Source organism: Trichosurus vulpecula, chromosome 1, assembly GCF_011100635.1.
Source record: "Trichosurus vulpecula isolate mTriVul1 chromosome 1, mTriVul1.pri, whole genome shotgun sequence".
Lineage (NCBI taxonomy): Eukaryota > Metazoa > Chordata > Mammalia > Diprotodontia > Phalangeridae > Trichosurus > Trichosurus vulpecula.
In genome coordinates, this window is record NC_050573.1 from 10,272,905 (window position 1) to 10,843,943 (window position 571,039).

Here is a 571,039-nt window from a genome sequence, read left to right on the forward strand (position 1 = left end):
AGCAGCATGTTAATGAAGAGGTCTGGAGGGAGACCAGAATGTGAGGTGTGGGGGTGTTAACATCACGGAGAGGAGAGTGTGAAATCCCAGCTAAGAAAAGAAGGCATCACACTGGTCTGAATCTAGGCCTGCCGTCCGCCCAGTTCGGCCCGTCCAGAGAGACTGCAGTGGGGTTTGGGGCCGGCCGATGGACAAAGGGTGAGACCTGGGGTCGCTCAGTAAGTTGGTGAAGGATGGAGGCCCCGTGCCCAGTTCTACCTCAGCTCCCCTTTCCAGGCCTTGACTGTCCTGCTAAAGCAGAGCTGTGGCCCAAGGATTGGTGTGGGTGGGACAGAACAGGGAAAAAATTCTCCAGGGGTAGAAAATGGCCTAAATAGCCAGGTTCTGGGATCTGTGAATGTCAGGAGTGGAAGGAATCCCAGGGCCCACCCGGCCCAACCCCTCCCTAAAGCAGGAACCTTCTTGACTTCAGCTCTGAAATATTTATTCAGCCTCCTCTTAAAGACCCCCCCCCACCCTGGGGAACAAGAAGGCAAGATCACCCCCAGGAAAGATACCTACTATGTGCCAGAGGCCTTTTCGAATTATTATCTCATTTGATTCCCCACAATAACCCTGGGAGGTGGGTGCTCTTATCATCCTCATTTGACACCTGAGGAAACTGAGGCAAACAGATTTACAGGATCACACAGCTAATAAGTGGCTGAGATTGGATTTGACCTCAGGTCTTCCTGAACTCTGTCCACTGTGCCACCAGCTGCCTCAGACACTCAAATTGAAGACATTACAAAGGCCTCTGACAAGTCGGTCTCTGTCTGAAGCACTGTGCCTGCTTCTAGGCACCACATTTCAGTTGGAACTTGAGCAAATTGGACCTTGCCCAGAAGAGGCAGCTTGGATGGGCAGGGGACTGGACCCTGGGACTGGAGAGGAGAAGACTCAGGGATGTGGTGGTTGTCTCCAAGTGTTTGAAGGACTGTCTGTGGACGAAGGCTCAGGCTTCTTCTGTTTGGCTCCAAAAGATTGAGAACAAAGACCAAACAAAGGCAGATTGGGGCTCAGTGTAAGGAAAAACTTCCCACCAAAGCTGCCACAAAGTGGAGGACCCCCCAAAGTGGAGGATCCCAAAGTGGAGGACCCAAAAGTGGAGGAGCCCCCAAAGTGGAGGACCTCTCAAACTGGAGGAGCCTCCAAAGTGGAGGACCCAAAAGTGGAGGAGCCTGGCCTGGGGTGGGATGGGGGCCTGGAGGCAGCTCACACCTGCTCACAAAGTCCCTCTGTTCAGTCTTCAGTGTGAGGCTTACACCTAGCTACAAACCAGGGCCCACTGATCCATCTGTTGCTTACCTAGACTTAAGAAAGCAATAGGAAAAATGTAGTTGGAGCTTCAAAGTCTGTCTTGTGCTCATCCCCCATCTCCCCATTCCCCCATGGTTGTTGAACCATGCCCATCCCTGGGTGGGGGGGAGGGTGAACAGCTTCCAGGGATGTTGTACAAACCAGCACCGCCACTTGAGTGGTTCAATGGAGAACAGAGTGGAGTAGGGAGAGACTTGAGGCAGACAGACCCCCTCCCCTCCACAGCTATTGGCATGGTCTTAGTGCGAGGTGTTGAGGGTCAGAGGAGAGGAGGACTTATTTGGGAGATGGTGTAAAGGTGAAATCGACAAGCCTTGGCGCCATATTGGATGTGGGGGGCGAGAGACAGTGAGTATCCAGGATGACTCCTAGGTCAGGAGCCTGCGGGACTGGGAGGAGGGTGTGGCTCTCAGCAGTAAGAGGAAAGGGGGCAGAGGTCATTTGGGAATGATAAGTGCCGTTTTGGACTTGTTGAGTTTAAGATGTCTATTGGATGTCCAGTTTGAAAGGTCTAATAGTTGGAAATTTGAAAGTGGAGGTCAGCAGAGAGGCTAGAGCTAGATAGGTAAATCTGATACTCTAACAGAGATGATGGAACTCACCAGAGCTGATGACATCACCAGGCCAGAGAGCATAGAGGGAGAAGAGGGCCCAGGACACCCACAGTTGGGTGAGTATGACCTGGATGAGGATCCGGCAAAGGGCAAGGAGGAGCCAGATAGGTCAGAAGAGAACCAGGAGACAGTGATGTCACTAAAAGTAAGAGACGACTGAGGAGATGAGGGTGGCATCGCCAAAGGCTACACAGAAGTCAAGAAGGGTGAGGACAGATGCTCCAAGTGCCTTTTACCAACTCGTAAATAATTAGAACCTGGAGGCAGAAAGCACTGAGTTCAAATCCAGCCTCAGACACTTACTAGCTGTGTGACCCTGGGCAAGTCACTTAGCCCTGTTTGCCTCAGTTTCCTCATCTGGAAACGGAAAACCACTCTAGTATGTTTGCCAAGAAAACCCCAAGTGGGGTCACAGAGAGTTGGACAGGACTGAAAATTCACGCAACAACAACAGATAATTGGAGGAATGGGCAGCTTAGTCCTGTGTCCTCGGAGTCCTCCAGTGGGGCAAGGATTTTCAAAGGCTCTAGGATAGTGATTGTCCTGAGTGTTACCTGCCAGGCTGGAAAAGTGGGTGTTCTCCAGTCAGTCTCTGAGCACTGGCCCTTCTTTGGAGACTGCTCTTAGGATACTGGGTGATAATTCATTGGCAATAGGCCCAAGGGAGATTGAGCATTTATTTCTCTGTTGTATATGAGGAAATTAGGTTAGTTCAGACCTGATAAATTCATTTACTCAAACACAGGCCCACTTCCATCCACACGGTCATCAGTACTCTACCATTGGCTATCAGTTACACATATCAAGGGTCCCGGTCTTTTGGCTTCTCTTTGGGCATTCTCTCTTCGCATTCTCTCTTCCTGTGTAGAGATGAATGGGGGCTCTGAGCTATTTCATTCCTGTGGCCCTTTCTGCCAGAACTGAGCTGTCAGAGCTTTCTGTGTAGATACCACTAGTCACTCAGCGTCTGGACTCGAAGCACCAGCAACGCATGCCAGCCCCTCCCTAACCCTGGTGCTCATTCTTTTCCCGTTGCCCAGACCCTCCAGAAATCCTTACCTCGCCCATGGATCCCCAGCAGATGCACACTTCAGCTCACTCCCGTGAACTGTCTCATGCCCTTCCAGTTTCCACACAGGCTCGCCCCCAACTAATCCCTTTCTCCATCACAAATAACCAAGAGCCGGCTTCTAACCACACATATTGCACATATTTTCAGTGCCAAGAGAGTGTCTCTGAGTTCTTTGCCAGTCCAGAAAATTCATTACATCAGACAATTAAGAAGTCCCTTCTCCTATGGGAAGCCATTCTCCATCCCCCTCCATGTTTGGCGCCTTCTCTCTGATCATCATCACCTCCATTCTTCCTGTCTACGCCTGCATACTAGGGTAGTGGTTATACAGATAGAGGGGAGGGGAGGCATGTGAGAGTCCCCCAAAGCCTATCCCTGTGTCGTATAGGAATCAAGGCCTTGCCAAGCAATGGATGGCCTGAACAAGATTGCAGGGACAGTGTTTAAACTGCCATCAGAAATAGAGTTCATTTACATATAATTCTTCTCTCCTCATGAGAGCAGACCAGGTGGGGTTCCTGCTGCTTACTTGCTGTGAGTGGGCAGTTTAAAAGTGGGTGGGTGGGCTGGCAGAATCTGACTTTGAGGGGTCAGAGAGGGCTTATCACAGCCTGGTAGCTTCAAACATTTCTGCTTCCCTCGGGCCATGACAGGAGGCTGACCTCTGATGGGTCTCTGCAGTGGGTTCGTGCAGCTGCCAATGATGGCATCTGGAGGGGATTGGGTGGGTCTAATGGGAGAGCCTTGACTTGGGGGCCAGGAAGTCAAGAGCCCTGGGTTTTAGGCCTGCCTTTGTTTCCACTTCTCTCTTAGCCTCCACTTACCTCCTCTGTTGAATGGGCCTAGTCACATCTGCCCCGCCAGCCCCAGCGGGCTCTGATGAGCATCGCCTGGGTCCTCTCCTGGGGCCTCTGTGGCCCTTGAGTGGACCCTCCTAGCTCTGATGGTCTCCACCTCTGTCTTTCATTCAGCGGACATAGATTGAGCTTCAGCTGCATACTGAGCTCTGTGCTAGGTTCCAGGAAAGACTAAAAGAGAAGGCCCAGCTGTGTGCCCTCCGGCAGCTTGGGGTGTGCCAGGGCAACGTGGCCTTGCCATGGCTGCGGAGGAGGCCCTGGGATGGGGGTGGGGGCCGGAGCCTGGGGCCCTTCCTACTAACTCAGCGCTGACTTCTCTCTCCTCCCTCTTGTTGCAGCTGCTGCTGTCCTGCTTTCTCTAGCGTAGTGGGCCATGGTCTGCCAGGGCTAACCCTCTGTCCTCTCTCAGCTCCCCTCCTAGGTGGGTACGGTTCTCTTCTCTCTGCATGACAACCCCAACTGACTTCGAGAGGCCCCACTACGGGGTGGGCACCTGCCTGGGGGCTCTGCTGCCAACCTCTGGGGGTGGGGGAGCAGGGAACAGGTGGGCCTGGGCAGTGGGCAGAGGAATGGGGTAGAGTCAGGCTCTGCATTGATTGCCTGGAGCCTGGTCGAGTCTTTGCCCCTCTCAGCCTCAGTTTCTTCACGTGTAAAGTGACTGCATGACTTAAGATGCTGCTGAGTGTTGGCCTTCTATGTTCTAGCCTTCCAGTGCTAATACTATGTTCTAGGGCCTCCCAGCCCTGACATTCCCTGTTCTAAGGTCCCTCCCAGCCCTGACATTCCATGTTCTAAGGGTCCTCCCAGCTCTGACATTCCATGTTTTAAGGCCCCTCCCAGCCCTGACATTCCATGTTCTAAGGCCCCCCCCCCAGCCCTGACATTCCATGTTCTAAGGGCCCTCCCAGCTCTGACATTCCATGTTCTAAGGGCCCTCCCAGCTGTGACATTCCATGTTCTAAGGGCCCCTCCAGCTGTGACATTCCATGTTTTAAGGCCCCCCCCAGCCCTGACATTCCATGTTCTAAGGGCCCTCCCAGCTCTGACATTCCATGTTCTAAGGGCCCTCCCAGCTCTGACATTCCATGTTTTAAGGCCCCTCCCAGCCCTGACATTCCATGTTCTAAGGCCCCCCCCCAGCCCTGACATTCCATGTTCTAAGGGCCCTCCCAGCTCTGACATTCCATGTTCTAAGGGCCCTCCCAGCTGTGACATTCCATGTTCTAAGGGCCCTCCCAGCTGTGACATTCCATGTTTTAAGGCCCCCCCCAGCCCTGACATTCCATGTTCTAAGGGCCCTCCCAGCTCTGACATTCCATGTTCTAAGGGCCCTCCCAGCTCTGACATTCCATGTTCTAAGGGCCCTCTCAGGTCCCAGCTGGCTGCCTCCTAGCCAGGGCTCACTCCTAGCCCAAATCACCTGGTCGGAGTTCCCTCTGTTATAGCGCACACAGCTCTGGCCTTAAATTGGCAGACATGGATTTGAATCCTGCCTCTGACCCTCCTAGTTGCGTTACTCTGGGTCACTCTCCTTCTTAGCCTTCTCATCTGTACAATAGACGTCCTTCTCTTTGCCCTCCTGGATCTCGCAGTCTCTTGGAAAGGAAAGCACTTTATGAGCTACAGGCCCATCGAGTGCGAGGTAACATTAGCTCGGGAATATTCCAGAAGAGTGTCCTCAAGGGCCCAGGAAGTGACCCCTCCAAGACCGGCCTCTAACTGCACCCCTGCTCCAGTACGTAGGACTCACAGTGGGAAGGAGCCCTAGAGATGGCTCGGCTGATCCAGAGTGTGCTGGGCTTGGAGGCAGGAAGAGCTGAGTTCCAATCCAGCCTCAAACACCTACTAGCTGTATGACCTTGGGCAAGTCACTTAAGCTCTGTTTGCCTCAGTTTCCTCATGTGTAAAATGGAGACCATAATAGCACCTCCCTCAGGTGATGATGGTTAGTGGAGGTCGTTTGGTGGCACTCCTCAGGTTATAGATGAGCCGCTTGTGAGAGGAGTAAATGAGCGAGCTGGGGTTCAGATCCGGCCCTTCAGACGCATGATGCAGGATGGGCAGCCTCCTTCTCCGTCTCCCTCTCCCTTTCGTCCTCCCTGTACTCCCCCTCCCCCTCTCTATCCCCTCCTCCCCCTCTTTCCCCCCTTCTTCTCCTTTTCCTTCTCCTCCCCCTCCTCCCTCTTTCCCTTCCTCCTCCTCCTCTCCCTCCTTCTCTTCCCCCCTCCTTCTCTTTTTCCTTCTCCTCTTCCCTCCCCCCTTCTTCTCCTCCTCCCTTTCCTTTTCCTCCTCTCTGCTCTCTTTTCCTCCCCTTCTTCCCTCTCTTCTCCTCCTCCTCCCTCTTCTTGTCCCCCTCCTCCCTCTCTTCTCCTCCCCCTCCTCCCTCTCTTCTCCTCCCTCTCTTCTCCTCCTCCTCCTCCCTCTCTTCTCCCCCTCCTCCCTCTCTTCTCCTCCTCCTCCTCCCTCTCTTCTCCCCCCCCTCCCTCTCTTCTCTTCCTCCTCCTCCCTTTCTCTCTCCTCCCCCCCCACCTGGAGTCCTCAACCCACACTGAATTCAGCCATGTGGTCTTGTCTCACCCGGCTGCCTTTATCCGCCAGGGTTTCCATGCTCCAGTTTCCTCTGAAAGGCTGAGGAGCCTATGAGGAGTGGCAGGCCTGGGGTGTCCTTCACTTGGGCCAGGCCACTGCCCTTGCAGGATCCCTGGGAACCCAGTTAGAAATGTAGTTGAGGGTCAGCGAGAACCCCCCCATAAAGCTGGGCGCTTCTTTCCATTTCTCTTGGTCCAGCCGTTTAACCGGCCTTAAGCTCACTCAGCCTCATGTATTTACTGGTTGTGCGACCCTGGGCATGTCACTTGACCCCCACTTGCCTCAGTTTATCCATCTGTAAAACGAGGACAGTAATGTCACCCACCTCAGAGTTGCCATGAACGTCAGGTGAGATGATGTGTATGGAGGGCTTTGTGAGCTTTCACGTGCCCTAAAAATGCCTCCGCTGACCTGCTCCCGCACTGGCTCTCCATGGCCCAGCCCCGCAGCCTGTGGTCTGTGCCAGTGCTTCCCCAGTGGCTCTGGCACGCCGTCCCTGCCTCCAAGCTCCCTCACTTGCATTCTCCGGGCCCACAACCTCAGCTAGCTCAGCAGCCAGGCCCCAGGGACCCATCTCCCCAGACACACGCAGGTGACCAGACCCTCCATGGCCCAGACTAGGCCTCCCGTGGTTCCCTCCTCTTCCTCCCCGTCAGGATTCTCAGGGCTTTGGCCACAGTGCACGGGCACTTCAGAACTTCAGTAACTCCTGAGTGAAGCTATCGGCAGCTGCCTCTGCTGCTTCCCTAGCCCTGTTACTCAGCTGCTCTGCCTGTTTCATTGTGCTAACACGTGCCCTCCTTGGGATCAGGCATCCTGCCCCCATCACCTCTGACTGTATCTACAGAGGATGCCAACCCCAGGAATGAAAATGGAATCACTTGGCCCCATACATTTCCAGAGCTGGGCCCAATCATCCATTTTCTATTTGGGCGCTGGCCTCATGTGCCTCCTTAGATGGGCTGTCCTGCTTGAATTCTTTGTAGACGAGGGGGGACTGAAGATGGGTTTTAAGGACGAGCTCGTGAGATGCCCCCTTCCCCAAGAATTAGCGCCCTGGGAACATGTGGGTTCACTCTGAAGGAGACCTTGTCCACCTGGCATGGCTCGTCTGAGCTCCACGAGGCCCCCAGGCATCTGCTTTCACTGGAACAACTCAAGGGCCCATCCTTCGGTAGCAAGATGGCACCATCCCCTCGCCCCCCAGGCCTCTCGTCTGGGCTTCTGGCCGCTCCTTCCCCGTTCCATCTGCCGCCGATTCTGCCCAAGGAAATCGAGGTAGATGGACGGTGAGCTGCTGCTTCTGGAGTTAGGGAGCACCTCTGAGCTGGGCGGGGCTCCGGATCTCCCAGAGTGGCCGCCATCCGGGCTTTGCCCAAGACCTCCAGTAAAGGGAAGCCGCAGAAGCAGCGCCCTCGTCCTTCCTTTCACCGAGCCTCGGTCTCCCTCCCTGTAACCACCCCCACCCTGGTTCTGCCCCCTAGGGCCGGGCAGACAAGCCCAATCTGTTCCACTGAAGGCCGGTCAGATAATTGTAACAGTACACACTGATTGATGGAACACTTTAAAGTTAGCACAGTGCCCGACCCATGCTGGTCCTCACCACAGCCCTGGGAAGTAGGCGCTGAAGAGATTGGGCCTAAGAGAGACAAAATGCATTGCCCACGGTCACACAACAGTGAATGAGACAGAATTCGAACTCAGGTCTTCTTGTCTCCAAACCTGGTCCTCTGTCCATTGCTCCACTCAGCTACCTCCTAAGGGCTGGCCACCATGACCTTCTCCCCAGGTCCTTCAGTGACTCTTCTCATGGCCTAGCTTCTTCCCCCTCCCCACTCTGCCCCCCGCTTTGGATATGGTCTGCTAAGGGCAGTGGACAGCTGGCCTAGTGACTCTGTGGCCTAGCCACTGCCCTTTTACTGGCCAGGCAATCTCAGACCTGCCAAACCACACTTCGGACAAGCTTTAAGCTTGTGGTCCACTAAGACAGCCCAGCTCCTTTTCACATGCCCTGTTTTCTTTGGTTTAACTTTGAGTAAGTTAGTGGGTGCTTTGTTTCCTTCTTTGTTGGATCAGATGGTCACCAAGGTCCCTTCTGGTTCCGAGGTTATAATATGGTGCTACCGTCCACTCCCATGCTCTTCTCACCATTTTTATTTGAGCCAGCCGTACCTGCCACCATTTCTCCCCAGGCCCGTCCATCTGGAAAGCTGGGCCCCTCATTTCTGCCTGTTGAGATCGTAGCATCCTCTTTAGACCTATTAAAAGCTCCCGATTGGCTCAGTGACATAAGCTCAGGAGGCTGCTTGAAGTCTGTCTCCTCAGCCACTTTGCTTTTGGAAGGGATCGAAGGCATTAGCTCTGATTCTGCACAATGCAGGCCTGTTTTCCATCAGCCCTGGATTAATTACTTTAAATTTAAAATTTAATCAATGAACCAAAATGGAGCTGCTCTCAAGGGGAGCCAGGATTTTCGTCTCGGAGTGAATGTTCTATCGAGCTGCCTGCCTGTGCGTGGGTGAATCTGTGCATGGAGGTGGCTGGGCCCGGCCCCCTCCCCTAACCTCTCCTTTGCCCTGGGCAGCTGCCAGGCCAGAGCCGCCATGGATGACTACGACATCAGGTCGGCTGCCAGCATCCTGGCCTCTGTCAAGGAACAGGAGGCCCGCTTTGAGCGGCTTACGCGGGCCCTGGAGGAAGAGCGGCGAAATGTCTCCCTACAACTGGAGCGAGCCCACCAGCCCTGCGAGCAGCCTCGGGCCGGCACATGCACCATTGGCAACGGGCAGCCCCTGGCTACTGCGTGGCAGCAGCTGGTCCTGCAGGTAACGCATCCCTGCATGTCCACAGCATGGCTCCGTCATCGATGGCCTGCACACGGGGCTGGGGCGGAGGCAGAGATCTGCTGTCCCTCCACTTTAGCCTGGGCTCACACATGCCACACCAGGGTCCTCACTCATGGCTCTGGACAAAGTGCTGGCCCCAGGCTTTGCTGTTGGTATGCTCGGTATTTCTTGCATTTGGCAGGATGAGGTTGTTCTGCTGGGGGATTGGGAACCATTTGCTTTTTCCCCGATATGTCTGCCTGCATGAGAGTACATGCATGCTGGCCTCTGTGTATCTGTGGGTCTCTGCATGTGAGTGTGAGGGCATGAGGGTCTGGGCCTATCTCTGCAAAGCCTTGTATTTTGGTAGAGATGAACCTGAGGATTTGCTCCAGTGAGCACGATGCCAAAGTCAGGAGCCCTCTTGGAGCAGGTGGTTCCTTGTACTGTGCCATCTGCAACAGAGCTGTGCTTTTGAGGCACACAGCTGAAGGAGGCCAGGGCCCTAGGCCTGACATGTTTCTGTGACTGGACTGGTCAGTGTTTGTTGAATTGGCAGGCATTATGGAGGTGGCCTGGCACAGAGGTGTCCAGGGTTGGCTGGGCCAAAGCTACCAGGGTCAACTTCACAGATCAGGGACTGAGGGTTACTAGGCCTGGCCCACAGGGACCAAGTGCCAGTTTCACCTAGCCAGCCAGTGGTGGATCAAGGACTTGAACCCTATCAAGGTCGTCTTCATCTGAAGTCTGGGGCTTTTCCCACTGGATTGAGCTGCCTTTCTGTTGACCCTATGAAGCCTTCTTGGGGACTGGGTTATTCTGATTGATGGCAGGGCTGTCTGCCTGGACACTAATAGGCCTGGGGTGAACTGCTTACTCTGCCTTTCTCAAATGCACCAATAGACGATGCAGCCAGAGTCATCAAGTACTCAGCCAACTAGGTTTGTACTGGGGAGAGAGAGAGATACTCTAGGAGTACCTCCTGGGTGCAGGAGAAGGCTGTGTAGCAGGGCTTCTTCACCCGGGGTCTGTCAGCTTACTTCATTCATATTTTGATAATTATATTTAAATAGAGTGAATTTCTGTTGTCATCTTGTTTTTCACATTATTCATTTAAAAACATTATTTTGAGAAGGGATCCATAGTTTCTCCAGATGACCACCAAATGGAGTCCATGACACAAAAAAGATAAAAGAAATCTTGGTATAAAGGATCATAGATTTAGAGCTTGATGGAAACTTGGTGGAGTTGGGGTCATAAATCTAGGGCTAAAAGGAGGTTTAGAGGTCAACTAGTTCTATTCTGTCATTCCACAAATGAGGAAACTGTATCCCAAAGAGGTTCAGTGACTTGTCCATGGTCACACAGAGAATGACAAAGTTTGTACTCCAGTCCCTATGATTCCCAGTTCTTATTGTACTTGTTAGTAAATACTCCTCTCTAAAGGCTTCTTAAGGGTGGGATGATTCTTAACTGATGATCTTAGGGAGAAGCAAACCAGTGGGGGCTCAAACTGATGGCACTGGAGATTAAAGTGATTCTCAACTGATAATCTCAGGGGAATGCACACCAGTAGGGGCTCAAACTGATGGCATTGGAGATTAAAGTGATTCTCAGCTGATAATCTCAGGGGGAAGCACACCAGTGAGGGCTCAAACTGATGGCATTGGAGGTTAAAGTGATTCTCAACTGATAATCTCAGGGGGAAGCACACCAGTGGGGACTCAAACTGATGGCATTGGAGATTAAAGTGATTCTCAACTGATGATCTCAGGGGGAAGCACACCAGTGGGGGCTCAAACTGATGGCATTGGAGATTAAAGTGATTCTCAACTGATAATCTCAGGGGGGAAGCACACCAGTAGGGGCTCAAATTGATAACACTGGAGGTTAAAGTGATTCTCAACTGATAATCTCAGGGGGAAGCACACCAGTGGGGGCTCAAACTGATGGCATTGGAGATTAAAGTGATTCTCAGCTGATAATCTCAGGGGGAAGTACACCAGTGGGGGCTCAAACTGAGGGCATTGGAGTTTAAAGTGATTCTCAGCTGATAATCTCGGGGGATGCACACCAGTCGGGGCCCAAGTTGATGGCATTAGAGAATTACTCCCAACTCTTCAGGTGTACTCCTAGAACCTTGATGGGGAGTTGGGGACCTGACTTGTCAGTAGGAGTGACAGTTGACATAAGGATGCCCCTAGCATTTACATGAGCTTCATGGGTACTCTTTCCATCATACACCCTTGCCTCCCTGGGAAGGAAAAGCCTACTGTACGTACTTTCTCCAGATAGCCTACAGGCGTAGGGAACCTGTGGCCTCGAGGCTGAACGTGGCCCTTTGACTGAATCCAGACTTCACAGAACAAATCCCTTTATTAAAAGGATTTGTTCTGTAAAACCTGGACTCGGTCAAAAGGTCGCACCCAAGGACCTAGAAGGCCACATGTGGACTCGAGGCCGCAGGTTCCCCACCCCTGGCTACCACATAGGTACAAGCTAGGCCCAATCTTGATTAGCTTCCAGTATCAGATGAGATTGGGTACATTTGGGGTATGTTCTGTTGGCACCTTGGACTGTGCCTGTCACCTAATAATGTCCAGCTGATTGATTGATGGCAGCAATATGTTCTGTAGCCCCAGGCCAGAGGTGTTGTAGGAACTGGGATCCGGCTCTTCTGGAACAAGGCTTGTTTATCTCATGGGACACCATGGCCATGGGATTCGATGCTCAGGAATCGTTCCGGGGCTCTGCCAAAGCGTGCCCCATCTCTCTTCCTAGGTCTGTTCCCTAGGGTCTCCCTTTCAGCCTCACTGGGTAAGGGGCATCTTGAGGAAAAAAAAACCAAACAAGCCTGGGCCAGGATGTCCTCCTGCCCGGAGAGGCCAAACTTCCTATTGGTCACTAGGCTGGCCCCAGCCCCTCCCAGACAGGGTTTGGCCACTGGTATTTTTGGGTTTTTATTGGTGCTTTATTGCAGCTTACCCAAAATAAACTAGCCCTTCATGACTCCCTGGGACACATGGGCCTCCCCTGGTCCCCACCCGGCAGCTGCATGTTACTAAGCTGGGCTACTTTAGTGTTTTTTAAAGAGAATTCTGTTTTTTGTTTTCTGAAGAAGAAAAAGAAGGGGAAGGGAAGAAGCCAAGATCCAAAGGGTCCATCTGAGTTCAGAAAAGACAAAACCAAGGTCTTATGGAAATTGGCGGCCAGCTCATTGTACATTCTGAGCCAGATCCCTCCCTCCCCCGTTCCCCACCCCTCTAACTCCCTTCCTTTTCCTCTGAAGGGTGAGCTGCATCCAGGCTGCCTGAGCTGAGAAGGTCCCCCTCGGCTTAGCCCTTGGAGGCCGGTGTACCCAGCCAGGCACCAGGCAGGGCAGGAGTGAGCAGGAGGCTGGTACACCCATCCAGGCACCAGGCAGGGCAGGAATGAGCAGGAGGCTGGCACACCCAGCCAGGCACCAGGCAGGGCAGGAGTGAGTGATCTGGCTCATGGAGGGATACACTGATAAGAGTAGTGGTAGAGGACTGAGCTCAGGTGGCCTAGGCTCTCCTCTCTCCCTCCTGCCTTCCCTGGCTCTCTTCAAATCTCAGCCAAAGCTTTCCCAATCCTCCTTAATCCTAGGGCCTTACCTCCATTGATGGTCTCCAATTCACCCAGCCTATATCTTGTTTGTACACAGTTGTCTGCACGTTGTCTCCCACTTTAGACAGTAAACTTCTTGAGGGCAGGGCCTATGTTTTTGCCTCTCTTTGTAACCTCAATGCTTAGCACAGTCCCTGGCACATAGTAGATGCTTAATAAATTCTAGTTGACCGATGGGTCCAGCCTCAGAGTGAGACGGTGGAGTGAGAGCCTATGTTCCACAGAAGCTAACAAAGCCAAGCCCAGAGTTGGAGCACCGACACTTCCTGAGGTGGTCGTGAAGGCTCCTTCCCAATACTTGCCCCAACAGCTGCATGAGGGAACTCAGGATCCCTACTCAGCCAACGTGGCCTGGCCAGATCCTCTAGATTGAAAGGGCTCTCACTTACCTATGACTAGCCAACGGTATTACGTTCTGTTCCCTGAACAAAGATACAAACCTGTACAGTCTGGTGGGGAGGATGCAGACACAGCTGTCTGTGATATGTAGAGGCAGCCTGGTATGCTGGGTGGAAAGCTGGTCTTGGAGACAGGAAGACCTGGGTTCAAACCCACTCTGATGCCAATCTGCTTTGAGCAGGGCCATTCTCCTTTATGTGCCTCGGACAACTGCCTAGGAACCACAGACAGCAATTTCTTCCACAGCTGCCTGAGGGTTTCTGTGGCCTTTCCCACTAGGGCTGCCCAAAACTCCCATCCCTTCCAATGTGGCCTGCCCAGTGTTAAAGTGGATTATTTGAAATAAAAAGAAACTGAGGGCAAATAAATTAATTTTCAAGTACTTAGCACTTGGCACATAGTAGGCACTTAGCATAAGTAATGATTTAATAGCAAAGCTAGTGAGTTGCTATTAAATCAGGTCAACTCATGCCTCAGTAATTAGTGACAAAGGAGTAATTTACAGGCTTATTTTTATAACAAAAAAGAGGAATTAAAAAACAAAACCAGGAAACTTGTTCTAAACACAATTCTGTTGGACAAGGCAGGTCGTCTGACTAGTGGGCTTTTCCCAGGCTTTCTTAACCCAACAAACAGTAGCATGGAGCTGTCAAAGTGAGATTGTCCTAGAAGGCCTTGCTCTCCAGGTGCTGCTTTTGGTAACCACAAAGCTTCCTGGGAAAGAGGAGCTTGTGGTCTGTAGTGAGCAGTCACCCTGCCATCTTCCAGCCGCTAGCCTTAGAAGATCTCATTATTCAACTTACCCTCTAGCTCAAGAAAAAAGGGGGGGCCTATTCGCTAAGAATTTAATCAGCCCCACCTTCTCCAGCTGCCAGAGAAGAGAACTTAGCCTTTAAAAAGAGTCTTATAGAGCACCGGTCCTGGAGTCAGGAGGACCTGAGTTCAAATCTGGCCTCAGACACTTGACACACTTACTAGCTGTGTGACTTTGAGCAAGTCACTTAACCCCAACTGCCCTACCCTCCCCCTGCAAAAAAAAAAAGTCTTATAATCCTATGATTATTTTATTCCTATGAAGATATGTGTCTTACTCTAAATTATCTGATACTAAATGATGTCTTCTCAATCTAGCCACTAAATCTGTAGGTAACCTAGACTTAGGAGAGTATCTGTGTTAGTCTGGCTTAGCTGTCGGGGCCAGCTTTTCCTAAAGAAGGGAGCTTAATCCTATAATCTAACTGAAAAGAAATCCAAGTAATTGATACTAATTGATTTCCTTTTCACCAGCTCCTCTGGATCAGGGGTTGGACTTTTGCCACCTTTTGGGAGTACTAGACCCCTTTGGCTCCAGCCTGGTGAAGTCTATGGATGCCTTCTCAGGATAACATTTTTAATGCATAAAATAAAATGCATAGAATTACGAAGGAAACCCATCGTATTGAATACAGTTATTGGACTTAAAAAACCTGAGGTCAGGGACCTCAGGTTAGGGTAAGAACCCCTTTTGTTTGTGTATGACCAGACAGACTTTTTGCTAAGTCACAGGTGGGCTGCTATCTGTGTCAGTGGATGACACGGCTCTGCAGGGAGTTCCCAACTCTAAAAGCACAGCTTTTCCTGAGAGTACCATAATGTGATCACACAGGAGAGTTGGATTGGTGCAGAGCAGAGGACTGGGCAGAGAAGAATGAGGAGTTCGAGGAGGGGTAGTCACTAATAGCTGAGGAGAAGATGTCTATTCTGGGCATGAGGGCCAAAGGGGAAAAAGGCCCAAGATAGTAGGGTCTTGTCAAGTCAAGTCCACTAGCATTTATTAAGCACCTACTGAAAGCCAGGCACCATAGTGAGCATGGGCCAGGAAGACATCCAGGTTGGCTGGAGCTTTGACTGCCTGAAGGATAGTGTGAGATGGGACTGCATGGGAAAGCTGGAAAGAGGACTTTGTTAGCTGACATCAGAATTATACTGAATTCTACAGGCAGTGGGAACCCACGGAAGGTTTGTGGACAGGCGGGTGACGTGGCCAGACCTGTCCTTAGGAAGTCCAGCCAAGCGGCATGTGGACAGACTGGAGAAGGAAGGAAGTGGAGGCAGGGAGGCCAGGAAAGAGGCATCTTTTTTTTAATTGTTAAGCCAGCTTAATGTTCCAGTAGTTAGCACAGTGCCTGGCACATAGTAGGCACTTAGTGTAATGACTGGCACATAGTAGGCACTTAATAAATGCTTGTCAATTGAATGATACTGGGCACCCTGGTGACCATTTCCAGGGTAAGAGCTTCAGACTTATTACTTTCCTCCCAACACCCCAGCACCTTCAGATGACCCGGAGACCCAGAGAAGGAACTGAAAACCAGGTGGAGAAGGGGGAGGGGCACATCATCCCTGTGCTGCTGGAGATGCCCCCAGGATGCTCTGGGGGGGGGGGCTGCACATGCTCAGCTGACATCCCAGGACTTTATTCAGCAGTTATTTTAGGCACCTGTGCAGTAGAAGCCAGGACATTAAATTGAAAGAAGCAATAGGAAGACCAATCCGTCGATCAGCTAACATTTATCGAGCGCCTGCGGTGTGCTAGGTAGGGACTTCTGTGTGAACATTATTGAGAGGCCGAGAAGTAAGTGATGGTAATGATCCCTGCAGTCAGAATCGCATTTTATAATATGTAATGAGAGCATGTGTTATGTATATAGTAATACACGGCATATGCCATACGTCATATATGTGTTATGTGTTACATCTGTGGTATACCCTGATATCATGTATGATCTATTGCATATATAATAAAATATATGGTACGTGTATAATAAATAATGACATAATATATGATACATGCTATCTAACAAATGTGTGTAATATGATCTCGTTATCCTGCTCGGTCCTCATGGCTGCTGAATAAGGCGCTGTGATTATCTGCATTTGGCTGTTGAGGAGGCCGCGGCCCGGAGGGGCTAGCTGACCGGCCCGAGAGGCTAGCTGACCGGCCCGGAGGGGCTAGCTGACCGGCCCGGAGGGGCTAGCTGACCAGCCAGAGGGGCTAGCTGACCGGCCCAGAGATCCGTTCTCTGCGGGATATTGGAGAATGGCTGCTGTTGGGTGGGTGGATGGTACGATAGGGTGAGCAGGGACCCAGAAGACCCAGATTCGAATCACCGCCCCGCCATCTGCCATCTTTGTGACCTTGGGCAGCCGGGCAGCACTCGGATAGAGAGAGCCGGGCCTGGGGTCAGGGAGAGCTGAGTTCAGATCCTGCCTCAGATACTTAGTAACTGTGTCACCCTGGGCAGGTCACTCAGCCTCTGTCTGCCTCAGTTTCTTCATCTGTAAAATGGGCACCAGAGAATCTACACATTTATATTTGTAAAGCACTTAAAGGCACAGTGCCTGGCACACAGTAGGTGCTCAATCAATGCTCATTTCCTTCCCCTCTCTGGGCTTCGGTCTGATTGGCTCGTAGGACTCTACATTTAGGGCTGAATAGAGCCTCCGAGGTTCTCCTCCTTTTTTAACAAATGAGGAGACTGAGGCCTGGGGTCACATAGACAAGTCAAGTCAACAAGCATTTATTGAGCACCTGCTGTGTGCCAGGCACTGTGCTAAGCACTGGGGATACAAAGAAAGGCAAAAGTCAATCCCTGCCCTCATGGAGCTCACAGTCTAATTTCAGTAATATCAGAGGTGGGATTTGAACCCGGAGCCTCTGGCTCCCAGTCTCTCCACTGGGGGATTGGATTAGCCTGTCTCTGTTACCCATTTCAGCTCAGAATCCTGTGATCTCAGGTCAGTTCTTCCTTGCTCCTCTTCTTGGCCCACAGGGTCCAGGGCCTGGCCCAGGTTGGAGCCACGGGAAGCAGTGGGGAGGGCTCAGATGCGCTGGGTCTCGGCCTGAGTCCTGGGCCGCTTCCCCGGCTCTTGGTTCACCCTGGCTGAGTCAGCCCTGGGCTTTCTTTGTCTGGTGTTTGGTAGCTGGCATGGCCCCCCTGAGCCGGCCAGATCTGTTCTACCTTCTGGCCCTGATCAAGAGCTGGGGAGGGGCCCTAAGGTGGCAGGAAGAGATAGGACTTGGCACTGGCCAGATTTGTCCCAACAGAAGGGAATGGCCATGACATCACTGGTCACCAACCAGAGCCGTGCCCCCTCCCAAGCCAAGCCAGCCCCTCCCTCCCTTCTGTGAGCTGGCTGCTTGGTGGGCTGGCATCCTGGGTTCTGAAGGGGCCTCCCAGGACCACAGAGCCTCGGAACTGGAAGGAAGGGGCCCTGTGCCTGAATGAGCCCCACCCTGGAGGATCCCCCTGAAAGGGTCATCCAGCCCCTGCTTGGATACTCCCAGGGAGGGAGAGCTCACCACCTTCTGAGGCTGCCACCCTGTCCCGATATCTAGCCTGCACTGGCCTCTTTGCCCTTCCTCCCATGGCTCTGGGGCCAAGGAGAGCAGGTCTGAGCTCCCTTCTGTGTGCAAGTCCTTCCAGTGTTTGAACAGTGGCCATGCCCCCTCTGAGTCTTATCTTTCTGTGGGTGCAACAAGGTGGGCAGGGGAGGAGTGGGGGCATCCTCAGAGTTTGAGATATTCTAGATCTGTTCTAGAGCTACCAGGTACCTTAGAGGTCATGAATTCCAATCTCCCCGTTTTATTCATATGAAAGCTGAGATCCGGAAGTCCCCCAGGGGAGATCATTGAGGGGGATTTGAACCCAGGCCCTCTGCCTCCAGAGTCAGGGAGCTTTTCACTCTACTATACCCATCTCAGAACTGGGCGGGGCCTCAGAGGCAGAGAGTGCCACCTGTACCTGAAGTTGGAATTCCCGGCCACCAACCCTGCTGGGTTCCTCCCTCCCAGGCAGCCCTTGGAGCTGGCTCCAATAGTCAGGGCAGTTTTTCCTCCTATTAAGCTGAAATCGGCCTCTCCTAGCTCCCCCCTCCCCTGCCCCAACTGCTCCCTCTGGGGCTGGATAGAACAAGGTAATCCCTCTTCCACTTGACAGCCCTTCATATATTTGAGATCTGTGCTCTATCTCCTCTGAGTCTCTGCTCTTTTCCTGGCTAAACATCCTCCCATGTTCTTTCAATTGAGCTTCAAATCAAAGCTGTAACCAGGGTGGGACAACCAGGACTTTTGTCCCAAGGCAGCAGAGTCTAGAGGATGCTGACAGCACCATCCCACAGGTTACTTCTTCAGTGAGCATCAACAAGCATTTATTCAGTGCCTACTGTGTGCCAGGCACTGAGCTAGACATTGGAGACACACATGCAAAGTGTGAAACAGTTCTTCCTCTGGGTGGCCAGCCCCCCGCCTCCCACTGCCCCAGAGACCACCTCCAGCCTTCCTGCAGTAGCTTAGAAACCTCCTGGTCTCCTGGGGCATGCTGACTTTCCCTTAACAGCTGTACTCCAGGTGAACTTAGCCAACCTCTCCTTCCCTCCCCCTTGTTCGAGGTGCTAAAATTCCTAGTTAACAGCTCTGTCTCTCTGGGTCACCTTCCTCTGGACACGCTCCAGGTTTTTATCAATGTCCTTCCTGAAATGAGGCTGGGGCTGACTAGAATGCTCTGGACGTGACTAGGTTTTAAGCCACACGAGTTCCCCGTCCCTCCTCCCCTGACGCCCCTCATCCTGGTCACCCAACTCTGGCCCCACTGCAGCTTGTCAGGAACACGTATTGGATTTCCTGTGTGGGTCCTTCCATTCACTAAGTCAGGTGTCGACCTCTCCCTGCCTTAGCAGACAGATGAGCTTAGGGGAAAGGCATCACCCGTGGTCATGCTTCTGGCGAGGAGCCTTTCCTTACTTAACCCACCAGCCCCCAGTGACCTACACAAAGCCCCTGTTCGAGAGAACCTAGCACAGGGTTCGAGGGTCTGCTCGAGCTGGCAATAGACAGACGGACAGGCAAGCAGAGAGGTAGATAGATGGATGGATGGATATAGAGAGAGATAGGGAGAGAGATGATAGATATGACATGTGGATGGATATATAGATAGGTAGATAGAGAGAAATAGATGATAGAGAACTAGATACATAGAGACATAGGAGAGAGACAGAGATGGAGAGAGAGAGAAAGAGAGAGAGAGAGAGAGGAGGAAAAAGGGGGAGAGAGAGGAGGAAAAAGGGGGAGAGAGAGGAGGGAGAGAGAGAGAAGAGGAAAGAGGAGAGAGAAAAAGAAAGAGGAAGAAAGAGAGGGGGAGAGAGAGCGTGCACTCCCAGCTAGAGCTGTGCCAAAGTCAGTTAATGCCTGCTTGATAGACTATTTTCAAGTTTTCGCTGTGAGCACTTACACCTCAGAAATCGGTAAAAATTCTGCAAATCAGGACTTGACTTTCTTGGTGCTTGACTGTGGTGGATGAAATGTTAATAATACAGATTAATCTTGTAGCTAACCGTTAAATGTTTCCTAGCACACCCCATGGGTCAGTATGTAGCTGTGAAATATTTATTAGATGTTTACCATGTGCCAGACACTGTGGTCGGAGATGGGAATACGGACAATCCCTGCCCTCAAGGAGCTCTGTCCCAATTGGGGAGGGGAGCCCATAGTGGGGAGCTAGAAAGGGGGGGAGGGGCTGGCCAGGAAGCAGCATGAAGGTCAGATGTCAGACAAGATGAAGCAAAGCTCAGCTATCAGAGCCCGGGGACTAAGGGTTGGAGTCCAAAGTTGGGAAAGTAGGGAGAGGGCAGAGATGTGGTAGGGAGGATGACTGGAATGTAAAGGAAGGGAGCAAGCATTTATTGAACACCTCCTGTGTGCTGGGCACTGTGCTAAGCACTTTGTAAATGTGATTTCATTTGTTCCTCACAGTGACCCTGTGAGGCAGGTGCTATCATCTCCATTTTACAGATGGGGACACAGGGGAAATGACTTGTGCACGGTCTCACAGCTAGTGAGTGTCCGAGACAGGTCCTCCTGACTCTGGCCTATCACGGTGGCTGCTGAGCCACCTGCTGTCTCTGTGGACAGCACTGTGGGACATCTGAGTGGACATCCTTTCCATGGCAGGATGAGATGATGCTGTGAGACCCAGAACGGAATGCGGGCCATAGAGGGTCTATACCTTGCCTCTCTCTCCATGCAGCCCAAGTCTGTGGTAGCCTGACCGCCCTCTTGGTCTAACCCTAAATCCTAACCCTATCCGTAAGCTTGCAGCCCACTAAGACTCTCTGGGTCTTTTCAATATAAGCTGCCACCATCACACTTTATCACCACATTATAACTAGCCCTAAAAAGCTGGGATTTTAGTAGGTTTCCTTTCTACTTTGTCATGATTTTTAAAATAACATTATAGGACCTTCTTCATTCCTGTGGGGAGAGCTTCCAAGACACGAAGCAAGAAAGGGAGTGAGAAGCCTGGTGAGGCAGAGGGAGCTGAGCGTTGGTCGCCAAATCCTGCCTCTGCCTCTGCTTGTGTGACCCCAGGGAGCACATTTAGCCTCTTAGAAGAGACACCTGTAGCCGGTACCTGCCTCGCCTGGCTGCAGGTGAGCTCCTTGAGATCATGGCTGTGATCACACGGAAGGCCCTTGAGGGCAGGGCTGCTGTCATTTTTGGCATTCGATCTCCAGCTCCTAAGACAGTGCTTTGGCATTTATCAATAGGTGGATGGATGGATTGAATGCTGGTTAGAGCTTGGTTAAGTCCATTTTGGCGATCATGGAGGAATCATAAAAAGTGGGGCTGGAATCTGCAAGGGAAGACCCTCAGGGGGCATCTAGTCTAGTCCTTAGAACAGTGTCTGGCACATAGCAGACACTTAGAAGAAATGCCATTCACATCATCCCTGACGAGGCGGTGTGGTACAGTGTGTAGAGTCAGGGAGACTGACTCAACACAAGTTAGGTGACTCTGGGGGAGTCTCTTGTGGAGACTTCAACACTGCTTCATGTTGTGGAGGGTGTCAAATGACAGGCTAAAAATCCTTGGACTTTATTCTGTCATGGTGGGGAGCCATGGGAGGTGTTTGAGCATGGGAGGGTGTAATGGGACTTGTTTACTGTTTTCTGTTTTGGAATGCTAAGGCAACCAAGTAGCTTTGAGTCTTGCCTTTCAAACGTGATGGCAAGCAAAGGGGGACTTTTCGCTGTTGCTGTTGGAGTGCGTCTCAGCACTCAGCCTTTGATGAGTCTTGCCTTTGTTTCTTTGATGACCTGCTTAAGAAACAAGAAAGCCTAGTTCACATGGGTTTGAGTCTCATGGTTGTGATGCCCTCTGTCCTTGAGAAGGGTGTATATATATAAGATCTCAGGTTGGCGCTTTGTTTTGGGGCTCTCACTCACTGGAAGAGTGTTGTGTGATTTGACCAGAAGAGACTCTGGGTAGCCATTAAGGACCACCCCCCCGGCTTTGAAAACCTAGATGTTGGTCCTTCTCTTTCTGGTAACTGTGTGTATCACTATAGTTAGATGGTTAGAAGCCTGGCTGCTGGTTTGTGTTTATGTGCTCTGTTTATATAATGTATGCTTGTAATTTCTGTTTGAATACTCTCTGAAGTTTGGGGTGCTGGCTTTTCCCCCTGAGCTAAGTGGACAATAAATGTATGTTTAATTAAAGTAAGATTGTAAGCCCCTTAAAGTTGCTTTCCTCCTGTACTAGCAGCCCTCCTGTGAGCTGGTGCTATTGGCCTTACACAGCCACAGCAGCTCCAAGCAGCATTGCTGTTACAGAGGGATGCATCGAGCGCCAAGTTGATCAACAGTAGAAACACTAACGAAAAGCATTCTGGGTGCTCAGGTCTTTGCCCCCAGGCCTGGTCAACCCTCAATTCCAATTTTGCCTTAGACACTTGTTAGTTGTGTGACCATGGGTGGCTCTCTGGGCCTCACTTCCCCTGTAAATGAAGGGGGGCTGCATTACCTGATCTCCAAGGCCTCTTCCAGATTCAAATCCCACCATGCCTAGGGCCCAGCATGGCCCACTCAGAGCCAGGGTCGTTCTTCCTTAGCGCATTCAGCTTGAGATCTCCGGCTGCAGCTGGGGGGTTTGCTGGTTTGTGGGGGAGTCCCTGGGGCCTGGTTTCAAGACCAAGCTCTCTTCCCTCATCCCTGGATATGTCCTCTCCTCTCCCTCCCTCCTTCACCTCTTCCTCCTCCCCGCCTCCCACTTGCCCTATCTTTGTAGAAATGGAAAGAGTATTGGATTGAGAGCCAGACCCTGCCCCTGACTGCCTGTGGCCTCAGTTTCCCCATCTGTTAAATGACAGGGCTGGACAAGATCACCCCTAAGGTCCCTCCAGCTCAGGTCTCCCAACTCCAAAGTCTAATGCTCTGTCCACCACAACCAATCTCTATTAAGCTCCTACTGTATGCCAGGAGCCATATGAAGCTTGGGAGATAAAAAGATGAAATAAGTCGCCTTTACCCTCGAGGAGATTACATGTATGTCCCCAGGAGACACAATCATTGTCATCATCATCATCGTCATCATCGTCATTATTATGGCTAATATTTATTTAGCGTTTACTGTGTGCTAGGAGCCATGCTAACCACTTTGTAAGTATTATCTTATTGGATCCTCACAACCACCCCGGAGGTAGGTGCTAATATTATCCCCATTGTACAGAAGAGGAAACTGAGGCAAACAGGGGTTAAGTGACTTGCCCAAGGTCACAGAGCTAGCAAGCACTGAGGCTGGATTTGAACTCAGGCCCAGGTCTCCATCTGCTGTGCCTCCCAGCTGTCACATATATAATCAACAAGCATTTGCTGAGCACCTGGAACTCTGTTCCAGGCACTACATTACATACCAAGGAGTTTACACTGCGGTTTGGGAGGTGTCGACGTGCCCAGCATGGCCTCTCCAGGCCCTGCCCCCTCCACCCCCCATTTCTCATGTGCCCACTGCAGCTTTGTTCACAGAGGGCTGTGTGGATAGATTGCCTCTAAGGAGGCCCAGGGTGGGCCCTGTGGGTGCTGGGTGGGGGCCTTTGATATCCGGAGCAGCCATGTCCCTAGGAAGGGCTGGGCAGCCCCATCACAGCCTGTAGCCCCCACCCCCACCCCCTCCCCCCTGCCTTTGACCACTCCCACCATCGGCATCCTTCCCCTTGGGGAAGACCCAGAGCAGTGCAAAGAGCTCCCAGCCCTCCCAGCCCATTCTCCTGTGTCTGCTGGGGGAGGACAAAGGCAGCTGGGGTGATATTTAAGCTCTGTGGTTTTGCTTCTTCCTAAATGACCGTCAAGGGCTTCCCTCTCCCAGGAGGCCACAGATGTCCCCCTTCCCCCTGAGGTCAGCATGGGAAGGACTGGTTCAGGGTGGCATGACTCATGGATACAGCATTGGGAGGGACCTTAGGAACCATCCAGCCCATCCCCATCACCCCACCCACCCTGGGCCCCCTGAGGCCCAGGAGACTGATGGATGGATAAGTTGTTAAATGACTTACCCAAGACCATGCAGGCAGTCAATGATAGAGCAGGATTCAAACTCAGGATCCTTGTCTAAATTCCAAGTTCTTTGTATTGTTCCCCACTGTCTCCCTTTCGAACTGGAAAGGCTGTCAGAGGCTATCAGACCAACCACTTCATTTTGGGGTATTTGCCAACCACACCCAGGGTGAGGGACCACAGAAAGCTGTGCCCTCAGGTGGGGGGTTGAGAGTGGAGAATGGCAGGGAAGGTCAGGGATGGAGCTCAGCTGAAATACTGACAGTGCTAAACCCTGTCATTGTGATGGCCTGGGCCAGAGCTCCTGTTGCCCTACCCTCGTTACAGCGCTCTGAACATCATTTGAACTGGGTGGCCTTTGACAAGTTAGTGAGAATCAGAATATGAGAGCTGGAAAGGGATTTTGAAGGACTCTCAAGTATCGCTGACTTTCTAAATGAGGAAAAGGGGCGTGACTTGTCCAAGATCACGCAGTCCCTATGGTGCCCAAACCAGACTCAAGGCCAGATCTTTCCCTCCAAATCTAGGATACTTTCTTTTACCACACGGTGCTTAAACCTTTTTTTAAATTAATTTATTTTGTCTTTACAACATATTTTCTTTTAAAAACTTTTTTTTTCAAACAATGATTCTCTTCCACCCACCCTCCCCCCAGTAGAGAAAGCAAGAAAAACAAAGCTCATGGTACAAATGTTTATAGTTGAGCAAAACAAAATCCCGCATTGGCCATGTCCAAAAGAATTGTGTTTCCCTCTGCTCTCTGGGTCCATCACCTCTCTGTCAGGTGGTGGCCAACGTGCTTCATCGTGAATCCTTTGGAATCGTGGTCATTGCCTTCATTTCCGGTTATAACCCCTCGCCTTCCCTACCCATAGAGCCATCCCTTATAACAAAAAAATTAAAAAAGAAAGAAAAGCATTCAGCAAAACCAACAAACACATCAACCAAATATGACAATGTACATATATATACACACATATATATACATATACATATATATACATATATATATTATATAAAACAATCTACCCCCATGCTCTCCCACCTCTGCAAAGAAAGAGGAGAGTGCATTTTCTCACTCCTCCAGTGCCAAGCTTGACCATCATATTTACAGGGTGTTCAGTTTTGTTGTTGCTGTCCTTTTTCATTTCTGTTGTAGTCATGGGGCATATTCCTCTCCTGGTTCTGCCAACACTGCTCTGCATCAGTTCATAGAAATCTTCCCAGGCTTCTCTGAATTCTTCCCACTCATCATTTCTTACAGTGCCCTTCCCCAGTCATGGGTGACAATTCTATTTCCTATTCTTGGAAGGAAAAAAACCACTCTTGTAGCCCTTGTCTTCTATATTTGACCCAATTGGGGCATATACCTGGGATCCCTAGATATAGGATCTCTTATCCAGACAATTGTCACATTCTTAGCATTATTCCAAATTGTTGTCAAGAATATTCAGGCCAATTCAGAGGTTCGCCAATGGTGTCATGGTGTGCCCATCTTGCCACAGCCCCTCCAACATTGACCCTCCTTATCCTTTGTCATCTTTGCCAGTCTACTGACTGTGAAGTGAAATATCAGAGTCTTTTTGCTAAGCATTTCTTCTATCTTAGTAACATTGGGCAATCTCTTATATGGCTGTTAGTAGGTGGCTTAAGCTTTCTATCTGTTTCTCACTCTGTCAAGTATTTTTTCTTTCCTTAGGCTAATGTGAATTAGCCTATAATAAATAAGTAATTATAAATATATCTTAAATAATATTATTTTAATTAGTAAGAACATATAAACATAAAAATTAAATAGCCTATAATAAAATTAATTGCTCTCCCACCAAGCACTATTTGAGTACATCTGGAGATATATAGCCAAAGCCCCACAGACAGTGAAGGTCAGAGCAGGGACTCCAACCCAGCACTTGCTCTGGAGCCAGAGAACCTGAGGCAGCTAGGTCTGGAGTGGGGAAGGCCTGAGTTCAAATCTGGCCTCAGATACTACCTGTATGACCCTGGGCAGATCACTCTATTTGCCTCAGTGTCCTCACCTGTAAAATGAAGATAATGATAACACCCACCCACCAACATTGTTGTAAGGCTCAAAGGAGGTAATATTTGTAAAGTGCTTAGCACAGTGTCTGGCGTATAGTAGGCGCTTTATGAATGTTGTCTATTATTATTTGGTTTTAGCTACCTGTATGACCATGGGCAAGACCCTTCACCTCCTTGCCTTCGTTTTCTTCATCTATAAAATGAGGAAGTTGGCCCCGATGGCCTCTGAGTCTAGAGTCTCCTGGTAGTCGTGTCAGTGGTCTTGCAGAAGTCATTCCGCACTAGCCATTTACCCTAGATAAGTTGTGGATGAGTTCATGGAGAGCTGAGTTAAAATCCCCTTTCTGGTTGGTCCTGGCCTTGGGTTTCTTTGCTTTGGGACTGGGAGGCCACCGTGTTGAGCTGTTGGTTTCTCTTCTGTCTCTCTCTGGCTGATCCGGACGACAGGTCCTGGCCTCCTTCAGAATAGAACTCCAGAGAGAAGCTCAGAGGGGATGGACAAATGCATGATACTAATGAAGACTGTAACTTGCCCTCAGTTCTCTCAGACCTGGGAGGCAGGCTGTGGTACAGGGAGGCAAGGGAAGCTCCAACAGGGGAAGGACCTTGCCTGTGATTGGAAAGGCTGGTTGGTGTTAGAGTTGGGATTCTGTCTAGGTGGCGGCAGACCTGGGTTCAGATCCCACACCTGACGATCACTGTGCTCTTTAAGCCCCATCACTACCCTGGGCCTCCGTTTCAGATTGGACTGCATGATTTCTAAGTTCCCTTCCATCTGTGGTCCTACAGGCTTAGGATCCATTGGAAGGGTCCCCGCTCCCAGCTCCTCACCCCTTGACCTTTGCCAGCAGGGATGTCTCTAATAGACCATCCACACTCTCCCACTGGGCCATACCTAGGAGCAATGGTTGGCATCTATCTGTGGTCCTTGGTGAGCTCAAGGACCTCTGAGTACTAGAATCCTCCAGCTGGAAATGATTCCAGTGGTCCCTTCACATCCCCTTTAAAGCATGAAGCCTCTTATTATGTCCTCCAGATTCCACTTTAAGGTGTCTAGGGATGGGGAGCTCACCACCTCCAAAGGCATCCCATTCTACTAATGTACCATTCTAATAATTGGGAAGTTTTCCTCCTATTGAGCTGAAATCAGCTTTTCATAAACTCCCCACTATTGGTCCCAGCTCTTACCATCAAGGATCAATTGCCCACCCATTACTATGGAGACCTTGGGTGTGGGAGACAGAACCACTGGGTCCATGCCTAAGAAGACAGAGCCAGAGGACCCACAACCTAGGAAGCAGATACATGTGCCCATGGCTTGGGAGGGAAAGCATGTAATCTGTGACCTGTGAGACAGAACTCTGAGTCAATGATCTGAGAGACAGAACTGTGGTTTCCATGATCCAGGAGACAGAACCAAGGTGACTGGCCTGGGAGACAAACCCAGGGGCCAGTGACCTGGGATGTCAAAGCTTGTGTCTGTAGCTTGGGAGGCAGAGCTGAGGGGCCTTTGACCTGAGAACGGAAGCAGGGGCTCAGCCTTCAGGTGTCTGTGTATTTTGTCCCAGAAACCTTGGCCTTGGGCCTTGGCAGGCTTGCAGGGTTGGAATGTTGTCCGGACTCAGAGAGCTGTGTCAGACTCCTGTTTGGCAGTCACTGGGCTCCAAACCAGGTCAGTTGAAAAAGCGAAACTCAGCAAACGGGGTAATCCATGACCAGCTGGCCTACTTGCCGCTGGTATTTGGGGAAAGGACGAGAAGCAGCTGAAATAATGAACCTCGGGTGGGCAGCAGGCAAGCCAGTGAGCAGCCTGGAGGCTCATGGGGCTGTCTGAGGGTCTGACAGGCACTTGACACCCACCTAGAAAATGCTCCAAGTTCAAATCCATGCAGAGGAGTGGAGCCCCACCCCTCAGGGCTTTGAGGAGATCTAATTAATGGAAAAATGCTTAAGGTTGGCCTGGGCCAAGCCTTGAACTCTCGAAATCAGGGGAATCTGCAAAGGGAACCATTCCGCCCCACCCCTTTGCCCCCATTCCTTATTAAACCTATATTTACCCATGGAAATGTGTGCTTCAGGGTACAGAGGGGCTGCCTGCCCATCAAAGCTTGGGGAGGGGGCCAGAGACAGATCTCAGGGACCAGATAGGGGAGCAGCTCAGGGCCTGAGCATGGGCAGGGGGGGAGCCAGGGACTGTCCAAGGCAGGGGGCAGGCAGTCGCTCTCATCTGAGTCACTGGGAAGGAGAGAGGTGAAAGACACCCCAGATAAAGCCAACCAGATATGTGCCTGCTCCCTCTGTCTGTCTGTATCTTCCTTCCTCTCTGTCTCTCTGTCTCTCCATCTCTGTCTCTGTCTGTCTCTCCCTTTCTTTCTGTCTCTCCCTTTCTCTCTGTCTCTGTCTCTCTCTCCATCTCTATCTCTGTCTGTTTCCCCCTTTCTCTCTGTCTCTCCCTTTCTCTCTGTCTCTCTCTCCATCTCTGTCTCTATCTCTCCCTTTCTCTGTCTCTCCCTTTCTGTCTCTGTCTCTCCCTTTCTGTCTCTGTCTCTCCCTTTCTCTCTGTCTTTCCCTTTCTCTGTCTCTCTCTCCATCTCTGTCTCTCCCTTTCTCTCTGTCTCTCTCTTTCTCTCTCTGCCTCTCCCTTTCTCTCTGTCTCAGATCTCTGTCTCTCTCCCTCCCTCTCTCTATCTCTTTCTCTCCTTCCCTCCTTTCCTTTTCCTTCCTCCCTCTTACAATTACTGAAAAAAAAGCCCAGAGATGGAACCATTCACACACACACACACACACACACACACACACACACACACCCCTAGAGGTGTGCTGTCACAGGGTGAGACAGAGACAGAGACAAAGAGAGAGAGAGAGAAGGAAGCAGAGAGTGGGGGAGAGAAGAGAAGAGACAGAGGGAATGCTGGAGAGAAGGCGGCCCCAGCAGCCAGTCGGGCCCAGGGGTCTCGGAAGCTGCACATTCTCAGTGTGGCGTTGAGAGTCAGAGCCACAACTAATGGCCAAGGAAAAATCCCTCCAGCAATGAAACCTCTAGCTCTCGCCTCATGGGACAGGCTCTCCTCTCGGCCTCAGTTTCCTAATTTGTAATATGGGGAGAGGATCTTTCTCTATTTGCCTCAAATCAGTTCAATTCGAGACTTCCTCTTCCCTGGGACACCAGATGAGCTGCCCGTTTGGGATCAGGCCAGGTAGGAATCAGAGCCTCAGAGGCTTATGATCTGGGGCTGGAGGGGATGGCAGATGCCTTCTTGGAGGCCTCTCCTCTTATAAACGGAGATAAGGCAAACCCAGCTAACTCAAATACACGTTCTGATAAGTGCCTTAGATTTCGAGAGTCTAGCACAGTGCTCTGAGAGGTCTGAAGGGGGAGATCACTGTCAGTGGGGGCTCTGGTGAGGATTCCAGGAGGAAGGAGGAGGGCCAGCAGGATGTGCGTGTGAGCAGAGAGGAATGAAAGAGCAGGCCCCTTCCCTTGGTCTCAGCCCCACTCAGGAGTATCCCTGGGTGAGATTGTTCTGGTAGCCATCCTTGGAAGGGGCCCTGGAGTTCTGTTTGGAGCTTTAGAATGTCAAAGGGAAGGAAAAAAGACTCAAGGTCCTATTGGACCTCTTAGCTGGCCAGAGGCCCAGGAGCTGGGTGGTCAGGCTGGGCCCAGGGAAAAAGCCCACCCCAGCGGGCACCAGGGACTGCCCCTGGGGTCTGGAGCTAGGAGAAGCAAGAGGAACAGAGGAAGGGGTGCAGGGACCTTAACCAGAAGGTAGACACTCCTGTTAGCCCAATTGGGTGGATGGGCCTGGCTTCAGACTGTCTCCCCTCCCCCAATCCATCATGTTTCTTAGGAGATCTCTAATGGGGTCTCATTTGACCGCCTCCAACTAACCTTGTCCAGAGGATGTATCAGCACGTCCCTGAGGACGCTGTGATTGGGGGTAGGAAGGGGATGGGGTAACAGATAGCATCTGTGGGGGATCTATTCCAACCCCTCCCAGCCCTGGCATTCCCTGTTCTGAGGGCCCCACAACTCTGACATTCCCTGTTCTGAGGGCCCTAGCTCTGACATTCTTTGTTCTAAGGTACTCCCTCCCTGCTTCTTGTAGGCCTGGCCTCTCCTCTTATAAATGGGGATAAGGCAAGCCTGACATTTTCTATTCTAAGCCTTCCCCGCCCCAGCCCTGACATTCTGTGTTCTAAGTCCCTTTCCTGCTCTGCCATTCCCTGTTCTAAGGCCCCTGCCAGCCCCAACAACCCCTGTTTTAGGGACCCCTTCCAGCCCTGACATCCCCTGTTCTAAGGCCCCTCCCAGCTCTGCCACCCCCTGTTCTCAGGTCCCTCCCAACCCTGACATCTCCTGTTCTAAGACCCCTTCCACCCAGCTCTGACATTTCCTGTTCTAAGGCCCATCCCAGCCCTGACATCTACTGTTCTAAGGCCTATCCCAGCCCTGACATCCCCTGTTCTAAGGCCCCTTCCACCCAGGTCTGACCTTCCCTGTTCTAAGGCCTATCCCAACCCTGACATCCCCTGTTCTAAGGACCCTCCCCCCAGCCCTGACATCCCCTGTTCTAAGGTCCCTTCCACCCAGCTCTGACATTCCCTGTTTTAAGGCCAATCCCAGCCCTGACATCCCCTGTTCTAAGGCCCTTCTCCCCTCTAAGCTTGATGATTCCCAGGTGTCCCAAGCCTGGCTCTGGGCCTCCCTTTCTTCCTGACACCCCTGGGCCTTCTCCATTTCCCAGCCCCTGTGAGCTAGGGAGTAGACCTCTCTGCCCCATTTTCCATGGCCGTTTTTACTGCTGAGTTGTGTGTCCAAGGGCCTCTGGCCAGGTCACTGCTGTCAGGGCCTTCTGCTGGCTCTGCCATGTAAAATGTTCCAGAGGCTTCCAAAGTGCTTTTCTCTGGCCAGCCCTGTGTGGGAGGCAGGGTCAAGATCATTCAGTGAAATCCAAGTCAAGTCTGTGAGCTTTTATCAATGGCTTCCTATGTGCCAGGCACTGGCATGGACATGCAAAGAAGGTCCTAAACAGTCTCTGCCCTCGAGGAGTTCCCAGTCCAAGGGGAGATTGAATGTCCATAACTAAGGACATGAAGGATCCATAGATTGAAGTTAGTCTCAGAGGAGAAGGCTGCAGTCCTGTAGGGACCAGGAATGGCCCCTGCAGAACAGAGGGTTTGAGCTGGGTCTTGAAGGAAGTCAGGGAAAGTCGAAGGTGAGGGTGCACAAGGAGGGGGTTCCAGCTGTAACAAAGGCATGGAGGGGTGAGCTTGAAGATCTGCAAACAAGCAGGCCTCTGTTGCTAGAACACCCAGAGCATGGAGTCAAGGAAGGTGTAAGAAGACTGGGAAGGTAGGAAGGGGCAAGGTATAAAGTGCTTTAAATGCTAAAGGGTTCTATTGGATCCTGGAGATACTAGGGAGCCCCAGGAGCTCCTTGAGCAGGAGAATGGCATGGTCAGAACTATGAAACTCTAGAAACATCACCTGGGATGAGACTTAAGGCCAGCAGACCAGTTTGAAGGCTATTTTTAGTACTCCAGTCGGGACCAGGTTCCTACTCCGTGCCAGGCTGGGGCTGGGGCTATAAAGACAAAAAAGAAAAAATGAAACTGTTCCTAACTGGAGGTAACATTTACACTTAGAGGAGGAGAGGAGTGAGTGCATTCCAGGCTTGGGGACCTGCCCATGCAAATGGAGGGCGGGTCAGGAGATGGAGGATCCCTTCCCTGGTTGGAACTTGGTGGGTGAACGGTGTATTGAAAGATTATAAGCTCCTTGGCGGCCAGGATTGTTTTCTACTTGTCATTGTATTCCTAGTGGGTGATTCAGAGGGCCATGCTTCCATACAGTCAGTGCTTAGGAAATGCTTGTTGATTGATTGATAGAGCTGGAAAAGTGGAGCCAAATTGGGGAGATCCAGTTGAAGAGCCAGCATTGTAACTTGGAGGTGATAGGGAGTCCCTAAATGGCTTTGAGCTTGAGGATGACATGGTTAGACTTCTGGCAGCTGTGTGGTAAATGGATTGGCGAGAGGATGACTAGCCTGGAGGCAGAGGGACCAGACAGTCTGGATGAGAGGTGGATCTGAAGCAGGGGGGTGGGGGAGCCCAAAAAGGTGATGGCCACGGACTGTACAGAGGGCTCAGAGATTCAATCAAGGAGATTGGGCAGCTGATTAGACCTGGGGTGGGGGGGCATAGGGGAAGAGCAGACAGACTTAGTGTAGGGTGGCAAACTTGGTTGCTTAGAAGGAAGCTGTAAGCTTGGAAAGGGCACTGAGAGATGAATTCTAGCTTTACCTGGCTGACCTAGTGGGCACCTTTGGGTGTGTACCCCCTCAATCTAGTGGGAGGGAGTGGTTAGGGTGGCTCAGGGCCTTGCCCACAGGAGCACCCAACAGCTCTGGTCTAGACAGGTAAATATTCAGGACCAAGCCCCAGAGCCCCACAGATGGATGGTACCCTTCCTTCCCCACCCTCACCCTTCATCTGTATCATCTGTTGGCCATCCATTCTTTATGCTGCAAACACTTATTAAGCACCTACTGTATGCCAAGTACAGTAGTCTGAGTTGGAGGAAATGAAAAATTTAGGTAAGATCTTGTTCTTGGCAGAGCTGCCAACCTATGCCTAGATGGTACAGTGTCCTGGAAGAAGAGTAGGCATGGGGCAGTCTAGAGTCATAGCATTTTAGAGATTGCCCAGCCCTTTATTTGAGAGATGGGAAAAGTGAAGCACAGAGAAGGGAAAGTATCTCCCCAAAGTCACAAAGTGACACCAACTTCGCCCCCTTTTCTGGAAGCCGTTCTCTGCCGGAATCCCCACCATCCCACACCCTGCTCTCCTTGGTCCGCTCACTGTCGGCTGCTACTGCCCTCCCCATCTCTTCCACCCCTGGGCCTGCCCTGCCTTCTCCCCTTTTGTCTCCTTAATCCCCACGCTAACGCTGCGCCCTCCCTCCCTTCTCTTCTCCCTCTTTCTCTCCTTTCTTGCCCCTCTCTCCCAGTGTCTGCCCTTCTCCTTCTGGCCCAGTGACACTCTCCCTCCCTGTCCTCCTCCTTCCTCTCTCCTCCTTCCCCTCCCAGCCTCCCTCCTCCCTCTGCTCCTTCCCCTCCCAGCCTCCCTCCTCCCTCTCCTCCCTCCCCTCCTCTCTCCCCCTCTTTCTCCCAGCATCCCTCCTCCCTCTCCTCCTTCCCCTCCCCTCTCCCCCTCCTCCTCCCTCCCTCCCTCCTCCCTCTCTCCCCCCCTCCTTCCCTTTCCCAGCCTCCCTCTCCCCGCCCCCCGCCCCCCAGTCTCTCTCCCCGCTGGGTGTGTCCAGCGGCCGCTTTATTGGCTCCTCCAGCTGTGAGTGTCTGTCAGTTTCCGCCCCCAAAGGCGACCGAGTTTGCTGAGCCGGGAGACAGCGAGAGGGGAGAGAGATAGACTGAGAGAGAGAGAGAGACAGAGGGAGAGAGAGGGAGAGAGGGAGCAGGAGCGAGATCGGGCGCGGGGCTGGCCAGAGCCGGGAGCCCGGGAGCCGAGCGGAGCCCCGGAGGAGCCGAGCCGAGCCGGACGGCGGGGGCCGGGGCAGGGCTGGGCAGGGGCAGCCCGGCCGGGCCGCTCCCCTCCCGTGCTCGCCCGTCACAGCCCGGGGGCCGCTCGCGGCCTGGGCCCCCCGAGCCCCAGCCCCGCTGCCTCGGCCCTCCGCCACCGTCGTTGCGGGCCGGAGCCCGGCCCCCGCCACCGCCCCGATGCCGGCCGAACTCACACAGGTTGGTGGCAAGTTCCCGGGCTGCGCCCCCGCCGCGCCCCGGCGCCGGACCCCGCCCCTCCCGCCCCCCGCTCGGGTCCCCATCGTCCCGGAGCCCCAGCCACAGCCTCCTGCTGTCCGGGTTCCAGGGCCCCCTTTGTCTCTGCTGGTGCCTTCCCTCCTGAAACCGGAATCCCCCGAGAAGGCTATTGTGTGCCTCGGAGCCCCCCAGCCCGCCAGGCACCTCCTCGGCCCGGGGAAGGGAGGGGGAGAGCTCGGGCTGCGCCCCACCCCTTGCCCGGAGCGCAGCGCTGCCCGGGAAGACTGGCCCGGGAGTTGCTGCCTTGAAGGATCTGGGCCTGGGAGGCTGGGCAGGGCAGGGCAGGGCAGGGGAGAGAAGGGCTGGGCCAGCCCCCCAGGGAGGGACTTCATCCTCCTCCTTCTCCTTCTGGGGGTGGTGGCTCGTAGGCACCGCCAGCCGGGGCTGATACCCGAAGCATCCCCGGGCCCAGCCCCTCAACTCCCTTTCCACTCCCCCCTCAATAAGGCAGGGGGGCCGGGCTGCAGGGAGAGAGTAGTCCGTGCCTCGGTTTATCTGGGGAAAGCCCACTTTGGGTCACACAGGCTAGGCGATCCTAGCCCGGAGAGGGAGCTGAACAGTTTTCGTGGACTAGCCTCCTTTCTTAGCTGCCTACCCGGGCGGGCTCTCAGGATGCCTGGAAAGCTACCCCAGCCCTTGGCTCTGGGCAAAACGCTGAGGGAGACCTATGGCCCAAGGAAGGGCTCGCCTGGGGTGGGGTGGGGGGGGGGTGGGGAGGACTGCGTTGTCTGTGGAATTAGGTGGGGAGGGAAGCCAACCGGGCTCCTTCTCCGAGTGGGGCAGGGGGGAGAGGGGCAGGGGCTTGCCTTCCACAGCCCAGTGAATTTGGCAGAAAGTTGGGAGAAGGGACCTTGGTCTTGGGACTCTGCCCTGTGTGGGCTGGGCTGAACGGAGCCTGGCCGGGCTGGGGGACCCAGGAATACCCCCCACTACTGACTGGGACAAAGGCCTTGGGGTGGAGGGAGGTTGCAGGAGGAGTATGGCTATTTCCGCTTGATTGAACTAAATAGGTTTTCCCAGGAAGGACAGCAGGTGTGTTGTGCTGACAGTCAGTCATCTTGGCCTGAGTGCAGTGGGAGCCTGGAGCTCTTGCCGGCCACCGGAGGTTTCTGGCCTCCCTCTGACTCCTTTGAGGGCAGAATCTGGGTCTCAGAATCTCAGAACAGGGCCACTGGAAGGGGTAGGGATGCCAGGCTGCACAGCTCTGGAGATGAAACCAGGGATGAAGCCCCACCCCAGTCCCCACAGCCTGGCAGAGCTGGCCAGGACCTCGGAGACCACCCAGTGCCCTTCCCAACAGCCCCATGGAGCAGCCTCTGCTTGGAGACCTCCAGAAATGAGGAACTCCGGTTTCCCCAGGCAACCGAGTCCACTTGGAGGCAGCTCCCAGAGTTGGGAAGTTTTGTGTTCAGGGTTTGTCCTGATAATCAGCTCCCAAAAACTGAGCCAGGTCAAGCCCGGCTGCAAAGCCCAGTGAGCCTTGAGTATCTGTCAGCTGAGGGCCAGGCAGCTTCAGTCATGGGGTCTCTATGAGAAACAGATTTCTCCTCACAGATTCCTCTGCCCAGACGGGACATTTCTCAAAGACCCCCTGGTTAGTAGGAAGCTTTAGTATTCAGGGTGGAGAAGGAAATATTCAGGAGGTATGCAGGGTGTGGGACAGGGCTGCTTTCTTCCTGACTCTCTTCAGTCCATGGCACAATAGAATATGCCTTGATCTGCTTTGCCCCTTCATAGTCCTGCTCCAGATAACTTACTGTATGACTTTGGGCCTCACTTTCCCCTCCTATAAGCTGAGGAGGCTAGGCCAAAGCATAGACCCCTTGGTTCTAATGCTCTATGATTCATCGGGGTTAAAACCTACTGTGGAGAGAAGCTGGGGAGCTGGCTTCTGAGTCAGAGTCCTGGGTTCGAGTCTTCTCTCTGGCCTGTACAGATTGTGGACTCTGGGGGAGTCTCAGTCTCACAGTACCTTTGGTGACTCTTCTAAGACTGGAATTTGCTAAGCAGGTGCCCACCTGCACCCACAGAGGAGCTTTCTCCCCTGGATGAAATCACAGGCATGCTTTAAAAACCCAGACTGATCAAAACATATGGGGTGATGGTGGGAGAGGCTGTTAGTTCTTCTGGGCTTCAGGTGACCGTCCTGTCAATCAGGCTAGACTCACTTTTGCACCAGAGAGGCCGAGGCAAGGCTCCCTGGCTGACCTCGAGGCTGGGAGCGAGGAGCACTAGGCTTTGGCTTCTGCCTCTGGGGTCAAGTGGCTTCTTGGTCACAGGCTTGTGCTCACCTCATGGGTGCTGCCGGTGGGCTCAGATGAGTTCCTGCATGCCAAGCATTAGTGTGTAAATGTCAGCCCTTCTCCCCAGGCTCCCCAGGATGGGCCTGATTGATGTGAGTCATGATGTCATCCCACCCACACCTGAACCCCTCATGCAACATTCCTAAGAAATGGGCATCCCTTCAGTGATGGGCAACTTGCTTCCTTTTAAGGCAGCCCCAAACATTCGAGGTCAGCTCTGCTGGGTTACAGTTTGTCTCTCTGGAGCTTCTTTTCACTCACTGCTTTTAGTTACTGTCTTGGGAACCAAGCAAGATGAGTTTTCTATTCCAATGCCTTGGAATGAGCTGAAAAAGGCCAGACCTCTGGGTCACTGACTACCCACAGAACTTCAGGCTGGAAGTGAGAGGACCCAAGGAGGCAGATAGGCAGTCAGCTGAAGTGAGCTGTGAATAGAACTGAAATCCAGAGGTGGGGAGCAGGGAGAGAGAGATTGAGAGTCAGAGACAGAGAAAGACAGCAAAAGAGATAAAGACAGAGAGACAGAAAAAGAAGAGAGAAAGAGGGGGGAAGGGGGGGAGAGAGAGGGGGCAGAGAGGGAGGGAGAGAGAGAGAGAGGGAGAGACAGAGACAGAGAGACAGAAAAAGAGATAGACAAAGACAGAGAGACAGAAAAAGAAGAGAGGAAGGGGTGGGGAGAGAGAGGGAGAGAGAGGAGAGAAAGAGAGGGAGAGACAGAGAGAGACAGAAAAAGAGATAGACAAAGACAGAAAGACAGAAAAAGAAGAGAGAAAGAGGGGGGAAGGGGGGGAGAGAGAGAAAGAGGAGAGAGAGAGGGAGGGAGAGGGGGGGGCAGAAAGGGAGGGAGAGAGAGATGGAGGGAGAGAGAGAGGAGAGAGGGAGGGAGACTGAGACAGAAAAAGAGAGAGATGGAGGGAGAGAGAGAGGAGAGAGGGAGGGAGAGACAGAGACAGAAAAAGAGAGAGACAGACACACAGAAAGACATGGGGGAGGAGAGACAGAGAGAGAGAGAGAGAGAGAGAGAGAGAGAGAGAGGAAGGAGACAGATGGGGAAACAGGGACAGGCAGAACAGGGGGGTTAAAGAGAAGGACCCCAGGGCAGGGCCCCATAGGGGGCTTTCTAAAAACCAAGTGGAGCACTGCTTTGGCCCTTTCCCTCTGAGCCCTGCCCTGCAGGGTCCCTCTAAAACGCCTCTTGGACACTTACTCAGTGCTTGTCGCTAGATTGCCTTGGACTTCAGAAGAGACACTGAGCTGCTCTCCCAGGATTATAGACTCAGAGCTGGAAGGTGATCTAGTTTTGACTTGCCGTTTTCCGGATGACGATAGCTATCCATCCAGCTTAGGTGACTTGCCCAAAGTCACAAAGTTAGGAGGTGGCCAGAGATGGAATTTGAATCCAAATCTTCCTGACTCCCAGTATGTTTTTCATTCTACTGTGCTCCCTAATTCCCTGGGGCAGAGGATGAAAACTGGGAAAACATGCAGCCTTGTTGACTTGACTAAGACCCTCCTCTCAGTGAGGGGTCGGAGGTGGTGCCCCCTGCCTGCCACGGCGCCCTGGAGCTGTCAGCCTACAGTTCTATGGTAGACCCTGGTGTCTCATGGAAGCCAGGGCCCTGCAGGGGATGGGGTTCCTGCCCCTGCTCTACCCCGAATTTGCTGTGTGACCTCAGACAAGCCCTGGCCTCTCTTTAGACTCTGGTTTCCTTATTTTTAAAGTAAAGCTGATCCCTCTTAGCTCCAAGCCCCCCGATCTCATGTTTCCAGTGGGGCTTTAACATTTACAAAATGCTAGGAGATCAGAAGTGTAGGTGTTTCCTATCCTCAAGACTGACCCAAGGTCACAGATGTGATTTCAAAGCCAGTGCTTTTTCTTTGTTGATACTGGCCTGGCACAGCGGGGAGAGTGCTGGTGCCCATGAGCTGGCATTCTAAGTGTTTCTGCTGACTGGACCTGTGTGACCTTGTACAAATCACTTTTCTTTCCCAGGTCTCAGTTTACCATTCTGTAAAATGATGGGGTTGGGCCTCAGAGGCCCCACCCAGCTCCGGATCTTGGCTCCTAGGTGTACTCTTGTGCGAGTGACTTCCTTGAATGCTTTGTGCCTCAGTTTACTGCACTGTAAAATGGGTGGGTTGAGCTGAGTGGGCTCAGCATTCCAAACCTAGGGCCCTCTCTGCCCACTGAAGTCTCTTTTACCTCTTCAGGGCTGAGATCTCTGGCTGTTTTCCTGCCCCTCCCCCACCCCCAAGGTGTTGTGCAACAGCTGGCAGGGTGGGGGTGGGGGTGGGGAGGGAGCTGAAACCATCTATTGTCAGAAAATCCACAACCTGCCAAGCCGTTGGTTTTTCCCATTCACTGTGTACTCTGGGGTTGGGCCAGCCCAGGGCAGGCTGGAACAAGGGCTCAGGGGCTCCTGGAACCAGCGGTGCAAGCCTGGTCACCAGGGAAAAGAAAGCCTAGGGCTGCTAGTTTCCAGGAAAAGTCATGCCCACCCTTGGCAATCCCCCTTCTCGGACCCAGCTGTCAACTCAAACTCAGTCCCAGGGAATAGGGGAGGCAAGAATCAGGATGAAGCATAAACTCAGAGTCAGGACAATCGAGTCTTGTCTCTGCCACTAACAAGGTATGTGACCTTGGTCAGGTCCCCAGCCCTCTCTGGGCCTCAGCATCCTCATTCCAATCTGTTGCCTTATTCTAGGAGAGGCAAGCACAGGATTTAGGGTTGGAAGGTTGTCCCATTTCACAGAGGAGTAAACTGAGTTCCAGAGAGAGGGGGTCAGCTTCCTTGCAGTCATGAAGGCAGTGGATTCCCTGCACAGGTGACTGCCCCTCCCTGGTGCCGCTTGCAGCCTGAGCAGAAGACTCCAGGACCCCGGAGGATGGAGCCCTCAAGTATATCCAGGCTGGGCGATGGAAGAGAAGGCAGTTCTGTGAGCTTACCTGGGGTCTCAGCTTCTTCCATTCATCCTAGAAGTGGGGGAGAGGAGAAGGGTGAGGCCTGGGTGAGCTCTGACGTTCTACAGCCAGAGGAGGGTCCGTCAGAGCCCTGAGTCATGAGCAGATGGAGGATGGGAGCCAGGGCTGCATGTTGGTGGGACTGGGATAAACAAGGCAGCATAGAAAAATCCATCCTCCTCCTCGGACTCCAAGGCTGGACTGACCTTACCTCCTGTTATGCCCGATTCCCACCTTCTCCTCTCCAGTTAAAGTGCGCAGGTCTGGATCCTGTGTTTTAATCCTACCTTCCCATTGCCACGTCTTTGCTCACACCATCCCTGTACCTGGAATGCCTTTCCTTCATCTCCATCTGCTGAAGTCCTTTCCTCCTGTCCTTTAAGGCCAAGGTTGGGTGCCATCTCCTCTGTGAAGCCTCCCCTGAGGGTGGGGGAAGGGTGGGAATAAGCATTTATAGAGCACCTACTGTGTGCCAGGCACTCTGCTAAGTGCTTTCACAAATATGTTCGCCTTCAATCCTCCCAACGCCCCGTGAGGTAGACGCTATGATTCCCGTTTTACAGTTGAGGAAACTGAGGCAGAGTTTAAGTGGCTTGTCCAGAGTCACACAGTCAATGAGTGTCTGAGGTCAGATTTGAACACAGATTCAGACTCTTCCTGACTCTAGGCCCAGCTGCCTGTCCGTCCGTTGTGGGGCCAGCTGCCTGTGGCCAGCATCATGAGAGGCTTACAGACCATGGCCTAGCAGGTGCTGAATAAACATGTACATTGATTGACTCGTGAAGACCAGCTGAAGAAACTCTTGGGAAGGTTAGCCCAGAGAAGACCATATGAATAAGACCTAGCAGATGAGAGGCAACCAAGAGAGGCCTCCTTGAGCTGAATCTGAAAGAAAACCGGGGATTGGAGGTCAAGAGGGAGGGTGCTCTAGGTATGGGGCAAAGACACGGAGGTGGGAGATGTGGAGTGGCATAGATGAGGAGCAGCGAGCTGGCCACCAGGGCTGGCTCATAGAGTGAGGGGAGCAGAACGTGAGATGAGAAGGGGCCAGGTGGGGAAGAGCACTGAAGGAACCAGAAGGTTCATGCTAGCTTCCTTCAGGTATCCCAAGAGCTGTCTGTGGGGGAGGGATAGGACCCACAGGGCAGAACCAGGAGCAGAGATTGGGAAGAAGTGACTGAGGGGATGTTATGGGCCAAATGTCCACTACCTCTTCCTAGCAAGGACAGCTGCCCCAATGTGAAATGGGCCGCCAAAGATGGAGTGAGCTTCTCATCCATGGAGGTCTTCAGATGGAGGCTGGATGGTGCCTTGTCTGTGATGGTGACCTTCAAGGCCCCTCCCAGGCCTCCCCGGATGCCGGGAGTCCAGGAGTGCGGATCTCCACGGTGTCTCCTCTCAGCCACCCCGTGTTTGGGGAGCTGTGGGCCGCCATTTTCTTGGGTCGGCTCCAAGAAAGGTGTTGGATTCCAGCCGGATCGCGTTTCCCTTAATCACACTGAAACATACAGATTACATTTCTAAATTCAGAGATTACCCAGATGGTGGGTTTTTTTCTTACATCCGCCCTCATACGTATGTAGGGAAATTAATCTGTCCTTTGTAGCCAAACAGGCCTCCAGTTTTCGCAACGCCGAGATGCTGTCCTTTTGTGATTTGGCCAGGGACCTGAGCTGTGACAAATGGTGGAATGTAGACGCCACGCTCTGAGGCGCCGCTGGCTTGAGTTTCTTGGGGGAGGCTGCCATTTCCTTCTCCTGGCCAGCCTGGGAGAATGGAGGCTGGAAGATACGGGTTCTAATCCCACCTGTGGCCCTTGGGGCTTCCTCTTCTTCCCCTGGGGAGGGAGGAGTCCTAGCTGTTCCTTGGCCTTGTTCGGTTGGATGGATGATGGAGCCTGGGAGCCAATGGGGGCAGGGTTGGGGAAGGATAGGTCAGCTGTTGACCAGTTGGCTAACTGTTCACCATTGACAAGGCCAGGACTGGGATCAGAGGTTCCTGTCCACAACCTCCTGGGATTCCTAAAGGGTTTTCCTTGGGGGTAGATTAAGGGCAAGGAAGATTATCTCCATTTTATAGATAGGGAAGCTGAGATTCAGATCGGTAAAGCGATCACCCTAGGGTTACAAAGACGCTTTCGCATCCAGACCTGGTGGCTCTCATTCCAGGCCCATCCCCTGTGCCCTGCTGGCCTTCCCCCTCTCTCTCTGCTATCGCCACTGACCCTTCTTCAGCCTTGTTGCTGGGCACCGGCTAGAAACGCTCAGGAGCAGAAGGCCGTAATTTGATCTGGGGCAGCCGAGGATCGGCTGCCTGCCCCCTCCTCTCATTGGCAGATGAACCCAAGTGAAGTCATCGTCCATTTTTAGATGCTGTGAAGTCACAGATGGGCCCCCACTCTCCCTGCGGCCGCCGCGTGGGATCGCACAGCATTTATTTGTGTGCTCCCGGTGAGCACACTTTTCAGGCAGAGGCTTCATGCTCCCAGCGGTGGGGGTTGGGGGGGTGGGGGGGTGCTGGAGCCTCATCCCCTTGGTCACTTTGTCCCTGCTGGTCTGAGGCCTTCCAGATTCTGGGAAGCTCAGCATTCGTGGCCCCAGGGGTTAGAACTCTGGTTATTAGCCCTCCCATCGATCCCCGCCTCTCTATCCTTCCCAGCCAGACCCCCATCACCTTGGGCTGGGGCTATTCCTAGAGCCATAAGATTTAGAGCTGGGAGGGGCCTTGGGACTGGGAATGCCAGGGCTGAGGGAGGAGCCCCTGAACAAGGGGTGTCAGAGCTGGGAAGGGCCCCAGAACAGGGGATGTCAGGGCTGGGGGAAGGGCCCCAGAACAAGTGATGTCGGAGCTGGTGGGGCCTTAGAACAGAGGATGTCGGAGCTGGGAGGGGCCCCAGAACAGTGGATGACGGAGCTGGGAGGGGCCTCAGAACAGGGAATATCAGGGCTGGGGGAAGGGCCCCAGAACAGGGGATGACAGAGCTGCGAAGGGCCCCAGAATAGAGTGTTAGAGCTGGGAGAGGCCTCAGAACAGGGAAGGTCAGGGGTGGGAGGGGCTGGAACAGTGGATGTTAAGGCTGGGAGGGGCCACCTGGCCCCACCTGTATCTGACTGCAACAGCCGCTACTAGGAGGCCATCCTTCTCTACTTGAACAGCTCCAGTGACGGGGAGCTCAGTACCTGTGGGAGACCCCCTCATTGTCAGGAAGGTTTTGCCAGACAGTAACCTTGCTCCTGGTTCTGCCTTCAGGGCCCAGGTAGAACAAGACTTCTCCCTTTTCCACATGTGTGAATTAATGAATGAAGTAATAGCTGTGATAACATATCCTGAGCCCCTCACATCCGTGTGGGACTTTGGGGGTTCCCAAAGCACTTCTCTAGGTGCGTCTTGCACGGGGAAGGGTCTTTATGGGAGGTGGGGTGGGGGGGCAGGGGGGAAGGGACCTGGTTCCAGTTCTGACTTGGCTAAGGTCTGTAAGGGATCTGAATCTATAAAATGGGTCTCCTGGTCCTTGCACTAGTCCCTGGCATTTCAAGAATGGAAAAGTGCTCTCAAGCAAACACAATCCCACTGCATCCTCGCAACAGCCCTGGGAAGCAGGCGCTGTTATCATCTGTGCCTTACAGATGAGGAGGCCGAGGCAGGGTCACACAGTCAGTCAGTGTCCGAGGCCGGATTTGGATTCAGATCATCTTGGCCGCAGGGCTCTTTCCACTGAGCTGCCAAGCTGCTTGGGTGGCTGGTGTGACTCTATTTGTCTTGGTTTCCTCACCTGTAAAATGGAGCTAGTCGCCGCATCTACCTCCCAGGGAGGATTATTGTAGCCCGTTTGCTGGATGGCCGCTCTGCTTTCACTTTTGGTAGTTAACATAAGTGCTTGTCAGGGACTTATTCTTAACAAGTATTTGTGGGACTTGAGACCCTCGGGTGAGATTAATTCAAGAACAGCTCCGCTGTGAGAAAGGCTAGACCAGGGTTATTTTCTCCACTTTGAAGTGATGAAACAGGCAGGTGGAGTCTCTTCCCTCCAGTCAATGCCCCGGCAGGCCCAGGGCCCCCAGACCTGCTCTTTGTCTTCATGTGGAGGACTTGCCAGTCCGCTCACCTTTGTGAGGCCCCTGACTTATGGGACATGGATAGGGCCAACCGTGTCTTCCACTTACGGGGATTTATTTTGAACATTGTTAGCCGGTCCCTTCCTCCTGGGTCAGGGCACGTTTGGGAGAGGGTCTGTTGGTTCCCAGTCACTGGACCCTTGTCAAGTTAGAGCCAGAACACGGCAAGGGGCTTTGGTAACAGACGTCACCTCAGTTACCCATGATGGGAAAAGTCTGTGGGTTCAGCCTGGCCTGTGGTGAGGAGGACAGATGGACAAGCCTGGTGTATTATTGGTGCGACTCCAAGGTTCTAGAAGGCCTGGGGGATGCAGTGTGTGTGTAGTATAGAGGGGTTAGTGCTGGCAGGCCTGGAGAGGCCGGAGAGGGCATAAACGACTGGCTATGTGTGCCATGTTGTCCCTCCCCCTGGCTCCCCACCTTGGAATGTAAACTCCATGAGGGCAGGGACTGTGTCATTTTCTAACTTCAATGCTTGGCACATAATAAGCTCCCAATACAGAGGCTTCTAAGATCCTCTGAGTCCTATGGGACCTCCAGAGTACTCTAGGAAAATTTCTTAAGGAAAAGGACACATTTTATCCTCTTTCTCCTCACCCTCCCCCCAAATCAGGCAAGGCTGCTGGCAACTGAGGTGAGCCCTGAAGAAAGAGAAAGATTCTGGCAGTTGGAGCCAGAGGTGAAGATTTGTATTCCAGGTGTGAAGAAAGGGCAAATGCCTGGGGGTGGGAGATGACTGGAGAGGTGAGCTCAGGAAACCCCTAGTGGTCCACTTGGCTGGAGTGTAGAGTGTGGGAAGGAGAATGAGGGAGATAAGACTCAAATGGTCGTTAGAGCTGGGTTGTGGAGGCCCTTCAATTCCAGACAGGCCAAAGACTTCATTTTATCCCAGAGGGACAATAAGAATTCACTGTAGGAAGGTTTTGAAGCATGGTTAGCCTGGTGTCCTGGGAATATTGTCTTGGTAACTGTGGTGGATGTATCCAAGAGGGGAGAGGCAGGCAAGGCGGACAATTAGGAGATGTCCAGGTGGCGACCTGGGGAGAGCTCAGGTCTGGAGAGGTTGGGGAGCCCTCTGCCTAGTGGTGATTAGTGAGCCCTGGGGACTTGAGGAGGTCACAGAGCTGTAGGTCACACCCACACTCAGGGACTGGGAAGAGAGCCTGGAGAGCAGAATGAGAAGGCTCGTAGAAGCCCAGACCGTGAGCTGGAAACGGACCTTTGGGTCACTGAGCCTCAGAGTCATGGAATTTGAGAGCTGGAAGGCATCTCCATGGCTATGTAATCCAGCCTATACACAAAGGAATCCCCCGCTGTAACATATGTCCTTGCTTTACAGATGAGGAAACTGAGGCAGGCAGCGTTTAAGTGACTTGCCCAAGTGTCTGAGGCTGGAGATGTCACATAGGAAGGAGAAGAAGAGAAACAGACAGAGACACAGAGGAGAGAGATAGATGGAGAAGGAGAAAGAGAGGGAGCAAGAGAGAGAATAAAGAGAAAGAAGGAAGGAAGGGAAGAGGAAGAAGGAGGGAAGGAAGCTAGTTTTCCAGGAAGGGGGGATGCTGGGAGGACAAAGCCTGGGATCTCACTGCTAACCTGGGAGAGAGCCACATCCATCAAGCTTTGCACAAGCCAGATTTCAAGACATTCCAAAGGGCATGGGTGGTGATAGGAGAGGGGGCAGGCAGTGTAGACCACTTTCTCCCTAGGAACTGAATGAAAAATGACAGCGTCCAAAGAAGGTGTTAGCTTTGTTGTTGTTCCTTAGCGTGGGCAGCCAGAAAGGAGCCAGTAGCAGGGGAGAGGGGGAAGAGGAGGGAGGGGAGAGGGAGTCCAGGGCCCACCGGGAAGCAGAGGAGGAGAGGATTGAGAGTGGCGCAGAGGAGGAGAGCTGAGGAGGCTTCTGGTGGGTGGCTGCCCGAGGTATGGCCTTCTGTGCCCAGGAGAGGCTGCTTGCAGGGGTGCAGAGAGCCTGGTTCTGAACCCAGCTCTGCCGCTGAGCAGCCTTGGCCAAGTTCCTTGATGTCTCTGGGCCTGTTTCCTTTTTGGTAAATGAAGAGTTGGGACCACTGATCTCTGTGCTAAGGACCCTTCCAGCTGCGAGTTCTCTGAAGGATCCAGTTGCTTTTTCCAAGCTTTCCTTGTGTTCTGAGCCACGAAAAGAATGAACGACCACTCATTTTCTTAGGCGTGTGACACTGTTTGCCGCGGCGGGATGATGGCCGGGGGAAGAACTGGGAAGTCTTTGTACACGCACACCCCTCCTTGAACAGCTCTCAGCTCGGTTTGGGCCAGCCAGAGGAAGAGTTAGCTGCAAGGGGAGAAGACCCTCCCCTCCTCATCCCCTGCTCTGGGGGCACCTCCCTCCACTCACCGACCACAAGAGGCCATGAGGCTAAGGGGAGAGACCCTTCGGTGCATCTAGACTATTGGGTGGAGAGTCAGGAGAAATTTTACAGATGACGACGCTGAGGCTGAGAGAGGAATAGTCATTTTTCCAGGGTCACGCCCCTAGAAATGTGAAACCTTGTTCTGAAATAGAAAGCAAGTGATTCAGCCAGGCCAGGTTGCCCTAACCACTGAGCTTCCCTCCCAGGCCGCCTAACATGGGACCATTAATAGCCAAGCTCCCCCACCCCCATTCTTGTCTGGAGCGCTGCCCACCTGACCTTCCCTGGGGCCTCCATTCTCCAGAAGGAGTTGGGTTCCTGGGCTTCTGATATGTGCAGCCTGAGTCCTTACTGATTTAGGAGGGGGAAAGAGGAGTTATTTTAAAAGATATGTTTGTTTTAATGTATGCAAACATATGCTAATATATTCTGAGGCTAAAACCAAATTCCATTTGCTAGGTGTCCTTAGCAACTTGGTTTTATCTGGGTCATTCCTCCCCCCTCCCCCCAGGGGAGTGCCCGGCACTTTGCCCCAAGGGGCTCTTTCTGATCTGGAGGGAAATCTGCTGATTCAGGCCAATTTCCCATGGTGGAGAAGGGACCAGAGGAAGAACTGGTGGGCTGGGCTCCCCTTCCCCACTCCAGAGCTGGGGAAGCAGAGGGAGCTTTGGAGCATGGCCTCAGAGGGCCCCAAGGAGCTGGAGGGGTACCCTGAGGCAGCTTCCCAGGATGGGAGGCCCTGAGGGCTGCTCTGAGCCCACCTCAGGCCCTCCGAGCTGTGGATGGCAGGCTCTGAGAGGCAGGAGCCCCCTGTTCACTCCCTCTGTGACCTTGGACAGCCCGTCCTCATCTGTGGAATGGGAGGACCAGACCAAGAGGGCCTCCTAGCACCTCCCCCCCCCCCCACCAGCTTGCAGCTCAAGGTCTAGGATTCCTCAATCCCACAATGCCCTTCGACAGGAGCTGTCCCCACCTGTGCCTCAGTTTCCTCTGCTGTAAATGCGGGGTTGGGGTTGGTGGCCTTTGCCCTCATACTGCCTCAGATGCCTTGTCACTGAGCGACTCTGGGTGAGCCTCGGTTTCTCCATTTGTACGATGAAGATCATAACCATGGTGTTACTGATGCCTGGTGTTTGGGGAGGCTCCAACCCGTATAAAGCCTTTGTAGACTTTCAGATTCTACCCAAATGCCAGTTCTGAGCGTTTTTATAAAATGGCGCTCACGTCCCTCAGTCTGCCGCCCTCCTGGGGGACCCATCTCTGCAATCCTCCCCCTCCCTGTGATAACGAATGGTAATGATAAAATGAGGGATTGCCTTGCAAGGTGACGAGCTCGCTGTTAAGGGAAGTGTTCCACGGGAAATGCCGCAGAGGGGCCTCCCCCTCTGCTTTGGAGGTTGGCCCTGGTGACCTCTCCGGTCTTCCATTGCACAGAGTTAGGGATGGAAGCTGGGGACAGAGAAAGGCCAAATCCACCTTTCACTCTGGAGTAGGTTAAAAGGCTGTGGGAAGGCCCCTCCTAATTCTGGTGGTCCTGAGCCAGGGAGAGATGGAGGGGGAGGGAGCGGGACCCAGGGAGGCCCTCCCCCCACAAGGGATGACATGTGCCCGGGGCCAGGAAGGGCCAGATGGAATGGAGGCTTTTGGTCAGAACACAGAGGACAGACACGTAAAAGCAGGCCAGCGCCAATAGCAAAGGGCCTCGAATGCTGGTCTTGGGAATGTATTTGCTCCTAGAGGTGATGGGGAGGTTTTGCGAGCAGGAGGGTGCTGAGTTCTTCTCTCTGTAGGAAGAGGAGGTTTTGGGAGTTGGGTGGGAGAGAGGAAATGCCTGGAGGCCATGGCAATGCTAAGACCTAATGAGGGTGGATGGGGGCTGGGTGGCCATGCGGTCAGCGTTGTCACCCACTGGGCTGCCTGAGAGAGGACCTGTGGGATGTGGCTGAGGGCCCTGGCCTTGTCCATGAGATAGAAAACAGGATGTGGCATGGGGCAGAACTGCCCTGCTGCTAGCCTCCCCCAGGGCACACCCGCACACACACATTTCTACCACACTGGCTGTTTGGAGAGTGAGCACAGAAAGCTGGGCAGGAGAATTGGGCATGGAGTCAGAAAGATCTGGGTTCACTTCCCTCCGAAGACATATGACAGCTGTGTGCCTCTGGGCAGGCCCCTTCCCCGCTCTGGACCTCTGTTTCCCTATCTGTAAAATAAGGAGGAGGAGGGGTTTGGGTCCCTCTAGGATCCTATGAAAACGCAATAGGTCCCCTTCCCCTGTGGAGGACGTCTTCCCTCTCAGGGGGGCCCTCAAGCATTCCAGCCCCCCACTGTCCTGGGCCCCAGGAAATGTCCTGGCCCCCTCCCTCTTGGGGATCTCCCAGGCCTGCCCAGAAACCATTCAGAAGTGAGGCTGTCCAGAAGCAAGGCCGTCTGGCTGGAGCAGGCCAGTGTTCTCCTCTCTGACTCTGGAGCCTCTGGGAGGGCAGGCAGCCAGCTCAGCCTGGCCCCCTCCATCTCTGGCTGGGTCCAGAGGGAGGAGCGTCCTGGGCCAGCTCTGCCCTTTGCACTGCTCAGACCCCTGTGGAGGCCGGCATTTCCAGCTTGGGAAGGACAGAGAGGCAGCAGCCTGGAGTGTGGAGGGCCTAGCTCCAGCCTGGCCAGGAGGGGAGCGGAGCAAAGGCCCTGGAGCCTGGTGCTGACCGCACCTCTCCCTGGGACCCTCTCTCAGCCCGTGTCATTTGCTCCCACTCTCTTTGTACCGTCTGTTACGCCTGTGACCTCAGGCATCCAGGCCTAGAAGGGTCATCAGATGGTGGGCCTCTGACCTAGTTAGCACACCTCCACCCTGAGCCTTGTCCCCAGTTCTGGGTGTCGTGGTATAGGCAAGTCCATGTTGGAAGATGTTCAGAGGAGAGAGCCCAGATAGCGAAGTGTTGATGGGAGCCGTCTGAAGGGCCAGGGGGTGTGTGTGGGACACATGATAAGTGTGTTCTAGGCCGGGCCCCACAGGGCTCTATCTGTCTGGGGAACAGGGACTGGCCTTGTTCCCTTGACCCCAGAGGGCAGAGTCAGGGATGGGGGGAAGCTGTTTGAAGTCATGACACTTCCTCCCAATTGGAGCTGTCCCTAAGTGTCCTGGGCTGCTGTGGCAGGTAGTGAGTTCCCTATCCCTGAAGGTCTTCAAGGTCTGGATGCCCACTTGCTGTGGGCCCGATGCCCCCTGAGGTGCTCAGTTATGGCACCTGGCCTGTCTGACCACCGCCGTCCAGCTGCCAGGCTGCTGCTCTGTGTCCAGCTCTCTCCTGCCCACTCTCGCCCTTCCTGTTTGAGAATAGAGCAGAGACAGGAATGTTGTTCCTCCTGGAGCCCTTGTGGTGGGGGTGGGGTGTGCGTGCATGTGTGTGTGTGCACATGCGTGTGTGTATGTGCACGTGTGTACACGCACACACATGTATGCCTGGGTTTCTCCCACTGCTCAGACCCAGGGCTCCAGCCTGTCCCTCCCTCCCTTCCTGAGGCTCCTGGAAGCCGCGTGGCCAAAGCGCCCCCCCCTGCCCCCCCATAGAATGCTGAGCTCGGGAGGGGGACGAACTTTGGATCTTAACTCCGAGGCCTTGAATTCGAATCTCGGCCGCTTTTAGAGGGAGTGCCAGAATTGGGAGGACCTGGGTTTGAATCTATCCCAGATACCCGCTAACTCTGTGACCCTGTCTCTGACTCAGTTTTCCCCAGGAGGAAAATCCACACAAGTAGTACGTAGCAGAGCAAGATTTGAACCAAAGTCTTCTGACTCCCAATCCAGGGCTCTTCCAGCAGGACGGGCAGAGGGCTGGAGTTGAATTCAGGGCAGCGGACCCGAGTCCTACCACTCAGCACTTTGAGTATTCCTGGGCAAGTTACCTCTCCTTTGTGCGTCTCAGTCTCCCATCTGTAAGATGGGAGATATAACCCATGGATGACTCAGGTTGTGCTGGAGAGGCCGTGCGGTGTAGTGGGTAGAGAGCTGACCTTGGGGCCAGGAAGTCCTGGGTTTGAATCCTGCCTGACGCACGCTGACCGTGTGACCCTGGGCGAGTCACTTCTTGGGCGACTCTCCAAAACTAAATAATGGAGAGGGAAGGGCTGATGTGTTGGTGGAGGGATTTCCCTCATCTGGGACTTCCCTCTGCTGATGAACCCACAGGTCCAGGCCTTCATCCCCATGATCTAGTTCCCCAGCGTCTGTCAAAATAAAATGGCGCATTACCTCTAGAGCAGTTACAAAAATGGAGGTTGCTACTGCAGCCGTTGGTACAATCCCAGTTCTCATCGCGTGTTTGGTAGAAAGTCTGAGCTTGAGGGGATATTCCACAATATTTACTATTTAACTGATTCTCTCCAGGAAGTCCTGGGCCTCAGTTTCCCCTGTCTGTAAAAGGCGGGGGTTTGACTCGGAGGAGCCCTCGGTGGCCCCTTCTGGCTCTGGCCACGCCGCCCGGCAGGGTCTTCCCAGAAGCAGAGCTGATTTTCAGGCCCAGTGGCTGCTGGGTATCTGCCCCCCCCCCCATTCGGCTCTCCATTGTGTGGCTGGGGTGGGGTGGGGGGCTGGGAAGGCCGGGCCGTGTTGCACCAGGGAAGCAGACGCGCCGGGCTCCTGGCTCCCTTTCAGGCCCGGTGAGATGGAAAGAATGGTCAGTGTTTGCCTGGCCGGCCGCCAGGGCCATCCCAGAGGCGTTCGGGAGGCCCGGACGTGTCCCTGGCCATTGGCTGGCGGGATTTTTCAAACTCCAGCATCCTCAGCATCCTCCCCCTGCCCTGCCCCACAACGGCTCTGCGGAGGAGGGCACCCTGGCGGGTGCCACCCCCTGCCCACAATTCCTCCCTGGATCCTTAGTGTCTCTAGGAGAAGAACAGTGCATCCCACTCTTAGGATCCTTTAAGATCTCTGCTTCTGGAGGCACAGGACCTGGGTTCCAATCTCGCCTTTGCTGCTCACTACCCAAGTTTCCTGGGATGAGTGTTCCATGTGGGCTTCAGAGGAAGAAGGAAAGACACTTTCCGGGAGGGATGTGTTTCCTAGGGAAGGTTTTTGGTTGGAAACCTTGGAGAGAGGAAGCCATACTTGGAGCCACAGTCAGATTGTGGGGAATTGGGTGGGGGGAGTGAAGGATTGAAGTGGCCGATTGAAGTGGCCTGGACGTTATGGAAAAAACAAGCCAGGAAGACCTAGGGAGCCTGGGAGACAGTGAAAGGAGGGTAGCAAGTGGACACAGGCACAGGCCAGCTCCAGAGAACAACCACATGCCAGTCCAGAATTCCGCTAAGGGGTCAGGAATTCTGGCTGGTGATCTAGGGAGGGCACTCCCCCCAAAAAGAGGAAATGCAGGCCCCCTCTGCCTGGGGCAGGAAGGCATTGAAATGGGGCGAGCGCCCATCTCTGGCCAGGCCAGCCGGGAACCCGCAGGCAGGAGCAGTTTAGCCCCCGGAAGGATGAGAGGAAGCCTTGGGATCTGGGAGCAGCCCTGCAGGTCTGGTGGCTGGCAGGTGCCAGAGGCGCGGTGGGCACTGAGGCATAGAGCCCCACGAGGGTGAGCGTTCTCTGCTCAGTGCATTGTGGTGGATGTGGGCACCCGGGCTGGGCTCAGGCTGGCTCTCAGAGGCCCACTGTTATCGAGGATGTGGATCCCCAGGCAGCCAGGAGCATGTTGGCTTTGGGGGCTGTGGCTCTGGGGATCCCCCAGCCCCTGAGGGCTTAGGAGGAAATCCCAGAGATCTGGCAGCTCATTGGTAGAAGCAGGGCAGGGTGGGGAAGGGAAGAGAGTCAGGAGAGGGTGAATGTCCTCTCTAGAATGGCCAGAATGGGAGGGAGGTGACCCTACAAAGAGCCAGGCTAGACTTTCCTTCTTGGCTTCCCCCACAAAAACCAGGCTCAAGGCCCTGCCCGCGTTTAATGGAGCAAATGTTTGTTGAGTTAGGAAATCTCAGCCTGGGGAGGGGGCACGTGGAAGCCCCTGCCTCCCCAACAAGGAGGCGGCCTGGGGTCAGAGGGCCAGGGCTTCAGGCCTGTCTGTTACCCCCGAGCCCTGTGACTGGGCCTGTGTCCTCATCTGTAAAAGGAGGAGATTCAGCTGAATCATCACGAGTGCCCCTGGAGCCTCCAGAGCCACCGTCCTGCAGCCTCTAGCAGAGAGGACTCCTTGTCCCCCAAAGCAGCCATCTTGCTTCTGGACGGGTCCCAGGTCTGGGGAGATTCTCCTAAGTCTGCCCTTGCAGCTTCCACTGGCCCCATCCTCAGGTCCCGCGTCCTGGCCTTTACATTGATGGGACCTCTCTTGGGCTAACTGCTATCCTCCCTCTCCCGCCGCTTCTCTTCTCCAAGATAAACATCCCCCCACCTCCAGGCCCTTCCCCATCCTGATCGCACCCCTCTGGAATCCTTCTGACCCAATCTGGATGGAGGTCCGTGTTTGGTTCTGGGCACGTTTTAGGAAGGATTCGGTCCACAGAATTCCTCAGCCTCTGCAGAACAGAGGGCTTTGGGTCTGTTGGCCAGGCCACGCAGAAATAGTCCTTAGCAGTTCTTGAATGGGAGTGAGGTCCATGGGGGCTAGGGGAGGCCTGAGTGGGCCAGGGCCACAGCTGAGGGCAGAGGGAGTGTCCACATGAATCACCGTGTCCTGAGGTCCTTTCCTAGAGAAAGCAGCCTCTGACCAGAGAGGCACCAGGGTGGAAAGGGAGTCGGGATGCTGGGATGATGTCCGGCTGCTCCCTCCCTTTGCTGCGGGAGGCTGGTCAAGCCCCTTTCCTTCTCTCAGCCTCGGTCTTCTCATCTGTAAAATTCAAGGAGTAAGGTCATTAGGAGCAGTGGGGGAGGTCGAAGGGACAGAGATTTTGACTCAGTAGCAGAGAACACTCCCCAAGCATTTAGAGCTGTCCAAAAATGGAGGTGGGTGGCTCAGTGCATAGAGGCCTGGGCCTGGAGTCAGAGACACCTCCTCATGGGTCAGTCCAGAATTCTGCTAAGCATCAGGAACAGTCAGGAACTCTGGCTGGTGATCTAGGGAGGGCACTCCCCCCCGAAAGGAGGAAAGGCAGGCCCCCTCTGCCTGGGACAGGAAGGCATTGAAATGGGGCGAGCGCCCATCTGCTTCAAGTTCTGCTTCTCATGCTTGCTAGCTTTGTGACCTCAGTGCCTCAGTTTTCTCATCTCTGAAATGGGTGAATAGGAGCACCTCCCAGAGTGGTTGTGCGGGTCAAATGAGATAATGCATGGTAAACACTTTGTGAACCTTAAAGCCTTCTATAAATGCGAGCTATAATTACGGAGGGAGATGATTCGCCAAATAATGATGAGCTCCCTGTCAGGGAGACCCCTTGGGGTAGGAGTTGATTTGGGATTGGGTGACCTGGGTTTGAATCCTACCTTTTCCACTGACTGTGTTTGTGACTTTGAGGAGGTCACTTGCTGGCCGTATGCCTGTTTCCCCCTTTGTAAAGTGGACAGGTTGGACCAGTGAGGAAGCATCCAGCTCCAAGATTCCTCAGTCCTCCCAACTTGCTCTGTGACCGTGGCCTCGCTCCCTCCCATCTCTGGACCCTAGCAGCCTCCTGGGTAAAAGCAGAGGGTCAGTCTAGGTGACCTCTGAGAACCCCACAGAAAGCCAGCTGGCCCTGGCATGGGGGCATGGCCAGAGAGCCCTAGAAAGACTGGCAGAAGTCTCTGAAGTCCAGCCTTAGCCCTGCCCCAACTTCCCCCTCAGGAGAGGATGGGCCACCTCAAAGGCTGGGGAGTCACAGCAGAGGCCCACCTTGCTAAGTTAGCAGATTCTCCACCCCGTGCATCCCAGCCTGCCTGGGGAACAAGCCGGGCTGACCCTCCAGGAATCCATCATTCCTTCCACGTCTGGACGTCAGCCCTGAGGAGGAGTCTGGGGCCTGGTGCGTCTCCAGGTCCCCACTGAGTGTGGCTGTCCCGTGACCTGTCCTGACCAGGCACTTGGGACTCAGGGGCTCAGGGGAGGGGAGAGATTAGGAGTGAGGGTAGAGCTCAAACTGGGAGCAGTTAAGCATGTGTTCAGGACAGGAAACTGAGGCATGGCCTCCAGGGAGAACAAGGCAGGAGTATCTCTGTCCTGTACCCTGGACGGAGTCATCTGGGGTCCGGGGGTCAGTTCTGGGTGCCGCCTTTTAGGAAGGACACTAATGAGCCAGCGAGTACCCAGGGGCAGGCTGCCAGGATGGCCCATCACAGGAGAAGCCCTCGGGGGTGCCCAAAGAAGGGGTGATTCCAAGGCACATGAGAGTGTCCCCAAGTCTCTGAAAGACTGTCCTATGGAGGCAAGCCTAGACTCCTCCTTGGACGCAGAGAGCAAAGCCAGAGGTTGTGGGTAGAAACTAGAAGGAGGCAAATTGACGTTGAGGGGAGAGTAGAGAGGAGGGAGGCCGGACCCCAGGCCATCCTGGCTGGGCAGCCGTCAGGGTATTGGAGGGAGAGGACAAAGGCTGGGAAGACCCAAAGCAGGGCCCACGGCCATTAGGTGAGACATGGAGGCCTGCAGAGAGCCAGGCGCCTGGGCCTGGGGGGCCCGAGTTCTAATTCTGCCTCAGCCACTCCGCTGTAAGGTCCTGGGCAAGTCCTTAACCTCTGTCTGTCTCAGTCTCTTCACCCGTAAAATGGAGATAACATATTTGTAAGGCCCTTTACAAGCCCTAAAATCCCATTGCAATAGCTAGCTGCCGCTGCTGTTATCATTATAATGTGGGACTCACCTCCGCCCCCCTCCGTTTGCAGAAGAGGAGGCCCAGGCTCACCCACGACTACACTGGCCTCCAGCCCCCACATTTTAATAAATGACATCATTGGCAGTGCTTGACCAAGGCCTTTCTGAGCCCCAGCCCTGGGATATGGGCAGCCCTGTGTTGTTCTCTTCATTTTACAGACAGAGAAACTGAGGCTGGGGGTCCCACAGCTACTAAGTGTCAGGGTTAGTGGTAGAGGCCAGGATGAGGCCCGCAGGCCTCCAGCTCCAGTCCCTGGTCAGGATGGGCAGGGAAGAGCAGCCAAGTGCTGTGATGTGGGGCGCTGAATCCATGGGAACCTCATTTCTCCTGCCCTTGGCAGCTCGAGCACGAGGCAGCAGAACCCCCTCTCTGACCCCGCTTGGTTCTTGGACATCAGGAATCCTGCCTTGTCTGGGGGATGGTGTGCCGGGGAGGATTCTCAGGGCGTCCCTCTTTGCTCTTTCTCCTAACCTCCACCTGTTGGACAGGAGGAGAGTGTGCCATCAGAGCTAGAGGGAGCTTAGAACATGGAGCATAGGATGGCAGAGCTGGGGGGACCTTAGAACGTGGAGCGTAATATGGCAGAGCTGGGGGGAGCTTAGAACGTGGAGCATAATATGGCAGAGCTGGGGGGAGCTTAGAACGTGGGGCACAGGATGGCAGAGCTGGGGGGAGCTTAGAACGTGGAGCGTAATATGGCAGAGCTGGGGGGAGCTTAGAATGTGGAGCGTAATATGGCAGAGCTGGGGGGAGCTTAGAACGTGGAGCGTAATATGGCAGAGCTGGGGGGAGCTTAGAACGTGGGGCACAGGATGGCAGAGCTGGGGGGAGCTTAGAACGTGGAGCATAATATGGCAGAGCTGGGGGGAGCTTAGAACGTGGGGCACAGGATGGCAGAGCTGGGGGGAGCTTAGACCATGGGGCATAGGATGGCAGAGCTGGGGGGAGCTTAGGACAGACCATGTTCCAGCTGAGGGGAGCTGCGTTGGGCATGACCTTTCCAGCTCACTTCTTGACATGGATTTTCCCTGGTTTCATCTGAGTTTTCAGTCCATGTCTCTCTTCCTCTCTCTCTCCCTCTCTCCTCTCTCTGTCTCTGTCTCTCTCCTCCCTTCCTCTTCTCCCTCCCCCCTCCCATCAGACAGCAGGTGGGGGTGGGGTGACCATTCTGATCACAGGCCCCATGGCCCTCGGTCCCTAGGCCAGCCTCCCCTGAGCCGCTCCAGCTAATGGCCTTTATCATCTCAGGCGTTAGCTGTAGCTGAGAGAGGAAGTTTGGTGGTTCTCCTGGTTAAATCAGAGGATGAAACATCCCATTTTAATTCCTCATCTTGTCATCCTTTGAAAGCCCAGGCGGCTGCCGTCACCAGAGATGTCTGTGTGTGCAGCGTCACAGGATGTTTGCGCAGGGGGAGGGGAGGGAGGGCACCTGGCCCCTGGGCCTCAGTTCTCCCAGCTGTAAAATGAGGTTGTCAGACCCAGTGGCTGCTAAGGCACCTTCCAGTTCTGGATGCATGATCCTATGAGCATAGAATGTCATAGCTAGGGGCATGAGGGCCCTTAGAACAGGGGATGTCAGGGCTGGGAGGGCGTTAGAACAGGGGATGTCAGGGCTGGGAGGGGCCTTGGGAAGTCTCATTTTCTTGGGCCTCAGTTTCCCCTTTTGTGAAATAAGAGGCCTGCTCTGGCTCCGTCCCCTTGGTTCTAAGCTGTGACCCTTTAATTGCAAACATTTAGGCAGCCCTCTGGGGCTTGTGTCCCCTTATTGAACTCTGTTGCTTGCTGTAGCTAGGCAGGAGCAGGGCTGGGGAAGGGCCTGGCTGACCGCTGAGCTGCCCTCCCTCTGCTGCCCCTCAAGGGTTGCACAGGGCTTCCCTCAGCACCTCCTGTGCTGGGCACGGACTCTGCCCCATTTTCCAGATAGGGGAGCTGAGGCTCAGAGAGCTGCAGTGCCTTTCCCCAGTGCGTATCCACGGCCAATATGTTGATGCCACCTTCCTGGAGGACAGGCCTGGCCCAGGAGGAGGGGGGTGCAGGAGGCCTAGAGCCAGGGTGGGGCCTTTGAGATCCTCTCACCCAACTTCTCCATTTTACCGATGGGGAAACAGGAGAGCAGCGGCTTGGCCAAGTCACGTGGCAAATTAGGAACAAAGAGGATCGAGATCCGTGTTCTCTTGACTCCAGACCCAGCAAGGAGACCTGACCACTGTCTGGTGGGGGGAGGGACACAGGCTGCAACCCCGCCAGGCCAGCACCCTGGCCTGAGACAGGGCCCCGGGCCAGGCTGAGGTTCTCATTAAGTGACCACGGGGTCCCTCGGGGTCAGCAGCCTGAGTCTGACCACTGGCGCCTGTGTGCCAAGGTCGGTGCTTCCTTTCAGAGTTAGGACATGAATTGTGAGTGGTTTCTGAGGCCAAGAACAAGCCTGGGATGGGAGGACAAGCGGCTCGGGCCTGGCCCCGACCTTTCTGACCTATGGCTTCGAGCTGCTTGTGTCCCACCAAAGCTAGGCGAAGCCAGGCTCCCCTCACCCTCGCTCTCTGCCCCAAGGGCTAGCCTTCTTTCAAAACCGTGGAGCCTCCTTAGAGGCTACAGCATGGGGACTCCCTGTGGAGGGAGGGACTCGGGCCAAGAGGAAATGGCCGAGCAGGACAGACACTGAAGGGTAGAGGGCGCTCAGATTTAGAGCTGGACAGGCCTCAGAGAGCAGCCCCCTTAGCCTACAGATGAGGAAACTGAGGCCTAGAAAGTGGGGGTGGGGTAGGGGAGAGGAGCATGAGGCACTTCCCTATTCCTACTCGGGATCTGGAAAATTCAGGTCCAGGTCCAGTCCTTACCAGTGCAGAGTCACAGCTTTTTGTATTCCCCATCCTCCTTTGGCCCGGCTCTATGAAAAAGCAGGCAGAAGACCTGGGTTCGAATCTTGACACTAACTGCTTCTCGAATGACATTGGGCGAGTCAGTTATTTACCCCTCTGGGCCTCAGTTTCCCTATCTGTAAAATGGAGAGATTGGCCTCAGGAGCTGTCAAGATCTCCCCACCTCTAAATCTTGGGGTTCTGAGGCCCGGGTTCAGCTCCCAGCTCAGCCACTGACTTGCTGAATCACTTGGGGTGAGCGATTTTTCCAGCCTCAGTTTGTCCCCCCATAGACTGGGGACAGTACCAGGCCTGGCTACTGTGCAGGGTGGTTATGAGAAAAGCGTCTCTTCCAAATGTAAAGGCTTTGATCGAGGCCTTCGTGTTGACACAGAGCCCTTAAGCCTAGTCAGGGTCCTGGCCCATCCCAGGTGTCATCTGTCTGCTCCGGCCCCCAGGCCAGCCAGGGGCAGAGGCCTGCTGGGCCTCGATTGGGGGCGCCAGATGACCTCTGGGAGCCCGTAACTGAGAGGCCCACTGGGCTGGGGTCTGGCCCACGTCGAACATTCCTCCTGAGTTTTTTTCCATGAGGAACTTTGAGGTATCTGCCGCTGAAAATCTGCCCTCACCTTCCCCCGGGGTGCTGGCCCCTTTCCCACCCGGCTTGCTTGTCTTCCCTGCTCCCCTCCTCTCCCCTTCCCAGGCTCCAATGCCAGGCCCTGCTGGGGCCGGGGTGCCCGCCAAGACAAACCGACCACGGCACTGCACTCACTATTTGTCTTTGAGATTAACTACTTGGGACTTGGAGCTGGCCGGGGAGAGGAACATCTGCCTTTGATTAGGAAGACCTGTGGTTCCTGGGCCTTGGGCCCAGGAGTGGGCCGGGGAAGAATTGGGCAGGCCAGAGAGGTGGCCGGGAAGGGGAACGGCTCCGCACCGGGTCACGAAGGGAAGAGACCACCTTCAGATGAAGGCCACATGCCCACCACTCATCTGTGGGACCTTGTAGACATCCTCAGGCTGCCAGGGGGGCCCTCAAATAGAAGAAGAACCTCTGTAGGGGGAGAGAGGGATGGCACATCAGGAAGAGAGAACAGTGTGAGCAAGGGCACGGAGGGGGTAATGTACAAGGGGGAGTCATAGTAATCACCTCCAGCTAGAATATACCATGTGAAGAGGGAAGAAATATAACATAAAGGTAGAAATATGGGCTTCAAAACCTGGAGTTGAAAGGATTCTTAGATTGTCCAGCTCCATCCCTTTAGTGTACAGGAGAGGAAACTGAGGCCCAGATTTCCTCAATTGGCTTCAATCAGTCAATAAACATTTATTAAACACTTACTGTGTGCTTAACAGGCCGAGTTCTGGGTATCAGGGGTGTGCGAGGCAAAAGGCAACCCCAAAACAAACAGTTCCCGCCCCCGCCCAGGGCTCCCATTGTATCAGGAGGAGGACAACATGTACGTATATGATTACATGACTTCAGGGTAATCGGGAAAGACTTAGGGAGGAGGTGGCCCCTGAGCTGAGCTTTGGAAAAACTTAGGACTCTAAGAGGCTGACCTGAGAAGGGAGGCATTCCAGGCCTTGGGGAGGGGGAAGGGGCCAAGATGGACAGTGAGGACCAGCCTGTGTGAGGCTAAACCATGGTGTGCCTGGAGGGGACTAATGAAAATATATTAAGGAGATGAATTAAAATATATTTAATTTATATTAAAATTATTAAGGTTGGAAAGGTAGATTAGAGCCAGGCTACAAAGGGCTTTAAATACCAAACGGGAGCTTATTAAGACAGGAAGACCAATCAGAAGGCCCTCCCTGTCATTCAGGTAGCAGGTGATGGGGACCGCATCAGTATCAGAGTAGAGAAGGGGGTGTGTCTGAGAAATGTTTGGGTGCAAGAGGGATCGAGTCAAGGACGTCACCTGGGTTGGGGGACAGGCAAGGCCCCCAGCAGTGATGGGGAAATCAAGGAGGTGGGAAAGCTGGGGGAGGGAAGGTTTTGGATGCATTCAGTTAGAGATGCCTTGGGTGCCTCCAAGCTTGAGGTGCCCACCAGTTTTTTCTGGAGCTCAGGAGAGAGGTGAGGGCTGGGTAGAGGTGTAAGGGGCACCTTCATTGAGAAGATCATTGAACTCAGGAAGCTGATGAGATCAGCAAGTAAGACAGTATAGAGAGAGAAAAGAAAAGCAAGTCTCAGAGCCCTGTGGGATGGCCACTCACGGTGAGAAGGCATGATCTGGAAGAGGATCTAGCAAAGGTGTCAGAGGAGGAGCGATGGGATAAGTAGGAGGAGGACCAGAAGAGACTGGTGTACCAAAAACTAGAGAGAACAGAGGATCAAGGAAGAGAGGGTGATGGACAGTGGCAAGGCTGCAGAGAGGTCAGGAATGGAGGAATGGCCAGCCACTGGACCTGGAAGTTAGGGGATCACCGGTCACTCTGGAGAGAGCAGTTTTGGTGAGATGATGAGGTTGGTGACTGCAGAGGTTTTCAAAGAGCGGAGAGAGGAAATGGGGGCCCTGAGTATAGTTGACAGCGAGAAACTATGGGCTGCTGGTTAGCAGAGATGGAAGGGGGATATCGAATGAGAAGAGGAACTCTCAGTGAATGGCCTGCCTTTTTCCAACGAAGTGTGCGTGTCCAGGCACTCAGCTGAGAGGGTCAAGGGAGAGGTGCTTTGGGAAGCTTAAGGAAAAGAGTGAACGCTTGAAACAGTCACTGTGGGGAAATCAGAGGGTTTGCCGCGCTGCGATGAGGGCCCAGTTGAGATTATGTAGCATGAATTTGTAGTGGCCCAGGTTAACAAAGTTTCTGGACTTCCTCTAGCATCATTCAGCAACTCCTGAACAGGAGCAAAGGAGGGGAAAGGTAGGCAGGGAAATGCTAGATCCACCTGGAACAAGATCCGATTGTTAAATTTTCAGAATGAGCAGAATCTGGTTGTTAAATTTTCAGTATGAACATTTAAACCTCAGAGATCTGGCAAAGACTCCTAGCCTTCTCCCTATAGTCTGGGGGGCAGCCTGCGGGCCTGGCAGGGGAGGCTGGGAGCCTGCTAATGACATAATCTGTTTCTAATCAGAGCTGAATGAGATGTTTACACTTGAGGTTTTTGCTAATTTTCCAAATGCAAATAGACCTAGCTCAGCTCTCTCAACTGAGAAAATGGGCGGTTTCTCTCCAGAGGCAGCATGGTGTGGAGGAGGGCAGTGCGGTGTTGGTGCTGTGGAAGGAGTCAGAGGAGCTGAGTTCTAATCTCACCTGTGCCATGACTGTCTCCGATCCTGTTTCCTCTTCTGTAAAATGAGGGGCCTGGACTAGATGACCTCCAGAGTCCTTCACAAGGCCCTCCAACAATCTTAGAATCTGTCCCCTTCTGAGCCTCCCTCTTCTCATCTGTATCATCCGAGCTCAGGGAAGCTTGGAGCGTGACCTCAGTGTGTGTACCCATTCTCGTGGCCCCTTTATTAGATGAGAGATGAAGAACGTTGCTGTGTGACCTAGGCAAGTCACTGCCTCTCTCTGGGCCTGAGGAATGAGGGGACTGTCTGTTACATTCTGTAACATTCAGGTGCAGTTACTAGGCTGGGGACGGTGCACTCATCTCTAGAATCAGCCAAAAACCCAGGAAGAAGGCCTTCCTACAGCCCAAATGCCCGCGTGTTTACTCACAGGACAGTCTCTTGGGGCCCTTACTTACTGACTCTTACTTTACACATAGTTCTAACAAGCCTGGTCATGTAACAGTGTCATCCCGAATGGTTACTTTTTTAAAAAATGTTGCTGGAACACCAAGGAGATCTGTGTCTGAGACGCTTCCCCCAACAGCTCTGAATCTAAATTAATCATCACACATTTATTAGGCACTTACTGTGTGCCAGGGGTACTGAGGATACAACCAAACAGCCCTAACACCTGGTCCCTGCCCTCTGGGAGCCCGTGTTCTGATAGAGGAAACAGCTTGTAAACATCTGTGCGGACACGAGATACACACAGAGCGGCTGGAAGCTGGGGTGGGGGCGGGGCAGAGAACAGGAAAGGTCTCCTTCAGGAGAGGTCGCTGGAGCTGAAGGTTAAAGGAAAAGAAAATTGAGACCTCTGATTCCTTAGGGTAACTGTGCCCAGGCCTCCAGCAGAAAGATGAATTATCAGAGGACCCTCAGAACGTGGAACAATAGAGGGACCATAGAATACTGGAGGAGCCTTAGAACAGAGACTGTCAGGGCTGGGAGGGGCCGAAAACAGGGCATGTCAGAGCTGGGAGGGCCTGAGAACAGGGGATGTCAGAGCTGGGAGGGCCTGAGAACAGGGCATATCAGAGCTGGGAGGACCTGAGAACAGGGGATGTCAGGGCTGGGAGGGCCTGAGAACAGGGGATGTCAGGGCTGGGAGGGGCCTTAAAACCGGGCATGTCAGGGCTGGAAGGGGCCTGAGAACAGGGGATGTCAGGGCTAGGAGGGGCCTCAGAAGAGGGGATGTCAGAGCTGGGAGGGGCTTTAAAATAGGGCATGTCAGGGCTGGGAGGCGCCTGAGAACAGGAGATGTCAGGGCTGGGAGGTGCCTGAGAACCCAGCATGGCCCTTTGGAAAGGCAGAATCATCAGGATACAGCTGCACCACAGGGCCCACCCCTGAAAAGGCACCTGACCCGTTTGATATTCTGGACTGCCCTGCCCTCAGGAAGCTCACCTTCTAATGGGGGACACAGCCATTCAACCCCCCTGTCCCTCCCTTTCTCTCAGGCCTGTCTGGAGCCGGCAATAGATACAAAATAGTTCAGTTAACTGGAACATTCCGGTGCTTCTGGAGGGCACGAGCCCCCAGGGCCCTCGTAAATCAGCCTAAACCATGTACACCAGGCTTTATTGGCACACTAGGAAGGGTTTCTGGCTTTGTGTAGTTTCCAGTCTCCGGGCCGGCCCAAGGTCCTCTGGGGGATTGTGCAGGGGGTCTTTTATCTTGAGCACCAGTAAAATGAGAGAGCATGGCCTCCCAGGGCTGCCCTTCCAGCTCTCCCTAACCCTGGCTGGCCCCAAAGGGAGGGAGAAGAACCTGATGGTGTTGGGGCGGCCCAGGGCCCCGGGGTCTGGGGGCAGGGGTGGCCTGAGGCTGTCGGGTTTCCTGGACTCCCTGTGGAGGAGGAGGAGCAGGGCCCAGGCTCCCTCTCTCACCTGTCGGCTCTTGGTCTGCCCCGGTTACCAGCTGGGCCCTGGGATCTGGGACTTTGACATCGAAGGGACGTTAGCGTGACTATCCAGAGCAGAAAAGGAAACTGAGGCCCAGATAGGGGAAGGAACTTGTCCAGAGTTGCAAAGTTATAACTGCCAACATTTCCATGGCACTCACGATGTTCCAGCCACTGCCCTAAGCCCTTTACAGTGATGATCTCACGTGATCCTGTAGGGGCTGTTATTATCCTCACTTTACAGGTGAGGAAACTGAGGCAGACAGCAGTTTCTGAGACTCAAGCCTGGGGCATGAACTCTAAATGTAAGGCCCTGCTCACTGTGTGTGAGTAAGCTGCCTTTCCTGAGCCTCGACACCGAGAGACGGAGCGTTGAATTGGTATGAAGGAAGAGCAGAGTTCGAATCCTGCTTACTAGCTGTGTGACCTTGGACAAGTCACCTGAGCCTGTTTCCTCTTCTGGACTGTCCTCTCTGAGGTCCCCCCAGGGCCCAGTCCTGTGATCTGCCCTCTGCCGTCTTCTGAGGTGGACTTGTTTTTCCCTGGAGGATGAAAGGAGACCCCAGTGCTCTTGGTATATGACCAAGCTAAGTCCCGGGGGCAATGGAATCCAAACAGAGGACGGTCTGAAGGAGCAGGGGGTGGCCCCAGGGAGGGATTGGAGGACTGTGTTTGAGTATTTGAGAGGCTGCCTTGAGGGCAAATCATGGGATCACAGACTGAGAGCTGGAGGGGGAAATCTTTGAGGACAGCTTGTCCATCCTCCCACTTTACAGATAAAGAAACTGAGGCATATAAAGGAGAATCGACTTGGGATTAGCCTTGGTCTGAGCCAGGCAGGAAGCTTACAAAGAGGCAGATAATGGTGGTCGCGCTGATAGAGCATTGAAGGCTCACAGAACATTCGTTATCTCATTGGAGCCTTACAATAACCCTCTGAGCTGGGGGCTATTATGATCTCCATTTGGGGAAACTGAGGCAGCCAGAGGCCCAAGGCCGCCCAGCTGGTGTCTGGGGCAGGATTTGAACTCGGGTCTCCCTGGATCCACGTCCAGCACTCTACCCAGTATGCCTCCAGCCTACTCACCTTTGGGCTTTGTGTCAAGAAGCATCAGTCCGTGAGACGCGACAGAAGTAGAAGGGGTGGGCTTGAGAGGTGACGCCTTGGATGACAGAGGGAGAGAGTCCTGAGTTTGAATCTTGCTCGAATCATGGTGCTGCTGTCTGCCTCAGTCTCCCTGTCTGTGAAATGGGGACAACAGTATCCCCAATTCCCAGGGTGGTTGTGAGGGACAAACAAGTCATCTTATGCAAAGCAGATCTTAAAGCCACACATGCTGGCCACTCTTATCACTGCGATTCGAAAAGAAACTGCTTTGTTGAGACCTCTGAATTTTTTATATTAGCAGCACTTCCCAACATGATCTCCCACTGAGCGCCCTCCTAAAACCTTCCTTTGCGACAAAGAGAAGCGGAGCCAGCTGCCCCCGCTGCCTGGTCTGGTGTGTATTCAGCGTTCCGCACCAGCAGCCCCCCGCCTCTCCTGAGAGATCAGGGAGTATTCAGGGTTCCGCATCAGCAGCCCCCCGCCTCTCCTGAGAGATTGAGGTGTTTTTCATTAGCTTTTCGTGGGCACCAGTCTTGGGCACTGCCTTCTGGGTGCTTTTCATGTACACTGTTGTTACACTTTCATTCATGGTTCTCCTGGTTTACTGGAGGTGTCCGAGCAGAGTAGATGCCCACTTGTCGGGGAGTTATCGAGAGAGTTCTTGCTCAGATACAGGGGGGACTTCTTGGTCCCCAAGGTCCCTTCTAGCCTCTGGCATTGTGGGTGGGAAGGCTCACCCAGCAGGGGCATGGCTGCCAATGTGAGCATGACCGGAGATGTTTGCCATTCTCTCCCGGGCTTCCGGACTGTCTGCGTAGAAAATAGCCTGACCTGGAGGCCCACAGAGGCACAGATCTGGGGCTGGCCTGTGCTGTCATCCTTCCCAGATTAGGGCCACACCTGGGGGGGCTGCCCCTCCCCCTCCTGCCCTGTGGCCAAGAAAAGACCCGAGGCTCCGCCCAGTCTGGCGTCTCAGCTCCTTATTTCAACCAAATCTGCCAGACTCTGCCTCCCCTTATCCCAAGGCCTTGCTTGGCCTCCCCTCATCCCGGCCCTCCCTCGGCCTCCCCTCATCCCTCGCTATCATTCTCTTTAATTAAATATAATCCATCCTTTCAGTTTTCTGTCTGTCTGTCCATCCATCCGTCTGTCTGTTTCTCTTTGCCCATCCATCTGTTCATCCTTCTATATTTGTCTATGTTGCTCTAGCCACCTATCTGTCTCTTATCTCTGTCTCAATACATCTATCTGTCCATCTGTCTTTCTCTCCATCCAACTGTCTCTTATCTATCTTTCTTATATATCTATCCATCTGTTTCCATTTATCTGTCGCTCCATCTGTCTATCCAGTCATCTGTCCCTCTATCTAATCCATGTCCACCTTCCCATCTGTCTGTTCATCCATCCATCCATCCCTCCATCTATCTGTCCATCCATCCATCCAACCATCTATCTGTCCATCCATCCATCCAACCATCTATCTGTCCATCCATCCATCCATCCATCCATCCCTCCCTCCACCCATCCCTCCAGCCATCCATCCATCCATCCATCTATCCGTCCATCCATCCATCCCTCCCTCTGGCCATCCATCCATCCATCCATCCCTCCCTCCGGCCATCCATCCATCTATCCGTCCATCCATCCATCCATCCATCCATCCATCCATCCATCCATCTGTCCATCACCTCTCTAGTGTAGGATCCCAGGCTGGGGCGTATGCATGTCAGATCCACCATGGTCCCTCCCCTCGAGGAGCTTACAGCCTAGGAAGGGGCCGTCCCGCACCTTGCAGGCTTATTGAGCCCCTCCTCTGGATTGGGGCCGTGTGGGGGCAGCCCCCATGCTCCTTGAGCATAGAGTCTGTCAGTCACCAAGAGTGCATTAAGTGCCTACTCTGGGTTAGGCAATGTACAAAATATTTTTTAAAATAAGGGCATCGATTTATAGCTGAAAGGGACCTTGGAGGCCATTGGCCCCAACCCCTCTCATTTTACAGATGAGAAAACAGATCCAAGTAGGTGAAATTATTTGCCTACGGATGCATGGCTAGTTCATAGCCGAGTCAGAATTCAAATTCAGGTCCCGGGACTACAAGTTTAGGGCCTGGCAGTATGATGTGGTTGGTATTCCTATTGCAGACTATATTTCACAAGGCTGAGGGACCAGAGTGCCCAGCTGCCTTCTGGCTCAGTCAGAGCTCAGCTGGAGTCTTGTGTCCAGCCCCAAGTGCCCCAGTGTGTGAAGGATGTTGGAAAGCTAGAGCATGCTGGGAAGAGGATGGACAGGAAAGCAGGGAGCATGCCGTATGAGCATCAGTCACACAATATGGGTGTAGAATCTGGAGAAGAGAAGGCTGGGTCGGGGACCAGGATCTGGGTTCGAGGAGCTGAAGAACTGTTCTGTGCAAAGGGATGAGCCTTTTTCTCTGCTCTGGGGCCACGCACAAGGTGGAGAATGAGCTGTAAATGCAGGCCTGGTGTGCGGACAGTGAGAGCTGCCCGAGACAGGAAGGTGGTGGGGGCTGGATGTCCTCTGAAAATCTAAGGACAGAACAAAGGCCAACCCTCGACCACACAACCATCGGCCTGTACCTCCTCAACAACCCCTGCCCCTTTGGCGGCAGGTGACAGCCAGCGCTAACAGTGGGGGAGGGGATTTGGTGGGGGGAGAGGGCAACTCCCTGGTGGTTCTGTCCAGGGCCTGCTGTTCACTCTCTAAGGGTGCCAGGAGCCTAGGGAACAGGGCGGAAGCTAGGGGGCAAACCAGACTGATCCTGAGTAAACTGGCCCAACGTTCAAGGGCCAGTCCTGGGAAGGGGCTGGGTACGGATGCCAGTGAAGGCTCAAACAGAAGCCTTTCATGTCCCCACCTGGTGAGGGCGGCCCTTGGCATCACCACCACTCTGCCCTCCCGTTTCACGCCAGCAATTCTGTTTGTAATTGTGTGTGTATGTGTTTGTTAACATATATATATGTATGTATGTATTTATTGTGTGTGTGTGTGTGTGTGTGTGTGTGTGTAAGCAGATGATAAGCCCCTTGAAAGCAGGGGATGTTTTATTTTTATCTTTGTATTCCCAGCACTTATCACAGAGCCTGGCATACATTAGGTGCTTGATAAATGCTCACTGATTGATTGACAGGCATTTATTAGGCACCATCGGGTACAAGGTTCTGTGCTCGCCCCCAGAGGGAGAAGAGAGGGAGTCAAGGCCCTGCCTTCAGGGCACTTCCTGATACTAGAGGAAGGCATCTGTCCTGCTCTGGGTACCTGACTCCAGCAAAGACATGGCCAGGCGTGGGGAGGGGACTGGCGATCACTGGGTGGGCATGAGCTGATGCCGGTGAAGCCGAGGAGACTCCAGGGACTTGGTAGCCATGTTGAAGTATCCAAAGGCTGCCCTCTGGAGGAAAGATGAGCCTTGGTCTCCTTAGCCCCAAGACGGGGATTGGTAGCCTGTACGTGGTGGGGAGGCTGGGTGGCAGGAAAGCCTACCTCCTATGCCCAGGGTGATGGACTGCCTTGGGATGACCCCACCACACCCCCCAATGAGAGTGAGGGTGATGAAGGCCAGGTCGTGGTCTGGGGCCGAATGCTGGGCACTAACTAACTGGATTTAATTCAGCGAGCACCAGTAAGCACCTGGGGTATACACCAGACCCTGGGGGACCAAAGACGCCTAACAGTCTGTGTCCTTGAGAACTTTATATTTCATTAGGGGAGGGTGGACTAAACCAGTCAATCAAATAGCAATTATTAAGCGCCTACTGTGGACCAGGCACTTCCCGATGTCGTGGGGAGACAGAGAAAGATGAGAACAGCCCCTGCCCTCCCATTCTAACACGGGATACGACATTAGATAACTAGGTTCATACAAGATACATCCAGCATGATGACCGAGGAAGGCCCCAGCAAGGGCCCCGAAGGGAACTGAAGACTCTTGGAGGGGGAGGTGAGGAGGAAGACTCCTCCGGTCATGGCAGATGGCCAATGCAAAGACACAAAGAGAAAAGGCAGAACCATGTGGGTGAGGAACAGCAACAAGACCACGATGGTGGGACTCACCGTTCCTGGCTCATAGTAGTCACTTAATAAATGCTTGTTGACTGGTTTACTGACAGCATGGAGGGGACTAGTGTGTGAGAAGACTAGAAAGATAGGAAGGAGGCACATTATAAAGCACCTACTGTGTGCTAGCCATTGTGAAGGGTGTAGAGGGCACAAAGACAAAAAATGAAACTGTCTCTGCCGTTAGGGAGCTTCCATTCTCCTGGGAGAATGCTCCCTGATTGGCTGCGGCTGTGTCCTGAAGGAGATGACTGGCTGGCAGCCGTGGCCAAGCGTGTGCACTTGTGTTTGGGAGGGTGGCAGTGGAGGAGCTGTGTGGAGTCAGTGGCTCCCCGTGGCGTCCGGGCACAGCAGCCTCTGAGCACCTGTCCCTTCTCTGCGTTCTAGGAGCAAAGTCCAGGCAATCAGACGTCCCTGGCAATGATGCAGGAGCCCCAGGAGATGGTCGAGGAGACGGTGACTGTGGAGGAAGACCCAGGCACGCCCACGTCCCACGTGTCCATTGTCACGTCTGAGGATGGGACCACCAGGAGGACAGAGACCAAGGTGAGAGGGCCCAGTGGAGGAGGCCAGGCAGAAGTGGCTCTCCCCCAGCCCTCAGCGGATGGGAATCTTCATTTGGGAAGATGGGGGGGCTTGAGCCGGCTCTAACAGAGGCAAGGACTGCCATAAATAGAGCATAGGATTTGGAGGCAGGAAGGCCTGGGTTCAAATTCTGCCCCAGATGCTTTTTATCAGACCCCGTGGGACCCTGTCTGTCACTTCTTCTCTGGGCCTTTGTAAAATGAGGGAATTGAGCCAATGGCCTCGAAAGCCCCTTCTGGATTAGTGTCTGTGACGAATCACCCTGTGATGACCCTTGCTTTCTATAACATATGAGGGCTGTCTAATCTTGAGAGGCCTTGTGGACCAAGACGGTGGCAGGAGCCCTGCGGGTTCTAACCCCTGCTCTGCCATTCACCTGTGACAAGTCTCCTCCCTCTCCAGCCTTCGGCTTGCCTTTCCTCCATTCTGCGAGCATTTACTCAGTACCTAAACTGGGCGATGGCTTTGCATTTAAATCCCGCCATAGCCCAGCCCCACAATCTTTTCCAGACTAACTGCCTGTTGCTAGCCTTCACTCATTCAGCTTTACAGCCAAACTGGCCTTTTCACTGTACTCCAAGTTTGGCATTCGATCTCCCATCTCCAGGCCTTTGCTCAGGCTGTCCCCTCCTCCTGGAATGCGCTCCCTCTTCACTTCTGACCTCCTAGAAGCCCAATATTCCTTCCAGACTTAGCTCAAGTGCCACTATTCATCCCCCTTTGTGGGCTCCCTCTCATTTCCTGGAATTCCTTTGGTCTTGATTTCATGTGTATTTTATGGTCTCTTTCCCTGGAATCTAAGCTCCCCAAGGGCAGGTTCTGCTTCTGTGTTTCTTTCTGTCCCTAGCATTTGGCTCAGGGTTCAATGCATAGAAGGGCTTAATAAATTTATTGATTGATTGACCGTTTACATTGTTTCTCTGGAGTGGAAAGAAGCTTTCCTTCCCAAATTTGCATTCTCCTCTTCAAGCATGTGGCCGTTGAACAGATGTGAGCTCTTGGAGGCCTGGGACCCCCATTTTTGCCTTCCTTTGTATCTCTAGCACTTACCACAGTGCCTTGTATGCAGTAGGTGTTTAATAAATGCTTTGGGGAAGACTGATTAGATGTCCTCCAGGTCCCTTCCGGCTCTGGAACTAGAATCCTGTGCATACAGGTAACCATAAATACCAGAGCTGGTCCAGGTGTAAGAAAATCCTTTCAAATGGGAGAGAGTGCTGCGGGCAGAGCTTGTCAACAGTGGCTCTTGTAGTAAAGCGCAGGAGGCGTGTATGCCCGGGCCTGGGCACAAAGGCGGGAGATGAGGGGGCAGGACCATGTGCCCTTAGAGACCACCTGGTCCAATCCTCTTTAATTTACAGATGAGGACACAAAGTCCCAGAGAAGGGAAGGACTTGCCCAGGGTCACACAGAATTCCAGCCAAATGAAGGGCTCGGGATCTGAAGTCAAAGCACCTAGGTTTGAATCTTGGCTTTACAGTCTGTGTGACCTTGGCCAAGTCATTCCCCTGCCTTGTGCCTCAGTTTCCTCCTCTGTAAAACTGGAGTGGAGGACCTCTAAGGACTATTCCAACTTGAGAGGGATGGTCTTAGGATCCTCTAATGTCCTCTTGCTCCAAATAAATGATCAATCCATAAACATTTATTAAGTGCCTACTATGTGTTGGGCTCCCTCCACTTGATCTCGCTCCTTAAGATGTACGTAGCCCTTCCCTCTATTACTGACGTAGTCCAAGGACTTTTGCTCGGTCTGACTCTTCATGACCTCATCTGGGGTTTTCTCGGCAAAGATACTGGAGTGGTTTAGGCCATTTCCTTCTCCAGCTCATTTTACAGATGAGGAAATTGAGGCAAGCAGGGTGAAGTGACTTACCCAGGGTCACACAATTAGCAAGTGTCTGAGGTCAGATTTGAACTCGGGGCTTCCTGACTCCAGGCCCATCAGTCCATCCACTGCACCACCTCACCGCCTCCCTGCCCCAGGACAAGGATTATTTTCCCAGTTTCACAAATGACAGATGAGGGTCCAGAGGACCTCAGTGAGTCATTCAGTCTTAGACTTCCAGCTGGAGACACAGAGGCCCTCTGACGCAGACCCCTTCTGAAGCCAAGGCCCAGAGAGGTCGGTCCACTTAGCCAAGGTCACACAGGCCAGGATGGCTGAGCCATGGTTCAGACCCAATTCTTTGGATTCTAAATCATAGGAGTGAGCATCTAGAGTGAGAAGGGGCCTTGGAGCTGGCATGTACCAACTGTAAGAGTTAGCATTTGCTGGGCTTTAGATCTGCAAAATGCTTTACATATCTATGTCTGTATCGATCGATCTATCTATCTATCTATCTATCTATCTAACTATCTATCCATCTATCCATATCTCTCTCTCTCTCTCTACATATATATATATATACACACACACTCTGATCCTCTCAAGAACCTAGGGGGAGGTAGGTGCTATCATTCTCCTCACTTTACAGATGGAGAAACTGAGGCAGAGAGGTTGAGTGATGCTCCCTTTGTCATACAGCCGGTTAAGTGCGAGGAGCAGGACTCCTGTCTTGCCTGGGTTGGGCCACCCAGCTGCTGACCATCAGAGCTGAGATACCAGGCTGGGCCTTCCAGCTTTCCCCCATAACAGCTGGAGAGGGGGAGCCCACGGGGCTGCTGAATCAGCCCACGGCCAGCACCCCAGGAGGGCTGGGGAAGCCAGGGAAGGGGAGTTGGGGCCAGGTCACCGAGGGCCGAGCAAAGCCTTGCCCGCTACTGCTCCCGCCACAGCGCGGACGGCAGGGGCCAAGCTAAGGGCCGCGGACAAAGACTTAGGAAATGAGCCCTGTGGGCCGGGGCAGGGATGGAGATGAGGCCGTGAGAACCCCCTCTTTCTTCCATTTTGGTGTAATACCATGAATGACATTCGTGATTTTGAAAAATGCCATGTAATAACGTTAATGATTTGGAATCACGACCCCATTTCTGAGGCCCATTAACATTTACAACCCCCTGGTGATGAGGGAAGCGGTGCTGAGATTGTTGTGCCCGTTCTGCAGACAGGGTAACTGAGGCTGATAAGGTAAAATAAGTGGCTTGCTCTTGGTCACACTCTAGGAAGAATCAGGTCTGGATTCAAATCCGGGTCTTCTGACTGCGAGGCTGAACTGCCTTCTGCTGGACCAGCCCGTGCTGTTGGAATTGCCACCTTCTCTCCAGCTATGGGAGGGTGGTGCTGAGGGACAAGGAAGTGGAGAAGATGAGGAGGGGCCGGTTCTGGCTTCGAGGCCTCTCTCCTATATAACGTTAGGCAGGCCATTTCAGCTGGCTCCAAATGGGCCCTCAGCAGACACACAGGTGCATCCTCACGTGAACAGACCCGAGCAGTGGTCCTCCAGCCTGGGCTTAAACATGGCCAGCCAGGTCAAGGCTTAGGGAATGTCTCTAGTGCTAGGTGTCGGGCTACATCCTGGATATAGAGACCCGCAAGCGAAGACAGAGTCCCTGCCCTCCAGAGCTTACGTTCAAATGAGGGGCAATGTTGGCAGGTCTCTTCTGATCCCAGGCTTCTTTTCAGTTTCTACTCTCTGGGGCTAATCTCTTCTCTTAGGATGGCCCTTGGGATGCTTGAAGGAAGCCATCATGACCCCCTGAGCCTTCTGGTTCCTTTGATCCTCTTCCCCGCCTGCTTCACTTTCCAGCCATCTCACATTCTGCTCCCCTCCCTCACTCTATGATTCAGCCCGGTGGCCAGTTCACTAGTTCTCACACATGTCGCTCCACATCTCCCACCTCCACACCTTTGCACTGGCTGTTCCCCATGCCTGGAGTGCCTTCCCTCCCACCTCCAACTCTTAGAATCCCTGCTTCCTTTAGGACTAGGCTCCAGCCTCACCTCCTCCAGGAGGCCTCTCAGGGTGGCCTCCCTCAGGCCACCTTCTCTTTCTACTGTACTTACCTGGTTTGTGCTGACTTTCATGTTTTGTCTCTGTTATTAGAATGTAATCCCTCCAGGGCAGGGATGGGTTTTTGCTTCCTCTTTGTAGTCCTAGTGTTTAGCATCAGGCCTGGCACACAGTAGGTGCATAACGAATGAGTGGCGATCTGCTACAGCCTCAAGGCCCCTCCTCTCCTCCGGACACTCCTAGATCCAGAGCTGGAAGGGGCCCTGGAGCCACGTGATGCAACCCCTGATTGTAGACAGGAGGAAGGTTCACCCCAGTCAGGTGACCTAACTTTGGCACACTGAGCACGGAGTTTGCACATAGTAGGCACTTACTAAATGTTCATTGACTGACTGACTGGATGTTTAGACCCAGGATGAGAAGAGTCTGAGGGAGGGCAGGGCCGGCCTCCAGAAAGAGGCTCATTTCTTGTTCTGCTTGGCCCATGAGGGCAGACCTCGACTGGTGGCATTCCCGGGAGGCAGAGGTGGGCCGGATGTCAGGACCAACTTCCTCACAGTGAGAACTATCCCAAAGTAGGACTGGCTCCCCCATTAGAACATAGACTAAGGAGACAGCAGGTGCTTAATAAATGCTTGTTGGTTTATTCAAAAACCAAAACCCCCCAGTGCCATGTGTACTAGATCTCGGAGGGGCCTTCCAACTTTTCGGTTTGGAGATTCGGTGATGGCATGAAATGGGCACAGTCTGTACCTATCTCCCTCCTTCTTTCCCTTCCTTCCTCCCTCCCTCCCAAGGAGGAGATGAGCTAGGCCTATGAAGGCCCCGCGAAGGCCAGAAGGGGTCATCCAGCAAGGACAGGAGGTGGTTATAAATGGCCCCTCTCCCAGAGGATGCTGGCGTAAAGCCGCCCACTCCTCAGCCCTGGCCTTGGGCTCTGTTGCTGCTGTGCGGGGGCCTGAAGTGTCTGCAGCAAACCGGCACAGGAAGGAGCATGGTGGGGGGGGGCTGGGGAGAGGCCCAGTCTCCCTCCCCCCACCACTTTCTCTTCAGAGTGCTAATGGCCCAACCCCATTTGGCCTTCGCTGGCCTTGAGAGTTCACTGCTTGGCCTCTGGGAGCCCCCGGATGCTTTTACCCTGAGTGCTCGGCCTGGCCCTGGATCTGTTTTATAACTGCCCATAAAGCAGCCAGATGTCTGCCCACCCACCCCTGTCCCCCATGCTTAGGAAACAGTGCATTTGGCTGCTGTGTTAACAGAAGAGCGGGAGCTCACGGAGGCTCCCCCAGCTAGGGCCCTGGTTTAATGGAAATGAAGGGCCATTGGGATGGGAGCCGCTACATTGTTACCAGGCCCGTTGGTGGAGGCTTCCTGTGCTCACTGAGTCAGCTTGGAAACCGACCATAAAAATGATTCCCATTCATGGGGCACTTTCACCCTTCCAGAGCACATTCTTTGGAGGCAGGCCTGGGAAGGAGGCGGGTCTGGGAGGGAGGCAGGCCTGGGAGGGAGGCAGGTCTGGGAGGGGGGCCTGGGAGGGAGGCAGGTCTGGGAGCTGGGCCTGGGAGGGAGGCAGGTCTGGGAGGGAGGCAGGTCTGGGAGGGAGGGAGGCCTGGGAGGGAGGGAGGCCTGGAAGGGAGGCGAGTCTGGGAGGGGGGCCTGGGAGGGAGGCATGTGAGGGAGGGAAGGCAAGCAGGGTTATCCCCATGTTATATAGCAGAAAACTGAGTCCCAGAGAAGGGAAGGGCTGTGCCCCAGATCGCATAGCAAATAAATGGACTTGAACCCAGGCCAGCCAGCTCTAAAATGGAGTTTTTTAATACTTCACCTGGGCTGCCTCTGATAACAGTTTATCCAAAGAAATAGCCCATGTCACATCACACTCAAAGGATCCACAGTGACCCTCTGGGGTTAGCACCAATGTGAGAGCTGGATGGTGGGCTGGAGAGAGCTGGGAATTTGATATCGGAGGCCCCAGATTCAAATCCCAGCTCTGCCACTTACTACCTGGGGGAGCTACGTCATCCATCTGGGTCTCAGTTTCCTTCTCTCTAAAATGGGCGAATTAGACTGGCTGATCACCTGGGCTCCTGCCTGCTCTCAGTCTATGTGGCCCACTGTTTCCACTTACTCTCTATGTGACCTTGGACTTCATGTTTCTCATCTGTTCATATATTTCTCTCATCAGAGGCAGGGGCCTATGGGTGCAAAATATTGTATGCCCTACGAAGCAGCTGATAAGTCCAATGGTTTGGCTTTAACTGTTCTTGCTCCAAGTGAAGGCTCCCTAGGTGGTTGGGGTCAGGGCTTGGTGTGAAGGAGCATTTCTGGAACCAGCTGTGATGTCGTAAGAAAAGACACCAATAAAACTATAAAAAACGAACATTCAGGGGTTGGGCCGAGTGGTCTGGGGGCCCTTGACGTGCACTAGGTCCCATGAATCCAAAGACGCAGCTGCTCACGATGGGCTTCTGCCTTGCAGGTCACCAAGATGGTGAAGACGGTGACCACAAGGACCGTGCGCCAGGTTCCCCTGGGGCCCGATGGGCTCCCGGTCCTGGATGGCTCTTCCCCGCTGGGCAGCTACACAGACTCCATCGACCGGCGGTACTTGAAGAACGGCGAACGCTACCTCCCGCCACAGGCCTCCTCGACCCTGACCCGTTCCTACAACAGCTATGGGGAGGGCCCCGACGGGCCCTACCGCTCCTTCCACGCCCACGATGCCAGCAGTGGCTATGGGGGCACCGAGCTGCCCGACGGCTACGGCAGCTTGTCCCGTGGCGTGGGCTACCGGCCCCGCTATGCCTACGTCCCCGGGAGCGGCTACCGGCCCGAGGACGGCAGCTACACCCTGCCGAGCCGGAGGGAGGTGTACGGGCCACCCGGTGCCCAGCCCCAGGTGCCTCCTGTGGGCAGCGGCCCCGACCTTACCATGAGCAGCCGCTCGCAGCCGGAGAGGTTCCAGCCCGAGCCGTACGGGCTCGAGGACGACAATAGGAGCCTGGGGGTGGACGATGAAGGCTACGAACTGGACCCGGATTACTCCACCGTGAACCGGCGGCTGCCTGTGGGCGTCCCTGAGAGAGGCCGGCCGCACAAGGGCAGGTAAAGGCTGAGTGCCCTCCCTGACCCAGGCCCCCCAAGGATGGCCGCCCCAGCGGGTGGTGCCTCAGGGTAGATTCTGGGCTTCACTGCTTCTGAAAGTCAGATGGTCACTAAGCATTTATTGAGCACCTACTGTGTGCCGGGCACTGTGCTAAGGATACAAAAAGAGGCGAAAGACAGCCTTGTCCTTAAGGCACTTACAGTCTAATGGGGGGGGGGGGAACATGCACACAGATACGTATAGAGCTGGCTGTATACCACACAAACTGAAGCCAGCAGAGAGGAGGCGTTAGAATTCAGAGGGCCTGGGTGTCCTGGAGGAAGCCAGGGAGGTTCAGTGGTCAGCGTGGGCCAGGCTGGGGGGCGGCCAGAGAGGAAGTCCAGAGCTGAGAGATCGTGGAAGGCTGGAAAGGGAGGAGGGGGCCAGGGTACGAAGGGCCTTGAAGGCTGACCAGAGCATTTCATACTGGCTCCTGGAGGCCACAGGGAGCCACGGGCGTTTATTGAGGGTGGCATGACTGGGCCGATATTATCATTGTCCTTGAGTCATTTTTCAGTCAAGTCTAACCCTCCGTGACTCCATTGGGGATTTCTTGGCAGAGAAACCAGAGTGCTTTGCTATTTCCATCTCCAGCTCATTTTACAGATGAGGAAACTGAGGCAAACAGGGTAAAGTGACTTGCCCAGGGTCACACAGCTAGTTGGTGTCTGAGGTCAAATTCGAACTCAAGGCTTCCTGATTCCAAGTCAGCCTTCCCAGGTCCATTGTGAATCTTCTCCAGGGCTTCTTCCTCCCCAAACAGCCCCTTCACACAGGATGGCCGAGTGGGATGAACTTGGGAGCCACCATGCTGGAGCCAAAAGACCTGGGTTCAAATCCTGCCCTTCCACTATTAGCTGCGTGGGAAAGTCACTTACCAAGCTCTGTGCCTCAGTTTCCTCTCCTGTAAAAATGGGAGGAGGCCTCATCATTAGGCTCCAGCTCAGCTCTACCGCAAACCACAGAATTATAGGATGTCAGAGCAAAACCAGACCCGAGCACTCCCTCTGGAATCAGGAGTCCGCACTGAGTCCTGGCTCTTCCCCTTCCTGGCTGTGGATCCCCAGGAAGGTTGCCATCTGTGAAATGGGAATGCCGCGAGGCTCTGGTGGGATGATGTCTGTAGACCTCAGGGTGCCCCAGGAGCTGAGTCCACTATTATTTAGAAGTGAGGAGGTATGGAAGGGAGAGAGAAGAAACGTGTGTCAACTGAAAAAGAGAAGAAAAGATTTTAGAAATGGAGAGGAGGCAGCCTTGGCCCAGAGAAGGGTCCTGGCAGTGTCAGTGCTGGGGCTCCTGCCTTCCAGCCACCTCCCCTCTCTGGGCCTCAGTGTCTTCCTCTGTCTGATAGGAATGACATCTCCGGATTCCTCCAAAGGAGAATCCCAGCTCGAGGGGCGTCATAGTCATTCAGCCGGCCCTCGCATTTTATGGAGGAGTAAAGTGAGGCCCAGAGGGTCTGAGTGACTTGGCCAGCCTCACAGCCCTGGTACCTAAGGCCTTCCTGACTCCAGGCCCGTTCTCTGTCCTCTTTAGAGGACACACTGAGCCCCACCCCACTCGTTTCTCAGTTGGTAAACAGGGGCACAGGGAAGTTAGAGAACGTGGAAGGACCAAGTCATGGGTCCAAGCTGGGGAAGACTGGGAGTGGGGCGGGGCTCTGGCTAAGGGCCGTCATTAGACAGCAGGATTGGCCTGAGGGTGAGGGTCCTGGGCACCCAGAGGCTAGTGACTGGCCCAGGGTCACACGGCGAGTGCGTGCCGGAGTCAGAGCCAGAACCCAGGGCTTAGGACCTCCCCAGGCCGGCCCTCCTCTACTGTGCCCCGCTGTCTCTCTAAATTATTCATTACAGTAATAGCAGAAGGAGGATGCCAGTGCTAACGAGTCAGATTTCTATGACGCCTGAAGGTTTGCCAAGAACTTTCCAGACGTAGTGCTGTTTGGGCCCCACAACAACCCTGAACGATCCTCCAGATAGTATTCTCTCCATTTCATAGCTCAGGAAACTGAGGCACAGAGAGGTGGCTTGATTTACCCAGCCTCACGGAGCTACCAAGTATCTGAGCTAGGACTCGGACTCAGGCCTTCACTCCCAAGCCCGCCGCTTACTCCCTGAAGCCTGAAGCTCCTGACGTTTTCATGAGGCTTTAAGGTTTTCCAAGCACTTTACAGACATCATCTCATCTGGGCCAACCCAGGGACCTCTGGTCACATGGAAATCATTATTACGCCTATTTTATTGTTGGGGAAACTGAGGCCAGGAGATGGCTTGCCCAGGATCACACAGCTCGTGTGTGTCAGAGGTTGGATTCAAACCCAGGTCCCGTGAATGTGAGAAGCAGAGCCAGGACGCCCCATCTGCACAAACAGGAAGGCTTTGTATTTCTGGAAGGTCTCCGGAGCCCATGGCTGCCAGGCCCTCCGCCCCACTGGGAGTTCTTGGGTCCCTGGCTGGGAAGTTCCCCGGGCAGGAAGCCGGACGGGGCATTCTGCCCTCTCACCTAAAGATGCTGGCTCAGCTGCTCCTCCCAGGCCTTGAAGGTGCCTAAGATGGGAAAAGGAGAGCGGCAACATTGTGTCAGTGGAGGGGCTGGGCCCACCACCCAGAGGGGCTTGGGCTTGTCAGCTTAGGCCTGGGCCTGGGTAGATTGTCAGTTTATGTCTGTGCCTGGGAGGACTGTCACCTTGGCAGCCCCCAGGGAGGCCCTAGGCTTGGAGACAGAGGCAGCTGGGCTCGGCCGCCTCAAGACCAAGGCCCGGGGGAAGGTTACCGCGTCTCTAGGACCCCGGAGACTGTCTGTAGGGCTAAGAGTAGGTCAGGTTCCTCCTCCCAGAAGGAAAGGGCCCCACATGCCCTTCTGCCCCCTCCGGTCCGGTCTCCCGGCCTGCTGCAGCAGCCTCCCGCCTGGCCTGCCTTCCTTCCCCCAGGCTCCTCCTTCCACCTCTGGTCCACATGGCTCTCCCCGGAAGCCCCTTTAGGCAGACCAAGATCCAGGCCTCATCGTGGCTGGCATTTCTGGGTTGCTTTGTGGGTTTACGAAGGATTTGTGTCAGAATCTCAGAGAGTTGGCAGGGACCTCAGAAGCTGCCTTGGCCTCCCTAGACATGCCTGAGTCCCTTCTGCCACATGCTTGGCTAATGGGCATCCAGCCTCTGCATGGAGACCTCCTATGACGGGGAGGAGCCCCCCATCTGCGGTAGCAGCCCACCCCAATTGGGGACCGCTCTTACTGGTCAGAACAGTGTTCAAACTGAGCTCTGCTTGGTCACAGCTTCCTCTCCCAGCTTCCGGGGTGGGGGGGACGGGGGGGGGGCGGTGTTCTGGGACCAAACAGAACCGGTGGAATCTCTCCTCCACGTGATAGCTCCTCAGATATTTGAATACAACAAAAATTCCCCCACCCCAGTCTTCCTTCCTTCGGGCTAAACAGCCCCGGTTCCTTCACCAGTCATCATATGTGACCACAGGATTCAGAGCTGGAAGGAACTTTGGAGATTATCATGTCCAACCCCCTGATCTTACGGAGAGGGAAACTGAGGCAGAGAGGGGTTAAGCCACTTGCCATGGGTCATATAGGGAGTGTCAGAGGCAAAATTTGAACCTGGCTCCTCCTTAACTCCAGGTTCAGAGACCCGTCCCCTCCACCATCCTGTGTGGAGCAGGCCCTGCCCGTGCTGCGTGTCCTGAGGGAGGCCTCTGAGGCCCCTTTAATGGGCCTGAGCCAAGACGGCCTCATCTTCATTTTCTTTCTGCATACACCCTTCTATGCACATGTTGTTAGTTGTTGGGCTGTTTCAGTCATGTCAAACCCTCCATGGCCCCGTTTGGAGTTCTCTTGGCAGAGACGCTGTAGAGGTTTGCCATGGCCTTCTCCAGCTCATTTGACAGGTGGGGTAACTGAGGCACACAGGGTGAAGTGACTTGCACAGCTAGTAAGAGTCTGAGGTCAGATTTGAATTCAGGTCTTCCTGACTCCAGGCCCAGAGCTCTATCCACTGCACCACCCAGCTGTCCAATGTACATGTTGCCTTCCCCCATTTAGAATGGAGGCTTCTTGAGGGCAAGGATTATTTCACTGAGGAGAGGGATGTTTGTGTTCCTTGTTCCGGTGCCTGGCACACAGTAGGCGCTTTATAAATCCCGGCTGATTAGCCCCATCCAAACCTCTCCTTTTACAGGAGGAAAGGAAATGACTCTATCATGTTCTCAAGCATGTGTGCACCGGCCATACTAAGACAAAAAGGAAGCAGACCTTGCCCTCCAGAAGCTTACCTTCTATCTGGAGGGACAGCACGGATGTAAACCAACAGATGCCAAATCCGTGTGTGGTACCTTCTGTTTGGGGCGGGCGGAAGGGAGAGGAAGCACGCGTGACCGGCAGAGTCCGAGGTTCCTAAACATAGTAAAGCGGGAGCGTGAACCCAGGTGATCTGTGTCCACATGTGGCAGTCTTTCTGCCACCAGACAACACCTATCTCCAGCCCCCTCAGCAGCACTCTGTGGTCTATTAAACAGTCCCAGCCCAAGCCCACCATTCAAGGCCTTCCACAATTTGGCTGTATCTCTCAACTGCATCCTAACACAGACTCCCAACTCCAGCCACCCTTTCATGAATGTGTTGCCATACTTTCCCACCTCTGCACATTTGTTCCCTCCTCCAGGGATTCCCTTTTCCATTTCTACTGGTTCGAAATCCAACTGGTCCTTCAAGACCTAACTAAAGTGCTGCCTCTCCTTTCATGAAGCCCTCCTTGATCATCCCTTTGCCTTCACAGTCTCGACCCAAAGCGAGCTCTCAGATCCTCTGAATGCCCCAAACCCTGTGTTGACTTCCGTGCTCGCCACCTCCCGCCTACTGGCGTGACTCCCCTGCCATGGGGCTGTGAGCTTCATGTGCGGCAGGGCTAGATTTCCTTCACACCCATCTTTGCCATGCTCTCTCTGTCCAGCGCAAGACTCTGTATATAGAAGGTGCTCAAAGAGGGTTTGTTGAATGAACAGTGCAACGATCCAGAGCCCAGACAGACCAATGGGGCCCATGTCTCCTCAGTTTCTCTCTCTGTCAGCCCTGAATTGTGCAACTGTCTGGGGGAGGCTGCCCAGGGCTGAGGGTCAGGTTTGAATTCAGTCTCTGCTCCTGACTTGCTGTGTGACATTGGGTGAATCCCTGCCCTCTCTGGGCTTCATTTTTTAAGTGTTATTGGTTCCTTTTATTTGTACAGACACATTCCCCACATCGACCCTTCTGGATGAAGCCATCTGGGCCTCAGCTTCCCAAGAGTACTCGACCAGAGCAGGGGCCCTTCCCCTCCTGGTTCCCTGGACTCCTCTGGCAGCCTGGTGAAGGAGCCTGTGGGTGATCCTTGCTGAGAGTCTTTTGAAATGAATAAAACAAAATACTGAGAATGATGAAGGAAACCTGCTCTGCTGAAACACAGATGTCAAAATACGTTTAAAAATAAGTTTACGGACCCCGGGAAAGAGCCTAGGGAAAGGGAAGGGTAGGGAACAGGTATTTATTAAGTGCCTACTATGTGCCAAGTACTGTGCTAAGCACTTTTTACAAATATTATCCCATCTGACCTCATAACAACCCTGGGAGGTAGGCATCCCATTCTACAATTGAGTAAATAGAGGCTGAGAGCAGAGTCACAGGTCAAGGAAGGGGCTGAGGCTGGATTTGAATTCGGGTCTTCCCGACTCCAGGCTCCATCCACAGTGTCATCTAAAATGAGGGGCTCAGTCTTGCCATCAGAGGAGGGCCCTTCCTGATTTGCAGGGAACGTGCTCTGCAGACTAGCTTTGGGGAGTCTGGGGAGGAAGCATTCAACATGGCAGCCCCTGGGGCTTCGCGGCCTTGGCTGCCGGCCTGCTCTGCCTGGTCACTTCTGCCTTGGGTTTTCATGCTCCCTTTGGAAGGGGAGAGGCCGCCATGAAAGGGGCTGGCGTCCGGGGACCCTCTGGGTGTTCCCGTCCCTACGGCCACATCCTGCTCCATGGAGGGGATCCCCATGTGCTCAGAGATCTCAGGGCCTCGGCCATGGCTCCTGCCTACACCTTCTGGCTGGTACCACCCACCTCTACCTCGATGCCCTATCCTCCTCCTCCCCTCCTCCACCTCACTGCCCTGTCCTCCTCCCCTCCCCCACCCCCACCCATGGCCACAGCTCTGCCACACCCTGGGTCAGCTCTCCCAGACCCCTATAGGGACCGTTCTGTCCAGATGGGTCATGGTGGTCACTCCATGGGGGCATCTCCTCTGCTTTCATACCCATCTCTGCCTCAATATTCCAGGCCAGGAGAGGGGATGCAGAGGACAGCCCCTCACCCCTAAACCTTTAAACCTCGCAGCAAGGTGGGGGGCTGCAGTGGAATGATAATAACGACATCGAGATAGCACCTTAAAAGGGGCAAACCTGGGGCAGCCAGGTGGCTCAGTGAGTAAAGCACCAGCCCTGGAGGCAGGAGGACCTGAGTTCAAATGTGACCTCAGACACTTGACACACTTACTAGCTGTGTGACCTTGGGCAAGTCACTTAACCCCCATTGCCCTGCCCTCTCCACTCCAAAAACTATTTTAAAAAATGCGTAAACTTTACAATTGCTGTCTGCCCCGGTACGTAGGTAGGTGCTGGCCCATTTTACAGATGAGGAAGCTGAGGTAGGTGGAATCCAAGTGACTTGTCCAGGGTCACCCAGCCAGCCGGGCTCTGAGCTCTTCCTCTGCACCACCTGGCTGCCTGGGGAAGCGTCCCACCATCCATTACATCCCTGCCCATGCCTTACATCCCTGCCTGTCCTGAAGCTAACTAGGGAGCAGTATACAGAGTGCTGGGGAAACATAGGTTCAAATCTGGCCTCACGTGTGCGCCATTTACATGTCCCCGGGCATGCCACTTAAATGCTGTCTGCCTCCTCAGTTTTCCTGTCTGTGAAAGGATAGTAAAAGCCTCTTCCCCGGCATCATGATGATAAGATGAGTGAATGCAGGCACAGCTCTTTGCAGACCTGAAGTGTGACATAAACATGAGCTGTTATCCTCGGACCCAGCCTTGGACGCCACTCCCACCCCGCCCCAGCTCTGCCTCTCATTTTGACAACTGAGGCTCAGAGACAAGTAGGAGCCTTCTCCAAGGTGATACGCTGAGGCTGTCAGAGAGCTGGGGCTTGATCCCAGGTCTTCTGACCCCTCACCCAAATCTAAGTCATCAACGAACATTTATTAAGCGCTTACTGTGTTCCAGGCACAGTGCTACATACTAGAGATACCAGAAAGGCATAAAAGTCTGCCCTCAGGAGGCTCCCAGTCTAACACACACAAAGCAGAGCCAAGGGCCCCAGTGGGGGTGGGGCGGGAAGGGAGCCTGGAGAGGAAAGAGGATCCGCCTAGCCTGGGCACTGGCCTTGAGGTAGAGGTTCTGGGAGGGAGCGGCCAGTCAAAGGAAGGCCACGGCTGTGGAGTCCCATAGCCTCTCCCAGGCTCTGTGAGATGGTGGCATTCTCTAAGGAGACCCAGGGTCCCAGGAGCATCATGGGGGGGATCTGCCTTCCAAACAAGCCATTTCCGGGCCCTGCCTTCCCCTTCTAGGCCTGGGCATCAGGGTGCAGGCAAGGGGCTTCTCACCTGCTCTTGTGTCTCCATCCCTCCTCAGAGCCTACGATGAGCCAGCAGAGGGCGAGATGATCGACGAGCGGATCCCCTATATCCACGGGGGCTATGCTGCCCCGCTGGCCCAGCCTGAGAGAGGCAGCATGGCCAGCATCGACCGCCTGGGCAAGAGGTCGCCCTCCATCGACAGCATCCGCAAGGACCCTCGGTGGCGGGACCCGGACCTGCCAGAGGTGATCGCCATGCTCAGCCACCCCATTGACCCGGTTAAGTCCAATGCGGCCGCCTACCTGCAGCATTTGTGTTATGAGAATGACAAGATCAAGAAGGACGTGCGCCACCTGAAGGGCATCGCCATCCTGGTGGGGCTGCTGGACCACCCCAAGGCCGAGGTGCACCGGCGGGCCTGCGGGGCCCTGCGCAACATCTCCTATGGCCGGGACCACGAGAACAAGGTGGCCATCAAAGGCTGCGACGGCATCCCGGCCCTCATCCGGCTCCTGCGCAAGACCAACGACATGGAGGTGCGGGAGCTCATCACTGGTGAGTGCCTTCCATGGCCAGCCCCGATCTCAGTCCTTCTCTTACCCCGATTCGGGTCCTGGGCTCACTCCCCAGCAGCTTTGACCTCCTTCCCACCCCTTTCTCCCTCTTCCTTTTTATCTATTCCTTATCTCATCCCCTCCTACTCTGTCTTCCTCCCTGACCACATGTAGGGAGTGGTGATGCGGCCAGCCCCAATCTTAGCCCTTCTCTCACCCTGATTCTGGTCCTGCGCTCACTCCCCAGCAGTTCTGTCCTCCTTCCACCCCTTTCTCTCTCTTCCTTTTTGTCTATTCCTTATCTCATCCCCTCCTGTTCTGTCTTCAACCCTGACCACATGTAGGGAGTGGTGACATGGCCAGGTATGTTGTGGCCAGTGGCACCAGAGGAGGCTATCTTGATACCCTACCCATTAGCAACAAAGTTTTGGTTCCATTTTGGTCCCAGCTGGAAATTGGTGTGGAAGGGTTGGCCAGGGCGTGGGTGAAATGGGACTCTCCAACAATTACTGTCTATAATATTGAAATATGTATAGTCAGCTCCCCATCCCTGGAGGTATCTGAGCAGAGGAGGCCCATGCACCCTGGATGTTATAGATAGAAGGCCCTGTTTCATTTGCATCCATCACCAGTAGCCACTCAAACCAGCGTGATGGGATTGGATTCTTACACTGGGTGGAATCAGGCGCTCCCAGGGAATCTTGGTGATGGGACTAGAGCCCTGTGTCAGCTCCATCAGGCAGGTGCTGGGCCCGCCCCCACCCCCGCCCTAAAGGCCTCTGAACATCCGAGTCATTATGGGCCAGTGAGGTTAAGGAAAGGTGTTGTGCTGGGCTCGTCCTCAGCTAACCCCTCCTGGTTTTCATGGTCCTGTGGCTCATGATTCCAAGGCTCACAGAATACCTTGTTCTGTTTGGAGGGAGGGAAGGGGGGAGTGTGTGGATTCTTTCCCCCATTTTCCAGCCAACAACACTGAGGCTCAGGTTGGATGACCTTGTCTGTGGATGCCCACCTAGAGAATGTCAGCTGGCATTCAGGTTCTGGTCTCTGGTCTCTTTCCAGCCTGCTTTCCATTAGACTGCCAGGGAATCATTAGAACAGTCATGATGATTGCTGACATTTATTTTAAAAACAACCCACCCATTCCTAGTTTTATTTATGAGTTTAATTAGTTTTTTTTTACTTTCAATTTCATTCATCTCTCCTTTGATTTTCAAGATTTCTATTTTTGTGTTTAATTGGGAGTTTTAAAATTTTTAACTGATGTTTCTTTAGTTCCATTCGAATTCACAATGTCCTTTATACCCAGGATCTGATTTGAGACCCACAAGGCCTTGTGAGGCAGAGGCCATTCTTATCCTTCTTTGTGTTATAGACAAGGAAACTGAGACCCCCAAGTCAGGTGACTTGCACAGGGTCACTCGATAAGTCTGTCAGAGGCAGGATTTGAACCCAGGTCTTCCTGCCTTCAGATCCCTGTGACACACAGACTGACGTGAGACAGCCCTAAAGGAACGTCTGCTCTTTCAGGGGAGGCAGCGATGGCCAACTGGAGCAGAGGTGCAAGGTTCCCTCTGTCTCGTGGTAAATGCTGGGCCTGATGAGTTACAAAATGTTTGGTTGTCTCAGTCCATCTGCTCAGGAACCCTGCGAGATCTGTAATGCAAGTATTGGCATTGCCCCGTTTTACAGACATAGTCGCTGAGGCCCAGAGAAGCAAAGGGACGTGTCCAAATACCGTCATGCAGTTAAACTAGTATGTGCCTGAGCCAGAATTCACAGCTGGGTCCTCCGGTGCAGTTCCCATGCGCATTGGTGCTACCTCCCTGCATGTGCCTGGGTGCCAAGAGTGCTCTGAGGGACCTTGGGAAGACCACCTTCCTCAGGGTCATCTGGCCTCTGCTTTGAGACCTCCAAGGATGGGGAGCTCACTACCTCCTGGGACAGCCCGTTCTCCTTTGGGATGGGTCTCGTCCAGGCTAAATGAGTCTCTACAGCCTCTCCTGACTGCTCCCGGTCCTGCCTCAGAGCAGACAGAGGCCCACTTTGAAGTGCTCCGAGGTGTTTTCTGAACCATCGCCACCTTCTGCCTTTCAGGCACGCTGTGGAACTTGTCTTCCTATGAGCCCCTCAAGATGGTCATCATCAACCATGGCCTGCAGACGCTGACCAATGAGGTGATCGTCCCCCACTCGGGCTGGGAGAGCGAGCCCAACGAGGACTCAAAGCCGCGGGATGCCGAGTGGACCACTGTCTTCAAGAACACGTCGGGTTGCCTCAGGTAAGGTCAGCGGAGCAGATGGCCCTGCCAGGTACTGGCCATGGCCAGGGGAAGAGTGCTGGCCAGAGAGAGACAGAAGGGGAGGGGAAGAGAGGAGGGGGGTGGGGAGAGAGACTGAGAAACAGAGAGAGTGAGAGAGAGAGAGAAGCCCAGAGGCCACCACTCATTCATATAGGGGTGGTCTTGTACCAAGTCCCTTCTCTTATGGCCTCAGTTTTCTCATCTGTGAAGTGGGATCGGCAGTGGCCCACGTTTCTGTAGCATTTACCGGCATTATCTCAGTTGGGCCTTGCAGCCACCTGGAGGCAGGTGCTGTTATCATTTAACAAATAAGGAAACTTGATGATCATATATGTAGTGTCTGAAGGAACCTAGGGACCTGGTGGTTTGCGTGTTCTTTGCCCCCTTAGAATGTCAGCTCCTCGAGGGCAGGAGCCATGTTTCTTCCCTTCTCCGTGTCTCCGGTGCTTAGCCCCATGTGTAGCCATCAGGTTAGTACACGAGCATTTATTTCGTGCCTGGGCATATAATTAGGGCTTAATAAATGCTTGACTCATTGACATCTAGTTCAACCCTATCATTTTATAGATGAGGAAACTGAGGCAAAAGGGGGTTATTTGAATGAAAAAAGCATTTATTAAACAATTACTGTGTGCCAAGCACTGTGCTAAGCTCCTTTGAGCCCCTTAATTTAGTTGTTATCAGCCGCGGCCTACAGACACTGACCAACAAAGTCATCCCAAAATCAACTTGCATTGAGGGCAAGGGCGAGAAAATAGGTATATACAAATGTGAAAGCAAAGATAGTGTTGCCCTTGAATAGCTTTTATTCTAAAGGGGTAATAAAACACAAAGAGGAATGATGGGCAGGGCACTTTGGTCCGGAAAGTTAGGTATTGTGAGTGGGGAGCAAATTGACACGTCCTGTCCAGGCACAGTGGTGGACTTGATCTGATCTTGGCCCGTGGTTACGAAGTTGACGAGGGGGTAGAAGGAGGAAAGGTTAACTTCTGCCAAGGTGACATTGACCTACTAATGACTGCTACCGGTAGTAGTTCTACTAATACCATCTAACTGTATCATTGCTCAGCCCCCATCTCTCTGCCTCTTCTAGAAAAGAGGTTCATCTGCCATGACCATGGCATGATACATGGAGCCAAGCTGGCTCTTGGTGATCACCGCTTCCTTTTCTAGATGTTTCCCAACTATCTTTTTAATGCTTCCTTCTAGAATTTTCCCAGGAATTCAAGTCAAGTTCCCTGGCCTGTCATTAGGGACAACACTTGCCTTTCACTCATCCTGTAATACTTCCCCTGTATCCACAGTCTTTTGAGTATCACTGATAGTCGCTCAACAGTCACATGAGCCAGTTCTCTCAGGGCCCTGGGAGCTCGTTCGTCTGGGCCAGAGGGGACTTGGATTCATCCAGGACAGTGAGGGCTGCTCTGTGGCCCCCTTTTCATGGCTAGAGTACAGACTCCTCGTACTGGTTCTTCTACATTTCCGAGGATGACATTAGCACTGGGTCCAGGCAAGATTAACCCGTCTTCATGGGGCAGAGGGAAGGAAACAAGCATTCATTAAGTGCCTACTATATTCTGGAAACTGTGCCAAGTACTTCACAAGTGGCCCCTCATTTGTAGATGAGGAAAAGCTCCAGCCCAGAACCTTGGGGTCTCCCCTCTCTGCCGGGTTGTAACCCTGAGCCAGTGGGGATCTGCTTCCCGGATGCCGCCTTGTTTCCTCTCTGCCTGTGGGGGCCAGTGGTCTGGATGGGTCAGTCTGACAGGCCTCCCCAGGCCAGTGGCTGAGGGTCTGAGCAGGTACCTGCCACTGCCCCAGGGAGCTGAAGGTCTGGAGCAGAGGGGACCCATTGTACTGGAAGGGAAATGGGCCCACAGGGACAGACTCGTCTGTCAGATCAGGCAGTTGGTACAAGTGGCAAGCTGGCACTGCTAAGAAGGCACCGTATCAGCTGTTTGTTCAACTGATTAAATCACAGAATGTCAGGGCTGGAGGGCCTTAGAACAAGGGATGGCAGGGCTGGGAAGGGCCTCAGAACAGGGGATGGCAGGGCTGGGAAGGGCCTTAGAACAAGGGATGGGAAGGGCCTCAGAACAGGGGATGGCAGGGCTGGGAGAGGCCTTAGAACAAGGGATGGCAGGGCTGGGAAGGGCCTCAGAACAGGGGATGGCAGGGCTGGGAGAGGCCTTAGAACAAGGGATGGCAGGGCTGGGAAGGGCCTCAGAACAGGGGATGGCAGGGCTGGGAAGGGCCTTAGAACAAGGGCTGGGAAGGGCCTCAGAACAGGGGATGGCAGAGCTGGGATGGGCCTTAAACACAGACCACTGAAAGGGTGGGGTTTTTTTTGCCCTGGCCATGGTCCTTATTAACTAGGGTCCCTGGAGTCAGTCAGCAAGCATTTATTAAGCTCCTACTGAGCCTAGGGGCAGCTGGGTGGTGCAGTGGATAGAACTCTAGGCCTAGAGTCAGGAAGATTCATCTTCTTGAGTTCAAATCTGGCCTCAGACACTTACTAGCTGTGTGGCCCTGGACAAGTCACTTCACCCTGTTTGTCTCAGTTTCCTCATTCATAAAATGAGCTAGAGAAGGAAATGGCAGCCTACTCTAGTGTCTTTGCCAAGAAAACCCCAAATGGGGTCGTGGAGAGTCAGACATGACTGAAATGAGTGAATAACAAACAAGCGATGGCACGCGAAGATGAATAACGCCTGCCCGCATGAAGGTTACTCTCCATCAGGGAGAGCAAACACATTTACATAGAGACAAAGCACACAGAAGGCAGCTAGGCCTGGGGGGAGCAGAAGGGGCTCTCTGTAAGAGATGGTCCTGGAACTGAAGCGGGTCAGGGATTCTGAAGGGCGGGGGCCATTCCTGGCATCCAGGACAGCAGGACCATGAAAGGGCAGGAGGACAGTGGAGGCCGATTGGCCGGCCAGAGCCGAAGCACAGCGTACATAATCACCTTGGAAAAGTAGGTTGGGCCCAGGTTGGGAAGGACTTCAGATGCTCAGCGGGAGCTCGTACTTCTTCCCAACAGCCATAGGGAGCTGTGGGAGCTTGGGGAGCAGGGGAGTGACCCTGTCAGGCCTGGGCTTTACGAACCTCCCTGGCAGCTCTGAACCTAATGACCAAGCAGGTGCTCACTACTGAGGGCCGGGCCCAAAGAAAGGGGAGGCAGGACCCTGGTCAGGTGTGGGGGTCAGGACCAAGCTGGAGAGAGGAAGATGATTTCCATGAATGGAAAAATTTCCTACCAGTCAGCACTGTTTGGAAGTAGATGCCTTGGAGGTAGTGAGCTCCCCGGCCAGGAGTCTTCATACAGGGGCTGGAGGATAGTTTGTTGGGGGTGGTCTAGAGATGATTCTTGTTTGGGGCTGAGTTTGACTTCCAGCTCTGGGATTCTGGGAGTTTGCCATTCTAGGAGTACCCCAGGAGCCAGCTTGAGAAAGGCAGGGCCAGGCCTTCTACCCCAGGCCTCTCGATGGTCACAAGGCCATAGATTTAGAGCTCGCAGGGCCCTTAAGAAACCCCCAGTGCCTGGCACATAGTAGGTGCTTAGTAAGGGTTTATCGACAGACTGATTGATGGATGGTCCCCCTCTCCTCTGCCGCCTCAGGCCACATGAGGCATCAGGATTGATAACCTGGGAGTGTCCAGAGGAGGGCAGCTAGGGGAAGGGCCTTGAGGCCGGGTCATTTGAGGACCCACTGAAGGGAGAATTGTCTTCCTGGGCTATGTCTCATGTGGAAGACAGCTTAGCCTGTTCTGCTTGGCCCCAGGGCGGGTCAGAATTAGGAGCCGTGGTGGGTGCAGAGAGCCAGACTTTGGCTAAATATAAGAAGCCCAGCTAATAACACAAGCTGCCTCACAGGGGACTGGGCTGCACGGGGCCCAGGATGACCGATGGCCAAGGCTGGGCTGCCCCAGGGGCTTGTGGGAGATCTAAGCCCTCTTCCCCATGTCCTCCAGCTGTCATCCTCTGGGGCATCTCGATACAAAGCTGGGGGACCCCAGAGGCCATCTGCTCCACTTTACACATAGTGAAACTGAGGCCCTGGAGGAACCTGGCCCAGGTCACATGGGCAGAAACATCTGAGGTGGGACCGGAACCCAAGTCCTCTGGCTCCGGAGGCGGGTCTCTGTCCGCTGCTCAAGCCTGAAACTTCAACTACACTCTCCCGGGCAGCTGCCTCCGGAATCATGGGGGAGGGCATGCAGGGAGCCAAGCAGGCAGATGTCCGGCCGCTGCCAGGTGGTCCATCCTAGAAACCCTGGCTGGCCAAAGCAGGCTCCTCTCAAAGGCCGGCACCCACTTCCCTCTGGGCAAGACCAGTGCCCCGCTTCTCGCGCCAAGGCCATGTCTCCTCATTAGCGGCTCCCCCTCCACGCTCCCACCCAGAGAAGATGAAAAATGGGTCATTTCTTTGTTAGTGAATCTGCATGATAAGAGCACGGGACCCCACGGGCATCTGAAGGCCTGGATTCAAGTCCCAGACTGGACTCGGAGTCCAGTCTCTCATCCCCCCTCTGGGCCTCAGTGTCTCCATCCGTTAAACTGAGCAGATGCAGGGAGGGAGGGTTGGAAGGAAGCATCTGTGAGGCCCCTCCCAGCTTCAGATCCTTTGGGATAATTGACATCACGTCGACTCAGCGTTGTCTTGGAGAAAAATGATGATGTCAGGGTGGGGGGCCTCTTCATCTTAAAGGGCTGGCCGGAGGACCGAGCAGGTGGTGGGCCCGGGAGCAAGTGGGAGGGAAATGTCCACACCAATGAAGGCAGTGGAGAGAGTCCGCAGTGTCCCAGCTTCAGGGCAGGAAGGGGCCTCAGACGGCATCTAGCCCAGACGCCTCTCCATTTACAGAAAGGGGAACTGGGACCTGAGGTCCAACAGGGAGTAAATAAAGGAGGTGTGGTTTAAAGTCCAGTCCTCTGACTCTGAGCCTGGCTGCTCTGTGCTCGCGATGCCAGCTACCCCCTGGAAATAGCCCAGCCCCCTGCCGTAGCCTAAACCCCGGAGCTTGTCTCCCTTAGCAAGACTTTGCCGGGCTTTGGCGTCTTGACCAGAGCGGATGTCCAGCAACATCTCCAGCCTCTCTTGCTCCCTAGCCAGGGTCACTGTGCAGCCCAGACCAAGACAGCCCCTTTCTTGGGGCCTCGGTTGGGTTCCATTGTCCCTGAGACCCGCGGGCCAGATGTTGTGCAGGTCTGTTTTATATTCTCTATATTTTTCAAGGAGCACAGGCCTGTGCTAAGGCAATATAAGGGGCCGCTAGGTGGCGCCACAGTGCACAGAGTGCTGGGCCTAGGGTCAGCAAGACTTTTCTTCCTGAGTTCAAATCTGGACTCAGATACTTAGTAGCTGTGTGACCCTGGGCAAGTCACTTGACCCTGTCTGCCTCAGTTTCCTCATCTGTAAAATGAGTTGGAGAAGGGAAGGGAATGGCAAACCACTCCAGTATCTCTGCTGAGAAAACCCTAAATGGGGTCATGGAGAGTTGGACATGACTGAACAACAGGCAGTGTAATGTGGTTACTCAGAGTTATGATACTTATTGTAATATCAGTCAGCTGGTCAGTCAACAAACACTGGCCCCTTGATCCACCCTCTTCCTCTAGTGCCGGGCCTCCATCCTTCCACTTCAGGCCTGATGTCTGACTCCATCCCATGCTAAAATGGAGTGCCTTCTTCCCTGGGCCATGCCCCTCACCTAGAAGGAGGCGGGAGGGTGGGGTCCCCTCAGTCCCTCTGCCCCCTCTTCGGTCCCCCCCATCATACCTTCCCCAGCAGGCTTCTTGTGGGGACAGCCACATCCCTGGGTTTGCAGGTCCAGGTTTCTGGGTGGTGAGCAGGATGGGGGCCAGGAGAGGTGCCCTGGTCCTGGGAAGGATGTCACCCCTGCTCCTCTCACCCTCCAAGAAGCTGGCAGTGAGGCAGCCAGAGGCAGTTCAGGCCTCAGTGGAGAGGCTGCTTCCCACCCAGAGGCCACGGCCCCTGCCCTTGTGTTCCACCCTGGCCAGGCCTAAGGAGATAGGAAAACCAGCTGGGCCTGCTCCTCCCTCAACTCTGGGAAGCTCACCCCAGGGGTCAGCGCCCCCTCCCCAGGAATGCTTTGGGGAAGGGAGCAGAGCCCAAAGTACTGGCCTGACTGGGAAGGAGGCAAAGCTGGGAGGAGACTAAGGGAGGGGACCAGAGAGGGAGTGTCCAGCCTGACAGCAGAAGGGCAGGGCTGCAAGCCAGGAGCCTGGACCCCTGGGTCCCAATTTCAGCCCTGTGTCCTCTGCCAAGTCCCTTCCTGGGAGAGACAGGGAGCAGCAGACAACAGGGAGCATACTGGGCTGAATCCTGGCTTCAGCCTCTAGATCATCTCCCAATCTGTGTGACCTAAGCCTCTCTGGGCCTCAGGGGGACTAGGCCAGGTGACCTGAGCCTCTCTGGGCCTCAGGGGGACTAGGCCAGGTGACCTGAGCCTCTCTGGGCCTAGGGAGGGAGGCAGGCCAGGTGGCCTGAGCCTCTCTGGGCCTAGGGACGGGGACTAGGCTAGGTGGCCTAAGCCCCTCTGGGCCTCGAGGGGGCTAGGCCAGGCGACCTGAGCCTCTCTGGACCTCAGTGGGGCTAGGCTAGGTGACCTGAGGTCCCTCCTGATTTGTCTGTGCTCTTGCAGTCTCTCAGCACCCTTGGAAGGGTGTACCTAGGGGAGCTGCTATTCTGTAAGCTCTTAGGGGCTTGACTTCCCTGGGATTAGGAATCCAGGGACGATCACAGAAAAGGCCATTTTTGGTGTTTAGGGTTTGGCTTCTCCTTTAGTCACAGCAGTGTGCCTGGCTCTGAATTCTCTGTAACCCTTTTCATTTCTAGGACTAGGACCCTGTGGTGGATGGCACCAGGGACTCATCAAGTCTCTAGGCCTCAGTTTCCCAGAAAGCCCAAAGGGGAGCTGCTGTTCTATAGGCTCTTAAAGCCAAGCCTTTGTCTGGCCCGGTGGAAAGACCAGTGGGTCTGGTGTCCGAGGATGCCAGGGTTCAAATCCTCTCTGACAGTTACTGCCTGTGTGACCTTTGACAAGTCACTCCCCTTCCCGGGTCTCAGTTTTTTCATCTGTGAAGGGGGCTGGACAAGAAGGCTTGTGAGGTTCCTCTGATACTCGGGCCTCAGTTTCCCCATCGTTATAGTTCAGACTGAATGCTCTGCCGTCTCTTCTGGCCCTGACTCTAGAATCCTATGACAAAGTGGGCACTATAACCCTTGCCCAGCCGACCTCGGAAAGGTGTAATGAGGCCACTTGAAAGCGTTGGCATTCAATGCTTGTGAAGTGGGAGGATGTGCGTGGCCCAGTCTAGACACGGGCACTGGACCAGAGCGAGTTTATTCCTTGCTTTGTCCTGAGCTATAGGCTCAAAAATCTAGAGCTGGGAAGGGGCTCCAGGCCACCCCATCCCCCTCATTTTGCAGAGAAGGCAACTGAGGCAAAGTGATTTACTGGTCCAAGGTCACACAGGTGGTAAGCAGCAGGGGCTGTATTCAAACCCAGGTCCTCTGACTTCAAAGCCAGTATCCTCTCCATGCTTGACAGTGATATGAGAAAGGAGGGAGGGTGTGCGGTAGAAAGAAGGCTGGGTTAGGGCTTAGGAGACTGGCCTTCAAATGTTACCTTGGGCTCTCTCCACCTCACCCTGCCCCCTCCCCAAGGTCGTTCCTCAGACCCAAGTTGGAAGGCACCTCGGAGTCCGTGGAGGCCAATCCCCTCACTTTATAGCAAAGCTGAGGCCCAGGGAGAATTGGTCTGCCCGGCGTCTCACCAGGACAGAGTGTCAGAGCTGGGATTGGAGTCCAGGCCCTCTGACCCCAGAGCCCGGGGTCTGACCACTGGCCCAGCCTGCCTCATTCCCTAATCGGAGCTGGTTCTCCTGACTTCCAGGCCTCCGACTTTCCAGAGGCCCAATGAGCTAATGAGATTCCCTCACCCTCCCCAGGAACGTGAGCTCAGATGGGGCAGAAGCACGCCGGAGGCTTCGAGAGTGTGACGGGCTGGTGGATGCCCTTCTTCATGCGCTGCAGTCGGCCATCGGCAAGAAGGACACGGACAACAAGGTGGTGATTCCAAACTGCTTGGGGGGCTTAGGGGTGAGGACTGGGGTGACCGCCCTCCCTCAGGGGCTCCGGGGACACAAGTCTCACTCCTCCTTTGGGTCAGGGGAGGACAGGCAGTAGAGAGCAGTCAGCCAGCGTTTATTAAGTACCTACTGTGTGCCAGCGCTGGGGAAACCAAGAAAGGCAAAATCATTGTCCTGGCCTCCAGGAGCCCCCAGCCTAATGGGGGAGGTGACCTATAAGTCACTAGGCCTGTGGAAGAGGTTAAGTGTAATTGGATGGTGACCCCATAGGAAGGGCCGGGGTTTGAATCCCAGCTTCACTTATTATTAAGGGAGGGGGGGCCTTTGCCAGGTCGTTTCCTGTGGATCTCAGTTTCCTCATCTGCAGTGAGGTGTTTGGACCCGATGTCCTTGGAGGTGTCTTCATCCCTGCCCAGATTAGGGCCGGTACCCTCTGAAAGTAGGGTTCTCATGTCCCAGTATGAAATACTGAATCCAGGGTAGAACCAAGAACAAAGGAGGAAAGTTCAGAGGTCAAATTAGCTTCAATATCAAGAAAAACCTCCCTAATACTGAACACTGTCCAAAGGGGTTTGGGCAGCCATAGCAGGTAGTGAGCTCCCCGTCCATGACGTCTTCAAAGCAGTGGCTGGCTGGCCATTTGTCAGGAGTGTTGCAGAGCAGCTTCTCAGGCAGGTCCAGGCCAGAGGGGTGGTGTCTGAGCTCTCTTCCAGCGTTCTGGGATTCTGGTGGGGTCTTATTTTTAATCTGGTCAGGCCAGGGAGTGGGGAGTGGAGGAATAGTGAAAGGGCTCAGTGGGAGGTTCTAACAGGATGGAACCTGGGCTCAGGGAGGTGGAGGAGGCTTCGGACTGAGAGTGTACAAGGCTGGATCAGAGGACTTACATCTAGGGTGTTCTATGCTAGAATTACTTAATTGGGAGGGAAACTGGCCTCAGAATAGGGGATGTCAGAGCTGGGAGGGGCCTTAGAACAGGGGATGGCAGGGCCGGACTATGTCTTTGAGACGCTCATTTTCTGTTCTTTTCCAACCTCTTCCCTGTCCCTCTCCCCAGTCGGTAGAAAACTGTGTGTGCATCATGCGTAACCTGTCCTACCATGTGCACAAGGAGGTCCCAGGCGCTGACAAGTATCAGGAGTCGGAAGCCAGCCAGGCAGCTAGCACGGGGGCCCTGCCCCGGAGGAAGAAGGATGATGCCAGCTGTTTTGGGAGCAAGAAAGCCAAAGGTGTGCTCGGGGGCTGGGCCTGGAGCCCTTGGGGGCCCAGCAGGGCAGGGCAGGAGCCTTGGTGGCCCTCTGGGCCCTGGGGTGGGCTGGGGATGGGGCTGGCTGGCTCCCTGGGCTGTAACTCCCCACCACCACTGGCCCAGCTCTTTCCCAGGTCTCAGGATCAGGCCCAGGGGCCACCCTAACCCTCCTTGGCCCAGAGCTTTCAGCATGGTTGTAGGACCCAGAGTTAACGCTGTCAGCAAGAATTTCTGTCCAATGTCTGACCACAGCCATTCAAGGTGGTAGTTAGTGCCCTCATTCCTGTCTGACAGATGGGGAGGCCCCACCATGCCAACGTGACTTTCCTAGGATGGTCTGTGCTCCTCCTCCTCTCTGCCCCCTTCCTCACCTTCCCTAGCCCTCTGCAGACAGAGGGGCAGCATCTCCTTGTTAGCACGCCTCCTGATTGGCCCAGAAATGGGCACAAGCATGCTCTGGTATTGACCCCCCAACATTGGCCCCCATGGGGCACGAAGTACCTGGGACTTGAGGTTTGGAAGGCCAGTCTCCCTCACCCAGCTGTTCCCAAGATTCAGGCAGGAGATTGTTTGGTCAGAGGTTGAGGGGATGGGTCCATCTGCTTCCCCTCCAAGGTCTCCTAGGCCTTGAGGTGCCCTCCCATGAGCCCAGGGTCTGTTTCCCACTTGGCCAGACTTCTTTCTCTGAATCAGGAGTTGGAGGGTGATATGAGGCTATCCCAGCTGGCATGGCCCTGCCCTCAGATGGGAGAGAACGTGGCCTCTGACGGGGTGAACCTGACCTCGGGGACACCTGACCTCTTCATATAGGGGATGCTGTCCTCAGGTGGTGGCTCTCCATGCTGGGGGGAGATGCTTCTCCATCTCAGACCTTGGGCCTCCAGCCCCCAGAGCCCCACTGGGACAAGAAGGGAGGTTGGTAGGATCCTTGGGGTGGGGGAGGGTGTTTCCCCTTCCTTGAAGGGCCAGGGAATGTCCTTTGTGCTCTGGAGAGCTGAGGGGCATGGCAGGAGCTGCTGAGGCCTGACCATGCCTCCCCTCCAGGGAGGGCCTTCCCCCCCCCCACAGGCCCCCTGAGGGGCTCACACTGTTCATCCTTTCTGTCCAGAGGGACCAGCCCTAGCCCTCAGGCCTCACCAAGCCCCAGGCAGCTGCATCACCAGGGCTGTCCCCAGGCCCCACTCCTTGCCAATCATGGGGGTTGAGGCCCCAGACATCCTGAATCTTCCAGGTCCCTAGGTCTTGCTTGGTTGCCTGGTGGCTGAGATCTGCTGCCTGCCTGCCTCCCCTTTCCTTTCCCTCACTCCCTGCCCCACCTCAGTGGATGCAACCATTTGTACCCGCCTCTTTGAACTGACTCCCCTGCTGCCCTCTTCTGCCTATCTCCTCATACTTCACATCGGAAGAGTGCCTTCTCCAGAGTTAATCCACAGGGAATGACAAAAAAATAATAGCCACCATTTACATCATGCTCACTCAATGTGCCAAGAACTGTGCTGGGCACTTATTTGATCCTAACAGCCCTGGGGAGGTTAGTGCTATTATGAGCCCCTCTTACAGTTGGGGAAACTGAGGCAGGCAGATTAAGTAATTTGTCCAGGGTCCCACAGCCAGGAAGTATCTGAGGCTGGGCCCAGTGCTCTAACCACTGCACCACCTAGCTACCACATCCCAGGGCTGAGGCTTTTGAGAAGGACAGAGGACGTGACCTGACTCCAGTAGCCCAGTCAGTGTACAGACAAGCAGTTTCCCCTCCCAAACCAAGGTTCCCCCTTCTCTTGGACTCAGGTCCTCAGGCCTTGCCAGCCATCCTCACTCCCCTGGGGGGTGCTATTGGTCCCCTCTCCTCCTGTGGTCTCAGAGGAGAAATTCGCTGCCAATTCACACCCAAAACAAATTAGGATTTGTGTACCCGGGCCTTCCAAGATGTCCTCATTGGTCCATCTTCCAAACCTCTGCTCAGTCATGGTTGCTTTCCTTGCTGGTGGTTAACTGTCCTAGGGGAACTCTTAGTGGGCTAGAGAGAAGACTTGGTATCAGGAAAGCCTTCCAAACAACTGGAGCTGTCCCAAAGTGGAATGGATTGCCTAGGGCAGTAATGAGCTCCCCGTCACTGGGGGTATCCAGGTAAAGGTGCTGGATGACTGTTTGTTGGTGATGTGATAGAGAGGATCTTCCATCAGTGGATTGGACCCAAGGCCTCCTGCTGCCCCTACCCCTTAACTCCTCAGTTTCCCCTTAACTCCTAAGAGACAACCAAGAAAATCCAGATGGGCAAATAGGACAGGCTTCTTTCCCATTACTTGAGAAAGCCAGAAGAATTGAGCGAAGCCTAGTGGAGAGAGAGCTGGTCTTAGCATCAGGACACCTCCTGCCTCTGATCCCTGAGGGCTGCATGACCCTGGACAAGTCACTGAAATTGTCAGTGCTCTGGTCCGTCTCTAAAAGAACAGTTTTGTGTCCAGGATGCCACTGAGAGCCAGTGTGGTGAAGCCCGTGGAGCCCTTCTCAGGGTTCATATTTTTAAATGAGTAAATAAAATCCACAGGACTCCAGAGGGAACTATAGTACCAAGTATAGTAAAATGCAATCATAGAAAGATAGAAGAGCTCAATTCCCCACTATTCCCTGCTTGTTGGGGGCAGAGCAGGTGGCAGCCTGTATTGGTGGAGGGAATTCCTTACCCTGGTGAAGGCCACCAAGCCCAGGACTCACCCAGCCCCCAGGGGTCCCCCAGAGTTCACCACAGTAAGACCCCCAGCATCTCAGAGCCCACCCAGCAGGTGGCACTCTGCCCTGCCTCCACGCTTCTTCTCTCAGGGCTCAGCAGGAGCAGAATTCTCAGCTGCATCTGGTGGTGAAGGTGGCCAGAGCAGCCCTCCCACCGGAGGCCAGCAGAGAGAGAGCCAGGACTTGGGTGCTGGGGAAGGGCATCTCCTGGGGCACTGTGGGGAGAGCAGGCCCAGCCCGGGGTGGCCCGGGGGTGGGGGCGGGGAAGCCAGGCCCTTGGACCAAGCCTCTCACCACCGCTCTGTATTTCTCCTTTGTACGACTCTGTTTCCTTCTCTGCTGCTTTTCTGGTCCTAAGAGGATTGGTTCAGTCAAGGTGAGTTCCTGTGTCCTTTTCTCTCTGTTCTTTTTCCTTCCTTTGCTGTCCTGGGGCCCCTGGCGGCAGAGAGGGTCGGGATGGAGCTGAGCTCTGGCCACATCTGTCCAGCTCCCATCACCAGGCACAGCCCTGCTCTGAAGTAGAGTTACAGTGATTTAGAGAACTCAGAGTAATCTATCTCCATGTCACGGTGAGGCATGAGAGGAAGCCGTTAATGGAGGAAGATGAAGTTCAGTAGTGATAAATGTCAAGTTCTGAACTTGGATTCAAAAAGTCAATTGCAGGGGCAGCTAGGTGGCGCAGTGAGTAGAGCGCTGGCCCTGGAGTCAGGAGGACCTGAGTTCAAATCCAGCCTCAAACACTTGACACACTTACTAGCTGTGTAACCTTGGGCAAGTCACTTAACCCCAATTGCCCTGTCTTCCCCCCTGCAAAAAAAAAAATAAGATGTATAAAACACTAAAAAAAAGTCAATTGCACCAGTATGGAATGGGGGAGAGATGACTCAACAAACCAATTCATTAGAAAAGGATCTGGTGGTCTTAGTCAACTGTAAGAGCAATATGAGTCAACAAGAAAAGATAGAAGGCAAAAATTAAATAAATAAATGAATAAATAAATAGATAAATAACTAAATAAATATTACCTTGCACTATTAGAAGCAAAGAGCCACTGGGTGGAGAATAAGGAAATAGTCAGCCCACTGCTGCCCCCTGCCTTAATCAAACCCCACATGGAGAATCACGCTCTGTTCTGGCTGCCACATTTTAGAGGAGTCTTTGACAAACTAGAGCTTGAAACAGGATGGGGAAGAGACTGGAGAGAAGAACTGAGAATATTTAGGTTGGAGAAGACAGGATTGGTGTCTTTAAGGCCCATCAGGTGGCACAGGGATTAGCCTGCTTCAGCTTGGCCCTGGAGGAAAGAACCAAGAGCGACTGGTGGGAGTGATAGAGCGGTAGATTTCAACTTGATTGGAGGGAAAACATCTCAATTCAATTCATCTTATGAGAGCTGTTACAGTGTGTGGGGTGCAGTGGGCTGCCTCCCCATCCCTGGAGGTCTCTGAGCACAGGATGGGCGCCCCCTACAGGGAGTGTTACCGAGGAAATCTTGTCCCACTGTGATTGTCCACTGAGGCCCCTTCCAGTTCGTTCATTCTGTGGCTCTAAGGAGTCCTGCCTCAGGGAAGCCTGGAGCCACATGGGTCACCAGAAGGATGTTGGCACTCAGGCTCTGGCCCCAGCAGCTCATTCTGTCTTTCATTTGAACTCTCCTTGGCTCGCTCTCTGCTGGAAATTGGGGCTGGATAGTATGGAGGGTACTGAGGGCAGAGCATAGCAAGGACCGCACCCCCCCCATCTCCCAGAGGATGCCTGGCCAGCCCTCCCCTCTCCTGAGGGGAAGATGTTACTGGTCTGAGCCCCAAGCCCACTTGCTGTGGGACATTCCCTCGATGCCACCTGGTCGTGGTGCCAAAGACCCAGGGCGCTGTTTATACTTTCTCTTCTCGGCATCGCCTGGCAGGATGTTCACCAGCCTCCCTGCAGGTTTTCTCTTGTAGAGCTGAACTTTCCCTTGTGTAACTCCAAGCAGGAGCTTCCTTTGAATTCTCCCTTTGGGCCCCCAGTGGCCTTTGTTCCTAGGTCCCTTTGGCGAGGCTGAGAGGGCAAACTCCCCTGGACCTGCATCTGCCCTCAGCCTCCTGAAGCTTTCCAGCGTATTGTTCCTGTGTGATTGATCCTACCCGTGCACCCAGGTGCACCAGAAAGAGGGCCCTCACTTTGTCACCATGTTCAATTGCAAGCAAGGACTGAACCTTCTGCGTCTCTAAAATGGGTGTGAGAATACACTGAAGCCCAATGGAATCATAGGCATGGTAGATAGAGACCCATCTTCCTGAGTTTAAATCCAGCCTCAGATACTCACTAGCTCTGTGACCCTGGGCAAGTCACTTAACCCTGTCTGCCTCAGTTTCCTCATCTGTAAAGTGAGCTGGAGAAGGAAATAGCAAACTGCTCCAGGATCTTTGCCAAGAAAACCTCAGGTTGGCTCACAGAGAGTAGAACATGACTTAAATGACTAAATAGTAACGCCTCGAAGGACATTTGGGGCAATGCATGTTTGTAAATCTTAAAATGCTGTATAGAAATACAAACTGTTATTATTCAGGTTTATAACTTTTAGACATCATGCCATTGTCTTGGCTCAGGGCTAGAGGGCTAGAGGGCAACAACTCTGGAAGGGCTGAGAGACTGTTTCTGATTCAGTAGCTAGCACTTGGCCTTCAGAAGGGCCTGGTTAGGAGTTGAGTTCAGCACCATGGCTAGCGGAGTGCCCATCTTGGCTAGGACCATGGCTAGAGAAGGCAGGTTAAGTTCAGCTGGGCTGCAATTGACCTCTAAGGACTGGTTGGGAGGTGGGGGGTGGGTGAGTGGAGGAAGCAGGGAACCTCAGAGACTTGGGGAACAGGAAGAGAGGTGGCTGCTACAGGATAGTCATTATTAGACTTATCATGGCCACGCAGCGACATTCGGTTGTTCAAAGAACAAGATTCAAACCCAGGGAATGTTTCAGGGCTTGTGAAGGGTCTGGCTGCATTATATGGGCTCCCCACAAGCCCTCCCAGATATAGCTACACTTCTTCGTGTCAGGCTTAGCCAGTGCCAGGCTGGGAGGCGGGGAGCTGGGTGTGTGCCTATATTGTCCCTTTCGTTAGGTGGCATCTGGAGCGTTTCCTTTGGTGGGGGCCAGCCTTGTAGGACAGACAAGTCAGGAATAATGAGGCCTTCCCCCGGTTGTATCTTGGAGATCTAGACTGCCTTCCCTCTAATTCCCAGGCAGTTTGAAAAGCCCCAGTTGGAGCCCTCAGGGTTCGGGGTGGGATATCTGCTTAGACAAAGCGCTCCCTCCCTTTTGTCCTGGCTGGGGCCACAGCCCATGTTGGGGCTATCCTTGGCTGTTAGCCGCCTTCCCTCTTAGCAGACGCCTTTTAAGGGTTCACATTGTATTCTCTTGCAGCCAAGGGCCTCTCCTCTGTGTGAGACTATTAAGGATCTGGGGACTCTGGCATAGGTGGGAAATTAAGCTCTTGGGCTAGGTGGGCTCCCAGGCTGGCAGCACTCCTGCCCCCCTAACTGGTCATTACCAGATATTCCAAAGGGAGAGATTTTCACCCAGTGCTGGTATCAATGCGGGTCAATCCTGTCCAGTCTGGGTCAGTTTGGGGAGGCAGGCAGTTTTCCTCGAAGGGGCCTGGACAGGGAGTTGGGACAGCCCAGCTTCTGGGCCTGGCCAAGGTGCTACGTGACCCCTGGCTAGCTCCCTGGGGAGATCTCTGACCCTCGTTTTCCTCATGTGTAGACCTGCTGGCCAAGGTGGTACCATGGGAAGGTTACTGGCAGAACCTGCGTTCAGATGTAGCATGAGTGACCTTAGGCACATCACACTTCCCTTCCTAAGGCCTCAGGCTCCTCATTTGTAAAATGGGAGGTTGGACTCCAGGGTCCTTTCCAGACCTCGTGGGAAAAATCCATGTGTCTGTGGAGCCCAGATGTTTCAAATCAAACCTTGCCCCTGCCCCGCCCCCAACCCTGCCTCAGGGAAATCGTGATGCTCTAGACTTTTTTGGATCAACAGTCTAGGTGAGCAGAACCTGCCTAGGGAGTTAAGGAGAAGCTTGGAACTCCAGGTGTGGAATCTCCCTCTACTGGTGCTGATCGGCAGTCTTAGAGAGGTTAAGTGACTTGCTGTGGCCACACAGCTAGTACGCGTCAGGGATGGGAATCAAACACATATCTTCCTAACTCCAAGGCAGGCTCTCAATTCACACTTATACCACTCAGGCTCTCCTTCAGGTTACGGGCCTTCGAGTCTTCACACCTTAGGATTTAGAACTTGAAAGGACTGGGTTAGTCAGCATGCATTTATTAAGGACCTACTGTGTGCTGAGCACTCTACTTGTCTCCGGAGATATGAAGCCAGAAGTGCCCTGGCCCCAGAGTAGTCCGCCTGGCAAAGCCTAGGACTTCTGCTCAGCAGTCAGGTTTTCTGTGCAGAAAGCAAAATACATAGGATTACCAAGGACTCCGATTCTGTTGGAATTTATTATGGGTGCTGGGCTCAGAATCTGTTGCTGAGGAGATACAGTATCTTCATGTGAGAGAGCCTGGGCTAGGAGTGGATGCATAGGGCAGGTGGGCAGCAAGATGCCAGTGCTGGCTGGGCTCCGGGGTCCCGGTGATTGGCTGGGGACAGGGCAGGAAGGGCAAGGCCTGAGAGTCTAGGGCTCACCCTCTGATCTGGGCAGCTCAGCCCCAGCTGAGGTCCACATGAGCTCCCTGGGGTTGGAGGGGGAGAGGGGCGAGGTTCCTTCTGAAGGGGCAAAGACAGGGCAGATGGCAAGGACTGTTCGAAATCTTATACCCAAGCAGCAGGTGGTGTGCACTGTAAAATGAGTGCTGCCTCTAAAGTCAGGGAGACCTGAATTCAAATCCCACCTCAGACACTTACTAACTATATGACCCTGGACAAGTCACTTAATCCCTATCTACCTGTTTCCTCACCAACTCTGGGAGTTCAACCAAATAGACTTATGAATTCCTTTTCTTGGCGGATTCATCACCAGCACATGGGGACAGCAGGGAATAGATGGACTCTCCAGAGAGGACCCTCGCTCACTGCGTCCAGGGAAGACCCAGGCTGGGGGCAGGGCACCTACATTCTGTGCCTGGCTCTGAACTCTCCACCCTGTTGCTTTTTCCCTCCGGGCCTCAGTTTCCTCACCAGTAAAAAGAAGGAGTTTACTAAGACCAGAGGAAGGCAACGGGGATGGTGTAGGGCTTGGAGTTCAAGTCATGCCAGGAGTGTCTGAGGGAAGCAGGGATGCTTAGCCTGGAGAGGAGAAGATGGAAGGGGAATGGAAGGGGGATTCAGGCTGAGGAAGGAATTGACCTTGTTCTGAGGGGGATGCAGGCCAACACCATGTCAGGAAGGGGCTGCTAAGGATGTGGGCCGTCCCCGAGTGCAGTGGGCTGCCCTGGGATGGAGGGAGGGAAGGAGGTGCTCCCTTCCACCCCAGAAGCCAAGGCTAGGGGACTTTCAGGGGAAGGTGGGAGAGGGACACTGGTCCTGGTGTGGCTCAGACTCGATAGACACTGGTGCTCTGGGGACCCCTCGGAAGCAGAGCCCGAGGCCCCTCCCAGCTCAGACAGTCTCTGTTCTGTGTCCTCAGGGCCTTCCCCACTCAGACTTGTGCTCTGATGTTCTGTGTTCTAATGTCCCTCTCAGTTATGTCATTCAGTGTTCTGTGTGCTAAGGCCCCTCCCAGCCCTGCTATCCCCTGTTCTAATGCCCCTCCCAGCTCTGACACCCTCTGTTCTGAGGCCTCTCCCAGCTCTGACATCCTCTGTTCTGAGGCCCCTCCCAGCTCTGACATTCTATGACACATCCTGCCAGTAGGAAGTCTCAGTACTCTTAATGTCAGAGGCTCTGGGTTCAAATCCTAGGTCTGACTCTCCCTTTTTGTAAGACCTTGGACAAGTGTCTCTCTGAGCATCAGTGTGCTCATTTGTAAAACGAGGGGCTTCTGCTCCAACGATCTCAAAGGACCCCTACAATTTGATTCCACTGGTCCCACATGACCCCCATGTGACCCTTCTATGCACTGGACCTCAGTCTCCTCCTCTGTAAAAGGGGGTTGGAGCAGACGACTGAGGTGATCCCAGAGCCCTCCATGAAGCACAATACAAGCTTGGTCTGTCAGTCAACAAGCATTGATTAAGTGCCTGCTGTATTCCTCAGTTTGAGCTGAGATGCTCGGGATACAGGGACTGAGGTTCCAGCTCCTGCCAGGGTGACCCTGTGTCCGTGGGGGTGGGGAAGGCTCCTCTGGGTATCATGGTCGGGGGGTCTCCCCCACATGTCCCTCCATCCCTTTGACGCAATCCAAGCTGGGCTTAGACCTGCTAGTGCTTCTGTCCCTTGGGCCCCAGAGGCCGCATCCTTCCTGCTTGACCCAGGGCTGGGCGCTGAGGGATCCAGACCGCCTCTCGCCCCTGGGCTTAAACCCTGCCCCAGACCCCCAGTGGTTGTTACTGTGGTCCAGTCTTTGCCCTTCCTCATCTGTAAAATGGATCCATTCATCGCTGTCCTTTCCTGGGCCCTTGTGTCTTAGCCATGGTCCACGGCAAGGTCACTTCAACTGTCAGCCAGATTATACTTCCTAAGCTTCAGTCTTCTCATCTGGACAATGGGAACCCTTCCAGTACCGACCTCCCTGGGCTGTGGTGGGAGAAACAGATCTGGCCTGAGAGGGCTTGAGGAATAGAAGCAGCTACAGCTGGTCACGTCTCCTCCTTGGGGCTGACAGTCAGTCTACAAGCATTAGGCGCCTACTATGTGCCAAGCACTGCAGCCTCTCTCCTCCCTTAGTGTCTCCTCTGGGACTCTGCTTCCTGCTCATTTAACATTTTGTAGGCTCTAGGCTTAGAGAGAACTCATGTTTCCTGACTAGAAGATGCCCAGCCAGCCCCAAGTCCCACAATGAGGCCGGCCCACCTCATTTGATGAAGAAGGGCAGGCTGAGCCCAGAGAGGGCCACGCAGCAAGACTCTGTGGCAACCACATGTGTCACTCACCGTGTCCCTTTAAAGGACAGGATCGGGAGGGGGGGCAGTTTCCTTCCGGCTCTAGGTCCTCAGACCCAGCATCCCCCTGACCCATTAGGAGGACCTTGTCCCAGCCTGCAGAATGTGATGACGGCTACCCAACTCTCCATCCTGGTACAAGGGTTAGCCCTGTCTTCTGACATCAGCCCCACTCCAGGGAGCACCCAGACTGATGACAGGACAGCTGGGCCCTCCCCAGGGCTCCCCGACTGAGGCTCTGGAAGAGGGACAGGACCCCCCTTTGTCTCCCTACTGCCTGCCAGATACAATGCCAACTTCTGTACCTAGTGTTCAAGGCTGTTATCTGGTGCCTTTCCAGCCTCATCTCCCATTTCCTACTTTCTCCAGACACATTGGAGAGCTCTCTCTCTTTCCTGCATACGTCCTATGCTTTCCCACTTCCCTGCTTTTGGCCAATGCTGTTCCTACTCCAGTAATGCCGCCCCCGTCCTAATTCTCACTCCCCCAGGGAGCCTTCCCTGACTTCCTTAAGCAGCTGTGGCCTTTTCCCAGACAGACCTCCTGAATTCCTTGGGTTGTACTTCTGTGGTCTGTTTATTATGTGGGTATGTTCCGTTACAGTCCTCTTCATTGGCGTCATGTTCTTCCACTGACTGTAAGCCCCATGGGGGCAGGGACTTCCCCTCCCCAGGACCAAAGGCCCGGCCATGAGAATGATTGATGGCCTTCATAGCCATCATGGGCCTGGAAGGGACTTTCTCACCCTCCCTTTGTTTTGGTTTGCTTTTTTATAGGAAAAAAGAATGGAGGCATGGACAGGAACTTTGATACCCTCGACTTACCCAAGAGATCCGAGTCAGCCAAAGGTAAGCAGAGGCTTCTGGGAACCATGGGATCTGGAGAAGGGGGCCATCCTGGGCATTCCTGCCACCCTCACAGGTTCTCTGCCCATTCCCAAGGGTGCCGGCTCTGGGTGCGTTGGTAAACCCAGTGTTTGGGGCTTCTCATCCCAAACCCCTCTGCTCAGCTCGCAGAATCTCAGACTCTGAGCTAGAAGGGCCCTAAGAAGTCAGGCAGACAAAAAAACCTTTATTAAGTGCCTACTGTGTGCCGGACCCTGTGCTAAGCACTGGGGATGCAAAGAAAGGCAAAAGACAGCCCCTAATGGGGGAGACAACCACGCAAACAACCATATTGGCTGTATGCAGGAGAAACTGGAGGTGAGCCACCGAGGGAAGGAGGGCAGCTGACTAAGCATCCCTACTGCCCCAGAGTCAGCAGCCTTCCGGGCTCTGGCTGGAGACCCCCAGTAAGGGGGAATCCCCTCAAGCCCCTGAGCTGTCCCTTAGGAGGTAACTGGAATTCACCATAGATAGTGCGCTGCTCTTGGAGTCAGCAAAACCTGAATTCAAATCCTGCCCTAGACACTTGCTAGCTGGATGACCCTGGATGAGTCACTTAACTTCTGGCTGCCTCAGTTTCCACATCTGTCAAATGGAGATCATCATAGCACCTGCTTCCCAGGGTTGTTGTGGCGATCAAGTGATAACATTAGCACACTCTGTGCATCGTATCAGTGATGACAGTGGTGATACCAGTCCTTCCACGAGGACATGAAACGAGCTGAGAGTTGGTGCCACCTCTCCCTAGTGAAGCAGCCCCAGCATTCAGAGGATCATAGAGCTCAAGGGCAAGGAGACACCCTGTGTAATCTGGCCCCCTTGTTTTACAGCAGGAGAGACTCAGGGCCAAAGACTCACCCAAGATCTCACAGCTGAGGGATAATGGGAGTGGCTGAAGTGGGACTGGAACCCAGGTCCCTGGCTTATGTGCCAGTCAGGGCATCAGGCTGCCTCCCACCTCAGATGCTACTGGTTGAATATGAGGTTCTAAGGTTCTAATACATCCAAACTGAAGACCCTCTGAAGTTTTAAGATTCTGGGCTTTGAGCTCAGATCTTAGAACACTAGAAATACAGAACTTTAAATGCTGGAGTCTAGAGCTTCAGAAGCAGAAAATCAGGTCATTAGAACCTTAGAATGTTAGAAGAGGTGGAGCACAGATTCTCAAAACATTAGAAATATAGGAGATTTTAATCTAGAACCTTAGAAATGCAAAATCTGAAAATAACAGACTTTTAGAACATTAGAAATACTGAATTTTTAAATGTTCCATAGCATGGTTCTCTTTTCTAACACATCCGAGTGACTCCTCCCCATGATACTGCCATAATCTTCCCTTCTAACAGAGTATCAACAAGCTGACAGAGCAGTACGATGGGGCCGGGTCTACCAAGATCGCTCCTTCCGGGCCTAGGGGCCATCATTGTTGTGACAGAGAGGCAGCCAGGTGGATCAGTGGGTGGGATGTGCGGTTCAAATCTCACTTGGGTCACTGCCTAGGTTGTGACCCTGGGCAGGTCACTTCACCCTGTTTGCCTCAGTTTTCTCACCTGTAGAAGGAAGATAATAATAGCACCTGCTCCCCAGGTCTGTTCTGAGGATCAAATGAGATATTTGTAAAGTGCTTAGAACAGGGTCTGCCAGTAGGGGCCGTATAAATGCTAGGGATGCGGATGATGATGATGATGGTGACGGTGATGACGATAATGGTGATGATGATGATGACGATGACGACGATGATGACGATGATGACGATGGTGACGATGGTGATGATGATGACGATGATGGTGATGATGATGATGACGATGACGACGATGATGATGGTGATGATGACGATGACGACGATGATGATGGTGATGATGATGATGACGATGACGACGATGATGACGATGATGACGATGGTGACGATGGTGATGATGATGACGATGATGGTGATGATGATGATGACGATGATGACGATGATGACGATGGTGATGATGACGATGACGACGATGATGATGGTGATGATGACGATGACGATGATGACGATGGTGATGATGGTGACGATGATGACGATGATGGTGATGATGACGATGATGATGATGGTGACAGTGATGATGATGATGGTGATGATGACGATGACGATGGTGATGATGATGATGACGATGACAATGATGGTGATGATGATGATGACGATGACTTCTCTTCAAAGAGGTACAAGGCATATATTGGCAGATGTGGTCCACTAGGTGGATTTTTTTTGTCCAAATCACCTTCCTAGGGTCATACATTGGAGGCAGGGCTTGGGCCTAGGCTGTGTAGTCCATCCCCTTCATTTTACAGAGAGGGAAACAGGCCTAGTAGGATCAGAGGTGACATTTGAACGCAGTTCCTCTGGCTCTGAGACTGGGCTCGTATCCACTTTACCACAGCTGTTTCTCTTTATGGTAATACCTAGCAGTTCTATAGTACCCTAAGGTTTGCAAAGTATCTTACAAATATCTCATTTTAATCCCATATTAATCCCATTTTACCAAAGAGGAAACTGAGAGGCTTAGTGATTTCCCCAGGGCCACACCTGGTAAGTGTCTGAAGTGGGTCTTCTTGCACTGCCCACTGAGCTGCCCAGCTGTCTTATCATTGTCATTACTACAAAGCGCGCCTCTGCAGAGGGGACTCCTCACCTGGTGGTCCATGAACTTGCTTTGTTAATGTTTTGATCATCGTATTTCAATGTAATGGGTTTGTAATCTTTGTATTTGACTTTGTGCATTTAACCACATGATTCTGAGAAGGGGTCGTCCGTGGGCTCCACTCCACTGGACTGACTGCCCTAGGGGTTGATGACCAAGCAAAGGTGGAGACACTCCTGCTCCACAGGTTACTTAGGAGGAAGGTGGGGTGTAGTGGAAGAGCTGAGATGTGCGCCCCAGAGCAAGAGACACGGGTTCCAGTGCCAAGGCTGACTCTCCAGCTGGTATAACCATGGGTGGTCACCTCAGTCCTGGGCACTGAGCCTCTTTCTCCTCCTGTCAAATGGGGGAAATGATCCTTGTACTAGTTTTGAACAAGACTTTGAACACTTTAAAGGGTCAGAGAAATGGGAGGTATTGTAAGCCGGCTCTGGGCCCTCCGTGCTCCGCCCCCTCTCCTTGGGCACATTCATGGTGTCAGGACTCCTTCCTCACTGGCCTTTGTTCAGTGATTGCTTCAGAAAGCAGGTCAATGCTGAGAGATGGAGGGAGGGAGGGGATCCGAGGAAGCAGCAGCTCAGACCAGGAGGGATGCTGCTGTTGTCATGGTGATGATGTTCCTGGATGGGAGGCCAACTTCCTTTCTGCGGTATCTATCTCTGGCCCAGAGCGCCCAAGGTGGGGATGGGGGAGCAGAGGGGACACATGGAGACAGAGCCTGGATGGACCAAGGGCTGTGCCAACCCTGAGGGTGGGGTGGGGGAGGGCGCCAGGGCTTGGGCCATCTCCACCCAAGAGCAGCTTTCTAGGACCCCCGGGCTCTGGAGTCATGAGGAGCCTGAAAGGCCATTAAGTCCAACCCTCTCCCTTTACAGGGAATTAAACTGTCTTGTCCAAGGTCACACATGGGATCAGAGCTCTGTTACTGGAAAGGTCAGCAAAGTGCAAACCCTCTGTCACTATCGGTCCCATTGTGTGGATGAGCAAACTGAGTCTCGCAGAGACTTCCCCAGTCACACTGCTAATAAACATCTTGAGTCAGGATTTGAACCCGGGTCTTCAGCTCTCTATCCACAACACCCTACCAACTGCCTCTTCCTTGAATCCTTTGCTGATCCCCGAGGTGGGGGTCTCCTCCCTTCCACGCAACCCCCTTAGATCTAGTCTGTATGTGCCTATAGGGTTACAAGCTGGGCTATACATTCTCTGAGGAAAGGGGCAGGTTTCACTCTGTCTTTGCCTGACCAGAGCCGAGCACACATTAGGTGTTTAATACATGCTCACCGTACTGCCTTGACTGATTGAAATGAGAGGCCAGAGCAGGAAGCTGAGTTATCTTAATAAAATTGAAAACAAGCCAGGCTCAAGGCCAGAAGAATGTCTAGGGACCAGCTGACAAGGAAATATCAGCATGATTGGGGCTAGGCAAGAAGCAATCTGCTTCAGGCGAGGAGGATCCCATGAGATGAGGTGTCTGGCCTGGCGGGAGCTTGAGCAGAGGGTCTGACCAACATGGGGTCCTCATAGGCTCCTGGGATGTGGCTTCAGCCCTGGACAGCTCCGGCGGCTCTTCTCTGGCCAACTGCTGTCTCTCTGCTGCCTCTGGTGGACAGCAGATGAATGGCCATTATCAGGGCCCAAAGAACCGATCCATTCCCCTCAGCCCTCAGCCAGTGGAAGGGAGATTTCCGCCCTGTGGATCTTAGGCCTGGGCCCAGGGGTGGGGGGGTCTCTAGCCCATGGCTCAGGCCTCCCCCTCCCCAGCTCCACGGTTAAGCCCTCATTCTGGGCGTTCTGGAGAGAGATGCTAACAGAGAAGCAGAACAAAGCCAACCCATGGGTGGGCCCTTCTCTTCATCCCATGGTCTGATAGAAACAAGATTCTAAGCTCCGTTCTGGAGGGGATCTAAGACACCGTATATAGTCGGAAACTTGCATGTCATCAGTGAGGAAGCTGAGGACAAGGCGGGGGGGGGGGTGGTAAATGACTGGTCCAGGGTCACTCAGAGAGCGGGGCAGAGCCCAGGATTTAAACCCAAGTCCCTCTTTGGATCACGTTGATGTCTCTATGGATAGTAGGTGGGGGATGGACCTTGGGGGAGTTCTTGGCAAGGAAAGGAATCTATTAGGACGAGATGACCTGATTTCAAATCCTGCCTCAGACGCTGACTAGCTGCAGGATCCTAGACAAGTCACCTAATCTGTCTATGCCTCAGTTTCTTTGTCTGCAAAATGGGGGTAATCATAACAGCTACCACCTACCAAATGAGATCTCAATTGTAAAGCACCTAGCCCAGTGCCTGGCGCATAGTAGGTGCTATATCCACGTCGGCCGTTGTTGCTGTTGTGAGGACTAAGTGAGATCACTTCTGCAAACCTCAAAGTGCTGTGTAAATGCTGCTTGTTATTGCTTACTGCTAATATATTTAATCGATATATTAATGTATAGCATCGAATTAGCAATTATAGGATTACGGATCTAGGGTAGAAAGAGAACTTAGCGGCCATTGAATCTAACCCCCTCAGTTGACAGATGAGGAAACTGAGGCACGGAGTGGCTAAGAGACTTGGTCAAGGTGACGCAGCCGGTCCCTGAGTCTGAATTTGAACTCAGGGCTTTCTGGCCCCAAGTTCAGTGCCCTATCCACCGGGCCACATCACCTTTAAAACAATCAGCAAGCATTTATCAAGCACCTACTAGATACCAGAGACTAAGCTAACAAGGAAACCTTCTGAGGGGTTTCCTATTTCTCCCCGTGCCATCGTGGCTCCCCCTTGTATGTAGGGAGCAGGGGGGATGCTGGGGGCAGGGTCACAGAGGGGCCTTGGCCCTGGGGGATGCTCGGAGGCCTCCTGGTGGGTGTCAGAGGACGGGCTGCTGATGACCAGGCCCTGTCCCTGGACAGCTGTGAGTGACAGCCAGCAGCAGCCCTGGGCATTTTCAGAGAAAGGCCGTTTTCTCCCAATATCTCTTCGGCCAGACCCTCAGGGTCCTCCCTTCCTCAGAAGCCAGGCCTTGCCTTCCTTCCACTAAACCTTCCCCTCCAAGGCACCCTCCCCCTGGGCATTTCAAGGCCCACCTGGCCCCTCCTGTCTTTCCAGTTTCACACCTTACTCCCGCCAGTTACACACAACCGTCCATCTCTAGACTCTGAGCATTTGCCTTGGGTATGCCCTTGGCCCGGAAGCTTCTCCCTCTTCCCTGACGCCTCCCTGAATGCCTTCAAGTTTCCCCTCAAATCCCACCTTCTGCTGGAGGCCATTCCTTGTCCATGAGCTGCTGTCCATACCATCAATGCATCTAGTTATTTACATCACTCAACATTTATTAAGCGCCTACTGCGTACCAAAGACTGCTCTAAGTGCTGGGGACACAAAAAGAGAGAGAAAGACATCTTTTCCTTCTCCGCTGCCCCTCTCCCCACCCCACCCCCATTAGACTGAGAGCTTCTTTTGCCTCCTCTTGTACCCCAGCGCTTAGCACAGCGCCTGACACCTAGTAGTGAACACTTAAGTGTTTGTCGACTGACTGGTTGATCCCTCAGGGGTCAGCTGATCAAATCATTCGCCCTCTTATATTTTTGTTGGCCTCTTGTTCTCTCTTCACCTTCACTCCCAACACAGCCCTCCCCCCTCTCCGACCCCGTGAACCTTCTGTTGTTACAAAGATTTTTTTTAAATCAATTCAGCGAAGCTAACCAAAGCATCCGCGGGGTCTGATAGCGTGTGCCACGTCCCATGATGTCAGACCTCTGCAAGGGTGCCAGGGAGATGTGGAGTGTGCTCTTCTTTGGGGCCAAGCTTTGATGGCGCAGTCTTCACTAAGGGGCACAAACTGCCAGTCATGGCCGACTGTTCTCTCTCCCAGAGACTGGGCGCTTTTGCACAGGGACCTTCCATGCCTTAGTCCAAAGGAGAGAGGATTATGGGAAATTTAGGCCCCCTAGTAGGTCAGTGAGGAAAATAAAATGAGGAGGAGTACTTCATCCCTGACCACACCCACTGCGTTCCCTCAGTCATAGGTCTCTGGGCCATCCTGGGGGCAGGTCCTCAGTGATCCGCTAAGGTTCCAGGCGCTCCAGAGGCTAGGACCCTCGAGGCAGATTCGGGGCTGGCTCCAAAGTCCATCCTTTCTCCCAGGGGCTTGTCCTTTCCTTGGGTTGATATGAAGCCCCACAGCCAGGGATACCCAGAGTCGGCTGCCCCACCCCATCGCTATGGAAACAGCCCCGCCCCAGACTTGCATTTCTACACCCCTCCCCCCTCCGCTGACACTTTGGGCCCAGGGAGAAGAGAATCGGGACAAGCTCCCGTTTCCCCATTTTCTTCACATCAGCCTGGGGTGAAGAGCGGGGGTGGGGTGGGGGTGGGGTTGCACATAGTGGGGCAATTGTGGGCTCTGGTCTTGGTTCCGGTGATGGCGCTGGGTTTGATTTCTGGTCCAACATCCCATGGCAACAGCTCAGGGATGCTGGATTAAGGCTGGGGGCAGGGTTTGAGTTCAAATCTTGCAGCTGTGCTCCCTCAGGCGAGACACCCCCCACACTCTGAACCTTCATTTCTTTCTCATTAAAATGAAGATCATAATAAACGCTCCCACAGTGCGGGGAGCCTCTGAGGGCTGTTGAAAGAAAAGCCAGTGGTATATCAGGAAACACTCCCAGGCTTGCCCCAGGCTAGGCCCTGTAGGGGGAGATGAGGGAGCAGGCACAGCCATCCTCTTGAAAGGGCAGGAAGGTTTATAGGATTTAGGAGTGGAATGGTTCACTTAATCTGCCCCCCTTCAGCTGGGAACACTCCATCTCTGAGAGGGGAAGGGATGGGACTTGTCCAAGATCACGCAGCCGGTAAGGAAGTGAGCTGGGATGGGGGCCCAGGCCGTGTCTCCGGGGAGAACAAACACCCCCAGCCAGAAGCAATCAGACAGAGAGACAATACAGGGTTTCAGGAAGTGTCAGACTGTGCCAGGGCTGTCCGAGAAGGCAGGGAGCCCTGGTGGGGAGGGGGCCCCTGGGGCCAGGCCCACTTTGGAGAGGCACCATCCTTCTTCCCTGGCTGCCCCCAGCAGCAGGAGCGCAGGAAGCAGGAGGGTCCGCCTGGCCCAGGAGCAGCTGGGATCGTGCACATAGAACTTGGCCCTGAGATATTTTAGGAATCTGAGGTCAGGCCAGTGGGAGCGGACCATAATTTACACCAGCCCAGGGTTTCCAGTGTTCTGCCAAGAGGGCTTGGTGTTAGCTTTGGAAGCAGAGCAGGACAAAGAGGGGCCGGGCAGGGTCATGGGACGGGCCCTCCAATGGAGTCCAAGCTCCATGTTTTACAGGTGGGTAAACTGAGGCCTCGGAGGGTCTATGCCTTACCCTTGGGAGGTGACGGCTTGGAGAAGGCACATGCTTGGTCATCAATGGAAATTCTTCCTCTTTCTATATATTGCAAAGACAGCTCCCAGTGCTGCCCCCCAGTGACCCTGAGCAACAGCAGCAGCAGTGGTTAATAATTAACAGCATTTGCTTGGCACTCTCAGATTTACAAAGCGCTTTACACAGGTTATGTCATTCGATCCTCACCATAACCCTACCAGGGAGGTGCTTTTTTTTTGGAGGTAAGCAGGGTTAAGTGACCTGGCCAAGGTCATACAGCTAGTAAGTGTCTGAGGTCGAATTTGAACTCAGGTCCTCCTGACTCTAGTGTGCCGCCTAGCTGCCCATGGGAAATTCTCTTCTTACCTACAGTTTACAGATAGGGAAAGTAAGACTGAGAGGGGTCTAAGTGCCTTGCCCAGGGGTCACCCAGCTGACCAGTGTTGAGTCAGGATTTGAACTGAGGTCTTTCAGATTCCAAGTACAACGGTCCATCCACTTGGTCATATAGCGGCCACAAGGCCAAGGCATCTCATCTCTCCAATGGTTGGTTCCCCGCCTGTCAGATGGAGGGAGACTCGTGCTCACACGTCCTCTCTCCAGGTAGTGTTGGCTTCAGGAGTCAGGAAGGCCTCTCTGGAGCTGGGTGACCTTGACTGGGTCACTAACCCCTGTCTGCCTCAGTTTCGTCATCTGTCAAATGAGCTGGAGAAGGACGTGGCAAACCCCTCCAGTGTCTCGGCCAGAGGGGTCAGGAAGAGCTGGATACAACTGAAATGACCGGACAACAACCGAAGCATCCCGGGGTCACAGGTTTCAGAAAACAGAGGGATTCGATCGCTGGAGAGAAAGAGCATTGATTGAGTGCCTACTGTATGCCTGGTCCCAGGCCAAGCACACGGCAGCTCTGGCATCACCAGAATCTTTAGAATGAGAATGTGAGGTCAGGTCAGGGCCCTGGGGACAGTTTAACTTAAAGGAAACAAATGCGTATCGTGCTGTAAGGCTGGCAAGGTGCATCTTGTCTGGTCCTCACCACAGCCCTGAGAGGATGGTGCTAGGATTGAACCATTTCACAGATGAAGAAACTGAGGCAGGCAGCGATGGCGTGACTTGCCCAGGGTCACCCAGCTAGTACATGCCCGAGGCTGGATTTGAACTCAGGTCCTCCTCTCCCTCTCCTTACCATGTTTTCTCCCAGCTCCGAGATCCAGGGCTTCAGGGCACACGGTGCTGGTGTCCCCAGGCTTGAATTGGATCCGCACCCCCCTCCAGCAATGTCTCTGTCCTTGCCTTCCCTCCCAGGCTGAGCCAGCTCCCCTAGGGCATTGTGTGCGCCCCCCCTGCTCCCTGCCCTGGTACTGGGCACCAGCCCCTCCCCACTCAGGCCCTGGGCTCCCCCTCCCAGAGGTAGCTGCCCCCTCTGCCTCAGCATGGGCAGGGGAGGGGGCAGAACATGGAGGCCAGAGCTGGGGTGGGGAGGCTCACAGACCTGACATCCCCCTTTCTCCCCAAGGCTTTGAACTGCTTTACCAGCCCGAAGTGGTGCGTCTCTACCTCTCCATCCTCACCGAGAGCCAGAACTTCAACACCCTGGAGGCCGCGGCTGGGGCTCTGCAGAACCTCAGCGCTGGCACCTGGATGGTGAGTACCCCCAGGGGCCTGTGATGCCCCCAGCACACCACCAGGGAAAAAGAGCCTCTTCATGCCCCAGGGGCCCTATCCAAAGCCCCCCCCACCCCGAAGGGACCCTCTAGCCTGGGCTTGGGAGTCTCCTCTCTGGGGAGGCAGCATTGGAACCAGAGCTGGACTGAATCCTGCTCTGCTTCGTTGCTGGGAGACCGTGGCCAGGTCACTTAGCTTCTGTGAGACTCGGTTTCCTCATCGTCTCTCTCTCTGTCTCTCTGTCTGTCTCTCTCTCTCCCTCCCTCCTCCCCCCGCCTCTGTCTTTTTCTGTCTGTCTCTGTCTCTCTGTCTATCTCTCCCTCTGTCTGTATCTCCCTGTCTGTCTTTCTCTGTTGCGTTCTCTCTCTCTCTCTCTCTCTCTCTCTCTCTCTCTCTGTCTCTCTCTGTCTCTCTCTCTGTCTCTCCCCCCCCTTTTCTCTATCTCTGTCTCTGTCTCTCCCTCCTTCAACTCCTCCTGCCACATCATTCAAGACCACCAGGCAGTCAGCAAGCATCCATTAAGCACCTGCTGTGGGCCAGACACTGTGCCAAGCACGGGGGACACAAAAAGAGGCCAAGGCCAGTTCCTTCCCTCAGGGGCGCCCAATCTAATGGGGCGACACCAAGAAACAGATATGTACAAACCAGCTACAAACAGGATAGCTTGGCCAAGGGGCTTAATCTCTCTCAGCCTCATTTCCCCACATATTAAATGGCCCTTTAGTGGCGATGGGGGGTCTGAGCTGAATCCTCGAGGAAGCCAGGAAGCAGAGGGGCCGAGGGAGGGCATCCCAGGCATCGGGTACAGCTGGGGCAAAGGCATGGAGCTGGGTCCTCGGTCTTGTCCGGGCTGTAACTTGCAGGACACCTGCTCCCCACCATGGGGGGGGCCCCCACGCTGCTGCCGCCATCTCTGGCCTCCCAGGTCCCCCCTCCTGCCTCCCTCCTGCCCCCTCCCGGCGTGCCTGGGGACTCATTCATGTCAGGAGCAGGGAAGAGAGAAGACAGGACAGAAACTTGGGCTCCACCTAGCCAAGCACTTCACTAAAGAAGCCGGCCCATAGAGGCCTCATGGTTGAGGAGAGAGAAAAGCGGAGTCAGGAGACCCTTCTCAGAATCCAGAATCTCAGCATTGGGAGTGTCTCTAGCAAACTCCCCAGTGTGATGTGTACCTGAACAGCAATCTCCTCTACAGTACCCCTGACAAACGGCCCTCCAGCCTCTGCTTAAATACCTGATGGGGAGCCCACTACCACCTTCTCCAGTCCCACAGCTATCCCCTGCCTCAGAAAGGCCTTCCCTCCTCTAGACTTTCCCCACCACATCCCTCAAGCCTCAATCAGCCTCCCAGTGACTGGCTCCCCTTGGTGCTGTCCCTGCTCCTTGCTGGGCCGAGCCGACCAGGTGCCATTCTCCCCACCTGGCACTTAAGGCAGCAACGCCTCCTCCGCTTGTCTCTCCTACGTTCCAGACCAGTCCAGGCTACTCTCCAGCCACCTGCACATCTCTATACTGGCCACTAGGTGGCAGCCTGAATAGAATGTTGGACTTTGGAGGCAGGAAGACCTGGGTTCAAATCCTGCCTGCGTGACCCTGGCAAGTCACTTAATCTCCCTCAGCCTGGGTTTCCCCACATATAAAATGGAGAGAACTATAGCGCCCGCCCCCCAGAGCTGTTGTAAGATAACTTTTGTGGCGGTGCGCGGGAAGCGCTCTGTAAATGCCACGTGTTATTAGCAGTGTTACCGTTGAGTCGTTTCAGTAGTATCCGACTCTCCGTGACCCCATTGGGGGTTTTCTTGGCAAAGATACCGGAGGGATCCTCCATTTCCTTCTCCAGCTCATTTTACAGATGAGGAAACTGAGGCATGAAACAAGGTGAAATGACTTGCCCAGGGTCACACCGCTAGTAAGTGTCTGACTCTCTGCACTATACCATATCTTCCCCGCCCAGACTTGGGTTTGCCTTTCTCTAAAGCAATCAGCCAATCAGTAGACACTTCTGTAACACCCACTGTGTGTCCGTCACCGTGCTAAGCACTGGGGGTGCAGAAAGAGGTAACAGACAGTCCCTGCCCTCCAGGAGCTTCCACTGAAACACCTACTGTGTGCCTGTCACCGTGCTAAGCACTGGGGGTGCAGAAGGAGGTAACAGACAGTCCCTGCCCTCCAGGAGCTTCCACTCTAGACACAGACTGAGAGCTGAGAGGCCCCTCCTTAGGCGCTAGTACTGAGGCTGGAGAGGCAGGTGACTTGCTTAAGGTCACACAGCTAGGGAGGAGCAGGGCCAAGATTCCAGTATTATTCATGACCTAACAAGACCTCAGTTTTCTGAACTGCTTCCTGAGGTCTCCAAAATGCTGTCCTCGTACCTCTCGGGGTCAGGCCATCCAAATGATGGCTAGATTTGGAGATGAAGGGCCTGGGTTTGAATCCCAGGCCAGCCCTGTCCTGGGCCTCGGTTGCACCGTTGGGGTGGGGCTGGGGAGGAGGGAGGTAGGAGGGCGGGGGGAGGGGAGGCCAGAGTCCAGGATGGGTGGGCTCAGGATCCCGGGGGAATCCTTTCTGCCTTGTCTAGTGGTCCACGTACATCAGGGCCATGGTGCGCAAGGAGCGGGGGCTGCCGGTGCTGGTAGAGCTGCTCCAGTCGGACTCGGACAAGGTGGTGCGGGCTGTGAGCATCGCGCTCAGGAACCTCTCCATGGACCGACGCAATAAGGACCTCATAGGTAGGGAGCGGGGGGCTCTGGGAAGCGGCCTAGGCCTTCTGGGAGGCAAAATGTCCCTGTGGGGCTTGGGCCCTCTCTGGCCTCAGTTTCTCTCTCTGTAAAATGGAAAGGGGGAGGGGATCCTTCTCAGAATCCCTGGCTCAGGCTTCCTCCTGGGGCCTGCGTCCCTGCCCAACATCCGCCACATGTGCCCCGAGGCATGGACGCAGCCTTGGGTTTGTGGGGACTGACTGTGTGTGTGGACACCTTCCCCTGCCACGTGTGAGTGTGTGGGTGACCGTGGGTGGGGCTTGGTGGGTGTGTCCCATACAGGCATACAGGTGATCTCACCTGGCAGGCCCACGTGCAAGATTGCCGTTTACGGACTCTGTGTGTGTGTGTGTGTGTGTGTGTGTGTATGTGTGTGTGCAGGTCTGCTCACCAGGCCTCCTAGGCCTGGCCTGGGGGGTGCGGGTCCCCATGTGTGCTTCCGCACAAGACCATGTGTATGCCTGAGCCTTCTCTGGCCCCTGATGACTCAGCACGTGAACAAAGCTTTATTTCTCTTGGACTGAAGCTTGATGTTGTGGTCAGGACTGGGGCAGGGGCTGCTTTTGTGGGGTCTTGGGAGAGACCCCTGGAAAGCCCTTCCTCCCCACCCCATCCCCATCGGCTGCTACACCCACCCACTGGCCTGAATGCCCCACACCGAGAGGCGCTGCAGAAGGACCTTCTGGAGATGTGTGCTAATGTTAAGGAGCTTCCCAGGGAGGGGCATTCATGCTGCTGGCTCCCCACCGCAGGGAGCTACGCGATGGCCGAGCTGGTCCGGAATCTGCCAAGCCGGCAGCAGCGAACAGCCAAAAACCTCGAGGAGGACACGGTGGTCGCCGTCCTGAACACCATCCACGAGATCATCACAGACAGCGCCGAGAATGCCCGCTCCCTGGTGCAGACCCAGGGCATTCAGAAGCTGGTGGGCATCAGCAAGTCGAGGTGGGTGCCCGGGCGAGCCCCTTCCTCCCTCTGGTCCTCAGCGTCTTCATCTCTAAAATGGGGGCATTGGACAAGATGATCTCTAAGGACCTATTGAGGCAACAGAGATGGGATGTCTGGGATTCCAGAGAGGGAGGAGAAGACTCAGGCAGGGCAGGGCCAACGTCCATAGGTTCCCCAGGCCTAGAGCTGCTGCCATCAGACCCAGGTGGGAAAAACCAGCCCCTTCCCTGAACACATCTGCTCACCTCCAGTTCAGGGATGATGGGAAGAGTAACTTAGGGAAAGCCCCCAAGTAGAATGGGCTGCCTCAAGAGGTAGTGAGCTGCCTGTCACTAGAGGTCTCCAAACAGAGGCTGCATGGCCCTTTGTACCTCAGTTTCTTTAGCTGTAAAGCTGGGAGACTGCCCCCCGTGCTCACCTGACAGGGGGGTGTCATGAGGAAGGCGCTTTGCCAGGTTCTTAGCGCTCTCTCTTATCAGAACTGTCATTCAGAGAAATCCAGTGACTTGCCCAAGGTCCCACAGCCAGCAAGGGCCAGAACCAGGATTTGCTCCAGGTGCCCACCCACTTGAGCTGAGAATCTGTCTGTGGTGGGGCAGCAGCATTCATTAACCAAGCAAGAGCTGTCCTGACCCCTGGGGGAGGCCAGTCCCCAGCACAGCTGAAGATGACTTGGGTCTGCCCAAGGATCCAGCTGCCGGTTCCCCCCCACCTCCCCCCAGCCCCCAGGCCATATCTAGAGCTCCCTGCGAGCCCTTCTGGAGGCAAGGCTCGTACCCACCTTACAAGTGTCTGTCTGTGTGTCTGTCTGTCTGTCAACCCAGCCAGTCCATGAGGGAGATGAAGGCAGCATCCCACGTCCTCCAGATGGTCTGGAGCTACAAGGAGCTCCGGGGGGCCCTGCAGAAGGACGGCTGGAATAAATCTCATTTCCAGGTCAGGACGGGCAGGTGGGGGACCTCCAGGGCACAAAGGGAGGAGCCCCAGGGAAGTCCCTGTCAGGACCAATTACCTCCATTAATGGAGATGAGAGCTGTCATTCTCCAACCCAGCTTATGGCGGGGAGGGGGGGTCGGTTTAATCCGAGGGCAGCCTGGCCTGTAAAGGGAGGGGTCTTTTTATCTTTGTCTTCCTCAGTTTATTCACCTGTAAAATCAGGATAACAGTATTCCCCCCATCCCCAGGGTTGTTGTCAGGATAGCAGTTTGTCCATCTCCTAGGATATGGGAATCTGAGCTCTCATTCTTAGAATGATAACCCAGAGAGAGAAAAGGACTAGTCCAAAATTCCACAGAGAGTGAGTATCAGAGCCAGGATTTGAATCCAGGGCTCTCCTGACTCCAGATTTCAGTGCTTTTTCCACTACCCCAGCTACCATCCCAGAGCTCTAGGCCGGGGGAGGAGGGAGGAATCACTTAGCAAAAATTAAGGTTTATCTCTTGTCTATGGTACTCAATTAGAAAGATACTCAATATGCTGTAGATCAAGCATGGGACAGCTATTTATTTTCTCCACACAAAAGAGTGCTATAACACAAAAAACACTGACAAAGAGTTAAACCATCAAACAGTAACCCCTACTATGCACTCCCAGGAGGTCGACAGGTCAAACGTGAAATGCCATTTCACCTTCACCTTGGCTTGGCGCTGTCCAGACACCCACCTGAGGAGCCAAGCCAAGACACAACTTGACTTTATCCCCTTATCAGAGGTCATGGTCTGAGAAGGAGGTAGCTGCAGAAGATCCCTGGGCCTCTTGACCTGGTGAACTCAGAAGATAACCTCCGAGGCTGGAGACATTCATCTCAGGGTTCTTATGCAGTCACCCATGCCCAGGGAAAGAAACACCAAACAAAAGAGGCAGCAGGGAACCCAAGACCAGGGGCAGGGTAGGGAGAGGGAGGGAGGAAGAAAGACATGGATGGAGGGAGGGAGGGAGGGAGAGAGAGAGAGAGAGATATGGAGAGAAAGGGAGAGAGAGAAGGAGAGAAATGAGGAGAGGGAGGGAGAGAGAAAGTCTCTTTTGTGCTTTCCTCCTTTGTTATCTTAGAGTCCACAGCCCCCCAGAGCCCTTAGTCCCCTTTCTCCAGGTCTCCCTCCTCATTCCCCCCTGACCGAGCCTACCTGCCCTCTATCCCAATTCAGTTCACGTGCAGCTATGTTGATAGGGCAGAGCTTCCTAAATGCCCATCCTGGGGCTTGGCTGGGCTCTGGCCCCTGCCCTCAGGTTGCTCCCAGTCCACCTGGAGAGAGAAGACTCACCCACCTAGAACAATGAAATGACCCACTGACCCAGTTAAACAACAGAAGGGTGTATTGAAAGTGTGTAAGAGTGTGAAGCTGTTTCCAAACCAAGGTTCTCTCCCTCCAAACAACGTTAATTAAGCGTGTCCCCTGTAACAATTCACAAACACACGCACTCTAGAAATGTTGAAATCGACTTTTCTGGCCTGTTTAAAAATCTTCCGAATAAGAATTTTCAGTGGGTTTCAAACCCCATTTGTTAAGCACAATCTATCTGAAAAGGAAGCGCCTCCCAATGTGTTGGCATGAACAGGTTCCCATCGGAAAGTCTGCCCACCGAATATTGGCAAAAGCCTGGGCACTGCTGGTGGCTGGGGCTGAAAGACGAACACTGCGCTTCAGTGGGAGCCCACCCCTGCACGGAGGCTTCTTCCATCAGGCTCGCCATGGCCGGGGGAGGGCCCTTTCCCAACCGTGACCATCAAAACACACAGAGCTTTGAACCAAACAATCGAATCTCCAGTCACTGTGCCACAAAGTATTAAACCAAGATTTGTTTTAATGCCACAGCGTATCCAAATGTATCACTCTCACAAAATATTGTTAATGTTGCCTATTCAGTCATGTCCAACTTTTCATGATTCCGTTTGGGGTTTTCTTGGCCAAGATGCGTGAGGGGTTCACCATTTCCTTCTCCGACTCATTTAACAGATGGGGAAACTGAGCCAAAGTGAAATGACTTGCCCAGGGTCACACAGCTACTAAGTGTCAGAGGCCAGATTCGAACTCAAGGATGTCTTTGCCTCCAGGCCAGGTGCTCTGTGCACTATGGCGCCGCCTGCTGGTCCTATTATTTATGTTACTAACATCAAATGAAAATCCTAACAAAGGTTAATTTAATAGTTAATCCTATTTATTCTCTAATAGTTATGGTTATCATTCACTCACCCTCTGAGCCTTTATGGAGCATTTGCCGTGTGCCTGGCACTGCACTTTGCCCTTGGGACACGGAGAACAGTCCCTGGCTGTGGGCACCTACAAGATGCGGGGCAGCCCACCTTGGAGGAGAAGGTGCCAGCAGCCAGGGGGACCAGGAGAAGCCTCCTGAAGAAGGAGGCTGGCTCTGACATACACATAGTCCGTAAACATGGCCAAATCCCTTCCTGGTCCTCAGTTTCTCTGTCTTTAAAATATGGATAATACAGTGGGCATTACGCCTACCTCAAGGGCTAGGACGAGGATCATAGGAGCTCCTGAGTCGCAAGTGCCACTAGTTTGCTGTGTGACCATGAGTAAGTGTCTTAACCTCTCTGGCCTCAGTTTCTTCATCTGTTCAATTGAGTGTTTGGACTAGATCCATCATCTCAAAGCCTGTAAGCTTCTGGTGCTAAGCATTTGCAGAACTCCAAACTTTATATGAACATGAGCTCCCACCATGGCGAAGGTTCCTGCCAGCCTAGGATCCGGCAGAGACACTGCCGTGGCCACTGCCTGGAGCCCCGGGACTGCCAGGGGACTGAAGCCCTTGAGCCTGGGGGTCAGGGGAAGCCACTGGCCCAGGACGGGTGGGAGGCCGACCATGGAGAGTAGGAAGATGACTATGAGGCAGTCAGTCAACAAACATTCTAAGTGCCTGGCCCTGTACAGAGTGCTGAGGATACAAAGACAGAAGTAGGGTCCCTGCCCTCAGGGAGCTCACATGTTAATGGGGTAATCTCTAGCAGTGGGGGTACCAGGAAAGGCCTGCAGAAGGTAGTCTGTGAAGGAAGCCAAGAGACAGAGATGAAGAGGGAGAGCATTCCAGGCATAGGGCACAGCCAAGGCAAAAGCACAGAGACGGGAGATGGGCTGTCTTGTGTAAGGAACATCAGGAAGGCCAGAATAGCTGGCCCTTAGGTTGCTTGATGGGGAGAAGAACGAGAGGACTAGAATGAGAGGAAGAGGCCAGGCTCTAAAGGGTACAAAAACCAAAGAGGATTTGCAATTTGATTGTGGAATCCATAGGGATCCACCGGAGGTTATGGAGTAAGGGGGTGACATGGTCAAACCCGTGCTTTAGAAGATAATTTTGGTGGTTGAGGGGAGGATATATTGGCATGAGGCAGGCAGATACTCCATACACACACACACACACACACACACACACACACACCCCACGGCTACTGTGATGATCAAGGCGAGAAGGACGAGGGTGGGGGCAGTGTCGGAGGACATGTTCAAGAAATACTGCAAAGGCAGTGGAATGTGGTCCCTTTAACAAGTAGAGGGGCCAGCCTTGGTCAGGAGGAAGACCCCTTCATCCTGTGAGACCAAGGTGAGGGAGGAGGAAATGGCAGAAGGCATCTGAGTGGAGGGAGATGAGGAGGAGCAGAGAAGAGGGAACTCACAGCAAATGGCCTCAATTTTATCTGTAAAAGAGGAGGCTCTCTAGGTTCTCAGCTGGGAGGGTGGGGGAGAGGGAGCCATGGGAGGCTTGAGGAGGGGTGAGAAGGTTTGGAGAAGCTGCTCTGGAGAGCTGATGAGGAGGTAGAGTAGGACTGCCAAGCAGCAGTGAGGGCCCAGCCTAGGCCATGTAACAGAAGTATGTAGAGGACCCAGTCAGGACCACAGCAAGATTCTCCATCTTCACTCAGCAGCATGTGTAGGAGTGAAGGTGACAAATGGTGGGAGTGATCCAGGCTGAGGCATACTCCTTAATGTGCTAAGGATTCAAGAGAGGACAGTGTAAAGTTGAGATGGGGAGAAGAGGAGAGAGTGGGGAGGTGGCCTGGGGGAGATCCGAGGAGTGATTGAGCTTGCTGGGGACCTTGAGCCTTGGGTCCTGTGCCCCTTGATGATGAGCGGTGTTTTTCTGTGTCTAGTCGGCAGCATCTAGCACTCCCAAGGGATCCAAAGGGACGCCAGGCAAGGCTGGCTATGACGACAGCACCCTGCCTTTGGTGGAAAAGACCCACGGTGAGTGCCGGGTGGTGGGGTGGCCTCTGGTGATGCTCCAAGGGCCGGGGAGACTTTCCTTTCATCCCATCCGTCTGCACGTTCCTCGAGGCCCGCACAGCCATGGAAGCAGCGCCTCAGAGCCCAAGGTCCTGGGGTTCTGGGGTCTGCTTTATAAGCTCGGCCCAGAAGAGCCATTTGCTCCTCCTGAGTCTTGCTTACAGTGAAGGTACCCAGCAGCCACTGGGCAAACCCTGACGCCTTCATAAGGGTTTAATGGTCCCACCTGCCTGGCTTCCTGTGGACAAGGCCATTGAGAGGAGACCAACACCCTTCCCTTAGACGATGCTTTTGTGTAAAGGAAAGAAAGAATGGCGTTCTTATTCAAACAACAAAGTTGAAGCATCTCAGAGGGCGGGAATATCCTAGCCAACCAAAGGGCACATTTTAAGCATGGGTACCAGTCAATGCCTTTCCCCCAGTCTTCAGCATTTACCAGTCACAGCTTTGCCCCCAGCCCAGGCAGAATGAGCTGGTCCTGGGTCATTCACCAACACCAGAGCCAATAATGCGAGGGCCACATTCTTAGGCCCTCCTGCTCATTTCAGAGCAAAGGCACCTGGGGTGACAGCAACAAGTGGCCAGGGGCTCTGGGTTCATCTTGCCCCCTGCCCCCCAGGATCCATCATACCCACCAGGGCCAGCCTCCAGACTGGTCCCTTTGCTGTGACTCGAGATGTTATCCTAGTAGATTAGGGAGAATCCAGGCTGAGGTACCCTGGGGTGTCGGGCCATAGCCATGCTGTCTGGGGCTCCATTCATCCCTGGCCACATCTGTCCTTTGTCAGCTTCCCAGACGGGACAGCCCTCCTCTTCCAGCTGGGGGCCAGAGGGCCATGTGGCTGGTGGGGGAAGGGGCCACACCAACCTTCCTGACTTTCTGACTTCCTCCTTCTTCATCCTCTTCCTGCTCAGCCCAGAGGTCTTTCTCTCTCCCCTCTGGTCTCACGTCTCTTCCTTCTCAACTCTTGTCTTTCCTCTCCTCTCTCTTCTTCCATCTCCACTCCTGGGAGTCTAGTCCCAGCCAGGCCTAAGAGACCATCCTCACTCTGTTCCCATCCCTGGGGGAGGCAGCAGATGCCACCCTTCAAATGGAACGATTCCTTCTTGTCTTGTAGATAACGAGAAGTGTGGCAGCCGTGATATGATCCCAATGGACGAACTCGGCCCAGGTAATTGCTGACCCAGCCCTCCCTTCATCGGTAACCCTTACGCCTGCTGCCCGCTCGCTGCTTAGTACAATGTCTGAGGGGAATGATCTGACATCTAGACCCTGAGTCTGCCTTCCTCCAAGACTAATTGTCTCTTCTCCCCTCAGCCCCCATGTCATATGGTTACAGGGGCCGCTCGTGAGGGCCTCCCATTCTGGGCCAGGATATGTCATGACTGGGAAGAACCTGCCTGCTCGGGACACTAGGCCCTTTGGTAGTCCATAGGCATAACCTTCTCCTGGATAGAGAAATCTAGCTCCTAGGACAGTCAGGGCTTGGCTCACCGATTCCCTGTGAGACCGATAGAGAAACTTTTCAGAAGCTTTATCATCCCTCTCTTCCCGATAAGGATACTGAGGATCAGAGAGGCTCACACCTAGGCTCCCAAAGTTAATGACAGAATTGGGACTCCTACTGGGTCTTTTGATTCCAAGGCCAGCCTTCATGCGACTCCACCAGAGCTAGCTGAAGGCCCTGGAAACCAAGTACATCCAAAATGCCATCCCTGACCAGGCCCATAAGTCCCAGGAAGCAGTTCTTGGCAGGCCTGGTTAGCTAGCTCCATGACATTGTCATGACAGCTTCTAGACGTTCCCCCAGTTATCCATAAAACATCTTTAAATGAAGGCCCTCCTTGTACTTACTCATGCTTTTCTGGAGATCGTTTGTCTTGTCACCTCTTGAGGCCTTCCTAGGCAGTGCTCACTGTCTGCCAGGGCTGCCGGAACTGGTCACTTTGGGACATGGTGACAAAGCCACCTGGAAGTTCTTCTCCCAGACTGAGGAGGTGACTGACCGCTTTCTGGGAGCAAGCCCCCCATGATGGAGGAGACCCCTGACCCACAGCAGATGGGGAGATCATCTCACCTCAAGAAAGCTGATGTGTCTGCCCTCCCTTCGTCTTCTCTTCCTCAGGCTGAAAATAAAACATAAAAATGTTATTTCTTTAAACCAAGACTTTTTGAAGCAATTTGGGGCAAACTTACCCTCTCTGGGCCTCAGTTTCCCCATCTCTAAAAGGTGCAAGTTGAACCTAGGGGATCATCAGGATTTCTTCCAGCTCCAGATCTGCCACCCTCTGACAGCCAGCTCCTTCCACCAGTCCCCGCATCCTCAGCCTCCTCTTCTAGACACATTCTGGCTTGTTGAGGATTTTCCTGAAATGTGGAGCCCAGAACTGGCCTGACCGGGCAGAGTTACTGTAAGCAGAAGCATTACCTCTCTCATCCGAAGCCCCATTCCTGATGTGATACCTACCTCCTGAGAGCCGCTGGCTTGTCTGGTTTCCAGGTCCTTCCTTTGACTCCGCCACCAAAGCCCCATCACTTTTTGGCCGAGCCGTTGACCAGCCATGCTATCTCCCAGCCTGCATCTGTGAAGTTGGCCTTTGGAGCCTGTGTGTAGAATGTATGGGGCGTTCAAGGAGGACAAGCCCCTGTGGTGGGAGGGCCGCTCATCCACCTTGGTGACCACCTGCCCCTCAGCTCTCACCTGGGGCTCTACAGCACGCCCAGCGGCCACACCCTGGCAAAACTAGCAGCCGGGCTAACCAAGGGGCCTCAAACCTGCCAGTGAGTTAGAGGGATGGCCACGCCAAGCATGTGAAGACTTCCCCTGGCACAGGAGGGTCAGTCTACAAACCACTCTGTACATATATTGACTCATGGTGGCCTGAGCTCACTGAAAGCAGCCGGGGCGGCCTGGCCATCTCCTCCTTAGCTGGAGACTCTGCTCCCTTAATGACCAGTCTCTTATGGCCTTCTGGGGCCAACATTCGTCCTCCTGGGAAGATAAAACAAGCAAAATACAAGCTGAGGAATTCAGCCTTCTCGCCATAATCTAATGTCATTAGTCAGCTGACATTTAGTAAGCTCCTACTATGCGCTGGCTAGTCCACTCTGAACAGCGGTCCTGTGCATTCTTCGATCCTCTCTTGCTTTGGCATCCCTAAAAAGTGAAAAAAATCCCACCTTTTTGTCCTGCATGGCCAGCCCCAGTTCCTTTTGGGTAGCTGGGTGGTACAGTGGTTAGAGCTCTGGGCCTGGAATCCGGAAGACCTGAGTTCAAATTTTTCCTCAGACCCTTCCTAGCTGCATGACTCTGGGCAAGTCACTTCACCCTGTGTGCCTCAGTTTCCTCATCTGTAAAGTGAGGATAATAATAGCGCCTCCCTCCTAGTGTTGTTGTGAAGAAGAAACGAGGGCCTGTTTGTAAAGCACTTAGTATAGTGCCTAACACCTAGTAGGTGCTTTCCAAAGATTTGTTACCTCCCTTAAAGGCTCCTGACACCATCCCTCTCACAAGGTGCATAACCTCTTTGTGTGTCCTGGCCCCTCTGGTAGCCTGAAGAAGCCTGCGGGCCCCCTTCTCTGCAGCATGTTTTTAAATGTATAAAGAAAAATGGAGAGAGTCCCATAGGACACCCATGATACTGCAATACAGGGGTCAAAATACTCCTTAAAAGCAGTTCACAAACTCCCGGTTAAGGGCCCCTGGTTGATAGGTCAGCTGGCTTTCATTTATTAGGCGCCTACTGTGTGCCAGGCAGCGGGCTAAGCACAGGGAGGATGGGAATAGCTTCTTTATTTCTCCTCAGTGACCATTCCCTGTTTTCATCTTCCAAACATCTATTTTTAAGAATCTGTGCCCATCCGTGAGCACCCTGGTCATCCACATCATTCTGTCCTCCCTCGTGCACCATCTTACTGAAGAAAACCAAATGCAGAGAGAAGACCGCACAAAGGGAAAATCCGGGGGAAGCAGGTTGGGGTAGTGTGGCTCAATGGCACTCTCCCCGCTCCTTCTTATCAGGGGATTTCCCTCTGGAGAGTTCCCTGTGCCAGCCCCTGAGCCAGCTTCTCCTGTAAAACCAAAGTCCGTCCAGTGCTATCTCCCAACCCTTGGAAGTCTGCTCTCCTGACCCCTAGGGCTCACACAAGCCCGTGCCTGGCTTTCCTCATCTTTGCCATCACCTAACACAATCCCTCTGGGAAGGAGCGATCACGAGGCTGGTTTTTACCTTTTACCTCCTTGTTGGGGCCAGATTAGCAGTTCTCTTGATTTCTCCCTCCATCTTTTGAGGTCACAGGTTTATTATATTAGCTGCTCAGGGCAGGGCAGAGCACTAGCGGATGTCTGGATGATTGAGGCTGCCCTCCCCTCCCCCACTATGATATCTTGCTTCTAGGTGGGTTTGCAATCTATTTCCTCCTTCTGTCCAGGTGGTCTTTAGTATACCCTTACCACCATCTTTTATTTCCACCTTTCCCGAGCCTCCCACCTTGTGGAAGCCAGACGTGGTCTGATCCTGATGTTCACATTTAGGACCAAGTTAGGGTCTCAGGGCCCTGGAAGGGGCTATGCTGGCTTTAGGCACTATTAGGTCCATGGAAGAGATTTGGGCAGACCAAGAAGTCTTCAAATGCATCACAGAGTCTCAGAATGTAAGAGCTAGCAACCTCAGGCACCATCTAGTCTGGCTGTCCACCCTATCACCCCTCTCTGACAAATCCCCACTTTCTTGGCATTGAAATCAAGCCTCAGCAAGGTCTGGGATGAGTTGTCCTTCCTCCTAGACCAGGGCTCACTGCCCTGCCCCACTTCCCAGTCAGAGTGACCCCCTGGGCCTCATTCCCTGACCCAGAGAACTCCTGTGTTCTGGAATTCTGGTGATGGGGGGAGCTCTACGTCTGAGGAAAGACACAGAACCAGGGTGATTTGCGGGAAAGAGCCAAGGTCTGGGAGTTAGGATTCTTCTGAGGGCTGCGTGATTAAACTTGAGCCAGAGGGAGCGTCCCGCCGAGGACAGTGAGTGCCAGGGGTCCTGGGGATGGCTGGGAGGAGTGGGCTGCCACTACAGGTGCCTCTAATGACCATCCCCAGAGAGTGCTGGTGCTCTTGAGGCTGAACGTAGGGGAGGTGGGGCTCAGGGGAACCTCAGGCAGGAGGCCATCCAGAAAACCCAACTTTATAGGAAGGAAAACTGATGCCAATCCCTCCATTATGGCGAGTGTGAGAAAGGCTCGCCCAGGAAACAAACCTGCTTGTCACTTAGTGAGGGTGATGGGGCCATCAGACAAGCCGGGAGGCTCCATTTGTCACCACTAACGAGGGAAATGAAACACGCCAGGGAAGTAAATGGGTCTGTGTGATCCCTGCCGAGGCTCCGCAGCCCCACAATTTCTGTGATCACGAGGTTACCTCTTTACAAAGGCCTGTTTGTCTTCTCCGTCATCCAAGTAGGCATCTGGGGTCCTGCCAGACCCCCATTCTGAACTGAGAAGGATCTCAGAGGGCGTCCAGCCCTACCTCCTTGATTTACATACGGGGAAACTGAGGCCCAGGGTGGGTAAGGGGCTCTTCCAAGGCCAAGCAAAGAGTGAATGTTGACATCAGGATTCAAGCTCAGAATTGGTGTAGTAGAAAGAGCCCTAGTCCTAGAGTCAGGGGATCTAGAAGCCGGGGGTTCTGAGCTGCCTGAGTCCGGTACCCGCCAAGCAGGGAGATGTAGGAATTGAAGGCACTGACGCAGCAGGAAAGGGTGGGGATGGGGTGAGGGGGGATTGTAGGACTCTAGATCCACAGCTGGAAGGCACCACAGCGGCCTTCGAGCTCCACTCCCTCATTCTACTGAGGACGAAGCAAAGGCCCCAAGAGCAGTGACTTCCCCAAGGTCACACAACTAGGTGTTGGAGGAAGGATTCACACCTAGGTCTTCTCAGTTCACATCTGCTACGCTCTCTGCTGAGGCATGCTGTGTCCGTGCCAAAAGGAACACCAGAGGTGGGGTAGGCCTTGGGGGCCCAGAGTGTAAGACGGGGAACACCGCAGGGGCTGGCAGTTAGCTCCATGCCTCTCCCAGGGCTGGGCTCCATATGCAGAAGGAGTTTCATGAATGTTCTCTGAGCCACCTCTGGTCAGCCCACATTAATGTGACAGGCATTTATGAAGCCTCTACTGTATGCAAAGCCCTGTGCTGAGCTCTGGGAATACAGAGACAAAAATAAAAGTGAGTTCTTTCCCTCAAGGGGTTTCCATTCTAAGGGTGGAGAGAGGGATGGGGAGGAGGTACAATATGGACACAGAAGAGTGAACCCCAGATAGTTGAGGAGGGAGAGCCTTTCTTTAGGAGGTGGCCCTGAGAGGATTTTTGAAGGAAGCTAGGATTTCCCAGAAGTGGAGGTGAGAAGGGAGGGCATTCCAGGCATGGCAGACAGCCTTGGCAAAGGTATGGAGGTAAGAGATGAAATGCTGAGCTAAGAAAACAATAAAGACGTAATGAATCTGGACTTTATTTTTCTCTACTGGCATTCACTGTTTAAAAAAAGAACAATGGATAGACAGCTTAAGGGGACTGCAAAGTTCAGTCATTGTAGGGGAGAAGGCAGGCGTCATGGGCAGCAGGGGATTCCATATTTCCATGACTCCAGAGAGATAGAAGGGGCCATTCCTGGGAGGAAGGGATGGGATCAGGGCGCAAGGAAAGGAGCTGCCACTTGTCTAGGACCCAAAGGCCAGGAGGAGAGCATGGGTGGTGATGGAGAGGGGATCTGAAGCGAGCTGAGGAAGGTCCTGTCACGGTGGGTGGACTGTGTCTGCCTAGAGTCTGAGCTGGGTCTCCTGCCTTGGAAGGTTGTTGGGTAGAGCCTATTTTCTCATCTGTGAAATGGGGGTGCTGACCCTCCGGACTGCCTCCCGCTCTGCATTGTGGGAAGAAGGCCCTTGAGTCCCAAAGTATCACAAGAAACACGCTGTCTCTGTTTCTGTCCTCCTTAGATGGCTACTCCACCATCGACCATCGGGAACGGAAGTACCGAGCTGGGGATCCCTCGGGAGATGCCTCTGAGAAGGAGCCTTTAAAAGTAAGTGGCTGCTGTGGGGAGCCCTTCCCCGGGATCCGGCCTGGCTAGGGAGCATCACAGGGCATGGGGTCCTCCTAGACCCTCTGTCTCAGAATCTGCCAGCTCAGAGCTGGCTGTGAAAGCCCCAAAGCCAAGGTGAAGGGAACACTTCTCACCCCAGACCATCGGCTTCCATTTGCTCAAACAGTTCACCCACAAATCCCCCTGGTAGATGTTCCCCAAATGTCTGTTTTCCTTTTCATCATAGGGTTAGTCATTCAGCCCTGACCCCGCTCCCCAGCCCGATGGGCAGAGCTCTGTGGTAGGGATGGACATTTAGGCTCACTCCCATGGTGACGAAGAGCTGGGGATGTGTGGATGACCAAGGATGTGGGGGTGCGTGCGTGGATGCCTGTAGAACCGGCCTCATGCTTCGCCAGAGTGGGTGGCAGCCTCTGTAGCGTGAAAGGAGGGGTGTTCAGTCAACAGGCTCTTGTTGAAGGCTGACTGTGCGCCCAGCTCTTGGCTATGACCCATCGCCGAGATTCACCCCTGCTCTCTGGGGGATGACAGTCTGGCTGGGGTGTCATAGAGCCAGAGCTGGGAGGGGCCCCCCAGGCCTCATGCTCACCAAAGGAGAACGGGCCAGACAAGCCAGCAGCCCTAATGGACTAAGTGAGTGACAAACTGCCAGCAAGTAGTGGGAGCCAAGACTGGATTAGAGAGGGCTTTGAATGCCAGGGTGAGGAGTGAGAATCTATCCTATAAATAGAAACTACGAAATGGGGGCTGATGTGATCAGGAAGATTAGTCCAGAGGCATCTGGAGGGAAGAGAGCAGTGACCAGTTAGGGGGCTGCCTACTTTAGTGAGCTGTAAGGAAATCTGTCAGCCCCCAAGCCCTCCAAAGCTCATGAGAGGGATGATGGACCAGGTCCGAGGTGATGAGGGTGGGAACAAGGGTGGGGCTGTCCTGGTGGAAAGTGGGGAGAGGGGACAAGTGGTAGAGATGGAATCAAGGAAACTGCCAGCAAGCACTTATTAAGCACCTACTGTGTGCCAGGCATGAATGCTGGATATACGAAAGAAGGCAGAACCCCAGTCCCTGCCCTCAGGGGGCTCCCAGTTAAATGGACAAGGATGGCCTTAGACTCCCATATTGAGGAGGACCGTCAGGCCATCAGCACAAGAGAAGGAGGCTAGAGGTCTGAGGGAGAAATAACAAGGCGCCAGGCTGGAGGCTTTGCAGGGAGCAGCTGGCAGGGCCTAGAGCACACACAGAGGCCGTCACTGAAGAGGCCATTCACAAGCAGGGTGAGCACCTACTATGTGCCTGGCCCTGTGTAGGCTCTGGAGATGGTGCCAATCTCCCCTCTAGAAGCTCATATTCCATGGGGGCTGAGTATAGGGTAGTGCTGAGTAACTTGAAAGCAGAGAGGGAATGGGGAGCCCTGGGGGACCCCAGGAGGATCCTGCTGGTGCACCAGGTGGCCTCGAAGCTGTGTGGTAAAGGATCTGGGGACTTTACAAGCCCAGATTTGGGAGTACTGCTCCTCGGTGGGGTCCCAGAATCCTCTGCTCAACAGTATAACTTCCCAGGTGAAGGTTGGTTGGGGCAGGGGCCAGGACCCAGGCCCTGTGTGTGTGAACAGGGTGAGGAGGAGGAGGGGGCCGCAGGGAGGAGCTGAGGTTTAGCCGATGGCTGGTCCAGTGCACATGCTGGTACAGCTCCCCCTTCCCCCAGACATGCCTGGGCAGCCTTCGGGCCCCCCAGCCCCGACGTGGCAGGTCCAAACTGCTGCCCAGGAGAGAGGCAGCCCCAGGCCCATCCCCTTCTCAGCCCCGCTGCCCTCCCCCACCCCCGCCTGCTGCCTCCAGTGTTTCCTGTCCAGCTTCTGGTTTTTTGGGGGGCTCCAACATCTGCATGTGTCTGTCTGTGGGTCCATGTGTCTGTGTGTGTGTGTGTGTGTGTGTGTGTGTGTGTGTAAGAGAGAGAGAGATGGGCAGAAAGACAGAGACATAAAGAGATAGAACCAGAGATACGGAGAGAAAGGTGGGGAGAGACAGAGACATAGAGATATAGAAAAAGAGAGAAAGGTAGAGAGAAAGAGTGAGACACAGAGATAGAAACAGAGAGAAAGGTGAAGAGACAGAGACAAGGAGAGATAGATACAGAGAGAAAGGTGGGGAGGGAGAGCCAGTCCTTGGGGAGGGGCTGGGAGGCAAGAGCTGAGAGGGGGCTGCCCTGGGCCTGCTGGGCCTCCTTCAAGGGGCCTGAGAGGCCAGACCTGCCCTTCCCACCTGCTCCTGGAGGAGCCTCCTTGGGGTGAGCGGCTCAGTCTGGAGCCCCCATAGCCGCTGGGCCTCATTTTCCTTCTGGACACGATCAAGGCACCTCTGGGGTCCTTTTCTGCTCTAATTCCTTCCAGCATGAAGTCTCATGGTCCCATAAACTCTCATTTTACATATGCAGAAACTGAGGCCCACAGAGGTTCCTAGGCTTTAGAACTGAGGTCCTGGAATGTCCCTTAGTGCTGAGCTATGGGGTCCAACCCTTTTGTCTTATTGAGAAAAAGCAGAGAGATTTCCCCAAGGTCACCCAGTGAGTTAGTAGGAGAGTCAGGATTTGAACCCAGAGCTCATGCATTCCAGCCCTCCTAGGGATGTTCGTGGTGCCCTTCCACCTTCTCCCCATAGCCCGGGTGAGGGTGGTGGTGGTGCTGTGTCTCCCTCCTCTGCCTCTTCGTCACTAATTCTGCTCCAGAGGTGGTGTCCGTCTGTCCGTCCCGTCAGCGTCTGTCCGTCGGTCCACGTCCCACACCCCACCTCTGCCTCTGTCAGCGTCTGATTAACCTCCTCTGTTTTGCTTTTAATGCCTCCCCCACCCCTGCCCTGCCTGCTCCAGACAGACCCGGCTAGAAAGCCCCCCCACAGGAGTAACCGGGCTTCGGTGAATCTGGTGGACGGCCGGGACCCTAAGCCACCGCCCGTTGACTCCTGGGTCTAACTTGCATGCCTGGTACGTTCTGCTCTGCTCTGCTGGGGGCCCAAGGCTTGTGATTAACCCTGTGTGGGGCTGCATGCTTGGCCCTCCCTTGGCCCTCCCTCCTTCTGGTTGAAGCCAGGCCTGGGCCTGGGATCAGGACAGGGGGACAGGTTCCCCATAGGGGTCACAGAGGGAGCCCCAGTGATGTCTCTGGGGACCACAGAAAGATGTGTTCATGAGGGATTGGCTCCAGTTACCTGAAAGGGCCAACCTTCCTGTAGGAAGTCTGAGAAGAAGCAAGCTGGGCAGTGGTTGGTGCCCTGGGTGGGCTCTGAGGCTGAACCCCTCTCCCCATCCTATCTGATTCTTCCTTCCCCAGTGGGATTTCACCAATGGCCCTTTCTCGCTATGGGGGACAAAGCCACTTGGCCTAGTATATTGATGTCTTTGTTCAAGTATATGGGGACACTCAAGGAAGCCCCAATCGCCAGACCAACCTGCCTGGCCAGCCTGCCCTGGCAGGGACTGGAGTACCACCTCCCACACATGGCCCAGAATCTCTGGGCTAAGAAGAGGCAGCTCTCAGGCATCCAGACCCACCCCCACTGGAACAAGAGGCCCCTTCTCTGTCGTATCTATAGCACATGAGTCCCAAGGCAGCCCAAGCCTTGCCTCCTGCCGGGGTGATCCAGACAAGACTCCCCTCGTCCTTTCCAGAGCACTAGGGACTCTGAGCCCCTGCCCCCCATCTTCCTGAATAACAAGAATAATAAGTCCTCTTTGATCCCCCCTCGTGCTCCCAGAGACTCTGCCTCCCAACCCCCTGCCAGGGGAGCCCTCCGTGGATAGGCTTGGTGGGCAGTCCTCTCCACAGACCCTGTGTCTACTTCCAGATGCCAGCCTGAGCTGGGAGAGGCTTGCCACCATCGATCTGCACTCCGAATGAGGAGGCCCTTGGCAGTGGCCGGCCATCCTCCCAGCCCTGCAGTGATGCTGGCAGAGGGTCCAGAGTCTGGGAGAAAGCAGGGCTCAGTGCCATGGACCTGGATTTAGAGGCAGGGCACACCTGGGTTCAAATCCTGGCCCTTCCGCTTTCTACCACTGTAGCTCCACTCCAAGCCTCAGTAAAACCAAGAGGTTGGACCAGCTGGCCTCCAAGGCCCCCTCCATGTCCAACTCTGTGATTAGCGAGTCCCACAGTGAACAGTCATTTAACTACTGGCACTCTAGACACGAGATCTGCATCCAGTGGCCAGCAAGGTGACAATGTAGGACATCAGAAGACGGGGTCTTAACCACTGCAGGACCTCTGACCTCTCTGACCACTGTAGGAATGGCCCGTGTCCATGCTGGGATCCTTGGGGTTCTGTAAATGAAACCTCAGTAGGAGGATGAGGCCCAGGCCTCCCTTGGAGAGGCAAGAGAAGGAGGCCGGCAGAGCTGGCACCCGGTGCACCTGTGGTGGCCATGGGAGAAAGGAAACAAGACTCCATCAAGCACCTACTGTGCGCTGGGCACCGGCCCACGTGCCTTTGTTTTACACAAACACGACCTCATTGGAACCTCACAACCCTGCAGTTATATCTTCATTTTACAGCTGAAGAAACTGAGGCAGCCAGAGGTTGAGGGACTTACCCAGGGTCACACAGCTAGGAAGTATCTGAAGCCAGATTTGGAGTCTTTCTGACTCCAGGCCTGGTGCTCTAACCACTGGGCCACATAGCTGCTTCTTGTCATGCCAGGGTCATGAGAAGCACAAGCAAAGGACCATCGTGAGAATAATTGTAATTTATACACCCATATCTGGGTGGGTCTTTTTTTTCTTTCTGTTTTTGAGCGGGGAAGGCAAGGCAATTGGGGTTAAGTGACTTGCACAAGGTCACACAGCTCCCACGTGTCCTGACTCCAGGGCAAGTGCTCCACTCACTGCACCACCTAGCTGCCCCATTTCTTTTTCATTTTTATGGTTGATCTCGTGTGTCGTTTCATCACTTTCATTTCCCAAGATCCCCTTCCACCTTCTCCTCCTCAGGGAGCCATTCCTTGTAACCAAGCATAGGAAAGAGAAAAAAACGTGATTCAGCAACGTGAGCATATCCATCCCATCCGACAGTATAAGCAGTATTCCACACCCATGGGCCACCACCTCTAAAGAGAAGGGAGGGAGGACTCACTGTTGAGGAGGCTGAAGAGGTAGAGAAACTTTATAAAGAATGTGACGAGAGCATCCCAATCAAGTTAGCATGTGTCAATCAACCAGTATTTATTAAGCACCTACTGTGTGCCAGGCATTGTGCTGGGTCCTGGGGCATATAAAGACAAAAATGGATTTGTCCCTGCCCTCAGGGAACTCACATTCAAAGGGGAGAGACAACAAATCTGTCATAAGCAGAATAAATACAAGGTGGTTTGGGAGGGGGGAAGGTGACAGGGAAAGTTTTGTGTGGAAGCCGGTGCCTCAACTGCAGCTGAAAAGAATAGGAGGGTTCTCTGAGGTGGGGGTGAGAAGGGCCTGCCTTCTGGGCATGGGCGGTGAGCGTCATGTATTAGGAACAGAGAGAAAGACAGTTTGGGGGTGCATAGAACACATGAAGGGGGCTCACGCTGAATGAGGCTGGAAAGATTGGTTGGGGCCACATTGTATTGGGATTTAAAAATAAAACAGAAGCGTATTTTTTATCCTATAGGCCCTAGGAAGCTGCTGGATTTATTCAGAAGGGGAATCATAAGGTCACATCTGGGCTTGAGGAAAATCACTTGAGTGTTAGCACATAGGACGAACTAGAGAGAAGAGAGACTTGAGACGCATTAAGAGGCCTTTGCAATAATCCAGGCAGGAGGCAATGCTTGCCTGAACCAAGATGGCAGCCATGGAGAGTGGAGAAAAAGGCTGGATGAAACCAATTGGACAAGTCGGGGAAAGGAGCCTGGGGAGCCCAGCATAGGACCAAGATTGACAGTAATGGAGATGTCTGGGAAAGGGCAGTCTTGAGTGGACAGACAATGAGTTCAGTTCTGGTTGTCGTGAGTTTGAGATGTCTCTGAGAAATGGGGTTTGAAATGCCCAAGAGATAGGCAGTGATGCAGATTTGAAGTTCAGGGGACGGACTGGGGCTGGCTGTGGAGACCAGGAGTCACATGTGGGAGGATGGGAGTTAAACCCACGGGTGCTGAGGAGGTGCTGGTGTGGGGAGGGGTGGGTGCATAAGGAGGGAGAGGACAGAAGAGAGAACCAGGAATGTGTACGTTGGGTCGGCAGTGACGTCGAGGGATACCCACAGCAACCTGAATGTGCAGGGAGGAAGATGAAAGATATGGCTCAGGTTTAAGATCAAAGAGAGGAAACTGAAGTGGTAAAAGCACTTAGAGAGAATTGATTCCTAACTAGTTAATAGGAATTAATTTCCTGGGAAGATGTCACACAGACCTGACAGGTTGGGGTCACACAGCTGATAAGGAGCTGAGACAGGATTTGAACTCAGGTCTTGCTGACTTCAAGTCCAGCACTTTATATACCACACCACCTAGCTGCCTGCATCATAAATACCATCTTCAAGAAGAAAGTCAGAAGATGCTGAACATCAGACGCGGAAAAATTTAAGAGTCCCTGCCCTCAGTGAGCTTACATTCTTTTAGAAGAAACCACTGGCCATTCTCCATGGTTTATAGAGAAGCTTGTAGTGCACAGCCGTGCTGCTCGGGGGAAAGGCATTTCTGAATTGGGTGTCTGTGTGTAGTCAGAAATGTTGATCATTGAACGATCATCGGACCATCAGCTGGTTAGAGCTGGTAAAAGTCAACGCCAAATGAGAAAGAAGGCCAAAGGCCAGAAGAAGATGCTCCATCCACGACTCCCAACCTGTCCTATTTGAATAAGCTACTGGCTAAAAAATGGAAAAAGGATAAAAGTAAAGACAGGGACTCCGACTGTTGCTATCTTAGAAATGGTTAACTGATGTCAAGCAGTCACCACCACAAGGAGCCCAAAGAGCCCCCAAAATGTCTTCGCCAGCCAATACAGAATCTCCTTGCCAGTTAGAGACACACAGCAGCCAAGGGAAATGCTTAAAGTAAAACTTCTCTGTAAAACATGGAGAAGGACCAAAGGTTTCCTCAACAGGGTAAATTCCTTGAGGGCAGGGACTGTTTAAATTTTTTTCTTTGTTTCTCCAGCACCTTGAACAGCATTTGGCACATAGTGGGCACTTAATAGATATTTGTTGATTGCTAACAAAAGATTATAAATAGTATACCTTCACAACGCAGTGAAAATCTGTGGAGGAGAAAATGAGGCTGTAAAAGACTTGGTATGTGATCTGAGCAAGCTAAGGGGCACCCTGAGAGCAGGCAGGGCTGAAACTGGCAGGGAAATAGGGAATGATCTATAATCATCTGTTATCATCTGTGACAGTGGACCTGCCAAATTCGGAGACCCTGTTCTGTTTATCCACACCCTGTAGGGGAAGTGAGAATGGATTTAAGTTAAAGCTAAGAAAAAGGGCCAGACCTGACCAAATCCATCCACCCTTCTCCACCCCCTGCCAAAAAAAAAAATCTGTGCTGTAGGTGATGTGATATCAAAAGCACTTGAAAGGAATTAATTCATTCCTAAATAGTTAATCTGAAGGAATTAATTTTCTGAGGACATGCTGAAAGAGAAAAATTACAGATAGTAACTTTACCAGGGATGCAAGATGGTAGAGTGGAAATCAATCAAGGAACATTTATTAAACACCTACTATGTCCTAGGCACCAAGGACGTGAATATAAAAGATGACACAATCATCATTTGAAGTCAGAGGACATCGATTCATATCACACTTCCAATATGTAATGCCTCTGTGTCTTTGGGCAAGTTTCTTAACTTCTATTGGACTCAGTTTTTCCAGTTGTAATGAGGAAACTGGGGACCAGATGTTCTCTAAAATTCCTTCAAATCCTCAATCCACCATTAAAAATATGACCAAGAACATATAGGCAAGCATCACCCCACGGGCCTCCTTTTCCACCTTTACAGAATCATTATGAGAACGGTCTACATGTATTTTGAGGGCATCCTTGATGAAAGCAGGAGAAAACAGGCAGGCTATTATTATAGCCAGTTTTCTGCAGTAAGGGACATCTCTGCAGCCACACAATTGACTGAAAGGTTCAAGGGAGACAAAATTCAGTTGTGTTGATTTATCTTGACTTGAAAAAGTTGAATCTTCTCCAACCAGGCAACTCCTGTGCATGGTCAGGGTCTATAATGACCTCAAGAGTTAACCATGTCCAACCATTTTGTGATGACCAGGATCAAACAAACAGGGAGATGCATGCTCGCCAAGAATGTTGTTCGCTACCGCATTGTGTAGAGTCTGAGGGGAAGAGGGCTCCCTGTGGAAGGCGAGGCTAGAAGAGGGACCATAGGAGTGGAGAGAGAAAGGGACAGATGCAAGAGATGACAGATGGGCCTGAAAGTTTGGCAGCTCTTTGGGTGGAGGCCAGGAGGGGAGCTAGAAGGAAGTGTTTTTAACTAGAAATTTAAAAAGTTCTTAACTTGGAGATTTCTAGCTTGGGTAACATGGGCAATGCTAGAAAATCAGGAAGCTGGGAGGAAGGGCAGGTATGGGGGCAGAAATGGTGAAGTCAGTCCTTGGACATCTTAATGCAGTTGGGGCATCTAGGAGGGTTATGGAATGATGATCATGATAGGGATCTAGAGGTTGGGGCTGGAGAGAGAGCTGGGAGGCATCCTTGGAGACAAGATCATGGAACCAACTCAGAAGAGCTGATAAGGTCACCAAGGGAGAGGTTGGAGAGAGAGAAGAAGCCCAAGTACAGAGCTTTGGGAGACACCCCAACCTTGATATGCAAGGAGGAAGATGGTCAGATACAAAGAAGAGTGAGGGAGTGGTTGGGGAGGGGTAGGGAGAACCAGTGGAGACAGTGTCCCAGAAAGAGATATGTGAACTTAGGCTATGGAAGAAAGAGGATCTTCTAATAGAGGAGACCAAGGAGTAGTCAGAGGGCTGAGTGGAGGAGCAAGAAAGCCCAGGGAAGAGAAAGTATCCTGGAGGCAAGGACTGGTCAGCATTGCCAAAAGCTGCAGAGAAGGCAGGCCGAAGGGAGGACTGTCCTGCTCAGCAGCCAGGAGACCACTGGTGACTTTTGAAAGAGCAATTCCAGTAGAATGGCAGATCTCAAAGGCAGACATTAGCAGATAGAGGAGTGAACAGGTGATGGGGCTAGGAGGAAGTGGGTGTAGACAGCCCGTTGGAGAAGCTTTTTAGGAAATGGGAAATGAGATCCAGGATGCTAGCTCGAGGAAGGTTTTCAAGGTGGGGCAAGATTTGAGGATGTTTTCAAGGTTCACAAAGCCCTGTTTCCAGTGATTTGATGTGAAGCAGCTCATTGAGGTCACCCATTGGGACGTATATTTGGGACAGACATGACAGGGATAAGCTAGGTGGGGCCTTGAGGTGAAGCATGAGCCAGGTGGCACTTTCAGTGGTCCCAAGCTCCTCCCTGATGCAAAAACCCTTTCAATCCAAACATCCTCCAAATGATGTCACGTGTTATAAATCTTCAAACCCTAAGAAGAAAGATTGTGGATGATCAGAAGGCAGTGGGGCTGAGTGTGCAGTAGCATGTTACGGCCAATGATGACCTTGGGCTGGAAAGGGCATGAAAGGTGTCATCCAGCACCTGTGACAACAGAGAAGGAGGTGGGAAAATCACCAGCAGAGAAAGGGCCAAGAGATGCCTAGCACTGTCTGGAGAATGGGTCTCTGGGCCACTGGCTGGGAACTCAGGCCAGCAGAACCTGCCAAGCCCCGCCCTGGCCCTTCCTGGCTCAGACAGCCTCTGGGACAGAATGGTCAGAGGGTTGCTTGTCCTACCAGGCTCAGCCAAGCTTGCTGCAGTCATAGCCCAGCCACACCCTCCCATTCTTCATGGGCCTTTCCATGTCTTCCCATAAATCCCATGACCCTTCCTCCAATTGTATGTCAGCTCACTGGCAGCATGGAGCAGTGGGCTTGGAGTCACAAAGATCTGGGTTTGAATTCCGCTTCAGTAGCTCAGCTAGCCTTTACAGAGAGCTCTAAGGTTAATATTGTCTCATTTCATCCTCCTGACAGCCTTGGGAAGGAGGCATTATTATTATCCGTATTTTACACATGAGGAAACTGAGGTGCGGTTAGGTGGCTTCTTCAGGGTCACACAACTAGCACGTGTCTGAGGAAGGATTTGAACTCGAGTCTTCCCCGTTCCAGCTCCAGTTTTGTCTCCACCTGAGCCACTTAGGTGCTTGTGATCTCACACTTGGGATGCCAGTCATAAAATGAATGTTTCTAGATGTTCTAAAAACTACAGTTCTTAGTCCCCGCTGCTGCTGTCACTGCCCAAGGAGAAAGAGGCCCTGTGGATTTCTTCTTTGCCTCATGAGTCGATGGGTCACCCCATGGTCATCCTATTGACCAGGAGCCTTTCTGCATGTGCTGTCCCTGGCAGAGTCGTTGGGAGCTCAGGGTATCCCGCCCCCCACACACACCCAACAGCAAGGAGCCTTCACGTTTCATAAATGGCCAAAACAACCCCAACTGGTCTATTTATGTGACTGCCACTGACCAAGCACAGCCCCGCATCCCAGCTGGAGTCACCCTTCCTCTGCTCCCAAAGCCTCCTGACTGACCAAGGTGTATCTACCGATCTGAAGGGTTTACTGAGCTCTCTCAGCCCTCAGGACACCCTGCCCTGATGTGCCTGTGTGCCTCAATTCCCCAGACTCGGGGTGGGGGGAGCCCCCGTTGTGGCAGATGAGTGACCCAAAGTTCTGGGAGCTCTGATCTCCCCATAAAAGGCCCAAAGTAATGGCAAGAGAGTGCGGGTGAGAGCCGAGGAGCCAGCTCAGCCAATCCCCTTTTCTCTCTCCCCTGCCCTAAATTCTACCCAAGCAATCCTAACATGCCTTTTTTTTTACAATACAATTTTTGTTTCATTAAATATTTCTCAATTACATGTAAAAAAATTTTGAACATTCTTTTTTTTTTAATTGTGAGTTCCCAATTCTCTTGTCTTCCCCTCCCCTCTCCCTAAGAAGATAGGCTCTTTGCTATCCATAGCCCCACGGGCTTTTGGAGTTCCCAAAGGTTTCTTTGGGGTCCCTCTGCCCAGAGCTGCTCCCCACACTACTGTCTTCCCCTCGTGGCCCTCACCCCATGCCTCTTTGATGATCGGGAACGGCCAGGACAAAGTCCCAGGTTGTAGCCCACACACATGCGAGCCCCGTTTTGGGTGCCCCAGAATGCCTCCTCTACTCAGATACCCCCGCTCTAAGAAGGTCCCTGAAGGCTGCCACTACCTCCTCTACAGGAGGAAGAGAGGTTGGTATTGGGGGGAGAGGAGATGGAGCGCGCCTGGGGTCCTGCCCAGCCCTTGGGGAGGTTGGCGGGGATGGGGATCCAGGAAGACAATGGCATCGCTGGGGATATGGGCTTCTTCCTGAACTGGGTCCACTCTGACTTTCTCCTTTTTTTCCCTCAGGGCTAGAGTCCAACAGTTGTTTGGTTTTCTTTTCTTTTCTTTTTCAATTGTTTTAAAATGAGAAGAGCATTGAATCACCCAGGAGGATCTCATTAATCACCACTGCCATCACGTTTGGAGGACCCGGGACCACGGCCTGATCTGTGGATTCCAGGGGGCTTCGGAGGGGGGAGAGAAAAGCCCCATGGGGCGCCCCCTCTCCCCAGAGCCCCCAGCCTCGTACAACCAGAGTTTGCTTTTGAAACCGTCTGTCCCCTTCCCTGCAAAGTCCCTTCTGATGGATCCCCTTTGGAATCCCCTCCTCCTGTCCTCAGCCCTCTGCCCCCTGCCACTCCTGCCAGGTCCACATGGCTTGGCCTGGCTCTTTCTTAACTGTTAACTTGCACGGTGCTGAGTGATGGAGAAGATGGGTGGGGGGAGGGGACAGGGCACCGTGGGCATGAGCCCAAGCGGAGGTGCCCAGGCCAAGCCTCTTAGGGTTAGTCACCAAGAAGATAGCACTTTGCTTTGCCTCTGAACTGTGAATTTAATATTTTTTTTCCTTTAAAATGAAGAGTTTATTTAGCTTTTGAACTAACATTGAGGCTGTGGGTTAGTTTTCAGCTGGAGACGATTGGGTTTGTTGGATGTCACGGGAAGGAGGAAGTTGGCGGTGGGTTTGGGGTTGGGCAGTCATGGCTGATGCTGGGGGTTGGGCCACCTGGCTCTGGGTTCTGTGATCAACCTCCGAGGGCCAGCTTCATTCTGACCTTGAAGGCAAGAGGAGTGGAAGGCGTTGGGTGGGGGGAGGGGAGCTGCCACCAGAACTCTTGGTCCAGACCTGTGCCGGGTGGTCTGTGGGCACAGCTGAGGAGGGCATGTGCCATTTGCCCAGCAGAGCTGGGCCTTTGACCATTCGGGCTCCAAGATGCAAGAGCAGCAGGCTTGGGTTTATGCCCCTCCCTGAGGGCAGGCCACAGGAGTGACCACGGTTTTGGCACTGGCTTTTTCCATGGGCTGGGCCCTGGGCAAGGAGTAGGACAGGATTGTAGGGGGAGGATGGGAACCTGCTGGGCCTGCCTGCTTTGGGACCCCTACGGCCACCACCTGTTGGGGCCATTCCCACAGACAGTGAGGCCAGGATGCACCTGGGAGTCCAGCAGCTGAGATGGGGACTTTCAGTGCCTGCTGTTTGTAGTTTAAACAACAAAACAAAAAACAAACTTTAAAAACCAAAATATGACTGTATTAGTAAACATCTAAATTTTTGTTAAAAAAAATTAAAAAGAGAAAAAAAGCATCAACAGAACTTTGTATCTTCTTGAGTATAATAAAAGAATATGGCTCCATATACATGAATAAATGCATCTATCTGTCTCTATGCATCTATATGGATACTGGGCGAAAGCCTGCTGCGTTGGATGGACGGAGACCAGCAGGAAGACATCACCTGCCAGGGGCCCCCAGCCCGGGTTAGGGGCCCGGGAAGCCGTCCTTCCTCTGGACTCGGACGGAGCAGGACCGGGAGGCCAAGGCCGGTGCTTGCTGGGGGTTTCCTGAGGACTGCTGTCACCAGCCCTTCAACTAGGCCTCTTAACACTGGACGTCTCTTAACTCATGACTTCTTTTTCAAGAATGATTGCCTGGCCCTTTTCCGTGTGAGAAGATTTTCCAATCCTCGATCTCCTTCTTCTTCGTAGTGGAAAGAGCGCTGCATCTGGAGGGGGAGGGCCTTCCCGGCTCCAGACTTCTGTTTCCCCGTCTGTAAAGTGGGGATTCTCCTAGTCACACCCCCTACCTCACAGGGCTGTTGTGAGGAAAGTGTAAACCTTAAAGCGATGTCGAAATGGGACCTGTTATTATCGTTACTTCTTATTCCTTGGCTCCTAGAACGGGCTGGTGTGGACGGAGGAGGGAGGGCAAGGGCGGACTGATGGTAACAGGGCTCATCTCCTCAGCCCCACGGCCCTGGGCTCGGACCTGGCTCTGCCACTCTGGATAGGTGGCATCTCATTACCTCGGTTTCCCCACCTGAAAACGGGCCTGGATCTTTCTTTGAATGGAGGTTGGGAGGTGTGTGCTCTCGATGACAAGCCTCCTCATTCTTCAAGTCTTAACACCCTTTGTAAATGAAAGTCAGCTAATTTATGCCTGGGTTGAAATCCTCCCTACACCAGCCCCAACAAGTAGTCAACCAGCCTTTGCTCAAAGACTTAGGGTGATGGGGAGTTCATTACTTCCCCAGGCAGCCGTTTCCACTTTGAGAGAATTCTCATGGTTAGGAAGATTTTCCTGACATCACTGCCACCCCACTGGTACTATTTCTGCTCTGCTTGAGGGCCAAACCCCAGGGCACTGGAAAGCTGGTCTGACCACTGACCCACCCACCCTAATGAGCATCAGTGTGTTCTTCCCCCTTTCCCACCCTCCTGGCTCAAATCTTGCCCAGGCACTGATGAGGACTCCAGCCTCGATCCCTTTGCCTATAAGTGACCAGAGCCAGGTTAGGGAAAAGAAATGATGCTTTGGATAGAAGGTCAGAAAGGCACCTGAGCCCAGGGAACAGTGAGGACACCCACATGGTGGGTGGAAATCACACTGGTTCCTTCTGCCTGGGGCTTCTTCCAGGGCAGGAGGAGGGGATCCTTTGCCTCTTCCCCTGGCTTACTCTGGTAACATGGTGAGACTCTGTAGATACCAAAGAGCCCAGGGCTCCTTCTAACAAGTGACTATCTAGAGAAAAACCATTGATGGTCTGGAGTCCAGAGGTGGCATTTCTTTGAAAAACTCACCCCCCCATCTCCAGGCTGGTCCATGTGCTGGCACAGCCGGAAGGTCAATGATCCAGTCCCAATCCCCAAGACACTTTGGGGCACTCACTGCTGCCGAGGCTGTCCTTGGGAACTGAATGTCACTGTGTGTGCACATGGGAGTGGATAGATTGAGGCTGGTGAGTCTAGGGGTGTGTCTGCAAGTTCTAGATAGACATGTGTGAGGTTTCAGCTGAATTCCTCTGCCCCTGGCAGAGTCTCTATGTTTGTAAGACAGGAGATAAGAATAGAAGCTGGGATGCTCTATCCCAAACTATTCCATTTTAAAGTTGGAGAGAAAAGAACAGGTGTCAGCAACAGGAATTTGGGGGCCCTGGGCCCCTGTAACTGCCAGGGAGTCATTGCTAAAAATCCAGCTCAGGAGGGGAAGTTGGTGACCGTGTGAGGTCTGCAGGATCGAGATATAGAAGGGATCTCAATGGACATCCAGAGGAGAAAACCCAGGCCCAGAGAAGGAGTGTCACTTGCTTGAGGACACACAGGAAGCAAGGAGTAGAGCTGGGTTTGACCCTGAGGGTCTAGCTCCAAATGTAAGGCTCATTCTAGGGCATGGGGCTCACCATGCAGATGGAACGCGATGCAGCTGGAGCTGGAGCCTCCAGCCCCTCAAGCTCAGGAGTCCCTCCACCATGGCAGGTGGGTGCCTCTTCATACATCTGTGTCCCCCCAGGGTAGGTCACAGGGGACTCCATGGTGCTGGGATCTTGGCGGGGGGAGGTGTGGAGCAGGAGTCCCACCAGAGCCCAGGGCAGCAAGCAGATGGGCCCTGCCTTCAGGCCACCATCCCCCCTGGGCCACCGAGCTGGTGTGTCTGTTACCCTTCGTGTCTTTTCATTCCTTAGACCTTGGCAAACACTTAAGCTTTTCCTTGTGTGGCATGTGTCTCTTTTCTAGAAAAGCTTGCTGCTCTCTTACTGAATGGATGCGCATTGGTGTGGCTTAGCCCTGTCCCAGTCCTCTGCACTCACCAGCTCACCCAGCCCAGGACTTGCTCGGGCACCCACAGGGGCCTCAGTTCTAGATCAGTTTGCCTGAAAGTGTCCCAAGCAGGGTGGAGGGCAGAGTGGGAGTGGGGTACATCTTCAGGAGATGAGCTGTGTCAGCCAGGAGGGCTGCATTGGGTGGATGGAAGGCCCCTGTTCTGCCTTCCTTGGCAGGAGCAGGTAAGTGGTATTTCTGAGGCAGTTACTGTGAGTGTTCAGGGAGGGGGAAGCCATCTCTCCCACTTCCCAGGGAATCAGAGCTATTTATTGAGGCTCCTGTGGGCCACCTCTGCCCCTGCCCAGCCTCAGGAAACTTCCACCCAGAGATGGCACAGCACTGAAGAACCCTCCAGGGATGGGCCAGGAGGCAGGTGCTCATGGGCATGAGATGGTGCTAAGAGACTTGGCATCATGTCAGGGAAGGACAGTGGGAGGGCTGAGCCCCAGTTCAAAACCTTGGGAGCTGGAAGATCCCGGACAAGCCCCCGCCCTTCCGTGAGCATATGTCTCCTCATCTGCTTTCAGAAGCTTGGCGCTCTTGGACAATGTTGGTAGTCAGAGGAGAGGGAGAAGATGTGGGGGCCAAACAGCTGGTTCTAAGTCTCTGCCACAACACCAGCTGTGACCAGGAGCCAGGCACCTTCTGGGCCTCCCTCCCTTCCTCTGCAAAAGGCTGATGCTTGCATTGTGGGGAGGACCAAATTGATCCACAGGCATTTATGAAGTACCTCCTATGTGCGATAGAGAAGTATGGCCCACCATTTGTAAGGGGTTCCCCCCGGCCTGGCATCGTTGTCCTGGTTGTCCCCAGGCTGCAGGTCTTTCTCGAGGATGCTCCCAGGGCACCAGGCACCTGTGGCTCTTCCTCCCCACCCCCATTCCCACCTCTCTGCCTTTGTTGCAACAATTCAGGTAGCAGTAACTGTTGTGAGGCGTAAGACCCAGCAAGCCCAGTAACAAGAGCTGACAGCTGCTTTACAAAGGAAAGTAATGTTAAGGGGTTAACAATCTTACTTTAGTCCAACATACAAATATCATTCACTTAGTTTAGGAGGAAAAGCCAGCAACAAGAACTTAGAGCAAATACAAACAAATTACAAACATACACAATATAAACAGACCAAATCACAATTCATAGTTACCAGGAAAGCATCAACATCTGGGTTTACAAGCCAAGGGCTCTTAAAATGGCTGCCCAGAGTCCTGTGCCACTCTTACAGCGAATGAGAAAAACCTCTGGTTTATATATCTTGTTCATGGACAAAGGGCATCACAATGTGCGACTCAAACCTGCATGACCTAAAAGCTTCTGGCATCACAAACATGTCACTCAGACCCATGCAAACCAGGCTTTCACTTGAGGCAAGGAGGTCATCAAAGACTCCTAATTTAATCAAAGAAACAAAGGCTGAACTCATCAAGGGTACTTGATAAAATAAGTGCTAAAAGAGAAAACAGGAAAAAAAGTCCCAGCTTAATTAATATTACAGCCTTGTAGCTCCCCCCAGGACAGGGGCTGTCCTTTCTGCTGGTATTTCTATTCTCAGCCCTCAGCACAGCACCTGGCATGCAGTCAGCACTTAATAAATGTTCATTGACTTGACTTCCTGACTTCTAAAGGAGCCAGACCTCAGAGAAGAGGTTGGACCACCTGGTTTGGCTCGGCTCTCTCCATCCCAGTCACAAGGGAGGAAGAGGCAGGCTCATTTATCATTGTCTGGCCACCTCCCCTAACAGAGCGCAGTACAGTGCCCCACATGCAATCATTCATCCTTACACTCATACAGGCAACTAACATTCATTACGCACTTACGGGGCTCCAGGCACTGTGTTGAGCATTGGGGATCCTCTCCAGGAGCTCATATTTTAAAAGCATGTGTGGTGGGGTGGGAGGGAACACATTATAGACACAGCTATGTGAGTACAAAGAGTGTGTGTTAAATTATATATGTATCTTTAATAAAAATATATAAAATTGCTTTATGTATGTGTACATACATGTCTATATGCATGGACATATGTATACATGTATATGCATATATGTATACACACACAAAGTAATTTTTTTTTCAGAGACACTAGCAATGATGAGGAATCAGGAAAGGCTTCATGGAGGAGGTGCCAGCTGAACTGAGCTTGAAAGAAGCTACGAATTCTAAAAAGTGAGGGATGGAGTACATGGTGGGAGCTAGCCTGTGCAAAGGTGGGGTGGTAGGAGATGAGGTGCTTTGTATGGGGAGCAAGAAGTGGGCCAAAGTGGCAGGTGCACAGAGCACCTTTGGGAGGGTAACTGAAGCGAATGGCAGCCACCCAATGTCCTACCACAATGAGAACTCTCAGGAAGGAAAACAGAATCTGGGTAGATAACAGCGGAGATGGCCCACCTTGGTTCATGAACTTCCCCTCTCCCTCCCCCCCCCACGCCCCACTGCCAGTGAATGCTGACCTGCATCTTCAGGCCCCCCAGGGCTGAGCAGCCATTGCAGTGGGCAGCTGCTCAAGAGCAGGCAGGGGCCCAGGGTGGGGGGGGGGGTCAGTACCCGAAGTCAAGGAGACTCAGTCTTAAGTCCTGCTCCAACACCTACCAGCTGAGTGACTGACCCTGGCAAGCCATTTAGCCTTTGTTTGCACGTAGCAAATGCTATATAAATGTCAGCTGTGATCATTACTGGGGGGGATTTTAGGCTCCCACTTCCCTAATTCCTTCAAATCTACAAAGCACTTCCCTTATGACCCCTCTGCAGGAGAGCAAGGGTTATTCTCTTTCTCACAAATGGGGAAAGGGAGGCTGAGAATGGGAAAGTAATTTGGTCACAGAGCTTGGGACCCCACCCCAAGCCCAGGTCTGTGACTTTGTGCCCTGCCCGCCCCCTTGTATGGAAGCCCTGGGTAGCAGCCCACCCTTAGTTCTAGCTTTATGCTTGTGGGTGGGTGGATGGATGGCTGGGGTCTGCCTATCTCTCTGGGTACCTATATCTGCATATCACCGCACAGTCTGTGTGTGTGTGTGTGTGTGTGTGTGTGTGTGTGTGTTGGGGGCAGCAAGTCACCCCTTCCACCCTTGCCTCCTCCCTAACTCATGGGCTTGACATAAGGAGAAAATCCCTACCAAATCCTGCTGTCCAGGAGGGGAAGGGGATGCCTCAGGAAGCGGTGGCTTTCCCTTTCCAGGAGGTTTTCAAGTTGAGACTGGAGGAGTCACTGGGGGATGTTGAAGGAATTCTCAGCCCAATAGGGGTAAACTGTATGAGCCCTGAAGACTTGTCCAGCTCGGTGATACTGGCCTGGCCTTCTGCTGGTCTCTTGGTCACTGGCTCCCTGAATTGGCCAAACCCAAAGTCTCTCTTAACTGCTACCACCCTTCAAAGCTAATCCCTCAATGTCCTCAATATTGTGGTCCAGCACATACCTCCTCAGTGTATAATTGGCCTAAGCCAGCTACTTTTCTCCCACTTTGTTTTCTTCAATGCCTCTTTCCCTTCATCTGTGATGTGAGTCTCAATGTGTTGGCTCCATCATCCTTGATGGTGAAAAGAATGTGTGTTATAAAGAGTTTTTTTCATCTTTGCACTATTTATTGCCCTCCTTCCAGTATCATCCTCAAATGCCCATGGAGATGCCTTAGGTGAGTTGGGGTCTCTCACCAAGCTTTCTATATCCTTCCACTGGTTCTCTGTTTTATGAGGCAATTGAGGAGGCTCACAATCTTCCAGCATCCCTTTCCACAACACTTAGCTGGCTGTATCCCTCTCTGTCTGGTGAGTCAATCAAGTATTTCACATCACAAGGTTTTATAAGTTCTCATCATTATGTGGTAAGTGATTTATACCAGTTAAATTTCTGGATAAAAATGGTTAGAACCAGTGTTGATGTCCTTTCATTTGTCCATTTCCCCTTGTCACTAACTTGTTCAAACAGGTTGGGGGAGGGTCTCTTTAACTGTATGTCTTCTTCTCATTTTTATTCTACTAGTTTTGTGTTAATTTTGATCTTTGCTCTGACAAGTTGATGGTCCTATTGCACACAGCTGATTCTTTATCGATAAGATTCTTTAATCAATCTTTATCAACAAGGACGTTTCCCTGTTAAAATGTTTCATTTTTATGATGTTTCTTGGCACTTGCCAAATCCATCTAATAATAAAGAACGATCATTCACATTTCCATAGTGTTTTAAAGTTAACAAAGGCCTTTACTCACATCAACCCCATGAGATATATAATGAAAGTTTTATTACTCCCCCAATTTACAGATGAGGAAACTGAGACTGAAGACGATGCAGCATTTTGCCTATCTATTCTATTCCTGCCCCCTTGGTCTTAGAATCAACTAATTTATACTAAAGAATTAAACACTGAATGTGGTCCCCTCCTATAGTGTGATGGATAATATTGTTGAAGGGGGTCCTTGTTCAGATAGGGGTGCCCTGAGATCCCTTCCTGCACAGAGGCCCTACGACTCTGATTCTGAATGTTGAATGGGAGCCTTCACTGCCTGAAGCCCAAGGACGAGGAGAGGATTTTGGAGACCTTTCATAGGCCCACTAAACAAGGTCAAACTTGGGGAAGAGGCCGGTGTCCAGGCAGGAGGAGAGCCAGGATGGAGTTTGCTGGCCACCTACCAGGTCCCAGCTTCCCAGAGGGGACCACTGCAGCCATGGCCCAAATGCCTGTCTTTGTGGGGCTGATTCCAGCTCAGGAGTCAGACTCTCCTCATCCCCACAAGCCCATGGTGGTGGTAGTGTGTATCAAATGAGGTAATGTCTTTCCTGAGCTTTGGAAATCGTAAAGCATCAGCTCGTGTCTGTGAAAGCATGGAATCCCCCCGGGGGTCTAAAGGAGTGGGCATTTGATACATGATGAAAGGCTTGATGACATCTGAGGATGACCAGAAGGGAGAAGGGCCCGGAGAGCCAGCCAAAATAGCATTTGTTGAAGGACCTTGGGTCTGTTCCTTAGCTCGGAGAAGGTTGGGGGGATAAGTGGGCACCATAGTTGTCACTAAGCCTTCAAAGGGCCCTCATCCCTCTCCAGACTGTAAGTTCGGCCCTCTGGATTTTGTCCTCAGATGTCTTCTCACCCTAGAAAATCCCTCTTCGTCAGCAGCCTTCTCCCCGTGGATCCTCTTTATCCCTATAGACCCTCTCTCCCATTGGTGAGTTCCTTCTGGGACTGCCATATTGGGGAAGGGCCCAGACTAACCATCCCTCCTCTGTCCCAACAGCCTCTTTCTCCCATTGGTAAACTCCTCCTGGAACCACTGGAAGAGATCTTAGACTCACTCTACCTGCCCCCAGAGGGCATAACCAGGAGCCGTAGGTTGGCACTGGAGAGAGGCAGACATAGATGTCTAAAATCAGAGCTGAGAATGGAATGGGTTGCCTTTGGAGGTAGTGAGTTCTCTGTCACTGGAGATATTTAAGCAGAGGCTGGGTGAAAGAGACTGGAGATAGACGTGATTCTCAGTTAGGTATGCAGAGGTCTCTGCTAACTCTGAGGTTTTGTGATCATCATCATTATTAATACAATTAGTAGCTCTATACACCATGGAAGGGCACAGAAAATACCTTCGCTCCCTGATCAACATTTCCCTCTCTGTATCATCTTCCCCTGGTAGAATGTTAGTTCAGTGAAGGCAAGGACTTTTTTTCTAATTAAAACTTTTTTTCAAATAAAAAAAAATTAAGTCTTCTCTCCCCATTGCTTAGCTCAGCACGACACACAGCAGATGTTTAATAAATGTTTTTTTCATTCATTCTTTCCACGAATTCACAGTTGATAGAGCCAGCTTCAGAACAAGGAAGACCCAGGTTCAAGCTTTCCTCCCACAAACACCGGCCATGTGCCCCAGGGCAAATCACCTAACCCCACCCCCAGCCCCACCCTCAGTGAAATCCCAGGTCTGGACATCATCATCGTCATCATAATAATAATAATAATGACAAGGTTGGGAGGATCATTTGTTGGAAATGTAGTGGCTCATTGAGACTGCTAAGATGGCGCTAAGTGGACGGAGCACTGGGGCTGGAGTCCGGAAGACCTGAGTTCAAATTCTCCTCACTTACTGGCTGTGTGACCCTGGGCAAGTCATTTTTTCCCTGTCTGCCTCAGTTTTCTCATTTGTAAAATGAGGTTCATAATAACACCCACCTGCCAGGGTTGTTGCGAGGATCAGATGAGATATTTGTAAAGCACTTGGTACAGTGCGGTAGTGAGTAGGAGCCATACAAGCGTCCACTAATATTATTGTGGTGGTTGGCATTCTTGGTCAGGGATGGCTTGGTTGAGATGGAGTCTGAGGTCCCTTCCAGCTCTGACACCCTATATTCCAATGACCTTAGAGGCCACCTGGTCCAGGCTCTCACTCAGTAATTCTCACAGTTATTCCGTCCTCTATCCTCCTCAAGATGCGTCCTCCATCTTCTGCCTGACCAGCTCCAAGGGCACTGATGGATGGCTCTTATGGTCAGGACATTCTTCCTTTTACAAGTCAGAAACCTACCACCCTAAAACTCCATTGCACCTGGCATGGCCCCCAGGGTTGAGCAGATCCTTCTAATTCCTCTTCTGCGCACTTATGTTTGGGTGTGTGAAGGCAGCAGCCCTCCCCACTGTGGGCCTTCTCTCTGCTCCAAGCTAACTACACTCAGGGCTTCTTCAGCCATCATTGAGGTCTCTCCCCCATCCCAGATGCTCCCAAACCTGCCAGTATCTTTTAAAATGTGGCACCTAGAGCCAGATTCCATGCCCATTCTGAACAGGAGGGGGCAGCCAGAGTAGTCCTTTCTTAGTTCTAGAACACAGCCTGAGCTAGACATGGCTCTTTGCCCAGATGTAGAACACCCTGACTCCTCTAGAGCTCCGAGGCCCAGAGGGATTGGTCTGCATATCTGCCAGCCTTGCCGCTTCTGACAAGTCCTCAGGGAAACAACAGCCCCCGCTTGCTGCTGGGGAATATTTCCTCTCTAAATGGAAGGCGACCCACCCCCAGCTGCTCTGCTGGCCAGTGTCCATGGCTCAAGGACACTGCAGTCATCCAGGGCCTCACACCAAGGTTCTAGAAGCTGTGGTTTTCCTGGGCCTAGAATCAAGTCAAGACTGGCTTCCCTGGAGTCTTAGGCCACAGCTTAGCCCACCTGTGTGCAGAGAAGCCCCCATCTGTGAAGGGGAGCTTATCCCCGGAACTCTTCTGTGGACACCAACAAGTGCAATGGTTGATTTCTTAGGTCTGAAGTATTTGTGGCGGAAGGAAGGACTGTCGTGGACCAGCCTCTTCGAGGTGTGTGATCTATGGTGAAAAGGAGGAAGCTCTGAGAGCCATGCATCATTGGTTCCATTCCAGTGTGGGTCGCTTGGCTGGGACTCTCCCAGTCTCTCTGTCTCTCCCTCTGTCTGTTTCTCTCTGTCTCTCCCTTTGTCTCTGCCATTTGGAGCAGAAACTCTTGGGGGGAGAGATGGAAGAATCTTTGCTTAAAATTTTTGTCTAAATTCTGTTGTAACTCCCACCCCCCCCCCCCCCCCCCCCGCCGCCAACTATGTTTTAAGTGAGAAGCACAAGCTGTCTTGGAAAACCTCCAGGAGAGGTTGGATCCCAAATGGTTTATAAACCTGCAGCTGGTAACAGGGGAGTTGAGGGTGCCTGGCTTGGGGAGGTAGCACAGGATAATGTAATGGAGAAGGAGTCAGAGGCTCTAGGCTCAAGTCCTGCCTTGGCCACTTAAAAGCCAGGTGACCTTGGGAAATTCAATGTACCCTCACTGGCCTTAGCTTCCCCAGCTGTAAAAAGAGGCTGTGGGCTAGATGGCCTCTCAGGTGCCTTCCAATGGCGTATCATTTTATGAAGTGAAGAGTGTTTGAACTTTCTTTTTTGAACCCATTTTCCCACAGAAACAGGGTTCTGCCCTGGGGGTGGCTCCCAGGCTGGTCCGGAGAAGCTGATCTGACTCAGAGTGTACCCTAGCCACATATGGCCTGTAACGACCACAGCATCACTGAATCTGCGGGCTGGAAGGCCCTCTCTGGTGGTGGGAAAGGCATTCAGAGACGCAGGAATACAAGCTGTCCTCCAGCCTGCCTCCCTAAGTCACTGCAGACAAGAACAAAAGCTGGACCAAAGTGGGGGGGGCATTGCCAATGTGGCTGGGGGCAGGGGATGGCCTCTCCTGCCTCCTCCATCCCTCTTCCCTCCCTGCTGCTTCCCGGGAGAGCGGGGTTGGTCCAAGGGCTTGGGTAGGAATAGAAACAAGGAGAAGTCAAGAGGGCTGGGCTGAGCTAACATGTCAGGATTTCCACCCTTGGCCCCCAGGGCCTCAGCCAACCTCAGACCTCAGGAACGGGGTCCTCTGGTTTTCCCTCCCTGTCCTTCTCTGCCTCCACCTCCCCCTGGACACCTGCCCAGACTCTACAGGTGCTGTAGCTGCTGCTTCCTCAGGAGGGAGACACACAGCTAGAAAACCACGCTCATGTTGATGAGGGACGTCCCGTGTGGGGGCCTCGGCTGAAACTGAGCTAGAGCTAGGAAGCATTGGCGGGGGAATGCTCAACTCTTCCCTAAGAGGAAGGAGGTTGGGCAGGGCCGTGGAGGCCTCCAGGAAGGACCAGCCTGGGCAGGGCCAGGCACAGAATAAGAGGACCGAAGCAGAGGTTTGCTCTCTATCAAACGTGCATTTTCCCCGTTGGCTCTTCATAAAGACATCTTCTTCCTTTAAAAACACAAGTCGAGGAAATTCAAGGTTGTTTTGATAAAAGCTAAGTCACGAGAATGGAATTCAAACCCTGACTTCCTTAAGACTCGCATGACCTTTGGCCAGCCACTGGACCTCAATGGGCCTAAGGTTCCCCAATAAGAAGGATCCTAAGGGCCTGGTTAGAGCCTGGACGCCATGAATAAGCCCAAGGCACCTGCTGCCCTCTGGTGGGGACTAAGGGAACTGCCCAGCTCTAGTTGTGCCTAGGAGGTGTGCTGGGTAGGGCTGCTGGAGGGGAGCCCTATGGGTGCGACGGCTTGGGCTGAAGGTCCAAGATTGGTCAAGCTGGGATGGACGGACGATGCCTCATCCTCTGGGGCAGAGATGTCCGGGGATGGAGCCAAGTGGCTGCTGGGAAGGCAGGCCCTCTGTGGCCAATGCCCGCTTGTCCTGCTCAGCCTGAGCCACAGTGTCCTGCCTACCACCAAGGGCCCCGCAGGCTCCCATGAGGGAGCCAAGTCCAGGGATGGCCTGGGCTGGACAAACTCAGAAACTCCAGGAAACAAAATTATAACCACGTTCCAAAGGGCTTGGATGTAGATTTTTTTATTTGAAGAAAATAGAAAAGGCTGGCATGGCCCCAGGGGGCCCTGGCCCAGGCTCTGAGTGCCCCCTCCCCTCCCTGTGACCCCCATCCCGTGCAGCTCCCCCCATCTCCCCTGCCCAAGCGCCACCTTCAGCCCAAGAACACGGCTTTCTCCAAAGCATCATGCATGCGCATGTACTCCACGGTGGCCGGGTAGTTGGTGCATTCATAGCGTTTGCTGTTCCGGACATAGTCAAGAAAGTCCGGAGTCCCAGGGCAGATGACATTGTCGGCCAGGAGCACCGTCCCCTTGTGAAGGACTCCGCTCTCCTGCAAAGGCAAACAGCAAGGGCATCAGAGATGGAGAGCTGGGAGGTAAATGGCTGGCCCACAGTCACGCGGGCAGTCAGGGGCAGGCAGAATTTGAACCCAGATCTTTTGACTCCAGTTCCCACTACACCCCATCTCTACTGGGCTTCAAGGTTTACAAAGGGCTTTCCTCCCAATGACCCTATGAACTAAATAGTACAGAGATAATTATCCCCGTTCCACAGATGAGGACGTCGAGGCTGTCCTTCATACAAAGTCAGGCCCCTCACTGATCTATAATGAGTCACCACCCTTTTTGTGGGTTCAGAAGGCCTGGTCCATACAGCCAAGGCTGATAAAACAGGTGACTTTAGGGGCCAAATTCTGGCCAAACCCAGGGCAAATCTGCCTGTCTAGCATTCCACCATTACAGCCTCATTAATTTTGTCTCTGAAGCCTCTTCACTTTAGACAGGATCGAACATCTCAATTACGAGTTGATGACTTTATCGACAGTTAGCTGAGAGTCCAGAAAGGGGCCACACCAAAGGGCAGCAGGGGAAGAGTCCAGGGGGAATGACCCCCATTGCTCCCACTGAGTCACGCATGGTGCCCGCACCAGGTACAAACGAGGCAACCAACCAAAAGTCAAGAGGACAGACTGGCCAAGCGGACACTGGCCTAGCTTGAAGATGCTGCAGGGACCACACATATCGCCACAGAATCTCATGAGGCTCCCAGAAAAGTAGAAATGGACTTCCATCCAACTGGGGGCTCAGTTACCCCTCTGAGGCATGTGCTTGATAAGACAGAGCCAGTTTTCCCTGGACTCTGAGGGAGAAGCTGTACCCACAGACTTTGGAGGGGGCACTGTTCTTCTGGCTACCTCAGAAACAACGATCTCTAAAAGCTAATTGACCCAGACTGGCAAATAGGTTGTTAATGGAGCAAAGGGCACAGCTGTGGGCAGCAGCAGAATTAGAACCTCCCCCTGCCCCTGTCACCACCCCCCCAACCCTCAAGAGTTGCCCATAGAACCAGGAGGGCAGGAGTAGCCAGTTGCCCTTGGAGGACCCTGGGGGAGGAGGATTCTAGGGAATGGTGCCCAGCAGGCTGGGAGAGACCCCTCCTCTGCAACTGTGCCAACAAGGAGGCAGGGCCAGGAAGGCGGCCCCTCAAGCCAGTCCCAGGGCCTCATTCTTCTTTCTCTTCTGTCCCCCTCCCTAGAAGGTGCCGGGCACACAGGCATAGAAAATGCCCAAAGCACCAGGGACCAGGGCTGGGCTGTCTGTCAGCCTCTCTCTGGCCCTGGGGGTCACCTGCAAGCAGCAGGTAATAGCAAGGAGAGGAGAAGGGAAGGGCTGGCACCCCAAAGGGGCCCCAGAGGGACAGTGCCCGGCTGTGGGACCTCTGAGGCCCCTTCCAGCTCCCTCCTCGTGGGGGCATCTCAGTGGCCCAGGGGAGCCAGCCCTGGGCCTGGAGTCTCAGGAAGACCTGAGTTCAAACCTGGCTTCAGACATGAGCTGTGTGGCTGCCTCAGTCCACCTCAGAGCAGGGTTAGGGGAGAGCGCAGCAGCCTCAGAGTGATGAGTCAGATGGTGCCCAAGGATCATTTAACGCTGCCTCCGAATGTTATGGAGGAGGAAAAAACTGTGTGTCCAAGGTCACACAGATAGTACATGGTGGCTCCAGGATTTGAATCCAGGTCCTTTCATTCCAAAGTCTCCCTTTGCCTTCCCCACAGCTGAGCTTGGTGGGGAAGCTCACCACCTCCAATGCTCCCCAGCTGTGTGACCTTGAGCAAATCATGTTACTCCAGGCCTGTTTTCTCTTCTACAAAGTGGGAAGAGACAGGCAACCTGGTCTAGGTCAGTGGTGTCAAACTCAAAAGAGAAATAGTGGCCATCTATCCCTGTGGGCGGCAGGTTGGCTTCCTTGTAAAGGAGAACATCATCTGTGTGTAATATTAAGTTGGGACTTTTTTTAATGTTTTGGAGTGCTAAATTAAGTGTCTTTGATTGAGCCTTACTAGGTGCAAAGCCCCAGGCCCAAACCTCTAATTACTTGATGCTAAGTCTATGTGGGTGTGAAGCACCCCCGCCCTCCGCCCCCTAAGGGGAGTTGCCAAGACCAGAGCCAATAGTAGGCGCCTAAGTTCTGGTCGCTCAGACGTTTGGTGATGTCTGAAAACTGTGTAAAGAGAGAACAGAGGTATTTGATTGAGGTTCTCACTCCTGGAGGAGTGTTGGCGGGGGACTCTGGGCAGCTGCTCTAAAAGCTTCCTGGCTTGTCAATCCAGATGTTGATTGTTTCTTGGTAACTATGAATTGTGATCTGGTTTTTTCATATTGTGTATGTTTGTAACTTGTTTGTATTTGCTCTGAAGTTCAGGGTGCTGGATTTTTCCCCTGAACTAAGTGAGTTTATATGTATATGTTGGATTAAAGTAAGATTGTTAATCCCTTAACGTTGCTTTCCTTAGTAAAGCAGATCAAAAGAACCTGTGCTGGCAGCATTCTTGTTGTTGGGCTTGTGTTGGTCTTTCACCCCCACAGCAGCTGCTAGATGAATTGTTGCAACACTGTTTCATAGTATTTTTATTTATTTTGTTAAATATTTCCCAATGACATTTTAATCTGGGTCAGGTCTCCCTCTGGCTTAGATGATGGAGTCATGAAGACTTGAAGTCAAGATCCATCACTCCCCAGGTCTGGCTGTGGGAGCTTCCCCCCAGGATTCTCTGCTCTGCCTTGGTAGAAGGCATTTCCATACCAGGAGTTGCCCGCAAGCCTTTACCCACTCCAATCCATCCTTTGCTCATATCTCACCACACCACACTCCGGGGCTCCCTATTACCTCTTTGAAGCTGTTCCCAGTCTGGCTCCTTTCTAGCTTTCCCATTTCATTACCCATTCCTCTCCTCTACATACTCCATAGCCCAGCCCCCTTGCTGACCCTCTCATGTGACACCTTTGCACTGGCTGTGCCCCACACTTGGAGTGCTGTCCCGCCTCACCTCTGCCTTGTGGCTTCTTTCGAGACTCAGCTCCAATCCCACCTCCAGGCACGAAGCCTTTCCCAGGGGCCCCTCCTCCTTGGTCCTTCCCTCACTTGCGAGACCCGTTCCACTTACACCGTGGATTTCTTTTATGTACACAGCTGGCTTCATGTTGTCTCTCTTGACTGGGAGCTCTGGAGGGTGAGGACCCTGTTTTTGTCTCTCTTGGTAACCCCAGCACTTAGCACAGAGCCAGGCACATGGAAAGTGCTTCACAGATGCCTGCTGATTGACTGGGAAATACTAGCACTGCCCGCCTCACTGGCTCATGGTAAGGAAAGCTCTTTGTGAACCAAGGCTTGAGAGAACCCGAGCTCCCATTCTGAGAGGGCCCAGGAGGAGGCCAGTCCAAACCGAGGTGGAAGCTAGCTGCATGCCACCCCCGCCAATGGACTGGCATAAAAAGGCTCAGCTGAATGAGGCCACCTGCAGTATGGCCAAGGCCTGAAGGAATGGGTGGATGGATGGATGGATGAATGCGTAGGTGGGTGGATGGAGGGAGGGATGGAGGGACGGATGGATGGATGGATGGATGAGTGTAATGGCTGACTGTTAGGATCTACAAAGGTGACGGAATACTACTGTGCTGTAAGAAAGGCTGAAAGGGACGGTTTCAGAGAAGCCTGGGAAAACTTGGATGAACTGATGCAGAGTCAAGAGAACATCGTATATGATAATTGTGACATTGTTTGAAGAGAAGCTGTGAATATGGAATATGGTTACTCAGATAGATGGATATGAGGAATTATGAAGGAAGATGCTCTCTACTTCTAGAGAAAGAACGGATGTGTGGAAGTACAGGGTATGACAGGGGCCCACGTACATATCAACATCCAGTGCAGGGTGGGGAGGGAAGGAGGCAGGGAGGGAGACAACTCAGAGTGCAAAATGTAACCAAAAATAAATTTTAAAAAAGAAAAAGGAAAGACTGAGGAACTCCACTCCACCATGGACCTAACCACAGGCCCCGGGCACTCACACGTTTCCCCACCCCTACCCTGCACAAGAGGCTGATGTACTGGGGACTCAGAATGAGGCTTTGTTTTCTTGGGGCCTGGCCAATGAGGGAATTTATTTGCCTGACTACATGTATCTGAAATGGGCTTTGTTTTGTCTTTTTCATTGGGTGGAAGCTGGAGAGAGAGTGTAGACTGGTAATTTTTTTTAAAGCTGAAATTTAAGAAATAAGTCAGTGTTGCAATGGCGCTGGGGCTGTGAGGGTCCCAGGGTGGCTCAGAGGGTCTCGGTGCTGGAATTCCCTCCCTCCTTTCACAGAGGAAGAAGCTAAAGACTGGAGAGGCCTGGGCCGCAGCTCGCTGGTGCCAGGCCTCCAGACTGCCTTGACTTGGCACGCCTGCCACTTGGCGTCTTTGCCAAGCTTGTACAGATGCCAGGGAAGCTGCAAATTTTGGGGCCCAAAGATTAGGGGTCCTTTGCTTCCTGCAAACCCGGGCTTTGGGCCTCTCTGCTTTTCTTCAGTTCTTTTGGGGAGGGTTTAGAGCTGCTTACTGCTGGCGTTTTTTAAACAACCCCCCCCATTACCAAAGTTTCTGCACCCTGCCCCTCCCAGAGCGCCTTCCACGAGAACAGGAATGACAACAGCCCCCAAAACGCTGCCCCGCCAACGCCTGTGTGCAGGGGACAGGGTTATGTGAGGAATGGAAATGAAAGGAAAGGCCCAGCTTGGACAAATGACCTCATTCACTGAGTGAGCGCTGTGGCACCCAGAGTGGGCCAAGGGGAGGGCCAGGGCTGGGGCTGCTGCCGAGCTCAGGCTGGGGGTTGGGGGGGGGGACTGAGGGCTCGGGCTGGGGCGGGAGTCTGGGGGGTGGGGAGGGTCTGCAGGGCTCAGGACACTGGAGCGGGGTACGGTGGGGCTCGGGACTTGGGAGTGGGGTGGGGGTGGGGACTAAGGAGCTCGGGACTCTGGGGGGTGGGGGGGTTGCGGAGCTCAGGATCCGGGGGTGGGGTGGGGGGGTTGTGGAGCTCAGGCTGGGGCGGGGGATGCTGAGTGCGGAGCATGGGACTCTGGGGGGGGGGGGGGGGCCTGCAGACCAGGCAGCTGGAGCCCGGGATGGCATTCCCACTCATTACTTCTCCTCCCCTTGAATCGGAACTAATGGCTGTTGGAATAATTAGCAGTTTGCCACACGGAGTATTTAGAAAACCATCAGCTTCCCGGCTATTGAATCGCCGCGTTTGCTTATACGTGTTTTCGTCTAAATACAGACATGGGGTAATTACCGTCGGAGGGGCTGTTGAAATCCCCGCCCCAACTCCCTCCCGGGGCCCTTCTGGTTGGGCCAGGGTGCCTGCTGCCCTGTAATCCTCCCTCCCCCACCCCACTGATCAGCCAGCATTCCTATAGCACTTTACAAACATCACCTCATTCGATCCTCACAATAATCCTGGGAGGTCAGGGCTGTTATTATCCCCTTTTTACCGATGAGGAAACTGAGGCCGGCAATGGTGGAGGGACTTGGCCAGGGCCACATCGCTAGCAAGTGCCTGAAGCCAGGGCTGGCTCTGGTCTTCCTGACTCCAGGCCCAGAGCTCTGGGCACTGACCCTTAGCTGCTTTATACAGATCTCGGTGTAACTCTCTCGTGCCAGATTCTCTCCCCAGACTTTGTCTACTATGCGCCACCCCCCCCCCCCAATCCCTTCCTTCCCCTCTTCTAGATTCTGTCTGTGTTTCTTCTCCCATTAGAACTGTAACCTCCTCGAGGGCAGGCACTGTCTTTTTGCTTAGATTTGTATTCACTGGCTCAGTGCTGTAAGCTATGTCCCTGGTACACAGAAAGCACTTAATAAATGCTTTCTGCCTCGGCTTGCCCCCCTCCCCTCTGCTCCCCATGGCCAACGTGACCATCGCAGTAGGGATCTGGAGGGTCTCCAAGTCTGGCAGAATTTGCGCCAGCCACAGGGTCAGCATTTTCGAGGGGGCCTCCAGGATACAAACTTTGTATGAAAGATACAAAGTACAGCTGGTTTGGTTTTTTTAATCTTTCCCAATAGACCCATTAGGCCCCGGTCAAGGTCACCTTCCAGCTAAACTAGTGGCAAAGGGCCCAGAACAAAGAGAACCAAGAAGCAAATCTGCCCCCAGCCTTGCCTGTGCCCACACAGCAGATCAGGTGACCCAGCCAGGTGGGCACCGCCAAGGACTGTGCCCACACAGACATTTTTCTTTCCATATTCCTTTTAAAAGTTTGTTCTTTGGAAAAAAAAAATATCCAGTCAAAGGCCTGTCAGTGTGCTAAAATCAGCCGAGATGCTGACGTCTTCCCTCTCCTCACTCTGCTCATAGGGGGTGTCTGGTGAGCCTCTGCTGAGCCTGGGGGCTAGGGACATGCTTCGTCTGGCCCTTCTCACCCTGGCCTGACCCAGGCTGTTCACCCAATGACCACGAGCAAGTCCAGGGGTGGGGAACCTGCAGCCTCAAGGCCACACGTGGCCTTCTAGGTCCCTGGGTGCAGGCTTTTGACTGAATCCAAGGGGGTGGGGAACCTGCAGCCTCGAGGCTACACGTGGTCTTCTAGGTCCTCGGGTGCGGGCTTTTGACTGAGTCTGAGTTTTACAGAAAAAAATCCTTCTATGAAGGGGACTTGTTCTGTGAAGTTTGGATTCAGTCAGTTGCACCTGAGGACCTAGAGGGCTACATGTGGCCTTGAAGGAGCTCTATCTTCCAGTGCTGTTGGGGCAAAGTGCTTTCTAGGTCCTGTAACACTAGAGAGACAAGAGTAGTTATTGTTCTTAAAATGGTGTTCTCTGGAACAAATCACTAACCTTCTCTAAGGCTCAGTTTCTTCATCCGTGAAATGGGAGGAAGGTATTTTGTAAGGTATAAAGTGCCAAAGGACACAGACCTGGGCCACCATCATTAGCTTATCTCCTATTGGGTGGGACTGGATCTCCTTATTCAGGCTCGAAGCCTCTGATCACTATCTATCCTTGATGCACATATGGAGTACAACTGACATTTTGAGATCACTGGAGAAAAAGTCTACGAAATGAAGGAACTGCTTAAGGTGTTGGTCAGCGGAGCCATGTCAGCCATATACGTTAAATTAGGAAAGATGGCAAGGTGAGGCAGAACCATAATGGGCCTAAACCATCCCTGAAAAATGCATGTTTATATGCCAAGTATTCTTGACATTATTGTGTCAGTGGAATATTTTAAATAGAGAAGAGTTTTCCACGTGGATGTCAAAACCTTCAGTGTCCACACAATCTCTGGATCTATTTTCTATATTTGCAGTATGTGAAAAGACCATGAGTGCGGAACTTAGTCTAAGGCTTCTCAGTGATCGACAGAGGCAGTGTAAATGTTACAGCACTTTCAGGCAGCCTGATCAATATCCTATGACAAATCCTTTGGAAATTCTAGGGCGCTCAGTTCATTGCCAATAGCAATCAATCCATGCCTCCAAGAGTCAAGCTCTCTGCTAGGTGCTGGAGATATCAAGAGGGAGATAAAATAATCTAAGAGTTCACCTTTTATTGAAGGGGACACCCTGAATACATAGATGGAAATACAAAATATATTCAGAGTGAGCATAGGTAATTTTCAGGCAGGGAAGGCGCTGGCAGAGGAGGGATCAGGAAATGAATTGTAAGAGCAATCAGCCTCCTCTTCCTCCTCCTCTCCTTTTTCTTCCTCTTCCTCTTCCCCTCCCTCCTCCTCTCCCTCTTCTTCTTCCTCCTCCTCCTCTTCTTCCTCCTCTCCCTCTTCCTCCTCCCCCCCTCCCCATTACTACCATCATGGAGAGGGCTACACCACTCTGTGATTCAGGCATTATCTCACTGGACCTTCTCAACAACAACGAGCACATTACCAGACTGCTGGCCTTCTTTTGCACTCACCTCTAGGAGCTTGGTGTCCGGAAGGTAGCGCTCCTTCCAGTGGTCCAGGAAGACCATATCGACCGTGTTGATTTCATACTTCTTCTTCAGCTGGGGGATGATTTCCTGTGAGGGCCCGTTCAGTATAGAAATCTGAAAATACAGACGTATTGATTATTTACTGTTCCTTTGGTTCAGAGAGCAGAGGGTCCTCACTCTAGGGCTGGAAGGGAGCTTGGGGTCATCTATACCAACCCCCTGATTCTATAGAGGTAGAAACTGAGGCCCAAGATAGAGTCGTGCTCAGGGTCACAAAGATGGCCGAGAACAGGGCCAGGATGTGAGTCTGGGAGCTCCACGGCTTACTGGCCAAACGTCACAGGCCACGTTATCATTCCTTTCATGAGAAGACAGTGACTGCAGCTCCAGGGGAGAAAGGGAGCTCTGCTAGTGACAAGGCAGAACTCTGCTGAAAGGAGGAGACAAGGGCTCAGGCACTGGGGAGAACACTGGCACTGGAGCCAGAGGGTCTGGGTTCTAATCCCGACTCTATCGGAGGCACCACCTGGGTGCCTTTGGGTAGCTCTCTTCACCTTTCCCAGCCTCCCCTTTGCTGATTAGCTCCAGTTTATCCTGTTTACTGCTTGACTGGGGAGACTTTGGGGGTGGGGGTGGAGCCAAGATGGCAGAGTAGAAGAAGCACTCAACTGAGTTCTCCCAACATTTCCCTCCAAACCACTTTAAAATAATGCCTCAGATGGAACTCTGGAGTAGCAGAGCCAACAAAAAGTCAGGTGAGATAGGATCTTGCCCATGGAGATGGAGGCTGGCTTAGAGCCCAGGTGGGTGAAATGCCAGTGGTGGGCCCTGGTGGCAGTGACAGAAGCAGCAGCAGCTTTGGAAGCTCTCAAGCTAGAGATGGTAAGAAAATCTGGCAACTGGTCAGAAAGAGATTACAGGGGACCGCTGTGAGAGTCCTGGCCCATACTGAGCCACAGCTCAGGGGTGGAGAGGAGTGCTTTAGGTCAGGAGAGAGTAGGGGCCTTGAGAAGCATTGGCTCAATTGCAATCCTAAGGAACCAGGTGCCCTTTCAGGGAAAGGACCAGAGCACAGACCAGGAGACCAGTAATGACACCTCTCACATCACCTTGGTAGCACCCAAAATTTCAAAAACTCCAGAACTAGCTCAGAAAACAGCAGTTTAAAAAGTCTGAAGCTGGGGGTAGTGACCCCCGCCCTCTGCCACCTCTCCCCCACTGAGAATAGAGCATAAAGTTCAAAATAAAAAATAGGATGGAAAAATAGGCAAATAACAAAAAAAGAACCTGACCATAAAAGAAAAACAGTACTAAGGCAACAGGGAAAGCTCAAGACACAAATTCAGAAGAAGACAATGAACTCAAAATGGCTACAAATAAAGCTTCAAAGAAAAATTTGAATTAGGCACAGGTCCAACAAGAATTCTCTGAAGAGTTTAAAAAATGAATTTCAAGATTCAGTAAGAGTGGTAGAAGAAAAATTAGGTAAACAAATGAGAGTGAAGGAAGAAAATTATGAAAAGACAATTAACAGTTTGGAGAAAAGCTCAACGAAGACAGTAATTCCTTAAAAATCAGAATTGGGCAAGTAGAAGCCAGTAACTCCTGAGGCATCATGAAGCAATAAAACGAAGTTGAAAGCAAGCACATAACTTTTTGCATGTGGTCTCTTCCACTAGACTGGGAGCTCCTTGAAGGAAGAGACTATCTTTCACCAGTCTTTGTATCTCCAGTGCCTAGCACAGTGCCTGGCATATAGTCAGAGCTTAAGAAATGCTTGTTGACCGATCTTGGTCTCTCTCTTCCAGCTCTGACATTCCATGTTCTAAAGTCCCTTGTAACTCTGCAATCCTAAGAAAAAGCTGATGACACAGTGGGGAGTTATGGACCTAGACTCAGGAAGACCTGAGTTCAAATCCAGTCTCAGACACTTCCCAGCTGTGTGACCCTGGGCAAGTCACTTAACCCTTACTGCCTCAATTCCCCGTCTGTAACATGGGGACACACTGGACAAGGAAATGGCAGACCGCTTCAGTATTTTTGCCAAGAAAACCCCAACAGGGGTCACAGAGAATCAGACACGACCGAACAACAAAAGCTGTGGGTTCGTGCCTCTCCAGTAGAACACCCTAACTGTCCTGGTTCATGGATTTGCAAGGCTCCCATAAATTCGGGAAGAGAACTTCCCAAGGGGTTATCTTTCTCTGTGCCAGCCCCTGGATCCTGAGTTGCCAGGAGGGAGGCCTCTGGGCCACCCCCATACTAAGCTGCTCCTTCCATGGGACGCCTGTTCCTCCCAATCAGAGGTTCTCGTCTGTGGTTGGGTCACAGAGCCCTCTGGCAGCCTGGGAAACCTTTGGAACCCTTCTCACAAGAGTGGTTTTAACTAATTAGAGGAAATGCTAAATTTTAGTTCGAGGTTCGTGAAAATAAAGATGGAAACTTTTTTTTAATCCAAGTTCAAGGAGTCCCTGAAATCTATCCACAGACTCCATGGCTAAATACCCTCACTTTAGTCTAGCCCACCCACTTCACAGATGAGAACACTGAGACCCAAAGAGGAGAAGGTACTTGGCCAAGGATTTAAACCAGGCACTCTGGCTTCTTCTCACTCAAGGCTGCTCCCCTTCCCCTCCTGGCAGCTGAAGCCCTACCTTATCTTGCAGGCCGGCCACCTGGATCATCTGCTGGGAAATGTCCGCGAACTTCTGGTTGAACTCGATGGAGAAGAGGTGCCCACCAGGGGGCAGCAGGCGGCCCATCCTCACCGCTGAGTAGCCACAGTAAGCGCCCAGCTCCAGCACGATCTTGGGCTTGGTCTCCTCCATGATCTTGTCCATGATCCGACCTGAGAGGAAGGCAAGGCAGGGGGTGCACAGGGAGGGGTCGGCCGTGGCCTGGCAGGCATAGAGGCTGGACGTGAGGGAGAACCTGCCTGGGCTTCCTGGGGACAAGGGGGAGTGAGCTCCCCATCCTGGGAGCTCTTCAGAAAAAGCAGGAGGACCATTTGCTGGGGATGAAGGAGAGGAGGGTCCAGGCCCGGGTTACATGAGTGGGGTCCTGAGGACCCTTCCAACTCTGTGGGTGTGGGGGAAAACCAATGATTTCCCACTGCCACGCCCTTACTCATGCTGCTGCCTCTACTTGAAACACCCACACCATCCTCCTTTCACAGGCCGGATTCCTATCCATTCTTTGACACTAAAGCCAAATGGCAGCTCCTCCGTGGAGCCTCCCCAGATTCACAATGCAGCAATGACTTCCCATCTAAGCCTCGCAGAGCTTGGGGCTGTATAACTAACTGCCCGCCAAGAAGAGGGTGCATCAGGCCTCGCCAGGCCGGTAGGACTGTAAGCTCCTTGAGGGAAAGCCCCGAGGGTGTGAACTTTGTATCTCCCCAAGGGGCCCGCTGCTGTGATAGTCTGGACTTCCACACCAGAGGAGAGCTCGGGCCAGCCCCAGGGAGGGGAGAAACACCAGTCTGGAAGTAAAGTGAGAGGCCCTGGGTTCGAATCCTAACTCTCCTGCCTACAATCCTCTTGGCTCAGTCACTTCTGTTCTAGAGACCCCATACTGCTCATGGGCTCAAGCCTCACTTTCCTCACCTAGAAATGGGTACAGTAATATTGGCAGTGTTTCATAGGGCTACTGTTATGAGCAGAGGGAACTGTATCTACAAAGTGCTCCACAAACATTCCTAGGTGACGTTAATGCCAACCAGTATTCATAAGGACATTTCTCAGGCCCCTCCTGGGCCTGCCATCCCCTGTTCTCAGGCCCTTCCTCCAGCCCTGCCATCCCCTGTTCTGAGGCCCCTCCCAGCCCTGCCATCCCCTGTTCTGAGGCCCCTCCCAGCCCTGCCATCCCCTGTTCTGAGGCCCCTCCCAGCCCTGCCATCCCCTGTTCTGAGGCCCCTCCCAGCCCTGACACTCCCTGTTCTAAAGCCACAATAGGAGTTTAGTAAAAGCTTATCCTTGACCTCCCCACCAATTACATTTGATTATCTTGTCTCCCCCAAGAGAGTATACGATTTTGGAGGGCAGGGACAGTTCCAATTCTGTCTCCCCAGCTCAGGGACAGGGCCTAGCCAGGGCAGGGGGCTGCCTCATCCCTCCCACCCACACCCCAGCGCCCTTCTCACCTTTGACATCACCAACATGCATGGCCCACTCCTTCTCATAACCATACTTGTCAATGGCCTCCAACACGCTCTGGGGATTGCCCACCACTGCATTCTGCTTTACCCAGTTCAGGATTCTCTCCTCTTTGCTCATGCCTGAGATAAAGTTGAAGACAGGAAGCAGGATGCATTCATGCCAGAAAAAAACAAACAAGCCTTTGTACTTCCAGGCCAGGAACAGCAGCAGCAGCAGGGCGCCGGTGATCAGAATGGTCTGGCTCTCCAGCATCTGCAGAAGTGACAGCCAGTCTCAGCTCCTTCGAGCCCATGGGCACTGGGCAGGAGTGAGGGGAGGGGGAAGGAGGGGACACAGAGAGAGGGACGGGGAGAGGAAGAGGGAGAGGGAGTAGGAGGGAGAGGGAAAAGGAGAAAGAGGGAGGGAGAGGGAGGCAGAGGGAGAGAGGGAGAGGGAGGGAGAGAGGGAGGGAGGGAGAGGGAGGAAGAGGGGAAGAGGGATTGGGACAGGGAGAGGAGAAGACAGAGAGAGAGGGAGAGAAGGGGGAGGAGAGGGTAGGGAGAGAGACAAAGGGAGGGAAGGGGAGAGAGAGAGGGAAGGAGGGAGGAAGAGGGGAGAGGGACTGGGAGAGGAAGAGGGGGAGGGTGGGAGAGAGAGAGAGAGAGACAGACAGAGACAGAGACATTGTGAGAGACAGGCTGGCCAGCAGCTGTTTAGGGGAAAGTGAAGAAGGCTGGGAGTAGAACAGGGACCATTAGCCCTGGTGGGGCCAGGGCTAGGCACAACCTGTCAGGAGTAGTCTAGGGTTGGGGGATCAGGGTCCAGACCAGAGATTCCCTCACTGTGCCGACCTCCCAATATGGAAGCTCCCTTCACCAGTGCAGATCCCCAACTCGCTCTTCTAGCCCAGTTTGAGAGCTATTACAATAGCCAGGTGAGAGGAGATAGGGTCTGAGCCAGGATGGAGGCTGGGGGAGGGCATGGAGGGGAGGGGAGGGCTGGATGAGAGGAGATGCTGTTGAAGCAAAACTCACAGGGCTCAGTGAGTGCCTGGATTTGGAAGCAGATGGAAGAGAAGCCAGAGGTTCAGAGGTGGTGGCCACAGTCCTGGCCTGGGTCTGGGATGCAGAGTGGGGTGGGAACAGAGCACTGGTCCTGGAGGCAGGAAGACCTGGGTTTGAAACTTGTCTCAGACACTGCCTGTATTGCTTCACCTCTCTGTGCCTCAGGCTCCTCACCTGTAAAATGAGGGGCTGGGTTTCCTTCTCTAAGGTTCCTCCCAGCTCCAGTCTCTGATCCACCTGGAAGGGCAGGTTTGCCGTGGAATTGCAACCAGCTCCTAAAAGGCCTTAGCCTCACCCTGCTGGGCCTGGGGGCAGAGCTTCCAGAGGCTCCCGGTCAGGACACTTCCCTGCCTGCCCGGGCATAGAACCCGGCCCTTACTGAAGCCTCCAAGACGCCTGAGTTTCCATCAAAGCCCCTTTCATTCAATAGGCGTCAAGCCAAGTCAAGAAGCAGTTATTAAGCACCTACTGTGTGCCAGGCACTGAGCTAAGCGCTGGTGGGGAGAGACAAAGGCAACAGAGTCTGTGCCCTCAAGGGGCTCCCAGACTCCTAATGGGGGAGGGGGAGACACAAAGAGTGGAGTCCAAACAAGCTCTAGACAGGATGAACCGGACAGGATGAAGTGGACAGAATAACCAGAGGGAAGGTCCTAAGATTAAGGAGGATCCAGAAAGACTCCAGAGAAAGTGGGACGTGGGCCGAGGTTGGAAAGACGTCCAGGATTCTGGGAGACGGAGCTGAGAAGAGAGAGAGAGAGTCCCAGGACAATCCATCAATCAACATTTATTAAGCACCTACTGTGTGCCAGGCACTGGGCTAAGAGCTGGGGACACAAAAAGGGGTAACAGACAGTCCCTGCCCTCAAGGAGCCCACAGTCTAATGGAAGACACATGCAAACAAATCTCTGGGAAGCAAGCGCAGACAGGATGAACAGAGGGGCTGGGAAAGCTTCCTGTAGGAGGAGGCCAGGGAGGCCAGTGGTCAGAGAACGCTCCAGGCTCGGGGGACAGCCAAGCCCCAGGCTGGGAAGGCTTCCTGTAGAAGGAGGCCAGGGAGGTCAGCAGTCACAGAGGAGGACAGCCAGGGGAAGTCCTGGGCCAAGAGACGGAGGGGCTTGTGTGAGGAGCAGGGAGGCTAAAGCACTGGGCAGGAGAGGAAGGCAAAGTCTGGGGGTCAGGGGCATGTTTTAGGAAGAGCTGTAAAAGTCAAACAGGATTTTATATTGGATCCTGGAGGCCTCTCCTGGTCCATCCCCATTTCCTTGTGCTTACTGAACACCCGTGTCTATGTGTGTATGTGTGTCCGCAGATGCACATATACTTATAAGTGTTGGTATTGTCTCTCCCTCCATACAGTGTGAGCACCCTGAGGGCAGGGCCTGTGTGCCAGAGACAGAGCCTAGCACACAGAAGGCGCCTCATCTGTGTTTGTTGATCGATTGACTGGCTGATTCTTTGAATTCCTGGTCAGAACAGTTCTGACTGGGGAGACAGGCCATCCTGGCAAGCTTGAGGGAGAAGGAGAGAAGGGCTCAGACCAAACTGGAACCTGAGCGGGGTCGGGGTCGGGGCAGCAGGCAGAAATGAAGCCCAGAAAGCCCAGGGATGCTGGGGGTGGGGCAGAGCAGGACGAACAGCCAAGGTTAATGCAGGGGCTGCAGAGGCCCCTTGGCAGGTGCAGAGAACAGTGGGGATAAACTAAGACTGACATCAGTCTGACTGTCCATAACGCGCTTCATGCTTCCTGTGCGAGACAGCGGGAGATCTGGAATCTAAGGACTTGGGTTCAAATTCTGATCTTGCATCTTACTACATATGTGACCTCTGGGCCTCAGATTCCTCAACTGCAAAATAAATGTGTTAGACTAGAAGGGGCCCCTTTCGGCTCTAAATCTATGAAGCTACATGAATTATTTCATTTCTTCTTTTGTTGGGTAAGAACCATAGGTAATATTATCCCTATGGAGGGGCAGGGATTTCCAGAAATCACCAATGTAAAAATGAAATGCACCAAGAGACACCAAGCCCAATGACTCAGACCTAACAAACTAGAGAAGATGACAAAAGATGGGAAGGATTAATGTTGGAGTGGCTGTGGAAAGAGACGCGCGTGCATCATTCGTGGAGCTGCGACCTGGCCAAACATTCTGGAAAGTGCTTTGGAATTAGGCAAAGAAAGTAAATGAAAAGTTCATGCCTTCTGCCCCAGACATCCCAGTGCAGGCAGGTGTCAGAGCCAGGCCATGTGACTCCGAACCTGGCCTGGTTCGGCAGGAAGAATGCGGGATGGCAACCTCAGAGCCATCCTTGGTCATCCCTCACCCTCTTAACCAAGCCGAGGGCAAGTCCTGTCGATTCAGACTCCACAACATCCCTCCCACAGTCCCCTTCTCTGCTGTTGTGCCCACCAGCCTCCTAGACCATTACGATGGGCTAATAATTGCCATCCTGCCCCTGCTTTTAATCTCTCTCCTCAATCCATCTTCCACAGCACCACCTGGTTGCTTAGATGCTCTTAAGCGCGGCAGTCAGGCAAGTAGCTAGAGAGCTGGCCTTGGATTCCTGGGTCCAAATTCCATCTCTGCCACAGAGGGCTGGGGGACCCTGCAACCCCTCAGTGTCCCAGGTCACTCTATAAGCTGCTGAGCAGGTGCTGACCTTCTACATTGGTAGAGGGAGTTTCCACGCTGGAAGTTCCCTATATCAATGAAGTCCCAGGTCTGGTTCCTCTCCACACAGAAGAGGTGAAGAGCGAAGGCCTCTTTCTGACCCTCTGTATCATCTGACCAAGCCCCCCATTTACCAGTAAACCGATGGAGAAGGAGACAAGTAATTAAGGCCTCCATTACCTGGTAATCAGCCTCTCCTTCCTGCTTCCCGTTGCCCCAGAGACACAGAAGGGTGGGATAAGTGTCTTTGCCATTCTGAGCTGAGGTGGCCACTGCTTTCTGGAGGATCGTGGGCTTGTTGACTTATCTGCCACCAGCAAAGCCCCCTCACCTTGAGACCCTGCCCTCTCATCACATGCCTAGGCCGGCCTGCCACTTCAAGGCTGGAATCCTTCTCTGTCTCCTAAAGAATCCTCAGTTGCTATGGAAATGCCGCCCTCTGGTCAGGTGGGCGGATGCTTTCTGACCCGCTTATCTTACTTGCAAAATAAATGTAGCTTCTGTGGGAGTGGCTCCTTTTTGTGCCAAGCAGCCACATCTATCTGGGCAGCATTTCCTCCCTAAAGAAGTCCATCCCAAACCCACTCCAAATCCCAAGATGTAAGGTCACTGGCTCAAAAGCACAAATAACAAAGCACCTGCTAAGTGCCCACTACGGAAGGAAGCAGTGTGGCGGCTGCAGAGGACATCTTTGCAGTCAGGGAGACGGGTTCCAATCTGACCTCAGATGCCCACCCATGGCACTTCACTCTGGCCCTCAGTGAGGCCCCTTCTAGCTCTAAAGCTATGGCACTGTGTGCCAGGCCCAGGGAACACAAACACTGACTGTCCCCTGCCCTTGAGAGGGCCCACTCTAGCCACACTGACTTCCTGGGCATACACGTGACAAAGAATCCAGAATTCAAATGAATCCGACAAACGTTTACTCTGTCACTGCCAAGGCCAAGGCCCTCCAAGGCTCTGGGGCCCCTTTCCAGCTCCCCAGGCCAGGTCCCGGGTACAAGTCTTATCAGTGCCTTTGATAAAGGGCGACGTGGCCCGCTTGCCAGGTCTGCAGCTGGCAGAGGCAGGGCTGCGAGGGACAGATGATACACCAAGCCAAGCTGCCAAGCATTTATTAGGCTCCGATGGGTGCCTATGTACCAGGCCCTGGGCTAGGGCCTGCTGGGGAGTTTGTAATGGGAGATGTACCTTATCCTGGTCAGGCCGAAGCTGGAGCTCCGGGAAGGGTGTCATAGGAAGGACACTGAAAAGCTGGGGTGCTAGCTAGGAAGGTGAAAGCATTCCAGAATGTCCCATGAACGGATCATATGTAGGAGCCGGGAACGTTCAGTCGGAAGGAGAGAAAACTCGGGAATGACACACTAGCTACCGCCAGGGCCCGCCGGGCTGCTACGGGGAGGAAGGAGTGGCTTTGTCAGCCTTCCAGGTCCCAGAGAGGAGAGAGCAATGGGGGATGCAACAGAGGCAATTTTAGGGGCCTGACAGCTTAGGCTGCCCCCAGTCCAATGGGCTGCCTTGGGCCCCCCAAGCCAAGGCTCGGGGACCCCTCAAAGAGCAGGTAGGGGAAGGGCTTCCCAAGTGGTATGGGCCTCATGCCCTGTCTAACTGCCATGGTTCCTTTCCATAAAGCCATGCTGGATAGACAACACACACACACACACACACACACACACACACACACACACAAATACACACATACAAATACACACACACACATACATACAAATATACACATGCAAATACACGCACTAAACAGAAAGCCATACCAGCGCTGGAAAACCATGGGCTAAATTGAGATGGACAACATGCCAACGTGCCTGGTACAAGGTGAACACCAAGGGAAGGTGGGAAGGGGAGCATTGCTCTTTCTAGGCATTTTCTCTCATTCTTTTTCAAAAAGCCAAGGTGCACTTTCTTAACTAGTCTTATCTTGTCAATAGTCATTATATTTATATCCCTAGCACTGGCACAGAGCTTGGCACACAGTAGGTGCCCAATAAATGCTAGCTGACTGACTTCTTCCCATGTCTTCAATGGCAACTTTACAACATGGAACACTAACCAATGACTGACCCACTGTGTCATCAGGGCGTGCCCTCCTGGAGTCCCACCCCTGTCGTGGACCACGCGTGTGGCTGTGTGTGAGTCACTCTGGTACACAGTGAGCTCTCTCTGAACTTCAGCCTTTCCATCTGTAAGGCCAGAAAGGTGCCCACCCTTATTTCCTCACAGAGTCGGGTTCAAACTTTGACCTGCCATAGGAGCGGAAGTCATTACCATTAGCCAGAAGGTTGATCACCAGATTGTGAGCTCTTGGGGACACAGCAGCTCATGAGAGAGCCCAGCACAGCCCCCGGAATGTTGAGTATCGGAATGTCACTGTGCCAACAGGAGAGTGACAACCAGGCCCTATAGGGCGCTGGAGAACATGCCATATGAGCCAGAGGTTAAAGGGTTGGGGATGGGGGGCCAGGGGCGAGGGTTTGGAAAGAGAGGATTCCGGGCACAACTGATGTCAAAGGTCCTCTTTGAAAATGAAGGACGAAGTTATACATGGTAGTTATATGAGATTCCATGCCGTCTTGGGGAGGGAGGGGGAGGGAGGGGAGAAAATCTGGATCTCAAAATTATGTAGAACCGTGTGTTGTAAACTAAAAATAAAAAAAAAATTATAAAAAAAAAAAAAGAAAATGAAGGATGAACACCACCACCAATATATGTCTTTAAATATTTGATGGGCTGCTACGTGGAAGGAGCAGTGACTCTAGATGTCAAGCCGTCTGTTGGCCTGGAAGCCTCCACGTCATTCCCCATCCACCGGTCCCTGTTGCCAGGGGAAACCAGAGCTGGGGCTCAGAGGCAATCATTCAACAAACACTTATTACTGTGGACCACACACTGTAAGCATCATAATAAACAGCATCATCATTCACTGAAGCCGCTCTCCCCCAAGTTATTAATGATACACCAAATGAATACAAAATAGTAGAAAGAAGGGGTGCCCACAGGGGGGAACAAGGCACCAGACAGGACTGGATGTTCAAACTGAGCTTAGGAAAAAAAAATAAGCATTCCATGAGTTGGTGGTTGGGAGGGTCTGGGGGCTGGCCTGTACAAAAGGATGGAGATGGGGAATGGAAGGCCATTCAGCCTCACCGAGTCTTGGTTTTCTCTGTAAAACAGGGACCTATATAGTGCCTACCTCATGGGGTTCCTATGAGGGTCTCATGAGATTAATGAACACTAAATGCTTTGCAAACTTTAAAGTGCTAAATGAATGCCTACTAAGGAAGAGGGGACAGAAGGGAGGGAAGGAAGGCAGGAAGAAGGGAGGAAGGGAGGAAGGGAAGGAGGGAGGGAAGGGAGGGAGGGAAGAAGGAAAGAAAGAAGGAAGGAAGGAAGGAAGGAAGGAAGGAAGGAAGGAAGGAAGGAGAGAAACGAGGAAGGAGGAAGGGAGAGAGGGAAGAGAAAGTCTAGTTCTGGCATGAAAGGGCTGCAATCAGCAGTGGTGGAGGGAATACTCTGACTGGTTCAATCACAGATCCTTGAGGTCGCTGGTAGGTACCAGAAAGAAGGCTAGCTTAGAAGCCAGTCCTGCGGCTCTGAGATCTGCCACTTGGGTCCCAGCCCATGGGTACTCACACTCTTTGGCTGGCTCAGTTTCCCCATCTCTGAGGTCCCTTCCAGCTCTGGGGGACAGGGACTGTCTTGTGTTTGTGTGTTCTAGGAACCACAATCGTTTTGCACCATCTTGCTGGGCTAACAGTGTAGCAGGGCCCCCCTCCCTCCGCACCCCCCCACCCCCACCCCCTGCCATTAGAAAGTCTCCAGTCCCACACAAGGCCACAGCAAAGCGAGTAGTCCCGTCAACTGTCATAACTTGTAAGCACCCTTGCTGTCCTTGGTTAAGAGATGCTGCAGTTCTGACCTGGTAAGAGAGTCCCATCCCTTTCCCCAGTCTCCCTCCCAGAACCTTGTTCCTATGACCAGGTGGCCTCTCCCAACACGCCCCCTCCCTAGCCAGCGGCCCCTCCCCCATCTCTCCTTTCAGCCTGGCCTCCGGTCCTGCACCCCAGTTGATGCTCCGCCTTTCCCGGGAGGTCCGGCATCAGTGGAGCTCGGGTCCTGTAATTACATTAGAAATCTGTCTTCTGCCAGGAACAATGTTTATTAATTAAGATCATTTTAGCCTAAGTTTTTTTTTCTGCTAAGAGAAAGAAGTCTGAGATGGCAAAGCCTTTCCAGGTTTCAGTTGGCAGCTTATGGCAAGCTAGACAAGATGCCACCATCCAGCTTGAACAAAGGATTCACACCTTAACTAGGCCGGGGTTCGGAGAACAGCTGGGTTCATCCAACACAGCCATAGATACACCCCTGTTGAATCATTTTCCTAAAAACCCTTGGGGTCACCTGGGACCACTCCCACCAAGGGGTTCTCTTTTCCAGGTGGTCAGAGGTGATGGAATTTTCATCTACTGAAGTAATTCAAACTCTCAATGAACTTTCTCTTCCTCTGATCATCAACCTAATCCAGCCAAGGTTTGGGGGAAGAGGGCCCCTGAGTGCTCTTCAGTGGCTCAACCCAGGCCCCGTCCCCGATCCAGCAAGAGGCAAAACAAAGGCCTCCCAGAACCTTCTTCCCAGAGTCCAGGCTCTGACACTCCCCATCTGGATCACCACTGACAGGCTGCCAACACTTCTGGAGCCTCATCTGTCAATCAAAATGCATGTTTGGCCAACCTACCTCCCTACCTGCTTACTTATCTCTCCCCCTCCCGACTTACCTGCCTACCAATCAGCCTCCTTATCTCCCTACGCCTTACCTGCCTTCCAATTTACCTATCTACTTACTGAGGAAATAAAAATAATCCCGTATCATTTACTAATTCACTCTATTATCGCTACTGATTAGAGAAATGCAAATTAAAACAACTCTGAGGTACCACCTCCCACCAATCAGATTGGTTAATATGACAAAAAAGGAAAATGATAATGTTGGAGGGGACTTGGGAAAACTGGAACACTAATGCATTGTTGGTAGAGTTGTGAACTGATGCAACCATTCTGGAGAACAATTTGGAACTATGCCCAAAGGGCTATAAAACTGTGCATACCCTGTGACCCAGCAATGCCACTACTAGGTCTGTATCCCAAAGAGATTTTTTTTAAAAAGGGAAAAACACGACTGTTGTTAAGCCCCAACCAGCTTAACCTGGTGCCATGTCTCTGTTCTGGTCCAAGGGATTCAGCCAGAGGGCTGTACCTGAGGACCTAGTTGAGGCTGCAGGTTCCCCACTCCTGTTCTGGAGGTTCACAAGACAAGGGGAAAGTTCCTACGGTAGCAGAGTTGCTATTTGTCCTCATCCTCATATAGAACCAATGACATCACAGGTGATGTCTTGACTTGTTCCTAAACTCGGTTTAAGTGAGGCAGAATTGCAGTTATCAGCCTTGTTCTCTCTTCCTGAGTCATTGAGTCAAGTGGCAAGACAAAAGTCAGGATGACTGCTGATGGACCAAGATGCAGTGGATGACCCTGGGGTCTTTGGTGTCTGACCAAGCTCTAAGGGCTCCACAGTGCCTGCTCCAGCCGCCTTCACGGCAGTTGGAACAACTGTTCTCATCCACCCACTTCACAGGGGAAATCTTCAGTGCTTGGGGAAGACCCCCACTAGCTCACTGATGGGCTGCTGGCCTGTCGGTTACCTTCAACCTGAGACGGTTTACCAGGGTGTGGCTGCTGTGCCTGCTACAACTTCATGGAGCCACAGGTGAGTGCTGAATGCCAGGTGGACCCCAAAGGTGGGTGAGCAGCCCTGAAAAGGCTCAGCAGCCCTCGCGCCACAGATGCTAGTTCTCCCGAACACCCATACACCACACTCTGGGCGGAGTACCACTGGATGAGTGTGTGGGGTGGCTAAAGGGCTACCCTCCCCTTTGGAGATCAAGTGACGGGCTAACTCTAGTCAGGAAGTGCTACAAAGCACAGTGGACTCCAAACCTCCAGAAGACTGACGGGTACCACAAGGTTAGAGCCTTTGCTACAAACTTAAGACGTGACTTTAACACAGCTAAGTCAATTTAGGTGAAGCTTTGTTCTGTAAGCCAACCTGACAATTTTCCATTCTAGCTGAGTGTAAATGAAGCTCACTCTTCACACTCCGGAGGCTGGCAAGATTCCCGCCTCAGTCTATTTCTCTGGCTCAAGGATTAGAGTATCTTAACCCTTATCACCAGCAGAGCCCAGATAGCAAAGGCTCAAGAAACTTCTCCGATAAAACAACCTAAGGGATCTTTGCAACTCTCACAAGAATCCTACTGAATTTGAATATACCTAATGAAATACGAAGCAGTTCTTAGACAACACGTATAACCCAACAGTGTCTGAATGACAAGAGAGGAGATTTTTCCAACAGTGTTGCTGTCAGAACGTATAAGCCCGCACTGAAAACACGGAAACAAACTTAGCTGCTGACTTACGGGTGACGTCCATCTAGGTAAGGGCATTTCCAAATGACCGTACACAGAAAATCATTCAGTCTATGACAAGTGGCTTTTACACTTGTGATCCTTCTGATTTGGAAAGGTACGTGTTTCATCAAAGGTACTACCAGCAAAAAGGGACATATACAAGGGGTGACTGTGCTTGTCCCTTAAATAAGTTCTGATTAGCTACCATAATAAGCAGCTAGGTGAGGCAGTGGATAGAGCACCAGGTTTGGAGTCAGGAAGACTCATCTATCTTAGTTGAAATCCAGCCTCAGACACTTACTAGCTGTATGACCCTGGGCAAGTCATCTCACCCTGTTTGCCTCAGTTTCTGCATCTGTAAAATGAGCTGGAGAAGGACATGACAAACCACTGCACTATTTCTGCCAAAAAAAATTCCCAAATGGAGGCAGCTAGGTGGCACAGTGAGTAGAGCACCGGCCCTGGAGTCAGGAGGACCTGAGTTCAAATCTGACCTCAGACACTAGACACACTTACCAGCTGTGTGACCTTGGGCAAGTCACTTAACCTCAATTGCCTCCCCTTCTCCCTTCCAAAAATAAAAAATAAAAAACAAATCAACAAGAAAATCCCCAAATGGGGTCAAAAGACTTGGACACCACCGAAATGACTGAACAACAGTTATCCTAATAGGAAGATATAACTTGTTATAAATGAAATCACATAAGACAAATGAATCTCACATAAAAATTACTAGAAAATACATATAAAGCTCTACTGGTTAAAGTTCACAACCCAGAGACTACATGAACACAATCACAAAACACTTCTCACACAAATAAAGTCAGATCGAAATAAAGGCCAGTGACCACATCCCACCAGCAACCCTGAGAGCCCGGGGCCTGGACTAAAAGACCTTTGTCTGACATCACCTGTAACAGACAACAACGAATAGCAACATGGATCAGAAAGGCAAGCACTACTCCCTCCCAGCTGGAACTGGCCACATTTGACTCCTGGGTCTCTGAGTCCCTTACAAATCTCAGCTCCGACCAAAAGCCAACCTGCTCACCGGCCCTCTAAATCTCGGAACTTTATGTGCTGTGGCAGCCACCTCCTCCTCCTGCCCCTGTGGGCCCTTCCCCTGATTGGCAGTTCCTCCCAGAACCGCCAGGTCAGGCCTGTCTTCAGGTCTCCAGACCACTCTTGACTCTCTGCATGGAAAGGCCTTCAGTACCCACTTCTCTTCAGCTTCCCTTGTCTTCCCCCATTAGAATGGAAGCTCCCAGAGGCCAGGGACTACCTTCTTTCTGCTTATATTATATTGGTATTTCCAGCCCTTAGCACAGTGACTGGCACACAGTAGGTGCTTAAGAAATGCTTATTGACTTGACTGCTTCCCTCTGGGTCTTGGGAAGAAAAGTGTGCAGTAAGAGCTCACTGGTAAAAAGCACACCATGGAAAAGTCCCAGTGTGGGCCACCATTCCCTAATAAAGGGAAGACTCATTAAATTATCATGTATTTGATAAAATATCAAAGAGCTGTCAGGGTATTATGAAGAGAGTCAACATTCCAAAATGTGCCAACTGCAGGTGCATCATGGCATATCAGAAGAAAGTACCAGGGTTCCCTCTCCCAATTATGGTTAATTTAGCTCTAATTCAAAAGGCAAAAAGTTGTTCCCAGTTGAAGGTCTGTCTTGGGAGGCTGGCAGAGGCAGAAAAGGATGGATGGATGTTAGAGGCAAGATGACGATCCAATTTATCACTGTACACACACCCAGGAAAATCCACTTTCAAGGGCACTGGTTATTAAAGATCCAGATTTAAGGCTGTCGGCTCTCTGATAACAAATCCCAAATTTCACATAAATATGCTAACCATTCATTTCTCACTTGCTTTGCCTCAAACTCTATTGTTTTCTTCCCTTGGTATCATTTTTATCCCGTGTATGCTTGTAAATTCAAAATACACCATGGAACCCTGCCAGGCTCAGCTGGCCCGCTGCTGCAGGACACAATCTGGGGAGGCGGCGCCTAATCCCACTCGATTTGTCCAAGGACCAGAATCTCTCTCCTCCCCGGGTCCCAGGAAGTCAGCGGGGGCGGGGGGAGCTCTGCCTTGTTAAGATGCTTTTAGGGGACAGGAGCAAGATGTGGAAAAAATGCCACATGAAGCTACTTGGAGATTGAGGTTTTGTGATGTCTGAGCAGAGGGCTGGCCCTGCCTCGGGGTGCCTAAAGACAAGCTGAAAGGAGGGCAGTCCCTGGGCATGAGGGTGGAGAGGTTGTTGAGGCAGGGGACACGGGACGGCACGTGGCCTGTCTGAGATCACAGAGGGAGCAAGGGAGGGCCAGGACACCCACCCATGTCCTCTGACCCTACCTAGGGCCAATGCACTTTCTACAGTATAACATACGAGGGCATGGGGACAAAGTGGCCACCACCAACTTCCTCTAGAGGGGACAGAAGTGAAGGAAGCAAAGGGTAAAGTCCTCACACTCACAGGATGATATCATCATGGCAGACCTGTCCTGGAAACTTAGGAGAGAGACCATGGCGGCAGCGAGGCATAGCTGGGGACAGCCAGCGGAGAGCATCAGTGCTTCTACTCAGCACGTGCTGTGTCTCTCTGTGTCTGTCTTTCTCTCCTTCTCTCTCACTTTCCTTCCCTGTCTCTCTCCTCTCTTTTTGTCCCTATCTCTCCCTTCCTGTCCCTGTCCTTCTTCCATCTATCTCTGTTTCTCCCTCTCTCTTCCTCTCTCCCCCTCCCTCCCTTCTCTCTCTCTCTCTCTCTCTCTCCATCCCTGTCTCTCCCATCTGTCTCTCTTGCCCACCTTTCTTTCTACACTATCAGGAAATGTTTCTTTACTCTAAACCCACCATCCTTCAGGAAAGGGAAAGCAACTGGTCTTTGTGATCCCAGCACCTTTCTGGGGCCAGCACTTCACAAATGTTTGGTGAACTGAATTTTTTAGCAACAAATTATTCCTGTCATTGAAGACAATGCCAGACTCAATAATTCCACTGAGCTCCTTTTTTGGGATTTATTCCAAGGGCTGGCTCCCTTGGCAGAGGAGGAAAAAGAGATCAATAAAAAGTAGTTAAATAATATTTTTTTTCCTATACATTACTAACAAAGCCCAACAGCAAGAGATAGAAAGAGAAATTCCATTCAAAGTTACTGTAGACACTATAAAATATTTGGGAGTCTATCTGCCAAGACAAACCCAGGGCCTATATGAACATAATTATGGAACACTTTCCACGCAAATAAAGTCAGATCTAAATAAATGGAATAATATCAGTTGCTCATAGTTAGGCCGAGCCAGTATAATAAAAATGACAATTTTACCTAAATTAATCTATCTATTCAGTGCCATACCAATCAAACTACCAAAAAATTATTTTACAGAGCTGGATAAAATAATAACAAAATTCATCTGGAAGAACAAGAGGTCTAGAATATCTAGGGTATTAATGAAAGGAAATGCTAGGGAAGGTGGCCTAGCCATACCAGATATTAAACTGTACTACAGAGCAGCAGTCATCAAAACTACCTGGTACTGGCTAAGAAACAGAGGTGTGGATCAGTGGAATAGGATAGGTACACAAGATGGAGAAGTCAACAACTATAGCAATCTCCTCTTCGATAAACCCAAAGAATCCAGCTTCTGGGCTAAGCATTCACTCTTTCACAAAAACTGTTGGGAAAATTGGAAAATGGTAGCGCAGAAACTGGGCATAGCCCAATATCTTACACCATATACCAAAATAAAATCAAAATGGGTTCATGATTTAGGAATAAAGGCTGATACTATAAGTAATTTGGGAGAGCAAGGAATAGTTTACCTATCAGATTTATGGAAAAGTAAAGAATTCATGACCCAACAAGAGATAGAGAGCATTATAAAATGCAAAATGGATAATTTTGATTACGTTAAATTGAAATGTTTTTGTACAAAAAAAGCCAATGCAACAAAAATTAGGAGGGAGGCAGAAAATTGGGAGAAAATCTTCACAACTAGTGTCACTGATACAGGCCTCATTTCCAAAATATACAGGGAAGTGAGCCAAATTTATAGGAATACAAGTCACTCCCCAATTGAGAAATGGTCAAAGGATATGAACAGACAGTTTTCAGAGGAAGAAATTAAAGATATCTATAGGCATATGAAAAAATGCTCTGGATCACTACTGATTAGAGAAATGCAAATCAAAACAACTCTTCGATACCACATCTCTCCTGTCAGATTGGCTAAAATAACAAAAGAGAAAAATGATAAATGCTGGAGAAGATGTGGGGAGATTGGAACATTGTTACATTGCTGGTGGAGTTGTGAACTGATCCAGCCATTTTGGAGAGTAATTTGGAACTACGCCCAAAGAGCCATAGGAATGTTCATACCCTTTGACCCAGCAATACCACTTCTAGGGTTGTATCCCAAAGAGATAACACAAGTGGGAAAAGGACCCATATGTACAAAAATATTTATAGCGGCTCTTTTTGTGGTAGCCAAGAATTGGAAATCAAAGGGATGCCCATCAACTGGGGAATGGCTGAACAAGCTGTGGTATATGAAGGTAATGGAATACTATTGTGCCATAAGAAATGGGGATGATACGGACTTCGTAAGAACCTGGAAAAATCTACATGACATAATGCTGAGTGAGCGGAGCAGAGCCAGGAGAACATTGTACACAACCACAGATATAGGGATTCCGTGAGGACCAACCCTGACAGACTTCGCTCCTCTCAGCAACACAAGGTGCAAGGACAACTCCAAGGGACTCACAATGGAGAATGCTATCTACATCCAGAGAAAGAACTATGAAGTATGAATGCAGATTGAGGCACACTTCCTGCTCACCTTTTTCTCCCCCCCTTTTTTTTCTCTCTTTTGTATTTGCTTTTGGGTTGTGGCTTTTTTCTTTTTGGTTCTGTTTCTTCTTTCTCATGATTCATTCCATTGGTCATAATTCTTCTCCACAACTTGACTAGTGTGTAAATTAATTCAATGCGAAGTTATACGGGATTCCATGCCGTCTTGGGGAGGGAAGAAAATCTGGAACTCAAAATTATGTAGAACCGTGTGTTGCAAATTAAAAATAAAAAGAAAAAATAATATTTTTAATAGCAACAGCTCGTATTCAGTTTATGCTTTAAGGTTTACAAATAGCATCTCATTTGATCCTCATGGTTTCCCTGAGACGCGGATGCTGCTCCTAACTGCATTTCACAGATGAGGAAATGGAGTCGGAGGGACAGTAACTGACGTGCCCAGGACCTCTAGCTTGTCAGCATCCAAGGAAGCATTTGAACTTGGGTCTTCCTGACTCCAAGCCCACTGATCTATCCACTGTGGCAGCTGGATCTTCAGTGAGAAAGTGTGTACTTTTGTAACCTAGTCCCTCTGTAGATGTTTTTTTTTTTGTTGTTGTTTCTTCCTGACCTTGTGATTTTATTAGGAACTCTATTACCCAAACAAGAGTCTCAAGGGGCTTTGGAATTCTGAGAGGTCAAACCACTTGCCCAGGGTTACTGTCCACTGTCAGAGGTAAAACTTAAACCCAGGAGAAGATTCTGGGAAGATGGCAGAGTAGGTCAGAAAATTCCGAGCTCTCACGATTTTCCCCGACAAAAGACTTAAAATAGCAACTTAAGGCAAACAAAGTGTGGGTGGAGACAAAGAAAAATAGGGGTACAACTGGGATCTTCCTCGGACAGTTTGAGATCTGACAGGACCAGGTTTGGTCCCCACCAGGAGTAAACACCCCCAGGCTAGGTTCCGTTTTAACAACAAGCAGCAAGCCTCTTAAATAACTAGCAGCAAGCCCCAGGGGTAGTTGGTTTGAGAGGCTGCCTCAGCCCCAGCCACTGGAACTTTTTACCCCAGGATAGTGAGGGAAGTCATGCATTTGAGCCCAGGAAGATTGTGGGAACCTCTGCTGACGAGGAACACCAGACACAGCTGTGCTCTGAAGAGCAGTGGGGGTGAGAAGGAACCAGCACACACCCGGTGAGTGCAGCAGCAGTGGGGCAGAAAGCCTCTGGCTGTGGCCACTTACAGGAGGTTGGACATTTGGCTTTGGTTCCAGGCTAGAGGAGAGAACTGAAGATCTGGGGCAAGAGGCACCATCTCCCATGCCCCAGGGCTAGAGGAATCAAGTCATTACCCACCCCCCCCACACACACACAAATGCACAGGCAAAGGAGAAAGAATCCAACCATAGAGACCTATTACAGGAATAGAGGTGATTGGGGTTCATCTTCAGAGGAGGACACTGATGTAAAGAAACCCCCAAAGAGCAATGTCAAATGGTCACTTGCCCAAAAAAAATTTATGGAAGATCTTAAAAAAGACTTTAAAAATCAAATGACAGATTAACCAGGGGTAGAGCCAAGATGGCAGCTGGAAAGCAAGGACTTGCTTAAGCTCCCCCCAAGATCCCTCCAAACACCTATAAAAATGGCTCTGAACAAATTCTAGAGCTGCAGATCCCACGAAATAGTAAAGGGAAGCAAGGCTCCAGCCCAGGACAGCCTGGATGGTCGCTAGGTAAGGTCTATCGCATGGAGCTGGGAGTGGAGCGGAACAGAGCAGAGCCCAGTGTGGGCTGTGTCCGGACCAGCCAGACTGGGAGCCGGGCAGAACAGGCCTTAGTGCCCTGAACCAGTGAGCTGCGGCAGTTACCAGACTTCTCAACCCATGAACGCCAAAGACAACATAGAAGGTTAGTGGGAAAAACTGCTGGGACAGAGTGAAAGGAGTCTGCAGTCAGCCACTGTGGGATGGGGTGGGGGGGGGTGCAGCTCTGAGGCTGCTTCCAGAGCTACAGCTCCAGTTGCTTCAGGACCCAGGCCCACCTGGTGGAAGGAATAAAGCAGCAGATCAGAGCAGGAATGCAAAGCCTGCTTTGCCCTGCCTGGATCTGCCTGGTTGGTGGTTCTTGGGGAAGAAGGAGAGCTGGTATGGCAGAGCTTGCGGTGTAGAAGTAGCTCTGAAAACAGCAGCGCAGCACCCCCAAGCTGGGGACAAAGTACTCCCTACTCTACAAGCAGTCATACACTGACCAAAAGCTCAAGGATCAAGTAGTTGCCTGGGAGCATGAACAGGCAGTGAAAACAGTCTCAGATTCAGACTCAGACTTTGGAATCTTTTTTTGGTGACAAAGAAGACCAAAACGTACAGCCAGAAGAAGTCAACAAAGTCAAAGAGCCTACATCAAAAGCCTCCAAGGAAAACATGGAAGAGCTCAAAAAGGATTTGGAAAAGCAAGTGTGATACTTGGAATTAAGATTGCAGTTTAGATCTATAATAAAGAACCCTGTTTTAGGACAGTTATTGACCCCTCCCTGCATTACAGCACACATCCGTGTACCAAGAAGAAAATGCCTTGCCACACATTCCTGTAATCCCCCAGGGGACCCCCACCCTCTTGCTTCAACCTGAATTAGCACAAGACCCTGTCTCAAGACTCAGGCTTTAGGAACAAGGAACTGACCTACACCCAAAGAGAGCAAACAAGTCCTGTTATGGGTATGTCCCTCAAGGCCCCTGCCCCCAAACAGTAAAATAATAAGGCAACATGAATGCAGTTAGGCCTCGAGGGGCCCGTCGAGGCCTGTTCCTGTCAGCTAAAAAGGATAAGGTTAAACAAAGACGGGCATTGGCTAACATTCCTGTTCTTTAATCTTTTTTCTGTAAAAACCTTGTGCAACACCCATATAGTTAAGAACATATCTAACCGCTGAACTTCTGCTTCTGTACCCACCGGCTTGCTATAAAAATCTTTCCCTGAGCTCTGTTCAGGGCCGCTCTGATTTGGGTTGCTTGTGCCCCAGATAGCCGCCGGCTAATAAATTCTCCAATTAAAACTTATACTGTGATGTGTCTTGCTCACTGCTGGTATAACACAACTAAGAGAAGTAGAGGAAAAAATGGGAAGAGAAATGAGAGTGATGCAAGAAAACCATGAAAAACAAGTCAATGACTTGCTAAAGGAGACCCCCCAAAATACTGAAGAAAATAACACCTTAAAAATAGACTAACTCAAATGGCAAAAGAGCTCCAAAAAGCCAATGAGGAGAATGCCTTGAAAGGCAGAATTAGCCAAATGGAAAAGAAGGTCCAAAAGACCACTGAAGAAAATACTACTTTAAAAATTAGATTGGAGCAAGTGGAAGCTAGTGACTTCATGAGAAATCAAGATATTATAAAACAAAACAAAGGAATGAAAAAATGGAAGACAATGTGAAATATCTCATTGGAAAAACCACTGACCTGGAAAATAGATCCAGGATAGATAATTTAATTATTGGACTACCTGAAAGCCATGATCAAAAGAAGAGCCTAGATATCATCTTTCAAGAAATTATGAAGGAAAACTGCCCTGATATTCTAAAGCCAGAGGATAAAAAACAAATTGAAAGAATCCACCAATTGCCTCCTGAAAAAGATCCCAAAAAGAAAACTTCTAGGAATATTGTCGCCAAATTCCAGAGCTCCCAGATCAAGGAGAAAATACTGCAAGCAGCCAGAAAGAAACAATTTGAGTATTGTGGAAACATAATCACGATAACACAGGATCTAGCAGTTTCTACCATAAGTGATCGAAGGGCTTGGAATATGATATTCTGGAGGTCAATGGAATTAGGATTAAAATGAAGAATCACCTACCCGGCAAAACTGAGTACAATGTTCCAAGGCAAAATATGGACTTTCAATAAAATAGAAGACTTTCAAACTTCCTCAGTGAAAAGACCAGAGCTGAATAGAAAATTTGACTTTCAAATGCAAGAATCAAGAGAAGCATGAAAAGGTAAACAAGAAAGAGAAAACATAAGGGACTTACTAAAGTTGAACTGTTTTGTTTACATTCCTACATGGAAAGATGATGTGTATGATTCATGAGACCTCAGTATTAGGGTAGCTGAAGGGAATATATGTATATGACAGAGGGCACAGGGTGAGTTGAATATGAAGGGATGATAGCTAAAAAAAATCAAATTAAGGGATGAGAGAGAAATATATTGAGAGAGGGAGAAAGGGAAAGATAGAATGGGGTAAATATCTCACACAAAAGTGGCAAGAAAAAGCAGTTCATTGGAAGGGAAGAGGGGGCAGGTGAGGGGGAATGAGTGAATCTTGCTCTTGTCAGATTTGACCTGAGGAGGGAATACCATACATACTCAATTGGGTATCTTACCCCACAGGAAAGAAGGAGGAAGGGGATAAAAAGGGAGGGATGATAGAAGGGAGGGCAGATAGGGGGAAGAGGTAATCAAAAGCAAACACTTTTGAAAAGGGACAGGGTCAAAGGAGAAAACTGAATAAAGGAGGACTAGATAGGATGGAGCAAAATATAGTTAGTCTTTCACAGCATGAGTATTGTGGAAGGGTTTTACGTAATAATACATGTGTGACCTATGTTGAATTGCTTGCCTTCTTTGGGAGGGTGGGTGGGGAGGGAAGAGGGGATAGAATTCGGAACTCAAAGTTTTAAAAGCAGATGTTCAAAAAAAAAGTTGTTTTTGCATGCAACTAGGAAATAAGATATACAGGCAATGGGGCATAGAAATCTATCTTGCCCTACAAGAAAGTAAGGGAAAAGGGGATGGGGCGGGGGGGAGTGGGGTGACAGAAGGGAGGGCTGACTGGGGAACAGGGCAATCAGAATATATGCCATCTTGGAGTGGGGGGAGGGTAGAAATGGGGAGAAAATTTGTAATTCAAAATCTTGTGGAAATCAATGCTAAAAACTAAAAATATTAAATAAATAATAATTTTAAAATGAATAGGAAAAAAATCTCATTAACAGTTTCACCTAAGACTCTGCGTTGTTCAGTGACTTTTTTTCTTGGGTATGCTAAAGGAGAAGGTATACTCAATGAAAATCACAGATGCAACACACTTGATTGAACGTATAAAGAGTGAATGTGCTAAAATTGACAGCAACGTGGAGTTATTGCATCGAGTTCAAGTGAATCTTGCAAAGCACATCAACCTTTGTATCACAAATGATGGAAATCATATTGAAGATATTACATAAAAGGTCAAAGGACATGAACAGGCAGTTTCCAGAGTAAGAAATTAAAGCTATCTATAGTCATATGAAAAAATGCTCTAAATCACTGTTGATTAGAGACACGCAAATCAAAACAACTCTAAGGTACCACATCACACCTATCAGATTGGCTAACATGACAAAACAGGGAAATGATAAATGCTGGAGAAGGTGTGGGAAAGTTGGAACACTAATTCATTGTTGGTTTTGTAACCTGATCCAACCATTCCGGAGAGCCATTTGGAATTATGCCCAAAGGGCTATAAAAACACGCATCCTCTTTGATCCAGCAATACCGCTTCTAGGGCTGCTTCCCAAAGAGATCACAAAAATGGGAAAAGGACCCACACGTACAACAACATTTATAGTAGCGGCAAATAACTGGAAATCGAGGGGATGCCCATCAACTGGGGAATGGCTGAACAAGATGTGGTATATGAATGTAATGGAGGACTATAGTGCTATAAGAAATGACGAGCAGGCAGACTTTGGGAAACCTGAAAAGACTTACATGAACTGATGCTGAGTGAGGTGAGCAGAACCAGGAGAACATTGTGCGTGGTAACAGCCACAGTGTGCGAGGACTGAATTTGATAAGACCAAAGGACTCATGATGGAAAATGCCATCCATATCCAGAGCATGAACTAAGGAGTCGGAATGCTGACTGAAGCAGTCCTTTCTCTTTCGTTTTGTTTCATTTCTCATGGCTTCTCCCATTCGTTACAGTTCTTAAGACCAAGAGTACCAGCCATAGGAATATGGGAGTCCAAGAATCCAGGCTGAGTGTCGCTGCCAGCCCACCATGGAGCGGGTCAGCTGACATGACCTTTGGGACTGAAACCTAGCAGAAGTTGGGAGTGATGCTGCCTTTGAACACAAACTTGGTGGGACTATGTAAGACACTAAACTCTCACCTCTCCCCATGCCTAGGACTGAGGTGACAGACAGGCAGGAATTCTGCCTCCAAGATATTGGGAGAAATGTACATTTGTTCTTGCTATACCTGGGAAGTAAATATCCCCTTGTCAAAAGGCGCTTTCATGTATAACTTATATCCAACTGCTCACTATCTTGGGGAGAGGGGAGGAAAGGGAAGGAAAGAAAAATTTGGAACTCAAAACTTATAAAAAGGAGTGTTGAAAACTATCTTTACATGTAATTGGAAAAAATAAAATATTATTTCCAAAAAAAAAAGATGCCTGCTTTCTATATCCGCTATGCCATGTTGTTTTTCAGTCATGTCCAACCCTTCATGACCCTATTTTGGGTCTTTTTGGCAAAGATACTGGAGTGTTTGCCATTTCCTTCTCTGGCTCACCGGAAACTGGAGCAAACAGGGTTCAATGGCTTGCCCGGAGTCACACAGCTAATAAATGTCTGAGGCTGGATCTGAACTTAGGTCTTCCTGACTCTAGGCCTGGCGTTCTATCCACTATGGTGCCACTTAGCTGTTTCTATCCACTATGCCATGCTGCCCTTCGAACAAGAAGATGGGTAAAAAGGTGTCACAGCTAGTAAATGTCACGTGTTCGAGGCTGCATTTGAACTCAGGTCCTCCTGACTTCAGGGCCAGTGCTCTATTCACTGCCCCACCTAGCTGCCCCAAAAGGTTTCTTTGTATTACAATTTGCTGTACGGCAGAAGTCAAAATTATACCTTTAAAAAAGTGGGGTATGTAAATGCTCAAATGTCTTCCAAAGTCCTTCTTCAGTGCCTCGTTGGGGTGTGGCAGGGACCCCAGGCTCCAGAAGAGACTGTCTTCAGGGCCCTAGGAAAGTCCCTAAACCCTGTAAGCTTCAATTGTCCCTTCTACAAAATGAGCACATTCACCTCATACCCCAGATCCCACAGAGTGGGGTGAAGAAAACACTCTGGGAAAACCAAAGCACTCTAGAAATGGAAGCTTTTAGCATTCTCATTGCTTCTCCTCCTTCACTGGCTTTGTGTGTCCCACTCCTAGTCATTCTGGGCACTCAGCAGGTGCTTAATAAATGCTGCTTGCTAAAAGGCCCAGTGATAGACTGCAGGTGTGTGACCTGAGGACCAGACCAGCTAAATGCTGAGTTATCACTGTAAAGTTCATGTATTGTTGGATGTGTGCGTGTGTGTGTGTGTGGGATGTATACGTATGCATGTGCACGTGTATGGGATGTATGTGTGTGTGCATGTGTGCGTGTATGCAGTTGTGTATGCGTGTGCGTATGTATGCATGTGTGTACGTGCATGTATGCATGAGTGCATGTGTATGGGTGTATGTCCATGCATGTGTGTGGGGGTGTATGCATTTGTGTATGTGTGTGTGGGGATGTGTGTGTGCATGTGTATATGCGTATGAGTGTGTGCATGTATGTGTGTGTGTGTGTGTGTTTGTTGGGCAAAGCAAACGCTGAAGCGGTCCAGCAGGCAGCGTGGCCAGGCTGGGAGCAGTTGTCGACAGAGGGAGAGCTCCCAGGGATGAAGCCGCAGATATCTGGCATTTTGGGGGGAGGACGGAGGGGGCTGTTCTCCATCTTCATTTCACTGCTAGTTGCAGAACCTTGGACCTGAAGCTAGTCCGGCCTTGTCCCCTGTGGTGAGGCCAAAGGCAGGCGAAGGGCCCTGCATTCTTCCCCAGCAGCTCAGTCCATGTGGTCACTCACTCTTCTGAGACCTTGGGGCCTTGGTTCCCTTCCCTGTGCCACAAAGCTGTCCACAGCCAGCTCTGTACCACTGACCCTACGACCCTCTCCTATTGCCTACACCTGATCCGCTGCCGACTCCTGGCACCATCCAGGTCTGTCCAGTGCCCTGAGTGTCCCTCCTGCGCATGCCTGTCGCAGAGTGACCACTCTGTACAGCTGCAATCCCACCAGGAGTCTTCATTAAATGACTACCTTTGTTAAAAATGATACCGTGTTGAAAAAGGCTGCCTACAGGGATAGCGGCCTAGTTCCTGGCATCCACCTCTGAGGAAGAGGCCAAGGGACACAGTGAGCATGAGGCAGGGGTACCAGAAACACCCCCCTTCCCCTCTAAGAGATGGGACTAACAGCTGAAGAGGAAACCCAGAGCACAGGGCCCAGTGATCTCTTGGGGCTGAAGCTTCTAATGAAACCACGGTCATGACTTTGACCCACCCCCCGCACTGGCCCATCAGCTCTCCCCAGAGACTCTGGCTGCTGACCAGGGCTGCAGGCTCCAAGGCCGGGCCATGGTCACCTGGGGAGGTGGGAACTGAAGGGGGTCAGAGGCAATACGGGGGGCTCTCAGTGGACATCTGCAAGCTCCGGATGCCTCGTCCTGTGCAAGGCGGCCAAGGCCTCTTAGGAAACTGGACAGCCTGGGGACATAGGAGCAGAGAAGGCAGGAATGAAGGCAGGCTGAGACACTGAGGCAGAGACCAGCTAAACTGCTCTGAAATGGGAACTGGTTCGAATCCTGCTCTGACAGCGAACAGGCCACTTCTATCTCCAGGACTCAGTTACCTGATCTGTAAAATGCAAACACCTGCAGAACCGACTTCCAAGGGTTGTTGAGGACCAGGCCCCTGGCCGTCCCCTGGGAAAAGGGCCCACCCATGCCTACTGACTGCCAACCAAATGCCACTCCTAGACCGGGCAAGCCAGCCTCCTGCCAGGAAGGTCCAACCACCTTGGCTGCCACCTCATCTCAGACACTGATGGAGAGAGTCTTGGGACTAACAGTGCCCCCCAGCCCCAAGGCCTTCTTCCAGCCCGGCCTTCACAGCTGTCACGGTGGGAGGCATGAGAGATCCCCCGTGGAGCCAAGGCCTGCTCCTGCAGCGGCCGAGGCCCCAGAACAGAGAGCCCTGGCCACCAAAGATCTCGGCCCTGTCAGATGGTTTAACCCCAGAAACTGGGATGATGTCACCTGTGGAAGGGACACTGAAGAGGAGGCCTGGGCATCAGCTTTATGCTGCCCCCACAGACCCGGGGACCTCTCCATGGGACCTTCTGCTGAAACCCTCCCGGTGCGGAGCTGTGTGAGCTTCAGGAGGGCAGGGGCAGGCTAACTTGTATTTCCATCCCCAGAGTTAAGCACAGTCCTTTGCATACAGTACGTGCTTAATAAATGCAGCATTCGTCCGTCAGCATCATTACCACCTTCCAACATTGTTCAATGGCATTTAGGTAGAAGCCATCGGGGGACAAGCCCAGCTATTGATTTTCTCTATTTCGTGGTAGCTGAACCAGGGCCTAGGTGGACAGGAGAACTAGTTGCCCTTTGTGGCTGAACAAAGGTAGTGTGAGGAGGTCCCTGCAGACAACAGACCATGTCGGTGGAAAGGCCGAGGACAAGCAATCTCAACTTGACACCGGGAAATGATAATGCCTGGCTTGGCCCCAAAGAGGAGCGCCTCCCCAGCTTCTCTGCAGAGGTGGGGGGCCAGGGGTACAGAGCACTGCATACATTGCAGCCTCATCCTAGATCTTGGTTTGTCGCTTCAGTGCTGAGCTGGCTCCCCCCTCTTTGTTATTCGTTGTCAAAAGGGTGCCTGTCTGGGAGGAGAAAGAAATGTAGTCCACGTAGAAACTGCAGACATCAATACGTGTTCACTTTATAAGCTCCTGTGCTTTTCACCACTATCACTATCATCACTCCCGGATCTTTCTCCTCTCCCTCCCCCTGCCTCCTCTCCCCGTCCTGCCGGAGGGAGGGCTCCCAGGAATAGAGGCCTAGGACAGAGAGAGCTGGCTCCTGGGAGCCCTAGGTCAGGCCCCAGGGGTGGGGGTGGGAGGCAGTGGGAAGGGATTCGACCTTCAGGGCCAAACACCCTACCACAAAGGCAATGAACTTCCAAAGGTACAGGACTGGGAAGGAAGAAATATGCATTTATTAAGCACCTACTGTGTGCCAGGCACTGTGCCAAGTGCTTTACAAATCTCTCATTTGATTCTCGCAACAACCCTGCAAAGCAGGAGCCGTTATTATCCTCAATCTCCATTTTAAAATTCAGTAAACTGAGGCAGACACACAGGTGATATGTCTCAGACAGGGAGTGCCAGGCAAGACTGGTCAAAGGAAGTGGAGGCCAGAGGAGATCAATAACACTGGTTTCTACCACAGGGGATTTGAGGTTCACAAAGTGATTTCATCAAACAATTCTGCAAGGCGGATGCTCAGTCTTTATTCCCACTTCAGAGATGAGTAAACTGAGGCCCACGGCGGTAAATGGACTGGGCTAGGGTCCCATGTACCTAGGAAGGGTCTGAGGTAGGATCCGAGCCCAGGTCTTAGGATTCCAAGGACTTATGGTCCCTGCTGCCAATAGGAAGAGATGATCTGGAAGAGGGAAAAGGCACTTACGAAGCACCTACTGTGTGCTGGGCACTGCACTAAGCTCTTTCCAAATATTACCTCTTTCAATCCTCACAACGACCTGTAACAAACAATGTTACTAGCAGTTGCTGTGGGTGTAAGACCATCAACACCAGCGCACAGGAAGGCTGCCAACACAGGCTCTTTGATCTGCTTGTCTAAGGAAAGCAACTTCAAGGGGTTGACAATCTCAGTTTAATCAAACACATATACCATTCACATAGTTCAGGGGGAAAGGCCTGCACCCTGAACTTCAGAGCAAATACAAACAAATTACAAACAGAGCAAACACACACAGCTATCAAGACAGGCCTCTAGCTGTCTGACCAAAGAATTACATAGTTACCAGAGACAGCCCGCTGCTCCAGCAGCTACCCAGAGTCTCATCTGGTCAAATCACACAGCACTCTTCCAGTGAGGGAGAGCCCCAAAGAAAACACTAGCCTCTGAGTTTATATACCCTTCTGAGGGCCCAAAGGCTTCACACCTAATCAACAACAGGGTGTTAGGCCTGGGGCTTCACCTAGCAAGACTTAATCAAAGGCCCGTGATTACTTTAGCATTCTCAAAGAGAAAACAGTAAAAAAAAAAAAAAGTCTCACCTTAATTACCATTACACAACCCTGGGAGACAGGTGCTGTTATTATCCTCATCCTCATTGTACGGTTGTGCAAACTGAGGCAAAGAGGAAAGGGACCTACCCAGAGTCGCCCAGCTAGTGTCTGAGGTCTGATCAGGACAGAGCAGGAAGGGCGGGGTAGGGGAGGGGGAAGTTGCTAATAGGTCTGGAGTCAGGAAGACCCCAGTTCAAATCCAGCCTTCACCCACTGGCCTCAGTTTCCTCATCTGTAAAATGAGCTGGAGAAGGAAATGGCAAAGCCCTCCAGGATCTTTGCTGAGAAAACCCCTGGGGTCCTGAAGAACTGGACACAACAGCAAAGGTTACTGTGAGGACAGACTCCTTTAAAATTGGAGAGGGTACGAATGATGGTTAAGTGCCAAGTAGAGGCCAGAGTCCTTTCAGAGGCCTGTGGTCTCCACAGATCTCATTCCAGGGCCAAACCCATGGCCCGAGGGTGGCAGGTTTGTTCTGTTCAGTTCTGTTCTGTTGGGTTTAAGAGACAAAGAACAGGAAAAGGATTTTATTAGGGAACTAGGGGAGGAAGAGGGGCCTGGGGCACATGAGAAAAGCAGACAGACATGACCAAAAGGTTGGGGCACCAACCTCCATCTTCTCACAACTAGGCAAGGAACATGTGTGGTGTGGTGCAGGGCAACAGCAGGAGGAGGCTATGGGAAGGACCAAGCACCAGCGTCAGAGGCATCCCAAGGCTGGGGGCTACCCAGAGACGCAGTCAGTTTCTCTGAAAGCTTCAGGCAAAGGCCAGAAGCCCCTTGCCAAGGATACCGTATAGGGGTAGGGCTGGCACTAGATGCCCTCTGAGGTCCCTGCCAACTCAGAGCCCACAATCCCACGGCTTCATTGCACCAAATCAGCAGAACGATCTGGGTATGGTTGGACCGAGCAAGAGAAAAGGAGGCACGGGCCGGCTGCGAACTCAACAGTTCTGGACTCAAAAGGCCCCAGCTCACCGCACTCTGCCGTCACACCGCCATCGGGCCCATTCCATCCCTGCCTCTGCCCTTTGCCCCTGATGTGCCCAGGGTCCTATGCCATTGGGTGTGGGGCCCTGATGCTGCTCTCATGGAAGAGCTTCCCAGAAGCAGCCCAGCTCAAGGCAACACACACACACACACACACACACACACACACAAATATACACACACTCACAAACACACATATACATACACATAAACACACTCACAAATGCACATATACATATACACACATACACTCACAAATACACACATATACATATATACACATACACACACACATCAACAGCTAGTCTGTGGTCAGTAACCTTCCTTAGAAAGCTAACTGGCTAACACTTTAATAGCTTTAAGGATCAAATGAGATAACATTTGTAAAACACAGCACAGTGTCTAGCACACAATAGGTGATTAATAAATGCATGTTCCCTTTCCTCCCTCCTTCTACCATCACAGCTCACACCTTCAATCCCTCTCCAAGCCTCATCAGGCCAGTTAGAGGCAGACAGACATAAAGCCCCTCGCCACGCTCAGACTCCAGCACCTTCAGGCCCTGCCACAGGGCCCCTCACCACACCCAGACTCCAGCATCTTCAGGCCTTGTCACAGGGCCCCTCACCACACCCAGACTCCAGCATCTTCAGGCCTTGTCATAGGGCCCCTGGCTGCCCTGGACTCCGGCATCTTCAGGCCTTGCCAGAGCTCCCCACAGGGGGCTGACTTCTGCTTGCACCCGCCCCGTACTCTATCCTGTACAGAATGACGTGGGTCTACAGTCTTAATTACAGGGAGACGCAGCCAGTCTCCTAATGAGCATAATCCCATTTTATCCCAGTCAGGCTCTCTCCTACAAGCTCAGGCGCTCGTCAGCCTGTCCCTTTGTTGACAGCTCCCCGGGGCTCAGCTCTTAAAGGCCTCTGAGATCCCCATCTCCAATCTCCACTCTACCAACCAGAACCTTGCACCAGTGACTCCTTGTCAATTTGCTCAGTTGTTAAATGAAGGAGACCCGGGTTTGAATCCAACCCCTCACACAAGCCATGTGACCCTGGGCAAGTCCTCTTGGGCTTGGGGGTCGGACCCAACTTTGAAGTCCCTGCCAGCTCCAAATCTGTGATCCCACACCCTCAGGCCCAGTGTGACTTGCCCAAAGTCGTGCAGGCAGTAAGGGTAAGAGACGGAGGTGGGATGTGGATGGCAGGTGGCCAGGGCGGCCACGGGCTGCAGGGAAAACCTCCAGCACCGGAGGGCTGGATGACAAGAAGGCCTCCCCGAGACACCCCAGACCTCCGTCTGGAGGATGTTCGGGAGAGTGCCACATAGATGTGTGATCCAGAAGGGAAAAGCACACGCATGGATAAGTGAGAGGTATCTGGGCGTGATCCGTGCCCCTCCCCCCCCCCACGGTGCAGAGCCCCGCTTTCTGGCCTCTTCAGAAAGGGTGGAAATGCACTGGGATCCGGCTTCCCAACATGAATGAAAACCAGCCTCATTAAATTCTGTCTGGGATGCTCCCTGCTTTGTACTCCACAACAGACCATGAATAATTCCCTTCCCGGAAGGAAGAGCGCTCTAATAAACATCTCTTGGCCTAGGCAATCCAAAACGTGGTTTTCTGTTTGAAGTGTGAATGTGTGTTTGTACTCATGGGAATGGGCCTTCAAGGACGAAGGGCTGTCTATTTGCTGGTCCAAAGCCTGCGGCTACAAGAATCAAGGATCTGCCCTCAGCCAGTTCTCAGCTCTCCACACCAGCTGTTGGGGAAGAAGCCTGCGCAGCCCAGAACGTTGGGGAGCTCACTACCTACCAAAGCAGCCTGGAATATTGGGGAAAGCTGGAACGTGGCTGCACTGTCCTCACCTCCATTGCCGGACCTGTCCTTGGGCCTTCTCCTCCACCTGAGCCACCTCCTGATGCCCACAGACTGCTCTCCTCTCCCCCAGCCTTCTCTTGGCCAGTTAAACATGCCTTCAGATCATCCTCAGGGATCCCAGTCTAGAGCCGGGAGGGTCCTTAGCCACCATCAAGTCTGACTCCGTTTGAGTGATGAAAAAGCGGAAGCCCAGGTGAGGCCAGGGCTTCCTGGTCCCCCAGGGAGGAGGCAGGAAGCAGGATGGCCTCACCATGAAGGTCACCCTCTCTGGGCACAAATGTTCCACACCTGCTTTCCTAAAAAGTGTGCCCAGGACCGGACGTGTGCTCTGGCCAGGGTGCAGCGGGGAAGCCAACAAGTGGCGCTGCAGTCCAGGGAACAGAACCAGGGCTGGAGGCAGGAAGTGCCGAGTTCAAATCCAGCTTCAGACACTTACCAGCCCTATGACCTCAGGCCAATCATTTCACCACTCTCAAATTGCCTCAGTTTTCTTATCTGTAAAATGGGGATCATAGTAGCACCTGACTCCCAGGGTTTCTGTGAGGATCGAACGAGAGAATATTTGTAGAGCACCTTAAGGTGCTATATACAGGCTGCTGTTGTTCGGTTATGTCTGACTCTTCATGACACTATCTGGGGTTTTATTGGCAAAGATATTGGAGTGGTTTGCCATTTCTTTCTCCAGATCATTTTACAAATGAGGAAACTGAGGCAAACCTGGTTAAGTGACTCATCCAGGGTCACACAGCTAGGAAGTATCTGAGGCTGAACTTGATTTCAGAGCCTCTATCCACTGCACCGCCTTGCTGCCCCTAAGACTAGCTATTATTATTATTAAGTACCTACTGTGTGCCAGACATGGTACTAAACACTGGGGATATAAAAAGAGGCTAAAGACAGTCCGAGCTCTCAAGGAACGCACAGTCTAACGGGAGGGGACATGCCAACAACCACACGCAAACACTGTGGGCGAGCTGGAGAAGGCCCTAGGACCAGAGGGGCCTGGGGGAGGCTTCCTGCAGCAGGCGAGATGTTAGCGGTGATGTGAAGGAAGCCAAAGGAGGTCAGCGTGCAGACACGAGGCAGGAGAGTGCTGAGGCCTAGGGGATGGCCAGAGGAAACGGATGTTTATTACCAGAGATTGGCTTTTCTCTTTTTTAAAAACAAGGGGGAGAGAGAGACACACAGAGAAAAAGGAGAGGGAGGGAGAGAGAGGAAGAGAGAGAGAGGGAAGGAAGAGGACAGACAGAGAGACAGAGGGAGAGAGGACAAGGATGGGGAGAGAGAAGGAGGGAGAGGGAAGGGGGGGAGAGAGAGGGAGGGAGGGAAAGATTGGGGAGGGAGGAAGGGAAAGGTGGGGTGCAGAGAGAGGGGAGGGTGGAGAGAGAGAAGACCCAAACCCTTTTTTTAAATAGGGAGCTGGGGGGCTCTCCCTCTCAGAGGGGGTCACTGCACTGTTAGCTTTGTTACTTTACATGTTACATGTTATTTAATTTTGTCACAAGAGTATAGGTAATCTGTACGTGTTCTGTAGGTACCTGGTTATTTACATGGTACCGCTTCCATTAGGCTGGGAGCTCCTTGTGGGCCTCTTTGGGTAAGGAGGTCTCTACCAGCAGCAGAAAACAGCACCAAGGGTGTCTGTGGGCCTTCTGACAGTTGGGGCAGAATGGAGGGGGGACTGACTCAAGTCAGAACTGCCCTACAGTCGCAGGCTGCGGCCTCCCCCTTTGAAGACTCCTCAAGCCAAGCCCAGAAAGTCTTGCTCAGGTGCAGGAAGGACCACGACTGCGAGAGACTTGCTTATCTACACTGGTCCCACTGGCACAAGCAGTTTCTCAGACCTGATGGCCTCAGAGGCTGTTTCCCACGCTGAGATTCTGTGACTAGAAGGTCAGTGAAGGCCCATCATGTGGAGGCCTGTTGGGCCCCAAGGCCAGACCGGGGTGGAATGGGTGAGAGTTACTTGGGCTGGACACTAGGAACCACCCTCTAGCCTCTGGCCTGCCTCAGGGGCCAAGGTGGGATGACCATGTGTGGGGTGGGCTCCCAGAGGGGTCCTCAGTCAGGACAAGGCCTCCAAGAGTCTGTGATTCTTCCCTCAGGCTTGCTTCCTCACGTGCCGATGTTCTGACCATTCCCCAGGATGGACAGAAAGGCCTGCTGGAGACCAGCCCACCCTCACTTCTGTGGTGCCTGAAGCTTCATCAGACACACCCCTCAATGCAGCCTGATCTGATGAATGAGGCAGAGACCTCCTTACCCAAACAGGACCGACAGCTACCAATGGGCATCTATTAAGCACCTACTGAATACCAGGTGCTGCGCTAAGAGCTGGGGATACAGAGAAAGGCAGACACTGTCCCTGCCCTCAAGGAGCTCCCAGTTTAACAGAAGGGGTAACATGTAAATAACCAAACACCCAGAGAACACACAAACCGCGCCCAGTATCTTTGCCAAGAAAACCCCCGACGGGTCCCAAAGGATCGGACATGGCTGGAAATGACTGAACAAGACGGGAGGTGATCTCAGAGGGGAGAAGCTGGCAGCTGGAGGGGTGGAGGGAAGATGTCTTGGAGAAAATAGAATCGCAGCCGAATCTTAAGGAAGTCAAGGAAGCCAGAAGGCTGAGATGCTGAGAGAGGGCATTCTAGGCATGGGGGCCAGCCAGGGCAAATGTGTGGAGACGGGAGATGGATTGTAACATTGGCAGAACAAGAAACAGGCCCCTGTAATCTGGATCAGAAGGAAAAGTTAGGTGTAAGAAAGATGGGTCAGCATCCATGCCACACAGGGAGCTGAAGGGGAGACTCCCATCAGAGATAGCCTCCTCAAGGAGTCCAGCCATTATAAGAGAGGAGAGATATGGGACAAGAGCCAGCCGGGGGGGGGGGGGGGGGGAGTGCCAATGAGGGAAGGGCCCAGCACACAGGAGGCACTCAATAAATGTTGATTGGATTGGATTGTGGGTTTTTTAAGAACGGAGGAGACACAGGCATGTCTGTGGGCAGTGGGGAAACAGCCACCAGGCAGGGAGGGCTTGAAGATTAGAAAGAGAATGAGGGTGAAAGGGGGGTCTGTGAACTGGTGAAGTCAGAAGGGCAGTGAGGGCCCCCCATGCCTGGACAAGGGGGAAGAGCCCATAGGAGCAGAGTGGCATCAGCCTCTGGGCACCCCAGGCAATGGTGCCAGATGCCTGCCTCGAGGTGCTGTTTTTGCCCCATCACTGCTGACCCCTGACCAGCAGGATGACCGAGCCCCCACAGAGCTAGTCCGTTTGCTACACCAGAGTCAGCTGGGAGGAATACTCAGTGAGCCTGGGGGCTCCAGCCCGGGCGCATCCTCCAACCCCACGCTTACAGCCAGCCCCCACGCCGAGGCTCAGACCAAACAGGTTTAAGAGGAACTGGGGAGATCAGGGAAGGCCTTAGGCATGACCTGTACCTGAGCTATGCTCGGAATTACCGCAACAGTAAGGAGAATTTTTATAGCGCATTTCTCTCAGGGAGGTAGATGCTGGTATTATCCCCATTTCACAGACGAGGAAACTGAGGCAGGCAAGATTGACTTGTCCAGGATCACGCAACTAGGAAGTGTCTGAGGCCAGCCTTAACCTCGGGCCTTCCTGACTCTGGGTCTGGGGCTCTCTCTAGTGAGCCACCTCACCGCCTTCAAAGGAAGCTGGGTGAGGCAGATGGGAGGAGGGGGAACATTCCAGATGTGGGCCACCAAATGTGGACAGAGGCAGGTGATGGAATGTCCCGTACAGGGAAGAGTGAGCAGAGCACGTGCAGGAGCCGAGTGCGAGATGTGACTGGACAGGCTGATGAGGGCCTGAGAAGGGAGGGCCTTCCCTCCCAGGCTGAGCTGGTGGGGTTGGATGTTGGAGGCCCCAGGATGGCCTAGTGGGGTCAGCCCCTGCTACATCCACCATCGGGGGCAGAGATTAAAAGGTCATGAACAAAAGCAGGTGTGCACAGGCCTGGCTGGGCCCACAAGGGAGCTCAAAGGAAGGACACCCACTTCCAGAGCCCGGGGAGATGCCCCAGGCAGGCATCTCCAGGAGCATGCACCCTGGCACCTGCCACAAGGCTTTTGGCCATTTATCCCCAGGCAGATCCAGCATTCGTCCATACTGTAAGCCACAGGGGAGGCGCTGCCCTGCACTGGTGGAGGGAGTTTCCTCACCTGGGAGGTCCCCATCCCAAGGGAAGCCTAGGCCCAGGGCCCTTATCCCTATGGGATGGGTGAAGAACCCAGAATGACCAGAGGCCGTGACAGCGAAGGGGAATCAGCCCAGGGGTTTGGATGGCAGAAATCTGTCTCAGCAGCTCCCACCCACTGAGGCTAGTTCTGCTTTCTAGCATGGAACAGAGTCAGCTGAATCCTACTTCCTCCGTGCCCTGGGGGCGCCCACTAATTAGGCACCTACTGTGTGCCAGGATCTGGGCTGGATGCAGGGGCTCCAGAGAGGAAGAGAGAGCTGTCTGCAGCCTCTCGGGCTCACCTTCTGCAGTGGACAGACCCTAGATGGATGGCCATGTGGAAGAAAAGGAGGGAGGACCAAGGTGATGATCAGGATGGGCTTCCTGTAGGAGGCAGCACATGGGCTAAGCCTTGAAAGACTTTGGGTGAACACTCTAAAAGGGCGGGTGAAGAGGGAGAGCAGGCGGGGGCGTTTAGGGGCGTCTTGTGCAGATGCACGGGTTGGGGGTAGGGGAGTGCTGGGTTCAGGACCTGGGTGTGTGATTGTGAGCCCTGTGCATCTGTCCTGGGCCCAGCATGGTTCACATGTTGTTGGTGACTCAGATTAAGGTGCAGAAAGCAGGCTTGTCACATTAACGGACAACATGTAGCTGACATGGGGAGCAGGGTCATGATCCCAAAAGCTATTAATGAACACAAAGGATCACTGAGGCCAGTAGGAAGCCATTTGAAAGGAATCCCCACGGATTCTCAAATTCACTTCCCAAGGGCAGGTGGGAGAGGGGGTGGGGGCCGAGTCAGGAAGGTGACCCAGCAGCTGTCCTCCAAAAGCTGAGGCCACCACCGTCCTCGTGTGTGTGTGTGTGTGTGTGTGTGTGTGTGTGATGTTGGATTCACTCTCACCTCTTTCTTTTCCCTCACTGCTCACATCTGACCGATTGTCAAGTCCTATTGGCTGGTCTCTTCCCTCTACTCACAGAGTCACAGCATACACTGCCCTCCCCACCCCCATCCACCTGCCTGCCTCCAATCTCATGCCTGTCCATTGGCACCTCAGCTGCCAAAGGGATCTTCCTAAAGCCAGATCTGCGCATGTGCCTCCCCTCCTCAATGAACTTCTGTAGCTCCCATTTACCTCTGGGACCCAGCACAAACTGCTGAGCTTGGCATTAAAGCCTGGCCTGGCTCAGCTTTTCAGTCTTCCCTCACAATGAGTTCCTGAGCCCATCCATCCACCCACAGGGCCCCACCCCCAGCTGGCTCACACTTCTCCATCCCACCCATGGGGCAGACCAAGGGACTTCATCAGATGTTTTTGTTTTTTCTGAAATTTAAGAACACGATGTCCCTAGTCCTTCTCTGATCCGCCGGTCAGGTGTCTGTCTGAAGGGGCAAGAGGCTGCATGCCTCTCTTGACTTTGCCCTCTGAGGTGGGTCTAGAGATGTTCCAAGCAGACCTGGAGTGACCTGGCCAGGGAGGACAGCGAAGTGCATGGGAACAAATTCAGGTATCTTCCCCTATGGAAATTGGGTCATTTGATTGTTGGGAACCCAACCATTAACTGCTTATCTTCTTACTTGGGGAAGCAATCCAGGTACATAATCCCATTTCACTTTGCCCTAATTCCTGCAGGCAAACACCCAGGAGGCATCTGGCAGCCCGACCTGTCACCCTTACCCCTCCAGGCCAAGAGAGAAAGAAACCGAATCGCAAGAGGGTCGGAAGGGAAGCCAGCCTTGGCAAGAGGCCAGGGAAAGAGGGGCGGCCTTCTTTGTCCCCTCAAGACTCCCCGATTAAACCCGCTCTTTTCAGCTCCTAGTTTTGTGTCCAGGGCAGTGACGAGAATGCTGGGAAGGCAAAAAGAGAACCCAACAAATGTAGCCAAACAGCAAAGCAACAAAAACTTCCCAGGGTCTTGCATAAGAAGGAGCAAGTCTGCAGGAATCTGGGTGGCAGGTCCCAGAGGGCTCAAGGCCCTCCCTGACCCTGGACCCTGTCCACCTTTCCCAAGCCCCTGCATACCTCTAGAGGTCTGGGAAAACAAACAAAACCAGACACAGACAGGGGACCCAAATGTGCCGCTGGTGGTTGGGCTAAGAGTGCCAAGGCTGCCCCGCTGAGGCTAATGGACCAAGAGAGAATGGCACCTGAACTGGGTTGGGATTCAAGAGGTCCTTGTAGGAACCTGGCTCCCTCGCTCCCCCATTTCAAGCTTGGGAGGGACCTTAGAGAGGGTGGAGAAAATGAATCCTGGTCTCTCCATCTGAGGCACAGGTCTGCAGCAACAAGTTTTTACTCACTTTGGATTACTCTGGTCTATGCACTGTCCTGCTCAGAGGAAGACATGTTCACATGGGCAGAGTGCCCCCAGGCATTCTGGGGGATTCAGTGGAAAGAGCCAGAGTTGGTATCCAAAGATCTGAGTTCAAATCCCACCTGTGGTACCTGACTGGGGCCTCAGCTCCCCCCTCTGCTAAACAAGAGGCTACCTCCCAAGATCACCAAAGTCCCCACTAGCTCTAACACTGTATGTTATGAAGCTATGGAGTGAAAGGTCAGTTCACCAATTAACAAACTCTGTAAAGTCCCTTCTACGTTCAGGGCCCTGCACCAGGCACCAAGGCTTTGCTGTTGTTGCTGAGTCATGTCTGACTCTCCGTGGCCCCATCTGGGGTTTTCTGGGCAAAGATCCTGGAATGGTTTGTCCTTTCCTTCTCCAGCTCATTTTACAGATAAGGAAACTGAGGCAAGCAGGGTGAAGTGACTCACCCAGGGTCACACAGCTGGTAAGGATCTGAGGCCAGATCTGAACTCAGGTCCTTTTGACTCCAAGGCTAGCACTCTATTCACTGTGCTAGCTGCCAGGCACCAGGGCTACAAAGACACAAACAGTTCTTGCTCTCAAGAAGCTTCCATTTGAACGGGGGAGATACATGGACCTGTGTGGGTCTATGCAAAACCCATCTGCAGCAGAGCCAAGGGCCCAGGGTGGGAAGGGGTACCGGCAGCTGGATGGGGTCCAATGAAGGCAGAGCCAAGGCAAAGCTTGAGAAGAAACCCAAAACAGGGCTTGGAAAAAGAGTCCCACTGGCTACCTATAATGCTTACGGTGCAGAAAGGAGAAGGGGCCATTTGTGGCCGCCTCCTGGCCTCTCTAGGGAATGGAGAGAGTCTGCCATTCCCGGGGCATTCCAATGGATTTCACAACGAGTGAGCTGGGAGGAGAGAAGCCCAGAATAGAAGCAGCCCCTACAAAAGAACATTTCGAAACTGAACCTCCCCATTGTTCCCCCACAAACACAAGCTCAGTGGCTTGGAATTTGAGCAGAACAGATTCCAATGAGGCATCGGGAAGAAGGGCAGGGAAACACAGGGAGAGGGAAGTGCACGATAGCAGGGGGAGGCTGAGGCTTCAAGGACATGGCAGCGGGCAGAGGAGTGCCATGTTTGGCAAACAGGGCCTCTTCCTGAGGCCAGAGCCATCAAGCTGACTTGGGAACGAGAGGCAGGATGGAAAAAAGCATCAGACAAGGCTTAACTTGGCTGAACTCGTTGGATCCTGGGTCTAGAACTAGAACTATGTGGGATTTGAACTCAGATGGAGATGTCCTCTGGTACAACCACCCCATTATACAGATGAGAAAACTGAGGACTAGAGAAAATGTCCATGCTCGAGATCAAAATGCAGTAAGCAGAGTGAGAATTTGAACCCAGATCCTTTGACTCCAAACTCAGCATACTTTGCCCTGCATCACACTGCTTAGACTTCAGATGGTCGGTTCTTATCTCTGCCTGGCATGGAAAGGCCCAACTGGCTACTAGAAGATGTGTGGGTGTGTTGGGGGAGAGGTATCTGTCACTGGGAGATTGAGAGATGAAAGCGCCTTCAGAAGCTGTTGAGTGCAGCCAACTCCTCACTCCACAGAGGAGGAGCTGGGGTTCCGAGAGGTCAAGTGCCCAGGGCCATACTTCAGTCATGATATCAAAGGGTGACAGGAGTGTCCAGTGTCCCAGTGGGCTGGAGCAGGCTGGCTTAAACCTACACAGAGCTTCCAGGGGCTCCACAACTTTGTCTTCGAGCCAAGCAGGCTTGAGTTTTGACTCTCTGGCTGGGGCGCCCATGCCTGGGGAGCCCCCGGCCCTTCTCCAGGAGAATTCTAGCCTCAAGGTGTTTGCTATTTCAATCCCCACAAGTCTGCAGACAGACACCAGACAGACCTCCCGCTGCCCTCGCTGGAAGTGACAGCTGAAATGGAGGAGATGACAAATAGAGGCCATGCAGCAGCAACTTACCCCGAATCACTTCCAGTTATAACCTGACACATTTAGAAAAAGCTCTTTGCTCTAAGAGGAGTATCATTTCGAGTCTACAAAGTGCTCAGAAAAGGCCTTGACAGAAAATGCTGAATGTGAGTTCTAGGCCAACAACACCTTCCACCAAGGTCGTCCATCTCCCACCCCATTAGGCCGAGTCATTTCAGAGGGGAAGTGGGGTCATCGTCATTCAGGCCTGACTGAGGGCTCGGGAGGGTGGGGGCATGGAGGGGGGCCACATGCCGAAAGCACAGATGGGAGCTTTCAGTAAGTCAGTCAGTCCAGACAGGCAGCCACTTGGCACGTCCGTGATCGGAGGGGTGGGGGAACAAGAATGATATATGTGGCTGTTCTTGTCCTCTATGACCCACCTGCATCTACACATTGAGGCATGGCCATGATGGAGGCCAGGACGGTGGAGAGTGCTAACTTTGGCCAGGGCTGGGTTTCCTCTTTCTAAGCCTCAGTTTCCAGCTCTGTAAAATGAGGGGAGGGGGCTAGATCATCTCCAAGTGTCTGATCTTATGACACTGAGCACACGCAGTCCACCATGGCTCACGCCATCTCTAACAAAAGGTGGGGGTGGAATCAGCATTTGTGAAACACCTACTATGTGCCAGGCACTGGGCTATGTGCTTTACAAATATCCTTGTGACAATCCTGGGAGGTAGGTGCTGCTACTACTATCCCCACTTTATAGCTAAGGTAGGCAGGGTGAAGTGACTTGGACAGGGTCACACAGCTTAGAAGTGTCTGAGGGCAGGTTTGAACTCAGATCTTCCTGACTCCGGGCCCAGCACTCTCCCCACTGCACTGCCCCACTGCCACTTTGGAGAGCTGTCTCCAAAGGTAGGATGGCATAGTGGACAGGGCCCGGGCTTAGACACATATAGGGTCATAGACTGAGAGCTACAAGGGACCTAGAGGCCATCAATTTGTAACTGAGGCCAGAGAGAAGTGACTTGGATCAGGCAGTGAGGTAGGAGCTCCGGGGCCTCAGTTTCCCCATCTGTAAGATGAAGGGGTTGGGATGGACAGCCCAAAGGTCTTTCTGGAGCAAGAGTCCCATGGAAACAGCAGAACCAAGGGCCGCTCCCATATTTCTGTTCATCCAGAGGGTGCAGGGACCAACCTGGAAAATCCCATCCTGGCTTCATTTTGTGGCTGTGTGGCCTGAGCCAGCTCTCCGTGCTGACCAATGGCCTGGGATGATGGCCAACTTCTGTGGCTTCAACCCACAGCAGCTCTCCCTTTGGGGATCCCTTCTAGGAGGGCAGGCCTAAGGAATAAAAGAGAGCCTCCCCAGAGCTGGAGGGACTGTCTGTCACTGGGAACGAGTTTAGCCTTGTTCCATTCAATTCAGGAAGAAGCAGGAGACAATGGATGCATGAAGTCCAGCCAAGTGGAGGTTGCTGCCTCCAGGGATGATGAACTCCCCATCCCTGGAGGTCTCGAAGCTGAATCTGGATGGGCCAATGACCACGGGGGATCCTTTCTGGGATGGTTTAGACCAACGGCTGCTAACGTCTGTCCCTTCCAACTCTAGATTCTGTAAGTCATTCAAGCTTCTTTCTCCAGCATTTTGAGGCTTCCCAAGTGTTCCCCTTGTCCCAACAGCCCTGTGAACAGGGAGATAAAGCATCTGCCATGGCCGGGAGCACACTACCTACACACGACCCAAATGATGAAGGGGCAAGTAGGGCTACGTGGGCTTGGACCCCAACAAAGATGGGGCAGGAGATAGATGGAATGCACGTGGCTGGGAATGCATCCAATCCGGCACCTTTGTGGGCCGCCTGGTCTCTGCTGGGTGTTTCACAGGGGGCGCTGCTTTCTCTTGGGACTGAGTCAGGAAGGGGAGCTCTCCATGGTGCCTGACGTCAGACTAGCTAGAACCATGAGCCTTCAAGGAAAAAGGGGCCCAGCAAGACCCAGCTAGGGTCAGGGCTGCTAAAGGGGGAGGCCGCAGAAGAATGTTAACTTTGTGGACTTGTGGAATTTACAGCTGGAGAGAACCAGGCAGCCCAGGCCTCTAACGCTACACAGGCTAGCAGAGGTGAGGCTGCATACCCAAAGTCAGACAGGAAGAGTCAAGTAGGGGCAAGACTCAAACCCAGATCTTCTGGCTCCCCAACTCCAAGCTTCACATGCTTTTTACAACACGCCTCCTCTAAAGAGACTCCTCTGTCTCCTTCTCCACCCCTGGCCATTGGGTGACATAGCCAGGCCTCTGTCCTTTGGCCAGCACTCTGCAGAAGCAGCAGGACTGTGGCTGAGATATCCACCCTGAATCAAGCTGGGGCCAGAAACCCGAGCTCTGCTACCTGCCTGACCTCGGGCCCTCCTCCTGGGCCTCTGTAAAATGGGGGGGAGGGGTGCCTAGGTGCCCTCTGAGGTCCCTTCTGGCTTTAAACACCCGCAAGCTCCCAGTTCTTTGCTTATCACAGGATCCAAGAGCTAACTAGCCCGACCAAACAGAGCCCAGAGGCTATGGAAGTCCAGACAAGAGGTCTGGAGAGGGGAAAGTTCAGGCCAGGCCAGTGGGAGGGTGTGGCCTGGGGCAAGCCTGGGAGTAAAGGGGGCCAGGCTGGAGGAACATCCTGAGGTTCCCCCAGAGGCCCAAGCCCATAGGGAAGAGCTCCCCAGAGGAAGGCCGCTAAGGTGATTTCTTTCATGGTGATCATGAGCGATAGTAACAATATTCCTAGAGCACTCTCAGTTTGCAGAGCACTTTACAAATGTGATTGCATTCGGTCCTCACAACAACCCTGGGAGGAAGAGGCTGCTGTGATTCCCATTTTGCGGGTGAGGACTTGAGGCTCAGGGAGTTAAGTGACTTGGCCAGGGTCACCCAGTAGACGTGTCTGAGGCGGGCCTCAAACTCAGGTGTTCCTGCCTCTTGGTCCCGCGCTCTCTCAGAAGAGAGGGGTATCCACTGCCGGTGACCCAAGGTGGTCTTTCTGAGGCTGAGGGGATCCCTGCTGAGTCTCCCTCCCCCATTCCTGCCAACCTCACCCGGGGTGGGGAAGCAGCTTGGACACCTGGATGGCAGGTTTCTTTACTTCCTCTCCAAACTGCCTTTTCACTCACTGTATATTCATTAGGCCTCCCCATTAACATGTGATCTACTTGCAAGTACACACTGTTCCTTTCACTGGATTTGCGGCCCCAGAGCATGGCACAGTGCCCGGCACATACTGATTATTTGCTGATTGAGTGCCAATTGTCAACTGCACCTCTCTGCCTCAGTTTCCCCACCTGTATAACATAGAGGCGAGAGAGTGTCTGGTCCTTCAGGTCTGACAGGTAAGCCATTCACTTTCTCTGTCCAAGGTCCAGGCTGCCACCTCTCCTCCCCTGCCACTACCTTCTGTGCAGACATTATCCTCATCCCCCTTGTCTGAGAGGAGAGAGCCTGGAAAACTTCTCAGGGCTTTCAATGATCCCACAGTCTTCCAGAAACAAAGGTGCACGAATTTAACGCCAGTAATCTGCTGATAAATCCAGCACTGGGCATTCATTAAGCCTCTACTCTGTCCCATCAGCTGCCTCACTTTCCCAGTTGGACTCTGGGTCCCTCCCAGCCCTGTCAGATGACCCTGTGAAGAGGGAGTGAGGGGGCTGGCCAGGCGGAGGGAGCCCCTGCATTCCCCTCCACCTTCCACCACAGCCTCCAAGGGCTCCGAGGCTGCCAGAGTGCCAGCAGCAAGCGGCTCCTGGGAAGTCCCTCATCCCTCCCTCCCCCCCCCCTCCCCCGCACCACCCCCACCAAGGGAGAGGCAGGCAGGAGGAAATGACTCAGGTCAGCTAGTTCCCAATTCTGCCTAGGTCCAGCCTGGAGCTAGGGGGAAGGAAAAAAATGTACCAACTCAAAAAAGAAGTTTCTCAGCCATGAGAAAGCTGTGCCCTAAAAACACGCCGGCAACCTCAGCCCTCAGAGACCCCGCCTTATGATGACCGCCAGACTGTCGTTCAGCTAGTGCACGGTTCCCCAGAGAACCCCAACCCTGCCCCCCAGCCAGTCAAAGGGCCCAGCCCAAGATCAGTCATTCAATAAACATTTATTAAGCACTCGGCACAGTGTCTACAAAGAAGGGCAAACTTGTAAATGACCTTGTACAAACAAGCTCCAGGCACGGGAGTCAATCAAGGCCACCTGCAGAAGGTGGGGCTTTAGTTGAGACTTAGAGGAAGCCAGGAGGTGGAGATGAGGGAAGGGGGTTCTTGGCATGGGGGACACGGAGAGAAAATGCCCCAGGAACAACCAGGAGGCCAGGATCACTGGAGCAAAGAACATGGAGGGGGAGAGGGAAGGTGAAAGAAGAGCGGGGAGGTGGGATGGAACCAGATTATACAGGCCTGTAAAGGCCAAACAGGAGACAGAGAGCCAGGCATGGAGGCAGGAAGACTCCTGTTTTGGAGTTCCAATCCAGCCTCAGACACTTCCTAGCTGTGTGACCCTGGGCAAGTCACTTCACCCGGTTTGCCTCAGTTTCCTCATCTGTAAAATGAGCTGGAGAAGGAAATGGCAAACTGCTCCAGTGTCTTTGCCAAGAAAACCTCAAATGGATTCATGAAGAGTCGGACACGACTGAAAACAACCAAACAACAAAAACAACAAACTTGATAGAGGACAGTGTAGAGTTGAGCTAGTTCATCAAGGAGTCAAGAGGGTGGAGGCAGGAGAGCATGACCAGTGCAGAGGTGATGGCCTGGGTAAGAACCGAGGGCTAGAGGGACTGGAGGTCACCTTGAAGACCAAGAGCAGGGTTTGGGGTTTGGAAAGATAACTGATTGCAATCAGGAGAATTTCAGAGTTCCTGAAAGTGGAGGTGGCATTTGTGGGTGGCAGCAAGCCCAAAGGCATGGCCATCTTTGCATGTGGCTGAGGTGGTGTGGAGGATGGGTCAGGAGGAGTGAGGGGGTCAACGGATTGGGCCGTTAGGGTGTTTGAGGGAGGGTCAATATGTAAGCTCCAGGGCCAGGTCAGTAAGGAGCTGCGGAAGTGAGCAAGACTGGGAGGTGGATCTCCTGCCTCCAGGGCTCTCAGGCATCTCCACTTTCCAGGTCCTTCTCCCAGGCCATCAGGGATCCGCCCCCAAATCTTACAGGATCCTTAACAAATCTTTTAGAATGGGAGGGGTTCTTAGAGAAGACGTCTTTAATCTGGGCCTGGGCCCCTACCGGCATTTTTTTGTTATTGTTTGCTTTTGCGCCCTAGGCAGAGTGTGTGGAATTCAACAGGTGCTCAATAAATGCTTGTTAGCCAAGTCTTTAAGAGGCCCTTTCCGTGCCATCAAGTGCTGGGAAAAGACAAGACCACACACAGTTTCAGATTTTCTTAGTCACCTCTAAGCCTCCATAACGGTGGGGAAGGCCATTTCATAGCCACGGCTGCTTCCCTCACCATCTGGCCCACGCCTCCTCCCTAGGCCCATCATTAAACCCCCACAGCAGCCTCGGATCACGCAGCAAACCAAAACCAAGAACCATGCTGAGGGCATTTCTGGCAGAAAGAGCGATGGCTTCGAAATCCCTGGGCCTGGGCTTAGCATGGCTCCCGACACACGGTTCGTGTTCGCAGCCCTTTGACTGAATCCAAACTTCAATTTGTTCTGTAAAACTTGGACCCGGGCAAAAGGCCGCACCCGAGGACCTAGAAGGCCACATGTGGCCCCGAGGCCCACAGGTTCCCCACCCTGCCCTGGAAGCTGATCCCCGACTTTTCCAGAAGGAGCAAACAGGCCAGAGAGTTGTGCAGAGACTTGCCAAAGTTGAACAAAGAGTAACAAAAGCGACTGTTTCTGGGCCCTTAAAGCTCTGTGAAGTACTTGACATACATTCTCTCTTTTCATCCTTATGGCAATCTGTGTGGTTGCTACTATTCTTATCAGCGCCATTTTACTGACGAGGAAACTGAGGCTGGGAGAGGTTAGGTGACTCAGATGGGAAGCAGGATTCAAACTCAGGTGTCCTGGAAGCCAAGTCTAGCACTATCGGTACTCTGCACACGGTGAGAAGTGAGGCAGAATTCAAACCCGAGTTCTGACTCCAAATACAGAGCTTACTGTAAGACTTGAACTCGATCACGGGGGGGGGGGGGGGGGGGGGGGGGGTGGGGGGGGGTGGGTCAGCAGTCACTACCCCCATCTCCCTGCGCATCCCACCCTGAGGTCCCTCTCTTGAGCCAAACGCTGCAGGGTCTCGGCATTTAAACCTGCCGGAGGGGAGGCCTGAAGACACCATCTGTCCCCGGCAGCCCCGCAGGGCACAGCTTGTACTATTTTGGTCCAGGGAGTTGTTTTTCTTCCAGCCTCCCCCTTCCCTCTCCTCCATCCAACTCCTGGAGCGCTTCAAAGTCCTGTTTATTATCCTCAGACCTTCTCCAGCAGCTCCCACACGTTCCTCTCCTCGGGGTACCTACTAAATGCCTTTGGAATGACTACGAAGTCCCTGCCCCGGCAGCCCAGGACAGCTGGACTCCCCGGGGCGGGCAGCAGGGGCAGATCTGATCCCGCCCACGTGCAGCGGATCGAGGCCCGAGGCTTCCCCCTTAGGGCACGGGCTGCTGCGGGGCTCTGGCCTCGGTACGGGGCCTTCCCAGACACGCGTGTGTGTGGGGTGGGGGGGGGGGAGTTACCCACCTCCCCCCCTGCAGCTAAAGAGCCTGTGATCTGCCCCCCAGACCGCTGGACACCCCCGCAGGACCCTGGCTCCCTGCCTCTGGCCCCCGGCCCGGCTGACCCTGTCTCCCCCGCCCGTGCCGGGGCTGGCTTGGGCTGAGAAGCCTCCTCGGGACTCTGGGTACCCTTCTTCCCCTCCCTAGGTCCTAGTTTCCTCATCTGAGTCATGGGGCGCTGAGATGTCTCTTCCAGCTCTAGACCCCCCCCCTCCAGGTTTACAACTCGGGGGTCCTACGTTCCCCTCTCCACGGGGATATCCGACCCACAGAGGACCCACGGTCACCCCACGCGGGGACCAATAGGCCGATCTGCGCTCCTCCTTCCCCCACGCCGCGCCCACGCGCGCCCCCTCCTCTCCTGGTCAATTACCTGGGGCTCGCCCCAGGCCCGGGCCGCGGCCCCCCGGCTTTGCCGCACGAGGCATTCACCCACTCACCCACTCCCCCGCGGCCCACCCCCCCCACGCGCCACGCACGCCCCACTTACCGCAGCGCAGGCTCAGCTCCTCTGTCTCGCTTTCTCTCCCTAGCCGACTTATGAGCAGGCGGGGCCGCAAATCCTCTACCCGAGGCGAGGGGCGGGGCGGGGCGGGGCGGGGCCCGGAGCCCGTCCACGCGGGGGCGGGGCTGGGGGCGCGGGCCCGCGGCAAGCCTTGGCAACAGGGGCGCGCGCTGGGGTGGGCGTGGCTTAGAGGGGCAGTAGGTGGTGATTGGGTATTGGGATCACCGAGCGCGCGCGCGCACGTCTTGTGTGGGGGTTGGCGCGGACGAGCTTGTGGAGGCGGGGCACTCTGGAGTGGGTGGGTGGGGCGGAGTGCGGTAAGGTACTCGGTTGGTTGGTCGGTTGTTGTCCGTCCTTTTCGAAGAGGACATGACATCACCGTATTGGAGTAAAGATACGCGGAGTCCTACTGGGGCCGGTCCGACTACGGTACTGGATGCTCCAGGGAGGAGGGACCGAGGTAAGGACGGTGATTGGGTACTGGGATAGCTAGGAGGCGGGACGAAGCATGGCGATTGGGGACGGGGAGCTCGGGGAGGCGGGACGGAGTGCGGAGATTGGGTAGGCAGAGCGGGGGGAGGCGGGGCGCATTCCGGATGGCGGGGCCCGACGGAGGGCGGTGATTGGATGCGCATTAACGAGGGGCGGGGTTCGCTGGCACGCGGGGCGCCATGGCGGCGGCGGCGGTGGCGTTTGCGGCGTCGCGCCGCTCTTGGAGACGTCTCTTCCGGTGGCGAGCTCCAGGCTCTCGGGCTCCCTGCGGGCTGATCTGCCCCACGCGGGGCCTGTCAGGTAGGAGCCGGCTCAGCTTCCGCCCGGCTGGGTCGGGGTCATGACTCAGGGTCCACCGGCATGCTGCCCGGGTATGATGATGACGTCAGCGCCAGGGGCGGGATGGAGGAGGAGCCTGGAGGCGCGCGCCCCCTGCTGGCGGCTCCCCGGCCGTCCTGGCCCAACTCTCCTCCCTCTCTGATGGCACCCGCTCGGGCTCCTGGGGGGACACCAAGCATTTATTGAGCGCCTGTTGTATACCAGGCACTGTGCTAGGCCAAGGCCTTCAAGGAGCTGCCAGCCCAACTTAGTCGGATGCTCTAGACAATGAGCATTTATTGGGCACTTTTGGTTTTTATTTCATCCTCCCCTGGAGCCATGATGCTTTTATAGGTTAGGACCCTGAAGAACAGCATCTGTGCCTGATGAGAAGTAAAGCCATCAGGCATTTATTAAGCACCTACTGTGTGCAAGGCCAGGAGCCAGACCTGTTATTTCACTGGTTTAAGGAACTCTGGCCACCCGTGCAGATCTGCACCTACTGGGCAACTTAGTGACTTACCCAGGGTCACACAGCCAGCACAGGGCCAGGGTGGGACTCGAACTTAGGTCTTGACTGCAAGGCCAGCCCTCCATTCATTAGGCTATGCTGCCCAGTGATAATAGTCTGTGTTCCTATAACACCTTACACATTGTAACTTACCATTTCTAGAGCACTGGAAGGTTCCCTGAGCCTCAGTTTCCCCACCTGTAATGCACAACCTGGTGTCTCTGGTCTTTAAGTCCTTTCTAGCTCAAGCTCTTTCAGCTGATGCTCTCTGCAGATGATTCCCAGATGTTTATCATGTCCAGCCCTTACCTCTCTCTAGAGTCCTAGGACCACATATCCAGCTGGATGCCCCATAGGTGCCTCAGGCTTAACATGCTCAAAATGTAACTTATCTTTCCTCCAAACACTTCCCTCCTGAAGGCCCCCACCCCCACCCCCAGCTCACAGCGCTCCCTCCCCCAACAGTAAGACACCTTCCCCATCTCCCTTGGTTCTGATTACTTCCTGTTTATCCTGTCTCTGGTTTGTTGATTCTCTGTTGTCTCCCCAAATAGACCGAACCCCTGCAGGAGGGGCCCCTGGGCAGCCCTGGCTTCAGCAGGGTGCCAGGTAGTGGTGTTGGTCAGTGCTTTCGGTTGTATCTCACTCTCCGTGACCCCATCTGAGGTTTTCTTGGCAGAGATCCTAGAGTGCTTTGCCATCTCCTTTTCCAGCTCATTTTTACAGATGAGGAAACCGAGGTAAACAGGGTGAAGTGACTTGCCCAGGGTCACACAGCTTAGAAGTGTCCGAGGCTGGATTTGAACTCCAGCTCCTAAAATAGGCCCTGAATAAAGCCAGATTGAATTGAAGGGCCACCTGGCAGAGTCTGACAGCAACCGCCAGAGGCAGGAGACCTGAGTTCAAGTCTTCCCTCATGGGGGCTGGCCGTGGGGTCCTGGGCAAGTTATTGACCCCCCTCAGGCCTCCAGGAAGCTCAGGGGCAGGTGCTCCTGGGGGGAGGGGAACAGTGCACCTGGAGGTGAGGCAGGTCCTCCTGGAGGAGAAGCAGGTGTGCCTGGAAGGAGGGGGGGGCAGGGCAGATGTACCTGGGCGGGGCAGGTGCACCTGATGGAGGGAGCAGGGTGGGTGTGGGCAGGTGCTTCCAAAGCCAGACTACCTCATTCTTTTTCCAACCCTCCCTGGCACACCATGTGCCAGGCCTGTGACCCGCCCCCCCCACACAGACACACACACTGACCAAGTGTGAACGTGCCTGGTGAGGATGCGAGGGCTCCCGAGAGCACCCCCCCCCCCCCCAGCACACCCTGAGCAGCTGTTTGGGCAGTCCTCCATGACAGGGCTCAGTCTACAACCGACAATGCACTCCAGGGGTGTTTCAAGGACTTCCTCTCTCTGGCCTGGGTGAGCCCAGGAGGGGACACAGTTACCTCCACCCAAGGTCTGTCCCCTGGGAACAGCCTGTGATACTGTGAATTCAGCCGTGGTTTTTAAATGAGCCTTTGTTGGCCTTGGAGGCCCGGGCCCTGTGCCCGTGTACATGTGGCTGCAGACCTGGGTACATGCATGCAGCTTCAGCCACCAAGCACTTATTGAGCACCTACTGTTTGCCAGGTCCTGCCCTCAAGGAACTCCCAGTCTAATGAGGGAAACAACAAGGGGAGGCCCTGGCATTGAGGGGGATGAGAGAAGGGTCAAATTGAGTCTATTGAACCCTTAGCCAGTGCCTGACATATAGTGGACACTTAATAAATGTTTCTTCCATTCCATTCCTGTAGAAGATGGGATTGGAGCTGGGCCTTGGAAGAAGTCAGGGAACCCAGGAGCTAGAGATGAGGAGGGAGAGCATTCCAGTCAGGGGATGCAGCCAGTGCAAAGGTCTGGAGGTGGGAGATGGAGTGGCATATTTGAACAGTTAGGAGGCAAGAGTAGAAGGGGTAGAGGTTGGGATGGGGAAGTTGGGAAGGGAATAAGAAGACCCTATTGCAATCACTGACACAGCAAAGAAGTCTCTTCCCTCAGGTGTGGGGATAGCTGTCCACTAGTGCCTGTGTCCCAGAGCCTTGGGCAGGCTGCTGCTGCCCACGGGCCCCTTCCCACAATAATGGCTGGCTACCTGCGTTCATAACTGAAGGAAAGGCTCACATTCCACCTGAGCTGTCTTATTTGTCCCCTCAAGTTCTTGGTCTCCCTGACATCCCCCAATAGTGGGCCCCAGGTCCAGAACCCCTACTCTGGAGGCATCAGGAGAGGCTTTCCTGGGGGCAGAGTCTGAAAAAAGCGCTGGCTTTGATGAGCCAAGAGAGGTTTGGGCAGGCAGGTAGCAGGCAGAAGCAGAAAGGGAAGCCAGCTGAGGGGTTCCCAGGTCATGCTAGGAGGGCGCTAGGGAGCTCTGGAAGGCTCTTGAGGAAGGGGCGATGGGGCCCACATTTGTTTAGCTGGAGAGTCTGTGGTGGATGGAGGGGTGGGAAGGGCTGGGAAGGTGCTGTCGGTGGAAGGAGGGGGCCCCCAGAGGGTGCTTTGGGAGGATCAGTGGAGGGAGGGGGCCCCGAGAAGGTGCTATCAGAGGGCCAGTGGGGGGAAGGGGCCCCCAGAGGGTGCTGTGGAAGGGTGGGTGGAGGGAGGGGGCCCCCAGAAGGTGGTGTTGGAGGGTTAGTGGAGGGAGGGGTCCCATTTTCCTGGTGAACAACTAAGCTCAAGACAGGTAGAGCTGGCGGGGGAGGCCAGGTTAGACTTGGGTGAGAAGGACCTGCTGACAGACGGTGAGGACCCCTCTCCCCCAGCTGTCTGCCCTGAGGGGTCCTTCTGGCATGGAGATTTCTGACAGGAGGGATCCCAGAATCCAGCCCTGGTGGCCCACTCTTAAAAGTGCTCTCCTCAATGGTACCAAAGTAGGGGGAGTGGTTTTTTTCCTCTCTACATTTGGAGAAAACAAACCTGCCAAGCAGTGTTTATCTAAGTGACAAGGTCTCTGGGTGACAGGGCTGGCCAGCTGGGCGTTCTGGTCCCTGACAGATTAGCCCCGGGGCGGGCCCATTTATTTGCCCTCCCAGGCAGCTCCTTGGAGCTTCTGGAGCCCCGAGAACAGGAGGAAGGAGCCCCCAGAATGGCAGGTCAGTCGGCTTGGGGCTGCACAAGGGACCTGAACGCGACTTCCCCCCCAGCCTTGGAGTCAGGACAACTGTTCTCTCAGTATATGCAGCTGAGCTGGCTTGGGTGACTTGGGTGGGGAGCCTGCAAGCCTCAAGGCCACATGTGGCCCTCTAGGTCCTCAAGTGCATCTCTTCGACCGAATCCAAACTTCCCAGCACAAAATTGGGTAGCCCCAGAGCAAGCCTTTGGGTGGTGGAGGCTGGGCGATGGTCTGTTTGTCTCTGTCTCTATCGCTCAAAAGTGCCGATGGATCCAGGCTGGCCTGGCCTTGGGAGTGCCCCGCCCCTCCCCCCCCCATGCCAAGTGCGGCCCAAGGGGTGTAGGCTGCGTCTCCGGGAAAGGGATGGCTCTGAATTGGCCAAGGGAGGGCAGACCTCATGAGGTGGGGTCGGTGGGATGATGAGGGATGGCTGAACCAGGCCGTGGGCCCAGGGATAGAAGCAAGGCCAAGGTCAGGGCCCAGCACAGGGAGGGACCCAGAGCGGCGGGTTTAATCCTGGTTGCTTAATGAGGGCAAGGTTGATGTTTGTTGGCACAACCACCTTTTGCGCCTGGAGGTTTTCAGATGCCCATGAGTCTGTGACCTTTTTCTAAAGACCTTTGTACCAGTGCCGTGCTTTGGGGTGCCCCACAGTAACCACATATACTCCCCATAGCAGAGGCTCATCAGAGACTGCTCTTGGGATTCCAGAATGGAAATGAATCAACATCTCTCCCACTGGTCCTTTGGGCATGGGCTCATGGTGTGCTGGGGCATCTGAGGGGCACAGATGATGGCACCTAAGGAAGACATGGGGGCATCTGAGGGCACAGACATGGGCAGTGCCCAAGGGACATGCGGGGGCCTCTGAGGGGCACAGATGTGGGTGGTGCCCAAGGAAGCCATGGGGGCATCTGAGGACACATATGTGGGCAGCACCTAGGGAAGCCACAGGGACATCTGTGGGGGCCAATTCCCAGAGCTTGTCCCCAGCCACAAAGGGCTCATTGCTTTCTTGGAGGGAGTATGAAAGTGACACAGAGAAATCCAATTTCAATTTGATTCCTCATGTACCAGGCAAACAGTAACTACAAATTAGAGGTAAAGTCATTTCAGGGGTAGGGGAGCACCGATCAGTGGGGGAATCAGGGGAGGACTCCTGTAGGAGGGGGCCCTTGAAGGGAGCTCAGGGTTTTAAGAGGTGGAATTGAGAAAGGAAGGCATTCAGGTAGGAGAATCAGCCTGATAAAATGTGTGGAGATGGGAAATGGACTATGATGTATGGGAAACAGCAAATTGGGCTGGAGAAATGTGAAATAGGCTGAAGGAAGCAGGAGCTAGGTTGGGAAGAGCCAACTGCCCTTAAGGTGCTGGGGAGCCCCTGCAGCTTCTAGAGCAGGAGAGGGGCCTGGTCAGCCCTGGGCTCTAGGAATGGCACGTGGTAGCTGGCAGGGGAGGAATTGAGGATGGGGAGACACAGGGAGGTCGCTGAGGAGGCACACAGGCGCAACCTTGGGCCGCCTGCCTGCCACTGGAGGTTCCTCCACCGCCCCGGGCCTCGATGCTGAGGTTGCTTCAGGCTCAGGTGCATCTGCTGGACCAGGGAGAGCCCAGAATGTGAGAGTGTCTGAAAAGGAAGACTCATGGTGCCTGATCCTCTGCTTGTGGCGCCTAGGGGCCCCGAAGGCTGCTGCCACAGCAACAGCCATGGTTATGAGCAGAACCCATTTCCAGGGAACTCATGGCGGCTCAGTGTGAGAAAGTGGAGACCAAGACACAATTCTTGCTCTTTTTAAAAACTTGCTGGTCCCGTTCAAAGCTTCTGGACAGTGCCGACCTCTGTGCTCCAAATCATTAAAATGGGTCTGTTCCTTTTGTAGGTGGCAACGAGTATGATCTGCTGGTGATCGGTGGGGGCTCTGGTGGCCTAGCCTGTGCCAAAGAAGGTATGTCTAATGGGGGCGGAGGGGCCCAACCCGTGCCCAGCCACATCTCTCTGTTACATTTACGCAGGAATGATGAATGAATGAAGATCAGGGCCCTAGAGAGGAGATACCAGGCAGGTACCAGGTGCCAAGCACTGGGGCCCAACCCACACTCCAGAAGCTGAGTCCTCATTTTGAGGAGGGTTCTCTGAGTCAGAGGTGGAAAGGTTGGGGTGAAGATGTAGGCCCAAAATGCGTGCTGGGCCTGGCAAGCGCTTCCCTGGGCGCAGGGCTGCCAGACCAGATGCCTCACTGTGGCCTAGAGGTGACCTGGGAGGCTGTGCCAGGGCCCTGGACCAACCTCACACTCTCTGGCCCCACTGAGCTCCTCCTCCGGTCAGCAGCTCTCAGAGACCAATCTGTGCTGGCAGAGGGCGCGTTCCCACTGACCAAAACAGGATTTCTTGAGATGTTGAACCCCTGGACGTGCCAGCCCTGGGAGATGGAGAGGATGGCGGGCGTGGATGCCCACAGCGGGCAGGGGAGGGGTCAGGAGTTGCCCACCTGCAGCCATGACCCCCGCTACCTGTCCTTGTACTGCAGCGCATTGGCCTTAGCAGAGAGGATGCTGGGGGGGATCAGGGGGATCCCCAGACTTTCCTTCGGGCCCCATCAGTGCAGGGGCATTGAGCAGATTGCGACACGAATGGCTTCTTTAGCTGTGCCCCACGATGGCTACGGTTGGCACCCGGGGCAACCTGGGAAACCCCCTCCCTGACAAGCAGGGGTCACGCTTTGCCCTTCCCTGATGTTGAAGTAAACACTTCACACTTCTCTGTTTTCTTTCTCTCTCTCCCCCCTCCCCTCCCTTCTCTCCCTCCTCTCTCTCTGTCTCTCTTTCTCTCAAATTTCAAAGCTGCCGAGTTTGGAAAGAAGGTGGCCATTATGGACTTCGTGGTTCCTTCTCCCAGAGGTAAGAATGAGCCCGTTGCTGTCTGCCCCATAAAGGTGCCTGCACCAAGGGCAATGGCAGTGTTGGAGGGGGTTTCCCATAGAGCAGCCCCCAGAGCACAGATGCCCCGGATTCTTGCTTGGACTCAGGCCATGTCCGGTGTCCACACTGGGAATCTCTCCCCTTTCAGGGTTGCCTTTGGCTCTGCCCCTGGTGGGGAGTGGGGGCCCTCCCATGGACAGGGGGCCGGGTAGGAGGCCAGGGCAGTAGTCTGGCTGGGGTAATGAGAGCTTGCACCAGGCTGGACATAGTGGGGACAGAGGGAATGTGATCACACCTGGAGGGTAGCTGGGCCGGGCACAGGCAGGGCAGGTTAGGGCGGGAGGACTGGAGCTTGGCACTAGACCTCTGGTCAGGTGTGTGGGCGTGTGCAGTGGAGACGGCCAGCCCTATTGGAGAGGAGGCGCTCTTGCTCAGGGTCAGGGCTCAGTTGGCCATGAGGAGGAATCCCCCTGGAAGTGCCCACTGTGGCCTTTGTTGTTTGTCTTGTCCTTTGGTGATGGGGATGGTCTAGTGGTTTCAGTTTTTTTCATCCAAAATCTCAAAGCCAAGTCCACTGAAGCCAGTCGGCTGCCCGGCGGGTCTGGGCTTGTGCCTGCTCTGCTGCAGAATCTCATGTTCTCCATGGCCACTCGGGAGCGGCAAGGCCTGGCATTCAAGACCTGCCAGGCTGGCATCCCACCATTTCCGGCCTTGTCCAGCCATCTGGGCCCTGGCCTCTGGCCTGGGCTGTTTGCTGTGCCTGACCTCCTGCTGACCCTCTAAGACCCTTCACATGCTTTGGAGCACTGTGTTGTCTTCATATGCTCAGACCGTCCCCATCATGGAAGGGCAGGGAGATTGACAGATGCCACAGAGTGGAAATGAGGATTGGATTTGTCTGTTGTCTTATTGTCTCTATGACAATAGAACAATAGGAATTTCTCCTCTTGCATTTCAGGTACCAGCTGGGGTCTGGGGGGCACATGTGTGAATGTGGGCTGTATCCCCAAGAAGCTCATGCATCATGCAGCTCTTCTGGGAGGCGCCCTCATGGATGCCCATCACTACGGCTGGGACGTGGCCCCCTCAGCACCACATAACTGGTAAGGGCCAGGAGGAGGCCTCCCCTCCATTGCCACCTGTAATCCTGGATGTGGGCTTCTCTGCTCTGCCCCTGCAGGGTGGCACATGCCTTCCCCAAACCCCCTCTGGCCATTGGGAGAGAATCTGGAGCAACCAGAACTGTTCGATGTAGTCCTCGGTCAGTCGATCCACAAACAGGGCAGCTTCGTTGTCTGTGGCCTGTGTGATGAGCCACATCCCCCAATGTGGGTTCATGAGGTAGAACCCTGAGGGAGCCCTCAGGCTGGAGGGTCCTGGGCCTGCTTGGGTGCAGACCAGAGCTCGGTGGGTGGCCGGCAATCATTCATTCTTGCTTGTCCAGGTGGGGCTCAGGGGGGCTCAAAGCCAAGGAAGGCAGCCCATTTTTCCTGAGGCAGATCAGCCACCCAGTCTTTTTCCCAACAATGCCTGGTGGTGGAGGCCTGAGGCAGGGCTGTAACATCTGCACCCCCAGCTTGTGGGTCTGCAGACGGCATGCTCATGACCCCGCAGGAGAACCCTGCTCAGCCCTTAGAGACAGACGTGGGAGGAAGCTCTGAGATGTGGCCATCGTCTTAGATGTAGGCCTGTGCTGATGGCTGGTGGGCCAGCAGCCTGCAGCACACTGTAGGTGTTTAATAAATACTGATGGATTGCTGCTGCTGGACCTGACAGTCCCCTTCCCCTTCTCCTCTAGGAATCAGATGGCCAAAGCGATTCAGAACCACATCAAGTCCCTGAACTGGGGCTACCGGGTGCAGCTGCAAGAGCGGTAGGTGTGCTCAGGGATCTGGGTGCATAAGCATCGAGGCATAGGCCTCACCTCCACTGGCCTTGGGCTGGGGAAACAGCCAGCATGTCCCCCACCTGTGCATCGGTCATGGCTAGGCCTGCACGGGTCCATGTCATCCCACGTGGCCCCCACCTGCCCTAGTGTGCATTGCACACACGCGTACAGACATGCACACTCACACGTGTGTACAGGTACACACACTCATACAAGTACACACACATATTCACACACCTGTTTTCCGTGCTTTCTGGGCTGCCAGGAGGACCCCCTGCTCTATGTCTCTCTAACCTCCCTCCCCCTCCTCTCATCCTGTGGGCTGGAGGCCAGGCCATGCCCTTGGCTTCCTGGTGGGTGCCCAGCTCTGTGGAGGGGAGCTCCCTGCCTATCCCTGTCCAGCCCCCAAGCTAAAGCTGGGAGGGAAGGACAGATGCCAGGTGCACAGGGCTGGGCTCCTAGCTCAGGCATGAGGGAGGCCTGCAGAGCAGTGACTGGGCTGAGGTCCTGGGGAGCTCAGATGCCTGAGCCCCCAAGGGGTGCAGCAAGGGGACAGGCCCACCCCGCCATTCCCCAGCTGCTTGTTCTGCATTGTTCTACAGTGAAATTGGCCTCAGGGATGGGGGTTCGTTACGATACCTGGAGGACCCTGGGAGCCATGTGAAAGTCTTACAGACTGAGTAATGGAGGGGGTGGACAAGCTTTGTGTGAATGTAGGAACCAGCCACACGTGGCCAGGGTGGCCCTGCCACCAGGAGGGGACCTGGAGCGGCTTCCAGCTCGGTGCAGGGAGCACAGGGCCTGGCCTCGGAGGCCCACTGTCAGCTTCAGTAAAATGAGGATAATGGCAGCACCTGCATCCCAGAGTCATCAGTGAGGATCAGATGAGAGAATGTGCGTAAAGCACTCTGCAAACTCAAGGGCTCCAGACACAGGAGGTCGTTGGCCCCAGGACCGGCCCCAGGCTCCAGGCCGTGGCCTGGCTCCCTCACAGGCCCTTCAGCCAGTACGTCTTCTTCACTTCCCTACACACACGTGACCAGGCTCCGCACTGGCCACAGAGGCCCGGGGGCTGGGGAGGCGGCAGGAAAGGGGGTCGTGTGGGCCAGAGCCACATTGGGCTTCAACATCTGCGGGGAGTCACCAGGGTCTGGACTTCTCTCCTGGTCTGAGCGGCTTCAGGTCAGCCCCTCCAGGCATGAGCCAGGGTCCTTCACCAACTCTGAAGCAGCTGCTGACCTTCTGCTCCTTACTAGGCTCTGCTTCCCAGGGAAGATGAGAGAGGGGGATGGGAAGCCCTTCTCCCCCTTCTCCATCTGCTGCTTTCTCCTCAATCTCAGCTCTTGTTCCTGGTTTCCTTCCCTCTCCTCTCCCTCCTTCCTTCCTTCTTTCTTTCTTTCCATCTAGGCTCAGGATTCGACAAGGTATTTGGAGGGATGGTGCTGCTGGTGTGTGTGATCAGGGTAAGGGAACAGTCAGTGCAAAGGTGCCATGGTTGGACTTTGAGGGGCAGCAGGCAGACCCATTGGAATGGGGAGTACATGGGAGGGAGTGACACGGAATGACAGGAAGGCAGGTTTGCTTGGGACATAGGAGTTGGTATTTTAGGCTCCCTTGTTTCCCTCAGAGTTTATTTCGGATGTCACCTCCTCCAGGAGACCTTTCTGGATTTCTCCGCCTCTCCCCCTCACCAAATGACCTCACATTTTATAAACTCTTTTGTCCATGCTCACTTCCTATTTGCTCCAGAACATGAGCTCCTTGATGGAGGTGGGGGCCATCTACTTTCTTCACATTCCTAGGGCCTCGTGCATTCTCTGACATGTGGTAGGTTTCAGATACATGGTTGGTAATTGGCTGCACTGATTGATTGTATCCTGGAGGAAACAGGGAGCCGCTGAGGAGAGACAGGATTGGGAAGGCTCCAGCGGATCTGGGGAGGATGCATCAAGGAGAGGAGGGCTATATCAGCAAGGCAGTAATCGCAATAGAGATGATAATTGTCAAAAAGCCTATGTGGTTCTGTATCGCGAAACATATGAGACTCTCCACATAGAAGGCAGAAGAAGTAAACCATTTATTCAGATGTCAGAGGACCAGATCCCAAAACCAATACGCCCAATCCATCACAGCAGCAAAGAATTCAATACATGATACCACAACAGAGAACCACTCCATCCCAAAACCTTCCACCCCTTGCTGGCGCCTTCTCACAAATGTGCTTGCAATCACCACAGCACATCTGCTCTTACCCTCAGCCCTAACTGTCCTAACTGCTCTCTCTGCATTTCCTGTGACACAATTTCCTTTTCTTCTCAGCAAGCTCCTCCCACCACATGTGACTTAGACTTTCTGTGACATAAGCAGGTCACATGGCCTATTCCTGGGTGGGAAAGATCTTCAAATCTAAATTGCTAATACATTCGGCCCCAAGATCTTTCTTATCTGTTACGTGGGGCTATGGGAGCTTTGGGATAACTGGTTTCAACAGAACTTTACACAATATAACAGGATAACACAAGATAAGCATATAAAACAATGTCATCATCCCCCCTCAAAGGAATGGGGCTCAAAATCTTGGGGAAAGGGGCCAAGGTCTTGTCCTCCGTAGCTTTTTCCTGTTGAAATTGCACATAGAGCTGTCACTGCCCCAAGAGGCCAAGAGTCCCATTCGAGAGGTCAGTTCTTTAGCTGGCATCTGAAGCTTGGTTGACGCCAGGTCCAGGGATGACACATGACAGTCCTGGACAGGTCCAGGGGTGACATCTGGCTTAAGCCATCAGGCATCCGCAGGTGGATGGTACTAAGCCTGCAGGAAACAAATCTAGGAAACAAATTTAACAGACAAAAATCCAAAAAGAGACTATCATAGCCTCATTCACGGTAGGATACATGAGTCGAGGATACAGTTTCATAATCATTTTCTCCTGGGTAAGCAACAGTTACAGTATTGTCTCTCCCATGCACTATAGTTTCCACAGCTTTTGGAACATCTTCCAACCTCTGCTTTACCCATACTTTAGCTCCCAATTTTATTATATCAATAGAACCAAACCCTTCCTTTCTGCTACTAGTTATTTTGGAAGGAGGGTCAGTTTTCACAGGGGGTATTGTTTTGCAAGAAATAATAATCAATTGAACTATTCTATCATTTTTACACAACCGTATAGGTTCTTCATCTGAATTCTGGAGCGTCACAATAACGTCTCCTTGATAACTAGAACCTAACACTCCAGCCAACACATGTATTCCCTGAGCTGCTAATCCTAATATAGGTAATATATGTCCAAAATGTTTCTTAGGAATTCTCATACATATTCCAGTAGAGATATTTCTTATTTCTTTTCTAGCCAAGCAAAAGTCCTCTAAATAATGTAAATCATATCCTACCAAACAAGGTATTCCTGGATACGGTGTTGGGACATCTTCCCTCACAGTCCAATACTCAATATTTTGGATCTTATATGTTTGCTGTTTTCTAATTTGCAGATTTGGGATCATCATTCTGGCCAGAGGTGTACTTCCTCCTAATGGTCTATTATTCAGATTACATAAAGCAGCAAACAAATTATCCTTCCAATGTTGATATGAATTATTGGAACTTGACTTTCTTAACTGTTCTTTCAACAATCCATTCATTCTTTCTATCACCCCAGATGCTTGTGGATAATATGGAATATGATATATTCACTCTGTATTGTTTAATACACAATATCTCTTCATCTCGTTACCTTTGAAATGTGACCCATTGTCACTTTGAATCTGTATTAGGGTTCCATAATATAGACTCATAATACCTAGAGTTTTACAGGTGTTTTCTGGGTTGCATTCTTATAAGGACAAGTCATCAGTACACCTGAATAGGTTTCAACACAAGTACATATAAATTTGCATCCTTTATCTTAGGGTAGTGGTCCATTATAATCCATCTGCCAAATCTGCGCTGGAACTTTCCCCCTTGCTATTTCCCTAGTTACTACCCGAGAAACAGTTCATTCCTTTTCCCATTGACATATATGACATTCCTCTGCTACTTGCTTTGACAATGAATAAGACATACTGATACCTTGATCTTGTGCCCGCCGGTGCGTGGCCTGGACCCCTAAATGGCCGGACATTTGATGGACCCACTTTGCTGGTACCTGATCGTCGGTCGGTGTCAGAGTAGGGACAGTATGTTCAGCAGCGATCTTTGATAATCGATCAGCGTGTGCGTTGTACTCACATTCCGGCGCAGTGAGGGCCGCGTGAGCGTCTACGGGAAAAACTGACAAATTAGTCACCAAAGACGTGTCCCATAGACCTTCCCATAATTCTTTGCCCCAAACTTGCTTGCCGTGAATTTCCCAATTTTGATTTTTCCACATTGGCATCCATGGAGCTAACCTGTTAGCTACTGCCCATGAATCGGTGAACACACGACACTGCTCCTTTCTCTGTTTCGATAGCTTGATGCACTGCCGTAAGTTCAGCATATTGACTACTTCCACCTATCCCAGTACTTTCCAAAGTCCCCTTAGTACATGGGTTATAAGCTGCTGTTCTTCAGCCAATCCATCGTATCCGTCATTCCATTTTACCAAGGACTGTACCAACCATTTAGTTCATGGGGTTTGTTATTTCCATCAATGTCTATATTTGCTGTAGATTCATGTAGAGCAGAAACTCCACTTTTGCCTGTTTTTGATCTATTCTGAATATACCATTTCCATTTCATTATGCTAGCCTCTTGCCAATGTCCAATTTTGTGGGATGCTGGGGTACTTATTACCCAAGTCATAATCGGGATTCCAGACCTCAATATCACTTTATGGCCCAGAGTCAGTTGTTCAGTTTCTACCAAAGCCCAGTATGCAGCTAACAACTGGTTTTCAAAAGGTGTATATTGTATTCCAGATAAAGGTAGTTTCCTTGACCAAAATCCTAAGGGTACATTTCAGCATTGTTGTTTCTGCCCTAAACTCCAATTCACATAGTCATTTTGTACAGTCACTTGTAATTCCACCAGGCCACTTTGCATAGGCCATAAATCTTGAGCCAATTGTATAGCAGCTTTGGCTTCTTCAAAAGCTTTACTCTGTTCAAGTCCCCAATCAATTTCATATTTTTTCCTGGTACCTATATATAAGGGTTTCAAAATCTCTCCTAAATGTGGAATGTGGTGTCTCTAATATCCAAACAGTCCTATGAACTTTTGGGCCTCTTTTTTTATTGGTGGGGCTAGGAAAATCTTGAATATTTTGTCAAGCATGTGGGAGAAGTTCTCACAGTCCTTTATTCCATTGTATTCCCCAAAATTTTACAGTTTGAGCTGGTCCTTGAATCTTTGCAGGGTCAATTCTCCATCTTTTGCTTTTCATATGCCCAATTAAAAATGTCAACTTCTTCTCCACTTCTTTTACATTTTCTCCTTGTATCATAATATCATCTATATAGTGTGTAAGCTGTACACCAGGTAACTTTAATTCATCCAAATGTTCAGCCACAATCCTATCACAAACAGTTTGGCCATGCAGATATCCTTGTGGCAATCAGGTAAAAGTATATTGTTGGCCCTGCCACATGAAAGCAAACTGGTCCCATTGTTAGGAGTCTGTTGGGATCGTAAAGAAAGCATTGGCCAAATCAATAACTCCATACCAAGTCCCATTATATTTCTGGATCCTTTCTATTAAGGTAACAGTATCTGGAACAGCAGCATACAAGGGAGGAGTTACTTTAATTGTCTGTAATCCACTGTCATTCTCCATGTTCCATCTAACTTTCATACTGGCCATACAGGATTATTCCATCTAGTGGTTGTAGGGACTAACACTCCTGCTTCAACATATTCCTTTGTAGTATTGGCAATTTCATCTTGCCCACCTGGCACATGATACTGCTTCAAAGTAATTACTTTAGGAAGTTCAGGTAAAGTGATTGGTCCATTTTTATTTTTCCCACTAAAACTGCATTAATTCCTGTCTTCCTTACTGCAGATTGGTATCTCCGCTCAGGTAAATTCAGAGTCATACCTTTCAATATAGCTATTCCAATGATGTATTCAGGAATGGGTACAGTGACCATGGTATACTCTTTCTTAAGCAGTTGTCTAATTTTTATCATTAGTTTTAATTGTCCGTCTAATATTTCAATCTCTCCTAGTCTTGTGATACTAATATCACAATCCTGAATGTGTCAGGATTTCCATAAACCAAGGTGGCCTCTGCCCCAGTGTCTATCAATGCCCTAGTTATACTATTTTATCCATTTTTCCAATATATAGTCAGATTAATATGGGGTCTGTAATCCAGCCTGTGTGTTTCTTTAATCTGAACTGGGGCTCAGCCTATTTCCTAGTCTCCCTAAAGGTATGACTCACTTGGATACAAGGGTTCAAGATCTGTAGGATTTGTAGGGGCAGTTTTTACTTCTGTATTGTATCTGCTATTAAGCCCCTTATCTCAGTACATTTTTTATAGCTCATTAGTTGGAACACCATCTATTCTTCTAAAATCTACCCCTGCTCTCAATAGAGTAGTAAACATTTCTTTTCTTGTCACTCTTCTGACATTGAATCTGCTGGCTATTCACTCTTCTCTCTTGAGGAAATTTATATCTTCCCCAGTCTCCTAAGTCACTTAACTGTGAAATCTTCTCTGGCACCTCTGAAAGAGGGTTCCCTACTTCTGCAATTAGCAGAGTCAGAATTATGTGTTTATAAGCAGGGGGAGCCATCTTAACTATCATATTCCTATGATAGACCCCCAAGGGAGTATCATAATAAACTTCAGCATTCCCCGACATAATAGCAGTCTTCATTACCTCCTCCTTTAACTTTCTCATACAGTCTCTAAGTGAATACCAGGGTCTATCTGCAGTAGGCCACATAGAATTGGCAGGATACTCTCTATTACAACCTTCTGCAGCTAAAGCTAACAGATTGGTTGTTTGGTTACCTCCTTGCAAATGATAATCCCTAAAAACTTGCTGTACTAAAGAATTCTGACTAATACTTGTGAATCTCACACAATCCACAGTATCTACAGATACTCCTGCAACTCCTTCATCACCGATTCTCACTATCCAAGATATTAATGATTCTCCTGTTCTCTGGGTGAACCTACTCAAGATATCTGTGATTTCCTGCTGTGTAAAATTCTGCAGCATCTCCCTGAACGCTGTATTATTATCTTGGGTTTCTTGCTTCCTTTGCTGTATGGGGCACACTGTTGTTTGAGGATCTAATGATATCTTATTCTCTGTGTGAGACGTTGTAGCAATCTGTGCCTCAGATTCTGATATTGTATCATCCCCTCTAGACACTCTCCCCCTGTCACCGTGGCAACCAGACGGGCAGAGCAGTTAGACTCAACCTGGGCTGAACTGAAATGCACTCTTGACCTGCTTGGCTCCATCTGTCTTCTAGCCAAATTAACAGCAAAATCAGTAGATTGCTGAACAATAATCTGTTGTTCTGCCACCTGAGAGTCCCCATCTTCCTGTGGTATAGAAATAGTCTCATGTGGGCTAACTGTTTCAGTAACTGTCCGAGTCTTATTTCTTTCTCTTGGCAGTCTGTCCCTACTTTCTACATAATACAATACGCTGTAAGTAAAACCCAGACTCGTCTAGAGATTGCTATTGGAAATTCTTTCCCTGGCTTAACTGTAATTTCTCGCAAACACCTCTCCAAATCTCTAGGTTCTCCCCTCTGTAGGTTCTACTTCCAGTCCTCACAGAAACCAGTACCTTTAGACCGTTCCCTTGCTAGGAAGGAATAAATTACATCATCCCATTCTGGGATAAGCATTTCTTCTTCTAAAGCCCTTCTTCCTCCAGATAGAGACCTTGTGCCTTGTGATCCCATCCTGTTTTCCACCAAATGTATCAGGCAGGCAGTAATGATAGTATAGATGGTAATCATCAGAGTGCCCGTGTGGTTCTGTATCATAGAATACACGAGACTCTCCGCATAGAAAGTAGAAGAAGTGAGCCATTTATTCAGACCCCAAATACACGAGACTATCTGCATAGAAAGTGGAAGAAGTGAGCCATTTATTCAGACCCCAAATAACCAGATCCTATAATCAATAGATCCACAACATCACAGCAGAGAACCGCTCCATCCCAAACCCATCCGCCCCCCTCCTGAGGCCTTCCCAAAAGCTCACAGCCACCACACGTTTGCTCTCTTTCCCTCAGCTCTTTCGTAACTGCTCTCTCAGCATTTTCTGTGACACAATTTCCTCTCAGCAAGCTTTTCCCACCACATGCGACTTAGGCTTCCTGTGACATAAGTGGGTCACACGGCCCATTCGTGGGTGGGAAAGATCTTCAAATCTAAATTGCTAATACAAGAGCCTGGAAGTGGTGTATCAGTGCGGAGGCCAGAGGTGATGATGCCCCGAGCTGGGGCACCGGCCATGTGGCTGAAGAGAAGTGGATGGATGTGGGAGCTGTGGGAGAGTAGGGAGGGTTGACCAGAGGCGGAGGCTGATTGGATGGAGGATGAGTGTGAGGGGGTGGACCCGGGGGTCTGGCTTGGCCTTCTCACCTGGACCCCTGGGGGTGCTGGCCTGTAAGACCTCAGAGTCAGGCCCATACTGGGCTGACAGATGTGGCTGGGCTTCCTAGGCTAGCCCTCACCACAGCATGACACATTTACCCTGGCCTCCCTCTTGGGTCATGCCCCGTTCCCATCCTTTCCTCAACTCTCTCCCCTCCCCAATCAGATGTCTCTTTGCCTGGACAAGGGTGGCCCCAGAGTATGAGTACAGCAGAAGTTACTCTTGCAATAGAAATATTCTGGCTTTCCTCTATGGAGCTTGGTGAGCAGTAAAGGTGACTGATGTGAATCTTTAAAATTATTGGGGGAGATATGGTCTTCTGGGAGCCAAGATGGTGGAGTAAGAAGTAAGTAACTCTCACTCTCCCTTATTGATCTCTGAAAACTCAGAAAATATCACCCCAGGAAAAACCCTAGAATAGCTGAGCCAGCAGAAAGATGGGGTACAGCAGTCTTGTAGCCCAGGAAGCTTGGGGGATTAATGGGAAAGGCCCCTCTTGTTCTGGTGGAGGAGGAGCAGTACAGGACAGGAGGAATCCCAGCAAGCCCCACCTTGGCACACCGGGGGAGATCCTGAGCCCCAGGGTGGTGGAGCAGGCAAGGACCCCTTGGCACGGGCAGGGGAACCAGTAGACTCCAACTTGGAAAACCACTACATGTGCCAGCGGGCAGGCATCCCCCAGCAGCCAAAGCTCCCAGTGATTCAAAGAAACCTGGGTGAGCAGGTGTCCTCCAGGAGCCAGACTCCCCACCCTAACACCCAGAGCTCTGGTGTTGCTGACCCCAGCTCAGCACCAGGTAAGCTGCCAGACCTCTACAGCCCCCAGCTGCCAGCACCTGAGGCCCCAGCACACAAAGCCAGTGACCAGGTCCTGCATTCCCAGCACAAGAGGCTTGGGTCAGTGCCCCCTGCACTCCAGCAGGAGAGCTCAACTTTAAAAGCCAGGAAATAGGCAAACACCATGAGCAAAAAGCAGAAACAGACAATGACCATAGACTCTTACCATGGGGACAGGGACAATCAAGGCACAAATTGAGAAGAGGACAACGGTGTCAATATATCCACATCCGAAACCTCAAAGGGGAATATGAACTGGTCTCAAGCTCAAAAAAACTTGGGCTAAAGAAGGATTTTAAAATTCAAATAAGAGAGGTAGAAGAAAAATTGGGAAAAGAAATGAAAGGTTTGCAAGAGATAGTCAATAGCCTGGAGAAGGAAGGACAAAAATTGACTGAAGAAAACAACTCCTTATAAAGCAAAATGGGGCAGATGGAAAAGGAGGTACAAAATCTACTTGAAGAAAACAATTTGTTAAAAATTAGAATCGGGCAAATGGAAGCTAATGATTGTGAGATATCAAGAGTCAGTCAAACAAACAAAAGAATTTAAAAAATAGAAGAAAACATAAAATACTTCATTGGTAAAATGGCTAACATGGAAAATAGATCCCGAAGAGACAGCTTAAAAATTATTGGTCTACCTGAAAGCCTGCAGAGCATCTTTCAAGAAATCATCAAAGAAAACTGCTCTGAGGTCCTAGAACCAGCGGGTAAAATAGTCAGCAAAAGAGATCCCAAAATGAAAACTCCAAGGAATATTGTAGCCAAATTCCAAACATCTTGGAACCACAGTCAGAATTATTCAGGACCTTGCAGCTTCTAGATTAAAAGATTGGAGGGCATTGGAATATGACATTAGGAGGTTGGATCACAACCAAGGATCAACTACCCAGCGAAAGTGAGCATAATCTCTCAGGGGAGGAGACGGACATTCAATGAAATAGGGGACTTCTAAACCTTCCTGATGAAAGACCAGAGCTCAACAGAAAATTCAGTCTTCAAATACCAGACTCAAGAGAGGCATAAAAAGGTAAACAGGAAAGAAAACAACAATATGTTATTAATAAGGGCAAACTGATTACACCCCTACAAGGGAAGATGACACTTGTAATTCTTGAGAACTGTATTGTTATTATGATATTTAAAAGGGGTATACATAGACAGAGGGTGTGGGTCTATAAGTCGACTTTGATGTGATGATAAAAAAAATCTAAGTGATGAAAAGGGATTGTACTGGGAGAAGAGGAAAGGAGGAGACAAACAAGGTGAATTACATCACATGAAGAGGCATAAGGACCTATGGCAGTAGAGGGAAAGGAGGGAGGGAGATGAGCATTGTTTGAACCTTACTCTCATCATATTTGCTCAAAGAGGGAATAACATAATCAGTTTGGTAGAGAAATCTAACTTGCCCTATAGGAAGTAGGAGGAGAAAGGGGAAAGAAAAAAGAGGGTGTGGATGGAAGGGAGGGCAGACTGAGGGAAGAGTTGGTCAAAAGCAAAACTCTTTTGAGGGGGGAGGGAGAAAGGAGAAATAAAAGCATAAATGGGGGAAATAGGATGGAGAGAAAGATAGTAATCATAATCGTGAATGTGAATGGGACGAACTCTCCCATAAAATGGAAGTGAATAGCAGAGTGGATTAAAAACCATAATCCTACAATATGTTGTTTACAAGTAACACATTTGAAGCAGAGAGAGAAACACAGAGTAAAGGTAAAAATTACATCAACTGAAAAGCAAAAAAGGCAGGGTAGCAATCCTGATCTCAGACAGAGCAAAAGCAAAAATAGACCTAATTGTTGTTGTGTTTGTCCTTCGTTCTCAAAGAGGACTGTGGCATCAGGGAGATGATCACATGACTCTCAGTGACTTGGATTTGTGTGAGGGAGGGCTGTGCAAGGTCACCAGCCTCACTTTTTCCTCCAGAGCCATCTGGGTCCAGTGGCCTGATATTCACCAGGATGACTGGAGATGGCCCAGGATGCAATGGGAGACCCTGACCCTTGTAGGCTCAGGCCTTTTCATGTACTCACTTAGAGTGAGGTCACACCCATTCAGTGGATAGGCCTCTTTAAGAAGTGAGTCAAGGGATGGCCCCTTTAATTAGAAAAAAGGATTTAAAAAAATCAGACTGGGAGAGGAAGACCCTGAGGATTGCTGTTCCAAAGAGAGACAGTTACCTTTGACATTTGTTCTGAGCCAGGAGGGCTCAAAATACAGCATTTAAGTGGAGCTTTGGCAGGGACCTATTGCAGTCCAATCTGTGAGCTTTAGAGTGAACTGGATTTAAGGTTTTGTGGAAAGAGGGAAGGAAGGAAGGCCAGACCAGCCGAGCTGCCTGAATGGGGACCCAGCTAGTTGGGTAACTCAGCTCACCCTCTCCTTCTCCTTTCCAAGGGATGGTAAATTTTGATGGCGGTAAGCTGCCCACTTAACTTGGGGTAGATCTAATTTAAAGAGATAAGGAGGGAAACTACATCCTGCTGAAAGGTACCACAGACAATGAAGTAATATCATTACTAAACATATATGTACACATGTACAACATAATGCTGAGTGAGCGGAGCAGAGCCAGGAGAACATTGTGCACAGCCACAGGTATATGGATTCCGTGAGGACCAACCCTGACATACTTCGCTCTTCTCAGCAACCTAAGGTGCAAGGACAACTCCAGGGGACTCATGATGGAGAATGCTATCTTCATCCAGAGAAAGAACTGTGAAGTTTGAATACAGATTGAGGCGTACTACATGCTTGCCTTTTTTGCTTCTCTTTTTGTTTTTGTTTTTGGGTTGTTTTTTTTTTTTTGGTTCTGTTTCTTCTTTCTCATGATTCATTCCATTGGTCATAATTCTTCTCCACAACTTGACTAGTGCATAAATAAATTCAATGCGAAGTTATACATGATAGTTATATGATATTCCATGCCGTCTTGGGGAGGGAGGGGGGAGGGAGGGGAGAAAATCTGGAACTCAAAATTATGTAGAACTATGTGTGGTAAACTAAAAATAAACACATAAATTAAAAAAAAAACTAAACATATATGTACCAAGCAGTATAGCATCCAGATTCTTAGAGGAGAAGGTAAGGGAGTTACAGGAAGAAATAGATAGTAAAACTATACTAGTGGGGGACCTCAGCCTCCCCCTCTTAGAACTAGATTAATCTAATCACAAAATAAGCAACAAAGAAGGACGTGGATAGAATTTTAGAAAATTTAGATGTGGTAGACCTCTGGAGAAAATTGAATGGGGATAGAAAGGAATATACTTTTTTCTTGGCAGTACACAGCACCTACACAAAAATTGACCACATGTTAGGGCATAAAAACCTCACAATCTGATGCAGAAAGGCAGAAAGATTAACTGCTTCCTTTTCAGGTCATGATGCAATAAAAATTACATGTAATAAAGGGCCATGAAAAGATAGACTAAAAATTAATTGGAAACTAATCTAATCCCAAAGAATGAGTGGGTCAAACAACAAATCAGTCGCTTCATCCGAGAGAATGACAACAGTGAGACAACATACCAAAACTTATGGGATGCAGCGAAAGCTGTTCTTAGGGGAGGTTTTATATCTCTCAATGCTGACGTGAATAAAATAGAGAAAGAAGAAATCGAGTTGGGCATGCGACTAAAAAAGCTAGAAAAAGAACAAATTAAAATTGGGAAGAAAAAGACTGTTCTTTTCCTTTAGGGGAGGGGAGTGGTAGAGTTGGGGGTTTAGACTTTGGAGAAGGGGCAATCCCTGAGTCAAGCCCTGAAATGGCCTCTCCTCCCCCTGGTTTGTCTCCAGCCTCTGGGGGAACGGTGACTTCTTGTGGACATGCGCCTCTCAGAGGAGGAAGACAGTAAGCTCCTTGAGGGCAGGCCCCTGCAGTACCTGCCACCTCTCCCTTTGTTTCCCCAGTGCCTGGTAAACAGAAGCGGCTTCACACATCGCAGAACATAGAGGCTCATTTTTGTTTTTCAGGAATGTCAAATATTTCAACATCCAAGGCAGTTTTGTGAATGACCACACGGTGCGGGGTTTCACCAAAGCAGGAAAAGAGGTGAGCTGCTGACCACAGTGAGCTGGTGTTTTTAGGGTCCTTTAAGCTTGGGCCTCCCAGGCACCCTGGGGAAACTGAGGCAGGCAGAGCCGAAGGGACTTGCCCCAGGTCACACGACAAGGAAGTGTCTGAGGCCACATTCAAACTTGGGGCTTGCTGACTCCTAGACCACCCTAGGAGTGGTCTGACCACTGCCCAGCCCAGCAGCTTCTTGTTGGCGGCAGCTGAATTAGGGAGGAGGGGGATGGGATGGGGTAAGAGGCCCCTGCTTCTTCCCAGCTGAGTGTGCCCAGGCAGAGGCGCCGTGGCAACCCAGGAGCGGGGTGGGACACAGCACAGAACCTTGGTGCTTGGTGGTCAGTTCACACGCGCTCCGCTTTTGTTTCCAGACTCTCGTTACCGCAGATCACATTGTCCTCGCCACAGGAGGGAGACCCAGGTACCCCGATGATGTGAGTACTTTCTGCTGGTTCTTGGAAACAATGGCTAGGCCAGTGCCCTTGTCCTCACCTTGCTCCCCCCAGCTTGGGGAGCGCTTCCCCACCTTAGGAGGCTCCTGTGCCAGGGCGGGGGGCAGGGAAGATGAGGAGTCAGAACCTCTGGGAGGGCACAGCTGGTTAGCCTTGGGACACTGTGGCCTGGAAATCTCACCTGGGATGTCATAGCCCCTCTGATCTAGGATATCATAGCACCTCTGAGGCATCTTGTCCAAGCTGTATCTGCCCAGGAATCCACTCTATATCATGCCCAGCAAAGCTGGAAGGCTGCAGGAGGGGGAGCTTACTACCTGCTGTGGCATCCCATTCCCCTTTGGGCAACTCTCCTCATTAGGACATCCGGCCTACATCCAGTCTCTTACCAACTTCAGTGTCTCATAGTTTCCAAGTTGGGAGGGACCTTAGTGGCCATTAGGCCAACCCGACCCCCAGAGGAATCCCCTCCCCGCTTATAGCAGATCTAACTGGTCATCCAGGATCTTCTTAAGACCTCCAGTGATGGGGAGCTCACTCCCTGTCAGAGCATCCCATTCTCCTTTGAGCAGCTCTCCTTGTTAGGAAGACTTCCCTGACGTTGAGCACACAGGGGCCTCCTCGTAGCACACCCCATCTCCCGCGCCCCCCATCCTCGTTGTTGCTCCCCATTCTGTCTTTCCAGCTGCCAGCCCTTCAGGCACATGAAGACAGCTCACTAGTGCCCCTCCTCCAGCCTCTCTGGGCCGGCTCCTCCCCAGGCCCTTCATTCTTGTTTTTCCCTCTGGACCCTTTTTCAGCTTATTCATGTCCTTCCTAAGAAGTCGAGCTTAGAGCTGAACAGCCACTGGAACTGGGGCCTGGGCCGGCTCTTTCCCCTCTTCTTACTCCTGAGCCCTTCAGTCTGGCCCCCAGCCGCATTGCTCCACCCAAAGTCCCTTTCCAAAGGCCTTTCCTCCTTCCTTGTCCTCAGTCTTGCAGCCATGGTCGCTGCTGGCCACCCTTTTCTCCTCCTCTCTGAGCTTGGGGAGCCCCCTCCTGCTTCGCCTGGCTGACCACCCCCTGGGCTCCTTTCCTGGCTTCCCAGCCACATCCTCCTCCCTCACTTGGGTGGTCCATCCAGTTCTGTTGTGGTGGGGCCCTCTTCCCTCCCCCCGCCGCCCCCCTTTGCCATCCCCTCTGGCCTCCCCTCCCTTCCCCTCTCCCCTCACCAGCTCCCATGGTCCTGATGACCCCACATATATCCAGGCGCAGCCTCTCCTCTGAGCTTCAGTGTCACATCGCCATCTGTGGGGCTGTCTCTCTACTGTCTCTCATGATCTGTTGGATGTTCCAGGCCCGATGGCCTGTAGGCATCTTAAACTCAGCATGTCCAACCCTGAACTCCTTCTGAAGGCTCCCTTCTTACACATTCCCCTAAACTTCTGGTGTCTCAGGCTCCCTATCTCAGTGTTCTCCCGGGTGCCTCCCTTGCACTCACCCCTGAATTCAGTCAGTTGCTAAATCCTGCTGTTTCTGTCTCCACAACATCCCTCCCAGCTGAGCCATTCCCTCCATTCACACAGACGCAGCCGTCACCCCACCTGCTGAAGGCCAGTAGCCTCCGACTGGCCTTGCTGCCTCAGCCTCTCCCCCTCCAGAGCGTCGCCCCCCCCCCACCAGCTCTGGTGGCTTCTGCCGCCGCTAGGAACCCCTCTATCTATTCAGACTCAGCCTGGCCCCAAACAGGCTTTCCAGCCTCATCGGACATTACTCCCCCTCCTACTTTTAGCCGTTTGGTCCGACTGCTCTTCTAACACAACACTCTCATCTCCCACCTCCAGGCCCCCTGCCTGGGATGCCCTCCCTCCTCATCTCTCCCTCAGAGAGTCCCCTTCTTTCTTTGAGACGCAGCTCAGGAACACGAAACCTTTCACCACTGGGGCCCTCCTGCCGGCCCGCCCGCTCTGACCTCAGGGCATCGGCTCCAGCCTGCGACCTTGTTGGTGGCTCTGGATAACTGCGTCTCAACATCGTTGGCTTCTTTGGAAGCTTGTCTGTTTCATTTTACGCGTTACAGAATATGATCCTGAGAAGGGGCGTAGGCGTCACCAGAAGGGCCTAGGACATGGAAAGATCTTCGTCGTTCCGTCACTCTTCAGGCCTGTCTGCCTCTTCGAGACTGCTTTGGGATTTTCTTGGCAAAGACCCTGGAGCAGTTTGCCGCTTCCTTCTCTGGCTCTTTTTATAAATGAGGAAACTGAGGCAGACAGGGTTCAGTGACTTCCCCAGGGTCACAAGGCTGGGAAGTGTCTTAGGCTGGATTTGAACTCAGGTCTTCCTGACCCCAGGCCTGGCGCTCTATCCACTGAGCCACCCAGCTGCCCAGAAAAAAATAGGTTAAGAACTTCTTATTTAGCCATCTATCAATCAGTTGGTCTATCTATGTATATGTATGTACATATATGTGTACACGTATGTACTTTGTGCATGTTTATATTTATTCACTTTATATTCATGCTGTATTTGCATGCATGTCTTCATTGTTCTCATATCCTCTGCTCCTAGAAGAGCTCCTGGCACACAGTAGGTGCCTACTAAGTGCTGGCTGCTTGCCCGGCACACAGTAGGTACCTACTAAGTGCTGACTGCTTGCCTGGCACATAGTAGGTGCCTGATAAGTACTGGCTACTTGCCCAGCACACAGTAGGTGCCTACTAAGTGTTGGCTGCTTGCCTGGCACATAGTAGGTGCCTAATAAGTGCTGGCTGCTTGCTCAGCTGGACACTGTGCCCCTTACAAAGAGGCTCCAAGTGTGTTAGGGTTTGGGTGGGGTCGGGGAAGACCTCCACCCTCTGCTACTGACCCCCATTGGGGTCAGCCCCACCAGAGGCCCGGGTCTTGGTCAGCTGATGCTCTAACACTCCTCTTCCATCTCATACTTAGAAGGTTGGTATTTTGAACCCAAGAGTAAGACTTCACCTTGGCCCCTGTTAAATGCCATCCTTTCGGATTCCTGGCTTCTGGAGCTGGAAGGGCCGTCCCAGGCCACCTGGTACGATATTTTACAAATGAGGAAACTAAGGCAGGCCAGGTGGCTTGCTCCAATTCTAGGCCTTTGATAAATACCTCTTGTGACAGATAACAGCCAAAAGTAGAATTTATTTTTTATTTGTTTTTAATTTTTTTTTGTTTTTATTTTTTATTTTAATTTATTTATTTAACATATTTAGTTTTCAGCATCGATTTTCACAAGAGTTTGAATTACAAATTTTCTCCCCATTTCTACCCTCCTGCCCACTCCAAGATGACCTATATTCTGGTTGCCCTGTTCCCCATTCAGCCCTCCCTTCTCTCACCCCACTCCCCTCCCATCTCCTTTTCCCTTCCTTTCTTGTAGGACAAGATAAATTTCTACACCCCATTGCCTGTGTATCTTATTTTCTAGTTGCATGCAAAAACTTTTTTTTGTTGTTTTTGAACATCTGTTTTTAAAACTTTGAGTTCCAAATTCTCTCCCCTCTTCCCTTCCCACCCACCCTCCCTAAGAAGTCAAGCAATTCAACATAGGCCACATGTGTATCATTATGTATAACCCTTCCACAATACTCATGTTGTGAAAGACTATCAAAAGTAGAATTTGAACCCAGCTCCTCAGATGCCGGGCCAGTGCCCAAGACTGCCCCTGGCACTGCCCGGTGCCGCCTGAGCCCTCACTCATTGTTCTTCCTGAACCCTCGCCCCTTGGTGATCCCGGACTGCCGCCCACAAGCCCCTTCTCTCAAAGGTGTCCCCAGATGGCATTTTGGAGATTCAAAGAGAAAGGGGGCTGTGCAGGTAGCGAGAAAGGGGCCTTTTGTTACGGGTCCCCATAGACCAGGGTCACAAGTGCCAGAGGAGCCTGCATGTAGGCCCACCCCACATGCCCCCATATGCCCTGGGAGAGACCTACGTGCCCTGGGAAACCTGGCTGCTAAGGGGGATGCAGAAGGGACAATCAAGGGGACTTCGCAAGACCTCTGGCCTTTCCCCCAGGGGTGTCCAGTCTGCAGGAAATGCCCAAGATGGAGGCAGACACTAGATGGAAAGGCCGGCTTCCCTCTACTTGGTGTTTCTGTTCAGCTAGGGGTCAGTCAGCAAATGGCATCTGCTCTGTGCCAGGCACTGTGTTTGAAAAACTGTTTTCTCTCTGAGAAAGTCACAAAAGCCCCCAGTGGTGGCGTCCTCATGTGGCCTCTTTGATTCCTGGCAGGTGGTGGGGGCGATGGAGTACGGGATCACCAGTGATGACCTGTTCTGGCTGAAGGCGTCACCAGGAAAAACGTAAGTGAGCCTGGTGAGACGGGAGACCTCGGGCACATGGTGGGGCATGTGTGGGGCTGCGTTTGGCCACCCACCCTCAGAGCAAAAAGTGACCTCCAGGAGCAGGTCGATTTGGTTTGCTTTTTTCTGTGATGTGGGGAAAACGCTGTGGGCAGCAGGTGTTGGGGAAATGTCTTGGAGTTTCCCTTGTGGAGTCCATGATGCTTATGGAGGACACTGAGGCTCACTGCACAGAGATGCTTGGGAAATGTTGGGGAGGTTTTTAAACATTCTTTTCTTTATTATAATATTCTATTGCCAAACAACCAATGTTAGCATTTCCATAGAGCAGACAGCAGGCCTGGGGATAGCCCCAAGACTCTCCCAGAGGACACAGCCTCGTAGTTCCCGAGAGGGAGAGAGATATAGACCCACAGAGACAGAAATACAGAGAGAGATAGAGAAAGAGGGGGAGAGACAGGGAAAGAGAAGGGGAGAGATATAGATACACAGAGACAGAAATACAGAGAGAAATAGAGAGGAGGGAGAGATGGAAAGAGAGGGGGAGAGAAATATAGACACACAGAGACAGAGACAAATACAGAGCGATAAAGAGGAGGGAGAGACAGGGAAAGAAAGGGAGAGAGATATAGATACACAGAGACAGATACAGAGAGAGAGAGAGAGAGAGAGAGAGAGAGAGAGAGAGAGAGAGAGAGAGAGAGAGAGAGGGAGAGGGAGAGGGAGAGAGGAGGGAGAGACAGGGAAAGAGAGAGGGGAGGGAGAGAGACAGAGGACCGGGAGAGAGGGAGGGTTAATGCAGTGACCTGCCCCCCCCCCCAAAGCCCAGTAGATATGGATGGAGAGCATCCCATTTTCCAAGCCCAGATACTCAGTGAGAGCCATCCTAGGAGTGCTGGGCGAGGACAGGCAGGCCACCTGGTTGTGCAGGATCTTCTGCCCCTGACTGTTGTCTTCCATTGGGGGGGGTCTCTCTCTCTCTCTCTCTCTCTCTCTCTCTCTCTCTCTCTCTGGATTCTCGTCGCTTTCTCTCTCTTCATCTCTCCCTCCATCTGTCTCTCTGTCTCTCTCTCTGTCCCTCCTCTCTCTCTGTCTCTCCCTCTCCCTCCCTCCCTCTCTCCATTTCTCTCTGTCTCTCTGTCTCTCTCTCTCTCCCTTCCTCCTTCCCTCCCTCCCTCTGTGTCTCCATCTCTCTGCTTCTTTCTCTCTCTTTATCTCTCCCTCTGTCTCTACATTTTTCTCTCTCCATCTCTGTCTCTCTCTCCATTTTTTTCTCTCTCCATCTCTCCATCTGTCCATTCCTGTCTCTGTCTCTCCATTTTTCTCTCTCCACCTCTCTCTGTTTCTCTCTGTCTCTCTCTCTGTGTGTCTCTCTCTCTCCATCTCTCCCTGTCTGTCTCTCCATCCCTGTCTCTGTCTCTCCCTGCCTCTGTCTCTATTTTTCTCTCTCCACCTCTCTCTGTCTCTCTCTCTCTCCCTCCTTCTCTCCCTCTCTGTGTCTCCATCTCTCTGCTTCTTTCTCTCTCTTTATCTCTCCCTCTGTCTCTACATTTTTCTCTCTCTCCATCTTTCTGTCTCTCCATTTTTTTCTCTCTCCATCTCTCCGTCTGTCCATTCCTGTCTCTCTCCATTTTTCTCTCTACACCTCTCTCTGTCTCTCCCCATTTTTCTCTCTCTCTGTCTCTGTCTGTGTCTCTCCCTGCCTCTCTCTGTCTCTCTGTCTCCAGTGTGCATTAGATACTGAGACACATTTTAAAGCCGGGGATGATTTGGGGAGCGGTGGCTCCTGGCCTGGTATTTCATGAGAAATCCACCAGAGGGCAGCAAATGCTCGTTGTTGTTTGAAAGGAGCCCAGGGAGGTGAAGAACCCATGACAGTCCATGGACCTGGAAAATTGGCCAAGCCCCCTCAGATGGCCGCTGGGGAGGGGGCGCTCACCAAGAGTCCAGCCCCTGGCCCCTTGCTTCCAGCTTAATGAAGGGCCAGGTGTTGCCACCACCCCGTCCCCCAGGGTGACCCCCCAGACCCCCCATGGCCCCTGCACACTGTGCCCCTGCCTGCCTGGTCCCGCTGTGCCGAGGAGAAGGAGGACTGAGTAAGGGCCTCTGGTGGGGAATGAGCCTAGGCCCTTCTGGGCACTCGCTCCCTGCTTCTTGCCATGTCCTGTTTTGTTTCCTGGGGGGTGGGATGGGGGGAGGGAGTCTGAACCAGGGCGGCCCTGGACCCCCTGAGGGGAGGGCCAGGCTGGGGAGACTGAGGCCCCTCCTCCCCAGTGCAGGAAATTAAATACATAGGAAACCAGTTTTATTGGACTATAGCTATCAAATTGTTTTTAAAACATGTTCAGAGCCCAGGTTGAGACTTCCTGGCCTAGATGGACTAAATAAACCACCTGAGTCTTAGTGGCTGAAGCTTTTTACAGTCAGATGTGCACCAGGGGCCATCTTCAGGGCTTGGGCTTGGCAAGGGCAGCAGGGGCCTGGTGAGGGGCAGCAGGGCCCTGGCAGGGCTTGGGCCTGGTGAAGGGCAGCAGGAGCCAGGCAGGACTTGGCCTGGTGAGGGGCAGCAGGGCCCTGGCAGGGCTTGGGCCTGGTGAGGGTGAGCAGGGGCCTAGTGAGGGGCAGCAAGGGCCTGGTGTGGGGCAGAGGGGCCAGGCAGGGACTCAGCCTCTTGCTGGCCCTGAGGACTAAGTCTGCATTTGTTCTCCTTATCCTCCCTCACTGCCCCATCACCTGCAGGCCTGGCTCTCGAGCTGTGTGGGCAAGAGCTTTGTTTAAGTAAAAGGGGAAGAAGCTGGAAATCAAGTCAGACTATCAGAGCATTGATTAAGTGCCAGCAGTGCTCTAGGGCCTGAGCTGAGTCCCAGGGACACGTAGGCCAGGCAGCGTCTGTCCTCAGGAACTGCCGTAGGCACGAGAGTGAGAGACTGGAAGAGAGCCTTGACTGCCCCCATGGGACACTATGTAAAGATTAGGGGACATTAAAGGGCAGAGCACAGCCCCCCCCCCGCCCCCTGTGCTTAACAGAAAAGGAAACTGAGGCAAGCAGCCTTGCACAGGGTCACACAGCTCCATGTTGGAGACAGGATTTTCCCCAGGCCTTCCAGCCTCCAGGCCAAGCACTATCCACTGTACCACCTGGCCTCAGAGTGTGCAGGAGGCAGGGGCTGCCAGCAATGCCCAAGCATAGTCGGAGGCTTTGCCTGGGGGCCTGGGCAGGGGGAAGCTGGCTTCAGGTGGGTGCGCCCGGGGCTATCAGGGGATCCAGCCCAAGGCTGGAGCAAAGTGGGGCTGCAGCTGGAGATGAGAGTAACCTAAGAGCTCTGCAGGGCGAGGGAGTGAGCTTTCCGGCATTCTGGAGGCCACATGCCCACCTGCCTCTGCTCCTAGAAGGCACCCCTCTCAGGTTTACAGGACAGACGGCATCACAGGCTGCCAGGGGCACCATGGAGAGAGTAGGGACAGAGTCAGGAAGAGCCAGGTTCAAATCCTCCCTCAGACACTGAGTAGCTTTGTGACCCTGGCAAAGTCACTTAATGGCTATCCCAGTCAGTTTCCTCTTCTGTAAAATGGAGCCACCCAAGGGTGCTTTGAGGATCAAATGAGATGATACTTGCAAAGTGCTTTGCAAACCTCAAAGCGTTCTGTGGGCCAGCAGGCATTTATTAAGCCTTGAACATTTCCTTTACCTGTCTGAGGCCCTGAAGCCCCAGGCTGCCCAGGGCCAAGCACCCAGGCCCATGTGCGAGGCGCCAGGGAGCCAAGGGCCAAAGAGGAAGCCGGCAGTGCCTGCTGTCAGGGAGCTCCAGGTCTTCGGCTGGGTCTTCGGTGACCTCGGAGGTTGCTCCCGCTCTGGAATTCTGTGTGATGTCAGCAAGGGCCCAGGCCGCTCTGCGCCCCTATTTCCTCAAGGGCCTGGAAATGTCAGTCCAGTCTGGGTGGCCATCTTCCCGTGTTTCTGCAGCGTCGATGGATCCATTCCCTTCTCCTGGGGCTGCCTCCCCCTTTTCAGAGGCCTCCAGCAGCCGTGCTGGGCTTCCCCAGAGTCATCTGGGCCAGCATGGTGCAGGAAGTGGCCAACAGGAAGGGATGGAACAAGAATGAGGAGAAGGGGGTGGGCACTGAAAGGCCAGCAGAATCAGAGTCCCAGGACCCCCGGTGTGGCTGCTTCTCCTCAGAGACTTCCTGTGCCCTCGGGGCCATAGCAGACCGCCCACCAGGGCTGAGGGTGGCCGGAATCCACTGTGCCTCTTCTGACCAGAAGACACAACCTCAAACATTTTGTGTAAAGAAAGAAAACGCCATGTATATTTTCTTCCAAGAAAATACCCGTCCCGTCGTTTGCGCCCCAAGCTTTATCACTGGGCATCCCTGGCTGTGTTATTGTTCCCGAGGGTTTGCAGTGCGTCAGTCGCCTCTTTGCTCCTGACTGTGATTTATGGGAGGAAATGGACTCTCACTTTTTAATTCAAAGCCGCCCAAGAGATCTCCCCAGTCCGAGGGTTCTGGGAAAATGCTGCTTTGTCCAGTGGCTGTTAATGCAAGTTGTAACACAGTGTAATATGGGAGTCAGTGTTTACATGTTACATTCCTAAGCTTTAGTCAAAATAAGCCTGGAGGCGTTACAGTAGCATTTCTGTATTTTATCAGCCTGGGCTGGAGCTGAGCAAGAGGGGAGCTGGGCCCGCTGGGGGCTTGGGACGCTCCTGGCCCACCACAGGCAAGCTGGATGGGTGGCCAGCCCGCCTGAGGCCAAACTCCCCACAGGGCCCTCACCCACTTCTGTTTAGTGTGAAGGGCCCCTGGTTGAGCACTGGGCCCAAATGTGCATCTCTGTTGTGATCTGGGCACATTCCTCTGCTCGCCTGCTTCAAGAAAGGCTTCCTGCATTCTTCCCAGTGAATAAGAAGGGCAAAGAAGTGCTGGTTTGGGCTGGAGGACTGGTGGGCCTCAGTTTCCCTGCCTGCTGGCCCTAGATCTGGGACCTTCTGATTGCACGAGCTTCGTGACCGTGGACAAGTCACCTGATGAACCCTCACTGGGGCCTTGGTCTCCTCGTCTCTGCGGTGAAAGAGTTGGAGCAGGTGGTTTCTGACCCTTCTGTTTCTCTCATGAGTCCATGCGCCTGCGGATGGAAATGGAGCCCTCCCTCTTGCCATATCATTGCCACCAACGTGTCTTTGGAAAGTGCTTCGCTGGCCTCTTCCTATTTGCCAGTAGTTGATAGATAGATTGGCTTTCCCAGCTGGGGCAGGAAGCCCCTGTGATTTCCCTCCCAGAGGATGTTGGGGGAGTTGACGTAATGGGAGCTCAGGGCCAGGGCTGAGGGTTGGACCACTTGCTGTAAATGCTGACTAGACTGTGGCCTGTTGGCAAGGGCAAGGGGCCGCCCCTGAGCACAGCCCCCTCCCAAAGGAGGGAGAAGCGCCCCTTGGCAGTGCCCGGCTCTGGGGGTCAGTGTCCACAAGGTCAGCTTTCTGGTCACCCACAAGCTACTGCTGGCTTACAGCCACACTCTGCAGACCACAAGTCTTGAGCCGCCTGGGCTGACTCTTTGATGCAGCATGCCCGGCGGCTCTTGGGACTGCCTGCTTCTCTATTAGAGCATGCCATGGTACCCAGCTCTGGAGAATGCACCCAGTGTAGCCATGGGGTCCTTTTGGTTAGTGGAGTCACACCAGAGTAGGGCCCCCATAGGGGTCACTGGATTAGCAGAAGTCAGGGAAGAGATCAGGTCTGCGCCTTTCGCCTCCCAGAGAGAGGGAGGGATTTCAGGAGAATCAAGGCCAGATAGCGGCCATCTCTGTCCTTCTGCTGCTTCAGTCTAGTAAGGGGAGAAGGAAGCCACACACACCCACTCCTAGGTAGATGTCATTGGTCTCTAGGACCCCTTCCAACCCTGAGAGTCGGTGATCTTGGGAAACTACTCCACAAGCTTTCCTTAAGTGCCTACTGTTTGCCCAGGGCTGGCAATAAAGGACAGAGAAAAGGCTCCTTGCCCTCCATGAGGAGTGGGAAGAAACACTCAACACTACATGACCGGGGCATAAGGAATCCTAGCAAAGCGCTTTGTTGGGTCTGGAGTAGAGGCCGAAAAGGACACAGGGCCCAGCTAGGCCTTCGAAGGGCAGGAAGGGACTTCAGAGGCACCAGGCCCAAACTGTCCCCAACCATCCCCAATAAGGGGGCCTCCAGCTTCTTCCTGGCAGCCTCCAGGGACACGGAGCTCACCACCTCCCCAGGCAGCCCATTCATGCCCTTGGGCAGAGCTCTGATGGATGTTGAGAAGATTCTCCTGGGCACATGGAGCCAGGCAGGACAAGGCTAGTCCTTCTTCCCTGACATAGCTGGAAGGCACCTCCCATCCCCTGTTCTTACCCCCCATTCCCCTATTCCTCTTCTCAGCCCACTCAGACCCAACCTAAGAACTGAACCTGGTTCTTTCTGTTTGGAGCTCCTGAATGTTTTATCCTTCATAACTAGAACCGATATCATTAGGAACTTAAGACACTCAGTACATCATATTGTTCTCCCATCTTTTCTAACCTGAATTAACGATCATTTGTTCAGCTCCCACTTCGGGTCTGCGTTTGGCACTGGGGATGTACATAAAAAGCTGGATTCCCCATGTTGTCTGTCTCCCTTCAGCACTGCGTAGAGCTGCGTTAAAAGCTACTTGGGTCAGTGACTGTGTAAGAAGAACATGGAGCCACGCTGTTCTTTGGGATCTGTTTCTATTGCTTCTGTGGCCCCCCATTCCTGCCAAGGGGCAGCACTATCTCCCAGCATATAGGAGGAACCTTCTGCCCGCCCCCTTCCTCTGACGCCTCTGACGTTCCTCCAGGCTCCCATTTCTCCTGGCCTCCCTTGTTCCACATCCCATTGCACCCAGATCATTGCGGCTACCCCATTCAAGTCTCCCAGGCTCTTACAACTTCAAGTCACCCGGTCCTGAGCAGGCAGGATGCTTTCACGTAAGCAGCACTTCACTTATGCAATCACTCGCATGCCCGCCTACTTACGGAGACCACCTAGCGCTCAGGGTTCAGGACTCTGCATCCAGGCCGGTGCCATGACCACCCTCCTGTGCTCACTTGGCTCAGGCCGTCATTCTGTCTGCTACAGGCCTGGGATTTGCCCACAAAGCCTTCCCTGACCCACCCATTCCCCAGCTCTGTAGGTAAACTTTGTTATTATCTCCCGTAATCCGAGGTCAGCCACCTTCTTTCGTCTTTGTGTCTGCCTTAGCCCCTGAGGCAGTTCGGGGTGTAGACTCGGCTGTTTCTCTTGCCCTGGATTGAGATCATTGTGTCTGTGATTACCCATGTTGGTGCTGTATGCAGTAGGTGCTCAATAAGTGCTAGATGAAGGAACGAAATCTAAATTTGCCTGAGAGTGCATGGCCTTAGGCCACAAGTTGAAAGAGACCTTGGAGATCATGTAGTCCGATCTTCCCATTTCACAGAGGAGGGGATGGAGGCCCAGAGGTAACCAGGCTCAGATTTTAACCCATGTCTTGTGTCCTCATGGCTGCTGCGCTAGGAGCCGCATTCTGAAAAGGTTCACACTCTTGATCATGGCGGTCCAGGAGAGGCCAGAGATCTGCTTTCAGTGATTGGTCCCCAGGCCCATCCCTGGCCCATACACTGAGCTGATGGAGGGCCAGAGCTGTAACAAGGGTGGGGCAGATGAGGCTGTGGCCTGGGGCGCACGAAGCTGACAGAGACACAACTCATATCCTGTGTCAAGCGCCAGTCCCGGCTCTGACTGAGATGCTGCCTTTGCTGCATTGCCCCTAAGAGACTCCTGAGATTGGGGGATCCTACTCTGAAGAGGGCACCTGGTGGGCCCCGCAGGCTTACAGGGTGGAGGGGGCATCCTGGTGAGCTCCCCTGTGCCATCTGTGAACCATAGGCTGCCCAGCACCTCCCCTCGCTCGCTATGACTTCTCCGTGATACAGAGGACTACAGGTGTCTGATAGGAGCTTCACTTAACCAGAAGAAAGGAGAAATTTGGGAACGAGTGATGAGGAGGGTAAAGACATAGGCCTTGACCCTGGGAGCCAGGAAACCTGATGTGGGTCAGAGGGCTCTGGGCACTGCTGACCCTCCGGGCTCAGCAGTGAAGCCCCTGCTACAGCATGTGGGCTGGAGGAACAGCAGGCGGCAGCAGGAGGAAGCAGAGCTGGCTGAGGCCGATGATGCGGGGGCTGCTTCTGCCAGCCCAGGCCAGAGCTTTCAGCCTGGGGGTAGGGGGTGTTTTAACAGCTGGTCTAGTCATCCTGGGCACTCATTTCATGTCACCCCTCCCCCTCAGGTGACAGGGGCCTGCTGCCCTGGCTCTCGGTGGCTTCCGCCACCTCTCATTTTGTCTTCCAGAACAGGGTTTGCCATGTTGAACATCAGTCCCACACGGGCACCAGGAGGTGGGTCCGGGTCCTAGAAGGAGCTTGGGATTGGGTGTCACAGAGCCAGGGTCCAAATCCTAACTCTGCCTCTCCCGACCCCTGTGACCTTGGGCCAGTCCCCTTTGGGCCCTGGGCCACCTTGTTTTCCCCCTCTGAAAGAGGAGCAGATGTGCTAGATGTGCACAGGCCAGAGGAGACCTGAGCAGTCACCCAGGCCAAGCACCCCATTTTACAGGTGAGGAGGCTGTGATCTGCCCAGAAGCCCCTTCCAGCTCATGATCCTCACAACAAAGGCAGAGAAGGAACAAAAACAGGTATTTTGTGTGACTTATTCAGAGAGCGCCAAATAAATGTTTGAGTTGTGGATGGGGGGACTCAACTAGAAGGCCACCAGCACTTATTGGGCACTTACTGTGTATCTGGCACTGTGCTAAGGGAGCAGACAAGGAAGGGGGGAGCATTAACTGTTAAATCCAGAAAAAGGCCCAAGAGTCGCTTCTCCCGCCTGGGCCGGCTGGCCTTGGACCTCAGTAACATGTGGGTGCCTGACAGACACGGGAGGGCAGGAAGCTCAAGGGAAAAGGTTCAGGCATGTCTGTGTAAACTGGGGGGCATCAGGCACGTCTGCCTTCACCTCAGCGTAGGCCCTGCATCGCTGACCCTGGAATCCACGGTGTGGCCTAAGACCGTCTGATGCATTGAAGAGAGGAAGGGCCTTCCAATCCGCAAGGCTTCCTGACCCCACCCCCTGCACTTGCTGGGGATCATTCCGAGGGGCTCATAGCAGCCAAGAGGGGAAGGGTCACAGAGGTCATCGAGGCAGGCCTTCAGTGCTCAGTGTGGAAACTGAGGCCCAGATCAGGCCCTGGCCCAGGGTCCCACAGGGAGCTGAGCTGGGATTTGAACCTGCAGCCACTGATGGTGTCAAGACGGCTGGTGTTGAGAGAGCTGGCTTTCAGTGTGGCCTGAGATGACCGAGTTCTTTCCAAATAAGCGAATGCCGATCAAATGCATGTACTTCTCCGGGGTTTTAGAAGGATGCAAAATCCTGAAAAGTAGCCCAGAGGCCTGAGCTGCCACCCCCACTGTGGCAATAAGGCACCAGGCCCAGCATCAGCAAGACCAGTGCCCACATCCTGCAGGAGACATGTCGAGCTGGGACACCTTGGCCAAGTCGATTCACTCACACGGGCCTCAGACTGCCCGTCTGTTAAATGGGGATAGTGAGAGCACCTGCCTCAGCAGGCGGCCGTGGAGATCCAGTGAGATGGTATATGCAAACCTGGATCCCTCTGCAGATGTGAGCGGTCAGGAATGCTGGCTTCAACCCTTGTCTCGTGGCTGGGCTGCTCCCCTCCTCTTCCCCCCCTCCTCCTGGTAGGCATGGCTGCTCACATGTCTACATGCACATGTGTGCACCGTCTTCCTGTTCACATGTGCTCAGACACATGAGTGTGCCCAGTACATATGTATGCTCCACACAGTGCACACAGTTGTATACACACACACACTCACTCCCTGATGTACACGCACATACTGCTCTTCCTGATGCATACATGCATACACCCACACACACTCCATTTTCTGATACACATGCACGCATGCACACACACACACTCCTTTTTTTGATGCACACGCACACACACATACACGCATACTCCTTCTGATTCACATGCACATACACACTTCTCTTCCTGATGTGCACATACATGCACACATTCCTTTTTCTGATGCACGCATGCGCGCACACACACACACACACACACTCCCCAGCGCTCTTCCTATCCTGCCGTGTGGCCCAGCAGGAAGGATATCGCGGATGTGAGCCGTCTCACCGGTACTCAGAGTGGGGGCTGTGGTCGCCCTTGGCACTCTGTCTCCATGAGAAGTTCCCAGGCTCCCTGTGGGTGTGTTTTTATCCTGCTGGGTGGCTTTCATGCTGTTAGAAGCATGTTTGTAATGGAAGAAAGCTCATCCTGGTGCATCAGTCCTGGGGTCAGGCGGGGCTGGGGGTCATCCAGTAATTACAGAGATACCGTAATCATCTTTCTCTTTTGCTATTCTTTCGATGTCCTTCCTCAAGGCAGGAGAGGAAAGGATGTCAAATGTGTCTTGGGAAGAGTCGCAGCTGTTTGTTTAAGGCTGTTGTTTGCTGTCAGTTTTATGAAATCATTTTTCCACTCTGCACACACATCAGCTCGTGTGACCCTCCTTTTGTCCCTGACCACACTGAGATTACATTTATCTGGTCAAACACTGTGGAAGCCAGTCCAGCCTTGGGTAATCTGCCTTGTGACTAGGGCCCTCTGGAAAAACACCCACTGTTCCCACCTTCCGGATGCACTGAATCTCCCTTTTTGGAGGAGGTCCTTAGCTTTAGTGGACTGCTGCTTCTGAAAAAGGTGCCAGCACAGATGCCCTTGGGGCATGCCTGGTGATGCTTGGCTCTGAGTGTGCTGCCGTGGCTCCAAGCGCAGGAGGTGTGAGGAGTCAGCCTGCTGGTTCTCCCCACCTAGGACAAGATGTTCCCAGCTGGTGAATGGCATCGTCGGTGGGATGCCCGACAGCTTGGGTCTGATGCTGAGCTTGCCACCAGTCCAGTCCTTGGGGCTGTCCGAGCCTTGTTCCTCCCTGTGCTCAAAATGTAACCCCCCCGCCACCCCGGCAACTGTCTGAGGCCGCTGTGATAGCCAGGCCAAGAGAGGGGGATGCCTGCCTGGTTCCTAGCACAGTCCCTTCCACCTAGGGATAGGTAAGCAGTTCAGTAGAATCAGGTGGATGCCAGGCTGAAGGGCATCCTGCTCCTCTTTCCCCAGAGAAAGGATTTAGTTAGTTTGTGCCCACCCTGAAGAGTAAGCTGTAGATTGGAGAAGGATCTAGGGTCGAGTCTGGAGTGAGAACTGCCTCCCTTGTTCATGGTTGGCCTCTGAGGCAGGGAAGCCTGCCTGTCACCACTTCATCTCAATGATGAGAGCGGTGCTGTGCCAGGCCGACTCCATTCACTTTGGGGAATGCTCTGGGACTGTTCTGTTTTCTTATCCTGCTCCAGGGAAGAGATTTGTTCTCATCCTTCACAGTGCTGGCACGTAATAGGTACTTAATAAGTGTGTATTGATAGATTGCTTTCTTCTGGAGATAATTTATGGATTAGCACTTTGTTCTTTCCGTTCAAAAGTTCTGGTCAATTTTCTTGTATTATTTTTTGCATCATGGTGTTCGGGTCTTTGGACTTGTGTTCTTCTGAGAGACCTATAATTCTTAATTTGTTTCCTGGTATTGAGATCGATATGTTTGCTTGAATAGAGATCATGTTTTCTTTAGACAGTACTGTTTTTTGCTTTTCTTCCAGATTGTTCTTTGTTTCTGCGTATTGGTGTTCCCAAGCACTTGTCCTTTCTTGTCTCTTTGGTAAAGTTTGCCTCTGTGGTTTCCAGTTTTTCTCATCTGTGAATTATTTCTAATTGTCAGGTCATAAATTCTGTCTTCAAAATTCTTATTTCCCTTTTATACCATTCAGAAACATCCTGCTGTGATTCCCTGCTCTCTTGGGAATCCAGGGTCCTCTGCCTCATGGAGCGTTGAGTCATTTTCCCTTTTTTCCTGTCATCTATTTGTAGATATCTGGACTCACTTAACTGATCTACATATCTCTTTCTGTTATTAAAATTTTCCCTGTTGGTTTATCTGCTTATGTTCAGAGTCTAACTGACTTTTCTTCCACCTGAGGTCTTGGGTGATTTCAGTCTTTGTTCCTTATATCCGCTTATTATTCACTTTCTGACTCCTTTCCCTTTGATGGCAGTTTCCTGGGGGCTAGACCTCAAAGCTGTCTCAACTTCCTCCCAAACAGGCACATTTCACTAGCCTCAGCCTGTGCTCCTGGTGCCTTCTGGAGGGACAGAACCATCCCCAGTTGGATGCCTGTCCCCTTTCCCTTAGGCTTAGTGGAGTGCTGTGGGTGCCCCACACTCTGGTGTCTGCCCCCACCCTGCTCTGGACCGTTCCCCAGTTCTGTAGCTGAGGGCTGGGACAGCACTGAGCAAGCAGTTGGAGAGGGGCGGAGGAGGCCCAGACACAAGTTCTGTGGTCAACCCAGGGTTCAGCTTGTGCAGTCCTGCCAGAGCTTGGTGGTGGCTGGAGGGCAGAGAGTGGCACTAGCAAGGCAACTTTTCTGCAGTTATGTGTTCATCACATTCATCTTGACGGAGTTCTTGGTGTTGTAGATTGTGGGGACAGCTGAAATTCCTTCTCCTCTTATACATCATTCTGATTTTGAAGAGGTTTGAGAGATCATGAGGATCAGAGAAAATGCCCCGCCCTCCGTCTTGTGGGTCACATTATATCAGTTGATTGTTGATGACCCTGAAGCTCTCCATCGTGTCCAGTGGTGGTCCAGTGGTAGGAATGGGCCAACCGCATAGCCCCAGAGGAGTCAGAGCACCACAGGCTACTGGTGTGGTCAACAGAGTAGCCGCTGCCAAAGTTGGAGTTGGGGAGGATTGAGGCCTTTCTCAGATCCCATTCTTTGCGGTTGTAGCAGGGCCTGCAGATGCGCCCTTTGGAGTCAGGCTTTTTGTATCTACATGAGATCTCTTGGGATGCTGGAGTGGCATCTGCCTCAGAGCTGGGCCTTATCTGAACACCGCTGGATGCTGGGCACTGACCTGAGTGCATTGCATGAAAGGAGGTCTGTAAGGAAAGGGGGTTCAGGGCCTTACAAGGAGCTCCAGTCCATAATCAGGAGGCCTGGGTTGGAATCCTGCCTCCGACCGTGAACCAGCTGTGACCATACGCAAGTCTCTTTACCTCTGAGCCTGTTTCCTCATCTGTAGAAGGGCAATCAGACTTGATGCACTGCCTGCCCACCTCTTGGAGTTGTTGTGAGAAAAGTGCTGATAAGAGAGGGGGGCAGCTGTGAATCCCCCCCTAAATTCACAGCCTGGCAGGATGAGGCCAGTTCTCCCTGTAGGTGTGGTTTGACTGAAAGCCCAGAGCGCCCATCGCCTCCCTCATTCTGGGCACCAAAGGTCACCGTAGCTCTGGGGACTGCTGTTGTGTCACCCTCTTGACTCACTGGACTTCTCAGTCCACTAAGGCTTTCAGATCCTTTTCAGATGAGCTAGGCACACCTTAAAGTTGATTTTTTGAACCCAAGAGTAGGACTCTACACGTTTGCCCTTCACAGACATCATCTTAGATCCATCCCGACATTCTAACTTGTCCGTCCTCTGTCTTAGCTCTTACTCCTAGCTTGGGGCAGCCTTACAGGTGTTGCCGATCTCCAGGGTCCTCCGCTGCAGGTGTCCTGCGGTGCTGCCACTGAACCATTAACAGGACCTTGGGGTGTGGCCACGCACCCAGTTCTGAGTCCAATTGTGTTTCCATCTCATCCACAAGAAGGGAATGAGCTGCTTCATCCATCCTCTGCCGTGATCTCGTCACCGTTTCTGTTCTGTCCAGTCCAGACTGTTGTCCTTGGTGGAGAATACAGAAGGGAGATAAGGCTGAAACGCTCCTGCGCTGCCCATTGTCCGCCCTACATGACCGGGCTCTGCTCTTCCCAGCAGCCTTCTCTTCTGCTCAGGGAGCCTCGGCCCGGTGCTGTCCTCAGCCTTCTCTTCTGCCCAGGGAGCCTCGGCCCAGTGCTGTCCTCAGCCATCTCTGCTGACCAGAGCCTTCCAGGACCGACCTCCGCGCTCACGTCCACCCTCCGTGGCTGCCCTCTTGGCCTCAGGCCACATCCCTGAGTTTTTGGGCAGCCACAGGAGTCCCTTTGACACTGTGGGGAGGAGAGAGGCCTCGGAAGGGGGCTTTGTGCAGTAGTGAGCAGCGTAGCGTGCTCTGGGCCTTCCTGGTTTCCACAGGGCAGTCTGGCCAGCCTTCCTTCCACCTGGTAGGTCCCTTGTTGGCCTTGTTTTGTGCTCATCTGCCAGGGCCAATCCCAAAACATTTATTAAGCCCCGTGATATGCAAGAGAAAGGATGTGGAAATAGAATGAAGAGCCATCCACACTTGCAGGGAGCTTCATCCTGAGAGGGGTTACAGTCCCATCCCCTAATCTGTGCTGGGAGCCCAGGCAAAGGCTTCTCCACAGCCCTCTCTCCCCTTAGAATGTAAGCACCCTGGCAGGGGCTCTTCTGGCTTTTGCCTCTGCGTGCTGCCCAGCACATAGTAGGTGCTTAATAAAAGCTGACCTGATTGACTCATTGTTTGTTGGTGGTGGGTTCCTAAACAGGAGGTGCATTTTAGTGTGCCTGGTTTCCAAGAGGAGGCCAGACTGACCTTACAAAAGGGTGGTGGTTTTTAAAGAGGTGGGATCCTATGCAATAATTTTGTGCACTCATTGGCCTCGCTTCCCCAGGTCTGGTGTTGAGGCCCAGAGGGCAGCATCCTTTCCTCCACATCCTGGGATGTCCATTGTTCAAAGCCCGGCCTGATCCGACTGGCTAGCGGTCCAGTTGCTGGACAGCGGCAGGTGGGCCGGGGCCTTTGCCCACGTCTCCATCCCTGCACCACTCTGGGGAAGGGGCTGAATACCCGTCGATCCCCACCAGTGACTCCAGGGTGATTCTGAGGGATAGAGCCCTTTCTGAAATGGAATTACATTGTTAGTAGCTGTGAGGATTAGGGCTGCCATCCCCTTATCCGTTCTGACATCACCTCCTCCTGTTCAAAGGGCCGGGGAGCCCCGGTGCTGGCCCACCCACATCTGCTGCCGCCTCTGAATGCTCCTTGCCATGGAGACATCGACGTTTGCCCAGTGGCAGCGTGGGTTTGCCGCTCGAGAACAGCAGGGGATTTAGATGATTAGAACAAATATTTAAAATTATTTAGCGGGCCCGGGTTTACCATGTTGGTTGTCTTAGTTTCTTGGCACTTGTGTCTTTGAATTAAAATGGCTTTCCTCCCTCCCTCCCCAAAAGCACACTCTTTTGAACCCACTTGGTTTTTGCTTCAGGCCTTTCGTAATAACAAAATATTTGCTCCCAAACAGAGGCTTTATTGGGCTGTTTTCTCCTGTGGCCCACATGGGAAATGGGTCCTAATAACAATTGTAATAATGGGGTGCACTGCCCTTCCCCCCATCAGTGTGCCTCACTGGAAAGAGCCTTGGATGTGGAGTGTGAGGCCCTGGGTTCAGATCCTGACTCTTTCCCTTCCACACACATGGTACAACTTTGGGCAAGTCCATTGACTGCCTTGGGCCTCAGATCCCTCATTTGTAAAATGGGGACTCTGGACTGGATGGCTTCCAAGGCCTCTTTCAGCCCTTCATCTGTGGTCCCACTGTGTGCCCTGGGGAAGGCCCTTCTCTGGGCAGCAGGTTCCCCACCTGTAAGATGCCTCCGAGGCCCGTCCATCTGTGATCCCACTGTGTGCCCCGGGAAGCCTCTTCCCCAATCTTGGCAGCAGATTCCCCACCTATAAGATGCTTCTGAGGCCCCTTCCAGCCCTCCATCTGTGATCCCACTGTGTGCCCCAGGGAAGCTCCTTCCCCTCTTTGGGCAACAGGTCTCCCACCTATAAGATGGCCACCGAGGCCCCTCCATCTGTGATCCCACTGTGTGCTCTGGGGAAGCCTCTTCCCCTCTCTGGGCAGCAGATTCCCCACCTGTAAGGTGTTTCCAAGGCCCCTTCCAGCCCTCCATCTGTGGTCCTGTGGTTCTCCTCATTTTAAATGTATGCCCATCCCCCAGGACCCCAGCACTGAGACTGGAAATGGCCCATTTGGTCTTTTTAACTTCTCCTAAGTAAGTTTTCCTTAATATGTGAAACCAAACGCTGATATTACTCATGACGATGATTGTCCATCCCCAAATCTTGGTTAAAGGCCTGCACAGTGCTTGGAGGGGATGTTGGTTCTCAAAGACCGGCTGGCTGGCCTGGAGACCTTCCAGGGTGAGGCTGGCTTCTGTCTGAGGCCCAGCCGGGCCACATGCGGACAGACTTCTCACCAGAAGGCTGGCTGCCAGCCAAGCAGCATCCCACAAGGCGTTCTTCCTATGCCCTCCAGACCAGGCCTTAAGAGAAGGGGAGCCCCTGGTGTGGGACCATCCCCAACAGAGAGTCCCAGGAGAGCCTGACCTGTATGCCCTGCTCCCTTTGCAGCCTGAGAGTCAGCACCTGCAGAAGAAGATTGGATGGGCTTTGGGTAGGTGGGAACATGGAGGGTGGCCCTGAAGTCAGCTGTTTTTTTCACTTCTTTTACAGGTTGGTGGTTGGAGCCAGCTGTATCCTTTAGCAAACGTGGAGACAACTTGTGATGATAAGGGCTGTCCTTGCTGTTGGCGGGCATGTATGTGTAGGCACATGTGTGTGCTGTGTGTATTGTATACGTGTGCACACACAGGTGTGTGTGCGGGTGTATGTGTGTGTTTGTGTGTTGGGGGGGGGGGTCTGGGCAGAAAGCCCACTCTCTCCATTCCAAACTGTTCTTCCTACTCCCCTTCCCCATCTCAGGATATAGTCTTGCTGTCCCAGGCGAGTGGTCCTAGGCCTTCGACCCTGTGTTCAGGCACCCAGCTACTTGGGTGCATTGGGGGCCGGCTAATACATGTTGGGAGGGCCTAGAGAGTGACCCTCTCTGATCCACCCACAGAAGTCAGAATTAGGGACAATCTCCCCCTTCCCCCCGGCTCTTCCTTGAGGGTCCATGGCCAGCTCCAGGAGCAGATTTAGGGCTGGCAGGGGCCTTGTGGGTCCTCATTTTACAGATGCCCAGGGAGGAGAAAGGCCTTGCTCAGGGTCACCCAGGCAGCAGGAGGCAGCACTGGGGCTCTCACCCAGTTGTCCTGAGTTCAGATCCACCATGCAAGCCATGGGGAGAGCTGGGGAGGGGGCTTAGTTAATTATGCCTTAAATAGATGATGAGCTGGGTCTCCTGAGAGGTCTGAACAGCTGGGCTCTGTCTCCTCGAAAGGCATCCACAAAGAGCCTGGGCTTATGTTTCAGCAGAAAGGATTTAGGTGAAATAGAAGGAAGGCCTTGAGTTGCAGTGAGCATCTCCAGATGCCTCAGAGCCTGGGGGCTTGTTCCCCTGGAGAGCTCTAGAGAAAGGCCCTTGTGGGGGAGGGGGCCCTTAGCCACGGGCCCCTGGAAGCAGCCCCTGGCCTCTGATGACTGACCTCCTCCCAGGACAAAGGGCAGCCCAGGGAGTGAGACCCACAGATTCCAGAAAGGAAATGAGCTGCTAAAAAGGATCAGAGACATTATCCCGAGCGGAACGGAAGGCCCAGCCCCCCAGCAGGCAGCCCCACTCCAGCAGGCAGCCCACCGAGCCAGCTGGCTGTTGGTCAGGGGGGTCACAGCAGGGTTCCCTGTTCAGAGGGACACCAAGGGGCCTTCTAGGCCTGACAGGTTGTGAGTCCATGGGATGGCGCTTTGGGCAGGAAAAAGGCTCTCTGGGGGCTGGCAGGGAGGTGATGCATAGCACTAGGCCTGGAGTCAGAAAGCTCACAGTTCAAATCCTGCCTCCCAGGGGTGTATTTGTGAGGATCAGGTGCTTGTGTAAACACTAGCTGTTGTGATCCTCCGGATGCTGCGTTTCTTTCCTTGAATCACTCCCTGCCCAGATGTGTCCTTGGAGTGCGCGGGATTCCTCACAGGCTTGGGCCTGAGCACCACCGTCATGATGAGAAGCATTCCGCTGCGGGGCTTTGACCAGGTAGGTGTCGATGCGTTTGTGGCTCACCGTTGGCCGGCGCTGCTCGGCTTCCTTGTGGGTGGTGGGCACCTTGGGGTCCTCCCTGAAGTTGGGGCCTTCCCCAGGCTTGTCATCTACTACCCAATTCTGGAAACCTGACCCCCGATTGAATGGGAGGCCCCCTCATCGTGGGATCCACATCCACCTGGGCGACCCAGGAGAGGCACAGCGTGTGAGGGCGCGGGCAGACGCGGCCATCCCTGGAGGTGCCACCAAACCATGTCTGAGGAAATGGGGGGTTTTGGCCGATGCAGGCGGAGTTGTGCTTAGGGATTCCTGTTCCAGGTGGGGTTGGCTCCATCACTGATGATACTGTGATTAGAGAAGTCGTGTGGCAGGTGGAGGCAGGAAACGCTGAGTTCAAATGCTGCCTCAGACACTCCTAGATGTGTGTCCTTTAGCAAGTCCCTTCCCATCTCTGGGCCTCAGTTTCCTCACCTGTAAGATGAGGGGATCAGACTCTTTGGTTGCTCAGGTCCCTCCCGGCCCAAGCTCTGTGACTGTGTGACCTTGTCCAGGTGTGTGTCCATAGGAATGTGTGACATTATTGCGAATTCAGGCCGTGCCCCTCCAGGGTCATTTGGCATTGAAAAGAAGGAAAGAGGCGAACCCTGGAGGAATGAGTGCAGTTCAGTTCGAAAGTGCCTTGGCTTCTTCTCCAACCAGATCGGGGGAGTGTGACCTCTCTGCAGCCCGGTGCAGTGTAGATGCACGTGTGTTTTTACAGCCCAGGCCTGTCCCCACAACCAGCCAATGCAGGGGGGAATGCCAGGACCACAGCACCCTGGCCCCCCGGGGGAAACCAAGGCTTATGGTGGGGAGGTGGCGACAGGCCGAGCTGATCTCACCGCCACATCCTCTGGCTCCTGGCTGCCCACATGTGGCTGACTTGGGGCCTTAGAAAATGGGTCCTGAGGAGAGGGAATCTCAGCAAGCTGCAGACGAGCCAAAAGGAGACAACCGCGCAGTCCAGTCGGTCGGTCAGCATTAAGTGCCACTGAAGCGCCACTTGCTGTGCTAAGCAGCAGGGTCCAAAGAAAGGCAAAAGCTGCCCTGCCCTCCAGGTGCTTCCAGTCTAATGGGGGAGACAATATACCCTAAATAGGAGGAAATCAGAGGCCAGAAGAGCCAAGAGGCAGAGAGGAGGAGGGAGAGGCAGGACAGGCACACACATGGGAGGAGGCTTCCTACCTCCTGGGCAGGTAGAAGGGCCCACGTCATGATGGGCTTTCAGTGCCAGACCAAGGACTTTATCTGGTCCTGGAAGTAAGGAGAAATGATGTGGTCAGACCTGCTTTAGGAAAATCAGTGTATCAGCTGAGTAAAGGATGGCCTGGAGGGGGCAGAGGCTTGAGGCAGGGAGACCCCCCCCCCTAGAGGGCCCTAATGATAGTCGGGGGGCGGGGGGGGAGTGATGTGGCGGGGCTGAAAGCAAGGAAATGAGAGGATGCACCTGAGAAATGGGAAGGCCAAAGGGGCAGTATTTGACAGCAGATTGTGTGTGGGATGGGTGAGGAGCTGATGACGATGTCAAGGTTGTGAACCCGGGAGGCCAGACTAGGAGCCCCTTCTCACTTGGAGGGAAGTAGGGAAGACAGGCAAGTTAGGGGGGAAGGACGAGGAACTCTGTTTCAGCCATGTTGAGCTGGAGAATCCTCTGGGTTGTTGAATTTGACACGTCCACAAGGTTATTTGTGATGTGTGACTGTAGGTCAGGACAGACTAGAATTGGAGCTAGAGATCTGAGAATCATCTACATAGAGATAGTCACTGAATCCATGGTAGCTGATGATTTTACTCCCCAAAGTAGCAGAGAGGGAGAAGAAAAGAGGGCCCAGGACAGAACCCTGAGGGACACATATGGTGAGAGGGTGTGACCTGGAGGAGGATCCAGCCAAGGAGCCAGGAGGAGCTGTCAGAGAGGTGGGAGGAGAGCCGGGGAGGGGTTCTGAAAACCCTGAAAAAAGATGGTACCGAGGAGGAAAGAGTGATGGACAGTATCCAAGGCTGCAGAGAGTCTGTGGAGAAAGAGGACTGAGAAAAGGCCATTGGGTCTGGAACTAAAAATTCATCAGTCACTTTGGAGAGAGCAGGCTCAGAGGAATGATAAGGTTGGAAGCCAGACTCCAGATAGTTTAGAAGAGAGAGGGAAAGAGGAGTGGAAGTGGAGGCACCAAAGGCAGAGGATAAAAATCATAAAAACAAGGAGTGGGGGAGGAGTAGATATCCCCACAATGTCAGCAGATCTCAGGAGACTTGACTTCTTTTTACATTTTTATTTTCAGTTCCAAATCTCCCACTCCCTCCACCCTCTCCCACCCATTGAGAAGGCAAGAAGTATGATACCTCTTATACATGTGAAACCATGGAAAACATATTTCCACATTAGCCATATGGCAAAGGAAAGCAAGGAAAATAAAGAAAGGGAAAAATAGATGGTTCATTTTGCACCCAGAGGTCATCAGATCTCTCCCTAGGGGTGGACAGCATGTTTCAAATCAGAGGTCCTTTGTAGCTGTCATGGATCATTGTCTTGATCAGAGTAGCCAAGTCTTTCACAGTTGAGCCTTGTTACAATGTTGCTGTTACTGTGTACAATGGCCTCCTGGTTCTGCTCACTTCACTTTGCATCAGTTCATATAAGTCTTTCCAGGTTTTTCTGAAACCGTCTCCTCAACATTTCTTCTAGCACAATAATATTCCATCACATTCCAGCCATTCCACAATTCATGGGCACCTCCTCGATTTCCAGTTCTTTGCTATACCAAAAAGAGCTGCTGTAGATATTTTCGTACACATTGGTTCTTTTTCTTTCTTAGATCTCTTTGGGATACAGACCTAGTAGTGCTTTTGCTGGGCCAAAGGGTATGCACAGTTTGAAAGCCCTTTGGGCCTAGTTCCAAATTGTTCTCCAGGATGGCTGGACCAGTTCACAGCTTTAGGAGACTTTTTTGGGGGCAGGGCAATTGGGGTTAAGTGACTTGCCCAGGGTCACACAGCTAGTACATGTGTCAAGTGTCTGAGGTCACATTTGAACTCAGGTCCTCCTGACTCCGGGTCCAGTGCTCTACTCACTGCGCCGCCTAGCTGCCCCTTTCGGAGACGTTTAAGGACACTTGAAATTCTCTCTAAGCTTTCAGTGAGTTTTAACCAGTGCTTCAGGGCAGCTAAGCCAGTGAGCCCTTGGAGGTTCATGAAATGTGTTTTTCTCCCCCATTTAGAGTATGAGCCCTTTGGGGCAAAGACCTGTGTTTTTGTCTTTCTTTGTGTATATCAGAGATCAAGGTGCTTGGCACAGAGTAGGTGCCAAAAAATACTTGTTGCCTGACTTAGTGACTGATGGTTACAAAAGGAGGTGTGATGTCAGGAGAGCGAAGTCTCTGGGGTATCTTCCTTCTCTGCATATTTCATTTATACAGAATTCCCTCTGAGTGACTAGGTACTGCCTCAGTGCTGCCTTCCCAACCCAAGGCCCCTGTGCTCCTGCCTGCCAGGACCAAGAAGCCAAGCCAGGCTCCTGCCCGAGCCCTGCACCCGGAGCCGGGAAACATTTGAGGGGCTGTGGTACTTGGGGGCCCTCCACTCCCAGACCCCAGAACTCGTGGGTCTGCCTTCAGGGTGGCTGCTGAGCCTGGGAGGCCAAGAAAACCAGGTTGGGAGTTAGGCTGGGAGGAGCCCTAGATCCTGTTTCAGAGAGGGCTCGTTCTGAGATTTGCTTTACAATGGTGCCAGCCCCCCATTGTGGGCTGAAAGTAAAACATTCTCAGGTGAGCCAAGAACGCCCTTCCTTAGTTCTGTGTGGGTGGCTTGGTGCAGAAAGCCCATCTGTGAGCAGGAAGCATGTTCTTTGAGAGCGGGGCATCCCTGACTAGACCCGTCAGAAGGACGTGGAGGCCCTGACAGGCTGTGGCTTCACTTTGGATTCATGAATTAGCAGTACCTCCTCCCAAAAATGTGCGCGGTCCTTCTGTAGCAAAGTGTTCCTGGCATCTCTAACAAAAACACCTGCCAGGTGGTCTGACAACAGGAAGGTTGTGCTAATTAGCCTGGGTAAAGAATCTACTTTAAAAAAAACAAAGCTACAACACTTCAAAGGAAATTTATTAAAAATCCATCTATCCTTCAGTAAAGCTGCATTTCTGAGGCACTTCCTGTGGTGCCAGGCCCTGTGTGAAGCCCTGAGAATGTGGAGAAGGGCAGAAGATGGCCCCTGCCCTCAACAGGCTCCCAGTCTAAAAGGGGAAATGAGGGAGAGTCCCTTCCACTTTGTGAGGATCAGAGCTACAAGGGTCCTCAGAGGCCCCAAGAGATGAAGACTCTTGTGGGAGGTTAAGTTACCAAGTCAGTGGCCTAGCTAGGAGGACTTTCTGTTCCCCCCTCCCCCCTCCCACACCCACTGCCTCAGTGAAGCATCTTGTCCAATTCCACCCCTTTGCCTAGACTCTCTGTCAGCACCGTGTGGCCTATAGCACATCCATGTGCCCTGTAGTATCACAGATTCAAAAGCTCTGGATGGGGATTCCCCTCTTCCTCTACCCACCCCCCCCCCCAGCATCTGTCCCTGCCCCTCAGGTGGAAGGTCTAGGGGAGCTTCTAGAGCTGAACACTCATCGTCCTGCAGCCCAGAGGGGATGGGCCCCTCAGACCAACCTCAGGTCAGTCCTCCGTCCCTGGGCCCGTGCTTGGAGTCAGTCTGACCGGAGTTAGAGTTGTGTGGGCAGAACCATCAGAGTCCGGGGTCCCCTTCTGAGCCAAGAGGAAGCCTCTGTCGCCGAGGACATTAGTGAAGGAGGCTGCAGTAGAAAAGCTACAGACAGGCAGGCAGGAGGCATGTGGACTGAGGTCATGGGTCTGGAGCCAGAAGGGATTGATGTCTGGTCCAGCTCCTTCATGTTACTGATGAGGAAACTGAGGCCCAGAAGAGGCGGTGGCTGATCCAGGCACCCTCCTAGCATCCCCCTTTCCCCTTTTCCATCTCCACACTCTTATGATGTAGCTGGCCATAGAAAGATGGGACTTTCAGCCTTGCCCGAGGGTCCCTATCGTTCCCTCCCAGCCAGGCTGCCTGCCTCAGCCTGAAGGGTCAAGGGAGGGTAGCACCCAGGACTTCACCAGCTCCTTCCAGCCCTCTCCCAGCTCTTCATGTTCCCTGGGTCCATGATTTCAAGTTGGAAAGGCCTCAGAGGCCAGAGAGGGCAAGTGGTCACACAGAGTCAGGATTTGAAACCAAATCCTTCTGACTCCCAATCCCAGGCTCTCTCTACTGCTCCACTCTGAGCAATATGATCTTTTTGTGGCTGTGAACGATCCCAGGCGGTCAGCAGAGGAGGGCAGTGGGTTCCGTGATGGAGGGCCAATGACTCTTCGTCATAACAGAGTGCAAAGCCCCTTATGTGTGATCTCAGTAGATCCTCACAACAGTCCCAGGAGGTCAATGCCATTTTCCCATTTCACAGGTGAAGAAATTGAGGCAGACAGAGTGGACATGACTTGTCCAGGGTCATCCAGCTAGTAAGTCTCTGAGGAAGGATTTGAACTCAGGTCTTCCTGAGTCCACATCCAACATTCCATCCACTTGGCAGCCCAAAGCCCATCGGCCTCAGAGATTTGATGGAAAGGCCCTGGGGCCTGTAAAGGAGGAGTTTTTTCACAAGGAGGCCTTGGGCCACCCCGGGTTCTCAGGACTGTTATTGAAGAAGCCGAGGACCCCTTCCTCAGTGCCTCCAGGCAGTCCATCCACACTCTGGCTCTGGTGGTTTGTTCTGAGATGGGGGCCCGGATTGTGGAGGGGAGTTTTGTTGCTTTCTTGGGTAACCTGATGGTTGCTGCTTATAGCCATTAGGTTTCCTAAATTCTGTAAGAAGCAAATTCTAATAGTCCCGGGTTTTATATGAGGCTCAATGGGGACATCCGCTTGTTTTATCCCCAAAAGGAAAAATTATGGAACGGGAGCCCCCAAGGCCAGGTTCCTGTGGCCATTTGAGCCAGGCTGGATGGTCAGGCCCTCTCCTCTGTTCCTGCACAATGTCCTGAGAACAAGGGAGGAGCATGTGGACAGATGTTTGACCTGCTTCCTTCCACTGGAACCATAAAGCCCACTGCTGCTCCTTTGTGGACAGCCAGGCTTGCATGTGTGTGTGTGTGTATGTGTGTACAGAGAAATCAGAGGACAGATTCCTACCATTCCTGCTGCTGTCTTAGGCCTTCTGGGGGAATTGTGACTCTTGGGTTGGCTTCAAAAGCTTCTAGACCCCAGCCCAGAACCATCCGCCAGGGCACGTCACTGTAGATGACAGTACCCACTGATCAGTAATATAGCCAGAACCCAATGCTGGAGCCATAAACTTCATGGAATCCCAACCCACTTGTTTACAGATAGAGAAACTGAGGCTCTGAGAGGGGAAGAGAGTTGTCTAAGGTTCCCTAGCTAGTAAATGGTGGAGCCCAGATTCGATCCCAGGCCCTCTGGCTCTCCTGACCCGGACTGGTGCCCTTTCTCCCTCACCTCCCTCGGAGTCCTCAGGAAGCCAGCAGACTCAGGTCAGAAAATGATGTAAAGAATGATGTCAGAGTGCCAAGAGAAGACCCATGTAATGGCCAGCGGTGGTTAAGATGGGAATTCTGCACTGCCACCCACCCCCATGTTAACTAGTGCCCGGTGGGTCGCCATGGCTTTATGCCTCCCTCTGGCCCATTCCTCCATTCTCCTGGGATTTCCTTCTCAATGGAGGCATTCCTTGATGCTCCCCTAGCCCCCAGCCAAGTCAGGCCCCTCTTGATTGTTGGGAGCCCAGTAGGCTCAGGCCCCATGACCACCAGCCGGTAGGACCTTCTTAGGGCGCACAGAACCTATAATGGCCTTTGCACCCAATGGGGAATAAGACAAAGCTGTTTTCTCTGCCTTCCTATTGGTATACTGTTAGGGACCCACAGAGCATGCATGCTTCCCCCATCGGTGCAGGCTCAAGAAGGTGCTCAGCCGTGGCACAGCTCTGGAAGGCGGCACGTGCACCACTGGAAAGGCGTCTTCCTGTGTCAACGTTTGTGGTTTTTGCTTTCCAGCAAATGGCCCTGTTAGTGGCCGACTACATGGAGTCCCACGGCACAAAGTTTTTGAAGCATTGCACGATGAAAAAATTGGAAAAACTTGAGAATAACCGGCTCCGAGTCACCTGGAACAACCACGAGGCAGGCACGGAAGAGTCAAGTGTCTTTGACACCGTCCTGTGGGCCATAGGTGAGTCTGAGGCATCTAGAACCACAAGCGGATGGCTTGTCCCTTTCTGTATCTCATCTCCCGTCTCTGGGGTGGCCCAGATGGGCCTTCCCAGGTGGGTCAAATGCAAACAGCGCCCTTCCTAATGTGGATTCTGGGTCACAGAGGAGCCTGGGTAGTGAGCTCCCTGTCATCTCCCTGGGTGCTTTAGGAGCAAGGCCTTTAGAAAAGAAGCTTGCTGTTTTTCATGCTCTTTCTTTTTTGCTGTTGTTCGAGTTTTCTTGTACAGAATGACTGACACAAATGTTTTACATGGTTGCACTTGTATAACCTATGTCAGATTGCTTACTGTCTTCGGGTGGGGAGATGGATAGAATTTGGGACTCAAAACTTAAAAAAAGTTTAAAATTGTTTTAATTGGGGTATTGTAATTGGGGAAAAAACGAAATATTATTTAAGAAAAGAAAAGAATCATCTCGTAGCATTTGAGACCGCTGAGGCTTATCCCTGCCCGAATCCTCTTCTTCTAAGTGCCTGGCACATCCTCTGCTTGAAGACCTCCGGTGATGGGGAACTCACTACCTGTCAGGACAGTCACTGACTCCACTGGCGTAACTGTGATTGTTAGAAGGTTCTTCCTTTTTTGTGCATGTCTGTGTCCCTTTAGCTTCCGCCTTCCAGCACTCAGCGACCAAGGCTAATTCTAGGTAAGTCAGCTCCTCAAATGTTTGAAGACAGGAATCATGTCCCCCTTTCCAGAGCTTCTCTCTGCTGAGTATCCCCAGGTCCTTCTTTCTGAAGTGAATCTTAGAGAATCCTAGAGCTGGAAGAAGCCAGAGATCAGAGAATTTCAGGGCTCTGAAGGGTCTGCAGACTCCTCTGAGCCAGGGAGGGAGACTGAGGCCTCCCATTGCTCCACCAGCCCTGACCTCAGGTCTCCTGACCCTCTCAGTTAGGCAGGCAGTCCATCAAGATTCAGTAAGTAACTACTGTGCACCAGGCACTGTGCTAAGCTCTGGGGATACAGAAGAAGGCAGAAGACAGTCCCTGCCTTCAGAGAGATTCCATTGTGACATGGAGGCACCACACAAATGTACAAACTAGCTATCACAGGCTAAATAGGAAATCTCTGAGGGAGGGAGGGACCTGGAATTAGAGGAGTCTTCACTGCAAACCTGGGCCTTTGAGGCTTTCAGGGCTCAGTGCTGGCAGAGGCCTCCTCACAGAGTCCACCTCTCAGATGCAAAGGTCATTCATATTGTACTGGGGGCATTGAGGGGAAGCTTTGCCCCGTGGGTCCCTGCCCAGAATTCTGCCATTGGTAGCCTCTGTCCCCCAGATGCCCTGGAGTCTGGGCCTCTGGCCTTGGGGGCCCAGGCATGATTAGAGGGCCTGCCACCTCCCAAACACAAACTCTCACTGAACACTCGGAGGTTTGGCCTTTGTGTAGATAATAATCTCATGGGCTCTGTAGGTTGGTAGACACTGGGTGGGCCTCATCCCCTCCCTGGGCCTGTGTTTGCTCCCCTCTGCAATGAGGGTTTGGTTTCCAGGTCCCTCCAGCACCCTGGGCTGTGTCGGATGATGACCGCAGGCAGCCCCAGGGTCCTACCACACCTTCACTCTTTGAAAAGACGTCCCTGAGCCATTGCTTTATTCAAAGTGTTATCTTGAAGAACCTGAAGCTGGGGCTGGGACTTGACCTCAGACCCATGTTTTCTAGTTTCTCTGGACCCCCAGCTCAGAGCTGCTGCTCAGTGGTTCTTACCCTGGAGACCACGGGTGCACAGGCCGTGAATGTTATCACCTCGATTCAAGGCACAGCAGACTATGTAGGGGCTTCAGGACCCACAGAAGGTGAAGAGCCCCTGGGCTGCAGTGAGCTGAAAGGGCCCCGCCCCTCATCTGACAGATGAGGACACTGAGGCTCGCCAAGTTCTCTGACTCCAAACCAGGCCAGTGCTGCGCCCCACTGCCCTAGTAGTCTGAGCTCAATCGCTGAGCTTGAGTCCAGCTGGTGGCTGAGATCCTCGGACGTGGGTGCTTCACTAGCAAGTGTGTCCCATGAAATGAAAGACCAGCAGAAGTCAGAGGTTGTGAGTCCAGTGCCTTTGGGATTTCCCATTTCTGTCGTGTCCCTTGTGATCTCCTCTGTTTTCTGGCTATTAAAGACCGCCATCTTTACCTAGAATCAACACTGATTATGTCATCAGAGTATCAGCATTGTTCAAGAGATGGAAAGGCCTGTTAGACCAGCAAGATGCTTTCTAAGGCCTGGGACGGGGGCCCTCAGAGACCATCTCATCTGATGGAGGAAGAGGCAGAGGCACCAAGGCTCATCTCAGGAGCATTTGTCCTGATACCTATGGGGTCTTAGGAGTTGGGCAGGGCTCTAACGGCACCACCTGACCTTTTAAAGAAGGGAAGATGTGGAAAGACCAAAGCTACCTCCAGTGTAGCCCCTTTATTTTTGTTCTGGGAGGGAAAAGAAGGGCCCTGGGACTCAAGGGAGCCCCAACCACTCAACGGATTTGTGTACATCTCAGAGTGTAACACACTCTGCATCCACCGTCACTGTTGAGGGAAGAGCTCATTTATGTCTGGATTAGACTCTGGGTTAATGTCCTGAGACAGTGGGCCAAGTGAGGATGGAGAACCGAGTCAGTCAGGCATTCATGTCTGGGCCCCAGGGGAGCCAGGGCGGAGGTGGCCCAGCTTTGGGATCCAGCTGGAATCAGGGCTCCTTAATGGTTCTCATTAGGGACTTCAGGGTTCAGATAGTGAGAGCTTTGGGGTCACGGGGATGGGAGACTGGGTCAGGATGATGAGCCAGTTGTCCAGAGAGGCCCACGGGGCCATGACTGATTAGAGGGGGCTAGTGGAAGGGGTGTAGGAGGAGGGGAGAGCCAGGCCCAGGCTTCAAGTGCTCGGCATACTCTCCGGGTGACTGCGCACAAGTGACGCCCTCTCTGAGCCCATTTCCCCTCTCTGTAAAATTGAAGTAACATTGGCCCTTTCCACCTCACAGGCCTTATGGGCCAAAAGGGCTTTGGGAACTCCCGAGAACTAGGCCGTGGTTCTTGTCCCAGGCAGAAGGACCCAGTGGAGAGGGAGCCAGCCTCATAGCCAAGAAGACGTGGGTTCCAGACCCACCTCTGACACCTTTTGGCTCTGGGGCCCTGGATGGGTCACAGCCCTTTGGGCAGCAAGCTTAGACTGGCAGTTGGAGAGCAGGGGGAGGGTCCCAATGTCAGTGGAATCCCAGAAGCCGGCCCCTTCCCTAGTGGAATGTTGTAGCCAGCCTCCTCGATGTTTTAGCTAAATCTGCTAGTGTGATGATAAAGCCAGTTTTCCATGTTAGAAGTTCACATGAAAATCCTCCATTTCATTCTAAATATTTAGGATTTCTTTTCATCACTTGTAGGATCAGATTTCAAACTGGAAGGGGCCTCGGAAGGAGAAGGAGGGAGGGAAGGAACAAGCATTTTAAGGCCCCTACTATGTGCCAGGCACTTTACAGACATTATCTCATTTGATTCCCACAACCATAGGAAGTAGATGCTGTTTTATTCCCATTTCACAGTTGTGGACACTGAGGCACACGGAGGTGAAGGAACTTGGCCAGGTCCACATGGCTGGTGAACCTGAGGCACAGTCTGAACTCAGGCCTTCCTGTCCCTCGCTCAGTGCTCTGTCCACAGCTGCCTCACAGGATGTGGTCATTGCATCCAGCCTGCTTGGGAGGGTGACCTGCCCCTGGGCTAACAGGCCATGAACAGCAGAGCAAGGTTTTCACCAGATAAATCCAGGTTGGGCTCTTGTAGAAAGCTTGTCAGACGCCTTCCTTTGTTTCATCAGACTTCTCTCTTGGCCTGTCAGGTTTCATATGTCGTTGGAAGTAAGTTCCCTTTAAATATTTCTAATGATCCAGTTCCCTTTAAATATTTCTAATGATCCAGTGGGGCTGAGGCAGGAAGTCTTGGAAGTGTTAGCCTTCTCACATTTTGTGATTTGTCTTTAAACATGAAATGAGTATGAGAAATGAGGCTTCCACCATGGTGTTTACTGAGTGCAGACAGTGGGCTGGAGCTGTTGACTCTGTTTCTGGACAGGCCTTTTGGAGGAGGGTCTCGGGACCTCTCCTAGGAGAGAATGGACAGGCCCACAGGAGAAGACTTTCCCTGCGATCCAGTGGTCATTCTTGCTAGGCAGAAACCAGAACATTCCTTGAGACTTCATCCAGTTTTACTGCCTTGCTCCACTTAGCCGGAACAGTAGGTGAAAACAGCCTGGCAAGAGGAAGGAGCCTGGGCATTGCCTTTCTCAGAAGAACCGTCCACACCTCTTCGTGTTTAAGATTCTCTTCTAAAATTCATCCTGGCATTTACACTGAGACATAGATCAGGGGAGTCTCCTGCCATGAATGTTGATACCACAAGTGGGATGGGAGTCCCAGGAAAGGAAGAGCTCTGCAATGCCCAGGACTTACCTTATTCCAGACTCACTGAACATGCTGGCCCATCCTTGGTGGGGGAGGCACTTGAGTTGGAGCCTTCTCAGTGGCTAGAGTGAGGGCGCTGGAGAGGGGAGGCTGCCAGGCCGCCCTCAGAGAGGCCAACCGTCCCTGGTGACTAAGCCTTTGTTCATTCGTCATTGGTTCATAAACAGTCAAGGGCCTTTTCCTGTTTTAAACAGAAATTACTTCCTTTGGAGGCCAGAGCTTCATGGGCCCCGCCATTGGCTGGTGGGGGGAATGACCCGTTTGCCGTAGAAAAGTGATTTGTCAGTAAGTACCAAGGGAGAATTTCCTGTGTGCCAGGTGCTGGGGTACCAAGGCAGAAGTGACCCTAAGGAGCCGCCATTCAGACAAGGGAGATGCCATGTGCTGAACAGTGCATCCAGGATGCCTAGAGAGGAGATGGGAGGGAGGCTCGGGGGTGTGCACTCCTGACAAAGGTGCCACGTGAGGAGATAATGCTGTGGTTCTCAGATAACCGGGGCCTCTCATATAGTCTGTAACAGTGCCATTTGCTCACACAAGGCAAGAGAGGAAAGGGCCTGCTTCACCTCGACAGAGCCCCCTGTCTTCTCATAGTAGCTCCCATCACCCCTAAGGTTTGCCAAGCATGCCATGTTTATTATCTCCCACAGGCCCTCATGTCTGGACTTCCCTAGCCCATTAAAAGGCATTGGGTGCGATGCCCCCATTCCCAGCTGATCCTCCCCAGACCAGTGAATCTCCTTTGTCCGCGGGCGGTCTCCCCTGTGTCTGGTGCACCTCGGCCTCCCACATCCAAGCTTGGCTTTGGGAGGTTGTTTCTCCGCCACTGCCCAAGACAGATTTTAAGAGAATGAGGTCCTTTTGTTCACACTGCGCCCTTATGGATTAAGCACATTAACAGTTAAAGCTGGTTAATTGAAGTGTAGTCGGGCTGTGATTCATTGTGTTTCCCTGTATCAACACACCCACACCAGGTGTCCCAGATAATAGACTGGGAAACTTAGCGGTGTGGAGGATTTCCTGTCTGCAGATGTGCCAATTACACTGCTGATTGAAAAAAGTCAGCCTGTTGGGTTAGCGGGATCCAGCCTGGAGAGTTAACTAGTTGTATCCTGAATTAGAGGGCTTCAGGGTTTAATTAACAAAATCCTATCAGTAGTACCAGGATGAGATATGATTGCAGGAGATCTGAGCGATTATAGTCCCTTTCTAAAGTGGGGCTCAGCTTGAGGTTTCCAAAGCAGCCGTCAGGCTGTACAGTCGCACCTGTGGATGAGAAAGGACATGCTTACATCTGACCCTGTGTCCTTGAGAGGTTCGACCAAGCCGGACGGGCCTCAGGTACCGACCCCAGGCTTGGCCCAACCAAGCTGGGAGAGCCTCAGCCCCCAACTGGCCTGGGGTAGCCAGCGAAGACCTTTACTGAGCTGCCACTGCCGTGACTTGTGCCTGAGAAGAGGGTTCCTACACGGGGAGGTCATGGATCCTTCAAGGATTAAGGCAGGCTTCGGAAGGTGTAGAAAGCTGCTGGCTGAAGCTGTCAGACAATTGTCCTGGAGCCCTGGTTCCCCATCTCCCTGGCGGCTCACAGCGGTTCTCCTGACTGTCGGGCCTCTGCTCCATCACGGTGGGTCTGTGTTGAGAAAATAGAAGAGCCTCATTTTTTAAACTCTTAGTGCCTTCCCTCTGTTTCCCCCATTAGACTGTGAGCTCCTTGAGGGCAGGGACTGTCTTTTTGCCTTTCTCCGTATCCACAGTGTTTAGCACAGTGCCTAGCACATTGTAATTTTTGGTGGTGATGTTCAGTCGTATCCAATGCTTATGACCCCATTTGGGTTTTTCCTGGCAAAGACGCTGGAGCAGTTTTCCTTCTCCAGCTCATTTTACAGATGAGGAAACTGAGGCAAGCAGGATAAAGGGAATTGCCCAGGGTCACCAAGCTAGTAAGTGTCTGAGGCTGGATTTGAACTCAGGGAGATGAGTCTTCCTGACTTCAGACCTGGCACACTACCTACTGTGCCACCTAGCTGCCTGGCACACACTAAGTACTTACCAAATGCTTATTGACCGACTGAACGTTAAAAGTGGGCTTCCAGCAAAGGCATATTAAATATATTTGCATAACAAGATTCTGGCGCATGCCTGCATAGGCCTTCTGTCTCATTTCTAGAGATGGAGCCATAAATGGTGAGTGTTTATTTCTTTGGAGCCTGCAAAGACTGGGATGGGGGGGGGAGGAGTCACAGGTGGGGCAGGGCCCATGGCTCTCCCCCCATTTCCTGAGCCCTAGAGAGGGCCCCTGATCTCCCCAGGGTGCTCCCCAAGGAGGTCCTCAAGGAAGGAGGCTCAAGCCCAGCCCGGTTTTAGCATCTAATACAAACTTGTGTGTCGAAGGCCTTCCTTATAGCTGAGGCAAATCCCTCTGGGGGCGTGTGAGCCTTTTCCTTGTGGTCCCTCATTCAAGCTGCCCTACTTGACTGAGTGTCCTCAGATGGTGTGTGTCTGAGGCCCCACATCCTGCCTCAGGCCTTCAGCTAGGTCGCATGTGGCTTTTATCCCATGAGGTAACCTCGTCCATTTTGTAGATGAGGACGTTGAGTCCCAGAGGGATGAAGAGACTTGACCCAAGTCCCCCAGAGCTCGGCTGAGCCAGGATCTGAGGCTGGTCTTTCCTGCCCCCTCCCCCTCCACCTCCCCTGTCTCTCAGTGAGACAGGCTGACCGCTGAGCCTTTGCTTTGGGCCGAGGAGGGGCCCCAGCAATTGTCTGGATCATTGAAGCTCGCTGGTTGCCACAGTGTTATACTTCCTTGCCAGGCTTGCCTGTCATCTGTTTCCCAAATTCGTCAGCTCTTCCCTTCCCCGGTCCAGATGGCCCATGGTGTCCTTGGCCGACAGTGTCATTTCTGTTTGTCCCTCCGGTGATCTCTGTCAAAGTATCATTCACTTTGCTGTGTGCCTGCCCCCAGCGGTTAATGTACTCTGGGCCTCTTGAATCATTCACCCGTCCAGAGGTATTTTCTACCCGTGGGTCATGTTTCTAATTCTCTATGTGTACCACTCATCCTTTGTGCATTTATGTACGAACCTGATGTACAAAAGCTGATCTGGTAGCAAGTATTTATGAAGCACTTACTGTATACCTGGCACTGTGTTGATCACTGAGCACACAAAACAAAGTGAAAGCACTGTTCCTGCCCTCCAGGAGCTCCCAACAACATGTTCATGTAGCAGAACGTACAGGACGCGCCTTAAAGGGGAGGGCACCAGCAGTGGGGGGCGGAGGAGGATCTGGAACGACCTTCCCAGCAGGGTGGGATTTGAGCTGGGTCTTGGAGGAAACTGGCAGAAGTGAGGAGAGAGAGCATTCTAGGCAGTGAAGATGGTGAGTGCAAAGGCACAGAGGTGGGAGGTGGGGAAAGGTGGCTCTGTGACTGGGTGGCAGAGTTCGGGGCCAGGGAGTGAGGTATGGGAAGGTCGGAAAGGAGGATGGGGCTGGGCCACATTTATGTTTGATCCCCTAGTCAGCCGGAGCCCCTGGGATCGATTGGATGGGGAGAGGCAAGACAAGGCAAGGTCAACGTTTTGGGACAAGCAGCTGAGGGAGGATGATGGGAGTGAGGAGGGTCCCGACTCAGACTATGGGCATAGGTCAGGAGAGTTGAGCAGGGCCTTCTGGAAGGCGGTACTTGGGTGGATGGAGAGCAGGGCATGTGTATCGTAAGCTAGTCACCAAGAGGATGGTTTTGGCCATGGAGACCGAAGAATGTCCAGCAGTGGGACGTGAGCTTTCCTGCCTTCTCCCAGGAGAGGGGCGGAGCGCCAGGAGTGTGGAATGGGGCATGTGCTATCTGAGGAGGTCACTGGGCTAGGGAGTTTTGCTGAAACATTTTTCCTTTGTTAGGAGGGAGAATTCATTGGAGGATAGAGCAGATATCAGGAAATGACTAGTGTATAAACAAAAAGTCATCAATAAAACCTTCAAATAATTTTTTAAAACTCAAAAGTTTGCTTTTAAGGGAGACATTGTAATGTGGTTGAAAGAGCTCTGAGATTGGAGTCATGGGGTTTGAATTCAAATCCTGCTCTGCCGCTTTGTGATTTTGGGACCTTCGGCAGGTCCCCTCCCTGGGCCTCAGTTTCCCCATCTGTAAAGTGAGGGAGTCACACTCAGTGATCTCGGAAGTCCCTTCCAGCTCCAGCTCTAGGATCCCATGCCTTCATAGTGCAGGAGATTCTGTTTCCTTATAGAACGCCTGAGGTTCTGCAGGTCTGAAAAGGAAAAGCTTTAGGGTTTGAGAATTTGCTTTGGAACCTTTGAAAAGTCAGTTTGTTTTTCTTTTCAGAGTCCCAAGATCTTCAGCCTTAGAACTGACCAGAAGGGACCTAAGAAATCATCTGGTCTGATCTCATTTTATAGATGAGATTACTGAGGCCCCAGAGGTGGAGTGGCTGGATCATAGTGACTTATCTAGGGCAGAGCAGAGACTCTCTCTGTGTTTGTGCCCATGCAGCCCCGGGGCCCCGAGGCTGGGCATTCCTGTTGGGTACAGCTTAAATGGAGTCCATAGCTGGCCGCTGAGGGCCCTCCAAGCCTCCAGACACTCTGGGACTCTGGAAAGGGTCCTGCCTCAGCCTGGCCCCCTGCTCCACCCTGAGGAAGCCACAGAAAGACTGTGTAAGGAGAACCTTAGGAGGCCAGGCGGAGATGTCTGGGCTGGCAGAATGCTGTCACAGATTGGAGGAGGGGGTGATCCCTTCCAGCAGGGTCAGGAGACTTCCTGCTTTGAGAAAGGGGCAACTGAGTTGGGCCGAAGAAAAAATTGAACAGATAGAGATGGGAGCAGGGAGTGGAGAGGGGTCTTTCCCAAGCTTGGATCAGGACAGCACAAGAATGGGGGAGTGTTTTAGCCCCAGTTATTGGGAGGACAAATTTTCAAGAGAATTCATCAAAAGAAATAGAAAACTAGGGGGAGGAACAGTTAGTCAACAAGCATTTTTTTAAATTAGATTTTTTATTTTTAGTTTATAACACTGAATTCTACATATTCTTGAGTTTCAAATTTTCTTCCCTTCCCTCCTCTCCCCCCATTCCCCCAAGACAGCATGTAGTCTGTTATAGATTCTACATAAACCTTCACATTAAACTTATTTACACAATAGTCAAGTTGTAAAGAAGAATTATGACCAATGGAATGAATCATGAGAGAGAAGAGATAAAACAAAAAAAGAAGAGAAAAAAAAAGTGAATAATTTGCTTCAATCCGCATTCAGACTCCATAGATTTTCTCTGGATGTAGCTTCCTTTTTCCATTGTGAGCCCTTTGGAGCTGTCTTTGAGCCATGTATTGCTGAGGAGAGCCAAGTCTATCAAAGTTAAGTCAACAAGCATTTATTAGGCACTTACTGTGTGCCAGTCACTGTGCTAAGAGCTGGGGATACAGAGAAAGGCAAAAAGATGGCCTGGGGTCAGGAAGACCTGAGTTCAAATGTGGGGAATTGACTAGGTGCATGACCCTGGGCAAGTCCTTTCACCGCTGTCTACCTCAGTTTATTCAACTGTAAAATGGGGTCATAGTAGCACTACCTATCTCCCAAGATGGTTGTGAGGATCGTATGCAAAGTGCTTTGCAAACCTTAAAGCTCTAAGTAATGCTATCTATGGTGATTGTACTAATGGGGGAGACAACATGTAAATAAGTAGGTACACCAGTGATACAAAAGTGTATGCCTAGAAGACGCATGGTACCATTAGAGAAGAAGACCCTCCTAGCCTGCCCTGGAAAGGCCTCCTGCAGCAGGTGGCATCTAAGCTAAGACTGGGAAGAAACCACAGATGTCCAGAGCTGAAGGGGAGGAGAGAGAGCCCTGTGGCCATAGGGACAAGCCTGTGCACAGGTATCATGATGGGACACAGAGCAGGATGTTCGAGGAGCAGGTGGGAGGCCACAGAGTGTGTGGAGAGATGGAAGACATGAGGCTAGGAAGGCAGGAGGGGGCCAGTGATGAAGAGCCTTAAATGTCACACAGGGGAGATAACCAGGAGGCATTGGAGCTTATTGAGTAGCAGGGTAACATGGTTTCACTTTGGCTTTAGGAAAGTGTACATTGTATTTTTTTAGTGGTGGCTGAATGGAAACTGGATTGGAGGAGGGAAAGACTTGAGGCAGCCAGTCCTCCTCAGCAGCTAATGGAGCAGTCCAGGTGTGAGGGGATGGGGGCCTGCACCAGGGAGCGGGCAGTATCAGAAGAGACAAAGGGATGTAGTTGAGTTTTTGCAGAGGCAAAATTGATGAGAGATCTTGCAAAGGTGAAATGGATCAGAGATGCTGTAGAGGTGAAGTTGCAAAGGTGAAATGGACCAGAGATGCCTCTGAGCTGAAATCAACTTGAGATGTTGCAAAGGTGAAATGGACAAGAAATGCTACCAGGGTGATATCTACAGGTCTTGGCACCAGCTTGGACATGGAGGGGGTAGAGATAGTGAGGAGTCCAGGATGACTCCTAGGGTGTGAGCCTAGGGGACTGAGAGGATGCTGGGCTCTGAGGCAGTGAGAGAGGAGGGGGAGAACTGGGGGGAACATCTGAGACTGGATTTGTATAGCTGACTCCCCTGGTGGAAGCTGCTTCCTGTGAATTTCTTGGATCATTTTGCATGCCTCCCTCCCAGGGTTGGACACCCTTCAGAGGAAGATGTGTTATTTTCCAGATTTATTACACCTTTCCTCATATCAGGCAAAATTCTGCTATCAGATAGGTTTGTAGCTGTCAACTGAGAATGTGAATGGGAAGGACCTTAATTAAGGCCTGTCTCATCTAAACCTTACCAGGGCACATGCAGTAGGTGGTGTTGAAGTGGACAGTCAAGAGCCCCAGAGATCACTTGCATCAATCACATTTATGAACGGTCTTTAGATTTACTTCCCAGGGTATGGGTTAACATTCAGCAATTAACAGCTTGTCTTCTACATGGTGTTAAATCTCAGTGTGAAATGGTGATCAGGGCATGTTTTATCTGCCAAGATCTCAGAGTTAATCATTAATCCTTGTCCTCAAACAAAGAAAAGGCACTCAGAGACTGCCATTACCTCCACCACCCTTTTTTCTCAAGGCTCAAAGATGGATGTTTTAAAACATAAGCAAACAAAATAATAGACCTCCAAGGATCTGACTTAAGGTTAGAAAAGAAAAGGAAATCTACTTTAAGGCTTCCAGCTTCAGCTTCCCTCCTCCTTGTACCTCGTCCAAGATCCTTCCCCACCACCCACCCGTGCCAGGACTCGTGCATCTGGCGGTACCCAGCGTCAGATGTTACCTGTTGTTTGAATGTCTCCCTTCTGTTTCATCCAAGGAGCAGCATGACTGTGGAGGCAGTGCCACCGATCACAGGTGCAATGACACAGGCCACACACAGCCTGTGGGCTCCATAGTTTTGCTTGGTGTCAGGTCTGCCCCATGTTCACAAACAGCTGAGCCATGAGAGGGGACCAGAGGCAACTTTCATAGCCATCTGTGAGAAGCTGAGATGCTCTGATTCTGCTTCCCCCCAGCTACTGGCTTTCCCTTCTGGGGTACCTTCTCCCCACTCTGTATTTATCCTGCATGTACCTGTTTATTGGTGGCACCCCATCTGAGCTCATTCACTCAGCACCCACTTGCATTGGCAAGCTGGACCCCCAGGGGGGCAATTACTGTTATGTCCCCAGAGTTCTAGGGGTGACCCTGAAGATTGCTGGGGTTTCTAGTAACGTCACTCGCAAGTCCCCACTGGTGTGCTTTCTGTTGATGAACAGCCAGACTTAACTGGCTTTTAGAAAGTATATTTACTCAGCAAGTGAAGAAAGGGCAGTCATTAGAGAAACATCCCCCCCAAGCCAGGGGTGTGCTCTTTCTTTGCACACACCAGGTGTTTGGGTGCAATGAGTCAGGATTATGGTAAAGTAGTGATGGAGCACACGAGGAATCACCCATGTGCCAAAGGTGTAGCATAGCCCTGGTAACTGGAAATCCTTCCCCTCTTTATGGAGTCCTCATGAAGCTCCATTTAGTTGTGTGTCTCTAACGAGCCTCAGGTCTCAGTCCCCTCGTTGAGTTTCCTTGGTGTAGCAGCAGGTTGGTCCTTGGTGTATCTCTCACCGGATGTCATTGTCAGCCATTGCTGCTCCAGCAGACACAGCCACTGACACCAAAGGGCTCCCCAAGTCTCCCAGTGGTGACCTGAGCAGTCTCTTCTCTGGACACTCAGTGTCTTTGCTCAGGGAACCCTCAGTTTGCCCTTGACACATCTTCATCTGCTTCCATCTGGATGTCAAGTCTCTCCAGGAATGTGGTCTGTGGGGAGGGGGAGAATAGAGGGAGGGGCTGGTGACTCCCTCTCAAGGGCCCAAAGTGGTAACACACAGTTCCTAGGAGTCAGAGGCAGCATCTGAACCTGGGTCCTCAGCCTTGAGAGCAATACCAACCATCGCCTTGGCGTTGAACCCAAGGAGGACATGAGGCTAGTTGGTGAGTTAGAGAAAAAGTTGGCCACTGACCCTTCTAAGAACCTGGGTGGCCAACACAGCTCAAAGTGGGAAGGCCAGGGTGTTCACCGCTAAAAATGACAAGGGATGGTTTTGTCAGAGGAGCCTGTCCTTTACAGAGGAGGAAACTAAATCCAAAGAGGGGAGGGGACCTACCCAAGGTCACCAAGGAGTGAGGGTCAGACCAGCTTTCCCTCCACCTCCCATGCTGTTGTCCTGCTCTGAGACTCTGCACTTGGGGCATCACTGAAGTGCACACTGGAGGCTGATTTCATCTGACCCACACCTGCTTCATGCTGCCTTGATGTGTCAGTAAGCTGGTCTTGGGGCCAGCAGACCAAGACCGCTGCCTTTCCTCCATTTTCATTCCAGCCAAGGAGCTGTTTAAAAATTACAGGGTGACCCAAAAGTCTTAGAGCACGCCTGGGATAGCCTGTAGGTGTCCTCCCTGGTAGTATCTCATCAAATGAGATAATGATTGTAAAGCACTGGCCCATAGCAAGCACCCAGTGAACGCCCCCCAGCGATGATGGCGATGGCATTACCTTTTCTATATCCTCGTGTACTTTTGTCCAGGTTACCCCTCTCTCACTCACCTCCTCATATTTCTGTCTGCTGCTTAAATCTTTCCTAATTAAATGGTTTTCCTTTCACTCATCTTTGTACGTACCCCAGGCAAGCATGAAATTGGAAGGAATGTCAGTTTTCCCATCATTGAACGAGCAGAGATTGTGAACTCTCTTGTTAGTTGTGATCTGTGTGGGTGTCCCTTGTGGGCCCTGGGTGGCAGGTGATTTCGGTCAGGTTCCCTTCCCGACCTCCTTTAGTGCCTCCCTTTGGAGGACCGCCCGGCTCGGTGAGGGAAAAAGACATCTCCAGGCCGGCTCTGCCTGCTGATGGCCCACAGCTGGTGCAGAACTCCCATCAAGATCAGAAGCAGCTGCGCCACAGAATGCTTGTACGGCTTCACATTTTTCCTCCTATCAACCCCTGTGGCACTTAATCAGGTTTTCTGCTGTAATTTTAATGCATCTCAAGGACAAAGATACATCATTAGACACAAACCTGATACCGGGAAATTTGAACTGAAAGAATTCTGAATCGGTGTAGAGTGTTGGCCTCCTGGCTGCTCCACGTTCTTAAGTGCCCCTGGATGCGGTTCAGGGTGTGCGTCAGCTTGGTCTCCCACCCCCACCCCAAGAACACTGACCCCCACTAGGTGCTGGTGATAGAAAGGCAAAGGCAGACTGGCTCTGCTTTTACAATGCCAGAGCACCTGGTCTGCAGTCAGGAAGGCCTGAGATCAAGTCCTGGCCAAGTCACTTCACCTCTGTTTGCCTCAGTTTCCTCAATTGTAAAATGAGGGTAGTAACAGCACCTGCCTCCTAGGGTTGTTGTGAGTGTCCAAGGAGACAATATTTGGAAAGTGCTTAGTGCAGTGCCCGGCACGTAATAGGTGCTTAATAAGCACAGTTTGGGGACTTTAGTGTCTAGGTCGAGGCCAGCAGATGTCCTGGGCTTCTGTCACATGGCCCACCCAGGGTCCTCTAGGGCCGGTTCTGTCACATCTCCAGAACAGCCCTGATTTGGGCAACTAGAGAAGGAGGGAGGGAGGAGGGAGAAAGGAAGGAAGGAAAGGGAAGGAAGGAGGGAAGGCAGGGAGGAAGAGAAGGGAAAGGGAGGAAGGAGAGGAAAGGAAGGAAAAGAAAGAAGGAAGGAAGAGGGAGGGAGGAAGCATTGATTAAGCACCTACTCTGTGTCAGACACTCCACTAAGTGCTTTACAAACACGATCTCATTTGATCTCACAGCAGCCCAGGGAGGTGAGGGCTATTAGCATCCCTATTTTTGGCTTGCCCAGGGCCACCCAGCTAGTGAATTTCTGAGACTGGATTTGAACTCAGGTCTTCCTAACTCCAGACCCACCTAGCTGCCTTTGGCAAAAGGAAGTCAGCCCTCCTGCGTTGGTCCCACCACCAACAGTGACCCATACCTGAAGGATAGTGCCATAGATAGCACTAAAAAAAACCCCAAATCCTTTCTTCCTTCCTGTGTGTGCAGTTGTAGCCTTTGGCTTGTGACAGGCAAGTTTAAATGAAAATCTCTGGGCGTGCTGGAGCCCCCGAGGCCTCCTTCCCGCATCCCCACAGGCTTTGGTGACCCTCAGCCTTCCTGGCACTGACTGAGACCGAGTCCCAGAGAGCCCAGTGAGAGTGGGGAGAGAAGGAGTAGGGCATTGGGCTGGAGAGGAGCCAGCTGGGGAGTTGGGAGGACCTGGGTTCCAGCCCCGCCGCCCTCTACCACCGACCAGACACATCCCCTCTCTGGGCATCAGCTTCCTCAGCCATAAAATGAAGAATTGGGCTTGATGGCCGCAGGGATCCCTTCCCCCACACCTATGACCTGGTGACCCTGAGTCCCAGAGCAGCTGTCATCTGTACTGAGAGCCAAGGTTTTTTATGGGATGCTCCCTAAGCAATGGATTTTTTCTAAATTTGAAAGCAATCCTTCTGTGGCTGGATGGACCAGAGTCTGTGGCTGATGGCACTCAAGGCCCAACAGCTCGAAAGCTTCCAAAGTCTACAGCCGCACAGCTTGACTCGGCCGGGCTTCGAGAGAGCAGCTGAAGACTTAAAGCTGAGCCTTTCACACGGGGGATTCATCTCCCAGATGTAGACACTGGAATGAGAACATTTCCAAGCCTCATCTCATGCTCCCTGTTGTTTGGACTTCCCCAGTGGGGAGCTATGAGAAATATGCCTTTGAAATCAAATCACCTTTCCTAGCCAAAGGAATTAGGCTCTAAGCCCTTTGGAAAACCGAAAAGCTATCTGGCATTGTAGGTAGGGGGGGCTTCCCAGCCTGCCCCATCCCTGTACCCATACCATCTCTGGGCACCAGGAAGCCCCATGTCCTGTGCATGCAGCACTCTGAGCCCCACCAAGGGTTAAGTGTGCCTAGACGGTTAAGGCCTGTTGTCTTCAGGCCTTAGAAGCCCATCAGTCTGAGTTAGTGAGGAGAAAAGGACCTTTGCTTTGACGTGTTCCATATGTGGCGCACCTCCTGCCAGGATCCAGGGGACGTAACCCCGCTCAGCCCTTTGGTGGAAGGGTGGAACCAAAGCTCCCCTTCAGGGACCAACACAGCCAGGGAGTTTTTTAACCTTTGAACTGTGAAAGCTCCGGTAATGCCCCTTATCGATTGCAAGGTTAATCTCGGCTAATTCTCTCCACTGACTGGCCCGAAGCACACTGGGGTGTTGGATTCTGAGTTGTTACCACACTCATTACCAGCTGTTCTCTCCGGACCATCCATAATTCAGTTCAACCACTGCTGAAGCCCTGTGTGCAACACATTCTGGAGGATTCGGGAGAAAAGACAGGGCCCTTGCCTTGGTCGTGTTCTTGGTTTGCTGGCTAACACAGAATTCCTGCTGCTGCTGCTGCTGCTGCTGCTGCTGCTGCCGCTGCCTCCTCCACCTCCCAGGCCACGTAGGTGTGTCACATAGGCATGCACACGCATATTTACATGTGTACATGTCTAGAAAGTAGCCAAGGATATCACTAGCGCTGTTTTAAGTCAGAAATTCTGTGACTGAGCACCATGAGATCAAGGCATTCTCACATACCCTTTCCAAAGGAATTTTGGCGTGAACAAAATCAATCCAACAAAAGTAAGAAGGAAAGTAATAGATCTTTGAATCAAAGAGCTTTGATAAAACTTGGACAGCCAGAATCTAAAGGCATTTGACGTAAAGCTGGAAGACAAACCACTCCCCAGAAAAGGACGGCAAATGTTTTCCAGAAATGTTGTACAGATGACCAAAACCAAGTTGTTTAAATGCTTCAGATCACTAATAGGGAAAATTCAGATTAAAGCAATTATGAACTGTCACTTCCTATCCATCAGCATGGCAGCTGGTGGCGCTGGGCCTCAGGTCAGGAAGACGAGGTCACATCTGGTCTCCGCTAGGACCTTGGGCAAGTCACTCCCCTTCTGTTTGCCTTGATTTCCTCTGCTGTAAAATAGGGATATTAACAGCACCTTCCTGCTAGGGTTGTTGTGCGAATCAAATGAGATCGCTGTAAAGCACTTGGCACAGCATCTGGTACACAGTAGGTGCCACATAAATGCTTCTTCCCTTCCCTCCTCTCGGCGAGGATGACAATTGATGGAGATGTAGGTGCGTTCACATGTCATTAATGGAGTCACAATTTCAAATCATGGGGGAAGAGTCACCATGATGTTCCTCCCTTTTGATCCAGGGGTAATGCTAGTGGGCTTATGCACCCAAGGAAGTCAGGAGCAGAAAGAAAGGTTCCCAGCATACCAGAATGTTGCCGTTAGCGAGCAACAGATGGGAAACTGTGAATTTGGGACGTCTCCCTGCTCCCCCGTTGTTCCTGTGGGGTTAAGCAGAACAAGCCTAATCTGGGGCAAAGAAGGCGAAAGGGAGAGATCAAGGCACCACCCAGGCAGGGATCACAGCGGGTGGAGGAGGGGTCAGCGGTGGCGTCAGAGGGAGGCCAGGAGAGGGCTTGGTGTCATGAAGGCTCAGAGGGCAGAGGCTGTCCAGAAGGAGCAGGTAGGGAACAGGGAGCTCAGGAAGGAGGAGGTTATGAGATCACCCACAAGCACCATCTTGGTGTGAACCAGCCAGGGGCTCCTCTGCTAGAGACCTCGGCCTTGCTCACCTGAGGGGCAGATCAGTGAGCAGGCTCCTGGGGGCTGCTCTGGACCCTGCCTCTGCTGAGGCCCAGCTGCCCCCAGCTCCCAGCATCTGAACCAGGCAGGACGGCCCCCAGGGACAGGACGTTTGGCAGAAGGCCTGCCAAGGGTCTCGTGGGTTTTCCTTTGATTCGCTCTTTGGGCAAAGTAGGGAAGTAGATAGCTAAGCCATACACTTTGTGAGCAGCAACTGGCATGAGGTACGTTTCCTAAGCCCACTTTACTGTGACCTGTGGGGTTGCCCGGTTTTCAGGATGGGCAGCCTGTGTGGCACGCCTCCCGATCCTGGGATCACTTCTGGCCAGTGAGATTCTGATAAAAAGCTGATGAATCTGTTCTATGTCATAAAGCCATCATTAGTCATCGTGTATACTCATTAAGTGCCTGCTGTATGCCAGGCACATGCTAAACTGTGGGAATACAAAGAAAGGCAAAAGGCCTTTTTTGGGGGAGGGGAGGGATGGCATTTAATCCATAGGATTTTTTTTTCCTCACTGTTTGCCTTTTTCCACTCTCTTATTATTGGTCTTTACAATGTAGTACTTTTTAAAAATCAGGATGTGATAGTCCTAGAAACATAAGCTGCAAAGCTGTGAGAGGCATGAGGACCATCCCTTGCTCTGGCAGTGGGATGGGAGGCCTTGGTTTGCACCTGCAAAACAAGCTGCTTGGATCCTTTAGAGCTGAGCCCCAGAGAAGACCCCATCCAAGGTCCCAAGGCCCTAAGCAGCAGAGCTATGACCCCAGGCATGGGGTTTTGTCTCTGGTCAGTGCAAAGCTACCATCACTACTCCTAGAACGCAGACTCCCCGGGGACAGGAATTCTCCTTTCTCCCCTGCTGCCGTATAGGAAGCGCTCAGGGCTTGGTGGTTGATGAGAAAGCATGACATCCAGGAGTAAGCAGGCCATTGATGGTCTGGTTCTGGTACCACTATTTAAGATAGACATTGATAAGGTGGGGAGGATCCAGGGCAGGACAAGCAGAATGGGGAAGGCCTCGAGTCCCTGCCCTAGGACGGTCAATTGAAGGAACTGGGGAATAGATTGAGGAGGAAATAGAGGAGCCATTGAAGCTGCGATCTGGGGTTTGAAGGCCTGTCATGTGTTGGGAGGACCAGAGGTCCAGAAACCAGAACTGTTCCAGCGTGGAAAGGGCCTCCTCCCTCAGAGGCAGGGGTAGCCTCTCATTACAGGGATTCCTTTCTCCAATGGTCTGGGCTGTTGGCCACTCTCTGCTTCCACAAGGATAGACCATCCTGATGGAGAATGAAAAGAAGTGGATGACCACCCGTCCTGAGGGCCACACATGCCCTGACCTTCTCTCTGTGGCTTTCCCCTGGACACACTTTCTCCATGGCCAGAAGCTGCAGGAGTCTGTGGGGAGGCTCAGCCGGCGGCTGAGGAGACAGGAGTGCCCTTGTTGGCTGAGGCCGAGGGGGAGGGAGCTTTCTGTCCTTATCACATCTCTCTGTTGTGACCCAGCTCCCCTGCCTGGGGGACAGTGGTGCTCACACTACCATCCAGTCCTGTGTTTATCACCCTGCCTGCGCCCCTAGGACTCAGAGCTCTGTGGCATGAGCAGCTGATGGGACCAGCCAGCATTGACAATCTACCGCTAAGTCCATATCGGATTAGAGGTGGGCTCTGCCCTTACAGAGCAAGGGGAATCCCAGGATGGTCAGAGAGAGCATGCCAGGCCTTTGTTCCTGTAGCTGTGGCTCCTGACTGTGTCCTTACCTGCTGGAGGTAGGAGGATGGGGCGGGGGGGATGTGTGCTAAGCTCCTGACTGTGCCTGCGTTAAAGGTAATGGGGCATCCCATTGGCCATCTGGGAGCTCTCTTCCCCAAGCCCTTACCTGCTGGAGATGGGGGCATGGGGGAGGGTTGTGTGCTAAGCTCTCCCTGGGCAGCACTGAGGCAGGAAGACAGGGAAGCTAGAAAACCCATTAGCTGTCTGTTTGCCCAGTATCCAGGCTTTGCTCCTTGTACACAAAGAAATACAACAGGCGGAAGTTGTTTCACATCCGAAGCAAGATAAGGTCCTGGAGGCTTGTGATTGTTGCTGCCTGATAGTGTCAGGCCTGTGGAGGGGCCAGCAGACAGATGGATGGGTGCCGACAGCTTCCGTCAGTAATCCCAGTGGAAGAGGCGCTTTGAGCCAGCATGGTGCTGATGCTGGGGAAGGCCCTCCCGGTCCTGAGATGGAGGATGGAGAGATGCGGCTCCTTTAGGGGACTCTTAGGCCGGGGCAATGGGCCTATGGCTGCCTCACTGGCCCTGCCCTCTACGGCCCCCGGCTACTGCCTTGTTTAGCCAGAGCAAGCCTTTTGGGGAAAACCTGCTTCTCTTTTTGTTCATTCTATTTTGGTGACATCAAAGGCCTTGGGTTTTTCTCACACTTTTCCCCATCGGAGGACTGAAACATGTAACAATTTATATTTCAGTATGAAAACTTTGCTGTCAAACTTTGTCTGGCTTCATTGCAATTAATCAATAGGGATTTATCCAGCACCTGAGGCCCTGCACAGCTCTTGCAGGGGCCTGACATCAGGGAGCACATGGACTTGTTGGGTCGCCAGAGCAAACACAAAAAGGTCCCTGATGATCCAAAAAGGCAGACACCTGACACGTCAGCAAGTATCTGATAAGCACTTTCCCCATGCCAGGAGCCCTGCCAAGAGCCAGGCCTACAAAGAGGGCAGAAGATGTCCCTGCTGTCCAGGAGCTCACAGGGCATCGGGGCAGGTGGTCTGCAAACCACCAGAGACGGAACATGGAGAGAATCAAGAGAAGAGGTGGTTGGGTGGGCCAGAGACCCTGTGGGCTGGAGAGACTGCGGAGGCCAGCTAGGAGATGAGACTGAGGGAGCAGACAGGCAGGCCCTATTAGAGGAGATGCGTGAACTCAGGCCCTTTAGCACCAGCATCCAGTGTCCTTTCCACCGTTCTCTTTTTCAGTCGTGTCCGACTCTCTTTGAAGCTATTGGGGGTCTTCTTGGCAGAGATACTAGAGTGGTTTGCCATTTCCTTCTCCAGTTCATTTTACAGATGAGGAAACTGAGGCAAACAGGACAAAGTGACATGCCCAGGGTCACACAGCTAGGAAATGTCTGAGGCCACATTTGAACTCAGATCTTCCTGACTCCAGGACTGGCGCTCTATCCACTCTGCCTGCTTGCTGCCCCTACCATTCTCTATACCTGTGGAGGAGGTTACACAATCACTCTGGCCTGAGCTGCTACAGATTAAATTACCTAGGCTCTACTGGGCCCCCTGCCTTAATTCAACAGAATTATTTGTAATTTTTATCATGTTACATTTTACAGGGATAGATAATCAAATCCCTGGAAATATTAAAAGTGCAGCATCAGATCTAAAGAAGCAAACGTTACCCACGCACACTTCAATTAGAAACTAGACCCATCATGATGCCTTGAGAAGATAATCGCTTCTCCTCGGTTTTTCTCGGCCTCATTCCCATTGCTGCCTGATTCCCAAGATGGTCCGGGTCTGGGTCCTGCTCCATCTGACACAGTCCCAGACCGTTGGTTTGTTCATGGGGCGAGCCCAGCTCAGACGGACCTTCCCTTTCAGTAACACGGCAGCATTAGCTGGGTCCCGTCCTCCCGGGCGCCCCTCTCAGAGCATCTGCAGGAGGCCCCATAGCTTTGGCTGAGCCTGATGCTGACGCCGGCCCTGGCTGTTGAGAAGGCAGCGTGTCTCTTTTCAAAGGGTTTGGGATGTCTGGGATCGCAGGGATTTCTTATTGTCCAGGATTACCAAGTCTGCTCTTAAGGCCTCTCCTAGTCTTGGATCTGTTGAATTTACCCGGATCTCCCTTTTTCTGGCTCCTGGACAGCTCAGATGGGTGTAGACCAACATTGTGCCCTCGGGGACTCCTCACAGCTGTTGGTTCAATCTTTTTGTCCCCAAGCTTCCTGTATCAGGCTGAGCCCCTTCCTCAGCAGATGTTCCTTACTGGGAAGGTAGAGGCTGGGCCCTGGGAGTCCACTTTCCTAGTGGCACCCTCTGAGGGTCACGCCCTTGCTCTGGGCTCTGATAAAGAGATGGATTTTTTTAGGGTTTAATTTTTTTTTGCAGTTAACAAAACTATGCATTGTAACAAATATGGAAAGTCAAGCAAGGCAGATTCCTACATTGGCCACGTCCAATAAAGTGTCTGACCTGGTCTCCACCCTCAGTCTGTGCCTATCAGCTCTGCTGTGGGAGGGCGGTAGCAGCTGCTTCCTCGGGCATCAGTCTGAGCATTGATCGGTGTTCTGATGGCTTCCCAGGTCTTGGTCTGTGCCGCATTGTCATCCCTGGACGCCGTTTTCTTCCCCCAACTCAGCTCATGTCACCCATTCACATGGCCCTTCCCAGGTTTCTCCGAGGCCGCCCTTTTGTGCTCAGTCAGCCCCCAGTGAGCCTCCTCCGAGGCCCCAGAATTCTGCCCCCATAAAATCCAGCAGCGCTGCCAGGGCCAGCTTTGTGCTTCTGGGTCCTTGGATTCCTTTCTCTGCTCCAGGCTGGTTGTGCCCCTCTCTTTGCTCTTAGCTGTGTGCTGTCTTACCCCATTAGAATCGAAGTGCCTTAAAGACAGGGCCTTGTATTTGTGTTCCCAGCAGCACCCTGCCTAGCAGAAGGAAGTGCTGACTGATTGAATGGCTGAATGAGGAAACAGGCCCCCAGAAGTCAAGTGACTTGTCCAGGGTCACACAGGTAGCAAGCCGCGGAGGATTCCCAGCCCTTTGCAGTCTCCATGTGTTGTGGTAGCCACAGACTTCATCCCTGGGGTGCCCCTCCCAGGGTGGCTAAGAAGGCCCCCTCTCGTTAGACATGCTGGCCATCCCCAAGCTCAGGGGGACCAGCCGGAGCTTGGACTCGAGCCCCTCCATCTCCAGGACATCAGCCATTCTGTCCCAACTCGGTGATCTAGCGATCTGTATCAGTCACCTTGTGTCATCCTCGCCACATTAGGCAGGTGGGGAAACTGAGGCACCGAGAGGCCTAGCCTTCTATCACTACAGGTCAGAGCTGGGACTCAAACCTGTGACTTGGCCTTTCTTTGGGGTCAGAGGACAGAGAATCAAATCCCAGCCTGCGTGACCTTGGGCAAGCCACTTGCTCCTCTGTAGGATGACCGAGTTGGACTGGCCAACCTCCCAGATGCCTTCTAGCTCTTATTCCCCGGGTGCTGCCCTGCAGAGCCCCCCCACCCCGATGGAGTCGCCAGCTTTGTGCAGGCCTTCCAGGCAGGTGGTAACATTCCTGAGCTGGCGGCTGGCAGCCAGCGACTACTGAGGCCTCTGAACCATTCCTTCCCCTGGCATGATCTCATGCTGGGAGGTCCCCGCTGTCCAAAGAAGATGCAAGCTGACCTTCCAACATGGCACCAACCGTTGGTGAGAAGCATCAAAGAAATTCTTAACCCAAGCCCCTCTTTTTACCAACAAAGATGTTGGGACAGTGGGGTAAGAGGGTAGATAGAGCCAGGAGGCCCTGGGTTCAAATCCTGCCTCAGACACTTATGAGCTGTATGACCCTGGGCAAGTCACTTCACCCTCTTTGCCTCAGTTTCCTCATCTGTAAAATGAGCTGGAGAAGGAAATTGCAAACCACTCTAGGATCTCTGCCGAGAAAACCCCAAAATGGGGTCATGGAGAGTTGGATATGACTGAAATGACTGAACACGCACACACTCATACCACTGGCCCCCTCCCCATAGAAACTATAGCTGAGCTCAGTAAACTGGCCCTTTTTCTCTAACCCAGAGGGCCCCCCCAGCCTGGTGGCTGCAGGGCCCCCCAGGATGGAGACAGCAGGCTAAGCCCAGGCAGATGGGAGTTAGGCTGCTGGGGGTGGGGCGGCCTGTCCATGGGGAGCAGGCCAGGGCAGTCCCAGCACAAAGATGCCCTCCAGCATCCTCTGGGCCTCCTGCAGCTGCTCACCGGGTGGAAACTAGGGCTCCGGCTCTGTAATCATACCAGCAGAAAATCCCTTCATCCATCATTTCAACTTCATGTTTTACCGCTTCCACGGGGAAATTCTGGCCTTGTTTTTAATCAGCTCGTGGCATCAAGTCAAGGATTTATAAACTTGGGGTGGGGGGAGGTTGAGATCAGAACCGCTCAAAACGTCTGGGCTGTGTCTGGTTCCCTAAGGTCGAGTTCCAGAGACCAGACGCTTGAACTTGGACAAGGTCGGAGTGAAGCTTCACCCAAACTCGCAGAAGGTCCTGGTCAACGCCAGCGAAGCGACTTCGGTAGCGCACATTTACGCCATCGGGGATGTCGCAGAGGTACGCCCTTCCCCAGAAGTGACTGAAAAGAATTAGAAATGATACCTCTTAAAATGGAACTTATTCTGAGTATGGCAGAGTTGTGAGTTGAAGACTGTTTGCCAAAAATTGGTTAAACCTGTAGCCCAGTGCCTGGCACATAGTAGGTGCTTCATAAATGTTTCTTTCCTCTCTCCCTTCTTTCCTCAGCTTTCCCTCCCTTCTTCCTTCCTTCATTCCTTCCCTCTTTCCTTCTTCCCTCTGTCCTTCCCTCCTTTCCTTCCTGCCTCCCTCCCTCCTTCCTTCCTTCTTCCTTCCCTCCTCCCTCCCTGCCTCTCTCCTTCCTTCCTTGGTTCTTTGTGTCCTTCATGTATGGAGAGGCCCTGAGACCCACTAATGCAGCCTCTTCCTTTGACACTAAGGCCTCTGCCCAAGCCATAAGTGATAGAGCAGGGTCTGAAGCTCTGTCCTGTGCTGTTGAGCCCAAAGCCCTTTCTTTCTACTCTAACCTCATGGGGTGACCTTGGACCAGTCAGGATCCCTCCCCAAGCCTCTGCTGGCTCCTCTCTAGCAGGAAGGGCTTGGCCCTGATGGCCTCTGAGGCCCTTCCAGCTTTCATGTGCTCTCACTAGGACTTGTTTTGAAGTCTGCTTTCCAGTCATGGATGTTTCTGGACAGATGTTTCCTAATCCGAGTGGATGAGGCACATTTACTTTGAGCTCAGAGGTAGAATTGCCATTTCCTGGGACTATGGGCCAGGAGCTGAAAGGGATCCAGACTCCCTCCTCCTCTGGCGGCCCAGGGGTCTCAAGTGCCTGCCCAGTATCTCACCGGCCTCAGAGGTGGGATTCGAACCCAGGCCCCTCTGGACTCTGGAACCATGATCTTTCCCCTGGGCTGCACTGCCCCCTGACTCATTTCTCAGTACCAGTCTTCTTGGCAGTCTCCTATTTATTTCTGTGGCACCCAATTTGGCCTCATTAGTTGGGGGGGGGGTGTCACTCTGCTCTTCCCAGACAGAGCCCTAGCACCTTGGGCAGGTGCCCTGGGGAGACTCACCACAGGCAGAAGGCGGACATGGCTGCCCGGGTCACTGGTGGCTGCCGAGAGGAGAGAGGAGAACCTTGAGGGACAGGCTCCCCTTCCTCCATGTGGGGGCCCAGGGCTTAGATGAGAAAGGCTTCTGGCTCTAAGCCTCACCCTCAGATGCCCTGGGCCAAGACTTTGTGCTCTCCGGGCTTCAGCATTCTCGGATAGTCTCTCAGGTCTCCACGTCCCAAAGCTCACGATCCCGAGAGCTATCGCCTTACAAACAGCTCAGACCCCCTCTCCCCACCGGCCTTTCACCGAAGGAGACTTTGTCATGGCCCCTCCACTGAATCCTCAGGTTCCCCTCAATCTCATGCCCCATGGCCCCCCGGGAAGCAGCCAGAACGCAGACAAAGAGAGACAATAGCCATGGGCTATCCCGAGAGCACTGCCGGACCCAGCCCCTCATCCCACGCACCAGTCTCTAGACCTGGTCTCGGAATCATGTTCGGAAATGCTTAAGATGCCATATAGGCTATGACAAAGGAGACTGCTGCCATCATGGTGCCATTATCAGAATATTTTTAAAAAACAAGTTCATAGGCTCCTGGTTTACATCCCCTGGATTAGGGGCTGCACCGCAAGGTGGGCAGGAAGCCATCCCGATGGGAGGGAAGGGGTCAGGCAAGAAATAGCTGCCAGAGTCCCAGCCACCCCAAGGGGCTCCCTGTGGGGGGCCCAGAGGGTCTACAGCGGAGGATTAGGACCCTGCTATTTGTGAGATATGTTGAATGCAAGATTTCACTCTTGATTAATCCAACAGCTGATGACTTTTAAAATATCTCCAAGCCCTGAGCCTCCTAAGTGGGCCAGGATTGGATTCTGATCCCATGAGAGCATCCCCCTTAGTGGTGGGGGGTGGGAGGTAAGGAGAGGGCCGTGTGGTCCTCGAGAAGAGAGGAAGTAGCGCCTGGTCCTTTGATGGGGGGAGCCCCCCACCCACACTCCCATTTCCCACCAGGGCACTGCCCAGTAGGGCTATAGATGGAAGTCACAGGATGGAGGTTCTCTGATAAGAAGGGATTTGTTAGTTATAAAGGAGGCAGAGTCATCTGCCTCAATAAAGTCAGACCTGTTGTTACCAAGTAAATTAAAATGTGCCACCCCCACCGCCCCCCAAAATTAAAAGAACTGTCTGAGACGTTGCTTTCACTGTTCCAGGCTGGTGTGGGGGGTGTGGGAGAGGACATGAAGCCTGGGATTGCAGTCATCTGCCCAGCTATGGGCAGACATTCCTGGGTAGGTGCCCTGCCTACTGGTCAAAGGGAGGAACATCTGAATTATCTAAGCTGAATCATGCCACTGAGCGCTATTTTCAGACATAGGCCCTTCCAATAAGATGTCCAGCCTCGGACGCTTAGTAGCTATGTGACCCTGGGTGGGTCACTTCACTTTGGTGTGCCTCTGTCACTCCAGCTGTAAAATAGGAATCCTAATAAACACCTCCCTCCCAGAGTTGTGAGGATCAGATTTGTCAAATGCTTTGCAGTCCTTACTGCACCAGAGAAACACTAGCTACTGTTACTATGACATTATCTGTGGTGGGGTGGCATCCCAAGTGATGACGATAAGCTGCCCCTCTGGGCACTAGTTTTGTTAGTCGCACCATGTGTGAGCACTAATGGCCAGAAATCAGATGTGTGCCTGAACACGGGGATGGCCCATAGATTGAATGGAGTGCCACTCTGCTACAGGGAGGGAAAAGGATGAAAATTTAGGGAAACCCCAGAAGACTTGTGTGAACTGGTGCAGGGGAGGGTGGCAGAGCCTGTGATGGCGCCCGTCCCATCAGGAGCGCCAGGCAGGCGCCGCACTCTTGGATCAAGAAATGTTGACGGTGGAGGTGTCCTTATTCTAGGCCCCTCTGCCCTAGGAGCCACCCCCATAATTATCAGGCCTGCAGTTGTTTGGGGTTGTTATCTCCCAAAGAACACGTCCTCTCCTTGTGAATGGTGTAGAAGACCTGATTATTTCAGGGGAGGCTTTTGTGTACATTCTGGATCTACTCCACCTCAGATAACACCATTATTCTTGGCCCATTAACGTTGTGTGCATTCAAGAAAAAGCTTTCCTATGTGAGTGCCTCCCTTTTATCAGCCAGCCTTCCAGTCCAAGGCTCCAGCAGTGGGCCCAGGATCAGCCTAGAGCTTGTAGGGGGGTTCTGAGGACCAGAGGCCAGCATGAGTTGGGTCCAAAAACTCCGCCTCTGGGTTTCCAAGGGTCTTGTCTTGTCCAAGGAGTCCCTGGCTCTTGATTCCAGTGATGTCAGCAGGATCCTTCCAAGCAGTTCACACCAATGGGAATCTGCCCTTGGCTCCGGGCTTTACCAGAAAGCAGTATTTAATTAAGTCTTGTACTCTGCATCCGTGGATGTCTCAGTAATTAGTCAAGCTTCATGGTATGCGAGGCATTGCTTTCACAATTTTATCTGCCCTTCCGATCTTCCCTTCATTTTTGGAATGCCAAAACAACATCTGTATTTCCTGCTCCAGCAATGATTGGCAGCCATGTCTCAGGCAAATGTGTGGAAGAGAAAACACTCGGCAGGCCTGGTCTGGCCAGTGGCATGCTCGGAGTGGGCCTGCAGAGCGGAGCTGGAGGCAAAGCAGGGAGGCCTGAGCTTGAGGAATCTGTCATGGCCAGGCTGGGAAAGGGCAGATTGGAATCCAAATGGGTGACAAAGATGTAGGCTGGGCAGTGCCGGCTTAGGTTCCTGTTCTGGGGGAGAACTGCATGCTGATCCAGGGGCTGTCAGCATCCCAAGTGGTGCGGTGAGTGGAGACCGAAGGTGGCCGGCCCTGGCCAGAGAGCACAAGTCCCTCAGCTGGGCTGAGTGGTTCATCTTGGGAGCTTCCCCTGAACAAGGAGGGTAGAGGGAAAAGAGGGAAGAGAGGGATGGAGGAAAGGGGAGAGAGGAGAGAGGAGAGAAGGAAGGAGGGAAGGAGGAAAGGAGAGAGAGGAGAGAAGGAGAGGTGGAAGAAAGGGGAGAGAGGAGAGAAGGAGGAAGGGAAGAGGAGAGAAGGAGGAAGGGTAGGAGGGAGGAAAGGGGAGAGAGGAGAGAAGGAAGGAGGGAAGAGGAGAGAAGGAGGGAGGGAAGAGGAGAGAATGAGGAAGGGTAGGAGGGAGGAAAGGGGAGAGAAGGAGGAAGGGAAGAGGAGAGAAGAGAGGAGGAAAGGAGAGAGAAGAGTTAAGGAGGGAGGAAAGGGGAGAAGAGAGATGGGGAGAGAGGAGGGATAAGGAGGGACGAAGGAGTGGGGACAGACCAAGATAGAGAGATTGGAAAATAAATGCAGTTAACTGCTGGCCCTGAGATTTCCAAGGGCTTCTGATCCATCAACTGAGTATTAAGCCTGATGTGGTTTTCCAATGAGTGTCCTTGGATCCTTAGGGTTGGTGACCTCATCCCTTGCTGTTTTGTCTGTGGTTTTCAGTAAGTCCTGCCCAGTGCCACTCGGGGAGGAACTGCTGCTGACTCCTCGGCCTTCCAACAGGCCTGGGCACTGCTCCACCTGCTTGCCTGTGCTTCCCCATGTTCACAATGGCCCAAGCCTCCTTTCACGATCCTCTTTTTGGGGAGGGGAAGAAGGGGGTCGGCTGTAGGGAGCATCCAGTGAACCAACCGCCAATTGCCACTTCCAGTCAGTGGTGCAGTGCCTGAGCCACCACCCAGAGGTTCAGCACCTCGTCTGGGCTCTTATAGCCAGGCCAGGTCAGGTGGACAAGTCATTTGGCTGTCCTCAAAAAGGGCCTCTTTTCACAAGGTTCCTCTCATCTGAGTTATCTCTGGAGACATCCCACAGTCTACCCGAGATCACATGGCCATAAGCATATATTGCCATCAAAGGCCACCAAAGGGAGCCCTGGCTCATCACCCCAAGGATGCCCACTAGGCAGGGAGACAGTGGGCAGCGGCAGCTCAGGGACCAGGCAAGGGAACCAAGCCCAGGGGAAAGGAGGGGCGAGCGAATGACTGCTTGGCTGGTTTTGGGAATCCCAGGGGCTGGGGGGCAGGGGTTCTGTTCAGCTCCCAGCTGCAGTCCTTTCTCTGATCTTTTGTTCAGGGACGTCTTGAGCTGACACCTACCGCCATAATGGCAGGGAAGCTGCTGGCACGGCGTCTGTTCGGTCAGTCCACGGAGCTCATGGACTATGACAATGTAAGTGTTCCCTTATTAGGAGATGTCGAGTTGGGTGCTTGATGTGTTTCCAAAGTCACTGTGAATCATTTTTCTGGAGATGTGTGTGTGTGTGCGCGAGCGCACGCAAGTGGGTGTGTCTCTGTGTGAGTGGGTGTGTGTGTCTGATGGGTTTCTGTGTGTGTGTATATGTGTGAGCATGTCTGTGTGTCTGTGAGTGGGTGTGTCTCTGTGGGTGTGTCTGAGTGGGTGTGGCCTATGGCCTGGGCTGGCCTGTGGAGCGGGCCCATCAGCCAAGAGGAATATGCTGCTGCTGGACACTTGCCCATCGTGTCTGCTCCTCCCCAGCCTATGATAATGCCCGCCTTTGTTACGTCTTCAGGTGGCCACAACAGTCTTCACTCCCCTGGAATATGGTTGTGTGGGATTGTCGGAGGAAGAGGCAGAGAGACGCTACGGAAAAGATGACATCGAGGTATGGGATGGCACAGCGATCAGAAGAGGACATGCAGGGCCCAAGGGCAGAGGGAGGTGGAGATGCAAAGTGGTTGCCCAGCCTGGGGTGTGGTGCTTTTGCCTCGGCCAGACGTGGGGGGTGGGCATCGGGAGCTAATGGCAGCCGTGTCACTCCCTGGAAGCTCAGGCCATGATGGGACCAAGCTGGCTTTCTCATCTGGCCCAGAGACAAAGGCCGTTTGTCACGGGGCTTTTGCGTGGTTCTCGGCTCCAGGGAGCATCAGATAGATGCTTCTTATTTTAGGACTCCTGGAATGTCCAGACTCAAGCCACTGCTGAGCACAGTCATCATAGCATTCCCAGGGCCCTCCCGAGCTGCCCAGAGAGGCCTCGGCCTCTACAGTGACCCACCCTGCCGCTCAGCAGCCTGGACAGGGAGTTGGTGTGGGAGAACAAGGCTGGGGAGGGGGCTTCGAACCTGACCCGAATGCCTCGTGTCCTTAAAGACTGGGATCCCCCAAGGCTTCTGATCTGCTCTGGGGGTCTCCTTGTCCGTTCCCTTCCTTATCTCTGGATTCTCCCTCCCTCTGTGAGCCCCTCCGACATCCCCTGTCCGTAGCGACACTGCCAGCCTTCCCAAAGCCCTCTTTCCATTGGCACTCTCCTTGCGTACCCGCTTTGGCCTGTCTGCCACGTCAGTGGTCAAGCCTTCTGCTTAGATCTTGAGACCTGCCTTGGCCAATTTGGCTCACCCAGCCTCCCCCTTTCCAATGCAGACCTTTTCTTCTAGTCTGAAGACCCCCAAGGCCAAGGATCTCACTCTCTCTGGCTGGGATCTCCCTGTCTCCCAAGGCCGGGGATTTCACTGTCTCCTGAGCCCGGGGATCTCCCTTTCTCCTGAGGCCAGGCTGGGGATCTCACTTTCTCCTGAGGCCGTGGATCTCACTCTTTCCTGAGGCCAAGGATCTCCCTGTCTCCTCTTGGAGACCTCTCCGTCAGGAGCACATTGTTCCTAAGGCCCAGCCCAAATCTGTCTCTCTGCCACTCCCCTCATTGTTCCCTCTTGTGTCCCTGGGACCAAACAGACCACATCGGATCCCTTTTTCACATGACATGGCCTTCACAGCCACCTAAGTCTTCTCTCTAGGCCAGATACCTCCAGTTTCCTCAGCTGATCCCTGGTCACCCTCTGAGGCCTTCTCCAGATTAGCCATGCAGTACCCCGGTGGGGCTCTGATTCTGTGGGCACAGGGCACTGGGCTCTCCTGCCCTGGCAGTCAGCTCTGCACCTCCCTTAGAACAGCGGAAGACAGTCTTATCCCACTGGGTACTCAGTTGGCTTGTGCTCAGCCCAGACCTCTGAATCTTTTTCACCCTGCCTCCCCAGTCATCTTGGAGAAGTTGATTTCACTTTTTTGTGCCTGAGTGTGAGGTTTATGTTTACCACCATCAAATCTCCTCCATGTGTGTATAGGGGCCTGGGCAGGACTTCCCAATTTCGTTACCAACTCACAGAATGAATCTCAGGTTCCCTTTCTGTTTCTAGCCAAGGACTTTAAAAAAAAAAGTCCTGCCATCCCCTCCTGCCTGCTTCAGTCCACAGGACCGTGAGACTTTGGCTGGAGTGGATCTTACGAAGACTGTAACCCCATCCCTCACTTTCCAGACAAGGAGCCAGAGGCCCCGGAGGGTCATACCAGTCCATGCTTACACTGGGCAGATGTAGCTGAGCTGGGGTTGGAACCCAGGTCTTCTCACAGGGCCCTGTGTTTCTCCCACTAGTCCTCCCAGACTGAGTGTGCCTGATGGCTCCCTTAGCTACTGCGTGAACAAATCTGGAGGATACACTCTGGAGAGCTGAGCTCATCCCTGAAGTTCCAAGTGCTCCAGACCACTGGAATCCAAGCTAGAAACGCTCCATTTTGAACTCCTGCCAATGGAGAAGGGTCTACAAGCCCTCGGCAGCCCTGTGTGGGGTCTCCTGGAGCCATCTGCAGGCTGCCTCTCTAGCTGGGGTCTCCAGGACCTCCACAGACAGGGAGCTCACTCCCTTTCCCTCCTCTAGCCTTCATCTCGTGGCTTCTCAGCCCTTCCCCTTCTTCATCAAGGGCTCTCCCGAGTCTGTGGCCTAGCTGGACCCCAGGCATTGTGTCTTTTCATGAAGTTACTGGATTTCAGAGGTCCTGTATTTCTTCCTGCCTGCTTCTGGGTTCTTACAGGGTGCCCTGATTCATTTCTGCCTCTCTCCCTATTTCGCTCATGGGGTTTTTGCAAGGATTGAGTGAGATCCCACGTATTGAGCAATCTTCAGCCTAAGTGCCCTTGTTCTTGGCTGGTGTGGTTGCTGCATGTCCCTGGCCAAGTGAGGGGGTGGCCATGGGCAGATGCTGGCTCTGACCAGCTTGGGGGTGGCTGTCATTGCCCCCCTGCCCCTCTCATCATCTGGCAGCGGGCTCAGAAAGGAGACCTTGTGCCAGGGCTTCCACAGCAGAAGTCTGGGCCGAAACAAGTCCTGGAACCGTCCACTCCATGGGCTTTCTCGCCTCGTGGGTCCCTTTCATCCCCCACCCCCCCATTAATGTGCCATGGTCCTGACAGCTGGGACTCCCTCGTGGCAAGCTGGTTTGCCGACCCTCTTTGATCATGCCGAGTGTATCAGGCCACATTTGGGGATGTTGATTTGTGCGCCAGGATGGGGAGCAGCCAAACAGGCTTTGTTTATTTTCCTTTCCGGGCTGTTTGAGTCAGAACCATGTTCTCTGAAGCTCAATTAATTGCTAATAGCTGCACAACACATGTGAAAATCCAGCTCATTTGTTACCCTGTCGGGCCGCAGAAGAGTCTATACCCACCCCGTAGGTGTAGATGGCTTTTGCCCTCCTCCACATCTCCAGCTTTCCGAGGACTTCCTGGGGACAGAGATGTCGGAGGTGGGATGGAGGTAGGCATGGCTTTCCAGCCGTGCCCAAGGAGCCTGCAGCCACAGGGGCAATGCTCAGCTATTCAGTCCAGCCGGTGGCCTATGAATCCCTAGATATTCCATATGGCTCCAAGACGCCCATCCCACACATAGACACACGCACATATACTCACACATTTGCACATACACATATACACACTTACACATGCATGCATACACACACACACAGTTCAGGGCCTTACAGATGGAGGCTTCTCCCGTAACTCTGCTGTCCTGGCCCCAGCTGACATGGATGGGTCAGCACTCTCTCCTGAAGGCAAGCACTGTCTGTCTCTGATGCTGGCCACTGCCTTTGGTGGCTCTGGCGGGAGGTGGACAGCTTGGGCATCGCTGGCTCAGGGAGATGGTTGAGGCTCCTGCACGGCGGGGGAGCCTTTGGGGGTGCCCCGATCCTGTGGCTTTTCCATGAAAACGGTGAAGGGAGGGAGAGACTGGGCGGTTCTCCCCAAACCAGCTGAGCGCCCCCGCACTGGCCAGACCACTAAGGCCACGTCAGGGGGTGCTTGTTGAGTGAGTGAGCGAGTGCTTCAGTCTTTCTGAAAAGCCTGATTTCATCAACGTGGGCCCACCCTCCGCCAGCCCCTCCTCTGGGCCACACTCATCACCCCCCAGCCGGACCCAGCGAGGCCAGCCCTCAGATGACAGACGCCCGCCTGGCCCTTCCCCAGCCTGTCCTGGGAGTTTTTCCAGCTTGGTGGGACTTGCCAGCGCTTGATTTTTCTGACATGGCCTTGGAAAGCCCCCGTTCCCTCCATGTTTCCAGGAGGTAAGAGAAGAAGCCTTGAGCGGAGGAAGAAGCGAGGCATCTATTTGGTAAAGTCCATGTCAGGGGGACAAAGATGGCCGGGGGTGACCTCATCCTTTAAAATGCAGGAAGAGAACAAGGGACATGGGTGTTGTGGGCTAAATCCAACCCAGCAGTGAGGAGCCAGCCCACAGTTGGGAGTCACGTGGTCAGCTGACCACTTCAGCCAAGAACGCACACACGCGGTGGGAATCGTGGATTCGCATCCAGCCCTCATCTGCTGCTCAGGTTCTCCAGGGACTATCATGTTCAGAATTAAAAAATATTTTTTAGAGGAGAAGAGGCCCAAGATGGCATGCCCTCTTGCTTTGGGGAAGGCAGACTTTGGAAAGGACCGATGGGGTCCCACAGCCTAGATTTTGTAGAGGAAGTCTGTGTAGAAAGGACCTTTTCAGGTCCAGTGAAGAGGAGCAGGGTGGGTGGGGGCGCTGAACACAGATGGGGGGGGGGGGAACGTGCAAAGGAGATGATAACACAGGTAATTGTGAGTGAGGAGAGAGTCATAGGAATGCGCTGTAGCCCAAGGAGCTTGGGAGAGGCCGTGAATCATGAGAGGAGCACCACGGGACCAAGTGAGGGCAGATGTCACATCTTCCAGAAAGAATTTACCCAAGTTAGATCGGTGAGCTTGGCCCTAGATTGCTGACAGAATCCTGATACATTTGTTCGGAGCTTCAGCAAACCCAGGGAATGCCATCCTCAGCTGGTGCCCACTTGTGACGGCGTTGCCCAAGGGCTAGAGACTTGCTCAGGATTTGCCATCCTGACCACAAGGCACGCATGGAGTCTCCTCGCTCCCTGGTGGAGAAGACGGACTGAGGGAGACCGGAGGGCATCCCAGGGAGCGCCATTCAGAGCTTGGGGAATGATGATCCAAAGATGTAGTTGGCTACAGTCCAGGCATCTGCTTCTTCCCAGGCAGTGAAGAATTTTTCAAAAAATGATGACTTCAATGCCATGGGCTCCCTTGGGAATCCTGTGGATTTTGCGTTATGCGTTTAAGAGCACGACGCTGAGAAAGGGTCCATCTGTGGGCTTCGCCGGGATCCGTAACACGAACAAGGTGAAGAAGCCTGGGCTCAGAGGGAGGTGCCCCAGCGAGCTAAAGCCGCTAATGTGCTAGCGGAAACCCGATAAAGGCAGAGATGGCGTGCTAGTAAAACGGGTGGAATCTCACATGTTCAATTTCATCGGGAAAGTGTAAAGTCTTCATTTGGGTTCAGAAAGTGACTTTCCAGGTGCACTGTGGGGGAGGCAAAGTGAGACCCAAAGATCTGCAGAGTGTAACCCGCTTGAGGGCAGGCGCTGTGGCATTCTGCTTTGTGTCCCCAGCGCTGAGCCGTACGCCGCCCACCGCCGCTACTGCCGATAACAGCACTAATAACGATGCTAATAAACGATATTAAACACGGGTAGCGTGTGTACGGCGCTTGGAAGTTTACGGAGCGCTTCACAATACGGGGAGGGAGGCGCCGGCATGCCCATTTTACAGTTGAGGAAACTGAGGCAGGCGGTGGTTCAGCGACCTGCCCAATGTCACCCAGCTAGAGAGTGTCTGAGGCTGGATTTGAACCCGTCTCCCTGATGCTCCACCCTGCGCCCCATCCAGCTGCCACTTGGGGCTTACTCAGCGCTTATCAGGTTTTCTCTCTCCCCGAGAGGCTGCCAGCCCTTTGGCGTCAGGGATGCTTCTTGGGCAGACGCTGAGTGGGCTCCTGATGCTCCGAGGAGACGTGGAGGAGACCTCGGGGGTCTCTCCCTCCAGAAGCTCCTTGGGCGGGCAAGAGGAGGCTGGTGTTGGCCTGTCCGGGCACCACCACGTTGTGTCCTTCCTCCCTTCACCTCCTCTTCGCTGACACCGCCTGACTCAGGCCCGTCTCACCGCTCTCACAGCCTCCCTGCCTCCGGCCTCTCCCAGCTCCTCTGACCTGCCTTCCCAGCGCACTCGCTCTTCCTTCCGTCCGGCCGTCCTGGCCTTGCTGCCGTTCCTCACATGTAACCCCATTTCCCACCTCCGTGCTTTTGCACTGCCTGGCCCCCATGCCTGAAATGCTCCTCTTCCTCACCTCCACTCCTTAGACTCTATCCCTTTTTTCCCTCAAGCCTCAGCCCAAATGTGGCCCCCTTCCTGTCCCTCAGCCTCACGGGGGTTGCCCTGTAGCTTTGTTCCTAGCTAGACACGAGCGTTAGGACATGACTCGCTCTGTGTCCCCAAAGCCACGGGGTTGATCTCTCCCTGCTTCAAGTTTTAGACGTGTAAAGGCTTCCGCCAGGCGTCAGTCGTATCTGCTGAGCCGTCATTTACAGGTCACTCTGCCGGACACTGCCCGGATAAGGTGGCGGCATCCCTGGGCTCCCTCAGGTGTTTTATCCATCTCTAATAATGTCCTAACAACATCTGTTTCACTCCTCAAAGGACCGCAGTTTCATCTGTGACTCTGATGGAGATGATAACCTGCCTGATGTTCAGTGGATGACCTTTCATCCACCCCCATTAAGCCCCTCCTGTGTGCCAGGTGCTGTCCAAGGTGCTGGAGCCCCTGCCCTCCAGGGGAGGGCAGCCCATTGAGCAAGGCACCAGGGATCCATATGGGCACAAACTGCAAGCCAGGAAAGTGTAAATGCCTGGGAATGAGGCGGCGTGCAGGCCAAGCCTCAGAGGGTCCCCAGGGACAGGGTTGGGGCATAGCAGACAGTCTGGGTATACTCTTGACAGTAAGGAGAGTAATACATAATTCTACCAGGAAAAAGGAGGTTGGGGCCAGACCGTTCAGTTCTCAAGCTCCGTGCCACGCCCTCTGACCTTGGCTGTCTCCCAGGGCTCTGTCCAGACCCCTGTTCCCTGTCCTTTCTCTGTTCCCCCTTGTTAATCTCATCAGCTCCCATAGGTTTAACTACCATGGCTGTACAGATGACTCCCCCCTTCTCCGAGGTCCCTACCTCCCTGATGCCGCACTCTGCTCAGGCCTCTCCTGAGCTCCCCTGGCCTTTTGGACATCTCTAGCCAGATGTGACGTAGGCACCTCAAATACCTCCGATTATCAAAGGCAAGGAAGCAAGAATAGAAGACAGCCTTTGGTTCAGTTGGCCAGCTGCCAAGGTCAAGTCTGTGAAGGGAAGAAAGCAGGGCCAGGGCAGAGGGGTTGAGCTGAGCCAGGAGGCATGGAAGGATGGAGGCGATGGGGAGCAAGGCAGAGGAGGCTGGAAGGGCAGGGCTTGTGATGGGAGCGTTCAGCACCAGGGAGGTGGCAAACCCAAGGCCACGGCCATCCCTTTATCTAGGTGCACATCGACATGGATATTGTAGATTCCAGGTGGGAGCAGAATCTGCTTTAAGAGAAGCCCAGAGCCCGGGGGACTGGTCAGGCCCCGTCCACAGCATCGAGTGCATTTCTGGGTGATGCAGGCCACGAAGGACATTGATCAATTGGGAGAGATTAAGAAGGGGAACCAGGATGAGAAGGGCCTGGAGTCCATGAAGAAACTGGGAAGGTTTAGTCCGGACAAGAGAAAGCCGCTTTCAAGTATTTGAAGGGCCGGCACTTGGAAGTGCAATTAGATTTGGTCCATCTGGGCCTAGAGAGCAGAAGTAGGAGCCATGATGCGGCATGGTGAGGACGATGTTTGGGCTCGATGTAAGTTCCTCAGAGTGAGAAGCATGCCACTGTGGAGTTGGCTGCCTGGAGAGGCTGTGAGCTCTCCTACCTTGGAGGGTTCAGGCAAGGGGCTGTTGTGGTTCGGTGGCCATCAAGATGCCTTCCGGAGACATAGGGCCCCTTGCCCCACTCTGAGCCGTTAGAGGGAGCCTTAGGTGGACACCATTGTTGGGGCGACCTCAGGTGACCAAGGGGCCTCCTTCTCATGGCTGGATCAGAGCAGGCGGTTCTGGCGTCTCTGGTGATTCAGGTGCTCCAGAACCTCGAGCTCCTGGATGACCAGGCTGCATCGGGGACGTTCTTTAACCACATCCTTTTTTTTTTTCAGGTTTATCATGCATATTATAAACCTCTGGAATTTACTGTAGCTGAAAGAGACTCTACTCAGTGTTACATCAAAGTGAGTATTTGGCATAATTAATAATGTCTGTGTCTATGGAGCACTTTGTCCACAATCCTGGAAAGGGTGGAGGGCAGTCTTTCCTGCCTGTTTGGTGAGGAGCTCGTGGCTAGAGAGACAGTGGCTTACCCAGGGTGCAGAGGGAAAGCACCAAGCCCAAGCCAGGGCTTCTGTCTCCAGCACACTAACCATGTAGCTACACTGCCCCCAGTTAAGCTGTTGTTACTGTGTGCAAGGCTAGGTGCTGGCCTAGTGCCCAAGCACCAGGATCTTCTGCACTCTGCTGCTGTCCCTATGAAGGAAGCCACGGGGCTGGACATGGTCTCTCAAAGAGCCCATAGCCGCTGCTCACACCCCTTTTTGGGGGGCAGCGTTGGGCTGGTGTTTTACTTGGGCCGTAGGGAGGGAAATGCAGCCTCCTAAAGGCTCTGCTTGGGCATAGCCATTGGCTGAGGCCTCCCCTAGGATGCCAGATTTCCAGACCCAGCCCTCAGGGCTGGGCCCCCAAGCTTTGCAGAGAGAGAACCAACTGGATTTTCTCAGAGCATTCCTGAACTTGGCCTTCTGGTTGGAGTAGCCGGTGGGACAGCCTCAAGCAGGAGCATAGGCCTGAGTACTCGCTCCCCACAATCTGCACCCTTCATGCCTGCATGTGTTTGGGGGCCCCATCTGGAAGGGCTCAATGTGGCCTTCTCGCTTAGTGGAGCAGACAGGCCCAGTGAAGCCAAGGGGCCTGGTGCCTGAGGCATCCCAGGGAAGAAGTGGCAGTCAGAACAGTGTGAGGCCTGGGCCTCGGACTCTGAATTCTCTCCACGCCACCACCCTGGTGGGCAGGGTTGTTGTCCAACCTGGGAGCTCAAAGTGTCCCATTGGAACATAACCGCAGCTCTAAGGGCTGTGGGGTGTAGGGGCGGCTACCCAGGTGGCTTCTGGGTGACCTTGTGAGTATCTGACCACCTTGGCCTTTGGCGTCCTCATCTATAAAGTGAGATCGTCAGACCTGCTGATCTCCCAAGGCCTTTCCAGTGCTGACCCTCCACCCCTGTGATCTAGAACGTGGGAATGATTGGGCCCTTAAGTTCTTCCTGAGGCGATCCAAGCTGTCCGTGTCATCCATAATTCATAAGCATCATCCTCAGAGAGGATTTAGGAGCCGGTGTTTGTCCTAGACTCTCGGGGAGACCCTGTCCTGCTGCTTGTGTCAGGAGCCAGGAGCAGGTGCAGGGTTTGGGTCTGGGTCCGTGAGTTTGGTCCGAAGTGATCAGGGAGGGGAATTCTCCCGGCTTAGCCCTAGACCTCCGCACTGCCTGTCTTTACAGCCATCGTTCAGTGTTGCCGGTGAGTAGGAAGAAGAAGGCACTTCCATGTTCAGGCCTGGGTCTATGCAGCTCCCCCCGCCCCCCAACCCAGCTTCCTTCTAGCCCCGTAGAATTGAGTTCACTCTTGAGCCGTGCTGGACAGACCTTGGGTGTATCACTGACAGAGGGTGGGCCAGCCGCGCCCTCTCCTAGAAGATGCAGCTGCATCTGGGCCCGCCTCACTGGGGATGTATTGTTTTCAGATGGTGTGCTTGCGAGAGAGAGACCAGCGGATTCTTGGCCTTCATTTCATCGGCCCCCATGCAGGCGAAGTTATTCAAGGATTTGCTCTTGGAATAAAGTAAGTACGAAAGAATGTCTTCAGTTTATAAAGTTCTCCTCCTAAATTATTTTGAGATTATAGAGCATAGCTGCTTAATTTTGGCAACACTACAGTTGAAAAGACTCCATGTTTTATGTTACTTTTATGTAGTATTAGATGTATTTTCAGCAAAAATACTTCAGGTCTTTATTAAGATACCACAGGTTTAGTTCCAGAAGATCCCAGCTTTCTTCTGCAGCCAAATGTTATTCAACCTCCCAAAAAATCCTCTAAGTGCCCCCCTACCCTCTGTGGCTGCCTTGGGGGGCCCCCGGAAGAGGCACATCTTCCCCTCGGGCCTTCTGAAGCATTGTCAACCTCCCTGGCTCTGGGCAGGGAGAATGGTGTGGTACTGAAAAAGGCATCCTGACCCAGCCATCCTCAGCCAGTGAGGACACGCCTACTGTGTGCAAGGTGCACATGCCATTGGGAGTAAGGAATCTGTTTGGGGACGTGGCTCTGGGCTCCCCTCGGGTGGACTGGCCCCAAAAGGCCCCATTTCTTTTCTGTGCCACTCAGAGAGCATCATTCACTCTTCCCCACTGATGCCTGGGCCCACAGTGAGGAGGGTGTCTCTTCCTCCATGGCGTATAAGGAAGAGATTCCCATCTCTCCCTGCTGCGTGGCAGAGCCCTACGCCATCTGGATCCGCCGTGCTGCACAGAGTGAGAGAACTTTGGGTTGTCCCTAGAGATCCGAGATTTCTCCCATATGGGAAATTCCCTCCACCTCCCTGCCTTGGGAGACAGTTCAGCACCTAGTGGGCAGCTTTCTGGCTGGTAGGGAAGCCGTGGGGACGTGATTAAAATCAGAAGTAATACCAGACACATGGCTGACATTTTCAAAATGTGCCCAGTAGAAGGGTAGAAATCCCTGGCTGTCATTCAAGTGGACTCTCCCCTAAATGGCTGCCTAAACAGTCCACAATGGGATGAGTGCCGGTCAGTCTGGGCCCCGAGTAGGGTCCCCCACAGCCGTGGAGCTGCCACAGGAAGCGTCTGCTCCGTCTGGGCAGGGGGAGGCCACCGGACGGGCCAAATCCGTCACCCTCCACCCTTGCCTTCCTAGATCCCATCCTGTCTGTGGGATTGTATCCTATCAAATCCTGATCCGAGAGAGTAACCCAGCAGATGGGTGTTGCCTGAAGGGCACCGGCCAGTCCAGACTGTCATCACCGGGTCATTCTGTGGCCATTACTGGGTTTTTCCTCCTTGAGTGACTGGTGTAAATGAGAAGCAGAAAGGAGATTAGAAGAGAAGCCCCCAAACATGGCGGGGGTGGGAGTGGGGGGTGAGGGCTGCCGCTCCAGAACATTTGATTGAAATGGACCTTGAGACCACATATTTTCGACATGTGTTTGTAGTCCATTAATTGCCAGGGGTTCAGATTCTAGAATGGCATTTTGTACGATGTCATTGTTTTGAAGTTGTGTCCAAAATAACCATTGCAAGGAAGTCCGTGGAAGCGGAGATCTGGCCTGCCTCGCACGTGTGCGCAGGAGCCCAGGTGAGGTTTTCTGAAGGTCAGCTCAGAACGCTCCACAGGCAGGAGCTAGGCCTTGGTGCAGCAGCCACCAGCCCAGCTATTTCTGGGCCTCTTCACTTGGAGAATCCTGGCAAAGAGGCCGTGTGTGTGGTGGCACATGCCCAGGGGAAGCTGACACTGGCAGATGCCTGAAATTGGGGAGATCCGAGCAGCCGTTGGGCTAACGCCAAGGCCGCTACAAACACCACGAGCCCCCGAGAGCCAGGGGCCTCCAGTCTGACAAAGAAGGGCCCAACCAGCTGAGGTTAGAGACACAGAACAGGCCCAGGGCACTGGGCTGATGGCTTTGGGGAACCTTGTCACCCAAAGGGAAGGGAATGTGCATTTATTAGGCACTGAGCTAAGCAATTTACAAGTAGCATTTTGTTTGATCCAAAAAAACTAAAAGAAAGAGCTCAGTTTTACACAAATGCCTCCCCCCAGTTCCTTAAGACCTGATTAGTGAGGACTGATCATGGCAGGTCTGTCCGAATTATGAGAAATAAATGGTATTTGTTTCTGAGGAATACCCCCGCTGGCTAAGAGTCTTCCCGTGCTCTCCTGGCTTCCGTATTTCAGGGACCCCTCCCTTCATCAGGGCCATGCCTGTGCATGGAGCTGTGTGCTGCAGGGCAGTTTTCTTAGTGGTTTAGAAAGAGGCCTAGAGAACATAGAGATTCATCAGTCAGTTAACAGGCCTTGATTAAGCACTTGCTCTGTGTGCCCGGCATGGTGCTAGGTGCACACGCAGAACAGAAGGACCCCTGTCCCCGAAGGACTCACAACTCAATGGAAGACACGACGGTGACCAACTGGGGGTGTGTGAAGTCTCCCCAGGGGAGGTGAAGGGTTGGCAAGCACCCTGAGGTCTAGACAGGCCCAAACACTGGCCCAAATCCAACAAGATGAAATCCGCTGGGGCCGAATGGGAGGGCACAGGCCGCAGCTCAGAAAGGCCACTTGGCCAGCGCTCCAAACCAGGCGAGGCCATGGCTCTGCTCTGATACCCTGGGAGATCATCGATGCCTCTGTGTCTAGCAGGGTCAGCAGGGCAATACTGCCATGACCTCAGACTGTCCTAGGAAGGGCTCAGGACGTGATGGTCACACCTCCTTCTGTCACATGGTCTAAGGAGCCAGCTGCTGTCTGGAGGAGAATGGCCAGGCTGGGAAAGGGCCTTGTGTTCGTGCCCCAAGAGGACAGGTGAAGGAGCTTAATCTGGAGGAGGGAAGCCTAGGGTTGGGGGCAGAGACATGGCGCCCGGAGACATGGATCTGCAGGGTCTCTTTGGAAGAGGGGAGACTTTTTTCTTCCAGAACCAAGAGCGCTGGGCAGGATTGCAGAGACACAGATATAGGCTTGATAGAATGAAGAAGAGGCATAACAAAGTAAAGATGGTCACCCCCCAAAAAAGCCTGAGGGGCAGGGAGACTAGATAGGGAAGAACTGAGGGCCTGGGGCCCATGAGAACGGACAGACATGCCCAGGGTCTGTGTCAGGGAAGGCTGAGACTGCAGACACCTCAGAATAGTCCAGCGAGGGAGGGAAAGCTTCCCCACCCTGAGAGCCCTCCCAGAGTGGACAGGACTGCACACAAGATCCCTTCTCAGGGAGCAGTCAGACTCGGTGGCCACTAGGTCCCTTTGTCAGAGGGAGGTGAAAACCACCCTGAGGGGATTGGAGGGGCTGAGGTGAGGCTGGATTGGTCCAAAAACACTTTAAAGGCATGTGTGGAAAGGGACCAAAACTGCTCATGCCCTTTGACACCAAGGAGGTCGGCCCCCAGACATCCCCAAATAGTTACTCCCAGCAGCATTTCTTGTGGTCCTAGAGGCCTGGAAGGGAAGCAGGGGCCCTTAGGCGGGGGGCACCAAGCAAAATGGGGCCTGTGAGGAATGGAATGTTCTTGGGCGTGAAGAAGGGAAAGGCAGGAGGGGTCCCCAGAAGCCAGGTAGGGAGGCATGGAAAAGGTTCACCCAATGACTCCAGTAGTGTAAGTGAGGACCAGCCTGGGGCCTGGAGGACAGAGAGCGAGTGGGGGGAGGTGGGGGACTGCTGGGGCAGGGGGTCACACTCCCTCCCAGACCGATGCCATGCTGTTTGTGCTGGCTTGGAAGGAGGGGCTCCCTCCAGAAATGACCCTGTGATGTGAAGAAAGGATGGCTACGAGACTCTTGTTGAATGTCCCTGTGAGCCTGAGGGAGGGAGGGGTGCAGTGTGAGTCCAGATGGCCTTGGCCCCGATGGCCCGGGGAGGGTGTGGGGGAGGCAGCGCTGGAGGAGAGCCCAGCCCACCTCAGGGAATAATGGAAGAAGGAGCCAGGCCAGGAGGGGAAGACGATGGGTTTGGGGAAGCCCCTTTACCCCCATGGGACCCCCTTTCCTCCTTCATGAAATGAGAGCAGATTGGATGCCTCTGAGGTCCCTGGGGCTCCACATCTAGGGTCCTACGAAGTCATCTCTGCCTGTGAAAATGAAATCCACAGGGGCAACAAGATGGGCAGGGGAGAAATCCCCAGGGACAGAGGCCTGGGGGCCCCGTGCTTAGGACTTCAGAGGAGGAACAAGGGCCAGCAGAGGCCGTGGGGAAGAGTGGTCAGACCCAGGCGGAGGCCGGCCAAAAGGAGTGACCCCGGGGATAGTGGACAGCCAGGGCTCAGCGGGAGCTCCAGGAAGGGTGAGGCCATGAGGACATAGAGGAGGGCGTCAGACTGGGCAGTAACAGGGACAGAAGTCAGAGAAGAGGGAGGTAACAGCGAATGGGTGAGGAGGCCGGTGAAGCCAAGGGACAGGTGTTTGTGGGCAGGGGGATCAGAGCATGTCTCTAGGCATCAGGGAGGACCCAGGAAACAGGAAGAAAGAAAAGAGGAAAAGAAGGAATAGATGTCACAGAGTGCTCAGCTTGGTCTGGACACGTGGGGAGCACAGAGAGGAGAGGAGGGATCTCCACATGGGGGCCTCCATTACTCCAGTCCGGTCAGAGACAAGTCCCTCCTCCAAGAGAAAGGAGGGTGGCAGGGCCTTGGGAGCCTGAGGAGAGAAGGGTGGAGGCAGCCCTTCTGGGGAGGGGGAGGCGGGCTGAGCACAAGGACAGAGGAATCTGTGGTGGGCCCAGACCGCATTGCAGGCAGCAATGGGCAGCACTGCCCCTGCAGCCCCTGAGGCCTTGTGGAGCCAACTCAGGACCCATGGTGCCCACCGCCCCCCCCCAGCCTGGTCAGTCCCCCATGACTCCCCAGTCCCTGCAGCCTCTGAGGCCTCGTGGGTGACAGAGCCTCTTAAGGACCCTGCGGTGCCTGCCCCTCCCCAGTCAGTCTCCCTGTGACCCTCCCCCCAGTCCCTGCAGGGCCCCCAGCAGGGGAGACTGTGCCACTGTTGGCCTTGCCACCCCATCCATGGATGGGACCATTAGGGGTTCTCCAGTCCTGTGGCCTGGGTATGACCTGCCTCCTAATCCTGCTCTGCCTTTTTCTAGATGCGGGGCCACATATCCCCAGATGAAGAAGACAGTAGGCATTCACCCAACCAGTGCCGAGGAAGTGACCAAGCTGTGGATCACCAAGCGCTCAGCCTTGCCGGCAACTGTCACGGGCTGCTGAGGCTAAGCGCCCATCCCCGGATAATCCCAGGAGCACCCAGCATCCTCCTCTGTCAGCACTACCAGCTTCCTCTGTCTCTGAGCCTTAGTCCACTCATTTCAGCGCATGTGATTTCATTGGAGCCCCTCACGCAGCCCGGAATCCAGGCCCAGATGTGCCTGTAAGGTCTGTTGCCCAGAGGTCAGTCGGATGGGATGGCTTGGAACCCTGGTGAGGGCAGGTGGGAGCCTTAGCTGGAAGAATGGCATGGGGGTGGGGCCGGGTCACCCAGAGAAGATGAGGGCAAGGGGTGGGGGCCCTCAGGTGTTTGTCACCAGCATCCTCTCTGAGCAGCTCAGTGCTGGCCTTCATACCCCCCAGGGAAGCCTCCCAGTGCCTGCCTCCTGACAGAAGCTCATGGGCTCCTAGGCCTCAGACTATTGGCCACCGGCTTCCTTCCTGCTGCTCAGACGGTCTGCTGGGCCGCACCCTCCCGAGAGATTTCCAGTGCTTACTCACAGATGTGGGCTCTGTCCAAGCAGTGAGCCCCAGGCCACCGAGCTGTGCTCTCCCCTTCCCCCAAGGTATCGCAGCCTGGCCGAGGGTCTTCACGCATCCCCTCCTGACCTCCAGTGAGGAGCAGGCTTAGGCCCAGGCTTTCTAGCTCGGAGGGAGCTGTGAGTGCCTGCGGCCCCCTGGCCAAGCCCCAGGAGCCCAGCCTCTCCCTCCAGCTGCAGGGAGAACAGGTGGAGGTGTCAGACCGCCCATCCCAAACTCATTGGCACCAAGTCTCAGGGGCAGCCAGCTCAGGGCATGGGAGCTGGTCAGCAGCTCCACGGGAACCCTCAGATGGCAGCTCTGTTCAGGGCTTAGAAGGCAGAGAGGGTTGGGTTAGTTTCATCAAGAGACATTTAGAATTTGGGGAATTGTTTTTCAAAATGAGGCCATCCCAGCGCGGTGACAGGTTCGGCTCTGGCTAGCATAGGCTGATCTCCAGACTGTCCAGGAGGGGGAGACGCTGCCTCACTCGTGGCACGGTGAGGGACGGCTTGGTTTCAGGGCCTGGGTGGTGGGCAACTGAGCACATGGACAGGAGAGAGCTGAGATGGGAGGGATCCCCGCCCCACCCGCCCCCAGGCCCCTGGCAGTGACAGGCCAGGCTCCAGCTGTATCTGCCATCCAAGGGACGGATTTGGTGGATTCATTAGGTCTTGTTTCCCTGCAAGTGTGGGGCTTCAGCAAATCTTTTCCCAGCGAGCCCAGCCCTTTGCATCTTAACGGGATTAACTATTGGAGAAGTGGAGAGAGACCTGGAGCCACAGGCCCCCTCGGTGTCTGACCTCTCAGGGTCTCCATGGGCACAAGGAGGGGTTTGGACCAGGCCATCTAGAAAGAAGGCCTCTTCTGCCCATCTGCCCATTGCACAGTGCTTGGGGATCCATTGGAATCATTCTTTTTAAAGAACCTAGGCCCATTCTTAGACCGTGAGTTTGGACCAGAATTCCTTAGCCCCAGCTCTGCCTCCCTGCTGGGGCTGAGATCCTCAAGTACCTGCTCTTTATGCAGCCATGAATTTTTGGTTAGGGTGCAGCCTGCTCCTCTCCTCCTCCTCCTCCTCTTTTCCTCCTCTTTTCCTCCTCTTCCCCTCCTCTTCCTCCTCCTCCTCCTCCTTCTCCTCCTCTTCCTCCTCTTCCTCCTCCTCCTCCTCCTCCTCCTCCTCTCTTTCCCTCCCCTCATCCTCCTCCTCCTCTGCACCACCTTCCCAGAGTGGAGGCCTGTCACCTCGAGGTGAGTGAGCTGTGGGTGCCTTTAGGCGAGAACAGAATTCCTGAGGAAATGCAGGGTTCGGTGTGTGCGTCCCAGCATCTGGTAGATAAGATTCCGCCCTCAGATCCTGTCGACAGAGCTGCCTGCTGGTGAAGGGAATCATGTTAGGAAGGAACCCGAGGCTGCCTGGAAGGCTGCCTGTTTGCTGCTGCTCCCTGCGTGAAAACGCTTGGGAAAGGGGGTCCCGTGGCCTCCCTTTCCCACCCGCCGCTGCCGCCGCCTCCGTCCAAAAGCCCATATCGCCTTTGATACAGAAAAACAGAGGACATCCTGAGGAAACACCATCAGAATGTTCAGCGTAACACAAATGGTTTGTTGAGGGCCTTGGGGAAAAAAAAGCCAGACTGAAAATAAAATTTTATTCTTTTACAGTGTTTTTCCAACCCTGAAACGTCCCCTGTTACCCAGCCTACCTGCGTCCGTGATGGCGGTGGGAACGGAAGCAGGACCTTTGTTTTAGCGGCAGAGACATTGGCCACGTGGACAGCAGGCAGCCACCTCCCTCTGGGCAGTCCAGCCCTCTCAGGGCCACCTCTGGTTCTGTGCTTGTCCTCTAGGCCCGGGCTCTCGTGGACACTGGGCCAGAGTGACAGGGCACAGGACCCGAGGATGCTGGGGGTGAGCCTCCCCTCAGCACCAGGACAGGCGGAGGATCTGCTTCTTAACAGGGTCCTGATGGATTCTTAAGAACTTGTTTGTGATAATCACCATGTTCCTGCCCAGAATTACTGTTGTCTGTCAGTCACAGACTGAATCCGGTGCTAATTTACCCAAAGACATTTTCTCTGATCAAAGGAAGGAAGGTGAGGAATCTTCTTCCCCCTTGTCTGTGTACCCTGCTCATTTCCTGACAGATCGCTGTGTGCTCCTCCGGGGATGGCCCTTAGCTGGGGAACCGCCCGCCCATCGTGGGATGGATCCCCCACAGCTCATGTTTGTATCCTAATGCCAGACCATGACGACTTGTACAGAAACCCACCCAGTGGGCTGTGCAAGTCTGAGCTCCCCTGGTATTTCTTGTGTATGTGAGAGAGAGAATCTAAATTAGCTCATAAATAAAGAAGATGCTTTATTCGCTACTGTGCTCTTCTGGAATACTCGAGATCCACCAAGGGGGGAGTTAGCCCAGGGGCCCAGGCTGGGGGGCTAGCTGTGGCCCAAGAGCGTGGGGACAGCAGAGGGGCAGGCATAGCAGAGAGAGGAAAGGGCCCTGCCCTCTGAGTGTATCCCACAAGCAGCCTCTGCCTCTGAGCAGGGGACTACCTGGAAACTGACACAATTCTGAGTGGTCTGGAGAGGAGGCCTCTGGCCGGACGTGTGCACGAGGCCTCCATCCATCCAGCCCAGAGGACAGAGAGTCTGACCCTGCTAGCCCATGGGCCTTAGACACCGGTAAAAGTCACCCTCCATTAATTTTTCAAGCCACCAAAAATCAAAATCTTCACCAGGCCAGACGTTGCAGCCAGTGGATACGTAGTGAAAGGCGGGTGCTGAGTCACCCTGAGGGCTGCCCTACCCTCTTGGGTCCTGCCTGTCCTGTCTCACTCTGGCCTCGGCCTCCTTCCTTTGTCCAAAAGGCCATCAGGCCAGCACATGCTCCCAGATCTGGGCGCCCCCGCCGAATGCCACCCCCCTTCAGATCTGGGCCCAGGACGGGAGTTCCTGTTTGGGCTCCCACTGGCAGACCAGGAAGGCTTCTCGTGGCTCCGGATGAAGTCAGCAGCAGGCCCGGGAAGGAGGGGGTGGGAAAAAAAAAAAGGCGAAACCACAGGCTTTGTTCCAAAGTAGCATGCAGAAGATTTGGTGTAATTATTTTAATTGGTATGAGTGTTGGAGTATTTCTCTCCACTCAATGTCAGGTACCTAATTATATTTCCATTGTGTGCTGAAGTCAATATTGTCAAGCCATCCTCGGCGCTAATCCTTCACATTGAGGGTTGATGGGCCGAGTGAAATCCTCCCTTCAGCAGCTTGTTGTCGGGCCCGTCAGTCAGCTCGCCCTGGCAGCGGGGCCCCAGCAGGGCCCAAAGAAAACAGCACTTAGGGCTCCCAAGACACGGATGGGACCCTACTTGTCAGGGAACAAAGGAGAGTTCTTTCCTCTCTAATGGGTAAATGAAACCCTTAAGACATGTCAATATAAAAGCCAGAGTAGGTAGTGAACTCCCAGACTCGGGCTGACTCTCCAATTAAGACGCCAAACTGATGGAGGGGCTAAGCCGCTGTCCCACTCTCACAAGTCAGATAATAAGATTATCATGTCTCATTTACCACATGGCTAAAAATACATCGGGTGCCAGAGGCTTGGGGAGGGAGAGAAAGCCTGCTTCCAACCGCCCCCTCCCAGAGAATGCCGGGCAGCCCAGCCCTGTTGGAGAAGCCGTGGGCTTTTCCTGGCCTTGGAGGCAAAAGCCTGCCTACAGATTCCTACACCAGGACCCAGGGAAGCGTCTGGAGGGTGTCCAGCCCTTTCCTGGCAGAAGCCACCCCCAGCGGCATGGAGAGGGCCCTTTGGGGCGGGGGGAGCCCTGGGGACAAGCTTCGTCGGGCCTTCTGGTCCCTCAGGAATGACCACGTGTCAAAGCTCTGAAAGTAACTCTGGGATCTGTTCACTTCTCCTGAACAGAAAGTACATCGAGGCTGGGGACCCCCAGGATCTTTGCTCTTCTGGTCACTGCTGGGCAAGCAGTGAGGGCCAAGCAGATGTGTTCCTGTCAGGGTCTGGCTTCCCCTGAACCATCCAACAGATCATAGGATCATAGGTCCAAGACTGGAAGGGGTTGAACACCATCGAGTCCATCCTTCTATACTTTACAGATGAGGAAGCAGGCCCAGGCCCACGGTCACATAGTTAACAAAAGACAGAGATGAAATTCGAACTCGGGGCCTTTGACCTTTGAACCAGGACTTTCCACTGTATTGCAAGGTTTGAGGGTGTCTCAGTCCAGATTCACACAGATGCATCGCCCACCATCCTGAGGCCAGGAAGGTAGAGGGCAGGAACTCCCTTTGGCCTCTTTTCATATCCTCGGTGGATACTCTTAACAGAGTGCCTGGCACATAGTAGGTGCTTCATAAACGTTTTTTGTTTGATTGAGACTTAAGGAAATTACATCATGCGAGCGAAGCTTTTTGCCTGGAAATGGTGAGTACCATAAACTGGCTTTTTCTGTCAGCCCAGTGAGGATTGCCCAGAAACAGGGCAGTCAAGTGTTTGAGGCCAACCAACCATCCACAGGGCCACGGCAATCTTGTGCTGCAGTTTGTTGGGATGCTAGACCGCCCCTCACCAAAAGAAGACGTGTGTGTGTGTGTGTGTGTTTACATCTAGATCATGTGTCTGTGTATCTGAGTATATCTGTGTCCATGTGTGTGTGTCCATGTGAGTATTTCTGTGGACATGTCTATATACATGCAGGGCACCTCAAAAGTTTAATGCCATCATTAAAACTTTTCGAATGTACTCAGACTTTTGGGACACCCCCAATTGGACCCACAAAAATCGAATTAGATTACCTTTGTAAGAGCTCACATTTCTCTGTTCTTTATCATTGGTAGGGGGCTGTGCCACCCCAAGGGATTTCCCTGTGCCCATTCTACAGGTGAGGAAATGGACTCATATGACTTGTCCAAGGTCACACAGCTCGTTAGTGGTTAGAACCCAGTTCTTCTGAGAGCAAGTTCAGTGTTCTGTCCACACAACCATGAATTTAGGCTTCCTGCGGCTTAGCATGACCACAGCTAAGAGACCGTAGCGGGCTATGGCCAAGGTCTTAGGGATGGGACCTTTTCCAAGTGTCTATCAATGATGTTTCCTTTGACTGGGATGGCAAACTATGGGACACCATGAGCTCAAAAGAATTGGTATCAAAGATGACCCTCAATAGGACAAAAGTATCCTCGGCAGAGGTGGGGCAGGATGTGCAGGTCAGTAATCGGTGATCTCATCCATTCAGATCCTAGCCGTCTTGGCCGTGTCCTCTAACCTTACCCCGGGGGCTCTCCTCCACTCTGATTTCCCTGACATCAGAAGGATATCAGAGGAGTGGGTGGGCTGAGCGGCCCCTCACTCATCCTCACGCTCATGGCTTGACCAGCTCATCTTCCTGTTTCCATCAGACCTTTCCCAGCACTCTGTGTTTCCTTGCTCGGCTCATGATTCCCATGTTCAGTTTTCAAAGAGTGCCGTGTTCCGTGTCTTGCACCCCCAGTAAAATATTGATACTGAAACAACGGACCTTTATTTCTGGGAGAAACAAAGCATCGATAATGGAGTTTTTCAGTTTCCTAAAATCGATTCAGTCTGTTCTTCCCCTTTTCAGTTCTGGGTCCAGCTTGCCAAGGTTGGTCTGTCGACAAGGATTGCTCGGCCCTCTTGTGTGTCCAACTGTGTCTTATTTTTTATAAGAAGATCCCTAGCAGGGTGTGCCCTGGATTGTCTCTGTTCCCTGTGAATTGCACACGTTTATCTGGCGTGGCGCCCCCTCGGACCTGCAGAATCATCGTCACCCTCCCCTGCCTTCCTCACGCAGCAAGTGAAACCTTAACCTTCCCCTATGACCTTGGACGAGCTGGTTAACCACCCTCTTCCACCTTCCAGTTTGGGCTGTTGAATAAAAGGCCCCTATTGTATGTGTTAATTATATGTGAGGAATAGTGCTGAGTCTCCCAAAGGCTGATCCCAGCCTCGGGAACAGCTGCCACCAGCCGGCTCATCCCAAGCTCGTCTCCAGGTGGAACAAGTGTCTCATCCCTGGGAGCCCAGAGCAGGCCAGGAGGCTTCCTTCCAAAGCCTGGTTGCATCAGCCAGAAATCTGATGGGAAAAGTGGATTCCCCCTGCGGGGGAAGGAGAAGCGGTGGAGACGGGGTCATGTTTAGACAAGGTGCCTGCCTGGTTGCCAAGGGGGAGGCCCGGGAGTCTGCAGCCTGTCAGAGCTGGCATCTTAGAGGAAAATGTGATCCCAGCCCAAAGGGTTTGGTTTCAGCCGCACTGGCTCGGCTGTGTCAGGCAGTGAGCGGAGATACCTCACCGGAGCCGGCCCCCAAGAATGGACCTGGGCTTCTAGGCCCAGCCAGCGGTTCCTGAAGCTGCTTGGGTGTAGATGCTCCCCAGCTACTGAGACCTTAGCAATGCCCTAGAGGCCTGTCCCCCTATTTTAGAGGGGGAAGGCAGGGAGAGAGCCCAGGGTCCCTCAAATTTTCCATCATGCCCCACCTGGATGGGTGTGGGTGTCCCCCAACTGCCTGCCTTGGCTTGCCCAAAGTGTCGGTGGCAGAGGGAGAGTGGAGCCTGGCCCAGACAGGACTTCTGGCCTTCGTTCTTGGGTAACCTTGCAGCTCAGGCCACCGTGGGCTTGGGCGACAAGTCCCCGGGCTTCCTCAAAGATACCAAGGGCTGTGGGCATGAGAGTAGGTGTGGGCAACTAGATGTGACTGCGGCTGTACGACCAGAGTTCAAATCCTACCTGTGACGCGTATGAGCTGTGTGGCCTTAAGCAAGTCCCTTAACCTCTGTCTGCCCAGTTACCTGGTTTATAAAACAGGAATGGTGGTAGTAGCTACCACACGGAGGAATTGTGAGGATCAAATGAGGTGATATTTATAAAGCGCTTTGCAAACCTTAGAGCTCTATACGAATGCTGGCTGTTATTACTATGAACTATTATGGTTAGCTGTGTGACCTTGGGCAGGTCCCCTAACTGCTGCCTGCCTCAGTTTCCTCATCTGTCCCAGGGCCGTTGTGGGGATCCAAGGAGGATAATTGTAATTAGCACGGTGCCTGGCACACAGTAGGTGCAATAGAAATGTCAGCTTTCATCATCATCGTCATCATTAAACAAATGTATAAATGAATAGTATCTTGCTTTTAAGCTGAAATCACTTGTTTTCTAACAATTTTTAGGAGTGCTTTTTGGTTTTTCACACCATAATCTTTTTCCATTGTCACCCCCACCACTGAAAAAGAAAAAAGACCGACACGATGAACATTTCTGATAGTGTATGCAGCATCTCACCTCCGCAGTCCCCCACCTCCCTCCTTGGATCACGTCCGGCCATCATTTTCTGGAAACAAATTCCTTCCCATGATTCCTTGATCAGGAAGGGGAAAAGCTTCCTTCCCTTGCTGGACAACGACCCTGCTCCATGCTGGGCTGTGACTCACCCGCAGGCACCGCTGTCCGCACTGGCCGGGGAGACCAGAGGGTACAGTCGCCTGGCTCCAGGTTCCACGGAGCAGCCACCAGTCCCCATGATGAATCCTATGGAGCCAAGGGCAGGAAGTTATTAAAGACCATCAGCCCTGGAGGGGAAGGAGAAATCTCAGCCAGGGCCCATAATGAGATCCTGAACGGCTGTGGCCTTCACAGCTCTGCCCTCGGGCACACACAGGCTGGGCATGGGGGGCACGGGCCTCGGGGCCATTTTCCAGCCTTTCCCTATAAATGACTTGTACCATCCTGGGTGTTTTCTAGTCTCCATCTCCATCCAATCAACCCTTCATTTGTCCCTGCATGTCTGTCAGTTGGGGTGGAAAAATTCCCCCGCACACCAGCTCTGGAGAATGTTCCTGGTAACCTACAATTAACCTCCCCCAATCGCTCCATAATCTGGTATAATTGCATTTTTCAGAGATTGTGCAATGATGTTGAGAGGGAGAATGGCAGAACTCAGCGTGTGTCTCTGAGACCTGGAGCTGTTTTCTTCTGGGCCTCAGTGTTCCCGTACCTGAAATGGGGGCAGCAGCGATGGCTCCCTCCAGGAGGGATCTGGGGTATGTGTGGCACAGGGGCCATGCCCATGACCTCCAGCCCTCCCATCCCGGGGCCACCCTTTCCCTGACACCTCCTACATTCCTTTGATCCATCCCCCTCCCCTCCATTATGCCACACCCTGTGACTCAGTCCATCCCATGGCATCCCCGTAGTCCTCAATCTGCTGACCTCCAAGGCCACAAAGTTTGGGGTCCCATTTGATGCTTTTTTCTCCCTCCCTTCTCCCCTTCTGTCTATGGGCATGGCCGGTGTGGGGGATGGGAAGCGGGACTGGATAGTGGAGAAAGCATTGCCCTTGGAGGCAGGGAGACCTGGGCTTCAATCCTGCCACAGACACCCAGCAGCTTTGTGACTATGGGCGCCTCCCCCCAGGCCCCACTCTGCTCTTCCAAGACTTTCCATTGAGGAGGGCTCTCAAGCCAGCCAGGTCACATTCCTCTCCAGGCTGCTTCTCCCTGTCTCTCTCTCTCTCTGTCTCCCTCTCTCTCTGTCTCCCTCTATCCTCTGTCTCTTTGTCTGTCTCTCTGTCTCTGTCAGTCTCTCTGTCTCTCTCATTCTGTCTCTCTCTGTCTCCCTCTCTCCTCTATCTCTCTTTGTCTGTCTGTCACATCTGTCTCCATCCCTCTGTCTCTCAATCTCTCTCTGTCTCTCTTTCTCTGTCTGTCTCTCTCTGTCTCCCTCTCTCCTCTATCTCTCTTTGTCTACCTGTCACCCCTGTCTCCATCTCTCTGTCTCTCAATCTCTATCTCTATCTCTATCTCTCTGTCTCAGTCTCTCTCCCCACCCCCATCTCTCCATCTCTGTGTCTCTCTGTCTCTCCATCTCTCTGTCTCTGTCTCTCTGTGTCTCAACCCCCCCCCCCCAACTGGGTCACAAGTCAGAGCACCTGAGTTCGAATCCCCACTGGGCTACTTACTACCTGTGTGACCCAGGACACATGGCTTCTCTGCTCTGGGCCTCAGGATTCCCTCTGCATAAAGTGAATCTCAGTCCCCCGAGATCCTTTGTTCTCTCCTGGCTCTGGGGAGACACTGTTGCCTCGACCCTTCTGCCCAAGGCCCCCTATTTGCCCGAGCTGCACCTTGGAGGGAGCAGCCACCAGAGACTGCTGATTGCCCCCTTTTCTCAGATGGGTATGTGCCCAGAGTTTACAAGTGGATTATCTCCAGAACACATTTTCCCCACAGAACAAACACGCCATCACCAAACACCTATAGACCACCTTCTCTGTGCCAGACACTGTGGTGGGGACCTCCAAGAATGGAACAAGGATACCTGCCATGGTGAGGTTCCCAGGCTAGCCCACAGGGAGGAGGAAGAAGAGGGACCTTAGAGGTGATCAGTCCACACCTCCTCCCTTATTTTACTGGTGAGGAGACTGAGACCCAGAGAAGGGAAAGAGACTTGCCCAGGGTTACACAACTAAGTGCATGAGGTGAGATTTGAACCCAGATCTTCCTAATGCCCAGTCTATTCCTCCCTCTGATGGCCGTGTTGCCTTTTGAAGGTCTCCACCAGTGTGGACAAATTCTCATTGAGGCCTAAGTGACTGTGGTCCTTCAGCCCTCTCAGGGCTTCCAAGCAGCCTCGTTAGGGTGGGGCCCTGTGGAATCACCTTGGGGAGTGGGTGTGGGGGAGGGGCTCCCTCATGACCTGGAAGGCCCCCCAGCCTGGGGGTCAGGAGACAAGTGTGAGTCCCAGTGTTGACGGTGACAGGAGAGAGAGATACCGGCCTTGCTTTGGGGCTCAGTTGGGTGGGCCTCCTGGGTGATCCTGGAGTGTCCTTCCAACATTCTGCGGGAAGCTATAGGACTTTGAGCGAGCGAGCTGAGCATGGAAAGGGCAGGAGCCGAGAGTCCGTAGGCCCAGAGAGGGGCAGCACCTTGCCTGGTGTCCCTCAGCACGTTAGCACCAGACCCAGGCCCTCTGATTCTTCCTCAGCCACACCGACTCTTCTGGGTCTCCAGGAACCGGGGGGCTGAGGCTGTCAAGGAGCTGCCCCTCGGCCTGGAGGTGACTGCCTGCTCCTTGGCTGTAACAGCCACCTCCCGTCCTGAGGTGGACCCCAAGGCACCCCAGGGTTCTGAGGACGCAGGGCTCAAAGAGGTCTCTGAGGACATCCAGTCCAGCCCCTCATTTGAGAAATGAAGAAACTGAGGCACAGAAAGGCTGAGTGACATATCCAAGGTCATACCAGGAATATGAGAGGCAGTGTCAGGCCTGGGAGTGAGGACCTGGCACTCTGGCCAAGTTCTCTGCAGGGATGCTGCCCATGCTCCCATGCCCATCCTCTTCCTCACCTTTGTTAAGCTGGCCACAGACCCCAGCCCTCCCTTGGGAGTGGCTGGGACAGGCCGGGGGCCAGCTTCCTGGGGAGGACTCAGGCTTCCTGGGGGGAGCTGGGCAGGGAGGGGGGACCCCCCAACTGGCCCCTCGACGACACCGGGAGTCAGGCTGACCAGGGAGGCTTGGGCCCCCATCCCAGCTCCCTCCACCTCCTCCTCACATGCCTCAGTGAAGCGTGGCCAAGGACAGGCTCACAGCTGGGCGAGGAGAGCCTCCATGGCCTTGGGAGAGACTAGTGACCCCGAAGAGGCTTTGAAGCCCTGGCCCTGCCCTCCTCCTCTTGACAACTCCCAACTGCCACCTATCAGCCTTATCTCTTTGCTGTACACATGAGGCTTCAGTGTTCCTCACCCTCCTCTCTCTCTCTCTCTCTCTCTCTCTCTCTCTCTCTCTCTCTCTCTCTCTCTCTCTCTGTCTGTGTGTGTGTATGTGTGTGTGTCTCTCTGCCTCTGTCTCTGCCTCTCTGTCTTTGTCTCTCCCCCTCCCTTCTGTACCTCTGTCCGTCTCTGTCTCTGTCTCTCTCTGTCTCTGTCTCTCTCTGTCTCTGTCTCTATCTCACTCTGTCTCTCTGTGCCTCTGTCTCTCCCCCTCCCTTCTCTGTCTGTCTCTGTGTCTCTCTATCTCTTTCTCTTTTTCTCCAGGGTGGGGGAAAGCTCTCCCAGAGTCAATCTTCCATCTTACTTCCTTCCCCCAGCTCCAGCCCCAGTGGTCAGGCCCATAGCAAGGATCTCCCAAATGGAGGATGTTCTAGTTTGAGTTCTCCATTCTTGGCCAGAAATTCCCAAGTCAAAAGCTGTTGGAGATGGGGGAGAGAAGTGCATTAGTGGGGTAAGGGTTCCCTCTCAAACTGCACAGCAATTTCTCTTCTTCCCCCTCCAGGTGGTGGCCTTCAGGCCTCTGTGGAACCATCAGCCTGAGTGAATAGGCACATGCCTGGGACAGAAGCTGCTCCGGCACTGTCTCCCACCATTCTCCACCTGGTCTCGGGTCAGATGTGTCCTAGAGAAAATGTCACCACTTGGTCCTGCCTCTCTGGGCCAACAGATAGGACCAGCAGGGGCTGGTGGCAAAGGTAGGATCAGAGTAAGAGGGCCAACATCTACCAGACATCTTCAGCTCAGTGTATTCAGAACAGAGCTCATTCTCTTTCCCCCAAACCCTCCCTTCTTCCTGCCCTCCCTATTACTGTCGAGGGCACCACCCTCCTCCCAGGCCCTCAGGCTCCCCACCTGAGTCACCACTCACCACTCCATCTCTCACCCCCCAGATCCAATATGGTGCCAAGGGCTGTCGATTTCACCTCTGCAGCTTCTCTTCAATCTGCCCCCTTCTCCTCTGACCCTGCCCCCACCCTGGTGCAGACCCTCGTCACCTCACACCTGGACTAGGGCAACAGCAGCCGGGGGGTCTCCAGCCCCTCTCCCCACTCCAGGCCATCCTCCAAGTGATTTCCCTAAAGTGCGTGTCCCATCATGCCCCTCAATAAACGCCAGTGGCTCCCTGTGCATCCGGAATCAAATACAAAGCCCTTCCTGACGTGCCCCCTCCTCCCTTTTCAGGCTTCTCTCACACCTCCCTCTACTCTGGATGTTCTGTGACCCATGACACTGGCCTCTGGGCTACTCCTCCACCTCCAGGCCCTGTACGCCTTCTCTGCTTTCCTCAATGCCCAATGTTCTCTGCCATTCTTGGCCCCCTGTCTTCCCTCAAGGCCCAGCTCAAAGCCAATCTTCCTAGGGCATCCTTTCCCGATCCCTCTTAATTCTACTGCCCTCCGTCTGTCTTAATCTCCAATTTAATGTGACTGTTTCTGCAGACTTGTTTCCACACTGTCTCCTCCATTAGAACGGGGGCTCCCTGAGAGCAGGAACCATCTTCTGCCTTTCTTTGTGTTCCTAGCACTTCGCACAGCGCCTGGCACACAGCGGGTACCATTTGACTTCTTCTTGTGTCCAAAAGTCTCTATATCCCAGGCCCAAGGAGTCCCTCCAGAAAGAGCAGGCCCGGCACTCAGCCACCACGCTGACCTGGCAGGCTTGGGCATAACTTTGGGCAGAGGGGTGACTCCCCAAAGAATTCCCCTGGGGACCAGGATCTGAAGGTTGCGGCCACTTGTCCCTTACCCACACACAATGACTATCAAAGGGAGAAGCTCCTGGTCCCAGCACTTACCTCATCCGGTGGCTCAAAGTCAAGTTTTCTCTTGGGACGTCCTTCTACAACATGCCGCTCAGCCTTGGGGGAAGGTCGGGCCAATGGCCAGCGACTTAGTCACGTGGAGATGTGAGCAAAGCTTTTCTCAAAATCACTTTTCCACGGCCTGTTAGAGTACCTGAAATCTCCTCCATAACATGTTTGTTGCTTTGTCAATTTAAAGGTTTTGAATAAATGAAAATGCATTTATTAAGTGCTTACTTAAGAACAGGGAATGTCAAAGCTGGGAGGGGCCTGAGAACAGGGGATGTCTGAGCTAGGAGGGGCCTGAGAACAGGGAATGTCAGGGCTGGGAGGGGCCTTAGAACAGGGGATGTCAGAGCTAGGAGGGGCCTGAGAACAGGGGATGTCAGAGCTAGGAGGGGCCTGAGAACAGGGAATGTCAGGGCTGGGAGGGGCCTTAGAAGAGGGGTTGTCAGAGCTGGGAGGGGCCTGAGAACAGGGGATGTCAGGGCTGGGAAGGACCTTAGAAGAGGAGATGTCAGGGCTGGGGGGGGTGCCTCAGAAGAGGGGGTGTTAGAGCTGGGGGGGCCATCCAGCCACCTTCTCCCCAACCCCCTCCTAGCAGTCAGTCACAGGCTGGGGGAGGGGCTGGGGTGGCTTGATCCAACAAAGGCCCACAGAGCAGGAGCTTCACAGGAAGGCAATGTCATTTGTAAATGACGGAGATGGATGCAGTCTGGGCAGTGGGTGTCTGTCTATGCACTGCTGTGTATTCACATGTGATGTTTATCTACATCTCTTGTTTATGCAAACACACACAGGAGTGGAAGCACGTGTGTGTGTGTGTGTGTGTGTGTGTGTGTGTGTGTGTGTGTGTGTGTGTGTGTGTGTCTGGTGTAAGCAGTGTGTGCACTGGGAGTGTGTTTACACATAGGCAGGGTAAGGTGAGTACTGCCATTCTGGGAGAGTGTGTGAACCAGAGGGTTGGTGCGCTGTGTGAGTTTGCTTGACCATGTGTGTGTCATAAGGCTGGTGAAGACAATTCATCCTCGTGTCCATATCCAAAGGACTCATGATGGAAAATGCCATCCACATATCCAGAGAAAAAACTGTGGAGTCTGAATGCAGATCGAAGCAGACAATTTTCTCTTTTTTTCCTTTCTCGTGGTTTTTCCCTTTTGTTCTGGTTCTTCTTTCACAACATGACTAATGTGGAAATACGTTTAATATGATTGTACATGGACAGCCTATATCAGATTGCATGCCATCTTAGGAAGGTGGGGGGGTGGGGAAATTAGGAACTCAAAATCTTATAAAAGTGAATATTGAAAACTATCTTTACATGTAATTGGAAAAAAATAAGATGCTATTAAGTGGGGGTAGGGGCAAGAAAGGATTGCTGCTGATTGCCAGGGCTTCACACATTAGGAAAGTGGCCCCTGCCTTCTGAGGTCCTCTGGTCTAGAGAGAAGACATTGGCTCTTGCTCTAGGGGACAGCCTGGTCCAAGGGGGAAGCCAGAACCTTTGGCTACAGGTTCCCTGCCCTCAAGGAGCATATAATCTACTAGCCAATACAATCCCCTCTGTGGCCAAACTGGTGAATTTCAAACAAAATATGTGCAAAATCCTGTGAGCTATTGGCCAACATAGACTCCAGTCAGCCAAAGAAGCACTGATTGCGTAATAAGAACAGACTGCAATTATATTTGAATGGAATTCTTAACAAAATATATAGATATGTAGGAGGAGCAGGACAGAGACAGAGATTCAGTGTTCCAAGAGCACAGGCCTGAATAGAGACTCACAGACTCTGCCTGTGAACTAGAGAATCTCCTAGGATTTCCGGCAATATACGACCATTTGTTTCTGTCCTTTGAATACTGTGGCGATACCGTCTCATCTTTTCCTTGGGCAATTCTACTCTCCCAAACTGGCTATTTTAAACTGTAGCTTTTTAGGTATAAAATTATAATTTGGGAATCTGGGGTATAATTTTATTTTATTACAATTGAGTACACATATGAATATTTTCATTATCCTTTAATTGCGAAAGGTCTAATGATTTTCGTATGTTTCACAAAAAATTCTTGAATTGGTTTTCAGTCACGTCCAATTCTGCATGACCCCATTTGGACTTTTCCTGGCAGAGACACTGAAATGGTTTGCCATTTCCTTCTCCAGCTCAGTTTACACATGAGGAAACTGAGGCAAACACGATGAAGTGACTTGCCCAGGGTCACACAGCTAGTAAGTGTCTGAGGCCAGATTTGAACTCAGGAAGATGAGTCTTACTGAGTCCAGGCCCGGAGCTCTATCCACTGAGCCACCTAGCTGCTTTACAAAAAATACAAAAATATTGAACTAGTTTTCTCGTGCTTACATAACCAAGCTCTCATGTCAAAATTAGAATAATTTAACATTCTAAAGAAAAACTGAAAACAGTCTTTGATTTTAAAGTTTTTGCCTGGTTGCCATGTGTAAAAAGTTGCCGTTTATGAACCCAAGTAATTTTGCCGTGAATAAATGTTTTCCTGTTTCGTGTTTCATTTGTATCTCAGACAGGGTACATTTGAAGTTTTTTCCTGTATGTAGGTCAGTCCCATGTAAGGATTTTTAGCTTGGGGCAGCCAAGTGGTGCAGTGAATAGGGCCCTGGAGTCAGGAGGACCTGAGTTCAAATCTGACCTCAGACACTTAACACACTTACGAGCTGTGTGACTTTGGGCAAGTCACTTAACTCTAACTGCCTTGCCTTTCCCCCTCCAAAAAGAAAAAAAAAAGATTTTTTGCTTGTCCATACTGGTCTTCTCCCCTCCCCTACTCTCCCTTTTCTTTCCCTCCACTCTTCTATCATCTTTCGACCCTTATTAGGAAACTGGAAAATATTTTGTCACCAACGCTAAGCCTTCTCTCAGCTTCCTGGTTACTTTACCTCTCTGGGACTCAGTTTCTGCATCTGTGAAATGGAGATAGCAGTATTTGTACTGCGTCATAGGGTTGTTGTGAGCAAAGTGTTTTGCAGACCTCATTATTCTTACTGACTTATCCCAGAATTGTCTGGGACAGGAGTAATACCGAGGCGCTGTTTCCTTCTGGGATATTTCCTGCCCAGACACCACCAGCAGAATGAGCCCAGGAAATGTGGGGCCCTACCTCCTTTCCTATCCCGCACTTGCCCCAGTCTGGCAGGAGCATAGAGAGAGAAGGAGTAGCAGCCCTGGAGTTATAGGCCCTGGCTTCATATCCCACTTCTGAAGCTTTCTACCTGAGTGACCTTGGCTGAGTCCCACCACCTCTGGGCCTCAGTTACTCCTCTGTAAAATCAGGGAGATGGGGGTGCTTCTGAGGTCCCTACCATTTCTAGGTCTATGATGCCTCCTACAGCTTCAGCTTCCTCATTTTTTAAATGAAGGGGTTAGAGCAGGCAGGCCCTTGGGCCCCTGCCAGCTCTAGCCCTGGGATCCTAGGCTAGGCCCAGGGGAGCCTACTACCTCTCATAGGTTTTCTCCGGTCACTGACAGAATGACAGAACTGACCCTGTCAGCCAGTCGGTAGGCATTTATTAAGTACCTACTGTGTGTCGGACGCTGTGCTAAGCACTGGGGATAAAAAAAAAAGGCAAAAGACAGTCCTTGCCTTCAAGGAGTTTACAGTCTAACAACCTTCTGGCACCTGGAAGTCTTGGATCCTAGAGTCCATTCTTCAGCTTGGAAGAAAAAGAAGATGGGGAAGGGAAAGAAAGGTGATGAGAAGCAGGACCAATGCATGGCAAAGTGAGAGCCCAGAGGCCTCCCTGATTTCTTGCCTTGTGGCTCCAGGCTGTCTGGTTCCTCGGTCCCAGCCTGACTTCAGAGAGTCAGGCAAGCGTCCAAAGTTCAGTGGTTCTCTCCTCCAGGCTGTCCTCTGAGCTGGCCACCCCAAGGCCAGACAAGGGCTCCACCTAAAAGGTTGAATTCTCTGTCCTCAGCATCCTCCCTTGTGTCCTCTGGCCCATGTCTCCATCTGACTCCCTGGGGGCCCAATGTTCCTCTGTCTTCCTGTTCCCCAGACCTGCCTGGGCTCCCTTCTCCCAGGAGGCTGCCCCATGCACTCTGAGGGACAAAGGCCTGGAGAAGTAAAGTCCTCTCTCAGGACCTGTGCTTTGGCCAGGAGAGTCAGCATTCTCTGGCATCTCTGATCACTGAGAGAGCAGCTGCAGGATTACCCAAGATTACCCAAGATTACCCCCCACCCCCATCCCTACCCTGCCCATTTGTGCCATCACCTCTCCTGCCCTCTGTCTCTCAGTATGGTCCCAGCTATGGCCTCAAATGACCCTGGAGTGAGGGTGAGGCATGAGGAAGCCTTGTGAGGGTTGTCCTGGGAGGTAGTGAGCTTCCCATCACTAGAAATCTGAGACACAGCCTGGCACAGTGAATGGAACACTGGAGACCTGGAGAAAGCCTAGTGTCTTTTGAGACCATACAGTAACTAAGGTAGGGATCCCGAAGCCTGGGGCAGGGGGGCCGGTGAGTTCCATTCTCTATAAAATTTGGAGTGTGGCAATTCCTCTTCACCCCCAGATCATCGGCCTTCCCATAGGTAGGGCAGCGGCACACATCCCACAGGAGCCTCAGGGCCTAGACAGCTCAGGAGAAGGCTGCAGCATCCATGGCATAGACAGTCATCTAGATTTGAGCAAGGCAAGTGCCGAAGTCCCTCCTGCCATTCTTGTGGACAAGATGGTACCAGCAGGTGGACTCAGAATGGGTCCAATGAACACTCACAAAAAGCAGCCATCAATAGTTAAATGTCAACTTGGAGGTCTCCCGTGGAGTGCCCCAGGGATCTGCGCTTGGTTCTGAACAGCAAGACATTTTAATCAAGGACCTGAGCTGGGAAGAATAGAATGGATTACAGTCAGAGTCAGAAACAACATTGACAGAACAGAATCTAATAAGATGACATTTAATAGGATTAAATGCAAAGTCTAACACTTAGCTCTAGGAAAAAAAAAATCTGCTTTCCAAGTACAAGATGGGTGTGGGGTAGCAAGACTGCAGCTCATCTGAAAAAGATCTGGGGATCTTAGTGGACTCCCAGCTCCGTATGAGTCATCAGAGTGAGATGGCTGCCCAAATAGCTGGTGGGAATTTAGAAGTACAGTGTCCAGGGCCAGGGAGGCCGCGATCCCACTGTCCTCTGGCCTGGTCAGACCCCATCTGGAAGCTTGTCTTCAGGATTTCAGGAAGAACATTGACAAGCCAGAGTATTAGAGGAGGTGCCCAGAGGTAGAGATCTCAAGGTGATGCCTTCTGAAGACTGTCAAAGGAGCTGGCAATGGGTTAGCCTGGAGGGAAGAAATCTTGGTGGAGGGAACATGGCAGTTGTCTTCACAGTTGGCCATGTGGGAGAGGAATTTAGGCTCAGACGTAGGTCCAGAGGATCGAACATGGAGCCATGGGTGGGAGGTGCACAGAGACACATTTAGCAGATGCCAGAAAAGACTTCCTAAGCCAATCAGATCAATCCCAAAGTGCACTGAGTGCCCTCCACACTGGAGGGCTTCAAGCCAAGCCAAGCCAACAAGCATTAATTAAGCACTTGCTGTGTGCCAGACACTGGGCTAAGTGCTGGAGAAAGAAAGAAGGGCAGGAGACAGACTGAGCTCCCAGTCCAATGGGAGAGACCCAGGGCAGACAGAGCAGAAGCTGTGGGTTACCTGGGAGGGTGTTTTTCTTTAGCATTAGAAAGCTCCCTCTGGTCTTCTGCTCTCCTTTGAACCATAACCACACATCACCACCACATGGGAAGCCACAGAGGGAGAGGGAGATGGTTCTAGATTTTGAGACAAAAGCCCTAAGTGCAAGTACCTCTTCTTGTGGAGGAGATAGAATGGATAAGTTGGCACATTTGTGCCATGCTATCACTGCCTTCTGACACTTCTCTGTCGTGTGATCTGGGCAAGTCTCAGTTTTATTATCTGTTTAATGGGAGCCATCAAAGCCCAGACAGCAGTTACGAGAGTCAAGTGAAAGCCTGTGTGTGGACAGTGCTCCCTCAAGTGCTGGACAAATGGGCACATTTGTTTGCTACTGTTGTACTACTCTATGAGCTCGCCATGGTTCCTCTTGTACTCAGGTGAGCATGACGAGACCAATATTCACTACTAATATCCCTCTCTTTCTAGTCAACTGTGTCTTTGTTCTGTGGGTTCAGCACCCCTGGTCAGTGTCTAGAAGACCCAGGGGGTATCAACCCCCAGAGACTTGGGGCAAGCGCAGGCAGGAGGGCTTCTTTTCCAGGCGTGGGCAGGACTGACTGGCCAGTGAGCTGCCTCCTGGCTCTAACCCTGTGGGAGAGAATGGATGGAGGCGGGAGGGCTCTGGCATCTGTCCACACGTGAGGGATTGTCTCCTCTGCAGTGGCTTCCCCCCAGCAGTGGAGGCTTGGGCGAGACCTTGAAGGGCCCTGTCTGATGTTGGCACTTTCACGCGGATTTAGGAGCCGGGAGCCTGGTTTTAATTGTCTTCCCCCACCTCTCCCAAATGCTCCGGATTTCACGGGGATTCTCCGCCTGGGGCTCACCGGGGCTCTGGCTGCCAGAAAGGGCCAGAGCCATTGGCGTGAACGCCTCTCCCTTAATGATGCTGTCTGTCACAAGGGCCATGTGTGGCTTTGCTACGTGGGGTTTGGGCCAAGAATCTCAATGGGCTTGAGCTTCTTTTCATGACCCAGAGCTCCAAGGGAGGAGATGTTTGTTCAAAATCCAAGTGCGCTTTAATGGGCCTGCCAATCACCCAAGGTGGACCAAACTTCAGCATACCTTGACTTAGTAGTACCTGATGTGTGTGAGGCTGTGGGCTGGGCTCTGTGGGAGTATCATGTGGAGGGACCTCAGGGGACATCTAGTCTAGCAGCATCCTGCCTCCAGGCACACCCCTCTCCAATCCAGCCTCCTCACAGCTGCCCAAGGGACATGCCTGAAGTATAAGGGTGTTTGACCAAAGCTCCAGGGGTCCCCCAGTGCCTCCAGGTTCAATTATAAACTACCCCATTTGGCACTGAAAGCCCTTGGCAGCCCATCTCTGACCCACCCTTCCAGCCTTAATGCATCTTTCTTTCCTTCGGGTTCTGCAATTCCTTTTTTAAAAACTCATTTCTTTTCCACTCACAGTTATTTTCTCTCCCTCCTCCTCCCTCACCCCAATGGCACAAAAGGAAAAAGATCCTCATAACAGATGTCCAGAGTCAAGCAAAGCTTCCCTCACTGGCCCCAGCCCGAAGCCTGCCTCACTCTGGCCCCTGAGCCCATCCCTTCTCTGTCGATAGGCGGGAGGCGGCAGCAGCTTCTGGCAGCCACTTCCTCACAGGTGCTGTCCAGTCCTGGCCAGTCATTACATCAGTCAGGGTTCTCATGACTTTTTTTTAATTTATTTTTTATTTTTAGTTTACAACACTCAGTTCCACAAGTTTTTGAGTTCCAAATTTTCTTCCCCTCCCCTTCCCCCCACCCAAGACAGCATGCAATCTGATATAGGTTCTACATACTCCTTCGCATTAAACTTATTTTCACAGTAGTCGAATTGTAAAGAAGAATCATAACCAATGGAATGAGCCATCTCATGACTTTTCAAGGTGTGTTTCCTTCCAACACTGTTGTTATTGTATAAACTGTTATCCTGGTCCTGCTCCCTTTGCTCTCCATCAGTCCATACAAAGTCTTTCCAGGATTCTCTGAAACTGTCCCTTTCCTTATTTCTTGCAGCAATGTTATTTCCCATGACTTCTAGTTCTTTGCTGCTATGCAAAGAGCTGCTCTACATTTTTCTGTACCTGTGGGTCCTTCTCCTCTTGCCTTGACTCCTTTGGGGTACAGCACACACTCCATTTCCCAGTCAAAGCAGCCTTCTTAGCCGTTCCCAGCCACAACATTCCATCTCTTATCTCACTGTCCAAGCACAGGCTGCCCGCCCCCCCCCCCCATACCTGGAATGTGCTCCATGTCACCTCCACCTAGAAGAATGCCTAGCTTTGTTCCTCTTCATTCCTCCTCCTACACAGTGACTTTCCCTAGTCTTCCCCATCACTAGTGCCATCTATACCTCCCCAAAAGATGACTGTATTAACTGCGTTCATGTTGCTTCCCCTGTAAACTCCCTTGTAATCTTCTTGAGGATAGAGGGACTCTGAGGTGATGAGGAAAAGTATTCCAGGAAAGGGATGGCCAGCACAAAGGCCTGGAGGTGGGAAATGGGAGCATCACGTGTGAGGAACAGAAAAAAAGGTAAGTTTGGTGGGATAACGGGGAGAGTCCAACAAGACAGTAGAGGTTGATTGTTGTGAAAGGCTTTAGAAACTCAACAGAGGACTTTATATTTTATCCTAGAGGCAATGGAAAACCACTGGGGTGGGTCACACAGGGGAGTGATGTGGTCAGATCTTCACTTAAGGAAATCCACTTTGGCATCAGTGTGTGGATGGAGGAGGAGAGACTTGAGGGAGACCACTTTGGAGGATATTGAAGTGGTCTATATGGGACCTGATCCTTATCCTGAACTATGATAGCTGCTGTATGAGCAGAGGTAAGGGTTCAGATTGCTGAGGTGCCACAGAGGTTGGGATGGCAAGATTTCATACCTGATTAGTTCTAGGATAGTAGGGCATCAAGAATGCAGAAGGGTGGTAATGCCTTTGATGGTGCAATGGGCAAATGGCCAATGAGAGCTCAGTCCTTAAAGCATCTACAATATTAACAGAAATAGGAAAGTTAGGGGGGCTAGAAGGGAAGGATGTTGAGTTCAGTTTTAGACATGTGTTTGAGATGCATTATGGGCCAGCCATAGACCACTGATAACATGGGCCTGAAGCTCAGGGGAGAGATAGGCTGGATATACAGATGGGTGAGTCATTAGAACAGAAATGATCATATTAAATCCGTGAGAGTTGATGAGGTTACCAAGAGGGACAAAAGAAGAGGGTCCAGGAGGTTGAAGGGATCCCCATATTTGGAGGGCATGCTATGGGTGGTGGGGTGACAGAGGAGATGGAGAAGAAAGGAATGGCCAGTTAGGGAGATGAAGAGCCAAGAGGGAGCAGTGATATGAAAGTGGAGGGGAGGGGAAAATGTGCAACAGGAAGGACCCTCAGCAGAGAAGTTAAGACGGGAGAGGACCCTCAGATTGGACATTGGGAGACTGTCGGTCACTTGGAGAGAGCAGCTTCAGCTGAATGAGGTCAGAAGCCAGATGACCAGATGTGGAGTAAGCAGAGGAGAGGAGGCTGAGGCAAGGAGTGTCCAAGAGTTGGGCTTAGAATGGGGGCACTAGATGATGGTCTGAGGGGACAGAGGGTGGGGAAGGGTTGGTTTTTCTTTCTTTTTTTTCTTTTGCAAAGTTAGAGGAGACTTTTGTATGTTTATAGACTGGAAGGAACCAGTAAAAAGGGAGAGGTTGGAGATGGGGAGGGTGTACTGATGATTAAAGATGTGTCTGTTTGAGAAGATTTCAGGAAGGAGTGGGATCAAGGGCACACATAATGGGATTGGCCTTGGCAAGGAGAAAGGGATGATGGATGTAGGGAGAGAGGTGAGGATAAAAATGGAAAGAGTCAAAGACAGGAAGAGAAAGAAAAAGAGAGAGACAGAGGGAAGCCAGTAGATCAAGCCAGTGACATAAAGAAAGCTACAGAGTAAGAAAAACACAGGAAAAAAGAGGGACAAGGGAAAGGGAGAGGAGAAGGAAATCCCCTACCCTTTATTTTTCAACTAGCCAAGGGACTTTCTGGGAGGTCGTGGGTCAGGGGAGCCAACCCCCTGGGATGCTACCCACAGAGAGGAAGGAAGTACATGGGGACCCTGACACAGACTGCCTCCACGGTTTGGGGGGTGGCTCTACTTTCCAGCTACTGAGGTGGAAATGGGGTGGGGGAAGGGAGATTCTGTTACTTTGGAAACAGAATAATATGTCAGAGGGGCTGATGGGACAAGGCCAGAGCAGGCAAGAAGATGGAAAAAAATATAGGACTAGAAATCAGCAGAGCTGGCTCTGGCCCTAATGCACGGTGTGACCATGAACCAGCCACCCAACCCTTGTCTTCTCCAACCATAACATGGGATCCTCATCCCTGCCTCCCTCCCAAGGTTACTGTGAAGGTCAAATCCAATAATGGGAGTGGAGCTAAATGGTAAAGGGCTGCAGAATTCCCTCGTATGTGTCACTGGAGCCTCAGGACAACCCTAGGAGACAGGTTCTACAGAGCCCGTTACCCTTTTTTTACAGCTACTGAAGGTTCTCCTGTGTCAATGCCAGTGTTCTTTCTACTGAACCGTGGTCATTGTATCAACACAAAGTGACTGTTGTGGGTAAAGCCCTTTGAAGGGCATCAGGAAAGCTGGAAAGATTAAATTAGATCCCCTTCCTGCCCTCCCAGAGCTTAAGCTGTGGGCTTTCTTCACTTTCTCTTGGCCTCCTGGGGATCCCTGCTTCCTTCAGTCCAGCACCCCTCTTACTGGGTTACCAGCCAGACATTTCTCTTCTGATGTTCTTTACAACATCATATAGACAAGTATCACATGCCTAACGTGTTAATAATAATAATGGCTAACATTTATATAGCACTTTAAGGTTTGGCAATCACTTTATTAATATTATCTCCTGATTACAGCAACTTTATTCTCAAGAATAATACACTATGACCAGGTAGGTACCTAAAACCATCAGCAAGCATTATATGTAATAGGGATAAGCTAGATACGTTTCCAATAAGATTGAAACAAGGATGTCTATTATCACCCCATTATTTAATTTGGTACTAGAAATGCTAGCTTTAGCAATAAGAGAAGAAAAAGAAATTGAAGGAACTGGAATAGGCAAAGAAGAAACTAAATTATCACTTTTTGCAGATGATATGATGATTTATCTAGAGAATCCTAGAGAATCAAGTAAAAAACTACTTTAAATAATAAATAACTTTAGCAAAGTTGCAGGATATAAAATAAACCCACATAAATCCCCAGCGTTCCTATATATTACTAACAAATCCCAACAGCAAGAGATGGAAAGAGAAGTTCCATTTAAAGTTATTGTAAACACTATAAAATATTTGTCTACCTGCCAAGACAAACCCAGGACCTATATGAACACAATTACAAAACACTTTTCACACAAATAAAGTCAAATCTAAATAACTGGAAAAAGATCAGTTGCTCGCGGTTAGGCTGAGCTAATACAATAAAAATGACAATTTTACCTAAAGTAATTTACTTGTTTAGTGCCATACCAATTGAACTACCAAAAGATTATTTTATAGAGCTAGAAAAAATAATAACCAAATTCATCTAGAAGAAGAAAAGGTCCAAAATATCAAGGGAATTAATGAAAAGAAATGCTAGGGAGGGTGGCCTAGCCATACCAGATCTTCAACTGTATTAAAAAGCAGCAGTTATTTTTTCCTTTTTTAAAATTTATTTTTTATTTTTAGTTTACAACACTCAGTTCCACAAGTTTTTGGGTTCCAAATTTTCTCTCACTCCCTCTTCTTCCTCTTTCCTCCCAAGATGGCATGTAAGCCAGCATAGGTCCTACATATACCTTCGCATTAAAGTTATTTACCTAATAGTCAAGTTGTAAAGAAGAATCCTAACCAATGGAATGAATCATAAGAAGAAACGAAACCAAAAAAGAAGGAAAAAAAAGAGAGCAAATAGTTTGCCTCAATCTGCAATCAGACTCGGTAATAAAGTAGCAGTTATTAAAACTACTTGGTACTGGCTAAGAAATAGAGTGGTGGATCAGTGGAATAGGTTAGGTACACAAGACACAGTAGTCAATGATTATAGCAATCTACTGTTTGATAAACCCAAAGATTCCAGCTTCTGGGATAAAAACTCACTATTTGACAAAAACTTTGGGGAAAACTGGAAAATAGTATGGCAGAAACTGGGCATAGACCAATATCTCACACCATATACCAGAATAAAGTCAAAATGGATTCATGACTTAGATTTAAAGGCTGATACTATAAGCAATCTGGGAGAGCAAGGAATAGTTTACCTGTCAGACTTATGGAGAAGGGAAGAATTTATGACCAAAAAAGAGATAGAGAGCATTATGAAATGCAAAATGGATAATTTTGATTACATTAAATTGAAAAGTTTTTGTACAAACAAAGCCAATGCAACAAAGAGGGAAGCAGAAAATTGGGAAAGAATTTTTACAACCAGTATCTCTCATAAAGGCCTCATTTCTAAAATATACAGAGAACTGGGTCAAATTTATAAGAATAAATGGTCGAAGGATATTAACAGGCAGTTTTCAGAGGAAGAAATCAAAGATATCTATAGTCATATGAAAAATGGTCCAAATCACTATTGATTAGAGAAATGCAAATCAAAACAACTCTTAAGTACCATATCTCACCTGTCAGATTGGCTAACATGACAAAACAGGGAAATCATAAATGCTGGAGAGGATGTGGGAAAATTGGAACACTAATGCATTGTTGGTGGAGTTGTAAACTGATCCAACCTTTATAGAGAGCAATTTGGAACTTTGCCCAAAGGGCTACAAAACTGTGCATACCCTTTGACCCAGCAATACCACTTCTAGGGCTGTATCCCAAAGAGATCACATAAGTAGGAAAGGGACCTATATGTGCAAAAATATTTATAGCAGCTCTTTTTGTGGTGGCAAAGAACTGGAAATCAGGGGTAGCCCATCAATCGGAGAATGGCTAAACAAGTTGTGTTATATGAATGTAATGTACTACCTTTGTGCCATAAGAAATGAGGAGCGGATGGACTTCATTATAACCTGGAAAGACTTACATGATCTGATGCTGAGTGAGGGGAGTAGAACCCGGACAACATTATACACAATTACAGACACACGGTATCTCTGATGACTAACTTTGATAGACTTGGCTCTTCTCATCAGTGCAGGGTGGACAGCTCCAAAGGACTCACGATAGAAAGTGATTCACATCCAGAGAAAGCATTATGGAGTCTGGGTGCAGATTGAGGCCAACCACTTACTCTCTTTTTGTTTTAGTTTTTGTTTCTGTTTTGTTTCTTCTTTCTCGTGGTTCATTCCATTGGTTATGATTCTTCTTTACAACTTGACTATCGTGAAAATATGTTTAGTGTGAAAGTATATGTAGAACCTACATCGGACTGTATGCCGTCTTGGGTAGGCAGGGGGGAGGAGAGAGAGGGAGAGAAAACATGGAAATTAAAACTAAAAATTAACTAATTAATTAATTAAATAAATGTTATCTCCTGTGATCCTCACAACAACCTGGGGACTATTATTGGCCCTGTTTTACAGATGAGCAAACCGAGGCAAACGGGGTTAAGTGACTTGCCCAGGGTCACCCAGCTGGTAAGTGTCTGAGGCCAGATTTGAACTCAGGAAGATAAGTCTTGCTGAATCCAGGCTGGTGCTCTGTGCACTCTGGCGCCCCCTGGCTGCGTCTGTAACAGAGGCTGTGAGGCATATCGTATTGTATCCTATCCTATTATGTCATGTCGTATCATATCATGTCATATATCATATTATATCATATTATGTGTTATGGTTTGTTGTGCTTGTTATATTGTATCACATTGTGTTACATTGTATTGTGTTACATTGTGTTGTGTTGTGCTGCATTATCTCACAGATCGCCACGCCCCACAGTGAATACATTCATTATAGTCTAGTCTGGATTCACATTGTATCACGTTGTTATGGTTTCTTGGCAGGGGGCCTGACCCCCATCAGGGGAGTGAATACATCCCCTAATCTAAGCCCTGCCCCGCGTCCATTCCGGGACTTGGGAGGGCAGCCGCTTTCTCCCTCTGCGTGGCCAGGCTGGCTGTGGGTGGTCAGCTCACCCGTCAGAGCCCAGAGCTTCCTGCGGTCACTCAGGGATTAAGTGTCAGAGCCAAGGTCCTCAGGCTGGAAAGCTTGTCCCCTTTCTCCTCCACATCCCCTTTGCGTATCTCGCCCTCCTCTGAACTCTCTTGTTCCTTGTCTATACCACTTATTCACCATCTACAGCTAGACCTTCCCCCATCTTCACGAGCCATCCGCAAGGTCTGATAAGGGCAGTCACCAGAAGCTCTGAACTGTCACCAAGTATTCCCTGTGACTTCTCAAAAAATCAGATCCTGGTTCTGACACTAAGGACCTCCCCACTCTGAGCCTCAGTTTCCCCATCTGTAATACTCAAACCTCCTTACTCACGGGTATGCTGTGAGAGAGGGCTTTATAAACCTTTAAGTATCAAAGGAATACAATGTTCCCAAGGGTGGGGGAGCTTCAGAAGGGGGAGATTTGATTTCAAGGATCCTCCAAGGGTCTGGGGGCTGCCTAGTGCTGGAGAAGTTAGACTCACTCTGTTTGATCTAGAGGGCAGAACCAACAGCCTTGGGGGAAGGGGCAGAGAGGCCGATTTAGGGTTGATTAAGAAAAAACTTCGAACTGCCCCGAAGTTGAATGGGCAACCTGGAGGCAGGTGAGCAGCCCATCCCCAGTGGCCTTCAAGCAAAGCCAGAGTGACCATTCATCAACTATGTTCGAGCCAAGATCCCTGCTCAGACACTGATTGGACCAGATGAGTCACTTCCAGCTCTGATATTCAGTGATTTGGGAGGCTCTGGGTGGGGGGGGGGGGGGCGAGCAGAGTTGGGCAGGTCTGGTCTGAAAAGAGCAAGGGGTGGAGGAGAGGGCTGGTCCCTGAGAGCCTTTACCAGGTGACCGATATTTCTCTGCATCGAGACAGTGGATGAAGAGGGGCCCTCGGAGCTTGGGCTTTGAGCAGGGGCTGAGGGACAGTTTTGACTTGTTCTTAGCCCCCCAGCTCACACCCCCTGACAGCTGGGGGCTCATGGTTTGGGGAACTGGGAGAAAGGGAGACAGTGCATAGACCAATAAGATGGGACCAGGCCTTCCCTTCCAGGGGAAAGTGCGAACAGTGAAGCAAATATTTTAGCTTGGAAAGCTAGAGCAGGAAGGGCCCTCAGAGGTTCTCTATTCCTACCCTCTCATTTACAAATGAGGAAACTGAGGCCCAGGGGGGAGTTGCCCAGGTGATACAGGAAGTGTCAGAGCTGAGATTAGAGTCCGGGTCCTCGAACTTCAAAAGCCAACTCAGTATCCACTACACCACCAGCTACCTCAGGCAAAAAGTCCATCCGTACAGCAGTAATCCAGAAAAGGGTTGTTAAGACTCAGCAGTACCTAATGGAAAGGGCTGGAGGCTGAGTGTCCTGGCCTCTAGCCACACTGGCCCACTTGTCTCTTGCTCGATTTCCCACCCCTGCACCTTTGCCTTGGCAGTGCTTCCTGCCTAGAATACTCTCTCTTCTCAAGTCTGCCTCCTGGAATCACAGGCTGCCTCCCCTTCCACAAGAGGTGTTTCCTGGTCCCTCCAAAGCCTTCCTTTGCAAGGTTGTCTTGTATCTACTCTGTAAGGATCTTGTATACATAGAACCATTTATGTAGACCTTGGATTCTCCACTACAATGTAAGTACCTTGAGGGCAGGGGTTGTCTCACTTTTGCCTTTGTGACCCTAGGCCTGTTGCTTGTTGACTGACCTATCAATTGTCTAGATGTCTGGAGACCTTAGCTCTGCCAGTAACTTCCCTCACCCTCCATTCTGATGCTCCCTCCCAGGCCTGGCACCTCTGCTCAGCTCCCCCCTCCCCCTCCTCAGGAGCCCCCCTTCTCCCTCTGAGCTCCCCTCCCTGCCCCCCTCCTGTCAGCCCCTCTCTTTCTCCTCTGCCTCCCTCCCCTCCCTCCCTCAAGCTGGGGAAGGTAGGGCCTCTCCTTCCAAAGCCAGTCAACAGCTTCCCTTTGTCCACTCAGATTTGCTTCTGGCCTTTGTGGAGCTTTGGCCAAGGGCTGACAAAGAGCCCAGGCGCTGGGGCAGCCCCTCTCCTAGAAGCTCAGCAGCACAGCTTTGGAGGTGCCACAGGGAGGGCCTGGGATGGTGGCAGAGCCATCACCAAAGGCCTCGTCAGCTCCCACATCCAGAGGGGCAGAGGCTTATAGTAGCCCTTCATTAATGATGGATGGTTCTGCCCAGGCCCATGGCAGCAGGTGGTAAATGACCTTTCACCTTGTCCTGGGGAGCTGGCATCACTGGTCTCCATAGCACTGCCTGGCCGTGCTCTCCTTGGGTGGACACTGCTCCTTAGGGAGAAGGTTCTGAAGAGCGGAACAAATCACAGTGCCAATCCCCACCCCACCTGGTGCCACATTCCCTGGGTCTGGGCCATTGGAGCTCAGTTCTCGGCAGATTTTAACAAGCGTTTCTATAGCATTTCAAAGCTTGCAAACCTCTGTACGGGTCATCTCATCTGAAATCTTTGCAACAACTTTGTGTGATGGATACTAGGATTATCCTCACTTTACAGATGAGGAAGTTGAGGTGGGCAGCCTGATGTCCAGACTTAACACAGATGTAGGTGTCTGAGGCTAGATTTGAACTCAGGTCTTCCTGACTCCAGACTCAATGAGGCTCATCCTTCCCAGCTCTGACCTTCCACATTCTGTATTTCCCAGTCCCTCCCAGCTCTGATAGCCAGCCTCTGGCCTGAGGTTCCTTCCATCCTTTGCTTCTCTTCTTTCCCAGTAGTTTCTCCCAAGCCTGGGAATTGGGGCTCTCTACTTCCCCCACCCTGGGCAGCAGGTTAGATCCCAAGGCTCTTTCTCTTCCACTGATTCCCAAGGAGCCATCACCCCCTCCCCTGCAGAAAGGGACTGATGTGAGAAAAGGGCAAGGAGGCCAGCTCTGGTGGTTTGGGACCCTTTGGTCCTGAAGTCCCCACAAGCCAAGCCTCACTGGTTCCTGGCAGATGGACACTCGATGGGGACAAGCCTTCAATGATCTCTGATGAAGCACCCACTTCTGGTTGCCCCCCCCCGCTGGCTGCCCCCCTTGCTGGCTGCCCCCACCCCCGCTGCTGGCTGCGCCTTCTGCTGGTGGGCCATTTGTGCCAGGGCCAGGCTAGCAGGAATAGCGGTCGAAGCTCTGGCCTTGTTAGCCCTTCAAGGTTCTTTTCTTCCAAAGGTTCTATGAGCCAAGGGCTGAACAGATTAGGAAGCTGAAGGACAGGGAAGGGAAGCGAGTCACCCAAAATAACACACCTGCATCTCCAGAGTCCTGCAGACGAGCCTTCTTCTATTCCTCAGACCACAGACATGGCCTCCATCCCTGGGACAGCACCTAGAGCCTCTTGAGTTGAGTAGGATCAGCCAGAGCTTGGCCTCTGATGCTCTAGACCTTGGGAACCTATGGTGGCCTCACCTCATAGCAAGGTGCTAGAGGAATCACACCCTCTCCCTCAGAGGCCATGGGGTCCAAGCACACTTGGCCATTCCTAAGAAGTGGTCACCCAGACTCTCCTTGAAGACTTTTGGGGAAGAGGAGCTCACCCCACCCCACTGTGTACAGCACTTGGTGTCAGAAGTTCTGCCTTCCATCTACCACCTTGGAACATCTCCCCATTGGCCCTTGTTCTGCCCATGGGGGTCAGGCAGAGCAGAGGCCATCCTTCCACATAGGACAGCCCTTCAGATCCTAGGGGAGCTATCCCGGCTCCCAGAGCCTTCTCTTGGGCCAGATTTCTTATTGCCTTGGCCTGGGGCATTCCTGGTAAGGGCCCCCTGCTAGGGAAGTTCCCTCTAATGATGCAGGTCAGCAACCAATCTTCACCTTATAGTCTAGAAGAGCACCGAGGGGAAACCAGGAAGGGAGGAAGGGAAGAGGAAACAAGCATTTACTTTTTTCTTACATTATAATTTATTGTTTATTTATTTTTAACATTCTTTTCATTTTGAGTTCCAAGTTCTCTCCCTCCCTCCTCCCGCCTCCCACACCCACTGAGAAGGCAAATAATATGATACCAATTATACATGTGAAATCATGCAAAACATGTTTCTGTATTGGCCATATTTTCCCCCAAAAAGCAAGAAAAATAAAGTGAGAAAAATAAGCTTCAGTTCCCACTTAAGAGCTCATCAGTTCTCTCTCTGAGTCCTTTGGAATCGTCTTGGATCCTTGTACTGATCACAGTAGCCAAGGCTTTCGCAGCCGATGATCGAAACATGTGCTGTTACTGTGCACAAGGATCTCCCGGTTCTGCTCGCTTCATTCAATATCGGTTCATGGAAGTCTTTCCGGGTGTTTCTGAAGCCCCCCTGCTCATCATTTCTTATAGCACAATAATATTTCATCACAATCAGAGACCACAACTTGTTCCACCATTCCCCAATGAATAGGCAGCTCTCTCAATTTACAATTCTTTGCCACCCCAGAAAGAGCTGCTATAAATATTTTTGTACATAAAGTTTCTTTTCCTTTTCCTTTGGTCTCTTTGGGACACAGACCTAGTAGTGGTATTGCTGGGTCAAGGGGTAGGCACGGTTTTATAGCCCTTTGGGCATAGTTCCTAGTTGTTCTCCAAAAGGGTTGGATCAGTTCACAACTCCACCAACAATGTCTTACCGTCCCTATTTTTCCCTCTTCCCCTCTGGCATTTGTTATCTCTGATAGGTGTGAGGTAGTACCTCAGAGATGTCTTAATTTTTATTTCTTTAATCAACAATGAGAAAGGAGGGAGCAGAGTGGTTCAGTGGATAGAGTGCTGTGCCTGGAGTCAGAAGGACCTGAGTTCAAATGTGGCCTCAGATACTTGCTAGCTCTGTGATGCTGAGCAAGTCATTTAACCACTGTTTGTATTAATCCACTGGAAAAGAAATTGTAAACCACTCCAGTATGTTTGTCAAGAAAACCCCCCAGACAGTACCGGTGTGCTATGGTCCTCAGGGTCCCAAAGGGTCAAACACAACTGAACAACAATCCCAAGTGGTTTAGAGCATTTTTTCTGATGACTATGGATAGCTTTGATTTCTTCTTCTGAAAACTGCCTGTTCATATCCTTTGACCCTTTATCAATTGGAGAATCGATCTTATTTTTGTAAATCTGACTCAGTTCTCTTGTTGTTTGTTGAGCCATTTTTCAGTCACATCCAACTCTTGGTGACCCCATTTCAGGTTTTCTTGGCAAAGATACTAGAGTGGTTTGCCATTTCCTTCTCATTTTTACAGATGGAGAACTGAGGCAAACGCAGTTAAATGACTTGCCTAGGGTCATACGACTAAGTGTCTGAGGCCAGTCATTCTGACTGCATCACCCAGTAACCCCTATATACTCAGTACATATTTGAGAAATCAGGCCTTTGTCAGAGAAACTTGCTGTAAAAAAATTTTTTTATATTACTTCATTGTCTATGGTACTTTTCCACAAAATGTCATTTCCCTCATTACCTCTTTTACTTAGGTCTACTCGTGCTTTTGCTTTGTCTGAGGTCATGATTGCTACCCCTGCCTTTCTTATTTCAGCTGAAACAGAATATAATCCACTCCATCCCTTTATTTTAATACTGTGTATCTCTTGTAGATAGCATATTTTTGGATTTTGGTTTCTAAGCCATTCTGCTACCTGCTTCCATTCTATGGGTGAGTTCATCCCATTCACATTCACAGTCATAACTACTAGCTGTGTATTTCCCTCTACTCCATTTTCTCCTGTTTCTTTCTTACTCTCTCTCTTTTTATCCTGTCCTACTCGAAAGCCTGTTTTGCTTTTAACCACTGACTTCCTTAATCTGTCTTCCTTTTTATCATTCTCCCCCCTTTCTCTTATCCCCTTCCTCTTCAAAAATGAAAAAATACAAGACTGTTTTGGGGGTCTGGGAGTTTTCAGTGCTTTCAGGGTGATGTGATCCTGGGAGAGGTGTATTTACTGCTCTCCTGGTCTGTGTTCTGGTCTTTAGCCAGGAAGGGCCCCTGCTCTCCTGCAGGCTCAAGTAGCAGAGCTCCTTTTGGCCCTGGAACTGTGACCAGGGCCTCTGCTCCCCTGTGATCAACTCTCAGCACTCCTCTCTACCCTGGAACTGGGACCCAGAACTAGTTATGAGCACTAGAGTTGCCAGTTGGTGCCAGCAGAGGGTCCCTTATAATCTCTTTCTGAGCAACCCAGTTACTGTGTCTGGACTGAGAGCTCCCAAGGCTGACACGGTGGCCTCTGCTGTTGCTACCACATGTGGGCTCCAATCCTGCAGACTTCTGAAGTTTTCTTAGACTAGAAAAACGTCTCACCCTTGACATTTTTGGCTCTGCTGCTCCAAAATGTGATTTGTGGCATTGTTTTAAAGTTGTTTGGAGGGGAATGTTGGGAGAGTTCACTGGGTGGCTGCCCCTAGTCTGCCATCTTGGCTGTGCCCCCAGAAATAAGTATTTATTAAACATGTGCTTTGTGCCAGCGACAATGCTAAGCATTTAACAGATGTTATCTAACTTTATCCTCACAACAACTCTGTGCAGCAGGTACTATCATGATAACACCCATTTTACAGATGAGGAAACTGAGGCAGAAAGCAGTAAAGTGGCTTGCCTCAGATCGCATGGCCCATAAGTGTCAGAAGCTGACTTGAACTGACTCTCAGACTATGACTCTCTCTATCAGCTGCATTGTACTGCTTCTCAAGCCTCCTCTTCTTCAACTAAATGTCATACATCCCCATCCTGGCTGCCTTCCACTGGCTGCTCTCAAGCTCATCAATGTCCTTCCTAAAATGGGGGACCAAGAACTGAGCAGAGCACTCCAGGTGTGGTCTGATGAGGGCAGGATTCTCACCTCCCTAGTCTTGGCCACAATGCGTCCCTTCCTTTTTATTCTGAATTTAATATGGGGTAGAGAGAGTCTGAGATGGAGACAGAGACGGAGAGATGGAGAGAGACAGAGAAGGGGAGAGAGAAATAGAAACAGAGAAACAGAGAGAGAGAGATAGAGACAGACAGAGACAGAGAGAGAGACAGAGATGGAGAGAAGGAATGAGAGAGAGACAGAGACAGAGAAGGAGAGGGAGAAATAGAAACAGAGAGATGGAGACAGAGAAAGACAGAGAGATAGAGACAGAGACAGAGACAGAGAGAGATAGAGATGGAGAGAGGAAGAGAGAGTGAGCATTTCATTCTAAGAAGGAGCACAGAAACAGGACTTGAGTGCCTGGTTTATAATTTGGAGGCTCCATTCTTCCTTTCCACAAAAGCACAGGTCTCTATTACATATAGTTCACACCACTGTCCCTCTCTTAAAATCTCATTTGCATTTTGGCCGCCATGTAATCTTCTGGACTGGTGTTGATGTGGCTGCCCGCTAAAAGCCCAGGTCTTTTTCCAAACTAGGGCTGTCTGAGCTCCCCCCTTCCCCCACCATCTTTTACTTGTAAAATCTTGCCCCCAAGTCTGAGACTTTGCTTTTACGACCATGAAATGTGCTCTGGCCACCAAGATCTTTTTGGTTCCTGTCATTCAACAAGAGCCCTGACCTAGACATCAACTGTCCTGCCCAGCTTTGTGTTAGCCAAACCTTTGCTCAAGTCATTCAGAAAAGGGTCCAATAGCACCAAGCCCAGCTCAAATCCCAAACACGGTCTCCTTTTGAGAATTCCCACCAAGTTCACATCAAACCATGACCATTCTTTGGTCCTGGCCATTCAGACAGCTCCTTCTCCCCCTTGCTGTTGTTTAGATCACATCTCTGCATCATTTTGACTAGAAAAAGCTTGAAAAACTGTGTCAAATGCTTGGCTAACATCAAGATAAATTATGCGCACCTCATTCCCCCCATATATCAGCCATATATCAGTCTAGTAAGAATAGTGACTGAACTTGTGATTTAAGGAATTTCCAGATGAGGAAATCCCCCCTCCATCAGTGCAGGTCACTACCTTCTCTATGACTTACTAGAGAGCTGCCTTAAGCCGTGAGAGCTGAAGCATCTTGCTCATGGTCACACAGGGAGTACATGTCAGAGACAGGACTTGAACCCATGTTATCTTGGGCTCAGAGACCAACTCTCTATCCACTACCCAGCCTGCATCTCTTATGAGTCTAATAACATGATCACAATAAGAAATGAGATGAATCTAGTATGGTCTATTCTCTATGAAGTCAGGTTTGCTTCTCGTGATCACTGCTTGCTTTTCTAAACATTCACTAACCATCCCTTAAATTCATTCTAATTTATTTTTGGCCAGGAATAGACATCAAGGTTAGAGTTTTCAGTCTCCATTCTTCCTTTAAGAAAAATTGGGACATTATTCTTCTCTAGTACTGGAGGACCTTTTCCATTCTCTATTATCTTTCAAAGATTGCTGAGAGTGGCTCCATACTGGCATCAGCCAGTCCTTCCAGAAACTATGGATGTAGATTATCTGGTTCTGCTGGATTCTGCTTATGAAGGGCTGCTGGGTTCTCTCTCACAAACTCCTCGTTTACCTTGGATAGCAACACACTCCTTATTATCCATTTTGATTCTGTCCTTCCCAATCCAAAGAGCATTCTCCTTGGCAGCAAAAACAATGCAAAATAATAATTTAGTAATGCTTAAGTATCCCAGCTTGAGATCCTTTCAAACAAGGGATAGAGGAGATCACAAAAGACAAAATAGATATTTTTGGTTACATGAGATTGAAAAGCTTTTACACAAACAAAATCAATGCAACTAGGTTAAGAAGGGAAAAATATTCAATACCACTACTAGGTCTGTATCCCAAGAGATCATAAAAAAAGGGAAAAGGACCTACAAGTACAAAAATATTTGTAACATCTCTTTAAATTTTTTTTACATGTCGAGAACATTTTTATCATTCATTTTTACAAGATTTTGAATTCCAAATTTTATAGCAGTTCTCTTTGTGGTGGCAAAGAACTGGAAATCAAGGGGATGCCCATCAATCAGGGAATGGCTGAACAAGTTGTGGTGTATGCATGTAATGGAATATATCTCCATAAGAAATGATGAGCAGGCGGATTCAGAAAAACCTGCAAAGACCTTCATGAACTGATGCTGAGTGAAGTGAGGAGAACCAGGAGAATATTGTACACAGTTAATAGCCACTGTGTGCGATGATCAGCTATGATGGACTTAGCTCTTCTCAACAATACAATGGTCTAAGACAATTCCAAAAGACTTGTGATGGAAAATGTTATCCACATCCAGAAAAGAACTATGGAATCTGAATGTAGATTGTAGCAGACTTTTTTCACTTTATTTTTTTTATGGTTTTTTCCTTTTGCAAACTAATTTTTTTTGCAAATTATCTCTTCTTTCACAACATGACTAATATGGAAATATATTTTATATGATTGCACATATATAACCTTTATCAAATTTCTTGAACTGTCTTAGGGAAGGAGGGAGGGGAAAGAGGGAGAAAATTCGGAACTCAAAATTTTATAAGAAATGAATGTTAAAAATTGTCGTTATGAATGATTGGAAAGATAAGATACTATTTAAAAAGAAGGGAAAACTATTAATTTGGGGGCAAATATTTATATGAAATATCTCTAAGTTACACAGGAAAATAACATAAATATATGACCAACAGTCATTCCTTGATGGTAAGCAGTCAAAGGATACAGTTTTCAGAAAGAGAACAAACTGTTAACAACCATGTCAAAGATTCCTCAAAATCACTGAAATTGGGAGAAATGCAAATAAAATAACTCAGAAATTTCATGTTCACATCCAGGAAATTGGCAAAGAAGGCAAAAGATAAAAGTAGCCATTGTTGGAAGAGCTTTTGTAAGACAGGCATGCTCTCCAATTATTCTGGAAAGAAATTTGAAATTATCCTTAAAAATTGATTCAAATGTTGGTATACCTTGATTCAGGCATCTTGCTGCTAGGCGTATGCTCCAAGGAAGACCAAGACAAGAAGATCCTTTATTAATTGCAGCACTTTTTGGACTCCCAAAGAACTGTGAACAAAGCAGGCACTCCTTAACTGGGGATTAGCTAAACTGACTGTGGCGTGTGAATGGAAGGGAATATTCCTGCTCTGGAAGGAACAATGAAATGAAGAATTTAGAGGGGTATGGGAAGATAATGAATTGATGCAGGTGAGTAAGCTGAATGAGCAAAATAACATACACAATCACTATGGCAATAAAAATGGGAAGAAACAAAATCTGTCCACTGTGTAATTATAATAAAACTGGCCTCAGAGAAGAGTTGAGAAAATGCATCTCTCTCCTTTCATTTCAAAAGTGGGGGACCATGGGTATGGAATATTATATATGCTATCAGGCATGGTAGTTTTGGGCAGCTAGGGGGTGCAGTGGATAGAGCACCGGGTGAGTTCAAATCCAGCCTCAGACACTTACTAGCTATGTGCTCCTGGGCAAGTCACTTAACCCTATTTGCCTCAGTTTCCTCATCTGTAAAATGACCTAGAGAAGGAAATGGCACACCACTCCAGTATCTCTGCCAAGAAAGCCCCAAATGGGGTCATGAAGAGTCAGACACAACTGAATAACAAATCGTAGTTGTGTTGGTCAATTTTGCCGAACTCCTGTTTTTTTTTTCTCTTGGTTTAAACTTTTGTTATGAGAGACAGACTTGGAAATGAAGGTATTGCAAAAACAAAGAGGCATCAAACACTAAAAATTTTAAGAAATATATTTGTTACAAGAAATGGTTCCCTGGGTAGGGGAGTGAGCAGAGAGAGATTTGGAGGGACAAATTTGTTGTAAAAATGAGCTTTATCAACAAACCTAAGACGAATTTTTCTTAAAGAAGTTGACCTGCCTTCTCTCCGTCATCAGTTTGGATCATTCCATTGACCCCAGTCTTCCTTTGAATCTCCTCTTTCTCTCCAAAGAGCTTTTCAAGAATTTCTCTTATTTGTCCTTGGATTTACTGGCCAGCCTCTGAGAGGTGGGGCTCAGACCTTGTCCTGGGGGACCCTCATCACGCCTGGTATTCCACACCCTCCTGCTTGTCTTCCTTGGAATCTCAATAGGTTCAGGAGATCCCTGTCCCACCGCCTTCCGTCAGCTGGCTTAGCAGCCCCCTCCCCCACCCCCTTCCTTCCCCTTGTTCTTCCCCGTGCCTACAGCATTCCCTCCTGGACCATCTCCCACCCCTCCTGGGCTGACTCTGCCTGCAGAATGTCAGGCCGGTGATCTGTCAGCAAACACTTACACCCCTGGGCAGCTTGCTCCTAGCAGAGGAAATGAGGGAATTTTAAAAGGCTCTCCCTGGGTAAGACCAGGATGCTTCTGCAGCATAAACAATTACTGCTGATTTGTCTGCTTTTAAGCTGGAGATGTCATAGAAGGGGGCCCCCTGTACTCCGGAGGCGGCAGGGCCGGGAAGAATCAAAACCTGCTTCTCCCCGGTGTCCCCGCTGACTTCTGCCAGGGCAAGGCCGGCCGATCAGGTTACCTGTCCAGCATCTATCGCCTCTCCTCTCACAGGAACCTTCATCAATAAGATAGGGGGTGGGGGGGAGGCTTCTCCCACTGGGATCCATAGGTACATTTCAGGGGATCCGGGGATGTTTTCCTTTAATATTTCAATATCTGCATTTCAGTATCGTTGGCTTCCTTTGCATTTCATTCATTTAAAAAGAAAAGGTGGGGGGCAGCCCTAGCTGGTGCAGTACATTGAGCGCTGGCTCTGGAGTCCGGAGGGCCTGAGTTCAACACCTGGCTTCAGACACTTGACACTTACTAACTGTGTGACCCTGGGCAAGGCACTTAACCCCAATCGCTTCCCCTCCCCCCCAAACACACACACTAAGTCATGGCCAGACTTCACCAGACTGCCAAAGCCCTGCTCTGGGGAGTCCCTACTGCTCCCATCTGTCTCTAGAGCACCTAATGTCTCCTAAGCACTTTCCTCACAATGGTCCAGTGAGGGAGGGTGTGCCAGAATTATCAACTCCATCTGACAGATGAGCAAACTGAGACCTAGAGAAGCAATTTGACTTACCCAGGATGTCAAAGCCCTAGAGAACATCAGAGCTGGGAAGTGCAGGCATGCCTTCCTGTTTTCACAATGATGATCAAGCAATCATCGTGCATGTATTAAGTGCCTACTGTATGCCAGACACTGTGCTATTTATTTACTGGATGTACAAAGTCAAAACCATCCCCACCCTCAAGGAGCTCACATTTTATTGGAAAATGGAATAGAATGAAAAGACATTCCTTGCTTTCTATAGACCAAGCATTGTGCTGAGGGCCAGGGTACAAGTAGAAGGTGGACAGCGTCCTGCTCTTGAAGAGGTCACATTCTGATGGGAGAACACACATAGGAGGGGTTTGCAGCAGGCTGCATGGGAAACCCCAGTGGCCCTTTGGGGGCAATGTTGGGCAGGAAGGGAAAACGCTGCTGGAATTTGGTGGGGTGAGTGTGTATGTGTGTGTGGGGGTGTAAAACAACCAAATTCTAGGCTTGTTTTACACAAGCCAAATAGAACCCACGATAATGAAACAGACCGATTTCCACCACGCCTCATGATTCTTGGATCCAGGGATTTCCTCAGCGAGCTCAGCCCCTTCTCCCTGCTGCCTACAGGTTTGTTTTTTCTAAATCACAACTTTTATTGAAAGTCGGGCTGCCCGATGACGTAAAGAGACTGATATAATAATGTTAACAAAGGAAAAGGGAAGTGCTTCATAGAGAGAGAATGCAGCCAAGAGGCCAAAGCCCGGGAGGACGGGAGAAAGACAGAGGGAATGGAAGAGAACAAAAGCACAGACTCCCGTGTTCTCATTCCTTTTATCCTCCTGAGAATCAATCTAATATGTTGCTCTGAAGCTTGCCGCAGCAGCACTGTGCACATGTCTGCCAGGTGAGCCTCAGACTCCCTCAGACTCAGGCTCTGCCTCCCTCCCTCAGGAAGAAACAGAACCCTCAGGGTTAGGCTGGCTCTGTCCCCTCTTCTCCAGTCACCTTCACTCGATCGTTGCAACACTGCAGAGTGCTGATCTAGGGGGTCAGGATGCCTGGCTCTGGGGCCAGACCTACCCTCATAGCGTCAGAGGTCCGGCATAGAAAAGAACCCCAGAGTCGTCATTTTACAAAAAGAGGAAAAGGATTCCCAGAGAAGTGAGGTGAGCTCCCAAGGTCACGCTGGGAGTAAGTGTTGGAAGCAGGTCCTTGGACCCCTGAGCAAGGGGCACTGTTTCCCTGTAACTTGTGCTACCTTGAGTAGATCTGGTAACCCCACTGGGTCTCAGCCATGTTACCTTAGATTATTGTTCACTCCGGCCTTGGTTTCCCCCTCCGAAAAATGAGGAGGTTGAATTGGTTGGATTGTGAGGTCACTTCCAGCTCTTAAAAAAGAAAATCTCATGTACAAACCACTAGGCTTCCGAGTGAGCCTTTCTTCCCTGTTCCTAGTCTAAGGGTAGGGTTGAAATTCCTACGCTGGGGTCCAGAGCCATTGTGACAAAACTCAGGACTTTTTGTCTAAAATAAAATCCCTAAGACTGAAGAGAAGGTAGCCACGGGGACCTTTGGGGTCACTATGTCAACCCCAGGCTTAAGCAAGCTCACTATTATAACAAGGTATCACTGGGCACTACCTAAGCTCCCCACTGGTCATCAGCTCAAGGGTCATGAATGGTGAGTCTGACCCCGATGCTTGTTTCACCAACACCCCCCCCACACACACACACACAATGCCTTGCACACAGAACTACTGGATAGTTTCACTGAATGCATGAAAGCTGTCTCCACCATCAGTTGTTATAAGTTCCACGGGTGACTGTCATTGGGCCATTGGGAACCTGATCTCCACCCTTGGTCCTCCACAGGGCCCTGAGCGGGAGGAAGTCAAGGGAGGCAGCCTTGCATCTGCTCCTAGCTCCAGAGGTCCAGCATGGACCCCCAATCTGCCTTCCTTCTGTCTCCACTCAGCTTAGGGCCCTGCTTGGAGCCTTCCTTGGAGAACCTGGCCTCTTATTTACAGAAAAACATGGAGGCTATGCGTCATGATCACCCTCTTCCTCACTGGCCTTCCTCCTTCCCAAGCCTGACCCCTCCACCTGCTCAAATGGCCCCGTTCCATCCCTTCTCCTCCAGCACGCTGCCCCTCTCTCTGTCATCCCCCTCATGTTCCATCCCTCCCTGTGTGTCGGCTGTTTACCTGCTGCCTACAAACCTGCCCATGTCTCCCCCATCCTGAAAAAACCCTCATTTGATCCTTCCATCCTGCTAACCATCGCCCTCTGTATCTTCTGCCTTTGTGGCTCAACTCCTGGGAAAGGTGTCCACATCAGGGACCTCCTTTCCCCACTCACTCTCCTCTTCACCCCTTACCGTCTGGCTTCTGACCTTGTTGTTTCCTCCAAACTGCTTAATAAATGATCATGCAATTGAATTAATTGATAGCTTGACAGAGACTCCCGACCTGGGTCTTTTTCTGATGGCCCAAGCCTGGCTCCCTTTGTGTCTGCAGTTTGAACAGCCCTTCCAGCACACGCCTTGTCTCTAGTACCCCAGATGGCTCCCACCTACCCCCAGGGAGACATTCCCTCCGCTACACCTGATGGAGAGGTCAACCTAAACCCTTCTGGCAATTGGAATCTCACGTTTGGGGGCCACTTCAGTCCAACCAAGGCTCGCCATGAATAAACACACTCAGTGAGAAACAACTTGTCCAAATGGACCGTGATTCCCCCAGCTCCCTTCTCATCTCCACTTCAAGTCTCAGCCCAGGGGTCACTGCCTCTGAGAAGCCCTCCAGATCCCCTTAACTGTTAGCCTACCCACCCTCCTCCTTAAGCTCTCCCATGCAGACTTGTCTGTTGTTTTATTTTGTCCTCATCCCACCCCCAGAACATAACCTTCCTGAAGGCAGAAGCTATTCTTCACTGATTCGTTGTGTCCTGTCGGTGGTGGTGGTTTCGGTCCTTTGTTTGAAGAGGACCACTGACAACATGAGGCTCCCGAGGGTTGAGATGGAAACAGACCTGTGATTTTACCGGAATATCCCAAGGGAAGGACCTCTTCCCAGGCGGAGGGAGAAGGGGCTTGTTCTGCCAGAGGGCAGAGCATGGAGGGGCAAAGAGGCGATTCCTGGAGGTGATAGCTGCCCCAAAGGCGCAGGGGACACCTGGGCAGGTAGACTCCGCGCCATCGGAAGTCTTCGAGGACAGGATAGGCAGTCAGTGAGGATGTCGTGACGGGGCGGGGTCCCTGCTCAGAGAGGCTTTAGACCCTGAGTTCCCTTGCAGCTCCGATGTTCTGGGATTGCTTGGGGCGCCCCCCAACCCCGCCAACCTCGGTCATACTCATCACACCTCCCTTTTCATCGAGTCAGGGAAAGTAGGATGAGTGGGTGGCAGGCAGGCGGGTGGCCCAGTGAATAGTGTTTGATTTAGAATCAGAAAGCCCTGAGTTCAAAGCTTGCCTCAGAAGTTTACCAGTCGTGTGACTGAACAAATCACTTCAGCCACTGTCTGCCTCAACTCCCTCATCTCTAAAGTGGGGATAATAATAGCACATGCTCAGTTATCCCTTCCACATCGTGGGGTTAGGGGAGCAATGCCCCCCATGATCTGGAAAATCCGTGTAAAATGTTTTGGCCCTTCTTTCATACCAGAGAAGGCTGAGTTTTTTCTTTTTCCTCCATGGGGTGTTTACAATACTTTATAGTCAAATGTGGGTTGATATTATGCAATACTATATACATATTCTGTGCATTTCTGAGTTTCTAAACTTCTTCTGTCATCTGTGGCTTCCGCAAAACTCCCCCAAAATTCCCATTTAATTTCTGATGCCAACCCGACATACATTGAAACCATGATGGGGAAAGTCACGCTGGGAAGGGATAATTGTATAGCAATGTGACGTTGGGCCAGTCACTCCAAGCCTCAGTTTCTTCATCAGTAAAGTGGAGGTGATAATGGCACCTACTTTACAAGGTCGTTGTGTGGGTAAAATGAAAATATATTTAAGGCGCTTTGCAAAGCTTAAAACAATAGCCATTAATAAGTAATGGCTTTGACGATGATGATGATGATCTCCAGGGTCTTACCTAAAGCTAAAGCCTAAGTCCCCCCCATCCCTGGTGGCCATACCACTGAGGGGCACAGCCCTGGCACAGGCTGGGGCCCGGCCCTTCCACAATCAGCATTTGCCTATGCTCTCAGAAGCCCCTAGATGCAATCTCCCCCACCTCCGCATCCCGAGCATTTGCACAGAAGTCCTTTTGATTGGGGAGACATGCACAGAAATGACACTAGCCCCCCAAATCCCCGAGAAAGCCGTTCTGCCGGAGTCCTCGGTCACAAGTGATCCGCACCTTCCTTAGGGACGGGCCACTCAGGTTTCAGGGCCTTCTCCATCCTGGGGTTTCCAGGACCCCCTTTCTGTTTCCTGGTTCCCAGCCAAGCACCTGTGAGTCAGGGCCTCATTCAGCCCTGCTGTTTAATTTAGCTTTGGACGGTAAAGCTGCATTATGGCTGATCACAGGCTAATCCCAAACCTCTAAAGAGGTTTAAGGCACTCTGGTTTCACCTAATCCCGAAACCCAAGCCAGAATCCCTGAAAACCCTTCCGCACCCCAGCAAGACGGGCAAACAGAAGGCTTCCTGGCCTTGGTTATTAAAAGAACACGGAGTGGCTTGGGGATTTGGGGCCTAAGTCTCAGCAAAGGTGGCAACACCCTCAAGACAATGGGGATTCTTGCTCAGGGACGCTGGGACTCAGTGGCCAGAGAGGTCCCATCAGCTCTGGGATGGGGGACTCTGCCCCTTTCACAGGCTGGATCATGGGGGTGTTTGTTCAGCAACTAGCTTGGATTCACAGACCTCCCTAAAGTGCTTCCAACTCTGTGAACTGGCACTGGCTGTCTCCCAGGCCTAGAACTCCTTCCCTCTTCACCTCCATCTCTAAGAATCTGCAAGTTCCTCCAAAGCTCAGATCAAATGCGACCTTCTACAGGAAGCCTTTCCTATTACCCTCCCCTCTCCCACAGTCATTTCGGTGTTTCTTTTATATATCCTTGGCTTGGTGTCATTCTTCCATTAGCATGTGAGTTCCTGTTTAATTTTTGTCTTTGTTCATCATTTTTGTCCATGTAGCACAGAGCCAGTAGACACCTAATAAATAATTATTGAATCATAAGAATAATCAATATTGGAGGAGTTGTGGAAAGACAGGCACACTAGCACATTGTTGGTGGAGCTGTAAACTGGTCCAACAATTCTAGAAAGCAATTTGGAATTATATAAAGAAAAAACTAAAATGCCCTTGTCCTTTTATCCAGACCTGCTTAGCGCATGCTTTAAGGAGGTCAATGATTAAAAAAAAAAAAGCTCCCATATACGCTAAATATTTATGGCAGCACCTTTTGATAGTAAGAAAAAATTACAAAGTACATACATGCCTTTTGATTGGAGAATGGCTGAGCAAACTACGATATGTAAGAATGGGAAGACCCGTATAAACTGATGTAAAACATAATGATGTAAAAAGAACCAGGAAAACAACGTACACAATGAGGGGCAGCTAGGTAGCACAGTTCAAATCCGGCCTCAGACACTTGACATACTTACTAGCTGTGTGACCTTGGGCAGGTCACTTAACCCCAATGGCCCTGCCTTCCCCCTCCAAAAAAACAAAAACAAAACAAAAACCAATGTACACAATGATGAGAACAAAGTAAGTGGAAGGGCAGTGGCAAAATGACAGAACCAGAAAAATGGAAGACTGTGAAATGATAATGGCCAAGCTTGGCCCCAAAGAAGAGGAGATCCCATGTTTCCTTTGCACAGGTGGGGGACTATGGGGATGGAACACTATGTAGGGGGTTGGACTTGGTTGATATTTTAATTTTGCTGAACTATTTTTAAAAATTCTTTGTTATGTTCTCTGGAAGGGGAAGAAGGGAAAGGGAAACGGGAAACATAGGGGGTAGAAAAACAAAAGGTATCAAGGAAAAAGTTTTTAAAATGTATGTTGTATGAATGAATGAATGATAAATGAATGACTGAGTGACTGAATGAATAAATGAATGATGAATGACTGAGTGAATGAATGAATGATGAATGAATGAAGGAAGGAAAGAATGTAAATCCCTTGTGTGAGCTATGGCCCCAGAAGAGGTTAAGAAACCTTGGACCTGAATAAGATGCTGACATTCACAGTATTGAGTGCAGCAAATATCCCAGGCCATTTAGCTGCTCCAGGATAATCCTGATTTAGTCAAATCTCAAAAGGCAGGAAATTCAAAGCCATCGATGGGAAAAAAAAGGCAGCAGGGTGAGTGTAGCCATTGTCCCCAGGCCCTGTAAGCCCTCATCCCCTCCCTATAGGGTTACATGGAAAGAGAATCGAGCCTCCAAGTTTTATGAAATTAAGGGTAGGTTTTTTTTAATCAACCCAGGATCTCTTTGGCTTATAAGTGACGATCGAATATCATGAAATGTTTGGGAATGTGATGGAACCTCAAAGGACAAATTGCATGGCCTCGATTAGAGCCAGATGGGCTGGCTTAGCTTCGGGCTCTAAGCAGGAGTCTGCGACTGCTCCCCACTCTCTCCCTCCCTTCCCACCCTGGGCTCCCCTGGCCATCCAGGATCCCCTGGTGCTTTGCGAGTTTGGAGACCAGTCTGGGCCAGAACTGGAGGCAGGGGGTGTGGTGAGCCACTTCTTTTGTTATTAGTATTACTACTTAATTGAGGTAATTAATATTTAATCATTATTAGTAATCTTCCATCAAAGGCCCATCCGATGCCTCATTGAAGTGGCCAAGTGGCCCTGCTAGCTCAAAGGCTTTGCTGGCAGACTCTCCCAAGGTGGGCAGGCTTCCTTCCAGGATGGGCCCAAAGCTGTCCGAGCGCTGACTGGCTGAGTCCAGATGGGCCCAACCTCAACCTCTAGAAGGTGACTTGTTTCAGCCACAGCAGACCATAAAGACCCTCTAGTATGAGGCCATACAGAGGGCAGGCATGCACGGATGGAACCACAGGCCCTCCAAACAACACATCGTCATTGCTAAGTACTCTGGACTTTGGCTCTTGCTTTTTTTTTGCTTTGTTTTCATTAAATGTCCTTATTTGTATTTTTAAAAAGCTCTTTCTTGTGTGTGATTTATTAGATCCTCATTAGCTCCCTACACAATCCAGCCTGTTCAGGAAGCCCTCCGGCGATAAGACATCCACCATCACCTGAGTCAGCCCACTCCACTTGGCCGTATCTCTCATAGGCTGGAGCCTCTTTGTGCCCTCCCCCACCTCTCTGGGCTCAATCCTCTGGGGCCAAGCAGGATGAGGCCGATCTGATATTTGAAGACATATCTCGGCCTCCCCAAGTCTTCCCTTACCCATGCTAACCATTCCAAGTCCCATCACCTGGTTTTCCTATCAGCTCGAGTCCTGTCCTATGGGAGGCCTTTGCCAATGCCCACCCCAGCTACTAGGGCCTTACTCCTGCCAAAGCTACCCTTACTTCCTAGAATCCTAGAAATGACCCACCCAAGGTCACACAGGCACCAAGCGGCTGAGCTGTTGAGATTTGAACCTTCTCGCCTCCCTAGCCTCGGGTAATATGCCCCTGTGCAGGCAGCTTAGATTCCATTTGGTTTTCCCTTGGATACTCCATCACGCCGTTAACTTACATGGAGCTTCAGGTCCCTAAAACCAGCTTGCTTGTTTGTTCAGACATTATTACCCACCTACCCTACCCACTCCCCCATCTTGGATTTGTAAGGTTGATTTTTTGAACCCAAGTATAAGATTTTTTCTATCCCTATCACACTTTGTCATTAGATTCAACATTCTAGCTGGCCAAGGTCTTTGGGGACTCTGACTGTGTTAGCCCATCCATGTGGACTCTGCTTCAGACCTTTGGGCCCTCTGAATCTTTGATGAGGATGCCATCTGTGTCATTGGAAGGTTGTCACTTAAGTCCTTTGTGGCTCTGCTCACCTTACCTGAATCTCCTCAAATGCCTTCTCTGTCCATGTCTCCCCCTACTAGAATGTAAGCTCCTTGGAGGCAGGCCCTGTCCTGCTTGTCTCTTCATTGGTTACCACAGTGCTTGCACACAGGAAATGCTCAACAAATGCTTTTCATTTCTTCATTCATGGACAAATCACTTTCCTGAGAAACTCCCCAAGCACCACCTACCTCCAGCTAGAAGAGACCTCAGAGGCATCCAGCCCAGCTCCTACCTTTCACAGAGGAGGAAACCAGGGCTTAAGGACCTTGACTTGTCCAAGGTCACACAGGCCACAAGCCACAGGAATGGGAAGTGAACCCAGGTTTTCTGACTCCGGGCTGCCAGGGGCCCCAGAGGCCATCTGCTCCCTCACTCTACAGAAAGGGAAAATGAGGCCCAGGAGGGTAAGCAGTCACCTCACAGATCAGAAGTAGCAGGGCCTGGAGTCTAGTGGCAGGGGGAAGTCTAGTGACTCTCCAGCCTCCATCTCCAGCCCTCCCTCAAACTCCAGACCCCAATGGATGTTCAGTGGAGGCATCACTGGCTCATCTTCCCCTCAACCCACTCTCTATCCCCACAGATGCCAGCGATCTCCCCCAAGTGCCCCTGCCCCTGGGCTAGATGCAGACAAGGAGTCTTTGGCTCTTCCCTCCTGAACCTTCTCCATATCCCATTGATTCTTCCTTTGTCGTCTCTCTGGAGCCATTCCTTCCTCTCCACTCCTAATGCCGCCTCCCCAGGCCAGGCTGGAAACTGGCCTCTCTGCCTCCAAATTCTCCCCATTCCTGCCCATCCTACATGCTGCCGAATTCATCTCTCCAAAATACTGTTTTCATTGTGTCACTCCTTAGCTTAAGAAAATAAGACAGTCCCTTATTGCCGACTGGTTCCAGTCCAGACTCTGAGCTTGGCATTCAAGACACTCCATCCACTGGCCCCACCTTAATTTCATGGGGTTTAGGACTGGAAGGGATCAGAGGATCAGAGATTTAGGGCTAAAAGGCACCATGGAAGTCATAGCGATACTTTTTGTGGAATGAAGAAAACTGGGAACAAAACCAGCTCCCTTCAATCAGGGAACGGCTGAACAAATTGTGGAATAGAAAAGCATTGTTGGTGCTGTTCAGCCGTTCTTCGGTTGTATCCGACTCTCCATGACCCCATTGGGGGTTTTCTTGGCAGAGACACTGAAGCAATTTGCCATTTCCTTCTCCAGCTCACTTTATAGATGAGGAAACTGAGGCAAACAGGGTGAAGGGATTTGCTCAGGGTCACAAAGCTATAAGTGTCTGAGGCTGGATTTGAACTCAGGTCTGTATCCACTACAGCACCACCTATATGATTGGCTTATGAGAAATGACAAATATGGGGAACTCAAAGATATTCAGAAAGAAAGTCAGTCAACAGACTTCCTACGTTGCAAACACTGTGCTTAATGCTACAGATACATAAAATGCAAATAAAAGCCCCTGCCTTCGAGGGGCTCACAGTCTAACGGGGGAAACCCAGTGGTGCAGGGTAAGGTCAGCAGAACCAGAGAACAGTAATGCACACAATGACCGCAATCATGAGAAGGAAGCATCAGGAGAAGCCACAGGACTCTGACGGAGGCAGTCACCAGCCTTGACTCCAGAAGATAGACAGTGAAATAAATCTCCCTCTTTTGGAAGAGGGGAGATGGCCCACAGGTAAGAAATAAAGCCCACATAGTCAGACAGTATCTGTTTATTGTTTAAAACTGCACTTATTACAATATAGTCTCAACACGGAAGATATTGGCCAGTGACAAAAAATGTAATTAAAAAAAAAAGCATTGAAAAACCATTTTAGAAAGAGGAAACAGCCCAAGAGTGGGGGGAGAAAAATGCTTGGTAACTGAAAAAAAAATGATTTTTTAAAGGAAAAAGCATTAACACTGGAATAAAGCCTAGGTCTGAATGGTCCCCATCCTTCAGGACCCAGCTCCAGGCTAACCTCTGCCACAAAGCGGGTGCCATGATTGGGACCTGGATTTGAATCTCAGCCCTGCTGAGGTCACCCGTGTGACCTTGGGCAAATCTCTTCCTTTCTCTGGGACTCATCTGTACAATTATAGAGAGGGTCAGATTCGATGTTCCGTAAGCTCTACATCCGCGAAATGCTTTTTGTGTGAGCCTAATTTTCTGTCCTAGAAATTGGAGACTGGAATATTGTCCATCCCTCCCTCAGTTTCTGGGATGCCAGAAGGGTCCCTCTCCCTTCTTCTCTCCTTCCTCCTTCCACCATGCCTGGAATGTTTTCCTTCACCTCTTTTTCTTATTTTTCCTGGCTTCCTCCTAGACTCAGACCAAATTTCATGTTCTTCTCATCGATGAGTTCTTCCTGGAACCTCCATTTTGAGGATGGGACCCAAATGTGCATCTAACTTATTCTCCAAACTTTACCACTCTATCTTCCTGTGGGTCTTTGTGGATGGGTGTTGCTGAATCGTGGAGAGGGCTGAAAAATGTAAGGAGACAGGAAAGGGATCAGCTAGCCCCTGTGCAGACCCCATCAGTTTGCTATAATGGTGTCATCCACGTGGAGGACATTACAGAGCTGCTTCCAGGAGAACTGGGAGGACTGAGGCCTGTGGAGAACATCTGTAACTGGTTCTGGCAACCCTTCCATGGGGTTGGGAAGACCCTTTACCCATTGGCTAATAGTTGGACTTTGGTGGGGGGCAGTAAAAGGGCCTAGATTTGCACTGGCATTTGCAGCTAAGTAAGATGATGCCTTCACTCATGGCTTCTGGTGAGAGAATCATGTGGTGAGGGGAAGGGCCATGAGGCCTTCTTCTTTCTTCTCCCCCAAGGCCAGAAAGACTTCCCCTGGGAAATGGGGCCCCTAAGGCTTTTTTGTTCATTCTTTTTCATTCTAGGAACGAGGAGTTCTGGGGAGTTGTAAAGTCACTAAAACTCAGGAATCCAGGAGACTAGGCTGGGTGTTACAGCCAGCCCAGCATGGAGAAGTCATCTGGAAGGAAAAGGAAGGGGATGAGCATTTATTAAGGGCCTACAGTGTGCCAGGCATTCTGTTAAGCACCTTACAAACATTATCTCATTTGGTCCATCCCCATTTTCACAGGTTAAGTGACTTGCCCAGGGTCACACAGTTAGTAAGGCTCTTCGGTGACCTTCAGAACTAGGATGGCAGCAATGCCATCTTTGGCCACGAATTTGGTGGGACTAGTGCTATGTACAAACTGAGTTAAGTCTTGAGCCTAATCCCAGCCCAGAGACCAAGATGGCGGCATAGGAGAGAATATTCCCCCAGTGTGTTGAGAGAAAAAACTATATGCTTGTTCTCGCTATATCTGTGAAATAAATAAAAGCCAATGGATATTAGCTGGTTAAATGAAACTGGCAAGCTAGCTGCTGGCCCCCTCAAACTAGGGGGAACACAGCCAACTCAAGTCAATGGCAAATAAAAGAGACACTCCCAAGCGCCTCAGGGTACCCAAGTGCCCTGAGTGCACTAACAGGCCCAGCCCAGAGATCCTGGGGCCAGAGTCAACCACATCCCAGTAGGAAGGGGCCTTCAGTGCCAAGTAGAGGATTGTATATTTGATCCTGGAGATAATAGGGAGCCACTGGAGTTTACTGAGGAGGGGAGGGGTCCTCTGGCTTTAAGAAAACCACTTTGGCAGCTGCTATAATAGAGTTTTTGGTGGAAGGGGAATTGTTTATTTTGGTCTTTGTGCTATTCTGAATCCTCACCCTATGGGCTTTCACTTTCAATTGTTAAGTAAGGAGACTAAGAATTTCTAATATACTTCTGTTTCCCCCTTTCCATTGTGTATGTTTTAATCAGGGGAGATGAGAGTCACATTTTCTGCTGTATGTGCTGAGGAGATATCGGTGGGATCCTCCAAGGCCTCTCCGAGGCTCTTTGGTATTTTTCTTAAGTCACTTCCACCATGGTGATATTGAATGCCCCTCTTAGGAGAAGAACTGCAGATGTAACCCTAGACAGCTCCGCCTTTCCTCCTGTGCTCCCAGCCATGGCAATGCCTGTGGTATAGACTGTTGTGTGTGCATCTGGGAAAGAGAGAGAAAGGGCTCAATCAGCCAGAGGCAGAACCTGAACCCAGCTCCTGCTGACTCAAGGCCAGCTCTCTCTCTCGACTACACTCAGGCTGCCTCTCCCTTTTTTTCATACGTACTCCAAGATCAAATAGAAATCATTTTTTTAATTGAAATTTTTCTTCCCTTTGAGGGGCAGCTTGGTATAATGGCCAGGGTGCTGGAATTGGAGCCATGAAGACCTGAGTTCTAATCCTGCCTTGGACACTTACTAGCTGTATGACCTTGTGCAAATTACTTAATCGTTCTCAGTCTTAATTTCCTCACATATTAAGTGGCGCATTATTAGTATTCAGTCTGTTTCAGAAAATACCAGCTTTTCTGAATTACCACTTCGGTAATAGTTGGATTCCAGCTATTAAGCTAGTTATTGACCTAGTAGGCCGCTAGGTGGCGCTGCAGCGGATAGACTGGCTGAGCCTGGAGTCGGGAAGACTCATGTTCCTGAGTTCAAATCCAGCGTCAGACACTTATTAACTGTTTGACCCTGTTTGCCTCAGTTTCCTCATCTGTAAAATGAGCCGGAGAAGGAAATGGCAAACCGCTCCATTATCTCTGCCAAGAAAACCCCCAATGGGGTCACGGAGAGTTAGATACAGCTGAAAGAACAAAATTGGCCTAGCAGTTGATAAAAAGACTTTTTCTTCACCACACGCAAATCCAACAGGAGACAGTCAGGGAATGCTTACACCTGCTCTGAAGTGGAAATCAAAGCCCCTCCCTTCCATCTCATCAGGAATTTCCAAAAGCAGGCCACGAAACCTCCATGTGAGCACACAGCAGGCAGAACACTGCCTGTGCTCCAAGGATAACACTCCCATTAGCTAATGCCTCTGTCGCACTGGTCCTCTGATCTCCTCCCAAAATCACTCAAGACATCGGCTTTATTTTTCCCATCCATTTCCTTATTAGGTGGCAATTTTGGAGTTTGTGTTAAGTGTAGATTTTCAGTGACTTCAGGTTTTCCAGCTTAACACTGGGCTTGGCTCATAGTAAGGGCTTAATTAAGGCTTTTCCAATCCATTTTCTCTCCAAGTTTAAATGCCAGGCATACACAGGTACTTCATAAGGGCTGGTCAGTTGATTGATATGCAAGACTCGGGGGCAGCATATTCTTCCGGGCTCTTGTTGGTACATTTCCTGTCTTACCAGGAGCACATCATTCCTACCTTTTAACAAGCTACAGAAATCTCAGTCCTCCTCTCACCTGCCATCTTCTAGGCTGGTTGCTCGCTTCCTGAATCTGCCTTTCTCTTCTGGAGTCCTAACCTTCTCTGGGAAACCATCAAAAATGCCACCTGCGGCCCTACGGTCTCCTTGGCCAAGACTTAATCATAGGTAGCAACACTTTCTAGGTTCCTGCTGGCACCTCCTCCATGCCTGGGGGGATCATTGGGAGCGGGAGCGGGTATCTGGTTGGACGAGTCTTGGGAGGTTCTCTGGCACACACTAGGCCCAGGCCCTGGAAGGTAGCAGACCTCTCTGAGCATTATCAGGGAAAGAAATGGCTGCCAATTGCACCGTGGGACGGAGATTCGTCCGGGGTAGACACTGGAAGGAGCTCTGTCTATGACAGTAGAAGAGCTGGAGTTGAATCCTGGGACCCTTCTGAGGGCCTCTGAAAAAGGAGGGGGCCCTCTGAGGTCCTTTTTTGTTCTAAAAGATCTATAATAACTAACAATAACTAATGTCTGCTGTAAGGTTTGTGGAGAGCCTTCTAAATATCATCTCATTAATGTGTAAATAAGTTCAATGCGAAGTTACACGTAGAGGATATATGGGACTCCATGCCGTCTTGGGGAAGGAGGGGGTGGGGGAAGAAAATCTGGAACTCAAAATTATTTAGAACTGAGTGTTGTAAACTAAAAATTAAAAAACTAAATAAATAAATATCATCTCATTTTATTCTCACAACAACCCTGGGGACCAGGGATCATCTCCACTTCCCAGTCAAGGAAACTGAGGCAAATGAGGTGAAGTGACTTGTCCTGGGTCACACAGCTAGTAAGTGTCTGAGGGCAGAGTTGAACTCGGGTCTTCCTCCAAGTCTAGCACTGAACCACCTAAGGTGCCAAAAAATGATACCAGCCACAACACCAACAATTATAGAGTACATTAAGATTTGTAAAGGGCTTTCTGGGCAGCTAGGCGATGCAGTGGATAAAGTGCCAGGCCTGGAGTCAGGAAGACCTGAGTTCAAATCTAGCATCTGACATTTACTAGCTGTGTGACCCTGGGCAAGTTGCTTAACCCTGTCTGCCTCAGTTTCTTCATCTGTAAAATGAGCTGGAGAAGGAAATAGCAAACCACTCCAGGAAAACCCCAAATGGGGTCACAAAGACCTGAACAACAAAGGACTTTACATATGTTACCTTATTTGGCTGTGGAATCCTCGGAGGACTGGTGTTTACTTCCTCCTCAAAGGTTCCAGCTTCCTCCTCATTGGAAAGAAGTGCAGAACTAACTCCGGGTGCCACGAGGGTCCTTCTTCTTCCCCTTCTCCCCTTTCCTTTCTTTTCCTTTCACCCTCTGGCCTCCAGATTCCCCTTGGTTTCTTCAGATCCTTCTTTCTTTTCCCACTGAAATCCTCTTCCATTCTTGGCTTCAGGAGCCTTTCCTGTTCCATCATGACCTGGAGAGCCCAGAAATGCTCCCTGAGTTCTTTCTTCACTTTCTCTTCTAGAAAGGGAGGCAAACTGCAGAGACCAAAGCCACTGGACTCCGGCAGAAACCTCCACACCCCCCCCCCCCAAGCAGTGCACTCCCCAGTCCCTCCTGCTATCCACTCTTCATCATTCTTAATACTAATAATATAATGTATGATAATAATAGAATAGAAATACTGGCAGCGCTTCTATAACTCTCTGAATCACTCAGAGCACCTTACACATTATTTCATTTGACCCTTGTAACAACCCCATGAGGCATCATTGCTATGATTCTCCTCCTTTTACAGATAGGGAAACTGAGGCATAGAGAGGTTAAGATGGCTTGCTCAGGGTCTCACAGCATTTGAACTCGGGTCTTCCTGACTCCAAGTCCACTTGGACCTCGCTGTCAAATTCATTTTCCAGAGGAGAAAACGGATTCACAGTGATAGTAACTAAGTGAGGAGGAGGCGATATGGAAGCTCAGGTCTTTGCCTCCAAGCACAGTGCCCTGCCCCCCTCTCAGGGATACCTTCTTGCTGGGGGTGGGGGTCTTGAATCTGCCCTCCCTTCACTCAGGAAGGCTTCTTGGAACATCTATTTGCAATCAGGTTTTGAAGGAGTCTCCAAGGATAAGCAGCACCTTGTGCTGGGGGCCCAGAGACCTACAGGAGGCCTAAGGAAAACAGGCAGCCAGCCTGGAGAGGACATCTCCTGCCACCTCCTCTGTGGAAATGGAGTGGGGGGCGTCACATCAGGCTGTTCCTGCTCCATGTGGATGTGGGATCTGTGGGAGGGGGGAGGGAGGAGAGGGTGGCATCCCTTGAGCTAACTCTAGCCTCCCTGGGTCAGTGTGGTCCAGTGGAGAAAGTGCTGGATGGTCAGATGACCTGGGTTAAAATCCTGATTCTGACACTTTGGAGAAATCACTTCATCTCTCTAGGTCTCAGTTGTTTCATCTATAAAATGGGGGCAGAGTTTGGACTCGACAACCCCTGAAATCTTTGCCAGATCTAAACCATCCTATGACTGTGTCTGTCCCCCAGGATAAGTTAGAGATTCGTGTGTGAAGACCTTCAACCAAGGAATGAAGGAACTGCTACCTGCATTGGCGGATGGACAGCTAGCTCCTTGTTTGTAAAGTTCATGGTCCCTCCTTCCATTTTTACTAAACTGCTTTATCCGCCATCCCTGGAACTTGCCATGTGCATTTCTGGCTCCGCTCGGACATCCTTCCTCCTCCCCACTGATATAAGACACATGAGATACTACCTTTGGGGGTTTGCCTCATTCCCTGCCCCCTTTCTCTGGGTGACCCATTCCCCAGCTGGGAGGTACAGCGGAAGGCCTTTGGTGCTGGCTGACTTGGCTCTGCCAGCTTGCGTGTGATCTTGGGCTAGCCAGGAGCATTCTTAGGCCTCCCCCTCCCCTGTAAAACACGAGTTGGACAAGTTGGCACCCGAGGTTCCTCACGGCCCTACAGTTATGACGCTCTGGCCTTGGGCTCACGGCAGCCAGGTTCGTTCCTGGAGACGGCCCAAGGCCACCGTCTCCCTTTGGCTCTTTGTGCCCCCACCCAAGTCTAATCTGGTAAATCTCCAAAGACGGCTTGTTTCTGGGTCTCCATCACTGTGAATGACTGACACATTCAGAATACCAGCTGAGTGGCTGGGTGGAGGATGGATTGGAGAGGGGAGAGGCTGCACACGGGGAAGCCAATCAGGAGGCTATTGCTGGGGTGGTGGCTGTATGCATGGAGGGAAGAAGATGGATCCAAGGGATTTTCTGTGGGCAGAAATGACAACGCTCGGCGACTGATTAGATCTGGGGGGAGCGGAGAGTGAGGAGTGAAGGATGACTCCGAGGTTGTGAGCCTAGGCCATGGAGGACTGTGCGGTTGGGAGGAGGGCAGGATGTGGGGGCGGAGGAGGAGATGCTGTTGAGTGAACTGCCTCTGCAACATTCAGCTGGAGGAGGCGGCCCGCAGGCAGTAGAGCTGTGGGCCTGGAGCTCCAGGTGAATAAGGCAAGGCGTGCACCAGGGATGATGCACCAAGAGGAGAGTGGGAGTGAAGGGGGGGGAGTGTGGATGCATCTTGGGCCATGGCCCACTCTGAGAAGGCAACAGCACGGAGACCTGGAGGGAGGGCACACAGTGTTTCATCTCATACAAAGCAGGGGAATGTGTGGCTGACTCTGGACCCACGAGAGCAGGTTTGAAGATGCTGGCTACATAGTCTGCCCAAAGGCTTACAACCAGGGTGGGCTATATCCCCAATCCATACTGTGCACTCCTTGGGGGCAGCGACTGAGCCTTCGCTGAATCACAGGGTTTCTGAGCTAGGAGGAATCTGTTTTTTGATTCAGCAATTCCCTGAGGTGTCACATCCCAAGGAGGCCAAAGATAAAAAGAAAAGTCCCAAATGTGCCAAAATAATAAGTTTGGGGGTTTTTTTTTGAAAAAGCAAAGACTTGGAAAAAAGGGATGGTACCCATCAAATGGAGAATGGCTGGATAAATTGTATCATAGTAAAACAGTGGAATATAATTGTGCCATAAGGAAAAATGAAGATGTAGAATTCAGAGAAACATGGGAAAATTGATATGAACTGATGCAGAGCAGAATAAGCAGGACTAGAAGAACATACATAACCACTCTAAGGCAGACCAATATAGATGAATCGCTAAAGCCAATTTTTGTCCCAGAGGACAAATAATTAAGCACACCTCCCTCTTCTTGTAAAGAAGTGGGGTACTTGGGGGCAGCCATGTGGCTCAGTGAGTAGAGCACTGGCCCTAGAGTCAGGAGGACCTGAGTTCAAATCCAGCCTCAGACACTTGACAACACTTACTAGCTGTGTGACCTTGGGCAAGTCACTTAACCCCAATTACCTTCTTTCCCCCCTCAAAAAATAAAAAAGATATGAAAAAAGAAGTGGGGTACTCTGGGTACAGCCTTCTGTACATACTATGTATATATATTGGATATAGATATGTGTATATTGGAGTATTGGTGCATGATATTCTGTGTGCAAATGACTGTACACTCAATGCTCTCTGAGGCTGAGATGTCACAAAGTATGCTAATTTTGCTCGTGCTAATTTTGACAGGAAAACTCAGGTGCTCCATCAGCCAGCACCACACCTTCCATACATGAAACCATCGGTTACAGCAAATGGAGAAGTTCTGAATGCTGCGGATAAATTCACTTGCCTTGGTAGTGTACTTTCCACGGATGTACACATTGATAACGAGATTAAAGCATGAATTGCCAGAGCTAGCTCAGTGTTCGGGAGGCTCTGAAGGAAAGTGCGGGACAGAAGAGGTATTAGACTGACTACCAAACTGAAGGTCTACAGGGCCATTGTGCTGGCCTCATTGTTGTACGAAACCTGGACAGTCTGCCAGCACCATGCCAGGAAACTGAATGGCTTCCATTTGAATTGTCTTAGGAAGATTCTGAAGATCACCTGGCAGGAGAAGGTAACAGACACTGAGGTCCTCACTCGAACTAAACTGCCAAGCATTCAAACTCTGCTCCAGAGAGCACAGCTCCAAAGGGATGGCCACATTGTTCAAATGTCAAATGTATGCTTGCCAAAAAGACTGTTTTATGGAGAACTCACACAGAGCAAGCATTCACATGGTGGTCAGAAGAAGCAATACAAGGACACTCCCAAGGTCTCTCTCAAGAACTTTGGAATTGATTGTATGACACAGAAGACTCTGGCACAGGACCGCTCAGCATGGTGTGCCCACATTAGAGAAGGTGCTGTGTTCTGTGAGCAAAGCAGAATTAAGAAAGCTCAAAGGAAATGCAGGATGTGCAAATTTAGAGTATCCATCCCAAATTTTCACATGGACTATTTGTGTCCGACCTGTGGTAGAGCATTCTGTGCTTGTATTGGTCTGATCAGCCACAGTTGGACACACTGAAATTTGACTCTAGCATAGTGATGTTATTTTAGTCCTCTTCGAGAATGAAGGACAACAACCAACAATATGCCATGAGAAGCTGCCATTTTGTTTGTAGCTTTGATGTCACTATTTTTTTCTTGGTGACTTAAGTATCTAAAAAATGAGGATAGCATAAAAAAAGAAAAGAATTATAGGTCAAATCCCTATCTTGTGACACTCATTGTTCCTCTTCTTTCCTTCCTTTCTTCCTTCCTTCCTTCCTTCTTCTCTAAATGTCTTTTAAAAGTTGAGGCTGGTGGTTGAGCTCCTTTGGTGTCCACATCAGTCTCGTTAGCCAGTTCTCTTTTTCTTCCTCATCAGAATGAGTTCTTTTCACATCTTCAGAATCTCATCCTCGAGACGTTTTCCTGCCCCCTGGGCTGAGCGTTTCTGACATCTCTGAGCCTTATAACAAGTTATCAATCTACATAATCATCCCTAACCTTTAGAGAGCACTTCAGAGCTTACAAAATGCTTTGCAGACGCTGTCGCGTTTGAACCACAGCGGTATTTGTATGATGGACTATGTGCTTGTACAGTGCTTGGTGCATAGTAGGCATTTAATAGCTCCTGGCTGATTGATTGGTTGACTACATGCACTTAGTACAATGCTCTGCAATTAAGAGGTGCTCTGTAAATAGGTGCAGACAATTAGGAGGGGGCTACCTATTCACCATGAAAGGTTTCAGGGCAAAGAGGAAAACCCAGAGAAACTCAGTGGCTGAGGATGGTTAATCCCTGTCCATAAAACTCACTCTGCACCTTCTTAGAAGGACCTGCCAGCACACAGGGAGTTTCCTAGGATTTTCTCAAGAAGCTCTGGGTGGGGCCTCTAAGTGATACCTTTGGGACTAAGGAGTCCCTCTTAAAGCAACAGCTCTCTGAGGGACATTGCCCCTCCTCATTCCTTCATTTATTCACTCATTTATTCACAAACCTTTATGTGTGTACGACAGGGTGACTGTCATGGCTGGAATGTTCTCCTTCAGCATCTCTATCTCCTAGAAACCTTCACATGGACTACTTCCTATGGGGGCCGTTCCTCATCCCCTCCTACCCTCTTGTCTTGTTCGGTTCTTGATTCTCCATAGGCTGGCTTCTGACCTTATCATCCAGTTGAAACCATGTGCTCCAAAAGGACCAATATAGTTATTAGTTGCCAGACCCAATGGTCTTTTCTCCACCTTTGTTTTCCTCAGCCTCTCTGCAGCCTCTCACACTGTTGACCACTCTCTCCTCCTGAGTCCTCTCTCCTTTCTAGATGTCCAGGACACCAGCTCTCCTGGTTCTCCCCTCCCTTTCTGTCTCCTTTGCTGGACCTTCCTCCAGATCATGCCCTCCAACCATAGGGTCCCCCAGGGCTCTAGCCCAGGCCCTCTTCTCTTCTCCCTCTGTACCAATTCACTGGGTGATCTCACCAGCTCCTGTGGATTCAATTCTCTATTGATGTTTCTCAGATCTACTTATCTGCCTCTAACCTTTCTGCTGATCTCTGGTCTAGTATCTCCAACTGCTTATGAGACATCTCAAATTGAATGTCCTGTAGACGTCTTAAACTCAACACATCCAAAACCAAATTCATTATCTTTCCCCCCAAACCCTCCCCACTTCCCACCTTCCCTATGAGCTGTCCTCCTGCTCCCCTAGGGTTAGCCATCCTGGGCTCCTCACTGTCCCTCACCCGCCCCCCTCCCATGTCCAATCTGTCGGTTTCACTTTGGCAACATCTCTCAAAGCGGCCCCTTCTCTCTTCTGACACCTCCACAATTCTGGTGGAGACCCTCATCTGTTCATCGCTAGAGGGGAGGCAGGCAGACCCCCCAGCAGGCTATTACAGTGGTAATTGTAATACCATACGGTAGTAATTGTAATAGCCTGCTGGGAGGAGGGGTCTGCCCGCCTCTAGGTTCTCCCCACGCTAATCATCCTCCATTCAGCCACCAAAAGGATTTTCCTAAAGCTCAGGTCTGACCATGTCACCCCCTTACTCAATAAAACCCACCGGCTCCCTATCACCTCTAGGATTAAGCATAAAATCCTCCATTTGATGTTCAAGAGCCTTCACTTCCTGCCCCCCTTCTTAGGCCTTATGCCTCACCATGTGATCCAGTGACCACCAACCTCTTTGCCCTCCATCTCCTGAGGCATTTTCTCTGCCTGTCTCCATCCTCGAGCCTCTCTCCCTCCTCATCCCCACCTCCTGGCTTCCCTGACTTCCTTTAGATCCCAGCTAACATCTCCCTTCTACCAAAGAGGACCCTCTTCCCAGCCCTCTTCATTCGTGTCCCTTCCCTCTGTCCATCGCATCCTATTTGTACTGTAAATGGCTTGTCTGTACATAGCTGTTTGCCTGTTGTCTCCCCATCAGACTGTGAGTCCCTTGAGAGCAGGGCCTGCCTTTTGCCTCAGGGCTCAGCACAATGCCTGGCACATAGTAGGTGCTTCATAAATACTGTCTTTCTCGCTATAACACAGATGAGAAGCAAGGAGTTGAACCAAGAATCTGGCCTTGGCTGGCTGAAGACCCCCCTCCCCACCCAGTTCTGGCCACACAGCCACGGTCAGATTCTTCATTAAAACAGAACCAGGTACCGAAGGCCCGTCCATGCTCCTAATCTGGGAGCTGGCATGTCCGTCACATGTCATCATGGTTTTCTGGAAGCAAGCCCCCAGCTTCTTCCACAGTCAGGCCCCACTGCCCTCCACCCTAGTCAGATACAGTGGTAGTATTTTTTTCATCTCTGGATGCCACCATTAAAAAAAAAAAATCTATCCTGAAAAAGATGCAAAAGGACAGAGAACAGGTCATAGGGGGACCAGCAGGACTGAAAAGATTTCTGGGAGGGTCTCCAAGCAACTGAAGGCCACCTCAAGGAAGGAGGAAGTGGCTTTGCTCTGCTTGGCCCCAGAGGACAGAGTCAAGAACAAGAAATGGGGGCAGATTTAGGCTGGAAGTCAGGAAAAATGGCGAGCCAGGGGGGTTGTCCCCAGATGGAATGGTCTATCTGGGGCCTGTGGGAGGCTGCCCTCCCTCGGGTTCTTTGAGCAGACCATAGCTGCTCATTGGGCCAGGGTTGGGCAGGGAATACCTTTTCAGGTACAAGTTGGCCTAGCTGGTGGTGGTGGGGGTTGTAGAAGGGCCTGTGTGTGTGCGCAGGCACCTTTCAGCTCTAAGTGTCTGATTCCCAAGCTATTTATTACCCAAGAGTCTACTAGGAGACAGAGACCCTGAGGGTGGCAGAGGAGGGGGAGGGGGAAGAGATTCTGGTGGGGGGGGCCTAGCCTCAGGGCCTCTAACAAAGGTTGTTTGGGAGCCCTGCCACCCAGGACTTCCACTTAAGCCACTGTGTGCGGGTTTCTGGGGAGGCTTTAGGAGGTGGGACCCCTTGTGTGCTCTCAGCAACCTGGGGCAGGGATGTCATTGCTAAGCCCTGTCTTGGTTTGGAGCTGACAAGGGGATGTGAACCTGAAGGTGGGAGCTGCCAGGTTACCCACAGTGATGGAGGGCTCTGGGATTAGGGGGATCGGAGGCCCCCACACTAGAAGCAGGGCAGGGCTGGGCAGCTGTGAGCCAGGAGGGGGAAGAGCAAACAGACTTACACAGCCCTGTATTTACTCACCGAGGGCTAAAATAATCTCATTGTTTTCCAACTGTGAGTTGACAGCAGTTGAGATTCCACTGTGAACTTATGAAGCTTAGAGGGGCAAGAGACACAAAAGAGGCGACTTGTTTCCCAAGCGCACACCTAGAAAACCTACAAACGTGACTGCCAGGTGAGAATTGGTGTTGGAGGGCGGGCCAGTCTGCCTGGGAGCTCTGGGGCCTCCGGTTTCCAGAGCTGGGGGAGGGGTGGGACAGCCAGCCATCTCCAGGGACACGAGGGACCCAGCCCCACAAATGGTAAAGGCCACACAGGTTTCTCTAGGACTCCTCAGAAGCTCACCCAAGGCCTGGAGAGCTGGAACAGCGAGCCCCAAGAGCTGGAACAGTGAGTCCCAGAACTGCAGCTTTGGGAAGGGAGTCTAGAGGCTAGCTGGTCCAGCCCCCTCATTACAGTCCCGAGGCTGAGGGAGCTGAAGAGACCAGCTCCAGGTCATCTAGGTAGTATCCAAGGTGGGAGGGGCCACGTACCTGGTGGGTACAGTCACACTGGGACACCCTGGAACAAGCAAGGGCCTGGGGAGGGGAGGGGAGATTAGGCAGCATTGTGAGGGTGCATATGTGGACTATCTCCCATGGTGGGGCTTCTGCTGAGTCTGGAGACATAGATCGGCAGGCCACAAGCTGTCAGAGTCTCTGTTAGAAGAGAGTTAAAAAAGGATTTTGAAAATGACGAACATTGATCAATGAAGGGACCATCATGACCTCATAGGACTGACAGCAAAGGGTGTCCTTCACCTCTCGGAAAAGAAGTGGTGGACGACAGATGGAGAATGAGAAATACATCGGCAGACGAGGCCAATATCTCGACTTTTTCTTAACCGAAAGCCTGGGTTACAAGAAAGAGATTGAGTGGAGGGGGCGGGGGCGGGGGGTAGGGGAGCCTTTGGGAAGCAACTTCAACTGGGAAGTAAATACCAATAAAACACTTTGTGATCTGATGTGGACCACCTGCAGCCTCTGGCTCTGTGCTATGGACAGCCTCCTCTGATAGTGCTGTCCCTATGGGCTTTGGTCCAGGCTCCTGCCTCCACTCTGGAGATCGCTGGGCTCTCTTTCGCCCTGGAATTCAATGTGATGATGTGTTATCCTCTCCAACAAATACTGGTTGAGCTCCTATTGGGGCAGGGCATTGTTGGAGATGCCATGAGAATGAATGAAACCGCATTTATTAAGCACCTTACTGTGTGCCGAGCACTAGGCTACCATAGGCTTTTGTTTGTTGTCTCAGGTGGATGCGTTGTCTGGGAGAGCTGTAATTTACGGAAAGCTTTGTGTCACTTAGAGAGAGGCAGGGTGGTGAAACAGAGAGAAGAGTTTTAAAAGGTCAGGAGACTAAGCCACAAGGAAGTCCAAGAGTGAATGGGGTCCACAGTGAGGGCTGCATGGACTTCCTCCCGGCTTGATCTTCTGACCTTTTGAAACTCACAAGGTTGTAGCCTGTGTTCTTGGGGCCATGTATTGGCCTTGAATGGGGATGGGGGTGGCATCGTCCCTCTCGCCGTCAGCTAGGAAGAAGTCACACCAAGAGAAAGCCCTGTTTTTCCAGCCAATCAACGAGGCTCCTCTTCACCATGTGAAGACCAAAACTAGGCACATCAGAATGTCTACACATGCTCTGAAGTGTCTCCAAGGCATTTCTGTTACTCATGATTGCAACTCTCCCAGAAACAGGCCTCTCAGCTTCATTCAAGTCAAGGAGTATACCAGGGCTTCTCTGGACATGTTCATAAGGAATGGGCTCAGTGGTCAGGCACCCTTCCATGAGCGACAGTTTATAAGACACCCCAACCCCTCAGGGTTACCCCTACAGCCCCAAGGGGAAATCTCTGGACCTGGTTGGGAGAATGAGCTCAGAGCCTGGGGAGATAGATAAGTATAATTTGGACAATCAGGGGGCTTGGGAAACAAAGCGGAGCCCTGAAGAAAGCCAAGGATTCTGCCTTCAAGCATCTGAGGGGCTTTTAGGTGGGGAGAGATTCAGTTTTTTCTGCTTGGTTCCTAAGGCAACAGCGGCAGGAAGTTGTAGAAGGGAGATTTCTGCTCCATTTTCACTCAGTTTAAAGAAAAGCCTCCTCACATTGAGGTCCATTCTGGAGTCGGAGGGTTAGCTGCCTCCCGGCTTAGTGACCTCCCTGACACCGCAGGGGATCCAGGTTGTCTGAACACAAGATCTGTGGCCACTTGTTGGAGATCCTAGGCTCCTAGGACTTCAGAGACAGCTGAATACAACTTCTCCATTTTACAGATGAGTAAACTGAGGCACAGAAGGGCTATGTGACTCAGCCAGGACTCTGCTGCTAATGTCTGAGGTAGGATTTGGTCCTTGTCTCTCTGATGCCATCCGGTGTGCCACATTATGTCGGAATTCTTCCTTAGGTACAGGCTGGAGGAGGTGGCCTTTGAGGGCCCTCTGGCTCTGGTTCTATGATTCTGTGGAGATGCACCCCTTCCTCCCACCCCCACTGCACAAAGACAATTCTGGTGCTGAGGGGAAATTAAGTGATCATTGGGACAACTTAGGTGGAGCAGTGGATAGTGCTCGGGGCTTGGATCATTAGACCTCAGTTCAAAGCCCACCTCAAACCCTCAGTCTAAAGGCCACACTTAAGGACCTAGAAGGCTGCAAGTTCCCCAGCCCTGGACTAGGCTGAGTGACCCTGGGCCAGTCACCTAACCCCTCTCAGGCTCATTAACCTTTCTCAGTAGTTACTTCATCTTATCTGTGCAACAGAGACAATAGCATCGCCTACTTCATTGAGAAAGCCTACTTAAAGTGCTTTGTAACCTTTAAAATATTATTTAAATGCTAGTTATTATTATTATAAATGTAACGAACGTTAATAATTAACAACGAGAATAGACAGACAGCAATAATAAATTACCGAGAACTATTACCCATGAACGTTGATGTGTCAGATATTAATGACCCAAGAAGGTTGAGGCTTTAAATCTCCTTCAGACAGAGCTCCCCAGGCCCCTCCTCTCTGTCTCGGCCACACCCAGGGCCAGTTCACACCCTTGATCTCAGCATCACTCACTGCTCCATTTCCAAGACCCAGAACTCTGGGATTCCTTTATCCAACCACAACCTCCTACCATTCCAGCAGAGTGTCCTCACTCTTCCTAACCCTGTTCTTTGTCATCGCTGGGACCTCCAGTCCCTTCGCCCCTTAGCATCCTCCCAGACCAACCTCTTCGTTTTACAGCTGGGAAACTAAGACTCAGGGAAGTTACACAGAGGTTAAGTGAAAAGATTCCCCAACCAGCAAAGTGTCAGACCCTTTCCTCTGTTCTGTGGCTGGATCCTAGCTTTGGCCAGTTCAGTGTTATGTTAATCAATCAACCAAAAACCAATAACCATTCATTAAGCACTGTGCCAGGCACTGTGCTGCGGTGGTGTGGTGCGCGCACGCGCGCGTGGCACGCGGGTGTTTGTCCTTCGTTCTCGAAGAGGACCATGACATCAGGGAGATGATGACATGACTCGCAGCTGACTTTGATTTGAGTGAGGGAGGGCTGTGCAAGGTTACCAGCCTTACTTTCTCCTCCAGGGCCATCTGGGTCCAGTGGCCTGCTATTCACCAGGATGACTGGAGATGGCCCAGGATGCAATGGGAGACCCTGGCCCTTTCCAGCTAAGGCCTTTTCAGGTCCTCACTTTGAATGAGGTTAAGCCCATTCAGTGAATAGGCCTCTTTAAGAAGTGAGTCAAGGGATGGCCCCTTTAATCAAAACTCAAAAAAAAAAAATCAAACTGGGAGGGGAAGACCCTCAGGGTTCCTGCCCAAAAGAGAAAGACTATTTAGTATTTACATTCACTCTGTGCTAGGAAGGCAGGGACCTATTGTCCAATCTATGAGCTCCAGAGTGAGTTGGATTTAAGGCTTGGTTTTTGAGATAGAAATCCAGCCAGCAAACCACATAGCAGGCATTACTAAATATGTTCAGGCTGACTGAATTTTGCTTCAGCCTGTCTTTCCAGATTCATCACGTTACGTCTCCACTAGGCACTCTATTGTCCGAATTGGCCTACTTGCTGTTTTTAGTAATTGACATTCCATCTCTCACCTCTGTGTCCCCTTCTCACCTCCACTCTCTTCTAAAGCCTACTTGCCTTCAAGGCTGAGCTCAAGTACCGCCTCTAAGGGCCCTAGTTGCCCCTTCCTACAAATCACTGTGTATTTTCTACATACAGTCTGTATTTACTCATCTGTGAACATGCTGCATACCCTAGTCTAATGTAAGCTACCTGGGAGCAGAAACTGTCCCACTTTTGTCCAAAGTTCTGTATTAAAATGGTGGCAGCAAGACTGGATGAATTATCTGAAAAGAAAAACTAACTGAATTTGTTGACTGGCTAGATACAGAAAATGAAAGAAGATGATGAGTTTGAGAAAACTCCAAACCTTCTCCAAAGGAGAGTGGTGGTGGTACTGACAAGAGACATATATCATTGGCCTTGCTCCAGATCTCATGAAGCATTCTGGTTTGCAGCCTTTTACTGGGAGACTCTCCTTATATATCAACCTTCTATCACATTAAGCTTAAGGAGCTTGGCGCAATGTTAGTTTATCTTTGTTAAACATTCATTTCAAAATTTTGAATTCCAAATTTTCTCTCTCCCTCACTTATCCGGAAGGTAAACAACACGAAAATTATACATGTGAAGTCGTCCAAAATATATGTATTTCCACATTAGCCACAGCGCAATGTTTTGTACAAAATTACTCTAACTAGAATGAAAAAGGAAGCTGTCAATTGGGAAAATATCAGCTAGCCCTTAGAGGAGTCTAATATTGAAGATATATAGGGAACACAAATACATGTGCCAGTACTGGGGAAACAAAAGGAGGCAAAAGATATAGTTAGCATATGAATGCTTGTTGACCTCTCTTATCTACCCCTCACCTTCGGTGATGACATCATTAGCGGACAGGGAAACTGAGGCCTCCTCCTGACTACATAAGACAAAAGTGGAATGGCTGCTGGCCTCAGGGAGCTTCCAATCTAACAGGGAGACAACATGCAAACAAATACACACAAAGCAAGCTGGACACAGGATAAATAGGAACCAACAGAAGGAAGGCCCTGGGATTAAGAAGGGCTGGAGAAGGCTTCCTGTAGGAGGGGGATCTGAGTTGGGACTTACAGGAGGCCAGGAGGTCACTAGTCAGACTGGAGGAGGGAGAGCATCCCAGGCCCGGGGCTGAGAGAGATGGAGGGCAGATAGCCGGGAGGCAGCTGATAGATCCGAGAGCTGGGGGGGTATTTCTGATGGCTCTGTTTCACTTGTACATTGTGGTTTCCATGTTGTCTCTCTGATTAGTCGATGAGCTCTTGAAAACAGGGACTATCTGTGTACCACCAACCCTCAGCACAGAACCTGGCACACATCAGGCATTAAATACGTGCTTATTCAATGACTGACCTGCCTTTCCAATGTTACTATGATTACAAGGGTCACACATTCTTGTGTGGGATGAAGAACCAGGGCATTCTAGGTCACATTGTTGACGTCTCTGCAGCCTTTGACACTGCTGATCGGCCTTCCCTCCTTGGCATTCTTTTCTTTCTAGGTTTCTAGGAACCCCCTTCCCCTTCTCCTCCCTCTCTGACCACTCCTTCTCTGTCTCCTTTGCTGGATCCTCCTCCAGATCACATCCTCTAACCATAGGCATCCCTCAGGGCTCTGTCCTGGGCCCTCTTCCCTTCTCCCTCCCTCCTACTTCACAGAGTGATCTCATCAGCTCCTGTGGATTTGAGGACCATCACTGTACTGATAATGACTCTCAGATCTACCAGTCCTGCCCCACCCTCTCTGCTGACCTCCCATCTCCCGTCTCCAAATGGATGTTGGGGAGATTCAACATGTCCAAAACTGAACTCATCATCTTTCCCCCTAAGCCCTCCTCCCCACCCCCCACCCCCACCCCACCCCACCTTTCCTATGACTGTTCAGGGCACCACCCTCTTCTTGGTCCTTCACCCTCTCCCGGCCCTTCAGGCTTGCCACCTGGTAGTCATTCTGAACTCCTCCCTATCTCTCCCCTCCTCTCCCCCTCACCCCTATATGCAAGATGTTGTTAAGGCCTACAGATTTCCTCTTGGGACCATGTCTCCAATATACCCCCTTCTCTTCTCTGACAATACCCCCACCCTGGTACAGGTCATCACCTCATACCTGGCCTACTGCAGTACCTGTTGGGGGGGTCTGCCTGCCTCAAGTCTCTCCCCACTACAATTCATCCTCTATTCAGCCACGTAATTTTTCCTAAAACACAGGTCAGATCATGTTAACCTCTACTCCCCCACACCTCCTATTCATTAAACTCCAGAGACTCCAGGAGCAAATTCACAACCTCTGTTTAACATTCAAAGTCCTTCATTGTCTCTATCCAGTCTTCTTACTCCTTATTCCTCACTATCCACAATCCAGTAACACCCGTCTCCTGGCTTCCACAAATGTGACTCTCCATTTCTCAGCTCTGGGCATTTTTTCTGGCTGTCCCCCACGTCTGGAACACTTTCTCCCCTTCACTCTGACTACCAACCCCCTGGCTTCCTTTAAGTCCCAACTAAAATCCTACCTCCTATAGGAAATCTTCCCCTACCCTTCTTAATTCCAGTGCCTTCCCTCTGCTAATGATTTCCTATTTATCCTGTATAGAGCTAGTTTTGTATACCTTTATTTGCATGTTGTTCTCCCCCCTCCCCCCATTAGACTGTAAGCTCCTTGAGGGCTCTTTTTCCTCTTTTGGTATCCCCAGAGCTTAGCACTGTGTCTGGCATATAATAGATGTTTCATGGTTGGTTGTTGTCCTTCGCAATCAGAGGACCAAAATGACATCACCATGTTGGAGTCAAGGTAGAATGTGGCCAACCGTGGCTGACCAGACCAAGGTGAGCTCGGAAGGCTCTAGCCCAGGTCAGGCACAGAGTCCACATGAACATTTGGACATCTCACATTTCTTTTGAGCTCCTTCAATTCTGCTTCGTTCATACAGCACAGTGCCTTCTTTGACGCAGGCATGCCACGCTGGGGGGTCCTGTGCCAGTCCCTCCCATGTCTCATAGTCGATTCCAAAGTTCTTCAGAGAGACCCTGAGAGTGTCCTTGCATCACTGACAACCACATGAGGCCTGCCTTGCATGAGTTCTCCATAAAAGAGTCTTTTAGGCAAACACACATTTGTTATTTGAACAACATGGCCAGCCCACGGGAGTTGTGCTCTCTGAAGCAGAGTTTGAATGCTTGGCAGCTTAGTTTGAGCGAGGACCGTGGTGTCTGGTACCTTATCCTGCCAGGTGACCTTCAGAATCTTCCTAAGATAGTTCAAATGGAAGTGTTTCAATTTCCTGGCATAGTGCTGGCAGACTATCCAGGTTTCACGATGAGTTCAGCACAATGGCTTTGTAGAACTTCAGTTTGGTAGGAAGCCTAATACCTTTTCTTTCCCTTGGAGCCTCCCAAACACTGAACTAGCTCAGGAAATGTGTGCAGCAACCTCATTATGTATGCAGACATACCTAGAAAGAACATTGCCAAGGTAAGTGAACTTAGCCATGGCATTCAAACTTTCTCCAGTTGCTGTAACCGATGGTTTCTTGTATGGAATGGATGGTGTGGTGCTGGCTGTTTATTGAAACGTAGAACGTATTGAAGACGTAGGGCACAGCCTGGAATCTGGAGATGATGTACCTTTTTCCAGGAACAGCCAGTTCTATATCCCACTTTGCAATTTCTCTTCTACAAACACTCCATCTCCCCTCCCTGTCCCTTTGCACAGGCTATCTCTCATGCTTGGAATGCAACTCCCTTGCAATGTCTACCTCTCAGAGTCCCTTCCTTCAAGATTCAGTGGATGTACTGCCTTCTATGAGACTTCCTGATTACTGTCACCTCTTCCCCAACCCTGGGTTGTGTCTCTTCTGTTTACATATCAGGGGACTGGAGGCCAGTTTTCCTCCAGTAGAGAAAAGTCTTCTGTGCCTGACTATGGAAGTCTGTGAGAGACATAGAAACTGAATGAGTCTTAAAGAATCAGGATGTTTTTCCCTCCTCGATTTGGAGGGAGGAGGTCTGAGAATCAAAGTGAGAAGTGAGGAGAGACCTTGAATGATTTTGAATTGAGAGACCTTGAGGGGCTAAGGACCGGAAGGTGTTGAGGCAGCAGCCTCATTGGTACGTGGTCAATTCTAGAGCTCCTTGGATTACCACCGCCTGTCTTCAGTGGCCACACGGGGCAGTTTAAGGAAAAGGAGAAGGTCACCAGCTACCTGACTTTGCATTTGGTAGACTTAGTATAAGATGAAATGCCTGTCTCAGTGTACAAAAGAGCCTATGTTAAATCCAGGGTTTTCCTGCTCTTAAAATTTGTTCGAAATCCATGTTTAGCGAATACTAACACCAATGTGAAGATCTGATCAATCCTAACAACTCTGGTTGGGTTGCTTCATTCTTCATGAATAGAGTTACAAGAGAGGGAGGTACAGGAGCTGACGTATTATGTAGAGGTCAAAAAACACAGAATGTCTCTGAATTTTTTTTTCCTGGCATCTGGCTGGGGGTTCAGGACCTATATGAGTGAGATTCTTATTGAATGAATGAAAGAGCATTTATTAGGCACTTAATATGGTTCTAGAATGGGTTAAGTACTAGGTTCTAGAATGCATGAATCTGGGGTTTCCCTTTAGGCAAATAGAGAGTAGAAAAAAGTCTGGTTGTCTTGCAGGGACTGGGCTTGGGTGTTGTGTTATTACACAGCAAAGTTCCCCTTTGTTTCCTTGCTGTGGAACATCACTCTGTAAGGGTGCAGTTGAGGATGGTCATACAAAGAAGAGAGGGAGAACTCTTCCCTTCTACGGTAATCTAACAGGTGAATCTTCCCACTATAGTAGAGTGCAGAGTAAGAAAAGCTCTGGAGATAGAGGATCTGGGTTCACATCTCACCTCTGACACTTAGTAGCTATATGGCTGTCACTTAAACTCCCTACGCCTCAGTTTCCTCACCTATAAAATGGGGGAATTGGATTAGATGGCCTCCGGCAGCCCTTCCAGCTCTAAATCTATACTTCTTAAGTAACTCTTACAAACACATGGTTACATTTATATATACTTTACATGTACATGTCTCCATTGGAGTGTAAGCGGCATAGGGCAGGGGGTATTCCACTTTTTTTATCTTAAGTAGTGGGGGAAGGAATCAGCTTCATTCTCCCCCATTGATGTAACCAGAGAAAGTGAGAGCAGATAACAGAGGGAGCCTTGTATTAACGATGTCCACTATCTCTGCCCTGTTCTTCTTTTAAGAAGTGTGAAGTTCTGAATTGGAAGAGCAGTCACAGATGAACAGTTTGAGAGTCGGCCAGTCCAAGAGAGTTCAAGGTGCAGTCGAGACACATCCAGGGAGGAAAGACACACACTTTCTCTCTCTTTGGAGACACGGATAGAAAACACAGGAAGAAGCTTCAAGGATCAAGACCCCCGTCAGCAGGGTATGGATTCAAGAGATCACTGCTACAAGGGAAAGACCCAGGGACTTGGATTGAGCAACTCCGATGATGTACCCAAGTGAAACAGCGTGAGGACTCTATGAGATGAGAACGGTCATTGGGGCTGGAGGTGGCCACATGTTTCCCACCAATGTAACTTACATCCATGCCCATTCTTTGTGGGAGAGGGAACCTCTGGTTTACACGGGGTGTGTGTGATATTTTGTAGCTACTTTTTTTTTTTTAACCAGATCATCTTAATAAATGCCTTTGCTTTGAACTTCTGGTATCTACTGGCTGACTATTAAAGGTTAAGTTCAATGGTAGGGACCCATGACCTATTATCTTAGGAATGGAGTTCCATAGAGTAACTTTAAACATTTAGCTGACTTTTGAGGGTTCCAATCTACAAATGAGTTGGGGACCCTCTAGAGGATCTTATGTTTTTGCCTCCAGAGCTCAGTACAGCGCCGGCCACATAGCAGGAACTTCAAAAATGCTTGTTGAGTTAAATATTAAATGTTCAAGAGCAATATCATCTATTTTCAAGTCTAGTATAATGGAGTGCTGGGCTTGAAATCTGGAAGACAGGTTCAAATTTTACCTCTTGCTTACTAGCTGTGTGACCTTCAGCAAATCACTTCACTTTTCTGAGCCTCGATTTCCACATCTGGAAAATGGAAGGGTAATAGTATCTTAAGTACTTACCCTATGTGGTTGCCCTGAGGCTCAAATCAAACAATGTATATAAAGCAATTTGTAAACTAACTTAAAGTTCTATATAAATATGTCAGTTATCATTATTATATTATAATAATTATAACCTGTATTTTAATTATAATATATAAAGTATACATTATTATACAAACAATGGTTTATCGTAACTATCCACGGCACTGATACTTAACATCCATCTATGACAATAAAACAAGAAACACTTTTAAAGCACCTACTATGTGCAGGCACTGTGTTGAAGGAGATACAAAGAAAAATTAAAAAACCAAAAAAAACCCCAAACCAGTCCCTTCTTTACATTCCATCTCGAAGACAACATGTAGACAAAATATATTCAGCATAGGTGGCTCAAAGGATTGGTAAAAAATAGCTTTCTTGGGGGAGGGGAGAGAACCAGGAAAGGCCTCATGTTGACCCTTGGAGGAAGGGGTTCCCCAGGTGAAGGGGGCGGGTGGCCATTCTAGGAAGGAGGACCAGCCTGGGAAAAAGCCTGGAGGTGGGAAACGGCACGTTCCTACGATGGCCAGGAGCAAGGCCCGTTACCAGGTTGGCCTGCCCGTGGGGTGGAGGGTACACTTCCGTGACCCAGACATGAAGTCAAGACCACACCTCGCGAAGGCGGAGGGTCTAAAGGGTCCTTGCATGCTGGCGGACAGCCTCGGTCCCGCAGTCCAATGAGGAGCCGCCCGTGCCCCTTCCGGGCTGGAGCTTCCGGGCTCTGGGAGCCACACGTAGGCCCCGCCCTCTACGTAGTGCCTTTCCAGTTCGCGCGCATGCGCACGCTAGACACGCCCCCTCTGCCGTCCCAGAGCATTTTCGGGCTCCGGCCGGCGCGCATGCGCAGCAGCCCGCGTGGAAGCCGGACCTTGACCTGCGTCCTTCTGGGGCGCGGCCACAGGTTAGTACCTCTGGGTTGCGGCGGGAGGGAGGACGCGCGCGGTACTGGTGGGGTGGCGTGTATGCGAGTGGGCCCGGCTCTGCGGTCCCCGGAGCGCCGGAGGACGGAAGGCTTCCCGCGCTCTCGGAGGGCACTTCCGGCAGCCCGGCGCAGGCACTTCCGGGAGGGGCGAGGCGGATGACGTCACTGTCTGCTCCTCTCTTTGCCCAGGTCAGGGCAGGCCGAGCTGGGCACGAGTGCCCGGGGTCCTCCCTGCTGGCCGTCCGTGCTGGCCTTCCCTGCGCCCTGCGGGGCTTACGTGAGAGCCTTCCTCCTCATCTCTAACGTGCGCCCTAGGAAGGTTTGGAAGTGGAGGGGGCGTGTCCGAGTCACGTGACTACACCTCTTTTCCCCTCCCACCTCCACCCCAACCCCTTGATATTGATGATCCTTCAGCCAGTCAAGCAACCAAGCATTTATTAAGCACCACCTGTGTATCAGGAACTGTGCCTGGGAACACAAAACCAAAGGGACACAGCCTTGTCCTCAGGGAGCTTCCAGTCTATCAGAGGAAACCACATGAACAACCTATAAGTAAATACAAAAATATACCAAATAAATACAAAGTCAATGGGGAGGGCTGGGGGATCTTCAGAGTTTAATGATGATTGTTCAAGTTTTAAGGTTTTCAAAGCCGTTTACATACATTATCCCATTAAGTCAACCACAACCCTGGGAGCAATGCCAGCCCAGCAGCATGAATTAGCCTCTGCATTTCACAGGTGAGAAAGCTGCAGGTCAGGTGACTTCATAGAATCCCAGAAATGGCCTGTGCCTAGCGGTCATCTGCTCAAGAAAAGCCCTGGAAGTGTGCCAGACAAGTGGCTGTCTAGCCTGACCTTAAAAATGCTCTCTTTTTGGACCCCACTCTTGTATAGCGCTGATGCTGTGGGGTTACCTTTCCCTCGAAATGAGCCAAAATTTGTCTCTTCAGCCCCCTCTCCCTGTCTTCTTGTGCCAAGAGGAACATGTCCAGTTACTGTTCCCACAGTAACAGCTATTTCCAGAGCATTTTAAAGTTCAATTCGGTAAACATTTATTAAGCACTTACTATGTGCCAGACAGTGTACTAAGCTCTGGGCATACAAGCAAGGCAAAAGACTGCTCCTGCCTTCAAGGAGCTTGCAGTGTAATGGGGGGGATGACAACATGCAAACAAATACATACAAAGCATGCTGTGTACAGGATCAGTAGGAAATAATTAACAGAGGGAAAGCACTGGAATTAAAAGGGCTTGGAGTTAGGGATAATGCAGAAAGTTAGTAGTCGTGTGACCCTGGTCAAGTCACTTAACCTCTGTTTGCCTTTGTTTTCTCATCTGTAAAATGGGGCTAATAATAGACCCCACCTCCGAGTGTTGTGAGGATCAAAGAGATTATCGTTGTAGAGGGGTTAGCGGCCCCTGGCACAGCTTATTAAAGCTGTATAAATGTTAACTATCGTTGTTATTATTATGGGCATTTTTTTTACTCTGATCCTTTTTTAAGTACTCTTAAGAGAATGGTGCCAGACTCGGAAATGATCTGGGCAGCCTGCTGATCTAGCAAGCCGCAAATTAGCATTATCGAAGTCGTATTGTGTTTTTATTTTGTCAAACATTTCCTGATTACGTTTTATACTTCTGCTCTAAGACGCTTTGCCACCACTTATTGGAGCACATTTGTCTGTCTTTAGGCACGGTGTAAAATGACAGAGTCTCGGAATTGGTCATTTTGGGATTTACACACTGGTCAGAGAACGTTTGAGTACATGCTGCACGTGGAATACTACATCCTGACTTCTGAGTGGGCACTAAAAGGGAAGGTGTTCTGGGCTGTTTGAGTCAAAGTGGAGGAGGCTTTAAATCAGGCCTTTGGGACCTCGATGAGGTCCCAATGTGGTGTTGGCTCTGGTGAGAGGCCAGGCTAGACATAGTGACTTAGGAGGTAGTCAGATCTAAATCATGAGCATCCTGACAGATGGAGGGTAGCAGAGTCCAGCACGATTCTGCTACTCCGGTCATTAAGCATTGAGTATTGATGGAGTGCCGACTGTATACCTCGTCCCATGCTAGGCAGTTCAGTTCCACTAAGTCATATAGATATGTCTGTATACATTGTAGGACTCTGTTTGATCCATGATGTCACTGAAGGGTTTACTCCCTCCTGTGGAGCAGATTGAAGCCCATTCATGCTTTAACCTGTGTGATCTTTGCCCAGCTGTTTACATGACCCTTCCTAGAGGATCCACCCACTGGGCTAGAGGCCTTCTTCTAATCATCTGTTTGTTGTCCCCGAGCACGTATTCATTATTCCATGCCCAGCATGTGTGGGGGAGTTGAAGCAAGGCCAAGACATGGTCCCCTCTTCCAGGCACAGCCCATGGGGTGTGTGTGACTCCGGATGACTTGCCTGCCTCCTTTCCTCCTATCATAAGAACTCTTTGACACTCTGTGAGTGCACGTCTTCATTGTCCATACACCACAGCCAAACACCTACTGTGTGTCTGCCTGTTGCTCTTTGAATGGCTTCCGTGATGTAACATCACTGGAAGTGCATTGATGCTTAAGTGATGGACCTTTGGGTCAGGGAGTAGCTTGGGGCCCCCGGAGCTGCTGGTCAGTTTCTCTGATGCAATCCAGCCTGCTTTCCTCCTCCTACTGGGTGATGGGTCCTGCTTGTTGTCCATTTGCCGCCCTGGTCCAAAATATTGGCAAGAGGACCTGGGAGGGGGGAGGGGAAGGAAGGAATATGTCATCAGCTGGGCAGTAGCATGCTTTTTTGTGCCTCCTTTCTCTGATCCCTTTTGAGTGGCTATGGGTCTCACTGAGGGGGCTTCTGTTATGACCCCAGGCTCTATCCACTTGGCAGAATACCATCTACCATATGTTGTCCTTGCGTGGAATTTACAGGGAAATCTCTCTGGGTGTTGTCCTCCATGGCATTGAGAAAACATTGGGCAGTGTGAATCTCCCTATCTCATGGCTCACCGGATAGTGATCCTCAGGACGATTGGGCAGAGTTGTCTCTGTGGTTTAATCTCTCGAGGAATTTGGATAAATATGGTGGATGCCTTGTTGAAGAGAGCAGCCCATGTAGCAGTGTAGTGCTTGTGCACATAGTAGGCACTTAGCAGGCACTTAGCATAAGTTCAGCAAATCGAATGTTGTATGTCATTGTATTCTGTATGTGCTATATTGTGTTAGACTAGGTTCTGTTGGAATTCACACAAGGAAAGGATTGGTGTGGGCTGGGCTAGTCAGGGGAGGCTTCATGGGAGAAGCGAAATCTGGGGTGGGCCCTTGAGAATAAATGGTGTTTATATGGAGGTGGCTGAGGGGGACGGTGTCTCTCAGATGGGGGGACAGTCCTGAGGGAAGGAAACGTGGCCTATGCAGAGACCTGTTAAGAGCCTGCACTGACTTGAGCAGAGAGTTTGGGTTCAGGAGGAACAATGAGCCTCATTGTGGAAGGAGACCAAATGTAGAGTTAGAAACCTGGGTTTGAGTCCTGTCTTTGCCACGTGCTCATCTGTAAAATGAAAAGGTTGTACTTGACGTCTCTGATCCCTTCCAGCCCTGAATCCCATGAAATTAATGTGGGGCCAGTGGATGGAGTGTCTTGGATGCCAAGGTCAGAGTCTGGACTGGAACCAGTCGGCAATAAGGGACCGTCTTATTTTCTTAAGCTAAGGAGTGACACAATGAAAACAGTATTTTGGAGAGATGAATTCGGCAGCATGTAGGATGGGCAGGAATGGGGAGAATTTGGAGGCAGAGAGGCCAGTTTCCAGCCTGGCCTGGGGAGGCGGCATTAGGAGTGGAGAGGAAGGAATGGCTCCAGAGAGACGACAAAGGAAGAATCAATGGGATATGGAGAAGGTTCAGGAGGGAAAAGCCAAAGACCCCTTGTCTGCATCTAGCCCAGGGGCAGGGGCATTTGGGGGAGATCACTGGCATCTGTGGGGATGGAGAGTGGGTTGAAGGGAAGATGAGCCAGTGATGCCTCCACTGAACATCCATTGGGATCTGGAGTTTGGGGGAGGGCTGGAGATGGAGGCTGGAGAGTCACTAGACTTCCCCCTGCCACTAGACTCCAGGCCCTGCTACTTCTGACCTGTGAGGCGACTGCTTACCCTCCTGGACCTCAGTTTGCCCTGCTGTAGAGTGAGGGAGCAGATGGCCTCTGGGGCCCCTGGCAGCTTGGAGTCAGAGAACCTGGGTTCACTTCCCATTCCTGTGGCTTATGACCTGTGTGACCTTGGACAAGTCAAGGTCCCCAAGCCCTGGTTTCCTCCTCTGTGAAAGGTGGGAGCTGGGCTGGATGCCTCTGAGGTCTCTTCTAGCTGGAGGTAGGTGGTGCTTGGGGAGTTTCTCAGGAAAGTGATTTGTCCATGAATGAAGAAATGAAAAGCATTTGTTGAGTGCTTCCTGTGTGCAAGCACTGTGCTAACCAGTGGAGAGACAAGCAGGGCGGGGCCTGCCTCCACAGAAAAGGCATTTGGGGAGATTCAGGCACAGTGAGTGGATGGCCTTAAAGAGCCCCTCCCACTCTGAGCTGGAAGACACCCCTTCTTTTCCTTTTTTTTTTTTAAGTATTATTTTATTTAATTCTTTTTTTTTTTTTTTTGGAGGCAGCTAGGGTTAAGTGACTCGCTACTAAGTGTCTGAGGCTGGGTTTGAACTCGGATCTTCCCGACTTCACTGGGCCACCTTGCTGCCGCCCCTTCTTTTTCTTTTAAACACGTTTGTATTGTTCATTATTCTGTATTTGACAGACACCAGCTTCCCTCTCTCCCTTCTCTCCCTTCCCTCCCCAACCTTCTTTCCTCTCGGAATCTATAAAACAAAACTCTTTAACGTCCAGAATCCTGTTCAAGCAAAGCAAATCCGCGCTGGCCATGCCATACGTACCTCCCTCTGGGTCTGAAACACAGCGGCTGTCTGCTTTGGTCACTTCGTGTAACGGTCCTCAGAAGGCATTCAAAGCTCTCTTTCTTTAGGGTTGTAGGTGGTTCAGTGGGTAGAGGGCTGGAGCCAGAGTACAGCCTCAGACACTTACTGCCTGGGTGATCTTGGGTAAGTCACAGCACTCCTGTCTGCCTCTGTTAGCTCATCTGTGAAGTGGGAATAAGTTGTTGTAAAGATCAAATGAGATAATATTTAAAATGCTTTGTACATCTTAGAGTACTGTATGAACATTAGATGCTGTCATCGTTATTAACAATGATTTACTATTATTAACTACAACAATAGTAAATTATTTTCCTGGTTCTGCTCACTTTAATCCACACCAGCTCATATAAGTCTTCCCATGTGTCTGTGTCTTTTTTATCTCTTTGTTACTGTGCAATAATATTCTGTTACATCCAGACCCTATAATTGGTTCAGCCTTTCTCCAGATTAATGGGCACCTCCAATCTTCCAGTTCTTTGCTACAATAGAAAATGCTGCCATAAATATCTTTGTCCATATGAGTCCTTTTCCTTTGTCTTTGGTCTCAATACGCCTCGCAGGAATATCGCTGCCTCAGAGGCTTTAGTGGCTTTTGGCGTCTGTTTCTGAATTGCTTTCCCGAATGGCTGGAGCAGCGTTACCTGGTCTGTTCTCCCACAGTCCCGCTGACAGTTGCCGTCTTATGTTTTTGGTCATCTTTGACTATCCGATGGACGTGAGGTGGAATGGCGGCATTGCTCTGATTTCTGTTTGTCGTATTATTAGTGATTTAGAGCATTTTTTCGTATGGCTGTAGGGAGCTTGGTCTTCTCCTAGTGCACTGTGGGAAGGCCATTTGGAACTATCCCCAGAAAGTCACTAAGCTGTGTGTAAGCACTCCTTGACCCAGCTGTGCCAATACCAGGCCTCTGTCACAAAGAAATCAGAGAAAGGGGAAGAGGAACCGTATGGACAAAAAATTGGTGGCAGCTCTTTCTGTGGGAGCCACAAAGTGGAAACTAAGGGGCTGTTCTCTCACAAGGCCCAAATAAATTGTGGCATCCAAATGTAATAGCAGAGTTATCGTGTGATTAAAAACCAACGATACAGACAGTTTTAGAGGAAAGGGGAAGACGTTGATGAAGAGATATAGAGCAAAGTTAGCAGGGCCAGGAGAACAGTTTATACAGTGATAATAGCATCCTAGAGAAAAGCAACTTGGAAAGACTTTCCAACTCTGATCAGTGCAATGTTACAGAGAGTGAAGAGGAACCACACCACCCACTCCTGCCACAGAAGTGAGGGACTCAAGATACGGAAAGAAGTGGACAGTTTCCAACATGGCGAATGTGGGTTTCTTTTACCTGACTGACTGCAGCTCTGTATCTGGGAGATCTGACTTTTGATTTTTGGTTTTTAAATTTGCTCAGTGGAGGTGGGGGGAGGATAGTGGGAGGGGCAGATAGATTTAAAAAGTGAAAGAAGAAAGAAAATCAGTCCCTGATCACACCCACAGCACATTGGCTGACTGGGACCATTTATCTCTAGGGGAATGGTTTTTGTTTGTATGTATTATGCTCCTTTTTCATTTTTACATGGAACTTGTCCATCATTTCTTTTTTTCCCTTAATATTATTTTTCCCCAATTACATGTAAAGATAGTTTTCAACATTCATTTTTGTAAAATTTTTTGAGTTCCAAATTTTTCTCCCTTGCTTCTTCCCTTCCCCCCTCCCCAAGACAGCAAACAATCTGATGTAGTTTATACGTGTACAAGCATGCTAAACATTTCCACATCAATCATGTTGGAAAGCAGAATCAGAACAAAAGGGAAAAACCACAAGAAAGAAAAAACCAAAAAAAAAATAGTCTGCTTCGCTCTGCATTCAGACTCCATCCTTCTTTCTCTGGATGTGGACAGCATTTTCCATCGTGAATCCTTTGGAAAAGTTTTAGGTCCTTGCATTGCTGAGAAGGACCAAGTCTATCAAAATCAGTCCTCGCACACCGTGACTGTTACTGTGTACAGTGTTCTCCTGGTTCTGCTCGCCTCACTCAGCATCAGTTCACATAAGTCTTTCCAGGTTTTTCTGAAGTCCGCCTGCTCATAATTTCTTACATTTGCACACTACAGTTTGTTCAGCCATTCCCCATTTGATGGGCAGCCCCTCAACTTCCAATTCTTTGCCACCACAAAAAAAAGCTGGTAAAAATATTTTTGTGGATGTGGGTGCTTTTCCCTTTTTTATGACCTCTTTGTTGTCCATCATATCTTGACCGTCGTTAATTTCAGTGACTTGATGTCAGTTTTATTTACATCTCCAATCCACCCAACTTGGTAGAGTTGTGTCTACCTTATGAGTTCTTCCTAGGATCCTGGATCTAAGGCTATGAAGAACGTTGGAGGCCTTCCAATCCCCCACCTTTATTGTGCAGATGAGGAAACTGCGGCCCTTGTAGATTAATTGACTTGCCCAGGGTCACACACATTATAAATGGAAGAGGCAGGATTTGAAGCCAGGTTCTGGGGCTAGTGTTCTTTCTGCTGGGCCACTCTTTTGACTGCCAGTAGACTATGAGCTCCTGGCCCTTGTGTCTTTTTATCACAAGCCCCTCACACAGTGCCTGGGTCATATTAGGTGGTTAGTAAATTTTTTCCGCTGATTAGCTCACTCTTGTATCTGTCCATGGCCAATCCAGGGCCCACCCGTGTCCCTCTTGGTCTGACGTGAGCAGGGTGTGCGCTTGAGGATGCTGCCAGATGGGTGTGATGACCGGTGAATAGGAAGGAGCTGCTCATTTCTTGGTCCCTCCATAGACAAGTTTGCTACCTCAGCTGCCAGCACATTCTGGTGTGGACACCTTAAATGCAAAGATCAGGAATCACTTAGGGCTGAACAGTGCACGTGGATGCCAGTCTGTGCCCAGGCCAAAATGAAGAGAGAGAAAAGCAAGCAAGAAAAGGAAAGGGAGCAGAGGGCAAAAGGGAAACCGAAGAAAGGGAGAGAAAGGGGTGATACAGGGACATGTGATTGAAGAGTCCTTCCCGCGTGGCTGCGCCCGGGTCATCGGGCACCTGTGCCAAGCCTCTGCTACTGCAGATTTATATTTTCCTTTCTATGTTCATAAAGTATTTTACATGAAATGATAATAGCGTGAGTATTATACTGCTGTGTTACAGATGAAGAAATGGAGGCTCAGAGAAGTTTGAGTAACTTGAGAGTGACATCCTGGGACCGTGATCCAAGTGCCATTGGATTTGCAGAAGACTGGGGGGGGGCAGGGAGTAACACTCCTGACTCTGTGTGTGTGACTTTAGGGAGCTCACTTAACCCCCTTTAGCCACACTGCTGTCTGTGAAATGAAGAGAGGCCATAGAGATGGTCTCTAAGCTACCGTTGGGATAGGTGCTGGAACCTGGATTTCACTGGTGGAGGGAAGTCCAAGGTGAAGAAATATCCTACATCAATGCAGATCAACACCTTCCTTTTCACTTAGAAAGCCTTCTGGGGCCATGCTGGGTAAGTGACTTGTCCAGGGTCATGCAGCCAATCAGTATCCAAGGTGGGACTTGAATCCAGGTCTCGTTGGCTTCAAGTCCAACTGTATGTCAGGAGTTCTCAAACTTTTTGGTCTCAGGGTCACTTTACACTCTTAAAAATGATCGAGGACCCCTAAAGAGCTTTTCTTTATGTGGGTTATAACTGTCCATATTTACTGTATTAGAGATGAAAATGTTTTCATATTATTGTGGTAATAGTTTTGACTTCTTGACCCCCTGATGAGGTCTGAGAGACCCCACGGATTCGTGGACCACCCATTGAGAGCTGCTACACTGTACTGGCGTCCTGCTAAGGTCCCGTTCAGATCTTTTGTCCTGGGAGGCTCCAAGGGGCCCAGCTGCACAGAAACCCAGGCCTCCTCATTTCACTGGGAGGGTTCTGTCTCACAGTGATCACGGGGCCTCATCTGTCTTCTCTGCAGACTGCTGGGCTGTGGCTTACCTGATGACTCCTTCAAGGCTTCTCGCTCTTACAAAGTAGGATTAGAGGAGAAACGTAAAGTGCAGGAGAGATTAGCCACTTAGTTGGCTAATCTGTGTGTGCTCAAAATGGCTGTTATTTCCCTGTTCCAGAAGAGTGCGGGTGAGCACCCACTATGTTAATTCTTGGTTCCAGTTAGTTAGTTACCAGACGATCCAGTATTAGTCACAGGCAGATAGGTGATGGAGAGCAGGGGAGAGGGAGGAGGAGATATTTGGCAAAGGTGCGGCTAAGCGTGTTCTTCATAGGAGTGTGCTGGAAGAAGCTAGTCCTCCTTCCAGTAATGTGGTTTTGACTCTCTTTACCTTGGTGTGTAAATACAGATAAGGATCTAGATTAGAAAACCGACATGCAGATTAGACTTAATCAGGGCTGACATTTCAACATAGATAACATAGACTATAACATTTGGGAGAGACACAGAGAGAGAGACAGGCAGACAGACACAAACAGACAGCAACAGAGAGAGAAAAGAAAGAGTGAGAAAGGAGAGAGAGAAGAGACAAAAAAGGAGAGAGAGAAGAGGGGGAGAGAGAGAAGAGAGTGAGAAAGAGGGGAGAGAGAAGGAGAGGAGAGAGTGAGAAAGAAAGGAGGGGGGGAGGGGGGAGAGACAGAGAGAGATCATCTGTGTGAGGAAATTGGAACCTTACTGTGGGCTACAGGAAGATTCCCTCTCTAGCCATTTCAGGGGAGGCTGGCCAGGGGCATGCTTGACTGTGGTTCTCCAGGGAGGAAAAGCACTTAGGAAAGCCAGGAAATAGGCAATGGACTGGTTGGTCCTTGGTCAAGGTCCAACTGTTAATGTTGGGCCAGTGGTTACAGTGACCTGTGGCTTCTCAGTGTGGGTGTGTTTGACTTGAGAGAAAAATTGAGCAGAGTTAGTGTGGGGGGCTCTGCTCCGAATGTGGGCGCCACCTGGGGAACGGGCTTCTTTTCTTTGTGCCCTGTGTGGTCTGTGGCAGTGTGTCCCTGTTTGCTGCCACCCCTCACCCCACATATACCCAGCATGTACCAGTGCAGAGCGGAATCCAGCAATGAGCCAGAATCCAGTAAACAAAGTTGGAGGCTCTGGCGCCATCCCCTGTGACTTTCCTGAATCATGGCCACAGCTGAGCTTGGCTCCTGGTTTCCTTTCTCATGCCAGTCAGTTTAGTTCAGCCCCCTCATTTTACAGAAGAGGCCCATAAGCTTTTAGAAGAAATTTTCTGAAGGTCGTGTAGGTAGTTACTGGCTAGACTTAGGACCAGAGCCCAGCTCTCCTGACGACCTGCCGGCAATTCCTCCATTATGGTGTCTGCCATTTTTATGTTTCAAATATTGCTTCTTGTGATACTAGGGCTGGTTTTGTTGTGTGTGACAGGGTCTTGGAGACAATAATGAAGTCCTGGCCTACGATAAAGCGTTTATGAAGATCTTTCTAGCAGTGTAACGGATGTTATCTTCTAGTAGTGAAATGAAATTACTCTTAGAATAAGGTTGGAGAGCAAGGAAGGTCTTTAGGAGCATGACCCATTGCAGAAGTATCATTCACATGGCCTGAAACTCCTGAGTTCAGGTCTGTACCAGATTAAAATAGAATTGGGAAATATTTAACAAAATGAATAAAAATATAATACATAGATAAAAAACATACAAAAACGCACATGTGATTTCCTAAATTAGCATATGGCCACAGGGATCCTTCTGTATGGTTTAATGGCCCCTGTTTCTTTTTTTTCCCCTTTTTTTGTTGGTTTTTAAAGAATATTTCCCCCCCAGTTATATTTAAAGATAATTTTATTTTTAAAATTATATTTTATTCTCCCCAATTATATGTGAAAACAATTAACATTCATTTTTTAAAAAAATTTTTGAGTTCCAAATTCTCTCCTTCCTTACCCTCCCCTCTCCATGAGATAGTAAGCCATTTGATATAGGTTGTACATGTGCAGTCTTGCAAAACATATTTCCATACTAGTCATGCTGTGAAAGAAAACACAGACCAAAAAAAAAACCTCACAAAAATTTTTAAAAAGTCAAAAATAGCCTGCTTTGATCTGCCTTCCAACTCCATCAATTCTTTCTCTGGAGGTGGATAGCACTTTTCACCATGTGTCCTTTGGAATGGTCTTGGATCATTGTATTGCTGAGAAGAGCTAAGTCATTCATGGCTGATCATTGTACTATGTTGACAATGTTGCTGTTACTGTGTGCAATGTTCTTCTGATTCTGCTCATCTCACTTTGAATCAGTTCATGTAAGTCTTTCCAGGTTTTTCTAAAACCATCCTGCCTGTCCTTTCTTATAGCACGATAGTATTCCATCACAATCATACACCACAATTTGTTCAGCTATTCCCCAATTGATGGGCATCCTCTTAATTTCCAATCTTTGCCAACGCAAAAACAGCCGCGATAAATATTTTTGTACAAATAGGTCCTTTCCCCTTTTTAAAAAAAAATCTCTTTGGAATACAGACCTAGTAGTGGTATTGCTGGATCAAAGGGTATGCACAGTTTGATTGCCTTTGGGCTTAGTTTAAAATTGCTGTCCAAAATGGCTGTATCAGTTCACAACTAGTGGCCTCCATTTCAATTTGAATTTGACACCACTGGTTTAGTGGAAAGAGCCCTGGGTTTGAATCTTGATTCTGCTACTCACTGCTGGGTGACCTTGGGTAAGTGGCTTATCCTCTCTGGGCCCTTGTCTCTTCATCTGTAAAATGAGGGGTTTGGACTCTGATTACTCAGATCCCTTATGATGCTAATGGAATGATTTTATGATCCGCTCGTATTAATGACACCAAGACCACCTAAAACCAAAGTGAACTGATATCCTAGCGAAGGGAGTAGTTGGCCTAGTCAAGAAACGATTGTTTTGGTAAGGCTCGAATGCAAATGGTCCCGGAGTCGGAGTTTGAATGGTCTTGCCTTTCTAGTGAATGAATCTCCTGTCTTGGGGACATACAATATTCATTAGTCAATGCCTTTGGGGGACTACGTGAGTGAAATTCATGAATGGAGCAACTGCGAAACTGCTGTTTATTCCTTGGTGAATAAAGTCCTGAATGGAGCCATTTAAACTTCTGCTTTCTTAAAACTGCCCCCTAGCTTTTCTGGGCATTTTGCTGCAAGTGAAGCAGCAGTAACACATTAGAATATGACCCCTGAAGACACTGCTCTCTTGAATTCTCATGTTATTACTTAATTCTCCTCAACTTTGAGGTGTAAAGTTAGACCTTGTAAGCTTGGTGAGCTGTTCACAGAATGGCAGGATCTTTCTTTGGTAAATATGTCTGCCGCAAAGCATCTTTAGTGTCTGAGCTGTTTAATTGTATTCAGTAACAGGAATGCCAAGTGCCAAGAAAAGCAGGCCCAAGGAGCCCTCTGTGACTGGCCAACTGGCTAATGATTGGTGGCCTGGGACTGGCAAGCAGGATCATAATTAAAATGAAATAAATATACGAGAGATGACCTGAGTCATGACCATGATTGGGTTTTGTGGGACTGGTAAATGCCCAGTGGACTAAATCAGGGGTAGGGAACCTGCGGCCTCAAGGCTACACATGGCCTCAAGGTGGCTTGCAGGTTTCCCACCCCTGGACTAAATATTTCGTTTAGTCCTAGCAGATTTTTTTATGTAGCAGAGTTGGCCACGCAGGCATGCCTTGTCTGATTTCATATTTGGTTTTATGAAAACACATTTCTGCATGTGTACTAGGCAGATTGGGGATGGTCAGCTGACTGCTGGGTCAGGTGTGATTCTATGGAGGCTCGTGTTTACGTCTGCCACACCAAATGGTCAAATGGATTAAATATGCTAATGAAATTATGGCAAGGTGATGCTATATATCTATGTAGGCTTTTCCAAATATTACTTTTGGAACTGAAACTCATTAAAATTGATATTCAAAAAGATAATCTCAACATTAACCATTATGGCTGAATAAGGATGAAAATAGCACAGGGAAGAAATAGCCTGTTCCTATTATTAGGTGAATTGCTAATATATCCGTTCATGGGCTATATGCTTTCCAAGCAAGTCAACATGATGGACATCAGTCAATGAAATTGACTGAGGCTGACTTTAGAACTGGTCATTCATTACTCGAGATGTAACATTTCTTCTTGGCTTTCCTAGGAGAAGAGAGCATTCATTTTGGGGTTATCTCTCCATGTGGCTCTCTGGCGGGATTGTGCACATAGACCTCTTTACCCCATATACACATGAAATAATGATTTGGCTGGAGCAGTACCAACTCCTTTCAGGGCCTGTTAGGTTTATGACTGTTTTTTAGATTTGTAGTCAGCCTGGAACCTTTAACTCTCACAGAGAAAGCCTATTTCTGAGGCCCAGACCTGAGACTTGTGCAGCAGTCCACAGGACGATGTGCTTTTGGGCATTGGTGTACCAGGGCATGCTCAAGGGTCTCTGTCATCTTCTTTGCTCAAGCTGAACTTGTTAACTCCCCACCATTTTTCTCCACATGGGTCTAGAATATAAATGTTTAGTTCCCTGAATCTCAGAATCTTAGAGCATGAACAGAGACCTTCTCTGACTCAGTCTTCCTGGAAGCACATTCAGTGCAGATGGATGGCCTATTGTAGGACCTTCCTATGGATCTCTTACCATTTCATGGGTGGGTCTGTTCAGGGAAGCAGGTACGAAATCTGTGCAGGCCTTTGTTTGGTCTGGACTTGTACGTCTCATTGGTGGCTATTCTGTTGGCTATACTCCTAAGGGACATTCTGCCTGTCTTGATTGGATTTTTCACTTCCTGATCAAGCAGGGCATATAGGACAGTGTGTTGTCTTGTAGCTGAGTTCAGTGTGTCTTTTCAGGTGTGTGTTACTGATCCGTATCTTTGGATGTGGATAGGCTGGGTGCAGGCTGGTCTACGCCCTCAATTTTCTTCAGGCTTATCCTGAATAAGGAACAGGCCCCTCTCCAAGATGGTGTGGAGGAGGCAGCTGGGGACACAGTGGTATTGTTAGTATGGCAGACTCTACTGGCAGCAAAGTGGACAGCATCCTGCCAAGAGAGCATGTTGCTCCTTATGGTTCATCTTGGGGAGGGGCCCAGCAACATGGGGAGGCAGCATTGGCATGGGTATTGGGAAACACAGATCGTTCTAAACCCAGATGAGGCCAGTGGTGGGATGCCAGGCTGATGTGATCCAGGACTCCAGATCAAGAACTTGGCTCTAGCCCAGAACTTAATTCCGCAAGCATCCATCATACCAGACATCATGTTGGGTGCTGGGCACACACAAAGGTGAACAGCCACTGCCCTCAAGGAGCTTCCATTCTGCTCTTAAGAGTTTCTAGGGGCCCAGAAAAGCTTCTGTTTCATCATTGAGTGAGGATGGCTCAATCCCTTCTTGGTTGGTTGGTTGTTGTCCTTTGTTCTCTAAGATGACCAAAATGACATCACTCTGTTAGAGCCAAGGTTCAGTGTGTCAGATTGTGGCTGATCACACCAGTAGGAGCTCAGAATGCTCTCCCATAAGTTGGGCACAAATAGTCCATGCGAACATTTGGGGTAGAAGTCTCAATCCATTTTTACCAAGGACAGAAAAAAAATTGTAGGGTGATGCTGCTAAGTATGCTAAGCACCCTTGGGCTTCCATCCATAGCCAAGCTGCCTGCTACATTTGCCACATTAAATTGATATTTGCACAGGAAGCCAGGGAAATAGGCTAAACCTTTGTTCTTGAAGGCTTTTTCAACAAGACACCTGGGAAAGGCTCCAAAACACATTGATGTGAGGGTGATGCAGGAGCCTGGAGGAAGCTGGGTCAGTCTTCTATGGCCACAGACATGGAGTCTTTCCCAGTCTACTTCCTCATCAGCAAGGATTTCTCAGACACCTCTGTTTGAGATTCTCTTGGGCCCTTGCTTTGGCGGCACTCACCTGTGTGGCCCCAGTGAGGTAGCCTGGTTTTTTCTTCTTTTTTTTTCAAATGCAGAAAAATGGAATTACTTGAAGAACCCTAAAGGCATGCTGTTTTTCAAAACAACCTTTATCTGATTTGTCCATGAAGCCCCCTCCCATATGAGCCCAGGTCACTTTGGCCCTTCAGAGAAACACTGGAAACATTTGTAAGCGGGTCTCTTTCTTACCTTCCTTCTCTGGGGTCTTATAGAGAGACCTTGGAAGGAAAGTGTTTCTATCCCAGTTATCTTTAAGTAGCAGAACATGACCCAGCAAATCCCCTGCCTCTCAGCTGCTGTTTCCTTGGCTACAAAACATTGATCATACTGGTCCTGTGCACCTTAGGGTCCTAGTGGGAAGTGTGCCCACTAAACTGGGAAGTCTTGTATTGATTTATTATTAGATACTAGACATATTATTATATATTATATATCATATATTATTAGATAGCTTTTCACAACCTCTAAAATCTTTAGTCTTTACAATTGTAATAATCAGTTCCCATCCTCACCCTACCCCCCCAAAAGTCTAGCCTTTTTTTAAAAAAAAACCCATTGTTTTCAGTGGGATATGAAATGAGACTCCTTCAGGAGCCTCCCCTGAAAAGAGTGAGCATGAGCTGCTTTCCGTACAACACTGTCCAAGCCCAACGTGGAGCCCTGAGGTGCAGAGGCACATCCACCAGTGAGCGGACTAGTCCCTCTCCATACTTTTAGTCAGGACTGAATGAGGAGGCACCAGGAGTCTGAATGGTAACACTGAGGAGGGAATCGTTTCTGTCTGCTAAATGCAGTTATGGAGTAAGAAGTGAGCCTAGTTCTCTGAAGGGATTGTGCATCATTTGATTTCAACTGTGACCAGGTTTTCACCCCATTAATTATAATTGGTTAACAACGGCCCCTTCACATGCCCAGACATATTTCCTTGTTTTCTAACTAAGTAAAACAAATATTTACTTGATTTCATCCATGTCAGCCCTCTCCTCCCACAGCCTTTCCCTGCCTTAGTAGACAGCCTATATGAGTCAGTCACTCAAACAGCATTGCGTTTGCTCTGTAGTAGGCATCGTGCTAAGCACTGGGGGTAGAAAGAAAGGCAGAAGGTGGGAAAAATAGCCCTTCCTTTCAAGGAGCTCATAGGCTAACGAGAGAGACAACAGGCAAATAACTACAGACACATGAGATACAGGCAGGAGAAATGAAGAATGTCTCTGACTGAAGGTACTAAGATTAAAGAGGACCTGGAAAGGCTTCTTGGAAAAAGTGGGACTTGAGCTGAGAACTGAAGTCAGAGCAGCCAGGAGGCAGAGAGGAGGAGGGAGAATGTTCCAGAGGTGGGGGACAGCCAGGGCAGAGACACCAAGGCTGGAGCCAGAGAGTCAGGTTTGAGGAATCACAAGGTGGTCATGGAGTACATGGTGGGGTACTAGGTGTAAGAAGACTTGGAAGGGGCAGGTCCTTAAAAGCCACATGAAAGATTTCGTGTTTGATCCTAGAGGTAATGGAGAGCCAGTGGAGGGTGGGGTGGAGAGGGTTGACGTGGCTGCAGATGTGGCTGCCGAGGTTATTGATAGCCGCTGTGGGTGCCATGGACACTCCCAGGTGTAGAAGCAACTCATGGAGGTGTGTGCTGCTCCCATCCCAAGCCTCCCCACCAAATCCCTGCCTCAGACCGAGTTCTTAATTCTCCTCTGTAAGTGGATGACTCCCAGACCTGTGTGTCCAGCCCTCATCTTTCTCCTGAGCTCTGGGGCTGCATGTCCAGCTTTCCAGTGAGAATCTCTGGCCAGGAGTCTGGTGGGCACTTCACACTCAGTGTGGCCAACACAGCCCATTCTCTGGCCCCTGTCTGCCCAGCCCCTTGCCAACTCTGCCTCTTCTTCTGGGCGCCTTTTTGTCAAAGCCATCACCTTCCATCTAGTCCCCCAGGTCCTTCTCTCAAACATCTGTAGTCACTCAGTGGTCAAGGCACCTTCTCTGTTCACATACCATCCTCCTGGTCCAGGTCCTCATCACCTCTTTGTGTACTTGCCTGCAGTGAGAGGACACACTGGACTTGGAGTTGGGTAGACCTGGGTTCAGATGCCACCCCAGATGCTTACATGACTGAGAGGCCCTGGACAAATCTTCTGTTTCTTCATCTGTAAAATGAGGGGCTTGGCCTTCATGGTGTCCAAGGTTCCGTCCAACTCCAAATCTGTGGTCCTTTGACCTTATAAGGCTCTGCCCTACCCAGCTGCCAGATTCCCATTCCTAAAGCACAGATCTGACCATGACATTCTTTTCTCCAGAAGCTGCTGGTTTTAGGGTCTTATAGGAGAAAACACATGCTCCTCCAGTTAGCATTTAAAACCCTTCCCAGGCTGGTTCAGACCGACCTTTCCAGACAGATAGCACATCATTCCCTGTTATACTCTGTATTCTAGCTAGCCAAGCTGACTGCTTGCTTCTCCCCAAACACAACATTCCCTCCTTCCTCTGGGTCAAATCATATTTACCTTGTGTTTACAAGAGAGTGTAGGCTCCCTGAGGCTAGCAGCTGGTTTTTGTCTTGTATTCCTGGTGCCTACCACTGTGCCTGCCAGAGCCCTGCTGCATAATTGCTTTGTTGATTGAATGAATGAGTGTACCCTTCAGTGAGATACGCCCTTTTGTTGTTAGCTCCTTGGCCGGCCCAGCCCCTATTCTGTCCCTGACCAGGACACTGAGGGGTGGGATAGGCAAGGTCACTGTTGTCCCTTCAACCTGAGTTTTCGAGGTTGGAGACAGGTATAAACCCCCAACATTTGGTTTTCCTAATAATCCATTATAAATCTGCCATCCATGAATTCCTCTAAACGTTTATGAGAGGCATAAACTGACATCTGCTAGACTGCTCTTGCCCCCCACTCCCCCGGCAGAGCAGCTGTAACTTGACTTGGTGATAATTTTATCCTTCAAATGAGAGAACAAGCAAGGGGAAATGCTTTTCTGGAGCTGATTGTCACTAATAGAGGAACTGGTTGCTGGGGTATTAATGAGGGGAACCTTCGCTATAGAGTTTGTGATAGCGAGTGAAGGGGAGGAAATCCTGGCAGAGCCTGCCATATCCCTCCCCAGGTTTGAGGAAAACAGATTTCAGAAGGTTTAGGGTAAATAAGAGATAGGCTCATGCAGGTTCACGTGCTGTGGGGGAGCCAGCTTAGGAGCAGTAGGATCACTGTATCCTTGGATCGAAGATTTGAGGCCGGAAGGGCCCGTGGAGGACATTGAGGCCAGCCCCTCATTTTAAGGAGGAGGTACCAGAAGCACAGTTTCAGTTCAGTGACTTTCCACACAGCCACTAAGCATCTCAGGTGGAATGTGAAGCCACATCTTCTTGACCCCAAATGTGGTACCCTGTCTGGACACATGCTGCTCAGGGATGAAATTCTGGAGACACATAGGGAGGAAAAAGGAGATTTGTAAGAAGTAACTGATGTTGGTACACAGCAAACTCACCAACCAATTTAGATTTTAGGAGGAAATGGCCAGAAGAGCAAAGCAAGGTGAAGTAACAGACCATGGGAACCAGAGGCTAGTCTGGCTTTATAAAAACAGTGTCAGGGCAGAAGTATTTATAGCAACTCTTTTTATTATGGCAAAGAATGGAAATTGACGGGGTGCCCATCGTTGGGGAATGACTGACTACATTGTGGCCTCTGATGTGATGGGATAGTACTCTTCTATAAGAAATAAGGAAGAGAGACCTGGGAAGGAGGAGCGGATGAGGCAGAAGGTCGGGAGAATAAATAGACGAGCTCACGTGATACACTTGAGCTACAGAGACTTTTTTTGGACATAGACAACAGGGGAATGTGTCTGCATGTATCTTAGAAGGGGTTTCTTTTTCTTTTTCTTTTTTTTTTTTTTGAAGGAGGGATAGGTGAGTAAGAGAGAAAATTGATTTTTTGTTCATTTGAAAAGAAGTGAAGAGTTCCAGAGTAACTGATATTACTTCCACCCACCCCACCCCATCCCAGAGTATAAAACACTGCCACCCCTAACTGCTGTTGCCACTCAGACCCATCTGGACATATTTTGCCTCTCAGGGACCAAAATGGAGCTGAGAAGTTAAATGGCTGTTAGAGCTGATTTAGTACGTGTGTCTTTGTATCCTTTCTGTGGTTACCACTGGTGGTTCAGATATGATCAATAAACTCTGTAGAGGTGGATTTAAAAAAAAAAAAGAAAAGAAGTGAAGAAAAGACACATTGTACAATTAAAACAACTCAAACCTGGTATGTCTAAACAAGCCTTTTAAAGATGTTTTTATCGATGCCTTTCATTTTTATATTACATCAGATAAATGATTAATGGTGAAATGGGATTTGATGGAAGAAAGGACCTAGACACAGACAATAGTTTCATATAGCCCTTTAGCTGATATCAATCAGTCAGATGATGAGGATGGCAGCATTGTGAGTGGAGAGAAGGGAATGGATGAGGGAGATGTTGTAGTGAGAGAAATGATGAAGTTTGGTGGCTTAAAGGATGGCATGGGCCTCAGAGGAGGAGAGACTTGCCCATGGTCACACATCCAGGCAGAGGCAGGGTCTAAACCCAGGTTTTCTTGAATCCAAAGCCAAGACTCTCTCCACTATACATCCTTTTTCTCCTTGACGTTGCCCACATGTTCCAAGTTCCTTCTCCTGTTTAGTGGAGGAATGGCCTCAAATTGGTAAAGACAATTAAAGGGCACAGTCCATAGTAAAGGGACTGTGGTGAGCTCAGGGCCTGGCTTTGGGGATGCAGGTTGGTCCAGTCATTCAAGAACAGGAATCTCCTCTTTGCATGTGATGAAAAGGTCTTTCTTCCACCATGAATCCTAGATCGGTGTTTTTTCTGCTTTATTCCATCCATTTACACCAGTGGTTCTCCACCCTTTTTAAGTCCCAGGGACCACACATGCTCAGGCTCATCGTTCTTTGTGACAGCATGGGTTCAGCAGGCTGAGCAGGGGTGAGCCCTGTAGGATTCAAGAGGAAGGCCTCAAGACCAGGTCTCTCCGCTCGTGGTCGTGCAAGGTCTCTGTTTTTTACCACCTTAATTAGCTGTGCGACCTCAGATGGGGTGGTTAACTCTGGGGGCCCTTCCTTTCCTCACATGCCCGATGGGAAGGGTGGACTGTATGATCTTTCCATTCCTAAGATTCGACTCCTTGACACTGTTCATTAGCCATAGAAATGGTCCCACTTTAGGAATCTGGGAATCTTGACTTAAAAAAATTGTCCTGAGGAGCCGCGGGATAGAGTGGAGAGAGGGCAGAAACCCATGTTCCTTTCTGGGGACCTGGGCCCTTTCCCACACCTAACGTCCCAGTGACTGTGACCCCAGTAAGCTTTCATTGAATGAACTTAGATGCAGACAGTTATTCTGAACAGAGATCTCTGTATCAGGAGGGCAGAGTTTATAATCTCAAAGAGGATCATAAACATGTCTGAAACGTTCGGAACCGCCGGATATAAGAAACTCTCAAAGTAGAAGGCAGAAGAATCAAAACATTTATTTAGGCTCCACAGTAACCAACCCATGAACCAGCAACCCCATTTTGATATATTGATCAAAAGCTTCCAGGCCCAATAAGTACGCCTTGAAAGAGTAACCAGGAGGCTACAGAGAAGCATGATTGCGTAAAGCAAAATCATGTTTCCCCCTCTATGGTAATAAGATTACCCACTGGCCTGAAGTCTTTGTTCAGCTTTCTCCCGTAGGTCAGCTCTGCTACTGGCAGCTCCTGCTTCAGCTGTGTCTGTGGCTGTGGCTGTAACTGACGTAACTGTCGTAACTGCCTCTGTAACTGCCTCTGGCTCCAACTGTAGCTGTAACTGTCGCTGTAACTGTCGCTGGCTCCAACCGGAAAAGGAAAAGAGGATCTTCAAGCTGTCCTCTCCCCTCTTATAGAGTTTTTGACATCATCAAGCACCGCCTGAACGACCAGGGCCGATTGGTTCTTGACTTGGCCCCTCCCCCTAACATAGCCGTTAACACCTCCCCTCAGCCAGCCCCATGACTCATCACACAGGAAGTTGTCTGGTCCTGCCCCGGAAGAGCAAGCCACAGTGTCCAGAGGCTCAATGAGGTAAGCTGAGTCATTCAAAGAAAACAAAGGCCATTATGGCTACACTCCACCCCTTGTTATAGGATACATAATCTAATCAGCCATGTATCCTAGAACATACATTGTGATCCAATTACAAAGGAAACTAAAACATATCATTCATTATAAAGCAAAACATATCATTTGGTGACATTCCTAAATATTGGTTTACGATTCAAATGTGATCCACCCCTAGGTCCCAGCAAGATAATCTCTTCAATCAATCATCCCCAAAATAATTATTAATAATTCAAATGTCCACCCCTAAATCCTTGTATCCATTACATAGGATCAATAATATCATAACAATAAAACAACACAGCAAGGATAACACAAAATAAGTAAACAGAACACTATCATTATTTCCACCCCCCTTGAACGATTGGGGCTCAAAATCTTGGGGTGAGGGGTGAAGGTCTCATTTTCCATAGCTTCTTCATGCTGAAATTGGATGTAGAGATGGCCCTGCCCCCAAAAAGTCCCATTCCAGAGGTCATTTCTTTAACGAGCTGGCAGGAATTCCAAGAATGCTACATGCTTAGGCAGTCACCGGAAAGTGCAAGGTGCTTAAGCCTGAAGGAAACAAAACTAGCAACAAGGTTAGCCAAAACAAAGGACAAAAAGAATAGACAAGTATGGACTATAATTCTTCAAATAAAATCATCTCAAGTTTGGTTGAGATTTCAGTTATGCAAAGATCCAACATCAGAGCCAAACTCAGGTGGGAAATGTTTCTTTTCAAAAGGAACATAATGAGGAAGCCAAGAGGATCCCACCCTAGATATAGACTAAGATTGTCCTCCCAGCCTTTCCCCAAATGTACAAGTTTTCATCCGTTAATCACACAAGGTCACCTTCAGTCTGAGTGGCTTGTAGGCTTGCAGGAGCAGTTCTTATTTCCCTATTTCTCGTGTTATCAAGTCCTCTATACATTCTGTATAATTCATTGGTTGGAATTCCATCTATCATTTCAAAACCTACCCCTGCTCTCAATAAAGCAGTAAACATTTCTTTCCTTGTTACTCTCCTTTGGCGCCAAGTTTGCTGGTTATTCACCCTTCTCTCTCGAGGAGATCTATCCCTTCCCCAGTCACCTAAGTCATGTAACTGTAAAATCTTATTTATCACTGTTGTAAGACGGCTCCCTACTTCTCCAAGTAATAAATTCAAAATTAGTTGTTTATAAGCAGGGGGAGCTGTCCTAATTATTAAATTCCTATGAGGCAGTCCCATTGGATCATTGTAATATTTGTCTGTAGTTCCTATCATAATGGCAGTCTTCATTACCTCCTCCTTTAGTCTCATGATACAATCTCTAAGTGAATACCAGGGTCTGTGCTCAGTGGGCCACATAGAATCAGTAGCATATCTCTTATTGCATCCCACAGCGGCTAATGCCAACAGAGTAGTCCTGCTATCACCATCTCCTTGCTGATGATGTTCCCTAAAAGCTTGTTGAACTAGAGGATCATGGCTGATACCTATGAATCTCATGCAGTCTGTCCTATCCACTGATATTCCACTGGCCCCTTGATCACTGAGTCTTACCATCCAAGATATCAATGGTTCTCCTATTCTTTGGCTGAATCTACTCAAAATATCTGTGACCTCTTGCGGTGAGAAATCTTCCTGAATTTCCCTTGTAACTGAATCTTCACCTTGGGTTTCTGTCTTCCTCCTTTGTATGGGTCGAGCCCTTGTCTGATCATTTAACCATCTCCTATGCTCTGTGTGAGGCACATCCTGAACCCCAGTAGTGTTTTGTGCCTCAGCCCCTAACATTGTCTCATTCTCTCCCCACTCACTTCCTCTGCCACCATGGCTAGGACGAAGCAGGCAGTCAGGCTCTTTCTGGGCTGGGTTGAAATGCACTCTGGGCTTTTTTGGTCTCCTGTTGCTCTTAGCCACATTAATAGAAAAGTTCTCATTTGAGTCAGTTTGGTCTCCTGCTATCTGAGATTCCCCTTCTTCCTGTGGGGTAGGAGTGCCCCCATGTCTTTCACTTAATCTCAATCTTTCGTATACTAGCCGGTAGGCTGATAACACTATCCAGCTTTGCCTAGATAGTGATGCCCCTGACTGAATCCCAACTTCTCGTAAACACTTTTCCAAATCCCTAGGATCTCCTCTCCGTAGCCTTGGTTCCCAGTTTTCACAGGGTCCAGCTTTTTTAGCCAATTCTTTTGCTAGGGAGGAATAAAATGGATCCTCCCATCCTGGGATATTCATCTCTTCCTCTGGAATTGTTCTGCTTCTAAATAGAGATCTTATACCTAGCGATCCCATCCTCGTCGCCAAATGTATCAGGAGGGCAGAGTTTATAATCTCAAAGAGGATCATAAACATGTCTGAAACGTTCGGAACCGCCGGATATAAGAAACTCTCAAAGTAGAAGGCAGAAGAATCAAAACATTTATTTAGGCTCCACAGTAACCAACCCATGAACCAGCAACCCCATTTTGATATATTGATCAAAAGCTTCCAGGCCCAATAAGTACGCCTTGAAAGAGTAACCAGGAGGCTACAGAGAAGCATGATTGCGTAAAGCAAAATCATGTTTCCCCCTCTATGGTAATAAGATTACCCACTGGCCTGAAGTCTTTGTTCAGCTTTCTCCCGTAGGTCAGCTCTGCTACTGGCAGCTCCTGCTTCAGCTGTGTCTGTGGCTGTGGCTGTAACTGACGTAACTGTCGTAACTGCCTCTGTAACTGCCTCTGGCTCCAACTGTAGCTGTAACTGTCGCTGTAACTGTCGCTGTAACTGTCGCTGGCTCCAACCGGAAAAGGAAAAGAGGATCTTCAAGCTGTCCTCTCCCCTCTTATAGAGTTTTTGACATCATCAAGCACCGCCTGAACGACCAGGGCCGATTGGTTCTTGACTTGGCCCCTCCCCCTAACATAGCCGTTAACACCTCCCCTCAGCCAGCCCCATGACTCATCACACAGGAAGTTGTCTGGTCCTGCCCCGGAAGAGCAAGCCACAGTGTCCAGAGGCTCAATGAGGTAAGCTGAGTCATTCAAAGAAAACAAAGGTCATTATGGCTACAATCTCCTAGGCAGATTTGGTCGTGTGAATCCAGGCTGTGGATTTGGCCTGCAGTCTGGAGATCTGGAGACCTGGAGACCTGGATTTGAATTTTGCCTAGCTGTGTGACCCTGGGCAGGTCCTTTCTCTTCAGAGCCAGGATTTCTTTCTCTATAAACTTGAGTTCCCTCCACCACTGGCTTGTCATGAGCCAAGTGCTTTGTAAACCTTCCAGCTCTATGTAAATGGGAGTGGTTAATTCTTATTGTTAGGAGGCGAAATCCTGGTTTCTGTTTAGTGTCTCTACTGGAGAATAAGGAATTGAGTAAGTAAAGGCCTCCAAAAGGGAAACGTGTTAATGAGATGGCGGCATTGAGGTGCAGAGGATTCAGAAAGAGAGAATTGTTTGGGAATGGAATGGGGGAGGCTCTTCACCTCCCAACCAGCCTGGGCTGAGCCTGGAGTCCTGGAGGTGCTGATGCTTTGGATTTGAAATCCACACTTAAAAAGAAAAGATGATGTGAATGGGTGCAGTAAAGCAGGAGTCTGTTATTTATTTAAATAGATTTTTATTGATATCTTTTCTTTTTACTTTGTTTAGATTTTCCTCTGTATCCCTCCCCTTACCATATCTCAGACAGCCATCCATTGTAATGAGTACTTTTTTAAAAAAAGAAGAAGAGAAAACATTCAGTGAAGCCAGTCAAGCAATGATTTGACATTATATGCCACCCCCCACCTCCCAACAATTACTAAGTGCCTACAATGTGCCAGGCTCTGGCGACTCAAATGCAAAGGGTAAAAATACTCCCTCCTAGGGGAGTTTGCCTTCTAAGGGTGTGAGGGGAGGGTGGAACAAGGGCATAGAAAAATATACACAGCATAAATGTGGGCTTGTATTTTAGAGGGATCTAGGAATTCTTTAAGAATGCTGCTCTTTCTTTTTCTTGGAGAATCAGGCATGGAGTGGCAGAGGTCACTGGGGCTTTACTAGATGGTAGAGAAGGGTAGGCTGCCTGGGGGTGGGGTGGGGCCCACAGAGATTGTTTCTGTCCTCTGGACACGTATAACCAAATATAAAATACCCAGGACAACCACTAGCCAAGTGGGTTCAGTATATACAATAGGAGTCGATGTATTTTGATATTGGGAGAAGAATTCCTCTTAGAAAAATGAGCCAAGAAGAAAACCAATGGGCAACTTTCCATGTTCAGACATCTGGAACAGCTGTTGCTTCCCCCTCTTGAAGTGAAAGAAAGAGCTATACATTACTGTAAGATTTAAGAAGGTCCAAAGTGTGACCCAGGCATTAAGTGAGGGGGCCATCCAATCCGAGCAGGGTGCACAAATTGGCGCTGTGATGGAGAGAATTCTGGTCAGGAGAGAAGGGTGTCTTTTTTTTTTCCACTGCAAGAGAAAACAAAGAATATAACCTGGGTAATAAATCTATTTTATAGTTCACATGAGCAAGGGTGGAAGAACCCCCTTTGTGCTATCTTTTTTATCCAGAAATGGAGGGACGCTTGATATACAGCATAGGAGCCTCGGATATTAACCTAATGATACTCAGATGGATTAGACATCCAGAATTTCTTTTAGCTCCACAGTTGGCCTAGCTGGGGAAATGACTACCTTCTGGAGGCCTTATTACTTTTGCCAGGAATACTAATGTGGTTAGGGCTTTGTGGAGAGCCTCGAATGTGGCAGTGCTGGGGTGGAATGGTACCTTCATGCTTCATCCATGCAGCATCATCGATGTACTTTCTGGAATCGTTTATTTGTACCAAGAAGGGGGATTCAGATCCAGATAGTTTTACCCCTCTCCCCCCCTTCTAGCTGCCCATCTCCTTTGTGATTCTGGCACCTTCCTGCTTTTGATTCTTTCCTAGTTTTCCTGTATTTTATCTTGTTTGTATAGAGTTGTGTGTATGTCTCCTTTATTGCACTGTGAGCTCCTTGAGAGTTGGTTTTGTCTTCTGACTTTCTTAGTATACCCAGTCCTTAGTGTAGTGACTGGCACATGGTAGGTGATTAGTAACTGTTTATTCATTGACTGGGGGTGTATGGTTGTTCAAGGAGGACTAGCACCTCTGGTGGGAGGAGAGCTTCCCAGGGCTGTTCATACGCCATTGGTGTCCACCTGACACTCAGCTCTCGCCTGTGGCTCCAAGAAGCTGTAGTACGCACAGTGGCCATACCCTAGTAAACCATCTTGGCTAAAGTGAGGGTAACGAATGGGAGTTGGGGGGTGGCTATGCCAAGCATGTGAAGACTTTCCCCAGTAAGATGGAGGAAGAGAAGTTTGTTCCAGCAGCTGAAGCGGGCACTGTGGAGCGTTTAGAACTTGGTTAGACATCGAAGATGCCAAGGTCATCCACTGCATCCCACACCGTGCCAGTGGACATCAGTGATTTAGGAAGAGAGGCTGACCACTTTGCACAACCCCACCTTTCTTATATCCAGTTCACCCACAAGTTAAGATGTCCCCCAGTGATGGCATTGTCCTCTTGGAAAATGCAGGACGAACAACACAACTGATTGACCAACGGACCACAGGAATGCTTTACAGTTTACTACCTCCCTACCTTTGCCTGTGCAGTTCTTGTTGCCTAGAGGGCCCTTTTCCTGATGCACAGTTCTGATGATGACACTCTGTTCAAAAACCTTCAGCAGTTTCCTGTTTTATGTATGATGAATAAATGAATGAAAAGCATTTATTAAACACTTATTATGTGCAAAAAAATGGGAATACAAATAGGAAATGAAGACAGGCTAGCCTTGCTCTAAAAGCGCTTACATAGCACACACAGGAGGTTTCAGCTTCAAGTCAGATAAGATGCGAATGCATCAGTGTGACATTCAGGGCTCTCTTGCCCATCCGCCATAGTCTGGTGCCAACTTACTTTTCTTGGTATATTTGATGGTCCATATGCCTTTTTCCCCTAAACTGGGCTATTGGCAGTTCCTTGACCTTGTCCTGCCCTCTCTTGCTCCTCTGCAGGAGCACAGACCATTCCCCAGGACTGGAATGCATTGTCACTTCATCTCTGCCTGATGAAATCCTTCTGGCCCTTCAAGGCTGAGCTCCTTCATGAATCCTCCCTAGCTCAAAGTCTTCTCTTTTTTCCCCTCTCTCTCCTCTTCTTGACTGTGTTTCTTCTTTAGTCTGATCTACCTTATATTGGGCTTATTTTTGAAGGCCTTTCTCCTCCCCACTCCCCATGCTCCTGGGGACAGGGGTTCTGCCCTTGTGTATGCCCAGCTGGGTTCATTAAGCATGTATTAAAGACCTATCAAGTGCAAGGTGCTAGCGAGGTTGGAACTTGCACTCTCCCGGGGGGAGATAGATTGTGTATGTGTGTATGTGTCTCTTTATACACACTGAGCATGCACATAGGCGTGTAAGTAAACACCCCCCAGAGCTGACACTTGGGGGAATCAGGGAAATCGTATTTCTCTGGAGGGAGTGGCCCTTGAGCAGAGCCCTGAGCATTCCAGGAAGAGGAGTTAGAAGCTCCAGGATGGGGACCAGGTTGTGCAGAGCCTTTGAAGAGAAGATATGGAGCTTAGCAAGAGTACAGGGGCAGGAAATAAGGTGGAGAAGGAAGGCTGGAGCCAGATTGTGAGGACCTTCCATCTCCGGCACCTTGTAGATGGTGAACGCTTAATAAGCATTTGTGGTTGGATTGAATCTTGACTTGGCCACATCCTACCTTTTCCCAAGGCCCAGGGTGGCGATCTCCCCAGCTGGAAGTGATTTCTCCCTTCTCTGATCTCCTCCAGCACTCGGGTTCTTCTGCTCACTCATATGGCACTTATCACAGGCTTAGTTGTTTAGTTTGTAGAAGGAATTTCTCTTCAGGTACGGGCTGGACTAGCCACCTCCCAACGTCTCTTTCAAGTTGAAAAACGGGGGATCCCGGCCTGGCACAGTATTGATAGATGATATGCTGTCAGTGACCCTTCTACCTGCCATGGCACACTGTTGATTCATAGGACCTCCCTGATATGTACATATAAATTGCTGTCTAGCCACACCTCCACCAACAATAGGAAATTCTTCAAAAAAGGAAAGCAAGTTGTCAACAATCATATTAGCAAATATGCCAAATCACTACTACTAAGAGAAATGCACATTAAACCACTTTGAGGTTCTACCTCAGATTGGCAGAGATGACCAAAAAAAAAAAAAAAAAGACAATTGACAGTGGGGAAATGGAAGGATAGGCACAGTAATGCATTATTGATCGAGTTCTGGATTGCTCTAGCCATTCTGAAAAGCAGTTTGCAACTGTACCCAAAAAGTAACTAAGCTGGGCATACCGTGGGACCCAGAAATACCATTCCTAGGTATATCCTCAGAGAGATGAAAAGCACAAGGAAAGTACCCTCTGTATAAAAATATTTGTAGTAATACATTTTATTGTAGCAAAGAGCTGGACACCAAAGAGGTCCCCATCAATTAGAAAATGGTATGTGATTGAAATAGAATATTATTGTGCTATGAGAAATGAAAGGTCAGATTCAGAGAAACTGGGAAGATGTGTATGAACTGAGGTGGAACAAGGTGAGTAGAACCAGGACGTGGCAACAGCATTGTAAAGGGAGAAAGCCCTTAGAACTCTGATCAGAGCAGAGACTGAGGATGAGGCCAGAGGGGCTGTGGTGAAGCTGCTGCCCCCTTGTTGATGGACTAGAGGATCAGAACCAGGTCTGTCTTTTCCTGTATGTGTCCAGGGAGTGGTTTTTGTGTGGCTGTGCTCTCACTTGTTCCAAAGGAAGGGGTGAGACATCGTGTTGGAAAGGGAGACCAGAGATTGTGACGCCGGAAAAAAAAAAAAGAAAAAGGAAAAGCACAGGAGAGATCAGAAGGAGGTTCTGAAGGCAATATGGAGTCAGCTTTGGGTCTAACGTATTGAATGTATATTTCTGGATGTGCCGATAATATTCATGGTTTTATAGACTGTGTTTTTTTCTGTTATTTGTATATGGAAATGTTTATATTTGTGGGTATTTGCCAAGTTCAGAGAAACAAGAAATTTAAATAAACAGCCACATGATTGTTTGAACTCAGGGATAGTAATTTCTACTTATCCCTGTTAAGTTTCATCTTCATGTCCTGCTTCTGACCCGTCTGGGCTGGGTGGCCCTGGGTGGGTCATTTACTTGTCAGTCCTCTAAGCAAGTCCCTGAGAGGGGAAGTTGTGGAGCATTGGTAGGGGGAGTTTCCTCCCCTGGGAGTTCCCTTTAATCTAGGAAGTCACAGGTCAAAGGCCAGTCCCAAACCTATCCTATTGTATTTGAACCAGTATTCTAGCCTGTGAGAACTTTTTGGATCCTGACTGTTTTCCAGTGTGACATTGGAGAATTTGACCTGACCCCTTAAGGCTGAAGGATTCGGAGTTTGGGGAAGTCATGTGGACTGGTAAACTAAGTTGAGATTTGGCTTCAGAGGAGCCGGTTTCCAATGCTGGCTGGTCCTTTTCTGCCCTTTGGGACTTTGGACAAGTCACTTCTCTAATGAGTAAAATTAGGTGATCAGAGTCTTTAAGAATGATTCTTTCAGGATCTTTCTGTCTATACTTGTAGTCTCAGGTCTCAGGGTAAGATGGCGGATTTCTCCCAGCCTGGGGGATGTTCCTACATTTTCAATCATCTCAGACCTCCATCCCCTAGGACATTGTGTCAGATGGATATTTTATGGCTGAAAAAGCAAGCACAGTTTGCAAAGGCTAGGATTTACTAGCCTACCCAAGGGCTGCCCAAGAAAAGCTGACACATTTGGGGATGTGGGAAAGCCAACAGCCCTTTTCTTTGCCTGAGTTGGTTGTAGAAATGAGACCATAAAATCAGTGACTGCACTAGAAAGATTCTACTGTATTCTAATTAAAACAACAACAAATCAAATTAGATGTTTTATTTTTATATATCTTCTGAATCCTTATTAAAATTTTGGCTTGTTTATTTCAACAAACAGCCATTAAACTCCTGCTATGGGCCAGCCAGCTGTATAAACAATAAAAGCAGAATGCTCAGGGTTGGGAACAGTTTGAATAAACAAAAATCTAGCTTTTCATTCAATAAGCTTTTATTAAGTGCCTTCTATGTGCAGGACCTTTCATAAATGCAACAGCAGAGAGGATTTTGGCCAACTGTCTTCTCTTTATCAGAATCAAGGGAGACATCAAACAGAGGGATATATTCTATCTAGGGATGTTTGCCACTGCCATACAGGGTGGCTTATATAGAGTCTGAATGGAAGAAGGATTCACTTTAGGTGGGGAGGGGCTCCTGTTTGTGGGTGTTGTAGGGCCAAATTCATCAAACCTTCTGTGAGGCCTCTTCAGCGAGGTCCATGACCACTCAAAAGAGGTCAACATAACCATCCACACGGGAAACACCAGATGGATGAAGAATGTAGTCTATGATATAGAATCGTATGAAGATCTTTTTGGAAGGTACTTCAGAAACATCTGGTCCAAGCCCTACCTGAATGAGAATCCCTTCTTAATCCTACAGAACTGGGAGGGATCCAGTCTTTGTTGAAAGATCTCTTGGAAGGGGGCAGAACCTTGAACACCTTAATCCTTAACCTGGCCGAACCGGACAAATTAGCAAGAAAATGCTGCAACTTTCTGGCCTCCTGAACCCTCTGCCTCTGGCTGCCTTTTCTTTCCTTACTTTATTCCTCTTTTTTTGTATAACTGTAGATAGTATGCCTACAGTTTTGATTACTAAATATTTCCATATTTCATTTTTACTTAAGATTCACATTTACTTAACTTCTCTGCCATCTTTCTTAGCACCAGTAATTTCCTGGTGATGTTACTGGTGAACTGAAGGGGCAGTGGAAAGCTGCACAGTATTACCAAGGGGGTGCTGTAAAAAGTCTAATTGGAAAAGGAGGTGGGCCAGTCATGAAGTGAGTGGGAAGGACCCTGGGCATCATCCCTTCACTGGAAGGAAGCTTCTCTTTTTGGTTTGCCAGCAGATCTCTTAGCTGCTAAGTCTCCGTCCCCATTCTGTCTGACTTTTCATCATCTTTTGATGTTGTTGACCACTCCTTCTTGTGCACCTTCTCTCTTCCCTTGACTCCTCCGACATTTCTCTTTTGGTTCTTGATAAATGTGCTCAATAAATGCCTTATTCATTCATTCATCCTTTTAACTTTCTGACAGTTCCTTTTCAGTCTCCTCTGTTGGACCCTTCTCCCCACTAAATGTGGGTATCCCCCAAGGCTTTGTCCTGAGTCTTCTGTTGCCCTCTCTTCTGACTTTGCTGTTGGTGACCTCATCAGTTCCTGTGGCTTCACTTATCTCTGCTTCCAAATCTACACATCCAGTCCTAATTACTCTCCTAAATTCTAGACCCTCATTGCCGCCTGCCCACTGGTCATCTCCATCTGGATGTGATCCACCTTCCCCAACCCAGCCTTTCTCCACACTGACCTGCTTTTGTTTCGTGGGCACCTGTCATCCTCCTAGGCTCCCACGTTCAAGGCTCGTCTTTAGCTATTTACTGCTCCTTCAGCCCCCATAGCCAGTCAGTGTCACATCTTGTTGCTCTCACCTCCATCCCTTTCTTTCCATCTTTGGAGCCTCCACCCTAGTTCAGGCTCACCTGGACTGTCACAGCAGTCTTTGGATTGGATTCCCTTTCTTTAGGTTTCCTGTCCTCGGGTGCTCTGCTCTCCAACCCAGCCTTGGCATAGCTGCTGATGTGACACTCCTCCAATGCAGATCTGACCATGTTACCATCCTTCCCCTTCAGAAATCTTCAGGGGAGACCTTCTGCTTCTCCAGTAATAGAGACTAGCCAGTCTGGTACCTGAGAACCTCTGCAAGCTAGCTCCTCCCTCTCTTTCCTGGCCTTATTTCATGTTCTTCCCTTCTTGCACTCTGTCCCAGTCAGACAGGTCTTGGAGCTGTGCCCTCTGCTTGGCATCCCACCTCTTGTCGTCTGCACAAGTGGTGCCCTATGTCTGGCATGTGCTGCCATCTCATCCCTGCCTGGGAGGCTCCTGGAGTCCTTGCAAGCCCAGCTCTGATGCTGCTGCCTATACCAAGCCCCCCAGGTGTTAGCATGCTTGCCCTATTAAAAGGACTTTGTATCTCCTTTATATTGACCCAACTCTATGTGTGTCTCTCCAAGTAGAATGTGACTTTGGGGAGTGCAGCATCCTAGGTTGAGATCAAAAAGGAATGTTCAACCCCTACATTTTTGAGAGGGGGAAACTGAGGTCCTCAGAGGTTAAATTACCCAAGATCAGTGGCCAGACTCAAATAGAGACTGAGCATATGCATATTGGCTTAGAAAACCACAAATTAATATTATCTATGTCATATTGTATTTTTATTTATTTTGTTAAACATTTCCCAATTGTGATGATGAATCTGGTTCAGGCTACACTGGAAGGGCTCAATGCAGCCAGCAGCATTGATGTCTCTGCCCAAGATCACAGAGGTAGTAAGTGGCAGAGCCAGGATTTGAACCCAGACTCCAGGTAGTCACCCCCATGTTGTGTTAGGAGATCCACTCTATTACAAACTTTTCTTCTTAGTATGTCAAGCAATTAATTGCTTGGTTTTCCAGTGGGCATTCTTCCTTACCAGTGAAGAATCTCAGTCTGCTTTGGATTGGATTTGGTTTGGATGCCTTTCCAAGGGACTTCTAAAAGATTCTAAATTATTATCTCTGTCTATACCTCTTCCATTATTGTTGCCAACCCAGAAACAAGTCAAACCATTATAAAAAATCATTAACATATTAACCAGTAGCCCTTGAGGACTCCCAAGATGGGACGAAGATGTGGCAAGTCACAGAGATCCAAACAGTTTAAAAATTATTAGCCTGGGGGCTGTTATGTCTGTAATATTATTGGAGTAATGTGGTGCTTTCTAGTCATTTGGTATGTAGGCATTTGATCTTGATTTGATCTTTACTGGCCTATGATATTCAGAGCTTTTAATTCTATTGTACCTATGAGTTTGAGCCTTGAACATTCAGCTTTTGCACCAAGTTCTTAGACTCGGTGTGTTGCTGTCTTCCTCAAAAGCATGGGAATCCATGAGGCTGGCCTCTTTGTAGAGAAGGGGAGGGATCAGAATGATTTGTCTGCTGCTTACTTTGCTGTGGTGGTTCTTTCTTGTTCCTTCTTTTGGCAGGGAATCCCCTGGTGGGGGCTCTAGCCATATCTGCATGATTCTGATTAGCCAGGTGCCCCACCCTGACTAGGGAGTAGCCAGGGGTTCTGAGCAGGAACTATTTCTAGGTCGTCTTGGTATGCCCATGCCCAGCACTTCTACATTGCACCCAGTAAGGGGCTTAATCAGCCTTTGTTGGACTGTTGAACCCCCTTAGTGAGGGATTTTTAATAATGTTTCATGATCCAGCCTTTGCCCAAAAGCCTCATCCCAGAGGAGGTAGCTGCCTTCCAGGGGAGTCCATTCTACTTCGGATAACTCTGTTTGCCACAATCTTCTCCAGGCTGAGCACCAGATCCTTCAGCCACTTCTCCTGTGGTGTGACATCAAAAGGAGAGTCCAGGTGCTCCATTGGTCCCCACAGAATGTTCAGAGATCTGGAGAAAAGCCTCCCAAAGGCTGAGGAGTTCCTTTATGGAAGACATGGGCAAGAAATACACCAGATGGGTTGTGCTCCCTATTAAGATCAGTCTCCCCTGATAGAATGTAGGCTCCCTAAGTGCAGGGCGAGTTTTTGTCTTTGTATCCTCAGCCATAGTAGGTGCTTAATAAGTGCTTATTGATCGATCGATTGCATTGTCGGGAGGCAACAGTCCAGTCTAAGAAGGTAATGGGAGCCTCTGAAAGTTTTTGGTCAGGGATGTGAAGGATACATCTGTTTCTCTGGGGAGAGGTTCTGTGTTCAGGAATGTGTTTAGGAATGACTGGAGAAGGAAGAGGCCAGAGGCAGCCCAACTATTCAAGGGGACTCTTTACAACTGTCCAGATAAGGGGTGAGATGGGCTCAGATTAATATGGTGGCAAAGGGAGTAGGAATAAGGCAACAGCCAGGAGAGATGTTTGAGGAAAGATGCATCAGACTGGGAGAATCATGGTGCATTCAGTCCAAGTAAAGGAGTTAGGAAGGGGCTGGTTTCTTGGTAGGGGAGGGGAGAATGGATGATGAGATTAATTTGGAGTGTGAGGTGCTGCTGGGACATCTTGGTGAAACTAGCAGGATGGTGGGGAGGAGGTCAGGGAATGGATTTGAGAGTCGTCCACATAGAGTTGATTGTTGAAGTCTGAGGACTGAAACAAGGACAGAAACTAGGGTGTTAATGAATGGACCCTCACTGTTTAGGAGGAAGGAGCCTCAGGAAGGAGGGGCTGATGGGCAAGGTCTGACCCGGCAGAGAGCTGGAGGAGGAGAAGCCTAAGGTACTTTATCTGAGGTGAGATTAGGTAGGGAGAAAGCACTTGGAGTGGAGTGGGAGAGGGGGCAGGTGAGAAGCAATAGGAGGCAGCAGCATGTGCTAGGCTTTGTACAGTTGTGTCAGGAAAGGGGAGGAGGAAGGATTAGGGCCATCCTCGAGGGCCTGGCAGGCTCTGGGGAGTCTTTAATCCATTTTAACCCAGCTGTGTGCTGGGCAGTGTAAACAGAGGTGCTTAACAAATGACTTCCATCCTGGCGATCCTGGTAAAGCTTCAAGCGGCTCCCAGTGAACTTGCTTTGCCATTCGGGACTGATACTAAAATATATTAAACGTTGTATTTCTTTCAACTTATTCCTGGTTGCTGACATTTCCTCATAATTTATTGGGGTTTAATGCTTTTCAGCATTCTCTCTGATCTCTGTTCTCTGTCCTTTTCTTCATTAGTTCTCCCAGATATGGAATTTCAGAGGGCGAGCCCATGTGGGGGAGTTTATCAGGTTCTTTTGATGAAGGGCAGTTGGCAGGGAAACAAGGAGTCCCAGCTCTCAAGTGTGAAGGCTGCAGGAACATTGGCAGCCTGTCATAGACTAGGACGGGAAGTTGGGGGTCTGGTCCTGACGCTCTGTGGGCCCTTGGGTCGCTCTGATGCTGTGGAAGTGATTCTGAGTTGGCAGAGGCTCTACCAGGGAAGGGTGCTCCCTAGGAGGCCTACCAACCTGCAGAAGCCTCATTTAAGGCCCGCCCAGGGATTGTGGGTACAGGTGGGCTTGTGCCTCATGTGGTACTCTCAGATAGTAATTGGGTTTTGGGTAATTGGGAAACATCTGGAAAGGCTGTGATGGGCATTGGTGAAGGGAGGCCTCACACTGGAATCCTCCTCGGTCTTTTGTTGTAATTTGAAGAAGTTAAAGTCATTGATCTTTGTGCTCAAGTGTAAAGTGGGGGATCATAATTACCATCTCACAGAGTTGTTGTCAGGAAAGTTCTTTCTAAATCTTAAAGCCCTGAGGAATTGTGAATAACAAGACAGTGTGGGTTATCTGTCAGAGGCAACACACACACACATACACACACACACCACACTGCACACCCCCCCCCCCACCACACACATACACACACACACACACACCCGTGTCCCCCCCACATACACCACACACACACCACACACATACACACATACACAATCTCTGTGTAACATTGCTGAGCTTCAGCTTAACTCACCTCTCTGTAAAATGAGGGGATTAGATGACATACCTTCCCTTCTACCCTAAATCTATGGTCCTTGAGCTGTGTTAGCCTGTAGAGAGTCGTATGGAGATCTCAGAGTCATCATTGTTGGTCCCTTTACTGAGTCTGCCCTAATTAAATTCATCAAACGTTTGTTGAGCACCTGCTAGGTGCGAGGCACTCTGCTGGGTGATGCCCCCCCCCCACCCCACCCCATTCCTGAGATAGCTAGCTGGAAGTAAGCTCTTAGAATTGGAGAATGTGTCCCAGGCTTCCAAGGGCTTATTTTCTAGACTGAGCAGCCGCCCTGCACCCATTATGTAAGCTGTGTGTCAGATGCCCAGGGAACAAGAGATCTGAATTCCAGGCCAAGAATTCATTTTGAGTAGGTTTCTCACATGCTTTATTGGAAATTTGTGATCATGACTATGTTCCACATTAAATATTCTAGGCTTTTAGAAGCCAGTTGTACTAGGAAAATACCTACTATTCAGGTGGTGAACTTGGAAGCTGAGTCAAGGTTCATAGTGGTTTCCAGGGAGACAGTTAATTAGAAGCTGTAAGTTTCAAAAGTAGAAAGCATCCCCATTTTCATTAAGGGGTTTTCAATTTTGGAAATGAAAAAATGTTTCATAAACAAAGGGGAAGAATGCTAGTTTTGGAAATCGTTGTAAATTTGCCAAGTGTGGAAAGGGAAAAACCAAACTCCTAGCTTGTTTAATCCTGATTAAATCTAGTCTGTGCTCTCCCAGATACTTTCATACCTGTAAAGATACAGGATTTCAGTGATTTCAGCACAGTCAGCGCCTCCATCTTTGATGCCACAGCCCCCAAACTCATCCCCAAGTGACCAAACTTCTGGTAATAAGTTAGCTATTTTGAACTGAGTTGGGCTGGCCTGGTCTGTCACACACACACACACACACACACACACACACACACACACACACGCCAGGCCTGCCCTCAAGGCTTTTCCAGCATGGTAGGTCCTCCCTTGTCATGTTGAAGAACCAGAATAAAATTTCAGTGGAAGGCTGCTTCTTCATATCTTTGGAAATCATTGAACCTCGGGGAGTCCCTGAGATCTTTGCAGGGTGTCTGTGAGGTCAAAACTATCTCATGATAATACTAAGGTATTTTTGTTTCTAATGCGATAAATTGATATAAGCCACATAAAAGTCTTGGGTGGGGGGAGATCCTCAACAATTTTTAAGCGTGTAAAGTGGTCTTTAGACTCAGAAGAGAATCCCTACTGTCCATGAGCATACTCTTGTGATGATGGTCCCAGGAAAGGACAAATAGATGGGCCTGCCTGTCCCTATTCTCAGTGAGGACATTCTGATCCGAGAGTCCCAGGGGCAAAAGATTGTCCAGGGACAGTCATTTCCTTACTTTTAGTAATTGACAAGGATTTATTTTCTCTCCCACCTCATCCCCTTCCCCACACCCCGGCGGAAAAAGAAAATCCTTTGAGCAAATATGAACTTTCAAACGAACATTCCCACATTGACCGTAAACGGAGTACGTCTGATCCTGATCATTTGGTCTAGAGGCGAGTCTTCATAGCCGGCTCTGTGGCATCCGGGCTGGTCATTCCATTGATCAGCGTTCTGAAGTCTGACGAAGTGTTCCTTTTTACAGCGTGGTCGTACAGATCGGCCTCTTGGTTCTGCTCGCCTCGCTCTGCACCGGTTCATCCGAGTCTTCCCATTTCCCTCTCCTTCATTTCTTACAGCTCAGGAGGATTCCATTACACTCAGACACCATCATTTGTGGAGCCTTTCACCTCCTCTGTCTCTAACTCTGCGCAGCCATAAAAAAGAGCACCTATAAATATCTTTGTACGCTTAAACTCTCTTTGCCTCTGTCTCCTCATCTGCCACAATAGTATCTACCAACCTGCGGGTCGTCGTGAGGATCCAAGGAGACGGTATTTATGACAAATGTTCGGCACAATGCCTGGCACCTACTAGGTGCTTAAGAAATGCTTATTCCCTTTCCCACACTCTCCCGCTGCCCCCCAAAGAAGACTTTTTCCTCTTTGATCTCTTTGGAGGCGGAGGTCCAGTTGTTTATCACTGAGTCAGTAACTTTTGGGGCATAGTTATCCAGAGTCATTTATGAGTATTACTTATTCATTTCAGGAGAGAGGTGGAGGTTTGTTTTGTTGAACCAAACAGGGCTCTGTTCTTGACTAATATGAGCAGTTATGGCATTATAACTCCTAATTTTGGTTGGTTCTGAAGAGCAGTTTTGTCTGTTGTCAATAATCATATCTACTTGGTGCATGTTTCTAGGTTGACTCCATGCCCTCATTACATTGACAGATACAGCAAATTATTTTCCTCCATTGGGATCTTTAAGGCACATTCCTCAAACATAAATGAAGGCTGTTTGTCCAGAAAACCCTCTAGCCTGATCTTTGAAGAATTTATCGTCAGTAGCAGTTATTGCACATCTGGCACATGGTTGTCATCCTTTGAGCTCCAGGAAGACCAAAATGATGACATTATGTCGGGGTCAAGGTTCAGTGTGTTCGATGACTCATCAGACCAATACGAGATCAGAAGGCTCATAATGTTTCCCTGAAACGTGTACAGAAATTCACGCAAATTTGATACGAGGAGCAATTCAAAGATTTTTTTACTTTAATGAAGTGTAGTTCACAGAATTACATAATCTCTGGATGGAATGGGACTTACAAGCCCATTGAGTTCAAGGAGTACATGTGTGAGATGCCCTCTACAGCATTTCCAACATCTCCTCTTCAAGTGAAGAGCAGAGATTAGGGGAACCCATTCCCTCGCTCCAGAATCAGCCCCTCCCCCTCATGTTGAGCCCTCTTGGTTCTGGCAAACCAAAATCTCCAGGCAGCGTCCACTCTTTCCCCTTAGTTCTGCCCTTTGAGGCCCAGCAGAATGTGCTGAATCCTTCCTTCCGCTGACAGCCCTTCAAAGAACGGAACACAGCTATCCCGTTGCCCCTGACTTTTCTCTTCTCTAGACTAAACATCCTGCATTCACTTTAATTAAACATTAAGAAATATAATTGATATTTTTAAAAAAATAGCCATAAAATGAATGCTTTTGAAACCATTTAAAAAGAATTGTCTTCTTAGTATTAACAATTGTCAACAAACACAAACATTTCAGCTTAACCAAGAACAATAGAAAAGAAGATTACATGTGGGACTGAACCTCTGTTACTTAGAGTTTTAAGTAAATTAAATTAACATAATAGTAACAAAATCTCCCTGTTTGTGTCCCTTTATGAACTTTTTTGTGTTACTCTATGCACTTTAAAAATGTTTTATTCTTTTTTTTTGCATCTCATATGCTACCCCTGCACACTCCCTAAGCCCTCAGGTTGAAGTCCTTCTTTGTAGCAAATGTGTATCCCACACGTTGGCCACATCTGGAAATGGACAGCTCATTCTGCGCCTCTGGTTCATGTGTCTGCCCAGTATTCTTCAATGTTAGTCGCTCAGTAAAGCTAAAGCACCGGAGAAGGAACAGTGTCAGGAAAAGCTTCTTGTAGGTGAGATTTTAGGTGGGACTTGAAAGAAGCCAGGAGATGGAGGTGAAGAGAGAGAGAGTCTGCCAGCCATGGGGTCCAGCCAGTGAAAATGTGCCCAGTTGGGAGGTGGGTGACCAGCAGGGAGGTCAGTGTTGACTTGCAAAGTGGAGTGAGGAGTAAGAAGACTGGAAAGGAGGGAGGGGCCGAGTCATGAAAGGCTTTAAGTGGAAGGTGAAAAGAAGCCCCTGGAGTCTATTGAATGGGGGGTGCTGTACTAAGACCTGTGTTTTAGGAAGCTCATTTTGACAATAGAGTGAAGGGTGGACTGGGACAGAGGCTTGGGGCAAGGCTATTCCAACAGGCTGTTCCAGCCATCCAGGTGTGAGGTGTTGGGGGCCTGCGGCAGGGGTGGCAGTGTTAGAGAAGAGAAGGGGGTGCATAGGAGAGAGGTTTTAAAGGTGGAAGCGACGGGACTTGGCCACTCATTGAATCTGGGGGGTGAGAGTAAGGACTCAAGGGTGGTATCTGGGCTTCCTGCATTGGGACGTTGGCAGTACTGTCAGTAGTCACAGTGAAGTTCTGAGGAGGGGAGGCTTGGGGAAGGAGGAAGGTAATGAGTTTAGATATCTATGGGGCACTGAGTTTGAAATGTCAGATAGGCAGATGGATAGAGCAGTGCCATGGAAATCTAGAGAGAAAAGAGTATCAAGGAGAAGAGGGAGATCAATAGTGCAGAGAGGTCAGGAAGGATGAGGATGAAGAAAAGGCCATTAGATTTAGATGCTGAGAGATTAATGGGCAAGATGGTGGAGTGGCAGGAAGTACAGTGAGGCGGCTCCCCCCAAACGAAGCACAAAACAAAAAACAACAGCTCCTCCTCCCAGATCTAGAAAATGCTCCAGCTTGTATCCTGGTCAAGAAATGGAAGAAAGAAAATCACGGTCTGCATAGGAATGTAGACGGAGAAGCCTGTGGATGCAGGATGGAGAGTGGCCAGGAGCATGCAGAGCTTCTGGTGCTGGGAGAGGCTGTGCACGAGCATCGAGATGGGTAAAGAGGAAGTCAAACGATGTCTGTTTGCTGATGGTATGACCGTCTACTTGGAAAATCCTAGGGAGCCAGCAAAGCTACCGACTGAGACGGTTAATAGCATCAGCAAAGTTGCAGTCTACAAAAGAAACTCTCAAAAATGAAGGTTTTCAGTTCTAATCAGTAAACATTTCTTAAGTGCTTACTCTGTGCCAGCCACTGTGCTAAGTGCTGGGGATGCAGATAAGAAAGAGAGACAGTCACCGGCCTCAAGGAGCTTACAATCTAAGGGGAAGACAGCACACCCAAAGAAGTTGGAAAGGGGGAGGGTGAAGAGGCACCGGAGGGTGGGTACCTGGCTCGGGAGAATCTTGTTCTGTAGAGTTGAAACCAGGCCAAGCTGCAGATGCAAAGTGGAGACATTGCAAAATGGAAACATTTCTGTGTAACAATAACAAATCACAAGAAGGGAAGCCTCATTCCGAATAACTGCAAAATGCATAAAATATCTGAGAATCAGCCTACCACAGCACACAAAATAGAGTCTTAATACCTAAACTAGGGAAAGAGGAAACAGAGAAGGAGAACTATAGGCCAGTGTCATTAATGAATATTTACTCACACTTTTAAAATAAAATCCTGTCAAATAGACTGTAGTGATTTATAACTTGTACAGATTAAATTACAAAGTTCTCCTTAAAAAAAATAAAGAACAAGTCAAGTAGCAGGAAGAATATTCAGTTCTCATGACTAGGCTGAGCCAGTACAATCAAAACGACAAAACTGTTGAAGGTAATCTGCGCATTCCACAGGGGCTCCTTTGTTGATTGGTTGTTGTCCTTCGTTCTTGAAGAGGACCAAAGTGACATCGCTACGCTGGGATCAAGGTACGGTGTGTCTGATTGTGGCTGATCAGAAAATGACAGTACTACCAAAGCACCATTTGAATTCCCAAGGGGGATACTTTATAGAGCTTGATGAAGTAGAATAGTTCACTTGGAAAAACAGAAGTTCTAGGATGTGAAAGGAAATGGTGAAAGGAAGTAGGGATGAACAGGAAGGAGCCCTTCAAGAACACCAGCTATCTTATAAAACAACAATGATCAAAAACCATTGGTATTGGTTTAAAAATACAGAGATCAAAAAAAAATTAAAAAAAATATAGTGATCGATGGAACAGACTAACAAGAGCCTCAGAAACAGTGGAACTCAGTAACCACATGTTTGATAAAATAGGAAACATAAATTACCTGGGGAAAAACTTCCTATTTGACATAAAGTGCTGGGAAAACTGGAAAGCTGTCTGGCAGAAATTAGGCATAGACCTTATACCACACTCCACAACACATTCTAACTGAATATGTGACCTTAATATTAAAGATGATACTACAAAAAAATTAGAAGGGAAGCAGAGCTTCTCCCTTTCGTAGTTACAGGCAGGAAAAGTATTCTTAACCAAACAAGAGAAAGAGATGTAATAGCTGAAGAGAAAATGTATAGTTGTGATTACATGCAATTGAAAATCTTCTTTCTGTACAGACAAAATTGATGCACTAGGATAAGAAGGGAGGAAATCAAATGGGGAAAAAAAATCTTTGTATCAAATTTCTTTGATAAGGGTTTGATATCCAAGTTATAGAAATGACATATATTTATATACGTGTGTGTATATATACACACCTATAATATGACTGATCACCATTTGCTAATAAATAAGTAGTCAAAGGATATGAACAAACAGTTCTCAAAAGAAGAATTTCAAAGTATGCCCAACCACGTGAAAGAATATTCCAAGTTACTAATAAGAAGAGAAATGCAAATCCAAACAACCCCAACGTTGTACCTCACACCCTGCCAATTAGCAAAGATGACAAAAACTGGCAGTAGTCAATATCGGAGGGTTTGTGGAATGATAGGCACGTTAATACATTGTGGATGGAACTGTCCAATGGTATAACCATTTCGGAAAGCAATTTGGAATTATGTGAGTAAAGTAATTAAAATGTCCAAAACCTTTGAACCAGAGACTCTATTACTGGGTTTATACACCAAGGAAGCCATTGATGAGAAGAAAGTTTCCATATATAGCAAAGTATTGGTAGCAGGACTTGTTTGGTTTTTTTTTGGAGGAGGGAAGGCAGGGCAGTTCGGGTTAAGTAAGTGTGTCAAGTTGTCTGAGCACGGATTTGAACTCAGGTCCTCCTGACTCCAGGGCTGGTGCTCTACTCACGGCACCACCTACCTGCCCCTGTAGCAGGACTTTTTATGATAACAAGGAATTGGAAACAGATGTCCATCAATTGTGGTATGTGATTGGAACGGAATATCGCTGTGCTAGAAGAAATGGTACGGATGATGACTAGAGAAAGGCAGGGAAAGAGCTATGCAAACTGGTGCAAAATGAACAGCAGAACCAAGAAAACAATATACACAGTGACTATAATAATACAAATGAAAAGAACAACCAGCCCAAAATTCAAAAGTGAATGCATCAAAATATAAAAATCAAGCACGACTCGAATGAAGAGATAAAATACCACCAATTCACACCTTGATAGAGGCGGGAGGTCCACAGAGCTGGGAGCTGACACGTGGCACGTATCTTCAGAGTTTTTCAGTGTAATCATCAGTTCTGCTGATTTTTTTCTGTTTTTCTTTTTTTCTGTAAAAAAACCACTAATCATTATTTGTTCTGGACCTTTGACAGGCGGAAAGTTATTTAAAAGCTTAGTTATTAGCATGATATCGTCCCTGAGCTCCTTCTAAATTCTCTTCTGTGTTCGCATTTCAAAACCCCTATTAAGCTCTTGCCTTTTCATCAGAATTCTTGATAAAATCCTGTATTCCATTGAAGGTCCATCCCCCACCTCACCCGGCCCTGGGGATTGTATTCAACTTTATAGGAAGAGTTACTTTTGGTCATTAGCCTGTATTTTGTACCTTTTGGATTATTGTATTCCAAGATCTCCTCTTGTTTACAGTGGAAGCTGCCAGATTTTATGGGATTCTAACTGTAGTTCCTTGAGGCGCTTGAACTCCTTTCTGAACACTTTCAGAATTTTTTCTTTGCTGTCAGAGCTCTGGATTTTGGCTGATATTCCTGGTACTTTCCCTTTAGGGGTTTCATCTACTAGTTGAATTCTTTCTTTTCCACTTTACCATCCAGTTCTAATGGATCTGTGAAGTTTTTGTTTATGTTTTCTTGAAATATAGGAGCCAGGATTTTTTTTTTTATCATCGTTTTTGGGGAATCCAATGTGATTTTTAAATTATCTCCTTTTGACCTATTTTATTGGTCAGTTTTAAAAAAAAATAGCATGTCTAACATTTTTCTATATTTTTTAGTCTTTTCATTTCGTTCTCGTATTTCTTGATGTCTCCTGGAATCATTGATTTCTGTTTGGACTATTTCGTTTTTCAAGGAGTCCATTACCTGAGTAACGTTTCTGTCCTAAGTTATTTATTCTCCTTTCACTTCTCTTCTCCAGATCTTATTTCACTCTTTTTTCTTGTATTTTATTTCTTCTAGGTATTCATGTAGTTCTTGTAGAACTCTTTTTTATTTTGAGTCTTCTTGCTATTGTTATGGAGTTTCTCCTTCTGAGAAGGATTTTGGGATCTCTCTGAATCCACAGTAATTCTTTATAATGGTAAATGTTTCCTCTCCAGCCTTAGCCCGTTTGGTGCCTGTCGAGGCTCTGACACTTGCTTTGCTTTTGGGTGGGGTTGTTAGTCCTTCTTGGTCACGCTCCCGATCACCTGGGTTTCTATGATGACCTCTACCTCCCCCATGATTGTTGAGGTTCGGAGGTTTTGGCTTCTCGGGACAGAATGCTAGGGGATGTTGGCGCCCTTGAGCCTAGGGTGCCCCAGTCTTTTTACCTTTGCCACAACTTCACCGGTTATTGTCGTTTGTGGTTGCTTCCAATGTCCCCTACAGTGGGATTCTGACTCTCCCGAGGCTTTCTTGGGAAGGCCTTCCACCCTTCCTCTCGATCCAGAGCCTTGCATACCACAATTGTCTCTGTCTCTGAAAGGATTCCAGGCTTGTTCACCTATGGTGGCACTAGTCTTTAGGGACTTCAGGCTGACTTTTTGTGCTCTTCTGGCGTGGAAGAAGTTTTCTCACTTGATTTCTTGATCATCGTTGAGTCTGGCATGATTTTTAGGTTTTTTTTCCCTGTAGCAAGTATAGGGGAACTGAGCGGTCTGCCTCCCTATAGATATCACAAGTTATGTTTTTCTTTCTCCGTTTTATCTTACCCTGGTGTAGATATCAGGAACATAATTGTTTTATGGAAATAGTTATTACAATGTTTTGTTATTAATAGTCATTAATACATTGTTTTTGCGAAGACTTTATATAGTATTGAAGTGCATATTTTTTGAATGTTTGGTAGAATTCACTTATAAATCCATTTGAGCGTGTCTCCACTGCCTCCCCCGCTCCTCCCCGATCTTTGGAAGTTTCTTTATGGCTTGTTCAATTTACTTTTCTGAGATCGGGTTGCTTAAATTTCCTACTTCCTGTTACGTTAATCTGAGTATTTTAATATTTTTCTAAGTATTCATCTGTTTCCTAATTTAGCTTCAAAGCTTGGCACATAATAGATTCTTCAAAGCTTGTCGATTGAAGGTATCAATTTTGTTGCCATGTACTTGGGTGAAATAATTTGTAACAGCTTTCTTTATTCTTCGTCTGTTCTGCTTTTTCCAGTTTTTCATTTCAGTAGTTTGATTTTCCTGTCTTTTTTGTCAAATTAACTAGTGGATTGTCTATTTCATTAGTCTTAAACAACACAAGAAAGTGGCAGCAGTCCTGGAGTCAGGAGGACTTGAGTTCATATTTGACCTCAGATACCTACTAGCTGTGTGACCCTGGGCAAATCACTTAACTCTAATTGCCACCCCTCACCCTAGTCTTTTTATTAATTCTCATGGGTTTTTTGTTTTTAATTTTGTTTGTATTGTTGATTTTCAGACATTCTGTTTTTGTGTTTATTTGGGTTTTTTTAGTTATTTCATAGTTTTTTAAAAGTGTATTCCTGATTCATGCTGTTTCTTTTCTCTTTTGTTGATGACATTTAAATTTTCTTTTCAAGACAGCTTTCTTGCTTGTGCATCCCATAACTTTTAGCATGTTATCTTTTAAAAATTTTTTTTTAATTTTATTTAATATATTTAGTTTTCAGCATTGATTTTCACAAGAGTTTGAATTACAAATTTTCTCCCCATTTCTACCCTCCCCCCCACTCCAAAATGGCATATGTTATCTCTTTTTAAAAACAAAATTCGTTTATTATTTCTACACTTTATTCTTTGACCAACACATTCTTTAGGATTATATTATTTCGTCTCCATTTAAGTCAGTCTTTTTTTTCCAAATTTTTCTAGATTATAATTTTTGTTGTATTGTGGTTAGGAAGGTATATATTTAATCTCTGTGCATTAATTTCTGCATTTTCTTATGTATTTTTATGCCCCAATACATGTTTAATTTTTGTAAAGCTGCCTTGAAAAGCTAAGAAATAATTTTTTTTTATAATTCCCATTCATTTGTTACCAGAGGTCTGTCATTCCACTTTCCTGAAATTCTATCCAGATTTTAAATTATTTTGATAAATTTTTGATTATTTGATATTTGATTTTTTTGATTATTTTGATTTTTGTTAAATTTGTCTGAGTCTGAAAGGGATACATTAAAATCCCCAACAATTATTGTTTTGCTGTCTCTTCCTATTGTTTAATTAACTTCTCATTTAAGTATTTAAATGCTATGCCAGTTAGTGTGTGTGCATATATATTTTATTTACACTGTTTCCTTATCTATGCTGCCTTTATGCATAATATAGTTTCCCTGTTTTTCTTGCTTATGTCTCCCTCTTGCTCTCCCTCTTCCCTCTTGCCTTGTTGAGATTAATTGCCACACCTGCTTTTTGGGATTTACCTGAGGAATTCTATTCCAGCCTCTTATTTTAACTCTGAATCTTTACCATTCGACATTTACAAGTTCTTGTAAATAGCATATTGTTGGATTCTGTTCTGTAATCCGTTTTGCCACGCTCCTCTGTACTGTGGGTGAGTTTGTCCCATTCACATTCCTGGTTATGACTCTTAGATGTAGTTTTCCCTCCATCATATCCTATTATCATATCTCCTTTATGTTTTCAAGAATTTGAAGGGCATCATGTGGAAGAGGGATTAGGCTTGTTCCCAGAAGGCAGGACCAGGAGGCCAAGAGAAACTTCCCGAAGATTAGAGCCCTCCAGGTATAGGACAGCCTACCTTGGGGAGTGCAGCTGGCTCCCCTCATTGGAGCCTGGATGGCCAAAGGTCAGGCACAGTGGGAGAGGGGATCTTTCAGGTCATGGGCTGGCTGGGTGCAACTGAAGGCCCTCCCAGCTTCAGAATCCTGCATCTTTCTAAATCTAGAGGTGTCTTCTCAGTCTTCATTGGACTTGACCTTTGCAACTTTAGGGAACACCTCCTTCTTCCAGGGATCTGTCCTACCATGGCTTCCTTTAGTGGCATCTGGGCTATTCATTCATTCATTTATTTATGGTGGTTCTTATGGAGTCCAGTGATTCTCAGATTTTGTTTTATCCTTAGATTGTTTTCCATGTTGATTGTTTTTGATAAGAAGATATACATTACATTTTCTTTAATTTTTTTCCAAATTTTGTTTTGTTCCAGTGTTTCTGGTTGCCTCATTGAATCATTAGGTCTATTGCTTGGGTAAGGTTTTGTATCTCTTATACTAAGGCATTCATTCTCCTTCCAAGTTTTTGCTCTAGAGTTCTCATATTCCGATAATTTCTTCCAGAGTTCTCATTTCATTTATTTTATATATATATATATGTATGTGTGTATATTTGTATGTTTTATACATGTGTATATATATGTATACATCTATACAAATACATATATATCCCTTGCTTCATTTCTTTTTTGAAATAGTATTTTATTTTTTCCCATTTATATACAAAGACAATTTTTAATATTCATTTAAAAAAAATTTTTGAGTTCCAAATTTTTCTCCTTCCCTTCCTCCTCCCTAAAACGGTCAGCAATTTTATATAGTTTATATATGTTCTTTCTTCATTTCTTACAGAAATTATAGTTGAAGTTGTGACCAAGTCTCCGTTTGAGGTTTTGTTTGTCTATTTGCTTGTGAAGTTATTTCTTTCTTCTGAGATTGTGTCTTAAGCAATCCTGAATCCATAACATTTCTTTATCCTCAGTGTTATCTTTTCTTTACTACTTTTTCCAGACTCACTTCTTGAATTTAAGCTTTGAGTTAGAGCCAGGTTCTTAACACTTCTGAAGGCAACATCTTGGCCTTCTTTGGTTCTGACTATGTATTATCTGGGGTCCTGCTGCTGTTTCTTTTAGGTATTGAACACTGTGTTCTTCAAGGACTTAAAGGGCCCAGCAAGCTGCAAAACTTCAGTGCCCTGAGTGACCCTAGGTCTCAGTTTGTGCTCTGAAACCTCTTGACCCTGGCTCAAGGTCTGGGCAATACAGTTGTAGCCTTGCCTCTGGTTTGAGCTCTAGTCTACTGCTGCTGGTCCCAGCCCCTGTCAAAGTTCAGAGCAAAAGAATTGTAGACTCACGCCTGGTCAGTGTTCCTCACATCAGTACACAGCTATAGGCTTTAGTCTCATAAGAATGCTAGGAGGCTTAGCGACCCCCCAGGTTAGAGTGACCCAGCTGCAGGCTTGTCCTTGGGCCAGGCTCCATGTCTTGAGTCCCTAGATGCAGACCCCAGCACTTGTCCCTATGTATGGGCTTTCATGACTCCTTTCCCCGCTCTGTGCCTTCCTGGGCTGGAAAAAGGCACCACTGAAGCTTCTTCCTTGGGTTTTCCCATCACTAATCAGTCTGATGTGCTCCCTAGGTCTTTGTGTCAGAGAGCTGGGCTGTATGTCACCTCTCTGTCTACCATCCTGCCAGGCTTTGCTCCCTTGGCCTCTCTTGTTCTTTTCTGTATCCAACTGCTCCCTCTCAGTGTCTTTAGCTGGGTCACCATCGGTATGCCCACCAAGGGGAGGCATTGCTCTGTCCTGGATCTCCTCTCTTCAGGGTCTTCTCAGTGATCTCACCAGCTCCCTTGGATTCTGTGCCCAGTGCCGACCTCCAGTCCTGTGTTGCTCTTCAGTAGCTGGACATTTCCACCTCAACATCTCATCCAAGAGGACATAGTATCTTTTTCTGCATATCCTTATCTCTGTTCTTCCCCTCTGCCAGCTTCCTGATTGTGTGAGGGGGGCACAGCCTTTCAGTCACCCAGGGTCACAACCCGGGTTCTCACTCTCCCTCATCCAGAATAGTCAGTCACTTGGCAGCTCTTGTTTGTACAATGAGGCAGCAAAGTGGCCTAGTGGAGAGAGTGCTGGGCTGGGTGGAGTCAGGAAGATCTGAGTGCAAATCCATTCTCAGACACTAGTTGTGTGACCTTGGACAAATCACTTAACCTCTTTGTGCTGCCTCAGTTTCCTCAAATGCCACGATCCTGAACCCCCCCCCCCCCCAGGTGCTAGTTTCCACCCTTTCCAGATTACCTCCAGGCATTTTCTCTGGCTGTTCCTGGTGCCTGGCGTGCTCTCTCTCTATATCTCTGCTTCCTGAAATCCCATCCTTTACCCAAGCCTTCCCCAACCCCTCTTATTTGCAGGCCTTCCCCCTGTGAATTATTTCCTTTTTATTCTGCATAGAGCTGGTCTGTGCAGATTTATTTGCTCATGGTCTTTCCCATTGGAACATAAGCTCCTTGAAGGAGGGACTGGCTTTTGCCTCTTATTGTATCTCTGGCACTTAGCACAGTGCCTGGAACATAGTAGGTGCTTAATAAATGTTTATTGACTGACTGTGTCCTATGCCTGGAATCTGTTCCTGCCCCTCACTACTACCTCCTGGAACTCCTAGATTTCTTCAGAGCCCAGTTTAGGCCCCACCTATCCTAAGAAGTATTTCTGACCCCACAATTGTTTGTGCTTTCTCCTCTTGGGCTTTCTGTGGACTCAGAATCTGTGTACATACCCTCCAGGGAACAGATTCAGTCACCAAGCTTAGAGAGAAAAGAGAAGAATTCCTCATTTCAGAGCATCAGGGGTCCTGCCCATGCTGAAGGGGGGTGGGGGGGAGGATCAGCTGGTGAATGTGGAGGCTGGAATTAGGAGGCAGCAGCTGAGGTACTTGCCGAAGAGTCGGGCTTGGCTCAGCAACTTCAGTTTCGGAACGGCTGCTTGTTGATTTTTGATTTTAGCTCAATTTCTTTTCATTTCTAATGTAATTAATTTTTGCCGTTAGTTTATGTCCACTTTCCTGCATGGCCTTAGGGAACTGTTTGCTTTCTTCCTAATGCCTTTTGGCTCAGATCTAATTCACTTGACTTTCCTTCTCTGTCTCTTTCTGTCTCTGTTTCTTTCTCCCCCCTCTCTCTCCTCTTTCCTTCTCTCTCTCTCTCCTCTCCTCTCTTTCTTGTCTCCCTCTCCCTTGCTCTTTCCCTCCCTCTCTTCTTTCTCATCTTCCTTTCCCTCTCTGTCTCTCTCTCCCTCCCTCTCTGTCTCTCTGTCTGTCTCTGTTTGTCTCTTGTTAACACAATGGTATGTAATACCATAGAGAGGGCCAGGCTGGACTTGGAGTCTTGGCATTGACACTTAGGAGATGGGTGGTCTTGGGCAAGTCACTTGTCCCTCCTCTCAAGGTTATAGTTTTCTTATTTGTAAAAAATGAGGGGGTTGGATGAGCTGATCTCTGGAAGTCTCTTCTAGCCCTAAATGTTGGCCTCCTGTGACCCGAAGGGACTTGGACCATGCTTGAAACATTCCTCTTCTTCTACCAGAAATCTGCACGTATTTCTTACCCTCTGTCACAGTCAGTCATTTTTCAGTTGTGTCTAACCCTTGGTGACCCCATTTTGGGGTTTTCTTGGTAAAGATACTGGAGTGGTTTGCCATTTCCCTCTCCAGCTCATTTTACAGATGAGGAAACTGAGGCAGACAGGGTTAAGTGACTTGCCCAAGGTCACACAGCTAGTAAGTGTCTGAGGCTAGATTTGAACTTAAGATGAGTCTTCCTGACCCCCAGGTCTGGTGCTGTATTCACTGCAGCGCCCTGTAGCTGCCCCATTACCCTCTGTGGCCCACTTCAAACCCTAGTGACTCAAGGAACCTTCCTTCCTGGTGGAGTGGCATGTCAACCTCTCCCATTAAAGTTTCTAGCCACAAAAAAGAAAACCCCTCTCTCTTTGGCTTTCTGCCTGGTGGCACACTGTGCTGTGACCCCCATCAGGGCTTCCAAGGGGGTTTAAGCCCCAGAAATGCTGGTAGAACCTCTTTCTAGTATGGTTGTACACAGTGTGGCCATGAAGGCATGGGGCTGGATGTTTAAACCAACAGAGCTTAAACTTGGACATCTCAGAACCTTTATTCTTTCCCAAGTAGTCACCTTGGAAATAGTCATACTTATTTCAACTCTTCTTCCATTGCTCAAAACATTTTTTGGAACTTTCCTTGGCAGACCACCTTTAGGGGAGATTTACAAAGCATGCAAGAATCTAGTCTGTTCCTTATACAATCATATCTTTAATCTGTAATGGCATATAGCATCGCACCCCTGCTGCCCCTCTGAGTGACCCACTCTCCTTCCCCTGGCTGGCCCTTGGTTTCTGGCTGTTACCACCCTTTGTCCTAACTGGGTCCTTCCACCCCCATGCCCCCCTTTTGTCTCGGGGAAAGGGCCATTGGATATGGGGGGCTGAGCTACAATGGACCTTAGAGCTCAGAAGTCCAACCCCTTGCTTTGATCTCTGAGGAAACTGAGGAGGTTGGCTTTTTTCTGCTATGATCCCCAAAGTCATCATGCAGAGTGCCCCCTCCCCACTTTAGGGGCTTTATTACTACCTGCCCCAAATGGGTTGGACACTACTGAACCACGACAATACCAGCCACTCCAAGGACGTCTGTGGAGGAATTAAAATGACCAAGGGAAGTGTTGTAGAGGCTTTAACAACTAAGCTCCAAGCTCATGGACAAGGAGCTAGGCTGACTTCCACAAAGGCAGTGTGGCTGGGCAGGGCACTGGACTTGGTTGAACAGCGGTGGGGCCCTGGCCCATTTATTTGCCCTCTCTGCCTGTGTCTGCCTAACCCTTACCAGTGAAATTCCCCTAGCCCGTGGGCTTATTAGGCTCTTTCTTGGTTCCTAACCCTAAATGCAGTCAGGGGTGGGGAATCTGCTTCCTTGAGGCTGCACATAGCCCTCTAGATCCTGTGTGGTTCTGCACTTGAGGGTCTAGATGGCTTACATGTGGCCTCGAGGCCACAGGTTCCCCACCCCTGCCTTATCTCCTGCCCAGGAGAACATCTTTCAGACTTTGCCTTGTCAGACCACACCTGGAGTCTTGTGTGGAGTTCTGGGCACCGTGTTTTAGGAAGGATTGTGTTCAGAGGAGGGCAGCTCGGGGAGGGAGCGGACTAGAGTCTATACCATATAAGGATCAGCTGAAAAAACAGGCACTTTAGTCTGGAGAAGGGAAGACTTAGGTTAATGGGGGCCATGAATGCTGTCTTCTTGGATTTGAAGGGCTGTCATGGGATTAGACTTGTTTTGCTTAGCCTTACAGGTCAGAACGAGTCCTAATGGGTGGCGGTTACATAGCCGCAGATTTCTGTTTGACATAAAGCCGACCTTCCTAACAATCGGAGCTGCTGAAAAGTGGAGTGGGCTGCCTCTTCAGGTAGTGAAGTCCCCATCACCAGACCGGGTGACCACTTGTGGAGGATTTGGTAGAGGAAATCCCTGTTCTGGGGTGCTGGTTTGAGCTAGAGGACTTAGGGGGTATCCCTTCCAGGATCCTCAGTTAGCCAGTTCCCTTCTCTCTGGGCTGGATACATGACCCTAGGCTCATGGGCCTGGAGCTGGAGGGGATGTCAGAGGCCACCTCAGGATCAAGCCCTTTGTTTTCTAGACAAAGCAGATTTGATTGTGGTGGGAAGTTTTCAAGTATACCTCAAGGAATACTCCTCAGAGCTATCATAAAAAGGATTCTTGTTCAGGCACAGGTTAGAAGAGAGAGTCCCTGAGATTCTGAAATACTCTGTGTTCAACAAAGGCTGCTGGTTGTCTGGAAATGTGCTTCCTGCCACCCATGGGACCTCCTAACTCGTGGAAGGCACTTCTTGTCAGCTGGTGGACTCCAGGCCACTCCTTTACCCCCTTGAAGCTCCTGTGAATTTCTCCTCCTCTATGCCCCTGTCCCCCCCCCAACCCCCCCCCACACACACACCTCGGCGTTCTCTATAAGAAAGAGCCTTCTCTGTCCAGCTTTCAAAGAATCCTCTTTACAGAGCTTTACAGACTCCCATAGTTTGTCAGGGCCCTCAGAAGCCATCTAGGCCTGCTTTACCTGCACAAACATTCCCTCTACAAAGTGATGGACAAGTGGTCCTTTGGTTTTCCCTTGGAAGACCTCTGGAGAACAGGAAGCCCCTGTCTTCTTGGCAGCCTCTTCCCTTTTGGGGCAGCTCTCATCTCTGGGAAGTTCTTCCCTTAGATTGAGCCCATTCTGCCTCTCTGCAGTTACAACAGAACCCTCCAGTCCAGAGGTGGGGAACCTGTGGCCTCGAAGCCACATGTGGTCCTCTAGGACCTCAAGTGCGGTCCTTTGACTGAATCCCAACTTCACAGAACAAATCCTCGTAATAAAAGGATTTATTCTGTAAAGCTTGGACTCAGCCAAAAGGGCGAACCCAATGACCTAGATGGTCACATGTGGCCTTGAGGCCGCAGGTTCCCCACCCCTTCTCTAGTCCTTCTTCCATAAGCCAGCTTCCTTCATGTCCTGAAAGACCACCGCCACTTCTCCCTGGGGTCTTCTCTTCCTCAGGCAGTGCACCTGCGCTTGGTTCAGCTGATTGTCAGATGACATGAGCTCAGCCCTCCTGGCTGCCTTCCTTTGGCTGGTCTACAGCCTCACAATTTGTGGCAACCAGAAGCACATACAGTATCCCCTGTGTGGTCTGACCAGGGGGAGCAGAGTGGGACCATCACCTCCCAGGGTCTTGCCCTGGCACCTATCTTTACATACCCTAAGATCACAGGACCTTTTTTGGGCAGGCATATAATAGCATTGAATCAACCAGCGTGCATTATTAGGCACCTATTGGGTCAGAACTGAGGACACGATACAAAGAACAAAACAATCCCCTACTAGAAAAGAGCTTACATTTTCATGGGGGAAGACAACCAGGACGTGTATAAATATAAAGAGAATAAGTGCAGGGCAGTTAGTGAAAGGGAGAGGGGCTAGTGGTTGAGAAGGTAGCAAGAAAGGCTTCACATAGAAGATGGAGTTTGAGCTCCATCTTGATGGAAGAGGGAGGGCATTCCAGACCTGGAGGACAGCCCCCAAAGGCACTGAGAGGAGAGATGGAGTGCTGTATGTGAGGAACAGAAAGTAGGCCCACATTGACTGGATCATATGTTGTAAGTCTTGGAGTAATTGTGTCTTTTTGTTTTGTTTTTTTAAAAATGTATTTTGAGTTCCAAATTCTTTCCCTCCCTCCACCTCCTCCCCCACCCACTGAGAAGGCAGGAAATACAACGCAGGACATTTCCGCATTAGCCACCATTGCAAATAAAAGCAAGAGAAATAAAGAAAGAAAAAAAAAATCTGTTTCAATCTGCCCTCAGGGACCATCAGCTCTCTTCTTGGAGGCAGATAGCACTTTTCATCATAAGTCCTTTGGAATTGTTTCATGGATCATTCTGTTAACCTGCTAAGTCACAGTTGATTATAGTTACAATATTACTGTTACTGTGTACAGTGTTCTCCGGGTGCTGCTCACTTTACTTTGCATCAGTTCATTTAAGTTTTCTCAGGTTTTTCTTTTCTTTTTTAATAATATTTTATTTTCCCCCAGTTACATGTAAAGATTTCCTAGATTTTTCTGAAAACATCCTGTTTGTCATTTCTTATGGAACAATAGTATTCCATCACAAGCATATACTGCAACTTGTTCAGCCATTCCCCAGTTGATGGGCATCCCCTCAATTCCCAGTTCTTTGCCATCACAAAAAGAGCTGCTGTAAATATTTATATATATATATATATATATATATATATATATATATATGTATATATATATATGTGTATTTTTCCTTTTTCTTTGATCTCTTTAGCATACAGAGCCAGTAGTGGCATTGCTGGCTCAAAGGATATACAGTTTTATAGCTCTTTGGGCATAATCCCAAATTGTTTGAAGTAATGATGTCTAATGAGGCCAGAAAAGATAGATTGGGGTTGGGTTACTTAGGGCTTTAAAAGCTAAATAAAAGAGTGTATAATTGATCATAGAGGCACGAGGAAGCAACTGGCCTTGACTGAGAGTCTGAGACCAATTAGGAGGCTAGTGGAATAATCAGGGTAAGAATTGATGAGGGACTGAACTAAGATTGTAGTCGTATGAGTAGGGAGAAAAAGTTGGACCCAAGAGATTTTGTGTAGGTTAAAAAGATTTCTCGACTAATTAGATAGGGAGGATGAGGAAGGGTGAGGAATCCAGGGTAATACTGTGGTTATGCATCCAGGACGTTGGAAGGATTGTGATGCCTTCACTAGAATAGGGGTTTTTTTTGGGAAAGATAATGATTTCTGTTTTGGATACATTGAGTTTAAGATGCATCCATTTTGCAATGTTTAGTAGGCGGTTGGTGATGCAGGACTGAAGTGCTAGGGAGACACTGGGACTAGATATGGATATCTGAATAGAGGTGATAGTGAAACTAATGGGAGCTAATGAGATCTCTGAGAGGGGGGAGGGGGAGAAGAGAGGAAGACATGAGACAGAACCTTGGGGAACACTCACAGTTAGGGGGCCTGATCTGGATGATGAACCAGTGGAAGTGACTGAGAAGGAGCGGTCACACAGGTAGGAGGAGAACCAGGAGAGAGGAGGGGAGAGTATCAGCTGTGACAAATGTAGCCAGTAAGTCAAGAAGGATGAGGACTGATAAAGACCATTATACCTGCCTATTAAGAGATCATTAACAGTGTTTGATTAATTAAGCATTCAATGAACCAGCCCCAAATTCACCTTCATGATTAAAAAAGAGAGAGAAATGATTCAAAATTTTGGAAATAACTTTCATTTGAGAGATGAGGTCAGAAAACATTGCAGAGGACTGAGAGAGTCAAAGGAAAGGAGATGGAGGCAGGGAGGGTTTGTGGAAGGCTAAGAAGCTAGGAGAGATGCATCTTGGGGATATTGGAGGGTTTGAGGATGGTTTTTTAAAGGATGGGGCATACCTGGGCATATTTTAAGGTATCGGAAGAGAAGCTAGTAGGTAGGGCTTGGCTGAAGAGTCAAGAGGAGGGATAATTGAGGGTACAATCTACTGGGCAAGGTGGGTGGGCATAGAATCCTCCTGTAGAGGGGTTGGCTTTGATAGGGATAAAGGCCAACTCTTTGTTAGAGACTGGGTTAAAGGTATTCCCAACACTTAGGAGAATGCCTGGCACATAGTAGGCACTTAATAAATGCTTGTTGACTTTTTGGGAGGTGGAGTCAAAAGACTTTGAGATGAAGAGAATAAGGGAAGATGTACATCAAACGCCTCCATTTTCCCAGTAAAATAAGAGACAAGGTTCTTAGCTAAAAGGATTGGGGGAGAGGGAGTGATGGGAGCGAAGGGATGATTTTAATGGCTTCTATGGGGAATCAGTTAGGGAGGAAGAAAAGTCTGGCCTTCCCACAATGAAGGCTCAGTTGAAGTTGGATCATGTGGGTTTTTAGCATACGCAGTTAGGGTTAGACTCCCCCAGCTGTGGCCAGCAGCCTGTGAGCAGGAGCGGAGACATACAGACTCACGTTGAACTTTCAGACCCTGGAAATCCCCACATAGTATTCAAGTGAACTACTGTCTGGCCACATCTCCTCCATCTTGCATTTATGGAGCTGATTCTTTTTTAGCAGAATTGGAAGATGGTATTTATCCCTATTAACTTCTATCTCACTAGATTTGATCTCAGGCCCATATGACCCCTTCTTTTGCTGCAGAGATAAGGCAGAGAGGCAGAAGATCCTAACACCAGTATCTGTGAGCTTTATCTTAGCTCTGCAATCTTGTGCTGTGCTATACCACTGGAGGAACTGAATTTTATTAAGTTTGCCAATCTCTCTGTAAGTAGACCAGAGAGAAGACAGTGATCCCTAAATGGAAAGCACATTCCTAGGGACTGCTTGGAAATGTGGGATAAGAGGCGGCATTATTGTGAGTCCAGCCCAAGCAGGAAGCATCATTCCAGAGGCCCTTGGATTATCTCCCTTCGAGGTGCTCATGATAAGCACATGCAAAAACATCCTTTTGGAAGTATTGCGGCAAGTACAGCAAAGTATCACAGAGAATGGAGAGGCAGAGAAATTCGGTGAAGAACTCAATAAAACACATCAAATTAAATCAACACCTGCTTGGATTCTCGAGGGGAGGGTGACAGAATCATGATTCAGGAGTAAGGAAGGTGAGGCCAGAGCCTTTGGGGCCTAAACTGAAGCATTGCCCTCACACAGATCCAGAATACTTTCTTCAAGAAAAGAATGAGGAGGTGCTGGACAAGGCGAGCACCAAGTAGCACAACTTAAAAAATGGTTTAAATGATATTTTAACAGCCAGGAAACCACTCCTTGTGGACATAGGAGCCATTCCCAAGTCAATTGATTCTTTGCAGATCTGCCACTGACTGGAATAAATAGGAAAGTTGGTATAAAACTAAGAGAAATGCTAAAAATTATTCAAAGATACTGTGTGAAAAGCAAGTGTTGATTGTGAAAAATGGGAAGGAACTAGAAGAACAGACTGCAAACCTTCAAGCCATCCCCTAGAGAAGCTGAACCCATGTGAAATAGTCACCATGATGAAGAGACAAAGAATTTGGAAACCACCTCAGTCAGCAGAAGCCTTGATCTCCCTGCCAGCGGAGAGACGACAGCCAAGAGCAACACCAGTTCAGAATATAAACTCATTGGTAAAATGTTAGGGATGGAGAAATGGTGGCAGATTGGGGCAATGTTGACTCATAGAATAGCAGAAGCAAAGGAGGGAGAAGTAGGTTCAAAGAAAGCTTGGCAAAAGACCCAAGAAAAGAATCCTCAAGGCCATTTAAGGATGAAACCAGAAGGAGACAGCATGTGAATGAGAACTGGAAAAAAACAAAAAAGACCATTGTAGATTTTTGTCATAATAAACTCTTTTTACCAGCAGGGACGGTTGAGCCACTGTGTTTGAACTCTGGCATCCTGGACTTAAGTCCTTCCTGAGGAAGTAGAAATGTCACTGAAGACAAGAGAAGAACAAGCCGGCCAGAGCAAGTCCACACACATGAGCTTGGTCCTTGCTGGATGGAGGCTACGTGGTTTTGAGGGGATTGGGGAGCAAGCTGAATTCAAGGCGTGTGAAGGAGGGAAGGATTCCTGGAAGCATTACTATTCTCCAAAGGGCAAGGAAGTAAAGGGCAGTAACTCAGATGCCTGGTTCCACAAAGTGTTTACAAGAATAATCCATCAACAATCATTTAGTAAGTGGCTGCTATGTCCCAGTGACCGTGCCAAGTGCTGAAGATACAAAGAAAACATGAACCAGTTCCCACCCTCACTTTATTGGGGTGTGACATTATACAGAATAGACCCACAATCAGTACAGGGTAGTTGGGGGGGCACTGGCAGCAGGAGAAAGGAGTCAGTAAAAGCTTCAGGAAGATGGTGCTTGAGTTGAGTCTTGACAGGGATTCTCAGAAGTGGAGGTGAGGAAGGAGTGTATTCTAAGCATGAAGGACAGCTAGAGATAAGATGCAGAAATGGGAGGTTGAGTGTCATGTGGGGGGATCCAGTATCAAGCCAGTGTGGGTGTGCTGTGTGGGAGGGAGAATGATGCCTACTGTTGTGAAGGTATGTTTGGGGCCGGGCAAAGACCTCTGAAGCCCACCTGGAGGAGGCTAGATTTTAGCCTTGAGATTACAACATCGAGCCACTGAAGTTTATTGAATAGGGGAGTCACGTAATTGGGCCTCTGCTTTAGGGAAATGTTGCTGGCAGCTGTGTGTAAGAAGAATGGGAATGGGGAGAGGCTTGACGTGGGGAGACCATTCAATTAGAAAGCTACCTCAGTAACCCTGGTTATAGGAAGCCTAAATTCAGGTGGTATCTGTGTGAGTCAAGAAGAGGGAGGTTGTGAAGGACATTATGAAGGGAGGATTGGGAAGATTTTTTTTTTCATCTTGCCTATTGAACTTTTTTTTATTAAGCTACTTTATTCATTTTTAGTTTTCAACATTCACTTCCATAAGTTTTAAATTTTCTCCCCCTCCCTTTCCTCCCCCTCCCCAAGATGGCATGCAATCTGATATAGGCTCTACATATGGTTGGTTGTTGTCCTTCATTCTCAAAGAGGACCCAAATGACATCACTATGCTTCAGTCAAGATTCAGTGCGTCCGACTGTGGCTGATCAGGCCAATACGAGCTATGCTCTACCACAGGTCGGGCACAAATAGTTTGTGTGAACATTTGGGGTGGATACTCCAAACTTGTGCATCCTGTGTTTACTTTGAGCTATTTAAATTCTGCTTTGCTCATAGAACACAGCACCTTCTCTGATGTGGGAATGCCATGCTGAGAGGTCCTGTGCCAAAGTCTCCCATGTCACACAATCAATTACAAAGTTCTTGAGAGAGACCTTGAGAGTGTCCTTGCATCGCTTCTTCTGACCACCATGTGAACACTTGCCCTGTGTAACTTCTCTATAAAATAGTCTTTTTGGTAAGTGTACGTTTTGCATTTGAACAACGTGGCCAGCCCATCGGAGTTGCGCCCTTTGATTTAACATATTTTCACATTAGTCATGTTGTATAGAAGAATTAGAATGAATGGCAGTAACCATGAGAAAGAAAAACAAAACAAAACAAAACAAAAAAAAAAGAAAATAGTGTGCTTCGATCTGCATTTAGGCTCCATATTTCTTTTTCCGCATGTGGATAGCATTTTCCATCATGAGTCTTTTGGAATTGTTTTAGGTCCTTGCATTGCTAAGAAGGGCTAAGTCTATCAAAATCAGTCACTGAACACTGTGGCTGTTACTGTGTACCAATGTTCTCCTGGTTCTGCTCCCTGCACTCAGCATTAGTTCATATAAGTCTTTCCAGGTTTTTCTGAAGTCTTTTTCATTTCTTATAGCATAATAGTATTCCATTACATTCACCCACAACTTGTTCAGCCATTCCCCAAATGATTGGCATCCCCTCAATTTCTAGTTCTTGGCCAAAAAAGAGCTGCTAAAAATATTTTTGTACATGTGGGTCCTTTTCCCTTTTTTATGATTTCTCTGGGATACAGCCCTAGAAGCACTTTTGCTGGGTCAAAGGGTATACACATTTTTATAGCTCTTTGGGTATAGTTCCAAATCATTCTCCAGAATGGTAGGATCAGTTTACAACTCCACCAACAATGAATTAGTGTTCCAATTTTCTCATACCTTCTCCAACATTTATCATTTTCCTGCTCTGTCACGTTAACCAATCTGATAGGTGTGATGTGGTACCTCAGAGTTGTTTTGATTTGCTTTTCTCTAATCAGTAGTGATTTAGAGCATTTTTCATACGACCATAGATAGCTTTAATGTCTTCCTTTGAAAACTTCTTGTTCATAGGATTGGGAAAACTTAAGCAGCTTGTTAGATATTGGAGGTGAGGAAGAATGAGGAGCCAAGGATAAGGTCATGGTTGTCGGACTGGCAGGTTGGGAGAAAGGTACTACCCTGAATAGAAATAGGGGATTTTGGGAGAGTGAGTTTAAGGGGGAAAGAGAAGTTCGATATTCAACATGGCTTGTTATCCCCAGAACTTAGCACAGTGCCTGGCGAATAGTAGGCATGCCATAAATATTTGTTGATTGACTCACCCAAGTGCTCTCTCCCATGCTTACCCCCTCTGCTTTTTTGTTTTTTTTTACATAGTATATCTTCTAATTCATTCTTACTTTGTCCCACATCTGCCAATTTACCTGTTCTGTTTTTTTTAATGAGTTTACCATTCTAAAGCTGTATTCCAATGATGAGCCTCATCCCTCTGTTTTTAGTGGTGTCTGTGAAGCCACATTTTACTTCTTTCATTAAATCAAGTCAAGGAAGTATTGACCAAGCACCTACTATGTACCCAGCCCCGTGCTAAACACGGGATACAAAGAAAGGCAAAAAACAGCCCTTTCCCTCAGACAGGGCAACAACATGTAAACTATGCATGAACAAGATGTCACAAGATAAACTGGAGGTGATCAAGAGAGGGAAGGCACTCACATCAGAGGGACTGAGGAGAGCTTCTTGTAGACAGTAGGACTTTGGCTGAGACTTGGAGGAAGCCAGAAGGTGGCAGTAAGAAGGGAGTAAGGACAAGGCAGTAAGAAGTGCTAGGCATGGAACACAGCCAGTGGAAATGCTAGGCGTCAGGAGATGGTATGTCTTGTTCAGGGAACCTCAAGGATGCCAGCATCCCAGGATCAGAGAACATGGAGAGGAAGAAGATGGAAGAAGACTGGAAAGGTGGGGGGGGGGGGGCAGGTAGTGAAGGGCTTTAAAGTCCAAGCAGAACATTTTATATCTGATTCTGTAGATGCTAGGGAGCCGCTGGAATTTATGGATGGTGGGCAACAGGGACATGGTCAGGCTGGAGCTTTAGGAAGATGGGCCAGAGAGGGGGAGACACGAGGCCAGAAGACCCATCAGCAGCTGGTACAGTAGTCCAGGCATGCGGTGATGGGGCCCTCGTATATTGAGATATCTGAGCCTTAAGGTCATTCACTGTCTCTTCTCTTGGGGTTTTTCTCCTGTGATCCTCTGGGTGACAATGTAACTTGTCTTTTCTCAACAGTGTATCTATAAATACTAGATCCTAGTGGATCTAGATAAACAACTTTCTCCCCTCCCCCATTTTTCTTTCTGATAGAATTCCTGAAGGATTAGAAGCTGTCAAAGTTAATCCCCATTGAAATGTGAGCTTCTTGAGGTCGGGGACTGTTTTTGCCTTTACTTTTATTGCCAGAGATTAGTACAGTGCCTGGCACACAGTAGGTGCTTAATCAGTGCTTGCCAACTTGATTTTTGGTTTATGAGCCCTTTGGTTAGACGAGCACATATTTACCAGCCCTTGTTAGGTGTGCTTCATCCCTGGCCAGCAGTCTGTCACTCGTATATTTTAAGGCCTGTGTTATATGCATTCATCTACACCATCTTGGGAATTACCTCCTTTCACCTTTAGAAGTCTCTTTGGCTCTGGGCTCTGCAGGCTTTTTATGTCTCTCACTCTTGGCCTGCATCTTGTACCTCTCTGTCTTTCTCCCCATTAACAGTCAAGCAAAACCAGCCAGTATGGCGACTACCTTGCTTTTCTCCTACATTTGGCATGCACTGTCATCTGCCATGCGCCGTCTATCAGCTTTTTTTCTGGGTTCAGTTGTTTTCTTGGGGTACTTTTAATTTACGTTAGTGCACGTTGTTCTTTAGGTTCTGCTCACTTTGCTTGATGTCGGTTCATACGAGCCTTGACCTGTTTCCGCCCTTTCTTCCTTGTCCTTCATTTACCTTTCCAGCCATATTGTACATCCCTCCCCTTCCTCTACTCCCCAGCGCATCCAGGTTGGTTCTCATACACAACATACACGTCCTGTCACCTTGCCTCCAGTGCCTGAAATGCACTCCCTCCTCGCCTTGGTTCCCACAGTCCCTCGTTTCCCTCCAGACTTGGCTGCAGGGCGCCTTTCTCCATCCCGTCCAGCTGCTAATATTGTTCTGTATGTTTTTTATGTTTCTGTGTGTACATGTTGTTTCCTCCAACAAAATACAAGCTCATAGTCCTCCTTTCTCACAGCACAGTAATACTTGATCGTACTCCTCTGCCATGCTTTGTGCATCCGTCCCCTGATCAAGAGGCACCCGCCACAAAAAGTGTTGCTAAGAGCATTTGCATGTATATTGGTTGGACCTTTCTTTCTGTCTCTGGAGCACCCAGCTAGCTAGGAGGGAGCTTGCTGGGTCAGAGGGGGCCGATGGTTTAGCTACTCTCCTTGCTTATTTCTACACGCCCTTTCCCAGAATGATCTGGACCATTCACAGTTCCACCATGAGTGCGTCTGTCTGTGCTCCTCATCCCCTGCAGCCCCTCTCTTGTATGGTTTCTCAGAAACAAATTCCCTGACTGTGCTTGTTACTGTTTGTTGCCCATTGGATAAAACTTGGTGACTTAGTAATAGAATCCTAGAGTTCTGTTCAATCGAGCAAACATTTGTTACTTTTCAAGTCAAGGCCCCATGCTCAGGGCTGGGGGGGCTCCATAGGCCAAACAGATGGAATAGGCTGGAGTTGCGGATGACTTTGGGGACTCATCTAGTCCATAAAAGAGACAGAGACTCCCAGTCACCCGCATAAAAAGAAAAGTGAGAGATTAGGGAGTCAGTGCTAGGCCTCTTAATGCCAAGTCTGATATATTGCTGTCCTTGTGGGAGGCCTAGGACTTGGGGTTAGCAGAGCCTAGTTCCTGCAGTATCCTGAGCACAAGGAATTCCCTTTCCTGCCTCAAACTGACAGCCTCAGTTTCACCTCCCACCAGGTTCCTGTTGGAAGATGTCACTGGCTTCTAGCTAATTGGATGACGAACATTTCATATCTTTTGTAATCTAGCTGCCAATTCTACCTCTTTCTTAATATTCTCAGGATAACATCATCATTCCAATACACCTCCTCATCATCTAGTAATAAGGCCAGAGTCGCAGTCCCATAAATAATTCCTATGGCTTAGTTGCCAAGGATGACCTTATATAGAGGCGTTTGGTGGTCCTCTTCCTTAGAGATGGTCAGTACCTGCTGGGCAGGAATCACATTTTAATTTTTTAAAACACTGCTTAATTGATTGGTCTGGCACAAGGCCTTTTCCCCAGTGAGTATATACATTTTAATTAACAATGATGTTTGTAAAACCCATTGGTATCTGTATTCTCAGGGTGCTCATGTCTTAATGAGTGTTATGTCTCAGCCTTCAAACCTGACTGAAATGACAGATGGCTGCTGGTTTGTGCCTTGGCACTGATTTTAAGCCTTGGCACCCACAGAGCCATGAATGCAGCAGGGGGTGGCAGAGGGAGGCAGCCATAAAAGGCTCCTGTCTTGGGCCTGAAATCATGAGACAAGATGTCATCTCACCAATGCCTTCTGCTTCTCTTCAGAGTCTATTTGCCCTGACGTTCTCCATGCCGACTCCCTAGCTGTTAGTGAACTCGGCCTCCCTTCCATCTCCCCCTGAGTTTTTTGAGTTGGGGATTCTGGCAAACTCTGGTTTGAGTCCACGTGGCCTCTGGTTTGTGCCGTCTGGAAGATTCTTTCCTTGGGTCCTTCTGACTGCTCTGTACCTTCTGTGTCTGCTCTTCCTTCCCCCCAATCTTAGGGCTGGGGAATCAAAAGTCTGTTCAGGTTGATCAGTCAGATGGGCAGCAGAGGCTGTCCCCCAGGAACACTTTTTGGAATGCATTAGTATCTGCCCAAAACAGCTTTATAGCTCAAGTCCGTCCCCCTTCATAGACTCCAAGGACAGGGGTGGAGAACCTGCGGCCTTAAGAACAATTTGTTCTGTAAAATTGGGGTTCAATCAAAAGGTCTCACTTAAGGATTTAGAAGGCCACTTGTGGCCTTAAGGCCACAGGTTCCCCAGCCAGATAGGATCCCAGAAGTCATCTGCTGCAGTGTGTCAAATTCATATTGCCTTAGAAAACCACAAATTAACATTACCAGTGTTGTATTTTTATTTGTTTTGCTAAACATTTCCCAGTTTCATTTTAGTCTGATTTAGGCCAAGTTTGACACCTTGCATTTAAGATGTGAAATTGAGAGCCGAGCCATCCCTGCTGCCTTGAAACATGCCAGAGTCTCCCCTTCCTTAAAAAAAAATTACTAGATTCTACCATCTCTGCAAGCTGTATCTATTGCTCTCCTGTATCTCTTCCCTTTCTTATCCAGGCTCCTAGAAAAAGATGTCTGACATTCCGTTTTCCCACTTCCTCTCCTCTCATTTGTCCCTCAGTGTCTAGCTTCAGTCATGCCATTGAGACTGCTTTCTCCAGAGTTACCAGTGGTCCCTTAATGACCACATCACATGGCTTGTCTCCGTCCTTATCCTTCTTCACCTCTTGGCCGCATTTGGTATCACCGACCACTCTCTCTTCCTGCATACTCTCACCTCTCAGGCTTTTCGTGACACTCCTCTCTCCTCCTACCTGTGGGACCACTCCTCTCAGTCCCCACTGCTGACTCCTCATCCATATCATGCCCCTCAACCCTGCCCAACGTCCTGTCTTAGGGCATACACTTTTCTTACTCTAGAGCCTGTCAGAATTTCCTCCGCTTCCATCAGTTTAACCTTCATCTCTATTCAGATGACCCCCAGCTCTGCATATCCAGTCCCAGCCTCTCCTCCAAGCTTCAGTCCCATGCCTCGGAGGGCGGAGCCAAGATGGCCGAGTGCAAACAGTCCCATGCTTCCACTTGCCTGTTGAATATTTCAAACCGTATGCTCCTGGAGGTGTGTTAAACTCATCTTTCCCCTTCGCTTTTTTCCTAACGTCCCTATTTCTTTTGAAGGTAGCGCCACTCTGGTCTCCCTGCATTACCCTTGACGCCTCACCCCCTCTCCCCCCACATTCCGTTCTGTTGCTAGATCTTAGCATTTCTGCCTCCGTCTCTTACTTCTTCTCCCTACCCATGTGGTCACAACTTTAGTCAGTGGCACCAGCTTTGGAACCAACCAGATGGCTCTCCTCTCTCCAACTCTCCACTCCGGCCTATCTTACTAGTTGCTGCCAAGGTCATTTTCCAAATCTGACCCTGTCACTCCTCTGCTCAGTTAATTCGAGTGGTTTCCTGTTGCCTCTAGGATCAAATATAAACTCCTTTGTTTAGCTTTTAAAGTCCTAAACAACCTGGCCCCTGCTTGTTCTCTGGCTTCATTGGACATTACTCCAAGTCCTGCACAGTGTGGTCCAGCCAGCTGGGCCTTCTCTCTGTTTCCCACATAGAATATTCTGTTTTCCATTTCTTCACCTTTGTGCTGGCTACACCCCATTCCTGGAAGGTAAGACTTCCTCACCTCCACCTCCACCTTCACCTCCGCCTCATGGAGGCCCCTTCCTTTAAAGTTCAGCTAAAGCACCATCTTGGGCATAAAGCCTGTCCTGATACGACCCATCCGAAATGTAGTGCTCTCCCTGACTGCCTTAGAGTTCACTACTTTGTATACATAATTTTATTTATTCAGGTTATAGTCATGATATATTGGTATACATACGTATGCAGTTATATGCATGCTTATTTCCCTTGTTAGAATGTAAGCATCTTGTAATCAGGGATTGTTTTATTCTTTGAACTTGGGTTCCATGGTGCCTGGCGCACAGTAGGCCCTTGATAAATACCCCTTGATTTCTTAATGACTATTCTTCCTTTCTTGGTCAGAACAGACCTACGGAACGACATAGAGTGCCATGTGTATGTTAAGTAAGGTCAATGAAATTTTGAAAAACTGGCGAGAGCGGAAATGCCTTCTTTCAGAGTGGTTTTGGTTCTTCCACTTTTAGACAGATTCATGCTGTTCCTTCAGCTTCCAGTTAGTGTTCACCTCCTCCAGAATAGTCAAGGGATGAATTCTTCTTCTTCTTTTTGTAAACACAGTATTTTAAGGAACCCGATGTGTGGATCTGTATCCCAGTGGTTTACAGGACAGTGCAAAGGTCAATGTGTCGCACACCTATCTCCTACTGTGGGTGTGTTTCTCGATGCATCCCTGGAATTCCTCTGTGGGATCTGCATCTTTGAAGCTGATGCTAAAATTACTGCCTCGGCTCTTCCAAAGGCGGATACTGATGGAAGAGTCAATGAAATCGAAGGTCGCCAGCCTGGGAGGCGTTGAAAGATACCTGGCTATGATGCTATTTCTGATTTAATAATGCGAATGGGAGGCTAGCCCTTTGTAATAATTAGGACTAATTACTGAAGAAGTGTTGACAGATGGGCTAAGAGGAAACAAACTACCTTTATCCAGTGGCTTAGAGTCAGATTACCAGCCTTGTGTTATCTGTTTCTCAGAAGGTAGAAGCTTCAATCATTCACTAAGTCTTCAAAGGGGAAAAGGATCCTAACAATATACGGGATTTGGAAAGGAGCTATGAAATACGTCTTTGATTCAAAATAGCGAAATTAATCCTCCATAAATTATTTTTTTTCTAAAGTTTGAATTATGGATGGTGAATCTGCTTTGAACCCCCAGACACATTGATTTGATGTGACTGGCAGGTTTTTGTTGTTGTTTTCTTGCTAGCATTTGTGGGGTTGCTGATTTCTTGTCCTCCTCTCGTTCACTTAGGAGAATGGGGCCGGGCCTGCTTCTTCCCCAGGCTTGGCTTGAGGAGCATCTGAAATGGGGCAGGAAGGTGCCCAGGACACTTTCGGTGCTCACAGCTCCGACTTTTCCTGGCTGTATCTATGCCAAGTGAGGATTTGTGTGAGACCAGCCGAACTCAGCACTGGTGCCTGAACAGGAAAGCACCGTGTATTTTTATTGGCACCAACTATCATTTATCCAGTCTTTTATGATCATGAGCTGCAGGTAATGAGATAGGAATCTTTAATATCTCAGCAGGCTTGTACTATTTAATTTGTTTTCTTAATCTGGAATTTAACTTTTTCTCAAACATAAGCAAGCCTGCTCGAGCTCCTTCTGGAAAGATACCGTATAAATCCTGAGCAGTGACGGCGGCTTCGTTCTTTACGGAGGGACTTCTGCTCCTTGGCCGTTGTGGTGGCTCATTGGTGGTTTCCATTCCTTCATGTGGGGACCTCGAGTCAGCTGTCCCAGCCGCTGACACCATTTCCCTGCTTAGCTCATGGGAAGGAGCTGGTTAGAGACATCCAAGGGTTAATGACCTTTAAATGGGGAGAGTATTTTAGGAAAGATTGTTTTAAACTGATTGTGGAGAACACCGGACTGGCCTTCAGACGGGCCCATATTTAAGTGTGTTGATCTCCCCTCGTCTGACCCTGGTCGTTCTGCGGGATGGAGCAGAAGGAGCATTGAGTGGCTTGGGAATCCGAGAGCCCAGGTTCTGGTGCCAAGCCGAGTGACCGTGGACGAGGCACCTCCCGGCTCTAAGGGTCGCCTGCCTCATGGGGTAGTTGTGAGAAAAGCGTTGTGCGTGTCTTAGAGCAAAGCAGGAATCTAACCTGATGCAGATGCTATTGTGATCATTACTTCTGTCAGAAAAGCCAAAGGCGGTGTTCAGTTAAACAGGTGCGCTCCACAGCAAGTGTCAGGACAGCGTCTTATCAAAGTGTCGCATGCAGGAGGTGCTGCATAAATGCTCCTTCTTGGTGTGTTGTTTCCCATTTTTTATGAGCATGAGCTCATTTTAAGTTATTTGTTCTTCACAAAGGAGATGGTTTAATTAATGTTTAAATATTTATACCAGTTTTACTGTGCTATAAGATTGTTGTGCTTTGATCTGGATTTTCTGGTTTGAGATAATGGTGCCGGGAAACGTCTTCCTAATGAATTTGGTCAGAAAATGACATCTCTGGAAGAGCTGCCGAAAGATCGACTCTTCAGTTCCTGCCAGCGCCACAGGCAGGACAATGTGCGGCTGTTCCCAGTACATTCCAAGGCGGGGAGTTCAAGTTCAGGTACTGTGGAGGACACACAGTTCCTGCTTCAGAATGACAGTGTCCAGGCGGCGTTGGATTTCAGTTGGCCTTTGATATCACTTAGGGCCCCTGCGCCCCAGGAAGAAGGAAGACAGAGACGTGAGTGATGCCGTCGCCATGAGCCCCTCGAGATTGTTCCTCTCCAGCCCTTGAGAGCCATGGCACTGGGCTGTGCCAGCCGAAGGATGCAGACAGGGCCTTTGGGGTCAGAGTGGCACAGGGATGACAGATCTTCCTTGGGTCATCCCCCGCCTCTTGGCTCGCTGCATCTGCTTTCTCTTAGAATATTCTCAGGCCTTTCTGTGGGAGGGTTCTTTGCACCCTCAGCTGGCCCTTTGAGAGTTTTGAGAACATACAGCTCTGGAGAGCACAGCTCCTTGGGTCTCTGGAGCTGCGAGGAACCGAGGCAGTCCCCGCCTCAGGCCCCCAAGCACGCGGGCTCCCTCCACACGTCTCCGCAGCCACGTTAGACGTTTAGAGCTGATTTGCCATCTGATAACTTGACTTATCCAAATAACCGTTTCCTTCTATCTTGAGGAAGAGCTCTGTCAGCTAAAGCGTGGTGTGTAAAGTCTCACGCTCAATTGAAAAATGATCATAATTACAGGAAAGCACTTGATGTAAACCAGTACATGATGCTAGAGGGGGGAAATAGACAGGGAGGCTTTTTTCATATTTAGACATTGAGTTAAATATCGCTAAGTACACAGAGAAAATAATAAAACGTAAGCCAGAAATCCTTGATTGTGCAAATATTTTATCATAGTTCGAGGTAGCTGGGTGGTCCGGCGGATGGAGCACTGGAGACAGGATGCCCTGAGTTCAAATCCTGCCTCAGACATCTCCCAGCTGGGTGACCCTGGGCAGGTCACTTAACCTTCCTGTGCCTCAGCTTCCTCATCGGTAACACAGGCATGGTAATAGGGCCTACCTGCCAGGATTGTTGCGGGGATCCAAGGAGATGACATTTGTAAAGTGCTCGGCAAACCTTGGAGTGCGGGTGCTCGCTGTGGTTATGGCTGGAGTAATCTGCTCACCGCTTCCCCATTTACAAAGCGCTTTACAGACATCATCTCATCTGATTCTCCCCAGCTCTGGGAACTGTATCACACAAGTGTTGTCATATCTGTTTTGCAGATGAAGAAACTGAGGCCAAAGAGTTTGCCTTACACACGAGGCCTCCCACCAATTAAATGGGAGAGCCCAGACTTGCGTCAGGAGTCCGGGTCCCAGAGACAGCCTTCCAGCCCGCAGCTGTGGAATGGGCTCTTGCTGCCGTCACTGGCTGAGGCAAGGTCCCCGCTCCTTCACTTAGTCAGCTCCCTCTCAGCCACTCTGGGTTTGTCTCAACAAGTGTTTTCTTCCATTTCCCGACATACTTTCGAGCTTCCTTCCTCCTTGTCCCCTGCAGGCAGACACCTATTAAGCACTTGCGGCATGCCGGAGCCCTGGGCTGGGATGCTGTGGGAGAGCATTGTCAGAGGGCAGCTCCGGGGACTTTCGGGCATTGGGACAGGAAAGGGCGAAGGCTCTCTGTGACCCTGGGTGTTGTGAAATATTGTCTCCACTGGCTGTCAACAGTCTCAAGGTAAAAGCGTTACAGAGTGAGGCTCCAAATGCCTTATCTTTGGACAATCCTTCATACTTCTTAAAGGGTGTTCAAGCCCCCTTCACCACTGGGTAGTGAAAAGTGGGCCCTGCTTTTTAAAAGCACAGAATTCTTGAAATTCCAGGCCCGGGTCTTCTCTCCCTTGTTGAGAGCCGTGGGAATGAATGGGGAACGCCAGCGCAGCTCCCAGCAGAGCCACCCTGTGCCCCCCACTTGTTTTGGGACAAGTTTTCCCCTTCCCTAATGACAAGTCCATTATATTTGTCAGAAACAGAGAAGGAGAAGAGAGAGGAGGGAAGTAAAGAGATGGGGGTGGGGTAGGGCTGGGAGCAGCTCTGGAGTGGGGAGTGGGGGAAGCCAGGGCTCCATCTTTGTGAAGCCCTTGCTCACCAAAGGGGAGAATCCACTTCTAGGGGAGCATCACTGGCCAGCTGGAAAGCCTTTGAGAAACAATGGGACAGAAGAGACATCTGTGCCACTGGTGGGCTGGCCGGCTGCTGGGCTAGCAATATGTGCTTCCAGAGAGAGTCCGGAGCCTGTGTTTCCCTAGGTGTCCTCAGTGACCCCTTTTGTTGTCTCCAAAGAGTCTGGTCCAGGACTTTCAGAGGAAGTGACCTCCTAGGAGGAGGCAGGGGACTCTGGGAGGTGGGCTGCCCTTCCAGGAAAACAGCCCATTGCTCCCCTTGCTGTGACCAAGCTCATCTCTCTGGCTTTGGTTATTCCTTCCAGGGGTGGGGAACCTGTGGCCTCGGGGCCACATGTGACCCTCTCGGTCCTCAAGTGTGGCCTTTTGACTGAATCCATATGTGGCCTCAAGGGCTGTTTCTCTATCTGCCTTCCATCCCCTGAAGTTACAGTTAGCATGCCTCAGAGCCCCTCTTATCTCCATCATCACATATGAAGCCCACTAGCGTTTAAAGCTTTTCACAGCTTAGCCACTTCCTACCCTTCCAATCTTCCAATTAGATTCTTTGCACAAACTCTGGGATCTCATGATGCCAGCCTGTGCACTATTCCTTTTACATTAGCCCCCCCATATCCCCTCTCAGCGCCTTTGCACTGGCTGTGCCCCCCGCCAGGAATACTCTGCCTCCTTCTCCTTACCCTCAATTCCAAGTTTCCTTGGCTTCCATCAGTCCATCCAAGACTCAGCTCAGAGCCCATCTTCAGGTAGAAGCCACAGCTAGTGTCCACAACTACCAGGGCCTCCCCATCTGAAATTACCTCCTGTCTCCTCTGTACATATCTTGTAGGAACCTAATTGTGTTTGTTTCCCCCATTAGACTGGGAGCTCCTTGAGGGCAGGGACTGCTTTTACCTTCCTTTGTATCCCCAGCACTTGGGACAGTGCCTGGCACTTAGTAGGTCAAGTTGGACTTGACCACATTTCTGTCTAGCATTCCAAAGTTTTTTGCAGTTGTTATCCTTTATATCATTGTGGTAAAAAAAAAAAGTATCTTTTTCTCTTGGTTTTGTTCTCTTCATTCTTAATCAGTTCATATACGTCTTCCCAACTTTTTCTGAATTCTTTGTACTTTTCATAGCACAATAATATTTGTAAACCACAGTTGGTTGAGCCATTCTCCACAATCAGTGTTAATATAAAAATGTTACTGATAAGTAATTTTATATTTAATGGAATCTTTCTCTCTCTTTGTTGGTCACTTTTATTGGTTCTCAATGGGTACTCAGTGGGGGACTTTTGGATAAGTGAGGTAAGGCTGTCCTCAGTCAGCTTTGTACAGGTTTTCTGAGGTAGGCTGTCTCACTCCTTCGACTCAAGTCCTGCTGTGGGATGATGCCCACTTGTGTCTTGGAAGTGACTCTGGGTTCTCCAAGATTGTCTCAATGGAAGACAAGTACTGAGTGGCAGATGCTACCAGGCTGGTATCTTTCTTCAGAGGCTCCTCCTCTGTGGGTCTTGTAAAGCCTATCTGTCACCAGGAGGTTGACCACGTATGAACACTGTCTAGGGAGACATGAGTGGGTTGGGAATAAATCCCAATTGATGAAATCATACATCCTTAGAGTGTCTAACATTGTCCTGCTGTGTTCTCTCTGGACGTCTGGCTACTTCTCCATCATTGTGGCCCCAAGTCAGTGAAAGTTCAGGTGCTGAAATAGGGTTTGGAAATTTTGGTGAATTTTGTCAGTCTTCTTTGCTCTCACAGACAAGGCAGAGTTGGTCATCTAGGTTATCAGAAGTGAGATACTTTCCCTACAGTAAGAACTCACATTTGTATTTTCTTCATAACAACCCTGTGAGATGTAAGGAAACTGAGATCTCTTAAGGCTAAGTTATTTATCTAATGCCGTAACTAAGGTGCGATGGGACTAAGACTTTGGACTTCCACATTTCCTGACCCCAAGGCCACTTAGCTTTCCAAGAAACCAGTGTCAGTGAGTATGGTGAAATGTTCTATGCTGTTTGTCCAAAATAATAGATTTTCATTTTAAAATTTTAGGAATGTAACAAACTCCTAGCTGCCTTATGAGGATTATCCAAATAATAGATTACCTTGATATGGCTTGGGGCTGTGGTCACCCAGACAAGATGATGTATGTAAAGTGCTTGGTCAGCAGTGAAGTGCTCTAGAAATGGGACCACATCTAGATCTAGGAATGGAGAGGGAAGCTCCTTCTAGACTCTAGGAACCCAGGAGACCTGGCCCTCAAGTCTCATCTCTGCTCTAGAACATGTGCAGAGTGACGGGCACAAATCCTATGGTTCTCTCATGGGATCTGCCCCATTTCTCACCCTGTGGGACACAACTTTTAAAGATTGAAAACTATTTGCTTCCTGTCAGGGCACCATGTTTTTTTAATGTAAAGAAATGAGCTTCACTTTGACATTTTGAAGAACAAAAATAAAGAAGTTCTTCTGTGTGGATTAAGTTGCATGTTCCTTTGCCCTGTGGGAAGACAAGACAAGGGATAGAAGAGACAAATAAATAAAGCTGGTGTTGTAACTGATACTCCAGAATTAGCCATTGCGCAAGAAATGGGCAATCCGAAAGCATCTCAGCTGGCCCAGGGCCAAATGAGATAGCATAATAAGATTATGCTAAATTAGATTAATAAAGAATAATTAGACATCATAAGTCAAGTAATCATAGGATATTGTCATGGGAAAACTATGTAGCTAGAATTAATTAGTTTTCAAATAAAGTGTTTATTTTAATTGCTTGGAATGATGGAGTCCTTAATTGCTAATGCATCATTTTGGCCAGAGCATTATGGTTGTTGTAGCAACTTGAGAAGTGTGTTCTCTGGAGTTCAGGGATAACAATGGAGGAGAATTTGATTTCATCACTTTGAAATTACCTTATTCTTAGTAACAGCAATATTCTCTTAGAGATTTGGTATATACAAGCCAGTTTTGGTATATACAGGCTGGGATGAATTCTGGAAATCTGTGCTGGAAAAGTGAGCTGAGAGGTGGGTGAGAGCGCAGCCAGCCAGTCTGGCCTGGGGGAAGAAGAGAGCCCCTAATGAGGGAGACTGGCCAGACAGATGCCACTGACTGGCAGAGCAGCTCACAGCGGTCTTCTCATGATCCTGGACCGATTGATTTTCTGCTAGATTGCAATGATTTCTCAAGGGTGCACACTTGAATTCAGCCCTAATCCCGAACGGTGTGGTTTAACAGAGATAGTGTGTGAAGCTCTCTTTTCTGTCCATTTTGGCCCTCTCAGGTTCTTCCAGAAGCTTTGGCCTCTGCAGGTTTGTATCATTCTGCTTTGGCCAGATGGACACCGGCACCATCTTGGTTGGAAGGACTGCGTGGCCCAAGTGTGTGTCTTTTTCCTTGTACCGGGAGCAGCCTTAGCTATAATGTTATCAGCATGTTTCACCAGGCAATTAATGGCTTCATAAGGCCAGACAGCTGGTTCTCTTAGAACTTAATCTACAAAATCAACCTGTTTATACAGTGCTGCAATTTTATCGGCTGAAACCACATTTCCATGCAGCCTTAGCCTGATATATGGAAAGCAAGTGCTGGGACACACGATCCGGAGCAAGAAGGGGACTCGCCCGTGCTCGGGGCCCCTTGTCAGGGGCTTTAGCACGGCGGCCCCTTTGGCCCTTTCCAAAGTGTTTACGAGGTAGCCCCCACCGGCCAGTGTTTTAACTGCTCTGGAAGAGGTCAGCCAGCTGGTAGCTAAAGGCAAGTGTGTCAGGCGGAAAACTCCAAAAAGATTATCCATCTGACGCTTGGGAAGTATTAGAATGATTAATGTTTACGTTCATTTATGGGTTTTACATATTGATTAATAGCTTTGGTTTCAGCAACTAAAAACATGGAAGTGGCAATGAGATCCATATGCTTGACTCACTGTGTCCCAAATGAAATCTGGGCAATTCTTAGTTTGCTTTCCATTTCGATTTTGGATTTTCACAGGGAAACCATGTCTGCGAAGGTTTTCAAAAGTGCACCCTGTGGAATGTTTCTCAGCACTTGGCACATTGGACGTTTTCCCTGAGCTGCCGCTTTTTCACTCGCACGCTTTGGTCCACCACCCATGGTGCCGTCTCCATCGGAGATCATTGATCACAGGCGTTGGGTAGTTGTTGAAACAAAGGTGACCAAGGTCCAGGTTTCTCTTTTCCCACCTTTGCTCTTCTCGCTTCCCTCAGCGTGCCCCAGGAAGCTGTGCTTGACCACGTGACCCATCCTCCTGATGGCTGATGACTTACTCTGACTCCCAGTTGTGAAAGCTAGATAGTAGATTCGACTCGTCCCATTCATACCTTTCCCCCTCATGTGGAATTGAATTGATCAAAGTTCAGTTTTTCCAAGCTCTCTTCCTCTAGATCGTTATTATTATTCTATAAATTGTCCTCTAGGTCCTACTTACTTTACCCTTATCACTTCGTATAAGACTTCCTAGGTTTGTCCCAAACTCTCCCCTTGGTCATCTCTTACAACACAATTGGATTGATAATGTGTTCAGTCAGAAAGAATGGCTGTCAATTTCTTTGTACATGTGGTTCCTTTCCCTTTGCATTTGATCTTTTGGGCTTATAGACCTAGTAGTGGTATTGTTGGGTAAAGGGTAGGCATGGTTTAGTCACTTTCTGAGTAGAGTTCCAAATTGCTTTTCATAATGACTGAACCAATTCACAGCTCTACCAACAGGGTATTAGTGTGTCTATTTTCTTCCCTTCCAATGTCTGTGATTTTCTTTTTTTATCATCTTTGTCAATTTGATGTGAGTTTTTTATTTTATTTTTAATTAAAAAAATTAATTTTTATTTTAATTTTTCTAATTATAATCATTTGGAGCATTTTTTTTTAATCTGGCTCTTAATAGCTTGTATTTCTTCCTTTGAAAACACTCACTGCCTGTTCATATCCTTTGACCATTTCTCTTTTGAGGAGTGGCACTTATTCTCACATATTTTAATTTTTTCTTCATACGTCTTGTATATCAGACCTTCATCAGAGAAACTTGTTTCAAAGTTGTTTTTTTTCCGCCACTTAGCTGTTTGCTTTCTAATTTAACTGCTTTGGTTTTGTATGTGCAAAACCATTTCAATTTTATGAAATCAGAATTGTCCGCTTTATCTTCTATGATCCTCTGTATCATTTGGTTATGGACTTTCTCTGTCCACTGCTGACAGCTATTTCCTTCCTTGCTCCTCTAACTTGTTTGTGATACAATTTTTTTCTCTCTAGGTCACATATCTTTTTAGAACTTAGCTTGGAAGGTGGTGTGAGATTTTGGTCTAAACCTAATTTCTGCCTCATTGCTTTCTAGTTTCCATAGCAGTTCTTCTTAAATAATGAGTCTTTTCCTCAGAAGCTGGGGTCCTTGGGTTTATCTAATACTCTTGCGCTCTGTTCAGTTACTTCTTTATGGTGTCTACTTAATCTGTTCCATTGATCAACCTCTTTGTTAACCATTACCAGATACTTTGCATAATTACTGATTTGTAGTATAAGTTAAGGAAGCCTCCCTTCCTTTCATTATTTTCTTGGAAATTCTTGACCTTTTGCTCCTCCAGACAATGTTTATTATTTTTATAGCTCTCCAATGTAATCTTTTGGTATGGCACTGAATAAGTAAATTAATTTAGGTAGTATTGTTATTTTTATTGCATTGACCTAACCTACTCATTAACAATTAATAGCTCGCTGATAATTCAGGTTTGTCTTTATTTCTATAGACTGTTTTGTAGTTCTATTAATACAGTTCCTGTGTGTGCCTTGGTAGGCAAACCCCCAAGTATTTTATATATCCTGTAGTTATGTAAAATGGAATTTCTCTATTTCTTTTGCTGGCTTTTGTTGTCCAGTCTTTCTGCATATATTGATGTAATTGTGATTCTTATTAGCCTTGTTATTAATGAAGTCTTTTGTGTTTATAATTTTCCTACTGTGGAAAAAAAAACCAAGCATTCCTGGTATAAACCAGCCTTGGCATAGCATGTCACCTTTCTTATATGTTGCTGTTGTTGGTTTGCTGGTATTTTATTTAAATTTTTTGCATTGCTATTCATTAGGGATGTTGGTCAGTAGTTTTCTCACTTTTGTCATGAGTATCGAGGCTATCATAAATGGAGTTTCACAGGATCCTATTTTTAGACAATTTATGTAATAAGAGGAATTAATTGTTCCTTTAATGTTCAATAGAACTTACTTGTAAACCCATCTGGTCTCAGTATTTTTTCTTTGGGGGAGATCATTTTATGGCTTATTCAGTTTCTTTTTTTAGGATTGGGTTTTCTAAGTAACTGCTTTTTTCTTCTGATAAGATGAGTATTTTATATTTTATGGCTATTCATTTAATTTAGGTCATCAGTTTTATTTATATAAAATTGGGTAAAATAATTTATAATAATTGTTTTTTCTTTGTTGTGAATTTTCTTTTTTCATTTTTGATACTGGCAATTTGGTATCCCTCCCTCTGTCTTTATCAAACTAGCTAATGGTTTATCTATTTTCTTTCAAAAACCTGCTACAGGTTTTGGTTATTAATTCAATCATCTTCTTGCTTTAGGTTTTGTTAATCTTTTATTTTCAGAACTTCTGTTTTGGCATGTAATTTGTGTTTTTTTCATTTGGATTTTACTTTTTATCTTTTGTGAGATTATGGTTGCTGTTCCTGCTTTTTAGAATTTGAGTTAAAGCATGATAGATTTTACTCCAGACTCTTATTTTAACTTTCTGTGAATCTTTGTATTTCAAGTGTGTTTCTTATGAACTACATATTGTTGATTCTGCTTTCTCTTCGAATCTGCTACCCTCTTCTGTTTTTTTCAGTGAGTTTGTTCCATTTACATTCACAGTTATGGTCACTGTGTGGTTCTTTCCATCCACTTCACTTATTTTTTCTTCTCTTTGTCTCCCACCCTCTTCTTTACAAAGAAGGAGATTGTGGTGAAAGGAGTATGCTCAATACTAGTGATCTATGCTCAGTGCAGTCTTATTTTACTCCCTTGCTCCTCCTTTCTTCTTCTTACCCAGACAGTGATCTTTCCTCTTAACCTGTCCCCCACCCCCTGCCACAGTTTACTTTCCAAGGTTGGAATTTGCTTTGCTTATGACTAATTCCTTCCTGAATCTCCCTACCTTCTTACCCACCCACCCCACCCTGGCATCTTCCTTCTCCCCATATACTTCTGTTTACCTGTTGAGTTGAATGTATTGAGAGAGAAAGAGAGAGAGAGGGAGAGAGAGAGAGAGAGAGAGAGAGAGAGCATGTGTGTGTGTGTGTGTGTGTGTGTGTGTGTGTGTGTGTGTGTGTGTGTGTGTGTGTGTGTGTGTGTTCTATCCTCCTTTGACCAATTTAGGTGAAAGTGAAGTTTAAATGATGCCTGCTCCTCCACCCCTTTCTCTATACTCGTTAATCTTTTTGCACATCTCTATTATATGAGATAGTAAGTTTCCCCTTCTTCCTTCCAATCCAATCCAATAAACATATATTAAGCTCCTACTCTGTGAGACAGACTCTGCTCTCAAGGAGCTTACAGTCTAAAGGGGGAGATAGCATACAAAATAAGGCAGAAAAGGGAGTGAGCAGCACAGGGGCATCTTGCTCTGTGGAATTGAAACAAAGCAAAGCAGGAGATGGAAAATAGAATGGAGAGTTTCTCTCTTCCCTCTCTCCTTTCTCCCTTCTCTTTTTTTCTTCTTTTAAGATCATGAAAACATAATTTCCAGGTGTTCTGTCTTATTTATTTCCCTCTGTGACCCTTGATGGCATTAAGGTTCTGAGTCTTCTCTAGAGTTCTCTTTTCTTTTCCAGTTCTTTGTCTAAAACTCTCATTTCATTTACAATATCATTTTTAAACACCTGCTACATTTCTTCTAGGAGTTCACTTTGTCCTTGTGGCCAAGATGTGTTTTTGTTTGGAGTTTTGCACGTCATCGCTGTGTACTTAGTTATCTGGGTTTCATGTCTGGGTGTCCCTGGATGAATAGGATTTCTTTATCGTTGTCTTTGTCTTGTTTGCTGATTTTTTTTCCATCTTTCTGTTTTGGGACTTTCTGTCAGGGCTTGACTTTGTGTATTTCTGGGAAATGTTGAGACTTTGTTTGGCCCTGATCTCTCTGGGATCCTGCTGTTACTCTTCTGATCCTGACTCTGGGGTTCTTCCAGGACCTCCATAGCCTCTCAGGCTATGGAGGTGCCCACTTTCAGCATCCGGCGTAGTCTCATCTCTGCCTTCCTGGTCTAGTCCCTGGTCAGAACTCTGGTAGAGAACTCTGGCCCCAGGACCTGTCACCTAGATAGAAGGCTCTTCAGACTCAGATGTAACTGCTGACTTGCCCTTGCTCTTCAGCCACAGGCCCCAGCCCCACTCAGAGGGCTGTGAGATGGATCTGGACCCCTGTTCAGCAGCTCTGGTCAGTGACACAGTACTTCAGGCCTGCCCCTGGTCTGCCCCATTAGCAGCCATAGGCCCCAGCCTGGCCTCCCAGGTTGGACTCTTTTTTCATTGCCTTCAGGCCTCTGTCTGGCTCCTTGTGCTGACCTGGGCTGGAAGAAGGGCCTGTTCTGGTTTCTCCTTCTGTTTCCTCCCACCACTTAGCCTGACCCTCTTCCTTGGTCTTTCTTCAAGTCTCTGGGGGAGAGAGCTGGGATGTGATTCTTCCTTTTTCTCCATTATCTTTGCCAGTCTCCCCCAAAAAGCTTTTTTTCCTTCTGTCTCTCCACCAATACCATCCATCCTTCATACCATTGCTGAAATGATCATTTTTAGGCACAGATCCACTCTTTCTATTCTTCTGTTTAAAAATCTTCAGGAGCTCCTGGTTGCTGCTTCAGGAATAGAGTTCATATTCCAATCTGTCAGTGGTCCAGTGCGCCCCTTACCTTTCCAGATGACGCACTTAATACTTCAGCTAAATAGGACTGCTCTTTGTCCTCTGTTCTTCCCCTGTCCTTTCCCTCCTCTGGGCCTTTTTTCAGGCTCTTCTGGAATGTCTTCCTTCCTCCTCTTTGCCTGTTGAATTCCTGCCATACTTTAAAGCCCAGCTCAGAGGTTGCCTTCTGGAAGCCCTCTCTGCTTGCCTCGTCCGCAGTGCCCTCACCCCATTTTCTGTCTTTGGCCTCACTAGAGGACTTGGTCATATTGGGAGTGACAGTGATGTGAGTTTGTGTTTTACCCACTGGGCAGGTGTTAGGTGACACCCAAATTTTGTAACAAGATTTAACAAATACCCTCTCATTTTTCAGACAACGAACTTTGTGTTTGGTGGGAGGAGAGGGACTAGTTAGAGGTCACGGAGCTGGCAAGGACCAAGCTTTCTCCCAGCAGTTTGGGAAGCACACTGTTTTCCAATGGGAGGGGAGCAGAGCAGTGTGGCCCATCCAGGCTTCCCTGTCAGCGGCTCTCACCATCCATCTAGGCTTTTGTAACCCTCACAGTCAAAGGCATAAGCACCAACTTCAATTTATTTTTTTTTTAAAGAAAAAACTTATTCCAGTAAAATAAAAAGCACCAAAAGTCCATGGGATAGTGGGAAGAGCCTTGGCTTTGGAGTCAGAAGACCCAACTCTGCCGCTTGCTTTTCCGTGTGACTTTGGGCAAGTCACTTACACTCTGTGGGCCTCAGTTTCCTCATCTGTAAAACATGAGTTTGGAGCTGATGCATGTGTAATTGCCAGTCCAGCCCTGAGTCTGATCCTTTGGTGTTTTTCTTGGGTCCTGTTGAAGTCTAGAGAATTCTCCTTCTCCGTCTCCCCCATTGCCTAGCAGAGGACTGAGCACATAGCTAGCAGCAGATAAAATCCTGTTGATTGATTGAATTTCCAAGCGTCTGTTTTGTCCATCAAGGTGAATTGGGAGACTCCGGGTTCCCATGCTCTGTCTGCTTGGTCATGTGGTCTCTTGGAAGCCATTTGCAGGGATTCGGAGTCTGTTTTTCACACTAACCTGCAGAATCACTGTGGCTTTATTAATTGGCTGGTGTATTGCGAAACAAAGGAAACACCTCCCAGCCAGCATTTCCCTGCAGAAGGGTCTAGAGAATCAGTTGTTTGTGTTTGATTTTGTTTTGAAGCATTCTTGTGAGCAGACAATCATTACTGGTAATTAATGACTGGGTTGTAGCCAGTTAGAGTGCAGGATCAGACAGTATGTGGTATTTTCCACCTTATTAAGAAGAGACTGTTAGGAGATGTGGGTAGGATTTGTGGCAACAGGCTTGGGGTATTGGTTAGTCATTGTGTTGTCTGGAACTGCCAACATGTTAGTCGTAACTACTGGGGAAAAGCTTCCCAAACCACGTGATTTTATATTTCTGTTTCTAAAGTCAATCCAATTCAGCAAATGTGGATTAATTTCTTGTTCTATGTCAGATATGAGGGGCACAAAGACATAAACACAACAGTCCCTCCAATCAGTGAACCAGTCAGCAAACGTTTATTAAGTGCCCGCTGTCTGCCAGGCCCCGGAGAGTCAGACAAAAATGAAAGTCCCCCTGTCCTCAAGAAGGGGGTATAGCCTATAAGCAATAGGTAATCTTTTTACCTTACCCTGGGATGTTCTCTCCGTCATCGGTTCATTTTTTTCCCAAACAAATTCTCAGTTTCAGATCAATCCTTCTCCTCTCTCAACATTCATTCTCTGAGCAAGAAGTGAGTAAAGAGCACACATACAAATAAACCATCCAGTGTGAAGGGAAGGTCCTTGATTCCCAGAGTGCAGCTAAAGTAAGTACTTTTCTTTGGGTAGGCTTTGTTAGTCAAATCATTCCATTCTCTAGATCCCAGCTGTATTTTCCCAGGTGACCCTTTGAGTTGTCACTGAGCTATGATATGGTTAAATATTACATAAGAGAGATATCAAACAGTGTTTAAGAAAACACACACCATGGACTGTGTGGGGCTTTTGTTGTATTTGGCTGATAAGTTGGATTTCATGTTTCTCTTTAAAAAAAAAATGAAATTGAAGGCAGTGCTTGTGCCTTTGACTCCGAGGGTTAAAAAAGGCCTCCTCCTCCTCCCCTTCCTGAATGAGTGATGGGAGCCATTGGACAAGGAAGCTTCTTAGATCTTCCACACCACTCTCTCCTCCACCCCCTGGCCTTGTCTCATTGGTTCCCTGGAAGAACATAACAGCTCATCTTTGGTGAGCACTGCATCAGACACTGTCTAGCCTCACTGAGTGTGAAGGGACTTGAGATGCCATCTAGCTAATTCAGCTGAGAGCCAGGACTTTAAGTGGCTTGTCCAAGACCACCCAAGGGACAGAGAGCAGAGCTGGGACCCCTCCACACCTGGGCAGGAGCCCCCTTGACAGAATTCCAGGGAAGTACCCAGCCAGCCTTCGAAGAGCCCCGGTGACAGGAAGCTCCTGCCCATTGTGGCCGATCTCTTCCAGTTTTGACCAGCTCTAATTGCTAAGAAGATCTTCCATGTTGGGAACCGTCTTTGTAATGTTGACCCACTATTCCTAGGCCTTCCCTCAGAGGCCGAGAGCAAGGCTAAATCCAGATGGTGGCTCTTCATCGCTTTGAAGAGTGATCGGGTCCTCTCCCAGACCTTGAATCCTCACTTTCTTCAGCTGAACTCATATGCCTTGGTCTATAGCATGTGTAGGTACCATCTTGCCATTGTCCTTCTTAAAAAAGTGGTGCTCCGGACTGAACCCGGTACTCCACGTGGGATCAGCATCTTTCCCTGTACATCATTATGGTCACTGCTTCGTGGCTTCTTCCTCTTTTATTTTCTTTTTGAATATTTGTTTACTTAACGTTATTTTTTTTAATTTTGAGTTCCAAATTCTCTCCCTCCAGCCCCTCCGCCACCCATTGGGAAAGCAGGCAGTAGGATATCACTTCTACATGTGAAATATTACTCACGTCACACACACACACACACACACACACCAGCAAGTGTACAGTGATCTTGTTGCTCACTCCATTCTGCATCAACTCGTATAAGTCTTCCTAGGCTGTTCTGAAACCATCTCCCTCACCACTTCTTGGAGCACAGCAGTGCTCCATCACAACCATATACCACAACTTGTTCAGCCACTCCCCAAATGATGAGCGTACCCTCGAAGTCCAATTCTGTGCCACTACCAAAACAGCTGCTAAAAATATTTTTGTACATATAGTCTTTTTTTTGACTTTGGCCTCTGTGGGACACAGACCCTAGTAGTGGGTCAAAGAGTATGCACGGTTTCACATTCCTTTGGGCAGAGTTCTAGGTTGTTCTCCAGAATGGTTAGACTAGCACACAACTCCACCAATACTTCATTAATTTCCATATCTTTCTACATCCCTTCCATTATTTGTTATTTGCATTTGCTGTCAAGTGAGCCAATGCGATAGGTATGAGGTAGTACCTCAGAGGTGTTTTAATTTGCATTTCTCTAATCAATAGTGATTTAGAGCATTTTTTATGATTATAGATAGCTGTGATTTCTTCATCTGAAAGCTGCCTGTTTGCATCCTTTGATCATTTATCAGTTGGGGTATAGCTCGTATTTTTATGAATTTAACTCAGTTTCCTATATATTTTAAAAAATAGGCCTTTATCAGAGAAACTTCCTATAAAAATTTTTGGTAATATTCCATCATCAATGTTACTTTTTAGCAAAATGTAGATTCCCTGATTATCTCTTTTAATTAGGTCTATTTTTGCTTTTGCTATGTCTGAGATCATGATTACTGCTCCTGCCTTTTTTTTTTAACCTCAGCTGAAACATAACAGATTCTGCTCCGTCCCCTTATTTTAATTGTGTATGTCTTTCTGTTTCAAGTGTGTCTCCTGTACACAACATATTGTTGTTCCATTCTGCCGTCCACTTCCGTTTTGTGGCTGAGCTTAACCCATTCTTATTCAAAGTTGTGATTGCTAACTGTGTCTTTCCCTCCATTTTATTTTCTTCTCTTTAGCCTCCTCTCTCTCTTTTTACCCTGTCCATCCTCAAGAGTCTGTTTTCCTTCTGATCACTGCCTCCCTTCATCTTCCCTCCCTTTTATCACCTCCACTTTCTCTTATTTCCCTCCTTTTCTACTTCCCTGTTGGGTAAGATAGATTGTTATACCCAGTTGAGAGCGGGGAGAGGGACAGAGACAGAGACAGAGAGAAAGAAAGGAGAGACAGACAGACACCAAGAGAAGGAGAGTGTGTGTATTCTTCTTTCTTTGAGCCAATCCTGATGAGAGTGTGGTTCGGGTGTTGCCTGCCACCCTCCCATTTTCCCCTCCAATGTCAAAACTCTTCCTTGTGCGCTTCTTCTATATGAGATAATTTTCCCCATTTTTCCTTTCCTTTGCCTCTTCTCCCAGTGCATCTCTCTTACCCTTCAGGGGATTTTTTGGAGATCATCCCAACACAGTTGACTCACATGGATGTCCGCTCTATCTATATAGACTCCTTAAAGATAAAGTTCTTATGCGTTACATATGTCCTCTTCCCATATATGGATGTAAACAATTTAACTTTATATAGTCCCTTATGATTTTTCTTTCATATTACCCTTCTATGCTTCTCTTGAGTCTTGTATTTGAATGTCATATTTTCTATTCGGATATGATCTTTTCATCAGGCATGCTTGAAGTTCCTCTATTTCTTTAAATTTCCATTTTTTCCCCTGAAGAATTATACTCTGTTTTAGTTGGTAGGTTATTCTTGGTTGTAGTCTTAGCTCCTTTTCCTTCCAGAATTCTTATTCTAAACTCTGTTTCTTTAACATGGAAGCTACTAAATCTTGTGTGATCCTCACTATAGCTCTACCATATTTGAATTGCTTCTTTCTGGCTGCTTGCAATATTTTCTCCTTGACCTGGGATCTTTGGGGTTTCGCTATAATATTCCTGGGAGTTTTCATTTTGCCCTCTGGGTCTGCCCCTTGGTCTTACTCCTCTGCTCCACACCAAGTCCCTCCTCAGGCCTCCCTTTTCATTGGAGGGCAAAGACAATGGACGTCACTGGCTGCGCAGGACCAAGGCAGGCTTGGTCTGTCAAAACCTGGGTGCCGGGTCACCCCTGTGCCTCCCAACATTTCACGGCAGAGCCTCATGTCTGGGATGCTTGTTATCTGACAAGTTTGGAAGACAGAAATAGAATTCTAAGCGACGTGACAAATTAGGGAAGCTCAGAAGGGACAACTGGATGGTCTACCAGAAGAGGAAAAACAGAACATAAATAAAAGGGGAAAACCCCAAATGCTTATTTATAGCTGTGATCATCCAATTAGACGGCCCAGAGTCTTAGAGAATCTTAGAGGCCATTTAATTGTGGGGCAGTGGAAAGAGAAATGGGTTTGGAGGCAGAGGATGGGTTCAAATCCTTGTACTTCCACGTCCTACCTGTGAAATTTTGGATAAGTAACTTAGCCTCTCTGAGCCCCAGTTTCTTTGTGGAATGAGATTGCTTTAACAGCTGTGGATGGAGGAGAGTTCAGAGATAGAGATGATCACAAGTGATAAAATGGGCAGCTTTGGTTACTCGAAATGGAGGAGTCTCTGTTCATATGAAATCAGTGCACTTAGAATGAGAAGGGAAGCAGTGAACTGATTTTAAAAAAAATCTTTGCAACAAATTTCTGATAAAGCATATGCAAACAGGAGCCGTTTCTTAATAAGTAAATTGTCAAAGGATGTGACCTTTAGATGAGCATCTCATGCCATATATTACAGTAAGCGCCAAATAGATACTCAACCTCAAGGTAAAAGGTCACATCATAAACAGAGTAGAGGAGCAGGGGAAGAATTTTTGACCAAGAAAAGGACTAGAAAGGCTCAGTAGTAAAAATGAACAGTTTGGAATACATAAAGCAAATGCTTTTGCACAAGTAAGTGCAGTTAAAATCAAAAGGCAGAAAATTAACTGGGTAAAAATCTTTGCAGCAAACTTCCCAAGTAAAAATCTAAGATATCTAGGGAATTGATTAAAACTTATAAGAATAAGAGTTATTCTCCAATAGATAAATGGTCCAAGAATATGAATAAACAGTTCTTGAAAGCAGAAAGCAGGCTACTAAAAGCCATGTGGAAGGAATGTTCCAAATCACTGATATGAAGAGAAAAACAAATTAAAACAACTCCGAGATTCCATCTCACTATCAGATTGTCAAAGATAACAAAAGAGGAAAAGTGTCAGCTATTGGAGAGGATGTGGTAGGACAGGAATACTAATGCATTGTTGGTGGACCTGTGATCCAGTCATTCTGGAAAGCAATTTGGAACTTAGCCTAAAAATGACTAAACTCTTACATACCCTTTGACCCAGCAATGCCACTACCCCCAAAAGACCAAAAAAGAGAGGCCAAGTGACTTAGACAAGACCATGCCCGGTAGCAAGCAGCAGGAGGAAGTGTGTATCCACAACCACAAAATCACTCATCTTTTGATGAATTAGAGTACTATTATATGTAATGCTTTATTATTCACTACTGATTACTTGAGTATATATCTTGTTTTCTTCTCCCTGTGGACTGGGACCATGTCATATGCAATGTGTCCCAAAAGTCTTGGTGCAGTTGGAAGCTGTTCACTCCAGCTAGATAGACATGGTGCTTAGCCTGGAGATGAGCACATAATGCTTCTTCAGTGTATGGTTCCTGGCTCATTCTCCTTAGGTGTTTATTTAAAAAAAAAAATCCCGACATTGGCTTATTTTATTACTTGCCTTTGTCTCATAAAGGTGGAAAGTTAAAAAAAAAATCCAGTCAGTTGTCTTTCTCTCTGCCTTCTCCTTTCAGCTTTTGCTCCCGACCTCGTTGTTCAGGGCTTCATCTCCTCTCTCCTAGACTGTGGTGATTGCTTCCTAACTGGCAATCAGAGCAATGTTCCAAATACACTCCTGTGATCATGCCAGCCCCTATTCCTTCATCTCTAATGTGGGCATGGTGATGGAGTTGACCTATACTATTGACCTCACAGGGTTGTCATGGTTATTGAATGAAATATTGATTGAGTTAATATGTATTAACTGATTTCGATCAGTATGCCTCACTCTAATCACGATAACGTGAACGTTTGAAATGGAAATTGAGAAAGAGGTTAGGAACCGACGTTAGTGAGCCTAGAGAAGACTGACTGGTGCCTTCGTAAGAATTCTCACATGTAACAAAACTGTGATGAGCTGAACCTAGCTAACAGCAAGACAACCCACTGGATTTTTTTTTAAACTTTCTGCCTTCATGAGACAATGGGAAATAATAAAATAAGCAGTTTATGGGATTTACTTTTTTAAAAAGAAAACACTTCAAGAGATTGAAGTAGCCATACTGATTTACCCTGGCACGATTTGGAGTCACAAGGACCTGCCCCTTGCTACCTTCCCTGACTCAGTTTCCTCTTCTGGAAATTGAGGTTTGATCAAATGGCCTCTGAAGTTCCCTTGTAACCCTTGGTTTATGATCGGAGGGTCCCTGCATCTTTGCCATGTAGAGCTGAATTTCTGGGGAGTGAGACTAACTGAGTAGAACCACGGGAATAACTGTCTGCTTCCTAAGGCAGGGAGTTGCACAAATACATGTCTAAAGATATTTTGACATTAGGGTTGGAACAAGGGAGGGAGGAGGTCAGTAAACTCCAGCAACTTATTACTTTCATGACCAAAGAAAAAGGTAAAGCTCTTCCTCCTCCTGAAATCTTCTTACACTTGACCCCCCCCCCCCCCCTCCCCGCCAATGTACATTGGACTACTTACTGGTCTTCAGTCTCCCATCTCTGAGCCTTTGCCCTTGGGATCCAACCATTTCTGAAAAGCTCTGCTACCTTGTTTCTTCCTCTTCAATCCTCTGGCTCCTTTCAAAACTCAGCTCAAATCCCACCTTCTCCAGGAAGCCCCTTCTGCTCCCCCCGCCTTTTAATTCCTTCCCCTTTAAGGTTACCTTCCATCTACATCATGTGTTCTCAGTTGTTTAGATGTCTCTCCCATTAGACTGTACACTTTTTGAGGACGGGAACTGTTTTTTGCCCTTTTTCATAGATCCAGGTTTACTTGATGCCTTGCACTTAGTAGGTGCTTAATAAATGCTTGTTGACTAGGTCAAGGTTTATTTACTCTGTTAACCAGACAGCCTATTACTCAGACCTTTCCACTGTTGAAGACTTAAATTAATTAAAGTGTGATTGTCTATAAAGTCATTATTCTAAAACTATAAACTGGGCTATTCTTCCCTACTGAGGACGCACCAAGGGGCAGCTGGCTAAAGCAGGGATGGGACACCTGCAGCCTTAAGGCCACATGTGCCCTTCTAGATCCTTAAATGAGGCCTGATTCAGCCAAAATGCCACATTTAAGGATCTACAAGGCCACAGGTTTCCCATGCGTAGGCTCAAGTATAGCATAATCCAGCCAGGACAGACACTAGGAAGAGGTGACTGTCATCAGCCAAGGTAGCTTTCATGGTCTGTGGGTGGCCATCCCTTGCTATGGCCTCATGCTTCTAAGACTAGCCGGTCTCCTCCAAGTTTTCTCTCTTCATTCCTGCCTCTGGTCTGAGAGGCCCCCTTCCCCTCCCCCCCATACTTCCCACCCATCTAAATCCTACCCAGCCAGCAAGGCCCAGCACCTTTCCATAAGCCCTTGTCTGACCATTTGGGGGCTCATTGGGGTTCCTTTGGGTGCTTTGCAGGCTGATGAGGAAGGAGAAAAGCCTGTTGGGGCTGGGATGCCTGTATCATCCATTTATACATATTATTACATATTACTGTTATTCTGTCACTTATCTGTTACTCTGTTAACGACTACATCATTTACGTAGTCCATTCTGTTATAAATCTATCAGCAGATATCCTGGGGTGAGCTGGAAGGTACAGGGTCTCGGTGCTCAGTAACAATCCTGAGGCATTTGGGAGTTGACACCTGTTTCCTGTTCATGTCAGATAACAAGCATCCCAGACATGAGGCTCTGCCATGAAATGTCGGAGGCACAGGGGTGACCCGGCACCCAGGCTTTGGCAGACCAAGCCTGCCTTGGTCCTGTGCAGCCAGTGACGTCCGTTGTCTTTTCCCTCCAATGAAAAGGGAGGCCTGAGGAGGGACTTGGTGTGGAGCAGAGGGGTAAGACCAAGGGGCAGACCCAGAGGGCGGCTGACATTTTTACTGAGTAATTCTTTAATCTCGCTTTACTTTGGGGAGAATGGCACCTGGTAGGCCAGGAATTTCCAAAGAATAACAGAGACTTCACATATTTGGTCAGGAGCACACCTGGTTGTGCTGAATGCTCCGCAGTAATAATTATGTCTGCGCACCTGCTCGCCCAAGTCAGCCAGACATGCCCAGGGAGATTTATTTCTGATGTACCTGGAAATCTCTTTCCTACTCTTACTGACTCTGAGGGTAAACACATACAAAAAGGCCAGATGACTGTTAAAAAAACACCCCCCAGATCCCTTTGCTCCAGCTGTCGGGAGTCGCAGATTCCGCAAGAGGGAAAGGGGGGTGGGGGCAGCATTTTAATAACAATCTGTTTGGGGTTCAAAGTGTGATGGAAATGCAGATGACTGGAGTGGGAAGAAGAGAGTTGCTGGAATTTTTCCTGTGGGAATCTGTTAACATTTTGAAGCTTCAGAGAGGTTGTTGGAAGGTAATCTTTCTGACATTTACATTCTTCAAGTGACAATTATTAATTGAAATCTATGCTGCAGGGACGGTCCCGCCATCTTGCTGAACAAAATTGAAATGACTTCAGAAGATATCTTCTGCTCTGTGCTGTTCTCACCCCCAAGCAGCACCTTCTAATGGATATTGATGGCTATTTTTAAGGGGATTGATTCCCATGTTCACTGAAAATCATGCCTTGTGCTTCCAGCCTCTGGGCAGATTTATAATAGAATGTCTGCATGAGAGACTGGCGTGTGGGACGTGGAGGGGGTGCCGTATGTGATCGTAGACACATGACCCTGTGTGAGCATTTGCATGAGATTTCCTGCATGTGTCTGTGTGTGAGAATAACAATATCTCTGCTTTTTTTACTCAGTCAAACATTTATTAGATTTCCAGTCGGGGAAAGATGTTTGGGGGCAGCTCAGTGGTGCGCTGGAAAGAATGTTGGGCTGGGAATCAGGAAGACTCATCTTCTTGAGATCAAATCCAGCCTCAGACACTTCCTAGCTAGGTGACCTTAGGCAAGTCACTTTACCCTGCCTCAGTTTCCTCATCCGTAAAATGACTCGGAGTAGGAAATGGCAAACCACTCCAGTGCCTCTGCCAAGAAAACCCCACGTGGGGTCATGGAGAGTCGGACATGCCTGAGCAACAACCACTTTGGGAGGGAGAGAGGCGCTAGCATCCATTCCTTGGGGTCAGGAGAAGCTTCCTGTAGAAGACGGTTCTCAACCTGAGACGTGAAAGAGGTGAAGGATTCTGAAAGGTGGAGGTGAAGCAGGAGAGCGTTCCCGGAGTGGGAAGCGGTGCGTGCAGGTCATGAAGCGTCTCAGGGGCAGCAACGGTCCATCAATGAGGAACCATTTTTAAGGGCCTCTGTGTGCCAGGCACTGTGTTTGGCGCTGGGGATACAAGAAGAGGAGCTTACAGTTTCATGGGGGAGACGTGTCAACAAATCCATACAAATGCAAACTCTGTACAGAATAAGTAGGAAATCACTGAGAGAGGGAAGGCACTGGAATGAAGAGTGGTGGGGGGAGGCTTCCTGGAGAAGGTGGGATTTTAGTTGGAAGCTGAAGGCAGCCAGAGAGGTCAGTAGTGGAAGCACAGGAGGGAGAGCATTCCTGGCATGGGGGACGGCAGAGCCAGAGCCGAGAGATGGAGGGTCCTGTTCATGGAAGAGCCAGGAGTCCAGGGGCACTGGGCCAAAGAGTCCATGTTGGGGAAGACTGGAAAGGGAGGAGGGGCCAGGCTATGGAGGGCTTTAAAGGCCAACCAGAGCACAGATTTGATCCTGGAGGCCATAGGGAGCCACTGGAATTTGAGTAGGTGGTCAAGCCCTTTGGTGGCTGGATGGAAGATGAACTGGAGTGGGGAGAGACTGAGGCAGGTTGGCTCCTCCCGTCCCCCCAGCAGCTGTTGCAGTGGTCTGAGTGTGAGGTAATGAGGGTCTGCACCAGGGCGGGGCCTTGTCAGAGGAGAGAAGGACCAGAGATGGTGCAAAGGTAGAGTGGACAGGCCTTGTGAGAAGCAGTGAAGAGCTGAGACGGCTCCTGGGTTGAGAACCCGAGGGCTGGGAGCGGGGCGGTGCCCTGGACAGTCACAGAGAAGGAGGCCAGTTTGACTGCATCCTGGAGAATGAAAGGGAAAAAGTGTACGTGAAGGCTAAAGAGGTCGGGCGGGCTGTTGTCCAGGCCCTTAAATGCTAACCAGTGTATTTGATACTGGAGGTGATAGGAATCATTGGCACTGAGTGAGTGGTCAGACCCTGTGCTTCTTGGCCAGTTGTTAGAGTGGGAGAGGCTTGAGGCAGGGAAGCCAGGTAGCCAGCTCTTGCTGTGGTCCAGGTGAGAAGTGAGGCAGGACATGAACTGAGATGGTCAATTTGTGAAGGGAGAGAAGGGGGTGAACACGAGAGAAGTCGTGGCCATAGAATTGGCAGGACTTGGAGACCGATTGGATTTGTGGGGCAAACAAGAATGAGGAAGTGTGGGTGACCCCAAGATCACAAAGCAGGGGCCTGGAAGCATGGTGGTGGCCCTGACAGAAAGTGGGATGTCTGGAAGCAGACAGGGTTTAGATAAAAAGTGGAGTTTTGTTTTGGGCATGTTGAGTTTGAGACCTGCCAAGACTTCTAGGAGGCATAGAGGTCTGAGAGTCATCTGCAGAGCAGGGATTGTTGAACCCAGGGGAGCTGAGCACCCAGGACAGAACCTTGGGCAACCCGTGTTTGACTTAGAAAACCACAAATTAACCTTCTCAGTATTGGCGTTTCCCAATTCCCTCTTGGTCTGGTTCAGGCCCTTCAGGAATGGTGCTGGCCTTGCCAGTTTGGCCCTTCTGATTTGGATGACGAGCTAACAAGGAAGACTGAGGAGCTGATGGAGGGGCGGGAAGAGCACCGGGTGAGAGCCGCCTCATGAAAACCTGGAAAAGAGGGAGTGCCCAGGAGGGAAGGGCGATGGGCAGTTATCTGCAGCACTGATGGGAGGCTCGGCCTTTTCTGTAGTAGCCTAATTTTTAACCAGTGCAGTCCTGTTGCCTTGGAGGCAGCATTTCCAGGACAGCAGCACAGAAGGATTAAATATAAATTAAAATTCTGTTCTGATCTTCTAAAAACAGTAACAGGACCAGAGCACAGGCTGGCCTCCATCTTTGTAGTTCTCAGGGGCAACGCTTTTCATTCAACTCCCAAGCTTTGGGTTTGTCCTGAGGCCAAGGTGCCTATGGATTTAGTAGGCTCATCACTTGTCCTTGAAACTGGGCTTAGCAAAGCCGGCTCCTTGAGTGGGTTGGGGGGTGGGGGAGCAGAAAGCCATGGAATGGGGGATGGTCTCTTGGCCCTGTGCCTCTTCTGCTCTGGAATTGTAGGATCCGCCGTGTCATGGGTGTGTTCTCTTGGTCATGCTCAGACCTTTTGACTTCTTTCTGGAGGGAGGGGGCAGGACTTCCCGGGCCCTCTGAGTGTCCTTGGCAAATTTGAGTAGGAGGCCACAGATGAAATGAATGAAGGAAGGAATGAACCAGAGGGAGATTTGGGGAGTGGCATCAGGCAGTGCCAGCCTTTCCTTTTGATGCGGCACATGGAAGCCCTGGTTGGTAGAACTGAGCAGTCTTGAAAGTACCCAGGCAGGGCCATGTTGACTGACAGTTCTGGGGGCTTTGGTTGTCCTGTACACATTGAGGGGGTGGGGCAGATCAGCTATTCTTGTAACTGACTTTCTCTGTTTGTCCATCAAGCTTCCTCAGAAGAGAAATGCATTAACTCATCAGCCTTGTTTCTCGAGCCAGCATCAGGCACGATATGTCTGTCTGTGGGTCTTAAGCTCCTCTTTGGGCCTGACTGCACTATGGTCCCTGTAAGGACACGCACTGTTCCCGGTGTTTTAAACCCTTCACTCTCCTCATGTACAGACTTTCCGTGTGCTGGTGAAACCTGCCATTAAAGCCTGCCTGGCTAATCCTCAATCACCTCTGAGCTGACGCCTCCCTCTGCCCAGATGCCTCCTCTAGGTCCTGGGTTGGGTGGGCCATGGGCCACGGGCAGTCAGGCATGGCAGGGTTAGACCGAGGGTGTTTGTCGCATCAGAAGTGTCTGGGGAGGTGGCCAAGATGGCAGAGAGCTTCCCTAACAGGCGGCTTTGTCTTCGATGAGTCAGGGAAGACCCGGGCTTTACGCAGTCTGGTGTCCCAGTTAGTGCCAGGGTCAGCCAGCACCGATTAGACACCGTGCTAAGCACCAGGGATACAAAGAGGCAAAAAACAAACAGCTCCTGCCATCTGGGTGCTCCCGGCCTGATGGGGGAGACAGTATCTAAACAAGCTCTGGGCAGAGTGTAGACACACTGTGTGCAGGATGCATTAGAGGCTGTCTCAGAGGGAAGGCATCAAGCTTAAGGAGGACCTGGAGAGATTTCTTGCCCAGGGTGGACAAACTGAGGCTTGAAGGCAGCCAGGAGGCTGAGATGAGGAGGGAGAGAGCACCAGGTGGGGGGTGGGGCAGGGGAGACAGCCAGGGGAAAGGCCTGGAGTATCATATAGAGACTGAGGTGTAGGAAGGGGCTTTGAACACCACACAGAGCACTTTCTGTTTGATGCTGTAGGGCATAGGGGACCACTGAGCCACTTTTTGAGTAGAGGGGTGATATAGTCAGACCTGTGTTTTAGGAAGGTCAGTTTGACAGCTGAGTGGGGAGGGTGATTATCACAGTAGTCCAGACAACCCAGGCTGTGATCCCTAGTTTGATGTTTACTAGCTGTGTGGCTTTGGGCAAGCCCCCAGCCCTCTCTGGGTCTCAGCTTCTCTGTCTATAAAGAAGCAGGTTGGACCAAGGAGTCTTCACAGCACCTTGCTGCTCCATCTGCTATCAGACCTATCAGTGAACAGCTGGGTATGAGCCGGTCCTTCAGGTGGGAAGCTTCAGCTGTCCCCTCACTCCTGCTCCAGAGGGTTCAGGCAGTGTCTCTGGGTGTCCATTTTGCCTTTCGAGCGTGGTGTTTCTCTCCTTGGGGTAAAGACTGGGTTATTACAAGGGAACTTGGTTGTTACAACAACGCTTTGGTGGCATGCTGGTCTTGCATGGTCTTGGTGGGGGGAGGGAGTTTATTTTACACATAATACCTCACTCTCTTGCTCTAGAGATCAAGAAAAAAAATTGTTTTTAATTTGGTACCTATTAAACTCACTCAGGGTCACCCAGGAGCCCCTAAAGTTTCTTTCAGGCTCCTTTTTTGTGGACTAGTAGATTTCCGTTTTCCCCAATACTGTGCTGAACGATGTGCTTGTAAACACCCCCCTTGTTTAGGAGACAGGGAGATGACAACATGAGGCCCCTCTCTCCTTTTCCCAGGGAATGATGGAGCCGAACAGCTTCTGCCACCATCTCCCGCTGAGGACGTCCCTCCGTCCTCCTTCATGTCCTCCCTCACGTCCTCCCTCAAGCACTTTAGCAGAGTTTTGTCTGCTGAGACATCGGTAAATGGCTGCTTGATTGAGACCTGTTGAGTGACGTCTGTCTCAACCAAAGGCCTCTTCCCGTTCAGCCTTCTGACTCCACACTGTGGTGCAGGGCTGAGAAGACACTGGGCGGAAGGAGAGGAGTGGAGGTGACTGGACGAGCATGACAGCTGATTTCACAGGAAAATCGGTAGAGCTCAGGCTGTGAGAAAGATAACTTGCACCTTAAAAGGCCTTTTGAAGCGAACGTCCTGCTTGGGAAGAATGCCAGATGGACAGACACACGGAGAGGCGGGCCCTGTGCTCAGAGCAGGCCCCTGGTTCTGTACATATGGCTCGGCCCAGTGAAAAGAGTGAGCGCCCACAGGTTCTAGGGGGACCATCTCCAGGTGGATGGCTAGTCTAGAGCCTCTACCTGCCTGGAACAAAGGGAGAATTGTTTTTTAAAAGATTTTAAAAGATTGAACTGATACATATTAGTTAAAGCAGCCCAGGATTATAGGCTATAGATTGGTCAGGAACCTTAGAGATTGCCTTATCCAACCTCCCACCCATTTTAATAGGTGAGAACATGGGATAGCCATACAGTGAAGTGACTTGTCAAAATTCAAACCCAGAACCTCTGACCCCCAGTTCAGTGTTTAACCTCTCCAGGAAAGTACGTAGCCCTCAGTGAAAAATTCAGAAAAGGGGTCATCTTCTTACTAGTGACTTTTGGGATTTTTCTAGAAATTATTGGAGATCTGTAAGGCAAGGGGGTACCCCAACAAATGTGTGAGATTGGGGGGAGAAGGCTGGTGCTCAGTGGGATGGGAAAGGAGGAGCTTGGAGGGCAGAGGGTCCTGGTGAAGGTTCCTGTGAGCTGCCCATGTGGACCAGCGGCGAGCCCAAGCCCAGGGACCAGCCTGGGATGTTTGGCATCTCTGCTCATCATGGACTAGAAAATCCACCCTCTTATGTGGAAAGATCATGTGTCAGTTGAGCTTTATGTTAGTAAACCTAGCTCTGACTGCTGCCACTCACCAAGGGATCTGGGAGAAGGACTGCTAAGCTTGTTCTCTGTGTCTGTCTCTGTTCAGCGAATAGGTCTCCTAAAGAAGTGAGTCAAGGGCTGGCCCATCCTCTTTCCTCGCCTTGCCTTCCCTCTCCTCTCCTCTCCTCTTCTCATCTCTGCTCTCCTCATCTCTCTTCTCCTCTCCCCTGCCTTCCTCTCTTCCCCTCCCCTCCTCTCCTCTCTTCTTTTCTTCTCTCCTCTCTTCTCCTCTCCTCTCCCCTCCCCTACTCTCCCCTCCCTCTTCTCCTCTCTCTTCCTCAAGGAATCTCCAGTTTATCAATGTCCTTCCTAAAGTGTGGCTGCTAGAACTGGACACATCCAGATGTGATCTGACCAGGACAGAGTTTAGTGGGACTGTCATTTCCTTATTCCTAGAAATTGTGCCTCACCCTTTTCTTTTTGACGTTTAATTTTTTTCCTCAATTACATGTAGATAAAATTTTTTTAATATCCATTTAAAAAAATTTTTAAGTTTCAAATTCTCTCCCTCCTTCCTTTCTCTCCCCCTTTCCTGAGACAATAAACAGTTTGGTACAAGTTATACATGTGCAGTCTTGCAAAAAATATTTCTATATTAGTCATGCTGTGAAAGACGACACAGACCAAAAAAAAACCAAGAAAAATAGAGTTAAAAATAGACTGCTTCGATCTGTATTCGTATTCCATCAGTTCTGGAGGTGGGTGATATTTTTTATCCATGAGCCCTTTGGAATTGTCTTAGATCCTTGTATTGCTGAGAAGAGCTAAGTCCTTCACAGTGGACAATCATATAATATTGCTGTTACTTGGAACAGTGTTCTCCTGGTTCTACCCATTTCACTCTGCATCAGTTCATGTAAATTTTTCTGCATTTTTCTGAAGTCCGACAGCTCATCCTTTGTTACAGCACAGTGATAGTACTCCATTAGAGTCATATAGCACGACTTGTTCAGCCGTTCACCATCTGATGAGCATCCCCTCAATTTCCAATTCTTTGGCACTGGACTACAAAACCACAAAAAGAACTGCTGTAAATATTTTATACATATAGGTCCTCTACCCCCCCCCTTTTTTAATCTCTTTAGAATATAGACCTAGTAGTGGTATTTCTAGATCAAAGGGTCCGTTTGATTGCCCTTTGGGCATAGTTCCAAATTGCCCTCTGGAATGATTAGATTGATTCATAAGTCTACCAACAATGCATCAGTGTTCCATTTCCCCCACATCTTCTCTAACATTTATCATTTTCCTTTTCTGTCGTATTAGCCAATCTGATAGGTATGAGGTGGTACCTCAAGAGTTGTTCAATTTAAATTATGCCTCTCTTGAAGTGGCTTGACATTGCCTGCCACGTCAGTTTGACTCATCGCTAAGCTTGGAGTCCATCAAGACTGCACCTCCCCCTCCCCCATTTTCAGATTAATTCTCTCTGGTCACACTTCTTTTATCTACTTGTAAAATTGGTTTTTTGAATCCAAATGCAAGACTTTATATTTTCCTATATAAATTTCATCTTAAATTGGGCTCAGTACTTTAGATAATTTTTTTTGGATTCTGAGCCTGTCCATCCAGTACACTGACTGTCCTTTTCAGCTTTGTGTCATCTGCAAATGTGGTGACCCTGCTATTTATGCCATTACTTCAGTCATTGATATAGTGGTGGTAGTGGTGGTAGGAGGAGGAAGAGTGGTAGTAGTAGTGGTGGTGGTAGTGGTGGCAGTTGGTGGCAGTGGCAGCAACAGCTGTGCGAGGCACCGTGCTAAACACCTTACAATTATTACCATCTCCATTTTACAGCTGAGCAAACTGAGTCAAACAGAGGTTAAAGCTCTGTTTGTTACAGACCAGAGTTACAAAGCTCATCTGTTCCTGTTTTACCAGTGCTGTTACTGTCTGCATCTTGCCATAAAATTGCCATAGGGAGTCTACCGAAAGTGCCAGGGGCCTTTCTCTGGATATCGAGGAATTCCAAGGGTGTACATGGAGCACAGGGACTGTCTGCCAGTCACTCTTGTTCTTGGCAGGTAACTAGCCTCTCTCCCTCCCTCTCTCTCTCTCTCTCTCTCTCTCTCTCTCTCTCTCTCTCTCGTCTTTCTGTCTCTTGTCTGTATTTCTCTGTCTCTGTCTGTCTCTGTCTCTCTCTTTCTCTGTCTCTCTGTCTTTCTCTGTCTGTCTCTCTGTCTTTCTCTGTCTCTCTGTCTTTGTCTCTCTCTCTCTCTCCCTCTCTCCCTCCTCTCTCTCTCTCTCTCTCTCTCTCTCTCTCTCTCTCTCTCTCTCTCTCTCCCTCTCTCCCCTCCCCCCCTCTGTCTCTCTGTCTTTCTGTCTTTTGTCTGTATTTCTCTGTCTCTGTCTGTCTCTGTCTGTCTGTCTCTGTCTCTCTGTCTTTCTCGTCTTCCTCTGTCTTCTCTGTCTCTGTCTTTCTCATGTCTCTCTCTCGTTCTTCTCTGTCGTGTCCTCTGTTTCTCTGTCTCTGTCTTTGTCTCTCTCTCTGTCTCTCCCTCTCTCTCCCTCTCTCTCTCTCTCTCTCTGTCTGTCTCTCCCTCTCTCTGTCTGTCTCTCTCTCTCCCTCTTTCTCCCTCTCCCCCCCCTCTCTCTTTCTCTCTCTCTCATTGGGTGATAGATGGTCCCACTATTCTCTGCCTCCATCAGACTTCACGTGGAGCATAGAATTCAGTTCTGGGCACCACATTTTACCAATGAGATTTTTCACATTGTCTTCTACTTTTTTCATTGTTTTGGTTTTGTTTTATTGCTTTTTGATTTCTCATAAAGTCATTAGTTTCTATTTGCTCCATTCTAAATTTTAAGGAATTATTTTCTTCAATGAGCTTTTGGACCTCCTTTTAAATTTGGCTAATTCTGCTTTTTAAGGCGTTCTTCTCTTCATAGGCTTTTTAGACCTCTTTTACCATTTTAAGGTGTTATTTTCTTCAGCAATTTTTGTGTCTCTTTTACCAAACTATTGACTTGTTTCTCGTGATTTTCTTGCATCCCTCTCATTTTTCTTCCCAATTTTTCCTCTGCTTCTCTCACATGATTTTCAGAATCATTTTTGAGCTCTTCCATGGCTTGAAAACAAACAGTTCCTATTTTTCTTGGAGGCTTTGCATGTAGGAGCTTTGACTTTGTTGCCTTCTGAGTGTGTTTTTTTGATCTTCTTTGTCACCATGGTAACTTTCTATAGTCAGTTTTTTCCGTGTTTGCTCATTTCCCCAGCCTATTAGTTGACTTTTAACTCTCTGTTAAAGTAGGGTTTCCCAAGCTTTAGGGGTTTTGTGCAGATATTTTCAGAGATACTTCTAGGGATCTATAAGTTTTCATTTCTTCCAAGGTGGTATGATCTAAGAAGAAATGCATTTACTACTCTCCTGGCCTGTGCTCTGTTCTGTGAGTGACCACAAGTGCCCTTTTCTGCCCTGGACCTGTAAGGAGGGTCCCACCTCCACAAGCTTTGGTGGGCTGGTGCTCCTCCTCATCCTGGGACCGCAGCCCAGATCCAAGTATGAGCAAAGCAACAGAGTCCTGCTTCAGTGCTAGCAGAGAGACCCCTGTAATCTCCTCCTGACCAGTTGTTTGACCCTCTTATTGTCTGTTGGCTGAGAGCTCCAGAAGCAGCCACTGCGGCTGCCGATTCAGTGACTCCCAAGGCTCCTGCTTTGCTGTGGCCCAGCCTGTGCTGGACTGTGCTCTTCTCTTACCCAGGTGTGACAGACCTTTCCTGCTGACCTAACAAGTTGTCTTGGGCTGGAAATTTGCTTCACCCTATCTTTTTGTGGGTTCTGCTGTTCTAGAATTTGTTTAGGGCCGTTTTTAAAGTTATTTGGAGGGGTTTTGGGGGTGAGCTCAGGCAAGTCCCTGCCTTTGCTCTACCATCTTGGCACCACCTCTCCCTGAAGTGGGCACCACATTTTAAGGAGGAAATACATAAATAAGAGAGTATCCCAAGAGCAGCTAGTCTGCTGTAATAAGTTCTCAAGTCTGTGTCAGATGAAAATTGGCTTAAAGACCAGAGGTGTTTAACCAGGAGCAGACAGGACTGGGGAGGACCTGATATTGGGCTTCAGGTATGTGAAGGGCCATCACAGGGACGAGGGATTAGTAGTGTTTAGTCTAGGGGCTAGACCTAGGAACAGTTGGAAGTTGCATAGAGGCAAATTTGGGCTTGACATCAGGACAGACTTCCCAAGGAGAGCAGTCCCAGAATGGAATGGGGAGTCCTCCTCCTTGGAGAGGTGAATTTCAGAATGGGATGGGGGTCCCTTCTCCTGGGGGAGTGGAGCTTCAGAATGGGATGGGGGCCTCCTGGGGGAGGGGAGCTTCAGAATGGAGTGGGGGGCCTCCTGGAGGAGGGGAGCTTCAGAATGGGGTGGGGAGCTCTCTTCGGGGAGGGGAGCTTCAGGCAGAAGCTGGAGGACACTTGTCAGGGATGTTATGGGGGCTTTCCTTCTACATGCAGGTTGGACTAGGTCATTATTGAGTTCCTTTCCAGCTCTCAAATTTTGTGATTCTGTGACCAAAAAAGAAGAAACCATGTCTTCTTTCAAAGGGCTTGTGAGAAGAGGAAGCTTTAAGCAAAGGTGGACAGAAATAAACATGTAATTTCGTTCTTTCTTTCTTGAAAAGGTGATCGTGGATTTGTCTCCTAGTCATGGCTCTCCCCCCTCCTCCACCGCAGTTTGTGCTCCGAGGTTCCCAGTCAGCAGTAAATACCTTGCATTTCTCCTGCAGAAAAGAGGCCCAAAGCCCCCCGCTGCTGTTCTCTGGGTAAGTGACACCTCTGATTTCCGACCAATGGGAAAGCAGTCAATCTGAATTGTGATGGACCTTTTCTGTTGGAAAATACTTTTGTTATCTTTAAATATACACAGTAACTGAAAGCTAACCAAGTACTGGTGAGTAGAGGGCCTTCTAACCTGGTTTAATGAATAAATAAGAGTGCTTGGTAATTGGCATTCAGTTGTATGTAAATGGCTGTTCCTGAAGTATTTGAAAAGCACTTTGTTCGTTTAAGTAGAATTAAAATTCTCCCTCTGCTCTGGATTTCATTTTAAATTTGAGAGGCCTGGTGGTGCTGGGAAAGGAGCTAGAAACTTGACCACTGCCAAGATGGACACAATGGACATGATCTTGGGCAAGAGCCTTCCACCCTCTCAGCCCGTTTCCTCATCTGAAAATTGAGGATTGTACTACTTGTCCTGCTTTGCCAATTGGGTGATTATGAGGAAGGCACTCTGCCAGGCTGGAGGCTCCGTGCTTCCTCAGGCCCATGGGGACTGGTCACTCACTGCGGCAGGTCTTCCTCAGAGGTGAGGGCAGTACAGACTAGAGAGAAGTGAGCGTCCTGTACAGCTGGATGGCCCCTTTGGGGTTTGAGATGGCATCTTTGTTCACGAGCACATTAGATCTCATTTCCATCATCTGCCACATTATAAGGAGGCCACCTCTTTCTGCATAGTCGTGGTCTCTGGATCCCAGGGAATTTTTAAAAAGGGGGGTGGGTGGAGCAACCACACTTGTAGGGGAACTAAAACAACATCTGGGTATTGCTTGACAGGTCACTCAGTGGACTGATACATGTCTGGAACCTGCAGACTCGAAGAGCAGACACCATCCTGGATGGCCACGCGGGGCAGTCTGTGTATTGGGTGAAGGCTCTGGAAGATCAACACCTACTCCTCAGGTGAGTCAAGGGGCTAAACAGAAGGATACCTGATTCTGGATTCTCCTTCTTAGGCTTTCAGAACAATGTGCCTCAAAATTATCTTTCAAGCCTCACTCACTGAACATTCCTCTGAGTCCTGTATGATGTGATCCAGCCAAATGGACCATCTCTCTGTTTCTCACACACAATATATATTTCCCATCTTTGTGCCTTCACACTGGCCATTCTCCGTGCCTGGAATGCCCTCCCTCCTCGCCTCCACCTCAATTAATTAACTAAAGCCAATAAGATGAATATGTCAGAGAAAATGCTGACCAGCATCTGAAATCATTACGTCTCTAAAGACCCTCCCCCCGCCCAAAGAATGATTCCATAACAACTATAAGCAGGACTCAAAGGAAAAACATGGATTTTCTACGCAGACCACATAAATACTCATAAAAAATGAAGCAAGAGCTAAAAATAAAATAAAAGCTCCTGAGGGAAGATTTTGAAGGAGAATTAATATCTTAGAAGAGAAACTTTAAAAAGTTTACCCAAAAAATGGACTCCCTAAAAACTAGAATAGACCTAAGAGAAATCAATAATTCCATGAGGTAGCAAGAAATTTTAGAACACTATCAAGATATTGAAGGAAAAAAAGGATAAAATGTAAGATATCTGATTAAAAAAAAACCAAAACCTGTCCTGGAAAGCGGATCGAGGCAAGATAATTCAAGAATCATTAGTTTCTCTGAAAACCATGATTAAAAAAAAAAGCCCTGGAAATTATATTTCAAGATATTATCAATGAAAACGTCCCAGATCTATTAGAACCAGAAGTCAAAGTGAAGATATAATCTACCGATCATCTTTTGAAAGAAACCCCGAAGGGAAAAGTCCCAAGGAATGCCATAGCCCAAATCCAGCACTTCGAAAAAGAAAATGCTACAGGCATCCGGAAAGAAGCAGGTCAAGTACCAAAGAACCACAGTCAGGATGACGTAAGACCTGACAACTTCTGCCTTAAATGAGAGGAGATCTTGGAATACAGTAATCCCAAGGGCAGAAGATAGAGGCTTACAATCAATGATAACTTACTTTGCTATGTTTAATATAATCCTATGGGGAGGATGAATTTTTAGTGAAGTAGAGGGCTCTTAAGCATTTCTGATGAAAAGACCAGAGCTGATTAGGAATTTTGAGATGCAAATACAAGACTCAAAACAAAACCTAGAAAGATTAATGTCTTTGAGCAATTGAAAGGGAGGGGAATAAGCATTTATTAAGTACCTCCTATGTGCCAGACCCTGTGCTTTACAAATAATATCTTGTTTGAGCCTCGCAACAACCCTGTGAGGTAGGTACTGTTGTTATCCCAATCTCACAGTTGAGGAAACTGGGAGTTTAGGATAAAGTTTAAGCGACTTGCCAAGGGTCAGTCTTCCTGACTCTGGGTCCAGCATCCTGCTATGGAATGGACTATATGATAATAAAGGGCTAACATTCTTAGGGAGAAGAAGAAACAAGTCTCTCTTCAGAACCTCAGTGCTCTTAATGCAAAGGTATTGAGGGAGTTAAATGAGAAAAATGGAGATCCTGGGGTTGGATTGGTTCTTCTTTTTAGAGTTTCAAGCTGGAAAGGGAAGAGAGGGAAGAAGGAATCCGTTAGGGTAGAAAAGAGAAAGAAGGGGATGGAACTTGCAGTTTCTCACAGATGGGGTACAGGAGCAGAAGAGTATGCAAAGCTGGAGGAAGGGGCAGGGCACGTGGGCAGTAGATTCACCTCACTCTTAATTGAGATGGACAGAGGACTGAACGCACACTCAGTCTGGTGTGGAAATATATAGCAGAGAAGAAAACAGGGATGAGGAGAAGGAGGGGGCAGCCCAGGTCAGAAAAGTGGAGTGGGTTAAGGCTTTCGCGCCAGTCAGTATTGGTATTGGGCCCATGAGTAGCCACAGCATTGCTGAACTGGGTGAGACAGGGAAATCCAAAGTCTTCCCTCTGCCAAAAAGACAAAATAGGTGATTTTAAAGAAGCCTGGGGAGTTTATACTGATGATGCAGAGAGCAGAATGAGGAGAACGGTTTATACAAGAAAAGCAACGTCAAGAGAAACAACTTTGAAAGACTTCTGAACTCTGATCAGTGATGTGGCCAGCCAAGTCTCCAAAGGTCCTGTGATGAAGCATGCTACCCAGCTCCTGATATAGAGGTGACGATAGATGCAAGGTGGAGAACGAGACAAGCCCAGAAGGGGATGAATTCTTGGTGGTCCTGGCTGCCTCTCCTACATTGGAAGCTCTGGGAGAAGTTGGCCGGTCAGAGGAAGGGGCCACAGGGCTGAGCATGAGAAGGCCGGGGGTGAAGAAAGTTAAGGAGAGTCAGGATTGGAGCCTGGGGCGGCTAAAACACGGAGGCCGCCTCGGCTTGGTGGTTTTCTTGTTCTGGCCTTCCCGTGTGTAATAGACTTGCTCTTAGTGAGAAAGGACTCCATTCCCCAGGACACCTGGGCTCAGGGTATCAGTGCTGTTTGAGGGAGAACAAGAGAGCCACTTCCAGTGGGGCCGGGGGCCACGGCCCAGCTGGTGCCTGAGTGTCTCTGTTGGAGTAGAAGGAGTGCCTGAGACGCAGCAAACTGAGAGCCCACAATTGATTGAACATGAGGGCCTTCCTGGAGGGCCCGAGCCCCCGAGGCCTATGAGACCACAATCCAGCCCGTGCCTTTTCTCGTCAGAGTCCTGAACTGGGGAAGAACATCATTCCTAAACTACCCTGGGGGAGGAAACAAAGCTACTCATCGGAGGATGCAGCCTAGATTTATTTGGTTGCTTTACTCCTCATTTCCATCCTAATTAAATGTTTTGCTCTTTCACCTTTGACACCGGCTGTGGATCTTTCAAACCCTTTTCATAAGTTGTGGACAAGGACCTTATGCAGCTCAAATGTCACAGGCCCTTGGTCAGGGCTTGTCGATTGGCTGATTGAGCTAGTCCAACGCCACTGTCTCTTGGGGGGATTTATCACGTCAATGCAGGAGAGGCCTAGCACTCTGCTTTTTGGAGGCTGAGAGGCCTGTGTCTTGTAGGCATGTCCAGAGCCACCTTCCTCCCTCCTGGTCCTCCAGGCTTGGGCCCTTGCCGCACAAATCTGGTCTGGTGCTTTTTTTCCACCACAGACATGACCTCTCTCCTATGCCCCCTTCATTCCATGCTTGTGTGGCCACCGCCACCTTGGTCGACCCTGGGCCTCCTCACCCCCATCCAGGTCATTGCTGTCCTCCTTGTTGACCTCCTGTCCTCCACTCTCTTCCCACTGCAGGCCGTTCTCTACACTCAGCTGTCCTACTGATCTTCCTAAAGCACAGGCCTGACCGGATCGTCCCTCCCCCACTCAATAAACTGTGGTGGCTCCCATATAAAGTCCTCTGGCCTTGCAAGCTCTTCATAGCGTGGTCCTGCTTCTCCAGTCTCTTTATACCTTACTCCTGTCCACATACACTACAGTTCAGCTCCACTGACCTCCATCTCCAGACACCCTGCCTTTGCCCTGGCTGTGCCTTCTACCTGGAATGCTCTCCCTCCTTACCTCCCTCCTACCCCCTGATGCTAGTGCCTCCCTCTGAAGTCACCTTCCATCTTGTATGCACCCTGCTGTTTATATCTCTTCTCCCCCAGGGGAATGTGAGCCTTCCTTTGTATCCCTGAACCTTAGCAACATGCCAGGCACACCATAGACACTTAATAAATGCTTGTTTATTGAACTCAAAAGAGGAAACTAAAGGACAGGAATTGAACCCTGACCTTCGGACAGACTCTAGCCCCAGCTCTGTCTTACTTGTGAAGGTTGGTCTAGTTTTATTTCTAGAAGAGGAAACGGAGGCCAGAAAGCTAGCCAGGAATCCTCATGAGGAGCCAGGCTGAGATCTCCGCCTTCTGTCCTGGGCTGTTCCCATGATGCCTTGGTGGCTGTCAGGCCTGGGACTGGGGTGGGGGGTGTAGGGTTGGACTTCAGGCCAGAGAGGAGGGGGAGGGGACAGGGTAGAAGGTCAGTGCTGAGCCTGGCTTCCATCTGTACGTGCTTCACATGGCGGTCAGAGCATGTCCCTCCCGCCCTTGTCATCAGGTTCCAAGGAGAGGACATTCCTGTAGACTGCTTCACAGGCCTCCAAGCGCAACAGAAATGTTAGCTAATTATAACTTACAAAAAGAGTTTTCACAAGGTGTATCATTCTCCCCATGACACAGATGAGGATACTGAGGCTTAGAGAGGAAAAAGGGCTTGGTAACAGCGACCCAGCTCATAAGGATGTGGGAGGGCCAGCATTCTAAGCCTGGTCTCCTGGCCCCCAGCGTAGACTCTTTCTTACCCCTGGTGTCTCTCACACACATGGCCTTAATACGTGCCCTACGGGAGACACCACAGTAAGAATGATTAGAGGCCGGGTGAGTGCTGTGGGATGTTAGACAGAGTACAGGAAGGGCCCGGGCCACTGGCATCTCCTTGGTCTGTGCTGGAGAGAGCAGACGGTTCCTCAGAGGAGCGAGGATGGGGCACCCTGGTCTCTGGGCATGGGCCTGTCCAGGCCTGCTTATCATGGGAAGGCATCACTGCCAGCCTAGCTGCTGGGGCTCCTGTGCCTAGTGTTCTCAGGGCCTGCACCAGCTCCCTTAAAAGGCCAGAACTGGAGCAGAGTTAGGGCATGGCCTTGCTAGGATATTAACACTGCTTTGCCCTCGGCGTCTGCTGCACTGACTGGTGGCTCCTCCGCCTCCCGCCCTGGGGCTGCCCCCATGACAGATGGGGGACCCCCTTTCTTTTTTCTCCCCCTAACTGCTGATACCTCCAGCTCAGGCCCCCCTAGTGCTCTTTTCATAACAAAACTGCAAGGCGCAGGCCTTGTTAGTGTCATCCCCATTTTACCGGTGGGTAAACAAAGTCACTTGTCATACCTGGCTCAGGAGAACCAAGTTGGAAACTGTAGGAGGCAGAATTCAAACCCAGGGCTCTCCTGACGCTGAGGCCGGGGCTCTTTCCACTACATTTCAGGGCCTGCCTCACTTTACAGACTGCTCAGGGATTCTGTGCTGAGTGAACAGGTGGCTGAGCATCTGCCAGCTCCCTCAGGGTGAAAGAGGTGGGGCGGTCCTCACATAGTTGGTAGAGCCGGGAAAAGGCCCTCCCTCCAACCTCTGCCCAGGGATACCCAGGTTTAGAGAAAGGAGGTGATTGTGGACGTCCTGAACCAGTCTGTGCTTCCTGCCCCCAGGGCACCAGTGGGCCTGACTTATACCACCTGAACATCCTGGCTGTGTGCCCGCAGCTGCCTCTGATGTTACTGTCTAGAAAATCGGTGCTTCTGTTGTCAGTGAGTGGATACCTTCAGTAGTGAAAGTCTTCCTCCATGTCTAACCCTCATTTCTTCTCAGTCTTCATGACCACATCTTTATCCACGTCAGACCCCCTCACTCCAGGTATCCCCCAAGGTGGCATTCCCCCAAGGCTCCATTCCAGCCTCGCTTCTTGCTGCTCCGTACCTTCTTCAGTGTATAGATACGTTCCTATATATATATCTAGGCATGTTTACATGTGTCTTCTCTCTCTGACCAGACTTTAAGCTTTGTTCATGCAAGGAGGAAGAGCTGATAGACAAAAGACCCAAAAAGGGTATTTGAGGGAGAGCGTATGGTGAGGAGGGTCAGCCACAGGCTCGGAGCCAGAAGAATATTGGGGAGCCATCCATGAAGGCAGAAAAGGAATGGGCCCAGCAGGGAAGAGGAGAACCAGGATCATCGGCCTGGGGGCCCAGAGGCCAGAGAGAGAGAGGGAGGCCTGAGGTGTACGAGCACGCCTGAGGTGTAGGGGCACACCAGGGCTCCAGACTAGGAATCAAGAAACCTAAGTTGAAGTCTTGGCTACGTGACATCAAGTCTGTTTCCTCTTCTTTCTGGGGCCTGGAATAGACCTCATCCCTGGCCTTTGGGGAGGCTTTGACGAGGGACGACCCCAAGGATGGAGCGGTGGCCCGTTGATGTCCAGGTAGTCTAAGATAGGATGTAGTGATAGGTGCATTTGGAGCTGGCGGGAGGGCCATGCCCAGAGGAATCATCAGCGGTTCAACCTCAGAGTGCCCAGAGGTCTTGAGTGAGGGCCCAGCAGGCTGTGCTTGGGCCGAGCTGGCTCCCTCTTTGGACAGTAAGTTGGCCATTGTCCTCCCTGTGAAGTGCGTACCTTCCCCTTTCCCAGACCACCCCCGGTCTGCGTCCTTGCTCCCACCCCCGCCTTTCTTCAGTGGTTCATCAGCACTATTGTTGCTGTCTGCCCTTCAGCTCTCCCAGCACAGGGGCCCCTCCTCTGCTGCTTGCACATGCATGCACCTCCCCCATCTGCATCACCCCTTCCTACCATTATTCAAAATCTCCTCTCCCCTTCTCAGCTGAACTCCTGGAAAAAGCCATCCATCTCCATGATTCAGCTTCATCTCCTCTCCCTTTCCTGACCCCTCTGCTTTCCTCCCATGTCACTCAGCTGAGACTGCCCTCCTTCTGGACCTCTCCGATGCCACTGACACTGTTGATCGCTGACGCCCCATGGGTTTTCATGACCCGCTTCTCTCTTGGTCTTCCTCCATCACCAGTCTTGATTCCTTCTCAGTCTCCATGGCTCAGTCTTGATCCACATCAAACCCCTTCACTCTGGGCGTCCCCAAGGCTCAGTCCCTGGTGCTCTTCATTGTTCTGTCTGTAGTCCTCTCACTGGATGATCTCATCAACTCTCCTGAGTTTGGGTTTCCCTACACAGACGATTCTCAGATTTATCTGTCCATCCCTAATCGCTCCCCAGAGCCCCCGCTCCGTATCCCCCTGTTTACATTTCTAGCTGGATGTTGTCTAGGCAGCTCAGACTCAACATCTGCAAAGCAGAATGTTTGATCCTTCCCCCAAACCCTCCCCTTCTGACCTTCTGTGTTACCATTGAGAGGACCACCATCCTTCCTGTCCCCCAGGTTCAGAACCTCCAGGTCATCCTCAGCTCTTCGTTCTCACGCCCTATGTGCAATCTCTTGCTGAGGCCTGTTGATCGCACCTTCTCAGCATGGCTTCTGGGTGCCCCCTTCTCTCCTCTGCCCCTGCCCTCACCCTGGATCAGGCCCACATCCCCTCACGCCTGGTATTGTGGGGGTGGGGCTCAACCACTGGCTGTACCACGTGTCTGGGGCGTCCCTGTGCCCTTTACCAAGAATGCAAACCCCAGTGTTTGAGGGGTGACTGAATGACTCTTGGAGCACATGGCCCGCCCCAGACATGCACCTGCAGGCAGGGCCTTGTGCTTAAGTGCCAAGTGTGGAGGCTCAAGTTCTCTGCGAGATTAAACCTTTGGGAACAAATATTTGGAAAGCGGTCACCCCGGTGGGTGCGGCGGTTCTGCTGGCCCGACGGGGTGGAATGTGCACATGGCATGTGCCAAGGGCCATCGGCCACAAGTGCCCATTGTCCCACCGCAGGAGGGGAGATGGGGCTGCTCGGTCAGACCAGCACTTGGAGGGTGACTCAGCCCTCTTGGCATTTGTCGAGTGGGGCTCAGCGGCCTTGGAATGTTCAGGTGTGGTCAGGTGGTCCTAAGAAACGTGTCTGGGTGTTGTGTGCCTTCTGAGTGGATCACATCCCATTCGTTAGGAATCCAAGTGTCTGAAAGCCAGGCCTTTTTAAAAGGGATATCCTTCATAAAGTACCTTTGTAGTCAGTGCCTGGAACCCCAGCGGTCACCTTTCACCAGTTGCCGTGAAACATGGTGCCTCAAAGGGGCCAGGGAAAGAATGGTGGCCTTGGAGTCATGGAGCCCAGCTTGGAGCCAGGTTTTAGAGAGGGGGAAACCAAGGCTCAGAGAAGGGGCAGTGAGCTGCCCAGCATCTCCCAAATCTTAAGTGGCAGAGTCAGCATTCAAAACTAGTACCTTCAGCCTTCCACCTCCTCTACCACACAGTCACGAGAACTGAGTTCAGATTCTGACAGAGATGCCCACGGGCGAGTCAGGTAATTGCAAAGACTCAACTTCCCCATAAAATGACATGGTTGTTTTTGTCCCCCCAACCTCCCAGGGTTGTCATGAGGAGTCCGACTCCTACAGCCATGCCATGCATGTTATTAAGGAGTCGTTAAGATCCTGGCCTCATTTTGCAGATGGGAAAAGTGGCGTAGTGGATAGAGTGCCAGGCCTGGAGCCAGGAGGACCTGAGTTCAAATGTGACATCAGACTACTGTGACCCTAGGCAAGTCACCAACCCTGTTTGCCTCAGTTTCCTCATCTGTAAAGTGAGCTGGAGAAGGAAATGACAAACCCCTGCAGTATCTCTGCCAAGAAAACCCCAAATGGGGTCACAGAGAGTCAGATACGACTAAAAATGACTCAACAACAACAGAGGCTTCACAAAGGTTGGAATTGGGATCAAAGTTCAGCCCGGGCTCCACTTCCCCCTTTGGGTCATGTCCCGGATAAAGGCGGCCAGTGCTCGGAGAACTCACCAGAGCCTGTGCCTCCTCACCCTTTGCTCCTCCTCACCCTTTCAGGAAGGTCCGGCTGGCAAGGGTCTACATGCAGAAGGACTTTCTGTGGAGGATGGAGCCAGCCACTCAGCAGAGAAGGCCGATCAGCGTCTGAAGTGGAGGCTGTGCACAGGAAGGGCTGGGGCAAGAAGATGTTTTCGGAGCAGAAGCCAGGGGGTTTGGGGCCAAGCGGCATGTACCAGAAAGAGGACTCATGGCAGATGAAGGGGGAGGGTCGTTCCAGGAGCCCCAGGCTCAAAGAGGAGGAACTTCTGTTTCTGGGACACTTTATGGTAATAGACGTCATCTCACAATATCTTCCCAGCAACCCCAGGGGAGCCAGGGAAGCTCTGGGCATCAGCTTCTCCATCCTTAAAACCAGGGGGTTGCTCCTCTCAACAGAGAAGTGATGGATTGGAGACACAGAATGAGACGAACATTTTTGGATGAGGCCAATGGGGGGGATTTGTTTTGTTTGGCTGTGCATCTCTGTTAGAAGAGTTTTTTCTTTTTCCGTTGGGCAGGGACGTGTAAGGGAGAGAAATAAATGCCTGTTAATTGAAAAAAAATGTAGTGAAAAAAAATTAATCTAGAGAGTTGGCCCAGATGATCACTGCAATTCCTTCCTGTCCTGACAACTTGTGAGTCTGTCAGGATGAGGAAAATGAGGAATGCAGAGGGAAAGTAATTTACCAAGGCCGTCCATAGATGAGGGGAATGATAGAGCTGGGAAACAAGCCCACCTGTTCTTTTGACAAGTCCGGTGTGTTTTCTGACATCAGTAGAGCCATTTTATGGATGAGAAAACTAGAGGGCCTTCTCTTTGTAGACAGAGGTCTCACACCTGCACGCTGACAGATACAGAGCCAGCCTTTCTCCTGAGCTCCAGGCACATGGCACCAGTTGTCCATTCACTGTTTATAACTGGATGTCCCCCAGGCTTTTCAAATTCAACAAAGCCAAAATGGAACCCATATTTTCCCCTCTACATCCACTCCTCTTTCAGACTTCCCTGCTTTCCCTACTTTCCATCCAGTAACTCAGGGTCATAGGGTCACCCTCAGCTCCTCATTCTCATCCCACAGATCTGGTCACTTGCCAAATCCAATCTGTCACCGTGGCCACCACTCGAGCTCAGGACCTGGTTACCTTGCCTGATCAGTCTCCCTCCCCTAAGCCTCCTCACACACCAATGCATCCCTTCTTCATAGCAACCCTCAGAGAGAGGCAGTGGTGGGTGGGGAAACTCCGGCCTTAGTTTCTTCATCTTTACAATCGGAGAATTGCTCCTCATGACAGAGAAGTGGTACTTCTTAAGACCCATCCTTTGGTGACAGTGCCAAGGGATCTCCTTCACCAAGGGTCTTTATATCATTCCATGTATGACCTGGTACAGAGGAAAGGGGACAGGAGGACCAGGACAGTTTATAGAATGACCATCTTTTTAAGACCAACAACGTTGAAAGATCTGGGAGCTCTGATCAGCCTAATGGCCAGCCACAGTTCTGGAGGAAAAAAGACACTTCAGTTTGCTCTTTGAGTCCGTCACTTCTCTGTCTCAAGGCAGATAACATGTTTCAGTATGAGTCCTTTGGAATTGTGGTTGGTCATCATGTTGTCCTAGCGGCTAAGCCCTTCACAGTTGATGATCATGCAATATGGCTGTCACTTTGTCCAATGTCCTCCTGGTTCTGCTCACTTTGCATCCATTCACACGAGTCTTCCTAGGCTTTTCTGAAACTGTCTCCCTCATCACTTCTTACAACACAGCAGAATCCCATCCTAGTCACATACCACCACTTGTTCAGCCATTCCTCAATGGCTGGGCATCCCCTCCATGCCCAGTTCTTTGCCATCACAGAAAAAGCTGCTGTAGATACTTTTGAACCTCTAAGACCTTTTCCCTTTGCCATTGTTAAGTGAATCTCAAAGCTTTTCCTTCACCTGAGTTTGAATCCACTTGCTGGCTGTGCGCCCTTGGGGCGATTGAATTCTCCTCTGAACCTCAGTTTCCCCATGTGTAAATGGGAGTAATAATCCATGTACATCATATGTCACCGAGGAACACGCTTGGGCAGTGCCCACTGATGAATGGAGTGTGGCTGGAATGAGGTTTGTAACAGGATGTGGCCCTTCCAGATGTAGAAAATCCTGAGCCTTAAAAGCCAAATTCCATACGGAAGTATACTGTACCATACCGTACCATATTGTACCATACCATGCCATGCCATGCCATGCGATGCCACGCCATATCATACCATAATATACGGTAATATGATATAATATGAATATAATACGATACAGTACAATACAATATAATATAGATATTTTTAAATTCTGCAGCCAAGGACGAGACCTCAAGTTGTGTCTGTGGGACCTCGCAGAGGGCAGAAATGCCCCAGTGGATTCCCTGTCCCTGGACAGTGTAGGCTTCTGTAAAGGATCCGTCCTCACCGAAGGGACCCAAGGATGTTGGCTTCTGGCGGTGCCTGGGAAGGGCATGGATGAGGTAAGAACCCCAGCCCTGTGCCCTGACATGAGGGAAGCTGGACTATTGGAGTTCTTTACAGCCAGTTCAAAGTTAGGCCCCATCACACTTTTGCTGCAGAGGAGACCCTGCTTTCAAAAGGAGCCCTGTGCAAGTTGGAGATGCCAGGTGGAGACTGAAGCACTCTTCTGTTCTCTGTTTAGTGCTCATCAGCCTCCATTTTCCACTAGTAGTGAGTTTGTGGTCCATTGATACCCCCAGATCTTCTTTTTACACAAACACTGCCTAGTCTCTGACAATGGTGAACACTTCCGGGAGCTAAGGATTGAGGGTGAGCTAAGGAAGTGGAGGCCGCTTTGTTAAGATAGTTTTCAGAACCACTGATATCAGAGTCATTAAACCCAGTTATGTCTCTTGTCTCTTGAGGAATCTTGTATATTTCTGACACATGCATGGGAGACCCGTGGTTGAAGGGGGAGCATTTTTATAATGAGCAAGTGGGATGTGCCACAGGGTCTTCATCTCGCAGCCGGCTGTGTGATGGCAGAGGGGTCTGCCATGAAATGTCACTTGTGAAACCCTGCCTGGTCCCTTCTCTGTCCCTGATCAAGGCTGTCTTTGATGGGTGTGTGCAAATCATGCGTATAAAAATTGTACACAGATGAGAAAGTCGACGACAGGTGCATAGTCTCGCTGACACCTTCTTTTTTGGCAGTAATAAAATTTGTGATTTTTTTCCATACCTTTGGCTCTTCTCTTTCAGGCACCGTGAGGACTGCTCCTTAGTGTTCTCACGATTGTGTCCAAACAGACTCTTCTGTGTGTTCCTGGTCTAGCCCAGCTCCCGTTCCCATCTCGGTTTTCCTGTTTCCACAGTTTCTACCTACTTGCGCAGATGCCTGGATCTGACTGTAGAATCCCAGTGTCCTAATGGTGAAAAGAAGCACAGGAGTGACCCTTTGGCCCACCTTTCCTCTGTCCCTCCACTTTGTCATCTTCCTTCCAGTTTTATCTCTCAGCGCCTCTGAGATGGCCTTGCTTGCTTGAGTCTTTTGCCCAGCTGCTTTCCACTTTGCTTCTGCATTTCTCTCTGTCTCATGAGGACGGATCATTCATAATCTTCCCCCATCCTTTGCTCAGGGGATTTACAAACAAGTTTATGTTACACCCTGGTGTTGCTCTTGGCTGCCGTATCTCTGATTGGCAAGGAGATCCGGTATTTCTTAAGGAAGGTGCTTCTCAGGCCTTCTCAGCCTCCTCCTTATGGCAACTCATTTACATCAGTGAAGTGACTTCCTCTTTGTTGCAACCCAGTCTGTCTCCTTGGCTTCTTTGGTGCTCGCCATCCAGTGCTTCTAGTTGTTTTCTGAGGGTCACGTCAAGGTGCACAGCCTCCATGGGGTCTGCAGTCCTTGACCTCTCTGCTTCCTTCATTTTATCTAGTCTTCTTTCCTTTGACTGACACTTTCCCGTAATCTCTCCCTTGTTGCAAAGTAGAGTTGTGCAGAACAAACCAGCCTCCCAACCTTGTTGGACAGCTTTTACTTCATTCACCACGTAGGTACCCCCAGGGGAGGGGAGGGGCATTTCACCTCCTAAACAACATTTCCTATGTGTTGGGGTTTTTTTACCGTCCTTGCCTATGTCCACCTTTGCATTAAAGTCAATGAGAATAAGAACACGTATGTGCATGTATGTATCTTACCGGGTTCTACATAGAATTTCTCCTCAGTAACAAATGGTGACACATTAGCTGCAGGCATTTTCATGGTGGCCTTTTTACAGGTGCTTACCCGGAGCACTGCTTGATGCAAGATGACCCAATGGCCTATGAAATGATGGCTCTTTTTTCCCTTAGCAGTCACAATCCAACCGACTCTGCCAACACCTCTCCAATGAAAACCTGTGAGCCAGCCCCCATTCAGCTGCAGCTTCCTTTGATTTATAACAAGCTTTTCAAGCCCCTCCAGGAGTGTGTCCCATCATTGGCACATTTGGAGTACCAGCTGCTAAGCTTATGTTTCTAGATGGTCTGAAAACAGGGTCCCAGAGTCCTCTGAGCCCCTTCTTCTCCCACTCTGCCACCACCCGTACCTAAGTGGAAGGGACCCTTGTGTACCATTGCATTCAGTGCTTTTGTGGGTTGCCAGTGTCCTTAGGGAGAACAGGCTTGCTGGAGTAGGTGGTTCAGAAGCCAAATTTCTGGGAGTGAAAGAGCGGGTATGGGGCAAGAAAGTAGAAGCGGAAATAAAGGCTCCTCTGTCCAGAGAGTGGTCAGGATTTATGATGGAGCAAGTCCCTGGAGGAAGACGTGAAGGGGACTGGAGCACAGGTGGCAGGAGGAGCCCAAGAAAGTAGGGAAATGGGCAAGGATACAGAGAAGCTTTACATGGATGAGAAACGACACCCTTCTTTGCTTAGAACGGCTATCCTTCCCTGTCACCATCACTTGTACCGCCATATGTGGAATTTAAAATCGATGTGGGTTTTCCAGCTCCTGAGATGGGTAGCAGCTCTGCAGGAAGGGAGACCATCAGATCCCATAAATTCCCCAAGTTTTTGTATTACATAGAACCTCCAAAGAGGCAGGTTCTGCGAGAGCTTGTACATTGGCGGCTTATGATGAAAATGAAGACTTCAGATGTGTTTACACTTGGCTACTTCCCAAGAAGAGTAATTTTGTCTTGAAGCAGGTTCAGTTCGTAAATAGTGAGATAGTAACAGGCATTTATTTGTTCATGATTGCATTTAAATCACCAATTATGAGCTGCACACATTCTTCTTGCCAATTTGCCAAAAACATCTTAAAAGCCTTATTAATGTGAAAAAGAAAAAAAAAGGGCGTGCTTTCCAGGCCTGCTCCAGCCACCCATGAACACGAGGAACCTCAGGCAAAAGCAAAATCTTTTTCCTATTAAGCAAAACCAATATAAACACATAGTGTGAGGCTTAGGTTACAGTTTGTCAGACTTTGTGAATCAGTATTTGGTTCTGAGGCTTGGTGGCCACAGCTCCCTCCTTCCTCCCATGGCCCCCTGCCCCTCCTAATAGAAGCATTGGTTGATTTTGGAAAGGACGGCTCTGACCAGGCACAGCTTGGCAGGGTAGCCTTGCCGCTTCTGTGCTCATGATACCAATAGACCACATTTCTGTTCACTTAAATATTTCCAAATTGCCTCACAACCCTGGAAGGTCACTATTATACAGATTCTTAGATCTGTTTTACTGACGTACTGAGGCACAAAGTGGGACTTGTCCAGAGTCTTAGAGTTCCTGGGCCCCCTCCTCTCAGAACTGTTCTAGAGAATGAGAGGGTGCAGAGCTTTAGGGCATCCTTGGTAAACATAGCTTTTGTTTTTCTATTTATTTTGTTTATTTCTGTTTATTTTTCTTTTATATCTCCTTTTTTAAAAAATCAAATTTTTTAAAAAATGTGTTTCACTTTTACTTCACCATGATTTCTGAAAGTATCTCTGTGTATACCCCCCACTCCACAGCCAGCCAACCCATAGATCAAAGATTTTAAAAGGAAAGAGAGGAGTAGTTCAGTAAAACAAGTAATATTGATAGTAACAGCTGGCATTTATAATGTGATTTAAGGTTTCCAGAACTGTCCCATTTGTTGTCCCAGATGCTAACCCAGCAGCTGTATCTGTGTCTACGCTGTGTCTCACCCATAGTGCCCCACCTCTCCAAGGTGCCAGCCTGGAGCAGTCTCATTAATAGGAGTGGACCTTTCGGTGGTGGCCATTCTGTTTGCACTCCCTGAGTCAAGGAGCTTTTTTCCTGGCTTTTTGTGCTTTCTTCTGGATCGGTTCACTTCAAGTCTTTCCCTTCATCCTTCATTCTTCTCTCGATTCTTCCTGTTTGTTATTTCTCATAGCACTAATATCCTCACGATCTCCTCTCAGTGTTCCTTAACGGCCGGTCTGCAATGACTGCATCACCCCCTTCCTTAGTAGAATCGTGTGGCTCCCTGTCACCCTGACATCGAAGACCCTCCCTAGTCTGACTCCTGCCCGCCTTCCCAGCCTTGTTTCAGATTGCTTCCTTTCACAGTGCTAAGGTCGAGCCAGAATGGACAAACTGCCTTCAGAGCGTGCGTTCCTGCCATTGCCAGGTGTGCACAGGCCTTCTCTCAAGCTCAGGAGCGACCTGCTTCTCCTTGCTTCCTTTCCAAATCCTCCTCCTCCTTGAAGCACGCCTAGCTGGGTCTCTGTATCGCTGCTGGACTTCAGTTTTGCTGTTTTGTTCTGTCCCCCTCCCCCCTCCACTCTCTGCCCTCCATTAAGCATGAGCCCTTCAGAGTTGGAGCTGAAAGGGGCTTTGGAGACCACTGAGTCTGACCCCCATATTTTAGAGAGGAGGAAATTGAATGACGTGTCCACAGTCACACAGTGTGTGAGCACCTGCACCCAGGTCTCTCTGACCAGTTTTGGACTCACTGAGTTTAGGATGTCTGTGAGACATCCACTGAGCAGCTAGAGATGCGAAACTGGAGTCAGGAGAGAGGTTGGGCTGCCCTTTCACTCCCCTCTCAGCCCCATGGGTCTGGGGGGCAGTTGGAATATCCCTAATGCCACTTCCAGACTTGCTCGACCTCCATCGAGCCTCCTCTGGGCTTCTTTCAATCCCTATCTCCCACCCAATCGGAATTCTTGTAGCTGTTGTCCCTAGACTCCAGAACATCCCTGAGTGAGGTTGGTGCCCGGCTCAGAATCTTTCTTTCCTCCCTGGCATCTGCCTTCAAAGTGTAGGACTTCAACATGCATTTGGATGCTCCCTCCAACACCCCAACCTCCCAGTTCCTCAGCTTACTCATTTCCCATGACCTCCCCTCCACCCCATCAGCTGCACACAGAGATGGTCGTGCTCTTGGCCTTGGCATCACCAGCCGGCACACCACTTCCATGTTCATGAACTCTGAATTCCCTTCCTCACCACAGTCTCTTGCCATTCTGCCTTTCCCTCCACCTTACTCCCATAAACCCTGCTCATCCTCTCTTGACCTCCGGCCCCTTCTCCATCTGACCCCTTGGTGAACCAGGCCATCGACATTGGTCTTCTTTTCTCAAGTCCCTCGCCTGTCTATCCTGTTGCCAGTTCTGCCTTGCCAAGCCTCAGCTTTGGATTACTCCCACCATGCACTGTCTGTACCTGCTTACATGCTGCAGAACAAAGCTAGAGAAAACCCCAGAGGCATTCTCCAGAAGTTGGTGCCATCATCCCCACTCTCTCACCTTCACTCTGTCTACTGGCTGCCTCCCTGCTGCTGTCACACATACCTGAGACTCCCTCATCTCAGAAACCCTTCGCTTGATCATCCACCCCAACTAGCTGCCATCCAACGAACCTTCTTAAAAGGCCATTTACATCTAATACTACGACTTTCTCTCCTCTTACCCTCATCTTAACTCTTACGGTCTGGCTTCCAGCCCCACTGTTCCACTGAAACTGCTCTCACCAAAGTTACCAGTGATCTCTTTTTTAAAAGATAATATTTTATTTTCCCCTAGTTACATGTAAAAACAATTTTGAACATTCATTTTTTAAAATTTTGAGTTCCATGCCCAAAGGGCTATAAAAATGTGCATACCCTTTGATCCAGCAATACCACTTCTAGGACTATATCCCAAAGAGATCACACAAGTGGGAAATGGACCAGTATGTTCAAAAATATTTATAGCAGCTCTTTTTGTGGTGGCAAAGAATTGGAAATCAAGGGGATGCCCATCAATTGGGGAATGGCTGAACAAATTGTTGTATATGAATGTAATGGAATACTACTATGCTATAGGAAGTGAGGAGCAGACGGACTTTATCATAGCCTGGAATGACTTATAAGAACTGATGCTGAGTGAGAGGAGCAGAACCAGGAGATCATTATAAACGATTACAGACACACAGTGTCTGTAAGGACTGACTTTGACAGACCTGGCTCCTCTCATCAATGCAGGGTTCTAAGAGAGCTCCAAAAGACTCATGATGGAAAAAGCTATGCACATCCAGAGAAAGAATTACAGAGTCTGAATGCAGATTGAGGCAAACTGTTTGCTCTCTCTTTTTTTCCTTCTTTTTTGGTTTTGTTTCTTCTTTTTCATGGTTCATTCCATTGGTTATAATTCTTCTTTATAACTTGATTATTATGTAAATAAGTTTAATGCAAAGGTATATGTAGAACCTGTATTGGATTACATGACATCTTGGCACGGGGGAAGGGGGAGAGAAAATTTGGAACTCGAAAACTTGTGGAACTGAATGTTGTAAACTAAAAACAAAAAATAAATTTAAAAAAATTTTTAAAAACTAAAAATAAAAAATAAATTTAAAAAAATATTTAAAAAATAATTTTAAAAATTTAAAAATATAAAAAAAATTTTGAGTTCCAAATTCTCTCCCTCCTTTCCCCCCTCCCTGAGGTAATAAGCAGTTTGATAAATGTTATGTATGTGCATTCATGCAAAACATCTTCCACACTACTCATGTTGTGAAAGAAAACAGCAACCCCCCCAATAAAAACCCATTTAAAAAAAGTGAAAAGTAGTCTGCTCTGAGCTGCACTCAGACTCCATCAGTTCTTTCTCTGGAGATAGAGTATTTTTTCATCATGATTCCTTTGGAATTGTCTTGCTGAGAATAACGGAGCCATTCACAGCTGATCATAGTACAGGATCGCTGTTACTGTATACAGTGTTCCCCAGGTTCTGCTCACTTCACTTTGTATCAGTTCATGTAAGTCTTTCCAGCTTCTCTTGAAATCAGCCTGGTCCTTCTTTCTTATAGCACAATAGTATTGCATCATAATCACATACCATAGCTTGTTCAGCCATTCCCCAATTCATGGGCATCTCCTCCGTTTCCAATACTTCGATACAACAAAAGAATTGCTATAAATATTTTTGTGCATATAGGGCCTTTTCCTTTATCTCTTTGGGATACAGACCTGGTAGTGGTATTGTTGGGTCAAAGGGTATGCACAGTTTTATAGCCTTTGGGGCATAGTTCTAAATTGTTCTCTGCAATGGTTGGATCAGTTCAAAACTCCCATCAACCAGTGTATTACTATACCAATTTTCCCACATCTCCTCCAATATTTATCAGGTGTGAAATGGTACCATGGAGTTGTTTTAATTTGCATTTCTCTAATCAGTAGTAATTTAGAGCATTTTTTCATGAGTATAGATAGCTTTAATCTCTGCACCTGAAAACTGCTTGTTCATGTCCTTTGAACACTTATCAATTGGGGAATGACTTATATTCTTATACATTTGACTCAGTTCTTTATATATTTGAGAAATGAGGTCTTTATCAGAGACACTTGATGTAAAAATTTTTTCCCAGCTTTCTGCTTTCCTTCTAATCTTGGTGGCATTGGTTTTGTTTGTGCAAAGCCTTTTTACTTTAATAGAATCAAAATTAGCCACTTGACATTTCGTAGTGCTCTCTATCTCTTGTTGGTCGTAAATTCTTCCCTTCTCCATGGATCTGAAAGATAAACTATTCCTTGCTGTCCTAATTTGTTTATGGTTTCACTCTTTATTTCTAAACCACGTACCCATTTTGACCTCATCTTGATATGCAGTGTAAGGTGTTGGTCTATACCTAGTTTCTCTCATACTGTTTTCAAGTTTTCCTGGCAATTTTTGTCAGATGGCAAGTTCTTGTCCCAAAAGCTGGGGTCTTTGGGTTTATCAAGTACTCGCTTACTGTGGTCATTCGCTGCTGTTTATTGTGTACCTAATCTATTCCACTGATACCCCACTCTGTTTCTTAGCCAATATCAGATTGTTTTGACGATCATAGCTTTATAATGTAGTTTGAAATCTAGTACAGCTAGGCTACCTTCACATTTTTTTTTCATTAATTCCCTTGATATTCTTGACTTTTTGTTCTTCCAGATAAATTTTGTTATCATTTTTTCTAGCTCTATAAAATAATTTTTGGTAGTTTGGTATGGCACTGAATAAACAAATTAATTTAGATAGAATTGTCATTTTTATTCTATTGACTCTGCCTACCCATGAGCAACTGAGATTTTCCCAACTGTTTAGCTCCAACTTTATTTGTTTGAAAATGTTTTGTAATTGTGTTCATATAGTTCCTGGGTTTGTCTTGGCAGGTAGAGTCCCAAGTATTTTATATTGTCTACAGTTCTTTTAAGTGGAATTTCTCTTTCTGCTTCTTGATGCTGGGCTTTGTTGATAGTATATAGAAATACTAATGATTTATTTGGGTCTATTTTACATCCTGCAACTTTGCTGAAGTTGTTAATTATTTCCGCTAGTTTTTTAGTTGATCCCCTAGATTCTCCAAGCATACCCTTCTGCAGAGTGATAGCTTTGTTTCCTCATTCCCTAGTCTCATAGTTCAATTTCTTTTTTTTCTCTTAACTGTCAAATCCAGCAGCCTCTCCAACCTCATTCCCCCCGACCTCTCTGTAGCCCCTGACCCTGGTGGTCACTCTCTCTTCCTGGATCCTCTTTTCTCTCTAGGTGTTCAGGACACTGCTCTCTCCTGGTTCTCCTCCCACCTCTCTGACCGTTTCTACTCCATCTCCTTTGCTGGATCCTCCTCTAGGTCACGCTCTCTCACCGTAAGTGCCCCTGAGGACTCTGTCCTGTACTATTTCAATTGGTGGTCTCAATCCATAGATTCAGCTGTCATCTCTATGCTGATAATTCTCAGATCTACTCATCCAGCCTAGTCTCCCTCCTGACCTCCAGACTGGCATCTCCAGTTGCCTGTTGGTGATCTCAGACTGGATGTCAACATGTCCAAAACTAAACTCATTGTCTTTTCCCCTCTTTGGAACTTTTATGTTCCTGTTGCGGATCCTAGCAGCTTTTCAGTCCCCCAGGCTTGCAGCCTAGGTGTCGTCCTCACCTCCTCACTCTCTCCCTCCACATCTAACCTGTTGCCAAGACCTGTCTCTCAAATACTCCCCCTTCTCTCTTCTGATGCCAGCCTTACTCTAGTGCAGACCCTCATCACCCCACATCTGGACTATTGCTGTGGCTGCTTGAGGAGGGGTAGGGGGTTCTGCCTTCCTCAAGTCTCTTCCCACTCCAGTCCATCCTAAAGCAAAGGTCCAGTCATGTCAAACCTTCCCCACCCCATACCCCAACAAACTCCAGTGGTTCTCTATCACCTCCAAGATGAAATATAAAATCATTTGTTGTGTTCAGAACCCTTCACAGCTTTGCTCCTTTTTACTTTTTCTGCCTTCTTATAACTAACCACCATGTACTCTTCAATCCAGTGACACCAGCCTCCTGGCTGTTCCTTATACAAAATGTTCTGTCTCTCAACTCTGGGCATTTTCACTGGCTGTCCCCCACACCTGGAATTTTCTGCCTTTTCATGTTCATCTCCTAATCTCCCAGTCTTCTGTCACATCCTACCTAAAATCTCACCTTCTGCAAGAAGCCTTTGCTGACCTGCCTCAATTCTGGTGCCTTCCCTGTGCTGATTATTTGGTTTGTATATGTCTTGTTAGTAAGTAGCAAATCTTATCCTAAAATTCTGACCTATTTAAATATACCATAATGTTCTGCCTATAGGTCACCCCAAATATAAGTCAAATACAAAGTAATCTGGAGGGAGAAAGAAAGCCTTGGTACATCTGTCGTGGCAGAGAGAGGGGCAGGTGTCATTAAGAAGGTCGTGCTTAAGCTGAGTTTTGAAGAAAGCTTGGGGTTCCAAGAGGTCAAGATGCTGAGGGTCAGCATTCCAGGCATGGCTGACAGCGAATTCCAAGGCAGAGAGGCAGAAGATGGAGTGTTCATTGTGAGCAACAGCCAAGGCTAGTTCGACTGGATGGTGGAATATGTGGAGGGGGGTAATATGTCATGTGTCTAGGAAGGCAATCGAGGGCCGGCTGTGAAGAGCTTTAAATGCCAGAGAGCAGATTACGTTTGATCCTAGAGGTATCTTGGAGGCCCTGGACTTCGTTGAGGAGGAGATAACTCGAGTAGACCTGTGCTTTGGGAAGATCATTTTGGCAACTCTGCCGAGGATGGATTGGGGTGAGTGGAGACTTGAGTCGAGGAGGCCAGCTAAGAAGCCAGAAGGGGTGAGATCTCAAACCTAGGCAGTAGTTGTGTGAGTGTGGAGAACAGGATGTGTAAGAGACTGCTGTGGAAAGAAAAACCAATTTGACAGCTAATTGATGTCTGGCAGGTGATGGTGAGGAGTTGGGGATGGCAGAGGTTACAGTCCTGACTGACTGAGAAGATGGCAGTACCTTGGACAGATGTTCAGAAGGGGAGAGGGTTTGGGAGGAAGCATCTTGAGTTGTTTTGAACATGTGTCTTCACAACATCTAGTTCAAGGCGTCCAATGGGCCATTGCTGATTTGTGACTGGAGCTCAGAAGAGATTTGGACAGGGTGCCTAGATCATCTGCATAGAGATGATCACGGAACCTAAGGGAACTGATGGGGGAGGAGGAGAACCCAGATAGAGAGGCAGGCAGCGGTGCTGATTGAGGACATGGGAACCCTGAGCACTGGGAAAAGGCTATTGGATCTGACAGTGCAGAGACACAGTTGAGAGAGGACGGTGTGGAAGCCGACCACATAGGCTTGAGAAGGGAGTGAGAAGGCAGTTGAAGCAATGTTTCAAAGTTTGGCTGTGAAAGGGAAAAGAACTATAGGGTAGCTTGAAGGGTCTACTGGGGGTTGATAAGAGGTTGGGGGAGCCTTGGACATGTTTGTAGGCAACAGGGAAGGAAACAAGAGCAGGGAGAGACTCTTCAGTAGAGGGAGTGGAGGTAGACAAGAGAGGATTCAGTAAAGGGTGCATACGGCAGTGCTTCTTCACCCCAGGGTCTGTGAATGATTTCTTTTTTCCTAACTTCAGTTCAGTACAATTGGTTTCCTTTGTAATTCTGTGCATTTCATTTTGTGCATTTAAAAACATTCCAAGCTGGGGTCCACAGGCTGCCACAGCAGTCTGTATTGGGTGACAGATTTGGGAAGCGTGAACCTTAGAAGAGGAGAGGGGCGTGTTGCCAAGTGATAGCAGCAGAGTTTGGAATGCTAGGCTGTCCTGGAGAGGAGAGCCCAGGCTTGTTCAGCGTGGCCCCAGAGGGCAGAACCAGGAGCGGTGGGAAGAAGCTGCCAAGAGCCATTCAGGCTCCTGACGAGAGGAGTAATCTCAAAGTGGAAGGGTCTGCCTCAGATGAAGGGGTGGAGTCCTCCCCTTTGGGGGTCTTCAGGAAAAGGCCGGAAAACCACTAGTCAGGTGTGTTAGAAGAAGGACCTTCATTTATGCGCTGGACTAGATGGCCATCGTGGCCCTCTCGGACTCTCACGTTCTGTGATCCTGTGGATAATCCGACTCACCCTCCAGAGCCAGCATGTTAAAAGATGTTAGAGGTGTGATCCCGATGTGTATCTGAGTGTACACATGTACAAAAGATACAGTGAAAAAACTCAGGTTTTATGCCAGCCAGGTTTGAGGAAGAAGGGGGAGTCACAGGCTTAAATCAATGGGGTAACGTTGGTGCTAATATTCCTTTAGTTCTTCAGGATAGCTAAGGTTTCCTCAATGTGAGCAGGCCCTCCATTACTGCGGGTAACAACCCTCCATGTCTCACTAGACTGCTTTGTGAGTGGCTGTAGCTAGCCTAATGATAAACGTCTCTATACTAGGCTAGTCCTCATGGCAGGCACACACACCATTTCCAAGCCAATAGTTGAAGCCTTTCCAGTTTCCTAGGACCTGCCAGAGCCTGTATTTTCTGGCATATGCTTTAAGAACCATGGGTCACACCAAAATAATGGATACATGACTTAAATACAAAGGGTGACGTCATAAGCAAATTAGAGGAGCAGGGAGGAAATTATCTTTCGTATCTATGGATAGGGAAACCATTCATGACCAAACAAAGCGTAGAGAAGATCACACAAGATAAAATGGGCAGTTTTGATCATCTAGAATTTTTAAAGTTTTGCGCAGATAAAACCAGTGCAACTAAAATTAGAAGGGGAACAGGTAACTGGGAAAAAAAGCTTTGCAGCAAGTTTCTCTAACGAGGATCTAATTTCTAAGCCATATTAAGAAAGAACTGATTCAAATTTATTAGAATAAGAGCTATTTCTGACAGATTAAATGATCAAAAAACATGACCAGGCCATCTTCTAAGGAAGAAATCCAAGCTCTGTGTAGCCATGTAAAAGCCATAGTAGCAGCAGCAGCAGCTGACATTTATATAGCACCTACTGTGCGCCAGGCACTGTGTCAGCTGACATTTATATAGCACCTACTGTGCGCCAGGCACTGTGTCAGCTGACATTTATATAGCACCTACTGTGCGCCAGGCACTGTTAGCTCACATTTATATAGCACCTACTGTGCGCCAGGCACTGTTAGCTCACATTTATATAGCACCTACTGTGCGCCGGGCACTGTGTTAGCTCACATTTATATAGCACCTACTGTGTGCCAGGCACTGTGTTAGCTCACATTTATATAGCACCTACTGTGCGCCAGGCACTGTGTTACCTCACATTTATATAGCACCTACTGTGCGCCAGGCACTGTTAGCTCACATTTATATAGCACCTACTGTGTGCCAGGCACTGCGTTAACTGCTTTCAAGTTATTGCGTTTGATCCTCACAACAACCCTGAGAGGCAGGCGCTATTATTACCCCATTTTGCAGATGAGGAAACTAAGAAAAACACAGGGTCAGTGACTGTTCACATAGCCAGGAAGTGTCTGAGGTCAGATTTGAACTCGGGTCTTCCTGACTCTAGGTCCAGTGCTCTAATTACTTTGCCACCTAGCTTCCCCTGGGGGAAAAAATGCCTCAAATCACTAGTAATTAGAGAAATGCTAATTAATGCAATTTTAAGTTCCTACTTCATACCCATTAGATTGGCAAAGTTGACAAAAAGGGAAAATGACAAATGCTGGAGGGCAATGGGAAAACAGGTACACTTATACATTGCTGGTGGAGCTGTGAACTGGTCCAGCCATTCCGGAAAGCAACTTGGAACTATGCCCAGTAGGTTCCTACACTGTGCATCCTCAGTGCTGTCACTCCTAGAGATAAAAAGAGGAAAGGGACCCATGTGGACAAGAAGGTTTGCAGCGCCTCTTTTTGTGGTAACAAGGAACTAGGAACATTAAGAGGGTGCCCCTCAGCTGGGAGAGAGCAAACAAATGATGGTAGATAAAGGTGACAGGACTTGCAACAAAGGAGGTGACAGAAGGAGTGGTTTCAGAGAAACCTCAGAAGACTTAAATGAACTGATGCAAAGCAGATGGGAGACCATGTCGGAAGTGCTGTGTTCTTTGGGCGCCACATTTTAAGGAGGACCTTTAGAGTCTTTGGGTTATAGACTCAGGGCTGGAAGGGACCAAGACACCAGCTAGTCCAGGAGGAGGAGACAGAGGTGCAGACAGGTGAAGGCAGGGTGGGCAGGAGTTGAACCCAAGTTCTCTGATTCTGCCTCCATGGTTCTTTCTGGTGTTAATCAAGAGGCAGCCTGAAGTAGTGAGCAGTAATGGGGCGCTTTAAGGTTTGCAAAGCACTTTACTAATATTAACTCATGTTTTTCCTTCACAACCACCCTAGACGGTAAGTGCTATTACCATCATCCCCGTTTTACAGATGAGGGAACTGAGTCAGGCAGAGGTGAAGGGTCCCAGAGCCAGTAAGCGTCTAAGGCCAGATTGATCTCAAGTCTTCATCTAGGGAGGGGTAACCAGAATGGTGGAAGACCTCAGGTTTATGCTATTTGAGGATTCATCGATGAATCAAAAAAAAATACCCAAAACTTAGAGGTCTGATAGCAGTCCTCTGGTATTTGACCAGCTGGTGTAGTGATGGGAAAGGGAGGAGGCTTGGGCTGCAATGGGCAGATGGTGGCCAGTCTAGGCTGGACGTGAAGAAAGTACAGAGGGCCAGCCTCTGGGTTGCCCTTCCTAGGAGACTCTGGTCGAGACTGCCCGGCCACTTTGGGGGCATGTGTGGAGGGGCCTGACACTGGCCCAGTTCCAGGTTGACATTCGAGGTCCCTTCCAAGTCTGAGATCCAGGGATTCAGGATAGCTAACTAACTGGCTACATACAATAAGAATTAAATGCTGTGTATATGTATACATAAACACGCACAAACACACATATACTTAACTGTTTTTTTTTTTAAACAACAACTTATTTTCATTAAAAAATGCCTGAGAGGAAGAAAATTCACTCCATTAATCTTACCTATGAGAAGCCTTATTTGAACCAGAAGGTCCTAATCCAGGCATTTGGTACCAGCTCAGCCGAGCATAGGCAGAGTGACGATGATTCTGGTCTTGCAGATGGCCCTGAACCAACCTCCCCTTTCTACCAGAACCTCTGGTAAGGAACAAGCTGGATGGGTTGGGGCTTTGCTGCATCCCTTTTTCCTACCAATCACCGGGTGAAGAAGCCATCCACTGGTGTTATAGCACCCCAGAGGCAATCAGCTGGAAGCTGGGAAGGGAGAGCCAGAGGCCTGGCCTGTCTACTGATAAGGAGCTGAGTGAGTGAGACAGAGATATGCCTCTGTGCTCACAGAGGCTAGGGCAATGCCTGGGGAGGCGTAAGGCCCAGCCAATGATAGTGACTTATGGGTCACTTACAGAACAGTGCCCGAGTTAGGCAAGGGCCCCAAGAGCCTAGTCAGACCTAATTAAACTACTCACTTCCAGGGTTCCTTTCCAGTGAATAAAAAGAAGCCTGCACCAACATTCGCTAATCACCTTAAAAAGTCTCTTGTTTGTACAGCAAAGACTGTGACTTGGAGCCGTCCCAAATCAGCTTGTTTTCCCACTGTCAGGTTCAGGTTTTGGACGTGCCGTCCAAGACGTCAGTCTGTACCTTGAAGCCAGAGGCCGGTGCCAAAGCAGGCATGCCCATGTGCCTGGAGCTGTGGAAGGTAAGAAACACAACCACACTCACTCGTTGTGAAACCCTTGCCTCTGAGTCAGTCTTGGGCAGAGGCCGGGCTGGAGCCATGCTCCATTCAGACCTTGATTCATTAGCAAGCCCACCGAGGCATCATCCCCTTCAGAGAACATATGCCCAACACCTCAGCCAGCATTCACATCCCCGGGGTCACTCCCTTCACTTTATTGGAAGGCACATGATGTATTGTAAATAACTGGGGAGGTTCTATAGCCCCAGGCTGGGTGGGGACTCATCTTTGCTTTGGCTGTCAATGCAGGATCCCAAGCCAAGCCGTCAGTCAGTACATCATGGCTCCAGAGGGCACCTTTGGAGGGGGGGGGGTGTTGTGGTGTAGCAGCACTCCAGCCATCTGGGGCTCCCGCCTCCTACAGCTGCTCCGTTAGGCCGTGAGTCAGGATGGGCTTTGGGCTAGGAGGAAGGGTCACCTGCACGTGGACACAAGCTGCCTTTCAGTGGAAAAGTGCTGAGTAATGCTGAGAACAAGCCTGCCTTCTGTTTTTTTTGAGGATTAATTTTTGTTACTTTTCTCTGGTCCGGGAGCAAAGGGCTGACACATCAGTCTTCCCTCCAGAACCGCTCAGGCCTTCTGGTTAGTTAGTTGTCTTCAGAGTGTCAGTGCCGCACATGCTAAGCTTAATAGTTAGGAGGGTACTCCTCTCTCTTGTCCTAATATCAGTAGCCCACACCCACAAAGCACTGTTCTCCTCACACCCACCTTGTTAAAGGTGGGACTAGAAGAGGCCCAGAACCCCAGGACCTCAGAGGGTATGAACCCCTTTACTCCATCACCAAGAAATAGCCGTCCACCTTCTCCTTCCATCTTCTCAGTCTCAGGCTGCCTGCTACCATGCCAGGTGGTCTGTGCCCATGGAGGATGGCTCCCCTTCTTTTTTGAAGTTCCTTTTTATTTCCAGCTGAATTCTGTCCTCTCGAAGCTCCTCCCAGGGTCCCTCCTCTGCACAGCCACCCCCCAGCATTTCAAGACGAGTCCCCATTCCATCTCTTCCTATGCAAGTGAAACATCTTCAGATCCTTTAGCAAATGCCTGGGGCACGAGTCTGCATTTCCCGGAGCCCGGGCTTGTCCTGCCAGTGGCCGTGGTCAGCAGGACAGTCTCCTCTTGGTGCAGGTGAAGCTTGGGCCTCTTCGGTCTCTGGCAGTCACGTCACACTCCGGAGTCTTGCAGAGCTCCCAGTCGGCAGAGGGCCCAAAGATGTGTGAGCCAGGCCTCCCCGCTGACTTTAGGCTTATCCTCCCTGGGTCTCATCTCGTTAGAACTACTCCATTGTTCAAGCCTCACAGGGTGTTTTTGGATCACAGCTGTGCCATCAACCCAGAGAATTATCCATCTTAGTGTTTGCCTTCACCCAAGTCCTCAGTAATAATGGAGTATAAAGTAGGCCCCTGTGGCATACCCCTCGAGACCTCCCTCCATATTCGAGTCCATCAGTCAGCTCTGGAGTGTGATTATTCGGCTAGTTCTGAAGCCACAGAACTGGACCAGCGTGCCGCCTGGGTCTTTCCGTCTCAGCCACGGAAATGTCATGAGGTTGCCTTGGGCAGAATGGCAAAAACACCTCATGGGAATGAGACAAAGCCAAGGCCTAGAATTCCACAGCAAATATCTCATCTGTAGACTTACTGGTCTGCTCTGACCCTCCTGCCGGACTGGAGCTGGCCCTGGATTCCCTCCCACCCCCCCGCCTCCTCCAGCCCTGCTTCTGAGCTGGGGAAAGTCTCACAAGCCTGCAGCCCGGGCACTTGGCAGACTCCTCCTGTCCAGCCCTGGCTGAGCTCGCTGCACACAGCCTGCTCCTTTTGTTCCTCCGAGCTGATTCCCTGTCTCACTCCCCAGAGAAGCCATTCCAGACCTTTGTCTTCCCTCCACAAGCCTCTTACGACTTCCCCTCCACTCACCTGCCAGCTGAAGGCCTCGCCTCTTCCTTTACTGGGAACACCGAGGACACTTAATGAGTGGGAGCGCTCTTCTCTCATCCTCTTTACCTAAGAATACTTTGACATTCTCTGCCACTCTCCCCTCCTTTCCCCCAGTCTCTGATGAACAGGTGACCCATCTCCTTGCTAAGACCAACCCCTCTACTTGTTCACTCAGTCCCATTCTCATCTTCTCAATCATTTCTTCTTTTCTGTCCCTGTGTCTGTCTGTCTGTCTCTCTCTCTCTCTCTCCCTATCTCTTGTCTCTCCCTCTCTGTCTCTGTCTCTCTCTCATCTTCCAGCCTCTCCCTCATTCCTCCTACTCCCTTCAAAAATGGCCAAGCCTCCCCCATTCTCAAAAAAACCCTCACTAGGTCCTACTGCCATCACCTTGTCCCAATATATTCTGTATATTTGCTCCCTTTCTCAGCCAAACTCCTTGATAAAGCTGTCTGCACTAGCTGCCTCCACCTCCTTTCCTCTCACTAGCCCCTTCGCCCTTTGCAGTGAAACCCCAGGGTGTGAGCAGGGTTGGTTCCCGAGGGCCAGGACCAGGGCCTGTCTATGCCTGGGTAGGTTTAACAATGGCTTCCAAAGGGAAGCCCTCGAAAACAGGCTATTCTTTGCTCTGATCACGGGCGGGAAAGTCCACGCTACTTTTCTGTACAGTCCATTGAAGAATGTGACCACCTCAACTGGGTTACGGATTGTACCCCTCAGTCTAAGGGTAGAAGGAGGTGCTAAGAATCTTAAGAACCCAGGACCCCTTTTCTTTGGTCCCTGTGTGGTGGGTGTATTGGGACAGCTGGCTCCTCCTTTCCCCCTACTTTTGCCAAAGAAGAACTCTGTACCTTGGGCTGACTGGGCTGGCCTATCCATCTGCATTTTCCCGTCACTTCACCTCTGCTAGAAGTATCAATCAAAGAATGCTCTTCATTTTGTGTGGGACAAACCACAGGCTCAACATAAACAAAAACAGAGGTGTCTCGGTTTTCTCAAGGTAGAAACAAAACAGAAGCTTTATTTGATCAAGTCTCGTGAGAATTGGGCATCTCCCACTACCAGGGTGGGATGGTAGTGCAGAGAGGCAAGGGGGAGAAGGCAAGCAAGGGGATATATAACCTTGTACAAACAATTCTAAGAAATTCCACCCCTAGAGGCTGGACCCCTGTCCCTATTTGCTGGGACAGGTGGCCTCACAATCTATCCCAGAATAAGTTTATCCAATACTAGCGCAGAAACTACAGAATTACCTTATAGGGAAATCTCAATGTTAAGATGACGGCATGCGAGTAGGCTAGGGGAGGGGAAGAGGGGGAGACCACCTGATTTCCCTGAAATCATATGATTTACAGGAAAACGAAACTTAGGCCTAGTGAGGTCAACATCCTAACTAAATTTGTACTATCTGAGTATTACCTTGCTTGATTTATTCATGGGAAGCTTTCACAAACAATCTTGTATCCCACACAATTTCCACCCCCAACGAGTTCTGGTGTGGTAAAACATTGTATGGGGCGCCAGTATTAACCACGTAAGGATGATCATTCACCTGCTACTTTCTGTTGTGCCTCTGTACAGGACCCCAGCAGAAGCCTGGGGTACAGCAGAGTCTTCCAGGGCTGCTCTCAGCCCTGGCCGGGCACCTGTGCCCTGGCTGGTCTGTGGGCTCCTCACCTCAGGCATCTTCATCACCGTAGTGGGGATCATTGCCTCCTAACCTGGGTTAGTGGAGTTTGTCGTTAGGCCTTCAGATGAGGATCTGAATGGGAAGAAGTCTGTCATCGGGAACCAGACAAATCGGTTCCTCTTGGGTCTAGCAAGGAAAAGTAGTGGGTTTGCATGTGGATGGAGTATGTCCTTCTCTTGATAAACCACAGACCCACTGACCTTGCGCCAGAACTCCTCCTCTTTCCAGAAGGGACTCACCTTCCCCCTCTGCCATCTTTGTGGTCCCTCAGCTGTGAACATTAGCACTATCATTGTGTATGGGCAGAAATGGTGCCTGGCAGGACTCGGCCACACTTTTTCTCCCCCTGAAGGACTCCCAAAACAATAAAGTAATCCGCCATGTCACTGGCTTCAGGAAGAATCCACATTGGAGGAAGCCAGGCTGATGGAGGTTTGTGGTTTTCAGGAGAACCTTTCCCTTCGATAATTAAAAGCCTGGCATCAGCACCTTTTGCTGCTTCGGCAGCCTCATGACTGGAAGGAATGTGTCATTGATCTCGATGTCTAAAAGTCAGGCCCTGAGTGATGGTGAGAAAGCAATTCTGTCTCCCACAAATGTGTGTGTATGTGTGTGTTTGAAGGCTCGGGATGGAGGCTGATGGGACTCTCACCTCCTTGGGGCAACATTTCCACGACTTGAAGTTTTCTCACTCATACTTAACCCCCAGGGAAAGTTACAAATTGCATAAGCAGGTAAAAATTCAACCAGAACTGTATGGAAAATGGATCTACATCGTTAAAGGCAACTGACCTAGCCGACAGAAGGACAAATCACACTTCCTCCAGTTGATGCTGTGCCAGAGGAGAAGTTGGCTCAGAAGCAACCCCTCATCTGAAAAAGTGACCCACTTCTAAGACACCCAGACTGTATTACTGTGGATCTCATGGGGTTTTTCCATCTCGAGAGCCAGGCTGTCTTCATCATGATCCGCCAGAGAAGGTACGAGGATCATTTCTTTCTCTATAAAGCTCAGCTACCAAAATTAGGATGGTTAAAATGAAAACTACTGAATCGTTCTTAAAATAGTATTGACTTGCAGGTTCAGTGGACCTAAACCTCCAGGCTTTGAAAGGAAGATGAAGAAATAAGATTTACTCAGTCAGAAAGTATGAGCTGCGAAGACAGGTTGGAAAAACTCAAGACCTAGAGGAGACTGAGCAGGCTTCGAGTTTGTGCAGGATTAGGTATTCAGGGAAACCAGGAGCAGTTGCTAAAATCCCAGGATCTGAGCACCAGACGTGGAAGGACCTCAGAGGCCTTCTAGCTGTTTCATGGAGTGAGTGACTTCACCTGCTGGAAGAGTTTCTCCTTCAAGAAGCTGGTTAGCTAGATGCAAGGCAAACCCCAGTACCTGAGAACTCCAGCTGCAAAGTGACAAATGAAGTGCTGAGACACATGTGATTTGGCATGGATGCTGGCCTCGGTAGGCTGGCAAAGAACTGGATTATGCCATCACAGGAGGCCTCGGTTTGAATAGTTTTCCTTCAAAGAAATTTGCTGTAATATATTTATATTTTTTACACATCCATGCAAAGGTCCCCTGTGTCCAAGTCTCTGAAGGAAGGATTTAGAATCTTTGCCACAAATGTTAGAGAACTCTATGAATCATTGATAACTCTCATCCAGGAATTTGCAATCATTCCCTCCCTTTTTATCTGACTGCCTGAGGAAATGCCACCATGTACATGTCCAGTCTTTGTTCCGTAGTTGGAAAGGAAAGCACAGCCCACATTCCTACGAGGAGGAAGATGGTACATGGGATGCTACCATTATGGTTGTACCCATGCTCTTCTGCAGAACGTCTGCCTTTGTCCTCTCCATTGCTGTGGGCCTTGGGATCTTCTAACACACCCTCCACAAGCACCACCCGTGGATAGTTGTGGAAGCTCACTAAAACCACCTTCCCTCAGACCCTAATAGAGACAGCCCAGGACCTGGAACCCAAGAACCTTTGGAATAACAACCCTCTGCCGTCGTCCTGGGAAACAGTCCCAGTGGAGATGCCACCTGGCCCTGCTCCTGCAGGGGCTACAGCCACACTTCCTGAAGACCCAGAAAGAACATTCTCTTTGGACGCTGTCCAATGGGCCAGGGTCAGAAACTGCTGTGATTTTATCAGTGAAAACATCATTCAAGAAGAGGCCTGATTTCTGCTTCATTGCTACTCCTCAAGAACCATGGGATCTTTCCCTCTGACCTGCAGCTGGAGCCTCCCTCCTTAGAATGTGAGCTCAAGGGCAGGGCCCAGCTGACTTTTCTATTGGATCAGACTTTACCATCAACAAGAACTTACCCAACGTCTGTTCTTTGTCCTGCCCTGTCCCAGGCACTGAGGGTCCAAGTCTAAGATGAAACTCGCAACTCGCTTGTAAAGAGTTTATATTCTAAATATAACAAGCCCCAGTATACAGATGCACCACGCATATGTGGAGAGAACAACTTGACTCATTGTGCTGTTTGGGGCCTGTGAGGGTCAGGAAAGACTGTGAGAAGATGGCACCTCTGCTGCATCAGAGGGAAAGAGAAAGATTCTGGTAAGTACCCATGAAGAGGGAAGCTTGGGGAGCAGAGAAATGGGGTGTGTATGTGTGTATGTGCGCGCACATGTGTGTGTGAGTGTGTGCATTGTGTGTGCACATACACATGTGTGCAGGTGTGTTGTGTGACTCTTGCACACGTGTGTTTGTGTCTCGGTGTGTGCATTGTATGCATAACTGTGTACATGTGCATGTACGTGTGTGTGTTGTGTGTGCACATGATTGTGTGTGCATGTGAGTGTGTGTGTGTGCTCACGCATGTGTGTGAGTGTGTGTACCAGAGAGAAGGCCAGCTTGGCTGGATCGTAGGATCGGGGGGGGGGGGGGGGGGGGGGGGGAAGTCATGTCCGGTGAAGGCACTCTGGCACCTTCAGCTGTTGGTAAGAAATGACATTCCCCAAGAGATGCTTCACTTCTGTTCTGTTCACTTGGACTACGTATAAAAGTCAGTTGTCTTTCTAAGAAGAGCCTACTGTGGGCCAAGCCTTGCAGTTCTCATTGCTGCCACATGGTTTCCTTCAGGGCTGAGGAGCAGAGATTGGATGGTCTTCTTTATTGAATCTCCCCCCACAGTGCCTGGCACTGTGCTAAGCTCAACGATGCCTTGGCTGATGGTGTCATGAGTCCAGCCGCCCTTATTCATGGACATAACGTGCTGGTTGCCAAGCCCATACTCTCTGGTGCTCTGGTTCCGATCTTGGTTTGGCCATTTAATCATTCTGGACCTTGCGCACATCACACAGTCTCTCTGAGCACAAAATGGAAAGACAGACCTCACTGTGCTGTGAAATCCACGGGAGCCGGCAGAGAGAACCGTGTGCTGATGTTCAAGCACCATGTGGATTTAAGCAGTTATTCTTGCTTTTGTCACTCATGGTACAAAGCCGGCCACTAAGCATGTTCCCTGCCTTCAGGTGTTTACCATCTAAGCCTGTCGACACAGATTGCACCACATAGCCAAGCACAGATCGAGCACTCTTGATGTAGGGCCTCTGCTGACAGCCTTGGGGAGCCTGGCTCCTCCTGGGTTGTGGCAGAGGAATACAGGCTTCAGGCAGGTCCTAGGGAAGGCCTGGATAGATGCAGAGAGGCTCCTATCCCCAAGGCCTCCCCTCCCTCCCTGAGGACTGGAGCTAACTGCAGGCTAGCACAGCATGGGCCCAGCCTCCAGGACAGACTCCCAGGATGGGGCCGGTGGCAGAGCATGGCTTCAGGCCAGAGACTCACTAAGACCTTCTGCTCTGGCTGAGAGGGCCGTGAGCTGTGTGTGTGGAGGGCTGATGGCATCCTGGGAGTACTGGATTGAGGCCCAGAGGGCATGCAGCTGTGCAGGGGCAGCCCCTACCTTCAGGGTGCTCCCAGTCTTTCCCAGCCAGACAGTAATCCTAACGCCCGCTTCAGTGACCCTTCCATTTCCCAGAGCTTGTCCACCTCTCCCCATTTGGCTGGTGAGGACACAGGCTCAGCTGGGCTCAGGGGTGGGGGGTGATTGGGTGTTTGTGTTTGGTACGTTACAGATAACGAAAGATCAGCCATGGTAGGGAGGCATTATGGATTCAATATGTCTGTTTAAATGGGGCAGGGCTGGGGGTGGGGACAGCTTTCTACTTTCTTTGATCATTCCCTTCGCCTCTTTGCTATGCCCAGGCTTCCAGCCCTAATATAAAGCAAAGCAGTCTTGTTTTAATTTGGTCAGCTGTGGATAGAAAATGGGGGTCCGGGATCTGGGTCCGCCCTGACACTTTGCTACTGCCCCCAAACCATTGCTGACCCAAAACTAGGAACACCTCACCAATTCATACCCTTCTCCCACTTTACTCCACAAAAGTTGGGAATACAGTCCAGAGCCATGCCATGGACACTGGGCATTCAGAAGAAACCCTGGTGATGGGAAATCACTCCTTATGTAAAACCCTGGACGGACTTCTCTTAAAATCAAGCCCAATGTGGACAGCTCTGTACTGGGAAAAAAAGAAGCACGTGAGAAGGCATGTGCTGGGCCGGGGTCTGTCCCCTGGCCACGGACCTAGCTCCCCTGGGTTTTCCTCGTGCCCAGAGCCAGCTTTCCCTGGTCATTGCCTCCTCCCATGACCAGTTACCAAGGGCAGCCTCATCACTCTTTTTGCCAGGGAAATGATGAATATTTTCCTCCGTGTGACATGTAATCCAGTAACGTTCTTCTTGTGGAGTTATTTCAGAGGCTTAAATAAATTAGATGTCTGCCCAGGGTGCCGAGCCCTCTGACCTGTGACCTCATTAATCAAAATCGTTCGAGATTGGCCGAGGCAGGATTCCAAGCTGGTTAACTCTTGGGTAACGAAGCCGGTTCTTTGGGAGGGGGAAGGGGATTTCAGCAGGGAGGCTGACGAAGCCCAGAAATTTCATTTTTCACCAGGGTAAAGCTGGTGACTTTTCTCAGCCGGCGAGATTAAACAGGTAAGCCCGCGGAGCAGCGAGATAAATGGGATTCTAAAGACTGAGGAGAAAGAGAGTTCAGAAAAATACCCTAGTGGCCAGGAGGAGAGGAGGTGCGGAGCCCCCTGCCAGATGTGGAAGTTACAGGTTAGGGGAGTTTGTATCAGCAAGAAAATCAGAGTTGACAGTGACTCCCAGGAATGTGAAAATGCCAGGGAAATGGGAGGTTTCTCAAAGTTGGGGGCAGGGAATGGAGCAGTAGCTTGGGAAGGGGAAGGAGCCCCCAACTCAGCGTCTGAAGATCCCTCTCTGCCCAGGAGGGCTCTGGCCTTCATAATTACTGGCCACACGTTTACCTTGGGATCCTTGAGGGCGAGGATGGTTTGGTCTTTGTATATGCTGAGTCTGGCACATACTAGGTGCTTCCTAAGCACTTGTTCATTGGCTAATCAGTCCTCAGTTTCCAGATCTGTAAGAGGGGGTCATCCTTCTGCAGTTGAGCCTCCCAGGGTTGTGTGTGGAGGAAGCTGGATTTGAAATGGGAGTCATCCACCTAGGATTGCTCATTGGGAGTCCGAGTGATCCCACAGACAAGGTCCCCTCCTGAGAGTCTATTGAGCACGCCTTCTCTGGGTCCTCACCCGTGGGTGCCCTGTGGGCTGGCCTTCTGGCTGTGTCTCAGGTCCGGCAGACAGTCCTGACTGGTTCCTGCCTGTTAGGCAGATTGCTCATTAAGAGAGTTTGGGAGTTTTCAGGGATTCTGAGACTGAACGAAATAGTAAGCACAGTATCCCTCGGACACAGTCAGCATCTCAGGATCCAAATCACAGGTTTCTGAAGCAAGATGAGCCCTTTGGGAACATCTGACCTCCTCGTCTTTAGAAGAGGAAACTGAGCCACAGGGTGTCCTGGTCTTGGGCTCTCCCCAGGGCCAGGCATGCTGTCTCTGAGCCCTGATGGCTCTGAGCCTGTCCTGGCCTGGTGGGTCACACAGCAGCTACATCTCACAGATGCTTCTCGGGGGGAGGGAGGAGAAGAGGCTGACTCTCTCGTTTGCCCGCAGCCTGCCTCCAGCTCCGGTCCACTCCTCCTGGCTGGCTATGAGGACGGCTCGGTCATCCTGTGGAACGTCTCTGAGAGGAGAAGCCTGAGTCGGCTTTCTTGCCACAAGGAGCCAGTCATGAGCCTTGACTTTGACTCCAGAAGGGCCAAGGGGGTGTCGGGCTCATCGGAGAAGGTGCTCTGTGTCTGGAGCCTGGATGAGCAGCAGAACCTGAAGGTCAGGAGTCCTGGGCCCCGTGTCATTTATCCCGCTTTGCACTAACAGTCTGATAGGCTGAAAAAATATTTAGCCATGGAGAGGAGTTGTTGCAGACCCCTGGCTAATTAATCACAGGGTGCTGGTGATACAGAAGGACTTGTCTGCAGTGTCTGGAGCAGGAGGGAGGAAGGGGTGGTATTTTTTATCCCTAAACCGTTCACATGGTTTGGATTTTTTCTCAGGCCACATCCCATCTGTCTAAAAAAAGGGCGCTTAAATGAGCAACCGTCCAGTGCTTTTCAAAACACTCAAGAGACATGATGAGGGAATTTGTTTGAGCAATAACAAACTGGCTTGTTGGTGAAGGAAAACAAACAGAATGGAAAAAGTTCAGGCACTGAGCGTTGGCCTGAGTCATCTGGAATAAATCCAGCAGGAATATTCAGGTCATGGCTGATGGAGTGGGATGGGTTGATCATTGGCTGTACGGGAAATAGTTGGTTAATGGAAATACTGGGGTAGCGGGATACTGGACAGTTACGTGTCCTTGCTGGAAGAATCTGCAGGGTTTCTGCCTTGGTGGTAGAAAGTCTTTCTGAAATAACAACGTGAATAGGCTTTCCTGGGGAGAGGACCAGAGTCTGTCTGTGAGGGTTTTCCAGGACCATCAGTGAGCATTCTGAAGCTCCATCCAGTGGCCACTGTTGAGGCCTGGAGTTGGAGCCAAAGGAGGATGAGCTTAACATGAGCAGACCCCAGAGTGTCTTCTTGGGCTCATCCCCTGGTATAAGAAGCCTCTTTGCAATACACCTCTTTCTTCTAAAAATGGAAGGTCAGGGTGAGAGTCCAGTTGGTTGGGGTTCCAGCTGGCACCTTTTTCCAGCCTGCTGCTCATGTTTCTCCACTATGTTAAGCCCAGGTTGGGGGGAGTCAGGAGAGTAAGAAAAATATGTGACCTCAAGACCTCAGTCTGGACTTGGCATCAGAGGGCCTAGATTGGAGTTCTAGCTCTTTGCCTTGACCTCCAGCCACTCATTCCCACTTCCTCAGATTCAGACCCCTCCTCTCTAAAAGGAAGGGGTTGCATTTGTCCAAGTCCCCTTCCAGCCCTTGAGTCCTGGGAATGCTCTGAGGGTCTTCCATCCCTGTAGCAGAAGGATTTCCATCCTGCCTTTGGGAAGCGTGTCTGGAAGCACCTTCAGATCTAACCCAAGTCAGAGAGAAGCCAGAATGGAACTCAGAGGCTGTCCCACAACTAAAAAAAGAGCGCTTTTCACATCCTCCATGGAGAGTAGTCTTGTTTTGGAGGCCTCCAGTGAGAAGAGGGGCCACTGCTTCCTGCGAGTACTTAGGGATTCCATAAGAAACTCACTAGATGGAAAATCGTTCAGCCATTACCAATATGGGGGTAGCATCATCCCAAGCTGCCCCCGGCAGACTAGAAATGAGGCTGAGTCCTGATCTTGCTCTGTCCCACTCCTGTTTATAAGCATCTCATTGTCTCAGAAGTCCCCCTCTTCTGCACTAGACTGTTCCCAGACTGGGGCTCCTTCCTTCCACCCCACAGGAGCCCTCCAGCTCCCGCCTAGCTGTTTCTCCCTTTAGAAAGGGCCATGGGGGACCCATAGAATGGAAGAGAGATTCCCCCAGACTTTTGGTTATCTTCCTTCTCAGACAAAGGCTTTCCTCACAGAAGCTGAGTTAGAGGAGCCCTGGGTCCTCGGGGGCAAGAGGCAGCCTAGTGAGAGAACTCATGACTTCTGCCTTGCCCCATCCATCCATCCATCCATCCATCCTTCCATCTATCCTTCCATCCATCCATCCATCCATCCTTGCATCCATCCCATGGGCAGGGAGAAGTGGAGCCGTGGGCTAAAGAGACTCTGCAGGCGATGAGAAAGGTGGGGAGAGGAGGAGCCATTGCTAAGGTTGGAAGAGCACGGGGGGGGGGGGTGGTTCATGGGGTACAGCCCTCATTTGGCCAAGATCCCAGGGCCTGCCGCCACAAAACATATATTTCTGCAGTGTAGGCAAGGATAACTTCCCCATTTTACGAGGGAAACAGGCTTGGGGAATGGTTAAATAGCTGGTTGTTGGGGGAGATAGTCTTCTACCCCAGGCACCCGCAGGGGAGGATGCCACAGGCCTTGATGGGAGCCCTGGTGGGCAGGGAGGTAAGGCTTGAGCCGGACCTTGGCGTGACCTTGGCAGGACTCAGACAAAGAAGAAAGATGGCGGAGGAGAGATGAGGGTGGGGAAGGAAGAGTGAGCAGAGGATCTGAGGAGAGAAGATATGTGATAGGAGAGGGAAGGGAAGGGAACAAGCATCTCTTAAGCACCCACTGTGTGCCAGGCTCTGGGCCTCAGAAGCACTTTGCACACGCTGTCTCATGTGATCCAGCAGTACCTTGGCCAAGCCAGAACAGTGGGTCTGAGTAAAGAACAACGCAATCCTAAAATTCAGAGCGAGAAGAAGCCTAAGAGGTCACTGAGCCCAAGTGAGGAAACTGAGGTGGGATGAGGAAACTGAGGTGGGCGGGGCCTTGGCCGAGGTGGTGCTCGGCTCCCCAAGCCAGGAAGCTCCGGGCTGGACTGCTGTGCCTCTAGGCTCTTGTCCTCTCTTGAGGCTGTGGCAAGTTCCTCCTGCTCAGAGCCCTGTCCCCCAACGTCTCCTCTCTGGGCCGTTCTCCGCCCAGCTGCCACAACCACGAGTTCTTCCCCTGCTTAAGGGTTTGCGCTGGCTCCCCATGGACTCAGGATGGCATATAAAGACCTTCCCCCAGGACTGGCTCCAGACTCAGTCGTTTCACACCTCGCTCCCCTTCGCGGGCTGTGGTCCCACTTGGGGTTCCCTGGTTCCGTCTCTTGCCTCCGGGACTTTGTCCGGACATCCCCCTCTCACCTCAGGCTTGCAGAATCATAGACTCAGTTGGAATCCACACGGTCACACCCCACACTGGTGGTTGTCTATCCTCAGCTTCACAACTTCCCAGAGTTCCTCCATCCCCAGCTTCCCATAAGGCCCCACTCATGCACCCCCTCCTACAGGAAGCCTTTGCCGACCCCCTCAGTGGTTCATGGTTTTTCCCTCCTTTAGTTATTGTACAAACACACAAGTGAATAGGAGAGGCGGGGGAGCTGACCTCAGAGATGGGGGTTCGAGTCCCACTTTTGGCGTATACTGCCTGGGTCACCTTGGAGGCATCTCAGCCTCTCAAGGTCCCAGCTAGTTCTCGAGGACCAGAAATTGCAGAGACGGTAGTGGCCTTCCTCACCAGGAGCTTCCTGTACTGATGAAATCCTAGGTCCAGCTTTTGGGCTTTGTGATTCTCATCTGTGTGTGTTTCGTAGCCCTGGGGACTCGAAGCTTCCTTAGGGCAGGCACTGCTTTCCACTTTGTCTTTACCGTCCTGGTGCCCAATGTGATGAATGCTGAATACATGCCCCCTGCCAGGACACAGTAAGCCTGGCACATAGTAGGCACCATATAAATGTTAGGTATTCTTGTTATCGTCATAGTGCCTGGCACATAGTAGGCACTCAATGATGTTAACCATCATTAATATTAAGGTGCTCAGCACAGTGCCTGGCACCGAGTAGGTGCTATGGACGTGTTAGCTATCATCATCATCATCATTATGGTGTAATGGGAAGAGCCTTTGCTTTGGAGTCCAAGGAGCTGAGTTTGAATCCCAGCCTGGCTCTATGCTGCCGACCCAGTGCCTGCGGCTTTCTCACCCTGGGCCTTCTCATCTCAAAGGAAGGGCTTCTAAGGCCCTTCCAGGTCTAAGCCCTGTGGCTACAGAGGAGCTGGGCACTGAGGTTTAAGGTCCCCCACCCTACCTCTCACTGGTCTTCATTGTCCCCAGACAGCGGCATTGGGAAAGAACTGCTTGCTGCTCCCGCCCCTCTTGCTTAGGCTCGCTCTGGTTTTCTCTCTTGCACCAGCTTGAAGTGGGAACCAACAGCTGCTCGAACTTAAACCTTAAATTTATAGCGTACATCCCGGTGCAGAGCTAAAGTTTTAATGTATTAATGAATTTAAAAGTTAAAACAGAAGGGGGAAGGCAGAGTCTGCCGAGGAGAGGTTATCAGGGAAATGTGTGTGGACGGGCCTTGCAAGGGGCCTCTCCCATCATCAGGGAACATTAAAGGGGAAAGGCAGCTTTCAAGGGAGTGTGGGGTGGGGGTGGGGCCCCCATCCACAGGCGCTGGGGCCGGCTCCGCTGCACCGAGTTTGCCAGGAAGGGCCCAAACAAGAGAGATAAGGAAAGTCGATCCTGTGCATCTTAACTCGATGTCAGGTTGGAAGCCCACCTCCAAGGAGCGAGTGTGTTGGTGTTTTAAGGTTGGAGGAAGGTCCAGGCCTTTGGGAAAGGAGCATCTGTTGGCGAACTTTGCCTTGGCGTCGTTTCTTGACCAGGCCATCCTACCGAGCCAGTCTCTTGAGACCTTTCTATCTTGGGCAGGCAAAGAAGATGGACCCCAGATTAAAAAGGGGACTAGAAGAGGCCACGTCCCCTGGGAGAAACGGCACAGTTTAGTGATACCGAAACGTTTGTAACTGTAAGCGCCCGTATTTTTAAGCAGCATTTTTCTTCAGATGATTTGCTGCAGCTGAAAAATATGGAAACAACCCCCCCCACCCACCCCATCACCAACAAATCTACAAAGTAATCTTCTGGTAGCTTGATTGGCATGGCACTGGTCTAGGTTGTATTGTAAGTATTGTGTGTATCTTGGTTGGTGGACTCCCAAGGATTTATTTATTCTGGAGCTATTTTAAATCTTATTTCTCCTTCCCTCTCTTCCTGCTCGGTTTTACTGATACTACGTGGAAATGCTGAGGATTTGTGCAGATCTTTTTTAGAGCCTGAACGTTGACTGAAGTTACTTATTGCGTTTCATTTTTAGCTGAGTCCCCAAGGTTCTGTAAGTGTGTCACCTTATCACTGGCAAAAGGACGAGTTTTTTCGTCTTTGTTGGGGCCGTTCCCCCAGCTTCCGCTTCATTCCTTATGGCTGTAGAAGACATTTCTAGGACTGCGTCGAATGGAAGTGGGGACGGTGAACATCTTTGTTTCACCTCTGACTTTATTGGATTTTTGTTGTTCGGTGGATGCGAGAGTGGTTTGCCATTTCCTTCTCCAGCTCATTTTACAAACAAGGAAAATGAGGCAGACAGGGATAAGTGACCTGCCCAGGGTCACAAAGCAAATGTCTGAGGCTAGACATGAACTCAAGAAGATGAGTCTTCCTGACTCCAGGCCCAGTACTCTATCCACTGTGTCACCACGCTGCCCTGGAAAGGGTTCTAGTTTATCTCTATTGCATATAATGCTAGCTCTTGGTTTTCAAAAATAGCATAGCAATGTGGAAGTAATTAGATTTAGACCAACAGCTTCACACCTTATACCAAGATGAGTCCCAATGGATACATGAGCTCGAAATTATAAGTCACATTATAAGCAAATTTTAAAAGCATAGAAAAAAATTGCCTACTATAGCAATAGATAGAAAAAAAGAGAGGATCACAAAATAAAACCTGGATAATTTTTATTTAGTAATAAAATAATTATTAATAATAAAAATTAAGAGTTCTACACAAACATATCCAAGAAAATTAACATTAAAAGAGAAACAACTAACTGAAAAGAACCTTTGCTGTAAGTTTCTCTAATAAAGGCCTCATTTCCAAGATATATAAGGAAGCGATTCCAATTTATAAGAGTAAGAGCCATTTCCCAACTGATAGTCTAAGAATATGAACAGGTAGTTTCCAAGAGAAGAATCCCAAACCCACACTAACTCTAGCCGTGTGAAAAAATTTTCCAGATCACTAATTAGAGAAATGTAAATTAAAGCAATTCTGAGGTTCCACCTTCTACCCGTCACATTGCTAGTGTTGTTATCATTTGTTCTTCGTTCTCGAAGAGGACCATGACATCAGGGAGGTGATGTCATGACATGTAAGTGAATAGGCTTTAAGTGAGGCAGGGCTGTGCAAAGTCACCAGCCTCACTTTCTCCTCCAGAGCCATCCAGGTCCAGTGGCCAGATATTGATCGGGACGACTGGCAAAGATGATAGAAAGAGAAATGACAGATATCGAAGGGGCTGTGGAAAAACAGGCACTTTGATGACTCGGTGGTGGAACTGCTAATTGGTACAAACATTCTGGAAAGTAAATTGGAAACAACCGTATTCAAAAAGTTACCAAATGGTGCGTGCCTTTTGGCCCAGCTATGCTACTGCTGGGTCCCGCCCCTTGACTTCCCCAAAAGAGGTTAGCAAAAAAGCATAGAGTGACTCCTTATGTGGTGGCCAAAATGGAAACCAAGGGGATGCCCATCAAATGGGGAGTGACTGAACAGATTGGGGGATAGGAATATAATGAATACTGTTGTGCTGTAAGAAATGAGGAAATAAATTAAGACATTTATGAACTAATGGAGAATGGAGTAGAATCAGATAGAACTAGAACCAAGTCATATGGTGACAACAACACTTAAGCTAAACAGCTTTAAAGGCCATAGGAACTCTGGTCAGCATCGGCCATCCACTATTCCAGAGGACTGCCCACCCCCTGAAAGAAAGGTGATAGATTTCCATCTCCAGAATGAGCTGTGTTTCTTTTTAACATGGCCAATGAGGGAATTTGTATTGTGTATATTTATTACAAGGAATTTGCTTTTCTTTTTTTCCCTAATGGGGGTGGGAGGGAAAGAAAATAGATTTCTGTGACTTAGATGTCATCAAGTATGCACACAACCAGAAAACAAAGTAAACCAGCTGGTCACACAGGTGAGTGTGAGGAGTAACAGAGAAGCATCAAGAAATTTGTATGAACTGATGCAGTCAAATAAGCAGAACCCTAAGGGCGGTATATATAGTGACTGCAGCAGTGTAAATGAAAGGTTATGCAAAGAAAACTGAATTCTGACCCACTGAAAAATCATTAATGACCCTAAGGGACAAAGAGTTACCCATTTTCTCTCCTCAACAGAGTGCTGACAGTCACTGTAGCATATGGTTTTTTTTTTTTTACTTAATTCTTGTTGTAAGAGAGTGTTCATTTTTGAGGGAAAGGAGATTACTTCTACAAATAACCGTGATGTAAAAACAAAAGGAACCAGAACTTATTTTTTAAAATAGTGAAGGATAACAGATGGACAGCCTGACTATGGCACCGGTATCCATGAAATAGTGAAAGAATCAAAGGAAAGTCTAGCATGTTTCATGGCTCCGCTTTAAAAAGGATTTGGACATGAATCTCACAGGGTGAGATGTGAGGGGGTTGCTATCTGCCCTGATGGAAGGAGGCAGAGATTGTGGACGTCTTCTCCTAAGCTCTCACTGCCCAAAACAGTGGATGGGGTTCTTTGGGGCCACCAGAGTCCCCGCAAGGAGCAGCTTTGACCTGCCTCGTGGAGCTTCTCGTGGTGACCACTCATCCCGGAATGTCTTTATATGATGACACAAGAAGAAATGGGTCTCCACCTCTCCAAGGAGGAGAAATAGCCAAAGGCACAGATGATTTTTTTTTCTTTTTCTACGAGTGCGCTGGCAAATCCAAACCAGATGGCTCATTCTCATTACTGTACATTCCGAGTACCTGAGGTAATGCTTGGGTCTGAAAGCCACTTGGTGACCCCTTCCCCTCCGTTCTAGGTTGGCCCCCCTGGACAGGGGCTCCGAAGTGATAATAGCCCCCCTCTGCTTTCACCTCCAAGCCCCGCTCAGGTCCCAAGTGTAGACACCATCACGCTGAAAGCCGCTGCCTCTTTATTCGGATGTGGGCTAACTGAGGCATCATCACGTCCTGAACTGCTGCCATAGTCGGACAGCAAACCCCTCATCAGCAGCTTTTCAACAGCAGTTTGCTTTCGAAGGAAAAGAAAGCTGAGCTGGGGGAACAGCTAACAGTCAAGTACAGGTGGTGACCAGACCCCGTTCCTTCCCCTTCCGTACTTGTGGCAATCCTCACAAGCCTTAAATAACGTTCAGATTTATATTCATCTGGATTTGTAGGTTCTCCAGTGATCATGAGACCATTCCCTCACCCCGTCCCATCATTCTCAGTTGGGGGCTATCGTCCAAACCCAGCCGCTGGCCCTGGGTGACCAGAGGCAGGGTCCGTTTGACCTCTGTGGATTTCAGCGGCTCTTGCTGCAAACCAGGAATAACATGCTGTACCTTCTTACTTGTAACAGCAGCCAAGATGGTTAGTTTAAAAATAAATACATAAATAAGTAATTCAAGCTTCACAGAGATAGAAAGAGTACTCCTAGTCCAGAGGTGAGCTTCCAGCAAGCCTAGGGTGCCCAGTACACTGGGAGACCAGCAGCTAGCAGCCTCCATTTTACATGGGATCAGAGGCCGTGGAAACACCAAATGAAGGAGGTGAGAATTTGCTTTCATAGAATCACAGAATTTAAAGGGACCTTTGAGTCCAAACCATTGCTGAGAAAGAACTCCCCCCTCTTCCCACATCCTAGCCGACCAAGGGTGCTAGATCAGGTCTTCCAAGGGTAAGTGCTTGCAGGCCCTTCCACGTCTGCCCAGGTCTCTTCTACAGGGTAAATGAACTTCCTGATGCTTGTGACCCGGGCATAGTCTCAGGACCTTTTACCTTCCTGCTTTCTGCTTCTAGAGGCTCTCTGGCTCCCTAGCGCCTGCCTGGAACATCATGCCCAGAACTGAAGTGAGAACAGCAACGTGGTCTGACCTCCCAGCCCCTCATAACACATGTGGAGACCCAGGAGCTCTCTGGACAGCCACAGCCCAGTGTAGCAGAACCCAGGCCTGTCCTCTTTGTCGGCCTCCCTTCTCTTGACTTAGGACTGGCCCTTTTTTAGCCCAAATATTAGATTTCTAGTTGTCCTTTTGACTGCCAGCTTGACTGACATGACCCAGGCTCCCGCCTCATCAGGCAGTTTTCGGATCCTGGCGTGGCCATGCACTGTGTTAACTCCCTCCCAGTGGGGTATTGTCTGCACGCAGGAGGAGTGCACCATTCAAGTTATGGAGAAAAATGACCAGCTGTGGCCTTTGCATCCTTAATAAAGAGTGCTTCCCCTCTCCACACTAAGCCCTGGACCTTCTTCCAGCTCTAGTCCTCTTTCTTCTACCAAAGACAGAAGGAGAAAGCTCTCGACACTTTTCAAGAAATAAATCAAGCATTTATGAAGTGCTTGCTCCCCACCAGGCTCTGCAGGAAGCAGCCCTGGGGATACGAACAAAAAGCAAAGCTATCTTGTTCCTCCCTGGGATGGTGGGGCCTGAGGGGACGAGTCAGAAGGCCTGGGTCATCGGCCTGTCTCCGGCACAGACTCACCATCCACCTTGGGCCCTCAGGCTGGGCACTTCCCTCTCTGTGCCCTCATGTCTTCATCTCTAAAACAGGGATAGCATTTGCCTTCCCTCTTTCAGAGTAAACGCTGTTGAGAAGAGCAGATGAGTGACTCATTGCCCTCAACAGCAGGATGGAGTCCATGCAATCAGGATCAGGCCTAAATTCAACATGATCTCATGGGTTCTTCCCTGGCCTGGCCTCCTTGCAGTGTTGGGAAAAGGGGAGCAGGGCCTCCTGGACTTGGGTGGACATCCCTGTTGAGATGAACTTGTGGAAGGAGACAGACAAAAGACCCAAATAAACCCATCCAGGGCTAGAATCTGCCCCTCAATCGAAGTATCATGGATTTGGATGACTGAATCCATGGCATTTTCATTGGATGTGTGGGTGCCCTCAGCCCACATTGATTCTAGGCATTCTAGAGGTGGGGGAGGATCCTGGTAGGGGGCCTGCCTTGGAGACAGGAGGAAACAGCCATCAGGCCACGTGGCCCAGTGTCTAGAGAGTCCTGTAGTGGACCCAGGCAGACTCGTCAGTCACAAGTGCTCACCGGGCGCTGGTGACATTCTGAGCATGGCAGATACACAAAGGAGCACAAACTCTCCCTCTCTCACTCGGACAGTCCCTGACTATTTCTGCTCACACGGTCTCTGGTCAGACCCTCATCACCTGCCTCCCACATTGTTGCAGCAGCCTCCTCTTTGGTCTCCCTGCTTCAGGTCCCCCCCTTCTCCAGTCCATCCTATACCTTCCTGCCAAAGTGATTTTCTGTAAGGGCAAACCTGACTACATAACGCCACCCTGCCCCCAACTCAGTCAACTCCAGAGGCTTATCGCTGCCTCTAGGATCCAGTGTCAATTTAACTTTTCAGGTCCTTAGAATCAGGATCCTTCCTACCTTTCCAGCCTTGTTGGACATGACTTTCCTTTCCACACTCTGGGCACCAGTCAAAGTGGCCTCCCCCCTGCTCCTGGAATGCAGCACTCCATCCTCACCCTCCTGTGGGCCTTTGCCCCAGCCGTCGTCCAGGCCTGGAAAGCTCCCCTCCCCTCCGCTCCTCCTTCTCTTGAAGAAATGGTTCAAACACCATCTTCTCTCCAAAGCCTCTCTTGATCCCTAGTACCCTTCCTTCCAAACTATCTTAGGTTTAACTCCCTTGTGTAGATGTTCAATGACTCACTTTATTTATGCTGTCTGTGCTTATATGTGGACTTGCTGATATTCCCCATTAGAACATGATTAATTCTTTAAACTTACCCCCTTGTGCCTAGCACATTGCTTGTATGGAGCTACTGTGTAGGTAGTGCTCATTGGATTGATTGTTGGTTGAGAAGTGGGAGGACCCTTAGAGTAGATTATCAGGACTGAGAAAGGACTTGAGAACAGGGGATGTCAGAGCTGGAAGGGGCCTGAGAACAGGGGATGTCAGAACTGGGAGGGGAACCTTAGAACAGGGGATGTCAGAGCTAGGAGGGGCCTGAGAACAGGGGATGTCAGAGCTGGGAGGGGCCTGAGAACAGAGGATGTCAGAACTGGGAGGGGAACCTTAGAACAGGGGATGTCAGAGCTAGGAGGGGCCTGAGAACAGGGGATGTCAGAGCTGGGAGGGGCCTGAGAACAGGGGATGTCAGAGCTGGGAGGGGAACCTTAGAACGGGGGATGTCAGAGCTAGGAGGGGCCTGAGAACAGGGGATGTCAGAGCTGGGAGGGGAACCTTAGAACAGGGGATGTCAGGGTTGGGAGGGGCCTGAGAACAGAGGATGTCAGAGCTGGGAGGGGGCCTAGAAAGTTACAGCAGCATTGGAGTATAAGATGACAAGGACCACCCTGTGGGATGGTGTGAGCGGGGTGGGGGGCCAGGGATGTGTATAAGGGATGTTGGGAAGGGAGAGATGACAAGGTTTGGCCACTGATGGGTAGAGCAGGGAGCAGTGATGGATGCCTCACCTCCCCCTTTGAGATTCCTTCCATCCGCTCTGTGTCCATCTTGTTGATAGCTAGCTTTTTACCTGTCATCTCCTCTGTTGGGTGCCTGGTCCTTGAGAACAGTGACCAGCACAGAAGAAACACACACACACAGTAAATGCTTGTTGACTGACCCCAGGCTGAGACCTGGGTGAGTGGGAGGATGACCATGCCCCTGACAGTAGCAGGGACATTGGGAAAAGAAGGGGGTCTCATTGGAAGGGATCTTAGATGCTATTTTAAGATCTCTTTAAGATGAGGGAACTGAAGCCCAGAGGTGAAGTGATCCTTAGCATTCCAGCAAATCAAAGAAGGCAACCAGAATCCTCTGATAAGATCACAAAGCTGTGTGTAGTTCACCCTGTCCATGGTGTGGCTTAAAATCATTCATTTACTGTGGGTTATGAATGTTCTGTTTCAATACCTCCACTATGGCACGGCAGCCACCCTAGGTTACCGTTGCTTCTGGAAATGCAGTACCTGCTTCCAGTCAGCGCTGCCTGGCTGGGAAGGCTTTGAACCGGGGCCCTAAATAGGCTGTGGGATTGTGGTCTGAGGGACCAGACAAGGGAGGGGAAGCTCATCCCTGGAAGGTCAGCCACAGCAGCTCAAGAAGCCACGATCAGCTAAGGCATGGAGGAGTTGGGATCTCCCCCAGAGGAGGCAGTGTCATGGTGAATACGCCCAGGATTGATGCTTTGGGAGTCTTCTGATCTTTCTGGAGGCCATCATCCCAGCTCTCCTCGATAAGGCCTGGAGGCCAGACCAAGCGTAGGAGACCCAATGATGATGATGATGATGATGGTGATAATGAGGACAGTGACCAAATGTTCCCCCGCAGGCTCGGTAAGAGAGACGGCCGGAGCCCTGAGCACCTCCGGCTCTTCCGCGCTCACCCCAGGGACACTGGGAGTTTTTGTCATGTTGTTCTATGTTTTTCTGAACATAAATGGCTTCATCCGCGCCCTTCCCAGTCGGTGGGGCCACGAGCTGCCATGAGTGTTAGCACTTGGTGTAAGGACACGGTGGCTTCACTGGCCTCCCTCTCCACCCAGGGCTCCTGTCTCCAGAGCACTTTGCAGGTGTTAATTTGTTAATTCACCCAAGATCCCTGTGAAGTAGGTGGGCATTGTCAGCTCCGTTTTTGCAGATTAAGAAACTGAGTGGAGACACTTAATGCCAGACTCGGAGCTTGTCAGTGACAAAGCTGGGATTAGCTCAGCCAGTCCCTTCTTCCCCAGCCTCCGCCTCAGGCAGGGCGGACGGGGCTGCTTTCCTTAAGCCCTGCCTAATCCTAACAGGCCGTGAGAATGGATCCGGGTCTGAAGCCGATGTGCTGGTCTCAGCAGAGCTGGGGGGAACAGGGGAGACAAGCATATATGCAGCGCCGTCTGTGCCGAGCCCTGTGCTGAGCCCTCTCCCAATATCCCACTTGGTCCTCACAGCTGTCCTGAGAGGTAGGTGACCTTAGGGCTGGCCATCTTCTGTTATGAAGAAGGTGATGCCTTCAGGCCGGGCCCTCGCCATCAGACAGCATCTTTCTGGATGTTTTTCAGGATATGGTAGCACTGAATACCCACAACTCGGACCAGTCTTTTTTGTCAGGCCCGTTTTCAGCTGCTCATCAAGTACGGAATTGGGGGAGATGAAGGACTGGTTTGTCTTTGTTCTCTGAAAACCTCATAAGCCGCTGTTTTATGGGCATCCCGTAGACATGTGACAATTGTCTACAATCCCCCCACACACTGTTTTATGTTTAATTTATTGATTTGTTTTTTAAATCATTTCCATATCCTTCCCTTGCCACAGAGTGATCCCTTGTAACAAAGAATTAAAAAGAAGGGGGAAGGATAAAGCAGGTCAGGAAATCTGAGTGAGGCATCAGCCAGAAGTGTTCACACCTGCAGTGCCCCCCTCCCCCCCTGCAAAGGAGGAGGGGAGCTTCATCATGTCTTCCCTTCTTTGGTACAAGCTTGATCATCATAATGGTAGTTCCGTAATTACACGGCCCTCCGTTGTGGAGGGTTTTTGTTACTTCCATCCCTATTTCTGTCCTCGTATATGGGAGTTCCTTGCTTCTGCTCACTCTCCCTGCATCAGTTTATATGCTCCCCCATATTTCTCTGTATGCTTCCTACTCGTCATTTCTTATGACAGAGTTGCCGCTGTTCACCCTTTGTTCTCAAAGAGGACCTATGACATCGTGAGGGTAGTGTCTTGACTTGTGCACAAATTAGGTTTAAGTGAGGCAAAGTAATATTTTGTTGGAAAGAGTGTTGGCTAAGGACTCAAGAGTCAGGCATAGGACCTGTGTTCCAGTCCCACCTCTGACCTAACCACAAGTTGTGTGTGGCCTTGGGCAAGTCTTTGGCATCAATTTCCTCATCATAAGATGAAGGCATTGGAGTGGATGGCCTGTGGGCCCCCTCCAGCTCTGTAGGTCCCAGTCATGAGCGTCCACTTTGACTTTGGTTGTCTCTTCCTAGTTCCCCTCTTAAGACGTGTCCCAGGGTAGTGATGTGTGTTTATAAAGATCAGCTCACCTGTGGGACTCAAACACAGACTCACCGCAGAATTTGAGAGTTGGAGGGTACTCCAGAGGCCACCCGGGCATTTGCCAAGCAGCGCTCTGTGTTAATCCTCAGTGACAAACGTCCGTGAGTTCCCAGAGTCTGTGGTGACGTCACAGGCTTCCCAAGGAGAGTCAGAGAATGTGTCCTGTGCAGGAGAAGCATGTAAAACTTCAGTGCTCTATGAAGTCTGCGGCAGGGGGGGAGGGGTCGTTGTGGACCGCTAGGTCAGGGAGGGTGTCATGGAAGAGATGGCACCCAAGGTGCCTTTAAAGTTTGGAGAAATTGAAGGGCAAAGAAAAGAGGAAAGTAGGATGTTCTTGTTATGGGTAAAGTCCAAGCAGAGGTGTAGGGCACGGAGGCTTGTGGTGCCTCCAAGGACAAAAAGTAAACCGATTTGTCTAGGGCAGCCTAGAGGGGAGTGTGATGAGATATGGCCAGAAAGATGGGAAGGGCACTGGCCACAGAGGGCTTTCAAGGAGCCAGAACTCTGTTTGTTGCATGAGCAAGACCCTCCACTTCTTGACTCTGGACATCATCCCTGGCTGTTCCCTGTGCCTGGAATGTTCTCCTTCATCTCTGTCTCTTGGTTTCCTACGAGTCCCAGCTAAACTCTCACTACCTACAGGAAGCCTTTCCCCACCCCTCTTATTTCTAGTACCTTCCTTCTGATAATTATTTCCTATTCATCTTACACGATGCCTGGCACACAGCAGGCACTTAATAAAATGTTTATTGATTCATTGATTACTCAGGAAACACAGAAGATTTTTTTTGAGCAGACGATTCAAAAGAACAATTGTTCAGTCGTGTCTGTGACCCTGTGGACCACAGCATGTCAATATTTTCCGTGGGGATTTCTTGGCAAAGATACTGGAGTGTTTGCCATTTTTTTCTCCATGTATTAAGGCAAACAGAGGTTAAGTGACTTGCCCAGAGTCACAAAGCTAGAAAGTGTCTGAAACCAGATTTGAACTCTGGTCTTCCCAACTCTAGGCCTGGCACTCCATGCACTGTGCCACTGAGCTGCCTTCGTGTATAAAAAATATTGTTCTGACATGTGAAGAAGATCGGGTTGGAGGGGAAGAGTAGACAGAGGTTGGAAGATTTGTTGGGAGACTTTTGGAACAGTCCCAGTGAGTGTTAATGGCGGCTCCTAGTAGGGGGTGCTGATGGGGACAGAACAAAGGGGGAGGATTCAAGGGATGGATAGGGTCTTGTACAGTAACCTCTAGGGTGAGGCATGTGAACCAGGATTAATGGTGAAATGAGGAGGGTATTTTAAGGGGAAGGTAAAAGGTCATGCTACGGACTACCAACTCCTCTCTCCTCTTTGTCTTCCTCCTCCTCCCTCTTCTTCATCCTCCTCCTTCCTCCTCTCCCTCTCCCCTCCTGCCATGTACCCTGGAGAGTGGCCGACCAGTTTGATGGGTTTTTCCTACTGCCAAGACTGTTTGAAGCTCATCACAATGTATTCCTTCCTCTCTGCATTAACTTCATAGGTTTGCAGAACTCGGGAGCTCACCAATCCTGGGATAGCGGACGTCGCCATCCGGCCAGATGGGAAGATCCTGGCGACGGCGGGCTGGGATCATCGCATTAGGCTCTTTGGCTGGAAGCAGCTGAAGCCGCTGGCAGTTTTGGACTACCACAGCGCAGCTGTTCACTGCGTGGCCTTCTCTGATCCTGGACGGCCAAGCGAGCAGCTGCTGGCCAGTGGCTCCAAGGACCAGCGCATCAGTGTCTGGTCAGTGTATAACCAGACCTGAGAGGAGCCCCTTGTGGGCCCTTCCTTAGTCAGCAGCTCAGCAAGGGCCTCCAGGAGCAGCTATGAACAGGGGCTGGACTTGGCTTGGCAGTGGTTTGTTTCTCTTTATAAAATACCTTAGGTCCAGATGAGGTCCCACAAGACACTTAGCCTGGTAGAGAAAGATCTCTTTCTACCTGTGTCTCATTTCCAAGATACATAAGAAACTGATTGAAATTTCTAAGAATAAAAGTCATTCCCCAGTAGATAAATAGTCAAAGGATATGAATGGCCAGTTTCCTAAGTAGGAAACTAAGCTATCAATAAAATGCTCCAAGTTACTGATAATTAAAGAAGTGCAAACTGAAGCAACAGTAAGGTTCTATTTCACACCCACCAGATTGGCAAAGTTGACAAAGAAAGAAAATAATAAATACTGTTGGGCCTGTGGGAAAGCAAATGCATTAATGCGCCATTGTTGGAGCAATGAATTGATTCTCCCATTCTGGAAAGCAATTTGGAACTACATCCAGAGGTTACTAAACGAGGAATTCCTTTGACCCAATGATGACCGCTATTAGGCCTGTGCTCCAGAGGGATCAGAAATGGATCCAAATGTACAAAAATATTTGAAGCAGCTTTTTTTTCTGGGGGCAAAGAACTGGGAACTGTGGTACAGTTACTCATCAGTTGGGGAATGGCTGAACAATTTCTGATACGTCGATGTGATGGAACGCTCTTGTGCTATAAGACTAAGGTATAGTTCCAGAGAAACTTGGGAAAATTTGCATGAACTGATGCAGAGGGAAGGGGGTAGAACCAGGAGACCAATGCATACAGTAACAACATACAGTAATGTCAGACAACAGAAACGCTCAGAGACTGATGAAACAGGTCTCATGACGAAAGATGCTGCTGACCTCCAGAGAGAGCTGATGGACCTGTGGTTTTTGTACACAATCAATACGGGGATTTGTTTTGCTTGCCTAAGGATTTTGTTTTTCCTGCTGGGGCAGGGGAGGTGGGAGAGAGAAGAGATAGATTTTTGTTAAATGGAAAATAAATTTTACCAAAAAAAAAAACATCTCTTGTGCTGAGCTGTGGTTTTTCCTCCTGGTTTAGAAAAGGCTTTGGGTCCAACCTTTAGTATTCACTTCTAGCCAGGGCCAGACTTGGGTGACAGTTCCTTTCGAAAAGCAATGGAGAAGCATCCTGTGACTTGGCAGTAAGTCCCACCTCGGGAATGCCTTCCCTGCACTGCCCCTGTCCCAGAAGATCAGTGGCAGAACGCTCGTCGTCCAGTATTGCCTCATCACTGCGGCTCTAAGGAGGGTGACCGCTGTGCTGCCTCACGGAAGTCTAAGAGCAGATGTTTCCGCGACGTGCAGCTTTCTTTAACAGAGACGGCCTTGTGCTGTAAATGCCGTCTGAAGCTTACACTGCCTCCATTCTCAGCTCTGCTTGGCTTCCTTGAACATTCCTCATTTCCTCCCTACAGCACCCTCTCCTTTGATGCCCATCCTAACTCAGAGCAGGCCCTGGGGTCTGCAGGCCATCCCAAGGAAGCAGCTAAGCTCCTGAACACCCTAGAAGCTGGCACAGCTTTGAGTAACTCCACCTGTGGGTGTTGGCTCACGAAGGCCTCTGAGGTATCTCTCCAGAAGATTGACCGCTGAGGGATGGGTTGGTTCTGCCACCATGACATCCAAGGGGCTGCTATCTGCACCAGTGGCGGAGGGCCCTGTCAGTGAAATCATGGTACAGTTTGAGAACTCCTGATTGGGAGTCAGGAACCCTGGTCTCTAGGCCCTTCAAATAATTTCAGATGTATCAGTTCCTTTCAGCTTTTCCAACTCTTTGTGCTGGTAAGCAAAATGGGCTCCTTAGCACTTAGTTCAACAAGTACCCTTGAAGAGTTTGGCTTTTGTTTGCTTTGAGTAATTCAGTGTATTTCATTGAGTCTTACTAAGTGCTAAGCCCCAGGCTCTAACCGCTATTAGGTGTTAACCTAACCTGTGTGGATGTGAACCTCCCAGGGCCCTAAGGGGAGGGGCTAACTCAAGAGCCAATCATAGCAGCCTAAGTTCTGGTCATTCAGATGATGTTTGATGATGTCTGAAGCCCTATAAGAAGAGAGGACAGAGCCATTTGCTCGAGGGCTGTTACTCGTGGTGGTGCTGAGGCAGAGATTCCGGGCAGCTGTAGCTAAGGGCCCTCTAGCTTGTAACCCGGATGCTGAGACTTTGTTAAACTCTGGTAACTATGTATTGGGATTCGAATCTGACAAGGTCTGTCTGTTGATGTTTGTAATTTGTTTGTATTTTGTTCTGAAGTTCAGTGTGCTGGCTTTTTCCCCTGAACTAAGTGAATGATATTTGTATGCTGAATTAAAGTAGGCTTGTCAACCCCTTCACGGAGCTTTCCTTAGTTAAGCAGATCAAAAGAACCTGTGCTTTTGCAGTGTGTTGGCAGCTTTCTGGGTGCTGGCTGTGGGTGGATCTTACACCCCCACAGAAGCTGCTAGCCGGATTGTGGAAACATTCTTCCAACTCAACACCTTGTTCTTAACATTTCTAATGTGCTTGTGTCATGCTACAACTAGACTAGAAGCTCCATGAGGACAGGGATCATCATCACGTCTTAAAAACAATGACCTTTGCATCTCCCCCAGCACCTAAACTGGAGGAAGCACGTAAGTCAAACTCCATGAGGCTGTTTTCAAGATGGGGGACACGGGTAGGGAGAACATGGTACCCCCCCAATACTGCCCTAGGCTTAGGATTCAGACTTTTACAGCTAGCCCCCCACCTACAAGCGTTAGGGCTTCCCCCATAGATAAAAGAGTCCTCATCAATATTCGCTCAGCAAATTTTTTATTAAAGGATATAATCTTGTCTAAGATTCTGTGAAAGATACGAGAGGTCCCATTAGGGACAGAACGCTCCCGCCATGTTGAGGCAGTAAATTAACGCCTACTTCTTACTCCTTAGCCATGAGTTTAGATTGAACCCCAAAGGAATTCGTGGCCTAAGCTGAGGGATGCGTTATAAACACAGATAACTATGATACACGCTGGTGCTGGATCAGTCCTTACGGAGCATTTATTGAGCACCCACTTTATGGCAGATACTGTACCGTGCACTTCACAAATAACCTCATTCGGTCCTCTCAACAGCACAGGCAGGGCAGGTTGAGGAAACTGAGGCAAACAGGTGAAGCAGCTTGCCCAGGGTCACACAGCTAGTAAGTGTCTGAGGCCGGGTTTGAGTCTTCCTGACTCCAGTCCCAGAGTTCTATCCACTGAGCCACCTAGCTTTCCAAAACCAGTTTTTGGTAGTGGGAGGATCAGTGCTCAGTAAATGTTGAATAATGAGCCATAAGGAAAGACTGGCTCTTGCTCATTGTGGGACAGGAACTGAAAATCACAGAGCCAGGTGGTGAGAGTGGGGTGGGCTGCCATGGGAGGTAGTGAGTCTGCCATCAGGGCAGGGATTCAAAGTGGAGGCATGAATTGTTGGGAAGGTTGAGGAGCTTCCTGTTCAGGCCCGGTTTGGCTTTAGGCTCTCCTCAGGCCTGTCCACTTTTGAGATTCTGTGATTGGAATGTGGTTTGTTGCCCTCTGTGGCCGTCATGTTTCTTTTACAGAATGGTGGGGGATGTTTTCAGCATTGACATCACATAGCACTTTCTTCACCTTTTTTCCAGCCTCTAAGTATGCCACAGTGCACAGAGCTTGGGGCCTGGGGCCTGGAGCCTGAGCTCAAATCTGGTCTAAGATGCTTACGAGCTGGGTAAGTTAAGTTCCTTTTGCCTCAGTTTCCTCATCTGTAAAATGAGCTGGGAAAGGAAATGGCAAACCCCTCCAGTATCTTTGCCAAGAAAGAAGAGTCAGGACTGAAATGGCAGAATGACCTCGACCGTTGGTGGCCGTACAAAGGGCCATCCAGTTAGCACGAGGGTTAAAAAAAAAAATGTGATGACAGCCCCTGCCCACATTTCTCCAAGAAGATGGGGAATGAGCACAGATAACCACAATGCAAGATGAAATACGGTGGGTGCCCAAGAGAGGTTACTGGGATGGATCCACGTGAACCAGCCGCTGCCCTGGTCTCCGGATTAAAGCATCCCGCCCCCAGCAAGGATGTGTGGATGTCCAGGAAATCCTACAGAGGATGAGAGGGGTGGGCTCCCAGCTTGGATGCCTGCTAGTCATGCGTACGAAGGCAAGCCCCTCCTCTCGATTTCCTCTTCAGTAAAACGAGAATGAGACTTGCATTGTGTTGCTTCAAAGGATTGTGAGGAAGGAATTTGTAGCCTGGGAGGGCCTGAAGAAATGGGAGCTGCTCTTGTAAACAACAGTGCCCGGCACCTAGTAGGGGCTTAATAAATGCTTATTGACATGGCTGGCAGCCTGGCCGGCTTGGCCACCAAGGAGCACCTCCTTTTAACTCCCCTTGTTCATTTCATAAGACTAAGGATCACTTCCTTAGTATGAGGTTCAGAATTAGATTGTAAACTCCTTGAGGGCAGGGCTTGTCTTTTGCCTCTTTTTGTATCCCTGGCTTAGCATAGTGCCTGGCACATGGTAGGCACTTAATAAATATCGATTGATGAAAGGACCTTCAAAGAGTCCAATACCTTCATTCCTTCATTTAGCAGAGAAAGAAACCAAGGCCTGGAGAGAGTGAGCGATTTGCCCAAGGTTGCACAGGTTTGTAAGTAGTGCCGCTGAAGCTCCAACTCAGGAGGTTCTCCCGCTGCACCTCCCAGGCAGCAGGAAATTCAGCTCTACAACCGGCTTTGAGGTGAGCAGCCGCATCCGAGGAAGGAGGCCCTGAACGTGACTGGATGGGCCCAGCCCATGGACAGAGGCCTGCTCGTGGGCTGCAGGAGCTCTCTGGGGCCTTGAGAGGAGCAGCCTTGGAAGCGGCCTGAGGACAAAGCCCAGCAGAGCTTTTGGGAGCTGAGCTCTGCTCTGCCCTGCATGTACTCCCCTTTCCTGGAGACTCCTTGGTGAATGGATGACGAGAAATCAAGTGTTTCCCACCTGTACCTTTGCCAAGCAGCCACAAAAGCACTGTTTGCACACAGAAGAAAAAAAACTCCTTCAGGGGATTCTTCAGAAATACTTGATACTCAACTAGGTAGAACCTCTGACAAAATCCTTGGGTTGAAAACGTTGAGTTGGCACAGGCCAAAGCCTTACTGCTGAGTCTCAAGGCTGTAATGGCAAGCCAGCCCTGTCTGACACCCAGGGGAATCTTTCCTGGAGTCCGTGTTCTTTACAGAAGGGCACAGATGTGTTCCCTCACCCACAGTGTAACAAGGGCTCTCCCACCATACTTGTTTGTTGGTATCCTAAACTAGCTTTAATTTTTTCTGCTACATACTGCCGTGTACAAAACTGTATTGATACCTCTGGTTGGCCAGGAGGGGAGAGCAGGTAAATTCTGAAGCCACCAATGCTGCCCTCTGTAACCTGGCCCCCTCCTCCCTTCCCAGTCTTCTTACACCTGAGCCCCCCACATGTCCTCTTTGATCCAGTGACACTGACCTAGCTGTTCCACCTGACCGTCCATTTCCTATCTAAGGATGCATTCTCTGTGACAGTCCCCCATGCCTGGAATGCTCTGCTGACTACTGACCGCCCTGGCTTCTGAAGGTCCCAGCTAAACCCCCACCCTCTATAGGATGCCTTCCCTAAGCCCTCTTACAAGCTTCTTGAGGGTAAGGACTCTTTCTGTATCCCCAGTGCTTCTCACAGTACCTGGCACATAGTAGCTGCTTAATAAATGTTCAGTGATTGCCCTCCCACCACCCATTTAATTAACTAAATATTAGCTCAACACCTACTTCAAGCCTGGAACTATGGAAGCTGAGGGGGAAGGAGTAAAACAGGGCACCAGATGAGAGTGGGGGCTCAGCCCCTGCCCCCAATTGTGAAATGAACGGCTGCTTAAGAAGAAGCTGGAGAAAGCTCTTATAGGCTCCTGGCTAGGGAGAGAGCATACCTAATAGAAGCTGGCAAGGATGTCTTTGCCTTCTCTCAAACTCTTGTTGGCTGTGTGACCCTGGACAAGTCACCAAACCACTCAGTTTTCCAAGCAGCTCTGAAAATTGCACAGTGGTTTCAGATTGACTTTGATAGAAGGGATTCCCTGCAGGAATGAAATCCTAGATCCAGATCAAAAATTAAAAAGAATATTTGCCTGGAATCTTGTGAATCTTATCAAAAGGACTTTTAACTGAAAAGGAGGAGAAAAGATGTTGTTTCTCCTTCCATTCGGCAGAACAAAAGGTCAAGAATCTCAAGATAATAGTGGGGGAGAAAGGATCTGCCACATCTTAACTTGAACGTAGTATGAAGCAGTAATCATTGAAGTGATTTATTACTGGTTTTAAAAGAGAGAGACTGGGGCAGCTAGGTGGCATAGTGAGTAAAGCACCAGCCCTGGAGTCAGGAGGACCTGAGTCCAAATCCGGCCCCAGACACTTGATGCACACTAACTGGGTGACCTTGGGCAGGTCACTTAACCCCAATTGCCCTGCCTTCACCCCTCCAAAAAAAAAAAGAGACAGACTGATCAAACATACACAACATACAGAATCGAACAAAAAGCAAAGTGTTTGACCCAATGACTCCAGTTTCTGGGGGAAGGACTCACTATTTGACGAAAACTGGACAGTAATCTGGCAGAAATTATGTTTACACCAACACTTCACACCGTACACCAAGATAAGCCCCAAATGAATACACAATCCAAATATTAAAAAAAATCACATCATAAAGAAATTAGAGGAACAAGGAAGAAATTATCTTTCATTTTTTGATAGGGGAAGAGTTCGTGACTAAATGAGTGATGGAAAGGATCATAGAAGATAAAATGGACAACTTTGATTATATAAAATTTTATAAAGGTTTCGCAAGAACAAATCTAATGGAAAAATTAGAAGGAAAGCAAGTAAGTGTGTGTGGGGTGGGGGGGAAGAATCTTTTCACAGGTTTTTCTGTTAAAGGTCTCACCCCAGTTATAGGGGGAACCTATTCAAAGTAATCAGACTAAGAACCATTCCTCAGGAGAGAAATAGTCAAAGGCAGTTTTTAAAAGAAGAAATCCAAGCTATCAATAATAATGAAAAAACTTCTTTAAATTACTAATAACTAGAGAAATGCAAATTAAATCAACTCTGAGATTCCACCTCACACCTATCACACTGGCAAAGATGACAAAAGAGGAAAATGACAGGTGCTGGAGAAGATGTGGGAAAACTGGTACACTAATGCACTGTTGGTGGAGTTGTGAACTGATCCAACCATTCAGGAAAGTAATCATGAGATCCATACTCCAAAGAGACCAAAGAAAGAGAGAAAAGAGCTTTATGTACAATGATGGTTCTAATAGCTCTTCGTGGTAGCCAAAAATCAAAGACTATAGGAGTGGCCTCTCATTGGGGAATGACTAAATTAATTATGGTATATGAATGCAATGGAATATTATTATGCCATAAGAAATAATGAAAGGGACCATTTTAGAGGGAAGAGCTCTAACTGGTGCAGAAAGAAGTAAGCAGAACTAGAACCATCTATACAGAGAAAACAATGTTATAAAGAAAAATAAGAAATCAGCAATATTGCCATCGTAATGTTGGACCAAACACCCCGACAGTGAGAAGAAAGAGCTGAATTGAGGAGTGAGTGTCCCAGCTGGTGCACAGAATGAAGGAATGCTGAATTAACCCAGTAATCTATTGGAGCACTGTCTGGGATAAAAGTCAAGTCAGCAATGATTGCCTTAATGATAACTGTAGCCTTCAAAAGGTGGAGGAACTAACAGTGCAAAGTTTTATTCTGGATCTAATTTTTTCAACAAGGAGGAACTTGTTGCTGCAGAGGAAATGATGGGAGCCCTGGGGGAAAGTGCCTACCAAACTGAAGGTCTACAGAGCCATTGTGCTGACCTCGTTGTATGCCTGTGAAACCTGGACAGACTACCAGCACTGTGCCAAGAAACTGAATCTCATCCATTTGAATTATCTTAGGAAGATTCTGAAGATCACCTGGCAGGAGAAGCTACCAGACACTGAGATCCTTTCTTAAACTAAACTGCCAAGCATTCAAACTCTGCTGCAGAGAGCACAGCTCCAATGGGTTGGCCACATTGTTCAAATGCCAAGCATACGCTTGCCTAAAAGACTATTTTACAGAGAACTCACATAAGGCAAGTGCTCACACGGAGGTCAGAAGAAGGGATACAAGGACACTCTCAAGATCTCTCTGAAGAACTTTGGAATAAATTGTGAGACATGGGAGACACTGGCACAGGACCACCTAGCATGGGGTGCCCTGATCAGAGAAGGAGCTGCGCTCTATAAGCAAAGAGAAATTGCAGCAGCTCGAAAGAAAAACGAGATGTGCAGATTTAGAGACATCTCCATCCCCAAATATTCGTATGGACTATTTGTGCCAGACTTGTGGTAGAGCCTTCTGAGCTCATATTGATCTGATCAGCCACAGTTGGATATACTGTATCTTGACCCCAATGTGGTGATGTCATTTAAGTCCTCTTTGAGTATGAAGGACAAGTACCAAGCTTAGCACAGTGACTGGCATATAGTAAGTGCTTAATAAATGTTTACTGATTGATTGGTATGGGCCGGGAGAGAGTAAGGGCTGGACTCAGAATCATTTGTATAGAGATGATCATTGAAAACATTTGAGTTGATGAAATCACCAAGTGAAACAATGTGGAGGAAGAAGAAAAGAGGGCCCAGGACAGAGACTTATTGAACTCCCACTATTAGCAGGTGTAACATGGATGAAGATCCAGCAAAGAAGACAGAGGAGTGGTCAAAGATGTAGGAAGGAAACCAAGAGAGCAGTGTCCCAAAAACTTAGGAGGATCAAGGAGGAGAGAGTGACCAACAGTGTCCAAGGCTGCAGAGAGGTTGAAGGAGAATGAGGATGAAGAAGAGGCCATTGGGCTTGGCAACTAAGAGGTCCTTGGTCACTTTTGGTGGAATGATGAGGTCAGAAGCCAGGCTACAGAGAGTTTAGAAGACTCTAAGAAGAGAGGGTGTTGAGGCTCTCATAGATGGTTTTCTCAAGGATTTTAGCCATGGAGGGGAGGAAAAGTCCAAGTGTGCATTTGTCCCCCCCTGCTCAGTGACCTCCAGGATCAAACACAAAATCTTCAGACCTTCATAACCTGGTCCTTTCTTACCTTTCCAGTCTTCTTACAAATTATTCTCCCTGGATGGTGCAGTGGATAGAATGCCAGGCCCGGGGTCAGGAAAACTCATCTTCCTGAGTTCAAATCCAGCCTCGGAAACTTAACTGTTTGCCTCAGTTTCCTCATTTGTAAAATGAGCTGGAGAAGGAAATGACAAACCACTCCAATATCTTTGCCAAGAGGACCCCAAATGGGGTCACCAAGGGTTGAACATGATGGAACAGTGGCGCTTTCTATGTTCCAACAACAATGGCCTCCTTGCAGTTCCTCCAACATGCCTTTGCACTGGCTGTGCCCCATGCCTGGAATGCTTTACCCTCTCACCTTCACCTCTTGGTTTCTCTGACTTCTGTAAGACTCAGCTCAAGTCCCCCTACTTCACCAGGCCCTTCCCCATTCCCCTAGCTGCTAATGCTGTGCCCACTCAGAATCTCTTCCATTTACCTTGTCTTTATCTTATGTCTATCTAATCATTTGCATGTTGTCTACCCCCTCAGAATGTGAACCCCTCTGACCGCCAAGGTTTGGAGCTAGTGCCATGAAGTTACATTTGCATTTTTACAATGATCGTCAATGCCTCTTGAAGTTTTTATTGGAGAAGCCTTTCCAACATCTCCCAAGTCATATCACTCAATCCCAACCCTGGTTCCTTTCCTTATACAAGGTTTCCTTATTAGGTGGTTTAGAAAGAGCTTTCCTCCTAAACATCCCCCAGCACAAGGCTTATCCCCATTTGATAGGTGAGGAAACTAAGACTCACTAAAGGTGCATCTCCAGTCTCGAAGTTCAACATGCTTCCTGCTATAGTTCTTAGCAGTGCAATTGAATGAGAGTGCCAAGAGGCAGGGAGAGCAGAATAACGAATTGTTGGGAGAAGTCAGGATGAAGGGACATGAAACTGGAATCAGACAGAGAGGATGATTTCAGACCCTTGGCATTGGAAGGAGCCTTAGATGTCATTCAGTCTCCCCAGCCCTGTATAATAGAAATCATCTCTACTACACACCAGATGATTGATCACTCCAACCAGCCTTTGCTTGAAGACTCTCCCCCTTCCAGGATATCCCATTCCACTTCAGAACAGCTTTCATGCTTAAGAAGTTGCTCCTGAGGTCAAACCTCATTTTGCCTCTTGCCCCTTCTATCCACTACTCCTAGCTTTGCCCTGGGGGCCCGAGAAGGAAAAGTCTAATCTCTTTTCTGCCTGTTGGTCCCTCTAATACTTGACTATAGTTCTCACTCCCCCAGGAAATCTGTTCCCATATGCAGTTGCTTCCACTAATCCTCAGATATCAGGATAGCAAGATCCTTCACCAGCCTGGCTACACTCCTTGGGTACTCTGTAGCCTGTTAATGACCTTCCTGAAGGGTGGCTCCCAGAACACAACACAATACCCCCAACATGGACATCCAGAGTATAGCCTAATGGCGGTATCACCTCCTGAGTCCTGGCTACCATGCTCCTTACCAGTGCAACCAAAGAGTGTATGAGCCCTTTTGGATGCCACAATCAAAGACAATCCATTAAAATGCCAATTGTTTTCAGCGAGGGAGGGAGGCTGCTTAGCTATGCTTCCCCCATCTTGGATTGCACATCCTCAAGCCAAGATTGGGACTGGTCCACAGAGGTCTCTGCATTAGGTGAGAATTGTAGCTCCCTGTCCTTGCCCTCTAAAACTAGAGACAGACCACAGTGATGGGAATAAGCATGAGCCAGGTAGAAAGGCCAAAGAATCAAGACAATTAACCAATGCCTATAGAACTGGTGTATAAGTGATAGGGATCTAGGGTAAGGCTATTTTCAGGACAAGACTCATGAACTGATGCCAAGTGAAGTTAGTAGAACCACGAGAACAGTGCACAGTTTGTGCAATCTTGTAACAGTAATTGACTGAGAAAGGCTTAGCTACTCTGACCCAGTGATCCAAGACAATCCAAAAGGACCCATGATGAAAAATGCATCCACCTCCAGAGAGAGAATTGATGGGCTCTGAATGCAGATTGAAGCAGACTTCTAAAATTTCTCTGTTTTTCTTAATTTTTTGTGTTTTCTTTTGCAAATGACTACCAAGGAATGTTTTACATGACTTCACATGTATAATCAATATCATATTTGCCTTCTCAAGGGGTGGGGGGGAAGAAGGGAGAGAATATGGAACTCAATTTTTTTAAAAATGTTTAAAAATTTACATGTACCTGGAAATATTTAATGAAGTATACATATATATATGCATGTGTGTGTGTGTGTGTGTGTGTGTACAGAAAGAGAGAGAGAGAGAGATTGATTTTTAGAGAATATTTTCAGGATAAAAAACAAGGAAAGTTCTGTGGCTAGACCAGTGTCAACTACCTCAACAAAGTTATACCTAGTACTGGACCTAGAGTCAGGAAGACCTGAGTTCAAATCTCTCCTCAGACACTGGGTAAGTTACTTTAACCTCATTCACCTCAGTTTCCTCAACTGTAAAGTGGAGATGATAATAGCACCTACCTCCCAGAGTTATTGTGAGTTAATATTTGTAAAGTCCCTGGCACACAGTAGGCACTATGTAAATGCTAGTGGTGGTGGTGGTGATGATGATCATTACTATTACCAATACAAGGACCAAAAAATTCACTTCCTTCGTTCACTTCACTGCTCATGTCAAGAAGGACCAACCTCCAGGAGTGCATTCATCAATGTTGTTTTTTTCCACAGGGGAATTTGAGCAGCAGCAAGTAAAGTTTGGTTAGACAGCTAGAAGAACTCTGGGATGGTCCCTCTGAGTGAACACTAGAAACAATCCTGAGGGAAAGGAGACGGGATCTCTTCCTACAAAAGTCATTTACCGACAGAACCTAAACCATCTGCATTGAGTGGTTTACATTAGGGCGGGGAATCTTTTTCCTATCAAGGGCCAATGACCCCCAGAACAAATTCAGTCAAGGGCTACACATCAAACTTACCTTAGTTTTTTTTTTTTTCTTAGAAAAAAAATAGGAAATGTTCAACTCACCTGCTTTTTAAATTAAGAACAGGGAACATAAAACATCGTTCAATGTATACAACATGCTGTAAAATGTAATTCAGTTCCATAATTCATTTACCCTGAAGGACAGAAGACTTCAGTGAGGGGCAATCACTATTTTTAATATTTGAAGGGTTCTCATAGAGGAAAAGAAAGACCAGATTCATCCCGCTTGGCCCTATAGAGCAGAACTAGAGATGATGGGGGAAGGAGGGAGATCAGAGAAAATTAAGCCAGGTGAAGTCAAGATGGGGGCCACATATAGCAAGAGCTGTAAAGTCTGCTGTCTTTGGCACAGACCTGTACAGAAATCAAGTACTCAACCAAATGGGGAAGATAAGGAGGGGTTAATTGGGAAAAGCACTGCTGGCCTTGAGTTGGGTTTGGGCTCAAATTATGGTTCTGATAAACTATGGGCAAATTATTTAACTTGCCTGGGCCCCATTTCCTTCTCACAAACTGGAGCGAGAGTCATGCATACTGCCTGCCTCCCTGCCAACTTCAAAGATCTGAGGAAATGTGAGTTGGTGTTTCCTAGTCTCTTAAAGCCTACTTTCTACCACTTAGAAAGAAACAGCTGGATGCCCTTTGGCTTCTCTAAAAGCATCTTGAATTTTTACTGGATTTCAGGCATGTCTTCATGGCACGACAATTGTCTAACAAAAACAATTTTCAGATGGAAAAACTCAACCGTATCAATTGTGGGATCAGAAAACAAGGTTTGAGGGGGCAGAGCCAAGATGGTGGCTGGAAAGCAGGGACTTGCGTGAGCTCCCCACCAGATCCCTCCAAAAACTTTTAAAAAATGGCTCTGAACAAATTCTAGAACTGAAGAACCCACAAAATAGCAGAGGGAAGCAGGGATCCAGACCAGGACAGCCTGGATGGTCGCAGGATGAGGTCTATCGTGCAAGGAGCAGAGGGGAGTGGAGCTCAGCGTGGGTGGCGGCAGGACCAACCAGACCAGGAGCCAGGCAGACTAGGCTGTAGTGCCCTGAATCAGTGAGCTGTGGCAGTTACTAGACTTCTCAACCCACAAACACCAAAGATAACAGAGAAGGTTAGTGGGAAAAGCTGCGGGGAACAGAGTGAAAAGAGTTCACAGTTCAGCCACTGCCCCAGGGACAGCGGGGGTGGTGCAGCTACAGAACTACAGCAGCAGTTACTTCTGGTCCCAGACCCACCTGGTGGGAGGAATTAAGTGGTGGATGAGAGCAGGAGTGCAGAGCCTGCTTAAGATTTGTGTCAGGTCCGGGTTGGCCGTTCTTGGGGAAGGAGGAGTGCTGGTGTGTCAGAGCTGGCTGTATAGAAATAGCTCTGAAATCAACAGCACATCCCCTCAAGCTTGGAACAAAGTACTCTTTGCTCTACAATCATACCCCGACGAAAAACTCAAGGGTCAAGTAAGTTGGCTGGGAACATGGCCAGGCAGCGAAAACGCATTCAGATTCAGTCTCAGACTTTGGAATCTTTCGTGACAAAGAAAACCAAAATATACAGCCAGAAGTCAGCAAAGTCAAAGAGCTTACAACAAAAGCCTCCAAGAAAAACATGAACTGGTCTCAGGCCATGGAAGAGCTCAAAAAGGATTTGGAAAAGCAAGTTAGAGAAGTAGAGGAAAAATTGGGAAGAGAAATGAGAAAGATGTGAGAAAACCATGAAAAACAAGTCAATGATTTGCTAAAGGAGACCCCCCAAAAATACTGAAAAAAATATTGAAGAAAACACCTTAAAAAATAGACTAACTCAAATGGCAAAAGAGCTCCAAAAAGCCAATGAGGAGAAGAATGCCTTGAAAGGCAGAATTAGCCAAATGGAAAAGGAGGTCCAAAAGACCACTGAAGAAAATACTACCTTAAAAATTAGATTGGAGCAAGTGGAAACTAGTGACTTGATGAGAAATCAAGATATTATAAAACAGAACCAAAGGAATGAAAAAATGGAAGACTGTGAAATATCTCATTGGAAAAACCACTGACCTGGAAAATAGATCCAGGACAGATAATTTAAAAATTATTGGACTACCTGAAAGCCATGATCAAAAAAAGAGCCTAGATATCATCTTTCAAGAAATTATCAAGGAGAACTGCCCTGATACTCTAGATCCAGAGGGTAAAATAGAAATTGAAAGAATCCACAGATCGCCTCCTCAAAAAGATTCCAAAAAGAAAACTCCTAGTAGTATCGTTGCCAAATTCCAGAGCTCCCAGGTCAAGGGGAAAATACTGCAAGCAGCCAGAAAGAAACAATTTGAGTATTGTGGAAAAACAGTCAGGATAACACAGGATCTAGCAGCTTCCACATTAAGGGACCGAAGGGCTTGGAATACGATATTCCAGAGGTCAATGGAGCTAGGATTAAAACCAAGAATCACCTACCCAGCAAAACTGAGTATCATGCTCCAAGGCAAAATATGGATTTTCAATAAAATAGAGGACTTTCAAGCTTTCTCAGTGAAAAAACCAGAGCTGAATAGAAAATTTGACTTTCAAACACAAGAATCAAGAGAAGCATGAAAAGGTAAACAAGAAAGAGAAATCATAAGGGACTTACTAAAGTTGAACTGTTTTGTTTACATTCCTACATGGAAAGATGATGTGTGTGATTCATGAGACCTCAGTATTAGGGTAGCTGAAGGGAATATGCGTATGTGTGTGTGTGTGTGTGTTTATGTATATATATATATATATATATATATATATATATATATATATATATATGTGAGTGTGTATGTATGTATATATATATATATATGGAGAGAGAGAGAGAGAGGGCACAGGGTGAGTTGAAGATGAAGGGAAGATATCTAAAAGAAATAAAATCAAATTAAGAGATGAGAGAGGAATATATTAAAAGAGGGAGACAGGGAGAGATAGAGTGGGGTAAATTATCTCGCATAAAAGTGGCAAGAAAAAGCAGTTCTGTGGGAAGAGAAGGCAGGTGAGGGGGAATGAGTGAATCTTGCTCTCATCAGATTTGATCTGAGCAGGGAATACCATACACACTCAATTGAGTATCTTACCCCACAGGAAAGAAGGAGGAAGAAGATTAAAAAGGGGGGGATGATAGAAGGGAGGGCAGACAGGGAGGAGGTAATCAAAAACAAACACTTTCAAAAAGGGACAGGGTCAAGGGAGAAAATTCAATAAAGGGGGATAGGTTAGGAAGAAGCAAAACATAGTTAATCTTTCAAACATGAGTATTGTAGAGGGGTTTTACGTAATGATACACATGTGGCCTATGTTGAATTGCTTGCCTTCTTAGGGACAGTGGGTGGGGAGGGAAGAGGGGAGAGAATTTGGAACTCAAAGTCTTAAAAATAGACGTTCAAAAACAAACAAACAAAAAAGCTTTTGCATGCAACTAGGAAATAAGATACACAGGCAATAGGGTGTAGAAATTTATCTTGCCCTACAAGAGAAGAAGGGAAAGGGGGATGGAAGGGGAGTGGGGTGACCGATGGGAGGGCTGACTGGGGAATGGGGCAACCAGAATATATGCCATCTTGGAGTGGGCGGGAGGGTAGAAATGGGGAGAAAATTCATAATTCAAACTCTTGTGAAAATCAATGCTGAAAACTAAATATATTAAATAAATTAAATAAAAATGAAAAAGAAAAAGAAAACAAGGTTTGAGAATTGGACTGAAGAGCCTTAGATCCTGAAATGAGTCTCTGTTGTGTGAGCACCTGGTATCCCCTTGTGTGACTTTTAGTGAACACAAAACCCTTGGTCATTAAGCAGTATTGTTTATATCAAATTTTCTTCAGGTGCCCATCGGTTCAAAGTGAATTCTTCCCTGTTAAAAGACCTAATGGCTGCCTTATGTTACACTGCTCCCTCCTCACAAAGTGGCCTCCAGGCTGCATACAAAAGAGGACTCTACTCGACAGTCAGAAGGCCTGACTCTGGCTCCTGTCTTTGCCATTAACTGGACCTAGGACCTCTCGAAATCCACTTCACCTCCTATGAGCCTCAGTTTCTCTAAAATAAGGCATTTGGATTCATGATGTCTAAGATTCCTTTCAGCTCAGTCTGTCATCCAGGTCTTCTTGCCAGGGAACAAGAGACTAAGCAAGTTCTTTCTCTAAACCATGATAATCATTTCAGTATCAAAGGTCACCTTTGGAGAAAGTTGGATTGTGAGTTGATGCCACACTGATTCAGTGTGAGTTCTGAGCGCCGCATTGTGGGAGGGAAATTCACAAGCTGGAGGGTGTCTAGGGGGGAGTGGCCAGAAAGGAAAAGCCATTTGAAACCCTGTTTTATGAAGATCATTTAAAGGAACTAAGGGTGTTAATTGGAAAAAAGAAAAAAGATCTGGGAAGTGGGGCATGAGAGCTGCCTTAAGTATTTAAAGGGCTTCATGTGCAGTAGGGATTTGTTCTACCTGAACTAGAGGGCAGAATTTGTGCCAAAGGCAGAAAATTGATTGATGGAAGTGGGGTTTTTAGCCTGGTGAATAGAAGACTGAAGTGGAGAACGGTATCTCTCTTCAAGTATATGAGAGATTATTATATCAGAGAAGTCAGACTTATTCTGCTTAACCACAGAGAGCAGAAATCAGGCTAATAGATAAAACATTGGAGAAAGAAAAATGTGCATGGGTTAAATTATGAGACACAGAAATAGAGAGATGTATCCAGTGTGGATCTCTTCTGCATATGCTTGGCTTAGACCAGCTACTCTCCCTATATTTTTCTTTCTTACATTTCTAAGTCATCAGACAATACATTCTGGACTGTGAAACTGAGTCTAAATGCAGTGGGCCTGCTGTCATTGATGGTGAAGAGAATTTTTTCGAAAAATCCTTATAGATCACCCATTGTCCACTGCCCTCCTCTATAAGATTTTACAAATAATTTTATGTTCTGAACTGGTGGAGCCCTTGGCTGCCTTCTTTGTTCACTTGGCAGGGAGGTCCAGTGTTTGCTGGTGAGAGCTGTTTCTCGGCTTGGTATGGGCCTAGAAGTTTTCCATTTAAGGAAACAGAGGTAGTTTATCTATATCACCGTCTGTCTTTATCCATTTCCCTTATTACATCTAGCCTTTCTCTGCAGCAATTCAAAATCATTTTCTGTTACTTTGTGTGGGGATAGAGAAGAAAATGAAACCAATCTAACACTTTTTCATGGGTCACTGGGAAAACACACTAGTCTGGCTGCGTATTTTACAAAAATCCATTTTGGAGAAGAATAAAAAGGGTCACCCCACCCTCACCCCTTGACCCTGATAATTCCACCACTAGTAATATATCTAAGAGGTGTATTTGGATCACACTTGTTGCTGTGATGAGAATTTCCTTTGATACCTCAGTGGATCCATAATCTCACTGATTCTGATAGCCACTAATCAATCAACAAGCATTTATTAAGTGCCTGCTGTGTGCCAAACCCTGTGCTATGTGTAAAATATTGACAAAATGAACAGCTTTGAAGGGAAGGCACCATAAGATCAGGAAAGATTTCAAGCATGAGGGGCACCCGAGCTGGGTTTAGAAGGAAACCAGAGACAAAAACCCGGAGGTGGGAGATGAGAGGTGGACTGCTGTGTGTGGGGAACAGCTTCTCAGCCTCTCTGAGTGACATCCATATCTAGCTATAAATCCTCCAAATGGGAGCTAAAAGCCTTCCTCTGGTGTTTGGTGGTTCAGCTCCCTTTCTGGCAAAATTAAGAATAATAATAATAAACAGCTACAAGCATTTATACAGCACTTTATATTTGTTATCTCATTCGATCCCTACAACAACCCTGGGAAGTAGGGGCTTTTATTATCCCTGTTTTACAGATGAGGAAACTGAGGCAAACAGGTGAAGTGACTTGCCCAGAGTCACTCAGCTAGTAGAATCTGAAGCTGCATTTGAATTCAGGTCTTCCTGCCTCCGAGTCCAGTGCAAGTCATAATAAAAATGACTGTTGACAGAAGCTTTAGAGATATACAAAGCTGGAATTGAGAAGATTTGGGTTGGAATCCTTTCTCTACTACTTAACTCATTTTGTGGCATTGGGCAAATCTCTTCTTGTGAAATGGGTCCTTTGGGCTCCAGAGGATCTTTCATGCCCCCTCTCGTGGCCTGCTGCATGCAGGCTGAGGGGTCCACCCCTCACTTCTGGCCATATAAAAGAGGAAGGAGCAGCAGACAGGGCTCGGTGCCCAGCAGTAGAGGAATGGCCACAGGGGACTGCCCACCATAATCAATGGCCACGGGGAAAAAGAACAAGCTTGATGAGAGTGAGCAAAGTGGGGAAAAGCTGACTTATGACTGCGTGTGGAGGGAGTATGGGCACAGCCTTCAGAGTTGGGGATTTTCCCCAGCTATCTCCTTCTCCCCTGCTTCCCTTGCCTTTTCTCTGATCAGCCCAGCACTCTTCTCAGAGAATGGAGGCAGCTGGCAGCTCAGTGCTCAGAGAGGGGGACCTGGAGTCAGGAGAACCTGGGTGCAGATCCTACCTCAGACACCTCTGCTTGCCTCAGTTTCCTCACTTGTAAAATAGGGATGATAATAATAGCCCCTCCCTCCCAGAGTTGTTACGAGGGTTAAATGAGATAGTAATTGTACAGTGCCTGGCACATAGTAGGCACCACATAAATGTTAGTTATCAACATCATCCCTGAGGCCATGACAGGGTGGAAAGGGCAGCGGCCAGGGTACCAGGAGGCTTGGATTAGAATCCCTGGCTTATGATTTGCTCACTGTGTGACACTAAGTCACTGGGGCATCTGGGTCTCAATTTCCTCCTTTGCAGAATAAGAGCTTGGGCTAGATCTCCAAGGTCCCCTGTGAAGGTAATGGCCTCTATCCCTTGGCTGCATCATAAGGTGGATGTGGTACAAATGGTGCTGATTTGAACCATCAAAGTTTTTAAAGAGACTCGACCTTTGTCTGTTTTTCTCCTATGAGGCCTCCCTCATGTTCATCAGCCATATTTTTTGTAAATGCGCTGGTCGTCTGCCCAGGCCCCTCAGACTTGGGTGGGCTGAGGTGAATGCTACATCCCACAAAGATGAATCACCTGGAGAGAAACCACCCATCTAGGGCTTCAGCGCCAGCCTCCTCTCCTCCTGGTGGCTGCTTCTGCTTTGCCTCCAAATGAATCATTCGTCGCCACCCCCATGGCATTTATGTCTCTCCAGGTGTCCAGACCTAGGGAGGGAGCCCTTGGCTGGGAAGGGAGCTTGCAGGCTAATTACTGGCCCCAGCAGGACTGCAGAGCTGGATGCACCCCTGGGCCTGACAGGGGCTTTGATCGCTCTGGAGCCCCTGGTCATGAAAGCAAAGGATTTTGAGCTGGAGGGAGCCAGAGTCCAACCCTCTGTCTTATGGAAGAAGACACAGAGGTGTCCCCATTGGAACAGCTGGGATTCAGACCAGGTCTTGGGCTCTTTGAAGTCTGCCCCCAAACCTCTTGGATCTAGAAACCAATCCATCAGATATTTACTGATCAGCTATTCACCTCCAGGGCTGTCTTGAGACATGGCCCTGACCTCTGGGACTTTAGAGAAACTTAGTTAGTTTTTAGATAAACTAGAACCATAGTAGAAGAGGAGTCTCCCAGATCCCCAAGGAGCCCATTAAAGTCAACAAACAAGATTCTCTCACCCTGCTGAGTGAGACCTCCTCTTGGACCAAGGTACTGACTCCACCAACAAATCATTACAGGTGTCAGCTAGGTGTGAACAGCTGCTAGACTCCTCCATTCAATCAATCACAGCTGTAAACGAAATTCCAACAGATCCTTAATCAGACTGGGGGGAATAGAGCCAACGGGTAGAAACAGAATACAAACAATGGTTGGAAGAATCAGACACAGATTTGGACCTATTTTTGTCAGAGAAGCAGCACTTTGAGGAGCCCAAAGGGAGTGTCCTAGCTCTGATCCCTCTGCCGGTAACCAGAGGCCATCAAATCCCACTCATTTTACAAATGGGGAAACAGGCTGAGAGAGATGATGTGACTTGCCCAGGGTCACACAGCCAGCAAATGTCGGAGGCCATATTCGAACTCGGGTCTTCCTGACTCCAAGTCCACACTCTCTCCCCCATGTCACCGAGCTACAGGACACGGCCATACTTTCTTATTTCAAGTATCCACAATTTTATCATACAAGTCCACTCTTCTGCACTGACAGCTCCCAGTCCCTCCACATTTTAGGAGACAGCTGCCTGATGACAAACACCATTTTGATGATCCTCTCTACGTTTAGTTGGCTTGTTCTCAGACAGCTGGCCTAGGGTCTGTTGTCAGACCCTCCCCTGGCCCAGAGGTGACCCGGCCTCCTTGAAGGCATGGCCACAGCCATAGAGAAATATCTCCAACATCCCACAAGGGGCCAGATATTGTAGACAGCCCATGACAAATACAATTCTTCATCTGGGGACCTGACTGGACTTGCCCAAGGCACAAAGAATGTTTTCCTTTGATAAGTGCTTAGAACAAACCAAACAGAGGCTGCTGGGAGGACATACGCAAGCCATCATGGTGGACAGCCAGACTGCAGAGTAATCGGGATATTCAGAGGGAGGTTTGGTGCATATCCCAGAGGGGAGGGGGGAGGGTTGGTGCACAACCGACGAGCCATTCAGAACACCGTCTGTGAGAATCCTGATTCACTGGGTGCAGTACCACCCTTAGGGGAGTTTAAAAACAAAACAAGCCACCTGCCTCCCTGAGAATGCCCAAGGAATCCAGATGGACTTGCATTTTAATGCTGGTCTCCAAGTGTGGCGGTGGTTGGGGTATTTTTCCCCCTCGAGCCTCTATCTGCACCCACCCAGGATGGTACCCAGGAAGAGAATAAGAGTTTCTCAAGGTGACCCAACGTCTATAAGCCAAAGGCTGCGCACCTTCGGGCAGCACCGAAGGAGCCACGCACAGCGCCCCGCGCCTCGGCGCTGATACACCACAGCTCCAGCCGGAGCGTTACAATAGCTTCGCTGCCTAAGGGTTTAGGTTTCCGAACAGGAAGCGGCTCATTTGGGCGGATAGCTGCAGACAAGCCATTTCAACATACCCCCAAAACACTAGAGCGATTCGAGGACGGGGGTCCTTTGTTGTAATTCGAATTTAGAAAACAAAACAAAACAGAAAAAGATTTATTAAGGACCCAGGATGAGGAGAGAGTGTAGCAAAGCGGATGGAGAAAGCTCCCGATCTGTTTTCTGCTGTTTTCTGGCGGTGCCTTTGGGCGAATCCCATCACTCAGTGTCTTCTTCGTCTGTCCAATGAAGGGCTCCGGTGTGTTCTCTATCTTGCTCGCCACAGTGGATATTCCAAATCTGATATCTGCTCCTCAAGCCTTATATCTCACCCCATCCCCAATCAAGATCTTTCCTGCACTTTCTCCTCTCACACGCCCTCCCCGCCCCGTATCCTCCCTGACTCAAGTCTCTGATGAAGAGGTGGCCAAGGCCAGCCCTTCTGCGCACGCCTTTGATCCTTCTCCAGCACATTGCACTCACTCATTCCCATTTTATCTCTCTTCTGTCTTTCCCTATCTACTGGTTCTTTCCCTGCTGCCTAGAAACGTGCCTGAGCCTCCCCCATTCTGAAAAGCCTTCACTGGCCTTGGCCAACCTTGCTAGTTATCATCCTGTATCTCTTCTCCCCGTTTTAGCTAAACTCCTAGGGAAAAAAATTGACATAAGATATATATATATATATATATATATATATATATATATATATATATATTGAGATGTGTCTGATGTGGAATTTATTTTGTTCGACTATGTATATTTGTCACAAAGTTTTTGTTTTGATTTTTTTTTCAATTTGGGGGATGGGAGGGAGAATAGAAGAAAGGGTAGAAATAAGAAAAGGAAAGAAGTTAGGGGGAAATAAAGGGAAGGGAGGGAGGAAAGATCATTGAAGCATTTTTTTAAAACACATTGAATATGAGTTCATGACCAAACAAGGAATAGAGAGGACCACACAAGATACAATGGCAAATTTTGATCACATAAAATAAAAAAGTTTGTACAAACAAAACCAATGCAGTTAAAATTAGAAGGGAGGGGTGTCTTCTCAGAAAGTTTCTCTGATAAAGGTCTCATGTCCAACATATATATACATATATATGTGTGTGTGTGTGTGTGTGTGTATACATATAATATAGAACTGATTCAAACCCATAGGAACAAATCTATTCCCTAATAGATAAATGATTAAAGGATATGACTGGACAGTTTTCAAAGGAAAAAAAATTAAGCTATGAATAACTGTATGAAAAAATACTCAAAATTTCTAATAATTGATAGAATGTTAATTAAAACAACTCTAAGGCTCTACCTCACACCCAAAAGTTTGGCAAAGTTGACCATAAAAGGAGAATGACAATTGTTGGAGGGATTGTGGGGAAGCAGGCTCTTTGACACATTTTGGTAGGATTGTGAATTGATCCAGACATTCTGGAAAGCAATTTGGAACTATGCCCCAAAGGTTACTACACTGTTCACACTCTTTGACCCAGCTATGATACCCCTTCTAGGCTTGTGCTGCAAGATCAAAGACAGAGGGAAAAGACCCAGATGTGTAAAAATATTTCTAGCAGCTCTTGTTAAAGTGGCAAAGCTTTGGAAATTGAGGGGGTGACCGATAAATGAGGAATGACTGAACAAATCTCAGACTATAGCTGTAATGGTATGCTTTTATGCTGTAAGAAATGACAGAGAGTGGTTTCAGAGAAACCTGGACAGATTTATATGAACTTATTCAGAATAAAGTCAACAGAACCAGAAGAACAAGTCATACAATAGCAAGAACAGTATAACAATAACCAACTTAAGAGCCCTGATCAATGTAATGGCCATCCCCGATTCCAGAGGACCCAATAAAGCATGCTGCCCCACTGAATGAGTGGGAACAGACTTAAGATGAAAAATGAACCAGAAGTTGTTAGACATAACCGATGTAAAAGTTTGTTTTCCTTGACTCTGCATGTTTGTCACAAGGTTTTGGTTTGGTTTGGTTTGGTTTTTCAATGAGGGGAGAGGGATAAGGGAAGGTATGGATGAGATTAAAAAATTATAAAAACAAAAGGAAAGTTATGTGTTGAATTTATAGTTACATCATACGTTTAAAAAGAAAAGCCAGCTGGACATAATGAGATTTCCAATTTCTCATACAATCTTCCTTTTCTGTTCTTCTATGTATGTGGAAATACTCATTTTATTTAGTGTTAAGATAGGTGGGCTTTTTTCATTTTTAAGTCTCCCAAACTCAGTGATTTATCCCATTTTCTCTTCTAAACCACCTGCAATCTGTCTTCTGATCTCAATCAACTCTAACTGTTCTCTCCAAAGTTATCAGGAACCTCTTAATTGCTAAATGTCTCAGTCTGAAGTGTCACAGCATCTTCAGCTGGTGACCACTGTCTCCTCCTGGATACCCTCCTCTTGGACGTTCTGCCTCCTTGAGCACTGCTCAGAAGTCTTCTTTGTTGGGTCTTTGTAGCTCGTGGGCTCTGGCCTCTCTCTCTCCAGAATCTGGCAGCTGCATTTGCCTCCCAGGATTGTGGGGTACCCTGAGGCCTTTGTGGGATGTGTCTCTTCTCTACTATCAGCTTGAACCCCCACCTGCTGTGTCAGATGCCAGTGGATAATACTCTAGTTCTATTTAACCATTTAACATTAATGAGCATTTACAAATTTGTGTTTGCTTCGAAGTTTTCATAAGAACAAATATACCAATGCTCCCCCCAATACCTTAGGGGCATACTCTCTCCACACCACCCCTCTGTCTGGGGTGGGGCAAGGGAGAGAGGTAGAGAAATAAGCTCAGAATTCCTCCTACGTGGCATTGGTCCCAAGTTCATGTCCAGATATTATTGGCAGATGAGTCTTTGTGTCAGCAGGGTCCAGGTCATCCCCCACTCCCAAATGGCATCGATGGCTGGCTGCAAAGTCAAACCCGGGTTCTGACTCTTGAATTCTTGTGGCTCACTCTTCTGGCCCTGAAAACTCACAAAATCAGAGACTCCATTCCCTTCACCTAGAACTGAAAGGGACGGATGCAAAAGCCAAGAAAAAAGGTCCATTTCTCAGAGCTACCTGCTCTCAGAGAGGTCTCTAAGGACTCTCCCCTTACAGTGGGATCTCTCACCAGACTCCATGAGTGAAGGACTCCAACAATGAACAGAGGAGCCAAAAGGACTGAGGCCAGAGAGCCATGGCAGAGGCTAAGGACTTCTGAATGCCTCCTTGACCAATTCACAAGCCCTCATTCACCCACGAGTAGCTTTCAGTTTCAGAATATCTACAAATCCTCCAGTCTCTCCAAGGCACTTCACTTAGATGCCATTGTGACTTTCTGAGAACCAGAATCCCCATTACCTCCATGTGGGGAAATAGCATTAGCCAAGGAAGCCAACGCACTGTGCACATGGGGTCAGTCCCAGGTACATCTTCATATCCACTGGCTTTGCGTGTCCTCCATGGCTCTATCCTGGACCCTCCTCTCTATGCTCCCTCTTCCTCTTCCTGGTGATCGATCTCATCATCTTGCATAGGTTCGATTATCATCTCTACTCTATGTCAATGAGTCTCAGATCCCTCTAATCTCACACCATGAACCACCTCCTGTTGGGCATTCCAAAGTATCAGTCCCCTCAGCTTCCTGAGCTCAGTATACCTAAAACAGAACTCGTCATCCCTCCCCCAAAACCCACCTCTCTTTCAAGCTTTCCTCTTACTGTTGAGGGCACCGTCATCCTTCCATTCAATGAGGTTCAAATCTCAGCGTCCTCACTTCATATAGCCAATCAGTTTCCAAATCTCGACATTTAGATCTTTACAATAACTCATGTTTCCTCTTCTCTCCACTCACACAGCCACCCCCACTAGCTCCTCCTCTCTCACCTGGACTGTTACAATAACCCTCTATGGGATCTCCCTGCATCAGGTTTCTCCCCCTCCATTCCATCCTCAACACATCTGACAAAGCAACCTTCCAAAAGCATAGGTCTGACTGTGTCACCTCCACTCACTGCTCAATGAGTTCCAGTGACTCATCCTGTCTTCCCAGCCAATCTGTACATGATTCCCCTCCATGTACTCTGGGTCTGGCTATACTGTCTGCTTGCTGATGCTCACACATGGTGCTCATCTCCCACCTCCATGCTTTTGTACTGACTCTTCCCCATACTCTCCCTCCTTACCTCTGCCCCTTAGAATGCCTGGCTTCCTTCAAGATTCTGCTGAAAAACCACATTGTTCAAGAAGCCTTTCCTAGTCCCCAAACCTCACCACCCAGGGGCTAGTGCCTTCCTCTCTAGGGCCACCTTGTTTCTGCTTTGGATGTACCTTGTACATATACAACATCTGCATAGATATATTACATCCCTTTATATGTGTGTGTGTGTGTGTGTGTGTGTGTGTGTGTGTGTGTGTGTGTAGCATCTGCCCAGTAGGATGTAAGATTCTTGGCAGCAGGGACTATATTTCCTTTTGTTGTTGTATCCCCAATGTTTAACACATAGTAAATACTAGTATACACTAAGTACTTAATAGATGCTTGTTGGTGACTGATTCGAATCCAGGGCTCTTTTGAATAAGACAGTCCATTTTCTTGTTCTATTTCATTTGCTACCATAATCATATCTGCCTGTGACATCCCCTCTGCTAGATTATGAGCTCTGTGAGGGCAGGGGGCAGGGGGCAGGGGTTATTCACCTCCGTGTCTCCTCTCACCCCTAATTCAGTGCCTGGCCCAGACCAGTGTTTTCTGCTGTTGGAGATGGATCATCAGCTGCCCCTCTAGACTTGGGAGGCAGGAGAGGGTTTGGCATTATGACCTGCCATGAGCTACGGGGGGCAGGGGGCTGCATGCCACCTGTGCAGGGCACAGGAACAGGAATTAGCTGTGCACACATAGCCCCAAGGATTCCAGAGTGCAGGTGCTGACAGCCAAATTACTGGAGCAACACAGCCTGGGAGTGTGTGGGGAGGGGGAGCTTCCCCCAGGCAGCAGCGTTGGAGGAACTCCCACGTCCAGCCTTATACAGGAGCCTTCTACCTGCAGCAATTACATGGAATATTGAACTCTTCTGGAGGGCTGCTGATCTTTGACCCAAGGCTCCTGCCTGTAAATGAATCCTTTAATTTGGAGCTTCTCCTCCTGGCCTTCATGGTCAGCCAGGCACAGGAAGGGAGGGCGGGACAGACCACTTGGGATAATTGCAGCTAATGGATGCACATGGGGGCTCTGGGACATTCCAGCCAAACCAGATGATGAGCCGTTCCCCAGGCTGGTCCTGTGATTCTCCACTTCTGTATATGCATGCAGGTTGGAATGTCGTTTCACTCCACATTTCTGCCTATTAAAACCCTCTTTCTTCAAGGCCCTGTGTCCTCTGGCTCCAGGAAATGTTCCCTGACTCCTCTCCGATGTGCCCATGAAGAAAAAGAGCTCACAGAGTGGGGTGGACTTTCTCTCTCCTCCCTTTTCTCATAATCCCCTTATCCCTTCCACACCATGACTTTCCCCATCAAAGTTTTGATATATCTCATGTTGGCAGAAGAAATGAAATGAGAATTTGGGAGAAGCTTTGTGGAAGCCAAAGATGACAGGTGAAGGCCAGCAGATGACACGAAAAAGTTTAGGAACTCAGAAATGCATAAAATATGTGTAAAGTATTATATAACATTGTATCTTTTAATATGATGAATATACTCAAATTTTAAGGTGCTGTAAATACCCCATAAAAGAAAAAGAAGTATATGTAGAACCTTTATCAGATTGCGTGCTGTCTTGGGGAGGGGGGAGGGAGGTGGAGAAAATTTAAAACTCAAAAGCTTATGGAAGTGAATGTCGAAAACTACAATTAAATAAATTAATTGAAAGAGAAAAAAAGAAAAAGTTCAGACTTCTCCAGTATGATGGGATGGCCGAAAATTTTCACACAGATTTTCTGGATCATGGAACTGTCATGATGTGGAAGGGATAACTGTACTGTGAATTAGACCTCTGCTACCTTCTATCGTGTCTATTTTAGGTGTCTTAGCCCCCATTAGATGGTAAACTCTGTATATACAAGCGCTGGATCATTGAATCTTCATCTAGGTATCTCTCCCTGGCATCCTTCTCCAGGGCTTCATCAGGGGAGAAACTGTGCTAGATTCTCAGAATCCATCAGGGGGGCATAAATTGCATGGTTCTGCCCAATCTAGAGAGGGAAGGGACATGAGCTTAGCAGGAGACTGAGTGTCCACTGTCCCAGGCTGGGCCCTGCCGAATCTGGGGAGGCTCATTCCCAAGTTGGCCATCAGATAATGACTTTGTCAGCCACAATAATTCTCAAAAACCTGTCTCTCAAGTCATGCCAGGTCAGCAGCGGGCATGGAACATAATAAGTGTTCCTATTTGAATGAGAGACAATCTTCCACTCATTTGATGTTGCCATGCAGAGTTACTTGTTTTCCATTTCCACAGCTAGTTAAACTCTATGGTGTTCTACATGCATCATATTCTTATAGATTCACTGACTATTTTGTTCATTCCACAAGCATTTCTTGGGCACCTGCTGTGTGCCGGGCATTGGAGACAGAGACAAGAATAAGGGCAGGGCAGAACTTGTTCCCCTCGGTGCCATTCCAAGTGAAGACCTCCATCTATCAACACAAACTGGTCACTTCTCAACAACGTTTAGTCATAAGAAAACTGCCTGACTCACTGAGAGTTTGTAACTTGCCCAGCCAGTATGTGGATATACAAAGACAAAAGCAAAGCTGTCCCTTTTGGGGGGAAACACCATATATGCAAAAAGTTCAATATGTGATATATACAGACTGATGTGACCCCATTTGGGGTTTTCTTGGCAGAGATACTGGAGTGATTTGCTATTTCCTTCTCCAGCTCATTTTACAGATGAGGAAACTGAGGCAAACAGAGTAAAGTGACTCGCCCAGGGTCGCACAGCTAATAACTGTCTGAGGTTACATTTGAACTCAGGTCCTCCTGACTCCAGGCCTGGCACTCTATCCGCTGCACCACCTAGCTGACCAATTTCTGGGGAGAGAGCAGTGATAATTGGACGGGGAATCAGATTAGCCTTCCTGTAGGAGGTGTCCCTTACATTGAGTTTGAAAGGAAGTGAGGGATTTTCCTAAACCAAGGTGAAGAAGGAGTACATTCTAAGCACTGGAGAAAGCATGTGCCAACCCATGGGGTTACAGTATAATACAGGATGGTTTTCTTCCCAAGGCCCAAGAAGCCCTTTCGGAAAGTAACAGAAATAGCAACAAAATCACCTTGGATTCTTTCTTTCAAAGAACTCATAGGTCTGCACCAGTATTAACTTACTCCTTCTCACCCTAGCCTCAGGCAGCATCTGGGAAGAGGCAGGATCCTCAGTTTACAAGTGACATTGAAGTAGGGAGAGATTAAATGATTTGCCCCCTGTCACGCTACAGCCAGCGGTGAAATGAGATTACAAGGCATTTCTACTGATTAAGCATTTAGAGCTTTCTCCCTTCAAATCTCTGTTTCTTTCAGTGTTCCAAAGTCCTGTTTTGGAGGCTTACCTCACAGAGGAGCCCAGCAGAAGGATTCTGCCTGCAGACTTGAGACGCTGGAGTTACGTATTGCAGGAAATACCTGCTCAGCTATTTCTACAAAGCTCATATTTACACACAACATCATGTCAAGGAACAAGCCTGGGACTGGCTGGGAAGGCCAAAAAACCAACCCCAGATTCCCTTGTTTCAAATTTCCCAGGTAGGATTCATTTTTTTCAGAACAATTGCCGTATGGAGGCTGAAGTTTGTCAAGGACAGAGATTATATTATTTTCTAAGGAAAAAAAAGGAAGGAAGGGAAGGAAGGAAGGAAGGAAGGAAGGAAGGAAGGAAGGAAGGAAGGAAGGAAGGGAGGAAGGAAGGGAGGGGGGAGGAGGAGGAGGAGGAGGAAGAGGAGGAGGAGGAAGGAAGAAAGAAAGGAAGGAAGGAAGGAAGGAAGGAAGGAAGGAAGGAAGGAAAGAAAGAAAGAAAGAAAGAAAGAAAGAAAGAAAGAAAGAAAGAAAGAAAGAAAGAAAGAAAGAAAGGAGAGAGAAAGAGAGAGGAGCATTTGCAGAAGATCTTTATTTGTGAGCCCAGACTCTAGAAGACACTTGGTATCTCTTTACTTCTGGGATCTGTTACTAACTAGACAGCAGCAAAGACTCTATAATAGCTAACACTTATTAAGTACTAAACTAAGGTTTGGGAAGCGCTTAGTATACGCTATTTCATTTGGTCCTCTTAATACCCTGTAAGTTAGGTCCTATTATTATTATTATTTTCAGGGAAATTGAGACTGAGAGAATTTGAATGGCACAGCTAATAAGCGTCTGAGCCAGGATTCAATCTCGGGTCTTCCTGGCTCTGGCCGTCCCCCGTATCTGGAAAGCTCTCCCTCCTCTGCTCTGACCTCTGACCTCTCTGGCTTCCTTTAAGTCCCAACTAAAACCCTGCCTTCTTCAGGAAGCCTTTTCCAACTCCTTTTAATTCTGGTGCCTTCCCTCTGTTCATTATTTCCTATTTATCTTTGTATATATTTGTTTGCACGCAGTCTTCCCCATTAGACCATAAGTTCCTTGAGGGCAGGGACTGTCTTTTGCCTCTGTTTTTATCCCCACACTTAGCACAGTGCCTGGCACATAAATGTTTATTGATTGGTTTCGGGTCAAGCCCTCTCTCCGCTATGCCAGTTGCCTCTCCACATCCACACAGCGTCCCTGGCCCAATATCCAGTTCCTGCTGGGGAGAATGTGAATGTTAAATGTGGAACACTTTAAGCGTCCTAGATGCTATACCTGAGCTGTGAGGGCCAGCCAGCGTGACCTGGTAATGATGATGAGAAATGTGTCTGTGCTTGCCCACCAACAAGGCAAGCTGCTGGACTGGACCGATTCAAGATGGAGGTGACCCAGGCTCCTGAGGCCAGTTCCTACCACCATGCCACAATGAGCCATTCAAATAATGCCATTTGATTGGAAAACCAAAATGGGTCCATCTGTCATTGTTAAAACTACGAAAACCACTCCACCTTAAACAAAAGGACCCTCCCATACTACCTGATGCCCTCCACGACATCGTTGACAAGCACTCTCCACTAAGTATGCCCAGGAATGGCCAACCATCTGTTTTTGTACCAATGATTTAAAAACCCTGTCCAGCTCAATGGTAGAAATACCTACCCACACAGAGAAGAGGACCTTATCCACCCGGTCCAAGGTCGGGTTGGACCAAACTCTGTCATCTTACAGATTGCTGGACTTGACGTCCTGCCCTTTCTTCTCCCTTCCCCTCTTGTGCCCTCTTTGAGGGAAGAGTTTCATCAATTATAAAGAAGCCCAAAGGGGACATAGTCAGGAAAGAGGGAGGGTAGATACAGTCCCAAGGTGTTAATGCGCCAACTAGAAAACTGACATCCTTGGTATATACCTGAAATTCCACTTGTGAGATTATACTTGGTCCCAGGGGGTGCAACTAAGCCCAGTGGAGGGCAGTCAGAGGAAGACCCATTTTGGCTTAATCTAAGACAAGCTTCCTAACAGTGAGGGGGAATCTTGATGGAATGGACTCTAGAGGCAAGGAGGTCCATGTCACCAGAAGCTGTGAAGCATGAGAGATCTTCAGAGGGAGGTAGACATGTTCAGGATTCTGCGGAGGGGATTCACAAGGAAGAGCCAAACCACACGTAGCCGCAGGGTGGTGGGAAGAGAAGGGAATTTTAAAGCAGAGAACTTGGGTTCAAATCCTAGCTCCACCTACTTACCCAGCATTCTAAGTCAAGGACTCTGTATAATGCCCGGATTGGTTTGGTCTCTAGAGCAGCAAAATCAAATCCAACTAGAAACAGCTGCCGAACCTGACAAAAGGATCCTTGTGGGGTGCACATTGACTTCAGTTTTAAAAATGTAATGTTATCTATGTTTTCTTGTATTTTTCTTTATTTTGTTAAATATTTCTCGATTCCATTTTACTCTGGTCCAGGCCACACAAGCCAAACCTCTACTTTGGGTGCATCTCAAAGGGCAGCGTTTCATGTGCTAAGAAGCAGAAGGCCCTTAACCACCTCTGGCCCAACTTTTTGGCCCCTAGAGGGCGAGGGACCTACCCAGGGTCACGCAGGGAGCCAAAGCAGCAAGAACAGGAGTCTCTACCAGCTCTGACAGTCCATGCTCATGTAAGAGAAGGGGAAGTAGTAACTTTGTCTTCCTACCTGTGTGACTTAGGTGAAAGTCCTTCCTCTCTATGGCAGATCTCATCATCTATAAAACAAAGGAGTTGGGCTAGAGAACCATGGAGCTCCTTTCTGGCTCTAGATGTATGAAGCTGGTTGTAAAAGCAAAGGGTTGAATTAGGCCATCAATAAATTCTCTTCTAGCCCTAAATTCCCTCCTGTAACTTCCAGCTTTGGGATTTGAGGGTTCCATGAACAAACAAGTGACTTTCTCTGGATCTCTGCCATTCTCCACTCCCACCCCAACCCCAAGAGCATGCCCTCTGCACACAATCAGCAATCTGGCCTCCTTTACAGATAATCCCTTCTCACAGGATCCATTTCATTCTATCCATCTCGTGTCCCTGGAGGAGATTTCTGAGCCTGCATTGTCCTGGCCAGAACTGCAGAATGAGGAGCTGCTATTGTCGAGGCCTGGACAGTGCTGGACACTGAGGAGGCTGTAAAGATGAGTCAGCCCCAGGCACCAGCTTCACAGAACTGACGCTCGAGTTTGGAAGATGACTCAGCCATGTAGGTATGAAAAGCCAACACGCCAGTAATAAATACCCAAGTGGCACAGACTGGTAGGCATTTTCAGGAAATGGATACCAGAGACTTGGAATAGGAGGACTGTGTCTGACCCACATGAGTAGGACAGGGAAGCTCATGAACCCCCTGAAATGGCAGGCTCTCTGTTCACCCCTCTTCCCTCCCAAGACACTCAATCTGCCCCTATCTGGGTTCCTTCTCTGGCCAGGGGAGCCAAGATGAAGGCATGTTGGGCAAGGTTTGTCAACAACATGTTACCGAAGCTGCTTGTTTTCCTTGGGTCCCCTAAGACCTGGGCACATTGTTATCAGGGCAGCATGATTATTTAGGTGGAAGTAGCTGTTTCCTTGTTTGGCTCTTCCCGGACAGCTATATTTACTCAGCTCGGAATTTCCACAGCTTATATTAAAAAGGTCTGGGGAATGGGAGGGAGGGAAGGCAGGCAGGTGGCTTTTCACCTTGACCCACTCCAGGCCTCGTGTTTGTTAGCTAAAAAAGAAACCTGGAGAAGCAACAAGAAAGTCATTTCCCTTGAAATTCCTGAGCCCCTTATTCATGAGCAGAGCGAAAAGGCCCTGCTTCCCATTGGCACAGTAGTGCCACACCCAAAACTGGCACAGTCACTACCCCATGGATCTGACTGAGTGGCTGCCCCCCTGACATCTTACCTGGACAATCTCACTGCCCTTCTGCTGCCAGAGAACTGTGGGCATCCCAGGTTTATCAATGTCCCAAATTCAAAGGGGTTCTGGGGAGGCCCAGAGAGAGGGGCTCTGACAATGTCACCCCAATCCTGAGCTTACTCATGTCTCTAAAAAGGCTCAAAAGTGGAATGGAGGTGGAGGTTCCCCTGTGGCACTGGGGCATCCATGCAACCAGTGGGGTACAAGCTAAGTCTGAATAATGGGGCATAATGAATAGAAATATCATTGCACTGGAGGTGAGGCGTCCTGGATCTACACCAACCAGTCATGGAAATTCGGGTAAGTCATTGGCTTCTCTGAGACTTAGTTTCCTCACCTATAAAATGAGACTGGATGGTTTGTAAAGTTTCTCTGAACTCAGCCACTTTGTGTCTTGGAGTCCAAAATATCTTAAGAGTCAGAAGTGTCAATCCAGCTTCCTTGTCCACAGAGAAGTGGCACCTACAATATCCCCAAGATGAGCCCCACAGTTAGCGTGTACTTAATAAATGTTCTTCATCCTTCATTCATCCATTTTTTTTTAGCGAGAATAGCACAGGGGGTCCTTCCTCTCCTGGTCATCACACTCTAATCTCTCCACTAGGCTTCCTTGACCCAGTGGTCATCCTAGTGAGAGGGAGCCCAGTCACAGGGGCTCACAGATGCGATTATCACCCCATGTATCTTCAAAGGTGCTGAGCCAAGGGTGGGGAACTTGTGGCCTCAAGACCACATGTGGCCCTCTAGGTCCTCAAGCATGGCCCTTTGGCTGAATCCACAAAAGTGAAGTTTTAGATTAGGTCAAAGGGCCACACTTGAGGACCTAAAGGGCCACATGTGGCCTCAAGGCCATGGGTTCCCCAACCCTGTGCAGTATCCGTCCCCTATAAAGTACCCCAAACCTCCGTGCCACCACCTAACTTCCAGGACCTCCTCCAGTCTTGCTGTCCCCAAACAATGCCCCACATACTCCCTCCTCAAAACTTCTTAATTCTCTGTCTTCTTTCCCCAGGCCCCTCTTCAAGCTAATGAATAAATGTCTTATGAAATAATTTGTGATGCTGTTCATGGCTGATCAGGAGAATTATCGGAGGTTTCCTGAAAAAAAAAAACAAGACAAAGATAGGATTTCCAAGTGGAGGGAAGAAAGGCCCTGGGGCTCTTCATATTCTACCTACAACCAGAGTTTCTCTAGTGGGCATCCAATGGTTCCCTCCTTTTGTAGATGAGCATATGGAGGCCCAAAGATCATAAGATTTTAGATAGAAGGACCCTTAGAAATCATGGTGTCTGGGCTCCTCATTTAAAACAACAATGAAGTTTCTGAGGCTAGGTGAGGGACAAGCTGACAAGGTAGAGGACTTGGACTTTGCCTCCAGACCTTTGGACATCAAACTCACTGTTCCTTCTTCCATATTTTGCTGATCTCAATGATGAGTTAGGAGGATTTGGAAGCCTCGGCTTAAACCACGGAAATAATGATGTGAGGGAAAAGACATAGAGGTGAAACATGGTGGCATAACCAACCCAATGAAATGAAACTGACTGAGAAGGCTGGAAGCCAGAAAGAGCCAGAGCAGGGAAGAGGTGGAGAACAATACTGGTGAAGACAGAAAGTCAACATGGAATACTGAAGGCCAGCTTGTGGAGGTATCTGGGGAGGTGAAGAAGTGTTGGTTGATAAGGGGCCATCCTGTAGGTATCATTAGCAAGACCAATAAACTCCACAGTCGTGCTTCTAAGATGAGAAGAGTTGGCAGTCTTGGAACATTAATGGGTGAGAAAGACCCTGTGTGGTGGTATCCACTTGAGAGAGATGGGATTAATGGGTTGCCTTTACATAATAATTTAAAAGTTGATAGCTAAAGGATGTAAACATGGCATGCCTCTTTATTATAATTAAAAAGATAATTTAATTACTGCTATTAAAGCTTCACCATATCCCCAGTAGCCTGCTTTTAACATAACACCTATTGTACGACCCTGTTTGCAGAGTTTGATGGTATGCAGACTTGGCATCCAGCTAAATAGAGACATTGAATCTTCCAGGTTTTATCTCTTGAGCCCATCTGGTTTGAAGTAGCTCACAACAAGCAGGAAAGGGAATTGGATCAAAGACTCCATTCGTGTTTTCTAAAATACAAAAAATGTGTGAGGTGATGCCGGGAGAGAAGTACAGGCCTCCCCCAGTCAGGCTCATTGCCATTGGTCCAGCTGAGGTGAGGAGTGTTCCCCCATATGGGGAAGATCGAAGAAGAGGTAAAAAAAAAAATCCGGATGAGGATAAGCACACAGTCTTTTAGCCTTCAGTGAACTGGTGGGGGTGGTCTACACTGGCTCAGTCGCCACCCCAAGAGCCCTGTCCAAATACTGTCAGTTCTGCCTGGCTGGGATCCTACATCAAAGAGAAATGTCTCTCCTTTGGATGCACACCTGGGTCAGGAGGAAGATGCAGGTCACACCCATTATTGGGGTCGGCCTGAAAAATAGCAGTGACAGCATGTGTGGAGCTCAGTGGATACAGCCTCTATGTAAGCTTGGCATCTACCTGGAGTCTGGGGAGATGGCTGTGATGCCCTCGCATTCCCTGTAATGCCATGGGGATCAATCTCTAATCTTTTTCAAAGTGCACAAGAGGGTTGAACACACATATATCTACATACACAATTGGTGTAGAAATACATCAGACTCAACAGGGAAACATGTATGGAGCACGGATGTGTGGAGCAGGGCCTTGAAAGGGAGGATAACAAGGGAGGGGGGATGGTTGAAAGTAAAACAAACTCCCTGTTTGTGAATGGAGGATTAAAAGGAAAAAGAGGAAAAACAAAGGACTTGAAGCTGAGGGGTGTCCATCACCTGGGAATGGCCGAACAAATTGTGGCAGAGAGATAGCACTAGGAAGTGATCAGAGACAATTTCAGAGAATCTTAGGTAATTTGAACTGATGCAGATAGAGGCAAGCAGAACCAGGACAGTCTGGACAAGGACAACAACATTTTAAAGAAAAACAACTTTGAAAGACCTGAGGATTCTGGTCAATTCAACATGCAACCACATCTCCGGAACACCTTTGATGAGGCATGTTACCCACCTCCTGTCAGAGAAGAGATTAGGTGCTAAGTGCAGAAAGAAACATCCAGGAGATACATTTTATGTTATAGATTATACATGATATACATGACATGGCCCCTATGTGTATTCAATTTTCTTGTCTATTTTTATTTATTACAGGGTTTTTTTTCTCAGTTCTTTCTTGGGGAGAAGGATGTGGATGGATAAGCAACAGTGCTGCCGACAAAGAGAGGACCATTGGAACATTTGAAAGAATACATGGAAAAGAATAAAAGGAAGTACAGACTCAGGGCAATTCTGAACATGGACTTCATTCTGCATATTTTTAAAGGCAAGCAGCATGTAAGACAGATTCACAGTTTCATATGCAATGCTCTTTTGATGTTCTGTTTTTTCTAAAGGAATTCTCTTTTGGTAAGCTCAAAAAAATTTTAATTTTTAAAGTATATTTTCCCGTACAAATAAACTCAAGGAAAAAAAAGCATGTTTGATGTCAGTGGAAGAAGGTAGAAAAGAGAAAGGGGGTTGGAGCCAAAGCTCACTCTGTTTTGTACCAGTTGCCTCACAAGTACAAGATGGTGAGGAGGGGAGAGATGTTGATTCAGCTGGAAAAGATCTGGAGGTTAGGGTGGACCACGAAGTCACTAGAACTTGACAGAATGGTATGGGAGCAAAAAGTAAATTCAATTTTAGGCTGTGTTAAGAGAGGCCCAGTGTGATGCCCATCAATTGGGGAATGGTTGAATAAGTTGTGCTATATGAATATAATGGAATACTATTGTGTGATGAGAAATGTTGAGCAGGTGGACTTCAGAAAAACCTGGAAAGATTTACATGAACTGATAAAAAGTGAAATAAGCAGAACTGAGTGAACATTGTACACATTAATAGCAACATTGTGCCATGATCAACTATGATATTGACTTAGCTCTACTCAGCAATACAGTGATCTAAGACAATTCTAAAGGACTCATGATGGAAAAAGCTATGCACATCCTGAGAAAGAGTCTGAATGCAGATTGAAGCAGACTATTTTCACTTTTTTCTCATGGTTTATTTTCTTTTGATCTGTTTCTTCTTTCACAACATGATTGTGCATGTATAACCTATTGTGAGAGAGAGAGAGAGAGAGAGAGAGAGAGAGAGAGAGAGAGAGAGAGAGA

At 50.0% G+C, this 571,039-nt stretch overlaps 4 protein-coding genes across 10 annotated transcripts; 3 read left to right on the top strand and 1 right to left on the bottom strand.

Moving 5' to 3' along the window:
- The first annotated feature begins 4,288 nt into the window (after window positions 1–4,288).
- ARVCF (ARVCF delta catenin family member) lies at window positions 4,289–134,134 on the top strand. 2 transcript variants are annotated; one of them, XM_036766813.1, is made up of 18 exons: window positions 4,289–4,323; window positions 9,076–9,316; window positions 67,744–67,902; window positions 74,314–74,939; window positions 82,634–83,133; window positions 85,230–85,413; window positions 93,410–93,527; window positions 94,605–94,776; window positions 97,885–97,902; window positions 105,329–105,400; window positions 114,985–115,112; window positions 117,712–117,862; window positions 118,645–118,837; window positions 119,665–119,776; window positions 123,945–124,038; window positions 125,196–125,249; window positions 131,064–131,149; window positions 134,033–134,134. In XM_036766813.1, exons 2-18 carry the CDS (start codon window positions 9,095–9,097, stop codon window positions 134,132–134,134), a joined length of 2,991 nt encoding a protein of 996 aa, XP_036622708.1. In that variant the 5' UTR covers window positions 4,289–4,323; window positions 9,076–9,094. The 2 variants fall into 2 exon arrangements, with proteins under 2 accessions (XP_036622708.1, XP_036622714.1); XM_036766819.1 differs by lacking the exons at window positions 4,289–4,323; window positions 9,076–9,316 and adding an exon at window positions 33,224–33,524.
- Window positions 134,135–155,709: 21,575 nt separating this feature from the next.
- COMT (catechol-O-methyltransferase) lies at window positions 155,710–212,914 on the bottom strand. 4 transcript variants are annotated; one of them, XM_036741830.1, is made up of 6 exons: window positions 212,841–212,858; window positions 169,123–169,243; window positions 168,094–168,361; window positions 166,607–166,800; window positions 163,935–164,066; window positions 155,710–156,033 (listed from the first exon to the last, which is right to left on the bottom strand). In XM_036741830.1, the coding sequence occupies exons 3-6, from the start codon at window positions 168,359–168,361 to the stop codon at window positions 155,854–155,856; spliced, it is 774 nt and encodes a 257-aa protein (XP_036597725.1). In that variant the 5' UTR covers window positions 169,123–169,243; window positions 212,841–212,858; the 3' UTR covers window positions 155,710–155,853. The 4 variants fall into 4 exon arrangements, with proteins under 4 accessions (XP_036597725.1, XP_036597721.1, XP_036597722.1 ...); XM_036741826.1 differs by lacking the exon at window positions 212,841–212,858 and adding an exon at window positions 172,003–172,091; XM_036741827.1 differs by lacking the exon at window positions 169,123–169,243 and having other exon boundaries at window positions 212,841–212,914.
- A 596-nt stretch (window positions 212,915–213,510) lies between these two features.
- Window positions 213,511–312,898, top strand: TXNRD2 (thioredoxin reductase 2). 3 transcript variants are annotated; one of them, XM_036767746.1, is made up of 18 exons: window positions 213,511–213,647; window positions 219,190–219,255; window positions 220,151–220,207; window positions 221,187–221,331; window positions 222,027–222,101; window positions 235,483–235,561; window positions 235,951–236,013; window positions 240,263–240,333; window positions 256,953–256,972; window positions 258,314–258,405; window positions 265,507–265,681; window positions 289,573–289,709; window positions 294,839–294,934; window positions 295,296–295,388; window positions 303,139–303,210; window positions 304,772–304,869; window positions 309,889–310,192; window positions 312,191–312,898. In XM_036767746.1, the coding sequence occupies exons 1-17, from the start codon at window positions 213,527–213,529 to the stop codon at window positions 310,010–310,012; spliced, it is 1,584 nt and encodes a 527-aa protein (XP_036623641.1). In that variant the 5' UTR covers window positions 213,511–213,526; the 3' UTR covers window positions 310,013–310,192; window positions 312,191–312,898. The 3 variants fall into 3 exon arrangements, with proteins under 3 accessions (XP_036623641.1, XP_036623650.1, XP_036623658.1); XM_036767755.1 differs by having other exon boundaries at window positions 309,889–310,177; XM_036767763.1 differs by lacking the exon at window positions 213,511–213,647 and adding an exon at window positions 217,217–217,289.
- A 69,382-nt stretch (window positions 312,899–382,280) lies between these two features.
- Window positions 382,281–535,202, top strand: GNB1L (G protein subunit beta 1 like). The gene is made up of 7 exons (XM_036750597.1): window positions 382,281–382,371; window positions 481,616–481,756; window positions 482,547–482,672; window positions 493,522–493,687; window positions 508,484–508,582; window positions 518,298–518,513; window positions 533,887–535,202. Exons 2-7 carry the CDS (start codon window positions 481,641–481,643, stop codon window positions 534,151–534,153), a joined length of 990 nt encoding a protein of 329 aa, XP_036606492.1. The 5' UTR covers window positions 382,281–382,371; window positions 481,616–481,640; the 3' UTR covers window positions 534,154–535,202.
- Window positions 535,203–571,039: the final 35,837 nt, after the last annotated feature.

Bases quoted from the DNA above. Each gene is read 5' to 3' on its own strand.
- GNB1L (XM_036750597.1), top strand. From the start codon at position 481,641: ATGGCTCTCCCCCCTCCTCCACCGCAGTTTGTGCTCCGAGGTTCCCAG. The intron at 481,757-482,546 runs GTAAGTGACACC...ATTGCTTGACAG, and splicing joins CCCCCGCTGCTGTTCTCTGG to GTCACTCAGTGGACTGATAC. The intron at 518,514-533,886 runs GTCAGGAGTCCT...TTAACTTCATAG, and splicing joins ATGAGCAGCAGAACCTGAAG to GTTTGCAGAACTCGGGAGCT.
- TXNRD2 (XM_036767746.1), top strand. From the start codon at position 213,527: ATGGCGGCGGCGGCGGTGGCGTTTGCGGCGTCGCGCCGCTCTTGGAGA. The intron at 222,102-235,482 runs GTAGGTGTGCTC...TTTGTTTTTCAG, and splicing joins CGGGTGCAGCTGCAAGAGCG to GAATGTCAAATATTTCAACA. The intron at 289,710-294,838 runs GTACGCCCTTCC...TCTTTTGTTCAG, and splicing joins CCATCGGGGATGTCGCAGAG to GGACGTCTTGAGCTGACACC.
- ARVCF (XM_036766813.1), top strand. From the start codon at position 9,095: ATGGATGACTACGACATCAGGTCGGCTGCCAGCATCCTGGCCTCTGTC. The intron at 83,134-85,229 runs GTGAGTGCCTTC...TCTGCCTTTCAG, and splicing joins GGTGCGGGAGCTCATCACTG to GCACGCTGTGGAACTTGTCT. The intron at 124,039-125,195 runs GTGAGTGCCGGG...CTTGTCTTGTAG, and splicing joins TTTGGTGGAAAAGACCCACG to ATAACGAGAAGTGTGGCAGC.
- COMT (XM_036741826.1), bottom strand. From the start codon at position 172,076: ATGGCAAAGACACTTATCCCACCCTTCTGTGTCTCTGGGGCAACGGGA. The intron at 166,801-168,093 runs GTGAGAAGGGCG...CCTTCCTCTCAG, and splicing joins GCATGTTGGTGATGTCAAAG to GTCGGATCATGGACAAGATC. The intron at 156,034-163,934 runs GTGAGTGCAAAA...TTGCCTTTGCAG, and splicing joins CGGACACCAAGCTCCTAGAG to GAGAGCGGAGTCCTTCACAA.